We start from the raw sequence: 524805 nt of genomic DNA on the forward strand, positions 1-524805 counted from the left end.
TTTATAAGACTTTTGTGTAATATATGTCTGGGACTATTTTTTCTGGTCTACTTTTTTTTTTGATGAATCTGCTCATTCTTTCTGCTACTAGTTATTTGGACGCTGTGAACTAAAGCTGTTTTTGCACTTCTGGGCATATAAGAGATAAGGGCTGTCTAGAGTGTGACGTCAGTTGGTTTGAAAGATTAACTCCTTTGTAACTGGATAAAAAAATAAATTGCTCTTTGCTTGGGACATTGAAAATTGAAGGAGTTTTGTTCCTTTGGTTTTAAGAATGACAATTAAGAAGATCATGGATGTACAAGAAGGGACTTTATCTTTAGATATGTTTCAGAAAATAATGAATGGGATTAAGTCAATAAAACAAGAACTGAGAAATAATAGTCAAGCGTTGAGAATTGAATTTGACGAAATGAGACAGGAGCTGAAAGAAATTCAGGATTCTATGAGAAAGGAGAATAAAGATAGATCTGGAAAACCAAAAAAGGATGAAAGAAAAATTAAAGGCAAGGTTCAAACTATGGAGATTGGATTAAATATGGACCTGGAAAAAGATTTGGATTTCCTGGCTGTGATGGATCCTGGAGACAAATATTACGGTTTGGAACTCAGCGCTGTCCCTGAAGGAATTGATGAAGAGATTGGAGATAAAGATATTATCGGTTCAAAAAAATTCCTGGACTGGAAGGATTTGATGGAACTTGAAATGGAGAAAGTTAATAGAATTAATCCCTGTTTTGTGTCAATGGAAAAATCTTCAAGAGATGTGCTAGTGTATTCTGTAAAAAAGAGGAACAGAGATGCGGCTTTGCAACAATACTTCAGTGATACGTTCGGAATTGATGGCAAGGAAATATCTGTGATAAAGGAAATTCCTATCAGACTCTTATTATATGACTATGACAGCAAGATTATTGGGTGCGTAAAGATGGAAGATGGAACCAACAAGGATAATGGAAGAAGAGCGATTTGAAATTACTGGACTTAGTAGACTTGATGAGTTGGATTAATTGACATGTTTATCTAGAAAAAAAATTGATGGACATATATCTCAAGGATTGGAAACTTCTCTTTGACTTTTTGTGGAAGAATAAAATGATATGATGTTAATGAGATTTGATACCAATTAAGATAACCGCTGGAGGAAGGTGATTTTATAATCTATTAAGAGACAGGCTTGTTATATATTATAGACTTATAGCTGAACTACGACAAATCGGAAGTCAATATTTTAATATTTTTTCTTTTTTTATTGTATTAGTTATTGATTTGTGTTTTTTCTTTTTGTATTGTTTTGGTTTTGAAAATTTGAATAAAACTTAATTGAAAAAAGAAAGGAATGCACTGCATGCTGGGATGCCTGTCGCATGAGCGTCTGCAGCTAGCGAAAATCTCCTGCAATCTTCTGGGTCCCCAGCCTTGCTAACAGATTATTTCTGGTATCATTTATCATGGAAATTAGCGCTAAGCTTCCACTACATTCCACTAGAATTCTGGAGCTAGCTTGTGCGTTGTGTGAAAGATCAAATATAATGTGCAAATTTCCAGGTAAGAAATTGTCAGAATAACGCAATAAAGTGCAGTGTGAAAGCAGCCTGTGGGAGAAGGGGGATACCAATTTGATTGGATCTTTGCATTAAGAAAAGAAAGCAACACCTCCCTGTCTGCAGACTTTCAATGGAAAGTGATACTTGGAGATATAATTTTGCCACACACCATTTTTCAATTAACAGAGATGAAAATTACAATTAGCATGGGGGGGTCACAAAAATGAGCTTACAAAGGGGGTCCCATACTCTTAAAGGTTGGGAACCACTGCTCTATGGCATATCCCATGCTATTCTACAGGGTCCTTTCTCCAAGCTTTTTGGTGGGTGGCAGTGGGTCAGGGCATCAGCAAAAATCAGGTGTCCTACCTTGCATGATTGCTTTGTGGCAATGCAAAGCCTCAAGTACAACCTGTTGTGTTTTGAGACTGTTTCTAGAGGAATTCATAGCTGTAAGCAGGGATGGGCGAATATATCAGTTTCGGGTTTTCTCAATTTCTCACTGTTCCAGTCTTAAGTTTGGTTCTCCAAACTTCCACATCAGTTTGTGGTTTTCTTTGAGCTGCAAGCAGAACATGTGAGGGCTTACTGCACAGTATGTAGCAGGCTGCTACCTGCATATTTCTTAACTAAGTACAGGGGCAGGGGAGCCCAGTTCTCATTGTGACTGCAGAAAGCAGGAAGGGGAAGCTTATCTCTTCACTCCCCCTGATGAGACTGAAATGGAAATTCCCTCTCCACCCCATGAGATTAGGAGCCTTAAGTGGGGAAAGTCCTTGGTTGGTGCCAGTGGGAACTTTTTGGCACCAATGAGGACCCCCCACCAAGGCTCCTAGTTGTACGGGGTAGGGCCAATCTCCACTCTGGCCTCCCCTTCCCATGTGCTGCTTTCCCAGTAAAACCAGGCTTCCCTCGCCCCTGTAACTAAAGAAAAAAAATACATAACAGTCAGATATGCAGGTGCACATCCAGTTTGGCCCTGACAGGGCTATGAAGGGATAGACAGAATGAGCATGGTGTTTTGAGCACCACCAACAGAGAGAGCACCGCTACCTCCATTGCTAATTACAAAAATTCATGTGAGCCATAATACCACCCAAGCTGACAACTTTTTCTTCCCTAACAGAATTGGACAGATTCCTTTTCTGAACAATTGGAAGTCCTAGATCATATATTGGTCCACCTATATAGATAGATATAGATTTATCATCATCATCATTTACTAGTGCCTTTTTCCCTAGAAAGGTGAACTCAAAGTGACTTGCAAAACAATTGTCACCTGTGGGTCAATCCCTGGATCCTTTCAGCTTTGGGCCAAACTAATGGACTCCAGACCTACTGCTTAGTAAGTTTGTACTGGGTGAGGAAGGCAGGGCAGCCTCCTAATAATCTTTTCCCCATTGACCAAAAAGATGCAGCGGTTTCACTCACAATCCTTTCCCTTCTGTGTATTTCATTACCTTATGTGACAGTAATGAGAACATCCAGGAAAACTGACAGTTCATCATAGTTTACTGCTCTACCGGGGCAACCTATCCTTAGGTTTAGCAGTTAAATTAAAAGCTCAGACAGTTTCTGTGTATCTGCTAAGCAGCTGTTAGAGTAATTATACTCTTATTCAGACACCCTGTAACTATTTGGAGGGATCAGTTGTTTTATGTCAGTGATGGCATCAATGACATGTTGAACCTTTTCTTTACATTCTAGTAGGCAAACAACAGCAAGGAAACCACCACCACCACCATCTTGGGAAGTTGAACTTCAGCCATCAACTCAGTGCTTGGATAGTAAATAATTGTTCACATGTTTTTAAGATTCACACTAGATGTGTAGCTAATTTTGTCTATTCTCAAAAAGCACATCATTTTTATTACTTATCTTACAATTACTTCTTTCATTTTTAATAATAATAATAATATCCCAACCTATTGTTTGGGCTCAAGGTGGCTGACAGCCATTTCATGGTTATCTGTCACTTATCCACAAAGGGCTTACCATCAAAGTTAACAGGTAAGGGTGGTATGAGGACATAAAGAAGGGGAATCTAACAATAATAAATATTTCTACTCTACTCAGTCAAGGCATCTATTGCAGCTAGGAATAGGAGGGAAATTCAATTCAGTTCACATTTAAAGATGAAACTATCAAGCTCACACTTTCTGAAATAATATGAGAACCAAAACACAGATACCTTTCAAAATGTACACTTATGTGAATTTTGCAATGCAGTTCTCCAACCAATGTTTGCAAAAATGTATATATTAAGGGAAAGAGCACACAAAAATGAATATAATCATGAAAACAACACATATACAAAGAGAATTTGTTTGCAAAAATGGGTACATTAGTCAAAACTGCACATAAAAGTGTGTTTATCAGAAGAAATTTGCACTAGCATGCTGAAGAATTTTCATGAGGATTTTTTAAAATTGCAAATTGTTGCAAAAATGTGGAGAACTGAATTTAAGATTGGAAAAAATGAGAAACAGAGAGAACCAAACTGGCAGATCCTTCCATCCCTAACTTCAGCAGAAAACCCACTGCTGCCCCACTCATCCTCCAACCTAATCAACTGTCCCAATATGAACACAAGACTGCACAAATACAGTATTGAAGAGCAGCCACTGGAGCACTCTCTTGCTCTGGACCCATCAGGCAGCAATGGGGAGAAGGTGGAGAAGCAACAGCCACCATGAATGCTAGAACCAAAGCCTTCTCCCTTAAGAGGGCTAGTCCAAGGCAGCAAATGAGACAGAGCAGCAAATGTTCTCCCCAACCCCCACTCTAGGACAAACTACATCCTCATACCCAAGGTTGTCAAGTTATTTTGGCACCTAAGATAGAAAATCCCACAAATGCCTCCTCTCATTCCTCCCAGAAAACTACAATCATCATAAAACACTATTTGCTTGCCCCTTCATGACACCCAGATTCAGCTGCCTGAGGTGATTGCCTCACTTTGCCTAATAGATGGGCTGGTCCTGGCAGGGTGGGACTGAGGTACCCGAGGACTCTCTGATACTGTCGATCTCAAGGCTCACAAAATCAACCTCTCATTCTGGCACACACTCTCATGCCTCTGCATTCCATTCAGTAATATTTCCTTCTACCTTTCCCCTTCACCCAAAATACAATCTCACCTAACTTGCTTGCTTTTCTCTCTCACTCCTGCTTACAATATAGTTATTTTTAAATGATGAGGAGGGAGAGGGGCCTGTTCCCATCTGACAGAGAAATAGTGGTTACCACAGGTAAGACCTCAATAACATTGTCTCACCCATTATATACCCCTCTGATGACTGCGCTCTGCAAAAAAGGGCCTCCAGCAGATTTCATCGAGAGGTTCTCTCCAAATGATGTAGGAATTGGGCCTTAAGTGTAGTGGCACCTTTTCTTTGGAACCCTTTTTCACTACACATCAGAGAGGCAGCAACTCTATTATCTTTTCAGTGCCTCTTTAAGTCCCTTTCCACCAAGCCTTTTAAGTGGAGATTTTTATCCCATATTGTTGATGTTTTTCTTGTGAAATCACTTCAAAGTGTTTTATGGGAAGCAATTCATAAATGAAATGAAATGCATAAATTAAATAATACTAAATTGAATCTTAGGTCATTTTACTGGGCTGTGTATGTCTGGATTAAAAATGCAGAGACACTGGAGGTGCCTACGCCCATTCTCTCCTTTCACAGGCACATTCATTTCCCAACCTGATGTTATGTAGTTCATTATCCATAAGAGGTCAGAGATCCCAACATATTTTAAGACACTGCCTCATCATCATGAGGAGATATTAAGGGAATGTTTGTACTTCAGACCATGAGTTTAGTTGGTGAACATAAAAGAGCTCTATGCTTGCAATTTTTTGAGTACGTTGGATTCACACCTGTGGCTTTTCTGTTTCTCCCCTTCAACAGCAACCTGATACACAATTGTACATTACATTGATCTAATCCAGACCTATTTAACCTCAGAACAGTTGTTGCATTATCGACCTTCAGGCCATACCTTGGCTGGGAGTCTGTAAATGTTGCAAGTGAAGTTTTTCTTGACCTAGAACAGATGTGGGGAACCTTTAGCCCTCCAGATATTATTGTTATTATTATTACATTTATACCCCACCTTTCTTTTCATGACAGAAACCTAAGGCGGCTTACATATGGTTCCCAGGCAATCTCCCATGCAGGCACTGACGAGACATGACCCTGCTTCGCTTCAGCAGGGAGAGTGCTGGCCTCATGTGCCTTCAGACCATAGCCTGGGATGATAGGAGTTGTAGTTCAGCAACATCCTGAAGCCAAATGTTTCCCATAGCTGGCCTCGAGATAAAGCTTAGCTGCTAAATCTCTCTTTACCTGGTTGTTACGTTAAAGGACAACAGCGGAGCCCAGAAAAAAAAACTTGGCTCAGCAATATTAGGTAGTAGTCTTTGTTCTTACTTGTGATGAATAACTAAGCACCTAGGTTTTGCAGTGATGATGTCTGCCTGCACGACATGAATTGCTCGGCTTTAATTGCCATGCTGTATGAGAAATGTTAGGAGAGAGACAGATTTCTGTGAGACCCACTTTAAAGTAATGAGCTCAGTGTTGTAAGTACTTTACACCTGGTATGCATGACTGATTATCCTGAGAAGACACAGCTGGTGAAGAGCAACATTGCAGACCTGCTGGGCTAGGCCAATAGTGCCAGCACTGCTTTTTAGCATCAACTGATTTACCTTTTGCAAGCAGTCTCCTCTATGCTTGCTTAAAGCAAAAAACATTGCAGAAATATAGAACTCTGCTTCAGTTGACAGCTGACATTCTCCCCTTCTGACCTAAAAGCACTTGCAAGGGACGCTGGCTGCCTGGTGTCCCTTGCAACAGCCTAGCCGCTCACTCTCTTCCGCATGCACTACAAAGCAGAGCTGGAGTCATTCTTACTCCCAGATGGGGAGCAGGTTTGCTGCATCGCAGTACACATTTTTTGCTGGCATTTGGGGGATGTTCCTAATTACACCATTTAGTAATTTTGACATGGCCACCTTGGGATAAAGCGGTCATTTAGTTTAGTCTCACTGTGGGTGCTGCCTCCAGCTGTGGAACACGAGGGACTGTACCACTAGTGAAGGCTGTGGACATATTTGCTGTTGCCTAAATAACCTCAACAAAAAAACTCAGAAAGCAACGTGACACTAAAATAACTGCTTTGCTCATGAGAGGCCATGTCAGTGTTACTAAACTGTGTAGTTAGGGAGCATTCCCAACTACCAGCAGGCAATATATATCATGAGATAACAAGGAGGACCAACATTTCCTCTGCCAAACTATTGCATGGAGGTGTGTGTACCTGTGGAACATCCTGTTACTTCTAGACCAGGGGTGGGGAACCTGTGGTCCTTCAGATGTTGTTGGACTCCAGCTCCCATCAGCCCCAGCCAGCCTGGTCAATGGCTGGTGCTGATGGGAGTTGGAGTCCAGCAACATCTGGAGGGCCACAGGTTTCTCCACCACTGTTGTGGCCTCTTGAAGTAGTAGGAAAGATCAAGGCTGTAATCCTAATCCCATTTACCTAAATTCAATAGGATTTATTTCTGAGTGGAGGTGGCTAGAATTTCAGTCTTGGCCCTCATGGTGGGGCATTTCTTAGTTCAACAGCAGGGTGTGGGTTAAATCTCTTTCTTTCTTTAACTTCTATCCTGTCCTTCCTCCCAGAAGGAGCCCAGGGCAGTAAACAAAGGACAAAACACTAGAAACATCTTAAAACATCTCAAAAACAAAACATCTTAAAAATGTCTTTAAAATAAAATATCTTAAAAACATTTTAAAACAATATTTTAAAACATCTTAAAAAGCAATTCCAACACAGACTGTGATAAGGTCTCTACGTAAAAGGCTTATTGAAAGAGGAAGGTCTTCAGTGGGCACCGAAAAGATAACAGAGATGGCTCCTGTCTAATATTTAAGGGGAGGGATTTATTTATTTGATTTATATCCTGCCCTTTCTCCCACTAGAAGCCCAGGGTGGGGAATTCCAAAGGGTCGGTGCCACAACACTGAAGGTCCTTCCTATGCTGTGTGGAACAGACCTCCTGATAAGATGTTATCTGCAGGAGGCCCTCAGCTGCAGAGCACAGTGATTGACTAGGTATATAGTAAGATGATCTTTCAGGTATCCTGATCCCAAGCTGCGTAGGGCTTTGTACACCAAAACTACAACCTTGAACTTGGCCTGGTAGCTAATGGGCAGTGTGATGTCCCTGTATATAGATATTGCTGTAAATATGGTAAGTGCAGGTTTATTAAGGTATATATGGTAAGCGGATTGAGTTAGAGCGGGGAGTACATGGGCTAGATGATTGGCTGAGAATTTGAGTGACTGAAGGTATAAATGAGAGGTGGTCAGGTGCTTGTGGGTCAGTTGGTTGTGGAGTTTGGGTTGATTGGAGTTGGTTGTGGGCTGGATTGTATTAGGCTGGTATTGAGGCAGGTTATATTTGACTAGAAACATAAAGAGTAACCCAATATATGAAACTATACGCTTGTTAAATATCCCATAAGTAATCTTGTTATTTCCTGGTGTTTAAAAATAAATATTTTCTTGGTTTACCAAAAGCCTGATCCTTGGCTGGGGCTTGCACAGACCAGAAGGGTGTGCAGGATATTTTCCAAGGTGGAGAAACAGTATCAAATGGTGGCAGCGGTGAAGAGATAGTGTATCATCAAGTATCCAGGGTAACCCAGGGCTGTATGCTTTATAGGCACAAAGATACAGGGGGGCTGTGGCCTGCAAGTGCACCCAGACACAAAGTAACAATAAGCCAGAAGGGGACTATGGCAAAATCCTAAGGCAATATTGTGAAACGGAGTGGCTGGTGGTGCTGCCTAGTAGTGGGATCTTGCAAGATCTGTGCTAGAGCCGGTGAGAGAACAAATAAAACCCAGGATCCTGATTGGAGGGACCTGACAGGTGGTGGCCTGAGGTAGGATCCTGACAGGTAGCCAGTGCAATTCTTTTGGCAGCAGGGTAACATGTTGGCAGCACCCTGCCCCGGTAAGCATTTTGCACTAGCTGCAGCTTCCGGACCAACTTCAAGGGCAGCCTCACATAGAGTGCATTACAGTAATCCAGCCTGGAGGTTACCAGTGCATGTACAACAGTGGTCAGGTTATCCTGCTCCAGAAACGGCCGCAGCTGTCTTACCATCCGAAGCTGTTAAAAGGCCCTCCTAGCCTCTGAGGTCACCTGGGCCTCTAGCAACAAAGATGGAGCCAAGAGAACCCCTGACTATGAACCTGCCTTTTCAGAGGGAGTACAACCCCATCCAAAGCAAGCAATTGACCAATTATCCAGACTCGGGAACTACTCACCCACATCAACAAGAATAGATTAATTATATACGGTGGAGCCTGTTTCTTCTGGGTAGCATAGATATATAGAAACGAACACACATTTCTCTTCACACATCATATGAGATATCAGAAGCATTACAAAAAGTTATTTATTTCATATATCTCTATCTCTCCTTTTGGCTTAATAAGCCTCAAGAAACCACACAAAATTAGCAAAATTTAATAAAGATAAAGCCCCTACTCCCACGAGAATCTTGACATTAAGAACTTGTGTGAGAAGGATAGTTCTGGTGCCTAAAGGTATTTTCTTTTCTCAAAGATCAGATAACACAGATTGAATACTGAAAACAAATAGGTATGTGGCCTATACTAGTATTTTGCCATGGCTGTTCTTTAGAGAGCAACTGTACTCATTTTAAAGTCTTAACACCCAGGCAAGTTGACGTGGATAGAGGCATTTCTTCCAATATATGAGGCCCAAGCCATGTAGGACCTTATATGTCAGTGCAAATACCTTAAATTAGACTTAATAGGGAATTGGCAACCAGTGCAGATCTTTCAAGATCCAGCCAGAAACACCCACCAGCAGCCTCCCAATTGCATTCTGCAGTAGCTATAGCTTCTGAACCAAGGATAGCCCTACATATACTGTATTGCTGCACTAATGCAGCCTTTAAACCAGAGCAGTGAGACATCCACCCACTAGGAAACAGCAGCTGTGTGAGTCATGTTGGCGTTTGGATTTATTAAGGAGGGGACAAGTTTCTGATCCAGTAAGACTCTGGGCTGGAAGCATTTCTGAAATGGATCCTGGAAACAACTTTCCATAAAAATAGCGGGGCCCAGGGACCTACCAGACTGCACTCTGCTGGCATCATGCCTAGCAGCATTCAGCACAGCAAAAGGATGGAGGGATCATGATCTCATTGCAGCTTAGGCCTTCAGGTATGTAAGTTCAGGTCTGAGCCCTAAATATAAATGCCCACTTTTTCATAACCGTGATGGGTTTATGAAGACAGGCAGTCTCTGATTATACACTCCCCTTAGATCATTTTCAATACCATTGTAATGGTAAGCAGCATAACCAGGATAATATAGTGGTTCCTTTTTGCACTCATTTGTGAAGCACTTTTGATTTCTGTATATCTGTTTAGGGATGTGTATCATGCATAATCCTATGCAGTTAGGGACTCGGAAGAACAGTCAAATCAATGGGCTTAGGCATGACAAACTCTGCATAGGATCGAGCTGTTAATGTGACCTTTATAAAAGCAGATGCAGTTGAGAGTGCTGTGCATTAATCAGTTAGTTGAGTGCTGCTTTTGCTTCAGAAACTAATTGATCTGTCAGATGAATGCATACCAATCAGCCAGATATCTTGAATGGTTTTTCCCCCTTTGGCCTGCCCTGGAAGCATCTGCCTAAACTGTAAACACAGATAATATTCTGGGTTGTATAAGGGTGTATGTGTGTGTGTGTGTGTGTAGTGGGGGGGGAGATACATATTTTTCCCTTATCATATAATTGCTTCTAAGCTCTGCATTATCTTTTTCTAGCTTAAATTGCCCATACTGTGGATGTATTTTGCTTACTGAAAAAGTTTATTCATCACTGTATCTATAAACAAATTGTTTCTCATTGGGAAAGATACTGAGCATCAGGATGTTTCTCCTACATAAATATCCTGCTATTTCTCCTTTGGTTTACAACATCCTGCCCCATGCACATTCAGTTCTGATGGCAGAACAGTGCATGGCACTTTGCCGATGCAGGCCTCTGCCCAATGAAGAATCCTTGAGAGGTCAGTTGACATATCCAATAATCTTGCTTGCTTGGGTCACATCAGAGATATTTGCTCTACAGGTACATTTCTGTGGAAATCCTGCTCTGTCCCTGAAGTCCAGCTGGAATCTGGAGTGCACGGGATGATCTGTTGCTATATCTTGATGGGTCTACCTTGAAGCAACGTGTCAGACTAAAAGTCCTTTTGATACCTTTTTGATGATTAAAATTAACTGCAAGACTCTTCAGTCTGAATTTGGCTCAGTGCTGCTCCTTAAATGACAATAGTGATGATTACTACTTATTATAATATGTAGGACCTGTAACAAAATGTTACCATGTGAAATGCTTCTGTTCAGGATTTTAGACAGCCAGCTACATCCTTTTCCAGAATACTTCATTTCATTCCACCCTTTTCCATTTCCGTTCAAACATTCCATGGCAACTAAGTGTGCTCAGTCCTCATTGGGCTGTTGAGGGATTTTTTTGCCTCATTTTATTCCATAAAGATTTTTTACACTTCTGCAACCCTTGGGGTTTCCCCAGGAATGCTGGGGAATATCTTCCCTGCTCCCCCCCCCCTTGGGCTGTTTTTTCTACATTAGGGTTGGCACTCAGGGATTTGAGTTAACTATTATTAGTATACAGGATGTCTGTCCCTGTTATAACATTTTCAAAACAAAGCACTCTGCAATAAATAAAATTGGGGGCATAGGGTTCAGCAGGTACAGACATGCAAGATTTAACTTGTGTAAGTAGATTTTAATTGAATGTCAGTGGAACACTTTATATTGGCTTTTAAATATATTGATTGTGTAAGCACTAGACTGCAAGATGCTTTTGTATTTTCTTTTGTATGTGCCCCCCTCCCTAGTCCTTTGTGGACATACTTTATCTCATCATTTTTAGGTATGCAGATCTGGGTTTGGCAGATGACATCCTGATTTGCTCAATCTGCATTCCGTTATTTGTGTTGCTTCTGCATTAATCTACTGGCTTTGGTCCAGCACGCTGAACTTTAGTAAAATGTGTGCATGGTGTTGTTTATAGCCCGTACTTGCATGATAGATTTGTTCACCCTATTCATTTGCACATGGTTTTGCTTCAGTGCATGTTGAGCTTACTACCTAGCGGGTTTTATTTTGTTTTTCTTTTATTCTGTGGATTCTATATCTAGCGCCCTGGCTTTACCAAACCAGGCTGTGCTGTGCTCCTACAATTTGTTGGCACAGTTTCTTCTTTTATGTATGCATTTATTTTGGTTGTGGTCCTTTTATGCCAGTTTTTGTCATACATGACCATAAAACAGTGAACATAAAACAAACAATACCTTTTATAAAAATCATAAAATGCGATGAAATACAATTTAGCAGTGCCAGTCATAAAAATGCGAAGAGACTAGAGGCTGAATTCACCTAAACACAGCCTTCTAATGCTTGGGGAAACAGATGAGTCTTTAAAAAGGTAAAGGTGTCCCCGCACTTATAGTGCGAGTCGTTTCCGACTCTTAGGGTGACGTCTTGCGACGTTTACAAGGCAGACCATATATATGGGGTTGCATTGCCAATTCCATCCCCGGCCTTCTTTACCCCCCAGCATATGCCGGGTACTCATTTTACCAACCACGGATGGATGGATGGCTGAGTGGACCTCGACCCCTTTTACCAGAGATTCAACTTCCTCCTTTCGTTGGAATCGAACTCCGGCCGTGAGCAGAGCTTCGGCTGCATTACCGCCGCTTACCATTCTGCGCCATGGAGGATCTCATGCAACAGTAGCCCATTAGTATGAAGACACTTCAAAGGGAGGGAGTTTCACAACTAGGGTACCACCACAGAGAAGCCCCTACTCCAGGTCCCCACAAGATAGGCTACACCTGTCAGTGTGACCACAAAGTGCTCCCCCCTGCTAATCTCTGACCTGGGTCTGATTGATACAGGGAGATATCTGACAAATACCTAGGCTTTATACATTAGTGTTAGCATGATGACACCTGGTAACATATGAGCAGCTAGCGTAGATCGTGGAGAATAGATATGACACTGCACAGAAGTGCCAGTCAAGATTCTTATGGCTGCATTCTGCACTAGCTACAGTTTCTAGACTGTCTTCAGGGGCACTACAGTACTTAGTTTTGGAGTTTTGTTAAGGTTAAGGTCTGCTAATATCGCCAGTTTGATTAGCTTTATAGCACCATAATAATACTCTTATGTAGTGTGCTAACTCTCCCTGGCCATGAGCTGTCTTGTGAAGTCCACAGGCTATTGTTTTTTCCAGATGGCACACAGTCGGGAAATGTGAGCAAGCTATGTAAGTAAGCATAAATATATTGTATCATTTAGGCCAGCCTTCCCTGACCTGGTGCCCTCCAGACGTTGTTGAACTACAACTCCCAGTATGGCTAATAATCAGGGATTATAGGAGTTCTAACAACATCTGGAAGGCACCAGGTTGGCTTGGTGTGCTGTAAAGTGCAATTAGAACCACTGACACCTCAGCCACCCATCACACATTTACATAAATTTGTATCACGTTCCCATGTCCTATCAATGCCCCTGTTATTTGGAAATTTTGCTCTCTGTGGCTGTGAGTCAGCTGCAGAAAACATATAGTAATTTCTGAGGAAATTTGGGAGTGCTGATCTTGCCAGAGGTAGGAGAGTCCCTTTTAACTTCCAACAGTCTTTTAATCCATCCTGAATGTGTTGAGTTCAGTATAACTGACTATGTAAACTGCTGTTGTGGGGAGCACTGGGGTTTTGCCCCTTCTCTCTGATACTGAGCTGGCCCAAGGACTCAGACAGAGGTGAGGTGGTCTCTTTCAGGCAAGTATTTTAAAGCCCCTTTTTTCTCATAGGGCTGACAATTGTTTTCCTAACTTCCAGCCACCTGTTGGCCACCCTGTAGTTACTGCACTGGCCTTTGGTTCAGATCAACAGAAATTCAAGGCAGGGAGGGCAGTGCAGGACCTGCCTCTCTGTTTCTCATTCTGGCTTCCCCTTCCTTACCTTGAACTCTGCAGCTATCCTTCCTTCCTTTCTTCATGCTCCTTCAACCCCATCTCTAAGAATAAATGAATGGCTCTGCTAAACAGCCAGGAGGCTGGCCATTCTTAATACTGGGATTTTCTTCAGATAGGCCCTAAAACTCTACAAAACAGCCCTGAAGATTCAGAAGCTTGGGAAACAGGATGGTTGCAGACGCTCTACTGATGGGGAGTCAGACCTACCTGTCTCTACTAGGGCTTCTGAAAGCCACATTTCCTTCGAATGCCCAAATTGGCCCTCATAGTAGACATCCTAGGCATGTCTACTCAGAATGAACTACCAGAATGTTTGCCGCCCTGGGCTCCTGCTGGGAGGAAGGGCGGAATATAAATTAAATAATAAATAAATAAATAAATAAAAATGGTCTCACTGTTTCTAGGCTTTCTCCCTATTAAGTGTGTAACCCCCAGTAAAGAGCCCCAGATGGCTCTTTTTGTCCTTACTTTCACATTTTTTTTAAAAAAGGGAACATTGTTATGAATAGCCAAATTATTTACAGTAAGTTTGATCTCTACGAAAGCAATGATAAGATGTGACTTTGAATTTTAACTTTCCTTTTAGCTTCTATTAAAAACAAATCACAACAATAATAGTGGGGGCAACAATGGAAGAGGGCTGTTGCCCCTATGAGCTGCTTGTGGGCTTCCCAGAGACATCTGGTTGGCTACTGTGGAAAACAAGACGTTGGACTAGAAGGGCCCTTGGGCTGATCCAACAGGGCTATTCTTAAATATTGTTGCGCGCCTCCCCAATCTCTGAGCGGTGAGATTCTGGGGGGTTCCTGCGCCCATCCAGGGTTTGGTTCCCTTTGGGAAGAAGGTCAGTGGAGACTGCGGTGTGTTTGTGGAATATGGTTTATTTGTTTACACACATTGCAACCTGAGCTTAGGATGGAGGGGTTCAAGGCATCAGCAGTCTAATATCCAGCTTTTCCATCCGGGTGCAGGGGCATCCTATCGCCACAATGCAGGGAGCCAGCCTCTCATCATGCCTGCAGCCCCAGCCATCCTCTAGCCATCCCCAAAACTCCCCACCCACACCTCTGCTAGCTGCCAGGAGTGGGGGGGAAGGCTCTCCTGTAGAGTTTAAAATGACAAAAGGATCTTCCTAGCCCCTTTCACCAGTTGCCGGGGCAACTAAATAGGACCATTAACTACCTAGCCACTCTATTTGATTAACACAGGAGATTCATCTGGCTAGCAGAGCCAGCCTCCCAGGCATAGGATTCCAAATCAGAGGCTGGAAAGGTGACCCACAGAAATCATCCATTCCAGCCCCCCCTGCTCATAACACTATATAAACTCTGCATAATATCTGATTAAGTCATATTCAGAGTAGACTGATTAAAATCAAGTTGTTTAAGCCCACTAATTTCAATGGGTCTACTCCTGAGTATGACTAGCATTAGATATCACTTCATCAAAATGAAATTTAACTTTGGGGACAAAATAGCCATTACATGGAAATATTGGATCTAATTTTGTCCCTGTGACCTTTTCCTCATTATTTCAAAAATGATTTTGAAATGATCACAAAATATTTGCATATCATTGACAGTGATGTTAAACTACAGAAGTCTTTCCACGTTAAAAAAAAAAAAAGCTTTTCCAGGAGAAAAAATGCCAAATAATAAAAGAATGGGTTTGAGGTGTTGGGACTACAACCTGGGAGACCAGGGTTTGAATCCCCACACAGCCATGAAGCTCACTGGGTGACCTTGGACCACTCACTGCCTCTCAGCCTCAGAGGAAGGCAGTGGTAAACCACCTCTGAATACCACTTACCATGAAAATCCTATTCATAGGGTTGCCATAAGTCGGGATCGACTTGAAGGCAGTCCACACTTCAATTATGATCTAATCTGATATACGTAATAATTTCAGAAATTCTGAAACTGAGCAACAGATTTTGGACAATCATGAAGTACTATTATATCTTTTTAGAAAACTGAACTATAGACAGTACTATAAACTGAACTATAGACAGTAAATGGAGAAAGGATCTCTCCTCCAGGTCTTTCCCCTCAAGATCCATTCCTTTGGACTTCTCCTGTGCCCATCCTTCTTCTCACCCACATTTATTTATGTATCGCCTATTGTAAATTGTATTGTTTTTATTGATGTATTTTTATATTGATGTATTTTTATATTTGTGTTTTTTTGTAAGCCGCCTTGAGGGCCTTTTGGCCAAAAGGTGGAGTAGAAATAAACAACAACGACAATAATAACACTCAACAAGAGCATATGAACATTGTATTTTCTATTACTTATTTCTGAATAGTCCCTAAAATTATCTGCCTTTTAGACAAAATTGCACTTGCATCGATAGCCAGAGAGCTGTCAGTGATTAAATTTTCTATTTTGATTGACACCCTGGGATAGTTCAGATGTAACACAAAGTCATGGTTTATTTATTATTAAATGAATTTCTTAGTTGCCTACTACGAAAACTAGTCTTGAGGCGACTTACAATAAAATTTATAACAATATAAAATATATAAAGTTAAAACAGAAATAGCAGCAACCAATTGATCAATACAAACCTAAAAAACAGCACCACCTCCAGTCAAGACAACATGGATATCATACCTGAGTAACCTGACACAAAGGACAATCTGTAAAACACCAGCAAAGCATAAAGTATTAACAACCAAATGCTTGGGAGAAAGTCTTTACCTATCACTGAAAGGATTTTTAAATTGGTGCCAGGCAGGTCTGGCTGAGGAAAGTTGCACAAACTGGGAACTGCTACCAAAAAGGCACTCTTTTGTCACCACACTAGGGATGGAAAGTTCTGAGCATTTTGGTTCTCTCAGTTTCTCATTTTTCCAGTCTTAAATTCAGTTCTTCACAGTTCTGCAGCAATTCGATTTTTTTTTTTTAATCCTCATGAAAATTCTCCAGCATTTTAGTGTGAATTTCTTCTAATAAACACATTTTTTGTAGGCTGTTTGACTAATGCACATGCTAGCGCAAGCAATTTTTTGTCATATGATGCATTTTTGTATGTTATTTTCACTCATATATTCATTTTTATACACATTTTCCCCTAACATGCATTTTTGTACACATTGTTTGGTTGGCGAACTGCACTGCAAAATTCAGATAAGTGTGCATTTGGAAGGACGGCTGTGTTTTGGTTCTCATATTGTTTCTTTTCTTTTCTTTTTGAACAATGTGTTTATTGTATCCAATCCAATCCAATTTTATTATGGCCAAAGGCCAGTATAAAAGTAAAACAAACATCATAAAACGATTATTAAAAGAGGAACATATTCAGGTTAAGAATTAATCAGGAATTAGTTTCCAGATCTAAATAAAATATTGATTATTCATTCATTATTCATTATTATTTGTTACAGTAATAAGCTGGATATTATAGGAATACAGATCATAGTACTGATATAGAATAAAAACATGTTAGTTAAAATTTCTAATGCTCATCTCGACATATTTAAGAGTAAACAAGGAGAGCCAGAAAGAACTCAATTTCGAGAGTCATTTACCCGATTCCTCCTAAGTAGAATAGCAATTGCACAAAATTTAGCAACTTTCTCTGTGGTTAATTGTTGGTGATCTCCGAGTAGGTATTCCAAACACTTATCTTCACTTCTACCAGGTATGAGGTCTAGGATAGGTTTAATTATTTGATTTCTGAGATCATGGTAGTAAGGGCAACGTAGTAGGACATGGGCAATAGTTTCTACCTCGTCCTCACCGCAGGGACATTTCCTATCACAATATGGGATTTTATTATATCTGCCATCTAAGAGCATTGATGGTAAGATATTCATTCTTGCAAGGGAAAATGCTCTGCGGTAACTGGGAATGGTGAGATTGGACAAATATGGCATTGGGGATAAAAATCTTGGGTTATATCTATGTTTCCTGACTTGTATTAGATGGTGTTGATAATCGATATCTTTGATTCTTTGTGAAATATTGATCTTGGCTTTTAGATAACCCATTTCTTGGATTACAGGGATAGAAAAACCCAGATTCTGAATTTTATCTATTATCAACTTCTCCCATGGAGATTGAAAATTATCTTGAAGAATTTGGGGAGAAAACCCAATGGGATCAAGTTTCAATTTCAACCAAGTGGAAATTCTCAAGGTCCAAATCTTGGATTCTATAGTTGGTAAACCAGCCTGAAGTCTAAGAATAAAGCTAGGAATACACTTAGGGACCGCAAATATAGTCCTCGAAAAAGAATTTTGTAACGATTCCAAAGCAGAAAAGTTCTCATGGGTGGTAACTTGTATTCCATAAAGTAGTTGAGAAATTACTTTAGCAGTAAATACTTTAATTGCTGGAATAATAAGCTGACCCCCTTTATTGAAAAAGTATGATAACAGGGCTTTCAGCGTTTTTTTAGCATTCCAGATCATTGCCTTGATCTGCATTTGCCATGATCCGGTAGATTGAAATGTTAAGCCCAGATAGATAGCAGTATTTATTTGTTCAATTGAGTGACCCTTAATTTGCCAACGATGTTTCAGTCTTTTTTTGGTAAATATTAAAACCTTAGTTTTCTCAGAGCTTGGAAGTAACTCGTTATTTTTAATGAGTTACTTGTAATTCGTTACAATTTTAAATAACAAGTGGGTAATTCCATTACATTTGGCAAGTAATGGAACGACTAGTAATTTCCCTACTTTTCAGCTGCAACTTTAACATTTCCATGTTAGGTTGCATGTTACTTGGGGGCGGGAACAAGGGGAAGACAGCTCCTGGCTGTGATTGGTTAACACAAGACATGTGCCTCACACTGATTGGACCTCTGCGCAGACTCTCTCTTCCCTCGTGATCTGTGTTAGGATGCACGAGGAAAGAGGTGAATAGGCAGGGCCTGCTAGCGTCTGAGAGGACAAAATGGACGCCGGAGGAAAAAGCCAGGGCAAGGACAACGGAGGAGAAGGCAGCAGCAGAATGGCGAAGAGCTGTGGAGGTGAGTGACGATGATTTGTGTGTGTGTGCGTGTGTGCGTGTGCGTGGCCCCTTCTGCTCCCCCACCCCCCGTGGCACCGTTCTGCCCCCCCACTGCCTCTCCTTGCCTCTGCCGCCCCCTCCATCAATCACAAGGCACTTCCAAAACTTCAGCCTATCAGAGCTTGGAAAAGTTACTTTTTTGAACTACAACTCCCATCAGCCCTAGGCAACATGGCCACTGGATTAGGCTGATGGGAGCTGTAGTTCAAAAAAGTAACTTTTCCAAGCTCTGGCCTACTTCTCTTCCTTCCCCCCCTTTTTGAACTCTCCCCCTTGTTCCCATGCATACTTGTGTGCTGTATTTATCCAGACAGAGCACTCCTGCCTTTTAAAATGCCGGCTAGCTTTTTATTGTATATTTATTTGAACTCCATCTTTCTTTTTATTTGTATTTTTGTCCTGTTTAATCACAAGACTGAATTGTATGTGGGACAAAAACTGTCTCAGTAATAATAATAATTAAAAAAAATCATTAGGCGTATAATAAATGGCTTAAGGCTGATTTTTTTGTTCTTGGCAGAGATGAGGTGAGAAGTAGGGTCCTTGCAGCTCCTCCTCTCAGTCCCCCAGCTCTCAAACTCATGTTCTGTGAGAAAGAGAGAGATTCCCAGTCCCAGAGAGAGATAGACTGTTGACAATCTCTGCTAATATCTATACAAATGTACATAACATGCATCACCTGAACTCACATGATCTAGAGTTACCTTAGATCTTGCAACATTTGCAAATGAGAAGCAATAGGGTTTTATATTAGTTCTGATTGTCTATTGGGCTATCATAGGTTATATGCTTTTTTCATTTTCTATGGCAAAAACTCCAACTTCAGTGGAATTTATGTGATGTGTTCTAATCATTTGAATTTGGCTAATGAATGCTTTATTCTTTCATCAGAACTTTAGCAGTAGTACTAAAATATTAATAAAAAAAAGGGAAAGAAAAAATACTTTACATACATCATTCAGCTGTATTGCTAATTATAGATATAGAAATAAAAGATAAACGGCATTTTGTCAAAAGTATTTTTGTCTACATTTTATACCTCATCCTTGGTTTTCCAAGCTTGGCATGGAATGCTTCTCATACAGAATTAATTTGAAATGCTGCATATTTATTATCATAATCATCATCTTCAAAATAAAAAATATATGTACCGACTTCAAGTTGATTCCAACTTATGGTGACCCTATGAATAGGGTTTTCATGAGGCTGAGAGGCAGTGACTGGCCCAAGGTCACCCAGTGAGCTTCATGGCTATGTGGGGATTTGAACCCTAGTCTCATTTTGTTCTCACAACAACCCTGTGAGATAGTAGGTTAGACTGGCCCAGGCAGGGTTATTCAGTGAGCAAAAATGATGCAAATAGGATCTCTTTTAATTGTGCTATCGACCTGCTTACTTCCACTCTGACTGGGGGATCTTGCAGCATGGGGAAGAGATGGGGGCACATCACAGCTGAAGTTCACCCATATAGGAGCATTATCTCTTGTTTATTACAGAGACGCCTGTTGCAGGTTTTGCTGCTGAGAGCAGCAGTCAGTTAGTGCGGCCACTTGAGTCACAGCTTGTTGATCCTCAGGAGGCAAAACTAGAAAGTGAGGTTCAGAAAGGAGGCCCTGTGCATGAGGAGGAGGAGGGCATGAAGCAGTGCCAGTTGCCCACAGCCACATCTGCAGAACAGCAAGTACCATGGTTTGGCTTTGAGAAAGCTTGTACATTTGTGAGCCAGAGTGGGAAAAATGTTGTTGTACGATGCAATTACTGCCTTCGAAGGATCAAAAATCTGAGATCAGCTGTTTCCTCCTCATCCAATGTGAAGAAACATTTTGAGGTAAGCCTTTGTCGTGCTGGTCCTCAAAGAGTGTCCATTGTCTATTTATGTTTAAATTGTGAAGTTCCTCTTCCATTTTTTCTTGGATTCATGCTTTGTTCTTCTTCCTCAGAGGGCACACCCTGAGAAGCTGAGAGCAATTGAAGAAGCAATAAAGGCAAGGAGACGTGGCCTTCCTGAACCAATGCATGACACCCCTCCTCCCAAAATGCTGAAGCAGCAGCAGACAACCCTTGAGAGGTGGGGATCTGGCAGGGAGCCTGTCACCCAGAGCAATCTCGACAGGAGAATCATTGATTTCATTGTAGAGGAGACATTACCACTTCAGACTGTGGACAAACCATCATTCATTAATCTGGTTCGCATTGGACTCCCCAAAGATCTCACCATCATATGTGCCAAGACTCTGAGAGACAGAATTGAGAAGAGAGCATGCCACATGAGAGAAACTCTTGCAAACCGAATGGGTGCTGTGGCATATATAGCAACCACTGCAGATTGTTGGACCAATGGCAAGAAGAGTTACTTTGGGGTAACAGCCCACTGGATCAACCCAACTACCCTGAAACATGAGGTCGGGGCCTTGGCTTGTAAGCGTCTGAAGGGGTGCCATACATACAATGTCCTTTCAAAAGCACTGCATGATGTACATGTGCAGTACAGGATCCACAACAAAGTTATGTGCACTACTACAGACAATGGCTCCAACTTTGTGAAAGCGTTCAGAGTTTTCATGGCCAAAGAACCAGTGGAAGCTGCAGGCACCAGTGATGATGATGGTGATAACCAGGAGGAGGAGGAGGCTGAGGTGGAGTTTGTGCCTATCTGTGAGATCCTGGACACAGGACCTGAGGCAGAGGAAGAAGCTGCAGACTCAAGAGAGGATTTTGTTTTACCACCACACCAGAGATGTGCTAGCCACACCCTCAACCTTGTGGCAACACAAGACATAGAGGCCATGCTTTCTGACTCCTCCAAAAGTAGTCTTCTTGGTCCTTTCAAGAAACAGGTTCGTTCCTTGATGGGAAAGTGCAGCAAGTTGTGGTCCAAGCAGAACCAGTCAGCACAGATTGCTGAGTATATCCATGCGCAATATGGTGTGTATCTGAAGGTACCGAATAAGACCAGGTGGAATTCCACCTTTGATGCGTTGAAGCAACTACATGAGCTCCTGTCAACTGTGCCACTAAAAATGCATGCCATAATGGACCGCTGCTCCTTGTCCAGGATCACAGCTGCTGAGATTGAAGTGGTACAGGAATACACAGAGATTATGGAGCCACTAGCCCAGTCCCTAGATATCCTGCAACGGGAGAACGGCATGTTCATGGGGTATTTGCTACCAACGCTCTGCAATCTAGACCGCAAGTTAGAAGGACTGGAAAACAAACCTGAGAGGTACACATACTGTTTTCAGCTGCTGAGAGGTGTGCGCGAAGCCCTAAGAAAGCAGTTTGCAGCTATCTGGGAGGACAAGAGGCTTCTTCTGGCAGCCTGCCTACACCCTCGCTTCAAACTAGATTGGCTGGAATCGTGTCAGGCCACCACCCATACCAACAAGTAAGAACATTAGGGAAGCCCTTTGGGTGGATTACTCCAAGGGAAATGTTGTCTCAAGGGAGGCATCAGAGGGCTTAAGGTGGTAGGCAGGGGCTGGGCCTTTTCTTCCTGGGGCTCCTCATCACAACCTTGGGTTGCTGCAGGTAATCCTTAAGGGTCTGCTGTGCTGCCCCATGAGTGTGGTGACTTGGTCACCTTCCTACCTTCCATGTCATCATCCACAGGCTCAGGCTGGACCCTGAACCAGGGGACATGACAAGCATCAGGAAATGAAGAGCAGATGATGGTTTCCTAACATATATGTGTTAACATATCCTCTCTCTTTCTTAGATACACAATGGAAGCCTTGTTGAAAGCTGAAATAAAGATGGGTATACTTAATGAGGACAGTGATCAGTCTTCAGATCAAGACCAGGAAGGAGATGACTTAGAAGATGACTTCTTTAACTTTCTGCCCCAGGGCAAGAAGTCAGCAGTGGACACTGCTGAGGAGGAACTGGTGAGGTACCTGAGGTCTCCCAGCAGGGAAGTGTCATCACTCCATGGCTTTCCATGTGTGCTGTGGTGTTTTTTGCAGCACAACACAGGCATGCCTTCAAGCGCCGCAGTAGAACGCCTGTTCAGTACTGGTGGCAACATAATGACTGTAAAAAGACATTCCTTGTCTGACATGCTCTTTGAGCATCTTGTTCTTTTGAGACATAACAGAAACATATTATAAAAGCATTTCAAGTGTAAAATTTGATTTCAAGAGTTGGGGTATCTTCATTGCTTGGGGGGATGTGAGATTCTGTTATGCCATTATGTTAATCTTACAGATAATTTTTTTTATTCTACTACCCCCTGTGTGTGTGTGTTTATTTTTAATATTGTTTTAGGCTTCTTAGATGTGCAGCAACCAAGGCCAGCACCTTGTAAGAGTTTTTTTTTTAAAGTAACTGAAATGTAATTGTAGTGATTACTTTTGAGAAAAAGTAAAGTAATCAGTTACTTTCAGAGCGATTGTAATTGTAACGGTAATTACTACTTTTTTGGGCCAAGTAATTGTAACTGTAATTTATTACTTTTTAAAAGTAATCTTCCAAGCTCTGAATAGATCTTGCTCTTCCCTTCAAGTTCTAGGGGAGCCCCCAATGCCATAGTATTGGATTCATCACAGAGAACAAATTTGGCCTCCATGTGTCTTTTCCAGACTGCAGTTTCAGGACTGCCAGTCTATTGTTCTCTTTCACACATACACATACACTTTGGTGACGTCCCCTCCAGTCAGGTTCCCTCCAGAAGGATGTCCTGTTGTGTAAATTTGTATAAATGTTAGTAGATACTGTCAACGGTCTGAGATGCTGTGTGTCAGTGTGTGCCAGTGTATGTGCGTTTATCTAAGAAAACAGGCTTTTACCCTGCATTGAGATCACTGAGACTTAAGACTTAGTAAAATAAGAAAAGCTATTTTATTTATAGAAATACATAGTAGATAGGAAAGGCATACCTAGTTCTATCTAACTAAATTGGAGGCGCAACGCCCAGGTTTGGGAGTTGCCCTCATGGCTCAGGAGAGAGAGAGCAGAGGCAAAGGTGTCTCCTCTCTCTTGGACAGTCGAAGAAGAGAAAAAAGGAAAGGGCGGAAGGAGGAGGGGCAGATAAGCTCCTTAAGACATATCAGTCTGCGACAGCAGGAAGTCAGTCAGAGCATCACAGGTAAAGGTAGGCAAGCCTAGCCATCTGGAGGACCCTAACTCTATCTCGCTTCTGGAACACAAACAAAAGAACAAAACAGGAGTTGCTCTTGCCCCACTTCCAACATGTCCAACTATTTAGTTTCTGTGGCAAAATATCCCTTGTACTTTGCCATCTCTTTAGTTATGCAAAGTCTCATCCAACCAACAAAAAGGAGTCTCCCAGGCTAAGCTTGTCCACTCTGTTTGACTTCTTTAGCAGTCTCTTTTAACAGTGAGAATCAAAGGATTGGAGGAGTGATTCTGACAGTTATTGAGACCAACCCCTCCCAATATTGTTTTTCATTTAATATGTCTTTTTTTCTTTAAAAATAACAGGTGCATAAACTTGGATAAAGATTGGGACTGAGGAACTGCTGTTTGATCAGAAATTGCCATCTGAACCTGCTGTTTTTCCTGGGAGGGAAACCAACATTGGCACCAAGGATTTCAGTACTTTGTATCTAGAGTCCAGACCCCCCCAAAATGCAATACTCCACCCCATCCCTACCCCAAAACTTCAGTGCATTCACTGCTTTGTGGAATATGATTGGGTGCATGTCACTGGCATCCAGATGGATTTTTGTGTATGTGACACATTAAGTGTCCCCTAACATGCCCATGCAATTTGTGACCTGTTTTTATTTGGTTAAGGTGTTGGACTATGACCTGGGAGACCAGGATTGGAATTCCCACACAGCCATGAAGCTCAATGGGTGACCTTGGGCCAGTCACTGCCTCTCAGACTCAGAGGAAGGCAATGGTAAACCACCTCTGAATAACACTTACCATGAAAACCTTATTCATAGGGTCAGCATAAGTCGGGATCGACTTGAAGGCAGTCTATTTCCATTTTTCCATAGCTTTTCACATTCTTTGGAGGCTACCATCCTCTTTCACAGCATAACTCCAGTACAGGAACATCATCTACCTTTAAATGTTTACAAATGGTGTATGCACCATCAAGGATGCCTCCCCCCCCTTCAGTAGCCCAGTGCCCCAACACTTTGCAAGCCGCTTGTTGGGGTTTTTAAAACTCATTGGAGGCCACATCTGCCCAACTTAAACAAACCAAAAAAGAGTGAACATCAGTGCAAATATTTGAGGCAAGTCTCCCCCCCCCCCCCGTTTCTCTCTGTCCTGATCTGCTTATAGGTCAATTGTAATTGAAACAATTTAATTTGCAGGGGCATCCCACCAGGGCTGATGCACTGAGAGTACATGAAAGTCCTTCAAGTCCCTGACAGGTAAACAGTATTAAGAAAGAACGAAGACTCCAGACAATGGGATTAGGTCGGATCAGGATGGCAGGCTCCGCTAATAGGCTTCTGTTTAAAATAACTCTCTCCCTCAAAATAAAAAGGAGGCAAGCTGAATGACGGTAAAGGGCTAAGAGCAGTTTTTTTAAAAGGAGAGATCCAGTGCCGCCTTTGGGCAAGACACCCATTATGGGCCCTGCTGCCTTACTGAGTGTACCTCCTCACCACCATTGTTACCGGCTGCTCCAGAATAGCTACCACCTGTTTTGCTTGCCAGGTGGAGAGCCAAGGAGCAAGCCAGCAGTGGCATCTCCTGCTTCTCCTTCTCACCACCAGATGAACTGGTCTATGAGGAAAAGTTACATTTGGGTAGTGGAAGCTGCCCCATCAGCCTCAGTCTGCCCTCAGCCAGACCCCACCTGCCCTGCCTTCTTTCTTACAGCCAGTCAGGGGGTGGCTTCTCCTGTCATTGGCTCTGGCTCCATCTACTGCTGGCCTCCCTACCTTCCACCCCACCAGTCCCAATGCACACCAGCCTCCACTCTATTTGGAGCTGTTTAGAACACCTTTCCCACCAACCCACTCCAGCTGAGGGGAGAGGGTGGATATAAGGTCTCTGCATGTGAACTAACCAAAGAAGCAGTTTTGGGGAGACAGAGTAAGATAGAGACAGAGCAGTCAGAGAGAACTGTTTAGCTGAAGGCATTGAGTGTATGTGCAGGTATCCTGCTGTGGTGGTGGTGCAGGTATTTCTGATATATTGGATGTGGGGTGGTAGATCTGAGGTTCAGTGGGAGTATGTGAGCGGCTTGCCTCCACCCATGCTTTACTTGTCTATTTGTAAATCATCCAAATATTACAAAAACGTCATCACTCTACCGTTCTGTCCCTCAAAGGAAACCATGACCCATGTGAACCTGCCCTCAGTACTTCACACTGCTTGGAGAAATGGGAAGCACATAGCAAAAGTCAAAAAGTGAGATGAGACAGGAAGACAGGCCCCAGTGGCGTCACTATTTATTTATTTATTTATTTAGTTGCATTTCTAAACCGCCCTATAGCTAGCAGCTCCCAGGGCGGTGTACAACATGATAAAACCACAATATATAAAATACGGCAAGTGTGTATTGCGCAAACAATATAAAACATTATATAAACAAAGTAAAAGAAAACTAGAAATAAAATAAGTAAGATTAAAAGCATAAAATACATTAAAATGCCTGGGTGAAGAGGTGGGTTTTTACCTGGCGCCGGAAAGATGACAGGGAAGGCGCCAGGCGTATCTCATCTGGGAGGGCATTCCATAATTCGGGGGCCACCACTGAAAAGGCCCTAGATCTTGTTACTGTTCTCCGGGCCTCTGTATGTGTTGGGACCTGGAGAAGGGCCTTAGACGTCGAGCGGAGTGAACGGGTAGGAACTAGCGTTGGTGTCACCCAGTGCGGTAACTCATGGTGTCACCCCCATGGACCTCCTCCCGTACCAGACCATACAGAATCCTAGTAATGTGTTTTTTACTAATGTTACTCGTAAATCGTAATTCCTGTATATCACTGAATGTAATGGCAATAGTAGTGACATAAACAACTAGCAAAATTAAAATTACACCTTTAAATTACAATATCATACGCACAGCCCAAATTCTTGCTCTTATTACTAATGGAGTTAATTATCTTGCATATGCCCATAGTAAATTTTCAGATACTTTCAGACCCTCAGCAATTTTCAAGTGGTCTATGTAGAAGAAAAGTTTGGGAACCCCTGGTGTAAGACATCTGCTTATGTCCCTATGCTGCTCTCACCCCTCATTTCGGTGCCTGGGATGCATGCGTGTGGACATACCTCCTTACAATTATGGAAAGTGATTCTTAATAATAAGTCTCCAGACACAAAGTTACATAGGTATTTATCAGTTGTTTAGTAGAAAATTCAGAAGTGCAGAGTCCCTTCATGATAGTTGCAGCCACATACACCCTTTTTTACTCCTGGATTAAGAATGAGATCTTTGTTAATGCATTCTCTCAGAACAACAAACATCTCTAGGAGCCAATCAGAATGTAAGTGGAGAGCGTTAGCAACTGAGAAGAGTCTTCTCAGTGGCTGACTCACCTCCTTTCACTCTGATTGGCTCCAATCAGCAGGAAAGGCAAGGAAGCATATTAGAAGACTCTTCTCAGTGACTAACACACTCCCTTTTCACGCTGACTGTAGGATGCTTGGAGACATAGGGACCCTGCTCCCAAAAAAGTAGAGGGACTGAGATCCCCTGGGTGACTACCCTCCTGGTGCTTATGGACATGACCGTAATATATTTTGTGACGTGCAAGTTCGATATTATTTATTAAGTGTGTTTAGGATTACACTGATGACATTCCCAAATATGTACTTTCACACAGACTTTGGTTTTCCATAACACAATGTTTGTCCAAGCCTCCACACTTGGGGGGGGGCACTACTTGCACACCCCTTCCATAAGCACATCAAAGTTGGATACACACCTGAACCAAGACCCAGACAAAAGGGCACTCAAAACAAAAAGGTAATTACAGTGGCTGAGTAGATCTTGTACAGTGGTTATACTGACTGGGCAGCTACTGTCCTTCATATTTTACAAAATACTTTTTCCTATAGAAAGATTAAATGTCTGTGTATGAAAAAGTAATATATGAAGTGGCCTCAATAGTGAGAAAAGTAAGCAAGTGAATGGTGATCCAAATGTTTTTCATTCTCACGTTATGAAGCTAGCTGCTAGATGATGTATCACCTTCCCTACGCATGCAGCGTAGACTGAAAAAACAGCACCCAAGCCACCATTCAATACGTGCATGTGTTCTTTCCAACATGAATCTACAGGTCTCAAAAAGCAATGTGTGACAAAGTCCTCAAACACCTTGTAACATACCTCAAACATGGTCTTTTGTTCTACCAGCATGCCTTTACACCATCACTTTGCCAAAACATAAGGATAGGTAAATTGCTTTTAGGGAGGTTCACAATTATGATTTCCTATTTATTTAATCTAAAAATATTTAAAATACATAAAAACAGCCAGGGGAAGATATTGGAGAAATATAAAATAAATACAAATAAAAAAAGGGGGGGAGGTGAAGAGACCTTAAATGTGCTACTCACCATCTCTCAGCCTATCCTCCCCTCAGGATGAAAACAACGGAGAACAATGACCACCCTCAGGAAGAAGGGCACACTTAAAATGTAGAGGAAAAAATCATCTACAACCATACTGTGAAATCAAATATTTATTGGGACACAGTATGAAGAAATATTTATATAAGAACATAAGAACATAAGAAGAGCCTGCTGGATCAGGCCAGTGGCCCATCTAGTCCAGCATCCTGTTCTCACAGTGGCCAACCAGGTGCCTGGGGGAAGCCCGCAAGCAGGACCCGAGTGCAAGAACACTCTCCCCTCCTGAGGCTTCTGGCAACTGGTTTTCAGAAGCATGCTGCCTCTGACTAGGGTGGCAGAGCACAGCCATCACGGCTAGTAGCCATTGATAGCCCTGTCCTCCATGAATTTATCTAATCTTCTTTTAAAGCCATCCAAGCTGGTGGCCATTACTGCATCTTGTGGGAGCAAATTCCATAGTTTAACTATGTGCTGAGTAAAGAAGTACTTCCTTTTGTCTGTCCTGAATCTTCCAACATTCAGCTTCTTTGAATGTCCACAAGTTCTAGTATTATGAGAGAAGGAGAAGAACTTTTCTCTATCCACTTTCTCAATGCCATGCATAATTTTATACATTTCTATCATGTCTCCTCTGACCCGCCTTTTCTCTAAACTAAAAAGCCCCAAATGCTGCAACCTTTCCTCATAAGGGAGTCACTCCATCCCCTTGATCATTCTGGTTGCCCTCTTCTGAACCTTTTCCAACTCTATAATATCCTTTTTGAGATGAGGCAACCAGAACTGTACACAGTATTCCAAATGCGGATGCACCATAGATTTATACAATGGCATTATGATATCGGCTGTTTTATTTTCAATACCTTTCCTTTGACCTGGTGTTTAATGGGGTGAGATTGCCCCTAAAGGACCAGGTCCGCAGCCTGGGGGTCATTTTGGACTCTCAATTGTCCATGGAGCCCCAGGTATCTGCAGTAAGTCGGGCAGCCTGGTACCAACTTCATCTGGTACAGAGGTTGCGACCCTACCTTCCTATACATCTGCTTCCACGAGTGATACATGCCCTGGTCTCCTCTCGATTAGACTACTGTAATGCGCTCTACGTGGGGTTACCCTTGAAGACGGTCCGGAAATTGCAGCTGGTATAGAATGCGGCAGCACGCTTAATAAAGCAAAGCTGTCGCCGGGATCATGTCACCCCAGTGTTGATGGAGCTACACTGGTTGCCAGTTGTATACCGGGCCCAACTCAAGGTGTTGGTATTAACCTTTAAAACCCTAAATGGTTTTGGCCCAGTTTATCTGAAGGAACGCCTCCAGTATCACCAAATATGCTGCCAACAAGATCGGCCTCACAAGACCTTCTCTCGGTCCCACCGGTGAAAACAGCTAGGCTGGTGCGGACCAGAGAGAGGGCCTTCTCGGTCATGGCCCCCACCCTCTGGAACTTGCTTCCTTTTGACCTTCGACATGCGTCCCTGATGGCTTTTCGTCGAGCCTTAAAGACCTTGTTATTCAGGCAGGCCTACGGGATTTCTGGGGTGGGTTAGGCTATTATGTTGTATTACTAACGGGTGGTTTAGATGTATTGTTGTTTAATATGGTGACTGTTGTATGAATATGTTTTAAATTGTATTTTATATTGTGTAAGTCACCCAGAGTGTCTGTTAAGTCAGACAGATGGGCGACAAACAAATAAAATTTTATTATTATTATTAATTATCGCTAGCATGGAATTTGCCTTTTTCACAGCTGCCGCACACTGGGTCGACATTTTCATTGTGCTGTCCACTACAACCCCGAGGTCTCTCTCCTGGTCGGTCACCGCCAGTTCAGACCCCATGAGCGTATATGTGAAATTCAGATTTTTTGCTCCAATATGCATAATTTTACACTTGTTTATATTGAATAAATAATAATAATAAATAATAATAATAATTGCATTTGCCATTTTTCCGCCCATTCACTCAGTTTGGAGAGGTCTTTTTGGAGCTCTTCGCAATCCCTTTTTGTTTTAACAACCCTGAACAATTTAGTGTCGTCAGCAAACTTGGCCACTTCACTGCTCACTCCTAATTCTAGGTCATTAATGAACAAGTTGAAAAGTACAGGTCCCAATACCGATCCTTGAGGGACTCCACTTTCTACAGCCCTCCATTGGGAGAACTGTCCGTTTATTCCTACTCTCTGCTTTCTGCTTCTCAACCAATTCCTTATCCACAAGAGGACCTCTCCTCTTATTCCATGACTGCTAAGCTTCCTCAGAAGCCTTTGGTGAGGTACCTTGTCAAAAGCTTTTTGAAAGTCTAAGTACACTATGTCCACTGGATCACCTCTATCTATATGCTTGTTGACACTCTCAAAGAATTCTAATAGGTTACTGAGACAGGACTTTCCCTTGCAGAAGCCATGCTGGCTCTGCTTCAGCAAGGCTTGTTCTTCTGTGTGCTTAGTTAATGTAGTTTTAATAATACTTTCTACCAGTTTTCCAGGGACAGAAGTTAAGCTAACTGGCCTGTAATTTCTGGGATCCCCTCTGGATCCCTTTTTGAAGATTGGCGTTACATTTGCCACTTTCCAGTCCTCAGGCACGGAGGAGGACCCAAGGGACAAGTTACATATTTTAGTTAGCAGATCAGCAATTTCACATTTGAGTTCTTTGAGAACTCTCGGGTGGATGCCATCCGGGCCCGGTGATTTGTCAGTTTTTATATTGTCCATTAAACCTAGAACTTCCTCTCTCGTTACCACTATTTGTCTCAGTTCCTCAGAATCCCTTCCTGCAAATGTTAGTTCAGGTTCAGGGATCTGCCCTATATCTTCCACTGTGAAGACAGATGCAAAGAATTCATTTAGCTTCTCTGCAATCTCCTTATCATTCTTTAGGACACCTTTGAGTCCCTTATCATCCAAGGGTCCAATCGCCTCCCGAGATGGTCTCCTGCTTTGAATGTATTTATAGAATTTTTTGTTGTTGGTTTTTATGTTCTTAGCAATGTGCTCCTCAAATTCTTTTTTAGCATCCCTTATTGTCTTCTTGCATTTCTTTTGCCAGAGTTTGTGTTCCTTTTTATTTTCTTCATTCGGACAAGACTTCCATTTTCTGAAGAAAGACTTTTTGCCTCTAAGAGCTTCCTTGACTTTGCTCGTTAACCATGCTGGCATCTTCTTGGCCCTGGCGGTACCTTTTCTGATCTGCGGTGTGCACTCCAGTTGAGCTTCTAATATAGTGTTTTTAAACAACTTCCAAGCATTTTTGAGTGATGTGACCCTCTAGACTTTGTTTTTCAGCTTTCTTTTTACCAATCCCCTCATTTTTGTGAAGTTTCCTCTTTTGAAGTCAAATGTGACCGTGTTGGATTTTCTTGGCAATTGGCCAGTTACATGTATGTTTAATTTAATAGCACTGTGGTCACTGCTCCCAATTGGTTCAACAACACTTACATCTCGCACCAGGTCCCCACTGAGGATTAAGTCCAGGGTTGCCGTCCCTCTGGTCGGTTCCATGACCAACTGGTCTAGGGAATAGTCATTTAGAATATCTAGAAACTTTGCTTCTTTGTCATGACTGGAACACATATGCAGCCAGTCTATGTCTGGGTAGTTGAAGTCACCCATTACTACCACATTTCCTAGTTTGGATGCTTCCTCAATTTCATATCTCATCTCAAGGTCTCCCTGAGCATTTTGATCAGGGGGACGATAGATCGTTCCCAGTATTAAGTCCCTCCTGGGGCATGGTATCACCACCCACAGCGATTCTGTGGAGCAGTCTGCCTCTTTTGGGGTTCGAACTTGCTGGATTCAGTGCCGCCTTTCATGTATAGAGTGACTCCACCACCAATATGTCCTGCCCTGTCCTTCTGATATAGTTTATATCCAGGGATAACCGTATCCCACTGGTTTTTTCCATTCCACCAGGTCTCCGTTATGCTCACTATATCAATGCTCTCCTCTAAGACCAAGTGCTCCAGTTCTCCCATCTTGGTTCGGAGGCTCCTAGCATTAGCGTACAGGCACTTGTAAGCAGTCTCTCTCTTCAAGTGTCTTTGGCACTTGTGGTTTGGCCTGTGGTAATTTTGCTCTTCTGAATTTATATCCTGTGCCCCTGCTCTCACAATGCCTACTTCTAGGCCTACCCCTTTTAAAATTTCATCATTTCTTTGGTCTTTATCCCAGGGGGGAGGTTTATTCCAAACCGGACCTTCCTCAGCTCCTGTCGGGTTTCCCCCCTCAGTCAGTTTAAAAGCTGCTCTGCTACCTTTTTAATTTTAAGTGACAGCAGTCTGGTTCCATTCTGGTTCAAGTGGAGCCTGTCCCTTTTGTACAGGCCTGGCTTGTCCCAAAATGTTCCCCAGTGCCTAACAAATCCAAACCCTTCCACCCGACACCATCGTCTCATCCACACATTGAGACTGCAAAGCTGGGCCTGTCTGGCTGGTCCTGCGTGTGGAACCGGTAGCATTTCAGAGAAAGCCACTTTGGAGGTCCTGGCTTTCAGCATCCTACCTAGCAACCTAAATTTTGCTTCCAGGACCTCATGGCTGCATTTCCCCATGTCGTTGGTGCCAACGTGCACCACGACCACTGACTTCTCCCCAGCACTGTCTACCAAACTATCTAAATGACGGGCGATATCTGCAACCTTCGCACTAGGCAGGCAAAACACCTTGCGGTCTACACGCCCATCACACACCCCACTGTCTATGTTCCTAATGATCAAATCACCCACTATAAGGATCCCTCCACCCCCTGGAGATATATCCTCAGCACGACAGGATAGCTGCTCATCCCTCAAGGAATGGGTCCCTTCTAAGGGATCGTTTCCCTCTTCCTCAGCTGGATGCTCTCCTTCCCTGAGACCATCGTCTCCATGATAGCAGGAGAGCTATCATCGTTGGAGTGGGACACGGCTATAACGTCCCTGAAGGCCTCCTCCACACACCTCTCTGCCTCTCTCCGCTTTTCCAGGTCCGCTACCTTGGCCTCAAGGAAATGAAGTCGTTCCCGGAGAGCCAGGAGCTCATTGCACCGAGAGCACACCCACAACTTCTGTCCAACAGACAGATAGTCATACATGCTGCAGGTGGTGCAAAACACTGCAAAACATAAACATGACTCTCAAATATGTTTATGAATTACACAATCTGTAAATATATTTATAGTGCAATCTGATGTTTGTTTATTCAGAAGCAAGTCCCAATGTATTCAATGGGGCTTACTCAAACTGGGAAGTGTGCAGAGAACTACAGCCTCAAGTGATAAGGAACTTGTTCTTTCAACTTGTTCTTTTAAGTTGAGACCTTATCCCAGTCTGAGTCTGTGTTGGAATTGCTTTTTAATGTTTTTAAGCCTTTTCTTTTTTTAAAAAATGTTTTTTTAAAACTTTAAAAAAAAATTTTCAAAGATGTTTTCATATATTTTAATATGTTTTCATATGTGTTTATGATGTTTTAAAGTGCTTTTAGTGCTTTTGTTTGCCGCCCTGGGCTCCTGCGGGGAGGAAGGACGGGATATAAATCCAATAATAAATAAATAAACTTCATTCACCCAACCCAAAATTCAGAATCATGCCTCTTTAGGATGTTTTCCAACTGTTTATTCTTGCTTTATGGTTATTGGATTTTAAATGGCTTTATTTCTTGTTGTGAGCTGCCTTGGTTTCCAATCCTACCTCACAGGGTTGTTGGAAAGACTACACACACACACTGCAGATGTATAAATGCATACAGCCCATATAATAGTTTATTGTCAAACCAGTTGGTCATTGCAGAAAAATCAGTATTAGTTTTTAAAAAATCAGTATTAGTTTCCTACATTAGTTTCCTGCCTACTTGCTTTAAAATAGGACTGGAGGGGGGGGCGGGGGACAGAAAGAGCACACAAACACAATTTTTTCACTCCAAAGTCCCATTGATTTTCAGCACATTCATAACCATGTCTACTCAAAAGTAAATCCTATTGAATTCAATGGGATTTACTCTGGAGATATGGGATTAGCAATGCTTTTACCCCCACAAAAGCAAGTGTTGGGAAGGTTTTCAAAACACTGCCCAGGATCTGACTCCTACACACAAGAGGGGGAAAAACTGAAATGTATATACTTACCCAATTTATGAGATTTTCAGATAAACGGGGGGGGGGAACCACCATTTCCTGGCCTTGCAAAGAGGTTTACTAGACACTGCCACAGGTCAAACAAACACTTCACTGATTGGCTGCAATCCTGAACAGGCGGGGTTAAAGCTATGAAGTGCTATACAGTAGTTTAAAAAAAGATTTAACGGGTGGGCTGATGTTTTTATGTATATCTCGAGAACCGGACCACCTAGAAACTTAATTTTTTTTAAAATTAAAGCTGAGAATCACCCCCCTCTGATGGTGTCACCTGGTGTGGCCTGCACCCCCCGCACCCCTGTAGTGATGCCACTGACAGCCCCCCCTCCATCTGGCTAGGACTAAGAGCACTTCCAGGCTGTCACTATTTTGGGGTGGGATTCAGTCATGTATCAGCAAGTTCAGGTAGCACAGTTATTGTTGATTGAGAGGTCTTGTGCAAAAAATGCACTTCCCGAAAAGATTAGACTTTTTATGATAAGGAAAGAGTTGAGGAAATGAACTGGAAAGTGTGGGATAATTCTTGCTTTGATTCATCATCTAGCGTCCCCACAAACAAATCGGAATGAATGCTCATTAAGTGGCTGATGTCATCTAAGCTCCCTGCAAACAAACAGGATGAATTCTCAATCAACAGATCATTGGGAAACGTCCTAAATTGCTTGTGCTCCCTTTCCAGAAATGTCTCCATCATCAGCCATTTCATCTGGCTGACACACAAAGAGTAATGAGACAGACACCCTGCCCCACTCTGTTGGCTAGGACCAATTGCCAATTGGATTTCCCTCTCCTAAACTGCTATATGGCCAAGGAACCTGATTTGTGTTTATTTTCTTTTTTCCTTCCCATCCCCTTTCATCTTGTGTAATAAGGCCCTATTTTAAACAGTGAGTGCATTAGCAGAATAAGTGGTAATATTAAATAATAATAATAATAAAAATGTTGTAAGTCAGGAATGGGAGGCCTGTGTCCATCTAGATCAGCCTTTCCCAACCAGTGTGCCTCCAGATGTTGTTGGACCGCAATTCCCATCTTTCCTGACCATTGGTAATGCTGGTTGAGGCTGATGGGAGTTGTGGTCCAACAACATCTGGAGGCACATTGGTTGGGAAAGGCTGCTCTAGATGTTGTTGTACTGTGACTCCCATCAGTCCCAGCCAGCATGGCCAGTAGTCATGGATGATGGAAGTTGAAGTCCAACAACATCTGAACTGCCACGGGTTTCCCATCTCAATTTAAAGCGAATGCACAAGCAATTTGAGATGCTTGAGCTAAGATTTTTCCCCTGCTCAAAATTAATTCCCCTTTGACCAAACTTACCAAAGAGAATCCCATGAGACTAAAATCACAGAGAGCTTCAATTCATAGGAAATTATCTATGAGTAGGTTATGTGGATAGTGTTGTTCTTGTTTGGATGAAAGTATTTATCCTATAGGAATCACTCCAGGAGTCATCTTTTCAAACCTGATCCAAATACTTGCAGAATTCCATCTTAGCTATCTTTGCCGTTGTTATTTTGGGCCCCAGCCTGTGAAAATCCTTCCTGCTCTACATAAAAGATGGGTAATTTATCCATCTGATTAGGGGTCCTTGCAGACTGTTTTTTTCACTGATTACCAGAGCTTGGAAGTAACTCGTTAGAAATAACGAGTTACTTGTAATTTGTTACTATTTTGCATAACAAGTGGGTAACTTCGTTACATTTTGTATGTAACAGAATGAGTGGTAATTTCATTACTTTTGAGCTGCAAATGTAACTTTTTTGTGTTACATTTGGATGTTACGGGGGGAAGCAGGGGCAATCATCTGCTGCTGTGATTGGTGGAATGGTGGAGGAAAGATATGTGCCTCAAACTGGGCTTCTGCGCTGTTTAGCTCTTTCCTCGTGCTCTATGGAGGCACGAGGGAGGAAGTGGAGAGTCGGACAGCGCTGGAGGGCAAGGAGGAGTAGAAGGCAGAAGCAGCAGAATGGAAGTGAAGAGCTGTGGAGGTGAGTGTATGTGTTACCCTTTCCAGCCTACTCTCCCTGCCCCCCCCACTCGTCCTGCCTCCCTCAGCCTGCTCGCCCGCCCCCTCTGCTCTTCCTGGCACCCCCTGCTTGTCCTCGCATCTCCTCTGCTTCTCCTTGCACCCCCTCCACTTGTCCTTGCACCCTCTTTGCATCCCCTCCGCTTGTCCTTGCACCCTCTTTGCATCCCCTCTGCTTGTCCTTGCACCCTCTCTGCACCCCCTCCGCTTGTCCTTGCACCCTCTTTGCATCCCCTCCGCTTGTCCTTGCACCCTCTTTGCATCCCCTTTGCTTGTCCTTGCACCCTCTTTGCATCCCCTTCGCTTGTCCTTGCACCCTCTTTGCATCCCCTCTGCTTGTCCTTGCACCCTCTTTGCATCCCCTCCGCTTGTCCTTGCACCCTCTTTGCATCCCCTCTGCTTGTCCTTGCACCCTCTTTGCATCCCCTCCGCTTGTCCTTGCACCCTCTTTGCATCCCCTCTGCTTGTCCTTGCACCCTCTTTGCATCCCCTTTGCTTGTCCTTGCACCCTCTTTGCATCCCCTTCGCTTGTCCTTGCACTCTCTTTGCATCCCCTCTGCTTGTCCTTGCACCCTCTTTGCATCTCCTCCGCTTGTCCTTGCACCCTCTTTGCATCCCCTCCGCTTGTCCTTGCACCCCTCCAGAGAGGGTGAAAATTGGGAACTGGCAAGAGACTAGGAGGTAGGTGCAGTCTCATACTTCTGTTTGTGTGTTTTGCTTCAGTTATGTGCCTCTCATAGAGCGACTCACTAGGCAGCAAGAGATGACTACCCCAAGCAACTAATTTGGGGCACCATGCAACAAATTATTAGCTATTTTAATTTTTGGTTGTTGTATATTTACTGTCAGGAAGAGGTACTTGTGAGATTTTCTGCCTCAAATGCCAACATAACTTTTCAAGCTATGGTACTATGACCTTGACTTGGGGGCAGGGCACCATTTGCTCTTCTGCTTCAAGTAGCAAAATGTCTTGGGCTCCACCTGCTTGCAGTCATTTCACATACTGGACAACTAACATGGCTTTTTGGTGAAGGGCAAGAGAGAATAAGACTGTTATCTCAAAAACAGTTGTGCTTGAGGAAAAGATGGCAAACATGTAGAACTGAACTTTTCTGCAATAATATAGACATTTGCGTAGGGTATTTTTTTCTACTCATGGAATATTAAATCTTTAAGTCCTAAATCCTTTGTCATCCCCTCCCCCTTGTGCACACCCTTTACACTGTCTTTCTCCCTATGCATGTAGGTCAAAATGACAACTGGTGTAGTTTGGGAATTAACAGAATGAGAGCTGAATTACAACTCAAAAAAGAACTTCCCTGCTGGTGTCTGCTACTGATGTGGGGGGCATTTTGTTGGGGAGAAGTGATGAGAGGGGGTAATTTGCTGCTGAAACTTTTTATCTGCAACCCCTTCCCTGGCCACTTTCCCCTAACTGATGGAGGTCAATAAGGAAGAATATGGGGCATTGCACTGGTAAAGTGGCAGGCATGGAAAACAGCCCCTTCCATCTATCTCCTGCTTCACCTACCCAAATGCACCCCAGCAAATGCTTTGCACACTGACAGCACACATTTAGTTGGTTTTCTGGTATTTGCTGCTGAAAGTGTAGTTCCATGCTGGGTGCAGCTGGGACGTTCTGAGTTCATATCTTACCACAGCCATGAACTCGCTGGATGACCTTCTGGCCACACCCATGCCAGACATTTATGCCACTTTAAACAGTCATGACTTCCCCCAAAGAATCCTGGCAAGTGTAGTTTGTGACGGATGCTGAGTGTTATTAGGAGACTCCTATTCTCCCGACAGAGCTCCAATGTCCAGAGTGGTTTAACAGTCAGCCCCTCTTCTCAGACAATTCTGTGACTGGAGTTCTGTGGGGGGAATTGGGGTCTCCTAACAACTCTCAGGACCCTTCACAAATTACACTTCCCAGGATTCTGAGATCATGACTGTTTAAAGTGGAATAAATGTCTGGTGTGGATGTAGCCTTAGTGAGCCATTTTTCTTTCCAGCCTGCCCATCAATCATATGGACATTAAAAAAATCTGGACTATTATAAAAGTTAGAATTTTATTTGAAACACCTTTCAACACTCAAAAAAGGACTGTCAGTCATTAGAGCAGTATGACAATGGAACCAATTACCTAGGGAAGTGGTGGGCTCTCCAACATTGGAAGCATTCAAGAGGCAGCTGGACAGCCACCTGTCAGGTGTGCTTTAACTTGGATTCCTGCATTGAGCAGGGGTGTGGACTCGATGACCTTAAAAGTTCCTTCCAACTCTACTGTTCTATAATTTTCTGTTAGCTGAGACATCTCTCTCTCTCTCTCTCTCTCTCTCTCTCTCTCTCTCTCTCTCACTCACTCACTCACTCACTCACTCACTCACTCACTCACTCACTCACTCACACAGCCACTGAGCATTCCATAACAGAGCATGCTCAGTACTCATTTGGGCTGTTTTGGGAGTCATTCCCTTTCTGTTTTCTCTCTCACTTTTTTGTATTCTGCAACACTTGGGGTTCCCTCTTGCCCACTAATACTCCTTATTATGTGTGGTATGGATGGTGATACCATGGCTACATAAGCAACAACACTTCCAGCCTGAGCTTCAGAAATAGAGGGAATGACACTCTGACCAGTTTAAGTGGTTAGTATTTAAATCTGATTGGAAACTGTTCAATTTGATACAAGGTGGCTATTAAGCATGACCTAAAAGCTGCAATTCCAAGCATACTTACTTGGAAGTAATTCCCATAGCAGTAAATAGGATTTACTTCTGGGAGTATAGAATCAATCCGTAAGAGTCTCCCAGTAGACACCATACATGTAAGCACATGGCTTTTCCCCAAGAATCTTGGGGACTGTAGTTTACTCCTCACAGAGCTACAATTCCCAGCACCCGTAACAAACTACAGTTCCCAGGATTCTTTTTTGGGGTGGTGGTGGAAATGTGCTTTAAATCTGTCATGTGTATGCAACTTTGGTGAGATAATAGCTGAAGGTAATCAGCCCAAAATGATAACAAATAATCAGTAGGCATTCCCAAAAGACATTCAAACAGTGGGTAAAAAAAAGTGAGAATTACAGAGGCAAACACAGAATGCAGTTAAGCAATAAAGTAATCCAAGAGAGAGGAGACACCTTTGTCTCTGCTCTCTCCCTCCTGAGCCAGGAGGGCAACTCCCAAACCTGAGTGTTGCGCCTCCAAGTTAGTTAGAACTAGGTATGCCTTTCCTATCTACTATGTATTTCTATAAATAAAATAGCTTTTCTTATTTTACTAAGTCTTAAGTCTCAGTGATCTCAGTGCAGAGTAAAAGCCTGCCACTTAGGTAAACGCACACATTGGCGCACACACATCTCAGACTGTTGACAATCTCTGCTAATATCTATACAAATTTACATAACATGCATCACCTGAACTCACATGATCTAGAGTTACCTTAGATCTTGCAACATTTGCAAATGAGAAGCAATAGGGTTTTATATTAGTTCTGATTGTCTATTGGGCTATCATAGGGTATGTATTTTTTGCCTTTTCTATGGCAAAAACTCCAACTTCAGTGGAATTTATGTGATGTGTTCTAATCATTTGAATTTGGCTAATGAATGCTTTACTCTTTCATCAGAACTTTAGCAGTAGTACTAAAATACTAATAAAAAAGGGAAAGAGAAAAAATACTTTACATACATCATTCAGCTGTATTGTTACTTATAGATATAGATATAAAGGATAAACGGCATTTTGTCAAAAGTATTTTTGTCTACATTTTATACCTCCTCCTTGGTTTTCCAAGCTTGGCATGGAATGCTTGTCATACAGAATTAATTTGAAATGCTGCATTATCATAATCATCATCTTCAAAATAAAAAATAAATGTACTGCCTTCAAGCTGATTCCGACTTATGGTGACCCTATGAATAGGGTTTTCATGAGAGGCAGTGACTGGCCCAAGGTCACCCAATGAGCTTCATGGCTATGTGGGGATTCGAACCCTTCTACTACCCGCTGTGTGTGTGTGTTTAGTTTTAATATTGTTTTAGGCTTCTTAGATGTGAAGCAGCCAAGGCCAGCACCTTGTAGGCATTTTTTTAAAAAGTAACTGAAATGTAATTGTAGTGATTACTTTTGAGAAAAAGTGAAGTAATCAGTTACTTTCAGAGCAATTGTAATTGTTACTGTAATTACTACTTTTTGGCCAAGTAATTGTAACTGTAATTTATTACTTTTTAAAAGTAATCTTCCAAGCTCTGAGTTTTCTCATATTTAATTGACAACAATTCGTTCGAACAAAATGTAGTCAAAGCTGCTAAGAGTCTTCTAAGGCCAACCAAGGATCTTGCCAACAGAACTATATCGTCAGCATATAAAAGTATGGACCTGGGACTGCCAGCCAGTATCGGTGCATGAGCAGAGATAGTGGCCAAGGAATCTACTATACTATTGATATATAAGTTGAATAGTAACGGGGCTAAAACACATCCCTGCTTAACTCCTTTAAACGTGGGGATGGGGTTAGATAAATGGCCCTTGTTATTGCATCTAACCCATAGGGATGTGTCCAAGTACAGTCCCCGGATCAATAAAAGCAGTCTTTTATCAATGTCCAAGGCACTTAATTTCTCCCAGAGTCTTTCACGAGAGATGGAGTCAAACGCTGATCTAAGATCAATGAAAGCTGTGTACAACATGGTATTAGGCTTGGTCGAATATTTAGATATTAAATGATAAAGAATTAAGGCCTGGTCAATAGTTGAATGGCCAGGCCTAAAGCCTGCTTGTTCCTGGGCCAATAGGTTCTTTTGCTCTACCCAGGCATTCAGTTTTTCATACAATAGGGTCGCATAAAGTTTGCTAATTATGTTCAAAAGACTTATCGGTCTATAGTTGGCTGGACCAGTATGAGAACCTTTTTTATATATCGGGATAATTATTGCAAGGCCCCACTCTTTAGGGATTTTCATTGAGCGGTTAATATAGGAAAACAGAGCAGCTAATAAAGGGGCCCACCATTCTGGGTTTGATTTGAACACTTCCGCTGGGATATTATCACTACCGGGGGCTTTCCTGAGCTTAAGTTTTGCGATTAAGTAGAGGACCTCCGGTATAGTAACAGGAGCCTATTCAGGCATTTCATCTTCCGAATAGTGTATTACAGCACCAGTGTCAATATTGTTTTGGTATAATCTGGCAAAATAATTCTCCCAAACAACTGGAGGGATATGGCAATCTAAGTTAGATAAAGGTTTTGGCCAGTTATACGAGACAAGTCTCCAGAATAGGGTAGAATTTTTTGACTTGGAGGCATATAGAAGGCGTAGCCAGGATTTATTCAGTTCTGTTTTCTTTTTCTTTTTGAGCAAATTTTTATATTGTTTCCTTGCCATACAATAGGTTAATAAATGTTCAGATGATCTATTTACTTTATAGGTTTTATAAGTTAATACTAATTGTTTTTTATTGTCACGACATTCTTGGTCGAACCATGATTTTGATTTTTTTAGAACATTTTTCCTATTACAGTTAGAAGTTGTTAAAAGAGATTTTTGGAAGGAAGCTACTAGTTCTTGAAAGTAAGGTGATGGGTTGTCAGGATAGGATGTTGTAGTAATAAATTCTCTTATCATTAAAGTAGTTGAAGAATTTAACCATACATTTAATTCTTTCTCTAATTTGGGTATCCATCTCAGCCTTCCCGGCTGAATGTCTACCTCTTTTTTAGTAAATGTCCGGTGATCTAATAATAAAGATGGTGCATTACAATTGAGAACAATATTTAAGGGTCGGTGGTCGCTCTCCGGGCATTCTTCCACTTTAAAATTATCCACTAGTTGAAAAACTTCATGCGATACAAAGACTAGGTCAATCAAGGATGCTCCTCTTGGTGATAGATAAGTAAATTCCCCTTCAAGATCCCCAAAAGTACGACCATTTAGAAGAACTAAATTTAAATTAGTTAATTTTTGCATCAGATAGATGCCAGCATAGTTTATTCCACTATCTCTTGATTGTCTTACAGGTAAGTTAAAGAAGCCTTCTATTGTAGGAGGAATCATTTGGTATTTGTTGTATAAAGCAACATCAGGCACGCCTAATCTGGCATTGAAATCACCAGCAACTATCAATGAAGCTTCGGGGTATGTAGCAGTTAAATTCTCTAAATACCCTTCCAAACTTAAGACCTTGTCAATGGCAGTTTTTTTATCTTTACTTGGAGGTAAGTATACATCAACAAGCAATACAGTATAGCAGGGCAGTTTTATAATTAGAGCCAGAGCTAGGTTTGACAAGGATTCAAGCCTTAAAATTTGGGCATTAATTTTGGTTGAAACAAATAGACAGTTGCCTCCTTTTGGGCGACCACCTCTGGAACTTTGGGTAGCCTTTAAATAAAAAGGGGCATAGTTATTTAAATGAGGCTCAGCCATTATCCAGGTTTCTTGTAAAAAGATAATGTCAAATTGAGCTAGAAAATCAGTGACATAAGGGTCTAGATCTTTATTCCTCCATCCTGCTATATTCCAGGAAATGATCTTTAGTTGGTGTAAGCTTGAAGGAGGGCTTTGTCAGATTTCAGAAGGCCAAGGGGCAGAAAAATCCCCTGGTGACATTTTTTCCCCGGTCTTCAATTCCACAAGGTGCATAGCGGTAGGTTGACCCAAGGAGTTAGGCATTGCTAAAATATGCGTGTTTAGTTTTTCTTTGGGATTCCCCTCTGCTAATATCTCATAGAGATCCTCGCTCTCTTTTCCAGCATAATGTGAGAGGGGTGAATTTGATGTTTCTAAAAGTTCTGAACTTACTTGACAATTCGCCGATCTAATGTAAGTATCGTCAAGTTGCCCCTTTCTTTTCGCTTTTAAGATAGTTACTAAATTTTCAAGGTTCGTCAAAATTTCCAATTGTGCTTCTGTTGACAATGCAGAATATGATTCAAGTAAATGTTGTTGTTCCGGGATATCAAACATTCCTTCCTCAATTGAAGCAGTTGGAGGAGTAGTTCTTTCGTGGATTTCTTGAAGCTTTGCAGCATTTGTATTTGTATCTTCAGGGATCATCGGCTGGGAAAACAGATCCTTTGTCCCCGCATTCAATTCTGAAGATCGGAGTTTAAGCTCATTTAAAGTCAATGGAAGTAGACTTTGTATTGGGGCTACATTTTTGAAGACCCTGTAACACCTTAAATTTTGTGAAAGAAGTAAATTTCTATTTTCGTATAGGAAGCTGGCTATTTTATTATCATGGAATGTAAGTATGGCTCTTGCTTCTATATAGTTATAGAAAAGGTATTCTATCGAAGCAACCTCCATACACCAGTCTAGTCTTGGAATAATATGTTCCATTATAGAGTGGAAATGCTTCCTTCACTGAATCTGGGTTAAAGCTCCTTTGGGTTTAGGAAAGTTTATTATAGCTATTTTTTCCTTGCTTAGGACCAATTCCCATGATTTGGATTTATGTGTCTCAGTCGATTCAGAATTGCCCAAAATCACTTTAAGTTGTTGAGGTTGAGGTTTGGTATAATTGATTGAAGAAGAATGTGAAATTAGAGTATTGGACTCTGTTTTAAAAGGTTCTTGATCAGCAGGGTTGTTATTTTGCATCATTTGTGCCGAAATAGTTGTGTTTGTACTCTTTTCCGTCTTTGTTTTCTTAGATTTCCTTTTTCTCCTCTTTTTGCCCTTATTAGGTGCATTAGGAGTATCCATTAGCTTAAAGAGTTTATCAAATCTCATGTGAGATTTATTTCAAGTCTTACAAGATTTAATATTTTTACTCTTCTTAGATCGATTAGATGTTTGAGAGCTCGTCTTTTTGTCTACCATGGTAAGAGATGATTTCAGGCATGAGGTTTGGGTAGCCTGCGAGTTTGTGTATAAATCAGTTGCCATTCCTTTATGGTAATATTCTTTCTTGACGATTATATCGGCTAGTGTGGAAAGCAAAGCGTTCGACTCAGCCACAAAGTTGGAAATTTGTATTAGGGATTGAGTCATCACTTGGGGCCAATCTTCATTAACCACGGAGCCTTGATGGTTATTTAAATCAAGATCTTTTGTCTGTTCATGGAGATGTCTAAATTCTGAGGAACTAGACTTAAATTCTTCATAAATTGATGAGGATTCAAGAGGGGGCATTGAGCTGCAATCGCTTAAAGCTGAGGTATTATTTCCTTCCCCTGAGCTGCTACTTCAGAAAGGGAGTTTCCCTCTGCAGCTGTTGTTAATTCCTGAGCCAAATTATGCCCTAACGGCTCTTCAATGTTTAGAATCCACGACAAAGAGTTATCCAGCGACCAATCATTATTACAGTTCTTGTCAGGCATCATAGATTCGATCTCCTTCCCTAGCCCAACTTCCTTTGCTATATCCTTTGGACCATAAAAATGCGTCATCTTGGTTTGTATTCCTTTAACTTGGAGGGAGTTTATATTAGTACATAGTTCTATCCCAAGTTCTTTACATTTCTTTCTGGTTAAAACCATCCTTTTAACTTGACATTTATACTTGATATTTATACTTATATTTATACTTCAGCTACAATAGACTGACAAATCAGCGCCTCCCAAGGACGACGCAACCAAAACAGAGATTAGCTTCAAAGGGTAAGAGCCACAGTTTACTTGTCTGTATCAGCAAGGTTTAAGGGAAGGGAAGGAAGATTAAGATAACTCTCAGCACACTTTGTTAGTTGATTATCGTTTGTCTAGTCATTAGAGCCATTTGTTACTGAGCAGGGCTTTACCTCTAAGGCGTTCCGGGTCAGCAGATATATCTTCCTCAGTAAACAGAGAGCTTACTTTTAAGGTTCAGATTTCCTGGCGTTCTTTGAAATGTGAAGTTTGAAGTTTAGGGAGAATTCCCATTTATCAGTCTGAAGTTTGGTGCACAGGGAAGTTGTTATTAATAGATTTCTTCCAAACACCACTCCGACTTCAGTAAACACGTCTTTGTTAGTCAGCGGCCATTTTGTGTCCTGAATGGAAAGCATGTGTCATGTTTATTGTAAAGGTTTTCAAATACATAAAGTGACAGGACATAATGTTCAACATTGGAGGAAAACAATCCCAATACAATCAATTATGTCTAATGTATTATTCTGTTTTGTACGTCGCCCAGAGTGGCTGGGTAACCAGCCAGATGGGCGACTAATAAATCGAAGAATAAATAAATAAATAAAAGCAAACAATAAATAAATGTAATAATAATAATAAAAAGAGGGAGAGGAAAAAAGGGAGGATAGGAGAGAAGTTGGAGAGTAAAGAGATATTAGGATAAGCCACTGCTGAAAAAAGAAAAGGGTATGTGAACAACATCCATATTATAACATGTCACTATTTAAATTATACATATGCATAACATTCGAATGACAAAGAGAAGTACAAAGAATATTAGGACAAGGTATAAAAAAGAGGCGGTGAATATAATTCTGGGGTTATTCAACTGAAAATGTTCCTCCACAGAGAGTCATGGGTACAGGGAGGACTCCAATCATGTTCCTACGTTGGAACATAGCTAATAAACGTAAACCATTTTATGTGAAATGTATCTTCCTTTAAAGGATTACTTTAATTTCTTTGCTGCTCTGTGAGTTTCTCCATAAGGGCAACTGCCCAGATTTGTTGATACTATTCCTTCATTAAGTCATTGTCAACCTGTTTCCAGCGGCATGCAACAACAATGCGCGCAGCTATGAAAAGGGAGACCAAAAATTCTTTGAAGTGTAAAGCCTCACCGTCTTCCTGAAATATTGAAAGCGGATCAAGTGCTATTTGCTGCCTAGTGATGAGACCAATTTCATGAAATATTTTATTCCAGAAAGTTGGGGTGACCAGACACGTCCATCACATACGGAAGTAAGCACCTGCCCCCTCCTCCAGCTTGTCAAGCTAGCATCCTTGGTGATTCTACTGAGGGTATGGGGGGGTCAGATACCATCTATGGATCAATTTGAAAGAGTTCTCCCTCAGCCTGGCTAAGGCAGAACGGAAGGGATTCCCCCTCCCCCAGTTCCACTTGATAGGGTCCATCTCAGTGTTGGTATGCTGCTCCCATGTGTTGAGAAGGCTATCAAGGGTCCCAGTTGTCACATCTAATAATAGTTTATATAGTGCTAATAACAAGCCTTTGTCCATTAAGAAAGTTTGAGAAGATTTTCAAATGGAGTCATTTGTTGTTTAACTGAGGGGATCAATATAAAATGTTGTACTTGATGGAGTTGAAACCAGGTACAGGAAGAGGACCCCAGTTTTTCTTTTAGTCGCTGTGGAGTTAGGAGAAAAGAATTAGGGAAAAGATCTCTAAGGGTGTAAACTCCTTTGGATTCCCAATTTTGAAATTGCACCAGGTTATGTATGTAATAAAACAGCAGGTGATATAAAAAGGGCATTATCAGAGAGGGCGGGAGAGAAGTCGTTTCTTCCTGGTTTTCTATACCACTAAATCTGCAAGTAAAAAAGGATTGCCCATGAGATTGAGATCGTTATTATGAGAATAAGTGAAGGGCAGGGCTTGAATTTTGTGATCCCAACAGGAAGGATGTTCCATGGTTAACCATGAGTGTCCCATGTCCTTGTGTATCAAGAGAAGTACATTTTTAATGTGGGAAGCATCATGATATAATTTAAGATTAGAGACCCCTGCATTTTGGATAGTCTGTTCATAGGGTTTTCGTGGTAAGAGATATTCAGAGGTGGTTTACCATTGCCTTCCTCTGCACTTGTCAAGGATTATCAATACCTCGGCACAGTCATTAACCAAAATGGAGACTACAGTCAAGAAATCAGAAGAAGTCTAGGACTGGGGAGGGCAGCTGTGAGAGAACTAGAAAACGTCCTCAAATGCAAAGAAGTATCACTGAACACTAAAGTCAGGATCAATCAGTCCATGGTATTTCTGATCTCTATGTATGGATGTGAAAGTTGGACAGTGAAAAAAGCAGATAAGAGAAAAATCAACTCATTTACATTTGGTGTTGGAGGAGAGCTTTGTGCATACCATGGACTGTGAAAAAGACAAATAATTGGGTGTTAGAACAAATTAAACCAGAACTGTGACTAGAAGCTAAAATGATGAAACTGAGGTTATCATACTTTGGACACATAATGAGAAGACATAATCCATTAGAAAAGATAATAATGCTTGGAAAAACAGAAGGGAGTAGAAAAAGAGGAAGGCCAAACAAGAGATGGATTGATTCCATAAAGGAAGCCACAGACCTGAACTTACAAGATCTGAACAGGATGGTTCATGACAGATGCTCTTGGAGGTCGCTGATTCATAGGGTCGCCATAAGTCGTGGTCGAGTTGGAGGCACAGAACAACAACAACAAAGAGACCCCTGCACCTCCATGCGCTGTGTGCTTATACAAAACAGTATGACGCAATCTAGATTTTTTACCCTGGTGAATAAACTGAAGCAATAACAGTTGCCATTTCTTCAGCTTCACTCATGAAATTGCAATTGGGAGAGTTTTTTGGTGGGGAAAAATAGTTTTGGGAGAATCATCATTTTTACAGTTGCTATACCACCCAGCCATGTAAACGGTGTGTTTTTCAAGTAAGGAGTAGTTGTTTAATATGTTTAAACAGAGGCTTGTAATTAAGGGATTCTGTCCTGTGCAAATTCTTGGGAATAATAACTCCCAAATAATTAATGGCTGTAGGGCATATTATTAAATGTGTCTGTTGCTGAATGTGTTGTTGAAGACTTGGGGCTAAATTCAGACACATCATTTCTGATTTATCAAAATTTATTTGTAAGCCAGCCAAATCCCCATATTCCTTAATGATAGTAATCAATTTAGGAATTGCCTGCTCTGGACTAGATACTATGATAGCAATATCATCTGCAAAGAAATTAAATTAGATGGGTTTTGCCCCGATTTTTAATCGCTGAATGCCATCATCCCTTCTCAGAGCCTGTGCCAAGAGTTCCACTGCCAGAGCAAAAAGCAGGGGTGACAACAAGCATTCCTGCTTTGTGCCTTGGCAATGTTAAACCACTCTGAGTCTCAATCGTTCACTCTCATGCACCCTTTTGTGCCTTCACAAAGATGCTGCACTGTAGAGATGAATGTGTTACCCATATAGAGATAGGACAGCCAGTGTTTCCTTGGATTGTTTGCTTCGGTGTATGGCACTGAAGAGTTGACGAACTGGATCAATAATGCTCCTGTTCCTGATGTAACCTAATTGATCTAGATGAAGGTGGTGGGGTACCATCCCGGCCAGTGTCTCAGACAATACTGCAGTAAAAACGTTTGCATTAATAATTATCAGAGAGATCGGTCAGTACAAGTGCACCACCTCCCCATTTTTATTTACGTTTAAGTATTACTATTATGTGCATTTGTTTTCAAGTTTCCAGGATGGGGCCTCCTGATAAGATGTCATTAAAGAGCAAACACAGGAAGGGTATTAGTTCAGTGTTGAATGTTTTATAGAATAAACCAATTTAGCCATCTGTCCCCGGTGATTTTCCTGGTTTTAATTTTTTAATCACCTCTATTCTTTGGCAGAGATGAGAGCATTAAGAATCCCTGCAAGCTCCGGGGAGACCGAGTATGTCCCAACTTTGTGTGTGATATGTGCCTTCAAGTGGGTCACGATTTATGGCAACCCTATGAATCAGCAACCTCTATAGTATCCTCCAGGAAACATGAAGTAGAATGGGCAGGATTGGAGCGTGAGATTGATAGACAAACAGTCAAGGAATACCTAATCACTTTGAACAAGTTCAAATCTCCAGGGCCAGATAAACTGCATCCTAGAGTATTGAAGGAACTGGCTGAAGAACTCTCAGAACCGCTGTCTATTATATTAGCGAAATCGTGGAGGACTGGTGAAGTGCCGGATGACTGGTGGAGAGCTAATGTTGTCCCTATCTTCAAAAAGGGCAAAAAGGAGGAACTGGGAACTATAGACCAGTCAGCCTAACATCAATCCCTGGAAAAATTCTGGAGCAGATTATAAAGCAGTCAGTCTACAAGCACCCTGAAAACAATGCAGTGATTACTAGGAGCCAACACGGATTTATGAAGAACAAATCCTGCCAAACTAACCTTATCTCATTTTCTGATGGAGTAACCTCCCTTGTAGACCATGGGAATGCTGTGGATGTAATATATCTCTACTTCAGCAAAGCTTTAGACAAAGTGCCCCATAATATTCTGATTAATAATTGATTGATCTAATTTTAATAATGTTTATTGTATTGTTGATTGTATTTTAATATTATTTTGTTATTCATTGTATTTTTATACTATTTTATGTTCACCGCCCAGAGAGCTATCGCTAGTCGGGCGGTATATAAATTTAATAAATAATAAAATAATAATAATAATAATAATTAGCAAGCTAGCTAAATGTGGGCTGGATGGAACAACTATCAGGTGGATCCACAGTTGGCTCCAGAATCATACTCAAAGAGTGCTTAACAATGGTTCCTTCTCAAACTGGGTGGAAGTAATGAGTGGGGTACCACAGGGCTCGGTGCTGGGCACAGTGCTCTTCAACATTTTTATTAACGACTTGGATGAGGAGGTACGAAGCATGCTTATCAAATTTGCAGATGATACAAAATTGGGGGGCATAGCTAATACCGTGGAAGACAGAAACAACATTCAAGGGGACCTTGATAGGCTGGAGCATTGGGCTGAAAACAACAGAATGAAATTCAACAGGGATAAATGCAAAGTTCTACACTTAGGAAAAAGAAACCAAATGCACAGTTGTAAGATGGGGGATACTTGGCTCCGCAGTACAACATGTGAGAAGGATCTTGGAATTGTCGTTGATCACAAGCTGAATATGAGCCAACAGTGTGATGTGGCTGCAAAAAAAGCAAATGCTATATTAGGCTGCATTAACAGAAGTATAGTTTCCAAATCGCGTGAAGTACTAGTTCCCCTCTATTCAGCACTGGTTAGGCCTCATCTTGAATACTGCGTCCAGTTCTGGTCTCCGCACTTCAAGAAGGATGCAGACAAACTGGAACGGGTTCAGAGGAGGGCAACAAAGATGATCAGGGGACTGGAAATAAAACCCTATGAGGAGAGACTGAAAGAACTGGGCATGTTTAGCCTGGAGAAGAGAAGACTGAGGGGAGATATGATAGCACTCTACATGAAAGGTTGTCACATAGAGGAGGGCCGGGATCTCTTCTCGATCATCCCAGACTGCAGGACACGGAATAATGGACTCAAGTTGCAGGAAGCCAGATTTTGACTGGACATCAGGAAAAACTTCCTAACTGTTAGAGCCATACGACAATGGAACCAATTACTTAGAGAGGTAGTGGGCTCACTGACACTGGAGGCATTCAAGAGGCAGCTGGACAGCCATCTGTTGGGAATGCTTTGATTTGGATTCCTGCATTGAGCAGGGGGTTGGACTCGATGGCCTTGTAGGCCCCTTCCAACTCTACTATTCTATGATTCTAAGAGCTTCTTCAGTCATCCATTGAGGTCTTTCTCTCTTCTTAATGATAAGTATTGCCTTTTGGGTTCTTCCCTGATAATGTCTCTGACTTTACTCCATAGTTCTTCTGGTTCTCTGTCAACTAAGTTTAAATCCTCAAACCTGTTCCTTATTTGATCTTTATATTCTTCTGGGATGTTATTTAAATTGTATTTTGGCATTATGATTGCTTTGTTGTTCTTTAGCTTTACTCTGATTTTCGATATTACCAGTTCATGATCTGTACCGCAGTCTGCTCCTGGTCTTGGAACTTCTCCATCTTCTGCTACCAATTATATAATCTATTTGATTCCTATACAGTAGGGCCCCGCTTTTCGGTGGCTCGCTTTTTGGCGTTCTGCTAATACAGTGGCTTTCAATTAGAGTAAGGCCCCACTCATACGGCACTTGTTCTGCTTTTATGGCATTTTTCAGGCGTCGGGTGCCATTTTATTGACGGAGTTCTGCTGTGTGGCAGGTTTCACTTTTAGGCGGGTGTCTGGAACGTAACCCGCAGTATGAGTGGGGCCCTACTGTATTGACCATCTGGTGATGTCCATGTGTACAGTCATCTTTTTGGTTGCTCAAAAAGTGTGTTTGCAAGAAATAAATTATTGGCTTCACAGAATTCAATAAGTCTTTCTCTTGCTTCATTTCTGTCTCCTAACCTCCATTTCCCCACAATTCCAAGTTCTTCTCTGTTCCCTGCTTTTGCATTTCAGTCCCCCATGATTATCAGCACATCTTGTTTTGGTGTGTGATCAATTTCTTCCTGTACTTCTGCGTAAAATCTCTCCAATTCTTCTTCTTCTGCATTTGCTGTTGGAGTATAGACTTGGATGATGGTTATGTTAATAGGTTTCCCTTTAATCTCACTGATATCACTCGCTCAGACCTTGTGTTGTAGCTCCTGATTGCTTTTGCTACATCGCTTCTCACTATTAAAGCAACCCTGTTTCTTCTTAATTTCTCATTTCTTGCATAAAATATTTTATAGCTGCCTGATTGAAAACGTCCCATTCCTGTCCATTTTAATTCACTCACACTAAGTATTGTAATGTTGATACATTCCATTTCTTGCTTGACAATTTCTAACTTTCCCTGGTTCATGCTTCTCACATGCCATGTTCCTATTATGTGTGTCGTACAACTACAGACTCTCCTTTCGCATCTGTATGCATCAGCCTCTGGGCTTCCTTTCTGCTTTGACCCAGCTGCGTCATTAGTCACAGCGCTACTTGTACTTGTCCTTTGTTCTTCCCCAGTAGCTCGGTGAGTGCCTTCTGACCTGGGGGTCTCATCTTCCAGCACTATCTCGTGTTTCCTTTTGGATACTCTGTTCATAGGGTTTTCGTGGTAAGAGATATTCAGAGGTGGTTTACCGTTGCCTTCCTCTGAGTTTGGATGCGTCTTAGTCTGGTGTCTCAGCTTTGACCGTTCCACCTTGGGTGATCCTGCTAGGAGTCTAGCCTCTTGGTCTAAACTCCTGACGGCATTGCTGTCAGCTTCTTCAACACTCTCAAACCCCCTCACCACATTAAGGTGTGCATCCTAGAGGGGGAGTCATTGCTTAAGTACCAACATATTGTAATCCATCTGATTTTACATCAAAGTCCAGTTCAGATTCAGCTGTTAATGTGCCCAAAATAGAAATAGAACATAACCTCCAGTTTGAAACAAAAAAGGCTATCTTCAACAGCATGACATCGACCAATAAAAAGGCCTTGAAATTAATAAAAAATAAATTTGACACAGATTTCTATGATGAATAATGAGAGAAACATAATTTTCTAGGTTAGATTCTCTGTAGAAACATTAGTAACACAGGAAAGAAGCAAAGTAAGAAGAACACCAATAAACATACAAAAATATAATTCTCCATCTTTGGAGATGGCAAGTGTTGCCATCATTCACCGTATGCTCAGACGCACATGCAGAGCTTGGAGAAGTTACTTTTTTGAACTACAATTCCCATCAGCCCCAGCCAGCATGGTGCTGGCTGGGGCTGATGGGAGTTGTAGTTCAAAAAAGTAACTTTTCCAAGCTCTGCGCACGTGTTACCAAATTCTTCCAAGCTACACAGGAAGTGGAATGGACTGTGAAAGACCAACCCAAATTGTGTTTGCATTTTGACACATTTGTAGGGCAGTACAGTATCTCCGAGAGGAGGTCAGGTCTCCTGCTCCCCTGGTGTATTCACTATAGCCGCTCAATTTCCCTGCTTTTTAAAGTTTGATAGAAATATCTGCTGGCTTTGGGTATCTTCTTACACTGCAAGGTTTTTTGTCTATTAGTGAATTCCATTAACTCTTATCCCTTTCTATGAATAGTAACTAAGTGCTGTATGTTTTCATATGTGACTAGTAAACTAAAGGGGAAGCCTCACTTGTATTTTATGTTATGTTCATGCAATTACTCCATATAATGGTTAAATGCCTTCCACCTCTCTAGTCTGTCACTGCTGAGGTCCTGGTAAATCTGAATTTTATGACCTTCATTATAGTATCTCTAAGATCCCTCAGTTTTCTCGGAACAAGCTCTTTTGTGGTAAAATGGAGGAAGTTTGTAATAATATCTCTGGGGCAGCCTCCATTTTTGGGCTTAACACTTAGTGCTCTATGTGCCCTTTCAAAGTCCTCTGGTTTTACAGTGTGATCTGGGATTAAGGTATTTAAGAGGCTAGAAAAATCTTCAAATCAGGTTTGTGAAAATGGAGGTTGCTCCATTTGGAGCAATCCTTCAAATCAGCTAATTTTAGTTTTAATTGTAGCTGCTAATCACACAGCTTAGCAATGGTGCCCTTATTCTTGTGGCCTAGATGTAAGGCTTCCTCCGATGTAGTTACCAGGGATATGATAGTGGTTGCCATGGACTTAATTTCTCCTTTTAGGAGATTGATTACTGCCCACCATTCCCTTGCCAAATCCTGCTTAATTTCCTCTTTTAGTGAGTTAATCATTTGCCATTCCTCCATTAATTCTTTTTTGAATTGTGCAAACATAGCTTTCATTGAATCTGTGTCTTCCTTAATAGACTTTTGGTTTTTGGGCACCATTGAGCCTGTGTCCTCTTCAGTGTCAGTCACTGGGAAGGAGTGCTGAATTATGGAGATTGGGTGAGTGTATCAGTTGTGTTCCCCAGATTTCCAGGAAGACTGGCTCATATCCTCATTACATTTAAGAAGTTGAATTCAGTTCAGTAGGTTAAAGTGGCTTTTTTAATTTAATTAGCTCAGGGTTAAACAGGAGCAAAAGGCTAGAATGCCATCTTTAACCGATGATGTCACACACACACACGGTTCTTGTATTTTTCTGAAAGCACAAATCTGATACATTCAGCTTGAAATGCAAACTGAATCAAAATTCTCGCTCATCTTTACACCACATATGGAATCTTTCTTGAAGAGGGCACACAAGGGGGTCTGCCTGAGGTGACCACTTCACTCTGTCTACAATGCAGTTATACATATTTCTATGCTATATCAATAATAAATCTTTGAACTGTTTCATGTGCATAAGAGCACACACCTTTTGCATGGGACTACTCCAGTGTAACTACCATTTCACTTCATTTATTTAGTTTTTACCCACCTTTCCTCCATGGAGATCAAGTAGATCATAGGCCTTCAACTTATGGGTGCGTCGCTAGGCATGCTAGGTGGGTCTCACAAAGGTGGGTCTCACTTTTGCCTCCTCTGCAGGGGAAGGAGTTGTCCTGCAGCCTCCCCACCACCACCAGGGAAGCTTCCACAGCTCATCACAGCAGTGGAGGAGGGAGGCGGCAGGGTTGGTGCAGGCAAGCCATGGAGGCAAACTAATGACAGGCTGGGGCAGCTCCACAGCAACTGTTCTGCTCTGCTGCACCACTGCTGCCTGCCTTACTGATGCTGTTGCAAGCTCAGCAGTGGATGATGATGAGGGAAGCAGCAGGTATCAGGACAGTTGCTGAGGAGCTGCCCCGGCCTGTCCTGAGTTTTCCTTGTGATTCACCTGAATCATCCGCCTTCGTCTCCCTCCCTCACTTCCCCCCTCCTCATGGGATGGGGGGAGGCTTAGCCAGGTCTAAAGGGGGAAGTGGACAGAGCTTTGTAATGGTAATGTACTGCCTTTAAGTCGATTCCAACTTACGATGAACCTATGAATAGGGTTTTCTTGGTAAGGGGTATTCAGAGGTGGTTTACCTTTGCCTTCCTCTGAGGCTGAGAGGCAATGACTGGCCCAAGGTCACCCAGTGAGCTTCATGGTTGTGTGAAGATTTGAACCCTGGTCTCCCAGGTCATAGTCCAACACCTTAACCACTACACCACAGAGCTTTAGTCAGGTCTAAAGAGAGGGGGGAAATGGAGGAAGCCTTAGCCAGGTCTAAAGGGGGTTAGGTGAGTGGGGAAAAGGGAGAAGCTTAGTCAGATATAACGGGGTTGAGTGGGTGGGTGAGGTTTAGCCTAGTCTAAAGGGGGTTGAGTGGGGGGTTTAAAGAGAAGGTCCAGCCCACCACCACCACACGAACTCATTTTTTTGCTCCCACTCTGTGGAGCAACCTTGACAGGTAGGTGGAGCAATCCTCCTGTCAAACATGTGACATCATGTGGCATCAAAAGTTAAAATGTGAAAGTGGGTCCCATGTTGCAGGTTGGTAGTCAGAGGTGGGTCTTGGATGTGGAACAATTGAAGACCACTAAAGTAGATGATCCCCTTCCCAATTTTATTCCACTAACAACCCTGTGAGGTAGGTTAGGCTGAGAGATTGACCCATAGTCATCCAGGGAACTTCCATTCCTATGTCATTTATACATACATATATGCACATGCACCACATCCTGGTATACTATGATAAATTATTAATCCAAACTAATTATCAGATTATGAACAGTAGCATAGCGGAAAATTCAGAAGTGCAGGATCCCTTTATGATAGTCACAGATTCTTAGGCAAATCTTCTAACAGGCAAAAAAATCTTGCGGTTTAAGAATGTACCTATAGCCAACAGACATTTCTGTCTTTAAAAGCAGGGAAATTGGGGCGCTATAGTGAATGCACCAGGGGAGCAGGAGACTTAACCTCCTCTCTGAGATATTGTACTGCCCTACAAATTGGTAAAAATGCAAACACAATTTGGTAACATGTGCAGAGGGTGGAGGGAAGGGGAAGGAGAGGGAAGGGGGGATTGGAAGGGGATGGGGAGGGGAAGGGAGGGGTGAAGGAAGGGGGAGGAAGGGGCAAGAGGGAGGGGATAGGAGGGAGGATGAGGGGAGGGCAGGTTTGATCATTTGCATGCTTTTTGAGTTCAGTGGGATTTACTACTGTGCAATCATGCTTAGGATAGGTGAAACTGACCTGGAGGAGGGGCAGTAAGGGGAGGAAGGAAGGGGAGGAGATTAGATAGATGGGCACTGGGCAGAGGGAAAGTCCCTTTCCTTTCCAAAAGGAAAACACTGAACGGTATCATTCTTTTTCAGGGTTTTCCCTACCTTTTTATTCTACAGCAGGCACATCTAGCCTCCCACCCAAATTTAATATAAAGCTGTCCCTGGCCACATCCACACCAGGCCTTTATTTCACTTTAGACAGTCATGGCTTCTCCCAAAGAATCCTGGGAAGTATAATTAGTGAAGGGTGCTGAGAGTTGCTAGGAGATGCCCTGTTCCCCTCACACAGCTTCAGAGTGGCTGACTGTTAAACAACTCTGGCCACTGGAGCTCTGTCAGGAGAATAGGAGCCTCCTCTCTGCACCCTTCACAAACTACACTTCCCAGGATTCTCTGGGGAAAGCCACAACTGTCTAAAGTGAAATAAAGGTCTGGTATATGTGTGGCCCCAATTAGGCCAGCCCAGCAGCTGTGAATCTGGCAGAACACTGACAGTTGTTTCTTACTGAGCATGTCTGGCTTTATCATTGAGTTCAATGCTAAATTTCTTAAATTAATTAAAACTCAGCCAGGCATTTTTAAAAACTTTTAAACTGCAGAAGATGAAGGTCAGAGTATGGGGCACGGTCAGTATTAGGATTACAGGTACTCTGTGAACATGGCTGATTTTTAATGAATTTCAACAGATTATGAGAACTCTGACAGAAAAAAAGTCCAAAAGGGGTCTGGTTATTTTCTCTCTTTCTGCACTTTGAACTCTTGATTCTCTGTGACTGTTTTGTGTATCGCCATGAAAATTTAGAGAGTTGTTAAGCACGAGTTTCTGAGTTCAGGACTGTAAGTTTTGTAAGGTTTTGTTTTGAAGTGAGCTTATGGGAAACATCAGAATGGCATGGGGGTATTTCCAATTTAACATTGCGGCATGTCAGCCAATCTTGTGGCTGTATAATACAACCTTCTAAATAATAGAATAATCTGGCCAGGCTTGAATACTACTTTCCACTTCGCTATTACTGTCATCATTTGACTGTCTTTTCTCACTGTCAAAAAATATTGTTTGAATTACTGAATTCAGTGTCTTCGTATTTATTTCCTGCTGCTACCAAACTGCTTGATGATGTAGACGGGATGCTATAATCAGGATTCACTGTTTCTTCTTCTACAATTAATGAATTCTCACTCTCCACAACTTGTCTTGGCTTTTTGAAGCAGGACTTATTTGCCATTGACACTTATTCGGACTCTTCTGTGTCGCCAACACACTCCTGTTTCATGCTGATTGGCGCATAGGAGACTGGAGACTTAGGGACCCTACTGGGACCTGCCCCCCCAAAAGGTAAGGGGTCTAAGACCCTCCCAGAACCTTGAATGATTACACCCCAGATTATGATTTACTATCTAAAATGTTTATCAGAATCTCTAGTCCAGCTAAAAGCATGCAAATGAAGAGTAGAAAAAGGCCCAGTTTTTAATTGCTCATACCTATAATGACAGCTGGTATAGCACAGTGGGGAGGAAAGCCTGGCTGGGAGTCCAGAGTCTGTGAGTTCAAATCCCCGCTCGTGTGTACTGGGTGTAAAGGGCCAGCTAAAGATCACCCCCACAGTGAATGGCTCAGGGGTTACGTGCCCTGCCACCTGTGCAGCCGTGGACAAACTGCATAGTCCCAAGGAGCCCAGTTGCCCCTCAGCTGGCAGTTGCGGACAAGGAAGGGGCTGGCTTGTGTAGCTGTGGCAAGCCGAGCAGGCCCTAGCCAGCTGGGGAGGACTAGCCTCAGAGGGAGGCAATGGTAAACCCCCTCTGAACACCACTTACCATGAAAACCCTATTCATAGGGTAGCCATAAGTCGGGATCGACTTGAAGGCAGTCCATTTCCATTTCATTGTCATTAATATGTTAAGGTGTGTGTATGTGGGTGTGTGTGGGTTGAACCTAGGAAGCTGCCTTGTACTGAATCAGACCATTGGTCCAACTGGCTCGGTATTGTCTACACTGACTGGCAGGGGTTCTCCAGGGCTTCGGACAGAGAACTCTCCCAGCCCTACATGGAGATGCTGGATATTGAACCTGGGGCCTTCTGTATGCAGCGAGCTATGGCTCTTCCCCAAATTAATACAAGGATAATTGTGTTAAAGTGTACATAAAGCAATCTTAGTTGAAATATAAATGGATGTGGCTGTCAGAGCTTGGAAAAGTTACTTTTTTGAACTACAGCTCCCATCAGCCTAATCCAGTGGCCATGTTGCCTAGGGCTGATGGGAGTTGTAGTTCAAAAAAGTAACTTTTCCAAGCTCTGCTAGGTATATATTCAAAGAGAAATAAACCCATCTCTGCCTTTCCCTGTTCCTGCGCCAAACTGCAAGTACAAAAGAGGGAGCAGAGTGGCTTTGAGTAATTAATCCGTGTTAAGTGAACTTGAGTATGAAGCCATCAGTTTGTGAGGTGAGTGGGGACAAGGAATCATCAGCCAAACCTATTACAGGCCTTTTTAAAAAAAATCTAGTTTTGACAGAAGCCATCAATTTACGTGTTCCAACGAGACGGGAGTTATTTATGCTAGGGGACTTTGCTCTGGAAATCCTTTTTTATACCTGGCCTTAGGTCTGAAAAGAGTATAAAAATGACGGCAGCCTTTGAGCATGTGTTGTGCACTCTTCCTGCGCCACTGAGTAACCATGGTAACCGAAACACAAGGCACAGGGCGAGCGCGCCGGCCGCTGGCACGTCTCTTGAGGGAAAATTAAACCACCCCTACAAAGCCTTTCTCACCATTCCTTCCTCCATGACTGGGAGAATGGCAGGAAGAGAGGCACACCCTCGGGGAAAGACTTGGCCCCGGGCATCTCTCAACCCTTGGCGGCAGAGCGCGCATGTAGTGCCCGAGGCGGGAGAAGAACGCAGTCGGTCCCTCCTATCGTCACCTCAGGGCTCCTCCTGCGCCCGCCGCCATTTTGAGCCGTTGCGGAGCGCCAGAGGCGCCTGGCAGAGCGCAAACCACCCCACCTTCGTCGTCCTGTCTCTTCCCTCCCTTAATATCTGCTGATGCTGGTGCTAGGCCCCCTTGCGCCACTAATTCGCCTCCTCATCGGAGGAAAGCTAGCGCAGGTTCCGCAGGCATACTTGCTCTTCTTCCCTCATCTCTCAGGTAAGCGTCCCTGCGGCAACCTCACAGCCATCCAATGTAACCCGTAAACACACTTACCTGGGAACAAATTCCACTGAATTCAGTGGGGCTTATTTCCCCGTAGACATGCATAGAATGATTCTCTCTCTCTCTCTGAGAGTTTGAAGTTTGAGGGTTTGTTAGAATAAAGGAGGGGAAAATGCCACTCCTTTGGTCTTCATGAGTTGAAATTAATTTCATTTCCATATTACTTGTTTTGGCTGCACATATATTCAAAAGATCGCAGGGGCTGCCACCTGTTTCCCCTGCAGACACTCTGTGTAGGCCTTTGACAGTTGCAATTAAGCTAGAAATGAACAGTTGCAGCTCCCAGCCCACCCCTGGACATGCAGTGATGGGAGCAACTTTATTCTAGTGCTGTATTTCTGCCTGCCATGCAACAGTTTTCAACGATGGCAACTCTTAAGATTATGTAAAATGGATTCCAGTGCAATCTTACGGATGTTTGCTCATAAGCAATCCCCAGTATGTATCAGAGGGCTCATTCCCAGATAAATGTGTGTGCAAATGATTGCACTTGAACCCGATGTTACTCTTTAAGAAGGCAACAGGCAAAGCCAATAACGTGCAATAAGTAATCCCCCCTGCCCACCCATCCCTTTCAATATATGCTTGTATCGGAAATAGGGTTTTTGCCTGAGGGCATTTTACTGAATTTGTTGTTTATTTTTATGCCACTGTTTAGGGCCAGCCTTCACAAGGCAGCATACAAAAATATTGGAACAAATAACACCAAAACCAGTATCGGATAGAGCGATGTATAGGGAGCAAGCAATGCAATCAATTCAAAACAACAACGTGGAATAAAGTAGTAGTTAGCATTCACTTAAAGGCTGCAAGAGAGGGCACCAAGCATAGTCCTGGGGTGGTGGCGCTGAGAATTCCACATGTGTGGAGCCAGTGAGCCACCACTGAAAAGACTTTGTAGGATGGATGAAGGAGCTTATTTACTTTTCACTGATCGACACGGCCTACAAGAGTATGACCGTACAGATGTGGTCTAGGACATATCTAAGTTAATCTGTTGCTTTAAAAATGTGATTGTGGGCATCATTGCTAACTTTCATGTTCTTTTACTACCACATGATGTAACCTCTGTGTAGTTGCATTTTGGGGCATAAGTCACATAGAGAGGAAAAAAGCAAGAAATGCCTATGTCAACAAGACCTAAGATATTTGTGTTGTGAAACATCTTTCTTGTGTGGCAGGCACATGTAGGCTGCTCAAGATCCCATTGGGGCCTCTGTTAAATTGTAAGAACCCTAACTGTTAGAAGGATTGTAGCCTTGTTCTTGTTACAGTAGGGCCCCACTTTATGGCGCTTCGCTAATGCGGTGGTCTCAATTAGACTAAAGCCCCACTCATACGGCACTTGTTCTGCTTTTACAGAGGTTTTCGGGCGTCGCGCACCATTCTATTCAATGAGTTCCGCTTTTCAGCAGTTTTCGCTTTTCGGTGGGGGTCCAGAACGTAACCCGCTGTATCAGTGGGACCCTACTGTACAGTGCTTGTTTATTTGGAATGAAGTCTCATTGACTTCCAAGTAAGTATGTATGGGACTACAACCATGTAGCCTGATCTTATGCATGTTTATTTGGAATTGAGTCCCAGTTGCATTCAGCAGGGCTTACTCCCAAGCAGGGTTCCAAACAGGTCAGAAAGAAAACCCAAGCCCTAGTGCTACCTGCTCTTATACTTTTTAACAGCCATTGTTCTACAAAAATCAGCAGACAATATTTTCATTCCATTGAGATAAGCATCACCACTTGCTAATATCTTTTGAAGGAATAGGAGGACTAAAGGTAACTTAACCCTGTGTAAGCTTGCAGAAGATTACAGCCTTACAGCCCAATCCAATGTATGTTTCCCTGGGAGTAAGTGTACACAGAATCGTACCTGTAACCTTTTGATGACTTCCTTGGATTTAGGTGTGCTGGCATAGGATCTAGCTACTATCTAGAAGCCACAACTTTGTTGCAGTCTCAGAGTAAGTGGCTTCTGACTTGCTGGCCTCATCAAAAATTGATTTACCTGAAAGTAAATCCTACTGATTTCAGTAAATTTTCTTCCAAGTTAAGTATACTTAAGATGCCCAATTTAGTTATTGATGGGCTCCTGTTGGGAGGAAGGGAGGGATATAAATCAAATAATAAATAAATAAATAAATATTACTCGGTATGACTGCAGATATGAAGCCTCCCCCCCCTCCCATTGTGAGCTGGTGTCTTCATGCAGCTACATCACTATAAAAAGCAACAGGGCTAGAATATTAAAATGTCACTCCTGTGCACTGCATATTCTTTTGTTCTGCATTGTGGCCTGGTGACGTGCTGTAAAGTTGTCATCCTCATCTCTACTTTACTATCTCTGTGGCGTAAAAATGTCATTGCATTGTTGAATATAAACATATAGCTTGGGCAGGGTTGGTAGAGTATACAAATTAAAAATGGAATTGAAATATACAGTGTATATAGTCCAGGATCAACAAATTCTGGCTAGCCAATTCACCACCACCACCATCATTATTACTGTGAAGTCCAATCCTGCTATGATTTTGTAACAATATTATGTTATTTTATATTATGGTCTCTCTGATGTATGACCTACACCAGAAACTGGATATGTGAGTTTGGACATACCTGTTTGTTCTTCTAGACCTTTCAGCAGCTTTTGATACCACCATGGTATCCTTCTGAACTACCTTGCTGGAATTTTCCTGCTGTTGCTGGAGAACTGGTTCTAGAATATGGTACTGGGGAACTAGCCCTAACCCTGTGGGGTACCACAGAATTCCATCTTGTCACCCATGCTGTTTAGCATTTACATAAAAATTGCTGGGGTAGGTTGTCGAGGTGTTTGGACTATGGTGTCATCAAATATATGAGTAGTACCCACCTCTCCCAGATGCTAGGGAGGCAGTTGAAACTCCAAATTAGTGTTTGGAGGCTATGATGGGCCAGAAATCTGAGACTTAATCTAAAGTCAGAGGTTCTTTTGTCAGTAGGAAAGCCAACTCACAAATGAGCCTGTTCTGGATGGGGTAGCATTCCCTCTGAAATATCAGGTTGCTGAGTGCTTCTGAACTAGACCCTGTTCCTGAAGGGGCAAGCTGTGGCTAAGGCTGCATTTGCATAGCTTTTCCATGGGAGTTTTGCTGTGTGTGCCTTTATCATCAAGGGAAGGGGAATAGCTCTTCTCAGTGTTAGATCATATGCTTTGCATGGAAAATATTCCTGGTTTACTCCCTAGCATCTCAGGGTAGGGAAGACCCTTGCCTGAAATGCTAGAGAATGATTGCCAGTCAGTGTAGGCAGTCCTGAGTTAAATGGACCAATGGTCTGATTTGGGATGAGGCAACTTCTTATATTCCATTTAAGGTGTGCTTGTTGAGTACAGAGGCCAGGACCTTTTTGATGATGTACCTAAGCTCTGCAACTCCATGTCAGGAGACTTTTTCTCTTCCCACCCAGCCTTCAGAAAAATAATTGGAGCTATCTCATCCCCAAAGTTTATTTTTGATGCTGTTTTTGTTGTTTTGATTTGATTTGATTGATACTGTTTTATTTTGTTCTTTAGCCACTTAAGGGGGGCATATGATGAAAAGCGAGATATAAATATTTATATAAATAAATGCTTAGCTGCTGCCTTAGCAAGCCTTAAGGCCAATTCAGACTTTCAGATTAATGACTCCTTCTGTTGAATCATAATAAAATAACATCCACAGCATAGACACCATCTGGATTGTATCCAGTGCTGCCACTTGCACCACAGGACTTCCCCTTCCTCTTTGCAACCCCATGTGTACCTTCAACATCTGCTCCAGAGGATTGGGGACCCCCTGAGCAGATTTTGAGGGCATGTGGAGGGACTGCAGGATATAGGAATGGAAGGGGAAGTCCCATTGTGTCAATATGTCTGCTTGCACAGTGTTGGATACAACCCTCTGATTATATTGAGCTGTGTGTAATTTGTGTGCTTAATTTTGTTTAAAGCATCACAACAGCAGCAGAGTAACAGCAGATGTTGAAATGCGAGTGTGCCAGCGTGTGTGTGCGTTTACCTAAGACAGCAAGCTTTTACCATGCTTCAGCATCACTGAGACTTGAAACTTAGTAAAATAAGAAAAGCTACTTTATTTATAGAAATACATAGTAGATAGAAAAGCATACCAAGTTCTAACTAACTAACTAAGTTGGAGGCATAATGCCCAGGTGTAGGAATTAGCCCCATGCTTGGAGAGAGCAGAGACAAAGGGATGTCTCCTCTCTCCCGGATAGTCGGAGAAGGAAAGGAAGTGAAAAAGGCGGAAGGAGGAGGGGCAGGTAAGTTTCCCTAAAGATGTAACAGTCTAGTGTCAGTCAGAGCATTGCAGGTAAAGGTAAACAAGCTTATCCATCTGGAGGACCCTAGTATCTCCCTTCTGGAGCTTAAACAAAAGAACAAAACAGGAGTTGCTCTTTCCCCACTTCCAACAGATTAAACCCATTATTAGATCATAAAGTTCATTTCGGCACCATGGAGTTCATAATTGTCTGTCATCACAATCCAAAATAAGCATGATTATAGTTAATATCAACTGTGTAGGTAACATTCAATTTGGATGTTTTGTCTGTCCTCTGCACTGTGGCTTGAGGTACTTGTGCTGTGTCTTTAACCAGGCAACATATGCACACACATTTGCTGTGGTATGCAGATTAGTTTGTTAAATAATGTGCATATTATTTAAAAACATACTATATTTTATAAAACACAATGTTATGAGAGACTTAAGAAGAATTAGACATTAGAAGAGACAGGAGTCAACAATTGGGCATTGTCCATTCAGTGTTGTATGAGGCTTTGCTCAGATCATGGGACTGTAATATTACTATAAATATGTGAATAATACTTTTTCCAAAGTATAAATCACAGAGAATTCTGATTCATTTTGTCTTTTATATATAGGCTTGCTTGTAACATTTTTGAGTATTTGATGTAAGTTACTAGAGAAGACTAGAGATGATTTTATTTTCTCCATGAGGATTGGTAGCTACTGCAGAAATGCGATAATTTGTGCATTAGGATAATACTAAATGGGAATACTTACACTGTAACACCGTGGGGGCATTTATAAAGCTCTAAATGTCATTACATAGTATACATATTTCCCAATTTATTTCCATGGTGTAGGTGAAAATACTATATACTCAGAAAAATAATTCTTCTGTATTTTATTTTATTAGTGTTAAGGTTGTCATCTGATTAAAGAATTCTAGTCAGTATATCATCTGCCTTTAACTATACAATCAATCAAATTTAAGCAAATGTGCATATTACCAAAACCTTAATGTAGATTTCTTCCTTCCTTCTTTCCTTCCTTCCTTCCTTCCTTCCTTCCTTCCTTCCTTCCTTCCTTGCTAAATGAATGAATACATACATACATACAGTGCCTTGTAAAAGTAATCAGACCCCTGTCCAGTGCTCTCATATTACTGAATTACAAATGGTACATTGTAATTTCATTCTGTATGATATTTTATTTTGAAACACTGAAACTCAAAATCAATTATTGTAATGTTTGTAAGAAACATAAAAAACTGTCCCTGTAGGGACAGGAAAGTAAAAGCTGGCTTTCACAAATACCCCTACTGGGAAGTAGCCTCTTTCCATTGACTTCCATTGCAAATATTTTCTTAGACCGACCTTTTTCTTGGTGTAACTTTTGCCTGGATTGGGACTTGCAGTAGTGCTACGAACACATATGCGATGTGGCCTAAGTCTCCCCCCGCGGTCCCTCCTCGGACACCACTCCAGAACTCCCCTTTTTGAGGCCATAGGCCGGCTTCTATCAACTCCCTTTCCACTGAGCTGGGCTTCCTCAATGGACCCCTGGCTGAGCCAGGATAAGGGGCTTCTGCTGTCATATCCAACTCCTCTCAGCTTGGCGCAAATAGCAGTTAGATTGTGTCCTTACTACTTAAATAAAACTTACAATTGTTAGAAGAAAAGGCCATCTAATATTGACATGGTTTGCACATAATGGTAAGCCAAACAAACTATGGCTTATCAGGAATGAACAAATGTGAAGTTGCATGCTCAAATCATTCTAACTCCTCCTTTTTTTGCTGTGCTGGGAACAAACAAACGAGCACTGGTGTGGTGTTATGTGTGAACCAGTGCTTATGGTTTATTTCTGTATAAACAAATTACAGGAAAAAGCCAAGAACAAATTAGGGTTGTGGGCGTGGTTAACTGTGGCTCACTACTGTACAAAGCAGGCCACTGTCTTATTAATTCCCTATTACATCAGAGAACCACCATATTCTTAACACTTAAACAAATTTCTTTAATTGATCTGGCAGACCTGCAAGTCAATGTTGGTTATCAGTGCAGTACTGTGCATGTTTACATAGAAGTAAGTTCCATAGTGTCCAATAGGGCTTACTCACAAGTAACTGTTCTTAGAATATCAACCTTAATTACTTTCAGACTAATAAAATGGGTAATATTTCTTGAAAAGTATTTTTTTTTATTAAAAGGGCCTGTTATTCAGAAAGAACACAGGGATTCTCTTTGATGAAGCCTTTGCCACCTTGAATTTTAATGCCTCCATTCTTTAGCATATTTTTCAAATAAATTGGCATCTTATGACATCTTTATAGGATTCTGTAAAGTAGCCGTTCTCTCATTTTTCAGCCAAGGATCAAAATTCTTGTTATTTTACTGCGCTAAAAGCATATACTTTTAGTATAGCGCATCAGCCCAACTGGAGATACAGAACCTGCAGTGCTACAGTTAATGACAAATTAACAGAACAGAGTGTTTAAACCTATGTCCCACTGAAAGATATTTTTTTATTTTCTGAAAGTTAGACCCCCAGCAATTATTCATAGTCTAACTGATCTGTATGTTAATTTTTTGATTACCAGCTCCATAACTCAGTCATAGAATATCCCAGGGGATCTTTTAGTACTTTTATCACAGACTTTGGTTTTATCCTTTCTGCAGGTTTGGCTCCCCCCCCCACTATTTACTGTTAGTGCTTGTTTTCCCAGACTTTTATGCAGATAGGAATACAAACTGCATAACAGATAGTTCTCTATTTCTCCCTTATCTTTCTCAAATTATACAGCCACAAGAGTTGCTGTATACTATAGCCAGCATAGATTTTTCGCATTCCGCAATGTTAAATTGAAAATACCCCCCATGCAATTCCTCTGCTTCCCATAAGTTCATTTCAAAACAAAACCTCGCAAAACTTATAGCCCTGGACTCAGAAATGTGTACTTAACAACCCTCTAAGTTTTCATGGCGATACACAAAACAGTCAGAGAGAATAGAGAGTTCAAAGTGTAAAACGAGGAAAAAAATCCAGACCCCTGTTGAACTTTTTTCTGTCAGTGGTCTAATAATTTATTGAAATTAATTAAAAATCAGCCATGTTCACAGAGTACCTGTAATCTTCTGCAGTTTAAAAGTTTTAAAAATGCCTGGCTGATTTTTAATTAATTTAAGAAATTTTGGCTGGCAGCCTATGATAACGCGGGGCATGCTCAGTAAGAACCAACTGTCAGTGTTCTAAAAGCCAGACTCACAGCTGTTTGGCTTGGCTAATCAGGGGGCCACACCCAAGCAAGACATTTATTTCACTTTAGACAGTCATGGCTTTCCCAAAGAATCCTGGGAAGTGTAGTTTGTGAAGGGTGCTGAGAGGAGACTCCTATTCCCCTGACAGAGATTCAGTGGCCAGGGTGGTTTAACAATCAACCCCTCTTCTGAGGATTGTAGCTCTGTGAGGGGAATGGGACGTCTCCTAGCAACTCTTAGCACCCTTCACAAACTACATTTCCCAGGATTCTTTGGAGGAAGCCATGACTGTTTAGACATAAAGGTCTGATGTGGATGTGGCCAGTGAGAGCTTTTGTTTAAAAGGTGGTGGGAGACTACATGTGCCTGCTGTAGCATAAAAAGGTGGGGAATCCCTGAAAAAGAATGATACTGTTCACAATATTTTCCTTTTGGAAAGGAAAGGGACTTTCAATCCCAGTGCCCACCCACCCAGTCTCCCCTCTCCCTCTCCCCTACCTCTTCCTCCCTACCCCATCCTTCCTCCTTCTGTCTTCCCGTCCCTCCTCCCTGCCCCTCTCCCAGGTCAGTTTCACCTTTCCTAAGCATAATTGTACAGGAGTAAATCCCATTGAACTCAAAAAGCATGCATGTGATCAAACCTGCCCTCCTCCTCCTCCCTCCTATCCCCTCCCTTTTGCCCCTTCCCTGCCCCTCCCTTTGCCCCTCCTTCTCCCTCCAATCCCCTCCCCCTTCTTCCCTCTCCTGCCCCTCCTCCTCCCCCCCCATGGTCAGTTTCATCTATCCTAAGCATGACTGCAAGGGAGTAAATCCCACTGAACTCAATAAGTATGCAAATGATCGAACTTGCCTGCCTGCTCCCCTCCCCCTCCTCTCCCTCCCCCCCCCATACCTTGTCTTTTCTCCTCCTCCCCTCCCCACCCTCCCCATGGTCAGAGGCACATGTTACCAAATTTTTCCAAGCTACTCAGGAAATGGATTGGAATGTGAAAGACCAACGCAAATTGTGTTTGCCTTTTTACCAATTTGTAGGGCAGGCTCAGAGAGGAGGTTAGGTCTCCTGCTCCCCTGGTGCATTCACTATAGCTGCCCAATTTCCCTGCTTTTTAAAGTTTGATAGAAATACCTGTTGACTATAGGTACGTTCTTAAACAGCAAGGGTTTTTTTGCCTATCAGTGAATATATTATTTAGTTTAGACAAGTGAAAGTATTCATCTAGACAATTTAAAACATTGGGGTGAGGGGAGCTACAGATATCCATGAGGGATTGCTTAAGATGTATGTTCGAAGGCCAAGCTTTGAAACACACTCATACATCTTAATAGTATTATTGTGGCCACTAATTTCAATAGGGCATTTTTATTTGATAACAAGATCATATAGCTTTCTTATTCACTAAACGAAAATGTTGCAGCGTAGAGTGCTTTTGTTTGATGCTCCAGTCAGTCAGCCATACCTTCCTCCATGATTCTCCATTTCGTTATCCCTTCTACCTGATTTCCCATTTTCCCTCCCTGCCTTCAGCAGTCAGCATTCCATGACCACTGAGTGTGCTCAGTCGTCTTTGGGCTGTGTGTAAGTTTTTCATCCTGTTAGGATTTATTCCCCATGAATATTTTCTGTACTTCTATAAATGTTTGGGTTCTCTTAAGCCTGCTGAGACCTCCATCTTGTATGTGATTGGTGCTGTTTTGGCTATCTAGAGGATTCACACTCAACTCTGAACTTCGGAAATTGAGGGAATGGTGATTAGGAACATAGGAAACTGTCTTATGCTCAGTCAGGCTATTTGTCTACCAAACCCAGTGTTATCTTGCAAACAGTACCAAAGATGGATTAGAAAATAAGAATAAATGGCTTTTTTGTTTTTAAGCTAAGGACTATACAGTACATTTCAGGGTCACAGAAGTTCCTCCTTCATCTTGAGCCTTTGGTTTGTACAACATATGCATAATTACCAACAAATGAATTCTGCATATTGAATGTTTAAAAGTAAGTCTATCAAATGCCATACCATATATTCCTTCACAATACAAGTTAACATAATAGATAGCCTTAATAGGGTGTATTAATGTTCTTTATTGACTATCTTTGTTTCGGTATCAAACCAAAGTAGATTGGAAGTAGTAGGAAGGGATTCTGAGGAACTGAGACAAATAGCGGTAACGAGAGAGGAAGTTCTAAGCTTAATGGACAATATAAAAACTGACAAATCACCGGGCCCGGATGGCATCCACCCGAGAGTTCTCAAAGAACTCAAATGTGAAATTGCTGATCTGCTAACTAAAATATGTAACTTGTCCCTTGGGTCCTCCTCCGTGCCTGAGCACTGGAAAGTGGCAAATGTAACGCCAATCTTCAAAAAGGGATCCAGAGGGGATCCCAGAAATTACAGGCCAGTTAGCTTAACTTCTGTCCCTGGAAAACTGGTAGAAAGTATTATTAAAGTTAGATTAACTAAGCACATAGAAGAACAAGCCTTGCTGAAGCAGAGCCAGCATGGCTTCTGCATGGGAAAGTCCTGTCTCAGTAACCTATTAGAATTCTTTGAGAGTGTCAACAAGCATATAGATAGAGGTGATCCAGTGGACATAGTGTACTTAGACTTTCAAAAAGCGTTTGACAAGGTACCTCACCAAAGGCTTCTGAGGAAGCTTAGCAGTCATGGAATAAGAGGAGAGGTCCTCTTGTGGATAAGGAATTGGTTAAGAAGCAGAAAGCAGAGAGTAGGAATAAACGGACAGTTCTCCCAATGGAGGGCTGTAGAAAGTGGAGTCCCTCAAGGATCGGTATTGGGACCTGTACTTTTCAACTTGTTCATTAATGACCTAGAATTAGGAGTGAGCAGTGAAGTGGCCAAGTTTGCTGACGACACTAAATTGTTCAGGGTTGTTAAAACAAAAAGGGATTGCGAAGAGCTCCAAAAAGACCTCTCCAAACTGAGTGAATGGGCAGAAAAATGGCAAATGCAATTCAATATAAACAAGTGTAAAATTATGCATATTGGAGCAAAAAATCTGAATTTCACATATACGCTCATGGGGTCTGAACTGGCGGTGACCGACCAGGAGAGAGACCTCGGGGTTGTAGTGGACAGCACGATGAAAATGTCGACCCAGTGTGCAGCAGCTGTGAAAAAGGCAAATTCCATGCTAGCGATAATTAGGAAAGATATTGAAAATAAAACAGCCGATATCATAATGCCATTGTATAAATCTGTGGTGCGGCCGCATTTGGAATACTGTGTACAGTTCTGGTCGCCTCATCTCGAAAAGGATATTAAGAGTTGGAAAAGGTTCTGAAGAGGGCAACCAGAATGATCAAGGGGATGGAGCGACTCCCTTACGAGGAAAGGTTGCAGCCTGGGGCTGATGGGAGTTGTAGTTTAAAAAAGTAACTTTTCCAAGCTCTGGATTCACGTGGTGGTGATGAAATGCCTTGTGCTACCATTTTACTACAGTAAATTTGTTATTACTAGTTAATATACATTTGCCATTTATGAAGGAGTCGGAGTCAGACAGTAGAAAAATAGAGGAGTCAGAGTCGAAGGTCTGGCATACCAACTCCACAGCCCTGTCTGTAAGACAAGTTCAGAATGACAAAATAACACATGCCTCACTGTTAATAAATTAAAATACATGTCCTATGAGCTTTTAATACATTGCAGGTTTGTGAAGTGTGCATAATTTTGGAATGTGATCTGGCAGGTGATTCAGATGTCCAGTTTTCCCAGTTCATGGTGCGAACTTGGAAGAATATGATATTGCTTAGCTAGGTACAGTAGGCCTCTGTGAATCAGCATTTACAAATCTGAGCTGAAGAAAAGTTATCAGGGCATAAATATTTTTACTACTCTCTCTGTTAACCCATACCTATTGTAGTCATTCATGGTTGTCTTTTTTTAAATTCATTTGCAAGTATGTCAGTGGCTAGGGATCCATTCTCCTGGTTCCATTGCTGTTGCTTGAGGCACAGGTGGCCTCAGTGGCAAGGTGTGCCTTTCATCAGGTTAGGCTGATGGCCCAACTGCAACCCTACCTGTAGAGGGATAACCTGGCTACAGTAATCTGTGCTCTGGTAACCTCCAGGTTGGATTATTGCAATGCACTTCACATGGGGCTGCCTTTGAAAATGGTTTGGAAGCGTCAATTAGTGCAGAATGCAGCTGCCCAATTGTTGATGGGTTCAAGGCAAACAGATCATATAACACCAATTCTGTTCCAATTTCACTAGCTAACTGTATGCTTCTGACTCCAATTCAGAGTGCTGGTTTTGACTTATAAACTCTTTATGGCTAGGACCCCAATATCTTCTGAAATGTCTGTCTTGATAGGAACCTACCCAGAGAGATCTGAGGCCTTTCTCCAGGTACCCTCCTCTGAGGGAGGGTCGGAGGGTGGTGATAAGAAAGAGGACCTTTTTAGTCGTGGCTCCCCATCTGTGTCATGCGCTCCCTGGTGAGATCTGCCTGGCACCTTCATTGACAATTTTTCGGTGCCAGGTAAAAACATATATTTTCCCCAGGCATTTGATAGACTGAAATGATGTTTGTATTAGTGTGCTGCCAAAGGTGGGTGTTTTTGTTTTATTATTTTGTTTTTCTGGTATGGTATATTTACTTTTGTTTTTAACAGTGTTGTAATTCACTTGGAGACCTTCAGGTAACAAGTGACTAATAAATCCAATAAATGGGTTTTGTGATAATGGCAGTTACTATACTCTGTTCTAGCCATTTTATATGCCTCTGTAGCAAGCCTTATATTATTATTACAAGCGCCACATAATTGTATTTTTTTTGAAGTTCCTGTATAAAATGAATAAAAATCCACAACTAAAATACTGTTGTGTGCCTTCCCCAATCTCTGAGCGGTGAGATTTCCGGGGTCCCTGCGCTCCTCCAGGGTTTGGTTTCCTTTGGGAAGGTCAGCGGAGACTGCGGTGTCTTTATGAAATCTGGTTTATTTATTTACACACATTCCAACCTGAGTTTGAGATGGAGGGGGTTCAATGCATCAGCAGTCCAATATCCAGCTTTTCCATCTGGGTTACTGGAGGCACCCCAAATGCCATGGTGCAGAGAGCCAGTCTCTCTCTGCCTGCCTTCAGTTTCCAGCAAATCTCTAGACACAACTCAAACTACAAGCCTGGGCTTGTCTGCTGGGCTTGTCTGCTGGGCTCCAGGAGGGGGGGGAATCCTCTCCTGAAGAGTTTCAGTGACAAAAGGGTCTCACTGGCCCATTCACCATTGCTAGGCAACTGATCGGCCCATTATCTTACCTGGCCAATCTATTTGGTTAACAAAAGACTCATTTGACCAGCAGAGAGTTCCTCATTCCAAGGCACAGGATTCCAAATCAGAGGCTGGAAAGGGGACCCACAGGAATCATCCATCCCAGCCCCCATGCTGATAACAATACATACATAAAAATCTAAGAGCCCTCCTAGATCAAGCCAAAGGCCCATCTAGTCCAGCATCCTGTTCTCACTGTGGTCAACCAGACACCTATGGCAAGTCCACAAGCAGGACCTGACCTCCCCACTTGTGATTCCCAAGAAATAGTATTCAGAGGCAGGCTGCCACCAACAGTGGTGGTAGAACATAGGGCTATCACTGGCTGCTATTCATGATGGCTATTCTTTGTTATTTTGTCTAATTCTGTTATAAAGTTATCCAAGTGAGTGGCCTGTAATTTGCTGGATCCCTTTTTAAAACTTGGTGTTACATTGGTCACTGTCCAGTCCTCAGGTATGGAGGCTGATATTAGGGACAAGTTACATATTTTTGTTAGAAGATCAGCTATTGCACATGTGAGTTATTTAAAACCTCTTGGATTTGGTGATTTGTCATCTTTTGATTTGTCAATAAGGCCTAGAACTTTGTCTCTTGTCACCATTATTTGCCTTTGTTCCTCAAACTTCCTTCCTGCCCTACATCTTCTTTTGTGACAACAAATACAAGGAATTCACTCCGCTTCTCTGCAGTCTTTTTCCTCCTTTAGCACACATTTGTCTTCTTTGATGTCCAGAGATCCATCCACCTCTCTAGCCAGCCTCCTGTTGTTGATTTTTATGTTTTTAGCATCCTCAAATTCTCTTTCCCCATCTCTTATTGTCTACTTGCATTTCTTTTACCAAACTTTGTTTCTTTTGTTTTCCTCATTTAGACAAGACTTCCATTTTCTAAAGGAAGCCGCTTTGCCTGTAATAGCTTCCATTTCAGCAATATTCACAACCAGTGCATCCCAGGTTAAAGTTGTTGGCTATTGTCACATGACAAAGTATCTTTAGGGCTGGACTCTTAGGGACGTTTGTTTTCATCAAGTTTGAGAAGTGTTGCTTTAGAATACTTTATCCTTGATTAAAGGTGGTATGTGGAATGTGCTTCCATTCCTGGTCAAGCACTTTGATACTCAACACAGAATATGAGGATTATTCTGAAAAATGTAGATACCTTCCATCAAAAACATTCTTGTGCTTCTTGTAGGAAGCCAGCTATGCCTTCACTGGCCCTGTATTTGTGTATGCTGGTGGAGAATTGGGGCATGCTGAAGTGTCCCATGTGTTCATAATATGTGCGAGTCTGATCACAGAAGAAAAAAACCATGCACTTAAAAACTGCGGAGTTGACTGTGAGATAATGTTTATTTTGCTTCGCTAATGAGAACAAGAATGCCTTATTTTAAATGTAAGCAACTAACTGACTTTTATTTAAAGAACAAGGAAATTTTACAGTACTATTTAATGACATACAATGGCTAATTCATTCTGTCAATTTAGTTAAGTAATTTAAAGTAATTACTGGATAATGCATTTGCTTCTTAAATAAATGTCTTAAACTTTTAAAAAACTGATTTCTACCTTGGGTAGCAGATGGGGTGGAGTGTACTTCAAAGTCTTGGTAATAGACACTATTGAATCAGTAACATAAAATATGCATACTAGATTATGATCACAGAGTGAATTCTTTGAGATTTTTTCTTTTTGAAGCTCAGGTTTATCTCCCAAATGTAATAGTGAACATTCTTAATGCTCTAGCTAAAGACGAGGCTGTTACTGAATTCTAAGGTGCGATAGACGTTTATTTTTAAAAATTCTTATAAAATAGATAAAGAAAAAAATGGTAAAGATATTGTTATGAAAAAACATTAATGAAAGTTACTGCCAGCACAATAGAAAAGCCATGGTAAGGCCCAGTTTTCACATGCATGTTGCTTGATTTCTCTATGCTTGATGACTTGGATACTTAACAACTGATACCTAGATGTTGGAGCCAATTGAAAAGCCTTGTATTTGAAGTAATAAATGCTAGGATATCCTTCCTGCAGTGTTCAGTCTGTGTTGACTCATTAACTCATGCAGATCATCACTTCAAGTCATAGTTATCAAGTGATGGCTATGGTATTTATGAATCAGGACCAAACTGTAGCTTTTCATGTCAGCAGGCTGAATTCCAGTGCTACAAAATTCCAGTTTCTTGACTCAGGTGCAGATGATCCAGCATGTTGTTTGTAGAACACAGCAAGAGAGAAAATATTGATAAATGTGCAAGAAAAATCACCAACAGTTTCAGTTCTATTGAGCTAGAACTGCACAAACTTCCCTACTGGGCATGAAAAGGAATCTGGCCCTTTGAAAGGTTCATTTTGTTCAGAGGCTCCAATTTTCCCCCTCTGTCTATTACCCTATCCCTGAGAGAGAAACTTTCCTTGGGAGCCGTAACAGAGAGCAAGAGTTTGTAGCAGCCTCTCCACAACTGTACAGTGAAGAAGATATTGGTAGTGTCTTTTTCCACCAGTGACCATGAGAGTCGAACTATAGTCATATTCATGATCCACAGTCGAAAAAAGATGCTGGCATGTTTATGCAAAGATAATGGAGGGTGTAGTTCAACCCACTGTAATCTTCAGCAAAAAAGATGCTGCCAGTGTAATCTTCACTTTACAAGCAATTATAGTGGAATGGGAAGATACCTGGTATGCCTCCCCCACTTTGAAGGAGCTTCTGCCTGTTGTCCTGTCCTTTCCCTCAAGGTTTTATTTTTCTTGTGGACAGAGTAGCAGCAGTAGAGGCGGGTTTGTATGAACAGAATCAAGCCAGGAAGTCTATGCAAACTCCCCTGCTCAAATTCTCATGACAGACCTATATAGAACCAATTTTAAGCTGTTTTGAAAGTGATCTCAGTTTAGCACTTGTGGTAATCACATTATTTTTCTTGGTTTCTTTTGGGATTAACATTTAAGCATCTATGTATTCAGTCTTGTATAAATTGCCCTTTAATTCATTATGTTCTTGAATCACTGTCAGGATTGATTGATGTCTTATTTTGTCCTGTAAACAGACAAAGTTGAACTAGCTAGAAAGCACAGCCAGAACCAAGAAGGTGGTTATAAAATGCACTAGCTTTGCTTGAAATACTATGAATAGTACTGCTATACAACACAGCCGTGGTTGGGGTTTTTTTTGTAAAGCTTTCGTGGAATCTCATATATTTTTTTTCTTTCCAGTGACTTTTAGAAGCACCATATTGCTCACTGACATTGAAATCATTTTTCCAGCTGTGAAATATCTGCCAGGATGTTCAAAAATGAATATCAGGTAAAACAGAAACGTTTCTTAAACTTTTACACATCTTCTATAAACTAAACTAAGCTAACAAAAAATAGAGCAAAATATTGAAAAATGTTAGTTTGAGCCAGGCTTTTTTTTAAGTTGAAGAAAGAACAGTTTTCATTTCTGTTTTCTAACAGTCTAGATCTTCTTGGAAGCCTTGACCAGGAGTCCACAAGCTTTTTCTGCTTTGATAGCCAAGCATTATTTCTGGTCATCCCCAACCCTTTTTTCTTTGGAGTTCCCTGACATACGTAGAAGACTTGGGGGAGTGTAGAAAGTATTGACTTCACGGTGATATTGGGCAGACAGGTATTAGGAAGTAATTGATGACTGCTGACAGCATCTGGCAACTGCATTTGTGGAGGTCTGGACTTGGCATGACATTCCATACATGTAGTTACTATTATCTTGAATGTTACCATTTCATAACTTGTGTATTGTTGCATTTTAATTCATTGTGTATGCAAACTGTATATTATGTGCACAAGTACTTCTCCAACTGGTCTCTCTGTAGAATCAGATGTGTGGGGCAGTGTCCTCCAGAAATAACTATATTCTTTCTACTGAAAGCCCCAATGAACCCTGAGTCATGAGCCATTTTAAGATGTTTGTATGTAAAGTGTTGCCTACAAACTATATAGTCATGAGCCATTTTAAGATGTTTGTGGATAAAGTGTTGCCTACAAACTACAGTTTAAGTCTTGGTGTGCGAAGATACTGAAGTTTATGAGAGTCCAGGCCTACTGCTACACCCAAGAGGTCACAGACATGACTCTCAGATGGAAAACTGATCATTTAGGATCTTTGAACCTTTTCCATTTTGAGTTATCTATCAAAGAAAAGCTGCATATTGTGGAAAAGTCCTGAGCATATTCTAGACCACATGCTCAGTTTACATGGGTCCATGTTGCCCTGGGCTCCTACTGGGAGGAAGAGTGGGATATAAATCAAATAATAAATAATAAATAAAATGGGGTCAGGCTTATTGTACCTAAACACCATTCTATGTGAACTGAGAGTATGCTCTAAAATATACCCAAGATTGTCTTGAAGCTTTGATTGAAGGTAAGATCAGAAGTGGCAGGGTGCTTGATTGTCATTAGTGATCATCTTTGTAATTTAGATCCAGCCCAGCTCCTGGATACATCAGTGGTGGCAGCAAGTGGGACTGTTTTTATTTTGTTTTGTTTTTACTTAGCTTTGATTGGTACATGAACTGCACTCTTTTCTTGAAAGATTGTCACGTTGCCCATGTCTTGGTAATCTGCAGAATGAATTTGTGTCATATGCACTTTACATGTTGCCTTTTGAAGATTCCTCAGAAACTCGCTAGTCATGCCTCCAGCTAACATCCTGCTCCAGTTTGACTCTCTCTATGCCTGATCGCTTGGCATCTAACACCCCCCCTTGCCTTATTTTGTATTAGGATCTTCCTGTTTGTACCATTCCTTTATATTTTATTGTATTCATTATTTATTTATTACATTTATATCCCACCTTTCCTCCAAGGAGCTCAGGGTGGTGTACTTCGTTCTCTTCCTCCCTATTTCATCCTCACAACAACCTTGTGAGATAGGTTAGGCTGGGAGACTGTGACTGGCTCAAGGTCACTCAGTGAGCTTCTTTTGATTGCAAGGATGCTGGTCCAATTTGAAAACTGCCTTTATAGCCTATATTTTATTTTGTAACAACTTTCATGCCAATTGATCTTAATTTGTTTTTGTAAAAAGAAAAGGGAAATTCTAAACTTTGGTCTTCTTGTCTGGATGCTAATCCCCCAGTTTGTTTGCTTGTTTATATCCCACCCTTCCTCCCAGCAGGAGCCCAGGGCGGTTTTATAAGCAGTTTTATAAGTTTAAAGTAGTACACTGTGACTTTGAACTCAGGACTTGAAAAATACAGTTGTCTGTGGGTACCCAAATACACCCACATCTGAATACATATAGACAAAAATACCTGGTACTACTTGCCGCATCTCAGATGGAGGGGGATATGGAGCAAGACCTCTGATACTGATCTGACTATATAGGAGGTGGTTGTTGATAAGGTACCCAGGCTATTTAGAGCTTTAAAGGCAAGAACCAGCACCTTGAATTAGACCTGGAAACAAATACGAAACCAGTGAAGATTATATAATACCAGGTTAATATGATCCATCCGGCAAGCTACAATTGAAATTCTAGCAGCAGCATTTTGGACCAATTGAAATTTCTAGACATTATTCAAGATCCACCTTCAAGTGCAGTAGAACATATGAAGAGCCTGGTGGATCAGTCAAAATGCCCATTTAATCAAGCATTGGTCAACCATATGCTGATGAGAAGCCCACAAGCAGGACATGAGGGCAATAGCAGTCTCCCCACTTATTTTCCTTGGCAGTTGTGTTCAGAAGCATATCATGAATTTGGTTGACCTCTTTTAAACCATCCAAGTTGGTGGCAACTACTACATGTTATGGCAGTAATTCCACAATTTAACTAGGAAGTACTTCCTAATGTCTGTCTTGAATCTTCCAAAATTCAGCTTTCTTGGTTGACCGTGGTTTTTAGTATTACTTGTCACATTTTCCAGACTAAAAAGCTCCAAATGTTGAAGCTTTCTCCAATTACACTGCTTTTCTTGCAGGGTGGCCCATTTGTTGAAATCTTCAGTGCTCAAGGCAAGAATCCTGGAACAAAGTGGAAGATTTTTGGGAGTCCATCGGTAATTGGGAAGGTATGTTTTATGGAGGAATGATAAGTCTTTGGAATATAAACCATAGAAAATGTACATGAAGCTTAAAATTAGAAAGTAATAAGGACTTTTAACTGTCTGGAAAAGTTGTCACTTTCACTTTTTTTACCACTACAAAATAAATGACCATAGAAGTTATCACTTCATGCCTACTTGGAAATGAGATTTGTTATAGCTATGGTTTAACAGCTAAAAATTTCTAATGAGAGTAAGTTTAGAAAAACTTTTCTTTTCTGATTATTACTGGTTAAGCCTAGGACTGTTGGATCCTAAACTGCTTATACTGCTGTAAATTTTAAGAAGGCGCTGACAGCTGATGTCAGAGCCAATATCAACGTGTTTCATTTTGGAATATGGCCTGCATGATTCTTGCTATTCTCAAAACTGAAGAAAACCTTTTCTTCTTGTTAATTTCTGAACAAAGCTATAACCTTTGTTGTTTCCTTGTTCTTGTTTCCTTGATTCTGTCTCACCTGTCCCACAAACTTGGAATTATCTTTTTATGGACAAATATCCCAGACATGTAGGTCAAAGAAGTGCCTCTATTTCTAGATTATTTCCCCACCTCACTTCCAATCAGAGCTTGGAAAAGTTACTTTTTTGAACTACAACTCCCATTAGCCCCAGCCAGCATGACCATTGGATCGGGCTGATGGGACTTGCAGATCAAAAGAGTAACCTTTCCAAGCTCTGCTTCCAGTTATGTCTGCTAGATTTTCCTTACGTAGTCCGACATCACGTGAGATATAGCGCCATCTAGCGTCCGAAGGCAAGAATGGATCGAAGTCAAGACCTGGGGCATCGAGCCCCTCCCACTCCAGTTCATTCTTGCCTTCGTTCGTTCGAGGCGTTTGGATCTTCTACTGTAGCTAAGTTTGAGCGTGTGGGACTGTCAAAATTCTTCTTGTTTCTTCTCTCCCTCACCCTCTTTTTATATTGTCTGGGACCTTATTTTTTGGAGGGAATTTTTATTTTTACCTCACTTTGTTTCCCCCTTTTGGTCCTTTTGCTGAGGAATCCGGCGGCTGCTGTTTTCCCTTTTGGCTCCCGTCTCCCAGAGACGAGCCTTCCTTGAGAGCCGCGGCTGCGGCTCTCTTTTCAGCCAGTGTTTTAGTATTTTTTCCTCTTTGACGGAATCCGGCAGCTGCTGTTTTCCCTTTTGGCTCCCATCTCCCAAGAGACGAGCCTTCCCTGAGAGCCGCGGCTGCTGCTCTCTTTTTGGCCAGTGTTTTAGTATTTTTTCCTTTTCGACGTCTCCCCACCGTAGGTGACGTCTGATTTTATTGGGCTCACCTCTCTTTTGGGACGAGCTCTGAGAGCTGCGGCTGCGGCTCTCTCGTCAGCCCTTGTCCTGCCTTGCCGCTGCCTCCTCCAGGCGGCGGCCGTTTTTTCTCGCTTTTTACCTCGCTGGGAGCTGCGGCTGCGGCTCCTTTCATAACTGCTTTTTCGGCGGCGGCTGCTTGGGGCTGCGGCGAGAGGCTGCTGCCTTTTTTGCCTGATTTTTGCCTAGAGCTTTCACTCGTTTCGTCAGGAGCCGCGGGTGCGGCTCCTTTAACTTCTGCTTTTTTGGCGGGGGCTGCTATTGGGCTGAAGTGATAGGCGGCGGCCTCCCTCGGCAAGGGGCGGTTGGAGCTCGCCTTTGCGGCTCCTCTGCTAGCTTCTTTCTGCCTTGAGGCTCTTCAGGTAGCCGTGGGAGGAATCCCCCCAGCTTTTTTCACATTTAAAGAGCGTCATCGTTTATACGCTGCGCTTAGAGCTCACCCTTGCTCCTCCTCCCCTATCTGTCTGCCTGACTACTGCCGCGGCCGTTACAGGCCTTCTAAAGCACCAGGAACCCTTGCCTGCCCGCCATTGTGCCTTCTTCCCAGCCGCCATTTTGACTGAAATTCCCGTCCTTTTTTGCAGGCGCCATTTTGATCTGCCCATTTTTTCCTGCCCTTTCTGTTCTCCTTCACTTGTTTGTACAGTTATTTAGTCAGACTATCCAAGTGCCTGTAGGACTTATTTTTACAACAAGTGCCTCTGCACAGCAACTGCATATTCGGACTGCACCTTGAAATTATCTGCGCCGCAGCTGCATATTGGAACTGTACGCCACACCGCACCCCCCACCTCTGTGCGTGTGTTGGTGATAGTACTCCAATCAAGACAAGTCTAATGGAACCTTAACAAATACTTGAGGTAAAACTAAAGAATTAAGGTTGATATAGTTATGGAAATACTCAGTGTAAATTTAATAAAACACATAAAAAACACAATGAAAAAGAATATAAAAGATATAGTATACAAAAATCAAACATTGACAAACATAATACTGTAATCTTCAAAAATGTGTGACAAAGACAATATACATCATAAAGAATGTTTCTGGTATGTACAAATTTTGTTCAGATGGTCCATTTCTTTTATGAAGAAAAGAGAAATATGTTTTTTGTTAGAAAAGTCCAGCCAGACGCGTTTCGACAATGATGTCTTTTTCAATGGCTACTAATATGACTTTATGAATTTACTAATATGAAGTGAATGTCATATTTCCTTGGATATCGTATTATATTTAATTTTTGTTGAAGTCATATCAGTAATTTCCTTGGATATCGTAATACATTCAATTTTTGCTGAAAGTCATTTTTTATGTGTTTTATTAAATTTGCACTGAGTATTTCCATAACTATATCAACCTTAATTCTTTGGTGATAGTACTCCGCCACACCGCACCCACCACCTCTGTGCGTGTGTTGGTGAAAGTCCCGTGCCACACCGCACCCCCCCACCTCTGTGCGTGTGTTGGTATAGCATTGCTGGGCGCTCAGAATGGCGGATCAACACTCAGATGCACATTCAGCGGCGGCTAAGAGACCCTGCAAGTCCTCGCATCGTAAGTCTGCAAATCAAAAACTGCCCAGGCTGCACTCCAAGGCCGTGGCTAAAACTAAACACCTGTCTCACCACAGTGCCACCAAAAACACACGTTACATTTCTGTGCCACATTCTTAAGCTGCTAACCAAGAGCACTTGACAGCACTCTTTCACTCTCCAGCTGGGTCATCTGAGGATGACTTCGAGGGTTTTCCTGACCAGCCTGGGGTCTGCCACTCACAATCTAGCCTGCCGCTCCAGCCCAGTGAGCCCACTGTTGCTGTTCCTCCACAAGCACAACTGCCTGCTGGTCCGCTATCAGGGCAGCTACCTGCCTCTGTACCAGGACTGCAGTTGTCTCCTGAATTCCTGATGCAGTTGAAAGATATGCTAAGCCTCTTCTCAGATCAGTCAAGAGTCCAGACGGCTCCATTGACTCAGCACAGCGAACAGCACCCTTCCTGTGCCCCAGCCACATGTGGCTGTTCTGATGTGGTACCGCTCCCCTTGCCCAACCCATTTGACGTTGCTAGAGGCAGGATTGGAGATGACATCCCTGGGTTGGAGGACCCAGATTATTCTCTTCAAGCCGAAGGGGATGAGTGGAGTGACGAGGCATACTTTGAGGAGGACACCTCATATCGCCCATTTGATGCGGCCGACTTTCTTCTACTATCTCGCAGAGCTTTGGGCACATTGGGCCTTGAAACTACACTGCCCGAATCTACCACTCTCCCCATGAAAGGGGCTAAAGTCCTTAAGTCTCCAAAATCATTGGATCATTACCTTCCTGTGCCGGACCCCATTGGCAAACTGGCCAAGGAAGAGCTGGATCATCCTCTGCAGGCATGCCGCTTTTCCATTATGGCCAAAAGGCTCTATGCACTGGACCCGGACTTTATGAATCGCTTGCTTGTTCCAGGCATCGACGAGCCAGTCTCCAGTTTAGTTTCGCACTCGCTCCTTCCAAAGCAAGGGGAATCACAACTAAAGGACCCCTTTGAACGCCGCATGGACTACGCCTTGTGTAAAAACCACAAGGCTACTGCCTTTACTATTCAGGCGTCTGCTTCAGCTTCCATATTTTCAAGAGCGGCTATGATGTGGCTAGACGAACTCTTGGATGATCCTGAACCAGACCCTGTCAAGCTCCGCAAGGGCCTGGTAAAATTACACAAGACAGCAGCCTTCGTAGCCAACACCACACTGGATGCCACCCAGCTGGGCGCGCGAGCTCTAGCCTCACAGGTGGTAGCTCGGCGTACCCTTTGGCTCAGGCACTGGGACGCTGATTCTACGGCCAATGGCAACTTGTCTAGAGCACCCTTTTCTGGGTCTTTACTCTTCGGAGACGAAGCCCTCAAGGCGGTCTTGGTAGACCCTAAAGACAGCCGAAGGCCAGTATTGGCCACTTCTAAGAGAGAGGATTGTAGGGCTTTCAGACATTTCACCCCATATCGCTCCTTTCAGCCCTTTCGAGGAGCGCGGCCTGCAGGGTGAGGCCACGACTTTTGATCTTCTGGTTTCCGCTCCTCCAGGGGATCCTGGAACAGGCAACGTTTCCAAGCCAGAGCACAGAACAGGAGAAGTCAAGGGGCCTCAACTTCAACTTATGGCAGGGGAGTTTGTCAGCGAAGACAATACTGACGCTTTCCCTGTGGGGGGCAGATTGCTAATGTTTGCAAGTCACTGGTTATGTCTGACATGGGTTGCTTGGGTCAGAGATCTATTCCTCCATGGTTACGAACTGGAATTTTGGCTGATCCCTCCAGACAGGTTCATTCCATCCACTCTACCCAGAGTTCAAGACAGGTGCTGGATCATGCGGGAAGCCATAACCCCATCTTCTCGACATAGCTGCAATAGAACCTGTACCACCGGAGGAGAGAGCACAAGGGGTTTACTCCCTCCTATTTGCAGTTCCCAAGCGAGATCAGTCATGGAGGGCGGTACTAGATCTCAAATTTGTCAACCATTTCATGAAATACCGATGGTTCAAGATGGAGTCCCTGGCGTCAATTGTAGAGACGCTACACGAAGGGGATTTTCTGGCTTCCATAGATCTCAAAGAAGCTTACCTTCATGTGCCCATCTGTCCAACCCACAGACGTTTCCTGCGATTTGCCTTCGGCCCCCATCACTTCCAATATTGAGCAATGCCTTTCGGTCTCTCGTCGGCCCCGCGAGTATTCACCAAAGTGCTGCTAACCCTGGTGGCTTATCTCCGCCTCCAGGGAGTCCACATTTATCCTTACTTGGATGATCTGTTAATTCGAGCGAGTTCCAGAGATTTGGCCCTCTTTCATGTTCACTCTGCTCTTACGGCTCTATGCACCCATGGTTGGCTGGTCAACTATGACAAAAGTCAACTACTACCAACTCAGATTACAACATTTGGGTGCAATTCTAGACACCACGCAGGCCATTGGTCTTTTTGTCACCAGATCGAATTTCGGCCATCACAGAGATGGCTCTACACCTCGCGTGTCGTTCGAGGGTGGACTTAATGCTTCTGGCAAGGGCTCTGGGAATGTTTGTCTCGACCATTCACATCGTGCCATGGGCTCGGCACCACACTTGACCCTTACAGTGGGCCTTACTCCCTTTACAACAGGACATTGCCACGTCCAACCACCGTACGGTCCACCTGCACCCATCTCTGCGGACCTCTTTCCATTGGTGGGCTACGGCCAAAAATCTCAGACTGGGAACCCTGTTCCGAGAACCAGACAGGACCATACTCACCACAGATGCCAGTCTGTCCGGATGGGGGTGTCAGCTCTACACTGCATCAGCAGTGTCAGGGGGGGCTGGAAATTCCTGGGTCTTTGGCAGGGAAGGAAAGTCCTTAGCCAGCAGTCGGGTTGTAAATCTGCCAGGCCTATCCGAAGTGTACTTGCCGAGTCAGAAGTCCAGAAGCGAGGTCAGTGGAGGTCCGGGATCAATTGCCAAGGAGGTCAGTCAAAGAGATGCTGCAGGGAAACTAGGTCTACACAAAGCCACGCCTGACGTTGCAGTCAGCAACAAGCTGCAGCCAAGGTGTGCCTTATAAAGAGCAGGATGGACAGCAGGTGTGAGCCCTCAGCGTTTGGGCCTTAAGGAGACAGGCCTGCCTCTCTTCTGCCTGACCTTCTGCTGTCTACGTTCTGCAGGTGAGGGGGGAGTATCCTGTTCACTGTCTGTGTCTGGCTGCAGGGCCTCTGCTGTCCCTGGGGTGCTCTGCAGCTGAGGGGCAGAAGGAGCTGGATTCTCAGGAGGCTCCTCCGTGTCTCCTGCTGCTCCTGGGTCTGCTGCTGAGTCGTCCTCATCTGAGGAGTCCTCTGACGGGGCCATGACAGGGGGGCCCATTGCAATTCCTAGTATGTTCAGGGAGTGTGGTCCAACACGGAAGCAAGTCACAATATCAACTGGCTGGAACTAACAGCGGTCCATCTGGCTCTTCGGCATTTTCAACCCTGGTTACTTCTGGACCACGTATTGATTCGCACGGACAATACTTGTGTGAAATCACATCTGAACAGACAAGGGGGCACCAGGTCACGGTGCCTCCAGGCGGAAGCGTCTCAACTCTTCCAATGGGCCGAAATACATCTACTTTCACTGAGAGCAGAACATCTCCGAGGTGTTTTAAACGTTGCGGCCGACTGGCTCAGTAGACAACAAGTGATCCCGGGAGAATGGAAGCTACACCCCATGGTGTTCAGCCTTCTCCAACGACGGTTCGGCAGCCTCTCGGTAGATCTGTTTGCATCTAGTCACAATTACCAGCTACCTCGCTACTTCTCCAGGTATCTGGACAACGACGCGGAATCGACGGATGCACTGTTGACTCAGTGGCCAGCAGGCCTCCTATATGCTTTTCCCCCGATACCGCTATTGGGCAGGACCATCAGGAAGCTGCGACGTGAAAGGGCCCATCTGATCCTGATACCACCGTACTGGCCTCGTTGGCCGTGGTTCTCCGACCTGCTCTCCCTTTCAGTGACGGAGTCTTGGAGGTTGCCACTCAGACCAGATCTTCTATCTCAGGGCCCGATTTCGCATCTGGATCCCGAATGGCTCAATCTGACAGCATGGCATTTGAACGCGGACATTTGATTCATTCGGGACTGTCTAAGGAAGTTGTGGACACAATTCTTGCGTCTCGAAAGCAGTCGACCTCTTGGGTCTACCAGAGCACCTGGTCTACCTTCACTAGTTGGTGTGACTCTCAAAACGTTCTACCATCTCAGGCCAAGGTTCAACATCTACTGCAATTTTTACATAGAGGCCTGAAGATGGGACAGAAACCTAACACCTTACGCTGCCACGCCACCACCATTTCCTCTATTCTCTCCGTCACGTCTCCTACTATTCCTATGGGTTCACACCCACTGGTCAAACGTTTTTTGAAGGGGGCCGTCCTACTGTCGCCAGCAGTTTGTCATCGCTTTCCTTCGTGGAGTTTATCGAAGGTCCTGCAAGCCCTGCAGCGCCCTCCTTTTGAGCCCCTTCGATCTGTGCCTTTACGTCTTTTGGCCTTCAAAGTCCTGTTCCTCATGGTGATCACCTCGGCGAGAAGAATCTCAGAGTTGGGGGCACTGTCCTCGGCCCGCCATCTCTGTATTTTCCATAAGGACTCAGTGGTACTACGTCTAGATCCTTCCTTCCGTCCCAAGGTCATTTCGGCGTTCCACTGTAACCAAGACATTGTTTTGCCTTCGTTCTGTCCGGATCCTGTTCATCCGCTCAAGAAGGCCTGGCACTCACTAGATGTCCGGAGGGCCCTCAAGACCTACCTGTCTCGCACCCAGGATATACAGTCAATGGATTCCTTATTTGTATCCTTTCACCCGCGTACTCTGGGGCAAAAGGTGTCTAGCTCTACGTTATCTTGTTGGTTGCGTGCCTGTATTGCATTAGCCTATGAGTCCCTTCAGCTGCCAGTGCCTCGTAACATAACGGCACATTCCACTAGGTCAGCTGCCACTACGGCTGCCTTCGCAACCAATGCTCCTCTAGCAGAGATTTGCAGAGCGGCTGTATGGTATACCCCAAATTCTTTCATAAGACATTATAAGATAGACCGTTACACTTCTGCTGATGCCTCATTCGGGAGGCGTGTTTTACAACAGGTTATTTCTGCTAAGTAGCCAAGAGGCGGTCCCTCCCTATTAGGGGCTGCTTTAGTACATCCCACGTGATGTCGGACTACCTAAGGAAAATGTACCATTGGTATCACCTGAAGGGTGATTTTCTTAGGTAGTCCGACATCACGGCCCTCCCTTTTTGGAGGATTTGGGTTTTTTTGCTACCTTGCCACTTATTACTCTTCAGTGTTATAATATTTAAACTTTTTTACCAAGTCAAGACCAATTTGGACCTGTTTAATATGCTTGCGATCTTTGGGTCATGTTTTGGGACACTGTTTCCTTGCTGTTAGGCCCGTTGGCCTTTTCTGTCTTTTCAGATATGTCTCTTACTTCGGTCTCGTCACAAATGAACTGGAGTGGGAGGGGCTCGATGCCCCAGGTCTTGACTTCGATCCATTCTTGCCTTTGGACGCTAGATGGCGCTATATCCCACGTGATGTCGGACTACCTAAGAAAATCACCCTTCAGGTGATACCAATGGTACATTTTCTTCCTTTCTGTGAACCTGAAGACATCTTAGATAGATAAGCATTTATATTTCTGTTTCTCCTGAAAGGCTAAACATGAAACAGTTCCATAATTTCCCCCCTTGTTTTAAGAACAAATGCTTTTTTAAAAAAATCATCAGATTGTGGCTGGGTTTTTGTTTATTATGTATTTTTTTCAAGAATTTTAAATCCACTGTTCAGCCGAATTAAAGACTCCCAGAGTGGCTTGCAAATACCAGTAACAGGTTGCGTCTAGTGGTGACCCTCACGTGGAGGCTTCTGTCAGCAGAATGGGAAGGGGACATTTAGCCAATTTTCCCACGCCACCTTCTGCATTTTTTCAAAGGAGCTTCCAGGTCTCTGGAGCTTATTTTGCAGGCATGTGGGAGGTTACAGAGGGGGAATCAGCAAAAAAAAAAAAAGACTCCTCCATTCTGTTGAAGGAATCCTCCACTGAATGAAAGAGTCTTCAGTCAACGAGAGGTAGAGATTGGATACAACCCAATGAGACAAGCCTTAGGCTTCCAATCTACACAACACAGCATGAAACAAAAAATGGTTCAGAGACAGAAAGAATAATATAGGTGCTTGTTCTTAGTTATAGAGTTCTTGTTACGACCAGCTGGAATGTAAAGGCCCTAAGCTTCACGAGGCAGGCCCAATGGCCTACCATTTTAGTATTAAAACAGATGTTTCATTAGCAAGATCTTTCAGTCCCGTGATTGGGATTTTCCTTTTCTAAAAAAAAAACAGCAGCTGCAAAGGCCCTAATCTAGATCACAGTGTGGGGAGAGGGTTTCTTAAATACTTTTCCCTATGCAGTTTTATTGTTGAAAATTTCCTTCAGCTCCTATTTGCCTCAGGCAGTATCTTTGATAGGGGAGTTATCAAGTGCACAGGGGAAAAGGATTAAAAAATCCTAGTGCTGCTGTCCTGATCTGGATTGGGGAGGGGGGCACTGTGACTGCTCTTTGTTTACGAAAATAAGAGGAAAATCACAGCGGTGAAATTCAAAGATGTGGCTAAAGTCACAGCTAGTTGAACCCCTAAAGATTACTTTGTCCTGCCTCCTCTCTCCTACAAATACTAATATCCTTTCAGTGGGCTCATAGTTCACTCAAACATTTTGAACCATCTCTCCTTTCAGCATGATAACTGCATACTAATGGGATAGGTTATTGTGTATATGTAAGGACATAATTACAGCCTGCTGGATCAGGCCAATGGCCCATCTTGTCCAGCATCCTAGTCTTACAGTGACCAATCAAATTCCTGTAGGAAGCCCACAATCAGAACCTGAGTGCAACAGCGCTCCCCCTCCCCCACAGTTTCCAGCGACTGGTATACAGAAGCTTACTGCCTCCAACAGTGGAAGCAGAACATAGCCATCATGGTTCATAGCCATTGATCGTCTCTTCCTCCATGAATTTGTTTCCTCTTTTAAAGTCATCCAAATTGGTGGCCATCACTGCCTATTGCGGGAGCAAATTCCATAGTTTAACTATATGCTATGTGAAGAAATACTTTCTTTTGTCTGCCCTGAATCTTCCAACATTCAGTTTCTTTGGATGTCCATGAGTTCTGTTGTTACAAGAAAGGGAGAAAAGCTTTTCTGCACCCATTTTCTCCATGCCATATATAATTTTATGCACTTCTATCATGTCACCTCTTCCTGTCCTTTTCTCTATACCAATGGCTCCCAACCTTTATGAGTATGGGACCCCCTTTGTAAGCTCCAAAAATTTCATGACCCCTCCCCCATGCTAATTATAATTTTAGTCTCTGTTTATTGAAAAAAATGATGCATGGCAAAATCATATCTCCAAATATCTCTTTCTATTAAAAGCTCCCTGCAGACAGTGAGGTATTGGTTTCTTTTCTTAATGCGAAGATCCAATCAAATTGATATCCCCCTCCCCCCATACACACACAGTCTGAAGATGTACAGTCCTGTCTCCCAACACCAGTGGGTTACAGTGTTGGACTAAGAACCAGGTTCAAATCCCCATCCAGCCATGAAGCCCACTGGGTGACCTTGGACTAAACACAGTCTCTCAGCCTGACCTATCTCACAGGGTTGGTGTAAGGTTAAAATGGAAAGGGGAGGAACCATGTGCACCACCAACTTGGAGGAAAGGTGGGATATAAATGCAATAATAATTAAATAAATAAATACATTTCTGCTGCAGTACCAGGATCCCAGCCTCAGCCAGCCTGCTGAGCTCTTTTTTCTTTTTGAATAATAATCAAAGAGGCAGCAGTGTGTTAGTGATGGGGATGCTAGATTGTGCACTGCAGACAACAAGGTGCACCGATTGAGGAGGGGGGTTAGTGCTTTTAGGCCTTGGGATGTTCATCAGAACTGATGACTTGGTTAGGGTTAGCGTGCACTTAAGGAATGAGAGTGGTGCAGAACACAGATCAGCTCACACAAACACACCTGCCCCTCCTGCAAGCATCTGCAGACATCCATGCATTTGGGCATGTGGGACGGGGGAAGACCTCAAGTGCCGCAGCATCTTGGAGAGAAAGATTGGGAGAGGCGGAGTGTAGGTGGAAGAAGGGGGATGCCGGCACACACACTTAGCCTCAGAGATGGAGGACGAGCAAATCCCGAGTTTCCTCACTGCTCCTTAGCTCCACCTGGGCTGAAGGCGAGATCTGGATGGCCTCGCAAATAAGAATAATTTTTAAAAGGAGGTGGCAGCGAAGCAGGAGCCAAGAAAGGCAGACATGTCAGCTGCCAGGAATGAAAGGGGAAAGCAGTCTTTCCTTGCAGCCTTGCTTCTTTTTGCCTCACAAAAAGCCCTCTCCTCTTGTTCTGAGCAAGGGTGTCAGCAGTACAATGGAGTCCCCTCTTCTTCCTGGTAGCTCCGCCCTCAGCCTTGTTCGGCATCTGCCACATGTTTTATAGGCAGACACCTGCCTTTGGAGTACCTGAAAGACACTCTGCTGCTTCAGCAAAAGTCCTCCCCTCTTGTTGAGAGCAAGGGAGAGGTGTCGTCTGCAGTGGCAGTGGGGAGCAGACAGCATCCAGGGAGGGAAGACTTTAAATATATATATATATATTGCTGTTTACGCCTTCTGATTACTTTGCGCACGCCTCCGGAGATCACAGCCCCCAGATTGGGAGCCACTGCTCTAAACTAAAAAGCTGCAAATGCTGCAACCTTTCCTCATAGGGGAGTTGCTCCATCTTCCTGATCATTTTGGTTGCCCTTTTCTGAACCTTTTTCCAGCTCTACAATACCCTTTTTGAGGTGAAATGACCATGCATAATACTATATACCTCTATCATGTCTCCAGTTAAAAATGTAATTGTTATTATTGAGTTTATTTCTAACTCATAGCATAGACTTTTCCTGGGATAGAGAAAGTGATGAGAAAAGGCTCACCTACTTAACTTCTGCATGTTGGGTTGCTATAAAAGCCTGAGGAGCAGGAAACTTAATGGAATAAGTAACCTGAATGTTGGTGAAATTTTAGTGTAATTCCACCATACATGGATCAGTTGTACATTTTCAGAGTTTTACAGTGCTGACTGGTGGAAGCAGTGCACGTTCCCTCTTTTTTAATATAATTTTTATTGATTTTCAAATTAAACATCTTCCATTACCAATACAACCGTTGGAAATAGAGAGGCATAAATAAAATATAACAAGTAACTAACCCTTTCCCCCTCAACGTATCCCACCCCACCCTTGCCCGTCCTGGCACTTTCTAGATTCTAAATTGTACAAACATTTTGTCTCCATATCTATTATTTGTGGATGTTAAAAGTTCTCAAACAACACTTTTACAGGACATACTGAGCAAGACAACAACCAAATGTCTATGGTAAATTAATTTTTTTAAACAACTCCAAGTTATAACAACTTTTAGGCTTTCCAAATGTGAGGATAATATGAGGCTGACTTTTTCCTGTGTTCATTTTGGTTGATGTATGCTACAAATGGGTGCCATGTATCTAAAAATGTCCTGTAGTGAGAATGTGGTTGAGTGAGGCCTTTCTGGACCCGAGTCTTTGAGGAAATACAACACATCACTGCCAAGGTTCCAGAGAGGACTCCACAACTCGCAGTTCTGAATCTTTTTGTAGGAGTCAGTAAAGATCTCAAAAATAAATCAACCATAGGCTATTTACTAATGGCCGCTAGGAATACAATTGCAACTTATTGGAAGGATCTAAGTGGAGCCACCTTGGAGCATTGGTATCAAAAGGTCTGGTACAGGCATACCCCGCTTTAACATTCGCAATGGGACCGGAGAGTATACTTAAAGTGAAAATAAATGTTAAGTGAAGCAATTGTCTTCACTTGTAGTACACGCAATCACCACTAGATGGCAGCGGCGTCATGCCAAAAAAGTGTACGTTATTGCGAAGCTCGCGAACGTTAAGCGGGGTATGGAGGGTAGGGAGAATGCAGATCTTCTTTTCTCCTGCTCATCAGATTGATCTGATGAACAGGGGAAGGGGTGATGTGGGAAAAACCTGTTTGTGTGTGTCTGCTGTGTGTGTATGTGGTGAAATACAGTGAGCGTGGGGTGGGCAGAGTTTCATATTGGCCATGCCTACTGTTAGCATGTGGTCCTCAGGGGGTTGTTCAATAGCAAATGTGACCCTTGTGCCAAAAAGGTTACCCACCCCTGCTCAAGGAGTTGCCATCCAGTTCTGCTGCCTTCTACTCATGATAGCCTTGATGGTGAGGGAGAGAGACTCTGCTGCTACCGGGGGAGGCTGTTTCCACCTGCCTTGCCGCACCCTCCAGCATTCAAACGCAGCTTCTTTTGGAGGACTTTCTGGTTTGGGGTTAGGCTTGGGGGTTAGTTCTTGAATATTCTTGTTGTGATTTTAAATTAATTGTTGTTAGGGGGTGGGTCTCTGGTGTGGTTGTGGGATTTTAGGGTGTTCTGGGTGGTTTTAAGGGTGGGTTCTGGGTGGTTTTAAGGGTGGATGGCCTGCCTGAGTTGCGGACTCCAGCTTCAGGGGCATGTGTAAATCAGGGGGGAGCAGAGCTTGGAAAAGTTACTTTTTTGAACTACAACTCCCATCAGCCCCAGCCAGCATGGCCACTGGATTGGGCTGATGGGAGTTGTAGTTCAAAAAAGTAACTTTTCCAAGCTCTGGGGGGGAGTAATGGGGGGAGGGTGGGAGGCCAAGATATAACGAGGCTGGGAGGCAGATGCTGGTGGGGTGCTAGTGGCAGGCCACGTCAGGTAAGAGGAGCTAGGGAGAGATATGTAATATCTGTTCCTTGTTCCGGGCCTGCCCAAGACCAAAAGATAGCTGAGGGATGCAGGACTCCATGTTCTAACCTTCGGTTGCTGTTGTGCAATGCCAGGTCCGTTGCCCAAAAAACATCTCTAATCCATGACATGATATTGGATGAGGGCGCGAACCTGGCATGCATTACGGAAACCTGGCTGGATGAGGCCGAGGCTCCCATCCTTGAGGCCATGTGTCCAGCTGGGTTCCTATATGCGCAGCAGCCGAGGGTTGGAAGTCGGGGAGGGGGAGTGGCGGTCATCTATCGGGGGTCCCTGGTTCTCACCAGACCTCCTTTTCATGAGACCAAGGTTGCTGATTGCATGTACTGGAGGTTGGGCCCAAAGGGCAGCTTAGGGATTCTGCTCGTGTACCGCCCACCCCACTGCACAACGGACTCCCTGGCTGAGGTGCTGGAGGTGGTCTCGGGTGTGCGGGTGCAATCCCCAAAGTTGCTGGTGCTGGGGGATTTCAGCGTACATGCTGAGGCCATCCTCACAGGGGCACCTCGGGATTTCATGGAAGCCATGACTTCCTGGGAGCTGCACCTTATTCCGAAAGGGCCCACCCATGAAGCTGGTCATGCACTTGACCTTGTATTTGTCTCGGGAGAGGAGGGGAGTGATCTGAAAATGGGGGCTACATCTCTTACCCCCTTGTCATGGTCAGACCACTACTTGGTGAGAGCAGACCTTTCGATGCCACACACCCTCCGTGGGGGTAAAGGACCCATTAGGATGGTCCGCCCCAGGCGCCTGATGGATCCTGATAGATTCCTGAATGCGCTTGGGGACTTTATGGAGCCTGCAGATGGGCACTCGGTCGAGACCCTGGTGGAGGAGTGGAATAAGGCGATCACTGGGGCATTAGACCGGGTGGCTCCGAAACGCCCTCTCCCCCTGAATAGAGCTCAGACGGCACCATGGTATACTCCACGGTTGCGAACTCTGAGGCGGGAGGTGAGACGGCTAGAGCACCGGTGGCAGAAATCTTGCTCAGATGACGATCAGACACGGGTTAGAGCAGCTGCAGCAGCCTACCATGTGGCGATAAGGGCAGCAAAAAAGGATTTTTATGCTGCCTCTATTGCGTCTGCAGAGTGCTGTCCCAGGAAGCTGTTCCAAGTGGTCCGAAGCCTGGTCGGTCCAGTTGCTTCGGAACCTGTGGAGCATTCTAAGATCTCCTGTGATGAGTTTGCAAAGCACTTTGCGGATAGTCTCAAGAGTGCGATTCCGCACGCCATGAATACAGTGAGCGAGCCAGAGTCAGCCAGTGGTTCTCCAGTGGTGCGGGATCGGTTCCAGCTTCTTCCTTCTGATGAAGTGGACAAGGTGCTTTCAACCTTAAGGCCAACCACCTGCTTACTCAACCCTTGCCCGTCGTGGCTCATTATGAGCTGCAAGAACAGATTGGGCAAGGGGATCAAGGCGGTGGTAAATGCATCCTTGGAAGAGGTCATTCTTGACTCCCAGCTGTCCATGGAAGCTCAAGTTTCGGCTGTGAGCCGGGCAGCGCTGTATCAACTCCATCTGATACGGAGGCTACGCCCCTACCTTCCCAATCATCTGCTTCCATCGGTGGTACATGCCCTGGTCTCCTCTCGCCTAGACTACTGTAATGCGCTCTACGTGGGGCTACCCTTGAAAACGGTCCAGAAGCTGCAACTGGTACAGAACGCGGCGGCGCGCCTGATTAAAGGCAGCCGCCAGCGAGATCATATCACTCCAGTGCTAAAAGGGCTGCACTGGTTACCAGTTGGTTACCGGGCCCAATTCAAGATGTTGGTTTTGACCTTTAAAACCCTATACGGTTTCGGCCCAGTCTATCTAAAGGAGGGCCTCCAGCATCATCAGCTATGCCGCCCAACAAGATCAGCCTCAAAAGACCTTCTCTCCATCCCATCAGTCAAAACAGCCAAACTGGTGAGGACTAGAGAGAGGGCTTTTTCCATTGTGGCCTCCACCCTGTGGAACTTCCTCCCAAATGATCTCCGGTATGCCCCTTCTATGATGAGTTTCCGCCGGGCCTTGAAGACCTGGCTCTTCAGGCAGGCTTTTGGGGTGGGTTAGGTTTTATTATTATTGTTGAGATTTTTAATGTTTTAATGTATTTGTATATTTTTATTTTGTATGTTGCCCAGAGTGGCTGGACAGCCAGCCAGATGGGCGACTAATAAATTCTATAAATAAATAAATAATAAATAAATGGCTGATAAAAATCTTGGTGTTCGTAGTAAATTGGTAGGTTTTATCAAGGAAGCCCTGAGAATGATACGTTTTTTGTTGGTTTGCTAGGAGTTCGATAAGCAAGTGAAGGGCTTTGTCTTTGTTCTGGAAGGAAGCAGTCAAACAAACAAGATGCAGCTTCCTAAAGAAACAAGGCAAACTCGTAAGTACAAATGTATTTGTTTTATATATTAATATGTATTATGTTATAAAATATGATTAGGCTTTGATTCTTAAACAAGTACTGAGCTACAAATACAAAATTTGGCCAATTGTATCTTAACCTAGGTTTCTCCAACATTAGAGGAAAACCTGTATCTCATTTTCAGCAAGAGCCACTTAGAATTGCACTTGCTCTGATATTTGAACTCTTTCTTCCTTGGCCTCCTGCTGTTTTAAGTCAGCATGGTATGGAGACTAGAGTGTGATGTTTAGATTAGGGAGAGCTGAATTCAAATCTTCACTTGGTTATTAAGCAGGCTGGTTTACTTTCAGCATAACACAAATCACAAGGTAGTTAAAAGGATAAAATGGTAGTGGGGAGATCATGCACCCCACTCTGAACTTCTTGGAGAAAAGGCAAGATAAAATTGTAATAAATACATAGATCAGGCATATGTGTATCATGTGGCTCTGAAAATAGAAAGCCCCTTCTTAGCAAAGCCAAATGCTTTCCTTTACAAAGTGTTCCATTCAAAGGAACAAAATGTTTTCCTTCCCTATTGCCAAGTTTACCAGAGTGGCAGGCCAGATGTGACCTGGTAAATCACATAGACCCTCTAAAGATGACAAATACTTACTTATGCATTGATAAGTGTCTTTCAATTGTTTCTGTGCATCTTGTATAATTTCAATTATTATATTGTAGCTTGATTTATATTAAAGGCTTGGCATGTATCTGCCTTTACTGAGGACCTTCCCTGGCTATCAGTTTATGGCACAACAAATACACAGAAAAAAACCCACAATTGCACTAGGCCTCTTCCCTCAAGGGAAATACTTGTGTTTCTTGGATATCACCATTTCCCACTGTGAGGAAATAAACTGCTTTCTTTCCCCAGCATTTTATTTTATGCATTTATTTACTTGTATATTTTTTCTATCCTTACTCCAAGGTGCCCAGAACCAAATTTTTGGTTCTTCTGCACCATTTCATCCTCACTGCAAACCTGTGAGGTAGGTTAGGCTGAGAGATAATGAGTGTCAGGGCAATCTGAGGATTTTAACTTGGATCTCCGTTTCTCAGTGTAAGGTCACAGTAGACTGGCTTCAACAAAGTCAAGGTATAGAATTTGTTTCAGAAACTGGTGTCAAATCTTGGTTTGTCAGTCTTCTGTATATTGCAGTGGCTGGCGTTGTGTCTTTTTTTTTTTTACCAGAACATAGAATGTCTGAGTAAGAACAGACTGACTTTCCTTTGCTCTTAAATCCATCACATGTGAAGCAAGTGAATGCATCAGGCATGCACACAGCAGGGGTTTGGAAGCAAGGTGAGGGGAGTATGTCTTGCAAGTGGACTTGAGCTCTTAAAAACTATGCACGTACAACTGCTGCAAAATCATGGGCTAAGATGTGCCCGAAATAAAAGAAAGTAAATTTTGACCATTAAGAGTGTATTTGTTTGTTTAATGTAGAGTAGTAAGTATTCTGTGAATAGCAGTATACTTATTTCTGCGGGTCATATCACTGCTTATTACTGTGCTACAAAATGTTTTCTGTGATAATCACAATTACGATTGGGGCTGTAGCAATGAGTTACAGCATAACTTCAGAAGGAAATAGTCTTCAATAAACATGTCATTTTTCTGTATTTAGCATGTTCATTTTAAAAATTGTTATGCAGCATGCGTTTACAATTTCTAGTGCTCCTCTTTGCTCAGATTGTGTGTGTATATGTTTTCCAAAGATCTAGAAAATGAGCCATTAAAATATATACAATGATTTAAAAATGGCTATATTTTGGAAACAAAGGAATTATAATTTGAGGGATATATAAAATGCAGCCAAATGCTGCTGCTTTTTCCCTCAGGCAAAAAGGATTTACCCGTATTTCTTTCATAATGACATTATCAGTCAGCCTTTAGGCACTGCACAGTGTTTAGCCTATATTGACTGTTTATTTGTTTACTTTTTAGAAGTAAATTTCAGAGGTGGTTTTTATTTCTTTTGGCAACAGACTTTACAAAAGCCTTTGCATGTCAAAAATGGGTACAAAATTCTTCCCTATATATGGAAATAATAGGCAGCTTTTTAGCACTGATGAAAAGTATTCTGAACTGGCTGTGGTGAAGTTACCACATGCATATTTCATTTTTATGTAATTAAGTTGACTAGCATAAGTTTTCCATGAATCTGTTAGATACCTGACAATTGGTATCCTGAACTGGGGAGCTAACCCCTAAATTGAAGTATATGGCAAAGCCTCCTGATGCGTTATGCACACAATATGATGTGGTTAGGGTTTTGGACCAGTGAGATAACTTACTAGTTAACCAGGTTTATATACATGAGGGTAGTCTCTGTAGAGAGAACAGCAGTGAATGAGCCTTAGTAGATCATAAGTTGAACATGAGCCAGCTGTGTGATATGACTGCTGATAAAGCTGATACAATCTTAGGCTGCATTAACAGAAGCGTAGGGTTATATCCAGCTAAGTCATACTCTGAGCAGATCCATTGAAATCATTGGCCTTAAGTTAGTCGTGACTACTTCAACTATGGCTTAGACACATCCCATAGAGTCTAGATCACAGGAAGTAATAGTTCTGCAGGACTAGAACTTTTGGGTAAAAATGGCAGGGAAGCAGATTTTGGCTAAACATTCAGAGAAGCTTCTTAACAGTGAGAGCATTCAACAGTGAACAGACTGCCTCGGGAGGTAGTGGGCTGTCCTTCATTGAAGGTATTTAAGCAGAGGCTGAATGGCCATCTGTCAAGGGCTGCTGTAGTTTCATCCTGCATTGTAGATTCTCCACTGAGCAGGGAGGTGGACTAGGTGACCTCCGAGTTCACTTCCAACTGTGTAATTTTAGTGTTTGTTTTTTTGTAAAAAATGAGATGGCAGTACTCATGTCTTGATAAAAGTGTTGTGGGTGCTAGTACAAAATTGCTTCTATGGGCAGCAAAAAAAAGGTGCCGGTATGAGTACAATCACGAAAAAAGCACTGTATAATTCTATGACCATTCTATTAGTCACCAGTGTTGGAGATGTAGTCATGTTTCAACAGAAATATCTGATATCAAATACAATAGAAAAACTAAGAATTGCTTGATATTTAGTTTCTGGTTACTAAGTCTTTTAAATAAACTAACTTTTTATTTCAAATCTAAATCCAGAAATACAAGAATTAAATTCTGTGAGTTTTTCTCTCTCCAAAGCTTAACCTCGGGTTTCTGGATTTATAATTTAAGGTATAAAGAGGGGTGGACATCAACAGAAATTCTCAGGATTTTAATGAGATGTGTTTGGGAGTGTTTTAGGTGTTCTCTGCTACCTTCCTATTTTAAAATAATACACTGAGTTTAAACCCTAGCAAGACAGAGGCCCCGTGGGTGATTTTCCCCTTGTCTGGGAAATAGGTCACCAACCTCTTCTGGATAGGGATGCATTCCCTCTGAAGAGCAGGCACATAGTCTGGGGGTGTTCCTGGACCCATCTTTGTCACTTGAGGTACAGATGGTCTTAGTGGCTAGGAGTGCCTTGCTTGGTAAGTCAGCTATATGGCTGTTCCTGGAACAAGATACTTTGATCATTGTGGTCGTGGCATTGGTAATCTTAAAACTGGAATACTGCAATGCACTCTGTGTGGGGCTTCCCTTAGCCTTAATCCAGAAGCTGTGGCTGGTGACAGAAGGCAGTAGCTAGGTTGTTGACAACAGTATCCCATCAACACCATATGACACCTCTGTTGCACAGGCTGCCAGTATCCTACCAGGTAAAGTTAAAGGTTTTGTTCTAAGCATTATTATTATTATTATTTATTAAATTTATATACCGCCCGACTAGCGATAGCTCTCTGGGCGGTGAACATAAAATAGTATAAAAATACAATGAATAACAAAATAATATTAAAATACAATCAACAATACAATAAACATTATTAAAATTAGATCAATGTAACTTAAAATGCTTCAGAGAATAGGAAGGTTTTGACCTGGCGCCGGAAGGAAAGCAGAGTCGGCGCCAGGCGTACTTCCTCAGGGAGACTGTTCCATAGTTCGGGGGCCACCACTGAGAAGGCCCTAGATCTTGTCATCACCCTCCGGGCCTCCCTGTGAGTTGGAACCCGGAGGAGGGCCTTCGTAGCAGAACGTAGTGCACGGGCCGGTTCATATCGGAAGAGGCGTTCCGCAAGGTATCGTGGTCCCGCACTGTATAAGGCTTTATAGGTTAATACCAACACTTTGAATCTAGCCCGGAAACATATTGGCAACCAGTGCAAGCTGGCCAGAACAGGTGTTATATGCTCGGACCGCTTGGTCCTTGTCAGCAATCTGGCTGCTGCATTTTGCACTAGTTGTAGCTTCTGAACTGTCTTCAAAGGTAGCCCTACGTAAAGCGCATTACAGTAATCCAAACGTGAGGTTACCAGAGCATGTACCACTGATGTAAGGTCCTCTTTACTCAAATAGGGACGTAGCTGGGCTACCAACCGAAGTTGGTAAAACGCATTCCTAACCACCGAGGCTACTTGAGCCTCAAGTGAGAGGGAAGAGTCTAAAAAGACTCCCAGACTACGAACCCGGTCCTTTAGGGGGAGTGTAACCCCGTCCAGGACAGGGTATATATCCACCATCCGATCAGAGAACCCGTCCACCAACAGCATCTCAGTCTTGTCTGGATTGAGCTTCAGTTTGTTAACTCTCATCCAGTCCATTGTCGAGGCCAGGCAACGGTTCAGCAAATCGACAGCCTCACCTGAAGAAGATGAAAAGGAGAAGTAGAGCTGCGTGTCATCAGCATACTGATGACAACGCACTCCAAAACTCCTGATGACCTCTCCCAACGGCTTCATGTAGATATTAAAAAGCAGGGGGGACAAAACTGACCCCTGCGGGACCCCATATTGGAGAGCCCGCGGTGTCGAGCAATGTTCCCCAAGCACTACCTTCTGGAGACGACCCGCCAAGTAGGAGCGGAACCACTGCCAAGCAGTACCTCCAACTCCCAACTCCGCGAGCCTCTCCAGAAGGATACCATGGTCGATGGTATCAAAAGCCGCTGAGAGATCAAGGAGAATCAACAGAGTTACACTCCCTCTGTCTCTTTCCCGACATAGGTCATCGTACAGGGCGACCAAGGCTGTCTCAGTGCCAAAACCGGGCCTAAAACCAGATTGAAATGGATCTAGATAATCAGTTTCATCCAATAGCGCCTGGAGCTGGCCAGCAACCACCCGTTCCAAGACCTTGCCCAGGAATGGAACATTCGCCACTGGCCTGTAGCTGTTAAAATTGTCTGGGTCCAAGGAAGGCTTTTTCAGGAGTGGTCTCACCACTGCCTCTTTCAGACAGCCCGGGACCACTCCCTCTCGTAAAGAGGCATTTATCACTTCCTTGGCCCAGCTACCTGTTCCATTCCTGCTAGTTTTTATCAGCCAGGAGGGGCAAGGATCCAGTACCGAAGTGGTTGCACGTACCTGTCCAAGCACCTTGTCCACGTCCTCGAGTTGAACCAACTGAAGCTCATCCAACAAAACAGGACAAGACTGTGCTCCGGACACCTCACTAGGATCTACTGCTATAACTTGAGAGTCTAGGTCCCGGCGGATACATGAGATCTTATTCTGGAAGTGATCGGCAAACTGATTACAGCGGGCCTCCGATGATTCCACCCTGTCCGGAGGATTTGAATGGAGAAGCCCCCGGACAACTCGAAAGAGCTCCGCTGGGCGGCAAAGAGATGATTTAATAGTGGCAGCAAAATGATGTTTTTTAAAGCCCTAAACAACTTGGGACCACGTCACCATATATATCCCTGTCCAGCAACTTTGTCCATCAGATAGGGCACTGCCAAGAGTACTTTGTGGCCCAGAAGTGTATTTAGTTTGTGCTTAGTGTTACATCTGCAGCCTCAGTTACCAGCTGACAGGTGGATACCATCCTATCACCATGAAGTTTAGGAGCCTACTGTAAAGTTACTGCTTCAAAGTAAGTTGGATATCATTTATAATATATCTTGCATTTGGATGTATAGTTTTCAGCCATGTGATCGGTTACCATGTGATGTTTTTGGTTAAAGGGAACATTCCAATATTTCTTGGGCAGTATTTTTTAATTACAAATGAACTTTCCAAGCATTGGCAACATGAGAAATGAGGCATTTTAAAGTATGTTACTGCATTAATGCTTATAGATTCAATTAATTTTAAATTTCTGCTATAAAATTTTCAGATCTCTAAATATTTAATGCATCTTTAATGAGAAATGGAATTTTGAATTGTTTGTTGGCAGGGTTACAACAAAGTGCTTAGGCTTAATTTGAGAACTCTTAATTAATAAGACTGTTGCAATCTCTGTGTTACAAACAGCTTAAATTTGAATTGCCATTTCCCTTGATTTTCCAGTTTATTTATTTATTGAATTTATTAGTCGCCCATCTGGCTGGCTGTCCAGCCACTTTGGGCGACGTACAAAATAGGCATACAATACCTAGACATTAAAAATCTAAAAAAAATGAAGATAAAATCTAGCCCACCCCAAAAGCCTGCCTGAAGAGCCAGGTCTTCAAGGCCCGGCGGAAACTCATCATAGAAGGGGCATGGCAGAGATCATTTGGGAGGGATTTCCACAGGGTGGGGGCCACAACTGAAAAAGCCCTCTCTCTAGTCTTCACCAGTCTGGCTGTTTTGACTGGTGGGATGAAGAGAAGGTCTTTTGAGGCTGATCTTGTTGGGCGGCATAGCTGATGATGCTGGAGGTGCTCCTTTAGATAGACTGGATCCAGATAATCCGCTTCCTCCAATTGCGCTTGCAACTGCTTCGCCACCACCCGCTCAACCGCCTTGCCCAAGAATGGCTGCATAGACAAGACTCTATAACTATTTTACAAACGCTATAACATTAAGAAGTGATGCTTGGGGCTTTTTTCTTAATTCTCCCATCATTTTATCCTCATGTGTCATGTATTTTTATACTGTAAGCCTGAGGACAGGGATCATCTTTTGTATGCTCCGCTTGCAACCATTTTGGGTAAAGAGGAGGCTATAAATATTTTAAATAAAAAAAGAAATGTGCCCGCTCATCCAAAAAGGTTGGAGATCCCTGAGATAGTTCTTTTCTTGAAGCTGATTTGATGGCCATTTCTCTTTGATACCTATTCCTTTGCTTACTAATCTTGTGCTTGAATTTTAAATCATTCTCCTCAAATTCTACTGGTTGCCGGCATTTTAAAATTCTGCAGGAACAGCTACCGTTTGCTGAGTTGTGAGAAGTCAGCAAGATCAGTGCACACTAAAATGATAAGAGTCTAAGATCTTATTCCACAAAACCTTGGGGTTTATAAGTATATTTGAAGAATAGGTCTTTTGGATGGCTGCTGCTTTCTGTAGATATCTGAAGGCACATGTTATGCTCAGGATGAAATGCTTTGGTGAGGATCTTTGGGAGGTGCCTGAGACAGACACCATGTCAGTCAGGAATTATTAACCTGTTGTATTTAATGTAAATGTACTGCCTTCAAGTTGATTCCGACTTATGGCGACCCTATGAATAGGGCTTTAATGAGGCTGAGGCATTGATTGGCCCAAGGTCACCCAGTGAGCTTCATAGCTATGTGGGGATTTGAACCCTGGTCTCCCAGGTCATAGTCCAACACCTTACCCACTACACCACACTGGCTCTCAACCTGTTGTATAGTTGGGGTCCAAAGCATTGTTTATACCAAGAAAATGTGGCAGTGGGCAAGGGAGCAGGCAGAGTATGAGATCGAGGACATACACAAGTACTGGAAGACTATAATGATGGAGGCTCAAGACTGACAGGATATAGTAGGAGTAGCAATGCAACAGGAAATTTCTACTTGCTCAAAAATAGTGACCCCAAGCAGTTGTAAAAAGGTGGTGAATCAGTTACATCAAGGGTCAGCAATCAGCTGATCTTAAGACAGTTGGAAGGATAGTTTTTGAGATGGGGTGAGTTACCTGTTTTTTCAGTTGATCATACTAGGATAGTAGTGGCACATGCCCCTTCATGGTGATACAACTCCAGGAACCCCCACCAATGCCCTTTAAGAATCTTCTGTGGCCATTATTCCTCAAAAACATTTTAGCTTTTCTGGCTTGAAAATGGATTTTGAGAAATTTTGCTCTGTGCTTTGCAATTTAAGCTGCCATTTCAATTTTAGACATCCAGGTTAGAACAAACCCTCAGATCCCCAGAGCTGTCCTAATCTGAATTATGTTGCGTGATGAATTGCTTAAGTGGTTCAAATGAAGTTTAAATTTGTCATCTATGAGAGTAATTATCATGCACTTTTGCAAGAACGTGTCTGTGAATCTTTCGATTAATTTTTATGTGCCCTTGTAGAATACTGCATGTTTGTGTGCTCTGTCAACATAATGAAAAACTGTAAATAAAGTAATTAGGTTCTCTCTCTTTTTATAGGAGTTCCACCTAAGCCACCAATTGGTTGTTTAGAAAATTATCCTTTTTTATTACAGTTTGATTTGGTTTCCTTCTGTTGTTTTTCCTTCTTTTCTTATGTTACATAAACCTTGGGAAATGCTTCCAGTTCCTATTGTTCTCTGAAATGCTAAATATTTGTTTATGTACAGTGTATACTTTATGTAATTTTTTTCTCTCTTTCTAGTTGGACTGATCCAGCAATTTCTGGTACTTCAGATTTATGTACCATTGGGACAAGACTTCTCTACTGAATTGCTGTAAGATAATACTGAACTGCCTATCATGTTTCATGCACTGCAGACACTCGATCAATTGAACCAGTCAACTGCTATTAATTGCAAGTGGCAGCTTTTGCATTAAAGAACAGCGACTAATCAAGTTGACATGGAGTAATTAAGCTAATTTGATCACTACTTCTCAGACTCTTTTGTGGTTTATTTCCCTGAGCACTGGAAAACAAATTCTCTCTAATGTAATATATGTATATTTTTTAATTGTGAAAATATATGAACATGTCTAAAACTTCATTATATTGGAAGAAAGAATACCATGATCAGTTCCTGATAGTAGACACTAAATAGTTTTATCACTTTAAAAGAAAGAAAAAAATGTTTTACCTTTGGCTTGTAATTATTCTTGTGGTTTAAAAGTCCTTGGTTTTGTTCAGTTCATTTTATGTTTACAGGTATACCTGGAAATTCCAGTGCCTTAGATTAGTTGAATATGATCAGCCTAGAAACCTAGTACCCGGCATATGCTGGGGGGTAAAGAAAGGCCAGGGAAGGAACTGGCAATCCCACCCCATATATACGGTCTGCCTAGTAAACGTCGCAAGAGGTCACCCTAAGAGTCGGAAACGACTCGCGCTATAAGTGCGGGGACACCTTTACCTTTAGAAACCTAGGACAAAAATGAACTCGTTTCCCAGCTGCTATCAGATAAATTTTAAAGAGTCCATTCTGCTACAATACTTAACATACTGAATGATGGGAGTTATTCCTCTCCACCTCTCCAAATCCCAGTAAGCATTTAGAAAACATTTCAATTAACTCTCCTTATGTCTGGCATCAGACACTTGCCCATTCATAAAGGATTTTGAAAGAGTATTGTTCTCAGTGAATAGTCAAGGTCTGATTCATAGATGTTAAAATCCTCCACACATCTGTGGCCATTGTTAATCACATCATTTCTGGACCTTATATATTTACATATGGCAGTCAGGTTAGAAGTGGATGCATAGAATAGAGCCAGAGTGAGCCACAATGAGCCAAGATGACAATTTTGTGCTGTGTGTGTCATTTTTGGTTGAAGGCTACTTGTAGTTCTGTGAACATTGCACTTTCTGCTGCCAGAGAAGAGCTTCTGATAAGAAGTCAGTACAGAGCTGTCAAATAGCAGAAAAAAATGTTGAAGGGAAACAGTAATACAAATATGTTTTTGAAACTGTCAAAGGTGCCAGTGGAAAATCACTCATGCAAGGGTCTCAGGTACTCATTTTGTTCCCCTCCCAGACAGCTTATGATAATTGATGGTCTGCATATTTGAGTGCCCCACTCTCAATTATTAAAATTCATGTTATATTATTGGATAATTCCAACCCCCTGATCTAGTTTTGCTGGTTGGTATTAAAGATGTATTCAAATGTTGGTGAGTTAGCTGCTCTTGTTGCGTGGGGTAGGATTGCCTGTCTGGTGTTAAGTACTACTGATAAATTGCTTTAAAGAAGTTAAAAGATAAAGATTTTGAAATCCATGGCCTAGTTGCAGTTAGTGGCAGTTTCCCTCTGTAATCTAGTCTTGATGTTGCATATTCCTATTCTGTATTAGCAGTGTGCTTTCACCACATTATTGCTTCTTTTTTAAACTGTTAATCTGACAGATTCTAGATAATGTGCATATCTTCCTAAACATATAACACCATGCTTGGTTTTACTTCAGAAAGGTCTGCTTTCTGGGCTTCTGTTCAAACTGTTGATCTGTCTTTTATTCAAAGTGTCTGCTTAGTGTTGTGCCTACTTGGGTCTCTAGAACCAAAGTTGCTTCGATTGCTGTCTGGGAAATGAGAAGAATTTGTTCCTAGCTGGTCATTCTCTCTTGGGCTCTCGCTACTGAGGGAGGACCAGATGCTAATTCCATCTGTTGTGTCCAGTAGGAAAGGAAGTTGTTAGTGATCCCCTGGAAGACTTAAAATAAGCATTGTAGCTGTTCTTGAAAATCCCCTGTTGGTTTCTTAATTAAGTGCTTGGTTAAAATGCATATTGTGTTGTGGGGTCTAAAATGTTTTAAATATTACCATGAACAAGTGGTGCATTGTCCTTCTAGCAATAGTCTTCAGAACAAATTAGACTTTTTAAAGTTATGTAAAGATCAAGGATCTCTAGTTAAAGCTTACTTTCATGGTATATCTTCTTAATTTTTTTATTCGTGTAGTTTCAGTACATATAAGACAGGTTCCAGCCTTTCCCATATATAGGAGCAGAGAGTTTTAATGTTGAATTATTTTGTCTTTAGAAAAATATGTTAACTATAGAACTAATATTACAACTAATATTTAACATCAATTTCCCCACCCTCATCATCTTTTCAGATATTTCTGCAGTATTTTACCAGTCTTATGTTAAATACAGAGGGACTGATACTTTTTGGCTTTCTGTTGATGTGCCATCTCCATTGTAATGTTGCAATAAATGGTAGCTGGTATATTTCTGGACAGGTCTTTTATATAAATGTTGTCAATCATTCTGCCGCATTTGAGAATGTGCATTCGCTTTGACAGGAAATACTATGATTTGATTTATTTAGTTGTATTAATTTTTCCATCTCTTCCCTTTGTTTTGTTGCTTTCACCCTGTCTTCTTACCAAATTCAAAATGTGGTTTCAGCTATTTATGATATTGGAATGCCTGAGACAGCTCCTTTGAGGCTTTGTCTTTTTTGAAGAATCCTTCTACTCCACCTTGTCCTAGGCCTGTAGCTGGGGGGGGGGAGAGGGGGGCACCATCCCTCCTAGAAGTGTGCTTCGTACACCCCCCCCGGATTGTTTTGGAAATTGCCTTTTTAATTTGTCACATGACAAAGACAGCCGCCATTTAAAGAATGACAGCTTGTTTTAAGAACAGGAGCAATTTAAGAATAAGACCCTCTTAAAAATTCAGGGAATAAGGCAGGGTGAATGCACAACAGAAGCCTCACATGGAAGATCCCCCAAAAGTCTGCTCACTCAAGATGTTCCCTGACTGAGGGTGGATTTTTCATGATCACAATCACCCTATAATTACTTAAGTGATCTGGAGAAAACCAGCCTGTATAGATATGATACCTGAAGAGTTAAATATTAGAACTTTGTATTATGGACTAGAGTTGGACTCCACCTCTTGGACTTTCCTTTGCTGTGCTTTTCGTTTTCAGTTGTGTTCTCTATCCAGCCAGCAATAAAGAAGCATGTTTGTTTACCTGTGGTAAAAAGTAGGATTGGGTGGTTATTGCTAAAGGGTGAAATACATTGATAACGTAAAGTGATCTGGAAACAAATGGCTAGCCTTTTACTCTTTTTAAAGCACTCACCACACAATCATAGTGGCTATTTTTTCTTTTCTTTTTTTCTTGAGTACTTGATGGCAAAGGATGAAAACAACCTTAGTAAAATAGAAATCTTCCTGTGTACACTATGGTTAGCTGGCTGGTTGGCTGGCTGGCCACTTAGGCTGTCACTCAGGACTAATTTCTGATTTTCCCAATATGTGCAGCTCAGGGTGAAGCCTTTTCAGGTTACTGTACAGATAAAAAACCAGAAACCAGTAAAAGAAACCTCCGCTGCTTTCCACAATTAGTTTCCAATTACTTAGTTAGTCCTTTATATAATTCCACATCTAGTTTTCAGTTGCTTAGTCCTTTCTATAGCAGCCACGTAAAAAGTTTTCCCATGATTGTCCAATAGGAAGGAAAATCTAAAGGTCAGGAACAAGACTAGAAGGAGGGGCTCTCAATTAGGAGTTAATGAACACACCCTAAAGTATTTATTTTCTCTATGCCTTTCCCTAAACTTGTAGTATGGACAAGTTTGTTTTTTGGGTGGAATCTATAACTGAGATACTTAATGCAGCATCAAAGCCAACCTGAGGAGTTCACTGTGATTATCAAACCAGTTCACGAAGAATCAAAACACAGGGACAGACCACAAGTGAAAGGGGACTTAGCTATAGGCTATATAGCTGAGTCTGGTATTCCTGGGGATCTCTTTAAAAAGAGTGAGACAGTTCATCAGATTAAACTTCATTTGTGTAAGTTAACACTCTCTCTGGATGGAGGAGGTATGAGGGGGAAGGATCTTACCTTTCCTTTCCTCTGTCCTGGCCCTCACATCCTCTCCAGTAGTGAGGGGGAGAGGATTGGCTGGCACTACATGCCTCTCCACCCCAAATGTCCCACCTAGAAATGTGGCCGCCCCACCTAACAAGGAAGGCTGGTCATAAGACTGTCTTGTCCCCTTTTGTGTTAAGGGCAGTGGAGGCTGATCCACTAGGGCTACTGGGGCACAGACCTCCCAAGGAGAGAATGTCATTTTTGTAAAAACAAAACAAAACAAAAAAAACACCCAAAAGTCTTAAAGCCACACACTGTGTCCTGTCCCACTCACATTTTATACTTATATGAACTTCCAGAGGCTTCAGGAAGCATTTCTGTCAATCTGTTGTTCTCTGGCTAATCAAGTCTTTGCACCACTCAGCAATCCAAAGCCAAAAGTATAGCTATGGGAAAGAGATATTTCCCATGTGTCTCTAAGCAAAAAAGCCATGTGACATGGATGGGTCAGCATGTGTTCCAGCCTCAGTTGGGAAGGCTCCTACTTCTTCTGTTGTTACGAGAGCTATACAGCAGCCTCAGTAAAGAATTTTGTAGGGCTGCCTTGAAATCCAGTCCAAGCATGCTCAGAGCTGTTTCCCTGAAGGCCACTTCTCACGTCCTTAACTAGGCTCCAGGACTCTGTTTGTCTTCCCTGAAAATCTATTTGCTTATTTTTTATTTGTTGAATGTTATTTAACTGAACTGTTTATTTGTGTTAGTGTGCACCATTGGACACACTCGAAGTACAATAAATATACTTTGTACAACAACTGTTTTACTTATACCACTTTTGTTTATTGGATGGGAAGGGGGGCTTAACATTATTTATTTTTAAAAATGTGTTTTGTAATCCTGCATCACTTCACCCTCATTAAAAGCTGATGGAATAAACAGGGTAATTACTTACGCTGAAAAGAAGGGGGAGTGGTTTTATTCAAAGGCATGATGGGATATGTCTTTCTTTTTGCATCCTGTGAATCTGGCAACTTGATACAGTTTATGATGGAAATGGTTCTTGCAGCTTAATATCACCTGGGTTTATTTATTGTGTAAATATACTAATTGCTGAGACAGAGTGCAGAACAATAATACTGTGGTGATTGTAAGATGTACCGTTGACACAAAGGATAGTGACCAAATCATTTTAACAAACTGGAACACACATTAGGCATGAGAAAAGCCCACCAGAAATCTGTTCAACTCCCTCAAGGCCTACCTTTGAATGATCTGAGTCTGCCTTTTAACTAAGTAGAATTCTGGGAAAAGAGAAGGACTTTCAGGGCATACTGTTGAGTCCTGTTTTGAGTCTCTGTTAAATTGCAGCAATAGTTCTACAAGAAAAAAGTTTGTTTACTTCTTCCTTGCCTGGAGTGCAATATTGGCTCCTGATTTTTTTGGCCTGGAACTGCTTTAGGCTTAGACTAGATTCCCTTAGCATTACAAAGATTACTATTTGTTGGTGCTAGAGCCAGTTGCTTCTGGGTTTTTTCCATGGCATTTTGGTAAAATAATAGCCGTGGTTCCATGTATCATGTGGCTGACTGACAATAAAGGATTTATATTTCAGGTTGAAGTTGCTATCATGGAATCATCTTATTAAATACAAACAGAAATTCTGCATCGGGTATGCAGGTGCTAACTAGCTATGGGTTGCAGCAGAAACAAAACCATAGTCCAGTAGCACTTTACAGGCTAGCAAATGTATTATTGCATAAGCTTTCATGGATTATCAAGAACGGTACATCTAGTGAAGCGGACTCTAGCCGGACAGCTCATAATAATTTTGTTAGTCTTGAAGGGCCTAGTTCTGCTCTTTTTTCCTTCATGTTAGGCTAAGTTTTTTCATAATTCCAAACTGCTCCCCCTCTCCCAATTCAAATAGGGGACAGGCAGGCTAGAGAGAGACTTTTAATTTAATTATTCCTTATTTATCAATATTAAATTCATATCTATTCCAGCTTCTCCAAGGAGTTCAAGGTGGCAATCATGTGTCTCCTTTCCCCATGTTATCCTCACAACAACTCTGTGAGGTAGGTTAGGCTGAGAGACAGTGACTGGCCCAAGGTCACACAATGACTGGTTTTAACCATAGTATCCCAGGTTCTAGTCCATGTAATATCACTCCACTTTATTGCACATTTTGGAAAAAAGATATAGAAGTAAGTAAGCTGGAGAAGAGTAATAACATTTTTCCATAGGTCTGGAAATCGAAGCTGCAATCCTGTACATACTTATCAGGGAGCAATCCCTGTGGAATTTAGTGGGGCTTGCTTCTGAGTAATGTTCAGTTGTTGTGGTATGAACCCACATTAGAAATTGTGAGAGCAGCGACTCCTTCTGAACCAAGTATTTGAGTGTCCATTGTTTCTTTGCAAAGGAGGAGGACAGGGAGAACCAGAACAGGCAGGTGCCACACAACTTTTCTCCCAGGAGGGATCCCTTCTGAACCAAAGTAAGACACTTTTCAGTTTAGTTAAGAACATAAGAGCCTGCTGGATCAGGCCAGTGGCCCATCTAGTCTAGCATCCTGTTCTCACAGTGGTCAACCAGACTCCTATGGGAAACCAGCAAGCAGGACCTGAGCACAAGAGCACTGTCCCCTCCTACAGTTTCTAGCAATTGGTATTCAGAAGCATACAGCCTCCGATTGTGGAGGCGGAGCATAGCCATTATGGCTAGAACCTTTCATACCCTTATCCTCCATGAATTTGTCTAATTCTCTTTTAAACTCCAAGTTGATGACCCTTACTGCCTCTTCCTCTAGGAGCGAGTTCCATAGCTTAACTATGCGCAGTGTGAAGAAGTACTTTCTTTTATCTGTCCTGAATCTTCTAACATTCAGCTTCATTGGATAGTTACATGGTAAATGTTTGTAAAAAAAACCCTGCAGTGCTTAAGTGTCCGCAGTGTCTTTGTAAGGGAGGAAGACAGAGAGAAAACCAGAACTTGGCCACACCCTGTGACCTCCTAGCAACTAGGTCCAGTGATCAGCAGCCACCCCTGGTTGTAGGAATGCTAATTTTGGAAGGCCTCATATAGTCTGAGACATCTTATTGTACTAAAATACAATAAAAATAGCAATACATAGGAAGAAAGACAAAAATAACAGCTTGGAGGTTACATAACTGCTTTTTTTTCTTTGTTTTGTTCACCAGGAAAAGGATATTCAGATGTCTGTGCAATGCAGCTTTTCTTCCCACTCCAGGCAAGTGGGATTCTCCCTCTTATGGGGGAGGGGAGGCACCAAATATCCCCACATCCAGCCACATATAAGAAGTTTCATTCTAGGCAGCTCCAAACTATCCTTCCAGTAGATCTTATGCTTGGTCTCTATATAAGCTTTGGGATAGGGAAAGAGATCCCTAACACCCTACTGTGTTCCTTTCTTTCCCTATTGTGGGCCCTTTCTGTGCCCCCTCTGAGGAAGGTGTGGAGGGTGGCATCACGAGGGTGGACCTTCTCAGTGGGGGCCCCCTGCTTCTGGAATGTGGTCCCCAGGGAGATACACCTGGCACTATCATTGTCTCTTTTTTGGTGTTAGGCAAAAACATTTCTCCCGGGCATTTTGCTTCTAATTTTGGAGGGCTTTTGGAAGGCTCTTGATGTTGTAGCCCCTTTTTTGGGGGGGGGGGTTTCCACTGCTGTTATCTGTTTTAACTTTTTGTTTTGTTTAAATTTTTGTACTGGTTTAAACTTTTTTATTGATTGTAAGTTGCTTAGAGTTCACTTCTATGAAGAACAGTGACTAACACATTTAATTAATAAATAAAATTCCCTTCCCCTCTCACCATCTTTAGGCTGATTTCTTTGAGAAGTGCAAGATCATTATTTTTTAAAATTGGGATAGCTTTTGGTTTCTGCTTGTGTATTTGCTAGATTTTATATATTTTGTTTGGAGACAACCTAAAGCCTTATAGCACATAATTCAAATACTTCTAAATTTGGCTTGGCTGTTGGTGACTAAAGTTACAGTGTGTATGGGGGAAAAAAACCCTTACATATTTAAAGAATGGATGCAGAGTCCACATAGCTAGTCCTACTTCCTGCCTTTTAGCTGGTGTTTATGAGAAGGTGTCCTATGCACATACCAACATTGGGGCATAAGTCTTCACGTGAGAGGGAACTCTGATTGACTCAGGAACCCCTTTCATGTAGATGAGCTCAATGTGGTACATAGTATGCCTGTACTGATATGTGTGCATAAGGCCCTTTCATAAAAGCATGGATCATTGCAGCAAAGCTAACCCAGCTCCTCTCTTAATGCTTATACATATGTGTTTTACCTGCTGAACATCAGTCCAATCCTGTCTTGCCGCTTAAGCTGTTGTGAACACAAGGAGAAGTTTCCACTAAAGCAATTGGAGTAGCATTCTCTGTTCCACAATTGGGATAGCTATCCAGCTATGTCCACCTTGTCATTGAACACCTCAGAAGTGCTACTATCCCTTTTGCAAGAAATAATCAGCACTGGAGGAGCACAGTGTCCCTGGCAGCTACTTGGATCCTATGCTAAGAAGTCACCCTTCTCCATCCTTTCCCGGTCTATGAAAACCTATTGGCATTCCTTAGCTGAGATTGCTAAGGCATGTTAGGCTCAGCATTGTCACACATGGCACTTAGGTTTGTTTTCAGTGCTAGAAGAAAAGTTCATGTGATCTCCGTAGTGAATCAAGCTGTTAATCTGGTTTTAACAATAACTTTTAAACCTGTCCTGAACTTTAGCAATAGGCCAGACTACAAATTTAAATAAATAAACAAAATATGCCTGGTTCTGATTTGCCCCATGATTATTACATTACTAAGACATTAGGACAAGACATAAGGCATTTTTAATAGCTTTAAAGGTCTAATCAAAGTTTTCTGTTACTTTTAGGCATTTCTTATACTCCCAGTTTAATTTCTGATATATATATATATATATATATATATATATATATATATATAAATTCTAATTATATCATGACCTCTGTACACCAGATGGATTAGACTCCCTTTAACAATCTTATTTATTACAATATGTCATAGTAAATTAAAAAGTCAGCTCTGATTAATTGGTGTATTCTAGAACTCCTTCAGGATATCCAAAATATTACAGAACAGTTTGCCTTCTAGCCTAGGGCCCTCCTGATGTTCAGATAAGTAATGAATGTCTATCTCTCTCATGGCTCCTATTGTGTGGATGAGTTAATGTATAAGATTTCCTGTTATGACTCCTGCTACTCAAGACTCAAAATCCCATGTTGGGAGGAAAATGGCACAACCACTGAACACCCACATTCATTTTGTTGAGGTTTACTCTACAATTAGATATTTCATAGGGTTGGAAGAAAACTTGAGAGTTATTAAAATAGTAGGAGTGCTTGGAGTTAAAATGTAACTATTAGATACTCCTCTTATGCACAGTTTATACATTCAGCACAGTTGATTGGAAAAAGTCCATTTCTCAATGGTACTGTTGCAGTCTGTATATGTATGAGGAAGTGAGGAATTGCATGCTACTGTGGTCCACTGGGGGGAAAACACTCTGTACATAAAATACTAATGTGTTAGGGAGACATGTTCAGCCTAGCCTTCTACCTGGTTTGCTATATTTATTTACTTTATTTCTATCCCTCCATTCTGCCTACATACTGGACTCCCAGTGAAGCTAATTATCAGCAATATTTATTTATTTGACCATTTATGAATCTCTTCCCATAAAATATCCTGATTTCCCTATAAAAGCAAGGACAATAAAAGAACCTTGAATGGAAACATAAAGATCTAGAAAAAAAAGCAGCATAACAGGAACCTGCTGTCAGGATAGCTCCATCCCTCCCTGCAGATCACAAGGATCTTCAGAATCCCTGGGTGTTGCTGGTGAGCCCCTTACCCTTACAAGTCTGGGTGCTCTTGTCATCATCAATCTTATTTCCTCAGGCACTCCTGGGAGGAAGGGCAGGATATAAATATAATAAATAAATAAACACAGACACACAGCTTTGCTGTAACATAGGATCCCTGCCTCGCTAGAATCCCTTCTCCACTAATTTAAGCTTGCCGCTGGTTGTTTCTTAGCCCCCACACCTTCCTCATTAATTGTTCTTTATCTCTGCCTTTCTAATTCCCTTTTGTGGAGTTCCATTCCTCCATGTCTCCTCTTGCTCTCTATTTTCTTCTCCCGTGTTTACTTTCTCCTTTGGTTCTCTCTCCTCCCCACCCCCCCATTTTCTCCCTTTGCCTTTTCAGGACCTGCTGAGGACATGCAGCCAGCCACTTTTATCTCCTGGCTCTATGTGCCCATTGACTCCTGCCATGTCACTGGCTTGCCTCCCTACTTCCAGTCTATCCTGACCAGCTCTCAGCTAGGATGCAAGATTAAAGGAACAGCAGACAGGGTTCTGTGACACTGTATCTCTACACTGCCTAAAGCATAAAATGCCGCCCTGGGCTGCTTTTGAGAGGAAGGGGGAGATTAACAATGCCAAAAGGACACCAGAATATCAGTTTTTAAAGATCTGGCATCTGAATGCCATCAGGGAGGGTATTAGACAGACATGCCACTGTAGAATTCCATGTTAATAGAGTTTTTCCTCATGGGAAAGCATTCAAACATGCAAATCTTCCACCCACAGTCTGAATGGTCTTGCAATGACATGGAATATAGCCTACACCATGAGAGGGAAAGGAGGTGAGCAAACCAACTGTACCAACCCCTTCTTCTTTACCACTGCCACTAAGTGGATATCTATTTTTCTCTGACTGCCTCTACTAAGCAGCCTTTTTAATGGACTTTAACTGGCCCAGCCTGCTCCTAATACTGGGTAGGATAGTATGTCAGATATGCATGAACAACAAGACTTAAGACCAATTTTTTCCCAAAACAAAATATGCTTTAATTTAACAGTTTGAGAAAATAATTTTAGGAAAAAAAGTACTACAGCTGAATGTCAAGAAGACTAAAGTAATGACAACAGAAGATTTATGACAACAAGGACATTGAACTTGTCAAGGATTATCAATACTTTGGCACAGTAATTAACCAAAAGGGAGACAATAGTCAAGAAATCAGAAGAAGGCTAGGACTGGGGAGGGCAGCTATGAGAGAACTAGAAAAGGTCCTCAGATGCAAAGATGTGTCACTGAACACTAAAGTCAGGATCATTCAGACTATGGTATTCCCAATCTCGGTGTAGGGATGTGAAAGTTGGAGAGTGAAAAAAGCAGATAAGAGAAAAATCAACTCATTTGGAACGTGTTGGAGGAGAGCTTTGTGCATACCATGGACTGTGAAAAAGACAAATAATTGGGTGTTAGAACAAATTGAGCCAGAACTGTCACTAGAAGCTAAAATGATGAAACTGAGGTTATCATACTTTGGACACATAATGAGAAGACATGATTCACTAGACAAGACAATAATGCTTGGAAAAACAAGGGAGTAGGAAAAGAGGAAGGCCAAACAAGAGATGGATTGATTCCATAAAAGAAGCCACAGACCTGAACTTACAAGATCTGAACAGGGTGGTCCATGACAGAATCTCTTGGATGTCGCTGATTCATAGGGTCGCCATAAGTCGTGATCGACTTGAAGGCACATAACAACAGTTTAAGTCACAGAGATATCCACTTATACCTGTTCTAGACCATTTCCCTGACTAAGTCAATATTTACCAATTTGCATTAGTGAGTTCTTCTGAATTTCTTTTAGGCTTCTCTTCTTCCTCCTGCAGCTCTTAAACTCCAGCTCTTTAAACTTCTAACTACCCCTTTTTCTAGCTCAACTTATATGCAATCTTTTTAGTCCCCTCTGAACCTTGTAGCAGTTAGAAGGAAAGTAGTCTCCTGGTTAAGTTACTATTTACCTTGCCAGGTTCCTAAGCTTCCTGAACAAAAAAAGGTAAAGGTGTCCCTGCACTTATAGTGTGAGTCGTTTCCAACTCTTAGGGTGACGTCTTGCGACATTTACTAGGCAGACTGTATGTATGGGGTGGGATTGCCAGTTTCTTCCCCGGCCTTTCTTTACTCCCCAGCATATGCCGGGTACTCATTTTACTGCCCACGGATGGATGGAAGGCAGAGTGGACCCCTTTTACTGGAGATACAACTTCCTCCTTCCGTTGGAATTGAACTCCAGCCGTGAGCAGAGCTTCGGCTGCGTTACCACCGCTTACCACTCTGCGCCATGGAGGATCTTTCCTGAATGAAACATCCCCATAAACCTTTGACCTTCCTATGCAGGAGAGCTTTTAAAGCAAAAAAAAAAAACATTTTACAACGCAGGCAAAAACTAGGTACTATGTAGAAACAATGTTATCATTCAAGTCTGCTGAATTTTAAAATGGGGCAGTATCTTTGAGAAGAGATTCCACAGCATCCTGAACATCATCTATTGTCTAGGCATTGTTATAGCAGAAAGTATTATTTAATATGTGGTTCAAGGGATTGTACAGATATTCACTTTTTAGCCACTATCGACAATACAGATGGTTTTCTTTCAGGGTATTTACCCTTAAAAAATGACCTATTACTGCAATAGCATTTTGACAGTGCAGATTAAATTCACTTCTCAGCTAATACCTCCATTGAGATCAAGACAGCTGTGCATATTGTTGTACAACTGTCATTGATACTTATTGGATAATGCCTGTATTGACACACTTTGGAATACTCAAACAATGACATGGGACACAATCCAAATTTGGGGCACAGCCAGGCAGGGCTTAACAAGGTAGCATAGCCGCTGTCGCATCTGCAACCTTGCCGTGTTGCGTGTTGGTCAGGGCAGAAGGTGACAAGGGGGAACGAAAATTGCTATGTCATCCTGGAATTGATGCAGCAGTTGGGGATGGCTTGGGACTCTGCCTCTGGAGTGGTAGGCAGGGGAGCTCTGCGGTGGCGTCACTCTGAAGGTGAAGGCTGTCAGAGCCCATCAGGACTAGTTGTAGGCAGACCTCTATGCAACCTACCCCCTTCCCTGATCTGGTACACTGGGGGGTTGGACTGTGCCCTTGGTCTTCTTGTTTCATACACCTTTGTCTTTGGTCTAGGAAGGTGTTTTTTCATCTGTCATCTTAAGCTGGATATCACTCAGCTGACCTTAATTGACATGTGAACCAGCCTGGTTCCTTTGGTCTTCATCAGAGACCCTTCCCCAAGGGAGGTTTGAAGGGTGGCCACATGAGAATGGACCTTTTCACTGGTGCCCTGCCCCCATCTGTGCAATGCTCTCCCCTGGGAGATGTGCCTGACACCATCCTGGTCACCTTTTTGTTTACTCGGGCCTTTGGTAATTAAGTTGCCTCCTACAGTAATGCTCATCTTTTACTGGATTATCCTTATTAATGCATTACTGGATTAGCATTTTCTGTATTTTCTATTATTCATTATTTAATTTTTTTCCAGTATAAAATTGCTTTTAAGTGTTGTATTTTATCTTGTTGAGTGGTTTTGAAACTTTTTCTTTTGCATAAAGTGACTGATAAATGTAATAAGTAATAATAATTTCCTCAGTAACTGTTCTGCACTATCTTATGGGCCAAGGTGTGGATTTACAAGTATCCCTTCATATCTGTCCTTTCAGGGATACAGTATTCTACAGAGGCCTAATCAGTGCCAAAATGTATTGTTAGCAATTTTGTGGTACAGAGGTTTTCTATGTTACCATCTTATTTGGAAAGACTTATAATTTCTCAAGCATGTGTTTGTAATAGCTTGCAATGTGTTAAAAATCTCTGGCGATTTTTAAGTTTTGTATGGGTTTTTAAATTTGTAATGAGGTTGGTTTAGTGGTGGAAATGGCCTGCTTTCAAGTCGATTCCGACTTATGGCAACCCTATGAATAGGGTTTGCATGGTAAGTGACATCCAGAGGGGGGTTTACCACTGCCTTACTCTGAGGCTGAGAGGCAGTGATTGGCCCAAGGTCACCCAGTGAGCTTCATGGCCATGTGGGGATTTGAACTCTGGTCTCCCAGGTTGTAGTTCAACGCCTTAATCACTACACTACAGATAAAACAAATTCACGCACAGTCATCTTCCAAGCAAACCAAACCAAAAGTCCCATGGCGATTGGTGAATGGCGACGGGGGCAGGACTATGAAATCCGGAAGCCTCTAGTCATGGACCGGCACATGGGCAGTGGATACAGACTCAGTCATCCTAGCTCAAGGACCGAGGCAGTTGAGTAGTTCGGCAGCTATATCCACGACTGAGCAGTCTTATTCAGGATCCACTCTGCTCACCACGTATGGGGAGGGGGCTAGAAAAGGTGCCCTAAACATAGTCTGCCTCATCTCTCTCCCTGACTGGATTACCGCATCCAGTGGAGTCACCACTTAGCGATCGCAAAAGACAATTCAATTTTGGAACATGGAATATACGGACATTGCTGGACAATACAGATAGTGAACGTCCTGAACACAGGTCTGCCATCATTGCGAGGGAGTTGAGACATTTTAATATTGACATAACAGCACTCCAAGAAATTCGAAGAGCAGGAGAAGGACAACTGAAGGAAGAAAAAGGAGGTTACATCTTCTTCTGGAAAGGACTGCCTGAACAAGAATGACAAATACATGGAGTAGGCTTTGCTATTAAAAATAGTCTTGTGAAGCTCTTGTCAGAAGTTCCTATTGACATTAATGAACGACTCTCAACTCTTCGGTTAAAACTTGCCAAAAGCCAGCAGGCAACTATTGTAGGTGCTTATGCACCAACATTAGATGCTGATGAAGACATCAAGGAAAACTTTTATCCCCAGCTGGACACCATCTTATCAGAGATACCTAAGGAGGATAAAATTATCCTCTTGGGTGATTTCAATGCAAGAGTTGGGCGTGATTTCGATTTATGGCCAGAAACCATTGGGAAAAGAGTTGGCAATAGCAACCTGAATGACATTCTACTTCTGACTAAATGTGCAGAGCATAATCTTGTTATTACAAACACACTCTTTTGTCAGAAAAACAAATTTAAAACATCATGGAAGCACCCTCGGTCAAAGCACTGGCATCTCCTGGATTATGTAATTGTTTGTGCCAGAGATCATGAAAATGAACAGCCATGCCCTTCAAGATCCTATTAAGCGAGCTTGCTTTCAAACAACTCTCAAGAAACATCTACCGACAGAACTCCCTGAAAATGTCGAGGAACACTGGAATAAACTGAAGACATCCATTATTGCAGCATGTGAACAAACTATTGGATACCAAACTAAGAAACATCAGGACTGGTTTGATGAGAATGATAGTGAGATTGAACATATTACTGACAAGAAAAGGAAAGCCTTCCAGATATGGCAAAAAGAAATTAACTGTGCTGCTAAGAAAAAAAAATCTATGCCAGTGCAAAGGCTGAGACCCAAAGAAGAACTAGAGAACTTAAGAACACCTGGTGGATAAAGAAAGCTCAAGAAATCCAGCATTTTGCAGATGCTCATGATGCATGAGGCTTTTTAATGCCACAAAGGCCATCTATGGACCAACAGATTACGGTACAAATCCCTTATGTTCAATGGATGGTAGCAAACTTCTTAAGGATAAAGTCTATTGCACTGCGCTGGAAAGAGCATTAGCATGACCTCCTCAATCCTAACTCTATTGTGGCTCATGAGGTCTTCTTGCAAATTCCACAACAACAAACTAGAGACAAACTTGCAGTATCTCCTAATTTGGATGAAGTCAGTAAAGCCATCAATCAAATGAAGAACAACAAAGTTAGTGGACCTGATGGGATTCCTGCTGAAGTCTTTAAAGAAGGTGGGCCTGAATTTACACAACAACTTCATAAGCTCATCAAAAAAATCTGGATGAGGGAGGAGATCCCGGAAGACTTTAGGGACACCATAATTATCACCCTTTTTAAGAAGGGTGATAGAACAGATTGCGGGAACTATCGAGGTATATCTCCTCTCACTACCGCAGGTAAAATCCTTGCAAGGATTCTCGCAAATCGCCTCCTGCCAAACTCAGAGGATGTCCTCCCCGAACCTCAAAATGGTTTCCTCCCTTCCAGGCGGACAGTGGACTTGATCTTCACTGCACGACAGCTTCAAGAAAAATGCCGGGAGCAGAATCAACCTTCATATATGGTGTTTATTGATCTGACTAAGGCCTTTGACACTGTGAATCGAACCGCTCTCTGGACCATCCTTCTGAAAACTGGATGCCCTGATAAATTTGTGAATATTTTGCTACTCCTTCATGACAACATGACAGCAACAATTTTGGACAACAATGGCTTTCAGAGCGATCCATTCAGAGTCAGAACAGGCATAAAACGGGTGCGTCATTGCTCCAACCTTATTTGCTATCTTCATTGCTATGATTCTACACCTTATTGAGAGGAAACTTCCTGCTGGTGTGGAAATCATATATCAAACAGATGGAAAGCTTTTTAATCTCAGTAGGCTGAAAGCAAAAAGTAAGGCAATGTCAGCCTTTCATAGAACTTCAATATGCCAATGATAATGTAGTCTCTGCACATTCAGAGAAAGATCTTCAAAGTATACTAAATGTCTTCGCAGAAGCATATGGAAAGCTTGGACTCTCACTTAATATTAAAAAACCAAAGTGCTTCATCAACAGGTGCAAACTAGTCCCTCTGTAGCACCATCAATCCAGCTTAATGGTGTGGTGTTGGAGAACATTGATCACTTCCCCTATCTCGGCAGCCATCTCTGTAAAAGCTGACATCAATGCTGAAATTCAACATTGTCTGAGCTCTGCGAGTGCCACATTCTCCCAAATGAAGCGAGAGTGTTCGAGGATTGGGATATTCGCAGGGAGACCAAAATGCTTATTTACAAAACCATTGTACTACCGATCTTACTGTACTCCTGTGAAACATGGACCATTTATAAATGCCACTCCTAACTTCTTGAAAGATTCCACCAACGCTGCCTCTGGAAAATTCTGCAAATTACTTGGGAAGACAGACGGACTAATGTTAGAGTTTTGGAAGACGCAAAGATTACCAGTGTTGAAACAATGATCCTTCAACATCAACTTCACTGTACCGGCCATGTTGTTCGAATGCCTGATCACCGTCTTCCAAAGCAGCTACTTTACTCCCAACTTAAGGATGGAAAACGGAATATCGGTGGACAGCAAAAGAGGTTTAAAGATGTTCTTAAAGCGAATCTAAAAAAATGTAACATGAGCATTGACAACTGGGAAGTCTTGGCCCATGAACGTCCCAAATGGAGGTTGGCTATTATCAAAGGTGCTGTGGACTTTGAAGATGCACAAATACAGGGCAAACGGAACAAACGAGCTACACTGAAGGCACGTCAAGCAAATCCTCATCGTGACCGTCTTCCATCTGGAAACCTATGTCCTCACTGTGGAAGGCTGTGTGGATCCAGAATTGGCCTCCACAGTCACTGTTAAAGACCTTATCTTGGAAGACAATCTTGGCCACGAGTGATTGCCAGTGAATGAAAGTGGTGGGTGTTTTTGCACGCACAGAATAAAATACGTGAAATGACTTCTACTTATTGTGTTCTGGATTATGGATGATTTGATCAACCAAAAATGAGTTTTTAAAGGCAATCCATCATTCCTCATAGCAGCAGACATGGGCAGAGCAATCTTACATCAAGGAAGCTGGCATAATTTAAGACAGCTGAAGTTACGCTGGTTTAAAGTACACAATATCCTATCTCCATTCAGGACCTCTTGGGAGAGGAGAATACCAGCTCAAACGGCAGAGCCCAGTGGAAAGAAAATAAAAGCAGTGAAAAGCACAGCTATTGTGTGTTTTACTTAGACTGTGCTTTTCCCCAACTTAATTTTTGCTGGAACTGAAGGTCACATGACCGAGCTGAATGGATGTAAGTCTCCCTTCACTTGGTCCCTCAGCATTTTGGTCAGGGGGATGTTTTGAAGCATTTGGTATAGATATATTTATTGATATATATTGTTGTTTTCTATGCTGTATACCGCCCTGGGATCACTTGACGAAGGGTAGTATATAGATTTAATAAATAAATAAATAAATTTGGATACTAAATGAGTAACAAAAAGTCCATTGAAGATTTTAGCTGGTGAACTCAGCCTGAAATATAAAGACTAGTGGCTCAGTTAAAAACATGCTGCTTGATCTGTGTGTGTGTGTGTGTGTGAGAGAGAGAGAAATACAAAATCATAGAACTAGTTTAAAAGCTCATTTGAAAAAGAGTGAATCCTGCGATTTTCAGATACTCATAAAATACATTAATTTCCGCTTTCATTTAAGGATCAATATAGCACTGGTGACTATGAAGGGAACATTCCAAATGAACACTTGTAAGTTGTCTTGCTTGGCAAGTGTGATGTAATTTATTATAGAGTTAACATCAATAGCCCAGACCTTACTGAAAAATGAGGCTTTCTCCAGTTAGAATGCAGTTGAAAAGAAGATGAACACTTTCTTTTTTACCTGTCTCTATTACATTTATTAGCCTTCCTCTGGAAACTTTCATTTTTGCCATTTGGTTCCATTTCAGGCTTCCCTTAACTCAAATGTGTTACATTTTATGAGGTGTTGGTAAATTAAGGATAATTGCATTCTTTTAACTCTAGTAACTTGTGTGAGTGTATGGGTGCAATCCACTCTTAGTTTAGCCTGCAAACAAGCAAAGAAATATCCAAAAGACATGTGTGACATAGAGGAACTAGTGCCATCTGTATGCTTGCCAGGTATGCAGAATGTACCTCTTGCATATCTCCTCCCCTGCCAGTTGAGATCAGTAGGTAAGACCTGTTTCAGAGCATCACCATTAAAGGAGAACATCAATGGAGAACAGAAGAGCCTTTTCAGCAAAGGTCCCAAGGCTGTGGAATAAAGTACCTGTATGACTGACTTGTTGGCATGATCTTTTGATGGGTAGCTTTAAAACTTGCTGATTGATTCTTTTAATTGATCTGTTTTGCTGCTGTTAATTATTATATTATTATTGTGCAATGTGTTTGATTTTTTAAAAATATATTTAATTATCTTGTGAGATTTCTTAAGCTTATGGAGAAGTAGAATGGGCATGTTTTGATTAAATAAGGACATTTTATATTCCTACAACAGTTTCACACATCACAATGCAAGCATGATGTAAAATAATGTGAGCCAATGGTGGGTATTATGTGACATGGTAGCAGTCCCAATATAGTGGAGTGTGTAGTCTTTTCTGTGATAAATAGGCTGGTAGCTTCCCTTATTAGGTTAGAAACTGAGGGATACTCCTGGATAGATTGGTGACAGCAGCAGCCAACTATATTTGCTGTGTAATATATGTTTCTTTTTAGGAAAAAAGAAGGCTTGCCATGCTGACCCACACACTGTAACTTCTGAATTTGAGTACTGTAGTGTGTGTTACATGGGACTACCCTTATAGGTGACTCACAAGCTTTTTACTGCATATGCTTCTGCCTACCTCTCCATAGATGTTGGGAGGCAGGAAAACATTTTAACCTATTCAGCAGCAACTGCCAGTTATATTCCAGGTGCAATTGAAAGTGCTGTTACTTAGGTTGTAAATCCTTCACAATCAAAGACTCACATGCCTCAAAGATATCCTCTCCCATGTGAACCTTGGGTTTGTTTACATTCAGCAGGGCAGTTACTGTTATATGCCCTAACCCTGTGAGGTGAACACATCTGTTGCAAGGAGCACTGTTGCCACTATTGCTCCAATGAAGCTCAAATTGTTCTTGTGGCTGTTCAGAGGTGATTCATAACCTAACTCTTCAGAAAGGCCAATAACTGCCAAGTGGCTGTTTTGGCCATCTGTTGGTATGGCTGTTTGATTTCTATTACATTTATTGAGTATTATGATGATTTATTTGCTGCTACTTTATTGTTCTGTTGAAAACACCTTTGGAGAGATGAGGTGTAATATTTTGTATAAAATAAAAATTGTAAATATCAAATGGGCTGGAAAAATATCCCATATAGGTGTAATTTATTGCAATTTATTGCAGATTAATCCTATTAAAGTAACTAAAACTGCTGTGCAACAAAACTAGTTTGTATATATATTGAAATGCTGAAAAACATTTCAAAATATATTTTGAAAAGTGTTGAGCTGGATCTTAGAATCTTGTTAAATCCTGCTCATGTGGATTTCAGCTGTTTAAATCTTCTTTCCTGATTGTAAGATGCACTTGTACATGTGCGGTAAAAGGAAGGCTACTTGAGTGAATCTATAAAGAAACCCTTTAACAGCCTCTTGAAGAGAACTGTATTATTAGGCTAAAAGTAGTGGAAAAGGTAATGATTTCCTTTAGTTGCCATGGTAAACTGTTATAAGAGGTACAGATAAGTTTTTGGGAAGGTAATAGAAGGAACAAAAGCAAACCAAAGAAAAGGAGATTGAAAATGTAAAAGAAGATAGATATTAAGTGTCCCCTTTCTCCATTGTACAAAGAATATTTTTTCTTTTGAGCAGGGAAGAAAGTGAAAGAATTGTCACTACAGACCTGTACAAAGGAATCAACCTACGCACCTTGCTACATCTTCTGAACATTTTCATCCAGACTTGATCTATTCTTCTCTCCCTACTATGTATTAACTCTTCTAATCTTCCAGGTTTTTTAAAATGGCATTTTAATTGGAAAGGATGTAAAAGAAGTGCCTGTTCAGTGGTATTTTCCCACAAGAAACTCTTCATGGGTTGGGGATTAGAATGGGTTCAGTTTTTTTCATCCTGGTGTATTGGAGATAAAACCAAGGTTTATTTTTTCAGCTGGATCAAATCTGACGGATGGTAAGAAATATTTGGAGGTTGAAATGTTCATATCAGGGCAATGTTCTAGCTAGGCAGTCAGCATAAGGAGTAGATTAGGGTTTGAACAGGTGGACTGGAGCAGGAAACCTATTAGAAGCAGGGGAGGGCACAAAGCAGTTAAGGTGCTATTTGGAGTACATAAATTTGTACTAGCAGCTCAGGATCCTGGTTATACAATCAAGAGCCCTTATGACAGCCTTCTCCAACCTAGTACCCTCCAGATGTTTTGGACTACACCTCCCATCAGCCCTAGTCATCATGTTCAATGGCTAGAGTTGATGGGAGTTGTAGAAGGTTGCCTTATAAGAAGTCAGGATAGCCTGTGAATGTAATACAAATGTATTCATGCATAAAATATACAACTTAAAATGATGGCTGTGATATAGCCACACTAACCAATAAATATGTCTTTATATACAATACACATTGGCAAACTGGAGGCAAGTGAATATATTAATCTATTAGGATGTGATGACATGTACAATATGGATGAACCAGATATCTTCCATAGCCAATGGTCAGAAGTGTAAAAAGTCTTCAGTGGCAAATTGAGAATTCTGAACACCAGTTTAGGCATGACTCTGGACACACACAAGAGAGAGAGAGAGTTATTACATGATTATATCCAGATTATACTTCTGCATATCAACTGAAACTAGGGTTTACAGTATTTAAGATGTGCTGCAATAAAATATTTCCTTTCAAAATGAAAAATGCAAGCTTAATCTTCAAGCACTACTTAAAACCATACAGAAAAGTGAATTGATTAAAGAATCTAATGGAAAACTTAAAAGTGTATTTTGTTCACAGAACAAAACTCACTTATGCCTAAAAATAAGTTACTCACCTCAAAGGATTCTTTCTTCAGAGAAGAAAAGGCATCATATGAGGACAAGCAAATCCTCTTGGTCCATGCTCAAAACGTTGCGAGTTATTATACCATTAAAAAAAATTACACACCTGGCCCGATATGGTAATCAATTGATATGGTCAGAACACTAACATAATAAGTGTCTTGCTTACCTGACATAAGAACGCCATCCTTCCAACACTTAATATTCTGCATACATTATCCTCTATATTATTATTATATTATATATTATACTCTTAACATAAAACATTTATTATAAATTGTAAACCACTAAAAAAATAAAATACAGTTTACATAAAACACAACAGCAACAAATAAAGTTAAGATAGCTTCATCACAGGGATTTATTTTCTCATTGTTAAACTTGGTAGGCAATAACATTCCTAATCTGTGAGTCCAATACACCTCCCTTTTCTTTAGCTGTTTATACGGTATTTTTCCTGAAGCCTAATATGCTTTACACATCAGAATTTATTTTATTATTTATTATTTAATTTATATCCCACCCTTCCTCCCAGCAGGAGCCGAGGAGCCCGGAATAAAGATATTTCAATGTCCTTATTTACCACACTTCAGAAGTTCAGTATCACATGCATAAGTATGCCTATACCAATACTGTATAACTTATTGCGGCCTATTGCTGAAATAAAACACAAACACCATTCATTGGGTTAAATCATGGGCCACTTTATTAAACGGAATCAATTAGAATAATGAACCTGCAGAGGGGAAATCAAGTGCGGGAGTATTCTGATGATCCAGGCAAAGCCTGCTTGCAGCCATAGGGCGACTAAACCTTGCCTGAGCCCGGGGCTGCCCTGTGCCAGACCCCAGCTCAGGCCACACCCTGAAGATGTGTAGGGGGTCCAACCCACATCACCGCCCCCCGGAGCCGTGAAACTCTGAGCGGATGAGGCACGTTGGCCCCAAAGGCGGCCCGTGTTCTGCCCCCCGGGCCGTATAGCCCTGAGCTGCAGGCCCCCGGACCGCCAATCGCCCCCAAAGGTGCCTAAAGGTGTCACCTAGCTGCCCTTTCCCTTTAAACCTTCTCCTGCACTTCTTTGCCACAAAAGGGGGACAAGTTTAAAAACACTATATTAGAAGCTCAACTGGAGTGCATACCGCAGATCAGAAAAGGTACCGCCAGGGCCAAGAAGATGCCAGCATGGTTAACGAGCAAAGTCAAGGAAGCTCTTAGAGGCAAAAAGTCTTCCTTCAAAAAATGGAAGTCTTGTCCAAATGAAGAATATAAAAAAGAACACAAACTCTGGCAAAAGAAATGCAAGAAGACAATAAGGGATGCTAAAAAAGAATTTGAGGAGCACATTGCTAAGAACATAAAAACCAACAACAAAAAATTCTATAAATACATTCAAAGCAGGAGACCATCTCGGGAGGCGATTGGACCCTTGGATGATAAGGGAGTTAAAGGTGTACTAAAGAACGATAAGGAGATTGCAGAGAAGCTAAATGAATTCTTTGCATCTGTCTCCACAGTGGAAGATATAGGGCAGATCCCTGAACCTGAACTAACATTTGCAGGAAGGGATTCTGAGGAACTGAGACAAATAGTGGTAACGAGAGAGGAAGTTCTAAGCTTAATGGACAATATAAAAACTGACAAATCACCGGGCCCGGATGGCATCCACCCGAGAGTTCTCAAAGAACTCAAATGTGAAATTGCTGATCTGCTAACTAAAATATGTAACTTGTCCCTCGGGTCCTCCTCCGTGCCTGAGGACTGGAAAGTGGCAAATGTAACGCCAATCTTCAAAAAGGGATCCAGAGGGGATCCCGGAAATTACAGGCCAGTTAGCTTAACTTCTGTCCCTGGAAAACTGGTAGAAAGTATTATTAAAGCTAGATTAACTAAGCACATAGAAGAACAAGCCTTGCTGAAGCAGAGCCAGCATGGCTTCTGCAAGGGAAAGTCCTGTCTCAGTAACCTATTAGAATTCTTTGAGAGTGTCAACAAGCATATAGATAGAGGTGATCCAGTGGACATAGTGTACTTAGACTTTCAAAAAGCGTTTGACAAGGTACCTCACCAAAGGCTTCTGAGGAAGCTTAGCAGTCATGGAATAAGAGGAGAGGTCCTCTTGTGGATAAGAAATTGGTTAAGAAGCAGAAAGCAGAGAGTAGGAATAAACGGACAGTTCTCCCAATGGAGGGCTGTAGAAAGTGGAGTCCCTCAAGGATCGGTATTGGGACCTGTACTTTTCAACTTGTTCATTAATGACCTAGAATTAGGAGTGAGCAGTGAAGTGGCCAAGTTTGCTGATGACACTAAATTGTTCAGGGGTGTTAAAACAAAAAGGGATTGCGAAGAGCTCCAAAAAGACCTCTCCAAACTGAGTGAATGGGCAGAAAAATGGCAAATGCAATTCAATATAAACAAGTGTAAAATTATGCATATTGGAGCAAAAAATCTGAATTTCACATATACGCTCATGGGGTCTGAACTGGCGGTGACCGACCAGGAGAGAGACCTCGGGGTTGTAGTGGACAGCACGATGAAAATGTCGACCCAGTGTGCGGCAGCTGTGAAAAAGGCAAATTCCATGCTAGCGATAATTAGGAAAGGTATTGAAAATAAAACAGCCGATATCATAATGCCATTGTATAAATCTATGGTGTGTCCGCATTTGGAATACTGTGTACAGTTCTGGTCGCCTCATCTCAAAAAGGATATTATAGAGTTGGAAAAGGTTCAGAAGAGGGCAACCAGAATGATCAAGGGGATGGAGCGACTCCCTTACGAGGAAAATTTGCAGCATTTGGGGCTTTTTAGTTTAGAGAAAAGGCGGGTCAGAGGAGACATGATAGAAGTGTATAAAATTATGCATGGCATTGAGAAAGTGGATAGAGAAAAGTTCTTCTCCCTCTCTCATAATACTAGAACTTGTGGACATTCAAGGAAGCTGAATGTTGGAAGATTCAGGACAGACAAAAGGAAGTACTTCTTTACTCAGCGCATAGTTAAACTATGGAATTTGCTCCCACAAGATGCAGTAATGGCCACCAGCTTGGACGGCTTTAAAAGAAGATTAGACAAATTCATGGAGGACAGGGCTATCAATGGCTACTAGCCGTGATGGCTGTGCTCTGCCACCCTAGTCAGAGGCAGCATGCTTCTGAAAACCAGTTGCCGGAAGCCTCAGGAGGGGAGAGTGTTCTTGCACTCGGGTCCTGCTTGCGGGCTTCCCCCAGGCACCTGGTTGGCCACTGTGAGAACAGGATGCTGGACTAGATGGGCCACTGGCCTGATCCAGCAGGCTCTTCTTATGTTCTTATGTTCTTACGTTAAGCCTCTGCTTAGTCTCCCTTTACCCCACACCCAATAACCTCTGCAGGTTCATCAGGAAGATGCCATCGTTACCCCACAAACTGCATGTCCACGCATGCCTGCCGCTGAGGGCCTTGCCTTCCATGTCTGACCACAGCAGACGACCCAAGGCTACCGAGGCCTCAAGTGCATGTCCTCACATGTCTGCCACTGAGGGCCTTGCCCTCCATGTCTGACCACAGCAGACGACCCGAGGCTACCGAGGCCTCAACTGCATGTCCTCACATGCCTGCCACTGAGGGCCTTGCCCTTCCTGTCTGACCACAGCAGACGACCAGAGGCTATTGTGGCCTCACTGCATGTCCTCACATGTCTTGCCCTTCAGTAACCAAGGTAATTCCCACCCAGGGGAATGACCACCACCTGCAGAACCTTCCGCCCTGAACCCTGCTGGAACGACATGGGTAGGAGACCATTCCAGCGTATACTGTGTCGGCCCAGCCCCCAAACCATGGCCCACCATCAGAGGCCCAGCTGTGAACCAATGTGCGTTTGCGGCCCCAAGGCCAGCCTATGAGATCATGCCATGGCTGCAGAGTAGGCTGCGCATCTGCTCCATCCCCGTCCAGCAACCTGCCAAAACAGAAACAATCGTGAATAGTTGGGTCCCGGACCTTCAGACTCGCCCCTGGGGTGAATGTATTCCATGCGCTCCCTACTTCCACCTCCTGACGGTGTGCACCTGTATATACCAAAACCAAATAGACCGTTCCAGGTAGGCAATTCCACTGCCGGGTAGGCAACCCCCATTCCGGAGGAGCATGTACCTCAAACCCCCATGGATCTGCTCCCGGGCACTGCGACACTAGACTGAAACTTTATAAGGGAAGATCCCTCCCCCTGAATATCAGGCAACCAGGCCTGTAGCTTCAGGCCAAAAACACTATGACGCCGTCATGGGGAAGTGTCCAGTCCAGGGGGAGGGTAAAATAATGTGGACTGACTCTTGTACCCCTGGTCTGCCTGGAAGTCTGACCTGGCCCCCAAACACCCTCACCCCCCCAATCCGGAAGGCTCCAAATTAAGTGTGAGGGCCGCTACATGCAACTGCTGAGCTTTGAAGCATGATGGTCACAGGGCACCTCCCTGATCAACAATCCCTGGCGGGTCAGGTGAACATGGAGGATGAGGATAAGGGGTATGGGGGTGTGCATGGGCCAGCTGGCCAGCACATGACATATCCCAAGACGTCTGAATGGTCCTAAAGGCCCCCTGCCAGCCTACCTTGCGACACACTGACAGACAAGCTACACTCCTACCTTCTGTGATGAATTCCAGCATGTGATTCATAGGAATAGGCCACACTTTGCATAGCCCCTGCCAGCCCCTAACTCCTAGGAATCCCCTCCTGCCCTCTGATAGCTGGTGAGCATGCTGGGGCAGCAGGCATATGGCCATCTCTGACTCCCCCCATCTCCCAGTATGCGGTATGGGACTAGCTGAGTCGGTCCTTCCTGTAACTGAAACACCATTGACACGCTGCAGGAAAGGAGGGGGCCACACCACAGGTTGGCGCATAAGGCAGCCCAAAACTTTGAACTTGTGGTAAGGCTGTGAAATCCCTGTTATGGCACCATAACCCCCACCGTAGAAGGCCCCCAACACCTGAAGGGCAGGAAGCAAACACCTTCCCCAGCCCCTGAAAACTCCAGGATCTTGATCTGCAACAGTTCAAGCTTTTCCACGGCAGCCTGCAGCCCTGGGTCCAAAAGTCAGTCTTAATACCCTGGAAGGTGAACACTGGGGCAGGATCTTCCCTTTCCCCAGCTGCCAAAGGAACCCCCCCAGTTCATAGCTACGCTATAAACTGTGCCATCAGGTGCTAACATGCACCCAAAGTCTGCCCTACCCGTGAACTGTAAATCATGAAAGTAGTGCCCCACTGCTTCTGAGCCCTCTCGTCTCCTGACTGTCCCTTCCAAGAAGGGGCTGAAGTGCTCCATGCAAGAATACAGCAGCCCCTAGGTAATGCTCTGCTGCATAGTTGACTTAAAGGGCAAAACTCAGCAGCTCAAAATCCACCGTGTGTAACAGCCGGCAATGCAGGCAGATTAGCTGCCACACTTTCCCATATGGCATCACTGACTGACCCCACTTGTATGACGGATGGTGAATCAGGTAGTCTTTGCCCACTGCCACTTTGGGCACTATACGGGGGGGGCACTGAGAGAGCAGAGGTAGGGGATGATGGGAAGGGGCCAATAACCCTGCCCAACTGTATGTCTTCATCAACTGTCCCCTGGACCAGTGCGTCCATAGGATCCGGAAAACCGCATAATAAAGAAAAACCACATCATAAATGAGTCTCCCCATAACTGGGCAGTCTGCAAGCAAGGTCCATAGACATCGAGCGTAGCTGGGAAGGGACACTTTTCTCGAGCAGCCTCTGCTGGGGGCTGCTTCCCACTCCTTTGAGGAGCCCTGGCCTTTAATAGCAGGTTCGTATTCAGCAGTTATTAGATGGCATGGAGTTAAGCAGTGTCATCTTCTAATGTCTGCAGATCAAATGACTCTTAAAAGCACAGGACTAGAGGCCTGTAAAAAAAAAAAAAAAAGTGGGCACCTTATCTACAGACCAGTTTGTAAACTAGCTAAAGAGAAGATGCAAGCAAATGTGCAGCCTGCACGTGATTAATTCCATTATGTTTAAATAATTTACTCAGAGAAATATGAATTGGACCAATTCTATGCATACTTACTTATGAGAAAATCCCCGAGTGTATCGTTACTTCTTCCCCTGGAAGGGTGCACGTGATTGCACGCATACAGCAGAATCCTATGTGTGTTTACTCAGAATATCACAGATTAAATGGGTTTTAGAACAGAGGTTTATGGGACTTAACTGATGGAAAGGTTCATATATTCTTGACAGTGAAAAGGGGGGATGAGTTCCCTTTGCATGGTTGATTCATGAACTTTATGGTTAAAAAGGAAACATATCCCAAGGCCACAGAAGACCTAACGGGAAGCTTCTGATGTTCTGTACCTCTCTACACAAAAGCTTATTATGTCTTTACAATTCTGTAATACAACCCAAATACAGAATACTTTTTTATAGAACTGAATCAGTTGATACAAGCTAGATCAGATTGCAAACTTGCCAATTTAATATACCACCACTCTCCCTTGTGGTATTTATAAACCATATATGTTCACTTCTCTTGCTACCGTTTTGTGCATAAATGTCATGTTAAATAACTACATTTTATTAAAAAGCAAAACTTGTATGGCACTGTATACCCAATACTATTTGGTAATACCAGTTTCAGTAACTCCAAATTTACAAGATCCAAAATAAATCAGCTGTAGAGTGAACAAAACTTATCACTCTGTGCAAATCCCATTAAAAAGTACCAATGTGTACATATCTATAGGTACACTGTATTTTTACAGAACACCTTGCACCAATTTGTGTGTGTTCTCTAGTGGGATAACCTAAAATTTATCAAATTAGTTAATTTAAGAAAGGGGCAATCACTCTGTATAAAGAATCCTATGAATCATCCTCAACCTCAATATTTACTATTGCAATACTCAAGCTTTTAAAATAGGCACAGGCCTACCCATCTTCTATATTTATTAAAAGAACCTAGCAACTAAGAAGCGTTAGATTTATTTGTGTATTTACATTGACCTCTTTGTGTGCAGGGCAATTTTGTAAGAGAAAGCAAATACGCTTTCATTTCTGCAGTACCAAGAAACCGGCTTAACTAACCTGACGACAGTCTCTTGGCTGTTCATAGCCTCAAAAGCTACCTTGAAAAAGAACTCACAGCATTTCTGGATTTAAGGAGGTCCCTCCTTTCCTCAACCCTGACAAGCAGGTTTAAGATCTCCAAGCCTTTTAAGCAAACTGAATTTACATAGAGCCCAGAAGAACAACAGTGCTAGGCGCCCCAAGTAGGAACCACCAAGGAGCAGTCTGATGTCGCACAGGCACAGCTTGGGACCCCAAAAACTGACTCCCAGTTCTTGACTCCATCGTCATAATCACAAAGGTCGATTAGAGCCACGCACTTCAGCAGGAAGCACGGAAGGTAAAGAAGAAAGGACGGCGGGGTGGAGAAGGAAAAAAAAATCCACTTCTCCACCCAGCACGGCACGTAAGGGACTGGCTAATCCGTGTTAAGACACCCCGAGGACACACCCTGAGGGTCAAGCGCCCGTCCCTCAGCCAGCCACAGTCACCCACCACATACCACGGGGTTGAGGACGCTTCGGGGGCCCGTACCTCAAACCCAGCGCGAGGCAGAGACCTGCCGCCAACACTATCCCCCGGATAAACAGAAGCCCCAAGGCCTCCCTAAGTACTACACCATGCCGGGCTTGGCGAGCTGCAGGCCGCAAGGCCCCGGCAGCCCAACACGACGGTACCTTCGCTCTGCGGCGAGGAGACAGTTGGCCGGTAGGCAGCGGCTACCACCTCCTCTTCCTTGTCGTCGTCGTCGTGCTGCTGCGTCGGCTACCTGTCGGTCGGGTCCTCGGCTAGTGCTCCTCCCCCCAGCGTAGTTCATCTGGGCCTGAGGCTCGGTGTCGGCCTCACTGGCCTCTCCCCCGCACCGCAGACCTGTCGCCGTGGCCGGAATGCTTCCCGCGCCCCGTTGCAGCCGCCACCGCAAGGCCGGCACATCAAAGGCCTCCCGGCACATCAAAGGCTCTCGCCCCGGCTAGAAAGCCTCCCGCGGGTCGCCGGAAGGCTCCCTGCGCCTCGCCACAGCCACCGCCGCTGCAAGGCCTCACTGCTCTGCAGGCCTTGCCGCCAAAATTCAAAGGAGGGCAGGAGGCTGGTGGAGTGGCCTTAAATGGCCTTCAGCCGCCCCGCCTCCTTTCTGCGTGTCACAATGGCGCGCCGCGTGCACACACGCCCACCCGATGGCGGCCTGGCTTCGGCTGTGGCCGCAAACTCGCCCCTTTGCCCGGAATTACCGGGCACGGAACGGGAATGTATTACCTACCAGCAAGGTACAGACTTGGGAAATGACAGGTGGGTAGTATTGACATTATGGAACACATGCTACATTATATAAGGGTGAGAATCACACAGCTACCAAGAGTGGCAAGAGGAGGGATGAGACAGTAAAAATCTGAGGAAGCTTGGTTTGGTAGAGCTCATGTTGGGAATTGGCATGTAACAGAGGAAGAAACGGTATCTGTTCATTTCTCCTACATGTAATATGTTTTTTAATAATGTTTGTAACCCTTTTTTAAGGTGGTTTTTAAAAATGTTTTTAATGCTGTTTTGTTTTAATGTATTTTAAGATCTGTTTTTATGATGTTTTAAAGTGTTTTAGTGCTTTGTTTGCTGCCCTGGGCTCCTGCTGGGAGGAAGGGCGGGATACAAATTGAATGAATGAATGAATGAATGAATGAATGAATGAATGAATGAAGATGATGATGATGATGATGATATGTAGAACTCTGGAAGCCACTTGGATACTGGTGTTCCAAGTGATACATAAACTGCACCCTTCCTAGACTACCTACCAGTGGCATTTGGCTATATACAATCCTTCTTGCCTGTCATGTGACAAAAAGGGTAGATGGTGTAGGTCCTCATGTCCAGTGATGATTAGACTTTTAGGAAAAAGCAAAATATAGACAAGAAGAAATATGGAGATGCATGTATTTTAAGGTAAATGTTGGTTGTTAGGTTAATGCAAAAGAGTATTTAAAAAAACTCAACAAAACACAATTTGATAAAGTTGAACTTGAGGAGAAAATGATTCAAAATGTGCAGTTCCTGTTGACTGAACAAAGAGAAAGCTTCAGTGTGATTGGTGTGGTTCCTTAGTAGTTTTTTTAGAGATTAGTTCATTCTGTAGATTCAAATCCTGTTTGGCATGGAAGGCTAAGTTTCATGGCCAGATAAAATGGGTTGGAAAGAGGGAAATGGAGGGACCTGCCTGAAATTTGTGTATGTACACACACACACACACACGCAATCTGTGTGTGAGAGAAAGAGATGGGGGGCAGACTAGGAAGAAAATAGGTGGGGGAGGAAATAGGTGGGGGGAGGAGAATCCTAAATAGATGGTTTTAAGGAGACCAGAAGCAGATTGAGATCTGGATACATGCAGGATATAAATTTAATAAATAAAAAAAAACAGCTAATTTATTATATTATGCTAATGTATAGTTTGTCTTACAATTTTAATCCTAGGTTTGATCTTCAAAGTTCATATTAGGATTAGTAAACATAGGTTTAGGAGATTTTTTTTTAACAATTTATTTTCCTGCTTAGTTGACTTGTTACATAGTAAAGCTCTAATGCTTTATATGTTGTATCTTTTTTCTTTAAAATACTATACTGGATTTCGCTATCATTGTGATGAAAACCATGCCTGTAAATTTTCCATGATACCATGTTTAGCAGATTGAAACTCTGAGATTCCAAAGGATTCTATGACAGTTTAGTAGTTTACCCACATAAAGGGTGTAGCCGCTACATAAGAACATAAAATGGAAATGGACTGCGTTCAAGTCGATCCCGACTTATGGCGACCCTATGAATAAGGTTTTCATGGTAAGTGGTTTTCAGGGGGGGCTTACCACTGCCTCCCTCTGAGGCTAGTAGTCCTTCCCAGCTGGCTAGGGCCTGCTCAGCTTGCCACAGCTGCACAAGCCAGCCCCTTCCTTGTCCGCAACTGCCAGCTGGGGGGCAACTGGGCTCCTTGGAACTACGCAGCTTGCCCACGGCTACACAGGTGGCAGGGCACGTAACCCCTGACCCACTCAATGTGGGAGTTATTTTTAGCTGGCCCTTTACACCCAGGATTTGAGCGGGAATTTGAACTCACAGACTCTAGACTCCCAGCCAGGCTCTCCTCCCCACTGTGCTATACCAGCTGTATCATAAGAACATAGGAAGCTGCCTTATACTGAGTCAGACTGTTGGTCCATCTAGGTCAGTATTGTCTACATGGAGTAGTGGCAACTCTCCAGGGTTTCAGACAGGGGTCTCTCCCAGCCCAATCTGGAGATGCTGAGGATTAAACCTGGCACTTTCTGCATGCAAGTAACTGGTAGTTGATTACTATACTTCAAGCCAGGTCAGCATGCTGTGAGATATAGCAACTAACATCTTGGGCAAATGGCTGCCAAATCCTCCACTGAAGATGAACCACATGTTCCTACACAATCTGTGGCAAGTCTTTTATTCCTTTTAGAGAAGAAACTTTTTTATTTTTAACCATTTTAAATGTGGAGACTTCTAAAGCCTCCCTAGTGATTCATTTGATTATTTTGATGAGAAAATTCCTCATTCTTTATAATGTCATTCAATTTAAGCCTGATTTCCTCTGAAAAGTATCTACTTTTATTCTATCAAAATGTTTTACAGAATGTTAAAAGTTTTCAACAAAGCTTCTATAGCCTTTGAATCTGTGGAGTCTGCTGCAGGGAGGAAAGCACCAGCTCCACCCCGTATCAGTAAAGTCTCAGGCAAATTGTCAAGCAATTTGGAGGATCTTAAATTTTATTCTTGACAATTGTATGATCTGGCTATCAGAAATGGGCCTGAAAACAGGGATGAGTCATCTGTAGTTAAGAACTTCACAATTTCCCCAGCTTTTGGAAACATCATTCATGTAAAGATTTTTGTGTCATGTTAACCAAGCTCAAGTCTGCATCTTCTGTCATAATCTAAAAGGGGTGGGGGAATCTTAGTTAGTTGGCATATTTAGGTTAACTTACCATCATACACATGGAACCAAACATGGGTTCAGAACAAGTTAGTTTAAGCATTTCAGTTTTCTGTATTTTAAGTTGATTGAAATGGACTCAGCATTCATCTATGCCTTTCTAGTGATTTGGTTTTCATAGCTAACTCTTCATTCAAGAGAGAGATGAATCTTCTTGTTTGATTGATTGATTTAAAAGCATTTCTGAAATGCTTAATATTTTTAAAATCTCTAAGCAGTGTACAGTATTAAAAAAATTAAAAAGTCTAAAAAAGCAATATAAAAGTGTATAGAATCGATAAAACAGGAGCTAGGGGATTCAAACACATAAAATAGGATCTGATCTTATGGGTCAAGGAAAACCTTGGCAAAAAAGATAAAGAAATCTGAAGAACTGATGTTACATCAAGCTGTGCTGCCTACCTGTGCTGTATTTCCTTCTGTCTCTCTCCTTCTTTCATGACAGTCAAGCATTCTGGTCTGGTCTGGGACTTTCAGCTTCACCCACTTATGACTATCCTGGTGTAAGGAAGTTAGTAAGAGGAAGAGAATAACTGACTGTTCCTTGCCTGCACAGATATTGTCCAGAAGTTACGTTAGATTTCCGTTTGGCAGTTAGCAATATTTCCAGGCTACAGAAATTTTGAAGTTTATTTCCACCAAACATTCAGAACTTAAGGTAACATCTGGCTTTCACATGTGGAGATGGGGGAGAGCTTGTTGTGGTTTGGTGTGTGTGTGTGTGTGTGTTTTGGATTAATTATGATGATCACTATTATGAATGAAATTTGTGAACGATGAAGTCTTAATTAGCACATGGGGGACTTCTTTAGTTAATCACTCCAGTGGCTTCTGTGTGCTCTTTTACTAATAAGTAGGGCTGATTACTGGTGCTCTTTTAATATTTTATTTAGCACTGTCAGTGTGTAAGACATTTTCTTAGCACGGGAGTGACACTGTCCCTGCCAAGAAATCTTACAATCAAAATAAGGAAGAAAGGAGAAACTACCTTGATGAAGCAATAGCAAGGATAAGGGGAGGACAGGGTTAACTGGTGTTGAAATGCTTATAAAGAGAGAGGCTGGGGCAGACCACTATGGAGAGTGCATTTGCATTTTGCAGTTGGCTACCTCATTGGTGCCATTTTATTTCTGCTGTCTCCACTCTGTCATTTTAGCACCAAAGTGACGTGAATACAAAACTGCAATCAAGACCGTTTGTCAATGCTTTGGTGCATAGGGGTGGAACGTGAAGATTTGCAAAAAGAGGGCTTAGAAAAGAAATCACAGTTAATGATATTTGCAAATGTGTGAACTGAGTTTGGACATGTAATTACATAAAGCAATTGCCATTTGGAAAGGGTGAAAATTGTAATTGCATGCTTAGAACAGTAGCCTACGACCCTAAGCTTACTCGGTTTCTGGAAGTCTTTGTGTACGGAAACAAACAGTAAATGCAACTTCTGTACCCAATTAAGTGGTCGTTTGTCTTTGTGTAATGAAGAAGTTCTTGGATTTTGAAAGAGTTACAAAATGTTATCATTAGCGTTTCAGATATTCTCAACACATCTTGTAGCAGCTTTGTCTTCTGTATTCAATTTTTTTTTATCCCTGGCCAAAGAGACAATGTCATAAAACTACATGTGCTGCAAGTATATGTGTCAGGATCAGCAGGGTTACGTGATCAAAATGGGTGAAAAATCCTTACTGGCCAACAAACTGAGACTGAATGATAAGACAAAAGTGCTGTGGGTGAGTGTCCGGGCATTAGGTGCTTGAGAATTAGGTGTACGACTTGTTCTGGGAGGGGTTGTACTCCCCCTGAAGGAACATGTTCGTAGTCTGGGAGTACTCCTGGATTCCAACTTGTCACTAGAGTCCTAAATGGCTTCTATGGCTAGGAGTCCTTATGCCTAGCTGAGACTGATTCATCAGCTATGGTCATTCCTGGACCAAGATAGCCTGGCCTCAGTTTTCTTTGTTCTGGTGACTTCCCGTCTGGACTACTGCAATGTGTTGTAAATGGGGCCGCCTTGAAGATGGTCTGGAGACTGCAGTTGGTGCAGAATGCTACTGCTAGGCTGATAAGTGGGGCAGCCTGATGGGACCATGTGTCACTGGTCCTGAAAGTGCTGCACTGGCTGCCAGTGAGCTACCAGGCCCAATTCAAGGCGTTAGAACTAGCATATAAAGCCCTAAATGGCTTGGGACCTGTTGAGAAATGTGTGTTTGTGTTTAAAGAAATTATATAGCCACGAGAGTGGCTGTATACTGTAGCCAGCAGGGATTTTTCACATTCCACAATGTTAAATTAAAAATACCCCCATGCCATTCTGATGCTCCCCATAAGCTCATTTCAAAACAAAACCTTACAAAATTTATAGTCCTGAACTCAGAAACACTTGCTTAACAACACTGTCAATTTTCATGGCGATACACAAAACAGTTAGAGAGAATTGAAAGTTCAAAGTGTAAAAAGAGAGGGGAAAAACCCAGAGCCCTTCTAGACTTTTTTCTCTGAGAGTTCTCATAATCTGTTGAAATTCATTAAAAATCAGCCATGTTCACAGAGTACCTGTAATCTTCTGCAGTTTAAAAGTTTTAAAATGCCTGGCTAATTTTTAATTAAATTAAGAAAGTTTGGCTGGCATCCTATGATAACGCAGGGCATGCTCAGTAAGAACCAACTGTCAGTGTTCTAAAAGCCAGACTCACAGCTGCTTGGCTTGGCTAATCGGGGCCACACCCACACCAGACTTTGATTTCACTTGAGACAGCCATGGCTTCCCTCAGAGAATCTTGGGAAGTGTAGTTTGTGAAGGGTGCTGAGGGGAGACTCCTGTTTCAACAAGGGAGAGAGCTCCAGTGGCCAGACTGGTATAACAGTCAGCCATTCTGAATTGAAGGTCTTTGAGGGGAACAGGGAGTCTCCTAGCAACTCTCAGAACCCTTCACTAACTACACTTCCCAGGATTCTTTGAGAGAAGCCATGAGTGTCTAAAGTGAAATAAAGGCCTGGCGTGGATGTGGCCAAGGGCAGATTTGGTTTAACTTTGGGTGGGAGGCTACATGTGCCTGCTGTAGAATAAAAAGGTGGGGGAAAGGCTGAAAAACAGTGATACTGTTCACAATGTTTTCGTTTTGGAAAGGAAAGGGGCTTCCCCTCTGCCCAGTACCCACCCACCCATTCTCCTCCCCTCCCCTGCCTGCCCCTCCCCCAGGTCAGTGTTCGACTACGACCTGGAAGACCAGGATTCGAATCCCCACACAGCCATGAAGCTCCCTGGGTGACCTTGGGCCAGTCACTGCCTCTCTCAGCGTCAGAGGAAGGCAATGGTAAAACCACCTCTGAATACCGTTTACCATGAAAACCCTATTCAAAGGGTCAACATAAGTCAGGATTGACTTGAAGGCAGTCCATTTCCATTTTCAAACATGATTGCACAGAAATAAATGCCATTGAACTCAAAAAGTATACAAATGATCAACCCCCCCTCCTTTCTCCCTCCTGTCCCCTCTCTCTTGCCTCTTCCCTCCACCTTCCTTTGCCCCCCATCCCCTTCCAATCCCTCCTTCCCCTTCCCCCTCCTCCCCCTCCCCTTCCTCATCCCCATTGTCAGTTTTACCTATCTTAAGCATGAATGCACGGAAGTAAATGCCATTGAACTCTATAAGCATGCAAATGATCAAACCTGACCTCCACTCCACCTTCCTTTGTCCCCCTCCAATACGCTCCTTCCCCTTTCCCCCTCCTCCTCCTCCATGGTCAGTTTTTCCTATCCTAAGCATGATTGCATAAGAGTAAATCCCATTGAATTCAATAAGCATGCAAATGATCAGACCTGCTTTTCCCCTCTCCTCTCCCTTCCTCCTCCCCTCCCCTCTTCCTTCTTTCTCCTCCCCTGCCCACTACAGCCCTCCCTCCCTCCCCACTTGGTCACTTTTACCTATCCTAAGCATGATTGCACGGGAGTAAATCACACTGAATTCAGTAAACATGCAAATGATCAAACCTGTCCTCCCCTCCCCCTCCTGCCTGCTCCCATCCCAGTCCTCCACTCTGTGTTTCCTCCCTCCTTCTCCCCTCCCCATCCCCTGTGGTCAGTTTCACCTATCCTAAGCATGATTACAGGGGAGTAAATCCCACTGAACTCAATACGCATGCAAATGATCAATCCATTCTCAGCAAACTTGGACAGGATCCCATTTCTTACCTCCCAGATTAAAAATCAGGGAAATTCACTAATAGGCAAAAAACCTTGCGGTTTAAGAACATACCTATAGTCAAGAGATATTTTTATCAAACTTTAAAAAGCAGGGAAATTGGGTAGCTATAGTGAATGCACCAGGGGAGCAGGAGACCTGAACTCCTCTCTGAGATATTGGACTGCCCTACAAATTGGTCAAAATACAAACACAGTTTGGGTTGGTATTTCACAGTCCAATCCACTTGCTGTGTAGCTTGGAAGAATTTGGTAACATGTATCTGTTGGCTATAGGTATGTTCTTAAACCGCAATGTTTTTTGCCTATTAGTGAATAACATATTGTAATCAATCTGATTTTACATCAAAGTGCAGTTTCAGATTCATCTGTTAATGCACCCAAAATTGAAATAGAACATAACCTTCAGTTTGAAACACTAAAGGCTGTCTTCACCATCATATGACATTGGCCAGTAAAAAGGCTTTGAAATTAATAAAAATAAATTTAACAAAGATTTCTAGGATGAATAATGAGAGAAATAAAATGTTCTCGGTTATATTCTCTATAGAAACAGTAGTAAGACAGGAAAGAAGCAAAGTATGAAGAACACCAACAAACATACAAAAATGTAATTCTCCATCTTTGGAGATGGAAGTTGTTGCCACCACTCAGCATATGCTCAGAGGCACATGTTACCAAATTCTTCCAAGCTACACAGCAAGTGGATTGGACTGTGAAAGACCAACCCAAATTGTGGTTGCATTTTGACCAATTTGTAGGGCAGTTCAATATCTCAGAGAGGAGGTCAGTTCTCCTGCTCCCTAGTACATTCACTATAGCTACCCAATTTCCCTGCTTTTTAAAGATTGATAGAAATGTCTGTTGGCTATAGGTATGTTCTTAAACCACAATGCATTTTGCCTATTAGTGAATGAAACATATTTAGTTGTGGTTACAGAGCAGTACAAAGTGAGGAAGTGAATAGTTTTGCTTGGCTTTATCCTGTCTACTGATAAGGCAATCATTTCCTGGGACAGTAGGCAAATTGGAAACATACCTCCTTGTAGGTCTAGCTCTTTCCATTTGTGGACTTCTAAATAGCTGTAGTAATGCATCAAATCTATGTCTTCTGTTCCTCCTCCTAGGTTTGCAGCATTTCCCTTTACCCTCTGCATTCCTTCATCCATCCCTCTTTCTCTTTCCTACCACCTTCATCTAGATTTGTGCCACTTCCTAGCTCTATTTCTTCTTTCTATCTTTCATCACTGTCTATGAGTAATTTTTTGAACAGTAACTACTGGTATCTCTAAAAGCAATATAAAATGTGATAGACAAAATTAAAATAAGGTGTGTGCTATGTGTTAAAAACTATCCTGCTGACCTTGGGCAACATCCAGTGATATCCACTTGCTCATGCAATGGCAATCTTTCTGTGCAACGGGACTGGTGGTTTCTCTTCTCCCTGCACAAACATCCAGATCTGCTCTGGAGAATCCCCCAAGCCTTTGGAGCAGATTTTGGAGCTGCAGAGTGAAGGAGAGGGAAGAATAAGCTCCATTCCATGACTGGACAATTACTTGCACTATGTTGGATTTTACTCCTTACCTTTGCATGCAATTGAGTTTGGTAATAGGATTGTGGAAATTTTTTACTGATTTTGATGTTTGTTTCAAAGTAAGCATATTCCTTACAGCTGAACTAATTACTTGAAAAATGCTTGCCTCATGAAACCTTTTGTGTTTTTGGCTTGCATCCTTTTGCTCCCTTAGTTGTTGTTGCTGCTGCTGAGCACCATTTTCTTCCTTGCCTTTACTGTCTATTCACTGCTTCATTTGTCATCACTGTCTTTTAATATAACCAGCTGTGGTGACCAAAGAAATCTTCTTCATGGACACCCCTAACATTGTAACATGGCAGAGCAATCCTCCATCAAGGAAGCCTGCATAACTTAAGCCAGCTGAAGCTACGCTGGCTTGAGGCATACCAGATCCTAACTCCATTAAGGAGCCTTTGGGAGGGAAGAATGCCAGCTCAGCCAAAAGAGCCCAGTGGAAAGAAAAGAAAAGTAGCAAAAAACCTCAGAGCTATTGTGTGTTTTTACTTAGCCACCCTTTCCCCCATCTTAATTTATGCTTGGACTGGAGCTCACATGACCAAGCTGAATGGATGTAGGATACAGGATAAATCCATGTAATGAAATCACTTGTTGGGAACTGTTGTCAAATGTGTTACGGGTTTGAAGGAGTTAATTGAATGCCTGGGAGTATGAGTGATGTAAGACTGCCAGGTAGGTAGGGGCGTGTGAGTGAGAATTCTAAGGGAGGTTTGAATAAAAGTTTGTTTTGTCAGTTAGGATTTTTGTTGTTGGAATTTGGAGTGGAAGAAAGGAGGTTGTGTTGTGGGAATGAGCTGGGTGGAAAGGGTAGATTACATATTAGATAGAGGGGGGTAGGACAGGTAAGGAAGATAGGGACTGCTGTACATCAATATACTGTTTAACATCTTGTATTTTAATAAAGTTATTTTGTTAATTTAGATTCCTGCTTGTCTGCCTGGTCACATGTGCCTTTTAATATGTTGTTATATGCCTTCAAGTTGATTACGACTTATGGCGACCCTATGAATCAGTGACCTCCAAGAGCATCTGTCATGCACCACCCTGTTCAGATCTTGTACGTTCAGGTCTGTGGCTCCCTTTATGGAATCAATCCATCTCTTGTTTGGCCTTCCTCTTTTTCTACTCCTGTTTTCCCCAGCATTATTGTCTTTTCTAGTGAATCATATCTTCTCATTATGTGTCCAAAGTATGATAACCTCAGTTTCATCATTTTACCTTCTAGTGATAGTTCTGGTTTATTTGTCTTTTTGCGGTTCATGGCATCTGCAAGGCTCTCCTCTAACACCACATTTCAAATGAGTTGATTTTTATCTTACCTACTTTTCACTGTCCAACTTTCACATCCATACATAGAGATCTGGAATACCATGGTCTGAATGATCCTGACGTTAGTGTTCAGTGATATATCTTTGCATTTGAGGACCTTTTCTAATTCTCTCATAGTTGCCCTCCCCAGTCCTAGCCTTCAAATTTCTTGACTATTGTCTCCATGCCTTTTAATATAACCAGCTGTTATATCCCAATAAGTTGCTGTACCTACATGTATTGTGCTAACAGGGCACAGCAGCTGGTGGTGCAGAGAGCATATCTAACCCAGGCTAAGGCAAGGCTCCTGCTGGGTGGGGATTTCTTGAACCAAGCATGCAGCATCAGGAGGGATGATCTCTGGTGAAGGCCAGGTTAGCGTCAAAGTGGCGGCAGTGGCAGCGGGATCCAAAATAAAAGGCTTTTATTTCGTGGTCAGCTTGAGGCTACTGAATAAAAAGGAATCTTTTCTCACAAGGTGGTGACAGGCAAGGAGTGCACTGGTGAAACAATTTATTAAACCATAATCCAGCTCAGAGAAAGTGAAGTGGAAACATTGTGTGTGAAAGGAAAGGAGAAATGGAGATTATGTTAATGAAGAAGGAAAGCTTAATTGACAAATGTAGATAACTATATCTTCCTCATGAAGGAAAGTCAGTGGATGAATTAAAGCTGATGCTTTTAGATTACCTCAGAGGTAAAGGTGCTGGAGAGGCTGACGGAATGCCATATAGACCCACACCTACAGAAATGAATACTCACTATGTAGAGTTTCAGAGAGAGAAACTGAAGACAGAAATGCAACAGAAAGAAGCAGAAGTTAGACAAAGAGAAAAGGATAGAGAATTGGAATTTGAAAGACTCCAAGTGGAAAAGTAAAAACTGCTGAGGGAAGACAGGAGGGTTGAGGAGGAATCCAGACCTGTGAAGGTTTTTCGTAAGGATTTCAGTTCCTATGAAACTGAGGAGGATCCCCAGATATTTTTTAACACCTTTGAGAAAGCTGCTCAAATGTGGAATGTGGACCCTAGGGAATATATGAGGTATATTCCAAATTTATTAAAAGGAGAACTGGCTGAAATATATAATAGTTTCTCAGTTGACTAGGCAGTGGATTTTGACAACTTTAAGGCTGCTGTCTATCAGAGGTTTAGGTTTGGACCTGAATTCTTTAGAAAAAAAATCAGAGCTACCACAGTAACTTCATTTAAATCATATGTGGAATTTGGTTTTAAGCTCACTTTAATAAATGGATTGATTGTGCTAATGCCAAAACAAAAGATGATATTAAAGGTCTCATGATTTTGGATCAGTATATTTTCCAGTTACCGCAGGAAATTAGATTGCTTATGAAGGATAGAAATTCAAGAAATGTCAAGAAAGCTGCTAGTTTTGGTAGACAGTTTTTCTTTGAATAGCGGCCTTAACCTTGATGGTAGAACAAGCAAAGTTTACCAAAATAAAAATACTCTGAATAAAAGTGGAGGATTTAAGAGAGATATGGAAAAAGCCAAAACTCAGCAGCCAGTCCAGAGAAACAGCCGTCTGTTAAAGCATCCAGATCACGGTCTTGTCCTCATTTATTGGATGAGTTTCAGTCGGTGCAGCTCGAGGATGTTGACAAGATCCTTGGACTGGTGCGGGCGACCACGTCTGTTCTAGATCCTTGCCCCTCTTGGCTGGTGAAAGCTGGCAGGACCGGAACCGCCGGCTGGGCCAAGGAGGTAATAAATGCCTCTTTAAGAGAGGGAGTGGTCCCTGACTGCCTAAAAGAGGCGGTGGTGAGACCGCTCCTGAAGAAACCCTCCTTGGACCCAGATAACTTGAACAACTATAGACCTGTGGCGAATGTTCCGTTCCTGGGCAAGGTTCTGGAACGGGTGGTTGCCGGCCAGCTCCAGGGGCTCTTGGATGACACTGATTATCTTGATCCATTTCAATCCGGTTTTAGGCCCGGTTTTGGCACCGAAACAGCCTTGGTCGCCCTGTATGATGACCTTTGTCGGGAGAGGGACAGGGGGAGTGTGACTCTGTTGATTCTCCTTGATCTCTCAGCTGCTTTTGATACCATCGACCATGGTATCCTTCTGGGGAGACTCACGGAGTTGGGAGTCGGGGGTACTGCTTGGCAGTGTCTCCGCTCCTACTTGGTGGGTCGTCACCAGAAGGTAGTGCTTGGGGAACGCTGCTCGACACCCTGGACTCTCCATTGTGGAGTCCCGCAGGGATCGGTACTGTCCCCCATGCTTTTCAACATCTACATGCAGCCGCTGGGTGCGGTCATCAGGAGTTTTGGGGTGCGTTGTCATCAGTATGCTGATGACACGCAACTCTATTTCTCCTTTTCATCCTCTTCAGGTGAGGCTGTTAACGTGCTAAACCGTTGCCTGACCGCGATAATGGACTGGATGGGGGCTAACAAACTGAAGCTCAATCCAGACAAGACCGAGACGCTGTTGGTGAGTGCCTTCACTGCCCAGATGGAGGATGTTCATCCTGTTCTTGATGGGGTTACACTCCCCTTGAAGGAACAGGTTCGTAGCTTGGGAGTTCTTTTCGATCCTTCCTTGTCTCTCGAGGCCCAGGTGGCCTTGGTGGCACGGAACGCTTTTTACCATCTTCGATTGGTAGCCCAGCTACGTTCCTATCTGGACAGTGATGACCTCGCCTCAGTTGTTCATGCTCTGGTAACTTCTAGGTTGGACTACTGCAATGCGCTCTACGTTGGGCTGCCCTTGAAGATAGTTCGGAAACTACAGCTAGTCCAGAATGCAGCGGCCACACTACTGACGCGGACCAGAAGGTCCGCTCATATAACACCCGTTCTGGCTCGTCTGCACTGGCTTCCTATTTGTTTCTGGGCTAAATTCAAAGTGCTGGTTTTGACCTATAAAGCCCTACACAGCATGGGACCGCAATACCTGGTGGAACGCCTCTCCCAATACGAACCTACCCGTACACTGCGCTCGACATCTAAGGCCCTCCTCCGAGTGCCATCCCATCGAGAAGCTCGGAGGGTGGTGACCAGAACTAGGGCCTTCTCGGTGGTGGCCCCCAAATTGTGGAATAGTCTCCCCGATGAGGTACGCCTGGCGCTGACGCTGGTATCTTTCCGGCGCCAGGTGAAAACCTTTTTATACTCCCAGGCATTTTAAAATGTATCTTAATAATTGTTTTTATCGTGTATTTTAAACAGTATCTTATTATTGTTATATTTTGATGTTGCTTGGTTTTTGTTGTTTGTTGTTTTGATTTTTGATTCTGTTATATTTACTGTATTTATATATTTTGCTTGTTTTAACTTTTATGTACACCGCCCAGAGAGCCTTTTTGGCTTAGGGCGGTATATAAATAAAATAAAATAAATAAATAAATAAATAAATCACTGTTTGGCAATGGTAGTGCAGATTATTTGGACACCTTAAGTCTGCATGTCCCTGAATGGGAATTAATATGGGAAAAACCACCTCAGTGAGGCGGGTCTAGGTTCAGAATATTACTGTTTCGGACAAACTTGAGGATGTACAGTGCTATATGTTGAAATGGAATAGAGTGCCTGCGTTTGACAACACTCTCAGGAAAAAAGTGATTGTGAATGAATGCTTTTATTTGGCAGTTTTGGACACAAGCAGAAATATCACATGTGCAGATCTGGTTAAACCCGGAAAAAAATTACCTCAGAAAACCATTACCATCAGGTACATAAGGGGAAAGCCTATTCAAATTTTGTTGGCCAGCACTGCAGTGAACTGGAGAGGGTTTGAAGGAGAATATGAAGTAGGAGTTAACAACGAGCAGAGTGAGTCATGTATTCTGGGGAAGGATATTATGCCCCATCATATGCAAGTATATATTGTCACTATGTCCCAGAAAGGAAGAGGGAAGGAAGTTTCAGTGTGACTGAGGAAAATGATGCCTGTAAGAATATTTCAGAAGCAAATCCAATGTTGGCCCTGTTGTCTATCAACCAGAGAGAGGTCCAGAGATAGTGAGTTCTTCAATCAAGTGATACTCTTCAAGCAACACTGGACTAAGATACTGGTTTGGTTTGGGGTGGGTTTGGTTTCCAGGGAAGAAAGATCATCTTGCCCCGAGGACTTTGGCATCAAAAACCTTTTTGTGAAGACTGAGCCAATTTTTCTCCTGAAAAATTATCCTCCACATAGACCTTGGTGGGATCAAGATTCATCCTTCAGATTTATTTAATGGGGGGGAGAGGTGCAACAAAATCACTTGCTGGGAACTGTTATCAAATGTGTCACGGATTTGAAGGAATTTCTGGGAGTATAAGTGATGTAAGGCTGCCAGGTGTGAGGGTGTGTGAAAGTGAGACTTCTAAGGAACGCTGAATAAAAGACAGGTTGTTTTGTCAGTTAAGAGTTTTGTTGTTGGGATTTGGAGTGGAAGGAAGGAGGTTGTGTTGTGGGAGTGAGCTGGATAGAAAAGAGTGGATTACCTATTAGTTAGAGTGGGGTAGGACAGGTAGAACTATCGAGGCATCTCTCTTCTTGCTACCACAGGTAAAATCCTTGCAAGGATCCTTGCAAATAGCCTCCTACCGATCTCAGAAGATATCCTCCCCGAATCCCAAATGGTTTCCACCCTTCCAGGCGGACAGTGGACTTGATCTTCACTGCAACACCTTCAACAAAAATGCCGGGAGTAGAATCAACCTTCATATATGGTGTTTATTGATCTGACTAAGGCCTTTGATACTGTGAATCAAACCATTCTCTGGACCATCCTTCTAAAAACTGGATGCCCTGATAAATTTGTGAATATTTTGAGATTCCTTCATGATGACATGACAGCGACAATTTTGGATAACAATGGCTTTCAGATTGATCCATTCAGAGTTGGACCAGGCGTAAAACAGGGATATGTCATTGCTCCAACCTTATTTGCTTTCTTCATTGCTATGATTCTACACCTTATTGAGAGGAAACTTCCTGCTAGTGTGGAAATCATATATCAAACAGATGAAAAGCTTTTTAATCTCAGTAGGCTGAAAGCAAAAAGTAAGATAATTACAACCTCTGTCGTAGAACTTCAATATGCTGATGATAATGTAGTCTCCGCACATTCAGAGAACTATCTTCAAACTATCCTAAATGTCTTTGCAGAAGCATATGGAAAGTTTGGCCTCTCGCTTAATATCAAAAAAACAAAGTGCTTCATCAACAGGTGCAAACTAGTCCCTCTGTAGCACCATCAATCCAGCTTAATGGTCTGACTCTGGAAAACGTTGATCACTTTTCCTGTCTTGGCAGCCATTTCTCTGTAGAAGCTGACATCGATGCTGAAATTCAGCATCGTCTGAGCTCTGCGAGTGCCGCATTCTCCCGAATGAAGCATAGAGTGTTCGAGGATTGAGATATTCGCAGGAAGACCAAAATGCTTATTTACAAAGCCATTGTACTACTAACCTTACTGTACGCCTGTGAAACATGGACCATTTATAAACGCCACTCCCAACTTCTTGAAAGATTCCATCAATGCTGCCTCCGGAAAAATTCTGCATATTACTTGGGAAGACAGATTGACTAATGTAAGCATTTTGGAAGAAGCAAAAACTACCAGTGTTGAAACAATGATCCTTCAATATTAACTTTGCTGGACCAGCCATGTTGTTTGAATGCCTGATCACCATCTTCCAAAGCAGCTGCTTTACTCCCAACTTAAGGATGGAAAACGGAATATCGGTGGACAGCAAAAGAAGTTTAAAGATGTTCTTAAAGCTAATCTACAAATATCATAGAACAATAGAGTTAGAAGGGGCCTATAAGGCCATCAAGTCCAACCCCCTGCGCAATGCAGGAATCCAAATCAAAGTATTCCCGACAGATGGCTGTCCAGCTGCCTCTTGAATGCCTCCAGTGTCGGAGAGCCCACTAACTCTAGGTAATTGATTCAATTGTCGTATGGCTCTAACAGTTAGGAAGTTTTTCCTGATGTCCAGGCGAAATCTGGCTTCCTGCAACTTGAGCCCATTATTCCGTGGCGTACACTCTGGGACGATCAAGAAGAGATCCCGGCCCTCCTCTACGTGACAACCTTTCATGTACTTGGAGAGCACTTCATATCTCCCCTCAGTCTTCTCTTCTCCAGGCTAAACATGCCCAGTTCTTTCAGTCTCTCCTCATAGGGCTTTGTTTCCAGTCCCCTGATCATCCTTGTTGCCCTCCTCTGAACCTGTTCCAGTTTGTCTGCATCCTTCTTGAAGTGCGGAGACCAGAACTGGATGCAGTATTCAAGATGAGGCCTAACCAGTGCTGAATAGAGGGGAACTAATACTTCACGCAATATGGAAACTATACTTCTGTTAATGCAGCCTAATATAGCATTTGACTTTTTACAGCCACATCACACTGTTGACTCATATTCAGCTTGTGATCAACAAGAATTCCAAGAACCTTCTCACATGTATTGCTGAGCCAAGTATCCCCCATCTTATAACTGTGCATTTGGTTTCTTTTTCCTAAGTGTAGAACTTTGCATTTATCCCTGTTGAATTTCATTCTGTTGCTTTCAGCCCAATGCTCCAGCCTATCAAGGTCCCTTTGAATGTTGTTTCTGTCTTCCACAGTATTAGCTATGCCCCCAATTTTGTATCATCTGCAAATTTGATAAGCATACTCTGTACCTCCTCATCCAAGTCGTTAATAAAAATGTTGAAAAGCACTGGGCTGAGCCCTGTGGTACCCCACTCATTACTTCTGCCCAATTTGAGAAGGAACTATTGATAAGCACTCTTTGAGTATGATTCTGGAGCCAACTGTGGATCCACCTGATAGTTGTTCCATCCAGCCCACATTTAGCTAGCTTTCTAATCAGAATATCATCGGGCACTTTGTCAAAAGCTTTGCTGAAGTCGAGGTATATTATGTCCACAGCATTCCCACAGTCTACAAGGAAGGTTACCGGACAAAAAATGAGATAAGATTAGTTTGGCAGGATTTGTTCTTCATAAATCCATGTTGGCTCCTAGTAATCACTGCATTGTTTTCAAGGTGCTTACAGATTGACTGCTTTATAATCTGCTCCAGAGTTTTTCCAGGGATTGATGTTAGGCTGACTGGTCTGTAGTTCCCTGGTTCCTCCTTTTTGCCTTTTTTGAAGATAGGGACAGCACTAGCTCTCCTCCAGTCATCCAGCACTTCACCAGTCCTCCATGATTTCGCAAAGATAAAAGACAGTGGTTCTGAGAGTACTTCTACTCTAGGATGCAGTTTATCGGGCCCTGCCGATTTGAACTTGTTCAAAGTGATTAGGTATTCCTTGACCATTTGTCTATCAATCTCAAGCTCTAATCCTGCCCCACTACTTCATGTTTCCCAGGAGGGTCACAGATCCTTTTTTGGGAGAAGACTGAGCCAAAGTAGGAATTGAGGACTTCTGCCTTTTCTTTGTCATCTGTTATCATTTTACCATCCTCATTGAGTAGCTGTGCCACCATTTCTTTTCTCTGTCTTTTACTATGGACATACCTGAAGAAAGCTTTTTTGTTGCTTTTAGCATCCCTCGCTAACCTCAGCTCATTCTCAGCTTTAGCCTTCCTGACACCTTCCCTGCAATTCCGTGATACCTGCCTGTATTCTTCCTTTGTGGCCTGGCCTTCTTTCCACTTCCTGTATGTGTCCTTTTTTATTTTCAGGTCCTTTCTAAGCTTTTTGTGAAGCCACATTGGCTTCTTCTGTTGTTTCCCCCCTTTTTTCCTTGTTGTAATTGCTTGCCATTGCGCTTTTAGAATTTCCTTTTTTAGAAACTCCCACACATCTTGGAATCCTTTTCTCATTAGGGTGGCTTGCCATGGAATCATACTTACAATTGTTCTGAGTTTATTAAAATCAGCTTTCCTGAAGTCCAGGGTGCATGTATGGCTACTCTCAGCTTTTGCTTCTGTTAAAATCAAGTATGGTGTGGTCACTTTCCCCCAGAGTTCCCATAACTGTCACTTCATCCACCAAATCATCTCTCTTGGTTAGAATCAAGTCCAGGATAGCTGATCCTCTGGTTGCTTCCTCAACTTTCTGTAGGAGAAAGTTATCTGCAATACAAGTCAGAAATGTCTTGGAGGGGCCGTGTTTGGCAGAATTTGTGTCCCAACAGATACTGGGATAACTGAAATCCCCCATTACTACTATATCATGCCTCCTCGAAACATTGGCAATTTGCTTTTCAAAAGTTACATTCTCGTCTTCTCCTTGATTGGGTGGTCGGTAGTAGACTCCAAGCACCACATTCCTTTTATTACTTGCCCCATTAATTTTAATCCAGATACTCCCGGTGGAACTACCAAGCTCATCTTCCTGTATTTCTGTGCAGGGATATATATTTTTAACATATAGCGTGACTCCACCTCCCTTTTTATTCCTTCTGTTCTTTTTGAACAAGGTATATCCTTCAATTGCTGTATTCCAGTCATGGGAGTCATCCCACCAAGTTTCAGTTATACCTATCAAGTCGTAATTGCCCTCCTGTATTAAATATAACATGAGCATCAAGACCTGGGAAGATTTGGCCCATGAGTGTCCCAATTGGAGGTCAGCTGTTATCAAAGGTGCTATGGACTTTGAAGAAGCATGAGTACAATGTGAAAGGGACAAACGAGCTAAGCAGAAGGCACATCAAGCAAGTCCTCATCTTGACTGTCTTCCATCTGCAAACTATGTCCTCACTGTGGGAGGCTGTGTGGATCTAGAATTGGCCTCCACAGTCACTTATGGACCCACTGTTAAAGACCTTATCTTGGAAGACGATCTTACTTAGTCATGAGGGACTGCCAATGAATGAAGGACAGGTAGGGAAGATAGGGGCTATACATCAATTTACTGTTTAACATCTTGTATTTTAGTAAAGTTATTTTGTTCATTTAAATTCCTGCGTATTTGCCTGGTCACGTGCACTACCATATCAGGGTCCTATTTAGTTGCTGTACCTACATCCTATTGTGCTAACAGGGCACATCAGGGTGGGGAAAAGGTGGAAGAGCTGAAGCTTGTGGTGCATAGAGCATATCTGACCCAGGCTGAGGCAAGGCTCCTGCTGGGTGGCGATTTGCTGAACCAAGCATGGGGTGTCAGGAGGGATAATTTCTGGTGGAGGGCAGAGTCATGACATCCGCCTCCCCCTCAGTCCTGCCCCACCACACCCTTTTTGGGGACTTACTGTGGCTTAATTTATGCTAGTTTCGGCTGCGCAAGAAGGGATGGGATTTTGTCTGCTGAGCCAGAATGCAGGACTGACACTGGCATAGTCCAGCTGAGCCAGGACCCAGCCAGCTCAGCTGGAGATCCACCATATCCTAACTCCCCTCAGCCTGGCATAAATACGTATAGGATTGTGCTCTTAGTTATAATATCATGATAAATTACATGAGGGCAAATGGGACTGAGGACAGTGAGGCCACAAAGAAGAATCAACAGCAATTGGAACAAAAGGGTGCTGAACAGCACTGGAAAAAAATGAATATGTTCACAATGTACTAGAACTAGTAAAAAAAAAAGTGGGGGAGGTGCTTTTTGACAATCTCGGAGAAAAACAAAAAACCAGCTAAGTAATTTTGGCTCTGCTCAATTTTAAATGGGTTAACACAGCAATCCAACTCAAGGAAGGCTATCAGAAGTGGAGCCCGTGGAAGGGGCCGCCATATCCAAGTGCTGTGCAGGAGCTGCTGGGAGGGGAGGATGCTGGCAGGGCATGGCAGAAGGACATAAAATGCATATTTCCTTCCACCATCCTTTTCCCCAGTGTATCTGCTGCCACAGGACCAAGCTGTAGGACTGAGCTGAATGGGCTTGGGATGTGGTATAAGTCCCCCTCCCCTCAATTCTACCCCCAGAACACCCCTTTTTGGGGCCTTCTGCCGGCTCCATTTGTACTGGTCTTGGCTGAGCTGACTGCGCCCAGATGGCAGCAAACTTCCCTGGTGGCACCAGGGGGGGGGACTTCTGCCAGAGCCTCCGTCACATTCAGCTGTCCCTCAGCCCAACATAAATAGCAGTTGGATTGCACCCTAAGTGAACTTTGCAAGCCAGTCAGAGCTTGGAAGATTACTTTTAAAAAGTAATAAATTACAGTTACAATTACTTGGCAAAAAAGTAGTAATTACAGTTACAATTGCAATTGCTCTGAAAGTAACTGATCACTTTACTTTTTCTCACAAGTAATCACTACAATTACATTTCAGTTACTTTTTTAAAAAAATGCCTACAAGGTGCTGGCCTTGGCTGCTTCACATCTAAGTAGCCTAAAACAATATTAAAACTAAACACACACACACAGGGGGTAGTAGAAGGGTTCGAATCCCCACATAGCCATGAAGCTCACTGGGTGACCTTGGGCCAGTCACTGCCTCTCATGAAAACCCTATTCATAGGGTCACCATAAGTCGGAATCAACTTGAAGGCAGTACATTTATTTTTTATTTTGAAGATGATGATTAAGATAATGCAGCATTTCAAATTCTGTATGACAAGCATTCCATGCCAAGCTTGGAAAACCAAGGAGGAGGTATAAAATGTAGGCAAAAATACTTTTGACAAAATGCCATTTATCCTTTATATCTATAATTAACAATACAGCTGAATGATGTATGTAAAGTATTTTTTCTCTTTCCCTTTTTTATTAGTATTTTAGTACTACTGCTAAAGTTCTGATGAAAGAATAAAGCATTCATTAGCCAAATTCAAATGATTAGAACACATCACATAAATTCCACTGAAGTTGGAGTTTTTGCCATAGAAAAGGCAAAAAATACATACCCTATGATAGCTCAATAGACAATCAGAACTAATATAAAACCCTATTGCTTCTCATTTGCAAATGTTGCAAGATCTAAGGTAACTCTAGATCATGTGAGTTCAGGTGATGCATGTTATGTAAATTTGTATAGATATTAGCAGAGATTGTCAACAGTCTGAGATGTGTGTGTGCCAATGTGTGCGTTTACCTAAGTGGCAGGCTTTTACTCTGCACTGAGATCACTGAGACTTAAGACTTAGTAAAATAAGAAAAGCTATTTTATTTATAGAAATACATAGTAGATAGGAAAGGCATACCTAGTTCTAACTAACTTGGAGGCGCAACACTCAGGTTTGGGAGTTGCCCTCCTGGCTCAGGAGGGAGAGAGCAGAGACAAAGGTGTCTCCTCTCTCTTGGATTACTTTATTGCTTAACTGCATTCTGTGTTTGCCTCTGTAATTCTCACTTTTTTTTACCCACTGTTTGAATGTCTTTTGGGAATGCCTACTGATTATTTGTTATCATTTTGGGCTGATTACCTTCAGCTATTATCTCACCAAAGTTGCATACACATGACAGATTTAAAGCACATTTCCACCACCACCCCAAAAAAGAATCCTGGGAACTGTAGTTTGTTATGGGTGCTGGGAATTGTAGCTCTGTGAGGAGTAAACTACAGTCCCCAAGATTCTTGGGGAAAAGCCATGTGTTTACATGTATGGTGTCTACTGGGATTGATTCTATAGTCCCAGAAGTAAATCCTATTTACTGCTATGGGAATTACTTCCAAGCAAGTATGCTTGGAATTGCAGCTTTTAGGTCATGCTTAATAGCCACCTTGTATCAAACTGAACAGTTTCCAATCAGATTTAAATACTAACCACTTAAACTGGTCAGAGTGTCATTCCCTCTATTTCTGAAGCTCAGGCTGGAAGTGTTGTTGCTTATGTAGCCATGGTATCACCATCCATACCACACATAATAAGGAGTATTAGTGGGCAAGAGGGAACCCCAAGTGTTGCAGAATACAAAAAAGTGAGAGAGAAAACAGAAAGGGAATGACTCCCAAAACAGCCCAAATGAGTACTGAGCATGCTCTGTTATGAAATGCTCAGTGGCTGTGTGAGTGAGTGAGTGTGTGTGTGAGAGAGAGAGAGAGAGAGAGATGTCTCAGCTAACAGAAAATTATAGAATAGTAGAGTTGGAAGGAACCTTTAAGGTCATCGAGTCCACACCCCTGCTCAATGCAGGAATCCAAGTTAAAGCACACCTGACAGGCCAATTCCCCCCACAGAACTCCAGTCACAGAATTGTTTGAGAAGAGGGGCTGGCTGTTAAACCACTCTGGACATTGGAGCTCTGTCGGGAGAATAGGAGTCTCCTAATAACACTCAGCACCCGTCACAAACTACACTTGCCAGGATTCTTTGGGGGAAGTCATGACTGTTTAAAGTGGCATAAATGTCTGGCGTGGGTGTGGCCAGAAGGTCATCCAGCGAGTTCATGGCTGTGGTAAGATATGAACTCAGAACGTCCCAGCTGCACCCAGCATGGAACTACGCTTTCAGCAGCAAATACCAGAAAACCAACTAAATGTGTGCTGTCAATGTGCAAAGCATTTGCTGGGGTGCATTTGGGTAGGTGAAGCAGGAGATAGATGGAAGGGGCTGTTTTCCATACCTGCCACTTTACCAGTGCAATGCCCCATATTTTTCCTTATTGACCTCCATCAGCTAGGGGAAAGTGGCCAGGGAAGGGGTTGCAGATAAAAAGTTTCAGCAGCAAATTACCCCCTCTCATCACTTCTCCCTAACAAAATGCCCCCCACATCAGTAGCAGACTACCAGCAGGGAAGTTCTTTTTTGAGTTGTAATTCAGCTCTCATTCTGTTAATTCCCAAACCACACCAATTGTCATTTTGACCTACTTGCATAGGGAGAAAGACAGTGTAAAGGGTGTGCACAAGGGGGAGGGGATGACAAAGGATTTAGGACTTAAAGATTTAATATTCCATGAGTAGAAAAAAATACCCTATGCAAGTGTCTATATTATTGCAGAAAAGTTCAGTTATACATGTTTGCCATCTTTTCCTCAAGCACAACTGTTTTTGAGATAACAGTCTTATTCTCTCTTGCCCTTCACCAAAAAGCCATGTTAGTTGTCCAGTATGTGAAATGACTGCAAGCAGGTGCAGCCCAAGACATTTTGCTACTTGAAGCAGAAGAGCAAATGGTGCCCTGCCCCCAAGTCAAGGTCATAGTACCATAGCTTGAAAAGTTATGTTGGCATTTGAGGCAGAAAATCTGACAAGTACCTCTTCCTGACAGTAAATATACAACCACCAAAAATTAAAATAGCTAATAATTTGTTGCATGGTGCCCCAAATTAGTTGCTTGGGGTAGTCATCTCTTGCTGCCTAGTGAGAGTCGCTCTATGAGAGGCACATAACTGAAGCAAAACACACAAACAGAAGTGTGAGACTGCACCTCCTAGTCTCTTGCCAGTTCCCAATTTTCACCCTCTCTGGAGGGGTGCAAGGACAAGCAGAGGGGATGCAAAGAGGGTGCAAGGACAAGCGGAGGGGATGCAAAGAGGGTGCAAGGGCAAGCGGAGGAGATGCAAAGAGGGCGCAAGGACAAGTGGAGGGGATGCAAAGAGGGTGCAAGGACAAGCGGAGGGGATGCAAAGAGGGTGCAAGGACAAGCGGAGGGGATGCAAAGAGGGTGCAAGGACAAGCAGAGGGGGTGCAGAGAAGGTGCAAGGACAAGTGGAGGGGGTGCAGAGAAGGTGCAAGGACAAGCGGAGGGGGTGCAGAGAAGGTGCAAGGACAAGCGGAGGGGATGCAAAGAGGGCGCAAGGACAAGCGGAGCAGATGCAAAGAGGGCGCAAGGACAAGTGGAGGGGATGCAAAGAGGGTGCAAGGACAAGCGGAGGGAATGCAAAGAGGGTGCAAGGACAAGCGGAGGGGGTGCAGAGAAGGTGCAAGGACAAGCGGAGGGGGTGCAAAGAGGGTGCAAGGACAAGCGGAGGGGATGCAAAGGGGGTGCAAGGACAAGCAGAGGGTATGCAAGGACAAGCGGAGGGGATGTATGGACAAGCGGAGGGGATGCAAGGACAAGCAGGGGTTGCCAGGAAGAGCAGAGGGGGCGGTGTAGCAGGCTGAGGGAGGCAGGATGAGCGGGGGGGCAGGAAGAGTAGGCTGGAAAGGGTAACACATACACTCACCTCCACAGCTCTTCACTTCCATTCTGCTGCTTCTGCCTTCTACTCCTCCTTGCCCTCCAGCTCTGTCTGACTCTCCACTTCCTCCCTCGTGCCCCCATAGAGCACGAGGGAAGAGCTAAACAGCGCAGAAGCCCAGTTTGAGGCACATATCTTTCCTCCACCATTCCACCAATCACAGCAGCAGATGATTTCCCCTGCTTTCCCCCCCAGTAATGTCCAAATGTAACGCAAAAAAGTTACATTTGCAGCTCAAAAGTAATGAAATTACCACTCGTTCTGTTACATAGAAAATGTAACAAAGTTACCCACTCATTATGCAAAATAGTAACAAATTACAAGTAACTCGTTATTTCTAACGAGTTACTTCCAAGCTCTGAAGCCATTTTATAAGGTGTGCTATGCTGGCATCTTTTAATATAGGTTTTATTTTTGAATTTTTAGGGGACAGCATTTCAATACAATATTGGAAGGATCAGGGAGTACTGTGTATCATTTCTATAGTACTCCTTGTGGTGTACAGTTATTTATTTAGGCATTTCTAGCCCACTTTTCATTAAAAGTAATGCCAAACAGAATCTGAAATTCTTACTGCATGTATTCTTACCAACAGTGATGTGATTTTTTTAAAAAAGAGTTGTATTCCTCTAGGTTCTTTTCAGAGCAGACTTATTGAAATTAATGAAACTAGGTTAGTCATGTCTATTAACTTCAATGGGTTTACTCTGAGTAGGACTATCATTAAATACAACTTATTTCTAAATCAACAACTTCAAGATGGTCGTAAGAATACCTTTAATATATCTTATTGAACGCCTTTACAGAAGCAGTGGAGTAGCTTACTTTTTAAACTAGAATAGGAGAATGTGAGTACCTACTAAATTTTGTGCCAGTCTCCATCTTTACAGTCTTGTAGAGACAAATCGTCCTTCTGCAGCAGGTAACCTTATAGAAAGAAGAACAAAATGAAATGGATAGCTGCCAATAAACTAAAGAAGAGAAGCCAGCAAAATTAATTAGAAGCATAAATAGCCACATTCTTAGTTATAAATAAGCTGGTTCTGGAAGACATTCATTAGCTGAACATTGTGCACATTTATACTCATTATAGGAACTTGTCTCCACTGAACAAATTAAAAGCTATTTTGCACAATTACATGTTCCTAAATCAGCTGGCACAGATTTCCAAAGCTTGGCTAAACAAATTATCATTCCATAAAACTGAATTTGGTAAATAGTTTAAATGCAAAGAAATAGACATTGGAATGACCTACATCAAAGTTTTGAAATCAAAGTTTATAAGACTCTTATTATTTCCCCCCAAATTCCAAGTATTTATGTCTGTTGTGTCTTAAACAGCATTGATGTATTCCAAAATCCCATAATGATTCCGCTAGGCTTATGTAACCATTTGTGCAAGAGTTTGGGCATTTGTTTGTCTTTATAGTACTTTACAGATATATAAGAATTCTCTGCTTTAGTACATTAAGCATTCTCTGGTTCATGGAGTTCATGAGCATATGAACTTCTGTATGAATACCGAAGCCTCTGCTTGTGTGCCAGAACTACTGTATTGCATCCTTACCCTTCTGTAACAACACACTTAATAGCAAGTGCCAGTTGTACTCTGTGATTGAATTTGCCACATTGAGATTTCTGTGATGTAAATCAGGATTGACATGAAAGGGGTGTTATGTGTACAAACAAGGTGAATACAGTAAGCCAGTCACATATTAGCAGTGGGAAGTTTTTTAAAAGTTTGAGAATTTGGTAAGGAAAACGAATTCATGGAGAAAGGAAAATTTATTTGCAGAAGTAGATCTGTCATGACCCAGAAACCATGTACTGTGCAATGGACTCAGAAGATGATGAGGCTCCAGAGAAGTGTTGGGGAAGTACTTTTTGCAATTATGTTGTGTGATGCTACACAGCACTGTTCTATTTCCAGCACTATTTTTATATCTATATGAAGCTGTTGGGAGTGGCGAATATGGGGTTTGGGGTAAGGTGCCATCATTATGCTGATGTCACTCAGCTCTATTTCTCCATAATATCTGAATTAGGAAAGCTGCACAGGCACTGGACCAGTCCCTAGATGCAGTGGTGGGTCGGATAAGGATAACTAAATTCAGCTTGAAGACAGGCTCTGCGGGTGAGTGGGTTGTGTGTTTAAAAAATAGGCCAGTTGCCTGCCCCAGATGGACAGGCAACTGGCCAATTTTTTGAATACACAGACCACTCACCCACAGAGCCTCAGTTGTCAAGGAGCAGGTATGCAGTCTGAGGGTGCTCCGGAATCCAGCTCTGTCACTAGAGGCCCAGGTGACCCTTGTGGCCAGGAACACCTCTCACCAGCGCCAGCTAGCATGACAGTTTTACACATAGTGTGGCCGTTGCTGGATCAGGATTTTGACCACAGTAGTCCAGGCACTCATAATTGCAAGATTGTATGACTGCAATGCAGTCTATGTGGGGCTTCCCTTGCAAGTGGTCCAGAAGCGGCAGTTAATGCAGAACCGTGCAGCATGATTGCTGCCAGGGGTGAGATGCTGCCTGCATGTTACATCTCTGCACAAAGATCTGTATTGGCAGCTCATTTGCTACCAGGCCAAGCACAAGATCTTACTATTAGGATACAAAGCTGTTAACCACTTGGGACCAATTTACTTGAGGGATTATCTTGCCCCCATATGCCTCCTCAGCTGCTTTGATTTGTGGAAGTTGTACTCTTGCAAATACCATAAGATGTTCACCCCACATCTGTGAGGAGTTGAGCTTTCAACGTGGCAACCTCTGTGTTCTAAAAGTTCCTGCCTATATAGCAGGCACCCTTATTGTGCTAAAAGCTTTTGTTTTGGTAAGCTACCTGGACAGGTACAGAAGTTAAGCATACCTTTTTTACATTTTGCTAATTCTGTTTATATTTTGGTAATTATTTTTGTATTTTATTTTATGCTTAGCGATTCTTGGATTAAGTGGTTTATAAATTCTTCCAAATAAAATCATTCTTCTTTTTGCCAGAATTCAAAAAGATGCTTCAACAGTTTTAGATTGCTTCCATGAACTTTCAATCAACAACATTTGTGAAAGGTTATTGTCTTTTGCATTATGGCCAATGTATGTGCTGAATATTTTATAACAGAGGAAACAGTTTGTAGGAACCAGGAAGCCCAATAAACTAATAATCCATGCTGCTGCTTGTTTTATTCTGAGTTTAAGTTTTGAAGTGATCATTAACAAACTGCCATGAATTGTAATATATACAACAGCAAAATGAATTGGTAATCTGAGTCAATGAACATATCTGTACTCCTGGGTAGTTGCTACCATTTTAACTCTTGTTCTTGCTGCATTTGCTATCAAGAAGAAAATAGTCAATCAGAGTTGAAGCTATGAAATAGAATTGAAAATTGAATTGAAAATTGAACTGAACAGTATTTTGCTTTAAAATGTTTTGCAAATGTAGACATTAAGTGTGAAATGAATGTGGCTAATGACCATAGCTGGAAGAGTTACACACCTGCTGATCAGAGGGATATTACTATAAATGAGGTTGATTTTTCCTGTTGACTACATCATTCTTTCTCAGTGTGGACTCATTATTTTCCTATCACATGTCTGACCCCTCAGATAGGAAGACTCAAGCATAAACATCATAAAAATGCATTAACTCCTGTAGAGCTTTCCAAATGTTTCCTGATATAATGTAGTTACTTTGTATTTTCAAAAGCGTAGAGTAGAAGGTCCTGCTTTTTCATGCCAAAAGTAAAGACTGAATTTCCTGGCAAACACCATTCATAAATTTTGGGTTCTTAATCAAAGGCTTCATATATTTGCAGACAACAGTCTTAATTCAGTTTTCCAAAGGTTTTAAAATATGTAGAAAGGTGTGTTCTTTAAACCTCAATTAAATGGGCTTCCTAAACAAAATCACATTGACTAGCCTGGATTGTGGTTTCATCTCTCCAGGGCCATAATCCTATGCACATTTACTTAAGAGTATGTCTCAGTGCAGTTTATGTCCAAAGAGGCATGCATAGGATTAGGTTGCAAGTTGTTGTATAGATTTGTTTTTACATCTATTTTTTTCTCATTTATTATTTGTCTGCTGAGCATCTAAGAAGTCTCCATCCCCAAATTGATGTACAAGGGGAAAAGGAAATGATCAGTTATAGAAGGATTTGGGTATTCAAACAATGCAAAATATTAAATGTGTGTGTTGTGACTAGGTCAAAACATGGAGTGAGATCTTCACTGCTATTTGGATAACCTAATCCTAGTGGGTTGTATGATAAAGGCACATTATTAAGTTCACTAGGGAAACAAAGTCACCAGCTCCTTGGCTTGGCTGTGTTTTGTAGTCTCCTGTGCATGTTCCAAATATAGGCGTCTGGTTAAACAAGCTAGATCAGTGGTCACTCCAGCCTACAACTTTGAATTCTGGCTATGTCCAACTTGAAGCCATAAGGAAGTTGTTGTTGTGATAATACCCATCCCTTGTAGTTAATTCCTACCATTGGACAAAGATGTACTGTCTCTGAACATTGGCATAGCATTCCTGGCTTTGATCAGGCCTACTAATTCTACAAACAAGTGTGTATGTCGTTAAAAGCTTGACAACATTATGTATTCAGTTATATAACCATAGCTAAAAAGCTGGCTTGAGATCTTACTTAATTTATATCCTACCTTTCAGGTTGAAGGATCTCTCAATAGATCAAGATTAATTGATCAAGATTAATTAAAGCAATGGGCAGGTCTAATTCTGAAAGTTTATTAGAAAGCTCAGATACCATTACATTAATATACCACTTGGACGGTTACTTCCATACCTCTATCAAAACTAGAAACTTGTTTTCTGCATTGTGCAGTTATTCTCCCCAGGTTTTTTTATATGTCCACATATGGGTGGTTCTAGTGTCAGTACAAAGTTCCATTTGTGATGTCTTCCCATTCATATCACTGGAGAGAGCTGATTCATTCATGTGTTCATTTGCTTATAGGGTCAAGTCTCCTGTTAGATCTGTAGATATACATTTATGTTGCTTTTAATAAAAATGGAAGAAAACAACATTGTTTGAGCATGAAATTCTTGGTAAAAATATTTTCACATTCTCTCCTTAAGTAGAAGAAAGCAGGCAGTAGGAATTACCAGTCTGATGGGAAAAGGTCAATAAAATATTAACTGAATCGATTTCTAGGTTTAAAAATACAGCTTCTGATGGTAGTGAGCCATTTTCTATTGGGAGAAATCTAGAGTGAAATTTAGTCAGTTTGAACATTCTTGGAAACCACAAAGAAGCAGGACATACAAAGTAGCCTCTTTATCAATCTGAACCAAAGCTGATCATGGCTGTAGTCTAAATCTATTAGTGATGTTCATATCCAGCGTCCTGGGTGTCACTGGAGGAACATCCTGAATAGTTAGCAATAAACTTGTGTGTTATTAATTCAGGTTTGGAGATATGTGCTTGGGAAGTGAAACTGGCATACAATGTTTTGTGTCTATCTTTGAGCAGACAAAAAGCCCATATGAAATGGCAGTTGCATTTTAGAAAAAGAAAGCCTATAATGATTTCCTATTTAGTGGGGTGACAGCATGTCCCAAGATAACACAAGCTTAAGGGGCTGAAAAAGCATGATTATTAAAGCCTAGTGGCTTCTCAGTTCATACAAATTGAATTCTTTCATAGGCTGAAGTGCTATGGAAATCTAGTGAAGAGTGCAAAGCGTTGAAATAAAATTAGCATGTAAAGTGATTTTATATATTCAGGCTTGTAACCACTAACTTTGAATTTGAGAGATAAATCTCATTACTTACCTTGTAAAAGGGGTAATACTTAAATTCTCCATTTGCTGTCCTTGATATAAAGGTTCTGCATATGAATTACAGCTTTCTGTGGTTGCCCAGAGATAGATCTCCATGAATTCAATAACTACTATCTCTATTTCTCCCCCCTCACCTTTTCTCTTTTACAGGATAACTGATTTAGGAAACATTAAAAGAAGATTGTATTTATCAACAATCCACAAGGAATTATCTGTAACTCCTCTACATGCAAAAATTCCTCTCTTTATGATCAAGCGCAAAATTGTAGGTATCCTTCCTTCCAGTTTTATAGTTCCCTTTTCTTTTGCGTTGCAACACTTTTAAATATCTGTAAGAACCTGTTAAAGTTGATAATCCTCTTTCGGGATATCAGTATTTATGCCCTCTGAATACAAGAAATTGACTTTATGGTAAATTCTGAAGTGGTGATTTGGAATTAATTGTATAAGTGTCTGTTTAAATTGTTAATTGTATAAGTGTCTGTGTACACATGGAAAGAACTTCAAATGGGAATATAAATAGGAGTTTCTGTAGCGTGAAGGTTAAGCAGATGTGTTGGTGAACTCTACCATGGATCCCACCTACCATATTCAGGCTATTATTTCCAAACCCAATCTAAACATAGGCCGAACTTGGAGTGAGTGAGTAGATGAGAGGCAGAGCAGAAATTCTTGCCAGGGACTCTTAATACCATTTTCTGTCACCTCTGCCCTTCGTGTGCCAGCAGTGGTCATGAAAAGTAGAAGAGGTGATTCCATTACAAGGAAGCTAGTCACCACGTGATCTAGGATATTGCATCACTGGTGTTTGATGCAGGCTGGTGCTAAGAATAAGTCTCAGACAGGAGCTTTTTGTTTTTGTTCTGTTTTGATGTGTGGAAAGGAATGGATGCAATTCGCAGGATTGTATGCATAGAGGGACATGTTTAGGATTTTCATTAATGGAATTAATATATCCTGGAGAATATTCCTTCCATCTGTAGGTAGGTCACCACCTTGTTCACACAAGTTGTTTACAGAATATGTAAACTTTAAAAAGTAAACACGCCCTCACAATTTGTAAGACGTTTCAGTTGTGGTCATAGATTGTTTCCTAAATTGCCGTATCTGTTATGAAGAGACCTGTGGCACTGTCCAGCAAGAGACATCTGTGTACATACTGGGTTTTCCTTAACACGTATATCAGATACAGATATATGTCTGATATATGTTGCTATCTAAATTGGATATTTCTGGTGGGGATATGGGTTCCCATCTTTGCTGCAAAATAATACACATCTTCCACCCTTCAGACTTCTAGTCATGTTCAGTATCTTCTTGCAGAATTACTACAGCTAATTTGAGAGCATTGATTTTCATATTAAAGCAAAATGCTTCCAAGGATGAAAATAGTCTTAAATTTCTATTTAAATAGGTATCTCTATACATGCATACCTTTTACAAGTGAATACCTAATACATTAATCAGAGAGAGAGAGAGACGAGTTGAAAGATTCCTATACACTTCATTAGGACTTTTCTATAAGTTCTTGTAGTTATATTGATAACTTCATTTTAGCTTCCTGCATTTTGGCTAGTGTGGCTCTAAAAAATTAATATGCATCAGACAGTCATACTACTGATGCAGTGGCTAATTCAAGATTGTTGCAATGAATTATTTCCCCTCAACTTGAGTTAGTTGGTCACAGTGTCAGATCAACACCAGTATTTCAAGATTTAAGTATTCCTTAATCTGTAGTAAAATTCAGTCAAAATGTGAACTTCAGTTATAAGGTTCCACTCAACGAAGAGATTATTTGATAGGGATCCAATGATGGGAGTTTTATATGGTTGAATATTTTTGTTTGTTTAAAAGGTTGATATAATCTTCCTTGTGGTCCTCAAATCAAACTTGAATAGAGCACCCAACTCCAGATTTTGAAACTGAGCAGCACTGTAGCCATATGAATATATCAAACTGCCTGATACTAAGGCCATACTAGACAGTCATTAGATATTCATTAGAGTTAACCATGCCTGCAGTTATGTAATAAAACCTAGATATTTCACTGCATGCTATTTATTACTTAACTGCAGGCAGGGTTGAGTCTTGCTGGGAACGCAGTGTGTGGGGAGAGAAAGCCTACCTCTTCAGCTCATCAGTCCCTTGCTGAAATCAGAACTGAGATCATCCCTCAGCCCTGCATGGCTACGGGCGTGGCAATGGAGACTTTTCCCTAAGGCTCCAGGCTGTGTGCGTGCGCGTGTCCTGATCATACTGGAGAGGAAAGAGATAAACCTCCCTGTGCTCTGCCTTCCTAAAAAGGATCTTCCCTTGGAATTATAGAGTTGGAAGGGGCCTATAAGGCCATTGAGTCCAACTACCCCCTGCTCAATGCAGGAATCCAAATTAAAGCATACTCCACAGGTGCCTGTCTAGCTGCCTCTTGGATGCCTCCAGTGTTGGAGAGCCCACCATCTCCCTAGGTCATTGGTTCCATTGTACCCCTCTAACAGTTAGGAAGTTTTTCCTGATGTTCAGTCGAAATCTGGCTACCTGCAACTTGAGCCCATTATTCCATGTCCTGCACTCTGGGACAATCAAGAAGAGATCCTGGCCCTCCTCTGTGTGACAACCTTTCAAGTACTTGAAGAGTGCTATCATATCTCCCCTCAGCCTTCTCTTCTCAAGGCTAAACATACCTAGTTCTTTCAATCTCTCCTCATAGAGCATTGTTTCTAGTCCCTTGATCATCCTTGTTGCCCTCCTCTGAATCTGTTCCAGTTTGTCTGCATCCTTCTTAAAGTGTGGTGTCCAGAACTAGACACATTACTCAAGATTAGGCCTACCAGTGCCAAATAGACAGGAGCCAATACTTCACACAATTTGGAAACTATACTTCTGTTAATGCAGCCTAAAATAGCATTTGTCTTTTTTTGCAGCCACATCAACTATTTGCTCATATTCAGCTTGTGATCAACAATCCCAAAATCCTTCTTGCATGTAGCATTGCTGTATCCCCCATCTTATCACTGTGCATTTGGTTTCTTTTTCCTAGATGTGGAACTTTGCACTTATCCCTGTTAAATCTTGTTCTGTTGCTTTCAGCCCAATGTTCCAGCCTATCAAGATCCCTTTGAGTTTTGTTTCTGTCTTCCAAGGTATTAGCTATCCCTCCCAATTTTGTATCATCTACACATTTGATAAGCATACCCTACACCTCCTCATCGAAGTTGTTAATAAAAACGTTGAAGAGCATTAGGCTCAGGACGGAGCCCTGCAGTACCCCGCTCATTATCTCCCCCCAGTTTGAGAAGGAACCATTGATAAGCACTCTTTAAGTATGATTCTGTAGTCAACTGTGGATCCACCTGATAGTTGTTCCATCCAGGCCACATTTAGCTAGCTTGCTAATCAGAATATCATGGGGCACTTTGTCAAAGGCTTTGCTGAAGCTGAGATATATTATGTCCACAGCATTCCCAGTCTACAAGGGAGGTTACCTGATCAAAAAATGAGGAAAGATTAGTCTGGCAGGATTTGTTCTTCATAAATTTATGTTGGCTTCTAGTAATCACTGCATTGTTTTCAAGGTGCTTACAGATTGACTGCTCCAGAATTTTCCCAGGGATCGATGTCAGGCTGACTGGTCTGTAGTCCTTTTTGCCCTTTTTGAAGATGGGGACAACATTAGCCCTCCTCCAGTCATCCGGGACTTCACCCATCCTCCACGATTTCGCAAAGATAATAGACAGTGGTTCTGAGAGTTCTTCGGCCAGTTCCTTCAATACTCTAGAATGCAGTTTGTCAGGCCCTGCAGATTTGAACTTATTCAAAATGATTAGGTATTCCTTGGCCATTTGTCTATCAGTTTCAAGCTGCAATACTGCCTCTTCAACTTCACGTTTGCCAGGAGGGTCATAGATCCCGACCCATAGGGAGGCCCGGAGGGTAGTAACAAGATCTAGGGCCTTCTCAGTGGTGGCCCCCGAATTGTGGAATAGTCTCCCCGAGGAGGTACGCCTGGCGCCGACACTATTATCTTTTCGGCGCCAGGTTAAAACCTTTCTCTTCTCTGAGGCATTTTAATCTAAGTTATTTATGTAAATGTTGTAATTGGTATTTTAGATGATGTACTTTTATATTTGTTATATTGATCTTGTAATTTTATTATTGTATATGTTTCTATGTTTGCCGCCCAGAGAGCTGTTTGCTAGTCGGGCGGGATATAAGCTGAATAAAATAAAATAAAAATAAATTTTGGGAGAAGACTGAGCCAAAGTAGGAATTGAGCATTTCTGCCTTTTCTTTGTCATCTGTTATCATTTTGCCTTCCTCATTGAGTAGCTGTGCCACCATTTCTTTTCTCTGTCTTTTACTATGGATGTACCTGAAGAAAGCTTTTTTGTTGCTTTTGGCATCTATCGCTAACCTCAGCTCATTCTCAGTTTTAGCCTTCCTGATGCCATCCTTGCAATTCTATGCTTCCTGTATGTATTCTGCCTTTGTGGCCTGACCTTCCTTCCACTTCCTGTATGTGTCCTTTTTTTTGTTTTCAGGTCATCTCTAAGCTTTCTGTGAAGCCACATTGGCTTCTTCTGCTGTCTTGCCCCGTTTTGCCATGATGGAATTGTTTGCCAATGTGTTGTTAGTATTTTCTTTTTTAGAAACTCTCACCCATCGTGGACTCCTTTTCTCATTAGGGTTGCTTGCAACAGAACCTTACTTATCATTGTTTTTGTTAAATTTTTACTAAAATCTCACATGGCTACTCTCAGCTTTTGCTTCCTTTACAATCAAAATCTCAAGTATAGCATGATCATTTCCCCCCTGAATTCCCATAACTGCCACTTCACCAAGTTATCTATATTGGTTAGAATCAAGTCAAGGATAGCTGATCCTCTAGTTGCTTCCTCCACTTTCTATATCTCCAACACAAGTCAGGAATTTCTTAGAGGGGTTGTGTTTGGCGGAATTTGTTTCCAAACAGTTGTTGGGGTAATTGAAACCCTCCATTACTACTACATCATGCCTCCTCAAATCATTGGCAAGTTGCTTTACAAAAGTTTCATACTTATCTTCTCCTTGATTGGGTGGTTGGTAGTAGACTCCAACCTCCATGTTCCTTTTATTCCTTGCCCCATTTATTTTAATCCAGATGCTCTTGGTGGAGCTACCAAGCTTATCCTCCTGTATTTCTGTGCAGGGATATATATTTTTAACATATAGTGCGACTTTCCTTCCCTTTCTATTCCTTCTGATCTTTTTGAACAAGTTACATCCTTCAATTGCTGTATTCTAGTCATGGGAGTCATCCCACCAAGTTTCAGTTATACCTATCAAGTCGTATTTACTCTCTTGTATTAAGAATTCAAGTTCATCCTGTTTGTTTCCCATCTTCTGAGCATTAGTATACAGACATCAAAGACCACATGATTTATGGCCTGGCTTCCTTCCTGTATTTTTATGGAGACCATTACAGGGCCCCATTAAAGCCATTCCTTCAGTTCCTCTTACTATGCACAAGCCTTTGTTAGTTGTTACCACCAAGTTTATGTCTTCCTCCCTCTTAGGATTCAGTTTAAAGCTCTCTTGATAGTTCTCCAAGCTCTGGCCAAACACATGCTTCCCAGTCCTTGTGAGGTGCAGCCCATCATTTGCCAGGAGTCCATCTTCCAGGAAGCATAGCCCGTGGTGCCAGAATCCAAATCTCTTGCGTCGGCACCACTTTCATAGCCAGTCATTCACTCTGACTATTTTTCTTTCCCTTTCTACTTGTCTTTTAAGTACCGGAAGGATGGATGAGAAAATTATCTGGGCCCCAAAGTCCTTGAGTTTCCTTCCTAGAGCTTCAAAGTCTGACATGATTTCTTCGTAGCTCCACTTGGCAGTATCATTAATTCCCACATGGATGAGATGAAAGGGATACCTGTTGGTGGGCTTGATGAGTGATGGCAACCCTTCCATCACATCTTTAATCTGACCTCCAAGGAGACAGCAAACTTGGCAAGTCCATGGATCTTCTTGGCATACTTGGGTTTCAATCCCACACAGTAGGGAGTCTCCCACCACTACTACTCCTCTTCTTGTCATGGGCGTGGTTTCATTGCCTCTGCTTGACTGAGCTTCAGCCTCTTGCTTGCTGTCACGTGCGATCTCCTGTAATTCTTCCCCTGCAGACTATCCTAGTCTCATCATCAAGTGCCTGGAAGCGGTTTCATAGTTGCACTGGTGAAGGGTGTCTTCCAGCTCTTCCAGTCCTGTCACCCTTTTCCACAGAGTTTCCTTCATTTCATTGTTGCTCTCCACAGCGGTCTCCTCTTCTGCTTCAACTTGCTGTTTTTCTTCCACTTCCTGTCCTTCTCTTTGCTGCTGCTGTTCCAGTATTCTAAGACTCTTTGCCTTCAGTGGGACCACCTGCTGTTCCAGGCCCCTTATTTTTTCTTCCAGTAGCGCCACCAGCTTGCACTTTTTGCATGTGTATGCCATGTTCTCAGGCAAGAAAACAAACACTGCATACACCTTTCAGGTCACCACCACTGAAGTGTCCTTCCAGTCCATAGTCTCTACTGCTTGTTTCTTTCTTTCTACTTGTATTGGAACGACCTGTGCTTTGTCCTGTCCTCCTTCAGGGTAAATAGGAGAGTCCCACTGGTATGTGGTATGGCATACAAGAGAATTTTTTTTTTAGGGACCTCCCCTTTGAACTTCCCTGTTGAACTTCTCTGCCAAACTCTTGTTAGCTCTCCCTGTTAGCTCACTCTGTTTGCTCATTCTGTGAGAGCTGGCTCGCTTGTATATCCTCTTCATCAGCTGACACAGCTCCCTCTGCTCTGTTCAGTTCAGAGTCAGGAAACAGAATGAAAATCCCAGCACACACAGGTGCTCCTATTTGCCTTGTCTGTGATTAAGTAAGAAGAAATTACAAATGTAGTGAATGTCTTGTTTGGCTCATTTGTCAGACCACTGGTCCATCCAGCCCATCTAGTCTTATCTGGTGGGCAGCTCTTGGGTATCAAGCAAAGATGCTGAGGTTGAACTTGGTACCTTCTGTATGAAATGCACATGCACTTCCAGAGAGCTATGCCTCCTCATATTCACAGTTAACTGTGTCTGTCCCAGATCTGGCCTGTTACCTGTTCTCCCTTCCGTGACTTTTTACCTCTCCAACCCATGTTTCTGGATAAGTTATTTTAGTAGGGTAGTTAACCACTTAGAATTGTATATAACATAAATGTTGGGTTAAAATACATCAGTTTCTCAGTACAGATGATATTTTGAAGAAATTTTAAGAAAGATAAGCAAAACAAATAATTTATTTATTTATAATAATTGTATAAGTCAAATAACGCAGATTAGAACAATGCCAGCAATCCTGGATAACTCTTCAAAGCACATACTAACAATGACTATTGACATTTCTTATTTCATCATATGCCATTTGTTTAGTGTGTTTGTACCTTGGGTGTGACAATGTGATTTCCATATATAGTTTGATGCCATTCAGTAGGACTCTTTTGTTGAAGTCAGATGGAACATGGCTAATATTGTCAGATCTTCCTGTACATATTTCTCTGTACAGTTATTGATGAAATGATGTGTGTTCCTCATACATCAAATGACTGTTATATTGGTGAGCATAGTAATGTTGAAGCACATATTTCCTTCCATTTCCAGGTTTATCGATCAAATCATAGATCATTCCCACACTTATAATTCCAGTAACATCCAAGGTGCTAATCCTGCTCTTAACAAACAGAAAGCAAGCTTAAATCTTTTTCTCTTTGGGAAAGCAAACCAACATCAATTGGTTATTTCTGACCTAAAGTAAAAGACTGAAAAAGAAATAATCTTCTAAAATTTTACTACGTGCTAATGAGTTGCCTTTATTTGGGGGTTGTCCATAGTTCCACTAAGATTGTCTCAGCATTCACTGCTCTAGCCCTGATTAGGTGCTTTTGGGACTCTCTTGATTGCACTTCAGAGACATCATCATCATCCCTGAAGATTGAACTGTGTGGGAAACCTTGCTGGTTTTTTCTATACCTGGGCTTGCATTCTGAAACTATCCCTAGGGCTGTGTACACTAAAGCAAAAGTGAGTGAGAGAGAGGAAAATCTTGATTTTGTTCCTGGAAAAGACTAATTGTGCATCCTGTATAAATTAGGTACATTTAAGCCAATTTATACACATATGTGATTATGGAGAATTTCTTCTGCTAGTCATGGAATGGGACAAGGAGTTATGAAAGGCTCTGAAGCCCTAACAACTGAAAATCCTGTGGTTCATGAGATTTCACCAGGCATTGCCCTTTTACTTTGAATCAAATGTTTGTTGTCAGAAGGGTTAGACGTGTTTTTTTAGATATATATATAGCTGAGATTCTTGAGAGTGCTGACATCCCAAACCAAATTCTGTGCTTTTCTGTTGCTTGTTTGTGGAATTGCAAAATGCACAGTCCTAATCATCATACCTAAGGCTTCAAACCTGTTTGCAATAGAAGTAGACAAACATACACAAATATAACATAAATATTGCTCAGACAATAGAACCATCCTTTATAAGAAGCAATTGCTGGCTTGTCTCTATCCTGATACAACTGAAAGATACACTCTCAGAAGATTGTTGTGTTTCATGTCACAAAGGATGCTCATTGTTCATAGAATCCAAGTTCTAATGTTTAAAATGATGCCCTGAGTGTTCATCTGCCTTGGCAAAGGCTGGCCAGCTGCTGTGACTTACGAAAACCTAACCAATGGCAGCCACAGCTGATATTTCCCTTGCTTACATGGGCCCATTGTGACACCAGAGAGGATCAGCCAATGGTATCAAGGGGGTTGGGTTAAGCAGATGAGAAAAATACAGAGAATGAGAAAGCTAGCAGGAAAAGGGGATGGCAATTTGACAGGAATCTTTGACGCTCATAACCATTTGAAGCAATTAACCATCATGCCCACAAGCAGCTCAGGCCTGAACACACTTAATTTGAAAGCAAATATCGTTGATTTAAAGTATAAAATACATGTTAAAAATTCAGACTGGAGGCAGTTATAGACCACTTGCATGGCTGCAAAATTTCTTAATGTGGAAGAAACGTATATTCCTAGGGGCAGCTATGTTAAGAGTATTATGTTAAGTGGTAAATTTCTGTATTGATCTCTTTTCCAAAATTTGCAGCTTAAGAAAAGATGTCACTAAATCTGTTTTGCTCTTTTCCTAGTGGTGCAACCTGTGCATTGACTTGGTAGCATTCACCAGTGAGATATTCAAAGGAGCCGTTTTCCAGTCCTTGGATGGCATTATTGTTTCAGCTAACTGTAAACTACGAAAGATCTTCACACTGAAGTCAGAGCCCCTGGATACAGATGATGAAGATGGTGTGTTAATTTCAACCTCATGGAACTCAGTTGGATTACTTTTGTATCATACAATTCCAAGGTTGTCTGTCAGGCTTCTGATTAATCATTTGAGAGTTCAGATGATTTCGCTGTGATTAATGCAAGTACAAGTTGTGCATATCTCTAGCTCAGGGGCTGCCAGTGACATTATCTAAGTGTGGTGACAATATGGGTAGGTACTTAGTTTTTTTTATAAAGCACTACCTTCTCCTGGGTGTAAAGGGTCAACTAAAGATCACCCTCACAGTGAGCGGCTCAGGGGTTACGTGCCCTGCCACCTGTGCAGCCATGGGCAAGCTGCATAGTCCCAAGGAGCCCATAGAATCATAGAATAGTAGAGTTGGAAGGGGCCTATAAAGCCATTAAGTCCTGCTCAATGCAGGAATCCAAATCAAAGCATTCATGACAGATGGCTGTCCTTCTGCCTCTTGAATGCCTCCAGTTGCCCCCAAGCTGGCAGTTGCAGACAAAGAAGGGGCTGGCTTGTGCAGCTGTGGCAAGCTGAGCAAGCCCTAGCCAGCTGGGGAGGACTAGCCTCAGAGGGAGACAATGGTAAACCCCTCTGAGTACTGCTTACCATGAAAACCCTATTCACAGGGTAGCCATAAGTTGGGATCAACTTGAAGGCAGTCCATTCCCATTAAAACTGCATTGTGGAAAAGGTTCCATCTTTAAATTAGCATACAAAACTGCTAATAATCTTCTGGCAAGCTACCTTCAGGTAAGTATTTCATTAAGCAATGTGAAAGAGAGCTTGTTATTTAATTATCAGTGGGCTCTTCTGCTGCAAGATCTCATTTTCTCAAGGTGGCTTCTAAAGAGTCAATTGCCAACACTATCCACATAAAATGCAGCTTTCCCCCCCTTCATTTTGGAAACTGGACATCTGAAGAAGGAAAAAGATGGTGTTGATGATGGACTGGACAGTATGTGAGAACTCCTATAGTTAATCAACCACATATTAGTATTTGAATGCTACACCATCACTATGTCTAAATAATAGGAAGGGTTTTTCCCCATTCAGCTCTGCTCTATAGCACTATTCTTCAATCTTGGGTCCTCAGATGTTGTTGGACTCCATTCCACATAACTCTTGGCCGTTGGCTAAGGTGGCTGGAGTTGATGGGAGTTGTAGTCTATCAACATCTCAGGACCCAAGGTTGAAGAACACTGCTGTACAGAATGTGGACTGTGTTTACTCCAGTCAAATGACATGCACACACATATTTTAGATTCACCAGTCTCCCAGCATCCTCTACAAAAGGAAGCATTAAGAGACTTTAGGCAATTAATAATTATGAGGCTTCTACTTTTGCTTTCTGGTTGAGCTTTTTTTTCAGCCTGCTTGTTCAAACGTTAAATCTTCTTACTTTGCTTTTTGAATACTTTTTATCCTTGCTTCCATTTCAATATCTGGAACTATTTGCAATTGCTTTCTGCTTGTGGCACTCTGTATTCTGGATTGTATAGGTTCATCTGTGAGGGATAATCATGTGGATGTCTCATAATTTTTAGTCAGGTATTTAGAGTAGATGACCTTTCTTTCTAACTCTCTGAGCCTGTAATAACCTTTCTTGCTTGAAAACCTACCCCCTTAACTTCCCCACCTCGGTGTCAAACTCATTCTTCAAAAACTTTATGTGGTCTTTTTCTTGAAATCTATTTCACTATAGACATACTGGTCCTATTTGTGATAATGGAATATAATAGAGCTTTGCTATAGTCTTAGTAAACTAAGCTTTTCTTTCTTTTTCTTTTTTAAAGGTCAGAAAACTAGCTCAGTTTTCCAAGCCCAGATGTACTTTGGAAGCTACATTATGCTTCTGCTTATGTGGGCAACAGGGTTTCCAAATCTCTCCAAAACCACAAGCACTACCTCTGCTGTCCCCCCACTTTTATAAATTGATCTGATGGCAGCTAGTGTTACTAACAACAGACAGGGAAATCCGGAGAGCAAATGGGTCTGCCTCTGTCATGCTTGGAATGTTAGTATCCCAGGCAGCAGGAATCCGAGAAGATACATATATATATATTAAAGACTGTATTTATATGCTGTCCTTCAGAGTTGCCCCTCCCACAATCTGTAAGATTACAAATAATAAATACTAGCAGAAACCAGTAATGATTTGAAACGAATGCTGATGAAAGTTAAAGAGGAAAGCACAAAAGCAGGACTATAGCTGAACATCAAGAAGACTAAAGTAATGTCGAAGATTATCAATACCTTGTCACAGTCATTAACCAAAATGGAGACAATAGTCAAGAAATTAGAAGAAGGCTAGGACTAGGGAGGGCAGGTATGAGAGAACTAGAAAAAGTCCTCAAATGCAAAGATGCATCACAGAACACCAAACTCAGGATCATTCAGACCATGGTATTCCCGATCTCTATGTATGGATGAGAAAGTTGGACAGTGAAAAAAGCAGATAAGAGAAAAATCAGCTTATTTGAAATGTGGTGTTGGAGGAGAGCTTTGCGCATACCATGGACCGTGAAAAAGACAAATGATTGGGTATTAGAACAAATTAAACCAGAACTATCACTAGAAGCTAAAATGATGAAACTGAGGTTATCATACTTTGGACACATCATGAGAAGACAGGATTCATTAGAAAAGACAATATTACTGGGGGGGAAAGGAAGGCCAAACGAGATGGATTGATTCCATAAAGGAAGCCACAGACCTGAACTTACAAGATCTGAACAGGGTGGTTTATAACAGAAGCTACTGGAGATCGCTGATTCATAGGGTCACCATAAGTTGGAATTGACTTGAAGGCACATAACAACAACAAAACAAATAATAAAACATCTAAATAAGAACATTGATGTTCCAGCTACCAGAGAGGAAGAGAATCTCTTCAGGTCTTCAAATCTTCCTTTCTGTTGCTGCAGTTACTTCCAGGCGAGTTAAATGGTAAGGAGTTGGTGGAAGCAGGAAGTTCAGTTCAGAGTATGGTTTGAGCTTCAGAAGACAGTGCGAAAGTAAAGGAGCGGCAGGGAGAGGAGATGATGGCACATTGTTGTGAAATTGTGAAGTGTTGTAAGCTGGACAAGTTTGTCTCCCAAATTGCCCCTTCCCCCAAATTATGGTGACATCACTAGTTCAAATACGTGATCCCATCTAAGATGGATAATTGTACTTTGAAGACAGCAATGGATGGCCTCTAGGAGGAGGCAACAGCCAGTGAGCTCCTGCAGATTGTTTTTTTTAATTGGCTTTGCTTCTCAGATGTGTGATGGAATGGAGACCTGCTTGCCCACAGAGAGGACCTGTCACTGGCTGTAGGCATTCTTGTGGGAAGAAGAGAAGACTGTTTTAGATTATTGTTTGCAATTGCATTTTCTGTGGAACCAGGTGGTCAAATTTGGATGCTCCTACTAGGGAGCAAATGTGTCTTGATTTAAACAGACTGTGTTTTCTCAGCCTGGACTGTGCTCTCACAACTCTGATCCAAGTATATTGTTGCAGTTGGTTTTTTTCAGAGAGAGAGAGAAAAATGACACCATGGAGATGGCATTTTAATTTTGTGTTTATTCTCTCCAGGTGATTTGAATTTGTAAGGCTTTGGTTTTTAAGGACCAGCATTTTGTTTTGCAGAGCTATGCCATCTGTGCAGGCAGCCTTTCGCCATCCATTAGCTAGTTGATAAGTTATGTGTCAGTCTGGGAGGAAATCTGTCATATTAAAATGTTTATTGAATGGTATTCATGAGGGTGACAGCTGAACAGGGGGTTCTACCAGCTGACGGGGGGAAAAAATGGCATTGCTTTCCAGCTAGACTGAAATGAAGGTGAATTCTTCCTGTATGTGCTATACTGTGCAGGGCGTAAGATGAATTGCACTAACTGCTTCTTAGGTTAGACATGGAATGCTTAGAAGATTGCTAACAGACCATTCACAATTGTGACTGGGAGGAGGAGAGTTTTCGTTTTGAATGAATAATGTTTTATTTTAATATCCTGATACCTATATGTTTGTTTATTTATTTATTTGTTTATTTGATTTATATCCCATCCTTCTAGCAGGAGCCCAGGGCGGCAAACAAAAGCACTATAAACACTTTAAAACATAATGAAAGCAGACTTTAAAATACATTAAAACAAAACATCTCTAAAAACATTTTTTTTAAAGTTTTCAAGACATCTTTAAAAAAGTTTAAAAACATACTTTTTTTAAAAAAGGTTTAAAAACATATTAAAAAGCAGTTCCAACACAAACGCAGACTGGGATAAGGTCTCAACTTAAAAGGCTTGTTGAAAGAGGAAGATCTTCAATAGGCACCTAAAAGATAACAGAAATGGCCTCTCTAATATTTAAGGGGGAATTCCACAGAGTAGGTGAAGCCACACTAAAGGTCCGTTTCCTATGTTGTGCAGAACAGACCTCCTGATAAGGTATCTGCAGGAGGCCCTCACCTGCAGAGTGCAGTGTTCGATATATTTGCATTGCATTTTAAGGCAGTCAGCATTTAATTTATTTAAAAAAAATTTTACCCTGCCTCTTCACAGTTCAGTATGCTTGAATACATTTAAAAACAAACATTTTAATATAATAGCATAAAAAACACTAATAATCCAAAATGCAGACGTGTAAAATAACCAGTCTCAATAATAATAATAATAATAATAATAATAATAATTATTATTATTATTATTATTATTATTATTATTATTATTATTATTATTATTATTATTATTATTATTATTATTATTTGATTTATATCCCACCCTTCCTCCCAGCAGGAGACCAGAGTGGCAAACAGAAACGCTAAAAACACTTTAAAACATCATAAAAAGACCTTAAAATACATTAAAACAAAACAACGTTAAAAACATTTTAAAAAAAGCTTTAAAAACATCTTTTTTTTAAAAAAAGTTAAAAACATTATTAAAGAAAACATATTCAAAGCAATTCTAACACAGATGCAGACTGGAATAAGTCTCAACTTAAAAGACTTGTTGAAAGAGGAAAATCTTCAAAAGGCGCCGAATTGATAGCAGAGACGGATCCTGACTAATATTTAAGGGGAGGGAATTCCACAGGGTAGCTGCCGCCACACTAAAGGTCCATTTCCTATATTGTGCAGAATGAACCTCCTGATAAGATGGTATTTACAGGAGGTCCTCACCTGCAGAGCGCAGTGATCGACTGGGTATATAAGGGGTAAGACAGTCTTTCAGGTATCCTGGTCCCAAGCTGTATAGGGCTTTGTCTGTGGCGCAGAGTGGTAAGCGGCGGTAATGCAGCCGAAAGCTCTGCTCACGGCCAGAGTTCGATTCCAACAGAAGGAGGAAGTTGAATCTCCGGTAAAAGGGGTCGAGGTCCACTCAGCCTTCCATTCATCCGTGGTTGGTAAAATGAGTACCCGGCATATGCTGGGGGGTAAAGAAAGACCGGGGAAGGAACTGGCAATCCCACCCCATATATACGGTCTGCCTAGTAAACATTGCAAGACGTCACCCTAAGAGTCGGAAACGACTCGCACTACAAGTGCGGGGACACCTTTACCTTTTTACACCAAAACTAGAACCTTGAACTTGGCCCAGTAGCAAATGGGCAGCCAGTGCAATTCTTTCAGCAACGGGGTGACATGTTGGCGATACCCTGCCCCAGAGAGCAGTCTCGCCGCTGCATTTTGCATCAGCTGCAGCTTCCAGACCAACCTCAAGGGCAGCCCCACATAGAGCACATTACAGTAATCTAGCCTAGAGGTTACCAGTGCATGGATAACAGTGGTCAGGCTATCCCAGTCCAGAAACGGCCGCAGCTGTCTTACCAGCAAAAGCTGGTAAAAGGCACTCCTAGCTATGGAGGTCACCTGGGCCTCTAGCATCAAAGATGGATCCAGGAGCACCCCCAGACTACAGACCTGCTCTTTCAGAGGGAGTACGACCCCATCCAAAGCAGGCAACTGACCAATTATCCGAACTCAGGAACCACCAACCCACAGTGCCTCCATCTTGCTAGGATTCAGACTCAGTTTATTGGCCTTCATCCAGCCCACCACCGAGTTCAGGCACCGGGCTAGGGCTTGCACGGCCTCTCCCGATTCAGATGTTATGGAGAAATAGAGCTGGGTATCATCAGCATTCTGTTCACACCTCGCCCCAAATCTCCTGATGACTGCTCCCAAGGGCTTCCTATAGATGTTAAACAGCAAGGGGGAAAAGATGCAGCACCCCACAGCACAACTGCCAAGAAAGACAGTCACCCAATGCTATTCTCTGAGAGCGACCTTGGAGATAGGATCGGAATCACTGTAAAACAGTTCCTCCAATACCAATGTCACCAAGTCGGCCCAGAAGGATACCATGGCCAATGGTATCAAAAGCCACTGAGAGATCAAGTAAAAATAACAGGGTTGCACTCCCCCTGTCCTTCTCCCAATAAAGGTCATCCATCAGGGCAACCAGGGCCGATTCAATCCCATAACCAGGCCTGAACTCAGACTGGGATGTGTCAAGATAATCTGTTTCATCCAAGAGTACTTGCAATTGCTGCGCCACAACCCTCTCAATCACCTTCCCTAAAAAGGGGGTATTTGCAACTGGTCGGTAGTTGTCACAAACCAGTAGGTCCAGGGTGGGCTTTTTCAAGAGTGGTCAGATCACTGCCTCTTTCAAGGCGCCTGGAACCACTTCCTCCTGCAATGATGCATTGACCACACCCTGGATCCACTCGGTCAAACCCCCTCGGCAAGCTTTAATAAGCCAAGAAGGGCAAGTGTCAAGAGGACACATTGCTGGCCGCATCATCGCAAGCACCTTGTCTACGTCATCAGGCCATATCAACTGAAACCGTTCCCAAGAAGTTGCAGCAGACATTGCACTAGACACCTCATTGGGGACTACATTATTATTATTATTATTATCATCATCTTTATTTATACCCCGCCCTTTTTCCAAACTGGAACTCAAGGCGGCTTCCAGATAAAAACAAGTACACATCATTAAGAACCTATAAAATATAAAACATATAAACATATAAAATCAGCATTAAAACAGGATTAAACTATTAAGATGTTAAAACCAATTACCCTTAAAATATTGCAACCCAGTTTAGGAGCATATAAGTAAAACAATAACATACAGCATCCCCTTCAGTCACTGCCCTTAAAACCTTCAGTTCCAAAGGCCTGCCAGAAAAAAAAAGTCTTTAGCTGTCGGTGGAAAGACTGCGCAGAGGAGGCCATTCTTGCCTCCCTAGGGAGGGAGTTCCAGAGCCTAGGGGCAGCCACCGAAAAGGCCCTATCTCGTCTCCCCACCAGTCGCACTTGTGAAGGTGTTGGGATCATGAGATGGGTCTCTCCTGAAGATCTCAGGGCCCGGGCAGGTTCATATAGGGAGATACGGCCAGGGATGCTTTTGCACAGTTAAGATTAGTGCGCCAACTGCGCCCGTTCCTGGAGTCGTCTGATCTGGCTATGGTGACACATGCCTTAGTTACATCCCGCTTAGACTACTGTAACGCGCTCTGTGTGGGGCTGCCTTTGAAGACTGTTCGGAAACTTCAGTTGGTGCAACGAGCTGCAGCCAGAATGTTAACTGGGGCTGGTTACAGGGACCATACAACTCCCCTGCTGCAACAGCTCCACTGGCTGCCAGTCTGTTTCTGTCGTGCCTGGGTTGGGACTCAAGAACAGAATCACTTGATGAAAGCAAATCAGTTTTTATTAGAGTAATTTCCAGACATAGGCTTCTTCGCCTCATGAACTCTTAACATGAACCAAAACCCGCGGCATGGAAGAGAGTTTGAAGCCCTCCCCGTCCCTTATCAAGGGGGCTTTCGGGCCCGGATCCTCTCACTCTGCCTCAAACTGCCCACATCTACGCCCCTTCCCTCCTCTTTTCTTTGGCGCCGTTTTAGCTGTCTTCGGGTGCGGGGCAATGGGGGGGCGGTTGCCTCCTCCCCTTCTGATTCGGAAAGGATGGTAGGAAGTGTGGGGGGTTGGCCCAACACGTCAGGCGATTTCTCTCTACACTTCTCTGCAGCCGAACGACCTTGGTCCTCCCCCTCCCCCTCTGTCTGTAACGGCAGCACATTCCTAGGGGGGGGAGTGCGTGAGAAACGAGTCTGTTGTCTGTTCAAGATTTTCCCCCTCTATCTGAGAAGCTTCCCCCTCCTCTTCAGACACCTCAGTCCAGCCGCCCCCCTCTCCTAGCTCACTCTCAGAAACATCAGAACCATACATCCTGACAGTTTCCGGACACAGTTCAAAGTGCTGGTTATGACTTATAAAGCCCTATACGGCTTAGGTCCAGGCTATTTGTCATGTTGTGGAACAGTGAGGCGCGTTGGGCTCTTGACACGGTTGCCCCCGAGTGCCCTCTCCAGTATTGTGGAACCTGGTCTGCACCTTGGTACACCAGTCAGCTAAGGGCAATGAAACAGCTAGACGACAGCTAGAGCGCAAGTGGTGAAAGACGTGCTGTGAGGCTGATCAGGCATGAGTAAAACATCATAACCATGCATACTGTGTGGCAGTGAGAGCAGCAAAGGGGGCCCACTTCTCTGCCTCCATCGCATCCTGAAGTAGCTGTCCGGTGGAGCTTTTCCATATTGTCAGGAGTCTGTTGACATCAACTCCAGGCAATGGAGTTTTAGACCCTTCGGAGGCCCACTGTGAATTGTTTGGAAGGCACTTTGAGGGTAAAGTTGCTCGCCTCCATAGCAGTCTTGATTCCCCGTCTACATCTACTAGGCAAGCTTGCACTGGCTGCCCGTATGTGTGGTGTAGTGGTTAAGGTGCTGGACTATGACCTGGGAGACCAGGGTTCAAATCCCCACACGGCCATGAAGCTCACTGGGTGACCTTGGGCCAGTCACTGCCTCTCAGCCTCATGGAAACCATATCCACAGGGTCATCATGTTTGGTTAATCACAATTACGTTTATATATATATATTAGGTGATTAACGGAATCCTTATAGGGATCCAGAGCAAGCTTGAGTGAAGTTCTGTTTGTTGCTTTCAAAACTGTCTTATCTGTATGTATATATATGTATATGTATATATATGTATATGTGTATATCCATGCAAGTTGGTGGTCATCATTGCCTCTTGTGGGAGCCAATTCCATAGTTTGACTATGTGCTGCATGAAGAAGTACATTCTTTTGTCTGTCCTGAATCCTCCAATGTTCAGCTTCATTGCGTGTCCCAAGGTTCTGAACTGAGACTGGTGCTGTCATTCATTCATTGGCGATCACTCGTGGCCGAGTACGATTGTCTTCCAGGGTAAGGTATTTAACAGTGGGTCCGTAAGTGACTGTGGAGGCCAATTCTGGATCCACACAGCCTCCCACAGTGAGGACATAGGTTTCCAGATGGGAGATGGTCACGATGAAGATTTGCTTGACGTGCCTTCTGCTTAGCTCGTTTGTCCCTTTCGCCCTGTACTCGTGCTTCTTCAGAGTCCATAGCACCTTTGATAATGGCCAAACTCCAATTGGGACGCTCATGGGCCAAAGCATCGGTTCTTGATGCTCATGTTACATTTTTTTTAGATTAGCTTTAAGAACATCTTTAAACCTCTTTTGCTGTCCACCGATATTCCGTTTTCCATCCTTAAGTTGGGAGTAAAGTAGCTGCTTTGGAAGACGGTGATCAGACATTCAAACAACATGGCTGGTCCAGCAAAGTTGATGTTGGAGTATCATTGTTTCAACACTGGTGGTCTTTGCTTCTTCCAGTATGCTAACATTAGTCCGTCTATCTTCCCAAGTAATTTGCAGAATTTTCCGGAGGCAGCGTTGGTGGAATCTTTCAAGAAGTTGGAAGTGGCGTTTATAGATGGTCCATGTTTTACAGGCGTACAGTAAGGTCGGCAGTACAATGGCTTTGTAAATAAGCATTCTGGTCTTCCTGCGAATATCCCGATCCTCAAACACTCTACACTTCATTCGGGAGAATGCGGCACTCGCAGAGCTCAGACGATGCTGAATTTCAGCGTCAATGTCAGCTTTTACAGAGAGATGGCTGCCAAGATAAGAAAAGTGATTGACATTCTCTAGCGTTGTACCATTAAGCTGGATTGATGGTGTTACAGAGGGATTGGTTCGCACTTGCTGATGAAGCACTTTGGGTTTTTTGATGTTAAGCGACAGGCCAAGCTTTTCATATGCTTCTGTAAAGACATTTAGGATAGTTTGAAGATCTTCCTCTGAATGTGCGGAGACTACATTGTCATCAGCATATTGAAGTTCTACAACAGAGGTTGTAATTACCTTACTGTTTGCTTTCAGCCTACTGAGATTAAAAAGCTTTCCATCTGTTCGATATGTGATTTCCACACCAGTGGGAAGTTTCCCCTCAACAAGGTGTAGAATCATGGCAATGAAAATAGCAAATCAGGTTGGAGCAATGACACATCCCCGTTTGATGGATCACTTTGAGAGCCATTGTTGTCCAAAATTGTCACCGTCATGTTGTCATGAAGGAGTCGCAAAATATTCACAAATTTATCGGGGCATCCAGTTTTCAGAAGGATGGTCCAGAGAGCGGTTCAATTCACAGTGTCAAAAGCCTTAGTCAGATCAATAAACACCATATACAGAGGTAGGTTTTGCTCCCTGCATTTTTCTTGAAGTTGTTGTGTTGTGAAGATCATGTCCACTGCCCCCCTGGAAGGGTGGAAACCATTTTGGGATTCAGGGAGGATGTCTTCTGAGATAGGTAGGAGGTGATTTGCAAGGATCCTTGCAAGGATTTTACCTGCGATAGCTAGAAGACATATGCCTCGATAGTTCCCACAATCTGTTCTATCACCCTTCTTAAAAAGAGTGATAATTATGGCACCCCTAAAGTCTTCCGGGATCTCCTTCCTCATCCAGATTTTTTCGGTGAGCTTATGAAGTTGTTGTGTAAGTTCAGGCCCACCTTCTTTAAAGACCAGCAGGAATCCCATCAGGTCCAATAGTTTTCTTATTCTTCATTTGATTGGTGGCTTTACTGACTTCATCCAAATTAGGGGATACTGCAAGCTCATCTCTAATTTGTTGTTGTGGGATTTGTGAGAAGATCTCTCCAGCCACATAGGAGTTACGATTAAGGAGGTCATGGTAGTGCTCTTTACAACGCAGTGCAATAGATTCTTTATCCTTTAGAAGTTTGGTACCATCTATTGAACGTAACGTACAATCTATTGTACCATAATTTGTTGGCCCGTAGATGGCCTTTGTCTCATGAGCATCTGCAAAAAGCTGGATTTCTTGAGCTTTCTTTATCCACCAGGCATTCTTAAGTTCTCTAGTTCTTCTTTGGACCTCAGCCTTTGCACTGGCATAGATTTTTTTCTTAGCAGCACAGTTAATGTCTTTTTGCCATATCTGGAAGGCTTTCCTTTTCTTGTCAATGATATGTTCAATCTCACTATCATTCTCATCAAACCAGTCCTGATGTTTCTTAGTTTGGTATCCAATAGTTTGTTCACATGCTGCAGTAATGGATGTCTTCAGTTTAATCCAGTGTTCCTTGACGTTTTCAGGGAGTTCCATTGGTAGATGTTTCTTGAGAGTTGTTTGAAAGCAAGCTCACTTAATAGGATCTTGAAGGGCATGGATGTTCATTTTACGCCTTGGTTTTCTTCCTGGGAGCCTACGTTGAGGAACAATATTAATGGCCATAGTGGATTGAATTAATCGGTGATCTGTCCAGTCATTGGTACTTGTCATGGCCCTAGTGAGGTGTACATCATGACGATCTCTGGCATGGACAATTACATAATCCAGGAGATGCCAGTGCTTCGACCAAGGTTGCTTCCATGATGTTTTAAATTTATCTTTCTGGCAAAAGAGTCCTTGTAATAACAGGATTATGCTCTGCACATTTAGTCAGAAGTAGAATGCCATTCAGGTTGCTATTGCCAATTCCTTCTTTCCCAATGGTTTCTGGCCATAAATCAAAATCACGCCCAACTCTTGCATTGTAATAGCCCAGGAGGATAATTTTATCTTCCTTAGGTATCTTTGATAAGATGGTGTCCAGCTGGGTATAAAAGTTTTCCTTGATGTCTTCATCAGCATCTAATGTTGGTGCATAAGCACCTACAATAGTTGCCTGCTGGCTTTTGGCAAGTTTTAACCGAAGAGTTGAGAGTCGTTCATTAATGCCAATAGGAACTTCTGACAAGAGCTTCACAAGATCACTTTTAATAGCAAAGCCTACTCCATGTAGTTGTCGTTCTTGTTCAGGCAGTCCTTTCCAGAAGAAGGTGTAACCTCCTTTTTCTTCCTTCACTTGTCCCTCTCCTTCTCTTCTAGTTTCTTGGAGTGCTGCTGTGTCAATATTAAAATGTCTCAACTCCCTCGCAATGATGGCAGTCCTGTGTTCAGGACATTCACTATCTGTATTGTCCAGCAATGTCTGTATATTCCATGTTCCAAAATTAAATTGTCTTTTGCAACCACTAAGTGGTGACCCCACTGGACGCGGTGATCCAGTCAGGGAGAGAGATGATGCAGACTATGTATAGGGCACCTTTTCTAGCCCCCTCCCCATACGGGGTGAGCAGAGTGGATCCTGAATAGGACTGCTCAGTTGTGGATATAGCTGCCAAACTACTTAACTGCCTCAGTCCTTGAGTCAGGACGACTGAGTCTGTATCCACTGCCCATGTGCCGGTCCATGACTAGGGGCTTCTGGATTTCACAGCCCTGCCCCCGTTGCCATTCGCCAATCGCCATGGGACTTTTGTTTTGTTTTGTTTGGAAGACGATCAACACACAATCTTGATAGAAAAAGGCTTTGATCCGATGGCATGGATACCACAACAATTGGAAGTATTTTATCTGCTACAGCCTTCATCCGCCTTCACAGCCGTTGTAACATATACATTGTTATCCTCTACCTGTTCTGCCGTTGAGGACATTCTTGGATCATTGTTTGTCTGGTTCCTGTCCTTTGACCTTACCGCCATGGGTGACCCTGCTGGGAGTACATGACTCCTGATGGCATCTCTCATAGGGTTCATTGGAACACACAAGCCCACTCACCACTATAAGGTGACGATCCAGCGAGGGGACTGGTGCTGTATAACTTGTTCATAAATGTTCTGGAGATCTGGAGTTGTGGGTAAACAAGGAGGTGGTCAGGTTTGTGAATGACACCAAATCAGGGTGGTTAAAAACAAAGCAGAGTGTGAAGAGCTCCAAAAGTATGTCTCCAAACTGGGCGAATAGCAACAAAATGGCAAATTAGATTTGATGTCAATCAGCATAAATAATGCACATTGGGTCAAAAATCCTAACTTCACATATACACTGATATATATGTGATGGAGTCTGAAACGGCAGTGACTAATGAGAAAGAAATTTGGGTAGTGCAGAACAATGAAGACATCAACTCAATGTGTGGCAGCTGTGAAGAAGGCAAATGCTATGGCAGGGATTATTAGGAGCAGAATTGAAATTAAAACAGACAATATTGTAAAAAATGGGCACATTTGGAATGCTGGGTATAGTTTTGGTTGTCCCACCTCAATAAATGTGATAGAGCTAGAAGGGTGCAAAAAAGGGCCACCAAAATGATTGGGTATGATTTATTTACTTGAAATATTTATACCCCACCTTTCTACTCTAGAGTAGGGCACTCAGGATGGCTCACAATGAAATCATACACAGTAAAAAAACACAAATATTTAAAAAAATGAAATACAGTTAAGAAAAATGGAGTGATATTAAAAGGGACTAAAGAGGAAAATCTAAAAAGAGGAGGGATAAAATCAGTTTCAAGTTCTACATTCAGTCCCTCCCAAAGGATCTTCAGAAAAAGATAGTTTTCAAAAGTCTCCAAAACATCAGGGAGGGAGCAGAACTGGCTTCTTGGGGTGGGGTATTTCAAAGCTTTGGGGCCATGGCTGAATAGTCTGTCTCCCATGTACCTGCCAATCTAACATCTTTCATTCCAGGCACACAGAGGAGATCCAGGCTAGCTTTTCTTAAATCACGGACAGGTACATTGGTCCAAGACTGTTTAGGGCTTTGACAGTCAAAACCAGCATTTTAAATTGGGCACAGAAACAAATTGGGAGCCAGTGGAGTTGATAAAGAACAGAGGTGATATAACCCCACACCACAGACAAGTTAATATTCTTGCTCCTGCATTTTGAAGCAACTGCAATTTCCTATTAGTTTTCAAAGGCATAGAGCATGTTACAGTAATCAAGCCTCAATGTCACCAATGCATGTTTCACTGCCAATGTTAACTGCTTCGAGGAATGGGTGCAGTTGGTAGACCAGTTTGAGTTGGCCAGAAGCACTCCTATCTACCACAGCGACCTGATATTCAAGCAGCAGGGCAGGAGCCAGGAGTACTCCCAAACTGCGGACCTGGTCCTTCAAGGGAAGTATGACACCATCCAGAACAGGTTGTAGCCCTATCCCTGATGCAGATTTCTCCTTGACCAGCAACACCTCCATCTTGTCTGGATTAAGTTTCAGTTTGTTAGCCCACATCCAGCTCTTCACAGCCTCTAGTCACCAGTTTAGGATGAGCACTCCATCCCTACAATCAGATGGTAGGGAGAGATAAGAGTTGTATGTCATCAGCATATTTATAATATTGTACTCCGAATCTCCAGATCTCTCACTCCAGATGACCTCTCCTAGCTGTTTCATATAGACGTCGAAGAGCATGGGAGACAGAATGGAATCCTGTGGGACCCCATAAGCCAGCAGCCAAGGGGTCAAGCAGTAGTCTCCCAGCACTACTTTCTGGGACCCATCTCCCAGGTAGGACTGGAGCCACCATAAATTATGCCTTCCAGTCTCGGCCCAGGAGGATGGTTGATGGAATGCGGCACCAACAGGAAGGGAGGAAGTCCTTAAGATATTGAGGTGCTGACCATACGGCTTTATAGGTCAAAACCAGCTCTTTGAATGGAGGCTGGAAATTAATTAGTAGCCAATGCAGCCTTGCCAGAATTGGTGTTATATGTGTGGACTGATCTACCCAGGTCAGCATTCTGACCACTGAGTTCTGCTCTAGGGAGTTTCTGAATTGTCTGTGAAAGCAACCCCACATTTAAAACATTGCAGTAGTCTAACCGACTAGGATTACAGCACCTTTCCTATAAGAAAAGGCTAAAACATTAGGGCTACTCAGTTTAGAATGAAGATGGCTAAGGGGGATACGGTAGGAGTTTATAAAATTATGCATAGTGTGGATAAAGTAGATAGAGGCTTTTCTCCCTCATAATACTAGAACATGGGGTCAGCTAATAAAGCAGTCTACTTCTGAACAGGGAGCAACAGTGAGGGAGGACTGTTGCCTTCATCCCCTGGTTGTGGGCTTCCCAGAAGCATCTGGTTGATACATGATGCTTGACTAGACAAACCTTTAGTCTGATCAAGAAGGCTTCACTTAGATTTATATCACATTACAAGTTACATATTTTTAGTTCCAAAATTTACATTCCATGCCGACTTAGATGTTGTATACCTATTGAACATGATATGCTTGTTTTTCTTTTCACATCTGGTGTCAATTAAAATAGCCCTACTAGGAGCTGTGGAGTTATTCTGGCTTAATCTAATCAAAAACACAACTGGGAACGTTTCCTGCTCTTTGAGTCCCATGTTTCAGTGGGATTTATGTAAGAATATATTCCATTGGACTCTGCCAATATTACTTGGATAGTGACATGGTTTCCCAGCAGCCAGTGCAGGGTCCCCAATCCCACCGCAGAGCTTGGCCTCAGATCTCTCTCCCCCCTTCCCCCCTTCCAGTCCTAAGCACTAAAAAGGAGGGAGAGTTGGTCACCCTGATCCTCCTCTTCCTTATGTCTCCGTAAAGGGGAGGTACAGGATCTGTGGGGGAGTTCTCATTAGCCCTTGTAGCCATTGTCTTTAATTACAGCTTTCATCCCTTTCTCCCAAATCTCATGAGACATGCAGATTCTGACAGCCTGAGCGTTGCCGCTGCCCTGTTTCCCAGTACCCCTAGCCCCAGCCACTCCTCTTGTGGCACCTCCTCTCTGAGGCATTCTCTCAGGCCTCTTTTGGTGGGGCTTTGTCCCTGCAGGCAAGATCAGATAGAAACTTTTGCCAGGAAATTGAGAAGCTATCTCACATACTTTTGTGTGCAAAAGTTCTTGACAGAAATAAATTCATATACATGTGATCTTTACATCAGAGAGGTATATCTCAGTTTACTCAGAGGGCCTGATCCTGACACTTCCTCAAGCATTCATACAGAAGGGAAGGTGTGGGGAAAAACTGGGCCTTTTTACAAAAGGAGTGAACAGAAAATGATTGTGAAACAATGCAAAAATTACCTTGCACCGAAGTTGGAAACTTTCTATTCATTTTAATCAGGATTAGAGCAGTGAGTCTTTGGGGTGATCCATGGAATTGGGAATCAGGTGGATAAGTAGATTTCTTTCTGCAAAGCTCTTTGGATATTTCTCCGGAGGTTGAACTGCATCCTCACATTTCTTTTTTGTTTCAACTGTTTGTTTCTAATTAAAATGGAAAGTTGATATGCCTTGTGATACAAAGATGATTGGCATATTCAGCCAGTGCTCCCCCTAGTCTTGCTTGCTTTCTTCATTTGGGAGCTTGTGGTGTTGTTTTCTAGTGCTGTGGCTGATTATGTAGAACACTGGGTTCCAAATGACTTTTGTTCTCTCTCATAGTTTTGAGTCTCTGCTACTGATATCAACACACTGCTGTGGGAACTGGGCTTGTCAAATAATGTGTATGTCTGGAAGGCTAGCTTTGCAGTATCAGGACAAAAACCCCAATATAAGCATTATAAATGATACAGTTTGCAGAGCAAGTAAATTGTTTAATTGTTTAGATTGCCTTTTGTTCATTTCATTCAAAATCCTAGTACTTGCAATAACTCTGGAGGCCATGGCTGTTGGGTTAATGTTGGCATTGGAAGGAGCTGCAGTGGGAACTGCTCACACTATTGAGTGAAATTGCAGCAGCTCAGGGTGATGCAAGAACTGGGCCAATGTCTCCAATTCTGCCCACTTGTTTGATGTGTTACGGAGCTTTCTCAAATGTAATAATCACATGAGGTTAGATAGAAACTGAATATTGAGCACAGCATGGCTGTATTAGATTCTTCAGAGAAATCTCCAAGATGTAAATTGTGAGACCAGCTAATTGCTGGGTGTATTTTAATTGCAAAACGGCTTCAGCAAGAAATCTATTTAATTCTTATCCTCACACATAAATTAATAGTAAGTTAACCGCAATCATGCATCTGCAATTATGCTTCACAGAAAGGATGTAATAGCTCATGATTGCAGTTGTAGTTTTATGGGACTAGAAGGGCTGAGATCATCATCATCCCAACCCCTCCTGAAAAGAGACATTATATATACCTATGAAAACTTAATCCATATTGGGGGCATCTGAACCACAGCTCTTTGGGAGTCCAGGTTTAGCACATATCCATTTTGCTGCCTTGCATAGGAATACTTCATCTTTAGCCTGGAGTCCCCCTCCCCCTCAGACCCTCAGGCTCTTCATGCATACTTTTTAGTGCATGACTGAATGTAAAACGTGTTTGCCTGAAGGAGCATCAGGTATTTGCAATGGTTCTCATTGTTTTAAAAGGTATTTATGGTTAAAAGTTTTCTCCTGTTGGCAGTAAAGTGTTAAGTTTAGGATATAGTACAGGATATTGTAGCATTATTAAATTTCTTTGTGGAATACTGGGGGAGCTTTGGTACATCACTTATTGATTAAATCCCCCTATCCAAATGAGGCAATGAAGATCTTTAATATGGCTAACTCCTAATTTAGAAATAATAAGTCTTACCTGGAAAAATTCATGGCATTGAATTAAGAATCAGAAGATTTGGAAATCAAACTGATGTGTGAGCTTCTTTTTATTTGCTTTCTTGTTCTAAACCTTGAGGCTGCCAAGTGCTGCAAGGTTTTTCATTTTCTAAAATATGGAATACACACACACCTTATCGGTGATTGGATCTTGGCAATTACTTATGGGCTATATGTGTGCCCTTGTTGGGTTTTGGCTGTTTTGTGTTGTTTGTTTGAGCTACTTGGTGTGCAAAAAAGTGAAGCTTTTGCTGTACTTTACTCAAACTTGTATTGATCTTCCATTCACAGTTGATGGACCAACTGATACGATTCCTCGAGCCTGTCAGTTAAATTCAGATGTGCCACAAGTCACACAGCTGCTGAATATGAACAAGCTGCGCCCAGCAGAACAAAAATGTGGAGGTCGGCTTTTAGCCTCACCAGAATTAGGTAGGCCGTAAGATTAATTTGTGCTTATTTGATGCAGTGGTCACCTGATAAGAACACCAAAACTGCTTTCAGGTGCATGTCCCTTGCTCAGAACCATTATGTTATATATAGTCCTGTTGTTAGAATCTGATGTTAGCAATCTAAAGGACTTTACATGAGGGCCAGTTCACATGTTCCCCTCTCAATGAGGCAGTGCATGGAACCCAATAGCTTCCACTAGACTTATGACGTCTCCATGTGCCATGTTTTCCACTTCTCATTGGAAGTAAATGGCAGACATTCACCTATATATGAGAAAGGGAAGGGGTGTTCTTGTGGACTCTATCTGTGTGCATGCGTGCAAACATATGTGCATGCATGCACTAAACCTGTTCTCCACCTTGGCATCTTCAGTGTCTGTGGGTTTGTCCCTCTCCCCTAAGCTTTATCTCAAATCACATACAATTATTTTGAACAACAGAATTCACTCAGCCCCACCCCATGATCTGCATAGATTGACCTTAGATTCCATTTCTTGATTATGCTAGGGTGTGATAAGATGTTGTGAACTGGGTTTTATAGATAGATTGATACCAAGGCTAAGCAGCTGCTGATACCTGGCCAGTAAAATAATACCTTTTTACTGGGCTTTGGCTAGTCTCTAATAAAGGGCATTGCATAGCTCTGCCTGTCTATTAGCCCTTCTAATATGGATTTGCTTAGAGATGGTAATGTGGGATGCTGCTGGGATGCATCCATACAGTAGTGTTATTATCTGTGGTTCCTATACTTTGAAAAAGTAAGCAACTCTTGGTGGGAGAAGAGGGGCATACATAGCACATTTCTGTTGGACTGGTTTGGAAAAGTAGGGAACAAGCACAGGATGAAGTCACTTGTTCTTCAAAATTGCCCTTACGTGTCCTTTGTGAGGACAAATCACTTATGCTATCTCTAATCCACATACCAAATTTTGCTCACAGCCTCCTTTTAAAAAAAGAAATACTTGTAAAGCTGTTGTCTCTTTTCAGCAAGACCAGATATGTTAATACCTTGCTTCAAAATAAGAAACTGTGCTATTAAATTTCATAATGAGAAAAGATCTTTATTAATATGAACTGCAACAAAATAAGAAAGGTGAATAATTTAATTTACAATACTGTGGCACTACTCCTGTGCCTAATATAATGAAAACTTAATTTTGGATAACCACTTAAGGGTATAATTTTTTTTTATTTCATTCTCTGTATGAGAGCCTGTTCTACTTTAATTTTACAAGACATTTAATTATATGTTTGAATAAAAATTCAAGACTACACCCAAGAATTTCAATGTATTTTAAAGTTCAAGGACACTATGATGCATAACATAAAATGTAAGGGGGCAAGGATGGGCTTGAGTTCACTGGAGTAGATTCAGTGAGAACGTTTAATGACTCTATTAATTTTTTATGCATGAGATAAAAACTACCTTGCTGATTGTTCAGCTTAAACACATCTTTTATTAAGAGAATATGCATTACTATGAACCTATGCAACAGGATGATTTCCATTTCCTAAACTTGCATACAATAAATGTTGTCAACAGTGACCTATGACAGGGTTGCCAACCCAGCCCCCACAAAACTCTTCATTGGAACCCCTGGACCCTAGTTTCTGAGCTTTCATTTTTAAAAAAAGAAACGTGCATCTTTAGCCCTCTGAAAATTATGTAGTTAAATCTGCAGGGACCCTTCTAAATGATTTTTGTGAAATGAGCCATCCTGACTGCTCTTGCCTGTCAGTGAGCAATTCAGAGCTGTGATTGATAAATGAGTTGTTTGGGCACAGGGCAATCAGAATCCCTGGGTTCCTAAAGAGCTGCTGTTTTCCCTTCCCCTTTAGTGCGCTTTTCCTACTTCTGTCTTGTTTTCTTGTAGTCCATGGGATCTCCATCATTTGATCTTCCTTTTTCCCTAGTAACTAGGATGCATCTTTCCTGTGGTGGGTTCATTTGAGAGCAGGTAGTCCCTAGAAGTTATTTTCTGCAAATATTACTACATGATAAGTGTGGGTGTATGTTAAAGAACCCCCCCAACCCCAAAAGGCAAATATGAAAAGTTTGCAAAGAGACTTAGGCAAGTATATATACAGTACAATGGTATACATGTGTATTCAGGAGTAAGTCTTTCTTTTTCATGGGGCTTACTCCCAGATAAAGGATGGGAGCCTAGGCTTTGGTTTAGGGTTGGCATTGCGGAAAAACAGTATTTGTGCCTTTAACAGCTATGTGGCAGGCAAAACTTTTACAGGTTGTTTTTTCTAGTATGGAAATGAAATTATTGGAAAAGCTTCACCATGGCAGTATTCCCTCTACTTTTGTGTAATATAACAGAGTCTTAGAGGTAGTGGTGATATGCCACACTTGCCTTGGGACAGAGTACCAGAGCTAGATTCAAGGTTTTCTTCACTGACACTGAGGATCTCCTCAGTGTGCAAATGGGCTTGAAGACAGTGGACAGGGAGTTTGGATGCTGCTTCACACATACATTGGTATCTGAAGAGGATTACATTTTAGGTGGAATGAAAGTTCTGTGTGTAGTGGTAGGTTTCTTAAGGTCTGTTCATATCTGTACATCACCACATAATTCTACATTAATTAAGTAGTTGACATGAATGTATGAGGCAGTGATGGTCTGGGTATGGTCCAGTAAATTGAAGATGAATCCCAAAATACAGGTTGCCATTTCATTTCTGGGCTCATAAGTGTTTTAAACTGTAAATGACTTAGGCCCCAAATATCTGAAAGACTTCCTACAGACCTTTTGGGTGTCAAGAACAGCAGAGGGACCCCTCTCAGTTCCATCGCACTTAGATGCTCTGGGGGTGGCAGCACAGAAGAGGGCATTCATAGAACCATAGAATAGTAGAGTTGGAAGGGGCCTAGAAGGTAACGAGTCGAACCCCCTGCTCAATGCCATTCTCTTGTAGAACTCCCTCCTCATAGAAGTGCATCTGGCACCTTCACTATACAATTTTTATTTATTTATTTATTTATTTATTTAGTTATTATTTGATTTCTATCCCGCCCTTCCTCCCAGCAGGAGCCCAATTCACCATACAATTTTTGTTGTATGGTGAAAATGCCCCTTTTTACCCTTTTAAATTGTTGTGACCTGCCCTGGGACCTTAGGGTGAAGAGCAGATAATAAATTAAATTAATAATAATAACAGCAGCAACAATAACATTAAAAGAACAACAGAATAATAAACTACTTTATTTATTCTTAAATATAACCTTTCCTTTCAAATTAGATAGCTGTTACTGTGAAATAATTTATATAAATTTAAACATGTAATAAACTGTTTATTTTTATTCCACTTTTTTGCCAAGCAGCTCAAGGTAGCATATGTAGATAGCTTCACCCTCCCCTGTCCAATTTTTTCCTCATTCCATCATGTGAGAGGTAGGTTAGGTTGAGAGTGTGGCCCAACCTCACCCAGTGAGCTTCATAGATTAGTAAAAATCTCTGTTTCCCTTTTCCTGGTCTAAAACTCTTACCCATGTGGAAGTGACCTTTATCACTGCTTGTGTTCTTTTACTGAGATGCCTGCTATTACAGCATATAGCCAGTGGAAGAAGTTTTACTATTATGCTAAATTTGTCCCTGATTGCTTCAGGGGTAGGGGACAAGTTGCCTTCACTGTTGCCCTTGCTAACGGATGACACCATAATGAAATATGCTTGGGACTAGGATACCTGAAAGATCATCTTTATTTTATTTTATTTATTTATTTTATTTAATTTATATACCGCCCTAAGCCAAAAAGGCTCTCTGGGCGGTGTACATAGAGGATAAACAAGAAAATATATGAATAGAACAAATATAAGAAAATCAAAAAGCAAAACAAACAAAGAACAAAAACCAAACAACATCAGAATATACCAGTAATGAAATACTGTTTTAAAATACACTATAAAACAATTTTTTAAAATAGAATATTTTAAATTTTTAAAATGCCTGGGAGTATAAAAAGGTTTTCACCTGGCGCCGAAAAGATAGCAGCATCAGCGCCAGGCGTACCTCATCGGGGAGACTATTCCACAATTCGGGGGCCACCACCGAAAAGGCCCTGGATCTAGTCACCGCCCTCCGAGCTTCTCGATGGGATGGCACTCGGAGGAGGGCCTTAGATGTCGAGCGCAGTGTACGGGTAGTTTCATATTGGGAGAGGCGTTCCACCAGGTATTGCGGTCCCATGCCGTGTAAGGCTTTATAGGTCAAAACCAGCACTTTGAATTTAGCCCGGAAACAAATAGGAAGCCAGTGCAGACGGGCCAGAACAGGTGTTATATGAGCGGACCGTGTGGTCCGCATCAATAGTCTGGCCGCTGCATTCTGGACTAACTGTAGTTTCCGAACTATCTTCAAGGGCAGCCCAACGTAGAACGCATTGCAGTAGTCCAACCTAGAAGTTACCAGAGCGTGAACAACTGAGGCGAGGTCATCACTGTCCAGATAGGGACGTAGCTGGGCTACCAATCGAAGATGGTAAAAAGCGTTCCGTGCCACCGAGGCCACCTGGGCCTCGAGAGACAAGGAAGGATCAAAAAGAACTCCCAAGCTACGAACCTGTTCCTTCAAGGGGAGTGTAACCCCATCAAGAACAGGATGTCCATCTGGGCAGTGAAGGCACTCACCAGCAGCGTCTCGGTCTTCTCTGGATTGAGCTTCAGTTTATTAGCCCCCATCCAGTCCATTATCACGGTCAGGCAACGGTTTAGTACGTTAACAGCCTCACCTGAAGAGGATGAAAAGGAGAAATAGAGCTGCGTGTCATCAGCATACTGATGACAACGCACCCCAAAACTCCTGATGACCGTACCCAGCGGCTGCATGTAGATGTTGAAAAGCATGGGGGACAGTACCGATCCCTGCGGGACTCCACAACGGAGAGTCCAGGGTGTCGAGCAGTGTTCCCCAAGCACTACCTTCTGGTGACGACCCATCAGGTAGGAGCGGAGCCACTGCCAAGCAGTACCCCCGACTCCCAACTCCGTGAGTCTCCCCAGAAGGATACCATGGTCGATGGTATCAAAAGCAGCTGAGAGATCAAGGAGAATCAACAGAGTCACACTCCCCCTGTCCCTCTCCCCACAGAGGTCATCATACAGGGCGACCAAGGCTGTTTCAGTGCCAAAACCGGGCCTAAAACCAGATTGAAATGGATCAAGATAATCAGTGTCATCCAAGAGCCCCTGGAGCTGGCTGGCAACCACCCGTTCCAGGACCTTGCCCAAGAACGGAACATTCGCCACAGGTCTATAGTTGTTTAGGTTATCTGGGTCCAAAGAGGGTTTCTTCAGGAGTGGTCTCACCACCACCTCTTTTAGGCAGTCACGGACCACTCCCTCTCTTAAAGAGGCATTTATTACCTCCTTGGCCCAGCCAGCGGTTCCGGACCTGCTAGCTTTCACCAGCCAAGAGGGGCAAGGATCCAGCACAGATGTGGTCGCCCGCACCAGTCCAAGGATCTTGTCAACATCCTCGAGCTGCACCGACTGGAACTCATCCAATAAATGGGGACAAGACCGTGCTCTGGATGCTTCATTAGGACCAACTGCTATAATATTGGAGTCTAAGTCCCGACGAATGCAAGCGATCTTATCTTGAAAATGCCTGGCAAATTCATCACAGCGGGCTACAGATGACTCTATAATGTCCCGAGGGCCAGAATGTAAAAGCCCTCGTACAATTTTAAAAAGCTCCGCTGGGCGGGAGAGTGATGACTTAATAATATCAGCAAAATATCTCTTTTTTGCTACCCTCACCGCTACTATATACTGTTTTGAACAGGCACTTACCAAGGCATAATTACATTCATTGGGAGTCCGCCTCCATCTGCACTCAAGCCTTCTCCGCTCTTGCTTCATCGCTCTCAGCTCCAAGGTATGAGCTCTGCAAGGGAGAGGGCACATGGGAGCGATCGTGTCAACCGCCCGGGTCATTTCCATATTCCACAAATCAACCAGGGCTTCAACAGGAGCGCCAGTCTTCTCAGTCGGAAAAAACCCCAGAGCCCTTTGGAAACCCTCGGGATCCATTAGTCTCCGGGGGCGGACCATTTTAACAGGTCCCCCGCCTTTGCGGAGGGAAAGGATCGCTGTGAGCCTAAACCTCAGCAAGCGGTGATCTGTCCATGACAATGGTATAGATGATAAGTCCCCAACCTCCAGATCACCATCTCCATGTCCAGTGGCGAAGATCAAATCAAGGGTATGTCCCGACACATGTGTTGGGCCAGTAACAAATTGAGACAGCCCCATGGTCGTCATGGAAACCATGAAGTCCTGAGCCGCCCCAGATAAAGCAGTCTCGGCATGGATGTTGAAGTCCCCCAGTACCAATAGTCTAGGGGACCGCAACAGTACCTCTGAGACTACCTCTGTCAGCTCAGTTAGGGAATTTGTTGAGCAGCAAGGCGGGCGGTACACCAACAAAATTCCCAGTCTGTCTCTCTGGCCCAACACAAGGTGGAGACATTCCAAGCCAGTCGTCACTTGGACAGGGTGCTTGGTGAGTGAGCAAGAACTCCTATAGACCACAGCAACCCCGCCTCCCCGACCTTCGGTTCTACCACAATACTGAACCATATACCCAGGTGGGCAAATCTTGCCTGTTATATACCCAGTCGATCACTGCACTCTGCAGGTGGGGGCCTCCTGCAGATACCATCTTATCAGGATGTCCTTCCACACAACATAGGAAGCAGACCTTTGGTGTTGTGGCACCTACCCTTTGGAATACCCTCCCCTTAAATATTAGACAGGAGCCATCTGTGTTGTCTTTTCGGCACCTACTGAAGATTTTATCTTTCAAGGAGCCTTTTAAGTAGAGACCTAATCCCAGTCTGAATGTGTTGGAATTGTTTTAAGGTGTTGTTAAAGGTTTTATAAAAATGTTTTAACATGTTTTGTTTTTAAGGTTTTTTTTAAAAAGATTTTTGTTATTCATATGTTTTATGGATGTGCTCCTGGGAGGAAGGGCAGGAAATAACAATAATAACAACAATAATAATAATAGATGGTAAGCTGCTTGGAATCTTTGATTGTGGTCAAATAATAGATGGTGACGTGACAATATCTAAATGGCAGTTGACTAGCTTGCCAGTTCCTTTTGGAGAGGAGCATTCTGGGCATCTGATTTGGGTTTCATTAATTTATTTATTTATTTATTCAATTTCTTAGTCGCTCATCTGGCTGGCTACCCAGCCACTCTGAGCGACGTACAAAGCAAAAAACATATAAAACATCAAAAACACCAAACACTAAGCAAGAAAGCTAAACAATAACATAAAAACTAATTCAGTTACAATAAGGCTTCTCATCTGTATAGTCCAAAATGTGCGCCCTCAGATGGAAACTCGTGACGTGAGTCTTCCCACCCTTGCACAAAGACCGGTGTGGGTGATAGTCCATATGCAAGACCGAAAAACAACACCCCCTCTTGATCTCAGCATCCAACATCCAGTACATTCAGCGGGGGGTGGGGCGCAGCAAACAAACCCCTTAAAGTCGCGACTAACAGGGAAGTTCTCTTCAGAAGCCAAAAACAAAGGCATTAAGATGTAAACACTGCCGATATTAAGGGCAAGCAGACAGAGGTCAGATGGTAAGATAGTAGCGGCTGCAGGGGCGCTTCCCCGCCCTCAGCATTCACCGAAAGATCATCGCAACAGCATGGTGCTCCCAGGGACAGGCCGCAGCATCAGACCCGCCGAAAGGCCCCAGCCCCAGCCCAGCTCTAGCCCGGCTCGGTGCGACGGCGGTGGCGGCAGTAGCCCGGCGCAGACGAAAGCACCAAGCTGCATCCTGGTAAGGTACGAGGGAGACGGCATAAAGAGGGGGGATGCTGCCCTGTATTTCCAATATGTTGTAGCCTCCGGCAAGGGGAATTTATATAGAAAATTACCCCATAAAAGCCGTCAGTGGTGGAGCTCCCTCGTCCGTAGCTGTTGCGCCTCCACCATTTTCAGTTCCTTTGCAGAGGTTACAGGATGGTCCAATATTGGCTGGCTATGCATATCTTGTAAGATTGTAAGATGCTGCAAGGGGGTGAAAATCTGTTTTAAGGAATGGGAACCTTTTTATGCCTGCCTCCTGGTAAGGTTTCTAGCCAATCTCTCAAATGATGGACTACAAAATCACCCAAATGTGACTTGTAAATATTGTTCTTCAAGTATCCATGCATAGTCACATATGTTGCATACTTTCACTGTTTAAGAAACTAATAATAGAGGCAAACCACAAAGCTTCTTTCTGTCCTTTATATATTCACAAAGAATAAGGGAAAATGTCAGACAAATTGCATTGCTCTTACACACATGCACATACACACAAACACACACACTGGCCTTCCTTAGAAAGAGGTTTTCTATTCTCTTCCTCCCCTCTAATGTTTGCTAGACTGAAGTTCCTAATTCATCATGTACAACTAATTTCCCTGAATTACAAATATAATGATATGCTGTTGAAGAGCAATTCTGTGTTTTGAATGCTTTCGACAAAATTAATAAAACCAGCATGTATCCAGTTAATCATTACGTGTGTAATTTGACTAAAATTTTACACTGTTAATTCCTCCAATTCCCAGCCCAGATTAAGTACTGACTGTTAGTCAATGTAGGACTGTAGGAAGTAATTTTTTTTTCCATTAATGGGACCATGGTTTAATTGAACACAAAATCAAGTCTGGTTGCTTAAATTGAGCAGTTCAACTTGCTAATGACAAGATGTATTGGTCCACTAAGCACAAATCAAAACCGGTAATTTACTTAAAAATTAGCAGTCTCTTTGTCTGAGTGTTTTGTTTCCACAGCAGAAATACTCAGAGGCATTTCCTCCCCCCCCCCTTGCTTTTAGATATAGACAGGTGCACAATATAGTTCACTTCTTTCTAAATATGAATCATTCTTTGATAGCATACCTTTTGGCCATCCTGCCAATCCTCATGGTGCAAATTATATCCCTGATAGCACAATTCACACATTATGTAAAACCTGGGATTGCAGTTTCTACTCATATGTACAAATTTATACACAGGAGTCAGTCTAGAATTAACATGGCACACTTACATGAAAAGTAGTTTTATAATAGTTGAAGGTTCTTTATACAATAAAGCCCAGTAATACTAATAATGGCACTCTGCCTACTGTTAGCCCTAGAAAGGAATGGGGGATGTGTGACCATTCAGATGTTGTTGGAGTTCAGTTCCTATCGGCGTTGGCCGTGCTGGCTGGGGTCAATGGGAGTTGGAGTACAGCAACATCTGGAAGGTCACGGCTTCTCCATCCCTATCCTAGACAGAGCCTTGTGCTGTTACGATATCTCCTTAAGTGACACCTGGTATTTCCAGATCACATTGTAATTTGAACTATATCTCTAAAATTAAGGAAGGTGTTTAAGTTGCTCAAAAGTCACAAGTGAGAGTCTGCTGGCACAGAATGGGGCCCTCTTTGTGTGAAAGATGGGGGAGTGAGTGGGCTGTCATAGGTGAAAATGGGATGGGAGTTGTTGCTAAGTCCACTGGGTGTTTAATCTATTTGAATGTCCTATGTGTGTGTTCTTGCCTAGGTATATAGTTAAATTGGAAGCTACTTTTTGTCCTCTTAAATAATAAAATACTCAGCAGCATGTGTAAAAGCATGTCCAAAATGTATCCATGTGCACCCAGTAATATGCTACTGAAAAAGGATCAAATTTTTGTGTCCTTTGTACTTACTATTTAATCAAACAAAAGGAATCCATTTCAGCATTGTCACTGCATCCTTTTTGACAAACAGCAAAAACTGAAATGGAAAACCTACTTAAGTCAGTTTATAATATGGCTAGTAGTAGCTATGGTTCAGTTTTGTGCTTCCTTCCAGGTGGGGATTTCTCCTTTGCACTAACATAGATAAGCAGCAAGGATCTGAAAATTCTCCCTTTCTTAATAGCGTAACTGGCAAGTCTTCAAAATGTTATATAGTAATAATAATAATAATTTAATATTAATCAAAGTGCCTATAGTTTGATAATTATACTATAGTTCCATTACTGAGTTTTAATTTTGTTAACATTTACAGTTGATTTACAGTTTTGGCAAATGGAGCAGTAATTGTTTTCTAAGCTCTGAGTCCTGAGTTTTGTTTTAATTCCCCTACATTTACTACTTTAAGTTTTTAATATTTTAATTAGTTGAAATTTCAGCTACAAGTTTGTGGAGATTTCCCCCTGCTTTTCTTCAAGGCTGCTTGCTTTTTATTGGAATAAATATCTGCTGTTTGTTGTCTGGGGGATGACTACAGACATTTGGAACAATTATGGTGCTCCCAGAATGAATGCTGCTGACGGAGCTGTTTAAACTTTCAGAACCCAGCAGACTTTGGAAAAACTTCCTGCAGGTCTTGTATAATCTTGTATGAACTTTTATGAACTTCTATAAAGACCTTGTTATCCTCTGTATGTAATTAGTCATGGGGTGCTGAGCTTGTTAAGTTTGTTACAATGGTTTTGATTAGTTTGAGGAGAAAGGAAACACTAGTCTCTTAAATATTCGAATATAGTATATATCTGTTCACAACTTAGCTTGCCTGGGTTCTTTGTGGATCTTTCCTGAGGGCTTGTGATATCCCTGTTGTTGTTATTATGTGCCTTCAAGTCGATTATGATGGCGAACCTATGAATCAGTGACCTCCATGAGAATCTGTCATGAACCAACCTGTTTAGATCTTGTAAGTTCAGGTCTGTGGCTTCCTTTACGGAATCAATCCATCTCTTGTTTGGCCTTCCTCATTTTCTACTCCCTTCTGTTTTTCCCAGCATTATTGTCTTTTCTAGTGAATCATGTCTTCTCATTATGTGTCCATAGTATGATAACCTCAGTTTCATCATTTTAGCTTCTAGTGATAGTTCTGGTTTAATCTGTTCTAACACCCAATTATTTGTCTTTTTCGCAGTCCATGATATGCACAAAGCTCTCCTCCAACACCACATTTCAAATGAGTTTATTTTTCTCTTACCTGCTTTTTTCACTGTCCAACTTTCACATCCATACATAGAGATGGGGAATACCATGGTCTGAATGATCCTGAGTTTGGTGTTCCATGATACATCTTTGCATTTGAGGACCTTTTCTAGTTCTCTCATAGCTGCCCTCCCCAGTCCTAGCCGCCTTCTGATTTCTTGACTATTGCCTCTATTTTGGTTCATGACTGTGCCAAGGTATTGATAATCCTTGACAAATTTAATGTCCTCGTTGTCAACTGTAAAGTTACATAAATCTTCTGTTGTCATTACTTTAGTCTTCTTGACGTTCAACTGTAATCCTGCTTTTGTGCTTTCCTCTTTAACTTTCATCAGCATTCGTTTCAAATCATTACTGACTTCTGCTAGTAGTATGGTATCATCTGCATATCTTAAATTATTGATATTTCTCCCTCCAATTTTCACACCTCCTTCATCTTTGTCCAATCCCGCTTTCCATATGATATGTTCTGTTTACAGATTAAACAGATAGGGTGATAAAATACACCCCTGTCTCACACCCTTTCCAATTGGGAACCAATCAGTTTCTCCATATTCTGTCCTTACAGTAGCCTCTTGTCCAGAGTATAGGTTGTGCATCAGGACTATCAGATGCTGTGGCACCCCCATTTCTTTAAAGCATTCCATAGTTTTTCATGATCTACACAGTCAAAAGGCTTTGCTGTAATCTATAAAGCACAGGGTGATTTTCTTCTGAAATTCCTTGGTTCATTCAATTATCCAACGTATGTTTGCAATATGATCTCTGGTGATATGATCTCTGGTGCCTCTTCCCTTTCTAAATCCAGCTTGGACGTCTGGCATTTCTCGCTCCGTATATGGTAAGAGCCTTTGTTGTAGAATCTTAAGCATTACTTACTTGCATGGGATATTAAGGCAATAGGTGATATCCCTTGAAGGAGTAAAGTTTATATTTTCTTGCTGCATGCCTGCTAAGTCCTTTTCCAGAAAATCTGGAAAATCAGTGACCAGATCTCCTGTGGATCCTCCTCAGAATCCCAAGACACGTTGTTCAATAAAATCCTTTCACTAGCTTCACCCGGGTTAACAGGATTATTGGGATAGCCCAAGACTCATTGTTTAGAGAGATCCTTTCACTGCCTTCACCCATGATGGTTCGTGTTCATGCACAAAAAGGTCAGGCTTATGCTAATTCAGCATTAAAGGGACAGGCACAGAAATCAATTGTGGATTACTGTGTCCCAAATGGAGATCTTCAGCAGTTAAGCCCCAACTGCTCCACACAATGGCAGACCGGCAGACCGGTGATTGGGCTTTGGGTTTTCCCAGTAACCCTGTTATCATGGGTTTTAACACTGCCAATCTCTATCAACTGAGGGGTAAAACAAGGCTGTATCTTGGCCCCCTTTCTGTTCATCCTGTATACTAATAATTTAATTCCTGGTATGGCCTCTCTGTCCTTTTTTCGTCCTTGAATTGATAATCAGAAAGTATCAATATTGCTTTATGCTGATGATTTGGTCTTGGTTTCCTAACAAAATAGGACTCCAAATAGTGTTTGGTAAATTTGGTCAGCTTTATAAAGAGGAACACTTGAAGGTCAACTATTCCAAATCTAAAATTATGGTTTTGGGGAAAAGGGCTCCAGTGCATAAATGGTCTCTTGACGGGCATAACATTAAACAGGTTCAATCATTTAAATATTTAGGGCTTCATTTTAATAAGTTTTTACCAGGGAAGCACCATTTAGCTGCAGTTAAATTAGCAAGTTCTAGGTCTATTGGACAGCTTAGGAAGTTTTTCTTTCCTAGGGCAGGTCAGTTGGTGAATCCTGCCCTGAAGATCTTTACAGCTAAAATTATTGCCCAAATGTTATATGGGGCTGAAATCTGGGGGGGGGGGGATACCTCAAATCCATGTTGGAGTTTCTCCAAAATAAATGTATGTCTCACACCCTTTCCAATGGGAAGCCAATCGATTTCTCCATAATCTGTCCTTACAGTAGCCTCTTGTCCAGAGTATAGGTTGCGCATCAGGACAATCAGATGCTGTAGCACCTCTATTTCTTTTAAAGTATTCCATAGTTTTTCATGATCTACACAATCAAAGGCTTTGCTGTAATCTATAAAGCACTGAGTGATTTCCTTCTGAAATTCCTTGGTCTATTCCATTATCCAAAGTATGCTTGTGATATGATCTCTAGTACCTCTTCCCTTTCTAAATCCAGCTTGGACGTCTGGCATTTTTCGCTCCATATATGGTAAGAACCTTTGTTGTAAAATCTTGAGCATTACTTTACTTGCATGGGATATTAAGGCAATAGTTCGATAATTACTGCATTCCCTGGGATCCCCTTTCTTTGGTTTTGTGATATATATTGAATGCTTCCAGTTTGTGGGCCATTGTTTAGTTTTCCTTATTTGTTCACAACTTTTTGTCAAAATCTGGACAGATTCAGTCTCAGTAGCTTGTAGCAACCCTATTGGTATGCCATCTGTTCCTGGTGATTTCTTTCTTGCAAGTATTTTAAGAGCAGCTTCCACCTCACATTCTAAAATTTCTGGTTCTTCATCATACGCTTCCTCCATGAATGAATCCGTCATCCTTGCATCTCTTTTAAAGAATTCTAGAGGAGAAAAATGTGTATATCACATATAAAGTGGCTCAGTTCGCTCTGGCGATGAAGAGGTTGTGTTCTTGTTACTTGAAAAATTTAGAACTTTTAATATGATTGTTTCAACAGTTATAATGATATTATCAAGTGATATTCAATGCAGATTTCGTGACCTATTTTAAATGTTATATTTCTTTTAGTATTTTAGTATTTTAAATGAGTTTAATAATATTGTAAAGGTCTGTGCCCAATGTACAATAAAGGATTGATTTACAATTTTAATCAGTCACAGCCATTTTTGCCAACTTGTCTGCCCACATTGAACTCTATTAGCAGTGAAAGGTGCTCACCTGCATGAAATTCCATCAGTCACCTGCATGCAGTTCCTTCTCACCTGTGGCAATGTTGCATTAATGTTCACTTTTCAGGTATGGAACCTCCCAAAAGACATGTATTTGACACATAGTATAAGGAAGCTAGGAGTGCAACCATAGCTCAGAAAAATTGCAGTTTGAGGAAAGAAATATAAAAAAGTATTTGTCTAATGTTATTGTTATTCAGCTTTTCCTCAAATTCAGATTATAAGAATCTATAAATATAGTAACAGTGTAATTGCTAAACCAAAAATCTCTGTACTAATTACCTAAAATATTACAGTAAAAGAAGAAACGATAATTAAATAGCTAAACTAATGAGAATGGTGAATCAAAAGAGAAATATGGCTTTTTTTAAAGGCAATTAGATAGTGCACCCCCAGGTGTTACCATCCAAACTGTAAAGGTGTATAGCCCTAGGTAAAGTAGGAAAGTAATGAGTGGGTGTATCCCTGACCTATGCCAAGTTTTTCTTTTCTTTTTGTGTTAACTACAGAAAATGGAATGCCTTAAGCTCCAGAGTTTAATCTGATCTTTTTTTTTAACCTTGCGCTATGAATGGGAGATAAGTTCTACTACTGCTATTCCTTCTCTTTCAAAAAACCCAAATCAAGCCTTTCTGGAAGTGAGCACTTTGATAAGTTTAATCTTCTGTTTAATTTAAAAAATCATATTTTATCTTTTAAACTTTATTTTTATGTTATTGCAGTCTTAATCAAAAGCTAAATTACTTTTTAGTCTGCTTTTAACTATACCTAGTTGTTCAGTATAACAAATGACGTGTACGAGTTGATGTAGCCAGTTAATTGCAGTCAATTAATGTGATCCTGAATCGAAACTATTCATCTTAATCTCTTTTTATAATTGTGATGTTCACTGCCCTCTTATCAAAGCACTCAGAAAATTAAAGAAACTGATGCTAAACTGAAACAGGTCATCTCTCCTGAGGGAGCTCTTTCATCACTCCTTAGAATTATAGAATTTCCACCCCTTTTTTTGTATGGGCAAGAGACATCAAACAGTGGAAGATTATTCACTTTCACTAGCTGCAGAAAAGTTGTGAAGCAACTTTGGTGGGTAATTGAAGCCTTCCCATTCTACCTCCATCCCCAGAAAACAAACTGAAAGCTCAGGAGGAAAACCTGATGGCTCACCAGTATCACTTGGGCCTAGCAACATACATCTTGTTGTCTGTCTGTCTTTCAGTATGGCACCTTCCTCACTGCTTGGGCATGGGAGGGAGGTGATGAGGGCAAATATAGCTTGATTCCTCTGTTAATATGTGGGAAAACACAATGGCTAGCTTGGCTTTCATGTGAAAAAACTGGGAGAAGAAGAAAAGAAGCTTTTGGTATGTTTTGTATACTTTTTGAAGACTGTCGGGAGCTAGAATCATTTAGGTATCATCACTGGACTGAAAAGGTGAAATATATCTTTGCTATTGTTTAAAAATGCAAGAGAACATTTTTTCATTCATTGCTAAGCCTGTGTATTTGCAGGTTTTCTTTGTGGGTTGTTTCCATTTGGTATCCGCTGACAGAAGACATCCATTGACAGAATGGGAAAGGAAGCAACTTTTGGCAATTCCCTCTCTCCTCTTCAGTCCCCTCCCATTCTCCACCTGAAATTTGAGAGACCTTATGGAACAGACTGGGGTGGATGGGGATCTGCAGGAAGGGAGGAACTGTCAAAAAGTGCCTCCCTCCATTCCACTGACAGATTCCTTCTGTCAGTGGAGGAATCCCAATTGGATATCATCCTCTGTCTCATACATACATAATACAGTAGGGCCCTGCTTCTCGGTGTTCTGTTAATATGGAGCCAGCGGGGCAATCAGCTGGAGGGGGGGCTGGAGCTCCCTGCTCTCCAGCTGATCTCGCCGGAGGAGAGGAAGATCAGCTGTAGAGCGCTACTCTCCTCCTCCTCTTCTGGCGGGATCTCCTCTTCGCGATCTCCTCCTCTTCTGGCGGGATCAGACTCCTGTGCTCGAACGTGCCTGAGGAGGGGAAGATCAGCTGTAGAGTGCTACAGCCGATCTCCTCCTCTTCTGGGGCGATCAGACTCCCGCCTCGAGCTGATTGTGCTGGAGGAAGGGAAGATTAGCTGTAGCACACTACAGCTGATCTTCTCCTCCTCTTGCGCAATCAGTGGGTTAGGTTACAGACCCCTGTGCTACAGCTGATCCGCTTTTCGGCGGTTTTTGCTTTTCGGCAGGGGTCTGGAACCTAACCTGCCCTATGAGTGGGGCCCTACTGTAAACATCTTTTACAAAAAAAATGACTATTCAAGATCCAAAGTTTAGTATCTATTGCTACTTCTATTAATGCAACAGGGAGGAGGTGGGGGAACCCCAAGATGCCGAAAAAAGGAATTCTTGAGTAGGAAATCCAAATAGATTTATTAAAAAGGAAGAAGCCCAACGCGTTTCGGCCATATATCCAATGTCGTCGATATCATCCAGTGTAGCTGTCCTAAAATCTATGTAGGTCTAACAACAAGAGTCCTCAAAAAGCATATAGGGGAACACATAAGCAACATCAGAAACAACAGATCAGGAGCTCCCCTGGTTGATCATTTTGCTAGATGTGGACATTATTTATTTTATTTATTTATTTATTTTATTTAATTTATATACCGCCCTAAGCCCGAAGGCTCTCTGGGCGGTGTACATAAAAGATAAAACAAGCACAGTGTATAAGTACAATAAATACAATAAATCAAGAACCAAAAACAAACAAACAATAAAAGAACCAAACAACGTCCAAAATACAAGATAATAGTGAGATACTGTTAAAATACACTTTAAAATGCCTGGGAGTATAAAAAGGGTTTCACCTGGCACCGAAAAGATAGTAGCGTCGGCGCCAGGCGCACCTCATCGAGAACACTGCTCCACAGTTCGGGGGCCACCACTGAAAAGGCCCTAGTTCTAGTCACCACCCTCCGAGCTTCTCGATGGGATGGCACTCGGAGGAGGGCCTTAGATGTTGAGCGCAGTGTACGGGTAGGTTCATATTGGGAGAGGCGTTCCACCAGGTATTGCGGTCCCATGCCGTGTAGGGCTTTATAGGTCAAAACCAGCACTTTGAATCTAGCCCAGAAACAAATAGGAAGCCAGTGCAGACGGGCCAGAACAGGTGTTATATGAGCGGACCTTCTGGTCCGCGTCAACAATCTGGCTGCTGCATTCTGGACTAGCTGTAGTTTCCGAACAGTCTTCAAGGGCAGCCCAACGTAGAGCGCATTGCAGTAGTCCAATCTAGAAGTTACCAGAGCATGAACAACTGAGGCGAGGTCATCACTGTCCAGATAGGGACGTAGCTGGGCTACCAATCGAAGATGGTAAAAAGCATTCCGTGCCACCGAGGCCACCTGGGCCTCAAGAGACAAGGAAGGATCGAAAAGAACTCCCAAGCTACGAACCTGTTCCTTCAAGGGGAGTGTAACCCCATCAAGAACAGGATGAACATCCACCATCTGGGCAGAGAAGGCACTCACCAACAGCGTCTCAGTCTTGTCTGGATTGAGCTTCAGTCTGTTAGCTCCCATCCAGTCCATTATCGCGGCCAGGCAACAGTTTAGCGCGTTAACAGCCTCACCTGAAGAAGATGAAAAGGAGAAATAGAGCTGCGTGTCATCAGCGTACTAATGACAACGCACTCCAAAACTCCTGATGACTGCACCCAGCAGCTTCATGTAGATGTTAAAAAGCATGTGGGACAATACCGATCCCTGCGGGACTCCACAATGGAGGGTCCAGGGTATCGAGCAATGTTCCCCAAGCACTACCTTCTGGTGATGACCCACCAAATAGGAGCGGAGCCACTGCCAAGCAGTACCCCCAACTCCCAACTCCGTGAGTCTTCCCAGAAGGATACCATGGTCGATGGTATCAAAAGCAGCTGAGAGATCAAGGAGAATCAACAGAGTCACACTCCCCCTGTCCCTCTCCCGACAAAGGTCATCATACAGGGCGACCAAGGCTGTTTCAGTGCCAAAACCGGGCCTAAAACCGGATTGAAATGGATCAAGATAATCAGTGTCATCCAAGAGCCCCTGGAGCTGGCCGGCAACCACCCGTTACAGCACCTTGCCCAAGAACGGAACATTCGCCACAGGTCTATAGTTGTTCAAGTTATCTGGGTCCAAGGAGGGTTTCTTCAGGAGCAGTCTCACTACTGCCTCTTTTAGGCAGTCAGGGACCACTCCCTCTCTCAAAGAGGCGTTTATTATCTCCTTGGCCCAGCCAGCGGTTCCGGTCCTGCCAGCTTTCACCAGCCAAGAGGGGCAAGGGTCCAGCACAGATGTGGTCGCCCGCACCAGTCCAAGGATCTTGTCAACATCCTCAAGCTGCACAGACTGAAACTCATCCAATAAATAAGGACATTCCTTAACAGATTTAAACTTTTGGGCGTTACAAAAAGTAAATGTGCACGACACTCAGATTCTACTTAGGAGAGAATTAGCGTGGATTTTAGAACTAAAAGCTCTTGTTCCTAGTGGACTAAATGAGGAGTTGGAGTTACCTCCCCTTTTATGAATCTCACACTACAGAGATGATCCCTTGGACATAGCTGTGGCAAATTCCTCTGTCTCACAGCTAACAGGCATCCAAGTGAGTGTATAAAATCCCACACTCTCAGCTTTTGCTGCTACACGGTTAATTTCCTATTGCACAGAATCGGTGTAGAGATTACATGCACATTCTGCATATAAAGCAGTTCAAGATAGACATTTTAGATTCATTATGTAAGTATTTATCTATTTTTCCCAATACATTATATGATCATATGCTGTATGATATGATTATGCCACTAAATGGATTATTGTATGATTTTATCTATAGCCCCTGACGAAGGCCAAGTCTCGAGTGGCCAAAACACGTTGGGCTTCTTCCTTTTTAATAAATCTATTTGGATTTCCTACTCAAGAATTCCTTTTTTTGGCACCTTGGGGTTCCCCCCTCCTCCCCCCTCTTACTGCTTTTGGATGCCATCCACCCCTGTTGTTTGCTTACTTCTATTAATGGGCAGTATTTGACAATATACTCAGCCAATAATGCATTTAATATATCTTCAGCAAGATATCAGATAGTTTATGAATTTCTCTTTTTTAAAAAATTTAAATATACAGTAAGGATTGATTGTCTACTAACAACATAGAAATTGTTAAGAGCCAAGCATGTTCAGGTTCAAAACACAAACAACACGTTGGGTTCTAAATTATTCGGTGCCATGTTTTCAAAGGATGGCTTAAGAAGCTCCTTTTGTTCTTTCATATTTTGTGGAATAAGCATGCTTCAAATCTCAGTGCATTTTATATAATTTGAATATATTCCTGTTTATGCCAGGATTACCCTAGTGTGGACTTGAAAAACTTCCCTCCTCCTGCCCCATCTGAAAATATAATATTCTGCAGTTAATCTAACCTATTCAGAGATAAATAGCACAATCCTAAGTGCCCTGCCCTAGGTTAAGGAAACCAGGCCCAGACTCAGCTGTGGCTTTTTCTGTTTTTATTAAAGTAATAGATACATCCAAAGCAGTTCGCCTCAGTAACCTAACTACTCTTTCTAGGAACTTTGCACTGCTCTCACTCTGAGCATGACCACGTGACTCTAAGATGTTGACTCAGCAACTGGGTTCCCCCCTTGAGTCCCCTTAAGTAGGCTTGGATCTCACACACAAACAAAGACTCCACCTCAGCTCAGTCTGTTGAACTTCCTGCCACAAGCGCCTCCAAGTGTGGGGCAAAGGTGGTTTGATCTCAGCTTCCCCCCCCCCAACAGATGGGGGCTGCTAGCTGTCAGTTCAGGCAGGGGAACCTGGGCAGCACTCAGCTGGGAAACGTCTGACATGCAAGGTTGAATCTCTGGCAATGGCAGCATGTCCAGTTGGAGATTGTCAGACGCGCCAGGTGGCATTTCCACAGGGGAGTCAGGAGCTGAGGGAGCTGAGCTGTCCAAAACGGGGGCTGGGGAACCCTGTGAGTCTATCCCACTGTCTGCCCCCTCCCCAGGTTTCCCGACCAAGTCCTCATCCTCTGTTTCGCCCTAGTCTATCCGCTCCCTCCCTGCATGGCTCACAACACTAACCATGTATACAAAGAAGTAAGTCCCATTGAGTTCAATGAGATGGGCAGCACACTCCCAACTCATCAGAGGCCAGCAGAGGCTGCCACATCCAGCTGCTGCTCGGAGGCCTTGTGGAGGGGAGGATGCTGGCTGTGACAGGAGGGTATGGTGGAAGGAAAGAAAATATATATTTTCTTCCACCACCCCTTTCCTTGGTGTACCTGCTACCACGATGGAGGGACCGCGGGAGGGAGACAAACAGGACCTGGATATTGTGTAAGTCCCCTCCCTCAGCCCCTCCTCCGACACACCCCTGGAGTGTCCCTTTTGGAGGGCTTCTGCTGGCTTCCACTGGTTCCCCTTATGCCAGGCTGGGCTAGCAGTGGGCTCCGTTTCTACAATAATCGGATTTGCCATCGGATTAATTATTATTTCTGGTATTCTCTGTCTTTGCGGAGAGAATTTTGAAGTTGCAGCACTCTGTGCCTGGTTTCAGATTCATTCTTTTTTTCCTATTCTTTTTTTAAACTTTGTTTTGAAATCATCAGTGTGAATGATACTTCTGTCAATCTATTTTCTATGTGAGCTCTTCAAATGTGTATTCCCTTTCACTGATATCAATGAAGTGTAACTGACAGACAGAAAGCAGCAGGAGGGAATGAGGTGTCGATTGTAAGCAGCCGCGGGAGGGGGAAGACACTTGATTATCTGCCTTAATCTGCTCTGCAGTGCACTTCAAAAGGAATGTAAGCAGGCAATATTTACAGAGTTCAGAATAAAGATTGATACCAGTGTTGTGAATAAATAGTGATTATAATATTGATAATTCTCTGCAAAGCAAAAAAAAAATATCGGGAGAGATAGGAGGAAAAAGGAATCAGGTTGTTAACAACCACTAGGGAGCCACATTTAAAAATGAAACGTAAAAAAGTAGAAGATTCCATTCCTAGGCTGGGCTTCCATGGCGGACCCCTGGCAGAGCCAGCTGGGTCCCAGCTCCACCATGGCTGAGCCAGGATGAGGTGCTTCTGCCGGCATAGCCCAGCTGAGCCTGCAGGGGGTCTGCCATGTTGAACTCCCCTCAGCCCTGCTTAAATGGCAGTTGAATTGCACCCTTCCTCCCTAGTGAGTGTATTTTCAGCCATAGAATCAGTGAAAATCAACTGTATCATCTTGCACAGCTTAAGCACTTTTTGCTAAGGCAAAGTCAACCCACTGTGGTGATGCAAAATCTGTGGTTTTAGCTCTTTTCCCCCCCTTTTTTTTACATTTATTTGTATAAAGTTCTCTGGAACTATCATTGGAAGGTGGTTATGAAAATACTCATAATAAATAAAATACAAACACAAGGCAAAAATTACTAAAACACACAGGAAGCAATGTTTGTAGTTACAATATTACAGGAAAAGCCAAAACAATGTGTTTCTAAAACCTTATTTTGCTGAGATTAACCAAAATGGAAAAATAAGGAATATTTGGACTCTAATGTAATCATGCCACAACTTTAATAGCTAAAGAAATAGAGGGATATGCGTTCAGCTGTGAAGTCAAGACAGTGCTAGTCCATTGTCAATACATGAGCAGTTGCAGAGTCCAGTGTCTCTGTTCCAGCATCATAGAAATAACATATTTGTTACCAATTGGAACCCAAAACAGTGAATTAAAAAAGTTCATTTTTAATAAGTAATGATGAAAATCCGGCCAATATGTACTGCGGTATACAGAATAATAGCAGCTGATTTCTGAGCTTTTCTATATCTATATATCTATATCTATCTATCTATCTATCTATATATCTATATCTATCGATCGATCGATCGATCGATAGATAGATAGATATAGTTTTTGTTTAAACATTTTTTGTACTTTCCATTATCCTTAATGTATGACGACTCACAGAGTTTACATTTAGAATAGATTTCAGAGTCTGTGTCATCTGGTTGGGCAACAATGAGACATATCAATGGAGAAATATTTTCTGACTTAAATAAAAGTTGCTTGATAAGACTAGGCTGTGATTTTGGGAACATAAGAAGAACCTGCTGGATCAGGCCAATGGCTCATCTAGTCCAACATCCTGTTCTCACAGTGGCCAACCAGTTGCCCATGGGAAACCCGCAAGCAGGACGTGAGTGCAAAGTCTCTTTTTAACTTGAAATGCACAGTATTTTATGAGGTAGCTAACCAGCAAAAGAAAAGGTAGCAAGAAAAGCATTGATTCAGCTACCATGATCTAGGTGGCTGGTGCTGGCAACATGTTCCTCAGTGCATTTGAACCCACTACAGCAGATTTTACCACAACTCATTTCATAGGTCAGGCCACTTTTCCATTTACTCCACAAACACTTAGCTGACTGACATGCCTATTGCCAGTTTCTGTGCCCAGTCCTTGCTCACAACACATTGATGTCACCTCACCTGGATTGTATTGGGATGTTTATGTCCAAAAACCTATGGAACTGAGGGTGATTGGTGGCAGCATATCAGTAAGAGCACACTAAATTCCACATAAATGATTTTGCCATTATATCAATCATATCTAGGCAAGATTTCTCATTTGATATTTACTTTTGCCTGGTTTAGCCAGTGGTTGCTTATGACAGTTCCTATGATTTCTCCTGTTAAATTCTATGTCCCACATTAGCATGTGCACAATACTAATATTAATAGCATTATCTTATTTTTTTAGTAGACCATCTATTGAACCGGGGATCAGCCACTACACGAAACAGTAAAAATCAAGATGTATCCCATATTGCATTTGGATCAAAGGTTCTTGGGCCACCACCGCCTTCAGGACGAAGGTTCAGCACAAGGGCATCTGGAGAGGTAGGAATAAGAATGTAAGATGGCCCATCTAGCCCAGTATCCTGTTTTCACAGTGGCCAACCAGATGCCTATAGGAAGCCTAAATGCAGCACCTGAGCACAACGGTGCTCTCCCCACCTGCAGTTCTTAGCAACTGGTATTCAGAGACATAATGCCTCCGACAATGGATGTAAACCATTGTGAACCGCCCAGGGAGCTTCGGCTATGGGCGGTATATAAATTTAATAAAATGAAATGAAATGAAATGAAATGGAGACAATAGACAAGAAATCAGAAGGCGGCTAGGACTGGGGAGGGCAGCTATGAGAGAACTAGAAAAGGTCCTCAAATGCAAAGATATATCACAGAACACCGAAGTCAGGATCATTCATACCATGGTATACCCGATCTCTATGTATGGATGTGAAAGTTGGACAGTGAGAAAAGTTGATAAAAGAAAAATAAACTCATTTGAAATGTGGTGTTGGAGGAGAGTTTTGCGGATACCATGGGCTGCAAAAAAGACAAATAACTGGGTGTTAGAACAAATTAAACCAGAACTATCAGTAGAAGCTAAGGTGATGAAATTGAGGTTATCATACTTTGGACACATCATGAGAAGACATGATTCACTAGAAAAGACAATAATGCTGGGAAAAACAGAAGGGAGTAGAAAAAGAGGAAGCTCAAACAAGATGGATTGATTCCATAAAGGAAGCCACAAACCTGAACTTACAAGATCTGCACAGGGTGGTTTACAACAAATGCTCTTGGAGGTCGCTGATTCATAGAGTCACCATAAGTCTCAATTTGAAGCCACATAACACACACAAAATATCAACATTGCTTTGTTTGAAGTTCTCTCAACACAAATGATGGTATTGCTGAGATTTTGACGGTGTTGCATACTTGGCCAAAGTGTGCATGTGTGAGCACAGACATAACCCAACTTTGGTATCTTTTACTATTTTAAAACATTTTCTGGTGCTTTTAATTTTAAACTGGTTTAGTTGTCAGTATTTTTCCTTCTGTTGAGAACTTTGTTTTCTCTTAAAGGTAGCAAAATCTGGGAGCGTCAGAATTAGCAGATCATGCCAAATGCCAGCTTTGGAAAAGGGAAAGGAACCAGTTCAAGACACTGCCAAGTCTGAATGCTCTCCCTCACCATTTGAAATTGCTTTAGATCAAGGGAACAAAGACAGTGTTCACCACACGAGTCAGACATCACTGGACAAGGGTAAGATGCTAACATGATAACTATAAAGGCTAACATCACAGCAGTTACTGAACTGTCCATTTATAATATCCTTTTGTGGCTACAAGAAGTTTTTGTGTATATTGGTTGTTTAATATGTCTGTTGCTTTATAATGATGGCCCTGTCAGTATCATAGTTAATGAAGATAATGGTTGTAAACAATGGTGATTTCTTCCTAGTTTATCATGCTTCTTGACCTGTGCACCTAGGATAATTATGTTATCCTAATTCCATAACCATTTTCTAATAGCACTTTACCAAAAATTACCGTATAAGGTTCTTACCATATATGGAGCAAGAAATGCCAGACGTCCAAGCTGGATTTAGAAAGGAAAGAGGCAATAGAGATCATATTGCACGCATACATTGGATAATGGAATGGACCAAGGAAATTCAGAAGGAAATCACCCTGTGCTTTATAGATTACAGCAAAGCTTTTGACTGTGTACATCACGAAAAACTATGGAATGCGTTAAAAGAAATGAGGGTGCCATAGCATCTGATTTTCCTGATGCGCAACCTATTCTCTGGACAAGAGGCTACTGTAAGGACAGAATATGTAGAAATTGTTTGGTTCCCAATCGGAAAGGGTGTGAGACAGGGGTGTATTTTATCACCCTCTTTGTTTAATCAATATGCAGAACATATACAGAAAGCGGAATCGGACCAAGATGAAGGAGGTGTGAAGATTGGAGTGAGAAATATCAATAATTTAAGATATGCAGATGATACCATACTACTAGCAGAAGCCAGTAATGATTTGAAACAAATGCTGATGAAAGTTAAAGAGGAAAGCGCAAAAGCAGGACTACAGCTCAATGTCAAAAAAGATTAAAATAATGACAACAGAAGATTTATGTAATTTTAAAGTTGACAATGAGGACATTGAACTTGTCAAGGATTATCAATACCTCGGCACAGAATGGAGACAATAGTCAAGAAATCAGAAGGTGGCTAGGACTGAGGAGGGCTCCTATGAGAGAACTAGAAAAGGTCCTCAAATGCAAATGAACACTAAAGTCAGGATCATTCAGAACATGGTATTCCCAATCTCTATGTATGGATGTGAAAGTTGGACAGTGAAAAAAGTGGGTAAGAAAAAAATCAACTCATTTGAAATGTGGTGTTGGAGAGCTTTGTGCATACCATGGACTGCGAAAAAGACAAATAATTGGGTGTTAGAACAAATTACCTCCTCTTCGGATGCACACCTTAACGTGGTGAGAGGGGTTGAGAGTGTTGAAGAAGCTAAGAGCAATTCCGTCAGGAGTCTAGACCAAGAGGCTAGACTCCTAGCAGGGGCACCCAAGAAGCTGACACACCAGACTAAGATGCATCCAAACTCAGAGGAAGGCAGTGGTAAACCACCTCTGAATATCTCTTACCACGAAAACCCTATGAACAGAGTATCCAAACTTGGAGGTCACTGATTCATAGGGTCGCCATAAGTCGTAGTCGACTTGGAGGCACATAACAACAACAAAGAACAAATTAAACCAGAACTGTCACTAGAAGCTAAGATGATGAAACTGAGGTTGTCGTACTTTGGACACATAATGAGGAGACATGATTCACTAGAAAAGACAATAATGCTGGGAAAGACAGAAGGGAGTAGAAAAAGAGGAAGGCCAAACAAGAGATGGATTGATTCCATAAAGGAAGCCACAGACCTATACTTACAAGATCTGAACAGAGTAGTTTACGACAGATGCTCTTGGAGGTCACTGATTCGCCATAAGTCGTAATCAACTTGAAGGCACATAACAACAACAATAGCACTTTTATCTGCTTTGCTCATGGTGAGTTATTTTAGCTACCTGAGAAAAAGAAGCATACTAGTATGAACATATTTTGACGAATATAAGATGTAAACATTATGAATTGTGCATTCCCATCTATAGTCAAACTGAGTCACACACACCCCTCCATGGTAACCTTATAATGCATTCAGCTCTGCAAACTATCATACTGCTACTACATAGCTACAACTTGTAATTTGCAAAGCTCAACTAAGATAAATTTCAACACATTTTCTTTTTTAAAAAGTTTCACTGTGAACCAGTCCTTAGAATTCTGCATTTAGGTTAAATCAAGAAAGTGGAAGTGCTGTAATATTATTGTTATTACTATGCTATCACTGTACACCACACCTTACAGAATTACATAGCCAAGATAGAGAGGTCCTTGCTCCCAATGAACTTAGAGCTTAAAATAAACTGTTTAAAATAGATGGAGGAAGAGACATGCATACTGGGAGAAGAATGCCATGGGAAATGCTGTTATACATCCTTAAACTTGATTACAGCTGGGAATAAGAGAAAGGCCACACAGAAAAGGTAATAACTTGAATTTGGGTGAAGTTGTTTAAGGAAGCAGGAAACCTTTGTTGGTGAAGGATGAGAAGAGTATGGCAAATAAAACAAGAAACAAAAATGAATAAATAAAACAAGAAACAAAGATGTATAAAGGCTGCAGTTAGCTTTAAAAGTTAAGACTTGATATGGAAGGGGATGGGAAGCCAGTGAAGGGATCTGAAGAGGGGCATCACGTGGTCTGGGTGAAGGAGCAGATGGATTGTTTTGGCAGCTGAGTTTTGGACAGAGATGAGAGTACTGAGGTATGAGACAGGAAGACCAAAATAGAGGAGGTTGCAGTAGTCCAGGAACCACCAGTAACAGATGGCATACCAATAGAGTTGCTACAAGCTACTGAGACTGAATCTGTCCAAATTTTGACAAAAAATTGTCAGCAAATATGGAAAAGAAAACAATGGCCCACAGACTGGAAACGTTCAATATACATCCCAATTCCAAAGAAAGGGGATCCCATGGAATGCAGTAATTATGAAACTGGTGCCTTAATATCCCATTCAAGTAAAGTAATGCTCAAGATTTTACAGCAAAGGCTCTTACCATATATGGAGTGAGAAATGCCAGATCTCCAAGCTGGATTTAGAAAGGGAAGAGGCACCAGAGATCATATCAAAAGCATATGTTGGATAATGGAACAGACCAAGGAATTTCAGAAGGAAATCACCCTGTGCTTTATAGATTACAGCAAAGCCTTTGACTGTGTAGATCATGAAAAACTATGGAATGCTTTAAAAGCCACAGGGGGTGCCACAGCATCTGATTGTCCTGATGCGCAACCTATACTGTGGACAAGAGGCTACTATAAGGACAGAATATGGAGAAACCTATTGGTTCTCCATCAGAAAGGGTGTCAGACGGGTGTATTTTATCACCCTCTTTGTTTAATCTATGTGCGGAACATATACGGAAAGCGGGATTGGACCAAGATGAAGGAGGTGTGAAAATTGGAGGGAGAAATATCAATAATTTAAGATATGCAGACGATACCATACTCTTAGCAGAAACCAGTAATGATTTGAAACGAATGCTGATAAAAGTTAAAGAGGAAAGCACAAAAGCAGGACTAGAGCTGAACGTCAAAAAGACTAAAGCAATGACAGCAGAAGATTTATGCAACTTTAAAGTTGACAACGAGAACATTGAACTTGTCAAGGATTATCAATACCTTGGCACAGTCATTAACCAAAGTGGAGATAATAGTCAAGAAATCAGAAGGCAGCTAGGACTGGTGAGGGAGCGATGGGAGAACTAGAAAAGGTCCTCAAATGCAAAGATGTATCACTGAACACTAAAGTCAGGATCGTTCAGACCATGTTATTCCCAATCTCTATGTATGGATGTGAAAGTTGGACAGTGAAAAAAGTGGATAAGAGAAAAATCAACTCCTTTGAAATGTGGTGTTGGAGGAGAGCTTTGTGCATACTATGGACTGCGAAAAAGACAAATAATTGTGTGTTAGAACAAATTAAACCAGAACTGTCACTAGAAGCTAAAATGATGAAACTGAGGTTATCATACGTTGGACACATCGTGAGAAGACACGATTCACTAGAAAAGACAATAATGCTGGGAAAAACAGGAGTAGAAAAAGGAAGCTCAGACAAGAGATGGATTAATTCCATAAAGGAAGCCGCAGACCTGAACTTACAAGATCTGAACAGAGTAGTTCATGACAGATGCTCTTGGAGGTCATTGATTCATAGGTTCGCCATAAGTCGTAATCGACTTGAAGGCACACAACAACAACAAACAGTAGTCCCAACTGAAGCAGACTTTTAATTGAGGGACAGAGAGGAACAAACATAGGTTTGCAATGTTGTATAGGGAGAGGCAGCAAAACTTGGCAACTGAATGAACGAGGGAAGGAAAGCGAAAATAGAATCAAAGCTGAAAGGCAGGCTGTGTGCCCAATCAGAAGAGTAAATTGTGATGTTCTCAATAGATAAGGGATTGAGAAAAGTAAAACTTGGGAGGAAAGGTCATTTTTTAGCATGTTGAGTTTGAGATAGCATTGAGTAGAAATATTAGGCACGCAGACTAAATACTGGAGGAGAGGTACAGTTGAGAGATCTTTTCTTGTGTCCAGAGAAGGGAACAAAGAAAGTGAGGGGCCTGGAGGCAAAGTCCAATTAGAAAAGGGTGAAGGAGTTGGATATGTTTAGCTGGAGAAGAGCTGATTAAGAGGTGATATGATAGCCTTTCAAATATTTGAAGATGGCTATCTCATAGTGATGGGGCAAATTTGTTTTCTGTTGCTCCAGACAGTAGGATCTGAACCAATGGGTTCAAATTACCCCCAAAAAGGGATTTAGACAAAACATTAGGAAGAACTCCCTGATGGTACAAGCAAGCTGTTCAAAAATTGAACAGATTGCCTTAGAAGGTGGTAGACTCTCCTTCATTAGAGGTTTTCAAACAAAGGCTTATATAGTCCCCTGTCAAACATGCTATAGTAGTAGATTTCCTGTAGTGGCAGGGGTTTGGACTTCCGACTCTAATGATTCTATTATTCTGTTCTTTTTTAACTGTGTGAGGGTAGTTTAGGCTGAGAGATGGTGACTGACCCAAAGTAACCAGTGAGTTTCAAGGCTTGAGCACAGATGTCACAGCACTCTTATTCATTATACCACATTATCTGTTAAAGGAGAAACTATATATTGCTACTCTGGATAGGCATCTAAGGTGTTCTTCATACACGTATATGCATCACATTATCTTAGTTGGCAAATGCATATACATGGATACACATCTCTCAGTTTATGAATAGACAGTAAACAGTATAGATAATATGCAGCTGATTGTGTGAACTGACCCCTCTGAAAAAACATTGTATTGGAGGTGAATGAAGTCAATAAATGAATGGTATGTCTGGAATGACATAATTACAAATACAAATCACCAACGGATGAACATGCATTTATGAACCAGCTTTATTCATTTAAAACTATTTTGCAAACTCAAAAGTTCCACTGAATTCTATGTGTATTTTATTCAAGTTTGCACAAGGTTGCAACATGAAACTTACTTTTACTTATCTCTACATATTATGCAGCCACACCCTCCTGCCCTAGTAAATGAGAGTGGCTGAAGAAGAATATGTTCAAAAAGTGATGGCCAAAAAGGCCGTGAGATAGTCAGCAGTATGGCACAAATTTTATGTTCTTTAACATCTCTGCTGTCCCAAAGTAAGGGAATAAATCTCTGTGTTTCAAAGGATTGTACAGCAATTCACATAAATGTCTGCACTGCAGGGATTATGGAAATCAAACACCCTGCAACAGAATTTGCTTCAGAACATTGATAAAGATTTGTAGGATTAAACAAAGACTACCAGAGCAGTGCATATAAATAAAGAATTCCCATGCTTTCATGATTAAAGAGAAAGAACTAAAAATAAATTATTCTTGTAAGCCCTTATTAAATTTAAACACCAAAAGAACCCAATCATCAAGAATGGTAAAACTTTTTACTTGTCCTACTTAGTTACTAATGTCTGCCTTTCATATTATTACATTCAATATCTCTGTGGAGCAGGTTTCATTTTAAAAAATAAAAAGGCAAAGTGGTTAGCTTGCTATGCAGTTTGTCTTCTGGGCAGTGAGACAGGTGCTTAATGAACAATTGGTCTCCTGTACATACCTATCAAAGCTATGCTGTTGCATTGTTAGCTCCTAGGCAATCTGACCAGCCTTATAATGACCTAAATCAACAAAGGTGCTCAAAGGTGTACAGTAGGAAGCTGTCCATATTCATCACATGCTAGATGGGAATGGACAAAATGGGGGCACCAAAAAATTAGGGCATTGCTGGCAACCAGGGATTTTCTCCTCATCTTATTTTGCCCCATTTTACCTCTGCCCTGAACAAAACGGGATTTTTTATTATTCATTTTAACTTATAACCTGACTCTTGTCAAAGCCTCAGGGCAGTTTACAGAAATGTTTGAGAATTCCAGTAAAAGTCTATTAAAATTAAAATTCCTAAAATCCTAATGTTAACATTTCCAACCCTCTGCCAGGTTAACTTTTGCCATGCCTCTGAAATTTGCTGAAGTTCATGATAGTTCACAAGAGCCAGGGTTTATAGAACTCATCACAGTAGAATGGCCTCTAGATTATGTTAAGCATAAATAGTGGGGACTAGTTCCAGTCTGATTAAAGGGTTTACAGCTTCTGGTCATCAGTACCACCAGAGTCAAAATTCAGAAAATTATCAAACACCACACTACCAAGAACTCTGTGATCAGGAGAAGCTGAAGGTATCAGTGACCCATCCCATCCTTGCCACAAAGCTTTCCTAATGTGATTCCTTCCATTCCAACACCTCCTTGCCCTCCCAACGTGGAAAGACAAGACATGCACATGCTCCAGGTTTCCAAACCACATCCTAAAGATTAAACTCATATAGTTGCAGGACTTTTAGAGACCTGGAAGAATCCTGACTTATCTAATACCTTGTTGCTTCTTCCATTTACCACTCTTGGTATTGTATTTTGGTTTGAAAACAAAAGCACATTGTGAGTGCTACTTTGTATTGCCTAGAACAACACAAAGGTTACTTGTGTAAAGTGTGTATTCAAGTTCCATGACTTTAGAAGCATGACTCAAGCCAGAAGTAAAGCCTACAAGGGACTAGCTTTTTCTCCTTGAGATTCTTCTCTTGATACTTCAGTCAGGATGCCCCTGGTGGATAATATATGGACAATATGAATTAATTATCTGCAACCTCGTGTTAGAATCCTGAGAATCCTTGTTTCAGGGATAAATAACAGGACAATGTAATAGCAATAAACGTTGAAGCCACATTTGCGGGGGGGGGCGGAATAAGAACTGCAACTCCACTAAGGTTAGAGAAATCAGGGGGATGCAAATCATTCAAGAATATTGAAGAATATATATATTTGTCTCAATCATTATTTTCATCTTAAATTGACCCATAATTCAGAGATTATCTGTATTGCTTTGTGTTAGGTCCTTTCCAATTTAGAACTGAAATTCTTTTGATTGGTGGCAGAGAATACATAAACATATCTTCACATAGCAGGTGTGCAATACCATTACAAAAAGGAAATTGTTTTGGGGCAAAGGAAGAAATGAAATGAATGAATATTGTTTATCATTTGTCAGTCTTATTTATGCCATGTTGAAACCTTCATTAAAACGTTCGGCTGCAATTAGAAGCTCCAGCATAAATCTGACTCTGCAGAGAAACTAATTAGACATTTAGGTGATCATTCTTGTATTTATCTTGTTTGCTGCAATACTGTGATTACACAATAATTTACATATTTTTCCCGAGAAGATACATGAAATTATTCATTACAATTGATATGGAAACATTTTTTTTCCAGTGGAAGAATTCCAGTATAATTTGTAGCTGAGAGATAATAGGATTTAGTTTGGACTAGAACACTCTTCTTGTTCACTTGTAAACAAGTATTGATGCTGTGCTGACTACAGTTCATATCAGCTGTTGAACTATATAATAATTGTGAAGTATCATTCCACAGTCCTATATGCCACCTTCTTTTCCACTTCATAATACAGTTGAATTAAATATATATCCCTACCCCCAAAGTATTTGCCTAGAGGGGATAGAGAAGACACCCCCTCCCTCATTCCCAGCCATTTGCTTCTCTAGCTGTTGAATGGAAGAGGCTGTACGTTGCCAAGTGTACACAGGGTATGGTGCAAAACCACTGCTCTATCTCAGTAATGCAAAGGGTGTGAATATAATTGTTAAAAATCAGGTGCGTTTCTCAGTACTCTGCCTGACATTCCTATCCTGCCATTGAAATGATGATAGTCAATTGACTATAAATTTTTCTAAAACTAAGATTTTAGCCTTTGCCAAGCATTCTCCTGTTTATGAATGGACAATCAACGCCCAAAAAATTGCCCAAGTTACCCAATTTAAATACCTTGGCATATTGTTCCATTCATCATTGTCCTGGATTCCTCATATACGTGCGGCCATTTCCACTGCACGGAACTCAGCCAAGGATATCTTAAGGTTTTTCTTTACTAAAGGAGGACAATATATACCGGCAGCCTTAAAGGTCTTCAGGTCCAAAGTAATCCCCCAACTTCTTTACGGAGCACCTTTATGGATTGGTGCCTATAACCCTTCCGTAGAGGCAGTACTTTCACTTTTTCTTAGACAAATCTTTGGTGTCCCGAGGTGTGCCCCGTCGGCGGCCCTCAGATTAGAATCTGGCCTAGCTTCACTTGAAACTCAAGCGTGAACTATAGCCTTAAACTACGGGCTTAAACTGTCATTCGAGTATTCTTCTGGCTATCTACCACTTCTGTGGGAAGATCCCTTTATCTCGAAATGGGCCAAAACTTTTACTACTTACCTTGCGAGCATAGGTCTTTCACTTGAACACCTAATGTCTCAAGACCCCGAGTCAGTCAAAATCTCCATCCGGACCCAACTCAGGGATATAGACTTCCAACGTACCTTTTCCGCAGCTACCTCGACATGCTCCCCCATTCACTTTGGCCTGAGTTATATGCCGTTGATTTGCTCCTCCTACTTGGAACTCCTCACAGTCCCTAAATATCATCTAGCCTATACCAAGGCTAGGTTTAACTGCTTAACCTCTGCTTTACTAGAAGGAAGATTTCAGGGCATACCGTATGCAAACCGTATATGCCCCTGTAGTACGGGCGCCATTGAAACTCTCTCTCATGTCATTTTTGAGTGTCCATTATATTTTAATGGACACCTCAAATTTATAACCCCTATTATAAAAAAATTCCCACATAAGCCGTCTGATCGCCTACTTTTTTACCTTTTGTCAGCTTCCAGTAGAGATATTATTTTATCTGTTGCTAAATATATTTTCGCCGCCCAAGTAATACGTGGGGGATTTTTCCCTTCAGATGGACCTGATATTTTACTGTAATATGTTTTTATTGTTTTTATTAAGATAGTTGTTTGCAATTATTTTGTTCACTTACGAATGTATCCTGTCTCTTCTATGAATGTACTGGTCTATGACTGTAATAAACAAATTGATTGATTGATGACAGTCATGGCTTGTTCCCAAGTGGTCTCCCATTCAGTCACTGATCAGACCCAGACCTCCTTATCTTCTGTGGAGTTGCTGTATCATGTTCCTTGGGATTATGCCTTTGTTAGATTTATATGTTACAATAAGATTGAGGTGCACATTATAGAACATGTGGGATTGTTGCTGAATGCAGACATACCATGTCAAGCTACTCTCTTCTTCCTCAGTAATGTGTAGTAATGATTTACCCCATGTCATGACATTATGCCTTTCTTCAATTCCTGCTCCCAGTCCTCACCACTGGCTGCAACTGGTCAGTGATGAGTTGGGGCAGTGCAGAACAGAATGTTGCAAATACTCTGCATTACCGAGGGAGCATTGGGACTCAGCATTGGGGTGCAATTTTCAGTGGGAATCTCTGTGCTACCTGTGCTAGCCATACCTGTGCTATGCATAACCATACCATACACACATACCATACATAGCCATACCATACCATACAAAGCCTACCTGTGCTAGCCATTTAATAATTGTTAGCTCGCTTCCCCTCCCTCCTTCAATTAGTGGTAGATCATATTGCTGTTATGATGCAACTTTCATGTTAGTGTATTATAGGGGGGAAATGTTGCTGGTGGGATAATATTGGTTGGTGGAACTAGGGAATTCCAAGCTCTAGTGACCAAGCCACACAGTGCTAAATCTAATGAAGATAAGGGAGTAATGCATACTTGAGCAGTTCTCCTTTTCCCTAGATGTTGTTTGAGATCCCCCTTAATCAATCACATTGACATTTTTCTCTAACGTAATTTCAAACAGTGAAGTATAATTCAACAACGAGAAAGTAAAGAAACTCCTTCCTGTGTTTATCTGGCACAATCAATCTTTAAATCCATTTCATTGGCTTTATGTTTGTTTTAAAACAAGATTAGCCCTGCCTGCTTACAGGGGAATCTGGTGAAATTGATATATTCATACCTTTTTTTTACATGTCACACTTTCTCCAGCACAAAGCTATAGTCTAGAGATTCAAATATAAATCAGACAAGGGAGTTGGGGGGTGAAAGTAGAGGTTGGAACATGTGCTTACTCTTGAAAGGGGAGTCAAATCATTTGATTTTTAAGAAATCAGGCTCTAATTATATAGATAAGCCAGTATCCAAGTTTCCATCTCATTCCAGCATGACAAAGAAACAGAATACAAAATGGGGGTGTGGAGAGAAAGAGGTTTGTTTATGGAAATCAGAGCAGGTTTGATTCTCAGTGGGCAGGGCCACTGGTGCAACTAGAAACAGAAAGCAGTGCTAATCTGGTAAACATACAACCACTGAAACGGACTTAGAGATGATTGCACCAGATAAACATAGAAGGACCTCTTTTATTCTCTATATAAATTAAGTTTTATTGTTTGAAACACAGCTGAGTGATGTGTCCCAAGTACTCCTTTGTGTTTTCTCCAATATGTGAATTGCTGCCATTCATTCCTTGCTTAAAAGTAAAGATCCCTATTTCAGCACAGTATTGCATTAAAAGCAAAATTCTACCACCATCCCCAACACTCAGTGGCCTGTCTGGGGTGCAAGGCATCTCTATGCCCATTGCACAGAAAGACTCACTGCACAACCTCCCCCTGGTCTTTGCAATACATATGTAGTCATATCATTCATACCTCACCTGTCACAATAATGAGCATTCTGCTAGCATAAAAATACAATACCATGCTAGTTTTGGGTCCCAAACCCTACGTTACAGCACTGTGTACCAAACTAAGCACTTTGTTGTTATGTGCCTTCAAGTTGATTACGACTTATGGCGATCCTATGAATCAGCAACCTCCAATAGCATCTGTCACGAACCACCCTGTTCAGATCTTGTAAATTCAGGTCTGTGACTTCCTTTATGGAATCAATCCATCTCTTGTTTGGCCTTCCTCTTTTTCTACTCCCTTCTGTTTTTCCCAGCATTATTGTCTTTTCTAGTGAATCATGTCTTCTCATTATGTGTCCAAAGTACAACAACCTCAGTTTCATCATTTTAGCTTCTAGTGATAGTTCTGGTTTAATTTGTTCTAACACCCAATTATTTGTCTTTTTCTCAGTCCATGGTATGTGCAAAGCTCTCCTCCAGCACCACATTTCAAATGAGTTGATTTTTCTCTTGCCTGCTTTTTTCACTGCACAACTTTTACATCCATACATAGAGATCGGGAATACCATGGTCTGAATGATCCTGACTTTGGTGTTCAGTGATACATCTTTGCATTTGAAAACTAAGCACTAAATTAACACATTATGAGAGAGACCTTCCTTAAAATTACTTCAGAATGTCAACTGTACTACAGATAAGGTGACATATTAATTGATCAATTAGTTAATTAGACAAAAATCTAAGTGGCTAACTAAAATAATGTATCCAGAAAAGAGGGAGAGGTGAAAAATTAACAACCCTCAAGACAAGGTGAGTATGGGAACAGGAGGTACCAAGCCAAACCTGGGAAAAGTGCCAGCAATTGTAACATTGGAGGCAGAGGCTTAGCACACAGAAGGGTTTTTTTTAATTCATTTACTGGATGTCTAGACCTAGAATACATCTCACACAGTAACCTCATTGTGGTTTCTAACTTAATACAGCAAGATATGGCATAAAACAGCCAATAATATGCTGTACTTAGAGCATTTTTAATGAAACACAGAGTAAAGCTGAAGAATAAGAATAAATATGGAACATTAGGCAGCATCAACTAATTTCCTCCAAAGGCCCAGGAGAACAAATGTGTTTTAACTTGGTGATGGAAGTCAACACAATTGTCACCATGTGTGCCTCCAGGGGGAAGGGATTTCCATAGTCAAGGCATCACAACAGAGAAGGCCTCATCATGTGTCACCATACAGCAGACTTTGCCCACCGGCAGGATGACAAGAACTTCCCCTGCTGACTGCAGGGTCCAAGTTGGTTGTTTGGAGAGGAAGTGCTTCAGCAAATAACTGAGTCCTATGTTATGCAGAACTTCATAAGTCAACACTAACACCACATTCATTATAGCTGGCTAGGGATGATGGGAATTAAGAGTTCAACAATACCAGGACAGCCATAAATTCCTCATCCCTGGTGTAAGGCATTTAATTATATTCTATAATAATGTCATGCCTTCTTTTTATGACTTTTGACAACCTCCATAATATTTCCTGCAACACTTGTTATTTGCTTATTGAATTTATTTAAAGAGACATTTTTATATGGAAGCAGTTACCATTCTGACTGTTGATTTTTTCTTATTCGCAGATGAATGGATATTCCCTGATAAAGAAAGTTCTCAACTGGATTCCAGCAATCCATCACTAATGGATTGTGAAACATCTTATGTTTTAAACTCTGCATTGAGTGATGGCCAAGCCTGTGAAAACAGGCAAGCAGCCAAAGACCAACATGAGGATATTTTTACCTATTCCTCAAAACCTAGATCAGCACCTCATGGGAAGCCCTTGAACCTGTCATCTGAAAGCTGCAGCTTTTCTGTGGATTTAAAAGAAGAGATCAGTGGGGTTTGGCGAGGAGCTCAAATGGAAGATGACTTTTATGGAAACAAGAGCAATGAAGAAGTGAGTTACTTTGGTTGTTGTTGGCTTGTCATAATTGTACTCATCTGCAGTTGGCAATGTCATCTGACATTCTTCCTCATGAATGAATAGGATCTGTGCGTGTGAAGCTCCTTTCAGCTTAAAAAGTGATTTTGTATGTGAGAGAGAGACAGAGAGAGAAGCATGCAATCTGCTGCTGTAGATAGTTGGACTGGCATTTAAGTGACATCAGCAAAAACAGATTTCTGCCTTGAGGAACTTAAAATCTAAATGACATCAATGGGGAAGATGATGGGGTCAGGGGATGGAAGAGAAAAAGTTAGCAAGTAATCAAGTTTAGTCACATGTATTTTATTTGTGAGTGAGAAGTTACTGACCTGAGGTGCAGGATTTTCTTTCCCAGATTGGTGCCCCTCAGAATCTGCCACAGTGGGGCTTTGCTGATGTGTGAGATCCAGGGTATCATAGAATAGTAGAGTTGGAAGGGGCCTATGAGGCCATTGAGTCCAACCCCCTGTTCAATGCAGGAATCCAAATCAAAGCATTCCCGACAGATGGCTGTCCAGCTTCCTCTTGAATGCCTCCAGTGTTGGAGAGCCCACTACTTCTCTAGGTAATTGATTCTATTGTTGTATGGCTCTTAACAGTTAGGAAATTTTTCCTGATGTCCAGTCGAAATCTGGCTTCCTGCAACTTGAGCCCATTATTCCGTGTCCTGCACTCTGGGACAATCGGGAAGAGATCCTGGCCCTCCTCTATGTGACAACCTTTCATGTACTTGAAGAGTGCTATCATATCTCCCCTCAGTCTTCTCCAGGCTAAACATGCCCAGTTCTTTCAGTCTCTCCTCATAGGGTTTTGTTTCCAGTCCCCTGATCATCCTTGTTGCCCTCCTCTGAACCTGTTCCAGTTTGTCTGCATCCTTCTTGAAGTGCGGAGACCAGAACTGGACGCAGTATTCAAGATGAGGCCTAACCAGTGCTGAATAGAGGGGAATTAATACTTCATGCGTTTTGAAACTATACTTCTATAAATGCAGCCTAATATAGGTAGGATCCTGCCATTCCTGTTCTATAGAGGGACTCTACACAAGGAAGTAATTAGGCAAGACCTGGATCAAGACACTCTATAAAAATGTATAAATAACAATAGACCTATGTTTAGTTAAACACATTTAATGAAATTTATATATTTTCAATATATGGGAATCATCTCAAGACAGAAAAACCATTTCAAAGGCAAATTCAGCTACTCCTGTGCTAAACTGTGTACCTGTGTCCAACATTGTTGTTTTGGCCTTTCCAACCAGTATATTCTGTCTAATATGATCTGCTCTGTGGCATACATAATACAACTACCAAACTGTCTCAGTACTGATGCTGTGAGCGAATGCATACTGAAAATGTATTTTAGACTATCAAGGCCTATCACCTCTGATGAACACCTTTCATGAATGGCCAATCCATTTCATATTTTCAGATGTTGTACAACCCTTATGCGGTACTAGTGATTAACTGATTAACAGTGCTGACTTTTCTGCTTTTGCCTCTTACTTGTTTCCTTGTCAGTTGGTGCAGTCTCCTTTCTAAACCTTTAAAGACAAGTATAATTTCACCTACTTCATGTCCTCTATTTTAGATTTGCATTATACATTACAGATGAAAGTGAACAGTGCAATCACGTGTGAAGAATGTGATTTCCCCACCACACTCCTCCCAAAAAATATTAATGTGGTGTGTTTTTTTAAAAATGCCAGTAGCCTAGACTTTCACCTCTTTAAAAAAAATGGGTGGCACCTACATGAATGTGATTAAGGGTTTTGCAGCTTTGGCATTATGAGAAATATTGAGCTCTGACTGAAAAACAACCAATAACTGAACTGGAAACATCAGCTGCCGCTATAATTACAAAAATTCAGCAGATTGTCATGTCAGTCAGTCTTTGCATCACGTTGTTATGACAACCACTGTCTCTGCCTTTATTAACATTCCAGACTCTTCCTTTTTTAATTATGGAAATCATTTTTTATCATTTAAATCTCTTTCCACTATAGAAGTAGAAGAAAGTTATTGCTGCTAGAAAGATGAAAATTTTGCAAAAATATGGCTCCATTCCCCTCAGAAAATTGCATTTTGCTTCCTAAACATAACCAGACTGAATTCCTATCTTCCAGTATCTCTTGGATATTTTTTTACCTTATACCTGTCAGGTTTCATTATTTTCATTATGATTTTAGGATTTCAGGGTTAAGCCAATTAAAGTTGGTGTAATGAATCCTGTACAATCATGGTCATTTGTACCATATGGTCTCTGTTTTTGGAACTCTTCTCTAGTGTGGAGATTTTCTTTCTGTGTCTATTATCTGGAAAGATAAGACCAGTTACTAATTAGGAAAACAGCATTAAGGACTGCATTATGATGATGTTTCTTCTTATAGATATTTGACACTTTTTGTTCTTTCCCATTTGACATTTACCTTGGTTTACTTTATTTCCTACATAAAAGTAAAACCTGAATGGATATGCATTGTGGATACCCCCTTAGACATGAGAAATCTTTTTGCAACACTTTAAATCAGTTGCAAAATTCACATTCTTGTATACACTAACAGGAACTCAAAGAAAGATGAAGAGAGTGATAGCAGATCTTTGTTTAGGGGCCAGTCCAGGAGGCATCTGAATTCTGCCTTGAAGTTCAACTTCGTTATTGGCTTCTCTTTTCTTTTTTAAAGTAAGCAGTTGGACCTCTAGACTTTTGAGTTTGAAAATGTGCCCACATGCTTATCTTGATATTTTCCTTCGATTAAAATGAATGGGGCAGTCCAACTGAACAGATGTGTCCACTGTATTGACATGGACAAAAGACTTTACATCAGGGGAAGTGTCCTCTGAAAGTGCAGGCTCCACTTTGGACATTATGCCAATGCAAAGGAAACAGAAAGTGGAAGCACAGCCCTAGGCCCTTGCACAGCTCTGCAATGAGCTTGGACCTTGCCCTTCTTGGCTTATTAAAGTTTGCTTAGGGGGTTTGACCGAATTGATCCAGGATGTGGTCAATGCATCAATGCAGGAGGGAGTGGTTCCAGCCACCCTGAAAGAGGCAGTGATTTGACCACTCCTGAAAAAGCTCCCCCTGGACCATTGGTTTGTGACAACTACCGTCTGGTCACAAATACCACCTTCTTAGGGAAGGTAATTGAGAGGGTTGTGGCACAGCAATTGCAACTACTCTTGGATGAAACAGATTATCTTGACCTATTCCATTCTGGGTTCAGGCCTGGTTATGGGACTGAATCTGCCTTGGTCGCCCTGATGGATGATCTTTATCAGGAGAAGGACAGGGGGAGTCTGGGGTGCTCCTGGATCCATCTTTGTTGCTGGACGCCCAGGTGACCTCAGTGGCTAGGAGTGCCTTTTACCAGCTTTGGATGGTAAGACAGCTGTGGCCGTTTCTGGACAGGGATAGCCTGACCACTGTTGTCCATGCAGTGGTAACCTCCAGGTTGGATTACTATAATGTGCTCTATGTGGGGCTACCCTTGAAGTTGGTCCAGAAGCTGCAGTTGGTGCAAAATACAGCAGCAAGAATGCTTACTGGAGCAAGTTATTGCCAACATGTCACTCCACTACTGAAAGAATTGCAGTGGCTACCTATCAGCTATCAGGCTAAATTCAAGGCACTAGTCCCTATATAGCTTGGGACCAGGATACTTGAAAGACCATCTTACCCTTATATATCCAGTAGATCACTGAGCTCTGCAGGTGAGGGCCTCCTCCAGATACCATCTTATCAGGAGGTCCATTCTGCACAACATAGGAAACAGACCTTTAGTGTAGTGGCACCAACCCTTTGGAATTCCCTCCCCTTAAATGTTAGACAGACACCATCTCTGTTATCTTTCTGGTGCCTACTAAGACCTTCCTCTTTCAACAAGCCTTTTAAGTAGAGACCTTATCCAGGTCTACATCTGTGTTGGAATTGCTTTTTAATATATTTTTAAAGCTTTTTAAAAATATTTTAAAGCTTTTTAAAAAATGTTTTTAAAGATGTTTTGTTTTAGAATGTTTTAATGGTTGTTGTGTTTTAATATATTTTAAAGTCTGTTTTTATGATTTTTTTTAAAGTGTTTTTAGTGCTTTTTTTTAAGTGCCCTGGGCTCCTGCTAGGAGAAACGGCAGGAAATAAATAAATAAATAAAATGAGAGAGATGTGAAAGACATTAAGACCATGGTGGAAAACTTTCTGGTCCTTTTACGTATGCATAAAGTCCATGTCCACTCGGACAAAGACCTTAGATATCCCACTTTTCATGGAATTGTGTTTCTGTGTTCTGCTGGTTTCTGGGTTCTTCCTTACCTTTTACAAACGCATCCTCACCAGAATAAACCCCCACAGTGTTGCAATTAAAATGATCCCCATTAAGTTATGTTTTGCAAATCTACAGTAAACCTGTTAGTTAAATATCAGCTGTTAAAGTTTCTTCTTCTTACCTTCAGTTTTTCACAGACACGGTTGTTATATGTTCGGATTCTATTTACAGACTGAAAGGGTTTTCTCTATTTATGTTTCTCAACAGATTGTTTTGCCTGTATTCTGACTTTCCCCAGGTTCTCAGGGTGAGAGGCTGCTGCACTGCCTTGACATTTATTTATTATGTATTATTTTATTTATTATTTGTTGTGCTTTAGCTTTCTGTGCTAACAAACCTAAGTTCCACAGGGCTAACTCTCTTGTTGTAGCCTACGGGGGCTAGACTAAAGATGATCCTGCCTCTTTTGATGAATAGCTAAGACTATTTTGTATTGTTAAGATGTTCAGAACAAGCTATACCATGGATCCCTCTTTATTTGTCCTGCATACTACCATCCACCTTTGGCAAAGGAGAGAACTACAGGGGAACATGCAACATCTATTCAGCTCTTCATATCTGTAGGCCAGAGCAGTTCAGATGGTACTCCTTGATTTCTATAAAAGCTTCTGTGTGAGGCTTGCTCACTGGCATGAGCAACTAGGAAATCTTGCTAGCTACAGAATGCCTTTGCCTTTCTTCTCCCCAACTCCACCTCATACTGTCTTATACTTCATTTGAGCCAGATCTGATCATTTTGCTTTGCTGGTGGGGTCAGTCGTATAATTTGGCCTGCATTTTTATTGGAGTTATTGCTAAATAAATCACATAAAAATGTACATTCTCATGATTGTGCAGTACTGTAGTCCTCATCTTATGAAGCTCTTCCTGCTCCTCTTCTCATTCACGTTTAAATTAATAAGATGGTTCTCTCTACAAAGCATGTTAACTCTGGCTTCTCACCATTTAAAATCTGAATACAAAAGGACTAGGTTCCATCTGCTCCAAAGTGGGCTCTCAAGAATGATCTTTTTAAAAATTACAACTCAACAAGAGCAATCGGTTTTCTGTATCCAGAAATTATTGTCCAAATACCCATCTGCATCTCCTTTCAAGGAATGTGGTACTGCAATAGAAAAGCTATCTCCTTAGGGAAATCAGTCTCTTCAGTGTGCATATGCCATGCTACAGTTAATCAGACATACTTTATTGAAGTTCTTGGCACTATTGCATGATTGAATTTTTTAAAAAAAATATACGAGGGAGAGATGTAGAAATTGAAATGTGCATTGGTGGGTAGTGTGGGGTAAAGGTCAGCTAAAATGTGATATTACAAAATACAGTATGCTATTGATATATATAAAATCTGCCAAATTATATGTGCATATGTTAAAGTATTTACTTGTATGGTAAATGAAAGTGTGTGTAGGTATAAAAATAGAGGTCCTAATGAAATCTCTGCTTATGGAAATGATGCTACTCTCCATGAGGAATGTATCTCATGTATAAGGATATGAAGTTAGGGAGGGGAAGATGCAGTTCGGGGGGGAGGAAGCAAAGGTTTATGAGGCCTGATGTACAAAAAATGGGGATTTTTTAAAATAGTTTTTTAAAAAGTAGGCAGAAATCAGGGTGAGGGGGAAAATCTTATTTATTTGTTCAATTTTTTTTATCCTACTGTTCCTTGAAGGATGAGGCAGTGTGTAACGTACCACCCCCCCAATTTTAACCTCACAGTAACCACAAGAGACAGTGATTGTACCATGTATTTGAATTCTTATCTCTCTGGTGCTAGTCTGACACACTAACCAATATATCACTTGACTTTTATGATTTTTTTATTAGTGAAATTATATTAATAGAAAATGAGAACCAAACTAAATGTGGATCATCATTCATATGTCCACCCCATTCACTTTTAAATTGGGGGTACTCCTGTGCCTTACCTCTCCACAGTGAGTTGCTTCATCCACCTTTTATTATAGAAAAAGGTTGCTTGAGCAGGAGAGTAATAGATGAGACAGAGGCATGAGCAGGGTTGAGCTGTTATTATTAAAATAGCTTTCTGGCCTTCCCTGCATCTCAACACAATATTTGGAAGTAACTGAGGCCACATCCAGACCAGACATTTATTCCACTGTAAACAGTCATGGTTTCCCCCAAAGAATCCTGGGAAGTGTAGTTTGTGAAAAGTGCTGGGTGTTATTAGGAGACTCCTAGTCCCCTGACAGCTCCAGTGGCCAGAGTGGTTTAACAGTCAGCCCCTCTTCCCAGAGAATTCTGGGAACTAGAGCTTTGTGCTTATGAAGAGGACCGATACAACTCCCAAAACCCCAATTTACCACCTGACTTCTCTGACCACCCTCAATGGCCTCCAGTCACTCAAGGGGAGATAATGGAGTTGATAGTGGGGTTAAAACCCTCCAAAGCCCCCAGCCCAGATAACATTCCACCGGAACTCTTGATCAATTTTCCGGATTGGTGGGCCCCATTATTAGCCAGTATCTTCACAAAAATCAATAACACAGGCCATTTTACAAAGGTTTGGTGGAATGCAATAGTTGTGCCAATCCATAAAAAAGGTGACAGAGAAGATCCATCAAATTACCGTCCAATTAGTTTACTTTCTGTTATCGGCAAACTTTATGCTTCCCACCTAAAATCAAAACTATACATCTGGATGGAAGAAAACAACGTATTAGGAGGTGAACAGGCAGGATTTAGAAAAGGAAGCTCTGTCCTTGACCATTGCCTATTGCTAAATTTCCTCGCTGAAAAATACATGAAACACAGAGGAAATGGGCTTTACGTAGCATTTGTGGACTTAAAATCTCCATTTGACTCCATTTCAAGAGATCACCTTTGGAAAAAATTGGCTCAATTACGAATTGATAAAAGGCTTCTCTTTTTAATATATAATTTACACCAACATACCTCACTGCAGGTTCGCTGCGGACATGAGGGGGCTCTATCAAATCCAATCCCCACCACCAAAGGAGTAAGACAGGGATGTACTTTGGCTCCCTATCTGTTCAATTTATATCTGAACGATTTAAACACACACTGTGTGTCTAATGACTATCATTCCCCAAAAGTCGGGGTACATTCCTGCCCTCTTCTTCTTCATGCCGATGCTACTGCTGCTGCTCTCCTTTCCCTCTCTAAGGTGGGACTTAAACGCTTGTTACGAGCCTTTATGACCTACTGTTCCCAGAATCATTTAACAATAAACTATTCAAAAACAAAAATATTAGTGTTTGCGAGGCGTAAAATGTCAGGTACTTGGATAGTAAACGGCCAACAAATTGCCCTCATCTCGCAGTATAAATATCTTGGTATTACCTTTCCCTCAACCCTGAACTGGGCAACACATATAAGGGCTGCCGTTGCTAAAGCCCGAAACTCAGTTAAAAACCTTCTCCGTTACTTCTTTTATAAAGGGGGAAGGTATGTGCCCGCAGCCATTAAGGTTTTTCAAATAAAAATTATTCCTCAGTTGTTATATGGTATACCAATTTGGATTCATGCATTTAATTCCTCAATAGAAGCAGTTCTTTCCACCTTCTTATGTCATCTAATGGGTGTACCCAGATGCGGCCCGGCAGCTGTCCTTAGACTAGAAGGTGGCATTTCCTCTATCGAATGCCAAGCGTGGATGTTAGCCTCCAATTATTGGGCCAGAGTATCTTACGAACCACCTTTGGGTTATTTAACTTACCTCTGGAGTGATTTGTTTATATCAAGTTGGAACAACAACTTTGGGAGTAAATTCTCCTCCTTAGGCCTATCATTTGAATACCTATCGTCACAATCCCTAAATTCGGCTAAACTTGCAATTCAAACTCGTCTTAAGGACATAGATTTCCAAATTAACACCACAATGGCCACAAAAAGATGTTCTCCCATCCACTTTCAATTAATCTTTGACCCCACCATTATGCTCCGTATTTGGATTTTCTCATACTTCCTAAATTGCGCCTGGCCTTCACAAGAGCCAGATTTAACTCCCTTCATTCATCACTTCTTTTAGGGAGATACCAAGGAATCCCATATGAGCAACGTTTGTGCCCTTGTGAGAAGGGTAATATTGAAACGCTTTTTCATATCATGTTTGACTGCCCTGTTTATGATTTTATACGATTTAAATTTTTATTTAAGATAATGGAAAGTATCACTCAGATGGCTCCTGGAAATAAGTTGCGCTATCTAATATCAGGATCTAATAAACAAATTACTATGAATGTTGCTAAATTTATATACGCTGCGCAATTGAAACGTTCTGAACTTCTGTCGACTTAACCTGTTTTATAATAGAAGGACAAAATGTACCGTTTTTAGCTCTGTTTTAAATTATATTGTGCTGTACCTTACGCCTTCAATAGGACAGGTCTATGACCGCAAATAAAGATGACTTTGACTTTGACTTAGAGCTTTGTGAGGGGAATAACAGTCTCCTACCAATTCTCAGCACCCTTTGCAAACTACACTTCCCAGAATTCTTTAAACCATGACTGTTTAAAGCAGAATAAATATCTGTGTGGGTGTGGACTTTAAAAAAAAGTGTACCCAATCTTAATTGGAAATACTTTTAAAAGAAATATTAATAGAACAATCTATATTTTTATTTTGTTAAAAGGTACTGTTTCATTTGGTTCACTGAACTGTAAGCCTCACATCGCTTCAAAAGATAAACAGTAAAAAGTTAGGTTATAACTGAGACTGCCGTCCTAAACACTATGGAATAAGCCCCATTAGAGACAATGGACTTAATTCTTTTTTTTTTTTTCAATAATTTTTATTCAGATTTTCATAAAACATACAAGACAAAATCATAAAACATTCAAAGACAAAAAACAAAATCAAAAATAGTTAAACAAAAAGAAAAAAAGAAAAAAAAAAACAAAAATAAAAAATAAAGAGTAAAATATTGACTTCCCATTTGTCAAAGATCAAATCAGTTATAAGTCTATAATATATAACAATCCTGTCTCTTAAGTCATATTATAAAATCACTTTCCTCCAGTAGTTATCTTACTTAATCATCAAATCTCATAAACATTACTTTATTCTTTCCACAAAAAGTCAAAGAGAGGTTTCAATTCTTTAAGAAATATATCTATCAATTTTTTTTTCCAGATAAGCATATCGATTAATCCATCTCATTACTAATTATGATAATCTTATTGTCATAACCATAGTCAAAATAAACATTTCAATTAATCCATCACATCAGAATCTGTTAGGTTCAATAATTTCAGTAGCCATTGTTCTATTATCTCTATTAGTTCCATTTTCCATCTTCCATCTTCAGTAGTCTTGTTAAGTCCAGTAATTTCAATATCCAATCTTCCATTATCAGTATTCCATAATAATCTTGCTGTCAAAGCCATAGTCATATAGTAAGAGTCTGATGGGGATTACCTCTATCCCAAATATTTTCTTGCCATCCATTCTGAATAAGTTGCTGAAATACTGCTGTAAAATCATATCTCTGTTCTTTTTTTCAAAATACACTGGGTCATCTCTTAAAGGTTTTTCCATTGTCACATGGCTGCAGTTAATTCCATAGATTTTCTCTATATTGGGCTCCATCACATCATTCCAGTCCAGAAGATTATCCATGCCATTGATAACTTTATCTCTAGAATCTTCATTCATTTCTTCAGAGATAACATTGAGTTCCAAACAATAGATTTTATTTCTAAAGTCCATAGACTCCAAATCTTGTTCCTGTTCCACGTTGGTTCCAATCTCCGGGATCTCCTCTCTCACAGGGACCCCTATTCCAGTCTCCAGGGTCACCTCTCTCACAGGGACCCCTGTTCCAATCTCCGGGGTCTCCTCTCTCACAGGGACCCCTTCCAGGGTCACCTCTCTCACAGGGACCCTTATATCTTTAATCTCCTGCTTCATTTTACTCAATTCAATTTTCATTATCTCAATCTCATCCATTATTTTCTGAAACATAGTTATTTCCAGATTTTCAGCCACTTTCTTAATTGCCATTTTAAAAGAAAAATATAGGAAAACCACTTCTTATTTCAGCAACAATTGGGTTAATACTCCAAACTTGGTGACATCACAGTATAAACAGAGCAGACAGCCTTATCTCTCCAATAGTTAAGTAAACAAAATGCAGTTCCCAGGATCGAAACAATTAATGGCAATCGTCAAGAAACAGATTCGTCAAAATAAAATAGACCAAAAAGAGAGTAGTCTCAAAACAGTATAATATTTTTCAAAATAAAAATCTGGAATAGAAATCCCTCTTCTGTGTATATCTTTAGAATGCAAATCCAGGACAGCTTTTTGCAACAAAAACAGAGATAAGCTATTAATTAGTGCGTAGCAGAGAGAAGTTATGGCTCCCCAGTGAGATGTCAAAAACTGATCAATCTGGCAAATCTCTTTTAAACAGCAACAATTTAAGTCAAGTAAAAGAAAAATATAGAAAGAAGGGTGCTTGCCTGTTAGTGCGTTCTCTCTTAGAAGATAAGATGAACGTTCGCTTTAACAGATAGAGCTTGCTGTTGAAAATCCGTCCCACCTTCGTCGGCTGGACCTCGTCCCATAAATTAATGAGATCTGGTCGTCCCAACAAAAATAGGCTTTGAGGTTAATCTCTTCGTTTCTCCCTACCCGGGAGAAGTTTAATCAGTCAAAAAAAAAAAGAAAAAACTGACTGATATATCTGAATAAGCTTCTTTTGAGGCAGGAGCCCGTCTCAAAAGCAGGCACAGGCTAAGTCACCCTTCCCGGAAGTGTCCGAGACAATGGACTTAATTCTGAGTTAACATGCATAGTGAGGAAGCACAGCCTTCTGTTAAGAACATGCTGCAAGTGATCGCCTTCAAGTTGCACCTTTTACAGTCCAAGGTAACTCATTATTTTGTCTAGATAGTGCCATGTAAATGTACAGCAATTAAGGGCTTTTGCTGAACACAGCTGCTGCTTCCTTATTTGGTTCACAGATGTTTACCCTTCAGATTTGTGTAAAGTGAAAACTTCCTTATTAGAATGTGTCAAATACTACATGTCCTATGAAATAGAAAACACTTCTTGCAGTGGTATTTCAGTAGCTGAAGGCTTTACTCTTGTTATACCTTAGTAACCCCCAAACTGGCCCTTTTTCTCACTTTCAGGGTGTTTTACCATTAGAGGAAATCTTTAATCATGAGAACAATTCTGAGATTGAAATAGGTTCTTCTAAGACAGCTGATCTATTCAAATAAGAATATACCAATTTAACAGAATAAAATAGCATCTGCCACCCAAAACTGCCAAAGAACAATTCCAACAGCAATTTCTATTAAAATATTCTAGAGATGTTTTTAAATATTTGTTAAAAGGTTTTAAAAATGTTCTGTTTTTAAGATATTTGGAAGATATTTTGCTTTTAATATGTTTTTAATATGTTTTTAGTGTTCCGTTTGTTTGCCACCCTGGGCAATTTCCTGGGAGGAAATTTAATTAATATCTGGATGTCAACAAGTAATAGGTAAGAAGTTCCAAAAGCAAGGAGTTCCTCACAGGAAAAAACCCTGCATGCCAATATAAATTAACTCTGCATCTATGTTTATGCTGTAAACCACCCAGAGAGCTTCGGCTATTGGGCGGTATAGAAATATAATAAATAAATAAATAATGAGAAATGGGGATAATCTATGGTTTCATGTTTGGCATTCAGATGTCAGTTTTGCATATCTCTGTTTTTCCTGAGGTACATTTTTTCCCTTCGTAAAAAATTAGTTTTGAAGTTCCCCACTATCATACAAACAGGCAGGATTTGGATGCCATTCCAAAGAGGCTGAAGAACGTTCAGAGATGATGGGTGTACTTTAAATTAGTACTTAAAATAACATTTTATTTTGTTATGTTTCTCTACTCTAGGATGATAGTGATAGTGAATTTATGCAAGAGGCTCCGCATCGTCAGACCAGCCACTTAATACTGGAGTCATCTGAACTTGCAGTTTCTAAAGATATCCCACTCAAAATGACATCCAGAAGTCCTGAGAACTGGGAAAGCAAAGGATATGCAAAACACGCCAGTGATGAAGCACTACCACTAACTACAGAAGATTCACTTGTGATGACCAGAAAAGCAGATAAAGGTCAAAGAAATCTGTTGCCAACTTCCTGCTTGTCCCCAACAGGAAACATACCTGAATCCGTCAAGGAAACATCTGTTATATCAAAGGGTACATCAACCAGTCCATTAAGAACTTCCATAAGTAGAAAATCCCTCAAAGAAATCCCACAGGAGAATTCAAATCTAATAGTCCAAATTCCTGTAAGTGTTTTGGAGGATACCTTAAAATATTAAGGTTTTCTATATATCTTGTTTAAGTAAGGGGACATTGCAGGTTCTGTATCCTTGTATAACCACTTTCACCTGTTGATAGGTACTTGGAGCAACTTATTTGAACTCATTGGCACAATGTGGGGCAGAGCAAGAAAAATCCATAAAGCAAAGATAAAGAATAAATAAACCAATAATAAATCAAGGTCACAAAAGAGCAAGATAAATCTAAAGCAAATGGAGCAATCAGTAGCTACTGACTAACAGTGCAGTCCTACCATGTCTAATCAGAAATAAGGCTTACTGAATTCAGTGGCACTTACTCCTAGGTAAATGAGGTTAGGATTGCATGCTAAGATCAAGAATTGGCAGCATTATAAACCATAGACTGCATGTGGCCTGTGAAGCATTATAAGTCTAGGTAGGGGTTAAATGTAAGTTGCTTGCCAAGTCAAATTCAAACAAAATTCTAGCAAAGATATTGAGGATAGAAAATATAGAGACAAGGCTTCTCTAAACTATCTTTTTTTATCTATCATGGTTTGTCAATCCACATGTCAAGATTTGTCAAGGACTGACATACATTTAGAACATTTGGGGTAATCGTATAAAAAAATCTTTGTAATAAGTGCAATCTGTCCAATTGTAGTTTGACATTTGTTACAAAGATGACAGTGAAAGAAGAATGTGGGTAGAAGGACTAATGAATACCAATTGGCCAATAATAAATATAGCTTGTAAATCAAGACTGGGGTGGAAATGTCTGGGGAAAGCTCCCTGAAACAGTTGCAGAAACAAATGATGTTTAGCTTCAAGATAAAAGTTATGAAAATTATCTCAGATTTTTGCTTTACCTCTGTTGAAGTCTTCTGGGGTCAGATCTTGGAGACTTTTCTGTACCATTGGGGCTTTTGGAACAGTGATGACTGAAAATGGGATGCCAAGTGGGTAGATATATGCCCTGCTCTCTTTATGAGCGACTTTGTGAGCATGAAGGAAAAGCTATTCGCCATCTGACTGAATACCATATTCTTGGCTGGGAAGGAACTTTTCTCTAGCTTGTTGATTAGTGGAAAGCCCAAACAGGATTTTATTTTATTTTATTTGGCCATTTCTGTGGCACGTGACATGACTTGACTTGTTTGAGCCACTTGGGGCCATCTGCTCTGCAAGTACTATCATGTAATACATCTTGTGGTTGTGAATTAATCTGAGGAGAGTGTATTTGTGGGAAGCCTGCTGGGGTTGGACCAGATGGACTATCTGGTCCATTGCACTTAAGATTTCACATGCAGTGAAAATATGCAAATTTACTCAGCTGCTCACTCCTGTAGGATTTTTTCCCCATGTGGTCTTCATTAATTAAAACCATGACTGTTCATCCTTTTATGGTTTAAGAGATGAGCAATACCATCAGCAGGATGAGTCTTTTTTTCCTTTATGTGAACTGTGAACAGTTTCAATCTTTATCAGTTCTAAATGCTTTCTTAATCACACTATGAAAAGGGAAGAAAGAAGAGGGATGAATATACCCAACCCCCTCCTCTTCCATGAAATTCCACAGAACTCTCCCTAGTTTAGGGATAGCAACATGGAGGCTTCCAGATGTTCTTATACTACAACTGCCATCATCCCTGACTATTGGCCATGCTAGCTGATGCTGGTGGAAGCTGTAGTCCTACAATATCTAGAAGAGCACCACATTGGCTACCTCTGACCTGGTTATTTTGTCTTGGATAGCTGCTCATACTGCGCATGTACAGAGGGCACTGGCATGGATAGTCTGATGGTCTGATTCAGTACCAGCTCTTTTGTTCTTGTTTTTCAGTTAGTTGTACTCTTCTGTTTAATTAGTCTTCCAGTTGCTATCATACTGGGGTTCCTTGGGGGGAAATATGAATTGATAGTTTCATTACAGATGGTGATAGCTCAAACAGCCAAGCAGAAAGAGGGCGCGTTTATTGTAATCACAGGGAAACTTTTGAAAACTGAATTACCAATACAGGTTCAGTTTAAAGGGCTGAAATCCCGGAGAGGAAAATAGACAGATTTTCAATAGCAATCTGCAGGCGAACTCGTGAGACCATTCGTCTCTACACTTCATAGTGTTGCTGCAGCCATCCAGAAAAATAATAAGTGACATGATTGAAGGCTAACAGTAAGGTAGTGTCATATACCAAACCCCCAGGCTATTTTAGGGACTATATTTATGTCCATCAAATTGATTCTTCACCCTCATGTGGTTTTACTCCCTTCCCCACTGTTTACTCTCGTTACAGCTACAGTTAGTTATGGAACAACAAATTAGCTGATTGCAAATAAGATGACAATACTTTGTACCTTTCTTAACAGTTAAGATCCCCACACACTCAATTTATGTGCTAAATAGTCTGTTATAAATTGAGAGCTTTAAAATGGTGTGTATGTTGTTTTAGAGGAAGCCACTCTAAGCTATCAAATTCTTATGACACTTTTTGGTCAGTTAAATGTCTTGCTGTGCAGAATATACAATTTATATTGTACAGGCATCCCAGATACAGATCCTATTATGTTACTTATGCCCCTTCTTCCTTCTAGCTCAGGGATATGTCCCTGCAGATGTGATTCCAACTCCCATCCATCCCATTCGGCATGGCCAATTGTAAGGGATGATGAGACTTGACCAACAGTATCTGGAGGGCCACAGGCTCCACATCCCTGTTCTAGATCCATATATTCCCAGTACCGTGCCCATATCAAGCATTCAACACAGTTGAAGTCCATAGACAAGGTGGTCATATAGCTTGTAAAAAGCAGGGGGTGGCTAGCATCCAAAAGAGAAACCAAAAAAGGGGTCAAAGACCAAGATGCTGGAAAATAGGAACTTTTATTATAGATAAAACCCAACGCGTTTCAGCCTATTATCTGCAGGCTTTCATCAGGGGATAATGGCTTATAAGATTATAAGACCAGCAAATCGCTTTCTGTACTGTGTCAAAGTCAGATGAATGAGACATTTGACTTTGACACAGTACAGAAAGCGATTTGCTGGTCTTATAATCTTGTAAGCCATTATCCCCTGATGAAAGCCTGCAGATAATAGGCTGAAACGCGTCGGGTTTTATCTATAATAAAAGTTCCTATTTTCCACAGGAGGACTGCCATCAAGCGGGTAACATAGCTCCACCTATTGTCCAAAGGCAAGAATGTTTTGAAGTCAAGACTAGGGGCATCAGGCCCCTCCCAATCTCCAGTTCATTCTTGCCTTTCGTCCGTGCAAGTTGGAGTATAAGATAGCGTAGATAAGTTTTGTGTATCTCTGTTATTTAATTTAGTGTGTATGGGACTGATTGTTCTTTTTCTGTCTTTGTTTTTTATTGTCCTGGGGAATTTCTTTGGGGGGTTGCTCTTCGCCCTTGTTTCCTCAGTCCCTGCCTGAACGGCGACTTACTGGGAGACCGCGGCTGCGGCTCTCCCTTCCTCAGGCGGCGGACGCAGCCTTAATCCAGGAGCTTGCGGCTGAAGCTTCCTGCTCTGCGCCTCTGCTGTCTCGTGTATTTTATAGATTGCCGCCTACTTTTGCGGCGGCTCCCTTGGTCTTTCCTCCCCAGGAGCCTGCAGCTGCGGCTCTTTTTGCCTTTCCAGTGGCCCTTTATTTAGTTGTGCTGCTCCGTCTCCCTCCCTCCCCGGCTCGTTCTGCGGCATTTTAAATCTCGCCGCGACTGACCTCAGGAGCCTGTGGCTGCGGCTCCTTCCCGTTTTGCAGCTTTCTTTGCCGATTGCCCCCCCCCTTGCTAGCTGCAACTGTCTCAACAACTGTAGGGATTTCGCAGGCCATTCTGCCTCCTCGGCAGTGATTTTCACTGCTGGCCCTTAAAGCTGCGATTGTGTCCTTCAGCCCTACGGCTGTAGAGCTTATTTTGCCGCCGCTCTGCTGCAGCAGTGTTTTCGGTCGGCCCTGTTTCAGCTCACTGGTGTTCTTCAGTGACCGCCATTGCTTCTTCCTCGTCCCTACACTTTTCTGATTGGCTTATTTTCCCGCTCTTTTAGCGGGTGCCATTTTATTTGTTCCCCCTTTTCCCGCCCTTTCTGTTTAACCCTTACAACAGTAAAGGATTCTTTTCAAGGCCTTTTTTGTCAGTTTCTGTGTGTGTGCTGCAGAGTACAATAATAGAGGATTCTTTTCAAGGCCTTTTTGTCAGTTTCTGTGTGTGTGCTGCAGAGTAGAACACAGGTCTCTCAACTCAAACTGCTGACTGAGGCTGACTACTGAAGCTGTTAGGAACTGTACATTCTGCCCCATCTGTGGCCATGTACCAAGCCTGTTAGGAACTGTACATTCTGCCCCATCCATGGCCGTGTACCAAGGCTGTTTGAAATTGTACATTCTGCCGCATCCGTGGCAACGTACCAAGCCTGTTTGGAACTGTACATTCTGCCCCATCCGTGGCCGTGTACCAAGGCTGTTCGAAATTATACATTCTGCCCCATCTGTGGCCGTGTACTAAGGCTGTTTGGAACTGTATATTCTCCCCCATCCGCGGGCGTATACTTAGCCATCTGAGCCGGTGCATTCTGCGCCATCTGTGGCCGTGTACTGAGCCTGTTGGGTCTGTACATTCTGCCCCATCCGTGGTCGTGTACTGAACCCCCTCGAAAATATATGATGGCGGAACAGCCAGTGACAGCTCAGGCAACCAAGCCTAAACAATCTAAGGCAACCAAGCACAAGCACACCAAAGTGGTTGCCAAAACCAAGCATATAGCACAACCAAGCGGGCACGCTACGTCTCTGTCCCGGTTTCTGAGGAGGCGGGCCAAGAACCATTAACAAATCTCTAATTCTCCAGCCGCATCCTCCGAGGAGGACTTTGCAGGGTTTCCTGACCAGCCAGCAGCCAGCTATCCTCCTCCCATATTACCACCTAGGGCTCATTCATCTTCTCAGCCTGCTGAACCGCCCATATCTTTGCCTCTACAAGTGCAGCCATCTCCCACACCGGGGCTGCAGCTGTCTCAGGAGTTCATATCGCAACTGCAAGACATGCTGTCGTTCTTCTCTCAAACGCAGTCACAGTCACAGGTCACTGCCATGCCTCAGTGGAGTGTTTGCAGACAACCTGATTATATGAGCCACTATGCACGCAATGAGGCAGATCCATCATGCTCTCCAAACCCTTTTGACATTGCCAGGGGCAGGTTTGTTGATGACATTTCTTGTGGGGAGGATCCATCATTTGCTACGCAAGCTGAAGGAGACGAGTGGAGTGATCAGTCAGAACAAGAGGAGGATAGATCTTATCGCCTGTTTGATGCCTCTGATTATCAGCCCCTTGCTCGCAGAGTATTGAACATCCTTGGTCTCCAATCTACACAACCTGCAGCTACCACTCCCGCTATTAAAGGGGCCAGGGTCCTGAAATCCCCCACACCAGCAGAGCACTGCCTTCCTGTGCCAGATCCTATTGCCAAACTGGCCAAGGACGAATGGTCTCACCCATTACAAACACGCCGTTTTAACGCCCTTGCGGACAAGCTTTACTCTTTGGCTCCGGATTTTACAAGTAGACTAGCCGTCCCCGGCATAGACGAGCCGATTTCCAGTCTAGTCTCTAGATCCCTTTTGCCTTATGCAAAAACCATGAGGCCGCCGCTTTCTCCATGCGAGCCTCGGCATCAGCCTCCATCTTTTCCAGGGCAGCGATGATGTGTTTGGATGACCTCTTAGATGATCCTAATCCCGATCCTGTCTCTCTGAGGAGGTCACTGGTGAAATTATGCAAGATGGCGGCGTTTGTGGCTGATGCCACCTTGGACGCAAATCAGCTGGGAGCAAGAACTATGCCAGCTCAGGTAGTCGCTCGGCGGACCCTCTGGCTTCGTCACTGTCAAATGGACTCTACAGCCAGGGTTAACTTATCAAGGGCACCTTATTCGGGCTCATTACTCTTTGGCGAGGAAGCCCTAAAGGCAGTACTTGTTGACCCCAAGGATGCTCGGAAGCCTTTCTTGGCCACTGTCAGGAACGTTGATCGCAGGCCCTTCAGACGTTTCACCTCATACCGCACGACCCAGCCCTTTCGAGGAGCACGGCCTGGGGGATGAGGCCGCAATTTCCGAACCAATGATTTCCGTTCCTCCAGGGGAGCCTGGAACAGACATTTCCCAGGCAGAGGTCAGTACCAGGGACGCAGAGGTACCGCAACGTCCTCATATCGGGGAGGGTCTCGCCAGCACAGACAGTACTGATGCAATACCGGTCGGAAACAGACTGCTTCTGTTTGGAGACCATTGGCTGCGTCTGACTCAGGTCACCTGGATCAGAGATCTTTTTTGTTATGGCTATACACTAGAGTTTTGGGCAACCCCTCCAGACAGATTTCATCCCTCTCCTTGTCCCAAGGCACCATCCAGGCACTGCATCATGCAGACAGCCATACATCACCTCTTGGACACAGTGGCAATAGAGCCAGTCCCTACAACAGAGAGGTCGGAAGGGGTGTACTCCCTCCTATTTACTGTGCCCAGACAAGATCTGTCATGGAGGGCGGTGTTGAACTTCAAGTTCATCAACCGTTTCGTAAAGTATCACAGATTCAAAATGGAATCCCTCCACTCCATTACAGAAAGCCTTCACGAAGGAGACTTCCTGGCTTCTATTGACCTAAAGGAAGCATATCTCCATGTGCCTATTTGCATAGCCCACAGAAAATTCCTTCGGTTTGCCTTCGGCCCCCAGCATTTTCAATATCGAGCGATGCCGTTCGGTCTCTCGTCTGCCCCGAGAGTATTTACGAAGGTGCTGCTCATCCTAGTGGCTTACCTCTGGCTTCAAGGGGTGCGTATCTACCCCTACTTGGATGATCTTTTAATACGGGCAAGTTCCAGGGAGCTGGCTCATCGCCGTCTAAAGCTCACGCTCCATGTCTTGCAGACCTATGGCTGGCTAGTCAATTTCGACAAAAGCCATCTCCAACCAACCCAACGCCTGCAACATCTAGGGGCGATGTTAGACACCCTGCAGGCGGCGGTGTTCCTGTCTCCAGACCGCATAACCACTATCATAGACATCACACGGTCTCTGATGCACCACGCAACCACAGACGTCATGCTTCTAGCAAGGGCTCTCGGAACGTTGGTGTCCACCATCCATATTGTGCCATGGGCTCGAGCTCATACTCGCCAACTTCAGTGGGCTTTGTTACCGTTTCAGCAGGACATTGCCAGGTCCAATCATCGAACAATCCCCTTGAACCCCGCACTGCGTCTTTCATTCTGCTGGTGGACGAGGGTCCAACATCTCACCCAGGTCACTTCGTTCAGAGAACCCCGCAGGACTGTTAACACCACAGATGCCAGTCTCCTCTGCTGGGGAGCCCACTGCAACTCCCAGTTCGTTCAGGGGGGTTGGACCGAAGCAGAGCAGACTCAGAGCATCAATTGGCTGGAACTAAAGGCTGTCCACTTAGCTCTGCTCCATTTTCAATCTCTGTTCCCCTTGGACCATGTTCTCATTCGAATGGACAACACGTGTGCGAAATCTCATTTAAACAGACAAGGGGGAACCAGGTCCCGTTCTCTGCAGAACCTAGCTTACCTCATATTCGACTGGGCAGAACAACATCTACAATCCTTGAAAGCAGAACATCTCAGAGGAATTTGGAATGTGACAGCAGACTGGCTCAGCAGACAACAGGTTTTTCCGGGAGAATGGAAACTTCATCCGACCATTTTCCATCTTCTCCAGCATCGGTTCGGCGTCTTCTCAGTCGATCTCTTTGCCTCCAGTCGCAATTGCCAGCTACCCAGGTACTTCGCACGATACCTGGACACGACAGCAGAAGCGGTGGATGCTCTGTCACTACCATGGCCGGATGGCCTATTGTACGCCTTCCCTCCAATACCACTGTTAGCCAGAACCTTGAGGAAGGCACGACGCGAGAGGGCCAAGCTGGTTCTGATAGCACCATTTTGGCCCCGTCGACCGTGGTTCTCGGATCTCCTTGCCATGTCAGTGACGGACCCTTGGACACTCCCAGTCAGGCCAGACCTCTTATCCCAGGGCCCAATATGGCATCAGGACCCCAATTGGCTCAACCTAACAGCGTGGCTTTTGAACGGGGACATTTGAGGTCTGCTGGCCTGTCTGACGCTGTTATTGACATTATATTGGCCTCGAGACGACCATCTACCACTCATATATATCAACATACTTGGGTGGCATTCTCCAGGTGGTGTCAGTCCCAGAACCTCAATCCTTCCCAGGCCACAATACAACAGGTGCTGCAATTCCTTCATAGGGGCCTCATGATGGGGCTTAGACCCAACACCTTACGTCGACATGCGTCCACTCTGTCATCCATTCTCTCAGTGTCCTCCACTGGTGCTACTATTGCCTTGCATCCGTTCATCAAACATTTTCTGAGGGGAACCGCTCTACGCTCACCGGCTGTATTCCACCGCTTTCCCTCATGGAGTTTGTCGAAGGTTCTGCAGGCTTTACAACACCCTCTGTTCGAACCCCTTAGGACTGTGCCTTTACGTCTGTTGTCATTCAAGGTCCTGTTCCTGATCACGATCACCTCTGCGAGATGAGTTTTGGAACTGGGCGCATTGTCTTCTGCCCGCCATCTCTGTGTTTTTCACAAGGACTCTGTTGTGCTGAAGACTGATCTTTCCTTCCGTCCCAAGGTCAATTCAGTTTTCCATTGCAACCAGGACATTGTTCTTCCTTCCTTTTGTCCGAATCCTACCCATCCTCTAGAGAAGGCTTGGCATTCGTTGGATGTTCGGAGGGCTCTCAAGACCTACCTGTCTCGGACCCAGGATATACGACGAACTGAGTCTTTGTTTGTATCCTTTCATCCACGTTCTATGGGGCATAAAGTAGCTAATTCCACTTTATCCCGCTGGTTGCGTGCATGTATTACCTTAGCTTATGAGTCCCTTAAGCTTCCTGTTCCATCTAAAATAATGGCTCATTCCACTAGATCAGCGGCCACTACGGCTGCTTTTGCTACTAACGTTCCTGTTGCTGATATTTGCAGAGCTGCTGTTTGGTCTACCCCACATTCGTTTATAAGGCATTACAAAATAGATCGTCATGCCTCTGCCAATGCCTCTTTTGGCAGGCGACTTTTGCAACAGGTTCTTAATGATGATTAGGATGTGGGTGGTCCCTCCCTGTTATGGGCTGCTTTGGTACATCCCGCTTGATGGGAGTCCTCCTGTGGAAAATGAACCATTGGTCTCACCTGAAGGGTGATTTTCATAGGAGGACTGCCATCACGACCCTCCCAGTTGGAGGATACCTAGATATTTTTCTGGGGTTTTTATAGATTCCTGTTACGCTATTATATTTAGATTTACAAGTGAAGTCAAGACTGCTATTACTGTTATATCGCTATGTTAGAGTCATATTATTATGAATATTGGTATTGTGTTATGTTCTTGCTGGTAGGCCCGTTGGCCTTTTTTCCTGCATTTTTAGATATCTCTCTTTTGACTCACTGCGAATGAACTGGAGAGTGGGAGGGGCCTGATGCCCCTAGTCTTGACTTCAAAACATTCTTGCCTTTGGACGATAGGTGGAGCTATGTTACCCGCTTGATGGCAGTCCTCCTATGAAAATCACCCTTCAGGTGAGACCAATGGTCCATTTTCCAGCATCTTGGTCTTTGACCCCTTTTTTGGTTTCTCATATAGCTTGTAAACCTTTCATAGAGGTTTCTTACACTCAAGCAGTATATAAATTTTGGGACGCTGTCGAGACTCTGTCCACACACATTGAATATGGCCAAGGAGTCAAACAAATTTTGTCAGAGACAAAAACTGAGTTGACTGCTGGGGAGCTGAAAGAACGTTAGATACATGGAATATGACTGAGAAGATGAAAGGACAGGGAGTGGAAACAGGGAGGTAACCTGGGAATGAATATATCCTGCTCTTCTTCTCAAAAGGGAGCACAGGGCAGCTAACAGCATAAAACAACACATTAATCATCAAAACATTTAAAACATCAAACAGATCCCCATCAATAAAACTAGTAGCACATGGTATCTCCCTAACACCAATCATACCCCAAAGGCCTAGACAAATAGGTGAGTTTTCAAATTGCACCTAGATATACATAGATTGGGGGTCAGCCTGTTTTAACAGAGGGGGGAGTCCCATAGGCAGGGTGCCACTACCAAGAATATCCTGTCTCATGTAAATACACAATACAAGACTAATTTGGTTAACCTTGGGTAAATCATTCAGTCTCAGACTTTGTTTCCCATCTCTAAAATAAGAACATAAAACAATCTACCTCTGAAGCTAATACAAATGAGAAATTACTTTATTATTTGTTTGTCTAAATTATTTTTATCCTGCTCTCTACAAAAGAAAAGGTTCCTAGAGAAGCTTACAGATCACTATAACAACTGCCCTTAGACAAAAACATAAGAAGAGCCTCCTGGATCAGATCAGCCAATGGCCCATCTAGTACACCATCTTGTTCTCACAGTGGCCAACCAGATGCCTATGGGAAGCTTGTAAGCAGGACCTGAGTGTGAAACCTCCCCCCCCCACCCCGGTGCGGTTTCTAGCAACTGGTATTCAGGTAGGCTTACAAGGCTTACAATCTGAAAATACAGAACTCAAAAGGAAAACATGTTAAACTTCCTGGCACACTAAACAGTTTTATTGAACTTAGTGACTTTTTTTTCCTGAAGTGGTTGTGTTGTCTAATTATGGCTCCAGACCAGAGTTAACGCAGACGAACTAAATGGCAGAGAGACATGAGCAATATTGCTCTCATGGTCTTGATGTCTGTATACCTGCAATAGTGGGCTTGGTGCTGAGATGGTTCATATCCCACCATTCCTGCTCAACAAGGTATTTCATAATTTGTGTGTCAGGCCACACTAGCAAGGGCTCCACAGTTTGACCGGCTCAACTGGAAGAGGAAAGGAGTGGGCTGAAAGTGTCACCAGTGTGAGACAGCAATGGACCTATGTACATCTCGCCCAAATATAAACTCTGGCAGCCCAGAGCAAATGGAATAGTGAGGAAAAAGTAGAGCACGACTGAACACAAAAGAGCAGATAGCAGAGGCAAGTTCCATACCTCCCCAAGAGGATACAGGAAACAGAATCCAAAGCATGCTTAGCCCAGTGGATCAGTTTTCTGGTGTTCAGCTAATAATCTTGGGGAAGAGAGAGAGACCTTACATAAAATCATACTCATTTTGAGTATGATTTGAAACAGTTCCAGCAGATGACAAAGCAGACAGGAAACAGAAATTGTAAAGGCACAGCAACTCCTTTTGACAGGGTTGGAGCGTAGGAGACTTCAGGAGCAAATGATGAGGCATGTTCTTAATTTATGAAAGTTTCTCTCCTTGCTCACTTGGAGAAGATTCTTACACAGGTGACTAGTCAAACTGCAGTTTACAAGCTGATCATGCCTCCTCTTCCCATTCCCTCCTTTGCCAGAGCAAGAGAAAAGGATGGCACAGATACAGCCTGTCACACAAGGTTTCATGTCAAAGGATTTTTGCAGCAGAAACTTGGTGTGAAGAAGTCTGTTAATGTCCTCATGTACATGACTAGCAAAAACTGCTCAAACAATATTAATGAAATTGATTTGTTAACTATTTAGTAAACTTTAAGGGCTTGCATGCTTGCAATGTTTTATTCATGTTTTAATAGATTCTCTATTATTAAGTTCAAATATTTTTTAATTAAGAAAGAAGTGCATCCCTCTGGGTAATATTGCAACCAAGTAGATAGCTGGTAATTAAAGTTTTCCGCATGTATAACCAAATTTAAAGAATTCTGAATAAATCATTTGAACCTAAGCGAATACAAATGTCATTATGTGCATCTCTAAACTAGGGAAAAAATATAACAGGTTTTGTCAATCCGTCAAATGTTTTAAGAGCTTAATAAAAATGCTTCTTATCACAAGGAGAGGATATATAGAAAGACAAGACAAGCTTTTAGTTGCCAGCTGAAGTGTTGCATTTAGAAGAATCTTGGAGCCATGTGAAATTACTATTTGCATGAAAAATCTCTTTGAAAATAAAAATGAACTTTAGTTTGAATTCCATTTTTGGAAATCCCTATTTGAATATCACCAAATGTGCAAGGGCTGTAAAGCATGATTGAGGACTATTTCAGAGTTTAAAAAAAATCATGGATCAGGTAGGTAGGTTAATTCTCAGGATTGTGCCCTGCTGAGGTATTTCTAGGAGCCAGCCCTTAAGAACTTGTAAAAAGGTCAACATTACTCACCTTCCTCCTGTGTATTATCAATGCTGTAGCTGGTATTTTGATTACAGCCTGTATGCTAGCTGTCCCTTTCACTGTTGCCTACAGTGCTATACATATAATTGCATTTTATCGAGATTATTTTTTTTTATTGCCAGGGATGATAATGTTCACAGCAGAAATTTTGACAAAATGTATGGCAAGCTCTTGCCCAATACAAAAAGACTTTTCAGAATCTCAACATTTCTCCCTTTCCAGTGGCTTTTATTGTGTAAAGAAAGCATCTCTGGAACACATGCAGGTGAAAACAGACATAATTTTTTTAAAATTTGTCATAATAGCACAGTTGCTGCCCTCCATACAAACATATACCTTCTGTCTTGGGATGAGTCTGAAAAAAGATCTGGTTCTGCAGGTTTTCAGTGTGATTCAATTTCATTAAGTAAACTGTGATGGGTATCTGTTAGCCAGAACCAGTGACCTCAGTAATGCACACAAAAATCCTCAGAACAGATTGTATTGCTTTTACAACGATTAAGAAATGCACAGTGCAAAAGAAAAGAGAGAAAGAAAGAAAAGACAGCCCTCCTAGTGCAGAAGAAGTAGGACAAGGCTATGGCATAGGAAACAAGTAACTGATCCTGCTAGTATCAATGACTATAACATAAGTTAAACCCTCTAAACACTCCCCTTAGAATTCTGTGTCTGCCTTCATGTTTAATTCCATTAATTTATGCTCCACAATAAATGGGTTGAGGAATGTGGTCTATTGTCTTAAAAGCAAAGAGAGAGGAGACCTTAAAGGTGTACAAAAAATGATTTGTTAAGCCAGTGTGTTTCAAGTCTTACGACTCTTCCTTAGGGACAGCTATAAGAGCAGAACGTATGTGCAAATAATGAAACAGAAATAAAAACTTTATCATAAAATGGAACATTAGTTTTAAATATAAAAAGGCACTGCCTGCATAATTGAATAAACTATGAAACTTAAAAATTATAACATAAAACACATTAATTTAATCCCTTTTTTCTTAAACAACCACAATAACATAAACACCAGATTTAGAATGAAATACAACTTCTGTCAAATAAGCAACACAAATGTGTATGTATTATGGAGGTGAAGAGCTTTTGAAGCAGAGGGGCTCAGCATCTCCCACCTGCTCCCATGTGGAAATGAGTCTGATGATGACTCTTTATTTGTTAATTGTTGTTTGCTGTGATTTTTTAAAACATATTTTGATGTTACTTTACAATGCTTTGGGAGGATTGTTATTTTATTTATTTATTTATTTACATGACTTATATCCCACCCTTCCTCCCAGCAGGAGCCCAGGGTGGCAAACAAAAGCACTAAAAACATTTTTAAACATCATAAAAACAGACTTTAAAATATATTAAAGCAAAACATCTTAAACATTTTAAACATTTTTTAAAGGGTTTAAAAAGAGGTTTAAAAATATATTAAAAAGCACTTCCAACACAGACGCAGACTGGGATAAGGTCTTTACTTAAAAGGCTTGTTGAAAGAGGAAGGTCTTCTGTAGGCGCTGAAAAGATAACAGAGATGGCACCTGTCTGATAAATATTAAATAATAAGGGGAGGAAATTCCAAGGGTAGGTGCCACTACACTAAAGGTCTGTTTCCTATATTGTGCAGAACAGACCTCCTGATAAGATGGTGTCTGTAGGAGGCCTTCACTTGCAGGGTGCAATGATTAATTGGGTATATAAGGGATAAGATGGTCTTTCAGATATCCTGGTCCCAAGCTGTATAGGGCTTTGTACACCAAAACCTGAACCTGGAACTTAGCCCAGTAGCTAATAGGTAGCCAGTGCAATTCTTTCAGCAGCAGGGTGACATGTTGCCAATACCCTGCCCTAGTGAGCAGTCTCACCACCACATTTTGCAGCAGCTACAGCTTCCAGACCAACCTCAAGGGTAGCCCCACATAGAGTGCATTATAGTAATCCAACCTGAAGGTTACCAGTGCATGGACAACAGTGGTCAGGCTATCCCTGTCCAGAAACGGCCGCAGCTGTCTTACCAGCTGAAGCTGGTAAAAGACCCTCCTAGCCACTGAGGTCACCTGGGCATCCAGCAACAAAGATGGATCCAGGAGCACCCCCAGATTACAGACCTGCTCTTTCAGAGTATGACCCCATCCAAAGCAGGCAACTGACCAATTATCCGAACTTGGGAACCACCAACCCACAGCATCTCCATCTTGCTAGGATTCAGACTTAGTTTATTGGCCTTCATCGAGCCCATCTACCAGTCCAGGCACTGGTCCAGGGCCTGCATGGTCTCTCCTGATTCAGATGTTACAGAGAAATAGACCTGGGTATCTTCAGCGTATTGCTGACACCTCTCCCCAGATCTCCTGATGACTATTCCCAAGGGCTTCATATAGATATTAAACAGCATGGAGGACAACATAGTACCCTGCGGCACCCCACGGCACAACTGCCAGGGGGCTGAAAGATAATCACCCAATGCTATTCTCTGAAAATGACCCTGAAAATAGGATTGGAACCACTGTAAAACAGTACCTTCAATGCTTGTCTCACCAAATCAGCCCAGAAAGATACCATGGTCAATGGTATCAAAAGCCACCAAGAGATCAAGTAAGAATAAAGGGTCGCATTCCCCCTGTCCTTCCTCCAATAAAGGGCATCCATCAGGGCGACCAAGGCTGATTCAGTCCCATAACCAGGCCTGAACCTAGACTGGAATGGGTCAAGATAATCTGTTTCATCCAAGAATACTTGCAGTTGCTACACCACAACTCTCTCAGTCACCTTTCCTAAGAAGGGGGTATTTGCGACCGGGTGGTAGTTGTCACAAACCAATGGGTCCAGGGTTGGCTTTTTCAGGAGCAGTCAGATCACTGCCTTCTATCAGGGCGGCTGGAACCACTCCTTCCTGCAACAATGCATTGGCCACACCCTGAATTCACCTGGTCGAACCCCCTCAGCAAGCTTTAATAAGCCAAGAATGGCAAGGGTGAAGAGGACACATTGCTGGCTGCATCGTCGCAAGCACCTTGTCCACGTCATCAGGCCTGAAACCATTCCCAAGAAGTTGCAGCAGACTTTGTGCTGGACATCTCACTGGGGTGAGGATTTTTATCCGGAAAGGCGGGGTATAATAATGAAGACTCCTGCTGAAATTAATGACATTATCCTAACTTGATGTGGGAGCAGCTCTTCAAGCTTGCCTCTCCTCAGACTGGGCTTTGCACAGCTGCCATCATTTGCAGCTGGAGATTGTGCAGCTTCCACTACCACCACTCCTGTGGTCTCTGGCTGAAGATGACAGCCAGACAATGTCCTGCTGGATCCAGTTACCCACCCCTCATCTAAAATTACCTAGCTGCACCACTGACAGTCAACTGGAACTATTGCTCTGAGGGAAGCACAGTCTGAGTGCACCTGGTCTTTGTAGCATATTGAGCTCAGGATTGCATACATTGTTTTTTATTTATTCATTTTGTGATGGTGGCTAAACAGGCAGGTTGTCTGTTTCGTTTTGAAGCACAGTGCCTTTCCAACTCTAAGATGCTATTGAACTATTAAAAGGTTAAAGATGGCAGCATGAGCAGCGGCGTGAATGCGTTCCTGCGAGGTTGCAAGAAGACAGCGGGTAAGCTGCTGGTGGTTTATTTTGACCACCCTCACCACTCGGGACCTGTGCAGACCAGAGTAACCGGCAGGGGTGCAGTTGTGCCACCTTTATTTTTGAAAAGCTCCAGAGCTATCAAATGCCGCCCACTCGTCTCTGCCGCTGCGTCTTCCTTGCCAACACACTCCCTGCTGGGCTTTTTGTTGTCTAGTTTGATGGAGGGGCAGCTGTACCATCTTCACCTTTGAAAGCCCCAGATCCACCAAGCACCTCCTGCCCGCTTCACCACCGCATCATTTTTTGCCGCCGCCCTCCCCACTGGGCCTCTTGTCATCCAGCCCGGCCGTGATGGTGGACCCGTACCAACTGTCCGATGATACAAGCTCCGGCGCTGGGGCCTCCCCTGCGGGCAGATCCATCTATGCTGAGCAGGCCTCCACCCCCTTTCCTCTCCTCTTAGAGCCTGTTGTTTCCATCTCTCCCATGGGCAGACCCACCCACACCAAGCAGGCTTCTACTTCTTTCCTTTCTTTCCAAGCTCGTCATTTCCACCTTTCAGCAACCTACCAGAGCCGGAACGTCAACTGTTTCATCCCTGTGATCAAGTTGAAGTACTGCTTACCATGGACATCGTCTATGTTGGCAAAAAGCTGGATTGCTCCTGCTCCTTTTCCTGTGTTAGGACCGACAGATGCAGTACCAGCAGGACACCTATGTTTTGATGTCAACATATTGATGTAAGAACTAGTAGACATTGTCTAATTGTTAGGAATTTGTTAGGAAAGTGTGATTTGTTGTATTTTCATTGAAAGTTATTGTTGCTTTTTAATAATGTTATTACCTTGTTATTTAATTTTTGTAAATTGTACTGTTTCTATTGATACGTATTTCTATATTTGTGTTTATTTTTTGTAAGCCGCCTTGAGGGCCTTTTGGCCAAGAGGCGGGATAGAAATAAACAACAACAACAATAATGGATCTCTACTCCTCTCTGTGCAGGGTTGGTTTGTCTCAGAAGTTTTTCTTATGGTGAAGAGGCTGCTGGAGTAATCTCCCACTCCCAATGGGAGGGGACCTTGTACACTTTTTCAGCCTAGCTAGCATCACTTCCCTAACACATTTGTTCAGTAAGCAGCGCTGAGCCCATGAAAAGAGCCAAGACTCCTCTGCTGCATTCAGCTGCCAGGCACGTCTCTCCCCAACAAAATCTGAGAGGCCCTTGGCAGGGGAAGATGATGCAACAATTGGTGGAGCTCCAGCCCTGTATCAACACAGCTAGCGTGAGTCTGGCTTCATGTGTGGAAGCAGTATCTCTCTAGATCAGCCTTTCCCAACCAGTGTGCCTCCAGATGTTGTTGGACCACAATTCCCATCTTTCCTGACCATTGGCAATGCTGGCTGAGGCTGAAAAAGTTGGCTATCACAAGATTTTCAAAAGCAACTGTCCAGATATTTTGGAGAATGGAAAGATGCAGGGCGACTTGGTTGCTACGTTTCAGTATCTCTAGTTCATTCCCAAATGTCAAGGGCAGAGTAACAGCTTGCTTCATTAAAGTGTAGACCTTCCAGAACAGAAATATTCCAATGGGGGAAACTGCTTATCAAACAGTGGCTCCTTGTGCAAAATACAGCATGGGCCTTGAGATCTACAATTAATACAATTAACCAAAAAGCAAAAGGACCTCCAAAATAATATGCCACTGCCTTCGCTTTTTTCTTTACAAATCAATGTTGCAATCATTTCTTGGCCACTTCAAATAACACAAGAATGAACCTTGGCCACCGTACAACAGGCATATATTTCCCCCTCTTTCAAAGTATTATATTCAGACCATTGTTTAAATTTCAATATTGTGATTAAAAGTCTTGAGTGCACATTGCTATTTATGATCAAATAGGCTCACAGTATGAGCTAACATTTGGACTGTTGAAGAATGAGAACAACATGAGGAATTTCTAAGCTCCTCCCTGTCCCCCAGTTCTTTCAAACCTACTCTTTTTTAGAGTATAATGGAACACTAATTATTGGCTCTAGATGTATATACATCAAGGAGCATTGCAGTACATGTTGGGGGTTCTTATTGAAAGAATGTTCGTAATGACTCTCAGGTTGGGTAAATGGACCGGGCTTATTTCAATTGTCAAAGGCATGTCGGTAAAAATTGAGATGGGCTTAAGTACACGCCCACTAAAAAGAAAAGGGATAGCCAAATGTTTCAAAATGAAATGTGTGGTCTTTCAAGTGTACCCAAGGGAACCTTGGAAACTATCTTTCTGAAAATGTAGAAGGTACCTAGAACGCTACAGGTGTTCCTGAAATCCAAGTAATATAGTAACGTTACGAAACAACTGGCACATGTTGGAGACTGTTGATTGAGTAGTTGTTGTTCAAGCAGCTGAGGGGGGCAGCACTTTTATTTTAAAAGCCTTTTTCAAGATTGAGCTGCCAAGGAATAACTGGTTATCAACATTAATAAGCCATGATGTTCAGGGGCAGGATGGGGGATGTAATTTGGCCTTGAGGAGTTCAACACATTGGCATGATTATTTGTATGCCCTGATGGGGGCTGGAGCTGCTGGAAGGGGAATGGAATTCTGATGCCATTATGAGATGTAAGTGTAGTCTAGGATATTAAAGCCAAATTGCTAACTGTACAATGCACTTCTATTGGGCTTTATTTGAGGGAATGTTTATACCAGCTTAAAAGCCCTGTTCCAGATGTTCTTGTGATTATAAGGTGGGGGGGCATTCAGATGTTCAATGAAACTCATGAGCCATCCATTTCTATATAAAAATACATGTAGAAAGTTTCTCATTGAAGCAAACAGGGTGGCTCCTACTTGCAAAAGTTCTCAAAGGTTTTGTGTGCACATCAGACCCCTATTGAACTCTGGAATAGGGTGAAATGGATCTGTATGTAACTGTAGTTTCCAGAGATTGTGATCCTATATACTGCGGTTACATATATACAGTATTGGACCCATATTGCAGCATTTAGGAATGGGAAACAGTGTTTCTACCCAACACAAAAAATGGAGACTCTAATTTGAGTAGAAGTATTCTTGTGAATTTATCAGACCAAATTCTGTTTTGTTTTGGGAATTCCTTGCTTTTTCATTTGTTCTCGGGGGGGAGGTGCTAAACAATGTGTCTGTGAGGGCATTGGCTAATAAAGAAAGGGGTATTGTGAAAGCTAGCAGCTGTTTTTATCTGGGTGACTAGACAACACTGGAGAAGGTTGCAGGCATGTACCCAGTCTAAAATGTCTAGGAGGGTACCCAAAAAAGTAAGAGGGGCCAGAAATAAAATCTGTAATAAATTTAATTCTTTGCTCTTTGTAAAAAAATTTAGGAGTAGAAAAATTGTAGCAGGGCTGACAAATGCAAGTGACTTTACTGATTCTGAACCTTTTGCTTGGGTATAAGTCCCGTTGGGTTCAATGGGATTTATTTCTGACTAGTAAACAGGGTTCTTGTTGCAGATCTTAGCCATCAGCACAATCTTGATTTTTTTAAAAAAATTAAAGAACTGTTCAAACCCTTGGATGATCGCACATGGGACATGTGCTATCTTGCACATTGCTGCAAGGGGACATTTTAATAAATATATTTAAATATATAAAACATTTACACTTTCACTGAGTGTGTGCAAAGTGCTTTCCATTTCTTCAACTTGGAATTTAGTTCTAAATAAACATACCTAGGGAAGCAGGCCATGACTGGTCTCTCTAGAATCTTAGTCATGCAGTAAGCACTCCACCCACTACTGCCTTGCATTTGTGACAATCTTTGCCTTGCACGTAAATGATTAAAGTCCTGTTCTCTGTACTTACAGTCCCTCCTGGTAAGCCATTTTTATTTTCCCAAAATACACTTCCAGAAAAAAAGGTAGCTGTTTATACTGTCAAAGCTGTGAATCTGCACTCTACCAAAATTATTTTCCTCTCATAAAAGAAAAAAAAGAGAGAATTCAAACTGCAAATGTTGAGGTGGGTGAAAGGTTTATGAATTCCTCTTAGCTCCAGTAGCTATTTAAAAAAGAAAATAATAGTAAACAACAAGATTTTATTTTATTTTTTAGTATTTTTATTTGTTTATTTTTATTTGCTTTGATTTATATACTGCCTTTTTGCCAAGGCACCCATGGCAGTTTACCATTTTAAAATACTAAAACAATAAATTTTATAAAAAGTAGAGTGACAAAGTCCACTCAAGCCAGCTGGGAGCTGATGGCCTGGGCTTCCTCTCTTCTCTCTTCCCGTAGGTCACACAGAGTTCCAGGGAAGGTAGGGAAGAGGTTGCCCCAATAGGTCTTTCAGGCCATTGATGGTTCTGCCAGGAGCCTATGGTATGCGTGCTCCCTAGCAAATGGCAACCTGCAGGCGGTGCTTTGGGTTTTGTTCTTGCAGGGGGAAGAGGGTCTCTGTTTAGCGAAGGAGGGTGTCAAGAATTAGGAGGAACCTCATATGAGATTATAGGGAAACAGTGATGAGCTGAGGAGAAAGGAGAAAGCAGCTCTGTCGTGCAGAAAGTTGAACTCCTATTAGCTTTATGGCAGGGACAGTTCAGATCCTTCCCATGCAAACGCTGGAGTAGCGGGAGAAAATTTGCTGTGTGGAATTGATTGCTTGAGACTGCAAAGTTAGTGTTTGCTTGGGAGTGAAGCTTAGTGGCCTCAATAGAGCTAGTACAGGATGGTGCTAAGGTGTTCCCCCAGCTCCAGGCTGTCTCATTTTATCTTCTCAAAGCGGTGGCATTCCAAGCGTTTGGAGCAGATGCTTAATGACAGAACTAAGCAAATGCAATTTTATCACAATTCTTCCACAAAGAAAAATGAAAAAAGGTGGAAGGTATACTGATGCAGAAAAATGTGCATAGCCATTGTCTGATTCCATACAATCATCTCTGCTGATTTGTCAACAAGGAATCTTAAGCCAACATGGAAGGGGCAGCAGACATCATCTGTCCTTTTGGAGGGAGAGAGTGGAGGAGACTGGCAGTGAAAAAATCAGGGCTTTCTTCAATTGGACTGCTCCTCACAAGAGGGACAACTTTACATTTTATATCATTTCTTTCTTGTAGTATTTTAAAATTGTAAACCGCCTTGAGTGTCTTGGCGGAAAGGCAGTATATAAATTCAATAAATAAATAAATAAATGAAATAACCTTGGCTCACTTATTTATTTATTTATTATTTGATTAATATCCCACCCTTCCTCCCAGCAGGAGCCCAGGGCAGCAAACAAAAGCACTAAAAACACTTTAAAACATCATAAAAACAGACTTTAAATTACATTAAAGCAAAACATCTTTAAAAGCATTTTTTAAAGCTTTGAAGACATCTTTTATAAACATTTAAAACATTTTTTAAGCTTTAAAAACATACTAAAAAGCAATTCCAGCACAGTTGCAGACTGGGATAAGGTCCCAACTTAAAAAGGCTTGTTGAAACAGGAAAGTCTTCAATAGGTGCCAAAAAGATAACAGAGGTTTTTGTAGTTATGTGCCTTCAAGTCGATTACAACTTGTGGCGACCCTATGAATCAACGACCTCCAACAGCATCTGTCATGAACCACCCTGTTCAGATCTTGTAAGTTCAGGTCTGTGGCTTCCTTTATGGAATCAATCCATCTCTTGTTTGGTCTTCCTTTTTTCCCAGCATTACTGACTTTTCTAGCGAATCCTGTCTTTTCATTATGTGTCCAAAGTATGATAACCTCAGTTTCATCATTTTAGCTTCTAGTGATAGTTCTGGTTTAATTTGTTCTAACACCCAATTATTTGTCTTTTTTGCAGTCCATGGTATGCACAAAGCTCTCCTCCAACACCACATTTCAAATGAGTTTATTTTTTCACTGTCCAACTTTCACAGCCATACATAGAGATCGGGAACACTATGGTCTGAATGATCCTGACTTTAGTGTTCAATGACAAATCTTTGCATTTGAGGACCTTTTCTAGTTCTCTCATAGCTGCCCTCCCCAGTCCTAGCCTTCTTCTGATTTGTTGACTATGGTCTCCATTTTGGTTAGGGACTGTGCCAAGGTATTGATAATCCTTGGCAAGTTCAATTCCCTCGTTGTCAACTTTAAAATTACATAAATCTTCTGTTGTCATTACTTTAGTTTTCTTGACTTTCAGCTGTAGTCTTCCTTTTGTGCTTTCCTCTTCAACTTTCATCAGCATTCGTTTCAAATCATTACTGGTTTCTGCTAGTAGTATGGTATCATCTGTATATCTTAAATTATTGATATTTCTCCCTCCAATTTTCACACCTCCATCTTCATCCAGTCCTGCTTTCCATATGATATGTTCTGCATATAGATTAAACAAATAGGGTGATAAAATACACCCCTGTCTCACACCCTTTCTGATTGGGAACCAAACAATTTCTACATATTCTGTCCTTACAGTAGTCTCTTGTCCAGAGTATAGGTTGCACATCAGGACAATCAGATGCTGTGACACCCCCATTTCTTTTAATGCATTCCATAGTTTTTCATGATCTACACAAAGGCTTTGCTGTAATCTATAAAGCACAGGGTGATTTCCTTCTGAAATTCCTTGGTCCGTTCCATTATCCATCATATGTTTGCAACATGATCTCTGATGCCTCTTCCCTTTCTAAATCCAGCTTGGACATCTGGCATTTCTCGCTCCATATATGGTAACAGCCTTTGTTGTAGAATCTTGAGCATTACTTTACTTGCATGGGATATTAAGGCAATAGTTCGATAATTACTGCATTCCCTGGGATCCCCTTTCTTTGGAATTGGGATGTATATTGAACGCTTCCAGACTGTGGGCCATTGTTTAGTTTTCCATATTTCTTGACAGATTTTTGTCAAAATTTGGACAGATTCAGTCTCAGTAGCTTGTAGCAATTCTATTGGTATTCCATCAGCTCCTGGTGATTTGTTTTTTCCAAGTATTTTAAGAGCAGCTTTCACCTCACATTCTAAAATTTCCAGTTCTCCATCATACGGTTCCTCCGTGAATGAATCTGTCATCCTGGCATCTCTTTTATAGAGTTCTTCAGTGTTTTGCTTCCATCTTCCTTTTATTTCATCTCGGTCAGTCAGTGTGTCCCCCTGTTGATTATTCAACATCCCTACTCTTGGTTTGAATTTCCCTTTCATTTTTCTAATCTTTTGGAATAGGGCTCTTGTTCTTCCCTTTTTGTTGTCCTCTTCTATCTCTATACAATAACAACTCTAATAGTTCTCTTTGTCCCTATGTACTAATTGCTGTATTGTTATATGTAGGGTTCTGTGTTTTTGCTTTTGCTTTTCTTCTCTCTTTAACCATTTTAAGTTTATTCAGTCTTCCATTGAGGTCTTTCTCTCTTTTTAACTAAAGGTATTGTCATTTTGCATTCTTCCCTGATAATGTCTCTGACTTCACTCCATAGTTCTTCTGGTTTTCTCTCAGCTAAGTTTAAAGCCTCAAATCTGTTCCTTATTTGATCTTTATATTCTTCTGGGATGTTATTTAAATTGTATTTTGGCATTATGATTGCTTTGTTGTTCTTTAGCTTTACTCTGATTTTTTATATGACCAGTTCATGATCTGTAGTGCAGTCTGCTCCTGGTCTTGTTTTCACTGAAAAGTATGGTGCTTCTCCATCTTCTGCTACCAATTATATAATCAATTTGATTCCTATATTGACCATTTGGTGATGTCCACATGTACAATAATCTTTTTGGTTACTCAAAAAATGTGTTTGCAAGAAACAAATTATTGGCTTCACAGAAGTCAATTAATCTTTCTCCTGCATCATTTCTATCTCCTAAGCCCCTATCTCCTAAGCCCCAACAATCTCAAGGGCAGCCCCACATAGAGCGCATTACAGTAATCCAGCCTGGAGGTTACCAGTGCATGGACAACAATGGTCAGGCTATCCCATTCCAGAAATGGCCACAGCTGTCTTACCAGCCAAAGCTGGTAAAAGGCAGTCCTAGCCATTGAGGTCACATGGGCCTCTAGCAACAAAGATGGATCCAGGAGCACCCCCAGACTACGGAGCTGCTCTTTCAGTACTTCTGCCTTCTCTCAGTACACAGGTCTTTCTCATTCTAAGAAAATATCCTTCATTTCATCAATATTCATGGATAACTGCTTTCTTCTCGGCATGGGAGGAACCTCAGTTCTTTTGTTCTCACTCAAGTGGCAGTGTGAGCCGTACCAAAGTGAAGCATTTGATTGGTAATGTCAGTGTGGTTACAAACTACTAATGCTGAGATAGGTGTGATGATACCCATTGTTAAAGTTGGAGACTATTATGTCCTTTCAGCTGCACTTGTCTGGTAACACCTGGCTTTGAAATAGTCACTGTGGTGCATTAGTGATGGATTTATGACCCAAAAAGGAAAGGTTGTAATGCAAAGGTACCAGCAAGGCATTTGTATTAAAGAGGAGGAGTTGTTGGTGGTGGTAGTAGCAGTTTATTTCTATACTGCCCTCCATCCAAAGATTGCAGAGCAATACACCGCAAAATTTAAGAGCCAGTGTGGCCAATGTCAGACGAGAACCTGGTAGACCAGAGTTCAGATCCCCACTCAGCCATGAAGCCGACTGGATGAGAGCCATTACCTCTCAGCCTAACCGATCTCACAGGATTGTTGTGAGGGTGAAATGGGCAAGGGGGACAATCATGGATGCCACTTTGAGCTCCATGGAGGAAAGGTGGGATAAAAATGTAATAATAAATAAATATAAAACCATATAATAAAGGTACAAAAATATTTAAAACATAATAAAAAATTAAGATTAAGTACAGGAAGCTTGAGGACAGTCTCAAAAGGCTCATAACACATACAGCAGTAGTGCCTGAACTTTCTCCAGAGCCCTCAATAAATAAATGTGACTTTAAAAGATGCCTTGAAGGCAATACATCATAGGGTGGAGACAAACTCACTGTTCTGCTGGTTCCAATGCATCTCCACCTTTCTCTTCTGAAAACGGGCACATGACACTAGTCAAACCCCTCCCCTTTTTACTATATAACCTGGTGGGAGCAGCTTTACATTTTTTTTTTATTTGCTTCAAAGAGATTTCTCAACTGATCAGGAGATCAACCTGTTTCCCCTCCAGGTGTGGCCAATGGACACGCCTTGCTGTTGGTAACTAGTGTGCTCACAGCCTTTTTGTGTCTTTTGCTGCCTTTTTGAAAGAGCAGAACAAGAGTAACTGCTAGATGAGACCCAAGGTCTATCTAATCCAGCATCATGTTTCCCACTGTGTCCCACTAAGTGCCCACAAGCGTGAATACAAAATAACCCTCACTGTTATTGCTTCCACAGCTCAATGGCATACCAGTTCTGAACCTTGGACTATGCACAATAAAGCATTAAATTGCTACTAGTACAAATCTGATTATAACTGGGATCCAGCTTTTGTAATTTGTCCACTATACTTAATGAGATGAAAAGCTATGAGCCCACTTCTTTTTTTCAAATTATCTAACTAACAGGGCATATAAACATGCATAAAATAACACTTCTTGTTTTTTTGAGAAAAGTCACATGGGAAGGAAGGAATTTGGAATGGAGAGGCTGCTAGAGTTTCTCTGCTCCTAAGTGTGCTGCACCCAGCTGATTTTTCTTCCTGGAGTTCAGGCATGTTTTAAACCCCACAGAGGGAAAAGTAGATTTAAGGGTATGATTTGGAATGGTAAAAGTTCCTGGGAGGGAAAGGTTAAGCACACATGTTGATACCATATGCAACTAGGAATCTAGTATCTTTGCATTGTACAAAGTAAGAAGTCCACTTTTAGACTTCAGGTCTCTCATATCTAAGTCTCACCACAATGTTGTGTTGCTCTAATTTGTGTTTGGTTTGTGGCTTTCTTAATAGATGTTTTTTTCTCTTTAAAAATTTTGAGGTTTAAATAGATTTGGGAATAACTGTCAGAGAAGAAATATGAAAGGAACTGAGCAAGGAATCATGGATTCTCCTTGCATAAACTTGAAAGAAGGTTATTTTGAGTTTATGTTTCAATGGCAGCAGACACTATTGAAAATGTTGGAGAAGCTGCAGCAATGCCTGGTTTTCATATGTGTTGAGCTTAATCATGTTATGTTTTTAAACTTGGACTGGAAGTAAGCTTGAATAAGTAACAAATTTTGTCAATTAATTATCTGGAAAACCTTTGGTTTTCATTATCATTTTAAGCCACCAGGTATTTTTGAATAATTGGTCACAAGTTCCAAGCAAGTTGGTTATCCTATATCATTTGAATAGTGTTGGTACTCCTTCCTTTCCTGAACATAAAGATATGGACTATCGTCAAAAGTGAATCAGCTATGTAACCTAGATGGAACATATGAACATAAGAAGCTGCCTAATACTGTGTCAGACCATTGTTCCATCTAGCTCAGTATTGTCTACTCTGATTGGCAGCATCTCTTCAGGATTTCAAGCAGGAGTCTCTTGCAGCCCTACCTGGCGATGCCAGGACTGGACTTGGGCCTTTCTGCATGCAAGCCAGATGCTCTAACACTGAGCTATTGCCCTTCCCCTTCCACCTACCAACTATTGTTCTGGTTTTCTTTAATTTGTTGGATTATAGTATTGAACCTTGCAGAGTTTGTAATCTAACCTAGTTCAATGAATTTCCTCATCTTTTAGACCCATTTATACAGTACTAATCAAAACTTGGAGGTTTCATACAGCATGCAAGGAAGCTAAGCTGCTGGAACACAAGCTGCCCTACATAGCTATATTTTTGTTCAACTTCATTTCTCTTAGAACGATGAAGCAATTATTATCCATAGCTGAAGCAGACGTGTGTATCCCTGAACCCTTTTCCTTGGTATATCACATGACCTCTTTCCCTTGCAAGAAATATCAGATCCTTTTCAGCTACTGTAGAAACATATGCATGTGTTCTCCTAGTTCCTTCCAGTACCACTCTCATGTTTCATTTCAATATAATTCATAGGAATATGACTGGAGAAACTACCAAGCAGGCAACATGAGTGCTTCCGAACTGCAAATGTTAGCAAGTATGAAAAAGCAACAAAACGAAGAGCTGGAAGATAATGGACTTTCACATGGGTTGAGTGCATCTCAGTTAGACAACTGTAATATCAGCATCAGCACAAGCAGTGATGACACAACAACCTGGAACTCATGTCTCCCAGCGGTAAGCATGTATAGTGTAAATGGTTTCTTAGTGGAACCCCAACTATTCTCAGCTCATTCAAATGTTTGTGTTGGCTTAAGTATCAACATCAGGTTGGCCAGTTTGTAGGTTCCAAGATCTATCTCCCCTCCTTTTTTTAAAGACAGCTACAACATTTGACCATCTCCAGTTTTCCGGTGCCTCACCTTTTTTCAACAATTCTCAAGTTTGTGTTCTACCACTAAGCTTGATAAATTAATGCTGCCTCTTAATAATTAATGTATTTTTTGTAGATACATCAGGCCAATCAGTTCGTAGTTCCCAGATTTATCCCCCCCCTTTTAAGACATGTACAGCATTTGACCATCTCCAGTCTTCTAGCACCTCCGATTTTTTCCAACAATTCTCAAAGATTGCAGACTGTGTAATCCTAAATAACTTCTGCAAGGTTCTTCAATACCCTGGATTCTAATTCACCTGGCCCTGGAAACCTGAACTCATTTAAAGCACCTATGTGCTCCCTAACCATCTCCTTGCCTATCTTGAACTGCAAGTAAACTTAAGTAATTGTACTCCTATTCCCAGATTGAACGCTATTTCCCTTGCAGGAGAAGACAGAGGCAAAATTGGAGCTGAGTAGTTCCACCTTCTCTCTGTCACGTGCTAATGCTTCTCCATGTTTCCCCTAGGTTTATTTTCATCTCCATTCGTTTCTAACTGCTGAAAGTGTTTCCTGGTAGATCTTTGCTACATTACAACAAATGTGGAAATTCTGTGTGTGATTTCTGTTCAAATTCACTAGGTTGTAGTACAATTATTTTTCTCTATAAAACAAGAAAATTGAATCCCAAAGTTATTGTGCTGCATAAAACAACAAAACTGAATCATGTTGGATGACACAGTTCCACCCTTTCTCAATTTCATGCTGAACCCTGGTGTCTAGTCCAAAGGAGTAGATCTTATTATTCTTCCAAAAGCTCATGCTTGGATTTTTGCAGCTCAGCAGAGGGTCACACAGGAAGTGAAACTGGAATTCATACTTAACTCTGGAATGGTGTCCCCGCATGTATGCAGACTTCCATTTCTGTGTCCCAACATTCAGAGAAGATATCACATTGCACTGTGGTTCACATCTTTGTTGGAGTCTGTGAAAACAGGTCAGGGGGTTGTACTTTGAATGTAGAATTATGTTCTGAATGTGTGTACCATATTTCCTTCCAATATGTCAATGTTCAGTGGAGTGATTGTGTTAAACAACAACATGGAATGCTGAATGGGTTTGTTAAATCTAAGGTCATTTTGCTTACTAGCAATTCAAGCTGGAAGTTCCAAAGATAGCAAAGCAGCACAGGGACAGGTGGAAGGTACACATATAGCAGGACACACTCTAGATTTAATCTTTGCCACTGGACTGGGAGATGGTGATCTGAATGTAGGGGATTTTACATCAGTCCCTTTGTCATGGACAGATCACCGCTTGTTGAGGTTTAGACTTACAGCGACCTCTTCCCTCTGCAAGGGTGGGGGACCCATTAAGATGGTCTGCCCCCAGAGACTAATGATTCCTGAGGATTTTCAAAAGGCTCTGGGGAGTTTTTCGGCTGATAAGGCTGGTGCTCCTGTCGAAGCCCTGGTGGAACTGTGGAATGCAGAAATGACCCGGGCAGTTGACACGATCACTCCTGTGCGCCCTCTTCGGTGTAGAGCTCATGCACCTCCATGGTATACTTTGGAGCTGAGAGCGATGAAACAGCATAGAAGACGGCTTGAGTGCAGATGGAGACGTACTCCTGATGGATGCAATTATGCACTGGTAAGTGCCTATACTAAGTTGTACTTAGGGGCAGTGAGGGCAGCAAAGAAGCAATATTTTGCTGCTACCATTAAATCATCGATCTGCCGTCCAGCGGAGCTTTTTAAAATAGTCCAAGGGCTATTACATTCTGGCCCTACGGACATGGTGGAGTCATCGCAGGCGCGCTGTAATGAATTTGCTAGGCACTCCCAGAATAAAATCTCTTGCATCCGCCAGGACTTGGACTTCAATGTTGTAGCAGTTGAATCGAATGAGGTGTCCAGCACACAGTCTTGTCCTAATTTTTTGGATGAGTTTCAGTTGGTATAGCTTGAGGACATTGACAAGGTGCTTGGACTGGTGCATGTGACTACTTCTAAGTTGGATCCTTGCCCTTCTTGGCTAATAAAAGCTAGCAGGAATGGAACAGCCGACTGGGCCAGGGCAGTGATTAATGCTTCATTGTGGGAGGGAGTGGTCCCTGGCCTCCTGAAAGAGGCGATAGTAAGACCACTTCTGAAGAAATCGTCCCTGGACCTGGAAAATCTTAACAACTATAGGCCGGTAGCTAACGTGCCATTCCTGGGCAAGGTCCTGGAACGAGTGGTTGCCAACCAGCTCCAGACGCTCTTGGATGACACCGATTATCTGGATCCATTTCAGTCGGGTTTTAGACCCGGTTTTGGCACGGAGACAGCCTTGGTCGCCCTGTATGATGACCTCTGTCGGGAGACGGACAGGGGGAGTGTGACCCTGCTGATTCTCCTTGATCTCTCAGCGGCTTTTGATACCATCGACCATGGTATCCTTCTGGGATGACTCACTGATTTGGGAGTGGGTGGTACTGTGTGGCAATGGTTCCGCTTGTACCTGGCGGGTCATCTCCAGAGGGTAGTGCTTGGGGCGGCAGGAGTAACAGCGGCAGGAGTAACAGCTACGGGTGAGGGAGCTCCGCAACAAACAGCTTTTATGTGGTAATTTCTCCCTTGTTGGAGGTTACAATGCATTGGGAAATACGGGGTAGCCTCCCCCCTTCTTATGTCACCACCCTCGGACCCGACTTGGATGCCAGCTATCAGAAATACGATGTAAGACTTTGACCTACACTGGACGCCGCCGTTTCCTGGTTGCTGGATCGGAGCTGGGGATGAGCTGCGGCCCTTCGGCGAGCCTGGAGCTGCGGCCTCTATTCGGGAGACAGCGATGTTTGGCCGCGGCAGTTTTCTGCTGGCTGCTGGGGTTGGGGCGCGCCCCTGCGGCCTCCGTTGTCCTGCCGTGCTGGCCTTGCTCGTTTCGCCTTGTGTCGGCCGCGTTTTGCCTCTCATCGCCTTTGCTTTTGGCTTCTCGGGGAGAACTTTCCTGTTGGTCGCGTCTTCGTGGGGCCTGTTTGTGCCGCCTCTTGCTGTTTGCTACGCTGGATGCTGGATGCTGAGAGTGAGAGGAGATGTCGCTTTTGGTTTCGCAAATGACGCACCTTGTGGACTATACAGGCCAGAAGCTTTGTTGAACTTTGTTGTGGTGACCTTTACCTGTTGTTTTAGTTTTATTGCTGTTTTGATGTTGTGATACTTATATATTATGACTTTGTACATCGCTCAGAGTGGCTCAGTTTCCAGCCAGATGGGCGATAAATAAATCACAGAAATAAATAAATAAAATAAATAAATAAGCATTGCTCGGCACCCTGGGATCTCCAGTTTGGAGTCCCGCAGGGGTCAGTTCTGTCCCCCATGCTTTTTAATATCTATATGAAGCCACTGGGTGTGGTCATCAGGAGATTTGGAGTGCGTTGCCATCAGTACGCTGATGACACGCAGCTCTATTTCTCCTTTTCATCTTCTTCAGGTGAGGCTGGCGACGTGCTGAACCGATGTCTAGCTGCGACAATGGACTGGATGAGAGCTAACAAACTGAGGCTTAATCCAGACAAGACTGAGATGCTGCTGGTGGGTGGCTCTCCTGACAGGATGGGGGATGTTCGACCTGTTCTGGATGGGGTTGCACTCCCCCTGAAGGAACAGGTTCGTAGCTTGGGAGTTCTTTTAGATCCATCCCTGTCACTCGAGGCTCAGATAGCCTCGGTGGCACAGGGTGCTTTTTACCAACTTCGGCTGGTGGCCCAGCTACGCCCCTATCTAGACAGAGAGAGCCTCACTTCAGTAGTTCATGCGCTGGTAACCTCGAAATTAGATTACTGCAATGCGCTCTACATGGTGCTGCCTATGAAGACGGTTCGGAAATTGCAACTTGTGCAGAATGCAGCGGCCAGACTGCTAACGGGGACCAGACGGTTCGATCATATAACACCGATTCTGGCCCGCCTGCACTGGCTGCCTATTTGTTTCCGGGCCCGGTTCAAAGTGCTGGTTTTGACCTACAAAGCCCTATACGGCACAGGACCACAATACCTGTTGGAACGCCTCCCCCGCTACGAACCTGCCCGTACACTACGCTCATCATCAAAGACCCTCCTCCGAGTTCCTACTCATAGGGAAGCTCGGAGGGTGGCAACGCGGAAAAGGGCTTTTTCTGTGGTGGCCCCCGAACTGTGGAACGATCTCCCAGAGGAGATACGCCTGGCGCCAACGTTGCTATCTTTTCGGCGCCAGGTTAAAACTTTTCTCTTCACCCAGGCTTTTTAATATGTTTAGTATGCGCTGACATTGTTTAATTTTTAACATTTTAAACTTTTAATGTGTTTTATATTGTCACATGTTATTGTATTTTTGATGTTTCTTGTCTTGTGAACTGCCCAGGGAGCTTCGGCTATGGGGCGGTCTATAAGTTTAATGAAATAAATAAATAAATGTGTGAGTGAGCATCAGTTAGGCTGCCTTAGAACCTAGGACTCCTTCTCAACCTTGGGTCCCCACATGTTGTTGGACATCAATGCCCATCATCCCCAGTCAGCATGGCCAGTGATAAAGGACAGTGGGAGATGGAGTGCAATATTGGGGAAGGCTGCTCTAGGGCTTATTCTGAGATGGAAAGCACCAACGAATGACCCCATCTGTAAAAAGCGGACATTGATAGACAAGATATAATGCCCAGTGTACAGAGGCTGCAAAAAACTTTGAGGAGTCAATATGGCAAACATGCTATTTTTATCTAGCAGCATTAGAATGGCTATGGATGCCCTCAGCAATATCTTCTGTGTGTTTTCAACAAGCATTGTTTGACATTGTAAAGGAAATGAGTTTTGTTTAGGTGAACAGTTTGTATTGACTCTTTTATTGTATTGACACAGCTTTTATTGTCTCTTTATTTATTTCATTTATATGCCACCCTTCCTTGCAGAAGGAGCCCAGGGTGGCAAACAAAAAACATTAAAAGCACTGTAATACATCTTAAAAACAAAAGACTTCAAAACATATTAAAACAAAACATCTTTAAAAACATATTAAAAAACAATTCCAGCACAGATGCAGACTGGGATAAGGTCTCTAAAGGCTTCTTGAAAGAGGAAGATTTTCAGTCGGTGCTAAAAGGATAACAGAGGTGGCACCTGTCTATTGCTTAAGGGGAGAGAATTCCAAAGGGTTGGTGCCACAACACTAAAGGTCCACTCCCTATGCTGCGGAGTGGACCTCCTGATAAGATGGTATCTGCAGGTAGTCCTCACCTGCAGAGTGCAGTGACCAACTGGGTATATAAGGGGTATGACGATCTTTCAGGTATTCTGGTTCCAAGCTGTGTAGGCTTTGTACACCAAAACGAAAACTATGAACCTGGCCCAGTAGCTAATGGGCAGCCAGTGCAATTCTTTTAGCAGGGGAGTAATGTTGGTGGTACCCTGCCCCAGTGAGCAGTCGCACCACCACATATTGCACCAGCTGCAGCTTCCGGACCAACTTGAAGGGCAGCCCCACATAGAGCGCATTGCGGTAATCCAGCCTGGAGGTTACCAATGCATGGACAACAGTGGTCAGGCTATCCTGGTCCAGAAACAGCCACATCTTGGCTTGCCAGCCAAAGCTGATAAAAGGCACTCTTAGCCACTAAAGTCCCCTGGGCCTCTAGTGACAAAAGATGGATCCAGGAACACCCCCCAGACTATGAACCTACTCTTTCAGAGGGAGTGCAACTCCATCCAAAGCAGGCAACTGACCGATTATCTGAACACGGGAACCGCCAACCCACAGCGTCTCCATCTTGCTAGAATTCAGACTCAGTTTATTGGCCCTCATCCAGCCCACCACCAAGTCCAGGCACTAGTCCAGGGCTTGCATGGCCTCTCCTGATTCAGATGTTACAGAGAAATAGAGCTGGGCATTATCAGCCAACTGCTGATGCCTCGCCCCAAACTCCTGATGACAGCATTGGGGACAAGATGGTACCCTGCAGCACACCACAGCATAACTGTCTTGGCCCCCTGGCAATCACCCAATGCTATTCTCTAAAAATGACCCTGGAGATAGAATCGGAGCTACCATAAAACAATGTCAATGTCATCAAGGCTCAGAAGGATACCATGGTCAATGGTATCAAAAGCCGCTGAGAGATCAAGTAAGAATATTAGGGTCACACCCCATAACCAGTCCTGAACCCATATTGGAATGGGACATAATATTCTCCTGTGCATGGAAAGATGATATCAGGTGGGTAATTAGCTCCACCTAGTGGTTGAAGGCAAAAGAGTACTGCTGACGTTTTATTGTAGATCCCTTCCTGGTCTGCGCCTGCTCCATGCTCAGTTTTCTGTTTTGCTTTCACACGAAAGTGGTTGGATCCTCTCTGTCTCCGTTGGTTCAGGCTTGTATTGTTTGTTTGTTTAGGTTTCATGTGTCATTTTACTGTTGTTCTTTTCTTCCATGTGTTTTTATTCCTCTCCCTTCTAAAAAAAGTAAAACAAAAAACAAAAAAAACAGTTCCTTGTGTCTTTCCCTCGAAGCCTTTCTCCGTGGCGAGGAGCGACTAGCCCCTCCCCACGGCTCCTGGGGCCGTCGGCCTCTTCAGGCTCCCTCTCCAGCCGAGTTTGCTGCCGTTTCTCCTTGGAGAGCTAGCAACAGCGTCGGCAGCTTTAGTTTGGAGACGGCTTCCCTGGGGCTCAGCGTCCAAGCCGGCACCTAGTTTTTTCGCGCTCCTTTTGTGAGCAGCTTTCGTTTTCCCCGCTCTATAGCAGTGGGGGGGGGCAGACGCACAATTGCAGTAGGGAGGACGACTACAGCCGCTGCTGGTTTTTTCTGCTTGCCCAGCCCTTTACCAAGACAGCATGGTTACTCACCGCCAGCAAGAGTCTTTCCTTTATTAACCCTATAAGTCCCGCAGTGTGTGCCCGTGATGGGGAAAGCCACACACAAGACGAAACACCTCTCGAAGGGGTTGAAACCGCTTCCCCGCATGCCTGCAATAGGTGCAGCATCAGAGCCCCTTCCCACCCTTGGTTCAGGGCAGTCACAGTCTTCGGGGGATCATGCAGATATGGCAGTGGCCCGCCCCTCTACCGTCAGGCACGAGGTGGCTGAGGCTCAGGTTCTGGCGGGCAGGGTGGCTATGGAAGGCAGGTTGCCTATCCCGTATAAGGGAACCTGTAGAGACAATCAGGGTCCTGTCCACCATACAAGGGATCAGAGGGACCTGGAACCCTTGTCTGATGAGGAAGGCAGCCAGTCTCACCCTTCCTTGGGCGCTATTTTTTCTACCACCTCCTCTCCTGAGGCCTTTACAGGGTTTTTGGAGGAGCCAATCCCTGTCCAACAGATCCAAGATGCTGAAGGGCACAGGCTCCACTCATCCCACACTCAGGCTCGCCCTTTACAGTTACACCTATCAGCACATTCAATTCAACAACTGAAGGAGCAGCTTAGGGATGCCCTCTTAATGGATCTGGCTAGAGATTTGTCTTCTCAAGCTACATCGGGCCCACAGCCCTCACGGAACCCACCTGCAGATCACTTGAGGGCAAATCCACGCCCTGCCCCCTGCCGCACATCTCCAGATCCCTATGCGGCATCTCAAGGCAGGCACCTTCAGCCCCCAGACCAGGAGCTTATAGACACAGAACACGACTTGATTGTCTTGGATGAAGAGGAATGGAGTGGGGAGTCAGAATCTGAGGAGATTTTATCTACTAGGATATTTCAAGAGCCTCATTTCCTTCCTCTGCTATGCAAGGCGATGGAAGCCCTTACCCTCACCTCTGCAGAGGATTCTCCTACTCCATCCTCCTCGAGAGACTCAGCGGTATGTCCAGATCCAAAACCTAGGTCTAGAGTGTTGAAGCTTCCTTCTCTTCTCCCGAAGGTGCTCAAATCAGAATTCGACATTCCTTTGCAATTCAAAAAATCGGTTTCCTTAGCCAATAAATATTATACACTGGAACAACCGATCATGGATCAGCTGAAGGTCCCACTCATAGACGCGCCTATAGTCAATCTGCTAAACCCATCATTGAATCTGAAAGACTCAGATGTGCACCTTAAGGATACCACTGAGCGCAAGATGGACCAGGGGCTTAGAAGGGTGCACGAGGCTAGTGCACTATCAATCAGGGCAGCAGCAGCCTCCTCGGTGTTTGCTTGAGCCTCCCTTCTTTGGTTGGAAGATCTGCTGGATGGCCCACAGCAAGATGCAGCCCGGGTGCGCAAATCTCTGCTGAAGGTCTCTCGAGCGGTTACCTTCATGGCAGATGTATCTATGGATGCCATGCAGTTTGCAGCAAGGTCACTGACGGCAGGGATCTTCACACGAAGAACCCTTTGGCTTCGACATTGGGAGGCAGACCCGGCAGCTCGTTCGAATCTTGCCTCAGAACCCTACGTAGGAGGCAAATTATTTGGGGACACTGCCCTCGCTAATGTCTTGGAAACTAAGGAAAAGAAAAAGTCCATGCCATCCACCAGAAAAAGGGATGACGGAAGCACCTGTCGTCGCTCATTCCATCCTTATCATTTGGCGCAGTCCTTTCGGGGCTCACGTCCCTTTGGAAGACAGAAGGACACCCGCTCCAGCCGTCCCTTCTGGAACAGGCAGCGCAGCCAGCTTAAGTCCCAGCAGCACCTTCCGGGTCGATCGGGCTTTGCATCCCAGTCACATGGAAACAGGGGTCAGTTCTGACGCCTCCGCCTCGCCGGTGGGAGGCCGTCTCCAACATTTTGCTCACCGATAGAAGGACTTATCCTCCGATCAGTGGGTCCTACGCACTCTTCGATACGGCCTTTGCCTGGAATTTTCTTCCACCCCCCCGGCGAGATTCATTCCATCCCCTCTGTCAGCAAATCCACACAAGAGGGGCAAAGTTTTACAGTCAGTTTCCCATCTCCTACGCATGGCAGCCATCGAGAAGGTCCCACCAGGAGAGAGATTCCTGGGAAATTACTCTCTGTTCTTCACCGTAGAGAAAAAAGACAGTTCGTCCAGGCCGGTGCTAGACCTCAAGGGTCTAAATTCCTTCATAAAATACCGCAAATTTCGTATGGACACCTTACTTTCGATCAAAGAAATGCTGAGGCTAGGAGACTTCCTCTCTTCTATCGACCTGAAGGAGGCCTACCTTCACATACCAATCTTTCCTCCTCACAGAAGGTACCTTCGCTTCACGGTGGGACAAGACCATTATCAATTCAGGGCTATGCCCTTTGGCCTGTCGCCTGCTCCCAGGGCATTCACGAAGATCGTGGTTGCCCTGGTGGCACACCTCAGGACTCTGGGGATTCATATCTTTCCTTATCTGGATGATTTTCTGATCCGCTCACCATCATTGCACAAGGCATGGGAGGACCTCCATTTCACCCTGACCTGTCTAAAAGACCATGGCTTCCTGATCAACGAGGCCAAGAGCCATCTGTTTCCGTCCAGACGCATTACACATTTGGGAGTGACTATAGACTCACAACACGGCCTCATCACGTTGTCCCAAGAAAGGATCAGCAAGATTCGCAAAGTAGCGTTGGATGTCCTATCTTCCCCCTCAATGGACCTGATGGACTTGGCAGCACTTCTGGGTTTGATGGTATCCACGTTCCAAACGACGCCATGGGCACGTCATCATTCCCGCACACTTCAGTGGGCGCTCCTACCCTTCCAAAACAACATAGCGTCCAGACACCACCTCAGGGTAACTCTGTCGCCAGAGGTTCGACAGTCGCTGTTTTGGTGAACCCTCGAGCCCAACCTGGAGCGAGGAGTTCCTTTCCAGGATCCACTGCACACCCTGATAACATCGGATGCCAGCCTATCAGGATGGGGAGCCATATGCAATGGGCAGATGATTCAAGGCACGTGGTCGTCTCAGGAATCCACACTGCCGATCAACCTGCTCGAACTACGTGCAGTTCGTCTGGCCCTCAGACACTTCGCGAGCACCAGACAGTTAGGGGCGGTGCTTATCAGAACAGACAACGTGTTGGCCAAATCTTATTTAAACCGTCAGGGAGGCACACGCTCCCTCCTTCTTCAGAAGGAAGCTTTTCTCCTCTTCCAGTGGGCGGAGAACGATGTCGACTCAATAGCGGCAGAGTATCTCAAGGGGGAGGACAACAGCCAAGCCGACTGGCTCAGTCGGGAGAAGCTGATTCAAGGAGAATGGAGACTTCACCCAGAGGCCTTTCGTCAGATAGTGGAACGTTTTGGCCACATTCAGGTAGACCTGTTTGCCACCAGTCACAATCGGCAGGTGAAGAGGTTCTTCTCCCGGTATGCGACACCAGGCGTGGAGGGGATAGATGCGTTAACTTCCCGGTGGCCTCCGGGCAGGCTATATGCCTTTCCTCCAATTCCAGTTATCCCCAGGGTGATCAAAAAACGTTGTGCCGAGAGGTCAGCGGTTCTGTTGGTGGCTCCATGGAGGCCAAGGAGACCTTGGTTTCCAGACCTCCTTGACCTGTCGGTGGAACCACCATGGAAAATTCCAGCGAGAAGGGACCTGCTATCTCAGGGACAGCTTCGCCACCCGGACCCAGAGTGGTTGGTGCTTCATGTATGGAACTTGAACGGAAGAGACTCTTGAAAAAAGGCATCTCTCCCCAAGTATTGGAAACCATGATGGCTTCTAGACGCCCATCCACACTCAGAATTTATGAAAGCACATGGAAGACCTTCTCATCCTGGTCACAGAAGAAAGGAATTCTTCCTCGGAAAGCGGGGGTCAACGAGATCCTGTCTTTTCTGCAAGACGGCTTATCTTTAGGTCTCAGAGCTAGCACCCTGAGGCGCCAAGTTTCAGCCTTATTGGCAATTCTCTCCAGATCCCCGGATAATCCAATCGGGTCTCACCCTTTCGTCAAATGTTTCCTCAGGGGAGCAACAATAACAGCACCACCTACGGTGCATCGCTACCCAACTTGGGACCTACATAAAGTTTTGACAGCCCTTCAAAGACCTCCGTTTGAACCTCTGAGTCAAGTTTCCCTCCGTCTTTAGTCCTTTAAGGTCTTGTTTCTGGTGGCCATTACTTCGGCCCGTAGAGTGTCTGAATTGAATGCCCTGTCTGTCCATAAGAATTTTTGTGTATTTCATAAGGATAGAGTAGTCCTACGTACTGTCCCTTCCTTTCGTCCCAAAGTGTTGTCTACCTTCCATTGCCAGCAAGAGCTGGTGTTGCCATCCTTCTGTCCGAATCCTGCACCCTTTAGAGAAAGCCTGGCACTCTCTTGATGTGAGATGAGCCCTTAAAGTTTATATTTCCAAGACAAAGCCAATTCGGAAAACAGAGAATTTGTTTGTCTCCTTTCACCCAACATCCCTGGGGAATAAGGTGACCATGTCTACGCTAGCCAGGTGGATCAAGGCGTGCATATCATTGGCATATGCCTCTCTAAGATTAGCCCGTCCTACCGGAATAGTAGCTCACTTGACCAGGGCAGCTGCCACATCAGCAGCCTTTTCCCATAATGCCCCTCTAGTGGAGATTTGTAGGGCAGCCACTTGGTCCACTCCCAATACTTTCATTAAAATTATAAAATAGATTCCTATGCTTCAGCTGAGGCAGCCTTCAGGAGGAGGGTGCTACAGCACGTCCTCACAGATCAATAGTAGCCACAGCCCAGCAGTATTCCCACACTACATGGGTCAGCTTTGGTATGTCCCACCTGATATCATCTTTCCATGCACAGGAGAAGAGACATTTGGTCTTACCGTGAAATCGGTCTTCTCTGTGCATATCAAAGATGATATCAGGGCCACTCCCTATGAGGGCTGGGCTGCCTTTACAAGCACTATTAGACCTTGAGCAGAGAGTGTATGAGTACTGTTGTCTTCTTTGTGGTGTTTATTGGTCTTGTTCGTATGGGCTTGTCATTGAAAACTGAGCACGGAGCAGGCGCGGACCAGGAAGGGATCTACAATAAAACGTCAGCAGTACTCTTTTGCCTTCAACCACTAGGTGGAGCTAATTACCCACCTGATATCATCTTTGACATGCACAGAGAAGACTGATTTCACGGTAAGACCAAATGTCTCATCTGTTTCATCCAAGAGTACTTTCAATTGCTGTTCCACAACTTTTTCAGTCATCTTCCCTAAAGAGGGAGTATTTGCAACTGAGCGATAGTTGTTAAAACCAATGGGTCCAGGGTGGGCTTTTTTAAGAGCAGTCAGATCGCTGCCTCTTTCAAGGTGGCTAGGATCACAACCTCTCACAAAGGCACATTGACTGCAACCTGGATCCACTCGGTCATACCTCCTCTGCAAGCTTTCATAAGCCAAAAAGGGAAAGGGTCAAGAGGACACATTGCTGGCCGCATCGTCTCAAGCACCTTGTCCATGTCATCAGGCTGCATCAACTGAAATTGATCCGAAGAAGTTGTGGCAGACATTGCACTGGACATCTCACTGGGGACTAACAGATGGGGCATCAAAATTGCTATGGAGGTGATCAACTTTACCCTCAAAGCGCCTTGCAAACAATTGCCTTACAAACACAGTGGGCTTCCAAAGGTTCTAAAACTCCATTTCATGGAGTTGATGTTAACAGATCCCTGACAATATGAAAAAGTTCCACTGGACGGCTACTTGAGGATGTGATGGAGGCAGAGAAGTGGGCCTTCTTCATTGCCCTCACCCCCACACTGTAGGCAGGGTTAGGAAGTTTTACTTGTGCCCAATCAGCCTCAAAGCATGTCTTTTGCCACTTGCTCTCTAGCCATCATCCAGCTTGTTTTATATGGATAGCTGGATACTATATGGGAATGCATATCTTTCCTGTCTGTTCATTTGGGGATTATAGGATTAATTTGCTATATCTGGCCTGGCAGCTCAAATGGGAAGGCTGTCAAATTTCATTGTGGATGGAGAATTTGACAAGTCCCTGGTGTGAGTGGCTCCATGACTTCCTATAGCCAGCTGGGGGGTACTTTTGATTGGTAGGGGGCAGGTAAAGAGAGATTATATCAGCAGGTAGCCAGCCTGGAGGCATTAGTTCAAGGAAGAACTCTTGAGATATCAAAAGGCTTCTGTATGCAGGGGGAAAAGTCAGGGAGGAGAATTTACCAGAGGAGAAGAATCAGAATCTTGTAGGGAGGAAAAACAAAGGAGCATAAGATCCTATCTTTAGGGAGTGTACTTAGAGATAGGGGGAGAGGATTGCACTTAACCCTTTGTTTGTTCTTTTACTTCATTGGGGAATTTACTATAACTTTTGCATATAAAATCTTTTTTCTCAAAACTCCATATTCCTTTCTTAGTAAACTTAGATCTTATTTCATATACCTGTTGTGGTCTCTTCTTATTTTGACACCCCTATGCCTAGAAGCCATATAACTTATGCTACCTTGAGGGGCATCAGGAAATCCAAAGGAAGTTATTTAGGCTGATTGATAAAGGGCAGCCTTGTAAAATTCCTCTTTATCTGGTGGCAGCAAGCTCTTAAGCAGGGAAAGGATAGACAGATGGAGAGATACACTCTGTTGTGGCCGGATCTCCCTTCCCCAGCAGCACAGGACCCAAGGTGGCTGGGAGGTGACTGCCACAGGCATTATCTAAATGTGAAAGGCACTCGATCACAACATTGCTAATGTAAAGCCTAATGTTGCCAGATGTGGTTCCCCCTCCCTGTTCATACATTCAAAGACAGGCACGTGCCAGACATATAAATTGAGTCAATTCAAGTCCTGTTTGTTTACTTTGCAAAGAAACCTCCTCCAGCTTCTTTGGCATGACAAGGAGGACAGGTTCTCATCTTTGTGAGATTTGCCCCAAAATCAGTACATGAGAATTAAACAGAAGAACAGTTTTGGCTAGTGTGAAGGAAAATGACCTGAAGGTAAGACTGGCCTTCCAAATGTTGCATCAGAACACACTCAGCAGTCATGCCTATAAGTAACAGATCTCATGTTGCTGTGTGTCATCCTGTTAAATGACTCTGTTTTTAAAAAAGAATTCCTGAGTTCTGGGATGCTGATATTTGAAAGATGCAGAGGGGATATGGGTTCTGAAGTTGCTGTTATGTTAATGTAGTTAATGTTATTGTAGTTAAAGTTCAGGAGTTGTATTGTGTAAACAGTTTCATTTTGTTTTCATTGCCTGCTGTCAGAGAAGATGGATACTTCTGAATAACAGCTCAAACTTAATGTTAGAATGAATTGGGCCAAGTCTTTCCGATTATTAATGTATATTAAGATATGTGCTGTGCATTCTTGAACATGTTTACTCAGCATCCCTCTGTGTTCAATGGGCTTTACTCCCAGGCGTATCTATTGGACAGGTTAGACTATTAGTACATCAAGGCCAATATTGTCTACTGTGACTGGCAGTGGCTCTCCAGAGTCTCAAGCAGAAGGTCGTTTCCCATCACCTGCAAGCTGATTTAATACCTGCAGGTATTGAACCTGGGCTCTTCTGCATACAAAGTATGTGCTCTGTCACAGAGCGTTGGCTTTTTCCTCCAAAAGGATTGCATGTATACAGTTCTTCAAAAGCAAGCATTCTGGGCAAAAAGCCCTTATTTTTGAACCGTCTTTGCAAGGTTGTCAAAGAACCATAAAATGCCTTTTAAGCTGAAATTATTCAGGCTAGAAAGATGAGCTTTAAATATTCATATTTTCCTTTGGTAGGGTATGCTTACCACATTTATGTTGACTTAAAATGTTTTCACATTCATTATGATACATATTTTAAAAATCCTATGTACAGAGGGAAGAAAAACATTCGTTTTTGACAGCCAGCAGAAATAGATCCTGTCCTTTTTTTAGGCATACTCAGATATATTTCAAGAATGCTCTGTTCTGCATTGTAGTTACTATGCTTTCCTTTATGGAGCTTATAACCAGAATACAGAATTTGTTAGACTCTTTAGAGGCAATTAAAGGTGTGTCCACTCCAACATCTTGGCACATTTTTGTATTAGTTGCTGTTCTGCATGTAATAATAGTGCTCTACTTCCTTTTTTAAAAAAATAAAAATCAGAAAATGTGTTTGTTACAAAATAGATATTTACTATGATGTCCTTAGGCACTACCCATGGCCACTCAGAGAAAAGTTTTACCAGATCTGCCATTATGAATAATGTCCAAAAACTGCCGTCCTTCTCCACTAACTTCATGATGTGATCCAAAGTGTGCTGCATAGAAGTTTAGTTCCACTGTACTTCTGTGTTAAACGATAACACTGTCAGGTCTTTCGTATAGGGCATATTTGGCAATCTTCAGTAACGAGACATTCTTCATCTCCCCCCCCTTTAGTGTATGTCTGGCTGTTTTGTAAGCTTTTGAAATATGTATTTTCAATTCCCCCCTTTTTTCCAATTCTCTACCCCTCCCTCTTTCTCTCAGAGAGAGACAGAGAAATTTAGCAGTCTGTAAAATGGATGCATGTCTCTGTCTCTGTGTAAATGTGATCTATTAAAAAAAAAACACTTCCTCCAAGGGAACCCATCTCAGAAAGAATATACTTAGCTTCCATATCTCAATTATCCCTGTTGCATGATACATGTCAAATTTTGTTTTACAAGATTTTAGAACAAAAACACTCAAAAATAAAATGTGTTCTGGTATTGGTATTAAGCAAATTCAGGTTTGAGTAGTGAGCACTTTGATCCCATGACTTTGATCAGTACCGTTTGGACGAATGTGTCTTTCTTTCTGTTTTTTAAGTGTTAAGATATAATGAATTAGTCATTTAAAGGTATAATTACATGTAGCTGCAGCTAGTGATGAATGATTTGTGGCTGCCTCTCTTTACAGAAATCTGGACCTGTAAAGATTTTTCTCTCTCCTAGAGTTTAACTTCTGACCACAATTCTTTTAAGATAGTTTCAAACAAATGAACCATTCAGAATCCAAATAATCATTCAGTGGTTTTTGGCTTTGGCTGTCTTTATGCCCTGCAGTATAAACTTGACTTTGCTTGTTCACAAAGCCACTGGAGAAAGCACAGCTGAAAGGCAAGTTTCCAAGATGTTTCAGCTTTTTGTCTAGTAAAAACGTTTTCCTTAAGAAGCCTGTTTGACTCCATTATTCTTTTACCAAAGTAGCCAAATATAAATGATCATTGCTGCGAATTTTTGCAATGCTGTAGAGCTGCTGATTCAGAACTCCCCCAGCCATATGTCTTGTGATGACTTCCATAACTATGTAAGGCAGAAAGTAAAACTGCATCCACAGTCGGTTGAGAATCCAGTTTGCACCTACAGTTGCTGATCCAACAAGTAAAACATTGACAGAAGCCTGCTTCTGTATACAGATCTCCTTAGCTGGATTGGGGCAGATGTCTGGCAAAGCCTAAAACCAAAAATGACAACTCTATGCCTTGGTGAAAGGATGCCTGTCCTCCTCCCACCCCCAATTAATTGGCCAGCCATGAGAGATGTCAGAGAGCCTAGTACTGTTAATTCTTGATGTTCAAAAATATTGTGTTGTTATAAGACTAGAAATTGTAGGAGGATTTCACAATGCTGATTTTATTGTTTTAGATGGATCCAGAGGGGGTACCCTAAACACACCCAAATCCCTAGCGTTTTCCCCCTTCAAGATATGTAGGTGTAAGATTGACAGTTGCGTGTACTAGGTGCCTTTCACTCAACCTCTGCAACGGTAGTTAAAAGTAGTTATCTCATGTCTTGGACCTTTCAACAAGAAGAGCTCACTTGCAGCCTAGAGACCAGGAAACATCAGGCTTGCTCTGACAGTCAATACCCCCTTCCCTTCAAGTCCCCTAGTTTGCCTTGGTTAGTGCCAGTAATGCTAAAACAACATAAGATATTAATATTTTCTTTAAGGAAGAAAAGAGAAAAATATAAGCATACACACTCACTTTCAGATCAGCGAAGATCCTCAGTACTCTGCCAGCCGAGGAACCCAATAGAGGGACACACCAATGTTCCTAAAACATTACCCAGGCTCCTCAGTCGGATCCTCAGGTCATTGACCCTCACCCTGGCCAAGTAACATCGGTCTTACTTCTGGAAGTCTGGAGAGCGACTCAATTTCCTGGTGTGCACAATGTTTATATCCTCACAGATGTTCTTCCCTCCTACTTAATAGTATATTAATTAATGCCAAACCTCAACGCTAATTGGTCATTGTCCATCCATGGTCCCTCCTTGCTGATGTGACTTGTTTATGTCAAAATGTCCACTTGGTTCCTCTTTTTGTGGTAAACCTTGTGGTTTTCTGTCTTGAGTTCTCCTTTTCATGAGCTTTGGGACTTTTCCTGTGACCTATTCTACTTAAGCTTTCTTTTAATGTATATCTATGCCATACTGTATTATGATTAATTGAAACTTACATCTATATAAACCCTAAAGCTATAATTTCTATTTAAGCAGCACCTCTGTATTAGCATTATTCTAGCACTCAAAGTATCTCCCCTTTTCACACATTTCAGACTAGCGTCCTCGTTTCAGCCTGCTCAGAGCAAAATAGGGTATACGAGGTGTCTGCCTCCCTTTTACAATCTACAGCTGAGTACATCTCCATAACAACGGTGGTTTCCACACATCTTATAAATTTCTCTATGAGAGAACATTGTCTGTTCATGTTAAACTCATATCAGACCAGGCCTCTCAAAACTCCTTTAGACCCCTTATACTTTGGAGCCCTAACCAATAAAATTTCCAGTTTTCAAACTCCTATAAAATGAAATCATTTTAGTCATTTCTGATTATTGTCACACTTTCCAAATGTCTCCTGCAACTATGAAGGCTAGAGATTCTGAGGGTTGTAATATGTGGCCTGTCAGAGTGCCTCATTTGGAATAAATTAAGAGTCCTCTTCTGCACTCACCCCATGTTAAGGTATAAGATACATATACACTTTTGATGAAAACACCACTGAACTATTCACCCATTACTTATGTGAGGGCAATGGCTTTTAGCCTAATCATCAACTTTTCCATCTGCTTCTTGGAGCAACCACACATTGTACGCGATTGTCTGTAGGGAAAACTCAGCACATGATCTCCTAGTCATGAGTAGGGGCTCTGTGTGATTGAGACACCTGCACAGCTACAATGTGCACAAAGCACAGCTGTTTGAGAAGGCAGATGTGACGTTGGGGTTGGGGCTAAAAGTCAACAGCCATTGTTCTACATTCAAGCAGGGCATGAAAAGGGCTTACAAGTTCCTCCACTCTGTTCTGAGATTTTGATTTTTTGCCATTCGGCAAGGCAACTCTTCACTCGTTTTGTCACTGTTTTGACACTCACAACTCTAGGGCTGATGAAAATTAAACCCTTCATAAGAATTTCATTTTTATAAAAGTGAAGCAAAACTGCTGTGCCCTAACATCATTTAGTATCCTGCAATGAGGGACTGTTCTAATGTTTGTGTTTAACAATGAAGGGAACTTATTTTTAAAGTTTTCTTTGCATTGATGATCTTGGAGAAAATTGTATTTTTGTGCATTCTTTTCTTGTGTGAAACAATAAAATCTTGCCTCTTTCCAATTAATCATGTTTTCCCCCAGTCTTACTGGCTCATCAAATGTTTTCTAAAAATTTTTCCGTATAGATTATAGGCAGCTCCTCATCAGAAAACAAGGCCTTTTGTTCTAAATATCGGCTAATTTTTCATAACCTCTTTGTCCCTTGGTCTAATCTATGGCAACAGCACCACCAGAAGGCTGTTTCTTGTCTCTCATTTACCTTTGCAGCAAGTTTCAGTTTGTATGCATTGTACATTCTTGAGTAATAAATACTCTGCTTTATGTTTCCAGTTACTTCAGGGGGTTCCTTGTACTTTGACCTTAGTCCTATACTAGGTTTAGCATCTTCAATCTGTTATGCAACTTGATTCTCAACTGCCCTTCTGTTTGTACATTTAATCACATTAGTGGTTTGGTGGGGGATGGAATTGCCTTTGACCTATAAAGCTACAGAATTCCTATAGCCAAGATGCGAAGCAAATGCATGAAAATTTGTCCTCATGCAACTACAAAGGTGATGTACTAAAATATACTTTCTAGCCAGTGATAGTTTACCAAGAAATGGAATGTAATCACTAGGCTGTCAGGAAAAAAATGTTGAAGTATAAATTGTTTAGCAGCTGCTCCAAACTGTCAGTCCAAAATGACTATAATAGCTTTGAGAACTGCATATTTCTCTGCTTAGTTGTCAGGTGTAATAATTTCTTTAAAGTGACTTTTAAATCTTCTTAAAATATAAAAATTGCCTAGTTTCTAAATCAGGCACAGAGCATTTTCCTGAAATTATGAATATTTAAAGTAATAATTTAAATATTAAAATTGAAATCAGTTATACCTAGCATTTTTGTACATATAGCCCAGTGCTGAAAATACTAGAATTTGTTAAAGTGTGTGTGTGCGTGCACACACACACACACACACACACATATGTAAACAAGGAAGAAAATGCAAATCATTGCTACTGTTGATTCTTACCAAACATGAATACTTGGACTTTTGACCCCATCCATCTGAACAGCATGACATTATTTTCCTGTCATGCATATAAAATGTTACATTCACTTTCCTGACTTAGAAAGATAAGCTGTGTGAAGTTATAGTCACGGTACATAGATTCTTCCCTTGTTGCCCTTGCCTCTTCATTCCTCCCCTCCCTTTTTGACCCCCCATTAGGAAGTAAAGATTTATTTTTATAACTCTCTAGGTATCACATATATATTGATTATGTGAAATAGTTAATAATAGTTTAGATTTTGACACATTAAAAGAACTTTGGCAAAATAATTTTCTCACTCCTTCTTGTCTTCCACAGCCTGTCAATCAAGGGTGTCACTATCAGAAAGAAATGAATCCTCTTTCCCATTCCAACCCACGGTAAGCCATTGTTTACAGCCTAGGCAAGGGAATGCATTTGGAATGTTCTAAAGATCTGATTAATGTGACTTTTCTTTGGTAGACTCTTGAAACTTATTTTCTGCTGTTCTGTCTTAGAAAGAAATGTCCACCCCCTGCCCTCACCATGCACACTCAAAATTTTGTTGCTGCTAATATGCATATCTGAATGTGAGAGGAAAATGAGGGGAATGCTCCAGATGTGTAGTTCAACAGGGTTTGCAGCTTAGGTAGTTTACTCATTGCTAGGATCCACAATGGAAGAACAATGTTGGCATAGAAAAATAATCATTTTGGAAAGGACTATGAGACTTTAGACTGTGATGAAAAGCTGGAAGGACCTGGCTATATTTATCCTAGCACAGTTATTTTCAAACTTTCCACCTTCAGGTAATCCTTTCCTAGATAACTTCACTGGGCTCAGGCCAAAAACAACCTTGAGACGTTCAGTAATGCTTGGAGTGGCAATCATTAGAAGCCCCAAAATTCCTATCCAGCATACCTGAACTGGAGGTGACTTCACAGCTAAAGAGTTGTCCCTAGGAAAATACACTAGGAGAAAAAGCCCACCCCCACAGGGAATCTTTGTAGGTCAGGTGTCCCTCACAGGAGGGGTATTGCCCCCATCTCTAGCTTTTCTGGGGTCAGCTCCAAGTCCCCTAGCAAAGCCATGTAGAAATGTATCCATGGCTTTGCCAGAGGACTCTTTGATGAGCTGCCCCTGGGAAACCTGAGATGAGAGCCAAAAGCAAACCTCCCAGAGAGCAACCTTTGAGGTAAGATGGGGCCTGTGGAGGGTTGAGATTTTGTCTCCCACTTTGTTTAGGGGCAGCTCTTTGAAACAGCCCTCTAATAAAGAGAAATGTCTCCATTGCTTTGCTGGGTTCTATTCTGAAGAGCTGCCTGGATTAGTTCAGGAAGGAACTAAGCGATATACCAGTTTTGAGCAACGTAGTATATAGCTCAATCTAACCCAATCTAATGGGAGCCAAGGGAATCTCACCTCTCTCTGTTCTTTCCACGTCAATGTCTGCCACAGCACCCTCTCTCCACTGCAGAAGATAACGCAGAAATATTCAAGGGGCACATTTGTTCATGTGGCCTCAAGCCAGGCTTATTAGGTTTCTATATAAACTGAGAGTGTACCCAAGAGCACATCTAAGCCTCTTCTGTAGCCACACATTGCAAGAGAAAATCAATAATGGAGAACAAGATAGCTTTTAGGGGAGCTTGTCATCAATTACTGATCTTCTCATTAAGGAAGCCTAATAAGCTTCCAACAAACTCCAGGGTTCCTTCGAACACAGTTTGAAAATCACTGGCCTAAAGAAAAAGGCAATTGATCAGCCATGTTGACAATTTCCAAACGTGTCGGATGGGAAAGGAAGATCAATATATCTGCTCAAATCAGAACAAAATGCATTGGGCTTAATTTTGAGGAATAATTTTGAGGTAATTCTGTTAGGGATGCTTGAGGAATTGTATCTTGCAAAATTGTATATGAAATGTCCTGATCAACACCTCTCAGACTAAGATCAGAACTATCCAATAGATCTTGTGCTTGTTATAACCATGCAAGCAGCTCTTGATAGTTTAAACCTATCCAAATATGTATTTAAAATATATATTGAGAGAAATAGGCATTTAAACATATATTTTTGACTTTTAAAAAAAAATACAGTTTCATGCAGAAATGGAATGGAACAGAATTATAGTATAAATATGCAAAGCTGTCATGGATTAGAAATAGGCAGATTTATGCACCCCTAGTTTTTGCATTGAGGTTAAGCTTCCTATCTCTAAAGGCATATCTGTGTAGCTCCAGCTGAGGAGAAGGATGTGCAAGTTTCAGACCATCCAATATAAAGCAAGACACACAGGAACGGGTACCTCAGCCCATATTGGTCTCCTGCCAATCGACGGAACTGACTGAAACCATATGGCCACCTTTCCACAGTAAGCACAGGAATGCCCAGAGGGACAAAGTAACAAATTGCCATGCAAACTGCCTGCAACAGCAGAATACACTGTAGAGAGTAAAACAGACCTGACTAAGACAGGTGAAGGTTTAGCTTGAGAGCTGTAGAACACATGAGCAATAGCAAGGCTCCCAGATGTCGGCATTTTTGTCCAACACAAAAATGTTTTCACAGATGACACTCAATGTATCTTGACATCTCTCTCGTGCTGTTTGTGTGCACACGTGAATGTTGTTAATGTGGAACACAATGTGTAAGAGATTTTTTTAAAAACAAATACAAACAGCTTTGAGGTTCTATTTACAGTCAAGTGGTATATAAATTCTGTTCAATAAATACAGAATTTTCATTCTTGACAATGTCGATATTAGATTTCAGATGTGAGAAGTTCAGTCAATTTAAGGGCTATTTGTGAAAATGCCACTAGAGTTGTAGATGGTTATATTCAGTCATTATATAATATTTTTGCTGATTTTTTTGTTTGTATGTAAATATTGTTACAGGCTTTGTGAGGCAGGGTGTACAATATTAGGCTGCGATTGAGAATATCTGTTCCTATTGATCGTTTGTGGTATAGTTTATTTATTTATTTATTCAATTTATATCCTTCCTCCTCAAGGAGTCCAGTCTAGTACTGAATGGAAGTGGTTGGTATTGGCCCCAATCTAGCTTTGAATGGAAGTGGTTTTCTACGACTCAATTTCTTTTCCCAGTGTGTTAATCATATTTTCAAATAAGTTTACTTGGCTTCTGATGGCTTTCCAATATACATTACATCACTTTTATCTTTTGGCAAGATTCATTCATTCCCCAACATTTGCTTACAAGATATCATCTAAAACTAAAGTTTATCTCACTGATGAGGGCTAAAATTGATTCCACCCCTATCCATCCCTGTCCAAGTCAGCCTATTGCAAATGTGTTTCTCCAAGACATAAGACCTTTTTGAGCATGAATTCCACTTGATTAAAAATGGCATGGAAGGGGAGTAGGGCTACACCCACTAGGGCCACCCTCACAGTTCTCTCACTCCTCAGCCCCCATCATCCATGTGTCCCCTCATTTATCATCAGCCCTGTTTGAATGCAAGCCCATAGAGACAAAACTATCAATATTTAGCAAAATTGTTGCATGCCACTCCGAGCCATGGGATACAGCGGGGCATAAATCACATACATCAGATGTTTCCTCTCTGCAATTTGGCTGAAATTTGGTTCAAGTTTTCCGGCAAACAGGTTGACAGTGGAAAACAAGCTCCATCCTTTCCCACAAGCAGCTCTGATGGAATTCTCATTCTGAGAAAAAGAAAGGGAGTTCTCAGCATTTGTTCTTCCTTGGGTCAGTAAGTGTGTACTCCTTCCACTGTTACCCTCTTGTGGACTTCCCACAAGCATCTGTTGGAAACGAGATGTTGGACTACAGAGCATTTTGGTTGCCATGTTTCCTCCCTCCAGTTTTCATTGGAGCAGGCAGCAGTTATTTTCCATTTTGTGGATGAAAAACTGAGACTTGGACAATGAATTTCTCAAAGCTACCAGCAGGGGTATACTTGGCTGGGGCCGGGGGGAGGAGGGAGAGGTCTCAGACCCCTAACATTTTTGGGAACCAGGTCCCAGCAGGGTCCCTTTGTCTCCAGCATTGTACAAGCCAATCAGCATGAAAGGGGAATGTGTTCACCACCTAGAAGAGTCCCAGTAAGTGTCAATGGCAAGCAAGCCTTTATTAGTTCATACTTCAAATAGCCAAGACAAGTTGTAGAGAGTGAGAATTCTGTAATTGCAGAAGAAGTGACAGTGAATCATCATGATAGCATCCCATCTACATCATCAAGCAGTTTGGTAGCAGCAGGAGATAAATGTCTAAACACTGAATTCAGTAATTCTAGCCATACCTCTGACAGTGAGAAAGGACAATCACATTGTGACAATAACAGAGCAGCTGAAAGAAGTATTCAAGCTTGGCCAGATTATTCTATAATTTTAGAAGGTTGTATAATCTTAAAAGGGGGTGTGGTGTGAGGGGGTGTGGCTGTGGCTATCATGAAGAGATCTTGCACTTGAGAATTTGCTACTACGCTACTGGCTATCAATGAGGGTTTTATTTGCTTGTTTTAAAAGGGGAGGGGGTCTAAACCTCTATCTGCCAGTCCTTGTATCCACTGTGTCCTAGTGGTTCACATGATATTTATTACAACGCTTAAGAGCACAGTCTGCAACCCATTTAAATCTGGAGTACTTGGATTTATTCCCACTCTAGCCAATTTAATAAATCTCATACATTCCAAAATACTTCATTGTGTCTCCAGTCCTCAGCAGATTTATTTAGGGAATAAACTCAATTGACTTACTTCCTAATAAGTTTATAATGCATTCACGCATTGCATTTATATCCCACTTTTTCTCAAAGGAGCTCAAGGTGGCTAACATGGTTCTCCCCCTCCTCATTTAATCCCCACAAGAACCCAATGAGGTAGGTTAGGCTTAGAGGCAGTGACCGGCCGAAGGTCACTCAATGAGATGCATGGCTGAGTGGGGATTTGAACCCTGGTCTCCCAGGTCCTAGTCCAACACTCTAACCACTATGCCACACTGGCTTTCTTATGCTTACTCATGATTGCACAGCGTAAGGGCATTGGAGATTTATTTTTTATAATTATCTCCGAAAACTACAAAAATACAAACATTGTGTTCTACCACCTCACTTTATAGTCCTGCTTTTTTTTTCTGAGACGCACAGGCAATCTGTTAAATACCTGACTTGCCATTGCCTCCATAAATTCAGTGGCCCTTGTGAACTGCCAGGACAGTGTTACTGGGCTGTAAATACAGAGGATGACACAATTATGAGGTCAGCTTACATCATGATATAAAAACTGGAGGAGTTGAATATAGTAAAGTGATAATATATAGCTAGAAAAGGCATGGTCCTCATTGTTCGCCTCTTTAAAATGGAAAAACAGCTGTTCTTGAAAAGGAGTGATAGTGTGCAGAAAAGTAGGGGGGAAAATACTGATTCTTCAACTCTATGATCTAGAAATATTCTTTATATAATCTATTCACAAAACTTCTTCCTGTAAGGGAGAATTCAAAATGTATCTTTGGAACTAAGTCTTGCAAGCAAAAAAGGTCTGCAGAAAACCAGGTTAGACAGTGTTTGGAAAATGAATATAATTTGTATGGATTAACCGGAGATGTTAAGACATCTCAGTCACAGTGAAACCTTCAAAGAGGCTTACTGAGAAAGGGTTATATAGGGTGTTAGGAAAGGGCTCAGACTGAGGGATGGGGCAGAAAGGCTTTGAGATATATTATTTCAGCAAGACTCAAGAAGAAATCACATTTAAAAGCAGTGCATTTTAAGAACGTTCATTGTTACTTTTTATTTCTAATTGTAACCATAGCAATTTAAATCAGTGGGGGTTGTATTCAGTTAAGTCCTGCTCAAGAGTAGACCCATTGAAACAAATTATGTTAACCATATATAGCAACTTCTATGAAGAAATTTGCTGGCTGGTCAACTCCCAAACCCAGAGCATTTGATCCCAGCCAGGCACAACCCGTGCCTCCCTTACCAGGGCTGAATTAAGCCAATACCAACCTTGTGAGGTAGGTAGGTTGCCTCCGTCCCTTAAGCCTGGTGACCCACTCTAGGCCAAGGGGAAACCCAAAGTGCCAGAAATAGACCTTCCAAGGATTCCAAAAGACAAGTGCCAAAAATACACTCCTTGTCTTGGAGCATAAAGGCAAATTACCCAGTTATACAGTAGTCTGTGGCTAAATGCCCAAGGTACTGGATTCAAAGCCAAAATTACCCTGCAACAAACACACACTGGTAAATAAGAGGTAGTCTTTATTAAAATAAAATTATAAGTGCAAAAAAATAGAGCAAAATAGTTCCTTAAACCAAACACTCAGAAGATTAGGTAAAATACAAAAATACAGAGTTCAATCACAGGACAAAAAATAACAACTGTCTAGCCCAGCCTTTCCCAACCGGTGTGCCTCCAGGTGTTGTTGGACCACAACTCCCATCAGCATCAGCCATTGGCAATGCTGGCTGAGGCTGATGGGAATTGTGGTCCAACAACATCTGGAGGCACACTGGTTGGGAAAGGCTGGTCTAGCCTATTCTGTACTCACACATTATACGAAGATAGGCAGAGTAACTTCATGGTTCCACACCTCCCCTAGAGATGTATGGCCTGGATAACAATAGGAAGATGGAAGCCCAACATCAGGTAACACCAAAGAACATTGGGGAACAAAGACCAAAAATCATAGCTCTAGTTTTATTAGAAAAAGCCTGGCAACAGCCAGAAATTAATTAGCCAATCAGAGGGCTCCCTGATGATGAAATCTTCCAGAGCTTTCACACCTAACAGTTGCGCAGTTTCTCCAACCTTCCCAAGTTTGTGTTCGGCTGATAAGCAGGTATTCTCACTAACTGCCTAATTAATTGGATTCAGCTGTGGGAACTGGCAGTGTCATGGCCTTCTAGAGGCTCTAATTCAGGCAAGATGTTCCCCCACACCAAATCCCTGCCACAGAACCATCTTTATTAGCAAATCTTAGCAAATCAGGCGTTCTTGACAACTTCAGTGGGTCTACTCTGAGTAGGAATAGCACCGAATACCACCCAATGTCTTTTTATATAAGCAAAAGGATTTATTTTCACACATGTGTCTAATAGATGGCCCATATAAGTGTTTCTGTCTATCAATGTTCAGTCATTGTATAGAACTTATGTACTAGGTTACAATCCAGTTTCTGACTCTTCATTAACTTTGGAAGATAATGAAAATGGGGGGAAGTAAGCTCACCATTGCTCCAAAGTTATAGTGAAGTTCTCTCTTGCAAAGTTGGTAACTGGCATGAACACCTTATTATGAACGACTGATCCAGCCTTCCTCAACCTAGTGCCCGCCACATGTTTTGGACTAGAACTCCCATCAGCTTACATAGCCAATGGTGAGGGATGAAACACCTGGAGAGCACCTGGTTGAGAAAGGATACTGTAATCCCTCTCTACTGTGGTACTTGTCAGTGTAATGTCCCAGAGCCAGGGGATGTTATGTTCTGTCAGGTCTTCCATGTAGTGAACCTTTATCGTTCATCATCCTCTTTCCAGAACGGTAGCCATGTTAATCTGTTGTCATAAAAAACCACCAAGAGCCCTGTGGAACCTTGAAGAATGACAAATTTATTTATGGCATAAACTTTCATGATCACAGTCCACTTCATCAGATGAATCAAGTGTAATTGTTCATATGTTTGCCAGGGTAGGATTACACTTCATGCATCTGATGAAGTGGACTTTGGTCCACGAAAGCTTATGCCATAATCAATTTGTTAGTCTTTAAGGTTCCACAAGTCACTCTGTTGTTTATTTCCCTCTCTGATCTCTTCCATTTCACATCTCCCACCATTTTTGCCACCCAGTTCACAGGCAGTGAAAATTGGAGGGAGAGATTTCGGCAATTTTCGGAGGAAAGGTGAAATAGAAATGAAGGTTTGGAGAAAGGAATTATGTTGGTGTTGGTGGCAGCATTCCTCTTGGTAGCCAGAAGCTCCCTCTGCATGACTAAGTCAAGACATGGTGTCATTCAGAGGAGGCTGTGGGAAGGAAATGTGACCACCAACCATTGGTGATCAAGAGGAGAGCTGCTGCTACCTGGTGTGAAAGGGAGGTGCCATGAAAAGAGATGGTCGCAGTGAAAAATACAAAAGGGGTGAGTTTTCCAAAGCAATTTCTCATCAGTAGCTACTAATGCACAAAAACTGGGAATGGCTGCTAGCACCTTTATTTCTGCAGATGTTCTCTTATCTGATTCCTGTGAAATCTAGTACTCCTGCCCTTTACACTCCTCCACTATTGATCAGCATTCTTTAATTTGTTGCATGTCCTTTTGCTAGGGTTGAGCTATGCCCTGAGAAAGGAGTGTTGGGTTAGCCCAGGTCACTCAGGTTGATTCACAAATACACCAATAACAACACATACCTAACATTTGGGGTTAATGCTTAAAAAAAGCTGAGATAAAGTTTAACGTCTTCAGAAGATGTGTCCAAAACCAAAGTAATGTTCTATCACTTTCTATTTAGGAAACCATTTTTATAAACCTTGGCTCTCTCTGTATCTCACCAGATGTCCTAGAATTGAATCAGTGTCATTCAAGCACTTCCCAAATCTCCAGCTGAAATTCTTGCATCCAAAGATCAAACAACTATTTTGTGTGTGTTTGTTTTAAGTAGCTATGTAAACAAGCTAAGATGGGACATCAATATTTTTCAGGGCACTTTGGTCTCTGTGTCAAAAGAAACTCATCTTACCTCACTAACCTCCAATGTAAGGCAAATTTCTGCAAGTTTGAGTCTGGCCTAAAGTGGGCCTATTGAATTAGTTAGAGTTAGAGTAGGTACTGTAAACCACCCAGAGAGCTTCGGCTATGGGGCGGTATATAAATACAATAAATAAATAATAAATAAATAGATGGGACCCTAGAGAGCATCCACTTCACCCCCTTACATAATGAAGGATCTTCTGTATAGATGCAATTACAGCATCCCTGACAAATGGTGGTTCAACCTGTGCTTAAATACCTGCAACAAAGGGGAGTCCATCATCTCCCAGTCTGACCCATTGTCACACAGCTCTTGTTATTACGTTTCTCAGAATGTTTAGCCATCATCTGCTTCCATGCAGTTTTCCCCATTGTCTGGAGCAACAGACAATAAGATTGCTCCGTCTTCTGCATGACAGCCCTTCAGATGTTTGACGGCCACTGTCATGCCCTCCCTGAATTGTCTCTTCTCCAGGCTCAATATCCCAGCTCCTTCAATTATTCCTCATAGGACTTGGTTTCCAGACTACTCCCCATCATGGTCTCCCTAATCTGGACATGCTCCCATTGGTCTATGTCCTATAAATCTGTACACAAAAGAAAATTACACCCTTAATTGTCTGTGGTCCATAAATACTAATAGTTAAATGACGACTTTAATTTTATTTGTAATAAGACTGAAAGGATATATTTTCAGAAAGGAGTCTGACCCACTCTAACAGATTAAGAGTATGACAGCCTCCTCTGACCTGATACCCTCCAGATGTTCCGGACTATAGTTCATATCAGCCCCAGCCAGCATGGCCCAGTGATCAGTGTTCTGGTTCAACCTCTCAGAATCGGGATCACTGACGTGCTTTTCTCCATTATTTATAATGTGAAATTTAACTCTACAACGGTATATAAATCAGGTTACTCTTCATCACAGGGTGCACTCCTGCTTCAGAGTTACTGCCAGCTCATATGGTTAGAGGCAGTAGTTAATTCAGGTTTGGCAATTAAGAACACCAGATATAAGCGTCTAATGGCATTTATTGAGTATATACATAAGCAAAGCACAAATATCTCACTTTCCTTGTCAGCAGTATTTGGGAGATCCTTTGGGTGGCAACTTGTTGACAATCTATCATTCACAGCCTGGATAGATCTTTAGCTAGGAGGAGTGATGCCTCCTCCTCCCTCTAGCTTCTACCACTATGTTTGTCTCCCTCTGTCTGTGTCTTTCTGTTCCTGCCTGGTCTCTGTAACAGGCTGCTAAATATGCCCTCATGGCGAACATGACCTGTCCTTTATAGTAGAGTGAGTCATGCATCATGAGTTTAGAGATGTCTCCCTCCTGGCCAGTCTTGTACCTCTCATGATCTAATAGAAAAGGAATGTGACCTCCTGTTAAAGAGTTTACAGCTCCTACTGCGCTTATGATTAATTTCATCCACTACACAGAGTGTAGACCATGGTATTCCCGATCTCTATGTATGGATGTGAAAGTTGGACAGTGAAAAAGGCGGATAAGAGAAAAATCAACTCATTTGAAATGTGGTCCTGGAGGAGAGCTTTGTGCATACCATGGACTGCGAAAAAGACAAATAATTGGGTGTTAGAACAAATTAAACCACAACTGTCACTAGAAGCCAAAATGATGAAACTGAGGTTATCATACTTTGGACACATCATGAGAAGACGAGTCACTAGAAAAGACAATAATGCTGGGAAAAACAGCAGGAAGTAGAAAAAGAGGAAGGCCAAACAAGAGATGGATTGATTCCATAAAGGAAGCCACAGACCTGAACTTACAAGATCTGAGAAGGGTGGTTCATGACAGATGCTCTTGGAGGTCGCTGATTCATAGGGTTACCATAAGTCGTAATCAACTTGAAGGCACATAACAACAACAAACACAGAGTGGACTTCAATATTAGCCCTATACAAGATCTCCCATAGACCCTAAATACAGTATTTAAAAGATAATTTGTGAATATCGCCTACACCTCCTCGTCTGCATAACAATCTTCCATATATCTTCTAATACATTTACACGTTGCTCAGGTCTCTAGGCCTCTACATGGTATTGCTAGGCATGGCTACTCAAGCTAAGACATTGCCACAACAATTGGACACACCCCATGAGACCACTTAAGTAGACTCAGGGCTGGCTCACTACTTGCACAGGAACTGTCTCCCAGATCAGGACTGGGCCAACAAACAGGCACTCCTACGGATAGGCTGGTGAGCTGGCTCAGTCTGTTTGCAGCTGGCAGTGCATCCTTGGCGACTAGGGAAGACACACCTCAACCAGTTCTTCTCCATTCTCTTTGTCTAGCCACAACTCAGACTCCTCCTGCCCCAAGGGCAGAGCGGGAGGTGGTTCTGGAAGCGGAACATGGAGATGGGAGGTTCACTGTCAGTTGCCATCTCAGCTCTTGCAGGCAGCACCTCAAGGGCAGAGTTGTCACTGGCCAGGCTACTGAAGTCTTCGGTTTCAACCCCCTCCCATTGCAGACCACTGGGTCCTTCCCCTGGATCCCAGTCTTCCTCCTCCTGCTGCCTACTTTGCCAGGAGTTCTTCACAGGGCTCGTGAGATCAGGGATGGGTTAATTTTTACTGTATTATCTTTATTAAAAAGTCTGGTAAATGCCTGCCCTAAATCTTAGAAAATAGTGAGTAACTGTTTTAAATAAATAACACTGATACAGATACACAAAACCCAGCTGAATGCAACAGACAAAAATAGGAGAATACATCTGAGAAAGTACTGAAATAGAACATCTCTGTTATTTTTATTAATAATTGACTAGTGTCAATCTTGTACTGCAGCTGATATCCTTTGTATTGGAATGATCTGCTATCTCTATATCATAACATGAGATAAAGTTTATCTGTTGTGTTTCTAATAGTTCTGCTATATTCATTTGCCTATCGTGGTCAAAAGGACTCCTTGAGTTCAAAACATAAATAATTGATGATGATGACAACCATAAGAACATAAGAAGAGCCTGCTGGATCAGGCCAGTGGCCCATCTAATCCAGCATCCTGTTCTCACAGTGGCCAACCAGGTGCCTGGGGGAAGCCCGCAAGCAGGACCCGAGTGCAAGAACACTCTCCCTTCCTGAGGCTTCCGGCAACTGGTTTTCAGAAGCATGCTGCCTCTGACTAGGGTGGCACAGCACAGCCATCATGGCTAGTAGCCATTGATAGCCCTGTCCTCCATGAATTTGTCTAATCTTTTAAAGCCATCCAAGCTGGTGGCCATTACTGCATCTTGTGGGAGCAAATTCCATAGTTTAACTATGCGCTGAGTAAAGAAGTACTTCCTTTTGTCTCTCCTGAATCTTCCAACATTCAGCTTCTTTGAATGTCCACGAGTTCTAGTATTATGAGAGAGGGAGAAGAACTTTTCTCTATCCACTTTCTCAATGCCATGCATAATTTTATACACTTCTATCATGTCTCCTCTGACCCGCCTTTTCTCTAAACTAAAAAGCCCCAAATGCTGCAACTTTTCCTCGTAAGGGAGTCGCTCCATCCCCTTGATCATTCTGGTTGCCCTCTTCTGAACCTTTTCCAACTCTATAATATCCTTTTTGAGATGAGATGACCAGAACTGTACACAGTATTCCAAATGCGGCCGCACCATAGATTTATACAACGGCATTATGATATCGGCTGTTTTATTTTCAATACCTTTCCTAATTATCCCTAGCATGGAATTTGCCTTTTTCACAGCTGCCGCACACTGGGTCGACATTTTCATCATCCTATCCACTACAACCCCGAGGTCTCTCTCCTGGTCGGTCACCGCCAGTTCAGACCCCATGAGCGTATATGTGAAATTCAGATTTTTTGCTCCAATATGCATAATTTTACACTTGTTTATATTGAATTGCATTTGCCATTTTTCCGCCCATTCACTCAGTTTGGAGAGGTCTTTTTGGAGCTCTTCGCAATCCCTTTTTGTTTTAACAACCCTAAACAATTTAGTGTCGTCAGCAAACTTGGCCACTACACTGCTCACTCCTAATTCTAGGTCATTAATGAACAAGTTGAAAAGTACAGGTCCCAAGACTGATCCTTGAGGGACTCCACTTTCTACAGCCCTCCATTGGGAGAACTGTCCATTTATTCCTACTCTCTGCTTTCTGCTTCTTAACCAATTCCTTATCCACAAGAGGACCTCTCCTCTTATTCCATGACTGCTAAGCTTCCTCAGAAGCCTTTGGTGAGGTACCTTGTCAAACGCTTTTTGAAAGTCTAAGTACACTATGTCCACTGGATCACCTCTATCTATATGCTTGTTGACACTCTCAAAGAATTCTAATAGGTTACTGAGACAGGACTTTCCCTTGCAGAAGCCATGTTGGCTCTGCTTCAGCAAGGCTTGTTCTTCTATGTGCTTAGTTAATCTAGCTTTAATAATACTTTCTACCAGTTTTCCAGTTTTACCACCACGATGAATACCTTGGCAAAGGATCTGTTTAACCTTTGTCTAGCTTGCTCCAGCTTTTTTTTCTGAGCTCCCCGAAAACTGTTAAATCTCTAATCGGTACATGTCACTATATACTAGGGATGGAAGAATCTGTCAGTTTCATTTTCTCTCTGTTTCTCATTTTTTCCAGTCTGAAGTTCAATTCTCCATATTTCCACATCAGTTTGCATTTTTTCTCATGAAAGTTCATCAGCATTTTTGTGTGAATTTTCTCTAATATACAAATTTTTGCAAAGCTGTTTTCCTTAATATAATGCATTTTTGATGTCATTTTTACTAATATGTGCATTTTAATGCACATTTTATTCCAGTTATACATTTGTCCCAGGCTGAAGAACTGCGTTACAAAATTCAGAGAAATCCGAATTTTGAAGGATGGTTGTGTTTAGATTCACATATTATTTTGGAAAGTACAAATAAGATGCAAACTGAATCAAATTTTTCCACATCTGTATTATACACATGCTTCCACAGAGTGATCCAACTGCATCTTGTGTCATCTTATATACATTTGCTATCTGTGCAGATGAGAAATAACAAGCATTATCTTATTAACATGTCATAATCTCAAGGAATAGCATCTTTGCCCACACTACAGCTGTTCTTCATTCTGACTCTATATCTATTGTCTTGTACTGCTTTCATATAGCTTTCCTGCTGCCTGTTACAAATAAGTTAATGGCAAGATAACACAACAACCCAGCTAGGTCTAGGATCAGATTCATTAGAGAACTTGTAATTGGGAAGCAGAGGTAAACAGTCCGGATAAACAATCACACCATTCTTTTGCTTTGAAGGGAAATTTGCTACTGAATCTGAGTGGATGTTTATAACAGGCAGAATCAATAATCATTACACAAACGAGTATTTTAATGGTTCCTCTTGTACCTGAATTTATTGCTTACATGCCAACTGGGCAAAATCATCTGGTTGGAGACAAACAAACCTACTCTTGGCTGGTTGACCTTGTTACAGTTAATGGGGATACACAGTTGTTCTTAGAGCTTGTTAGGGCAAGAATGTCTGCAGCTGCTTTCTTTTCTGACTGCAATTAACAGTAGCACATGAGAACCTAGATTTGACATGTCTGGCTATCATTCCAGTATGTCCTTGTATTAACTGAGCCATGGGGAACACAGTGTCAGATCTTCACTGTTTATGGTGTTATATTGAGAAGGCACCAGTTTGGTACCTAAATTATTTAACGTATTCTTGAACACCTGGCTCTGAATTAACTTTGGTTTTTTCCCAGGAACCAGTGATGCCTCAATTGAAAGCATTGCCACTTGGACTGCTGTCTTGGATAGTAGTGCACATTATTTATTTATTTATTTGATTTATATCCCAGTAGGAGCCCAGGGTGGCAAACAAAAGCACTAAAAACACTCTAAAACATCATAAAAACAGACTTTAAAATATATTACAACAAAACATCCTTAAAAACATACTAAAAACAAAACATCTTTAAAAACATCTTTTTTTAAGAAAGCGTTAAAAACATCTTAAAAAGCAGTTCCAGCACAGATGCAGACTGGAATAAGGTCTCTACTTAAAAGGCTTGTTGAAAGAGTAGGCACCAAAAAGATAACATAGATGGCGCCTGTCTAATACTTAAGGGGAGAGAATTCCAAAGGGTAGGTGCCACTACACAAAAGGTCCACTTCCTATGTTCTGCAGAATGGACCTCCTGATAAGATGGTATCTGCAGGAGGCCCTCACCTGCAGAGTGCAGTGATCGACTGGGTATATAAGGGATAAGCCGGTCTTTCTGGTATTCTGGTCTCAAGCTGTATAGGGCTTTGTACACCAAAACCCGAACCTTGAACTTAGCCCGGTAGCTAATAGGTAGCCAGTGCAATTCTTTTAGCACTGGGGTGACATGTTGGTGATATTCTGCCCCAGTGAGCAGTCTCGCCGCCGCATTTTGCACCAGCTGCAATTTCCAGACCAACCTTAAGGATAGCCCCACATAGTAATCCAATCTGGAGGTTACCAGTGCATGCACAACAGTGGTCAGGCCATCCCAGTCCAGCCAAAGCTGGTAAAAGGCACTCCTAACCACTGAGGTCACCTGGGCCTCTAGCGACAAAGATGGATCCAGGAGCACCCCCACTACAGACTTGCTCTTTCAGAGGGAGTACAACCCCATCCAAAGCAGGCAATTTGACCATTTATCTGAACACTGGAACCACCAACCCACAGCACCTCCATCTTGCTAGGATTCAGACTCAGTTTATTGGCCCTCATCCAGCCCACCACCGAGTCCAGGCAGCAGTCCAGGGTGTGCACGGCCTCTCCCGATTCAGATGTTACAGAGAAATAGAGCTGGGTATTGTCAGCATACTGCTGACACCTCACTCGAAATCTCATGATGACCACTCCCAAGGGCTTCATATAGATGTTAAACAGCAACATATCCAGAAAGCAAACATAAGACACCCTAGATGTTAGTACAGATGTTGATGAATCTCATTCTTAGACTGAGGATTGTGTGGAATCTTTTGGTTCTATGAGTGCACCATGTTAGTTTGGAAAAAACTTTACCCCACCTTTCCTTTGCAGTCACAGCTTTCAGGGTGACTTACAATCTACTACGAGCATATTAACAGTTTGAAAACAGGTACAGCAGATAACATTTTCAAAAAGGATCAGCCTGTTAGAGCTACTTGACCTGACTGACCAGATGATGGAAAGTCAAGAGAAGAGGGAGCAAACTGGAAAGGAGTTGCATAATGTAGGTGTAACCAGAGAGAAGGCCCTCTTCAATGTCCCAACCAGCTATGCCTCCACCACTGTTGAAATGCAGAGAGAAGCTTCCTCTGAAGATCTTAAGGAGCAGGCATCCTCGCATGGGAGGAGACCTTTAGGTATCCTGGACCCAAACCACTTAGGTTTTAAAGGTAATAAGCAGCACTTTGTATTTGTAATATACATATGCATACATACTACATAACAGATGTACTCTAAGATGCAATCTAAGATTGTGGATCCAGAGTGCTGGCTCTGTTGATGAACCAATGGTAATTGAGAGAGTGCAGGAAATCAGTAATTTCAGCTGTTCAAGGTAGGGTAGGGCGGGAGGATTGGAAGTCCATATACAGTTACATATAAATTCAGTATTTGCACTAATCAGGCTGTTTCAAATATGTAGCAGCTGTCTGAAACTGCAACATCATCATACACAACCCTCTCTGTTTTTTCTTAAAAATTACACCTGGTGTCTCTCTGTTTAGATCACTTTTTTCTATTATATACAAAAGACCAAATAAAACGTTCCTAATGTTTACTATCTTATTAAGAGATCTCCCCAAACCTAAGTCTATTAAAACATTGTATAGCAAATATAGATATGTAAGTATTTATTTATATTTCATCAGAGCATCACCTGCACATTGAACTTAGAAGCCAACAAAGCAGGAGGGGGAAAGTGGTGAAGATTTAATAGCGGAGTAGCTCAAGGTTGAATGTGTACATTTAAACAATGAATTCAGCTATAGCAAAAAAGCATATTTATTTTTATGATTCATTGTTAGATGAGTGAGGTCATATAACTTCATTAATCATACACAACAGCCTGCATGCTGTTATGAAGTATCAGAGAACTATCTTGCAAATGCCAAAATAAGTGAGCAGCAATAATATATCACAAAATGTACTTTGCTTTTATATTGGGCTTATTCACTAATTCACAAAATTCAATAATTTACAATGGGTCTGTGCAGCCATTAATCTGAATTAGTACTGTTTCACCATATTCATCAGCCCAGCTGAGGCATCAAAAGAAATAGGAGGAAAAAGGGAGATAGTGGGTCCAAATTGTCTCTGAAAGTTTGGGGACTTTGTCATCTCAGCAGAGCTTGGAAAAGTTACTTTTTAAAACTACAACTCCCATCAGCCCCAGCCAGCATGGCCACTGGATTGGACTGATGGGAGTTGTAGTTCAAAAAAGTAACTTTTCCAAGCTCTGCATCTCAGAAACTTGTATACCAAAGGGGAAGATTCCACACCCTCTGGGCATATCCACTCCAAAGTCTTCTACTAGTTAATTCTACTGAAAATTATAGGGGATCGCTAATCCCCTTTTCTACCATAGAATTGTTGAAATTAAGTTAGCACTGTACTATTATTTCCATGATAATTTGATGGACACCATGATAACTAACATAGTATGTGATTTATTCATGCCAGTCTTTATTTAAATAAGCCCACAAAAATTACTAGACTGACATTGTTTTTACTAGCCTGTTAATAGGCTAGTGTAGTTTGTCATGCTGGTCAAGGAAGAAGGGAAAGGCCCTCATCAGTGGCCAGCACTGAAACACAAGCTGCTATATACTTTTTCAGCCTATATACCACTCAAAGCAGTTTCAAAACAGAGAATATATATCAAAAAGAAAAAATACACATTAAAATACTAATGTAAAGAAACTAAAAAGCAATAATCTAAAAATTCATATAAAAACTGGCAGCAGTAAAACTTTGAATGTATAAAAGCCTGTCAAAAGAGAAATGTTCCATTTAGAGGAAAAAATGGGGGTGGGAGCAGAAAGGGAGTCTAACAGATCTCCATAGTTTTGTAAGGAAATATTCTGTCTCAGGCTCTTGAGAGAGTAAGTCCGATTAAACTCTGTGGACTGAGGCTTTCTTCTAAGCAGACATACCTAGCATCCAGCATCTCTCAGCATCCAGTGGTTGATGTGACTTTTGCCAACTGGGAGCATTCAGCTCTACTTCACCTCCAGCTCTTTTGACAAGGGGCACTCCAATAGACTTTATTTTCCTCTCATCTCCACAGTGAGTTAACAACACCCTCCTACATTGATATATTTTCGAACATTAACTTTTTCCATTTTTTGTAGTGTGGGAGAGGTCATGTCTCCAGGAAGCTATGTAGATTATCTCTTTTTCTGTAGCAAAAAATACAATAAAATAAATGTCAGTCAACAGCTGATAACTGTGCATTTTCCCTATTCACAGATATCATTTGAGTTGTAAAGCCACACTTTAAAAAATGTCTGTTTCCTGTGTTGCATACCACATTAACTTTACTCACAAATTTGTGAGGGATAGGAAGATAGGTGTACTGTTTGACAAAAAATTCTTAGCACCATTCACGAAAGGAGCTTTGAGTTTCTGCTTTGTATGAATTCATATGCAACATAGACTGATGTAAAAAAAGTGGGGGTCTGCACAGGCTTCATGTTTAAAAATCCATTTTGAGTGGAACGCTTGGCAGCATCATGGCTACATTGTGAAGTTATCTGACATTGGACACAGTGTGAGCAGCAGCTAGTTTGTGTTGCTTCCTGTCTAGCCTGCTATAAGAAGCTACACTCTGATGTGATGCAAGCAAAACAAGTATCCCTATTTTTGTTTGGCAAATATTGGAGAAGGTCATAACTCCATTTATTTAGCAACCTGGTCAGTTGTTGCATAGGACATGTTATGAAACACAAAATATAATTAAAAGCCATTTAAACTGATTTTTAGTATACCATTCTTCTCTTTTCCCCAGTTCTCTTTTTCTGTACTAAAAACAGTGATCCCTTAAGTACACTTGAATCTTTTATAAGTTTTCAAATTAGTTTTGTATGTGGCATGTACAAAAGCAGATTTCCCAAGAAAACAGATTTCCCAAGTAAGCAGAACCTACAATGATTGGACTCCCTACCCCAAAGTTGCTCAGAAGTTTATAAAGAATCCCGAGGAACTCTAACTTTCTCCTTCTGGGCTCCTTCTGGGAGGAAAGGTGGGATAATTAATTAATCAATCAGTCAGTCAGTCAATCAATCAATCAATTACAGTTGTTAAACTTGCCTGAAACGGAGTCAGGCTACTGCTATCAACCTTCCCTAGCCGATTACAGCCGCAGGGAAAGTCTTGTGTTACAGGTGTCATAGAGCTCACGTCCAGTGCCCAGCTAAACTGAGCATGTTCTTTAGAACTCTTCCCAGAGTCTCTGCAATGCACACAGGTTCACTAGCAGATATGTTTATGTAAAAAAGGTTGCCTAAACATTTGAAACCCACTGATTTCCCAACAGTTTGGGCTGTCTGTCAGTGTTTCCAGATAGGGACTTTATTTATTTATTATTAAAAATACTTGTATACTCTATTCATTAAAAATATGAAATGGTTTACAACAATACATACACACACAATATATATATAACTATTAGACAGAAATCTTACCAATTGCCTGCCTAATCCTGCCAGTGTGGAAGAGTTTTCAGCAGATGTTTAAAAGTCAAAACAGAAGGTCCCTTCTCTATTGGCAGAGTGTTCCACAATTTACAAGTGAGTCACTGGCAACAGGGCTTCTAATTTATCAGATTTTCCCCAGAAAATGTAGATCCAGATTAAATACACTGAGGGGGAAAACTTGCATGCCTGAGGCACATTGATCCCACAATAAAGACCCTTCTGGAAGCACCCTGTTATCTAATGCATTAAACTGGTGCTGGCTATATCAGGAACTGATCCTAAAACTTCCCCCTGTTACTTCTCTAGGTCAAGAGGGTCATCATGCTTTAAGACAGTGGGAAATTAGGTTTACACTGTGGGACAGTAGTTCTTAAACTTTTAACTTCGTAGATTAGCCTGCCATCAACTCACTGTATCTTTGCCATGGAATGTCCTATACATTTGCTTCACCTCCAGCTCCTGTCACAACCCATCTGCACAATGAGTTTTATGCACACTTACATTTATATATTTTCAAAAATTAACTATTTTTACCAGATTCTGGAGGATTTCTCATCAAGCATATGACTGGTTTGTTGGGTCTCACTCCTGCCCTGAATGACCTGAGAGTACAGTTTCAATCACATTCTGCTTCATGTTATGAAAGTAGAATTGGCACTGACAAATAAATTAAAGCAATAAATGTGTGAATTAAAATGACCATTACTCTACAGAACGCAGAACTTCTCCAGGCTCTGTATAGGCTTCCACTGATCTGATTGTGCTAACATAAGATATTGTTCTATTGACTCTGTTGTCCATTGATTTTTTTGTTTTTTTAAGCCTCTCGTTCGTTAGTAATCTATTAAGAATAAATGGGTAGCAATCTATAGTACAAGACAGCAGAAGGCTTTCAGGCGCAGGCTGTAAAAGAAAAAGCAAGCATTATTAAACATGAGGTGGCTAGTTATTAGAAGTCCGCTTCAGGTGTTTTATGAATTGCTGAAGCATTCAAACATAATTCCTAAAATGAATGGTTTGCTTGTGCTTAGCTTTTCACTTCTAAAAAAGAAAAGAAAGAAACAACTAATTGACACTTTGTTAAATGTGTGGGCATATGAAGCAGCAGACAAGCGAATCCAGGCACAGACAGCTCATAACTGATATGCTTCATTATCACCTGTTTGACTAAGATGAAATGCGAATACACAGGGATCTTGCCGAGTATCTCCTTTCCCCTGTGCAAGTTCCTTAATGCAATTTTTATATAGCTAATAGGCTGATAAACACATGAATCAAAGTTAGCAAAAAGAACGGGATAGTTGTTTTTGTTAAATTAGGTAATAAAACATTGGGTTGCTTTTTCCTCATTGGCACCATTTATATTGTCACAAAGCAAATGCTGCAATATAGTTACTATTTAAAAAATGGGAGTATGTGTAAAATTGCACTTAAAGGCCACAATCCAAAGCCTCTACAATGAATATGGGATGGGTATCCCAGTGACAGACATTAACAAGAGAATTCCACATGAGTCTGCAGGGTATCTTCACCTTCCATCATTGTCAGTGGAGAAGATGTAGTTGTGCATATAAGTCTTACTGAACTTGCAGCTACAGAGCAGTTCTATGCTGCAAACCTCTGTTAGTTTAGTCCAGTTTAGGCCTAGATCCAGACTGATTTGCCACTCTAGGCTCCTTAAATAAACAAGTTAGCTGCAGTTAATTCGCATTGATTTCAGGGGGATCTAAATCATGACTAGCTTGTACTATACATTTTACTTGGACCTAAGTTTAAGTAACTTTGCCTAGAACCAATGGACTCTGGAAATTGTGTTACAATGAGGATGCAGAGAAATCTCTGATAGAAATCCCTGGCCTCGTCTCAGAAATCCTTTAAATCACTGTTAAGTCTGTAGCATAACAAATGAACACATGATACAATGAGAATTGTATAGTCATGTCTGATGAAGAATATGCATAGACAGATAGCAATATGCAATTATACAGTCACGAGAATGGCTGTATACTATAGTCAGCATGGATTTTTCGCATTTCGCAATGTTAAATTGAAAATACCCCCATGCCATTCTGATGCTTCCCATAAGCTCATTTCAAAACAAAACCTTACAAAACCTATAGTCCTGAACTCAGAAACACTTGCTTTAACAACCCTCTAAATTTTCATGGCGATGCACAAAATAGTCAGAGAGAATCAAGAGTTTAAAGTGTAAAAAGAGAGAGAGAAAACAGACCCCTTTTGGACTTTTTTCTGTCACATAATCTGTTGAAATTCATTAAAAATTAGCCATGTTCACCTATAATCCTATTGCTGACCTTGCCTCATACACTGACCTTCATCTTCTGCAGTTTAAAAGTTTTTTTAAAAAGGCCTGACTGATTTTTAGTTAATTTAAGAAATTTTGGCTTGAACTTAATGATAATGTTGGGAATGCTCAGTAAGAACCAACTGTCAGTGTTCCAAAAGCCAGACTCACAGCTGGTGGACTTTCCTAATCGGGACCACACCCACACCACACTTTGATTTCACTTGAGTCAGTCATGGCTTCCCCCAGAGAATCCTGGGAAGTGTAGTTTGTGAAGGGTGCTAAGAAGAGACTCCTATTCCCTTGACAGAGCTCCAGTGGCCAGAGTGGTTTAACAGTCAGCCACTCTGATTGAAGCTCTGTGAGGGGAACAGGGCATCTCCTAGCAACTCTCAGCACCCTTCACTAACTACACTTCCCAGGATTCTTTGGAAGAAGCCATGACTGCCTAAAGTGAAATAACAGTCTGGTGTGAATGTGGCCAGGGTCAGCTTTGGTTTAAATTTCGGGGGAAGGCTCCATGTGCCTGCTATAGAATAAAAAGATGGGGGAAACTCTAAAAAGAATGATACTGTTCACAATGTTTTCCTTTTGGGAAGGAAAGGGGCTTCCTCTCTACCCAGTGCCCACCCACCCAATCTCATCCCCACCCTCTCCCCTTCCTGCCCTTCTCCTCCCCCCACCCCTCCCCAGGTCAGTTTCACCTATCCTAAGCATGATTGCACAGGAGTAAATCCCACTGAACTCAAAAAGCATGCAAATGATCAAACCTGCCCTTCCCCTCCTATCCACTCCCTCTTCCCTCTTCCCTCTCCCTTCTTTCACCCCTCCCTTCCCCCTCCCCTTCCAATCCCCTCCTTCCTCCCCCTCCCCTTCCAATCCCCTCTCCCCTCCGTCTCCTCCCCCATTGTCAGTTTTACCTGTCCTAGGACTACAACCTGGGAGACCAGGGTTCAAATCCCCACACAGCCATGAAGCTCACTGTGTGACCTTGGGCCAGTCACTGCCTCTCAGCCTCAGAGGAAGGCAATGGCAAACCCCCTCTGAATAACTCAGAGCTTGGAAGATTACTTTTAAAAAGTAATAAATTACCATTACAGTTACAATTGCTCTGAAAGTAACTGATTACTTTTTCTCAAAAGTAATCACTACAATTACATTTCAGGTGCTTTTTTAAAAAAACATGTACTACAGAGGTAGTAGAATAATTCTTTTTATCCATAAGATAGCAATGGTGGTCTCTCTGCTGGTAAGGGAGGGAGGGAAGGAGGGAGGCAGAGGCCACTACCCAGTTCTTTGCACATCAAACCAAGTGCAAGCCCCCCACTCAGCCAGCAAGCATAATCTCCCTCACTTAACCACCTCCCAGACCCTGCCCTGCCACCAACTAAGGGAGACTCACCCAAGCAAACATTTTCCCCTGAGCTGCAAAAAAGGTAAAATACTGCAAATGCAGCACAGTAACCAGAGAGGGTGGTGGAGGCCACTTGTGTGCCAAGTGCAAACACAGTATTCACACACACACACGTTGTCATCTTTCACCTCCACAGTTCTTATCTCCATTCTGCTGCTGCCTCCTTCTCCTTTATCCATGTTCTTGACCTCGGGATCCTTTTTCCCTCCACTCCGTTCTTCACCACCACCATCCATTTTTTAAATAATTGTTTTCTTCACTGCACCCCATCTCACTCTCCACCTCATTCCTTGTCACCTCCTACCCACCCACAGAGCATGAGGGAAGAGCGACGCTGCACAGAAGCCCAGTTTGAGGCACATGATTTTCATCCACAAATCAGAGGAGCAGAAGACTTCCCCAGCTTCCCCCCCCAAGTAATGCCCAAAAGTAGTGCTGGAAACATTACAATTACTCCGCAAAATTAATAAAATTACTCCTAGTTCTATTACAATCAACATATAAAGGAATTGCCCACTCTTTCCTCAAAAAAAGTAATGACTCACAAGTAACGAATTACTTCCAAGCGCTGATACCACTTACCATGAAACCCTATTCATAGGGTCTCCATAAGTCGGAATCGACTTGAAGGCAGTCCATTTCCATTTTCAATGCATTTTGTATGTTATTTTCACCAATACCTGATGTCTCTATGCCCACTTTCTCATAATATATGCTTTTCAAACACTTCTTTGTTGGATAGAAAACTGTTACCAAATTCTTCCAAGCTACACAGGAAGTGGATTGGACTGTGAAAGACCAACCCAAATTGTGTTTGCATTTTGACAAATTTGTAGGGCAGTTCAATATCTCAGAGAGGAGGTCAGGTCTCCTGCTCCCCGGGTGCATTCACTATAGCTGCCCAATTTCCCTGCTTTTTAAAGTTTGATAGAAATATCTGTTGGCTATAGGTACATTCTTAAACCGCAAGGTTTTTTGCATATTAGTGAATTTCTCTCTCTATCTCTAAAGTAACATTCACCTACAAATTCTGCCTTACCATGCTAAAAAGGGTGAAAAAAACTATGTAAGCAGATATACACATCTGTTTTTAATAAGTTTGTAAAAGAGCATATAGAGTTTGCAAAATATTCTACCCTTCCTCCCTTGCCAGAAAGAGGAAACCTGCTTACAGATTGCAATCTAATAAAGTGATGCAGGCTCCTCCACCCCACACTGGCAACCCTGAATAGTTGTGAGCAAGGCTTCTCGTAAGAAGACTAGTGTCTCATGAGGTGGCCCATCCATTTGGCATACAAATTGTGCACTCCTACTGCATGATGCAGTGGCATCCAAGTATCCTATGGGCAGGGCTTCAGTTAAGCCACTGCTCTGCAGACTTGATAATCTAGGTTCAGGGATATATCCTTAGGAGACATGATGCAGAAGTCTTGCTGAACCTAAGCAAGTCTGGTGTGGCCAGTGCTTGGATGGGAGATTACCTGGAAACCCGATGTATGCCACCTTGAGTTCCATGATGGGGGGAAAGGCAGTTTATACGTTTATTAAACAGATGTAAGAAGTCCACAGCCCTCATTTCACCTTGCTATTTGCAAGCAGCAATGTATATTTAGAGGGCTGATGATCCTCTTTCAACAAGCCTTTTAAGTTGAGACCTATCCCAGTCTGCATCTGTGTCAGAATTCATATGTTTTTAATAATGTTTTTAACCCTTTTAAAGGTTGTTTTTTTAATTGTTTTTAATGCTGTTTTGTATTAATGTATTTTAAGATCTGTTTTTATGAAGTTTTAAAGTTTTTTGGTGCTTTGTTTGCTGCCCTGGGCTCCTGCTGGGAGGAAGGGCGGGATACAAATTAAATAAATAAATAAATAAATAAATAAATAAAAATGCATAAGGACCAGCTCTCACATTATGAAGTCCCATTGAACAGTACTGAAAATATTTCCAGAAGATTGTGGTGAACCAAATGGTGAGTGTCTCTAACACACTGAATGTTTTCTTTTTGTTCGCTAACACCACCAGCCACAAAAAAGAAAAGTGTTCCCTTAACTTGCAGCCATAACCAACTAAAAAAATTTCCCCTACTGGTTAATCAGCTAAAGCTTTAGTTGATGAATCTACCAATTACATTGATGAACATTGTTGTGCCCCTAATTGTGTTGGAACTGATGTCGAGTAGTGTGGAAGTTCTCTGTGTGAGGCTTAATCTATGATGGTTGTTTCATACATGCAAATGATCATTCAGTGTTTTGATCATCAGATTAGATGTCCCCACAAAATATTGTTATGTGTCCTCCTCAGTTATTCAGGCTGCACACGTCAACAGCCTTCAAAGTACAAAGCAGCCTCTCCTGAATTCAAAAGGATTTTGCACCTAAATAGTTTGAGGATTGTGGTTTCAAGCTATTAAAAATGCTTCTTGTTAGGAAATCTTTGTTTGGATTAAGAGCACTTGAAATTTAATTGGCTGGACTTTCTGAAGTAGTGTGGAAAGAGGCAAGGGCAAGGATTGTGACACTGTGTATTTGCTTGTGATTTTCTAAATCTCAGTGCTAGCAAAAAAAAGAGTTTCCTGTAAGGCACATACAGTAAATGAAGATATTATGTATTAGGGATGGAATGAATCTGTCACTTTGACGGATTGTGAGGCAAAGAACAGATTAACAGATTACTCATAGTCAGAATGCAGTTTACTGTGAAAAATGTGCAGGAAATGATAAGTGTTGGTTTGTGCTGATTTAATGATATTTTAACACTACAATAACACTCTAGAAGAGTAATACAATGTCATTCTTGTCTCACATTTTGAAATCATCAGCACATTGCCAGTTTTGACCTTAAAATAATTTTAAACAACATATGTCGGCCCACCCGCCCGAAAAGTGCAAACTTTTACTGCATTTTAAAGCCCTGGAAAATGTGTTTATTTATTACAGTTGTGTAGTGCCACTGCCCCCCCCCCTGCACTTGCTTGTGTGAATTTACTGTTCTCCATGCAGGTAGATAAATGCATTTTTAATATCATTTTGAATTTTCCAACTGTGTTTGTCATTTGTTATAGAATTCTGTTTGTTTTGATTTGGGCCTTGGTGCAATTAAGCAGTAAGCTCTCAAACTTATTGTGAATAAGTTTTACGCCATCATTTGCTGTAAGAGTTTATAACACTATTTTATTTTTAACTGCTTTCCATACTAGATGTTTTTGGGCAAAGAGCACGTGCAATCCCAGAGACTTGCTGACAGTTCACATTCTAAGTCAAATTCTCATAATCTCTGCTTTCATTATTATTTATAAAAGATAAGTTTCTATCTCTCATGACTATGGAAACAAGCTTTAAATGATTACTGCGATATTATTATTATTTGTTTGTTTATTAAATTTATATCTCGCCCTTCCTCCCAATAAGAGCCCAGGGCGGCAAACAAAAACACTAAAAACACTCTAAAACATTATAAAAACAGACTAAAACAAAACAACCTTAAAAACAACTTTTAAAAAAAATATTTTAAAAAATTTTGAAAAGCAATTCCAACACAGACGCAGTCTGGAATAAGGTCTGTTCTTAAAGGGCTTGTTGAAAGAGAAAGATCTTCAGTTGGTGCCAATAATAGAGAAGGTGCCTGTCTAATATTTAAGAGGAGGACATTCCAAAAGGGAGGTGCCACTACACAATGTGTCCACTTCCTATGTTGTGCAGAACGGGCCTCTTGATAAGATGGTATCTGCAGGAGGCCCTCACCTGCAGAGCATAGTGATCGACTGAGTATATACGGGGCAAGACGATCTTTCAAGTACCCTTGTTCCAGGCTGTATGAGGCTTTGTACACCAAAACCAGAACCTTGAAATTAGCTCAGTAACTAATGAGTGGCTAGTACAGTTCTTTCAGCAGCGGGATGACATGTTGGCTGTACCTTGCCCCAGTGAGCAGTCTTGCTTCCGCATTTTGCACCAGCTGTAGCTTCCAGATCAACCTTAAGGGCAGCCCCACATAGAGCACATTACAGTAATCTGTATTGTAAAACAAGAGTGCAATATAAAAGAAACTCAGTTCCATCCTTTTCTTCAGCTAGTAGGCTAGTCATCTAAGATGACTCTATTTTTCAAAAGGTTGCATCAAATTGGCGATAGCAATGTTTTCATCATGGAGACTGGCTTTCACTTGACATGCTAATGGTTTGTAAGTTTATTGATTGCATTTATGTAAGGCAAATGTCACTAAAGTTGATAAGCTACCCATACTTCCTATAAGCTGTAAGTACTATTGGCTGATAGTAGCAGCATTGAATGAAATTCCAACTTTCTTTATCCAGATGCATTTTATGAAATTGGCTCTAGCCAATGAAAGCTTATGCCACATTAATTTTAAGAACATCACAAGAGCCCTGCTGGATCAGATCAAAAGCCCACCTTGCCCAGCATTCTGTTCCCACAGTGGCCAACCAGATGCCTGTGGAAAGGCCACAAGCAGGGTGTATGCACAGCAGCACTCTCTCAGCAACTTTTGTTCAGAAGCATACATTTGTGAGTCCTTAAGGTGACATAAGACTCTTTGTTGCTTTTACGGAGGTACAGCAAGTCATTCTGAAGCTATGTACTCTAATAAAGCATTCCTGGGAGCCAAAGGGGACTGTTCCAGAATACACAGGTTTGATCAAGACAAAAGAGCTAGCTAGAAGTTGTCTAGAATCTCTCTTTGTCATTCCTTCCTGTCAATAGATTTTAGGCATACAGGCTACCACTTTATGCCTAGTTTTAAACATTGATACCCTACTCTAGAGCCCTGGGTGTGCTCCAATGCTCATAAAGATTTTCTGAACAATCTGATTTCTCCATTCACTTCAAATGAGAGGGCAGATCTTCACACATAAAGGAATGTGTATGTGCATGTGAAACTGCACCCTCTCTTGAAGTGATCTGTGTGCATGTTAGGAATACCATATCTGCAACAGTGTGATGGGTCAGGATATAACATTGCAAGTGAGCTCTGTTATCAGTAGCATTTCTGTTGATTTCAATGGGAAATGGGTTTCTTCCTTAATACTTGTATGTGCAGAAAAGAAAATGATAGGCACAGTTCTATAAACATATTGCAAATTATGAAGACTTTTAGCAAGACAGAGAAGGATTTTTTTTAAAAAACGAGGAAATTTTAAATGTTCATTTATCATAAGTTCCAAACCTCCCTTAAAACAACATGTTTTAATAACTAGGTCACCTTGTATTGATTTATATATGCTACCTAGTTGATCAATGTTAATATACCTTAATTAGAATATACAAACAGATGTGCAGCTTTATCATGTCGGAACAGCTGCATATAAATGTTGACACTACAGATTCTATTAACCTCATATGATGGGTTGCTCCAGAATCAATTAATGTTCTAGTGAATTAAAGCTGCTATCACTGCCTAATTTCCCACACTCGTAACTCTGTTTGTGAGTCCACCACCTCCTGAGTAGCTTTTCCAGCAGCAGAAGTGCAGTTTCAAAAGCTGGGAGGAAAGAGAGTGTAATAAGCAGTTGGGAGATGTTCTGCCCTATCACCTGGGTAAAGCACCCAAAATGTTCCTTGAAGGGCCTGATGTTGGAGGAGATTGCGTCAAGGTTCTTTATGCAGACATGAGCATCTCTCTGACAACAGTAACCACAAATCCAAGCCTTTCTCTCCGTCTACACTAATTTGCATAAATTAAAATAAAATAAAAGAGAGTTAAAAATCTCTTAAAGATGGCCTATAGCAAAGATGGTGAACCTGTGGCCCTCCAGATGTTGTTGGATTCCATCTGCCATCAGCCCCAGTCCATGTGACCTATGGTGAGGGATGACAGGAGTTGTAGTCCTTCCACATTTGGAGGTCCACAAGTTCCCTGTTCCTGGCACATACCTTAATAAGGGAATAGGGACCAGAGCCAATAGATGTAATAGGCAGAAGTAAGGAGCAGGAGGAAAGCAGTGATGTTGGAGCAGCTGTAAATAGATCCAAAGCGAAAGGTAGCTGAGCCAGGATAGCCTGGAACCTAGGAAATGCAGAACCAAGAGAAAGCAGGCAGAAGCAACAAGTGCCTGAGGTCATATGAGCCAGTTGACACTGGACAGAGGGAAGAGATCTAATGGAAGTCAGGCTGGAAGTAGCAAGAAGCTTAAGAGAGCAGAACGGGAGGAAAACAGACTAAGGGAATAGAAAGCTGAGCGAAGCCAGTTAAGAATAAAAAGGGATGTGCACTTGTCAATCCACATTAACTATAGATCCTCTTTGTGATCATGTTTCCATTAGGTATGCCTCTGTCCAGCAAAAATCTGGTTTCAACTGCTTTTGATGATAGCCCCAAGTGAACTGGCATCTGTTGATTTCATTAATGAGGTCACCAGTTTCTGGAATGTCTCAGCACCATACTGGGACTCTGTTCATGCACAGGGGGGCCTGACATCAACTCATATCATAACATATGGTCTGGTCTATACGATGTATCAGTGGCCACTGTTCTTTAAGCAATGTCAATCTCAATGTCACATAGACTCCTGCATTTAACTTTTGTTATCAGGAAACCCACAGATAGCTCCTTTTGCATGTTGATTATATTGATTTGGCTTGAGGCTCTGATAACATAATGAGAGTATGTCTCTAATTAAGCAAAATCCTTGATTAGGTTTTTTGTTGTTTGAGGAGATAAAACTGGCTCCCTTTTTAAAAGATACAAGCAAAGCATTTTTTTTTGTCACCGTTGGAAACCCATATATTGTCAGATGTTGATTGTCACGGGTTGCTACTAGACACACAGGCAGTATGCTGTTTGTCATGTGGATGTTCTTTCCATGTAGGAGTTTGGTCATGTTTGAAACAGGCCCAGGAATAAAATAGAGACTGGCAGACATCCCCACTGGACAGCAAGTCTGATATCTGAGATTCCTGCATGATGTGCTACTTATTTTTCAGCAGGAATCAGGTTGGAGCAAGTGGGGGGGAGGGAGTTAGCTCAGTGGTAGAACACATGGTCTACTTGGCATCTCCAGGTACTGCTGGCAAAGCCCATGCCCTGTCTGAAACTGCAGAGCCACTCCCGTTTGGTATACACAATGCTGAGATAGACTCATGATCTGACTTGATATAAGGCAGCTCCTTATGTTCCTCTTCTGGCAAAGAATTGTATATTTTTAAAGTTGTCTGCCATGCCCCCACCTTTCACTATCTCCCCTGTATGCATACACTTTCTGAAGCACTTGTTAGAAAGCTGTTGCAACTTAAGAGGCAGTGTGCCTAATGCTTGTCTTAGCTGCCAGAACAGAGCATCTGTCAGTGTTTCTATTATAAACCGGCTTTTTAAAAGGTTTATCCATCAACTGCATATCTTTGCTGAAACTCGACAGATAGATTCTCAGCACAATGTGTGTGTGTGGTTAATATGAAGAGAGGCTGGTTTTGCCATTTCTTAAATATGCACTGGGGGGGGAGATGAATGTCTGTGTCATTGGTTTACACAGCCTATCCCAACCTTTTGGTCCCCAGATGTTGCTGGACTACAGTTTCCATCATTCCTGACCATTGGCCATGCTGGCTGGGGCTGATGAGAATTGTAGTCCAACATCTGGGGACCCAAAGGTTTACAGCACCATTATCCTGTGCAAACCCTGCTGAAAGACATATACTTTACACAGCATCACTACATGTGTCCTTGCATACATCCTGCACATTCTAATGGGATTTGTACAAAGAGAGGATCCTGGTGGATTCTGCCCTTGAACTTTACAGCAAGATGAGCAGCATGTATGCCACTAAGGACTGTATCAGAAATCTATCGCAAGCTAGATGGCCTTATCTTTAAAGCTTTTATGTGCTTGTAATTGACATAATTAGCATTTCCTTTCCATGAATGTCGTTCATGCCAAACTATGTTTGATATCACATTACCATGCTCTTATTTAGAATTGTAACTCTGAGATATGAAGCATGTGACCCAGCCCTTTGAAATGTTGATATAATTTCAAATCATAAGAGCTGAAATTTATAATGCAGTTGAGTTTCGTATGACTTTTCCAATCTGCTATGATTCCATAGCTGACATAATGTCAAATCTGTCTCTAAAGTCATGAGGTCTGGCAGATTTTTTACAAAATGAAAGCTATGGTTTTCAAAGTTCTAATAAAGGCTCTGGGCTATTTTGAGAGCTGTGTGTGGCTAGCACATTGTATCTTGGAAGGCAGCTTTTGGTTAACATAATGTCCTTTTGTCTCCAAAGGTAAATCTGTTGTTCTTTACTTTTTAAAAAAAAGAAGTTGACAGTGACTCACAGTTATGTTAAGGGTTCGGTAGAACTTGCAGTGCTATTGGAGGTAACTGATTCATAAGGTCACCATAAGTTGAAATCGACTTGAAGGCACATAACAACAGAAGTTGCAAGCACAGAGTGAATGGCTACAAAAGAACACTTACTATTTTGTGACCACGTGGGCTTACATAGAGGAAGCTCCATATTATTTCCCTATTGTAGGTTTTCAAGAATGTGATTCAGTAGATGAGGAAAAATTATTTTTGTTTCCCCAAGCTTTTGTTCTGTATTGGTGCATCTAGGCAAACAATGGCCTGAGTGAAAGACTGGGAGGAAACCAGTTTAGGATCTTTAAAAAAGAAAAAGCTTGGCAGTGGGTTTGTTGTATGAACCGAGGGGAAATGGTTGTGGAATGGAGATAGGGGAGGCATCTCATTGGGGTTGTGGACAAGGTTTGAGGTGGGTGGATAACAACATTCATTTACCTAGGTGTAATTAGAATCATCTTAAAACTTTCTAAGCATCCTCTTCACCTGCACACTATTTCATATTGTGAAACCTTCTAATCCTTCCAGGATCCACCTGTCTTTCCTAAGAATCTCCTGCATGTACCTGCGGTGGGCTATGCTGATTCCCACTGACTGGGAAGAAATTATTTTATTGTCCATGTTAAAAGAAGAATTAATTGCTGGAATTCACTGCCACAAGTTATAGTGATGACTACTAGTTTAGGTCCCTTTAAAAAGCCAAATGGGGAAATCCATGGAGAAGGTATCTTTTAATTGTTATTCATCATGAGGATGATGCAGAATCACCAGATTCCTAAGGAGCAAGAGCAGAGAAGGTCTTTTCCCTTCATGTCCTCTTGTGGGCTTCCCTGAGACATCTGATTGGCATTTGTGGTTACTAGGATGCTTGATTAGATGAACCATTGGTCTGATCTGGCAGGGCTTCTCTTATGCTACTATGCTATGTGCGTGCAGAGTCTGCAGACCCACAATTAAAGGATAAGTGGATTAAGCATGTTAAGCTTAAAGATTGCATGGCCGCAGTAGACCCATGAAGTGTGAAATCTAGCTGCTCTCTGCAGGCTCCAGTAAAAGTTTGCAGAAAATCATGTTTACTTTCTTATATTGGTATAGCCACTAATTGTACACCACTTAATCACCCTCAAGTACCTTTTTCAGGTGTTAGTCGTTTAGAAATACCTACATATTAAAACCCATAACTGCAGTGGACACTGTGGGGAAGTTTTTGTATGTGTGCATGCATGGTTAGTTTGCATTCTCACAGCTGACTGATAATTTTGCTGTATGATCTGAGTACAATAATATAGTGGGGGGGAGCATGTTCACATTTATTGCTGCTCATATTGAAATCATGAAAAATTCAATAAACATCTTTCCCAAAATCCACAATGGAACTTTGTAGAATTTCCACATCAGCAGTTCTGTTTGCTGATGCAGAAAATTGGAGAGGTTTTCCCCCCCTCTGTTCTGGCTGAGAAAGGAGCAGGTGCTTGTCCCAAGATTCACCCCAGATTGTGTGTACACACCAGCAGCAGATGATGAGGAAGCAACATCATGTGCACCAGCAATAGAAGAGCCGACACAGAGGCAGCAAGCCAAAGGTTTTATCTGTCACAACATTCTTCAACGCCTGCCAAGATTTTATGTGGAGAATAAATCTTATCTGGAATCAGCATAGCTTGCCAGAAAGTAGAACAGGCATCTTATCTTTCAAAAGAACCGATATAGGATACCATGATGAAAATACGGAATGCCTTTATATTGAATCAAACCATGGGGAAGGGCCATAGCAAAGTGGTAGAGCACATGTTTTGTATCCAAAAGGTCCCAAGTTTAAAAATCCCTGCTTCGTCAGATGGGCCTGGGAAAGGCTCTTGCCTGAAATCCTAGAGAGCCACTGCCAGTCCATATCAACAGTACTGAGTTAGATGGACCAATGACAGTCTCTAAGGTCACATTGTCAATAAGCATCAGACGTAGCTTTGCATGATCATGTAGCCGCTCTAAGAGGTGCAAACAGCTATGCATCTCCTCTTGGCATTTGTGTAGGGAGATCCCAAAGAGTAGCAAGTCCTTGGGGCTTGCTACTTAGCGGGCAGGGAGTCACAACCTCTATGAGTCTAATTCTTTCCTGTTAAAAAAAATGATAGTATTGGGGCAAGGGATTGCCACCTTTTAACTCTGCAAATTACAGACAGCCCCATTAGCAGGGCAAAGGATATTAAGGACCTTATTGCACTTGCCTTCTTTCGTTAAGCTGCTGCAGTATACAAGAGCTGCTAATATAAAGACTGGTTTACAGTTCTCTGCAGTCCCTGTCCCAGGATTGTGACAGAATGTTTCTGCAGCAAGAGCAATTGCCCTATTTGACACTGAAGTGTGGTTATGTAAATTTTATCACATCGTTTGTTGGCAGGCTGGCTACTAGCTTATGAGAGGCACTCCACTTCAATATTGCCTATATGGTTTTTAAAATGACTTCAGTTTGGTTCACTTTCCATGGAGGCTGCTTGAGACCTGATGGAAAAAGTAGCTCAAGGAATTAGTAGTCTCAATTGAGATGATGTTGCAAGCCAGTATACATAAAACATGACCTTTTGCAATGCAGATCCCAACAGCCATCAATACAGTATGCTGCTCCTCTGGACCCATTTTTCAAGTCTGAAATCTAATCATGCTAGCCAAGGATTGACTATGCCAACCAACCAAAGAAATAAAAAGAAAATCCTATCAGAGTGGGGACTTGCTTCACCCTGTGTGCAGCTGTCCCATTCTGCCAGGAAATGTACAGCTATAGGAGGAATGACACCTCCCTGATCCTATCAATATTGGATTTTGCGTTGGAGCTTTTGTCCACAATTGTATAAAAATTGGGGTTCTGAGTGCACTTTTCGTTCTGGTTGCCCAGATCCTCTCTGAAATCACTTAATCACTCTTGCTGTCCACCAAAACCCAGAGGTCTGACTCCCCTCCTTTTCCTTCACTACCTCTGACTCCCACTTCTCTGGACCCCTGCCTGTTGAATTAGAAATCCCTGTTTGCTGCAGCTGCTTTAAAAGCCATTTTAAAGGCTCAAGCACAGTTCCTGCTAGCTGAAGCAGAGACTCAAGAAGTCATTGTAAGGGCTTTCCCTTGCTTGCTGTTGTTGCCTCCCCTAAATTGTGCTGAATTCATCCTTGCCCCATCACCTCTTATGACTTGTGTGCTTGCTTCTTCATGTGTGTGTATGTTGTGTGTTTTGGTTTAGCCATGGATAGAATTAATTAGCCAATTCTCCCAAATGAAGGAAATGCATATTGTTACTGAGCTATACCTACTGCTGTTAATAGATATGTATTGTTCCTGAGCTATTCTCCATTGAAGTGCTAACTGTGTGTGTTTTGATTCTGTGTGTGCTCAATAAATATCTCCATTTCTGTGTAAGTTACTGGGTAAATCTGCCAAGATGCACTATTGCCAGTGTCTAAAGATCCTAATCCACAAGACTCTTAGAACAAGTGTATGTGAAACATGGGTCTACTGAAAAGGTTTACTAACATATTAGAAAATGTAACTTTTAATTCATTCTATTAACATAACAACATACAAACTGCAAAGCTGCCTTAAATTGAGTCGGGTGGTTTTTCCAGTGTTGTCTGCTCTGACAGGCTCTTCAGGGCCTCAGGAAACAGGTATTTTCTCATTCCGATTGCTTAAGACCTTTTTAACTGGACTAGGGATTGCTCCAGGGACCCTCTGTGTACAAGGCATGATATCTGCCACTGAGCTATAGCCTCTCCACAAATCTGTCAGACTTGTGATTTACTTGCATCGAGAGATTTTGCTTCTTATGAGAACTAATGGACAAACTTCACCTATAATGTTAAGAACATAAAAACATAAGAAGAGCCAGCTGTATCAGACCAGTGGCGCATCTAGTCCCGCATCCTGTTCTCACAGTGACCAATCAGATGCAAGTGGGAAACCCACAAGCAGAACCTGAGCAAAAGAGCACTCGCCCCTCCTGCGGCTTCCAGCAACTGGTATTTGGAAGCATATTGCCTCCGACTTTGGGGGCAGAGCATAGCCATCATGGCTAGCAGTCATTGATAGCCTTATTCACCATGAATTTGTCTAATCGTCTTTTAAAGCCATACAAGTTGGTGGCCATGACTGCCTCTTGTGGGAGTGAACTCCATTGTTTAACTATGTGCTGTGTGAAGAAGTACTTTTTTTTGTCTGTCTTGAATCCGGATCAGGAAGCAGGATGGGGCGCGGCAGCGGGTCCAAGGCAGGCTGTAGGGCCCAGCGGCTAGCTCGCAGCCACATCTCGCTGGTGGTCCTGGGCCACTTGACCTTCGTGCTGGGGGCCATTGTCCATGGCTCCCTCCTGTGCCACGTGGCCCAGCCCGCGCACACCATCACCTTAGAGTACGCCGTAGCTAATGTCGTTGCGGTGGCTTCTGGGCTCTTGAGCGTTGCTGCTGGCCTCCTGGTGATCCTGGTGTCCTGGAGCTTCTCCTGCCGTTGCCTGCCTTGGATCCTGGTTGTTATCGCCCTAGCAAATGTCCTGATCTCAGGAGCCTGCTGCGTGGGGCTGGCACTTGCCATCTTCCTCACTGTTGTCAACGGTGGCCGTCATCTCTTTACCAGTTGCAACAGTTCTGCCCTTCCAGCTGATGCCCGCACTGTGATAACAAACGAGTGCCCTTTTGACACTACCCGCATCTATGACACAGCCCTGGTCCTCTGGCTTCCTTCCTTGTTGATGGCAACAGTGGAAGCCGGTTTGTCTGCATGGTGTTGCACAGCCTCCCTCTCTCTCTGTGGAATTGGCCCCTCTTCAGCCTCCTACAAAGTGGCCCTGCTTCAGGCAGCTGCCCCACAGGAGGTGGCTACAGAGGAAGGCTCTGAAGGGGAGCCTCACCACCAGCCTCTGGTTGAAATGGACAAGGAAGAGTGCTGCCTTTGAGGGTGGAGGGAAGAGAGCGACCCACTTTTGCTGCTAGACTGTCCTTCATGTTCTTGAATGGACAGATGGGCTTGTGTTCAAGGTGCAGAGCTGGCCAGGCAGGAATCTCCCCCAAATTGTTTTTTTTTAAGTGTTTTTAAATTTGCATATTTGATTTTAAAGTTTTTAATTGTTGTAAACCGCCCAGAGATCTTCAGCTATGGGGCGGTATACAAATGTAATAAATAATAAATAATAATAAATATTACTTATAGACAATGCATTAAAAGTGAATGAGTGACAAGCCTATATATAGGTTTGGAGGAGGGGTGGGATGAGGGAAGTGCAGCAAAAGTTATAGCATGTAGGTAAGTGTACTCAATGAGCTTTTAGGGCAAGGGAAGCAAGGAAAATATATAGGGCCACATCTACCATTAGACAGAGTGGACCAGGCAGCAAATGCTGGAGGGGAGGTAAACAGCGTTGAGATGGTGGGCGATGTGCCGGATAGCCTTCTCTGCACTTCCGAAGCTAGCCTGCTGTTCTCCAATGCAGTGGACAAGTAGAGGAGTATATATCATTCCCAGTGTTCAAGATGTATTCAACTTCCTGTCTAGTTTTTCTGAATGTGGAATGGGAAACATATCACCCTTCACCTCAAGCAGTAAAATATCTTGGTCTGACCCTAAATCTATTAACTTTTATAAGGGGTGTCATAGTTGCTAAAAGTCGGACTGAACATGGAACTTGTCTTCAAACCATTCTGCAGAACAAGTTCCACAAAGTAGATCAGGTTTAATAAAGTAGTAAGTAAACAGTATGTGGAACTGTGGATTAACCAACCCAAACTCCCTTCTTAATTATAGGACTCCCCAACAAATCTTGTGATTTACTGGAGCAAAACGCTTCCTCCGCAGCCATTTCCTAGAGGAGCCATTATCCATGGTGTTCTGTGATTCTCTCTATGCAGCCAGGAAAATGATAGTGGATTACTTAACTGTAGTGGTGATTACAAAAAGTTTGAATTAAACTCCCCTGGTATTTTTTTTTCTTTTCACTTGTGAGGCCAAAACAGCTTGAAGGCTCAGGAAACCAGCTCAGTGAAAGAATAAAATGACCCATGTTGTTCTCCCATCAAAGTCCTGCAGCCTGTATGGCTGCTTTAGTGTTTTGTTTTTTAAGGAGAGAAAATAGTGTGGTTGATGTAAGTACATTTGATTAACCTTGTGTGTAGTTTGACCCTTGCATTAGACTTTACTATATGAAATGTGTTTTGGTTTCTTGCAACTCAGCCCCAGTTCCTGTTTCTAGAAGAGTTTGCATCCCTGCCATATTTGCAGATGCCACATCAGCCACGGAATGGAAGATGCGGGGAAAGGAAAGCACACACAATTCATTGTGTAGTTCAACAAGATGGTTCCAACTCACACACACACCCCAAAAAACTCTCTCTTGCTAATGAAGTTATGGTTGCTGCCAAATTATTACACGGGTTGTTACCATAAGGAGAGGGATCCAAAACCATTATTCAAGGGTTCCCTTCTCTTTTTCTGGCAAGTAGGATCACCATCCCTGGACCCCAGAATGTGTATGCAACTTGAAGCCCAGACTCATCCCTGGACTATGTAAGTGCTGAGTGCTTTTTCCCTCACTGCTGTTAGGCAACCACATCCAGGACCCACAGTCTGTCAGTATGAGGCAAGATGTCCAGGTTGCAGGATGCAGCTTCCCAGCTCTTTCTTCCTCCATTTGGGGTGGGAGGTGGGGTTAATGCTGTAAGTCACTTTGGATGGGGTTGCCTGGAAAGTGGATTTAAATGCCATTAAATAAGTAAATTATATATATACCTGCCTGATTCCTACCTGCCACTTCACCTTTTAAGAAATGACATGCTTGCAAGAGCCCCTTCCCATTGCGAGGGATGGGTGAATCGGTCAATTTCGGTTTCTCTCTGTTTTTAATGTTTTTGCTCTTAAGCTCAGGTTTCCACATGGCCACATCAGTTTGCATTTAAAAAAAAAAAAGTTCCTCATGAAAATTCACCATTTTACTGAGGATTTCTCCTGATATACACATTTTTGTATACAGTTTTGCCCAAAGTATGCATTTTTATGCAAACTATGCCCCAGTATGTGCATTTTTTGTACTTGAAGGCTTTGGGAATGTTGGTGTCCGCCATCAACATTGTGCCATGGGCTGGAGAACTGCATTGTAAAATTCAGAGAAATGCAACGTTAAGAGGATTGCTGCATTTAGGCTCTCATATAGTTTCATAAAGTGTGATTTAGGTAGGTTTGCCTTGAGCTGCAAACTGAACCAAAATTATTCCCCATCCCTAACCGCTTCATCATCAAGTTATGGAAGGATGTCTGGAATACTGAAGTTCTTAGTCTGGTAACTGGGTGGGCCATGAGGTGCTGAGCTAGGAAAACAGAATAACCAAGGTGAGGAGGTGGGAGAAGGCTGACTTCAGTGTGCTGATCTGAAATTGGGTAGGCAGTTTAAGGCGGCCTGGGGGGATGAAATGAATGTATATGCCAGCCTCATATTCTTTTTGAATGGTTCAGGCTTAATAAATCAGTACAGTTTGGTGCCATTTGTCCAGATGCTTTGTCAGATAGAAAATAATCCATAGTTAGCATATGCCCAAAATACTGTTCGTAATGGGAGGAAGAGACATAACTGTATAGTTGTCGCCTGAAGTGATTCATGAGGTATTGCAGGTACAGATAAAGAAATGTTGCATTGCCATGTAGCATTAGTTTGCGACTGCTTGATTTTCATAGATATTTATATCTTGATGGGGTGTCTATAGCTGTAAGTCCTGGGCATCTCTGAAAATCATGCTAAAACATGCCTGTCTGCCTGTTCATCTCTGTTCAGCTTCTCCTCTAAAAATGTTCCCACTGCCATGAAAATGTCATGAGAAAATTTGCTGAGTCCTAATAACTGGTTCAGTAACTCATCTTATTATTATCATCACTTTTCATTGTCTACAATTGGAGCTTTTAGGATTGCTGAAGAAGTCTGTGTATACACAAAATTGTTAAGGGGATATATTTTGTTTGACAAATGTCTGTTACATAGGAGCAGAGGAAGATGCTTTAAACTGAGTCAGACCATTGGTCCATCTACACTGACTCACAACGGATCTCCAGGGTTTTAGACAGTGAACTTATCACAACCCTATCTGGAGATGCCTGAGATTTTCTGCATGCAAAGCAGATGCTCTGCCGCTGATCTAGGGCCCTTCCCCACTAACTGTTGTTAAATGTATAGCAAGCATTTAAGCTCCAGGCCAATATATCTTCATTTAATGCAGAGGTGAGGACACATTTTTGATCTGGGGACCATATTACCAGTTTAAATTGCCCATTGGGAATGCAGTAGACCATGCAAGCTCATGTTTTTCACATTCCAGATGGTTTGGTGTACATCTCTCATCATTCTTGACCATTGGCCATGGACTGATGGAAAGTGTCATTCAAAACATCTGGAGGGCATCAGATTGAGGAAGGCTAGTATATAGGATTGCAGTCCTGGTCACACTCTCAAGCTGGAGACAGATACTTAAAAGAACAGATGTTTGAATGACAGAAACATTCTTCTCTGTGGTGTACAAACCTTTATTTTAGTCCACTATTACTTTTAGTCAAATAAATTTTTCAAGTTTTTTTGAAGCACCACAAAAACCCAGAAAGGTGTTCAACCAGAGACAGTAGTACCTTTTTCATACCATATAGTCAACTCTTTGAAATCACTTCTGTGGATCTCCAGTCTTTCTTATACCCCCTCCTCGCAAAAAATATACAGGAGTGGAAGGGGCCCAAGGTACCTCATAAATGGCAGCTGTGCTGTGGGGTGCCTCAGGGTACCATCTTGTCCCCCATGCTGTTTAACATCTATATGAAGCCCTTGGGAGCAGTCATCAGGAGATTTGGGGCGAGGTGTCAGCAGTATGCTGACGACACCCAGCTCTTGTTTCTCCATAACATCTGAATCGGGAGAGGCCGTGCAAGCCCTGGACTGGTGCTTGGACTCGGTGGTGGGCTGGATGAGGGCCAGTAAACTGAGTCTGAATCCTAGCAAGACGGAGGCACTGTGGGTTGGTGGTTCCCAAGTTCGGATAATTGGTCAGTTGCCTGCTTTGGATGGGGTTGTACTCCCTCTGAAAGAGCAGGTCCATAGTCTGGGGGTGCTCCTGGATCCATCTTTGTCGCTAGAGGCCCAGGTGACCTCTGTGGCTAGGAGTGCCTTTTACCAGCTTCGGCTGATAAGACAGCTGCAGCCATTTCTGGACCGAGATAGCCTGACCACTGTTGTCCATGCACTGGTAACCTCTAGGCTGGATTACTGTAATGCTCTCTGTGTGGGGCTGCCTTTGAGGTTGGTCCGGAAGCTGCAGCTAGTGCAAAATGCAGCGGCAAGACTGCTTACTGGAGCAGGGTATTGCCAACATGTCACCCTGCTGCTGAAAGAGCTGCACTGGCTGCCCATTTGCTACTGGACCAAGTTCAAGGTTCTAGTTTTGGTGTACAAAGCCCTATACAGCTCGGGACCAGGATACCTGAAAGACCATCTTACCCCTTATATACCCAGCCGATCACTGCGCTCTGCAGGTGAGGGCCTCTGCAGATACCATCTTATCAGGAGGTTCATTCTGTACAATATAGGAAACTGACCTTTAGTATGGTGGCACCTACCCTGTGGAATTCCCTCCCCTTAAATATTAGGCAGGCGCCATCTCTGCTATCTTTTTGGTGCCTTTTGAAGACTTTCTTCTTCCAACAAGCCTTTTAAGTTGAGACCTATCCCAGTCTGCATCTGTGTTAGAATTGCTTTTAATATGTCTTTTAATATCTTTAAACCTTTTTTTACAGGTGTTTTTAAAGATTTTTTAATGTTTTTGTTTTGTTTTAATGTATTTTAAGGTCTTTTTATGATGTTTTAAAGTGTTTTTAGTGTTTCTGTTTGCCACCCTGGGCTCCTGCTGGAAGGAAAGGCGGGGTATAAATAAAATAAAAATAAATAAATAAATAAATTGAAAACAGTACAGTTCTAGAGCTTGGGTGGCATTGTCCCTGCTCTCTACCTTTTCCTAGTGCTAACAAAAGGGAATCAGTGTATGCTTTTATTATGGTTCTGGTTCTTAACTAATGTTTCAAGATCAATTCTGGAAGTTCCTGGCTCCTATATTTGCTGGATCAGCTCTAAATAGTGCTGCACACTATATTGAAACCATGTCAGTATTAAATTATTTTCCCAAGAGAGCACTTTGTCAAAGAGGCATTTTCTTCAAGTTGCATTTCTATGTGGACAGGGTCAGACACTCCTTAAAGTAGAATGTTGAGGGGGGGGGTCTGTAATCCTATTTTATTGAAAGATTGGTCTATAGACAGGGACACTATTCTTTGCATTTCAGCTTTCATTTAAAAAATAGTTTCTGGCCTTCATGATTGCCTAGTAAATCTTTTAAAGAGTTAAGGTAATATCTGCAAAAATCTCCAGTCTAAGCCATCTCTATTGAACTTCAGCAGCAAAATAGAAGAGCTTATTTCATACTAAATGAAATGCCTCATTTTACACTGTTAGAACTTACTAATCACACCAAATACAGAGCAGTGGTTACAGCAGATTATCCCTGCTCACCCATGAACAGCAGTATACAAAAAGTGAAATGTAATGTACATAAGAAGAGCCTGCTGGATCAGTCCAATAAGCCCATCTAGTCCAGCATCCTAACAGTGGCCAACCAGATGTCTATGGGAAGGCCACAAGCAGGACATGAGCGCAAGAGCACTCTCTTCTCCTGCGGATTCCAGCAGTTGGTATTCAGAAATATTGCCTCCAAATATATGTAGCCATTGAAAGCCTTATCTTCCATGAATTGATCTCATACTTTGTTGAAACCATCCAAGATGGTGGCCATCAGTGCCTCCTATGGGAGCAAATTCCATAGTTTAACTACGCACTGTGCAAAGAAGAATGCACTGTGTGAAAAAGTGTTTTCTTTAGTATGTCCTGAACCTTCCAGCATTCAGCTTCATTGGATGTCCACGAGTTCCAGTGTCGTGAGGGAGGAGGAAAAACTTTTCACTTTCTTCATGCCATGCATAATTTTATACACCTCTCTCATGTCACCTCTTACTCGTCTTTCTATTAAATAACGTAGCTCATTACTTCCTTAAAAAGTCCTAGTATGTCTTTCTTTTTTCTCTCCTTTTTTTTTGTTTGCATAGAGATTTTTCCCCCAGCCAAATTGGAACCAGTGGGGTGATGGCCTCAGATTACACAAAGCTGTATCAGCTGTAATGTAAGTTACACTTTTTTCTCTTTAGAACTTTGATGGTTTAATTTGTCTTTTTCAGGGATTGGTTAAATGTGTTCAGCCCTCCTATAATTCCTCCAAGCCAACAGCTGGCAGAACATGCTTACACGACAAAACACCTGAGCACTCAAGGTAAGAACAGTGTGCCTAGAAAATATGTTCCCCACTCACTTGCAATTGGAACTAGTGTGGGAGCAGAAGGACATAGGCATTCAAGAAAGAAGCTGGAGCAAGAGAGCATATCTCTTCCCACAGCCAGAGACCATAGCTAATATAAATTAGTTCTATAAAAGGATCACATCAAATGTGGGGCAAGTAAAGACACAGCTCCCTGCCGAAAGCAGCATTTCAGTCACTGCTGTTCAGCTGGTCACCAGTGCCTTTGCCGCTACCTCTCCAAAGGAAGCAGGGATTGCAAGCACCGCCAGTCAGCTGGTCATTGTAGCCTGCAGCCCCCTGAGCCTTTGCCTGCCCACCTGTCAAAATGGCTGGATGTAGCCAGATGCAGTTCCCCACCCTTCATATATATTTTTTTTACCAGTGTAATGTTGCATACACAAAAACTGAATATTAAGTAAGTGAGTACCTCAGCCTGTAGCCCAGAGAACATAGGCCAGCTTGCACTAGTGCCACTGCTATTGTAGCGGTACAGAAACCTGCAAGATTGGACTATCCGTTTTGTGAGGAATATTCAGTAGGTTAAGTAAGCAATTCTGGCATGAATGTAGTGAGGAGCCATCAATATTTAAACAAAAGTTTCTCTTTCTCTCCCCACTTTCATTAGGGCACACTGCTCTCATGATTACTATGGGTTCACTTCATTTTCCTCCATGTGCAGAAAATTTAGTGTGAGATCTTGGTATATCTCAGCTATGTATTTTGGCTGTCCTCAGGAATGAAGCTATCAGAGTGATTTATTCTTTGATATAGATGATGCTCCTCAGATTGGGAATCTTTTCATGGGCATGTAAAATTGTAAATTGCTTTTGACGGCAGAATAGCTGTCAAGACAGGACCTTGCTTTGAGGGATCTGACAATACATTACGTTAAGGGCCCTAAACATGCCAAAGGCAATGGGATGGTAATCCTTGAGTTAAAGACACATTAGATATATATTTCTGATAGGGCACTGAGAACATTTTTAATATAATAAAATTCAGTTCCTGCAGCCATGCTTCACTGCCTACAACGTTGATAGCTGAGGAACTGGACCTTAGAAATCACACTATATATTGCCTGCAAAATTCTGTTCATCTGACCTGCCTTCAGAACAGCAATACATTTGACACTGAATTTGACACTGGAAAGTTTGAATATTAACATTATGCTTTCTCTTTTACAGAATTTCATTTTTGTATGTATGCCAAGAATCTGCTTTTAAACAAAAAGGGAGCATGCTTTGTTAAGCATTGGGTTCAAATGGGGCTAGAAATATTCATGCAGGATACATGCACCAGTGAATGTTTCCCTAAGAAGATGAGATCATGCAGCTTCATATTAAGCTTTTCTGTGTTTATTTTATCAGTTTATTTATTTGTCACATCCATATCTGGCCTTTTTTAGTAGATCAGGGTGGCATATATCTTGGGTTGCCATATGTAGGAATCAGTCACTCCAAAATTGCTTTGTTGCAGTTCATGGATAACATCTGATACAGGTTAAAATATTGAACTAGACTCAACAACCTGTGAGCTATGCGTATCCTATAAGAAATCTCACTTTGACCTGGTGCAGCATTGCCTTAATAAGAGTGGATTTGTAGCTCATGTTCTTTGAATAGTCCCACATGAGGAGCACATCTTATATCTCCTTGCCTCATGTGTCCATATATCTGGTTAGCTAGGGCAACTGGAATGTATCGAAAGGTGCTATGGTTTGATCAGCTTCCTCTTTCTCAATAGTTCCTTTTTTTTAAGTTGATAGGGGCTTATCCCCAAGTACAGCCAAACTTTGCTCAGGTTCTGAGATCAGACTAGATTGGCCACTTTCAGAGTGGTGTGGTTTATAGCCTATTCGGGTTAATCTAATGCAGTAGGCCCTGCATCCACATTTAACCCCAATCTGGATTCCAGGTGTGTGTGTATGTTTCCGTTTTGTCCTTCATTCTCCATCTCCTTCTGTATTTGTCAGGGTGTAATATACTGGTTTACTAGTATTTTCCCCCCTTAGGGAATTCTAATTTGAGAGGAAGTTAGAGATCTCTAACAAAACAATTATTGGCACCTGCACCAAACTACAATTCCCAGGATTCTTGCTAGTAAGCCAAAATTACATATAGTGTGGAGAAATCAGATCATCCATCTGAAATTGGAGCTTAGTGCCAGTACTGATGTTTATTTTTTTAGCTGGCTGGTTGTAATATATGTGCCCAGTCCTTTGGGTAATTGTATTATGTAACTAGATTTGTTTTACTTGTAGTCTGCCCTGGAATTGCATTTGCAATGAGACTGAGTAGGCAATATTAGGCAGGTACCATCTCTTAAATATTAAGACAGGCACCTTTTCTGTTATCTTTCTGGCACCTACTGAAGGCCTTCTTCTTTCAACAACTCTTTTAAGTAGAGACCTTATCACAGTCTGCATCTGTGTTGGAATTGCTTTTTAAGATTTTTTAAAGATGTTTTGTTTTACTATGTTTTAAAGTCTTTTGTTTTGAAGATGTTTAGAGTGTTTTTAGCATTTTTGTTTGCTGCCCTGGGCTCCTTCAGGGAGGAAGGGCAGAATATAAATTTAATAAATGATTACATAAATAAATAATAAGCTACCAGACTAAGTTCAAGGTGCTCGCACTCATGTACGAAACTCCATACAATAATTAATAACAATAATAAAACAAAGCAAAAAGTAAAATTAATTGGTGGTGGATTCAGGGTAGACAAAACAAAATATTTCACATAATGTGTAATTATGGAGTTTTCTGCTACAAGACATAGTGCTGGCCACTGGCTTTCAAAGCAGAGCAGACAAATTCATGGAGAAAGGGGTCTGTCTGTGGCTGTTAGTCATGACAACTGTGTGGAACCTCCATGTTCAGTGGTAGTATGCCACTGAATGCTAGGTTTTGGGAAGCAAGAGGTAGGGCGGGCTATTTCCATTTATGCTCTGCTTATGGACTTCCTGGAGGTATCTGACTGGCCATTCTGGCATACAGGATGCTGGACTTACGTGGACCTTTGGTCTGATCTAACAGGGCTCTTCTGATGTTCTTTTGACAATTGGACTGGTATACAAGTAGTACAAATTTGAAATATAAAATTGTGCTTTCTTTCTCCTTCTTCCCACCTTTCTCCCCCCCCCACACACACACACCTTTTTATTGTTATGGTACCACTAGTTTGGCCCACTTTAGGCGAGGCCACAGTGCATTTGTGGGTTCTGATTCCCTTAACTGAAGACCAATGAGGTAATGGATTGGCAAGGGTTGTACAAGTATATATATATATACATATACAAGCCTTAACCTTCTTAACTAAGGAGGCAGGAATGGTAATCAGGACGTTTACTCCCAATCCTGTGAGTGGTGCCACAGTTGCATTTTCCCATGCAGGGGGGTAACTGTTCACATGAGTTTTGAAGTGTCTTTTGTTTCACTATGTTTATATACCCACAGAGGTGTTTACAATAAAAAAAACTAATTGTTGCTTTATATCCAGCTTGTCCATAAGCCAAGGTAGAATACCTGGGCCAAGAGAGAAAGCTTCTTTGGACATACCCAATGAGATTGTTGACCTTTTCCTTAGAACAGAAGACACATACACACACACACCCCAAACTTTTTTCATAAGTCTCCTCACTTTCTAAAGCGTTTTGACTTGGGGGCTGCTGTTCAAGACATACACATACACAGCCCTCTTGGATATATGGAACTAGCTGTGCAGTTCTTTAGATCCCAACCCTGAACCTTCCACCATATTAAGGCCACATTATAAACTCCCTCTAACACAAAAAAGCATCGCAACTGGCATTATCTCACTATTAAATGTAGCTGATGGCATCCCCTGTGAAAATTGAGGTCAGGGTCACATCCCAGGACAAGCTGTCCCCTTGTTTTGTATGAGTATATCTCCTCTTAGTTGTTTCGACTATTTCTTCAGTGCAATCGCCCATTGGATCAAGCTGTATATCACCTTAAATCCAAGAACTCTCACATCGTTGTTGGGTGAATTACAGACATAGTGGAAACTGCAATACAAAAAGCAGGTGCCATCCGAGGGAGGTTGATGCCTCCTAAATCACAGACACACAAAGGCTTGAAGATAGCAAAATCCACATTATCACACAAGAAAACCTGTGGTTATTTACTGCTTTCTTTTTTCCTTGCCAACTTTTATATGCATCTCTAATGAGATCCTAAAACAAAAACAAAAACTCAATTTTGTTCTTCATGCTAATAAAAGATCTCTATGATATCCTTTATTTGGGGGCATAACTCATGGTTAATACATGAAAGGCCCTTTTTTCCATTTTATAGATCCCTGTTTAGTGAGTGTTTGCTTCTTTAGAAATATGTCTTTACTTAACTGAGCAATGTATAGGTTTGAAGGGATGACATGGACAGAAAAAAATGGGAGTAACACTTCCTTTTGTAAAATCCCCCTTCTGTAATGATTGCCACATTAATTCAATTTTCTTTCTGGCCTGAGAATTGCCTGGCCAGATCATACCCTAGTAGGGTCCAGCATTCTGGTTCCAAGAGTGGGCAGTCAAACACCTCTGAGTGCTCCCAAGCAGAGTATGAGGATGTCAGCCTTCCCCTTTTCCTTGTCCCTAGCACATAGTGTCCAGGTGCATACTGCCTCCTCTGTATACAATGGTTGTCTTTAGTTACTTAGAAAATCTGCACTGTTTCCTGGTTCACCACAACTTTGCAGAGCTGTCCAGCACCCCTGGTGTACTGGGCTGTACACCAATAAAATATAGGGCCCCTCCAGACAACCAGTTTATTATCCTGATTTGCTGGCACAAAACCTGCATAGAGGATAGACTATACCCAGTCTTTATTGAGCATTTGTTCTGATTTGTTTAGAGAATGGTTAGATGACAGTGAGCATTCATCCTGCTTTGCTCACAGGACGGTCACATGCCTTTCGGTTAATCTTTCATTCATCCCATACATTTCTGTGTATTTCCCCATCACTTTCCAAACTGCAAAAAGTCTTGTTTATTTTTAAGTGGATTTGTTGCATTTGAGCAACAGAGTACTTTAATCCACTTTAACTGTGCAAACATAAAGTTCTGATATACACTTGAATCCCTCCTGCAAAATACTGACAATCGGGAGGCCTCCATACTGTGATGAGCTGTGAATGAGGGCAGTGCAGATACCAGTCACCTGCAATTCATAAATCTTCTGTGGTGCCATCATACAGAAGTCAGTTTAGCTTCCATGCTTTTAAAATAAAGAGCATCATTCAGCAATCCATCCACTACCACTTTGAAATTGTTTAATCTACCTCCCATGCTCCCGGGAGAGGGTGTGTATTCTTTAGGACATAAAAAAACGAGTTGAGTAACAAAGCATAAAGGAGAAAACATACTGGAACTGGAGTAGGGGTATCAATGCACAATCTAGACCCTCTAGAACTAAATGGTCTCAGCTGTAAATACATTCTAAACATTGTGGAGCCGCTGAGGCTGGCATACCAGGCCATTACTCTGAGCCAGCAGAGCATAACAGTGCAGTTACTTTGTACTGTCGTTCCGAGAAAGAGGTAAACACTTAAGATGAAATGTGGAATACTGCCTGTATTCAGCTGTGAATTATTATTTGCCATCAGATTATTATCCATCATCTGCCTTTTTAGCTTTTATAAAAAGACTTCTTTGTGAAATGGGCTCATATGTCTCTGCCTGCATTTTTAACATATGTGATGGAATAATGAAATACTGGGAGTTGGTAGCCACAGTTGAGTTTCTCTGTAACTTCTCAGTGGTGTCTCTGCGTGCCTGAATTAAGAACATAAGAGCAGCCCTGTGGTTCAGACTAAAATTCTATCTAGTCCAGCATACTGTTTCTAACAGTGGCCAACCAGATGCCTTTGGGAAGCCCATAAACAGGGCATGAGCATAATAGTCCTGTCCTACTGTTCTTTCCCTGATTGAATTTCAGAGGCATGTCTTCTCTGATACTGATATAGTTGTCATGACTAGTAGCCATTAAAAGGCTTATCCTCCATGACTTTGTCTAATCCCCTTTTAAGTTGGTGGCAATCACCACACCATGTGTTAGCAAGTTCCATAGCTTAACTATGTGATGGGTGGAGAAGAACTTCCTTTTGTCTGTCAATATCCTAGCATAAAGCTTCATTGGATAACTGAGTTCCAGTATTATGAGAGAGGGGGGAAACTCGCTGTCCACTTTCTCCATTGCACAGATAATGTTATTCATCTCTAGCCTGTCCTCCTTTGCTCACCTTTTTACTATACTAAAAAGCCCCAAATGCTCTAACCTTTCCTCGTATGGGAGTTGCTCCAACCATCTGGACAATTGGGTTGCCCTTTCCAGTATGACAATATCCTTTTTGAGATGCAGTGGTCAGAATTACACGCAGTATTCCAAGTGTGGTCATACCATAGATTTGTATAAAGGCATTACAATATTGGCCATTTAATTTGTGGTCCCTTTCCCAATGATCTCATACATTGAATTCACCTTTTTCACAGTTGTTGGGAGGATCCAGGGGCAGCCCCACAGCTTAATATTCAAGTTTAGCCATAGTAGCTAAGAGCGGTACCTCCATTTACCAAGGCTGTATTCATCTCTTAACAGGAGAAGGGCTGTCACCTTCTGCCCTGCTTGTCAGCTTCCCAAAGGGATCTGCTTGGCCATTATTGGAGCATAATATTGTACTTCCTTACCTGTTGTTTTTTTACTAGACAAACCAAAATTAATGGACTCTTCATTTTGTTTTAGGTGAAGGTGATGACTTCAGGGCTGAAGAAGATGAAGTTCTCACTCTCTTGTATGACCCATGCCTAAATTGTTATTTTGATCCTGAGACTGGGAAATACTATGAGTTGGCATAGCCATTTGCAAGGACAAGGAGTGTGGTTCTTGTCTGGCACTGTTCCAGCACTTGAGTCTTTTGCAAAATACTGTTTTAAAACTAACATTTTTCTACTCTGTGGTCCAAAACTTTACATCAGCCTGTAGCATGTGTAGACAACCCAAAACACTTGCAAATACTATGCAATCTTATTTTTGTAGATTTGAGCTATATTTTAATAGAATGCTTAGCAAGTTTTTCAAGTTTTCACATATTTGTTCAGTCAGCTGATGTTATGTAAAATATGAAAAGATTTGTGTGTATGAGCAAATGAATCAAAGATGTTTCCCAGGTTAATCTGTAAAGGATGGTGAGATGAAAAAAATTGTTTACTTGTTCTTTCATCTCTGATAATTTAAGTAGATGTATTGCATCTTTGTACTTGAAACAATACAGTGTGGTGCTCAAAGGGAAGTGTACCATAAACTGCCTTTTCACTTTTTAATTGTTGGATAAAACAATTTTTATTTTTTGAATTCTCAAGGGCATTTTGGGGTTTCTGGAACTATCCAATAGTTATACAGGGGTGGGGTTTTTTTGACAAATTTCATAAACCTTGGAAGGATGCATAGGTAATCCTTTTAGTCCAGTTTAATTATCTACCCACTGCTAATATATATTAGTATCACACCACATATAAAGCAGAAAAATAATGGGTGCAGAGAGTTCATGCTCTTGCTATACTTAAATCAGTGCATGCAGAGACAGGCTTCCATTGTCAAGAGGTCAGACATGCATACAGGTGTCTTACATCACAGCACACTGACAGAGATGTGGCATTACACACTCAAATCTGTTGCTTATCCATCAGTGTTTAAGGAAAGCAGGATTTTGGAGATACTGACAAGGAAGGATCTGGCAAATACTTGGGTGCTGGGGAAGGACAAAGCAAGAGTGCCTCTGAGACATGGGAGATGAAAGGCATCTCAAACAGTGACAGAAAAGTGAAGGAAGTCCATTGAGGCTTGAGCTTGTTCATTGCCAAGGTCTGAGGACCTGTAGTTAGTTCAACTGTTCCCAGTGTTAGGATTGCCTTATTTTCACAAATTGTGTCTTCCTGTGCTAACTAAGCTCCTTTCGGCTATAGGATTTGAACAAGCTGGGCCTGTTACAATGCACACACAGCCTTACATGCTGCCAGTTTTCAAAACAACACAAGCACAGATGCTGCTGCACAGGAGATCTCATTTGACAAAGCATCAAACTTTGTGACAGTGTCACTTACAGGATGTCACACCAGCTGTGTGTCTGGTTACTGTGCTCCATGGCTCACTTGGCATGCGGCATATGAAAAATGACAAGGGAGATTCTGATGTGGCCTTTGTGTGCACGAACATTCTGGAACTGCTAGTTTGTGACAATATACTTGAGACTTTACACTGCCTGCTTCCTCCGCTTTGAGGCGGCTTCTTGAAAGGAGAAATGCAAATCTGTCACCTGACAGATTTTTCCAGAGAAATAATAAGGTCACAAACAACAGAAAGTGGAGAAGAGGAACAGGGATTAAGAAAAGTATGCAGAAATTCTTGGAGGGGTGAATTACGTGTTTTGGAGATGGGGAACTGGAAGGGGAGGAAGGGCAAACAAGATTAATAAAATCCCTGTGCATTGATACCTTGAAGAAGTGGGACTATATTGAAGGATTTCCCCACACACACACATCAATTCTTGTTGGAGGTTTTAACAAATGGATACCAACATGATGTCTCCAGATCTTGCTGTTCATAATATGTGATGATTTGTTGTCTTTGTTGTCAACATGAAGTTGAATTTTCGTGAAAATATTTTCCCTACCCAGCTACCCCTCAAAGAAGCACCATAGGTGTGGGTTGGCTGGCAAATAAAAGAAAACTGTTGAGACAAGTGAAAAGTCAGAATGGGTCATTTAAGAGGTACACTTTACTAGATCTGTCCATTTTTGTTGCTGCTGTTATTGTTACTGTCACTGTTTTGTTTGGAAACAAGCTAATCAGGTTAAAATATGCACCATCTCCCTCAAGGTGATATTTTGAGGCTTTTGAATGAAAATCCTGGTTTCACAAATACAACAGATATTATGCATTTAGAATCAGTTTCATACACGTAACCTGGAACAAGAGATGAACATTTATTCACCCTGAATGTGAAAACAATAGGTGTGTACCTCAGCATTAAGTAACCCTAATTGTATACTCTGCATAAGGGTAGTCTGCATAAGGATATGTACGTCGCCTAGAGTGGCCGTTAACCCGGCCAGATAGGCGACTCAGAAATAAAATTTTATTATTATTATTGTTATTATTATAGTCACATGTAGCCCACCCCCAATCAAAATAGCTTGGCCATTTTAGGGTCCTGTTAAGCACTGTGGGCATCTTGAACCAGGACTCACAACAGTCAAGTTCTACCACCTTGTTTCTTGTACCACAGTTAGGGATATAGTTCGCAGTTTAGTGCTGGTTCGATTGCCATTTCGATGTACTGGTAGCTGGTTACAATCCACTGTAATTAGCACTTTGTTCTTTTCTGATTCCAACCTTTTCCATTGCCAAAAAATAACGTTATTGTTTTCGGGGTTTTTTCTAAAAATGATCTGTGATTTTTTTTAATGCAAAAGTAATTGAGCCAGCTAATTGCCCATCAGGTAGTCATCTTGCTTCAGGGTTATTGTCTGTCAGAGGAAAGATTAGAGTTTCCCCCCAGCACCACCACACAATTAAATGAAGCTTATGCAGTTGATTTTTTTTTCCAGCTCAACTATGTGATGTAATTTTGAACATTGAAAACAGAACCCAATTTATCTTCCAGCCTCAAGTGCTGCTTTGTGCTAAGTTCTTGAACTCTGCCCCCCATACCTTGGTCAGTTTTTCAGTGTACTGCTGGTGAGATACTCTTTGCCTGTTTGACTAGCCAAACTCAGTTCTTTACTAAAGTCAAAGAGATTTTAAAAAAAGATATAGAGAAGAAAGGTTGAGAAACAAATAATGAATATTAATGGCTACCATCATCACCTCAGTGACACCGAAGTTAAGGGGAACACACATTTCAGCAGTTTGTTTATTTATTTTTGCATTTATTATCCTGCCTTTCCTCCAAGGAACTCAAGGTGGCCTACATGGTGCTCCCCCTGCTCATTTAATCCCCACAACAACCCAGGGAAGTAGGTTGGGCTGAGAGACAGTGACTGGCCCAAAGTCACCCAGTGAGCTTCATGGCCGAGTGGGGATTTGAACTCTAGTCTCCCAGGTCACAGTCCAACAATTTAACCACTTTGCCTCACTGACTCTCTTTGATCACAATGTCATTATATTCACTGCTGTTTTTCCTTTTAAAAACGTGGTATCAGGAAAAGTTGCAGAAGCTTGTCGCAAACAAGTTTGGTTCGCAAAGATAGCAAACTTGCAAACTGCTGAGTTTTCTGCATAACACTTCCACACAGAGCTTTAGGAATATGAAATAGGCCCTGCCACAAGACAGGGCACTGTCAATTGACTCCCAAGGACCAGCTGGTCTTCCCATGACCCTATGAAGCCCCAACCTCAGAGTTTGCCCTTCAGAATGAGCAACTTTCTCACAGTGTTACCCTTCACCAATTGGGCTATTAATTTACTCAGTGGGACCTTTGTCAGTTGCCTTCTCCAATGAACACTATATTGATGCACCCCATAGACAGCAAGATACAAAAATATGGTTTTAAAGGCTTTATTTACACTTTATAATGAATATAATTCTTAATATGCAATATTCCACACTCTCACAGCCAGGTTCAAGGTTTTAGTTTGGTATATAAAGTCCTACACAGCTTGGAACCAAGATACCTGTGAAAGATCATCTTATCCCTTATATACCCAGTCAATCACTGTGCTCTGCAGATGAGGGCATCCTCCAGATACCATCTTATCAGGAGGTCCACTCCAGACAACAGACCTTTAGTGCTGTGGCACCTATCCTTTGGAATTCCCTCCCATTCACTATTAGGCACCATCTCTGTTGTCTTTTCAGCACCTACTGAAGACCTTCTTTCAACAAGCCTTTTAAGTGAAGGCCTTATCTCAGTCTGCATCTGTGCAGGAACTGCTTTTTAAGATGTTTTTAAAGGTTTTTTTAAGAAATTTTAAAGTTTTTAAATATGTTCTGTTTTGATATGTTTTAAAGTCTTTTATTTTTAAGATGTTTTAAAGTGCTTTTAGTGTTTTTGTTTGCCGTCCTACTGGGAGGAAGGGTGGGATATAAATTTGATAATAAAATAAAAAAATGCAAACACTATTAACCTGATACTTAGACAAAACAGTTGGTTTACCATTTCCACACAGACAGGATTAACCTATTGTCCAGGTGAGCAGTCTGGATAACAGGGAAAGAATATTCCCAAGCCAGAGGCATGTTGTAGTCATGATGTAGCCCGTCTTTCTTAGGTGTGATATGATTTTGATGTGATGTTATGTGCCTCCATTACTACTACTGGTCACTTATATAGGCCTTGTTACACCTACTCCATCCCAGACATTCCCTTTGGGTGTTTCTACCTTATTCTGGCCACCTTGTCTGTAAAGTCTCATGATCACCCTATCCATGTCCCCAGACTAATGACTTCACTTGTTTTTCATTTACTGCATGTTTTCCAAAACATACACTTTTCATAACATGTTTACCCCTTAACATCTATTCCTATTAAACATTCTATTCTACCTTTAGCTGGCAACTCTTCCCAGTTGTCTCCAACTGTCTCTTCTCCTGCTTTCCGGGTTCTTGACTATTTCATCATCCTAATTCAATCCCTTTCTACGACCTTTCCCCAAGCTGGTATTTCATAAAGTATATTTAGAGGTTTCATCACAGAGCATTCTGTGGGGTTCCAAGCTCTCCCCAATTCCATACATATGAAATATCTAAAGGTAACAACAGTGAGAGTACCCTGCCAGACAGTCTTGCTTCCTTCCACCATACTGCAGTTTATGGAAGTGTCTTGCCCATCTTGGTTTAAGCTTCCTGCTTTTGGCACTTCTAATCTCCAGTATCTTACCCTAGACTATGCCATTAACATCAGTCTTGCAGTACTGCAGGCTTAGGGGAACAACTGAATAACCAGCCATGCCAAGTTTGAAATAAGAATGCTCAGGCTCAAGTCAAAAGCAGTAATTTTCAGATTTGCTCTTGCACCAATGGAAAGTTAGTCCAATTATTGCCTTACTGTCTTGTATCTCTAGATCTCACAACAGCAAGGAACCAAACCTTCTAAGAATGTCAAGATGAAATTTTGAGGAAAAGAACTGAAATCTGAATTCGCATGTAGTGCCTTTGGAAGTTGCAAGTTCTGAATCAACGCTTGCAAAACTTTGCAGCCCCCCTCACGTTTATTGCTGCTCTGCCACAACACAAATGGGATGTTTGAAAAGCTGTAGCCAGCCTTCTGCTGTCAGCATTCTTCATCATCATCATCGTGCAGTGAGCCTAGAAGTGTAAAGTATTACCAAGGTGAAGTGGGATATTGATTCTTTGCTTCAGCCAATGTATCAACATCAGAACTTTAAAACTGAAAAGGGCAAGTCCTCTGGAAATGTGCAGGTCTGAACCTGGCCAGTGGGTCACAATGTTTTGGCTAGCAATTCAGTAAGAAATGTCTTACTTGTACTATTTGATGCTTCCAAATATGGAAGAAAAATTATAATTTTCACAACAATTTCAGGATTATTCTTATTACATTTATATCCCACCTTCCTCCAAGGTGACATACAAACCATGTGACATATGTAGGCTGAGAGACAGTGACCAGCCCGAGGTCACCCAGCAAGCTTCATGGCTGAGTGGGGATATGAACCCTGGTTTTCCAGGTCTCAGTCCGACACTCTAACCACTACACCATAGCTGCTGTCTCTAATCCTCCCTCTAATGGAGATCCATGATAGTTTAAAACATGTAGGCTGTCTTTCAGGGTACTACTCTTTCAAGGTGGCTTACAAAAAATGTTATTGCAGTATCAATAATGCAAAAGTTAAAAACAAATATGGAACTACTACACTTCCTTCCCCCATCTGATGATTTTAAAGACATAAAGGCCTGGAGAAGGAGGAGTTTGATCAGGACCATACTACTACAGGAAGGGGGAGTTCGGCCTCATCCCGTGCTGTTTTCCTGCTCAAAATCTCCCAAGCTGCTATTAACTGCATGGTGTGTCAAGGCAGTGAGAATACAGGGTTCTGACTCTTTTTCACATTCGGACCAATATTAGCTGCTTCTGGGGAACGATTTTGAGCAGGGAAATGGCTCCCCCAGCATTATGACCCTCATCCAAACCAAGCCTTCTCCCAGCAGTTGCTTTGAAGCCTTAAAAGTTGGGTGATCTTTCATGTAACACAGTTCAGCCCTCAGGAACCAAGACATCATTAAAGGTTAAGGACGCGAGCTCCATAGTTCAAATATCAGCCACAAATTCACCTAGTGGGCTTAAGCAGCAATAATAATAGTAATCTTTACTGCCCTACAATAGTGTAGTAAAGATTCGGTTAAGGTAAGGATTAGCAACAGGAGCCCTCTGGGTCAAATATATCCTCCTCAGGGATAAGTTCTGCCCCATAATTGTAAACCCAGCAACAACACAGGAATGTATAGAGTCTAAGGTCTCCATTCCTGACTGCACTCTTAAAAGTGGTCCTCCAAGAGTCTAGTTGTTAACCAGGGATTCAAGGAATAGTGCTATATAAATATTAAGTGCTATTAGTATCCTGCTCAGTCTAATGAAACTATCAAAACGAGCTGGCTAGGTTTTCAGGAAGCGAGCCCATAATCACACTGGAGTTTTGAAATGCAATCCATTTTCATAAGGCCTCATTAATGTGCCGTGGATGTGCTCTGGAGCAGCAGAAATTAGAACAAGCTTGGGAGAGTACTGCCTGGAGTCAGCATATCTTGACAGAAGGTCATCAATCACAGCCTTTAGTTCCTTTCTGCATATTCCTTGTATATTTCAGGAGCAGATAGACTCCTCTGCACATTTCAATCTGCACAAGCTGGCAAATCTCCCGTAAACCAAGAGGCTTCCAGACAGCTTCATTCCCTTCCACCACCCACACCTTTTGTAAGAAGGATCTTGATTCTGGCAAACTATAGAGTGGTGCCTTTGCCTTTTTCCCCCTCTGATGCTTTATATTTACCCAACTGAAATGATTTCTGAAATCAACCAGAATGGCTGCTTCTACTCCTCCTGGTGCAACACCTACCAGCAATTTCTCTGTGGTTCAGCCATTTTGCTAAAAGGCCATCTATTCCAGAGGGTCTTAAATTTTGCCATTTGTCAGACTCCTTGGGCATTGCATTTCCTGATCCAGAGCTAGGGGTGGTATCATATGACTGTAAGGTGGGACACCAATTTTCCTCCCATGAAGGGTTGTCTAGCTGGGTGAATGATGACCATATTATTTATGTCGCACTGGGTGTTACAGGGCAGTCTGTATCATGGGCAACGGACTGTTCTAAAAGTGGCCCCATGTATATGCATGCCGTTCCTAGAACTATTCTGGGGTTCCATTGTAGCATACATTAGTAAAAATAGATTTCATTCTGAGGCCCAACTGCAATAGCTACAAATGCCCAAATTACCAGGTGGGCAGCTCTTTGTCATTCATTCATTCATTCATTATGTCATCCATAAACAAGTGTCTTTTCTCCCTACAGAACCAATTGTCATCATTCTTGAACATACACTGCACTAAAGTACTGGCCACATCTATTGTAGCATCACAGCCCAGGTCCATACTGGCTGTGATAAACCTGTTCTCCACACAAACTTCTACACAAACTAGACTGTGGTACATCAGTCTAATATGTTCTCAGTTCTTGTATCTCTTTGCTTAGCAATATCATGTGGAGTTAAGAAAATTCTGTGACACGCTGTTATAACACATTAAAATGTCTCAGCACCTCATGCTGGAGTGGCATGTAAGCACTTCTGATACTGGGGTTTTCATCCATGGTGGAAATTTGCAAACTATACAGAGAAAATCGTAGCATATTTTATTTCTCAATAACTAGTGGGAATCCTCAAATGCATTTTTTTCTGTGTTTAAAAGCTAATGTTTCTTCAAGTGAAGTGTCTAGCCAAGAACATTTGGTGGTTTGTTTGATTTTCTTATCCAAAGGACACTGAACCATTTCCAAAGTCTGTTACAAATGGGAAATAGCCAGTTCCCAATAATCTCCTCCCTGAGTTTGAACAATGTGATTTATCCCTGTGTTTGTACTTCACTTACCAAAGTGTTCAAACTCAATAAGAGCTGGAACTAGAGACAAAGACTTGATTACTATAACACACAATGGAAGCCACCTCCAATGCAATGTCTTGGAGTGATAACAACAGGAGATATAGCACAAATTTGCTACTATTCAAAAATCTAGAACAAAAAGTGAATATTTCAACAATTATGTCACTAATGATGAAACCAGACAAGTATAGGTATATAGGAAGCTGCCTTATACTGAATCAGACCATTGGTCCTTTTAGCTCAGTATAGTCCACACTGACTGGCGGTGGCACTCCAGGCTTTCCAGCAGGAGTTTCTCTCAGGCCTTTCCAGGGCTGCCACGGATTGAACGTGGGACCTTTAGCATACAAAGCAGATGCTCTACCACTGAGCTATAGCCCTTCCCCACAATAATATGTACAATTGTTGTTGCTGTTATGTGCCTTCAAGTCGAATGTGACTTATGGCGACCCTATGAATCAGTGACCTCCAAGAGCACCCTGTTTAGATCTTGTAAGTTCAGGTCTGTGGCTTCCTTTATGGAATCCATCTCTCTCTTGTCTGGCCTTCCTCTTTTTCTACTCCTGTTTTTCCCAGCATTATTGTCTGTTCTAGTGAATCGTGTCTTCTCATGATGTGTCCAAAGTATGATAACCTCAGTTTCATCATTTTAGCTTCTAGTGACAGTTCTGGTTTAATTTGTTCTAACACCCAATTATTTGTCTTTTTTGCAGTCCATGGTATGTGCAAAGCTCTCCTCCAACACCACATTTCAAATGAGTTTGCTTTTTTCACTGTCCAACTTTCACATCCATACACAGAGATTGGAAATACCATGGTCTGAATTATCCTGACTTTAGTGTTCAGTAATATATCTTTGCATTTTTATTTATTTTATTTATTTGTTAAACTTATATACCACCCGACTAGCAATAGCTCTCTGGGCGGTGAACATAGAAAATTTTGAGGATCTTTTCTAGTTCTGTCACAGCTGCCCTCCCCTAGCCGCCTTCTTATTTCTTGACTATTGTCTCCATTTTGGTTAATGACTGTGCTGAGATATTGGTAATCCTTGAGAAGTTCAATGTCCTCATTGTCAACTTTAAAGTTACATAAATCTTCTGTTGTCATTACTTTAGTCTTTTTGACGTTCAGCTGTAATACTGCTTTTGTGCTTTCCTCTTTAACTTTCATCAGCATTTGTTTCAAATCATTACTGGTTTCTGCTAATAGTATGGTGTTGTCTGCATATCTTAAATAATTGATATTTCTCCCTCCAGTTTTCACACCTCCTTTCTCTTGGTCCAATCCGACTTTCCATATGATATGTTGTGCGTACAGACTAAACAAATAGGGTGATAAAATGCATCCCTGTCTCACACCCTTTTCTATTGGGAACCAATCGGTTCTCCATATTCTGTCCTCACAGTAGCTTCTTGTCCAGAGTATAGGTTGTGCATCAGGACAATCAGATGCTGTGGCACCCCATTTCTTTTAAAGCATTCCATAGTTTTTCACGATCTACAGGCTTTGCTGTAATCTATAAAGCACAGGGTGATTTTCTTCTGAAATTCCTTTCTCCGTTCCATTATCTAACGTATGTTTGCGATATGATCTCTGGTGCCTCTTCCCTTTCTAAATCCAGCTTGGACGTCTGGCATTTCTCTCTCCATATATGGTAAGAGCCTTTGTTGTAGAATCTTGAGCATTACTTTACTTGCATGGGATATTAAGGCAATAGTTTGATAATTACTGCATTCCTTGGGATCCCCTTTCTTTGGAATTGGGATATATATTGAATGCTTCCAGTCTGTGAGCCATTGTTTAGTTTTCCATATTTCTTGACAAATGTTTGTCAAACTTTGCACAGATTCAGTCTCAGTAGCTTGTAGCAACTCTATTGATATGCCATCTGTGATTTGTTTCTTCCAAGTATTTTAAGAGCAGCTTTTACCTCACATTCTAAAATTTCTGGTTCTTCATCGTATGGTTCCTCCATGAATGAATCTGTCATCCTTGCATCTCTTTTATAGAGTTCTTCAGTGTATTGCTTCCATCTTCCTTTTATTTCATCTTGGTCAGTCAGTGTGTTCCCCTGTTGATTATTCAACATCCCTAGTCGTGGTTTAAATTTCCCTTTCATTTCTCTAATCTTTTGGAACAGGGCTCTTGTTCTTCCCTTTTCATTGTCCTCTTCTATTTCTATACAGTAACTATTGTAATAGTTCTCTTTGTCCCTACATACCAGTCACTGTATTGCTGCATTTAGGGTTCTGATTATGTTTCTATCTCCTTTTGCTTTTGCTTTCCTTCTCTCTTTAACCATTTTAAGAGTTTCTTCAGTCATCCATTGAGGTCTTTCTTTTTAACAAGAGGTATTGTCTTTTTGCATTCTTCCCTGATATTGTCTCTGACTTCACTCCATAGTTCTTCTGGTTCTCTGTCAACTAAGTTTAAAGCCTCAAATCTGTTCCTTATTTAATCTTTATGTTCTTCTGGGATGTTATTTAAACTGCATTTTGGCATTATGATTGCTTTGTTGTTCTTCTTTAGCTTTTCTCTGATTTTCAATACGACCAGTTCATGATCTGTACCGCAGTCTGCTCCTGGTCTTGTTTTTATATAATCAATTGGATTCCTATATTGACCATCTGGTGATGTCCACGTGTACAGTCATCTTTTTGGTTGCTCAAAAAATGTGTTTGCAAGAAACAAATTATTGCCTTCACCAAATTCAATAAGCCTTTCTCCTGCTTCATTTCTGTCTCCTAAGCCCTATTTCCCCACAATTCCTAGTTCTTCTCTGTTGCCTACTTTTGCATTCCAGTCTCCCATGATTATCAACATATCTTGTTTTGGTGTGTGATCAATTTCTTCCTGTACTTCTGCATAAAATCTCTCCAATTCTTCCTCTGCATTTGCTGTTGGAGTGTAGACTTGGAAGATGGTTATGTTAATAGGTTTCCCGTTTAATCTCATTGATATCACTCGCTCAGACCTTGTGTTGTAGCTCCTAATTGCTTTTGCTACATCACTTCTCACTATTAAAGCAACCCCGTTTCTTCTAGATTTCTCATTTCCTGCATAAGATATTTTGTAGTTGCCTGATTGAAAATGTCCCATTCCTGTCCATTTTAATTCACTCTCGCCAAGAGCCAGTGTGGTGTAGTGGTTAAGGTGTTGGACTATGACCTGGGACACCAGGGTTTGAATCCCCACATAGCCATGAAGCTCACTGGGTGACCTTGGGCCAGTCACTGCCTCTCAGCCTCAGGAAAACCCTAATCATAGGGTTGCCATAAGTCAGAATCGACTTGAAGGCAGTACTACACACAAGTATTGTAATGTTGATACGTTCCATTTCTTGCTTGACAATTTCTAACTTTCCCTGGTTCATGTTTCTCACATTCCATGTTCCTATTATGTGCGTCATACAACTCCGGACTCTCCTTTCGCATCTGTGTGCATCAGCCTCAGGGCTTCCTTTAGTAGCATTAGTCACAGTACTACTTATACTTGTCCTTTGTTCTTCCCCAGTAGCTCGGTGAGTGCCTTCTGACCTGGGGGTCTCATCTTCCAGCACTATCTCGTGTTGCATTTTGGATACTCTGTTCATAGGGTTTTCGTGGTAAGAGGTATACAGAGGTAGTTTACCATTGCCTTCCTCTGAGTCTGGATGCATCTTAGTCTGGTGTTTCAGCTTTGACCATTCCGCCTTGGGTGCCCCTGCTAGGAGTCTAGCCTCGTGGTCTAGACTCCTGACAGCATTGCTCTCCACTTCTTCAACACTCTCAAACCCCCTCACCACATTAAAGTGTGCATCCTAAAGGGGGTAAATTAGTAATATCATTTTAATCTTTCCTGGATGGATAGAAATGCTGTAATTAAAATAAACAAAGCAAATTCATAGATTGGTGAATTCTACAAAGTTAACTGAAGGAAATTTGTGGAATGAAAGTTGTTATCATCCCTTTGTGTGCCCCCTCCCAGCCATCTGTGATCTCCTAGAAGCCTTTCCAGAGGGTTGAAAAGTTTTTACCATCCCACCCCCACCACCATCAGCAGCCCCTGAATAGCCTCTCTGGAGGGTCAGAGAAGCCAGTGTGAATGTTGTCCAAGGAGCTGTTGGGAAAGGAGGAAATTATTGCAGAGTAAGTTTTATCTTGCCAGGAGGACAGACATTGCTATAAGGTTTAAACAGGTTCTTTACTTAATAACATCAGCCATTACTGGTTATGGCAGAGGAGAAAGGGGACAGAGAAACTAAACTCACAACTCAGGAAGGCCACCCAGGTTCCTGTAATGGCTTTCTCTCTCTACACAGTAAGTAGTAATTAAAGACTCTTGCTTATTCCAACAGGAATCACTGAACTTGGATGAAGGATCAGAGTCATGGTTTTTAAAACTTGACAAATATTCCTGGTGGAAAATCTAATAATACATATGTGCTACTACTCAAAGAAGGATGGCAGAGGATGGCATGGCATTGCCACTTCTAATGTCATACTCACAATTGCTTACTGTCATGCCAGCTTGCCAGCCTTGCCCTGGCCTGCATTTAAAATGGCTAAACCCCAAAGCCTTGTGGGGAATTTTTCCCCTTGACATCTTTTTTGTTAACTTGCTAGCAAGCAGTTAAACATTTGATTTTCTTTCATCACTGTGACTTGGTGATTTTACAACACAGCTGTATCAGCTTACAGTTAGCTTCGCACCTTCTTATCAGCAGAAGGGGCCTGGTTCCATCAAGGCCGTAAAACTCCTTGCTTTGTTATGGGAAACCAAGAGGAGGCGCCAGGTGCTGTGGGAACATCGTTTTTTCATCCCTTTGATGAAAATGTTAATTGGTTAATTGTCTCCGGCTGGGAGGGAGATTTCATCCATAAGAAGAGGCGCAGAATTCTGGGTTAGTAGTCCCACCTTGTCTCTTGGTGATGTTCTGTTGTGGCTCCATTTGCCATCCTGACTTGCAACTCCCTGAGGGGAAGAAGGCTATCCAGCTAGAGATCTTATGCTCTGCAAGTATAGCTTAGGCCAGACAGCTTTGTTATTTTTGATTTGTGCCAAGAAATTTACTTACTGTTTTTCTTACCAAACCTTACCCATTTGGGCGTATGGTAACAGGATTCAATTTGCTGCTAAAACTTACTTTTGTGCACCTTTTTGTTTTTGTAAACTTTTTATGCTTTTCTTATTTTCTTTTTTAATAAACTTTAATTACTTTAACCAACGTGTGTTCATTCCAGAGAGAGGGGTCAGTTCCTAAATTCAGTCCTTGCCATTCGTCCACAACTACCGTGTAACAGAGAAACGTTTTTACCTGAGACTCCAGAAGGGGCAAGGAGTAAAGCTAGACTCTTGTCCTGAGAGACTCTGGTGTTTAATTGGGCTCGGGTTTCCTTCGCCCCAGAGTAGCTAACCAGTTGAAGGGTGGTGGCAGTTACTACCTTGAAGGGTTGGTGTTAGCGTGCACAACCTTGGCAAACCAGGATTTGCTGGGATCAATTGCCCAAGGCTGGGGATTGACTCCTGTTACAGTGAGAGCAGATGGGGAAGGGTTCCCCGCCTTCACTACACTTACAATATCTTATTGGCATGAACTAGGGCAGTGGTGAGGAACCTGTTGTCCTCTAGATATTGTTGTTGTTATGTGCCTCCAAGTCGACTACGACTTATGGTGACCCTATGAATCAGTGACCTCCAAGAGCATCTGTCATGAACCACCCTGTTCAGATCTTGTAAGTTCAGATCTGTGGCTTCCTTTATGGAATCAATCCATCTCTTGTTTCGCCTTCCTCTTTTTCTACTTCCTTCTGTTTTTCCAAGCATTATTATCTTTTCTAATGAATCATGTCTTCTCATTATGTGTCCAAAGTATGATAACCTCAGTTTCATCATTTTAGCTTCTAGTGATAGTTCTGGTTTAATTTGTTCTAACACCCAATTATTTGTCTTTTTTGCAGTCCATGGCATGCGCAAAGCTCTCCTCCAACACCACATTTCAAATGAATTGATTTTTCTCTTATCTGCTTCTTTCACTGTCCAACTTTCACATCCATACATAGAGATCGGAAATACCATGGTCTGAATGATCCTGACTTTAGTGTTCAGTGATATGTCTTTACATTTGAGGACCTTTTCTAGTTCTCTCACAGCTGCCCTCCAGCTTGGATGTCTGGCATTTCTCGCTCCATATATGGCAAGAGGCTTTGTTGTAGAATCTTGAGCATTCCTTTACTTGCAGTGTTGTTTGATACGAACTCACAATTCCAGTTTTATTGATATTACTGTACTCTGCCTCTGGGCTTCCTGGAGACAGTTGGCTGGCCTCTGTGGGAAACAAGATGTTGGACTGGATGGGCATGAAGAACATTAGAAGAGCTCTGGTAGATCAGACCAAAGGTCCATCTAGTCCAGCATCCTCTTCTTGCCATGGCCAACCAGATGCAATATGGGAAGCCCACAAGCATGACATGAGCACTCTCCCAGTTAATGTTCCCAAGTAGCTCATTTTCAGAGGCATATTGTCTCTGATACTGGTAATCCTATTATTATACTATTATTGATTAGTAGTCATAGATAGCTTTATCCACCCTTTCACTAGTCTCATTTTAAAGTTATCTAAGGGAAAAATCCAAGCCCAAGATCTGCTAGGATGAGTGAGTTAGTATCTAGTGGATCTCCCGCTCAGCCCACTGAACCCTGGCTCAGCAGGAGATACACTGGTGCAAGTCCCTCATCCCGGCTCAGGCAAGATCGGTAAAAGTCCCAAAAAAGGGGGCAGGGCAAGACTTACACTGGGTCCTAACTCAGTTCACCTCAGTCATGTGACCTGGCAACCCAATGGAACCTACACCAGCAAAAAGGTGGTGAAAGTCAAATTCTGTTTTAAAGGCTTGTTTCTCCCCTTCCAGGCTTGGGCCAGCTCAGCCAACATTTTGGAGAGGGCTTGGAGGCGAACTCTATAGTTTAACTAGACACTGTGTGAAGAAGTTGTGGGGGGTTTGGGTCTGGCCTGAGTCTTCCAGAATTCAGCTTAATTAGATGGCCCTGGATTTCTACTATTATTGGAACCAGGGGGCACATTTCAAAATCGGAGAGTGTGAAGAGTGCCAGTTACAAAATCGCTGCCATAGAGGGCATGGCATAACGCGAAATTGGAGTGCAAGCATTGCTGCTTCGGGCCATATTCCCACCATATGTTTATTCCACTATTATTCCATTTTAAACAGTCATGGCTTTCCCCAAAGAATCCTGGGAAGTGTAGTTGGTGAAGGGTGCTGAGAGTTCTTAGGACACCCCTATTCCTTTCATAGTGCTGCAATTCCCAGACAGACTGACTGTTAAACCACTCTGCAAATATAGCTCTGTGAGAACAACTTCATGTTCACCATGGGAAGTCAGCTATGTCCTTCTGGTCCTGATTTATTATTATTATTATTTATTTATTATTATTATTTATTTTCAGACGGACCTCACAAAGTGGTTTACATAAGATTATTACAATAAGTAATTTTTTAAAAAGTAACAATAAAATAGAAAAGCTTGTTTAAAAACAATCTGTTACTGCTTCTTCTCTCCCCTCATGTCAAGGTGGTTCTGCTGCAGATGCCCCTGTGGTGACAGTTGGGGGAAGGAGAGAGAGGGTGTTGCGGAATTCTTTTGGTTCAGGTTTGCGTGAGCTCTCCAAAGCGGCTAGGCCCAAAATGTATTAGTAAAATGTATTAGCGGAACTGCTGAAATTGCACTTATAAAGCTAGGAGAAGAAGTAGAGTAAAGGTTATAAATATATGCTTGCTTTAGAGGTCAAATACTTATCAAAGGAGATATGAAGAAAATGTAGGGAAGGGGTTGGAGTAGTTTCACAGAAAAGGAAGGGAAAAGTTATCTTAACCTGCATATTTTAGAAGATATAATAATGCTTATGCTTATGCCAAATAAAGTATATTGATGTAGGTTATTGTATTGATTGACATATGCTTATGTATAATCATGTGACAACTGTGTAATCAATGTTACCTTGAAAAGAGTATATAAGAAAGATGTGTGGATCATGTAAGGGGGGCTTGCACAGAGACTTGTTCTCTGTGTAACTCCTCCAAGCAGTTGCTTGTTTTTAATAAAGGCCTACCTTTTTTCTTTAAGCCTGTCTCAGGATTATTATTTAAGGGACCCCAAGCAAAGAACCCACAGGAGAAGTACAAAATTCTCCAACATTGGCACTATGGCAACTGGATTGTGACAGTTCCTCAACTTCTTCTCCTCTCCCCTTGGGTCAAGATGATTTTTGGAGATATAACCGTTAAAGGCACAATAACCCTGTTTTCCCTATCGTCACTCCTAAACCAATGCCTAGACTGCCATCCTGTACCCACTTATCTGGAAGTAAATCCCATTAAACACAGACTTCTGAAGTAGACATGTATACCATTGTACTGTAAGTTAACTGTACAGTGAATTCTTAGAATCATAGAGTTGGAAGGGGCCTTGTAGGCCATCGAGTCCAACCCCCTGCTCACAGCAGGAAATCCACAGCTAGAGCATCTCCCGCAGATAGCTGTCCAGCCTCTGCTTGAAGACATCCAGTGAAGGGGATCCCACCACCTCCCTAGGCAGTCGGTTCCATCGCCGAACTGCCCTTACTGTCAAGAAGTTCCTTCTAATGTCCAAACTGAATCTACGCTCCTGCAACTTAAAACCATTAGACCTAGTCCTACCCTCTGGGGCAGCAGTGAACAAATCTGTACCCTCCTCTATGTGACAGCCCTTCAGGTACTTAAAGAGTGTAATCACGTCATCCCTCAGCCTTCTCTTCACCAGACTGAACATGCCAAGTTCCTTCAACCTTTCCTCATAAGACTTGTTCTCCATACCGGCTATCATCCTCGTCGCCCTCTTCTGAACCCGCTCTAACTTGTCTATATCTTTCTTAAAATGAGGTGCCCAGAACTGAATGCAGTATTCCAGATGAGGCCTGACTAATGCAGAATATAGTGGGACTATTACTTCCCTCGACCTGGAAACTATAGCTCTGTTTATGCAGCCCAAAACCGCGTTTGTCTTTTTTGCCGCAGCATCACACTGCTGGGTCATGTTCAACTTGCGATCCACTACAATTCCAAGGTCCTTCTCACACGCACTACTGCTAAGCCAGGTATTTCCCATCCTGTACCCGTGCATTTTGTTTTTGTGGCCTAAATGCAGAATCTTGCATTTGTCTTTATTGAATGTCATTTTATTAATTTCAGCCCAATTTTCTAGTCTATCCAGGTCCCTTTGGATTTTATTCCTGTCTTCCATTGTGTTAGCTATCCCTCCCAGTTTCGTATCATCCGCAAACTTCATAAGGCTTCCCTCCACCCCATCATCTAAGTCATTGATAAAAATGTTGAAGAGTATCGGCCCCAGGACAGAACCCTGTGGCACTCCACTCGAAACCTCCTTCCAGTCCGAAGCAGAGCCACCGACGACCACTCTTTGAGTACGGTTTTCCAACCAGTTGTGAATCCACCTGACAGTATTTCTATGTAGTCCGCATTTGACCAGTTTGCTAATCAAAAGGTCGTGGGGGACTTTGTCAAATGCTTTGCTGAAATCTAGATAGATGACATCTACAGCATTTCCACCATCTACTAGGCTAGTGTCCCGATCAAAAAAAGAGATGAGATTAGTTTGACAGGATTTTTTCTTGACAAACCCATGCTGGCCAATGGACTCTTTTATTATCCATTCTAATATCTTTCCCGGTATTGAAGTCAGACTGACCGGCCTGTAATTCCCCGGATCTTCTTTTTTACCCTTTTTAAAGAGCGGGACGACGTTTGCCCGTCACCAATCCTCCGGCACCTCTCCCGTTCTCCAGGATTTCTCAAAGATGATGGCAAGAGGTTCTGAGAGTACATCCGCAAGTTCCTTCAATACTCTGGGATGCAGTTCATCAGGCCCTGGAGATTTGAACTCATTTGAACTCATTATCAATCTCGAACTGCAATCCTGACCCCTTACTGAGATTGCTACCGATGCAAGGTTGCACACTTCCCTTTTTGGGAGAAAACGGAGGCAAAATAGGTGTTGAGCAGTTCTGCCTTTTCCTTGTTATCTGTCAACATTTTACCATCCTCATTGAGCAGCAGTCCCACCGTTTCCTTGGTCTTTCTCTTGCTTCGAACATATCTGAAAAACCCCTTTTTGTTGTTCCTCGCTTCCCTCGCCAGCCTCAGCTCATTCGGGGTTTTAGCTTTCCTTACGCTATTCCTGCAAGCCCGAGCCGCTCGTCGGTACTCTTCCTTGGTGATGCGTCCTTCCTTCCATTCTTTATACATGCTCTTTTTTACTTTTACCTCCTCCACCAGTCTTCCGTGTAGCCACATTGGCTTTTTCCGATGTCTTCCGTTTTTCTTTCTCTTTGGAATTGTTTGCGATTGCGCTTTTTGTAATACGTTCTTCATGAACTCCCACGCTTCTTGGGCTCCTTTTTTCTTTAGTCTATCTAGCCACGGGATCCTACCCATCATTTCCCTGAGCTTGCTAAAATCGGCTTTCCTGAAATCCAAGGTCCATGTTGGATGCCTTGACATCAGCTCCTGCACAATAGGAGACATGCCTACACCTTCATAACGTCCCCACCTTTTTTTTTCTAAACTAAAACTCCCCAAATGTTGTAACCTTTCCTCATAAGGGATTTGGTCAAAACCCCTTGATCATCTGGGTTGCCCTTTGCAATTTCCAGCTCTACAACAGCCTTTTTGAGGATGTGCAGCAACCAGAGCTGTACTTAGTATTCAAAGTCTGGTCACACCATGGATTTGTATAGTGGCATTATGATATTGGCAATTTTATTTTCAGTCCCTTTCATAACAATTCCTAGCATGGATTTCACCTTTTTCCCAGCTGTTGTGCTCACTGGGTTGACAGTCTCACCCAGAGACCTTCCTTTGCAGCCAACAGGGCTCTTATGGGCTTCCCATATTCTAAGATATGTGATATGCTCTGTCTTTCTGTTCATATTAGATAGTGCCTACCCCCCAGTATTAAAATAGCAGAATCCGACTGCCAACTCATTATATTGATTCAAGGTGGCAAGATTTTAAGACTTAACATGCTGACTTCTTTACCATTCCCTATTGTTTCCTGATCCTTTATACATATACTGCTGCCACAATGTTTACAAGCTTTTCTTGACCTAAGATTTTCACCTGGGTGAACTAAAAGAAACATCTTTTCTCTTGCTGATTTATTGCACAACACGATTTAAAACAAAACAAAAGACCCAAACAGGAGATTGTGTGTTAAGACAAGAAAGGTCTCTCTTTCTTTTCTTTTTTTCCAACATGGCAGCATTGCTAATTTCCACTTTTTCCTGGTATTTCACAGAAACAGCATTTGCAACAGCCACCTTTTCGTTAGTGCTAAAAAAAAGCTATTTCAACTTGGTACCCCCCACAAAGTGGGAGCTTTTGCATCTTAGACTCCCCAGCTGGTGAAAGTGCTAAAATTCCTGTGGTTTCTCGTTGCCAGTTTGACCTGCTTGTTAGCTGTGTGAATCACAGGAAGCTGAGATGTCTTTGGCTCCCTCCTCTTGACTTTCTAACAGGTCTAAACATACCAAACTTAGCAAAGACACAAAAAAGTGGCATGAACCCCTTGGAGCACCACCCAGTGTTTGCAGGCCTGTGGTTCTGAAGAACAGAGCAGGATTTAAGACAGCCAAAGGTTTGATGATCATCACATTGCAGCTTTTTTGTTTTAGTAATCCTCTTTGGAGTGTTTTAGTCTATTATATTGATATTATACAGCCACAAAAGTGGCTATATACTATAGGCAGCATGGATTTTTCACATTTTGCCATGTTAAATTTAAAATATCCCCATGCCATTCTGCTGCTTCCCATAAGCTCATTTCAAAACAAAATCTTACAAATTTATAGTCCTGAACTCAGAAACACTTGCTTAACAATCCTCTTAAGTTTTCATGGCAGTACACAAAACACTCAGAATCCAGACTATAAAATCTGAAACACGAGTAAAAAGAATCCAGACTCCTGTTGGCCTTTTTTCTGTCAGTGGTCCCATAATTTGTTGAAATTAATTACAAATCATCTATGTTCACAGAATACCTATAATCCTATTACTCACCTTGCCCCATACTCTGACCTTCATCTTCTGCAATTTAAAAGTTTTAAAAATGCATGATTGATTTTTAATTAATTTAAGAAAATTAACATTGGAGTCTATGATAGCGCAGGCATGCTCAGCAAGAACCAGCTGTTAGTGTTCGAGAAGCCAGACTACCAGCTGTTTGGCTTAGCTAATCAGGGCCACACCTACGCCAGGCATTTATTCCATTAGTCATGGCTTTCCGCAAAGAATCCTGAGAAGTGTAGTTTGTGAAGGGTGCTGAGAGTTGTTAGGAGACTCCTATTCCCCTGACAGAACTCCAGTGGCCAGAGTAGTTTAACAGTCAGTCCCATTTCCCAGATAATTCTGATGATTTAGCTCTGTGAGGGGAGTCCTGAGGGCCAAATGGAGAGGATTGGAGGGCCACATTTGGTCCCTGGGCCTAAACATCCAAAACTCTGTTATACTCAAAGACCATTGGACACATTTCTGCCTTTGTGTTGGCTATTTTGGTTGCACAACTGATTTGGGGAAAGGAAAAAGGAGGTGTAGAAGCCTTTTATCTGAAAGTTTGAAATGAACAGCTGGGTCAACATTCATTCATTCATTCATTCATTCGAACTATTTTTCAGCCACCTTTTATCCAATGGTTACCGGGGGGGGATGTATGATAAATATTACCAAATATATATATATAAAGTGGAAACATAATAAAATAGTATCAAGATAGTCTGGAGAAGGTTAATGGAGTCAGAATGACTGAAGTTCTCCTTAACTGCTCGTGGCAAGTAGGTGGCACGGTAAATAGAAAGGCTGGGCTATAGTTGGAGATAACTTCTCACCTTCCTCTAGCAGGAGTGAGCAAGCTAGGTGTTAGTGGGAAACAACAGAAGCATTTTGGGAGACAGACTAATTAGAATTAGAGAAAAGAACACAGAAAGCTGAGTGGAGTATATAAGGCTCTGAAATCTAACAGCATCTAGGGATGCACATAAGCCTCTCTCAGGGGATCTGATATGTAGGGCACAGCTTTGCTGTTGAAGTGTTTGAGCTATCTGCTTTCACCTATGTGCAACTAATATATTTGTAAACAAACAAATTTATTTATTTATTTATTGCCTTCCACACATATCTCAAGGTAATGTACAAAATGCAATAAAAACAGCTAATTTTTTTTAAAAAAACAGTAACAAAAACAGCAGCAGATAAAAAATGACACAAAGTAGGCACACTCAGGGCGGAGACCCATTCATCCAACAGGGAAAGTTGGCACAAAAATGGCTTCAACTCTTTCTGGACAGTATGGACAGTGGGCGCCTGTCGTATCTGGACAGGAATGCTATTCCACAGAACATGGGCAGCTACACTAAAAGTCCTCCTCTGAGTGACTGTGGAGTAGGCTTTTGAGATCTTTGGAACTTGAAGGATCTCTTCCACAGACCACAGTGACCTACTGTAGTGGGACTTGCTCAGAAGAGCCATTGTTATTTCAAAGAGATAATGTGATGTGTTCTTATTCCCTTATGTGCCTATCTTTCCCTTGAGCTTCCTATGTGCCTGAACTTTCCCAAGTTTAGAGAGCACAGGACAAGCCAGGTGCTTTGAACGAGATGATCAAGGATGGTCAGTCACATGCAGCCAGGTCCATAATGCTGATTGAGCCCTACTGAGTGAGTGGGTGTGTGTGGAGATGGAACCACATTAACAGGAATGTGTTTGGAGCTCTGCAACTTCTTGAATTTTTGGCTTTTATTACTTTCTTCATTATTTATCACCCTGCATCGGATGGAAGATTAAACAGAACTTATTAAAAGACAGGAGGAGTGAAGGAGTCTTTGAAAACAGGAAGGACAGTTGGAGTACTGATAAGAAGAGATAAGTGGCCCTGACACAAGAGGCAATTCAAGCAGTAAAGACAAACACAGACTGCTGTGTTGTGCTACTTTATATTATGCCCTGGGATTTAAACACAAGTATACAAACACTGGGAGTATCTGTTTAATTTGTGCCTAGAACAGGAAATCCACTCTCCCAAGTGTTTAACCTGGTCCATCAAGTATTTAGTTATGTAAAGAAATGATAAGAACATAAGAACATAAGAAGAGCCTGCTGGATCAGGCCAGTGGCCCATCTAGTCCAGCATCCTGTTCTCACAGTGCCCAACCAGGTGCCTGGGGGAAGCCCGCAAGCAGGATCCGAGTGCAAGAACACTCTCCCCTCCTGAGGCTTCCGGCAACTGGTTTTCAGAAGCATGCTGCCTCTGACTAGGGTGGCACAGCACAGCCATCACGGCTAGTAGCCATTGATAGCTCTGTCCTCCATGAATTTGTCTAATCTTCTTTTAAAGCCGTCCAAGCTGGTGGCCATTACTGCATCTTGTGGGAGCAAATTCCATAGTTTAACTATGCGCTGAGTACAGAAGTACTTCCTTTTGTCTGTCCTGAATTTTCCAACATTCAGCTTCTTTGAATGTCCACGAGTTCTAGTATTATGAGAGAGGGAGAAGAACTTTTCTCTATCCACTTTCTCAACGCCATGCATAATTTTATACACTTCTATCATGTCTCCTCTGACCCGCCTTTTCTCTAACTAAAAAGCCCCAAATGCTGCAACCTTTCCTCGTAAGGGAGTCGCTCCATCCCCTTGATCATTCTGGTTGCCCTCTTCTGAACCTTTTCCAACTCTAGAATATCCTTTTTGAGATGAGGCGACCAGAACTGTACACAGTATTCCAAATGCGGCCGCACCATAGATTTATACAACGGCATTATGATATTGGCTGTTTTATTTTCAATACCTTTCCTAATTATTGCTAGCATGGAATTTGCCTTTTCACAGCTGCCGCACACTGGGTCGACATTTTCATCGTGCTGTCCACTACAACCCCGAGGTCTCTCTCCTGGTCGGTCACTGCCAGTTCAGACCCCATGAGCGTATATGTGAAATTAAGATTTTTTGCTCCAATATGCATAATTTTACACTTGTTTATATTGAATTGCATTTGCCATTTTTCTGCCCATTCACTCAGTTTGGAGAGGTGTTTTTGGAGCTCTTCGCAATCCCTTTTTGTTTTAACAACCCTGAACAATTTAGTGTCGTCAGCAAACTTGGCCACTTCACTGCTCACTCCTAATTCTAGGTCATTAATGAACAAGTTGAAAAGTACAGGTCCCAATACCGATCCTTGAGGGACTCCACTTTCTACTGCCCTCCATTGGGAGAACTGTCCATTTATTCCTACTCTCTGCTTTCTGCTTCTTAACCAATTCCTTATCCACAAGAGGACCTCTCCTCTTATTCCATGACTGCTAAGCTTCCTCAGAAGCCTTTGGTGAGGTACCTTGTCAAACGCTTTTTGAAAGTCTAAGTACACTATGCTCACAAGAAATGCAGAATGAAAAGAAAGAGGGGGAAGAGGAGCACCTCCATGCACCGAATTTAATCTTAGGTGGGTCTGTGGATTTTAAAAGCAAAACACAAGAAAGAGGATTTACCCACTGTAAATTTGGCACTAGAGCTGGCCGATGCCAAAACCATGGCGACCCAGGAGAAGATTACAGTCACCTGAAAAGGATAAGGATAAACAGCTGAATGAATTTATGCTAAGACAAGTCACTGAGTTGACTTACAGTGTGGGGAAAATAAATAAGGAGCAGCCCCCGCAGTCAGAAGAAGATAACTAAGGAGTTCAATCTGCCAATCGAATGATGGCTTTCCTGTTAGTGAAGGACATGGAACACATTAAATCCTTCTTATCTGAGTGCAATGAACTTCTAACCACACTCATGAAAGAATTTAAAAAGAACAGTTCGAGGTTTGAAGGTGGTGGTGCAGAGAAGGAGCCAGAGGATCATAAGTTACAAGCAAATGAACCAAATAAGTCAATTGTAAAGAACAACAAGGTTCCTAAGAGGGTGGTAAGGAAGAAAAGTACGAATGGTTTAAAGAAGAGCAAGAATGTGAAAAACGCAAAATACTTACCATATAAGAAAATGGAATTTAAGAAACTTTTTGAACTACTAGATGAAGATCCTAAACAGAAATCTGAGCAGAAATCTGAGCAGAAGTTTTAAAAGACACTTAACAACCAAAGAAATGAAATGCACAGATAATGAGTTTGAAAGCATAGATGGCTCTGTATCTCTCCCATTACCACACCTCACAGTCAGGTTCAGGATCCAGATAATCAGGACTCGCAGACTATGATAATATCTAGATTAAAAGCTTGTCAGAAGAAGCCCATAAATGGTAATAGCTGGAACCTTGTTTTGATTTGTCACAAGTTGGTCTTCCCTAATTATCCAAAACCTAAGGGGTTCTTAACTCAAAATGAATGCAAGATGCACCTTTTGCAAATATTATACAAGGTCTTCCCATGCTCTTTCTTTTCTATAATAATAGACATAATCCATGTGGGATATTTGTATTACAATTACATCTATGCTTGTGCAGTGGTTACTTTTTTAAAGAGTGGAGCTTAGCCAAAACTGTATTTGACAACAAGGGAGACCTTATTCAAAATAACACAACAGTCTCAAGGTTTTGAGAATCAAGTACCCCTATCGGATTTAAGGGGACACACTATAAACCTGTAAAAGGCTGTTTAAGAGAGAAGGCAGATAGCTCGATTTATTTTATTGAGCTAAAGGAGCCAGATATGATTCACGAAAGTATTTCCATATATAAAATCCAACTTACTCCAGAACATAAATGGAAAGAGCCGACTTGAGCCAAAGGCGAATACAGTATAAGACAGAGGTGTCACACAACGAGGAGAAAGCCCTTTTGAATTCTTTTTGTGCTCTGACTCTAGACCAGCCTTTCCCAACCAATGTGTCGATGTTGTTGGACCACAACTCCCATCAGCCTCAGCCAGCACTGCCAATGGTCAGGAAGATGGGAGTTGTGGTCCAACAACATCTGGAGGCACACTGGTTGGGATAATAAAGGTGGTAGGCCCTGTGATATCAGACATTAGTAGGATGAGTCCACAATTAGAAGTGGTTGAATCTGATGGGAAAGGAACAACATTCACTGCAAGTGGGAATGACTCCAACTATTTCCTCCAGAATAAACGTAAGAGCCCAGAGCACACATCAAGGGGGGACTTTGAGTTCCCAGGATTGACAAAATACAAAAATCACAGCTAACCCTTCTCTCCTGGAATATTGCAAGATGGCTAAGCAAAACTGCAGATTCCCTCTTTGTAGATTTTATTCATAATTATGATATTATTACAAGAGACATGGGCCAATGAGGAATTGTTTATAAATGATTTTGCTTCATACTTGCTTGCTGCATCTCTCACTACAAGGGGAGGTTGCTGTAGAGGAGGTATGGGCATTTTAGTATCCACCAACATCCAGGCTTCCATTTTTAAACCAGAGCCCCTGACTCACTTGGCTACCTCTGTAGTCATTACATTTAGAGCATGTTACTTATTGCTGCTGGGAGGAAGGGCAGGAGATAAATCAAATAAATAAATAATGTTGATCTGTCTCCTTTGAGGCAAAAATGCCTGGTTAAAGATAACTGGTTGAAATTGGAAAAGTATATTAACAAATTGACAGTTTCGCACCCAGGCACTTTGGTGATTGTGGCAGGTGATGTTAATGCTCGAATTGGTCAGAGTAACGAAGTCTTGTATTCCCATTTCCGTGAGGGGTCACCTGAAATAAAGGAAGCTCATTCACTGCCTGAAAAGGACAAGGGATGCAATTATGCTGGCCTGTGCCTTATGAAAATGATAAATAGCCTTAACCTAGTAATTCTGAATGGGGGAATAGAGGGAGATAAGAACAGAGAATTCCCCTTTCTGTCCAGTATGAGTGTATCAGCAATTGATTGCATTTCTTATAATCTGCTGAATACTGTGAATAGTTGCAAAGTGGGTAACCACACAGAGAGTGACCATCTTCCCCTGATTTTATCTTTAAATCTTGGAAACCAGATTATGTATGCTGACCATAAACCTCTGGTAAACTCAGAGGTTGAAGTCAGAGCCTCATGTATCAGGTGGTCTGGACAATGCCTTAGCTGAGATGTTACACACAGAAAGAAGCATTTGTCTCCATGATATGCTAGCTGTGGATTCCCCTGAAATAGCTGTAGCTCTATTCCAAGAACTGTTTCTCTCTCTTCAAAATTGTCTGAAACATAAACAGTCATTAAGACAGTGTCCCTCTTTAAATAAGTCAAAAAAACTGGTTTGACCAAAAATGCATTACATTGAAATATTTTCTAGCTGAAAAATAGAGGCTTTACAAGAAAATGAATCTGACAGCACTCCCCACGGAATGGTTTGTGCAAAAAAACGAAAGTATAAAGCCCTGATTAAGGAAGAAAAGAAACAAGCACGAAGAGAATCATGGCTATGCTTAATAGAGGCATCAAGGACAAATGATTCAGCTACCTTCTGGAGAGTGATTTAGGGGCCTGGCAAAATACAACAGCTGGTTTGGAGTACCATATCCCTGCTAATTCTTGGAAGTCACACTTCCATGCTATGCATGCAAAGGGACAGGCCTCCCAACAAACATCGCTTACTACTTTTAACAGCTTGCTTGAGTGGCCCCCTGTTTCTATATCTGAAAACACTAACCTTATTGCTAACCTTAAATCCGGCAAAGCTCCTGGAGGGGATAATATCCTGAACTGCTTAAAGCCAATATAGACTGGTGGGCTCCAGTTCTAGCAGCCCTGCTCATTTGCACTGATTGCTTCACATGCATCCCTGGGGATTAGGGGCTTGCTATTATCATCCCAATATACAAAAAAGGGAGAAGATCGATCCTGCAAATTATAGATCCATCAGACTATTAAGTATTATTTATTTATTTATTTATTTCCATTTCTATACCGCCCTTAGCCTATGGCTCTCTGGGCGGTTCACAGCAAGGAATACAATACAATACAATACAATACAATACAATACAATACAATAAAAATCAAATAAAATCACTAAAAAACATACAGCTTGAGCATTTAACCACTTGGTATAAAATTAACTTAACAATAAACATTAAACATTAAGCATTAAAATGCCTGGGAGAATAAAAAGGTTTTAACCTGGCGCCGAAAAGATAGAAGAGTAGGCGCCAGGCGCACCTCATTGGGAAGACTGTTCCATAATTCGGGGGCCACCACTGAAAAGGCCCTGGATCTAGTAACAACCCTCCGAGCTTCCCTATGGGACGGGACTCGGAGGAGGGCCTTAGATCTTGAACGTAGTGAGCGGGTAGGTTCATAGCGGGAGAGGCGTTCCGCAAGGTATTGTGGTCCCGCACCATGTAAGGCTTTATAAGTCAAAACTAGCACTTATTATTAGTAATTTGCAGGATATGCTAGCCATTTACATGAGGAGCTGTTAAACTGGCTAGAACAAGAAAATATTCTAGAAGACGAACAGGCTGGTGTTAGGTCAGGGTGATCTACTATGGATCAGAGCCTTGTCCTGCAGCATCTTATTGGAAAATATGCATTACCAAAGGTGGGAGCTCTCTATGCAGCTTTCATTGATTTCAAATCAGCTTTCGATTTAATTCAGAGGGATAGACTATGGGAAGGATACCTACATTGATTGATGCTTGTTAACACTTACTCTCAAACTATATGAAAATACTCGCAGATTAGTTGCAATCATGGAGTTAAATAGGGTCGTATACTTGCCCCTACTTTATTTAATTTTTCATCAACTCCTTAGTTAAAAACTTAGAGGAAGTTTACTGCCATCTACTGTGATTGGCAAATAGATCCTTGTCAATTCTCCATGTATGCTGATGATGCAGTGCTTCTCTCTCTGACAAGTATAGGTTTAAGACACCTTCCAAAGGCTTTGGACTCTTACTGCAATAAGGAATGTCTGGTGATTAATTATGTCAAATCCAAGATATTCGTTTTCAGGAAGAGAATAAAGCATAAATGGCAGGTTAACAACCATCATATTGGGCAGGTTACATCTTACACTTATCTGGGTGTAACCTTCCATGCATCGGGTTCCTGCAAACCACAATTAGCAAACGCTACTGAGAATGCTCAGAGGAGTGTAAAGGCTCTGCATCACTTTCTACACAAAAGGGACCAAATATGCTCCTTCAGCCTTTCAGGTATTCATAGTGAAGGCTATATTAAAGATGTTATATGGTGCTCAGTTAGGTGCATATGAGAGTTTTGCCCCTTTTGAAGTCACACAGTCAAGGTGGAAATGTATATATACTCCCAGTACTCTTCTTGCTCTTGGATATATAAAAGCAAAAACTGTTGCAGCGGCGTATTGACATCGTGTGCCAGCCCTGTGCCCAGTAGGAATAGAACCAGCCGAAAGATATCCACACACAGACAGTTACTTGTTAAGAGTCTTTACTGACAGGATTTCTCTCACAGATACAGACACGAATACTTTCCTAGCTCTTCTAACACCTCACACCCCCACACCTTGTAGTTTTTCTTTCAAGGCTTTATAGATGTTCTGTTTCATGCCAGCTGCAGTCTCTGACCTTGAGCTGCTGCACAGTGTTTAACTCATTACACGTCTTCTCATTTCTGTCTTTCTGGAAAACCAGACACATAGACTCCTCAGCAGCCTACAGTTTCCACCTTTTCCATAAAGACATGAGTACATACATTTCATAGCTTTTCCACAATTACAGTTATCTTCTACAGTTATGGCAATCTTTATTTAACACATTCGAGGTACAGTGTTTCACCATCATCCATTACTTTGCACCTGTTTGTTTCTTGGCTTGTTACTGTGCCAATCTGAAAGCTTTCAGGTGGTTTACCCAGATTTGCTCTTTCAGAGCGTCTTAATGTTACCTGAGGCTCTGTTTCCTCTTTGCCTCTCTCATCCTCACTAGCAAGAGGTCGTTCCTCTTCCTCTTGTTTTATCCCTTGTTCTGGTTCATGTTCTGTGGTTGCATCATGCTCATGTGAATTGCCTAGTTCCACATACTCAATGTTTTCCCAATCCTGTTCCTGGACTTTAATGCTCCTGCTTAGTACCACCCTTCTCTGATTTGGTATCCAGACACGATAGTAAGCATTTTGAAATCCCAGTACATTCCCTTTCTGTGCTCTGGGAGCTAACTTCCCATGTCGTTTTCCTTTGGGAACGTGTACCCAGCACTTTGCTCCAAATCTAACAATATGTTGCAGTCTTGGTTTCTTCCCATTGAGTTTCTCATATGGTGTCATTTGAATTGCTCTATGATACAGCCTATTTTGAATGTAATTTGCATATAATATACACTCTCCCCAAAACGCATTTGGTAACTCAGAGTCCCTTAACATGGCTCTAATTGCATCCTGAAGGGTTCTATTTTTTCTCTCCGCTAATCCATACTGGAACGGAGAAAATGGGGCAGTGAAATTCTGTTCTATCCCTTTCTTTGACAAATACTGCTCTAACGATTTACCAGTGAACTCTCCCCCTTGGTCAGAGCATATCCTTTGGATTGTTACACCGTGTTGTACCTCAATCTTTTTCACAAACTGTTTCAGCTTCCCCTCTGCTTCGTCTTTTGCATGTAACGAATACACGGTACAAAACCTGGTATAGTCGTCTACAATCACCAGAAAATACTTGGCACCACCTTGTGAACCTTGAAACGGTCCTGCTAAATCAATATGAATCATTTGATATGGTGCATTTGTGCTACTCTCTGCCTCTTTACATACAGGAGCAACAGTGGCTTTGGTTTGATTACATACATCACATTCCACATACTGATTACACTCTTTTAGTGTCACATCCACACTATTACCGGGTGTTTTCATGATCGTTCCAAAACTAGCGTGACCTAGTTTCCTATGCCAGAGATGAATACATCGGTCATGAGGCTTCTTGTTTGCACACATAGTAGCACATCCTGTGGGTTTGAATTGTATGTAAAACAGTGAATTCCGAAGATATCCCTTCATACAGAGTTTGTCCCCTTTCATTATCTCACATGTCCCTTGTCTAAACGTGACAACATATCCCATTGCATTCAGTTTCTGAACAGATATGATATTACATTCTAAGCTTGGTACAAACAATACATCAGTCATTATGGTGTTCAATTCACATAACTTTACAGTTCCCCTCCCCAATACCTGTCTGTGCATGCCATCCGCAAGCACAACATCCTCTTTCGTGGGAAGTGTAGTTTTGAACAAAGTTATGTCCTTCACCATACTGTGGGTAGTGCCTGAGTCTACAACTCATACAGTACTGTCTCTGTCTTTGCTGCTTTTAGTTTTGCAGTTGTCAGCACTCACCAGCTGCACACACGACGGCTTCCTGCCTCGTCCTTTACGCTTCGCTTCACAGTCTCTTTGTAGATGAATAGTAGCACCACAGAAGTAACAGGCTTTTAGTCCAAACGATCTTGCTTCTGTGTCTTTGTAGTTTGGCTTTCTGCATTCTCTTTTCTCAGTTCTCTCTCTTCCATCGGCTTCCTTGCGTCTGTCCCACTCCTGGAGCAGTTTGCCCGAGACGTACTCAACTGTCAGACCCTCATCTGGCATAGCTTCCAGCGAGCTCACGATCGGATCCCAAGACGAATTCAGTGAAGAGAGAATTATGTACACTTGCTGCAACTGTGTGTGCTCCACAGTCCTTTCTTGCAGCTCTGCAAACAGCTTCTTTATTTCCAACAAATGAGCAGACATAGTCCCGTCCTCAGCCAGCTTCATCTGATAGAGTCTTCGTGCTAAGTGAATTTTGCTGCTGGCCGTCTTTTGCACATGCACTTCATTCAATGCAGTCCATATAAGTCTCGCCGTCAGCTTATCTTGTATAAACAGCAACTGAGAATCATCAACCGCCAAGATGATTAACGCCTTCGCTTTCTCGTCCATTCAAATCCACGGAGCCGGTTGCAGATCCACCGGTGGGTCGGTCACAATTACCTGCCATAAATCTTCCTTGGTAAGGAACGCTTGCATCCTTAATCGCCAACTGGAATAGTTTTGTTCAGTGAGCCTTTCCAAAGGCATCCCGGCTGAAAGTGAAACTGCCATGCCTGCAGCTACTTCTTCTGCACATGGCTAAACACTATTCCTTCACCCGACTGGCTTCCATGATTAAGCACTCTTCCTCAGCACTCTGGCAGACGTACTGAGTAGACAGGTCACTAGGCTGGGCAGGATGGGCCTCTAGGATGGGCCCATAACCCCTGTTGCAGCGGCGTATTGACATCGTGTGCCAGCCCTGTGCCCAGTAGGAATAGAACCAGCCGAAAGATATCTACACACAGACCGTTACTTGTTAAGAGTCTTTACTGACAGGATTTCTCTCACAGATACAGACACGAATACTTTCCTAGCTCTTCTAACACCTCACACCCCCACACCTTGTAGTTTCTCTTTCAAGGCTTTATAGATGTTCTGTTTCATGCCAGCTGCAGTCTCTGACCTTGAGCTGCTGCACAGTGTTTAACTCATTACATGTCTTCTCATTTCTGTCTTTCTGGAAAACCAGACACATAGACTCCTCAGCAGCCTACAAAAACTACTATCCAACAGCAAATCTGCGATACAGAATTACAAAATCATTTGAATCTTGCTGTTATGCATCCCGTGTTCAGAGACAATGGGAGAACACTAGTGCCCATGCGCTACCTGACAACTCTGAATATCCCTAAATACAGAAGAGCTTTCACTGCAACTAGGTTTAACGTTCTGCCATCTGCCCACCTGGATGGAAAGTACAGAAGGGTACCCCACCATGAATGAGTCTGCCCATGTGAAATGGAAAAAGTGGAAACTGTGGATCATGTTTTATTGTCCAGTTCTTTTTATAGGGAAATCAGTCATTTGAACTTCTCTGTGGGCAAGGATTGCGATATGTCTGTTATTGCAATGGGGTTTCCAGTAACTGTAAAGAGATGTAAGTTGTACTGTACTTTCCTTTCCCTTTCTGTTTTGTCTATACTGTTAACATCTTGCCTCTCCCCCTAAATAAAATAAATGGTTAGTTTGTATGCCTTTGTGGTAGGGATGTGTTTTTATTCATTTCTTTGTTCTGTACAATGCCATGTGCATTGATGGTGCTGTATAAATAAACAACAACAATAATAATCTGGTAAAGAAATCAACCTGGTGTGCCTCATTACAGTATCTAATTCGTATCCTAAAGAACCTCTGCACCCCTCCACACACACACACATACAGAGAACACCCACTGGGTATATAAAAGATAAGGCAGTCTCCCAAGTAACCATGTCCTGTGATCTCAATTCAAAGAAAGCCAAACCTGGGTAAGCACCACACTTTGGGAACTTCTCCTTACTCAGAGATGTGGGGCACATGTAACCGTATTCAAGACAAATCCAACTCATAGCTTCTGCAGAGACAGCTAGGTGCTAGAGGAAACTAGTGAGAACATGGGATTTCAGATAACCTTACTGCTGGGGCACTCTAAACCTCTCCGCCAGAAGACAGATGTGTAAATTGCACTGGCTCCATTGCTGTCCTCTCCTCTCCCTGTGGTTTGTTGGGGTTGAAGGATCCACATCTGGACTCCAAGGATCAGAAGACCACACCCAGTCCTTGCCGTTTGATGCGTCTGGACTTACACACAGACTGGTGAAAGATGCTGCAATACTGTGATAGTTCTACTTATTTCTCATGTGAGGCCTCATTCAAATGAAACATGTCCCCTGCACGGCGGTCATGGCTGAATCGCCTCATGGTGACCTTACCACTTTGAAAGTATCTTGGAAATTAAGCTTTGGTTGCATCTACAGTTTTTACTTTCTCACAAACACAAGGATTTCCACATTTTGCTTGAATAACAGAGAGGGAAGAGAGGGAAGAATGGGCCTCCTTCTGATGTCGCATATGCAGTTTGTGTTTAATAATCCTGCATGTTTACTAGGTCATCTGTTTCCATGGCATTAGAAGTAAAAACCTTACTACAGGCAGCTTATTCATGGGTACCGTTTTACCACTTGATCTTCAAAATAAAAACAAAATATGAACCCAACAACCTTTGTGCATTTATTCTGGCACTGAGTAATCAATGTTACACTATTATAAGAATCTTTTTCAGGGAGTTGAAGGTGATCTAATAGAGCTGCTGAGGCCCGTTGCGCTATTTTGGGGAGAGATGAACTGCATTTTCCTGGCAGCAACAAATTATCTTTGGCTGTAGCTCAGTGGGAGAGCATCAGCTTTGTATATAGAAGATCCAAGGTTCAGTCCCTAGCATCTCCAGTTTGGACTGAGAGTGTCCCCTTTCTCAAACCCCAGAGACCTGCTGTCAGTCAGTGTAGACAATACTGAGCTGGATGGACCAATGATCTGACGTGGTATAAAGCTGCTCCTTATGTTCCTTTTATGGCAGGTACAGGAAACCTTTGGCTGTCTAGAGGTTGCTAAACTACAACTCCCATCAGCCCCAGCAAGTATGGCCAGTGGGATGATGGGACATAGTTCAGCAACATCTGGAGGGCCAAAGGTTCCCTACTCCTGGGGTATAGTTTAACAACATAGGAAGCTAACATATGCCGCCCTGGGCTCCTGCTGAGAGGAAGGGAGGGATATAAATCAAATAATAAATTAACAAATAAAAATAAAAACATATACCAAGTCAGACCATTTCTCAGTTACACCAACTAGCAGTGGCTCTTTGGGGTTTGAGACAGGGCAAGGGTCTGTCTCATCCCTACCTGGAGATGCTGGGCATTGAAGCTGGGACCTTTTGTATGTAAAGCAGGCACTCTGCCACTGAGCCATGGGACTGCTGAGTGAGGGGGGGAGGAGTCATATGCCATATGACAAGCAATTAGCAGCTGTCAAAAGTAGCTTTTAGAGGGTGGGTGAGATCTGGATCCAGACTGCTTTCCAGATCCAGTTTCCCACCCCTGCCCTAGGTCATGGTCTGTGGGAACATCATAATGAAGCTAAGCAGGTCTGAGTCATGTCAGGGCCTGAATGAGACACCATCTGAGAAACCCAGGTACACTTTCTTGATTTCTATGATTCAAGAAAAGTGGGATTTAATGCAACTAAATAAGTCAACATGATAGAAGGTTTGAAAGCCTCTATTTTTAATACAAGCTAGCAGAATAGCACAGCTGTGAAAAGTGCCTTGGTTGGACTTTTTTCCCCTCCCACCCATAATCCAGAAATAACAGACGTATGAAATGTTTATTAGAAAGAGTTTGTAGCAGATGGCTCAGTGCCCACACAAGATGCAGCGGGACAAAATATTTATATAGAACCATTATGGTCAATAAAGCGTGAATTAAGAAGGATTTATATGATAGCCTGTGAAAGTGTTTTAAAGAGCTGCTCCCATCCAGGAGAGTTACCGATACAGGCCCTTGAATGAAGCTCTTAAAAAGCCGTTATGGATCGTGGCATGAAAGAGATGAAGCACCTGAAATATTCAGAGCTACTCAAGGCAGTTAGCCTTTCCCACACATTTACTTTGGTTTACATAGTGCATTAAAAAATGTTAGAATATCTGGAGAAAACACAAATCAGGATGAGCAAAGGTTTGCCAGCATCGGTGTCTGAGTATGCGAGTTTAATGGTTTGGAATGTTAACGTTAGTCACTCGATGAGGCAAGAGAGTGGGGCCACTCAAGAAGGAGAGAGTGCTCACAAAAGAGCAGTGCCTTGGGGAATAAGCATCCTGTTGGTTTTGGAATATTAAGAATAGGGGTGAAATTTGATTCAGCTCACATTTAAAGGTAAGCCTTCTAAGTCGCACATTCCAAAACAATACACAAAGCAAAACAGCCATCCTTTGGAGTTTGCACTTCTCTGAATTTTGCAATGCGGTTCTCCAGCCAAGAAATGTGTACAAAAATGCATCGACTAGAGTGACACATGCATTGAAGTATATATATTAGGGGAAATAACATACAAAATGCATTATGTTTGGGGGAAATGCTTTGCAAAGATGCGTGTGTTAGGCAAAACTGCATACAAAAAGATATTAGGAGAAATTCACATGAAATGCTGTTGAATTTTAATGAGGAGTTTTCTTTAAAAAAATCACAAATTGATGTGGAACTGAACTGAAGATTGAAAAAATGAAAAAGAAACTGAAATGGACAAATTTGTCTATCCTAATTAAGAATAATCAGGCGTGCAATCAACAAAACAAAAATCATTCTTTATAATAATAAGAGGTCTGCCAAGTAAAGAAGGCTTTTCACAGTTATCAAAAAGGAAATGCGTACAAAAAGCTTTTTCATTGAGTTCAACTCCCATAGATCTAGTTACATAGAAATACTAGCCTGCATCAACATCACATACTTTGCATGACGAAGGCCCAAGGTCCAATCCGTGACATTTCCACTGAAAACAATCACAGGGAACAGGTGATAGGAAAGGCTCTTCTCTGCCTGAGGCCTGGAGAGCTGCTGCCAATCCGAGTAGACAGCACTAGGCTAGATGGACAAAAAGACTGACTTTTGCAGGTTCCCATGTTCCAGTCCATGTCAGATATGGTGCATGCTCCCCATGAGTTTGCTAAGATTACTGCCAAAGCTCCAAAAGAGCAGTCCAGACATATCCATGCTGCTTCCATGCACGTGCAGTTGGTGCCCTTCTCTGTGCAATGGGACAACATGGCCCAGAGGCTTCCAGGTTTGCTTTTAGTTTGCCTGCGTGCCTCTGGGTGCCACCATTACCTTATGAACAACATCTGGAGGGCCACAAATTCCCCACTCCTGCCTGGGATTGGCAGAAAGATTGCTCGGTCCTGGGTTGGCATATTTCCCATCAGCCAGGCCGTAAGTCCCTCCCCAGCTCACTTTGCCCTCTTTTTCTGGAAGGAAGCATCCAGAATCTAGACTGTAGCACGGGGTTACCAAACCTTTTTTTGAGACAGTGAGAACATTTGGAATTTTGAGTGAGTGCCATGGGCACCAGTCACAAAATGGCAGGCATGGGAAGGCATGAGATAATATGAAATGGCTGCTATGGGGACATGGCATAACATAAAATGACTGCAACATCCAAAAGAGCAGTAAAAGAAAGGACAGAATGGTGTGGGCATTTCCCCAACCCATCATCAATGGGGTAAAGCACCTATATCACCCACCACTGCAGTTGTGCTTTGCCTCTGTTCAGAATGGAAAGGTGGGTGGGCATCCAATCCTGGCATCCAATGAATGTGGGCATGTTTAAAGAGGGATGTTCATTGCAAAGAGGCTCAACCAGTAAGAAAACAGGAACTGAGCAGGAAGAGCAAACTGTATCTTGGGTATTGTGGATTTTTGAGGGGATGTTTACTGAGACTTTCCAGAAACATCATAGGAGGTACTGGTGGGACCACTGGCACCCTCAGGTGCAGTGATGACCCCTGCCCTACTCAGTGTTTACTTATAGCGCCTAGAAAAATTGTTCCACACATTATTGTAGAGTGGATTCTTGAGGTGATATTTACTGAGACCTTTTGCAGGTGTCATGGGAGGTCTTGGCGCCCACCAGGAGCCAGAAGAAACTACCACCACTACACACACACTTATCCCCAATCATATTGTACCTTTGTGTGGATTTTAACTGTAAGCTGCTTTCGTAGACGGTAACGGCTGAAAAGCTGGATGTGAATATGAATGACAAAATAATGAACTGGCAAAGCTGCAGAGGAGGTACAAAAGGCTTTGTATTCTCTGGCGAGTGCTTGAGCATCCTCTGTGGAGTGTGCCACAGGCATGGTTCCCCCTCTCTCCATGAGCTGCTATAGACTTTGCTTTTTCCAAAGAGAGTACTTTGAGGCCCGGAGGTTTTGAGGCCAGTTACTGGAGCACTGGAATGGAAATCAAATGACAAAAGCAACTAGAAGCGTGCCTTTAGCAATGGACCATTAACTCTAACAGGGTGACAATGTTTCTTCTCTTACATTCAGCTTAATTAGGACACAGTGTAGTATTACAGCAGAACACTACAGACATCAGGAAAGCTGAGGAACACAAAATCAACTCGAGAGAGAGGGGCTTCCCCTCCACACAGAGGGTATCTTGCAACTGGGGCTATGCCAAACATTTCTCCTGTGGTTCCCTCCCACCTAGCCACAACCCGACGGTTCTTGGTCATTGGGAATAGCAGCCCGGGAGAGGGCTTCTCTCTGGCAGCCCCTAAATCGTGGAATTCACTCTTCACAGAAATGCATCTAGCATCTTCATTGTACAACTTCCGTCATATGCTGAAAATGCAGCTCTTTGCCCTTGCCATTGACGGTTAAGATATTTTGTTTTGTGGGACCAACCTCTTCTGTTGAATTTCTGCTGTTCTGTTCCATTTGGAATGATCTCACTTGTGTTTTTTTTATCATGCTAATGGTTTTATCTGTTTTTATGTTTTAAGGTACCGCCAGGGCCAAGAAGATGCCAGCATGGTTAACGAGCAAAGTCAAGGAAGCTCTTAGAGGCAAAAAGTCTTCCTTCAGAAAATGGAAGTCTTGTCCAAATGAAGAAAATAAAAAAGAACACAAACTCTGGCAAAAGAAATGCAAGAAGACAATAAGGGATGCTAAAAAAGAATTTGAGGAGCACATTGCTAAGACCATAAAAACCAACAACAAAAAATTCTATAAATACATTCAAAGCAGGAGACCATCTAGGGAGACAATTGGACCCTTGGATGATAAGGGAGTCAAAGGTGTACTAAAGAACGATAAGGAGATTGCAGAGAAGCTAAATGAATTCTTTGCATCTGTCTTCACAGTGGAAGATATAGGGCAGATCCCTGAACCTGAACTAACATTTGCAGGAAGGGATTCTGAGGAACTAAGACAAATAGTGGTAACGAAAGAGGAAGTTCTAAGCTTAATGGACAATATAAAAACTGACAAATCACCAGGCCCGGATGGCATCCACCCGAGAGTTCTCAAAGAACTCAAAGGTGAAATTGCTGATCTGCTAACTAAAATATGTAACTTGTCCCTCGGGTCCTCCTCCGTGCCTGAGGACTGGAAAGTGGCAAATGTAACGCCAATCTTCAAAAAGGGATCCAGAGGGGATCCCGGAAATTACAGGCCAGTTAGCTTAACTTCTGTCCCTGGAAAACTGGTAGAAAGTATTATTAAAGCTAGATTAACTAAGCACATAGAAGAACAAGCCTTGCTGAAGCAGAGCCAGCATGGCTTCTGCAAGGGAAAGTCCTGTCTCAGTAACCTATTAGAATTCTTTGAGAGTGTCAACAAGCATATAGATAGAGGTGATCCAGTGGACATAGTGTACTTAGACTTTCAAAAAGCGTTTGACAAGGTACCTCACCAAAGGCTTCTGAGGAAGCTTAGCAGTCATGGAATAAGAGGAGAGGTCCTCTTGTGGATAAGGAATTGGTTAAGAAGCAGAAAGCAGAGAGTAGGAATAAACTGACAGTTCTCCCAATGGAGGACTGTAGAAAGTGGAGTCCCTCAAGGATCGGTATTGGGACCTGTACTTTTCAACTTGTTCATTAATGACCTAGAATTAGGAGTGAGCAGTGAAGTGGCCAAGTTTGCTGACGACACTAAATTGTTCAGGGTTGTTAAAACAAAAAGGGATTGCGAAGAGCTCCAAAAAGATCTCTCCAAACTGAGTGAATGGGCGGAAAAATGGCAAATGCAATTCAATATAAACAAGTGTAAAATTATGCATATTGGAGCAAAAAATCTAAATTTCACATATACGCTCATGGGGTCTGAACTGGCGGTGACCGACCAGGAGAGAGACCTCGGGGTTGTGGTGGACAGTACGATGAAAATGTCGACCCAGTGTGCGGCAGCTGTGAAAAAGGCAAATTCCATGCTAGCAATAATTAGGAAAGGTATTGAAAATAAAACAGCCGATATCATAATGCCGTTGTATAAATCTATGGTGCGGCCGCATTTGGAATACTGTGTACAGTTCTGGTCGCCTCATCTCAGAAAGGATATTCTAGAGTTGGAAAAGGTTCAGAAGAGGGCAACCAGAATAATCAAGGGGATGGAGCGACTCCCTTACGAGGAAAGGTTGCAGCATTTGGGGCTTTTTAGTTTAGAGAAAAGGTGAGTCAGAGGAGACATGATAGAAGTGTATAAAATTATGCATGGCATTGAGAAAGTGGATAGAGAAAAGTTCTTCTCCCTCTCTCATAATACTAGAACTCGTGGACATTCAAAGAAGCTGAATGTTGGAAGATTCAGGACAGACAAAAGGAAGTACTTCTGTACTCAGCGCATAGTTAAACTATGGAATTTGCTCCCACAAGATGCAGTAATGGCCACCAGCTTGGATGGCTTTAAAAGAAGATTAGACAAATTCATGGAGGACAGGGCTATCAATGGCTACTAGCCATGATGGCTGTGCTCTGCCACCCTAGTCAGAGGCAGCATGCTTCTGAAAACCAGTTGCCGGAAGCCTCAGGAGGGGAGAGTGTTCTTGCACTCGGGTCCTGCTTGCGGGCTTCCCCCAGGCACCTGGTTGGCCACTGTGAGAACAGGATGCTGGACTAGATGGGCCACTGGCCTGATCCAGCAGGCTCTTCTTATGTTCTTATGTTCTTATGACTGTATGGTTTGTTGTTGGAACCCGCCCTGGGACCTTAATGGTGAAGGGCAGGTAAGAACTTGCATAAATAGATAAATAATATTAACCAGAAATGAAATTGCTTTCAGAAATTATCAAAGGGGAAAGGAAAAAATGGTGAAATTCTTGCAGGGTTTCAGGGGGGAGGGTTGTGTTTACCTTACTTTGGAGATAGCCAAGGGATGTTTTAGAGAGTCTCCTTTCTTTCAGTCTACTGATCATCTCACTAGTGGTCTGCTTTCTGCATCCTTCACAGATGCTAAACATCAGTCAAAGCCCACATCAATCATATCTCCAGTGGAGGATTTAAAAAAATGGAAAGTCAGTTATTTTCTGATAACCAACAAAAAGCTTCTATATCTGATGCCAAGCCAAAGTGTCTAAGCAGGTTTCAGGGCCTAATTACATGTGATGCTAAATGTGTCATTGACAATCACATCGGTGTTTTTTATTTGTTCAATAGTAAGAGTGAGGGTAATTTTCATCAGGAACGCTGCATGTAGGAGGAAAAGTGTTACCCTTCCCTCCTCAGCCACAATCCCAATAAAAGTGCCCACACAAGCTCCAATTACCAATAGGATTGGTACCAATGGAGGCTTTTCCCCCATCATGAGTTGCAGTACAGGGAGGCAATTTTTGCTGTGATTACGGCTGGATTAAACCTCCCCTCTCCATGCACCGTGGTCCTGATGAAAATTGGGAAGGGGGCACACTTACTCTTAAATAGACAAAAACTTCTAGAGTGATTGTCAATTATCCATTTAGCATCGCATGTAGTTAGATCCTTAGTATCTATAAATATTTGTTTGTTTATTTATAATAAATAAATAATAATTTTATTTATTGGTCGCCTATCTGTCCAGGTTAATGGACACTCTAGGCGACTTACAATAAAAAACAATACATCATATACAATATACAAAATAAAACACAGTCATAGTCAATTTAAAATCAGTTTCCAATTAAAACATCATAAAACTAACCCTCCCCAATCCCATAGGCCTGCCTGAATAGCCAGGTTTTTAAGGCTCGGCGAAAACCTGTCAGGGAGGGAGTATGTCGAAGATCAAGAGGAAGGGAGTTCCAGAGGGTGGGGGCCACAATCGAGAAAGCCCTCAATCGAGAAAGTTAAATTTGTTCATTTAACTCCAGCAAAATGAAGGGGGGTGGAGTCTTAATGATTCTCTCATAAAAATCGTAAGAGAAAGGGCCAGCCCAGCCCTCTAGGGAGGAAGTTCCACAACCTGAGTGCTGCAACTGAGAAGGCCCTGTTGAGTAAGAACAGTTATTGTTGAAGCTCAGAAGCTTTTACTGATTTATAAGGGACATCTTACTGAAATGAATAATAATATCCTTACATTACCCCCTGTAAGCACAGCCATGCTGTCATTCTCTCAGTCATAGACCTGCAAACCTTTTGCTGGAAGGGAAAGTTTAAAAAGCCAATAACAACTCGGGATGGAATTCAATTCAATCATTTTATTCGACCAACTGGTCAGCATAACTCGGGATGGAAGGATCTGTCAATTCTGGGTCTCTCAGTTTCTCATTTTTCTACTCTTGATTTCAGTTCTCCACATTCTGCAGCAATTTGTGTGTGTGTGTTTATAAAAAATCCTCATGAAAATTCTTCAGCATTATAGTGTGGGTTTCTCCTAGTAAATAGATTTTTGTATGCAGTTTTAACTAATGAACATATTTTGCAAGCGATTTATTCTAATATAATGCATATTTGTATGTTATTTTCACCAATATATTCATTTTGTGCACACTTTCCTGTCATACATGCATTTTTGTAAACATTCCTTGGTTGGAGAACAACGTCGCAATATTCAGAGAAGTGAACATTTCAAAGGATGGCTGCATTTCAGTTCTCATATTGTTTTAGAAAGTGCAAATTTGATAAATTCAGCTTGAAATGTGAACTGAATCAAATTTATTCCCCATTCCCAATAACAACTACTAGAACAATCCCCCACCTCTCTGGATCACTAATAACAGTGATTACCAACCGTTAAGAGTACATGGCCCCCTTTGTAAGCTCAAAAAAAATTGTGACACCCCCCTCACACACACCTCACACACACATACTACTTGTAATGTTAATCTCTGTTAACTGAAAACATGCATGGCAAAATCATATCTCCAAATATCCCTTTCCATAAAAAGCTCCCTGCAGGCAGGGGGGTGTTGCTTTCTTTTCTTAATGCAAAGATCCAATCAAATTGGTATCCCCCTCCCCCCCGACACTCTGAAGATGTACAGTCCTGTCCCAACAGTGGGTTACAGTGTTGGACTAAGAACCAGGTTCAAATCCCCATCCAGCCATGAAACCCACTGGGTTACCTTGGGCCAGACACAGTCTCTCCGCCTGACCTATCTCACAGGGTTGGTGTAAGGTTAAAATGGAAAAGGGGGAGGGACCATGTGCACCACCTTGAGCAACTTGGAGGAAAGGTGGGATATAGATGCAATAATTAATTAAATAAATAAATGTGTTTCAGCTGCAGTATGTGGACCCCAGCCTCAGCCAAGCTATAATAATAATAATAATAATAATAATAATAATAATAATAATAATAAAGCAGCAATGTGGAGTGGTGGGGATGCTAGACTGTGAAGACAAAAGGGTGGATAGATTGAGGAGGAGGGTTAGTGCTTTCATCGCTGTACTTTACTATCTTCCCTCTTTATGACTTCCAAGCACTTTTGATTTTCAGTCTTGCCTTTTCCTAAAGTCATCCTACATTCGCTGAACCTTCTTCTTTAGTCCTTCTTATGTTTTCTGCTATGATTTTGTTTTTATGTCCAGTTCTGAAGTAGTAGAAATGGAGTGAACTCCTTCAGATGGTGTGTGGCAAAATCATATATCCAAATGTCCCTCTCCATTAAAAGTTCCCTGCAGACAGAAACCCAGAATCATGAGCTGCATTAGAAACTTCCTGATGTGCTAATCTTCTATTTACAGGGAGATGTTGCTTTCTTTTTTTAATGCAAGGGTCCAATCAAATTGATATGCCCTCCCCCCCCCCCACACACACAGTCAGAAGATGTACAGTCCTGTCTCCCAACACCAGTGAGTTATAGTGTTGGATTAAGACCCAGATTCAATTCCTCACTCAGCCATGAAACCCATTGGGTGACCTTGGACCTGTCACAATCTCTCAGCCTGACCTGCCTCACAGGGTTGATGTAAGGATAAAATGGAAAAGGAGGGAACCATGTGTACCACCATGTGTACCACCTTGAGCTCCTTGGAGGAAAGGTGGGATATAACTGCAATAATAATTAAATGAATGCATACATTTCTGCTGCAGTGCCAGGTACCCAGCCTCAGCCAACCTGCTGAGCATTTTTAAATAATAATAATCAAGAAGCAGCAATGTGGTGGTGGTGAGGATGTTAAATTGTGCACTGCAGATAACAGGGTGGATAGACTGAGGAGGGGGGTTAGCGGTTTTAGGCCTGTGGGGATGATCATCAGAACTGATGACTTGGTTAGCATGCACTTGGGGAATGAGAGTGGAGCAGAAGACAGATCAGCGCATACACACACACAAACACACCTGCCCCTCCTGCAAGCATCTGCAGGCACACATGCATTCAGGCACATGGGAGAAGGGAAGCCATCAACTACCACAGCTTCCTGGAGAGAGAGATTGGGGGAGCAGAGTGTAGGTAAAGAAAGGGGGCACTGTCATGCACACCCTCAGAGATGGGGGGCAAGCAAGTCCTGAGCTTTCTCACTGCTCCTTGGCTCCATCTGGGCAGCCTCGCAAATAAGAATAATTTTTTTAAGGAAGTGGCAGCAAAGCAGGACTCAAGAAGGGGAGGCAAGCTGGCTGTCAGGAAGGAAGGGGGAAAGCAGCCTTGCCTTGCAGCCTTGCTTCTTTTTGCTTCACAAAAAGCCCTCTCCCCTCATTCTAAGGGTGTCGTCAGTGGCAGTGTGAGAAGATGGGAGTTGGTGATAGTAATCCACTCTTCTTCCTGGTAGCTCCACCCTCAGTCTCCTTCAGCATCTGCCACGTGTTTTATAGACAAATGCCTGCCCTCGGCATGCCTGAAAGAAGCTCTGTCGCTTCAACAAAAGTCCTCCCCTCTCATTTGGACCAAGGCGGAGGTGTCATCTGCAGCTGCAGTAGGGAGCAGATAGTGTCCAGGGAGGGAAGACATGTTTGAGAAAAAAGTGGATAAGAGAAAAATCAACTCATTTGAAATGTGGTGTTGGAGGAGAGCTTTGCGGATACCATGGACCCCGAAAAAGACAAATAATTGGGTGTTTGAACAAATTGAAACAGAAGTATCATTAGAAGCTAAAATGGTGAAACTGAGGTTATCATACTTTGGACACATCATGAGGAGACATGATTCACTAGAAAAGACAATAATGCTGGGGGAAAACAGAAGGGAGTAGAAAAAGAGGAAGACCAAACAAGAGATGGATTGATTCTATCAAGGAAGCCACAGACCTGAACTTACAAGATCTGAACAGGGTGGTTCATGACAGATGCTCTTTGAGGTCACTGATTCATAGGGTCGCCATAAGTCATAGTTGACTTGAAGGCACATAACAACAACAAAAATCATTTATTTATTGTCATCATCCCCAATTACTTCACAGCCCCCAGGGGTCACGACTCCCAGGTTGGGAACCACTGACTTATGACAAGGATGGTCGTCTTGAAATCCCCACCCTGAGCCAAGGGGAGTCTTGGGTAGACACAGCCAAGTAAATCATATAATTGGACTTTCAAGCATTAACCCTTTGAGGGATCACTACCTGCCAGTGGCTGTGTGTGTGTATTTTTTTTTAAGTTGCTATTCTAAAAACAAGATCTTATTTTTTAAATGAAAGCTGCTATGTTATAAATCAGGGGTGGGGAACCTGGTACCCTCCAGATGTTGCTGAACTACAACTCCCATCATCCCTAGCCAGCATGGCCAATGGTCAGGGATGATGAGAGTTATAGTCCAACAACATCTGCAGGGCACCAGGTTCTCCATCCCTGTCATAAATACATGAAAAGGGTTTTAAAAAAAGATAAGCCCTTAGGTGTGGCAAATCTATGTTAAAGGTTGAGTGGGGCATCCACTGGCCTCACCATTGCCTATGGCAACCCTGAAAGAAACCTAGCCAAGGTGCTTAGTGAGGAACATGATGGGGGGAAAGTAGACTGAGGTTAGTTCCAGGAAAGCTGGAGGAGAGGAGTAGGCAGCAGGCCTGACGTGGCAAAGGATCAAAGAGAGATGTAGCACAGCCATGATGAAAAGTACTACTAAGTCTGTGAGCATCACACAGAAGGTGCTTCACTGCACAGCCAAAGTATGGTTGGGGAAAAAAGAGGAAGCTTATATAGAAGCCAAGGATAAGAGCCTCCAATCCTCCAGAGGGGGTTTGGGTGTCCTATCTCACAAAGGATAGTCCTCTTTTTGAATGGTGGTCAGAGTACAGTCACAGCCCTCTGTTAAAAGAGCTGTCCAGTCCAAGTCCAGTTTAAAGACCAAGAAGGGAGATCTTAAAGTTGCTCATCAATAGTGAGAACCTAGACAGCAGACTGAGCAAAAGGCCACGTGGATTGTATTTAACACTAGTCCTACTCACAGTAGACCCACTGAAATCAGCAAACCTCATTGAGCCATGCCCATTAACTTCAGTGGGTCTACTCTGAGCAGGACTAGCATTGAATCTTACCCAGGCTTCCAACTATGCGGAGATGTTTTGTATTTTTAATTTAAATTACAAAAACTATTTCTAAATCTACATCCATACATACAAATTGGTGTCCTCTTTCATCCACATTTTTTTTTTTTGCAATGCATAAGTGCCGCCCTAAGGACAGGTGGAGCAAGGCAGAAAACTACTGAAGCTGCTTGGGGCCATAGTGATGTTATGTGATTGACAGGTGTATTGTCCTGCCCACCTGTCAAAGTTGGCCCACAGTTGGTCCAGCTAAAGATCTGGCTGCCAGAACCAAAAAGGTCCCCTCCCCCTATAGCTTCCAAGAGGGGAGGTCCATCATTTGAGACTGCCAGCAATCATGGCTGATAGCAATAAATGACAAGCAATGAAGACCTCTTTTTTCCCTTCTTTTTCTTCTTTTTTTGCTAGGGACCAGTTCTCAGAACTGAGATATTTAAGCAGCTGTTTGCCCAAGGACCTGTGCCGAGCTCTGTACTATTCTCAGAACCATTTTAGAAATTGGAAAGGGAGCTGCATAGCAAAGTGGAATTTGCAGACGGCCCGAGATTATATACAAAGTCGACGGAGTGGAGAGCAGAAGGCCAAGGGAACGAGCAGCAGAAAAACAACTGAAATTTAGTGTGAATAAGTGAAAAGTACATCAGAAACAAATGATGCTAATTAGCAATACAGAATGTTGGGCTCTAAGTTAGCTGGAGGCTATTGTGAGCATTTTGCTGCAAACATCCATTCAGAGCAATGCACTTGTCAAGTGAGGGGGGGGGGAAGAGAAATGCCAGGAGCTACCAGGAAAGGAAAAGAGAGTAATTTGGAGAAAACTGACTACATAAATCTATGGTGCATCATTTTCTACAGCATTGTGTAAAGCTGGGACAGGTGCAAAGAAGAGGAGCAAAAATCTTACCAAACCTGGACTAAAACTCCATAGGGTTAAATTAACTTGCTTTGAGGGCTGGATTTCTCTGAAGTCACAGCTAGCTTTTTCTGGGCTATTTAATATTAATGGCTCCTTTCGATTCTATGATTTTGTAGTCTTTCTTATGTATAAGATTTGTTTGTCATTATAATTTTTATTCATCACTGCTTCTATTCCAGCTTTGATCAAAATCATCCCCATTATGGGTGAACATGGTCAGTCCTTTGTACCACAGATGGGGAATCACTGTTTGCCAGATATTGTGGAACTCCCATCAACCTCAGCCAGCACGGCCAATAGTCAGGGATGATGGAAATTGTACTCCAGCAAAATCTGGAGGGCCACAGTTTCCACACACTTGCTTTAAAAGAACAGACAGCTTCTCAGAGAAGGTGAGGCTAACAGGAGGCTCATGCCAGATAGCTTTCATAAGGCCTCAGTAGGTTTCAGACAGCTGCTGAGGCAACAGCTGTCCCTAAGTGAGTCCTAGCACACATTGGCCACTATGAGCTCTCCAGGTACTGAAACCCTGCTAGATACAGAATCACTCACCCATTAGCTATACAGTCTGGACCATAAGTGTGATAGGGTTGCCAGGTCAGAAGCATTCCAAACCCTGAGATTTCAGGGGTGGGCCCTAGTGATGTCACGGGGCAGGCCATAGTCATGTCATGGGTCAGGCTGTAGTGATGTCATAGGAACAGGCCCAAGTGATGTCATGGGAGCAGGCCTGAGTGATGTCATTAAGCATAATGCATTAAGCATCAACCACAGTTGCTTGGTGCATACAATTCAAACAAAAACATTTCTCTGATTGGAAATTAAGATAGAAATCTTAGCTGAAAGATAGAGCCTTGGTAGGGAACATTTAATCAAGCCTACTTGCTTTTGGCAAGAAGGGTTTAAGTGCCCTCAGGTCAGCCCAGTCACCAGAAGGCCGTAGAAAGGAGCCTAGTGTTGTGGAGTTGTTAGATAGGAGCACTCAGAAGTACAGATGGGTGCCCCTGAAGGCTGCAATTCTAAACACACTTACTAAGCCTCATAGAACTCAATAGGACTTACGTTTGAGTAGATATGGTTTGGATTGTGCTGTTGGTAAAGCTTTACTAGGGATCCTCTGCAAAGATATCCATAGCCAAGTAGGGTTGGCAACCCCCTGCCTGGAATGCGTACCTTTTAACATGGCTGCTCCAAACTTCTTTGACCCTTCACTTCAGAAAGAGGTTTGAGAAATAAGTAAGAAGATTCTCTACCTTTTCCTGCCTACTCTGTGGGCTGCTATAAACTCGCTTTGACAGCCAACCCAATTCCAATCAATAATAATTGACAGAGAGAAAACACACATGGTTTGATCTACCTTCACAGACAGCAGCTTGGGAACAACAGCAATTGCAGCCACACTTCCCAGTATGTGAATTCTCTTTTACCACTATTGGGCAAGAAACAAACCATCATGCAACCAACAAGGTGCTTCATCAGTGTGTTTAAGGGGGTTGAGCTGAGCACATGGAACCACTGTTGTTGCTTCTAAGAATGTAAGGGAGTGAGGTTAAAGGTAAATGAAATGCAAACAGAAAAAGAAAATACAGTGATGATTTCCTAAATGCAATACCATACCAACCACAACAAAATTCCTATGAGTAAGGCAGAAAACTCAGCATCCCACTACCAGTTAGGATTCCCAACCAAAAACTAAAACTAAAAAAATCCTGGCACCCAGTCAGCCAGGGTCACAGAAATTCCCATGCAGCACAACCTGACTTGGGGGCTGCAATTAGTGCAGAATGCTATGGCACAATTACTGACAAGAGTGAGACCCTATCAGCACATAATACCTCTGCACTGGTTGCCAATTTGCTACCAGGCCAAGTTCAAGGTGTGCTTTCCATGCTATGGGTGCCACATAGTACTTGTTCTGCTCCTGTAAGAAATCAGTCCTTTAGTGTGGCAGCCCCTACGCTTTGGAACTCCTTGCCTATTGACATTAGGCAGACACCTTCATTGTACTCTTTTCAGCACCTGCTAAAAACATTTTTGTTTAGGCAAGCCTACCCATGCAGGTAGAAACTATTGTGTTTTTTATCTGTTTTTAACTCATTGTTAGTTTTATTATTTTGAATGTTTTTAAATACCTGTCTTTAACTGTTTTTGCCAATAATTGTATTGTTTTAATTCCTTCTGTAAACTGCTTGAGATTTTTTACAATAAAATGGTATATAAATGTTGTAAATAAAATACATAAATACATTTTTGAGTCACTGTGGCCCTTAGGTCTCTTTCCACTTTTAGGAACAAAGGAATCTACCTTACTTATACCGACTCAGGCCATTTGATACCATCTAGCTCAGTATTGATGACATGGACTATAATTGGCTCTCCAGAATTCCAGGCAACGGTCTTTTCCAGAAATTGAATTTTGGACCTTTGCATGCAAAGCATATGCCCTACCACTGAGCTACAGCCCTTCCCGTTTAAAAAAGTATCTTTTAAAATTGTTCTTTTCAATTCATTAATGAATGCACAGCATACCTAGGGCAGATCCACATCATTCATTTAAAGCACATTAAACACACATTTGAAGCACACGAATCCCACCACAGAATCATGGGAACTGCAGTTTGTTAAGGGTAGTGGGAACAATAACAGTGAGGGGGAAACTATACTTCCCAGGATTCTTTGGGAAAAGTCATGAGCTTTAAATGCAAGTTGGATGTGCTTTAAATGTATTGTGTGGATCTACTTAATAAGCTTTGCCTCATGTAAATCATTTTAATTATTTTTTTAAAATGGAAATGAGCTATAATGTTTACTGGGTGACCATGGGCTACTCACCATCTGTCCCTCAGGATGAAAACAACAGAGGGGAACCATGACCACCAAAGGAAGAAGGGCACACTTAAAATGGAGGAAAAGTAATAATGTACAACCATAGTGTAAAATCAAATACTTATCGGGACATTGCATGAAGAAATATTTATATAAGCATGACTGTCAAAGATGTTTATTATTTACACATCCTGTAAAGATTTTTGTAGTGCAATCCTATGATTGTTTACTCAAAAGCAAATCCCAATGTATTCAATGGGGCTTACTCAAACAGGGAAGCGTGCACAGAACTGCAGCCTCAAGTGATAAGGAACACTCAACCAACCCAAAATTCAAAATCATGCCACTTTAAGCTGTTTTGCAACTGTTTATAATTTTTATGGTTATTGGATTTTAAAGGGATTTATTTTTGTTGAGAGCTGCCTTGGTTCCAGTCACCAACTCCAGTCAAGACTCCATACACACACACTGGAGATGTAAAAATACATAGACCCCATATAATAGTTTATTGTCAAAACCAGTTGGTCATTGCAGAACACTTAAAAAAATAGTATTAGTTTCCTACATGATAAAAACAGTGATACCTATGTAAGCCCTGCCTAATTGCTTTAAAAAAATTGGTTTGGAGGGGGAGAGAAAGATTTCCAACACAAACATAATCTTTTGCTATGTTCACTCAAACGTCCCATTAATTTACAGCACAATCCTAATCACGTCTACTCAAAAGTAAGTTCTATTGAATTCAACAGGGTTTACTCCAGGTATGTCAGATTAGCATTGCAGCTTTACTCCCAGAAAAGCAAGTATTGGATTAAAGCTTCATATTGGGAAGGTTTTCAAAACATTGCCCTCTTCAACAGCCCTGGAAAATTTAAATTTAAACTTGTTTGAGTCCTGCAGACAGGAGAAAAAAAGACTTTTGGTACTGCTGAAAGCTATATACTTACTCAATTTATGAGATTTTCAGATAAACAGGAAAAAACAACAGTTTTCTACCTTTGCAATGGGGTCTAGGTGCTGCCTGGAGGCCCAGAAATCCTTTGTCAATCATAACCCTAATTTCACTTATTGGCTACAAAACTGAAAGGGCAGGGTTAGAGCAGCCAGCTAAGAGATCATTTCACAGAAGTTGGGGGGGGGGGGCTGATGCCATTCCCCTCAGTTGGAGAGCAGAGTTGTGTGTGCCCTCTGAGCTAGCCTACTGTCCTCAAAAGCACAGTAGGATGCTGGCCTACTGCCAGTTTAGAAGTAAAATTCAACTGCTTCTGTACATGGAAGGGAGGGAGGCACCATCCGGTACTTTACCTCAGACACCAAAATGCCTTTGGCTGACCCTGATCAGCAGTGGCTCTCCAAAGTCTCTCTGAGGCAGGGTGGAGACTCTTTGTCACTCTCTGAGGAGCATATTCCTTTCTGGGCAAACTTCAGGGGGTAACATGCCAGTGATGTGCGGGGCCAGAGGCAAAGGTGGGTAGAGCAACTAATGTAAATGTTGCCTTTGTACAGTAGGCCAGTTTGTACACATACCCTGCCCTATCCTCTATCTAGGCAAGCAAGAATAATTGTTAGAGTTCAAAGACACATTCCAGCCTGGCAGAAAAACTGGGAGTGCAAAGCAGGGCCAGCGAGGGGTGTAGCCTTGAGTGGGAGGGTTAGTCTAAGGAGAGTTCTGAGGACCAAGTAGAGAGGCCTGGAGGGATACATCCAGCCCCTGGGTCTGAAGATCCCACCCCTCAGATAATCATCTACCGATCTAGGCTTGGAGTTGGTGGCCTTCTGTTCACTTCCACACTTAAAATTTCAAGTACAAAGCTATAATGCCATAGCAAAGTTTGCTGGAATTATTAATAGGAAAATAATAAAACATTTACAGGCTTCCATACAACGCACATATGACTTTTGTAGTCAAAGCTATAAAATGTGTGATTCACAGAGGTGAGAGTGGTCACCAAAAGGCCATCTTCTACACTCACCTTCTGGCCTCGTAATGGGGGTACCAGTGACCTCTGATCGGAGCCATCTACAAACTGTAAAAAGTTGCAGTTAATTGACTCATTTCTTCCCTGGAGTTGAGTAACGGGATGCTGACCTTCCACGCCGAATGATTTGGTTGTTCATTTGTGGTTCTGACAAAATTACTGGTATCAATAACTGTCTTGCGGCATTAATAATGAAGCATGTGAAACTGCATGAATGATAGGGATTAATCAAAGGGGAGATAACAAAAGCCTTAAAAGGTGAGGAAAAATCAGAGATGAGGGGATCCAAGTAAGAGAGAAGATTGGGGCGGGGGAGAATGAATGAACATCATTTTCCTGGGGTCAATCAAGAATGTTTTTAATTTGGTGTGTGAAATTGCCTGTGCAAAATATTTTGTACTCTTTTAAACAGTGGTAGGTGGTGCCCATTGGGACTGGCAGGGTGGGATGCAGGGAGACCAACGGTAGATGGAGCCAGAGCCAATGGCAGGTGGAGCCACCTTCTTCTAGATTTGTCCCAATCCTCCTCCCTGCTGAGTTCTGCAAGGGGCATTATTGAGACTGGAAAAATTCTGGAGCAGGTGATAAAGCAGTCAATCTGTAAGCACCTTGAAAGCAATGCAGTGATTACTAGGAGCCAACATGGATTTATGAAGGACAAACCGTGCCAAACTAATCTCATCTCATTTTTTGATCGGGTAACCTCCCTTGTAGACTGTGGGAATGCTGTAGACATAATATAACAGCCATCACTGTTATCTTTTCAGCACCAGGTCAAGACTTTCCTTTTCTCCCAGGCATTTTAGCATGTGTTTTTAAATTGTTTTAAATGTTTAAATTGTGTTTTAAATTGTTTTTTAAAGATGTGTTTTAAATTTGTATATGTGTTTTTAGGTACTGTAAACTGCCCAGAGAGCTTCGGCTATGGGGCAGTATATAAATACAATAAATAAATAAATAAATAAATAAATATCGACTTCAGCAAAGCTTTTGACAAAGTGCCCCATGATATTCTGATTAGCAAGCTAGCTAAATGTGGGCTTGATGGAACAACTATTAGATGGATCCACAGTTGGCTCCAGGATTGTACTCAAAGAGTGCTTATCAATGGTTCCTTCTCAAACTAGGCGGAAGTAACGAGTGGGGTACCACAGGGCTCGGTGCTGGGCCCAGTACTCTTTAACATTTTTATTAACAACTTGGATGAGGAGGTACAAAGCATGCTTATCAAATTTGCAGATGATACAAAGTTGGGGGGCATAGCTAACACCGTGGAAGACAGAACCAAAATTCAAAGGGACCTTGATGGGCTGGAGCATTGGGCTGAAAACAACAGAATGAAATTCAACAGGGATAAATGCAAAGTTCTACACTTAGGAAAAAGAAACCAAATGCACGGTTATAAGATGGGGGATACTTGGCTCAGCAGTACAACATGTGAGAAGGATCTTGGAATTGTCATTGATCACAAGCTGAATATGAGCCAACAGTGTGATGTGGCTGCAAAAAAGGCAAACAATGCATTAACAGAAGTATAGTTTCCAAATTGCGTGAAGTACTAGTTCCCCTCTATTCAGCACTGGTTAGGCCTCATCTTGAATACTGCATCCAGTTCTAGTCTCTGTACTTCAAGAAGGATGCAGACAAACTGGAACGGGTTCAGAGGAGGGCAACAAAGATGATCAGGAGACTGGAAACAAAACCCTATGAGGAGAGACTGAAAGAACTGGGCATGTTTAGCCTGGAGAAGAGAAGACTAAGGGGAGATATGATAGCACTCTTCAAGTACATGAAAGGTTGTCACATAGAGGAGGGCCGTGATCTCTTCTCGATTGTCCCAGAGTGCAGGACATGAAATAATGGGCTCAAGTTGCAGGAAGCCAGATTTCGACTGGACATCAGGAAAAACTTCCTGTTAGAGCCATACAGCAATGGAACCAATTACTTAGAGAGGTTGTGGGCTCTCCAGCACTGGAGGCATTCAAGAGGCAGCTGGCCAGCCATCTGTCAGGAATGCTTTGATTTGGATTCCTGCATTGAGCAGGGGGTTGGACTCGATGGCCTTATAGGCCCCTTCCAACTCTACTATTCTATGATTCTATGATTCTATGAGACTAAGGAGGAGGCAGTGCCCCCAACACCACCTCCAGACTGGTTGCAAGGAGGAAGGCAGGCAGGTGGGGACTGGTGAAAGCAGATTTTCATGAGTGGGGCAGTGTCCCATTTGCCCTAGAGGACCAGCCTCCACAGCTTTTAACATGTGAAGAGAGAGGGACACAGTGCAGTTTATGAGAAGAGCAGAAATCATGGGAGAGACTTCTACTGTTTCACCAAGAAAGATTGGTTACTAATTGCTGGGAACATTGAGGGGGAAAACTTAAAACTGAGGCAATATGAAACAAAAAGCTGGTCTCAGCTAATCTAGCTCACTCCTGAGTAGGGATGGACTGAGCAGCCTAATTTCACCCCATGTAAGTTTCACTGCCCCACTCATGAAAAGATCCTCTGTGGCGGAGTGGTAAGCAGCGGTAATGCAGCCGAAAACTCTGCTCACGGCTGGGGTTCGATTCCAACAGAAGGAGGAAGTCGAATCTCTGGTAAAAGGGGTTGAGATCCACTCACCCTTCCATCCATCCGTGGTTGGTAAAATGAGTACCCGGCATATGCTGGGGGGTAAAGAAAGGCCGGGGAAGGAACTGGCAAATCCACCCCATATATATGGTCTGCCTAGTAAACGTCACAAGATGTCACCCTAAGAGTTGGAAACGACTCGCACTACAAGTGCGGGGACACCTTTACCTTTACCTTTTAAGTTTCACTGGGCTCCCCATCCTATTTTGTGCAGCTGTTTTGTGTTTTAAGAAATGGACAAAAAGTCCACGTTTACATCGTACTCATTTTGAATGTAAAATACCCACTTTTTACATAAAGTATGCATTTTACATAAAATATGTGGGTTTTGTGCACCAGAAATACACCGCAAAATCCATTTGCATGCATAATCCGACAGGGAGTTGCACTTTGATCTGCTAGAAGGTTCAGGAGCATTAGATGAGCCTGCATATTTAAAGCACATTTAAAGCCCACTCCCTCTAGTTTGTTAAGGGTGGTGGGAATTGTAGCTCCTTGAGGAGTAAACTACAGATCCCAGGATTCTTGGGGCAGGATGTTTTAAATGTATGGTGTGGATGCAGCCTGAGTCAGTCCACTGCGAAAAGCTGACCAGATGAATTCCTCCTCCACCCCCACTCTGGAGTCTCTGATTGATGATATAGCAACGAACTACTGCTGGAAAGCCGTGTGCATATTACCATTGCTGCACAACTGAAGTAAAGCCATCTGAACTCATCAGTGCTGCCCTGAAGCATTCTACCATAAAGCTCTGCTGCTGCTGCTGCTGCTGCTGCTGCTGCTGCTGAAAGATGCAGTTAAGGCTAACAGACCAAACATTGAAACCTAGAAGACAATGCTGCATTGAGGGTCCTTCCTAGGCAAATGCACAGTTACTTACCAAGTTACTTACTCCCTCTAGGTCAGGCATGGCCAACATCTCACGGATGTTGTTGAATGCCAATGAAGCAGCTCCAGCCAAGATGGACAGTGGTCAGGGATGATGGGAGCTGTAGTCCAGCAACATCTGAAAGGCCACTCATTCTCTACCCAAACATTTATTTCCCCATGGACCACTTAAAAATCGCTGATGGCCTTGGCGGACCACTTAATGATTTTTCTACTTGTTGAAGCAATTCTTAGGTGCTGTGCCAGATGCTGTATAAATTTTAATTGTATTTTATATATTTCATTATTGTATTTTATTCTTATATATTGCATTTTATTATATAGGACTGGGGAGGGCAGCTATGAGAGAACTAGAAAAGATCCTCAAATGCAAAGATGTATCACTGAACACTGAAGTCAAGATCATTCAGACCATAGTATTCCCGATCTCTATGTATGGATGTGAAAGTTGGACAGTGAAAAAAGTGGATAACAGAAAAATCAACTCCTTTGAAATGTGATGTTGGAGGAGAGCTTTGCCCATACCATGGACTGTGAAACAGACAAATAATTGGGTGTCAGAACAAATTAAACCAGAACTGTCACTAGAAGCTAAAATGATGAAACTGAGATTATCATACTTTGGACACCTAATGAGAAGACAGGATTCACTAGAAAGACAATAATGCTGGGGGCGAAAGGAAGACCAAACAAGAGATGGATTGATTCCATAAAGGAAGCCACAGACCTGAACCTATAAGATCTGAACAGCGTGGTTCATGACAGATGCTCTTGGAGGTCACTAATTCATAGGGTCACCATAAATTGTAATCAACTTGACAGCACATAACAACAAGAAACAAAAGATGAAATAAAATACAATTAAAAACCAATATGAATATTTAATGTGGACATGCCAGGGACCACCTGAATGAAGTTTGTGGACTGGTGGTCCATGGACCACAGTGTGAGAAGCCTTGCTCTACTGTTGCTCTAGGTATTCAGCTTTACCCCCTTTCATATACATATACACAAACACATCTTTATGCTGCAGTCCAGAGGGACGGGAACGGAAGGTGGATGGACCATCTACTCCAATACCCTGTCAGGCTCACTTTGGCAGGGCAGGAGTGAGGGTGGAGCAGTGTTCTTGTGCTCCTTCTCCAGGTTTCCCACCCCTTTCTTGCACAATCTCCCTCCCATTGGAAACAACAGAAGGGGATATTGCCATTTCAGGGGTGGCATACTTTATCCCCCTTTCTAGGAGCATGTTAGGGAAACAGAGGGGGCTGAGGATCAGACCAAGGACCTATCTAGCTCAGTGTCCTTTGCAATGTTGGAGAGGAACTAGCTGCAGACCTTTCCACAGGCTCACAGAAGAGGACTGAGATGTTGGATCTCTCTGTTGATCAGTGGCTAGTAGGCTACTAGCCATGGTGGCTATGTTCTCTCTCCAATGTTGGGGTCAATATCCTCTGTATATCAATTGCTGGGAATCAGGAGTGGAGAGAGTGGCTGTTGCAGTCAGTTCCTGTTTGTGGGCTTCCCATGGGCATCCAGTTGGCCACTGTAAGAACAGGATGCTAGACTAGATAAGCTTTCAGCCCAGGGCTCTTCTTATGTTCTTGTGTCATCCAACACATTCAGTAGCCCCTGGGATGCCTCCCTCCCCAGCCAGGGACTGTAGGGTTGTGGGATAACACACTTAAAAATGTTGTGTACAATGGCAGCATCCTCAGCCATGGGTGATGCCTGAGCATGGATTAAGTGGGACTTTTCTTCTTAAAAAAAAAAATCACTGGACACATTTTCAAATGCCTGGAAGAATCTGCTCCTCGATGAACACAGAGTGACTACTTGGCTTGCTCTGGGTGGGCAGTTCACTGGTGTTTTATCTCTCACACATACCACACTAAATGGAGAAGTAAAAGGATTCAAGCAGATGGTCTAGAGACTGATCAAAAAGATGAAGCTAATATTCATAAATCAACTGAAATAATAGAGTGGGAGATGTTCTATAGCCCAAAGATGCTGACAAGCTGGGTGACATATTGGAGGAAACTGAACAAGAAAATTATATTACTAATGATTTTCATTACCCATATTATTATCGACAGTAAGCCACCAAAGATCCTAAGCATCAAGTTAATAATCCACAGTGTTCATTAATTCATATCAAGGATGCAGCTATGGTGTCTGTTTTGGAGAACTGCTCTCTCATTACATGAGGGCAACTTGGCTCAACTTTATAAAATAGAGCAGGTTGGGTGCAGAAGATCAGCATCAAGTGGCATCACTCATCTGCAGTAGCTCACTCAATGAATATTGTCAGGATACATATAGTGATATATGGGCAGGGAATCAGCGTGGCCACTATCTTCCTGTCCTTGGGCACAATGATGGCTGTATTTATTATTCCTCATAGTTTTAAGCTTCTTAAGTTATAGCTGCATGTTTGCAAATGTTGCTCTTATCAAAATAGGCAATGTGAGGCAGATGCTTTGCTTAAGTCAAGGATGGGGCAGTTGTGGCCCTCCAGATGTTGGACTACGATTCTCACCAGCCCTCATCAGCAACGCCAGGGATCAGGGATGATAAGAGTTGTAGTTCAGCATATGGAAAGCTACACAAACTCCCATCCCTGGCTTAAGTATTAATAAAAGGTACCTAAAAGACTATTCAGAGCCAGTGTGGTGTAGTGGTTAAGGTGCTGGACTATGACCTGGGAGACCAGGGTTTGAATCCCCACACAGCCATGAAGCTCACTGGGTGACCTTGGGCCAGTCACTGCCTCTCAGCCTCAGAGGGTGGCAATGGTAAAACCACCTCTGAATACTGTTTACCATGAAAACCCTATACACAGGGTCACCATAAGTCAGGATCGACTTGAAGGCAGTCCATTTCCATTTTAAAACATGATTACACAGACATAAATCCCATTGAACTCAAAAAGTATGCAAATGATCAAACCCACCCTCCTCCTTCCTCCTATCCCCTCCCTCTTGCCCCTTCCTTCACCTCTCCCTTCCCCTCCCCCATCCCCTTCCCCTCCGCCCTCCGCCCTGGTCAGTTTTACCTATCCTAGGACTACTACCTGGGAGACCAGGGTTCGAATCCCCACATAGCCATGAAGCTCACTGGGTGACCTTGGGCCAGTCACTGCCTCTCAGCCTCAGAAGAAGGCAACAGTAAAACCACCTCTGAATACCGTTTACCATGAAAACCCTATTCATAGGGTCACCATAAGTCGGGATCAACTTGAAGGCAGTCCATTTCCATTTTCAATAGACTATTAGTAAGAGACTTGTGCATTCATAGCAGCTGGTATAGCACAATGGGAAGGAGAGCCTGGCTGGGAGTCCAGAGTCTGAGTTCAAATCCCCGCTCGTGTCTCCTGGGTGTAAAGGGCCAGCTAAAGATCACTCCACAGTGAGTGGCTCAGGGGTTACGTGCCCTGCCACCTGTGCAGCTGTGGGCAAGCTGCATAGTCCCAAGGAGCCCAGTTGCCCCCCAGCTGGCAGTTGCAGACAAGGAAGGGGCTGGCTTGTACAGCTGTGGCAAGCTGAGCAGGCCTTCGCCAGCTGGGGAGGACTAGCCTCAGAGGGAGGCGATGGTAAACCCCCTCTGAACACCACTTACCATGAAAACCCTATTCATAGCGTCGCCATAAGTCGGGATCGACTTGAAGGCAGTCCATTTCCATTTTGTGCATTCATACACCAGGATAGAAATGCAAGTCTCTGCTACAGAAATGGAGAGCCATTTTCAGCCCGTGAGGCACATTCCCTTCTGGACAACCTTCCAGGCACCACAGCAGTAGGCAGGGCCAGAGGCAAAAGAAGGCAGAGCAACGAATGTGAATTTTATTTTTGTACAGTGGGCTGGTTTCTACGCACTTACTGTTGCACCTGTTCCAGTGTGTCTTCACCTCTCTTTTTTGAAAACATGGCACACAATGCTAGTCAAACTCTGTCCCTTTTTACTCTGAAACCCTGGTCAGATCAGCTCCAGTGCGTTTTTTTTAAATTCAGCTTCAGGGAGGTTTTGCAGCTGATTGGTAGAGTAACTCATTTGTCTTCCAGGTGTGGCCAATATAAATGTTTTGCTGCAGGCTCAGGCAGAGACAGTGATTGGCCCAACACTTTGCTGTGGGTGGTCCTTAAAGGTCTGAAGTCAACAGTAGGGAAGGGAGGTGTGGCCAGCAGAGGGCAGAGTCATTTCAAAATGCAGTAGGAAAAACCATTCTGGCTGCTTTTCAAGTGACTAGTGTGCCTACAGTCGCAGCCACCCCTCTCTATTCTCCATCCAGGCAAGCAAGAGACACTATCAGCACCACCTTCTGGAGGCGACCTGCCAAGTAGGAGTGGAACCACCGCAATGCAGTACTTCCCACTCCCAACTCAGCTAGTCTCCCCAGAAGGATACCATGGTCGATGGTATCGAAAGCCGCTGAGAGATCAAGGATAATCAACAGTCACACTCCCCCTGTCTCTCTCCTGACAGAGGTCATCATACACGGCGACCAAGGCTGTTTCCGTGCCAAAACCAGGCCTGAAACCCGACTGAAATGGATCCAGATAATCGGTCTCATCCAAGAGTGTCTGGAGCTGGCCTGCCACCACTCGTTCAAGGACCTTGCCCAGGAATGGAACATTTGCTACTGGCCTATAGTTATTAAGATTTTCTGGGTCCAGGGAGGGCCTCTTCAGGAGTGGTCTCACTACTGCCTCTTTCAGGCAGCCAGGGACCACCCTCTCTCGCAGAGAGGCATTAATCACTTCCCTGGCCCAGCCGGCTGTTCCATCCCTGCTAGCTTTTATTAGCCAAGAAGGGCAAGGATCCAGCACAGATCCACATATTGTTTTTTTGCTGCCCTCACTGCCCTAAATACAGCTTACCATAGGCACTTACCAGTGTATAATTGCATCCACTAGGAGTTTGCCTCCATCTGCACTCAAGTCGTCTCCTATATTGTTTCATCGCTCTCAGCTCTGGGGTATACCATGGAGCCGTACGAGCTCTACACAGGAGAGGGCGCTCAGGAGCAATCATGTCAACTGCCCGGGTCATTTCTGTATTCCACAGTTCAACCAGGGTTTCGACAGGAGCACCAGCCCTATCAGCCGGAAAACTCCCCAGAGCCCTTTGGAAACCATCTGGATCCATTCGTCTCTGGGGGCGGACCAACTTAATAGGTCCCCCACCCTTGCAGAGGGGGAAAAGCCGCTGTAAGTCTAAACTTCAGCAAGCAGTGATCTGTCCATGACAGAGGGACTGATGTAAGGCCCCCCACATTCAGATCACCAACTCCATGTCCAGATGCAAAAACCAAATCTAGAGTATGCCCTGCTACATGTGTTGGGCCAATGGCATATTGGGACAGTCCCATGGTTGTCATGGAGACCATGAAATCCTGAGCCGCCCCGGATAAGGTGGCCTCAGCATGGATGTTGACATCCCCCAGAACCAACAGTCTGGGGGATCTCAACAGTACACCCAAGACCACCTCCATCAGCTCAGCTAGGAAGTCTGTTGGGCAGCAGGGTGGGCGGTACACCAACAGAATCCCCAGTCTGTCCCGCTGACTCAACATAAGGTGCAAACACTCCAGACCAGTAGTCACCTGGACAGGGTGCTTGCAGGGGGAGATGGAACTCCTATAGACCACAGCAACCCCCCCTCCCCGACCCTCAGGTCTACCCTGATGCTGGACCAGGTACCCTGGTGGACATAGCTGGGAGAGACTGACTCCTCCCTGCTCACCCACCCGGGTCTCGGTTATACATGCCAGATCGGCTGCCTCATCCACAATTAAATCATGAATGAGGGAGATCTTATTATGCACCGATCTGGCATTTAGCAGCAGCATCCGGAGGCCTGAGAGTTGGCTGATAGGGCAACCAACAAACCTGCGGGTGTGGGGAGGACTGGAACAAGGTACAGCCATTAACTGCCTGGGCTGCATTCCCCTTACCTGGCAAGTCCTCCTCACAACGCCATATCTCCCTCGACCCATCACTACACTAATTGGGGGGCCCTTAAATCTCCCCACTTGGCTCTGAGTCCTCTCTCCCAGGCACATAACTGAAGACCCAGAAAAAGGCAGACAAAGCAGGAGCCACCTCAGCCAGCCGGCTTATGTACCCCCTCCAGAGAAGGGACAGGTAGAAGAAATCAGCCACAGCTGGCTATGTGGGGCCTGGTCCTGCAAGGTGTGGCCCCTGCAGAGCAGAAGTCCAACCGGGAAAGGGTGGTGGTGGTGGCAGCCAAGCAGCACCAGCAAGCAGGCAGGTAGACAGCAGCAGCAAACAGCTCTCTTTCCCTGGAAGGGATGGTGGTGTTCCCCTTCCTCCTGCAGGCACTGGAAAAGATGAAAGAATGAATTGCCATCTCTATAAACAGTTGGGGAATACCACTGCAAGGACATTAGAGATTGTGCATGCTAAGGAGATTTCAGATAATACAGAGGGCAATGTTACATTGCCATATTTCTAGCGGTTGTGTGTGTTTCTGAACACACTGCATGTTTTCCTAATGGAATACTGAGAATTCATAATAATCATCCCTGACCATTGGCCATGCTGGCTGAAGCTGATGAGAGCTGGAGTCAGGTATCTTTAGGGCCACCTTTTCCTCACTGCTGCTTTACAGAGGAGGGCCATAGCCATAGGGCAATTACATCGGGGTAGCCAATGTTGTGCCCTCCAGATGTTGCTGGGCTACAACTATCATCCTTGATCATTGGCCATACTGGATTGGGCTGATAAGAGTCAAACAACATTACAATAACAACTGGAAGGCACCACATTGGCTACCTTTGGCTTATGCCATCATTAATCGGTTCATCTTTAAGGTGCCACAAGAGTTCTGCTGCTACAAACTGACACTGACACCCTTCTGGAAATGTCCTGCTTATGTACATTGATATATGCATCCTTTTTTTCCCCAGATAGCCAGTTGTTAAACATTTACCAGCACACCGCTGATGACATCTATGTATTTATGATCAAGCAGACTAAAAACCTGTTTTATTTATTTATTTATTTATTGGATTTATTAGTCACCCATCTGGGAGGATATCCAACCACTGTGGGCGACGTACCATCAGAAGTATAAAATTACAATGAATAATAGACATAAAGACATTGATACATTAAAATCACCACCAATAACTGCAGAGCCCACAGAACCTAATGTATCACATTTTCTCAGAAGCAATTTGCATAGAGTTGGAAGGGGCGAGGAGGAGGAGTTGGAATGTTCTTACCAGTTCAACCAAGGTCTCTGGCTGTGCCTAACACCACTCGTGGGAGAGAACCATGTCCCTAGACACAATTTATTTATTTATTTATTTATTATTTCAATTATTTCAATGAATGGCATAGTCGCTGAGTTAAGCACCCCCTTACTGCAGCCACTTACGTGCACCCCACACTTTTTAAGCAGTGCAAGATGTCTTCAAAAGCAACAACCATATCGGCCCAATTTTTTTCCCCTCCATGCTACACCACGGGAGAAATTATGTTGCATGGCTTGCAATGTTGCAACATGTCAATAGTTGCATATAAACCAAATGCATGGCAAGAAGGGATACCTGCATGTGCTGACAAACTGTTGTTATGTTGTTTGCAGGTATTTTAATTTGGAACTGAACCGTGTTTAAACTATAAATGTTGCATTCCTTTTCAAAATGATTATTGGATGCATTGTCTACCGTCACTTTATAGTAGGATAATAGTTTCATGTTTGTTACTGAAGTTAAAAAAAATTGTTTTTTCCAAGTATTACTTTATTAGTATTACTCCTAGCCATCCAGCCACCTTCTCCGTAGGGGAGGAAGAACACATCTACCAGGAAAGGCTCTCCTGCCCAAGGTGAACTGCAGACAAGAGGAGTAAAGAGACAGGAAAGGAGGGGACAGAGAGACAGGGAAAGCCAATTCAAGAAATAGAGGATGGAACACCAAGGGCTTGTGTCTCCTGATGTTGGAGGGCAGGAACGTTGCAGTGGAGCCCGAGGTCCCAGGTGGCATTCCTGCGAGGTATTAGATTTGTTTGAACATTTGGGGGGAATCCAAAGTACAAGGACAATTGAGAAGTAGCCACCATAATATTGATACCTTTGAAAATATCGCAAAGCACATGGCGAGCAGAGGACACTTCCGGACAGCTCAGGAATAAGGGGGTGCTCCAGACCATTGTCCCCCGGGCCCTCTTCATCACGCATTTCAGGAGGTTTTCTGCCGCTCTACTCGACGCAAAGCACTGCGACTTCAGACCTGGAAGAGATCTTGGGGGGGGGGAGAAGTGTGTAGCAAACCATTCTTGGATTTGCTCCTGCAGAAAAGGCTAGGAAGGTGGCTTATGTGATTCGGGGTACCAATTTTTAAATTTATGTATTCATTTCCTTTATTTCTATACCGCCACATGGCCGAAGCTCTCTGTGCTGTTTACAGTAACTGCAAAACACAGCAGCGCAGAAACATGTGGATTTGGCCTTACAAAGGGAAAACAAGTCCACCAATTCCAGCATTCTCTTGGCTTGGGCTGCCGCTTGCAGCTTCTTTATGACTTTGTCTGAAGCCTGTCTCTCCACATTATTTCTCCTTGGTGTTGTGGCACTGAATTTCCCCATTCAACACAGGACATTAGTTAAACAGTGACATAGTACTGCCTCAGGTATTTAAAACAATGTGGTAGCCTAACTACTTTATTTGGAATACACCAACCTATATTAGTTTGAATTTTTTTTTAAATAACATGCATGGGTATAGAACTTGATATTACTTTTGTCTTGCAGGGACAGAAAGCGTTTGCAATGAAGAGGCTGGAGATGTGCATAGAGATGAAGGTATCTGCGCAGAGCAAGCAGGTAGGCTTTCTTTTATTCCATTTAGGAAAATAGCAGTGGTTTCCCATTGAGTTCCTCTGAGGATGAGTGGCATTGAGTAGCCAAAGGCGAACCAGTGACCTTCATGGCTAGGTGCTTATGGATCCCTGGTCCTACACCTTTACCACTATACTAAAATGGCTCTCATTATTCAAATTAATGGCAAGAAATAAGGAAATGCCATTTCTTCCATGTATCTCCACTTTGTTTTGGTTTCTAAACTGGTTTGCATTGTAATTAACATGGAGGTGCTTGGAATACAAATATGCTGTCTTCTCTCCTGCGCCTGTTACAGAAACGCCATTCTGTTCCCAGAGCTTTGAAAAGTGAGTTTTGGTACTACAACTCCAAAGAGCCCAATCCAGTGCCCGTGCCGGCTGTGGCTGATGGGACTTGTAGTTCACTAACTGAAATTCTCCAAGCTCTGTCTCTTCCGAACAACGCTTACAAGAACTGGTGTTCCCGAATAATTTTTCATTGCACACTTTTCTTGACTTCGGGTTTTTAATGTACAAGTGCTACTGCTGCCAAGAGTAGTTAAAAATTCTTTAACAAAGAGTCCAGACATTGGGATCATTGATTGGCAAAGCAATGTGTAGTGGACACCACCCTGACCCCATCCCACTGTGGCTATTTTCGCGCTGTTTCACCAACACTGGTCTGCTAACAACAGTCATTACTGTGTGCCAAGGTGCTCCAAGTTGTTAGTATACCCACTATTCCGATCACCAAACTACAACTGCCAGAGCTGGCCGCAAAGAGGGACTGATTGTTAAACCACACAGACCACTGTTGCTGGATGTTCTCATTCTGAAATCATTGCAAAGACTGTATGTTAGGTTTCCCTGTATTTTCATTCTTGTCTCTCCATGTCTCTAGAAGGTTTGGAACTGGAAATCCCAGAACTTGAACATGAGGACGCAGAAGATGCACATGGAAATGTTGGTACATTGTCTAAGGGGGGTTATTTGAACTGTGTGTGAGAGTTGTTCCTGCAATGTAGGACAAATTACGGACCCTGCTAGTTTTGGTGTGGAAGAATGCTTCCCATCTTTTCACAGAACACCACTAACATGTGACGTTGTACAATTCACAGACCCAGCAGTGCACAACCCGACAGCGACCCTGTCACCAGCAGTTCATCTTGCAGCACTGAGATGAAAAAAGCCCAAAGGAACACGTATGGAGACACTGCTCATGTCAATACTGGAAGCGGCAAAAGAGGACGCTTGTAGGAGAGAGAGAGCAGCAGCAACTGAACATGAGCAGTTAATGTTGCTAATGAGAGAAAATAACGACCTTTTCCATCAGAGTCTTGCCGCTATGGACGAGCGTGTTGCACAGAACATGCGGGACAGAAACAAATACTTGGACACAATGAATGAAATAGTCTCGGCTGTTACTGCAATTGTGTCTAATCTTGAAACATTGACCCGCACTTTCCAGCAACAAACCAATGCTGCTGCCACCGGTGGCAATGTAAGTGGGACTGGTAGGGGGAGCAGAACACAAACCATCAGTGTGCCACTGAGGCAGCTTCCAACAACATCCTCTACGTGTAACAGTAATTTAAGTAGGAATATAAGAACAGCACCTTTGGCCACAGGAAAGGAAAACAAGGGACACAACGCAAAGCAAAAAAGATATGATGTTTCCCCTTCTTTGCAGGCAAACACCGCAAAACCACCAAGTTTCCAGTTGTCCCCTTCTTCTCATGACCTCATATCTTCCAGTGGTGAGTCAGATGATGAGACAGTAATTGATGCAGAGAGTTCATCATCAGTTCCGCAGATTAGGCCACCACCAACTCCCATTGCTGGAATGGTTAACCCACAGAGCTTGGAAGTGTGTCCATCCCAGTTCGGTGCCCCCTCAATCCAGCCACTTACGTCCACCCTGCAATTTTCTCGCCATGCAGGACGTGTCAGAAAGCCACAACCCTATAGCCCCTAGGTGTACATGCTTAACCCAAGGATAAATAATGTTTCATGGCTTTCACGGTTGCAAAATGACTATAGTGGCATACAACAATTTATAGAAAGAAGGGGTGCATGCATGTGCTTATAATTGGAGTTGGGTTGTTAATGCAGTGTACAATGTGGCCTCCATTACTTTCATCCTCTTGTCGATTGCTATAATGCAAATGTTCTCTGTTTCGTTCATGACGTCCTCGAGCAAGTTGAGACATATCTCCAAATGCAGAGCTGTGAAAGCAATGGAAAAATTAGGTGCACATGGCATACTCAGGTGCAATGCTTAACGTTTCCCTTTATAGGCACATCGTGTGGTTTGAGTTTTTCTGCACTGTGTGAAGGTCAGGAAAAATTTGTGGAATATTAATTCAGCTCGCCTTGACTGAAACATTTGCTTTCCATCACTTGGATTCTGCAGAGGAGATTCTTCATAACTGTGGTGTGCGTGGACTCTGACACCTTCTCAGTTTGTGTTACGGTTGCAAGGTCCATGGCCTGATACTGACCCTGTATCTTCAGGAGAAGAGAAAGTCAGCCAAGCTGTGCAGGGGTTAGGGAGAATTCAACGTTGCGGTTTCTCTCAGTGCAATGCTGCAAGAAGACATGCACTTGGTTGACTTTCTCTTCTCCTAAAGATACAGTATCACTGTCAGGCCAGGGTCCTGGCAACCCTAGCTTGTGTCCACCCATTGATATAACATGTTCTATGCTTCTGTGAATGTGTTGCTGTCGCTTGTGGGCATTCTACCGCTATGTAAGCAATACCCAAGGTTGCATTTCATGTGACACCAAACAAGAAGACATAAAATACTATACCTTGCATTTTCTATGGTTGGTGTGATATATTCTGAAAGATGATTGCTACCTATGGCCAACCTTGCTTTTTTGTGTGTGCATGTATTCAAAAGGTTTTTGCAGTGGAGCTCGGTGTTGTTAATGAAGGGTTCTTGTACTGTTTCACTGTGTTTAAAGTTTACATGTTGAATTATTTAGCAAAACAATGACTTCTGGTTATGACTATGGGCACAAGTCACTTTCAGGAATAATGTTTTTGAATTGCATACCTTTGTAATAGGTGCAGCAAAACATGGGATTGCTTTCTGCACATAAGTTTATTGGTTGTTTGAAGACAATGTCTTAATCTGTACATAAGAAATAAAGCAGGCATTCTTTCCAAAATGTTTTTATTCTTAATGCTTAACAAAAATGTGCTCCAGTAATTATTGCATTAAAGAAACAAGTATAAACACTGAAAAAATGGGTGCAGCACTTTGGAATGCTCAAGAAAATGCCCACCTGAATGATCTGCTGTGGTGGGGACAAATTTCTGGGTTTGGGTAATGCATGAGTGCATTAGCACAGCCATGAACTACTATGGCATTAAAGACTGACTATAATTACAACTGTTGTTGAGCCTTTGGTCAGGTCCAGCTGCAGGGCTCTTCATGACAGCAAAATAGGCAAACCTTCCCTCCTCTCCCAAAGGTACGCCGGTGTGTCACACAAGGGAGCCACACCAGCCTTCTATTAAAGGGTGTGTTGGTGTGTTCTTCCCAAGGTGAGCTGGGGTGGGCCCTTCAACATTCTGTTCATGAGAAGGGGCTGTTTACCCAATCATCTCATCAGCAGCCACGAGTTGGACTACGGGACCTAACTTTACTGCTGGGCTTGACTTGGGGAGGGGGGCCCCTTGCAGTTGTCCTCCCCATCAGAAACCCAAGAGATATAAAGGAACATTGCCCAAGGAGAGTGTAAGTTAAGAGTTTTTATTTAATTACACTCTGTCTTGGATGAGATTATAAAACGCCACTGAGCGGCCTTGAAGATAAGATTGCAGCCAGGGAGTGGCGTACTATCTGTTGGTCGTCTACAGCAGCTTAGAGCCGCTCAGAGCTGGGGTTGCTATTGAGAGCAACCGAAAACAACTCAGAAAGGAACATCATAGGAGTTAACCCACACTATAACTAAATCACTGTGGAACTAAGAAGAAAAAGACAAAAAGATATTTTAAGTTTATCATCTACTTTGACTGTTAAGCTGGTTCCACCCTGTTGGGTGAATACTGCTGATGAATGTTTGTGAGAGGCCTCTGTAGGCCATGCTTTGTCATCTATGATTCAGCAGTCTTGAGTGGAGGAGGACGCTGTTTGAATATAGCCCAACAGGAGAGCTGATAGGCTGGTTAGGCTCTGGGCGCGGCTCGGGGCGGCTGGTGTGGAGTGGCGGCGGCGAGAGAGCGCCGCACGGAGCTGCTGAGTGTGGGGTCCTGCCGGAGACATCCTGGCCTGGCGGTGGTGAGAGCACCACTGGAGGAGGCATCCTGGCCTGGCGGTGGTGAGAGCATCGCTGGAGGAAACATCCTGGCCTGGCGGTGGTGAGAGCACCACTGGAGGAGGCATCCTGGCCTGGCGGTGGTGAGAGCACCACTGGAGGAGGCATCCTGGCCTGGCGGTGGTGAGAGCATCGCTGGAGGAAACATCCTGGCCTGGCGGTGGTGAGAGCATCACTGGAGGAGGCATCCTGGCCTGGCGGTGGTGAGAGCACCGCTGGAGGAGGCATCCTGGCCTGGCAGTGGTGAGAGCACCACTGGAGGAGGCATCCTGGCCTGGCGGTGGTGAGAGCATCGCTGGAGGAGGCATCCTGGCCTGGCGGTGGTGAGAGCACCGCTGGAGGAGGCATCCTGGCCTGGCGGTGGTGAGAGCACCGCTGGAGGAGGCATCCTGGCCTGGCGGTGGTGAGAGCACCGCTGGAGGAGGCATCCTGGCCTGGCGGTGGTGAGAGCATCGCTGGAGGAAACATCCTGGCCTGGCGGTGGTGAGAGCATCGCTGGAGGAAACATCCTGGCCTGGCGGTGGTGAGAGCATCGCTGGAGGAAACATCCTGGCCTGGCGGTGGTGAGAGCATCGCTGGAGGAAACATCCTGGCCTGGCGGTGGTGAGAGCACCGCTGGAGGAGGCATCCTGGCCTGGCGGTGGTGAGAGCACCACTGGAGGAGGCATCCTGGCCTGGCGGTGTTGAGAGCATCGCTGGAGGAAACATCCTGGCCTGGCGGTGGTGAGAGCACCACTGGAGGAGACATCCTGGCCTGGCGGTGGTGAGAGCATCGCTGGAGGAAACATCCTGGCCTGGCGGTGGTGAGAGCATCACTGGAGGAGGCATCCTGGCCTGGCGGTGGTGAGAGCATCGCTGGAGGAAACATCCTGGCCTGGCGGTGGTGAGAGCACCACTGGAGGAGGCATCCTGGCCTGGCGGTGGTGAGAGCATCGCTGGAGGAGGCATCCTGGCCTGGCGGTGGTGAGAGCATCGCTGGAGGAAACATCCTGGCCTGGCGGTGGTGAGAGCATCACTGGAGGAGGCATCCTGGCCTGGCGGTGGTGAGAGCACCGCTGGAGGAGGCATCCTGGCCTGGCGGTGGTGAGAGCACCACTGGAGGAGGCATCCTGGCCTGGCGGTGTTGAGAGCATCGCTGGAGGAAACATCCTGGCCTGGCGGTGGTGAGAGCACCACTGGAGGAGACATCCTGGCCTGGCGGTGGTGAGAGCACCACTGGAGGAGACATCCTGGCCTGGCGGTGGTGAGAGCATCGCTGGAGGAAACATCCTGGCCTGGCGGTGGTGAGAGCATCACTGGAGGAGGCATCCTGGCCTGGCGGTGGTGAGAGCACCACTGGAGGAGGCATCCTGGCCTGGCGGTGTTGAGAGCATCGCTGGAGGAAACATCCTGGCCTGGCGGTGGTGAGAGCACCACTGGAGGAGACATCCTGGCCTGGCGGTGGTGAGAGCACCACTGGAGGAGACATCCTGGCCTGGCGGTGGTGAGAGCATCGCTGGAGGAAACATCCTGGCCTGGCGGTGGTGAGAGCACCACTGGAGGAGGCATCCTGGCCTGGCGGTGGTGAGAGCATCGCTGGAGGAGGCATCCTGGCCTGGCGGTGGTGAGAGCACCACTGGAGGAGGCATCCTGGCCTGGCGGTGTTGAGAGCATCGCTGGAGGAAACATCCTGGCCTGGCGGTGGTGAGAGCACCACTGGAGGAGACATCCTGGCCTGGCGGTGGTGAGAGCACCACTGGAGGAGACATCCTGGCCTGGCGGTGGTGAGAGCATCGCTGGAGGAAACATCCTGGCCTGGCGGTGGTGAGAGCACCGCTGGAGGAGGCATCCTGGCCTGGCGGTGGTGAGAGCACCGCTGGAGGAGGCATCCTGGCCTGGCGGTGGTGAGAGCATCGCTGGAGGAAACATCCTGGCCTGGCGGTGGTGAGAGCACCACTGGAGGAGACATCCTGGCCTGGCGGTGGTGAGAGCACCACTGGAGGAGACATCCTGGCCTGGCGGTGGTGAGAGCATCGCTGGAGGAAACATCCTGGCCTGGCGGTGGTGAGAGCATCACTGGAGGAGGCATCCTGGCCTGGCGGTGGTGAGAGCATCGCTGGAGGAAACATCCTGGCCTGGCGGTGGTGAGAGCACCACTGGAGGAGGCATCCTGGCCTGGCGGTGGTGAGAGCATCGCTGGAGGAGGCATCCTGGCCTGGCGGTGGTGAGAGCATCGCTGGAGGAGGCATCCTGGCCTGGCGGTGGTGAGAGCACCGCTGGAGGAGGCATCCTGGCCTGGCGGTGGTGAGAGCACCGCTGGAGGTGGCATCCTGGCCTGGCGGTGGTGAGAGCACCGCTGGAGGAGGCATCCTGGCCTGGCGGTGGTGAGAGCATCGCTGGAGGAAACATCCTGGCCTGGCGGTGGTGAGAGCATCACTGGAGGAAACATCCTGGCCTGGCGGTGGTGAGAGCATCGCTGGAGGAAACATCCTGGCCTGGCGGTGGTGAGAGCATCGCTGGAGGAGGCATCCTGGCCTGGCGGTGGTGAGAGCACCGCTGGAGGAGGCATCCTGGCCTGGCGGTGGTGAGAGCACCACTGGAGGAGGCATCCTGGCCTGGCGGTGTTGAGAGCATCGCTGGAGGAAATATCCTGGCCTGGTGGTGGTGAGAGCACCACTGGAGGAGACATCCTGGCCTGGCGGTGGTGAGAGCACCACTGGAGGAGACATCCTGGCCTGGCGGTGGTGAGAGCATCGCTGGAGGAAACATCCTGGCCTGGCGGTGGTGAGAGCATCACTGGAGGAGGCATCCTGGCCTGGCGGTGGTGAGAGCATCGCTGGAGGAAACATCCTGGCCTGGCGGTGGTGAGAGCACCACTGGAGGAGGCATCCTGGCCTGGCGGTGGTGAGAGCATCGCTGGAGGAGGCATCCTGGCCTGGCGGTGGTGAGAGCACCACTGGAGGAGGCATCCTGGCCTGGCGGTGTTGAGAGCATCGCTGGAGGAAACATCCTGGCCTGGCGGTGGTGAGAGCACCACTGGAGGAGACATCCTGGCCTGGCGGTGGTGAGAGCACCACTGGAGGAGACATCCTGGCCTGGCGGTGGTGAGAGCATCGCTGGAGGAAACATCCTGGCCTGGCGGTGGTGAGAGCATCGCTGGAGGAGGCATCCTGGCCTGGCGGTGGTGAGAGCATCGCTGGAGGAGACATCCTGGCCTGGCGGTGGTGAGAGCATCGCTGGAGGAGACCAGGCTGTCATTACGGCCCGGCTTGCGGCGACGGCGGCGGCAGGAGAACGTTGTGAAGGACAGCACCTCCTGCAGATGAGGCTTGCTATGGAGGAGGGTTTTTAATCCCTATTGAAAAGACTTATACTTTTCTGTTATCACCGCCATCTGGATCCTTCGGAGGAAGCGTTTTTCGTGAGAAGGAGAGAGATCCAGAGTTGGCGCCTACGCGCACAGAGTGCGGGACTATGTTTGTTATGTTGGTTTGATTTGGATGAGTGGGTATGTGTATATTGCGTATATCAGTTTTTTGTATTTATATTTTTATTATTCTTATTTTATTTATTTTTATTTATTTATTATTTATGTATTTATTTTTATTTATTTATTTATTTTTATTTACGTGCACAGAGTCTCGGACTGTGGTTGTTGTGTTGATTTAATTTGGATGAGTGGGTGTGTGTATGGTGTGTGTAAGGTGTGGAATGTGAGATGTCTGTGACAAGAATTGTATGTGGGAATGTATGAAGGTGTAGTGGTTATAACTCTTATATTTTAGTAGTGTTGTTGCAGTTGGATGTACCCTCCCATTAATTGAGGGATTAGCTGATTGTTGTCAGCGTGTATTACGGAGGTGGGCCTCCGTTTTGTATATTGTTTAGGGTGGGTGGCCTGTCCATTAAGCGGACAGGGTTAGGGGCATGTGTAGATCCAGGGGGGTTATGACAGAGAGGGAGGGGGGGCAAGCTATATCAAGATTGGGCGGCAGACGCTGGGTTGATGCTGGGGGCAGACCATGTCAGTCTAGAGGAACAAGAGATAGATGTATAATATCCATCCCTTGTTCCGGGTCTGCCCAAATCCAGAAGACAACTGGGAGACGCAGGATTCCTACCGACCTTCGACTGTTGTTGTGTAATGCCAGGTCTGTGTCACAAAAAACATCTATCATCCATGATATGATTTTGGATGAATGCGCAGACCTGGTGTGCGTTACGGAAACTTGGCTGGACGAGGCCTCAGCCCCCATTCTTGAGGCCATGTGTCCGCCGGGTTTCCGCTACGCCCAGCAGCCGAGGGTGGGAAGGCGGGGAGTGGGAGTGGCAGTCATCTATCGGGAATCTTTGGTTTTTACCAGACCTCCCCTCCCGAGGACCAAGTTTGTTGATTGCATGTATTGGAGGTTGGGCCCGAAAGGCAGTTTAGGGATTCTGCTTGTGTACCGCCCACCCCGCAACACAGCAGACTCCCTGGCCGAGGTGCTCAAGGTGATCTCGAATGTACGAGTGTTGTCCCCAGAGCTATTAATTCTCGGGGACTTCAACGTGCATGCTGAGACCACTCTCATTGGAGCCCCTCGGGATTTCCTGGAAACCATGGCTTCCTAGGAACTGCACCTTAATAATACTGAGCCCACCCACGTAGCCGGTCATGCTCTCGACCTTGTATTTGTCCTGGGAGAGGAGGGAAGTGTTCTGAAAGTGGGGGCTATTTCTTATACCCCTGTGTCATGGTAAGATCACTATCTGGTGAATATAGATTTCTCGTTGCCACACGCCCTCCGCAGGGGCAAAGGACCTATTAGAATGGTCTGCCCCAGGCGCTTGATGGATCCTGATGGATTCCTGACTGCGCTTGGGGAATTGGAACCTGCTGAAGGTCGCTCGGTCAAAACCCTGGTGATGGAGTGGAATGAGGGGATCACCAGGGCATTGGACCGAGTTGCCCCGAAATGTCTTCTCCCCCTGAACAGAACTCAGATAGCGCCATGGTATACACCACAGTTGCGCAATCTGAGGCGGGAGGTGAGACGACTAGAACGCCGGTGGCGGAAATCTCGCTCCGAAGGTGCTCGGACACAGGTCAGAGCAGCAGTAGCTGCCTACCAGGTGGCAGTGAAGGCGGCAAAGAAGGATTTCTTTGCTGCCTCTATTGCATCCGCAGAGTGTTGTCCCAGGAGGTTGTTCCAGGTGGTCCGAAGCCTGGTCGGTCCAGTTGCTCAGGTACCCCTGGAACATTCTAAGACCTCCTGTGACAAATTGGCAAAACACTTTGCTGATAAAATCGAACACCTAAGGAGCTCGATTCCGTACGCCGTGGATGCAGTGAATGAACCAGAGTTGACCATTTGCAATCCGGTCCAGTGGGATCGGTTTCGGCCTCTCCCTTCTGAGGAAGTGGACAAGGTGCTTTCATCTGTGAAGCCTACCACTTGTCTGATTGATCCATGCCCATCATGGCTCCTTGTGAATTGCAAGGAGAAACTGGGTGAAGGGATTAGGGCGGTGGTAAACGCATCCTTAGTGAAGGGTGTGATGCCACTGGCCCTCAAGGAGGCAATTATAAAACTTATCTTAAAGAAGTCCTCCTTGGATCCCCAAGTTCTGAACAACTTCCGCCCTGTTTCGAATTTACCATTTTTGGGCAAGATCATTGAGCGAGTGGTGGCTAACCAATTGTCAGCACACTTGGATGAAACGGATTATCTGGATCCATACCAATCGGGTTTCAGGACTGGACATGGAACTGAAACAGCCTTGGTCGCTCTGGTGGATGATATGAGGAGGGCATTAGATAGGGGAGAATTCACCTTTCTTGTCCTCCTAGATCTTTCAGCGGCTTTTGATACCGTTGACCACGGTATCCTGATGGATCGCCTGGAAGGACTGGGAATTGGAGGCACTGTTTTACAGTGGTTCCGTTCCTTTCTCTCTGACAGGCACCAACAGGTAGCATTGGGAGATGAGGTTTCAGACCCTTGGCCCCTCACTTGTGGAGTGCCACAGGGTTCTATCCTCTCTCCCATGCTATTTAACATCTACATGAAGCCGCTGGGATCTATCATCAGGAGATTTGGGCTGCGGTGTCACCAATATGCGGATGACACACAGCTCTATCTCTCGTTTAAGTCTTCACCAGAGTTGGCTTTGGAGACCATGTCCAAGTGCCTGGAATCCGTGAGTGGATGGATGGGAAGGAACAGGCTGAAGCTAAATCCTGACAAGACCGAGGTACTGCTTGTGGGAGACAAGGGTAGGCTGGGTTCTGTTGACCTGAGGTTTAATGGGGTACAATTGCCCCTGAAGGACCAGGTCCGCAGCCTGGGGGTTGTTCTTGATTCCAGGCTGTCCATGGAGGCTCAGATTTTGGCAGTGAGCCGGGCAGCCTGGTACCAACTACACCTCATACTCAGGCTGCAACCCTACCTCCCTGTTCATCAGCTCCCACTGGTAGTACATGCCCTGGTCACCTCTCGATTAGACTATTGCAATGCGCTCTACGTGGGGTTACCCTTGAAAACGGTCCGGAGACTTCAACTGGTACAGAATGCGGCGGCTCGTTTACTTACAAACAGCCGTCGCCGTGATCATATTACACCAGTATTATTTAATCTACACTGGCTTCCAGTAGTTTTCCGGGCCCAATTCAAGGTGTTGGTGTTAACCTTTAAATCCCTATATGGTTTCAGCCTGGTTTATCTGAAGGAGCACCTCCAGCGTCACCAACTATGCCGCCCGACAAGATCCGCCACGCAGGGCCTTCTCTCAATCCCACCAACAAAAGTAGTTAGGTTGGTGGGGACTAGAGAGAGGGCTTTTTCGGTGGCGGCCCCCACTCTCTGGAATTCCCTCCCGTTCGATCTTCGACATGCCCCTTCCCTGGATACCTTCCGCCGAGCATTAAAAACTTGGCTGTTTGGTCAGGCCTTTGAGACTATCGGGATGGGCTAATTATATACTCAATCCCCGCTGCTATGTATTACAATTGCTGCTATTCTGTCACTGATGATTATTTGTATTTTATTGTATTTATTGTATTTACTGTATTTTGTATTTTATTGAATTTAATATGTACGCCGCCTAGAGTGGCTTCGGCCAGGTAGGCGGCCTAAAAATTAAATTATTATTATTATTATTATTATTATTATTATTATTATTAAATTATTATTATTAGATACATGATGTCACCAATTCTTTAATAGGGCTACTTTAGCTGGAAAATCATCCCAGTGGTGTTTTTAAGGGGGCTGCTGAAGGCATTAACAAGCTTTAGACATGTGATTTACTGTCTCTAAATGACACCATATATCACGGGAAAAAACCACCTTAAAAGACAAATATGGTGCCTCCTGGCCAGTCAATGATGTTCGTTTCTTGCAGCCAGGAGGCTGCCAGATCCTAGAAGCTCCTGAATCCTGGTCCACCAGTTCTGGCAGGGCCCATGCTCAGCTCCATATGACCCAGAGAGAGAGAGACTCTTCCCAGACCTTCCACTTGGGACACTTTCACTTGAAGTGGCCGGAGAGGCGAGGCAGGTCCCTTATGCCTGCAGAGCATCTGCTCAGCCCTGGAAGCTACCAGGGAGCTCTCCTCCTGCGCAAGCCTCACTGAAAAGCATGGGAGCTGTGCACTGCATGGATTGGGCCCAACCACAGGCCGTCTGCCTTTCTTCCACATCGCCACCCTTTTTGTCTCCTCAGATCTGCCAGCAGCTGAAGGGGGGGGGAATTGCAACAGCATGCGCAGCTGTGACCCCAAGTCTGTGCTGGGCGATTCAGGCGTGCACTTCGTGGTGAACAACATGCATGCAAAGCGTCAGCGAGGCAGAACAGTCAGGGCCTCCCACAGTCACCTTCCCTCTGCGCTTTGCCTGCCCCACCAGCATGGCCAGGCCCGCTTACAGTTCCGCGCAGGCCCACCTGCCTTGCAGGAATCCTTCTGAGGATCACAGGATTATCTAATTGTCTTTTTGTAAATTGCACTCATTGATGCACTCACAGGCCCTGCCGAAAAGCCAATGCCTCCCCCCAAGTTTCCCCCTCAGTGCAGGGCACTGCCTCTGGCAAGCCCCCCTCCCCAACTAATATTTCAATACTAAAATTTCTCATTGCACTCAAAATAAAAGATGCCCTTCTTAAGGATGAAAGAAGGAATGAAAGGGGAGTGGGTTTACTACTGAGAAGAGTCTTCTCAGTGGCTGAATGACCTCATTTCACTATAATGAGATCCAATCAGCAAGAACGGGCAAGGAAGCATGCTAGAAGACTCTTCCCAGTGGCTAAGGCATTTTCCTATAATTCTCCCATCCTTTATTTGACTATAGCCTCTTCACACAGACTCTTGGGCCAGAGACAATCACATTCCAGGAGCATCCTCACCAATGACTGAAAATGGACTGAGACTACAGACTATTTTCTATCTAAGCTAGAGCCTATGTTGTCTTAAATATACGAAGGACGTGAGTAAATACTCTTTATTCTTTTTACTTAAGAAGATTGTCTCTGTGACTTATTTGATTAACTAGTGTGCATTGGAGGAAAGTGTGGGACTGGTTTATTCTCATTCCACTGTTGCATACATACTTTGCTAAGAAATAGGACTACATATTGTTCCTATTTCATTTAAACCAAACAGGTTCTGTGGCCCAGAGTAAACTGAGAATTAAACCTTTCCTCTTCTCCCAGTCATTTTAGCATGTGTTTTTTAAATTGTTTTTAACAATGTGTTTTTAAATTTGTATATTTGTTTTTAATGTTTTTAATTGTTGTAAACCGCCCAGAGAGCTTCAGCTGTGGGGCGGTATACAAATGTAACAAATAAATAAATAAATAAATCACATGTCCATCCAGCTGCCTTCCACCTTTCTTGTCACCTACCACTAACAGGAGACCATTGCCATCTGCAATGACAACATGTAAACATCAATGCAACAACACATTCTTTTGTGTCAAAAACCATCGAGGAAGCTTTCTTGGTTGGAAAGGATGTTTATGAAATGTTGGGAAACAACAATAAAGGTGGGACAGTAAACTGGAAAACACAATGTCTTTATATGTTAAATATTACCCAGACATTCATTGGAAAGCTGTCCTCTAGTTAAAAATTGTTGTCCATTAGAAACTGGGCTATAGCAGCTCTAACCTCATTCCCCCTGCATGCATTCATGTCATTTCTGCAGAACTGCTCCTCGTATGCTGGCAGTTCCAACTCATCAGATACGTCAAAATGTTCGTGGAGAATATGTCCTCTGCTCTCGCAAAGGTTGTGTAGTACCACACAGGAAGTCACCACACTAACAAAATTTTCCTCAGCAACAGGAAGGCGAGCAGTTAGATGTCTCCACCTTGATTTTAAGCACCCAAAACTTCTTTCCACCACATTTCTGCAGTGGTTAAACACTCGATTAAAAGCCATCTTGCAGTTGTCCAGCTGTCCGCCATAGGGCTTCATCAGCCAACGGTGCATTGGGTAGGCAGCATCAGCAAGGATGAGTGGTGGCACCTGAACCCCTCTGATTGTTATTGTGGGGTTTCTGGGAACAAATACCCCAGCATCCATTGCTTGAAAGATTGCTGAATTCCGGAAAACGAAGGAGTCATGGTTTCGCCCACTCCAACCAACCTCAATGTTTATGAAACGTCCGTTATGGTCACAAGTGCATTGCAATAAAATTGAATAAAAACCCTTGTGGTTTATATATTCTTCACCCTGTCCTGTGGGAGCCATTATCGGAATGTGACATCCGTCAACAACCCCCACTACCTGAGGGAATCCCATTCTCATGAAGCTGTCCATTATCTGAAACATAAACAAATCAAGTTTATTGCAGTGATGTTTCATCGGTTTTGCGCTAATAAGACATATAAATAGATTTTTAAAAGTTACCTCCTGAGACTTTCCAAGAGTAACAGTTCTTGAGAGAAGAACATGTTCTATTGCCAGGCAGACCTCCATGACAATGTCTCCCACGGTTGACTTTCCAAGTCTGAAGTTCACTGCTACCTCCCGATAACACTCCAGTGTTGCCAGCCACCAAACAGTTACAGCAACCCTCTTCTGTACTGGAATTGCAGCTCTCATATTGGTTCCCTGCCGCTCCAGATGAGTCTAAGAAGATCTGCTATTTCGTATAACGTTGCCCTCATCATACGAAAGTTGGCAAGCCATAGATCATCATCCCAGCATTGCAGAACTTCTGTCTCCCACCAGGATCTTGCACGATCTCTAACCCAAACACTGCGAGGGATATTGCATTTAAAGGTGCAATGAGCCATGACAGCCAACTTCCTCCACGGTGTACACTTTTTTTGCGGTTCTGCAGTTGCTTTCCTCTCAAAAACACCAATCGGTTTCGGGATTTCTTCAATATCGTATGCACCTGATTCGCCTCCCTTTCTTGTGCTGCCAACATGAACCGCTAGCTCCCTCGCTCGTCCTCCATTACAGGAACTTAAACTTCAACCAAATTCAAATTCCCCGCTCTTGTGTCCAAGCGCCTGCGTTAGTGTGCTTCCATGCAGGGGGGAAAGCACACATCATATTCTGTGGACCAATTGGCTCATAGGGGCGGAGTTAGAGGTTGGACTTTGTGAGAAACCGGGAAGAATGTGTTTGAAGTGTGGGCGCAAAAACAGCAGTTTTCTTAACATTAAAAACAGGGAACAAACAGCGAAGTGGGGACTACGCAATCACATAGCGAATGGGGAAAATGAGGATTATCCAGGTGAGTTTGGATGAGCCCACACACTACACGTGGGGAACAGGCAACTTTACATGCCACCACTAGGGGGCAGGGTTATACATGCTTTAGTAAAGTTAAAAGGAGAAGTGCCTCTGAGGGCTCATTCACACTGGAGTTAAACTCTGTTTTAAACACAAAGCTTTTCCCATCGCGATGGGAGTTTAAAGATCACACTTCCTACCTTCCCATCACTGTTTGCTGTTCATACTGAAGGGAAAGAGTCAATCACGCAGCTTCCTAATGACCACGGCCTCTTAAAGTCAAACTATCACTTCCTCTGGTTACCTTGGCAACCGAGCATGCTCAGTTTGTTCCAGAGTAAGTTTCATAAAAAAAGAAAAAATCCTCAAGTTTGATTATTTGTATTTTCAGAATCCAGCAGAAATACAAATATTTGTTTGAACAATGTTATGCTTTTTTGTACAAGTTAGGGGGAAAGAAAAAAAAAAGCACCATTTGCAGCAGGCTTGCAGAACAGGAGCCAGCAAGAAATGACATATCAAAGGGAGGAGGAGGGAGTGGGCATGGACTCACAAAAGCATTGGAGCTAAGCATCTACAAGCCCCTAGAGATACGAAGGACAGACGGCTTTTTCCTTCCCTTTTTGGATTGAACTTGGATTTATTTGCTGCAGATTAAAAACTGAAAGCACTGGGACGCCTTCCCTTTGCCTCGTACATAATGTGATCACTGTGAATTAAATGGGCATGCAAGTAGAACGCATCTCATGTTAAATCACCATGTGAACTGGCCCTGAGTCTCTGGCCAGACTCAGGAAAACACTATCGTTTGTTGTGATGCAGTTTTCCTGTTTGATTGTTGTTTTTCCCCTCCCCTTCTTCCTCCTTCGTGATGTGCTGCCTTTTGAATTCTCCACTGTCACTTGGAGCAACCATGTCTGGTGATGTTTGCCAGAAGTTGAAAACTGTGGACTGATAGTAGCTTCCATTTGTTCCTTCTGATTTCCTAAGCTGTGTCTGTATCACTGTCTACATGAAGTGTTTGTCAGTAAATTATTTTTATATTTATATTTTTATACACTTCACTGGAGAAAGCATGATTGCTTTATTCTGCTAGACTGTGTCAGGCCTGGTTATTGCTCATTCTGTACTCTGCTAGAGATACAACCACAAAATTGTTTTATCCCATAAATTCCAACAGTTTAGACAGTAACACATTGCATGTGCTAAACCATCCCAAGTGGTACTTGGATATAAAATGCAAGTCACCCATTGAAAGACTATAACCAGTTGATAATAGTTCATTGGGGATAATCAGCCTGCACAATATTTTTGCATTGTTCACCTATAGCACCTGTGTGGAGGACAGGGAACCTGTGAGATGTTGTTGGACTCCAACTCCCATAAACCCCAGCCAGCATGGCATATAGTCTGGGAAGATGCAAATTAGAGTCCAGCAATATCTGGAGGACCAAAGGTTAGCCACCCCATCATATGCCAGTTTTAATATTCTGTTGGCCTACATATTCATTTGGCTATCTCATTGGCACTATAGTCTTACCACTGGCTTACTCTGAAAGTCCCAGTCTTAAGTTTGCATTTCCCCACTTACACCTGGTTGTGCTATTGTACCACTTTCTTGGGTCCTATGGGGCTCTTTGAAATGAATACTGCAAACACAATTACAAAATTGTTTTCTTTTATATTAAGTAATAATTGAAAAGAACATAACACAATATATGCCAACAGAATATATCATATGTCTTCATAACATAATAATCCCCAAAGTCCTATGCATCCAGCAAGGTATCAATGAAGAAGTTGCTTGTAGAAGGTCCAGGAGAGAAATTTCAGAAGTTTCCCAAACACAATCTTAAAGCCCTAAATAAAATATAAATGAATTCAAATACATAAAGCCACAAAAAAAAGAAAAGAATTTACTCTTCCATTCCCTTTTACACACATAATTTAAAACCCCATTACCTAATTCAAGGTGACAAGGGCCTAATCCTTACTCCCTGGCAATAACAGCTCATTTTCTCTTCAGCCCTCACGTTTGCTAGTCTCAAACTCCCAAGTACGATCCTTCCTTAAGGTTTCTCCACCCACTGGACCAAACCAATAACCCATAGGGTTACACTATCACTGGAAAATCACCAGTTCTTCCAAGGATCCCAAGTCAATCAGTGCCAGAGAAGGAAATATAGATGGCTCTGGGATGCAGAATAACTATTTCTAACTTCTCAAATGGAAATTGTAGGCTAGCATAAGGGCAGAAAGTAAGCCATTGGTCCACTGATAAACCACTGGCCAATTTCTGGTGGACCACCATGTGTCTGCTGGTCACTAGGGTTATGGCAAAGAATGCTGGAATAGGTGGGCCTTAATCTGTTCTAACAAGGTCTTTCTTACATTGTTTTGCAAAAGTGCATATGCAAGATCACTGTGCACATATTAGCTATGCCTTCGTTGTTAAGACATTCTGAGTATGCACTCTTGCTTTGTAATTTTAAAACACATCCATGAGCCATGACGATTCTAATAATAAAAAGTAGATCTCACAGGACTGCAGTCAGCCCACCACTTTGGTTAGACTCAGTGTCCTTATCAAATGTAGAGTCCTCCATATTTCATTACTCAGTGCAAAGAATGAAGACAGCCGCTGCTGGAAGAGAAAAACCAATACACTTGTTGTTGTTATTATGTGCCTTCAAGTTGATGATTTATGGTGACCCTATGAATCAATTACCTCCAATAGCATCTGTCATGAATCACCCTGTTCAGATCTTGTAAGTTCCAGTCTGTGGCTTCCTTTATGGAATCAATCCATCTCTTGTTTGGCCTTCCTCTTTTTCTACTCCCTTCTGTTTTTCCCAGCATTATTGTCTTTTCTAGTGAATCATGTTTTCTCATGATGTGTCCAAAGTATGATAACCTCAGTTTCATCATTTTAGCTTCTAGTGATAGTTCTAGTTTAATTTGTTCTAACACCCAATTATTTGTCTTTTTCACGGTCCATGGTATGCGCAAAGCTCTCCTCCACATTTCAAATGAGTTGATTTTTCTCTTATCTGCTTTTTTCCCTGTCCAAACTTTCACATCTATACATAGAGATCGGGAATACCATGGTCTGAACGATCCTGACTTTAATGTTCAGTGATACATCCTTGCATTTGAGGACCTTTTCTGGTTCTCTCACAGCTGCCCTCCCCAGTCCTAGCCTTCATCTGTTTTCTTGACTATTGTCTCCATTTCGGTTAATGACTGTGCCGAGGTATTGATAATTCTTGACAAGTTTAATGTCCTCGTTGTTAACTGTAAAGTTACATAAATCTTCTATTGTCATTACCCCAAGATGAAATCACAGCTTCCCATTAAGGCAGGGTTGGGGAACCTATAGCCCTCCAGATGTTGCTGGCCTCCAACTTCCATAAGCCCCAGAGAACAAGATCACTGGAGAACAGTGGCAACTGATGACCATTGGAAGTGGTGGGGCAAAAGCCAGGGAGACCAATCAAAGGTGGAACCAGAGCGAATGACAGGAAGAGCCAACTAATTCTAGTTTTGTCCTTCCTGAGTTCTACAAGGGGCAACATGGAGACTAAGAAGAAGGAAACTGATAGCCAGGACTGCACCCTGGACTGGATGTACATAAGAACTTGAAGGCAGACAGTTGGGGGCTGGCTGAGAGCAGACTGAAGTTGATGGGGCACTGCTCCATGTGCCTAAATGGACCAGCCTCCATTGCTGGTGAGGACTGATGGTAACTGTAGCCCAACAACATCTGGAAGGCCACAGGTTCCCCAGCCCTGCATTAGGAGGACACATTTCTTTCTACCTTTCACTATCCATAAGCTGAAGTCTGAGAATCGAGAATAGTGCAGCTTCAGTATATGGAGTTATTGCTGCAGTTATTTGTAGAATGGAAGATTTTAGCATTGATTTTAGGGGAGGCAAGGAACAGAAAGACGTGTGACAAGTGTCCTCACAGTTTTTTTCTAATGGAATATTGTGTTGGTTGAATATAGGATATAGGAAATGAAAAATATCTTAAAAGCAGCACACACACAAAAGGAGCACATTTGCTCAGCTTAGAGAAACATGCAAGAAATCCCCGAGAACACAGCAAAATGCGTGCAAAGAGGCTGTGGCGGCATCATTGCTTTGGGTCCCTTAGGAGGGAGCTGAACTAACTTCCCCCTAGCAAATTACCTAGCCTGTTTCTTCCCTGGATCTTGGCTATAAATCTGTGGGTTGATTCAGCTAAGGCAAGGTAGCATGCTATATTTAGACACAAATGAGGAAGAAGAGAAGAGTGAGTGGGGAAGTGGAGGAAATTTCATTTTCTTGACATGATTGTCAAAGGACTGTAAGGCAGGGGGTTCAATTAAGTCCTGGCAGCAACTCATGGGTGGTCTGCATTGGGCAAAGCAACCCATGGTTGTAATAAGGCCCCATGGTGCTTAGCACAAATAACTCAGAGCTCATCTGAATATCTTTTAATAGCTTAAAAGGAGCTGATCTGGGTGGGGATGTTTTTTGTATTTTTAGCTATTCAGAAATTCTTTCATATCCATGATAATTGTGGTTGTTGTTTTAAAAAAATATTTTTTTAAAAGTTCCAAAAAATTACTTAAACTTGTGATGCTGTATTTCACTTATATGGCATTTAAAAAAAATCATAGTAGAGGGTGGGCTTATCTACACAGGAGCATTACTTCACAGTAAAGACGCTGTTTTTACTCCACTTTCTGTCTGCGCAGTCTGCGGTGAGTGCTCAATGCTAACTGCAAACACAGTCTTTTCCATTTACACCAGCTGTCCTCCCTCTATGAAAAATCAATCACACAGTTTCCTAATGACCATGCCCTCTAATTTTATATTTCCACTCCCTCTGGTTGCTAGGGAACCAGTGCACACAGTTTATTTTACCAGCTGTGGTAGATTCCTTTAAAAAAAACACCAGAAAAAATGGTGCGCAAAAGCGGGGTGGAAAAAGAACACACCTCCCTCCATTTATACCCCATGGGCAGAGGACCCAAAATTAGTATAAACATTCTAGATCAGGAGTTCTGAAACTTTGTCCCCTGCTGTACCTCATCCAAATTGTCAGTGGTCTTTGTGGGCAGATGAATTGATTTTATTCCTGTTTTAGCAATTGTAATATGCTGTGCTAGACTTTTAAATTTATTTGTATTGCTGCTATTATTTCTACTTTGAGTTCTTATATATTGATGCTTTTTCAACTTTCATCTATACAACAAAAGCTACTTAAGAACCCCAGCAAGCCGAGACTGAAGGGCTAGTCTCCTAATGCATCACCAGATAATAACCTGCATTTAGATATGTTAAATCAGGTACCCAGCAGGGCAATTACAAAGAAACTAGCTGGACAGTTTATTTTGAGTTGACACAGCTGAAAGTACAAACCTTTGTTTGAGAAGTATTACACATTTATGCACAAGTGATAGGGAAAAGAAAAAAAGGGACTGTTCATATGTCAAGAAGCGGGGCTGCTTGTTGCAGTAAATAGCTGTAGAACACTGTCAGTAGTCTGCCCCTGTGGCTGTTTGCAGCAACATAAAAAAGGCCAGCAGAACTAAGAAGAGCAGCCAGAAGTTGCTAGTCAACAAAATGAAAGAAGAGAGGATATAGTGGGCATGGCAAGGGGTGTATGAAAAAGTAACAGTTGACACACCCACCTAAAAACATAGAAGCAAAGTGTCTGCAACCACTAGTGGAGGGACGTGGAGATGTATTTTTCTCCACTTTTTGTATTAGTGGATTGGATTAGTACGTATTTACAGGGGGGGAAACTGTGTGATAACTTCTGTTTGCTGGTAATGTCATGCAAACAATGTAAAAAGAGGAGTTGTGAGTAGCAGCAAACACACAGTAAACCACCGTGTAGAAAAGCCCAGTAAGACAGGGATCAGCATGAGGGTGGGGGTTGTAATGGCTTGTTGGCAATGCTTTATTGCTGGGGCAGCCAACATGGTACCCTCTGGATGCTGTTAGCTTACAACTCCCATTGTCCCTGACCATTGGCCATGCTGTCTGGGGGCTGATTAGCACTGTAGTCCAACAATATGTGGAGGACGCCATATCTGAAGGGGACCACATTAGGTTAAACATTCATCAGAACAGGCCTTTGTTTGCTGTCAGTCCTTCCATAAATTAATCTTAGCTGAGGTAAATAGTAGCAGTGAGAGAACAGTTCCATTTCCCCCTCCAAAAGTAACATCTAGGAAATTGTGGAAGGTGTTCTGATTGGCCTAGGTTTCTGATTCACTGGCCCCAAAGTGACTTGCCTGAGGAAAAAAAATCTGTTTGAGTTTGCAGTAAATATAGGTTCTGCATTGTGGGAGTGCTCTACTTGTTGATAGGTTAAGCCAGGAGTTGGGAAACTTTGCCCCTTCAGATGCTGCTGAACTACAATTCCCATCAGCCCTAGTAATGGGAGGGATGGTGAGAGTTGTAGTTCAACAACATTTGGAGGGCCAAAGTTTCCCCATATCTGGGTTAAGGGTTTATAGTATCCAATATCCAAGGTGTAAAAAGTGTCACCAGTGAGGTAAGATTATGTTCACTGATTCCAGAATGTATACCAGCCTTCACCAACCTGGTGCCCTCCAGATGTTTTGGACTACAACTCACATTAGCCCAGCCAGCATAGCACAGGTTGGTGAAGACTGATGTATGTATATAAAGGCGTAGAATATTTCTCACAAAGGTACATAAGCAGGCATATTAAACATAGCCAATTTAAGCAACAGTCCAAATTCCCTTCTTTCCACATAAGTGTCTGAAAATGTCCTTCCTTAATTTGGCTATGTCTTCCAGTTAGCAGGATGCAAATAAAGAGCTACCTACCCCAATGACTCAGATCCAAGTATCATGAAATCAAAATCTACAACCCATTTTTTTAAAAGTCTCTCTTAAAAAAAAAGCTAGATGATTTCTAGATCTGGGGTAGCCAAGATCGTGCTGTACAGATGTTGTGGACTACATCACCCCGTATCCCTGACCATTGCCCATGGTGGTTGTATTCCAAAATACCTGGCGAGCACTACATCGGTTACCCCTGGTCTAGATGCAGGTAGCCCAACTGAGATCTTTATCTGCTACTAGCACTGAATTCACTGTCTGCTACTAGCAATGTGCTTTTTTTGAGCTCTAGCAGTATAGGTGTGGTAGCTTACACTTCAACTTGAACAATCATCTTTCAGGGCTGGTTGGCTGCATGAGCAATGAGCTTTCCATTCATAGTCTCCACACCATTCATCCCATTGCCTTTACTTGTTCTAACCTGCCTTGTGCTGATTCTTATTTTGCCCTTGGATTCCTGCTTTCAATCAAGCTCTCCATTTCTTCAGCCTTGAAAAAAGCAATAGAAAAGGCCTGGGCTTCTGCCTAATTGCACCAAATAGCATGCAATTTCCTCACATTCAAATTATGCTTCCCCCATAGCCTTCTCCTATCTTCAATGATAAAGAAAACCAATACACAGAACAATGGGCAGGATTATGGCAGGCTCATTTAAATCTCTCCCCCCCCCCTTGCCTCTGTATAATAACAACTAAAACGCATATCCTACTAAATGTCAAAATGGGGGATTTCCCCAGAATCCAAGCACAGGCTTCAGAAGAGGATTTTCCCCTCCCCTAGGAAAGCAGCAGGGGAGAAAAGGGTTAAATCAAACCCATCCACGCCTGCTCTGATCCCAATAATTGTCAGCCAAATCCCCACCCAGCTCATGAAATTTGCATTTTTAAAAACATGCATGTTAAAACATGTTAAAACATTTAAAAACATTGCAGTCTCAATGCGTGGATGAGACGATGGTGTCGGGTGGAAGGGTTTGGATTTGTTAGGCACTGGGGAACATTTTGGGACAAGCCGGGCCTGTACAAAAGGGACGGGCTCCACTTGAACCAGAATGGAACCAGACTGCTTTCACTTAAAATTAAAAAGGTGGCAGAGCAGCTTTTAAACTGACTGAGGGGGGAAACCCGACAGGAGCTGAGGAAGGTCCAGTTCGGAATAAACCTCCCCCCTGGGATAAAAACCAAAGAAATGATGAAATTTTAAAAGGGGTAGGCCTAGAAGTAGGCATTGTGAGAGCAGGGGCACAGGATATAAATTCAGAAGAGCAAAATTACCACAGGCCAAACCACAAGTGCCAAAGACACTTGAAGAGAGACACTGCTTACAAGTGCCTGTACGCTAATGCTAGGAGCCTCTGAACCAAGATGGGAGAACTGGAGTGCTTGGTCTTAGAGGAGAGCATTGATATAGTGAGCATAACGGAGACCTGGTGGAATGGAGAAAACCAGTGGGATACGGTTATCCCTGGATATAAACTATATCGGAAGGTCAGGGAAGGACGTATTGGTGGCAGAGTTGCTCTATACGTGAAAGAAGGCATTGAATCCAGCAAGCTCGAAACCCCAAAAGAGGCGGACTCCTCCACAGAATCGTTGTGGGTGGTGATACCATGCCCCAGGAGGGACTTAATACTGGGAACGATCTATCGTCCCCCTGATCAAAATGCTCAGGGAGACCTTGAGATGAGATATGAAATTGAGGAAGCATCCAAACTAGGAAATGTGGTAGTAATGGGTGACTTCAACTACCCAGACATAGACTGGCCGCATATGTGTTCCAGTCATGACAAAGAAGCAAATTTTCTAGATATTCTCAATGACTATTCCCTAGACCAGTTGGTCATGGAACCGACCAGAGGGACAGCAACCCTGGACTTAATCCTCAGTGGGGACCGGGACCTGGTGCGAGATGTAAGTGTTGTTGAACCGATTGGGAGCAGTGACCACAGTGCTATTAAATTAAACATACATGTACATGGCCAATTGCCAAGAAAATCTAACACGGTCACATTTGACTTCAAAAGAGGAAACTTCACAAAAATGAGGGGATTGGTGAAAAGAAAGCTGAAAAACAAAGTCCAGAGGGTCACATCACTTGAAAATGCTTGGAAGTTGTTTAAAAACACTATATTAGAAGCTCAACTGGAGTGCATACCGCAGATCAGAAAAGGTACCGCCAGGGCCAAGAAGATGCCAGCATGGTTAACGAGCAAAGTCAAGGAAGCTCTTAGAGGCAAAAAGTCTTCCTTCAGAAAATGGAAGTCTTGTCCGAATGAAGAAAATAAAAAGGAACACAAACTCTGGCAAAAGAAATGCAAGAAGACAATAAGGGATGCTAAAAAAGAATTTGAGGAGCACATTGCTAAGAACAGAAAAACCAACAACAACAAAATCTATAAATACATTCAAAGCAGGAGACCATCTTGGGAGGCGATTGGACCCTTGGATGATAAGGGAGTCAAAGGTGTACTAAAGAACGATAAGGAGATTGCAGAGAAGCTAAATGAATTCTTTGCATCTGTCTTCACAGTGGAAGATATAGGGCAGATCCCTGAACCTGAACTAACATTTGCAGGAAGGGATTCTGAGGAACTGAGACAAATAGTGGTAACGAGAGAGGAAGTTCTAGGCTTAATGGACAATATAAAAACTGACAAATCACCGGGCCCGGATGGCATCCACCCGAGAGTTCTCAAAGAACTCAAAGGTGAAATTGCTGATCTGCTAACTAAAATATGTAACTTGTCCCTTGGGTCCTCCTCCGTGCCTGAGGACTGGAAAGTGGCAAATGTAACACCAATCTTCAAAAAGGGATCCAGAGGGGATCCCGGAAATTACAGGCCAGTTAGCTTAACTTCTGTCCCTGGAAAACTGGTAGAAAGTATTATTAAAGCTAGATTAACTAAGCACATAGAAGAACAAGCCTTGCTGAAGCAGAGCCAGCATGGCTTCTGTAAGGGAAAGTCCTGTCTCAGTAACCTATTAGAATTCTTTGAGAGCGTCAACATGCATATAGATAGAGGTGATCCAGTGGACATAGTGTACTTAGACTTTCAAAAAGCGTTTGACAAGGTACCTCACCAAAGGCTTCTGAGGAAGCTTAGCAGTCATGGAATAAGAGGAGAGGTCCTCTTGTGGATAAGGAATTGGTTAAGAAGCAGAAAGCAGAGAGTAGGAACCAACGGACAGTTCTCCCAATGGAGGGCTGTAGAAAGTGGAGTCCCTCAAGGATCGGTATTGGGACCTGTACTTTTCAACTTGTTCATTAATGACCTAGAATTAGGAGTGAGCAGTGAAGTGGCCAAGTTTGCTGACGACACTAAATTGTTCAGGGTTGTTAAAACAAAAAGGGATTGCGAAGAGCTCCAAAAAGACCTCTCCAAACTGAGTGAATGGGCGGAAAAATGGCAAATGCAATTCAATATAAACAAGTGTAAAATTATGCATATTGGAGCAAAAAATCTTAATTTCACATATACGCTCATGGGGTCTGAACTGGCAGTGACCGACCAGGAGAGAGACCTCGGGGTTGTAGTGGACAGCACGATGAAAATGTTGACCCAGTGTGCGGCAGCTGTGAAAAAGGCAAATTCCATGCTAGCGATAATTAGGAAAGGTATTGAAAATAAAACAGCCGATATCATAATGCCATTGTATAAATCTATGGTGCGGCTGCATTTGGAATACTGTGTACAGTTCTGGTTGCCTCATCTCAAAAAGGATATTATAGAGTTGGAAAAGGTTCAGAAGAGGGCAACCAGAATGATCAAGGGGATGGAGCGACTCCCTTATGAGGAAAGGTTGCAGCATTTGGGGCTTTTTAGTTTAGAGAAAAGGTGGGTCAGAGGAGACATGATAGAAGTGTATAAAATTATGCATGGCATTGAGAAAGTGGATAGAGAAAAGTTCTTCTCCCTCTCTCATAATACTAGAACTCATGGACATTCAAAGAAGCTGAATGTTGGAAGATTCAGGAGAGACAAAAGGAAGTACTTCTTTACTCAGCGCATAGTTAAACTATGGAATTTGCTCCCACAAGATGCAGTAATGGCCACCAGCTTGGATGGCTTTAAAAGAAGATTAGACAAATTCATGGAGGACAGGGCTATCAATGGCTACTAGCTGTGATGGCTGTGCTCTGCCACCCTAGTCAGAGGCAGCATGCTTCTGAAAACCAGTTGCCGGAAGCCTCAGGAGGGGAGAGTGTTCTTGCACTCGGATCCTGCTTGCGGGCTTCCCCCAGGCACCTGGTTGGCCACTGTGAGAACAGGATGCTGGACTAGATGGGCCACTGGCCTGATCCAGCAGGCTCTTCTTATGTTCTTAGATAGAAAGGCTGCATGCACAGGATACATTTAAGTAACATTTAATGTACATGGCTTCCACCAAAGAATCCTGGCAACTGTAGTTTACCCCTCACAGAACTACAACTCCCAGCCCCCCTAACAAACTACCATTCCCAGAATTCTTTGGGAGAAGTCATGTGCTTTGAATATGCTTTGAATGCTTGGTCCTTAGAAGAAGCATTCTTCCTATGGGCAACAGAAGGAAGATGGTGGTTGCCCTTTATATGCCCATGTCTTTAAAATGGCATAGAAAATCTGCCTTACATCAAGTCAGACCATTGGACCATCTGGTTCAGTAGCCAGTGCAACCATGTGGTCCTGATATCGCTGCCCCCTGCCCCATCCGCATCCAGGTAAGCAGCAGAAATGCTGGTGTTGAGAGGGTGGCTCTGCCTTACCGCGTGTGCCACTTTGTAGGGTTTTCCCCTGCTCTTTGATGAAAACAAACCTACTTCCATTAAATAGTTTCAAAATATAGCCGGCTGCTGCTAATTCATGTGGATTTTGATGGCACCAATAGACATGAGGTGTGTCAGACCTGCGTCACATGACTCACCATGCCACTGGTCCATCTTGCTCAGTGTTGTCTACACTGACTGGTGGCAGCTCTCCAGGATTTCAGGCAAGGCGTCTCTCCCAGCCCTACATGAGGATCTTGGGGATTGAATGTGAGATCTTCTGCATGTAAAGCATGTGCTCTGCCACTAAACTGTGGCCCTTTTGCTCCAAATTAGATGTGCCAGCGGTGGGACTGGAACACACACCTCCATTCAGAGACCAGAGAACACCCAGGGCCGGAAAGCAAAAGCCTTGCGTGTGGCTCCTTCAGTCACTCGACCATCCTGACACAGCCAGAATATAAAGCAAAGAAAGAAAGTGAACCTGGCTTTTAACTACAGAAAATAGCTCCAAAATTTGTTAGGTAAATTAAAAACTATTTCCGACAGTACCATGCAATGTTTTTCTTTGTTCTTTCCCACGGATTGGTGCCGTTTCCATGCTTCTGGACCATCTTGGCGAGTCAAAGGACGTCGTAGCTCAGTGGCAGAGCATCTGCTTTGCATGCAGAAAGCCCCAGGTTCAACCTCCAGCTTCTCCTGGTATTTCCTGGAATGTCTCCTGCCTGAAATTCTGGCAAGCTACTGCCAACCAGTGCAAACAGTGCTGAGCTACATGGATGACTGGTCTGACTGGGTATAAGGCAGCTTCCCGTGTCACTGCTGCAGTCACTACGCAGCTTCAAATTAACCTGACAGAACTGCTATCATCACAGAAAGTCTGTACCGGCGCATTCATGAGTGTGGTGCCCATGGGCACAATTATTGCCCTTGAGGCCTTCCCTAACGCCCACAACACCTCTGAGCCCCACTACTCAGTGTCTCCTTGGTCATGAGGTAACAAGATTGGTTTTCTTTTTCCGCCTTGATATGCAAGGATCTTTCCCACTTCCTATTTCAGCTCTACATGCTTTTCAAGGATCTGACTTTTACCTGGATCCTCTTTCTGTCTTGTAGGAAAGGTCTGATCCAAGAAGGGAGGAAGAGAAATGACCAGACGGGGTAGCCATATGAAACTCTGGAGAGCCACTGCCAGTCAGTGCAGATAACACTGAGCTAGATGGGCCAAAGGTCTGATGCAGCACAAGGCAGCTTCCGATGTGGCGCCCACAGCACTCCAAATGTGCCCAGGGGCCTACAGAGATGGGTGGCTTCTCTTCAGTGCTAACACCAACACTCCCTGCATCTCATGGACTTGCACCCCAATTTGGACTTTAAGAGAGGAAGAGGAGTTAGCTGGGTCTCAGTGCAATAGTCAGTGGCCTTAAAACACACACACGCTGAGTGACAGACAGCGGGAAGTGGAACTGAAACACCAAGTGTGCGTATCACACAAGTTCTTGCCTTCAGGCTGCAGGTTAAGGCCCCCAACACTATAAGTAATGCTGCTCTGCGTATTAATTCCTTTGCATGCATCCCCTTCATGACACAAGGAAACCAACTCTTCCTTTGCAATGCTATCAGACATGGCACAAAGCGAAGGGCTGGGGGCCTGCAGTAGCGTCATTCAAAATGTAGTCCTCAGAAACTTTCTCCCATCTTTTCCCCCCACCCCTGGCTATTAATTAGACCAAGCTGGTGCTGCCCTGTTCTCGTCTGCACCTTGTAATACAATCACGGCCAGTGCTCAAAGAAACAAATTGACTAATGTGATGCTAATTGGCTTAGCAATGTCCTAGGTGAGCATTAATAACAACATACATCAGCCTTCATTTCGCAACATGGTCACAACCTCTCCACCAAGAAGAAAGCACTTGAGCACTGGCTTCTTTGCGTCCTCTCATGGATGTACTCCTTGTCCAACGGAGAAGAGTGGTGGAGAATGTTTTGGAATGTTAGTTATCATGTTGACCCCATCTTCAGCACAAATTTGCTACTGGGAAATGTTGAGAAAGGGCCCCGCTTGGCTGTGGCAAAGCTTGGGGAGATGGCTTTGCATGCAGATAATCCCAGGGTCAATCTTTTGGCATCTCTGTGAAGGTCTGGGAGAGACCCCTGTCTGACATCCTGGAGAGCTGATGCCAGTCAGTGTAGGCAATGCTGAGCTGGATGGACTAGCGGCCTGACTCAGTATAAAGCAGCTTCCTATGTTCCTGTTGTAGGGGGCAGAGAAGAGGCAGCACATTCTGCCTTGCAACCAGCAAGATATGGGGCTGCCTTGGCCCAGCAACCTGTGTGGCTGCAAGTGAGAGGAGGGAAAAATGTAAATGTACCGCCTTCAAGTCGATTCCAACTTATGGCGACCCTATGAATAGAGTTTTCATGAGGCTGAGAGGCAGTGACTGGCCCAAGGTCACCCAGTGGGCTTCATGGCTGTGTGGGGATTCAAACCCTGGTCTCCCAGGTCGTAGTCCAACACCTTAACCACTACACCACACTGGCTCTCAGAGACGAGGGGATGAGGGTGATAAAAGCTCTGTACACACTGTGTGTTGATGTGCCCTCATTGCAGGATGCAGGCACATTTTGGGGGGATGTACATTTCCTTTTCTCCCAGGCATTCTAACAGCATGTGCTGAGCTCTGACCCCAGGTCTTTTAACTTGTTTATCTGTGATTCACGGTTTTAAACTTTGTATGCTTTTTAAAATTGTATATTTGTTTTAATGTTCAGTGTTTTTAATTTTTGTAAACCGCCCAGAGAGCTTTGGTTGTGGGGTGGTATATAAATGTAATACATAAATAAATAAATTTACGCCCTTCTCATCCCTGTCCCACGCTATTCATTAATCTATAGCGCTTTATTTATTTATTAGATTTACATCCCACCCTTCCTCCCGCTAGGAGCCTAGGGTGGCAAACAAAAGCACTAAAAACACTCTAAAACATCATAAAAACAAACTTTAAATTACAACAAAACATCCTTCAAAACATATTAAAACAAAACATCTTTTTTAAAAAAGCTTTTTAAAAAAGCTTTAACAATTTTTTTTCCCTGGAATGGTTATAATCCATTTTGTCCCAAGAATGCACTTCTCAAGCACTTGCTGCCTGGATATGTATACAGAGAGCACTTCCTCAGGTGACCTCCTATTGGGCCGGACCTTCTGCCAACACAGAGCTGTGCCCCTCCCCCTCATGTCTGTGGCCATTCGCTTGGGAGTTACCTTTTCACTTCTGTTTCTGGTACAGCTGAGGGTTGCTGCTTTTGCAATGGAGGGCAATAATGGAAAAGGAAGAGGCATTTCATGGACAACACAAGACATTCTTGACGTTGATATGTGTGGGAAGAAAAAGATTCTAGAACAGCTTAGAAGCAATCAACCCAATGATGGGACGTTAAAGCTTTTTCAGCTTTAGGGCTGCTTTCAGCAACCTTCTAAGGGCCACCTCGTGGTTGGTGGGTCCAGAGGCAAAAGTGGGTGGAGCAAAGAATATATACTTTACTGTTGTACAGTAAGCTAGTTTCTACACATATTCACACACCCCTCTCTATTCTCTATCCAAGCAAGCAAGAGTAATTATTAGAATTCAGAGACATACCAGCCAGGCAAAAATACTTGGGGCGCAAGCAGGGCCAGTGAGGGGTGTAGCCTAGAGAGAGTGGATTTGGTCTAGGGAACATAAGAAGAGACTGCTGGATGAGGCCAGTGGCCCATCCTGTTCATACAGTGGCCAACCAGATGCCTATGGGAAGCCGACAAGAACATGAGTGCAAGACCACTCTTCTCTCCTGCGGTTTCCAGCAATTAGTATTCAGAAGCATATACCTTTTGGCTATGGAGGCAGAGCATAGCCAGCATGGTTAGTAGCAACTGATAGCCTCATCCTCCATGAATTTGTCTAATTCTCTTCTAAAGCCATCCAATTTGGTGGCCATCCCTGCCTCTTGTGAGAGCAAATTCCATAGTTTAACTATACTTTCTTTTGTCTGCCCTGAATCTTCCAACATTCTGCTTCATTGGATGTCCACAAGTTCTAGTGTTACGAAAGAGGGAGAAAAGATTTGTTCATTCTATACATCATTTTATACACCTCTATAATGTCAACTCTATTCACCTTTTCTCCAAACTAAAAATCCCCAACTGCTGCAACCTTTCTTCATAGGGGAGTTACTCCATTCCCCTAGTCATTTTGGTTGCCCTTTTCTGAACCTTTTCCAGCCTTACAATATCGTTTTTGAGGTGAGGCGACCAGAACTGTATTCCAAATGCCCCCCCACATAGATTTATATAACAGCATTATGATATCAGCAGTTTTATTTTCAGTACCTTTCCTAATGATCCCTAGCATGCACTTTGCCTTTTTCACAGCTGCTGCACACTGGGTCGACATCTTCATCGAGCAATCTACTACAAGGTTTCATTTCTAGTCAGTTACCGCCAATTTAGACCCCATGAGCATATATGTGAAATTAATATTTTTTGCTCCAATATGCAAAACTTTACACTTGCATACATTGAATTGCAGATCCAGCCCATTCACTGAGTTTGGAGAGGTTCTTTTGGAGCTCTTTGCAGTCCTTTTTGTTTTGACAACCTTGAACAATTTAGTATCCTCAGCAAACCTGGCCACCTTACTGCTCATCCCTCTCTAGATCATTTATGAACAAGTTAAAAAGCACAGGTCCCTATACTGATCCTTTAGGGACTCCACTTTCTATATCCCTCTATCGGGAGAACTGTTCATTTATTCCTAGCCAGTTCCTGATCCACAAGAGGACCTCTCCTCTTATTCCATGACTGCTAAGCTTACTGAGCTTGTCTAAAGCTTCTTGAAAGTCCAAGTACACTATGTCCATTGGATCACCTCTACCTATATGCTTGTTGCCACTCTCAAAGAACTCTTAATAGGTTAGTGAGAGAGGATTTACCCTTGCAGAAGCCATGCTTGGTTATTTTATCTTTAACAATACTTTCTACCACTTTTTCTGGGACAGACATTAAACTAACTGCCCCGTAATTTCTGGGATCCTCCTTGGATCCCTTTTTCAAAGATTAGTGTTACATTGGTTACTTTCCAGTCCTCAGGTATGGAGGCAGATCTGAGGGACCAAGTTATGTATTCTTGTTAGGAGATCAGCAATCTCACATTTGAGTTCTTTGAGAACTCTCGGGTGGTTACCGTCCAGACGCGGCAGTTTGTCAGCTTTTATTTTGTCTGTTAAGCCTAGAACCTCATATCTCGTCACCACTATTTGCCTCAGTTCCTCAGACTCCCTTCCTGCACAAGTTAGTTCAGGGACAGGGATCTGCGCTGTATCCTCCGCTGCGAAGACAGATGCAAAGAATTCATTTAGCTTCTCTGCAATCTCCTTATCCTTCCTTAGCACCATATAGAGAGGTCACAGTCTCGTCCTGAGTCTGAGATTTCCCCCCTTCTCTAGGTCTAGGGTAGTGTGGGTGTTATCCTACTTTACAGAGGACATTCCTCTATTTGAAGGGCTCTGTCAGGTCTGATTCCACTTTCAAGATAAAGAACTGTAAAAAGGAAGTGCAGAGGCCTTGAAGCTGCCTGTTCACAGTTAGCACCTAAGCAGGTGCACACATCACCTGGTCCCCATCTTTCCTACTATGACAAGATGTTCTGTATTTCTATTAAAATTATAGTAATTGTTTCTAAATTAACATCTGTACATATGAATTAAAATATGCATATTTGATGCTAATCTGTGTCCTATTTTGTCCTCGTTTTCGGTGATACAGGACTAGCCACCTTAGTGTGGCTCTCAGCAATATCCCTTTGAGGGTGATTACTTTAAACTCAGCAGGAACTGTGACCAAGTGTGGGGGTAGAAATCACCCTACTTGTCTTACACCTGTTCAAGAGAGTGTAGAGTTTGGTCTCAGGATATTCCTCAGAGGTTTTCTTGCCAATAAGACCCTTGTGTGAGGCTGTTCTTCCTCAGAGCCTATGCTCTATTTTTAGGTCTTATGTAACACTTCTAAAATATGAACAGTGTCTTACAATATTTATCCTGCCTGTACACAGAATAATCCTCTGAGGAACGTCACTACAACTCCCATGAGGTGAAGGACAAAGAAAGAGGCGCACACACAGAACCTTCATGTGTGGTTGAGACACAGCTGGTCATCGGTAAGATGCCACTCCCTCCGCTAGTACTTTCCTCTGTGGTTTTGGAAGCACAGTTAACACTTGACAGCAAAGAGTTACCCATTTCTTGTGTACCCTAAGAAATAATGGTTTTATTGAGGCTACACAGCAGTGCTGCTAATCAGCGAGAAGGGTCGAGTCACATGTTTCGGTATACGCATGAACCATCTTAAGTATACAGCTAAAACCAAGAGAGCATCTTAGCCAACTGTCAGGTCTGGCTCAGAAAATTTTGCTGCCTGAGGGAAAGAGCAGGATGCCATTCCACATACAGAAGCTGACTGGACTGACAATTGAATCTTACATCAACATCCTTCACTAACGTTAAGGCTGTCATCAGAAGCAAGAGGAGCCTGCTGGATCAGGCCGAAGGCCTTTCTGGTCCAGCGTCCTGTCCTCACAGCTGCCAGCCAGATGCCCATGGGAAGGCCATAGGCAGGACCTGAGTGCAGCATCATTCTCTCCACCTGTGATTCCCAGCAACTGGCATTTAGACAGAGGCCTGCTGCCTGCCAGTGGAGGTAGAACATAGCCATCATGGCTAATCGCCTTGGATAGGGTTATCCTACATGAATTTGTCAAATTTTGAAGCCATCCAAACTGGCGGCCATCCTTGCCTCTTGTGGGAGGGAATCCCATCCTTTAACTATGTGCTGTGTGAAGAAGTACTTTCTTTTGTCAGTGGCTACTAGCCACGAGGGCTCTGTTCTACCTCCACTGTTGTAGTCAGTATGCCTAAGTGTACCAGTTGCTGGGAATCACAAGTAGGGAATGGGGTTGTTGCGCTCAAGTTCTGCTTGTGGGCTTCCCACGGGCATCTGGTTAGCCACTGTGAGAACAGGATGCTGGACTAGATGGGCCACTGGCCTGATCCAGCAGGCTCTTCTTGTGTTCTCTTGAGAGCAACCGGCTAGCTTAGGGGGACAAGCAGGAGTAAAAAGCATGGGGTAGGAAAAAGAGAATGATTTATTGTCTAAAGCTTCAGGGGCACATGACAGATTGCAGAGCAGTGCGCACACCATCCTGTCCTTCAAGACCTGCCCCCTGCCCTCCACTGCCTGCTGACTCACTTTGCCTAACAGTAGGGCCAGCCCTGTTTAGTACATCATTCTGTTTTCCCGCCTCATTTTCATAGGAACATAGGAAACTGCCTTATACTGGATCAGACCATTGGTCCATCTAGTTTAGTATTGTCCACAATGACTGGTAGCTACTCTCCAGGGATTCAGGCAAGGCCCTAACTGGAGATGCCAGAGGCTGAACCTGGGACCTTCTGCATGCAATGCAGATATTCCACCACTGAGCTACAGCCCTTCCTCAGACACAGCAGGGGCTATACAAGCCTGCCCGGGCCCTGAGGTCTTCAGGAGAGGCCCTTCTCTCAGTCCCAACATCCTCGCAAGTGCAATTGGTCGGGACGCGAGATAGGGCCTTCTCGGTGGCTGCTCCTAGGTTCTGGAACTCCCTTCCTAGGGAAGCACGAATGGCCCCCTCCTTGCCATCCTTCCGTCGGCAAGTAAAGACTTTTTTATTCCGACAGGCTTTTGGGATAGAAGGTGTTTAGGATTGGGCTTTACAAGGCTTGTTTTATTGTTTTATATTATTATCTGTATTATTTTTAATTGTTTTTAGATTTTTAAGTGCCTTTTACGGTTTTAAGGTTGTGCATAGTTTAATTGTATTTTAATTGTATGTTTTTCTATGTTTTTAACTACATGTAGTTTTATTTGTAAGCCGCCCTGAGTTCCAGTTTGGAAAAAGGGCGGGGTAAAAATGAAGTTTCAATTCAATTCAATTCAAGAAAGCTGCAAGAAAGAGCACTATTTTTAATTTGCTCTTTTTCTTTTGCATTTGCAGCAATACTGTGGGGCAGTCCTTTTGTATGTGGGTCCTATTGCACGTGACTCCACCTCCCCTAGCCAAAGCTGCTTCTGTGAATACCCACTAAGGGTTTGGGGATATTTGGGTGCAGATTGTCACTTCAGGCCATTTTGCCATCAATAGTCCAGGACTGGGGATGATAGCTGACAATGGAATTAGATAGCAAGCGTTACAGCTGTCAAAAGAGCAAATGGAAATTAAGTTGCTGTGGGCCATGGGCCATACACAGCGATGCCGAGCTGCATCACTGCTAGTTTGCCTCAGATTCTGCTTCCTTCACACAGCAAAAAAAAAACTTTGACAAATGGCTGTGGTCTCAGGCTGTGTCCCTTGTTTGTTTCTTGATTTGCATCCTTAAGGAGTTATGTTGGGAAATGGCATGTAGGTAATATATCCCGTTGTAATTTGCAAGTGACCACACATATGTCTATTTAATTCCCAAGCATGTGTTCAGAAAACATTCCAAAGCTGGTGGACCGTCTTGCATGCATGCCTGAGGAGTTCAACAAATGTGCTTATGAGTGCAGTCTTAAAAAAACACATGAGCATGTGTTGGAAGTGCAGAAGAATCATGGAAATGCAGAGTTGCAAAGTAACTACAGAGGCATCTATCTAGCCTAACCCCCAGCCTGTACAAAAGGGTCCTTGTCAAGCACTTCTCAAAATGTTTCTTGAAAATACTGCATTTGGGGGAAACAGAGACAATGTCGTTGGTCAGACTGTATGCCAATTTTGACCAATTCATACAATCAGAAAGTACTTCAGAGTAACCTAACAATGAGCAACCAGAGGCCCTTGTGGGTCGTCACCTCCACCATACACGCTTTATAGCTTGGCCTCAGTTATTCATAGCCTGGTAAACTCCAGGTTAGACTACAGAAATGATGGGGCTCCCTTTGAATATTGTTCAGAAACTGCAGTTAAAGCAAAATGTGGCTTCTAGATTACTCACTGGGACTGGATGTTATGATCATATTCAGAGCTTGGAAAAGTTACTTTTTTAAAACTACAACTCCCATCAGCCCCAGCCAGCATGGCCACTGGATTGGGCTGATGGGAGACGTAGTTCAAAAAAGTAACTTTTCCAAGCTTTGAATATTACACCTGTGATATACCAACTGCACTGGCTCCCAATCCATTTCCAGGCTCAATTCAATGAGCTGCCTTTGACCGTCAAAGCCCTTGATGGTTTAGGACAAGAGACCATAGGAAGCTGCCTTATACTTAGAAGTTTATCTAGCTCAGTACTGTCCACACTAACTGGCAGTGGCTGTTCAAGGTTTCAGACAGTGGTCATTCCCAGCCCTATCTGGAGATGCTGGGGACTGAACCTGGGACCCCCTGCATGACCTTCAAATGCTCTAGCACGGAGCTATGACCCGGTTCCTTTATACAGAGACTGCCTGTCTCCATATGTACCTACACATTCATTTAGATCTTCAGTAGAGGGACTCCTGTGAGTGTCTCCACAATCTGAGCTAAGGCAGGTGTCTAGCTGCTGTCTCAGGTGGCAAGAAGAGAGTGGGGCCTTCTCAGGGGTAGAGTCCTCCTCCCAGATTAGAAAAAGTAATAGGTAATGCGCTGCTCTCTGCCTGCCCACCCCTGCATCACAGTGCTCAAGCGGTCCTCAGAATGTTCATGCACCAAAACATTACAAGTCAACTCAGACCTCTCTCTCAAAAAAGAAAGAGCTGTACTTTTTTCAATTGTTCATTGAGGAAGCTCAGAGTTAATGGAATAGTATGGCGGGGGAAGAGGTGTTTCATGTGTACCACCAAGTATGATTATCAGACCTTATGTACATAGCTACAATGGCTATGTTCTACCTCCACTGTCAGAGGCAGCATGCTTCTGAATCAGAGCTTGGAAAAGTTACTTTTTAAACTACAACTCCCATCAGCCCCAGCCAGCATGGTCACTGGATTGGGCTGACGGGAGTTGTAGTTCAAAAAAGTAACTTTTCCAAGCTTTGTTCTGAATACCAGTTGCAGGGAATCACAAATGAGGAGAGTGGCTGTTGTGCTCAGGTCCTGCTTGCAGGCTTCCCAGAGGCATCGAGCTGGCCATGGTGAGAACAGGATGCTGGAATGGGCCTTTCACCTGAAGGGGCCTTTTGCCTGATCCATCAGGGCTCATCTTATGTTCTGATGTAAAAGCAAAAGTTACACCGAGCTTTTCCAAGGGACCTTACATTTTGCAGCAAAAAATATATATATGCCTTATACTGAGTCAGACCATTGGGATCCATCTAGCTCAATACCGTCTACACTGACCAGCAGCAGTTCTCCAGGATTTCAGACAGGAATTTATTTATTTATTGCATTTGTATACTGCCCCATAGCCGAAGCTCTCTGGGCAGTTTACAACAATTAAAAACATTAAAAACAAATATACAAATTTAAAAACACATTTTTAAAAAAGCAATCTCTCTGAGCCCTACCTGGAGATGCCGGGGATTGAACCAGGGACCTTTTACATGCAAAGCAAATGCTCTACCGCTGAGCTACGACCCTTCCCAAGTTTTATTTATTTATTTATTTATTTATTATTTGATTTATATCCTGCCCTTCCTCCCAGCAGGAGCCCATGGCGGCAAACAAAAGTGCTAAAAAACATCAAAACATCATAAGAACAGACCTTAACATACATTTAAAAAACAGCTTTAAAAACATTTTTTTTAAAAAGCTTTAAAAACAACTTTAAAAAAGGATTAAAAACATAACACTTCTATACCACACAACAACATAGTGTCTCTGCAGCCCTCTAAGACCCAAATATTCAGTATGCATATTGTAAACATACACTCTATAGCACAGAATAGAACTTTCAGGCAATAATGTGGTAAGCAGCGGATGATGAATGAGGCTTTGACAAAGTGCAACCAAATCTAATTTTCTAGAATAGGTCTAATCACTGCATTTGAAAAATGTTACAAATGCCACATTCAGGATAATCAGTGGATGCTTATTTTCGTGTCTCTACTCTTTGAATCTGGGTAATGTGAAATAATTACCCTCCTCTTAAACACTTAGTGTGTGCATCATCCTTTGGTTCCAGAGACCTGTGAGGAATAATAAAATGAAGTTGCTAGTGAGTTTGATTAGGACTATGTATTGTACGCTTTAAAAATGTGTATGGAATGAGGTCTCTCTCTGTCTCTCTTTTTGATGGAAAAATAACCTGCACCTTTACCTCTCATAGCAACATTATGGCGCACTGGTGCTAGCCAGAAGAAAAGCAAGAAAGGTCATGTGCTGCACAACAGCACCACCTGCAGGCAGTGTTCTAGTACTGTTCTCAAGATGTCAAATGTTATCTTGACTGTAGGAACACAAATGTTCACAGAGGCTCATATTCCCCTTTATTCTTCCTTGTCGGCATCATCATTTGCAACCCTTGCTTGTCTCCTGTGATCTAAATTTACAGAGAGTTTGCATCCCCTTCCTCACCTCCTCCCCATCTCTTCCCCCCACCCATTTTGCCCACAAGGCAGACGCAGGAAATATTTCCACCCTCATCGTCCCCCTGAAACGCTTTTTGGCGATAAACCTTAATGCGAAAAGCCATTTGTGCTGCACTGTGGTGGAGCCTGTTGAATGTGTAATCAGCTAGCTAATGTGCCTCATCCTTTAGTTCAATTAATGCTTCTGTTTTGCCAATTACATAAGTGTGCATTAAAGAAGCAGATGAGAGAGCTGAATGGCTGGGCAGACGGAGCGGCGGAGGGAGGGCGCTTTGCTTTTCATAATGGAACATCCTTATGCTCAGTCCAGGAAGTGGCAATCAGAAACATTAATTATCACAGTTCTGAGGACAACAAGGGGACCTTGGGTGAACTGTCTGTCAATGAATATCCCTGCGTAGGCAGGCAAGTAGCATGAGTTAGTGTTTTTTCTTATAGATCTGTCGCTAAAGTCCCTGCAGAACTGTAAATCTTCATTCAAATTGTCTGTAAGATGGCTATTGTATTTATTTATTTATTTTAAACATTTGTACTTTTAAATATTTGTACTCTAAATTATCAAGAGAGAGAAGTATTTAATATTGTTCATGCACATCGTTATTATTTTCCAAACAGCATTGTCACCTAGTTTAAGAAAATCTTATCAGATTAATCATATTGAATCCATTAATTGATTAAAATTTGCATAAGAACAAAGCAATCATTCTGAAGGGGAAAAATGTCTGCATTTAGATGATGTGTGTTTGTGTCATTGCAGGCACTTTCTTAAACAAGGCTCTCATTTCTGTACGAGATGAAAAGACAGCATCTTCCATATGCTGTTTTTAGAAGTACTTAATTATCTGCTATATATTTTGGAAAGTTGTTTGTTCGGCATGCATTTCAACACCTCTTCAGATCTCATGACCAAATTTTGCATGAACTTTCCTGAGATTAAGGAGCAGGTTTTCATCTATGTTTGAATACAATTGGGTGCCATTTTGAATCAAGATGGCGGACTGTCCCTCTCAAAACTGCACTGATTTTTGGTTTTTTTTGTTTGTTTCTTAGAATTCCTGAGCAATGTTGGGTACAAGGCTGCTAGTTAAAAAATATTTTTTTAGAAAAATGTTGCCTGCTTAATTTCTCTCTCTCCCCTTACCTCCAATTCCTTCCTGGCACAGCAGTTGTTCCTTTAACAATGTAAATTGGGGGGAAATCAGCAGGTGAAAAACCCTGGTGTGGAGATTAAATGCTGAGGAAAACCTCCACTGCATACTTTTGCCAATTACGCTATGCCTGAAGAGAGAATGGCAACAGGAGTGGGGGTTATGGTGCCATGCGCATCAGCCCAGCCATGTTCCTTCTCTACCCACTCCACTCCACCTCTTCCCATGTTAAGCGAGAAGGTCTGAAGGGGTCCTCTAAGTTGGCTTGGCTGAACATGCCTAGAAACGGCCTTGTGGCTGGAAATTCTGTCAGGGAGGGCTCCTGATACCAAGGAAGTTCCTAAGCATGTTCAGCCAACCCCACTTGGAAGCCACCTTCAGATCATCCGGCTCAATGTGAGAAGGTTGGGGGTGGAATGGACAAGGATACTGGGGATAGGACTGGCGTGTACAGTTCTGCAACCCCTACTTGAGTTGCCATTCTCTGTTCAGCCCCAATGCTTGAACAGGGACACTGTCAACAGTGGAAACAGGATGGGATCTTTAATGAGAATGCATGCAGAGTTGCTTTGAGCTCCTTAATTGCATATTAATCATCCTTCTGCCTTGGGCCTTTTTAATATTAGAGTTAATTTTCAGAGTGGGGGGGTATGGTGGGGGTAGCTTTTCCTTGCTCCCAGTGAAGCTCATGAATATTACACCCAGCAACTGGAGAGATGACAAGTTGTGATAGATGTGATATTATTGCACCACCGATAGTTTATCGCTTACTCCATTGGGATCAACTTAATTATCTGTTCCAGAGTTTTGATGCATTAATGTATCGCTGAGTAAAATCCTATGTCATTTTAATTGCAACCTGCACTACAGGTTGCTGTTGTGACTGGGAACGGGGCTTCAGTGACAGAAACCAGATCCAAGGAAATGCAAGACTGTACACTCCAAAGTGTCTGGCAGGTGGCAGCACAGGCTCAAGAACCGGGTAGAACAGTAGACCTTCTAAAATATAGCAGCTGTCTGACATTTATTGGACAGAAGAGTTCACTAGTGTTATATGTCATTTAATTTATATGGACTGATTGATTTCCTATACATGTGACTAAATGCTATATGAGAAGATATAATAAAAAAGTTTCATTAAAAAAATTGAAAATAGATGCAGATGACCTTCTTTACACACAACCTCACACACAGACAAACCAGATTTATTTGTTCTGTTTAGGAGAAAGTCAGAAAGTGAAAACCGACCACAATTGATCTGCTCGTCATGGCACCCACTTTCAGTCTTCTGCGCAGGTCAGCTTCCTTCTTGTGGCACAAAAAAGTCACCTGACTTGATTGTCATGAACAGAATCTGTGGGTTTATTCATTTATTTATTGAATTTCTTAGTCGCCCATCTGGCTGGCTATCCAGCCACTCTGGGCGATGTACAAAATAGGCATACAAATATAATAGACATTAAAAATCTGAAAACAATGACGATAAAATCTAGCCCAATAATCCAACATTACTCCTGCTCAGAGCAGACCCACTAAAATGAATGGACGTAAGTTAGTCACTCACATGGGATGCAACCTTGTAATTTTGCAAGCTGTCCCATAAGCTACATTGAGAAGGAAGCTGCTATTCCCACTTGTTATCAAGCAGCTCAGAGAAGGAGGTCATCCAATTAGGGACACTTCGTAGTCTCCCCACTCCCACCCAGGTTGTCCCACAACCTTGCTAACTTGCCATCATTTATCAAAATAAGAAGTGGCATGCTATATCCGTAACAATTAAAATAACATATAACACTGCTCCCTACTCCCTGAGCGGTGATAAGCCCAGGGGCAGAGGTATAGAATTCAGTGTCCTTTGGGTAACAGGGCATCTGAGATTTATGTGCTCTGCTGTGTTTTGTAATAACAGAGGCTCTGCTCGCCAGCCCATTGTTAGCAAAGAACTAACTGGAGGGGTACCAGTGATGGGGCCTTCTCAGTGGTGGCTCCACTTTTGTGGAATTCTTTCCCCAGGGGAATCCATCTGGCCCTCACTGAAATATTGTCTATTCCAGAAGGCTTGTTATAACTGATATGTGCTGTTTTTCCATTGTTTCTTCTGTTTTAATGCCACTGTGTTTTTATATTTTGTTCTAATTGATTTAAACCCCCCTATGTTTTATTGTTTTTAAATTTTGCTTTGCTTTGCAAGCCACTTCGGGATTTCTTTTTAAAAAGGATATAAACAATACAAATTCAAATAAAGTAAAGAAATATTTGCCTTCTGTACAAATATAAATACAGAGCCTAGTGAGGGCAAAATTATTCCTGTGGTTGGTAACCCCTACAACACATCCCTAAAACAATAGTGTGGATCTTCACAGCTCCCTACACTGCTTCCAGTCCAGCTAAACTCTCAGGTCACTCAATTCACCTTCCTCTTCTTCTGTCTCAGTTCAAACCGCAGCTATTTCTAGCTGTCTTCCCGTGACCCTCGTCCAAACTTTGATAGGTATTACATTCCAACGGAAGGAAAGAGAGAGTTCCAGCCATCAAGTTCTACCATTCTTTTGTTGATATCCATCAGGGGATATATTAGGAAAACCATAGTGCTATGGTAATTTATGCTAATCAAGACAGCCAGACTCATAACAATACCACCATAAAAAGATGCTGGAATGGTCAGGCTAAATATGCCAGTTCTTTAAATATTTTAAGGCACTATGAAGTTATTAAACAGTTACTAGAATTTGTACTAAAGTCATTTGGGAAATAACAGAGAATAACCTTGTGCATGTGCAGCGGGTCATCTTGTTAAATAATAAAAGAAAAGGTGTAAAAAGAAACCTAGAAGCTTCTTGAAAATCTGTCACTGTGTGCTAAAATGATCACAACAAATAAATTAGAAAAAGGGTAGGAAGCCATTCCTCCGGGAGGTGTGTAGGAAAGTTTGGCACATAACAAACTGCAGAAAAAGAAAAAGAAAAAGGATATGATTGCAAATATTGCCCATTCTGAAATGTACCCTAATGATCAATATATATTCTTGTATGCTATTATAGACTGTAATATTTGTAATGAACAAATGACATTTCAAAGTAAGAAAAGGCCCTGATCCTCGCCTTCCCTCCCTGCATGTGACATTTAGGGCAGGTTGCCCTCCTGTGTGGGGGAAGGCTATTACCTGGGGAATGGAAGCGGGCTCAAAGGTAAACTCATATACGTGCAGCTGTTGGAATAAGCATCAGCCTTTAAATAATACCCACTGCACTGAGAGAAAAAGACATTAAAGGGTTAATGTATCAAGGCTCAAGAAGTTAAGTGGCCTTCCTGAGCTGTGAGTTTAGTTTCTTTTTCCCCTTTCTTCCTTGCTTCCTGCTGTAACCAGTAATGGCTGCTGATTGCAAGTAAAAGACCCAGTTTAATCTTCACAGATGTGTCTGTCTTCCTTGCAGTGAGACAAAAACCTGCTCTGCAACAGGAGTAACATGGAGGATGCAGAGGAGGCCAGATTGTTCTTACCAAACTCTCTAGACCTCTTCTTGATGGAAAAAATAAGAGGAAATGTACAGGCAGATTGTTTAATTAAGAAGTAAGCCTTCCCCCATCTTTGTTCTGTTTTGCCCAGTGAATATAAACTGGTACGGATGTGCCTGACAACTTATACTATAAACAGTTGTTAAAAGTTAAACTTTAAACACATAATTTGTATCCTGAAAGCATAACAGCAACCATAAATTTTCTGGCTATGAGCTTGGGTCTTTGCCCCTGAGTATCCAGCAAAGCAATTCTTGTTCATTCTCATCTTTGCTGCTTCTCTACCAGCACCAATATTTTAATTAATTACTTAGGGTGCAGTATTAACCTGCTGCCCGGAAGGAGAAGCAGGGCCACTGTCACCTCTGCAGCTCTGCCAAGCACGCCGGATGGGGTAGAACATAGGAAAGTAGGAAGCAACATTACACTGAATCAGACCATTGGGGTCCATCTAGCTCAATATTGTCTACACTGACTGGCAGTGGCTCTCTGGGATTTCAGGCAGGGGACTTTCGCAGACCTACCTGGAGTTGCCAGGGATTGAACCTGGAACCTTCTGCGTGCAAAGCAGATGCTCTTTCACCGAGCTACAGCCCAGGAAGGTAGGAAGCAATTAGATCACTATGGCAGCTTGGAGCTGGCACAGTACTGGGCCCAGATTAGGCCTGATGCTGTCCCATGATGGCAGTGAGGCTGGCTTGGGATGCAATGGATCCGAGGCCAGCTCAGCCCCTTCCCTTTCCTGCTCTTGGAATGCCCCATTTTGGGGCATTCCACTGGCTACTGCATGTCCATCTCCCTACATGTTTGGTTGGTGGAAGCAGAAGCTCCACACTGGCAGAGGGATGCTGGCATCATTCCCCAAGTAGAGACTCCGCTGCTAATCCCACCTCCTGCCGAGCCTGGTGCAAAAGGGGATTTGTCTTGCTCTGCCAGTGAACTGTATTTACTTAAGTGATATCCGTGCCGCACTTCAGGATCATGGATCCAGCCCAGATCACGTACAATAAAAAGTCAAAGCAATACAATAAAATAATATTAATATAACAATGCAATTTTTTAAAAATAGATACAATATTAAACTCATTAAATGCAAAATGCAGGTAGTAAAATCACATAAAAGCAGCCCCCTCATTCCCAGAAGAAGATCCCAGCCACTCTCAACTTATTTAATCAAAAGCAGCTTTGAAAAGAAAAGTGTTTAGGGATTAAAAGAAACGTATATGAACGACAGCAGACTTCACCAACTGGTGCCCTCCAGATGTTTCGGACTGCAACTCCCATTAGCCTGGCCCCCACCTGTGTTGTAGTCCAAACATCTGAAGGGCACCAGGCTGGTGAAAGCTAAGCGACAGTGAGTCATGGGTCCTCCAGTTTAGAACCCATCGTCATTTTCCCCTGCATTTTGTCTTCTTTTTTTGCTACTTCCCCATTTTCAGACATAAAGGAAACTGCCATTCAAAGATGCTTGCTGTTGTCTCTTTGAGTCACAAGAGAGAGCAGGCATGCGGTTCTATGTTTGAAGAAAGCTCCAGTGAAATCAATGAGGCTTATCGCCGAGTCATGTAATATGTTATTGCTGAGACAGGGAAGAGCTCCGGCTCAAGTACAGGAAAACTAGGCTGAGCGGAGGTAGGAAGTGGTGTAATTACTGCTCCCCAAACCAACAAGTATCTCTGCCTCTGTGGACAGACAATGCAGCCCTGTAGCACTGAGGCTATTTGTAATTGAGCTGAGCCAGTTATTTCCAGCAGCTAAGCAAACTTAACAGCAAGGATATTTCCCCAGAGGCACACAAACCTCCTGTGTTTATTTAAACCCAGGTCTTCTTTTTCACAGTTCCTCAATGTTCTACCTTGGATACCAAAAAAACCATCAAAATTCAAAGTTCTCTTCCCTAGTTGCATATTGTTTTTGGAATTACCAATGAGGAAACAGAAGCAGTCAGGAAGGTACTTCCAGATGATCCTCAGTTCGAGAGCAGTAACTGTACAGTTACCGTAAACCACCCAGAGAGCTTTGGCTATGGGGAGGTATATAAATACAATAAATAAATAAATAAATAAATAACATGAAAGAGGTATTGCCCATTTCAAGGGCTTAGTGGCCCTGTCATTGGTTTTGTCATGGTATCCTGTGTTGCATACGCTGATCTTCCTAGTCCCAGTGGTCAGCATGGAATCAGCCCTATGAATGTATGGATAGTGGCCAAGAGCCCCAACCCCCAAAATCATCACATCTGAAAGGGCCCTAATGAGACTCAAGGCACAATCCAGTCCAATCCCCTGCTGAGGCAGCCAGCAAGAGGCTGGCAGAACAGAGCAGAGAGACACTTCCACTCAGCCCAACACACACACCCAACAGCTTGGCGGAAGTGAGGTTCAGACTGCACTGCTGCTTCCATTAGGGGTGGGGGAGAATTTTGGCTCTTTTTAGCATATTAATATGAAATAATCTAATGCAATTTGCTGAAACCGTGCTTGCACCACAATGCAGCTGTCCTTCAAAATTCATATTTCTTTGAAATTCTGCAACCAGATACTGTGTGCAAAAATGGGTTCGTAGGGGGAACACGTGCATAAAAATACATATACTGGTGAAAGTAACATATAAAGATCCATTGTATTAGGGGAAATTGCTTGTGTTTATTAGGATAAATGGGCACTAAAATGATGGATTCTGACAAACATACAAAGTTGCCTTATGAGTAACGCCACTGGTCCATCTAGCTCAGTATTGTTGACACTGACTGGCAGCAGCTCTGCAGGGTTTCAGACAGCAGTCTTCCCTAGCACTTCATGGAAATGCTAGGAAGTGAACCAGAGGTCTTTTGCATGCAATGTAGATGCTCTTAACACTAAGCTGTGGCTCTTCCCACAGTTTTTTTTGCATAAAGTCCCATAACTGATGCCCACAGGGAATCAGCTTCACAGTGATTGCTGGCTCCTATGCAGACCAGCAGCAGTGACAGGGATAGCACTGTAGAGAGCTCTCAGAACCAGGCCAGCAGCATGTAGTTCAGCAGCATACATACCAGACCTTCAAAGCACATCTTACCCCATCCCCAAGAATTCTGGGAACTGTAGTTTACGTATGCTGGGAATTGTAGGACTGTGAGGAGTAAACTACAGTTCCCAGAATTCTTGAGGAAATGCTTTAAAGGTCTGGTGGTTACACAGACTTAGAGCTCATCTACATGGGAGCATTTATTCATAGGAAATACACTTCTTCTACCGTCGCTTTTCATTTGCATTGTCCGCAGTTCCTGCTCAGTGTCACCTGCCAATCGCTTTTTCCCATTCACACAAGCACGCATTCCTCTGGGGAGGATTAATTTGGTTTTTCCTTGTGGCCTCACCCTCTAATTATACATTTCCACTCCCTCTGGTTGCTAAGGTGACTGAGCATGCTCAGTCTGTTCTACCAACTGCAGAAGGTTCCTTTAAAAAAAATCTAGAAGTGCGGATATCTGTGTTTTCCTTGGTAGGATACAGCTGAAACAAATCTTTGTTTGAGCAGTGTTATGTTTTTGGGAACAAGTTAAGGGGGAAAGAAAATAAAGACACCATTTGCAGCAACATAAAAAAGGCCAGTGGAATGGAAGAGAGCAACTGGAAGGTGCTTCAGCCTACAGGAAATAAAATGAACAAAGGGAGGAGGAGGGAGTGGACATGGAGAGGGGAATGACTGACACACCCACCTAAAAGCCGTGGAACAAAGCATCTGCAAGCACTAGAGATACAGAGTGAAGGTGTTTTTATCTTCCCTTTTTATATTATCAGTGGCTTGGGTTAGTATGAATTTACAGGGGGGAAACTGAGTGATAGCTCCTGTTTCCCGGTAAACTCATATGAACCATGCAAATTTAAAGGAGATGTGAGTAGCACCAAACACACAGTAAACCACTGTGTAGATGAGCCCTTAGTTTCAGCCTCTTCCCCCTGTGCTTCTTATACAAGCAAAATGCTTTGGCAGCAAGTAGGGAGGTTTTTGTTTCTTTACATGCCCTGAAACTGTGTTTGCAAATTCTTGTTTGTTTGACTGGCTTGTACACTCTGTCTCAAGTTCACTGATCTGTGTCCCACAGGTTTTCAAGCCTTGAAGTGGGCTTTTTGCAACTGATCTGTGGCTGTTTGGAAATTTAGCAAATGGTCATTCGGGAGCCTGCTCAAGCCATCAACAGTTTGTCAATCCTCCATTCTTGTGAAAGCTATGCCTGTTGAATATTTGCTGCCCCTGAAGCTGTTTAAGGCACAGGAGTCCTGACCTGAGGAATCTTTCTAGACTGCACAGGAGGCAGCGAGGTGTCACAGAGTACAGCCCTCTGTTTGAAGGAGTCCTCTCTTTGAAAGGTTGTCCAGTCCAAGTCCAGTTTAAAGATAAAGAAACATCTGAAGAGAGAGCAGGGAGGGCCTTGAAGTTGCCCATCAAAAATTAGCACACCTCTGAGCAACAACACAGGTCACTTTGCACAGTCTTCCACTCTATTGTGAAATGTATTGCACTTCTATTTAAAATACAGTAATTATTTCTAAATCTGCATCTACACACATAGCTTAGCATGTGCCAATTTCTACAAATCTGTGTTCTTTTTTTGTCCTCTGTTTCGGTGATGCTCACCTTAGCGGCATCAGGATTGCCAGCTACCTTTCCATCTTTCTTTTCCTTTTTGCTGGCTCTGCTCCTATGAGATGATATGCAAAAAGAACCATTGAAGGCTGCACTCCTACGAGCTTAGGAGGAAGACCACTTCTAAGAATACAAACTCAGGTTGGAAGCTGATTCCGTCGCCACAGATATAGCCATGCTATGAAGAACCACCTATATGATTTCTCCATCTCATGCTGCTACTAACGGTGGAGGAGCAGTAGAAAAAGGAGGGGATCCTAAGACTGCAGTCTTCTGTACCCTTTCTTGGGAGCAAAGCAATGGTGGTGTTGGGAAGACAGCTCCACGGCTCTGCCCTGCTATGCCAGCAAGTACTGTTGCTACCCCGGGCTCTGGTAGCCAAACTGTCCCACTGGACCCAATGGACACCAGCTGCTACTGATTACCATCTGTGAAAGAACTGGCCTGTATGTAGTTGGGTTGGGCTTTAAGGGGTTAATTTGTTTCCTCCTGTCAGCCTTGGATGCCTAGCAAAAAGGTGTTATAACTTCAGTAAGCAAAATGTGAATGGCCAGGTAGACCAGCCTACAGATGGGATTAAGATAACAGTGATCTTCTTTAATATCTTGAATATTTGTGTATAAGGCCCCATGATACCCCATGAAAGCCGTATCATACCACTTTAAACAGCCATGGCTTCCCCCAAAGAATCCTGGGAACTGTAGTTTGTTAAGGGTGCTGAAAGTTGTTACGAGACCACAGAGGTCCAATTCCTATGTGGTTTAACTGTCAATCCTTCTTCTCAGGGAAACTCTGGGAATTGGAGCTCTATGCGAGTCACAGGGGTCTCTTAACAGTTCTCAGAGCCCTTAACATACTACAGTTCCCAGGATGCTTTGGGGGAAGACATGACTGTTTAAAGTGGTGTGATACTATTTTGATTGTATAGTGCAGATAGGGCCTTAGACTAGGAGAAATGAGGTAGCTAAAGGTTACAATTACAGGGCTTCTTTCAGATCAAGAGGGTCTCTAAACAGAGGACATGCCATGATGAACAGTCAGAGCTTCAAATGGAGGTAAGATCTGATACTAGACGTTAAATGTTAATTAGGGTTAAACTGAACATGTTTAGCCTGCATTAATGTCTGTACTCTTTTGCTTCTTTTGGGGTTTGCTTTGTGTGCATGTAACCATTCATATGGAAAAAGCTTTTTCCTAAGAATAACTTTAAAAATCTGTTTTGCAAACTTTTAAACTGGGTTCATAAAACCTTGTGGTTTCTAGGTATATCCCCACCCCACGCCTAAGGGCCAAACCCCATGCTACAAAGTATTCTTGGGTGTTTGGGGCTGCTTGCTGGAGGCAGCCTGGGGGGAAAAATTAAGACATTCACCTGGTGTCAGCGAAAGGTTAACGGGAACAGAGGAGGGCACTTTGGTTGGCCTGTTCTCTCTTCCCCACAAGGCCCAGGGTGCAGCTAGGGAGCCCTGTCACCATCTAAAGAGCACCCCTCCTCTGTAAGACTGCTAAGTTCAGCGTCTAAAATTACCCAACTGGACCACTGCCTCTATACAGTCATTGTCATATATAGACTGTCTCTGTCAATATGATTAGAAACTTATATCAGAATCCATGATGTTTTGTTTGATGTTTTGTAAATGGATGGTGGAGGAGGAATTTTTCCACTGCGCCAGGTAAACGAGGCTTTAAATATATATTTATCTGGTACGGAAAATCGCAGCTGAAGAAGCCATAGCCCTCTTAAGACCCACTCGTGTAAAAAAACAACTTCATAATGATGAGTAATGCTTTAAAAAGCTAAGCTAAATACATACTGTTACCCTTGGAACCTATGGGATTAATACATTCTCACTTAGGAAGATGTTTTGGTCTCTGGTGAAGAAGCTTGAATCTCATCTTGCCCGCATTGGCGTATAAACCAAGAACAGCCCCTTCTGGGGGAGGGTGGGACACCAATCCTGGGAAATGTAGTTTACCTCTCACAGAGCTACAGTTCCCAGCACCCTTAACAAACTACAGCTCCCAGAATTTTATTTATTTATTTATTATTTGATTTATATCCTGCCCTTCCTCTCAGCAGGAGCCCAGGGCAGCAAACAAAAGCACTAAAAACACCTTAAAACATCATAAAAACAGACTTTAAAATACATTAAAACAAAACAACTTTGAAAACATTTTTTTAAAAAGCTTTGAAGACATCTTTTAAAAAAAGGTTAAAAAACATTTTAAAAAATTTTTAAAAAGACTTCTTAAAAAGCAATTCCAACAGAAGCAGACTGGGATAAGGTCTCAACTTAAAAGGCTTGTTGAAAGAGGTGTTGGAATGTATGAGGTTCAACAACTTGGTGGGTTGAGGCTGCATGGGGTTAATAAGGGTAGCTGGAGAGCTAGACCTCTTGCTGGCTGAAGCTATACCTATCCCTTTGATCCTGCCGTCTCTTCCCTTCCTGCTAGACTGATAAGCAACAGGATGTTTGATCCCAGTTCCTTCCCACCTCTCTCTGTGTTCTTTTTTTCTCTCGAGAGGGGAGCAGACATCTTCTCTTTGTCTCTCCTCTCAACCAGGATGAGGGGGAGTACTGGGACCAGAGCTCGTTGCTCCAGCATAGCTAGTTAGCTAGATATAGAACTCTTTCCTATCAAGCATGTACTTCCAGAATAAAGTAGTTGTTTTTTATTTTAAAGCTTAAAGTCTCTGACTAATTTGCAGGGAAGGTAGAATCTTAGCAAAGATTCAAACACACACACACTAAGCTCACTCAATACTCTCCGTTCTGCAGCGCTACGCAACTCTGCTACGCATCTCAATAGAGAAATTCCAACAAGAGGAAGGTCTTCAATAGGCGCCAACAAGATAACAGAGATGGCGCCTGTCTAATATTTAAAGGGAGGGAATTCCAAAGGGTAGGTGCTGCCACACTAAAGGTCCATTTTTTATGTTGTGCAGAACGGACCTCCTGATAAGATGGTATCTGCAGGAGGCCCTCACCTGCAGAGTGCAGCGATCGACTGGGTATATAAGGGGTAAGACGGTCTTTCAGGTATCCTGGTCCCAAGCTGTATAGCTGAATTCTTGGGGGAAAGTCATGTGCTTTAAATGCATGGCATATATGCTGCGACAGACATCTAGGGAATAACAGCGTTGCACAGGAAAGTATATACTAGTAACTAACAGGAACAAAGGAAGCAGCCTTCTACCGAGTCAGAACGCCTGGTCCATCTAGCTCAGCATTGCCTACACTGACTGGCAGTTGCTCTCCAGGGTTTCAGGCAGAGGGATCTCTCCCAGACCTACCTGGAGATGCTGGGGGTTGAACCTGGGACCTTCTGCATGCCCAGAGGATGTGCTACAGCTGAGCGATGTCCTTTCCCTGACTGAGCTACAGCCCCTCTTCAACATGCGGTGAAGGTCAAGGGGCAGCAGGGCTGCACTGCTGGCCTCACCCTTGACGTCACGCATCTTCCCCACCTTTGCCCAGACGTGAGTGTCAGGGCCAGCTTTACCGTTCGGCAGAGTCAAGGGACCCCCTTAAGCGGCAGATGGTCTAGGGCAGGAAGCAGCGGCAAGGGGCTGAGGAAGACAGGGCCTCGAGTCCCAAATGGCCTGCCCTGCATCTCCTAAGAGATCCTGCTGCCCTCAGGCACAGTGGCGGATGCTATCCTGTCACCATTGTTGAAGCTTGATTCAGTTGCCAGTCTGGCCAGCTGTTGAGTGGAATCGGAGGGGGTGCCATTGTGCCCCTTCTCCTCAGGCAGCAGAATGTCTTGAGTGGGGACGCAGAGCCAGTCCTGTGGAAACCTACGTGTGTAGAGCTCTACATGGGTAGCTTTTCCTTCTGCAGACATAGAGAGAGGTTTTAAGCCCATAAATCACAATCGAGATCCCTTTGGAGTCCATTTCCAGCCCTCGCTCTGAATTGTCCCAATGGAGCTTAGGCATATATATCTTCCACTGGACTGATGGCAGTTTTGTATAATTCTGAAGTTAATTTGAACACTCTGCATTTGTTACTCATCCAAATGTCTTCAAACAGTGCTGAGGTGGGCTTCCTTGTGAGCAACTGCAAGTACTTCCTCATTCTTCATGGTTTGTTTAACATTTACTAAGGACAGCCGCACAACACACGGTGCGGGGAGGTGTTTGTTTGGCCAGTGATTCAGAGAGAGGCTGGGTCTGGCAACGGATTTAACCTTCTAGTTTGTTAGATTTATGGCTTAGTCATAATTGTCCTGTCCATTCTCTCTTTCTTTTCTCATTCTCTGACAAGTATGCTCCGTTCGGCAATAACTGCCAGGAAAAGACATCTGTAGGACGTTTGCCCTGATAGGAGACTCTGAACTGAGGCTACGGAACAGCAAGCATACAGAAGAACAGGTAGAATTCTGGATGGTTGCACAGAGCAATGTTTGATATGTGGCTATATGCGGGTTTAAACTTACTGGTTTCCTTGGGGGTGCTCCCTAAGGGCACTGATTTGCATGTGTGCACACATACACCACTTGACATTTGGCTGCTGAACATGTGGATTGCCGTCAATGAAAAGTATTTTGTTTGAGGCAATGTCAGTTCTCCATCTTGATGTCTGATGTGTGATTACCTGTTTCTCACGTGCAAGGTATCATTTGAGGGTGTGGCCGTTGAGAGATGCATAGAGTTGCCAATCTTTCAACCAGCCTGTGTTGCTTTAACAGCACCATGATCTGCAGCAGGTACATGCAGTAAAGAAGTTCACCTGCTAACTCCTGCCTGTCAAGCTGCTATTAACAGCACATCTGCACAGAAAAATGGGCCACTCAGTCTAAACACACAACTGATTCTGAGCTGCAGTGCTGAACAGGGTTGCCGCCTGCGTCAGAAAGAGAACCTTGTCTGCTTCTATGCCTCTAATAGCAACTTGACTAACATTATCAATGGCTAACATCTACAGATCAAGCTAACAACACAGAAGCCTTTAGAGTGTACTTTCATATGTCCCTTTCACACAGGCAACAATGAGGGGCAGACAGTTAAGATCATCTCCAACTCTCTCTCTCAGTTCATGAGAGAGAAAAGAGTTAGAAAAACAGTGAAGAGTTATGATTATCTTAAGAGAGATACAGAGAGAATGTGTGGGGTGGCTTTTAGCCTGTCACCAACACCAGCATATGTCCCCCAAGAGAGTGCCTGCAAGGGAATGCAACCCTTGATGGAAAAAAAGGTTGCCCACTCCTATATTTTGTCCTGACCCAGCCTCTGTTTATTTATTTATTTATTTAATTAATTACATTTATATACAGCCCCATAGCCGAAGCTCTCTGGGCATTTTACAGCAATTATCTTTCATGTTGATGAGAGTAACTGAGAATCAGAACATTTTGTCTGAACTGGAGCCCTGTAAAAGTAAAAAATAGACAACACTCCCCTCAGAAACAGAAGAGCTAGTCTAACTTTTAACAAAAACCAAAACTTTATTTAAAACAATGTAACTTTATGTCCCTTGCTCCTGTTCCCCACTGAACTGCCGTGAATAATTTTAATGTTTTGAGGCTAGCTTAGTGTCTCTGATGTAAAGATTGCGCTGAGCAGCTGATGAACATTGTTCATGGTTTTTCTTTCCCAAAGACTTTTGATATACCTGAGGCCTCTGCTTAATTTCTTAGCCACAGAGCAACCTTAATGGCAGGGGTGGGGAACCTCTGGCCTTCCTGCCAGTGGTGGCCAATGGCTCCATGTCAGTGGGGCAGTGGAATCCACTCCAGTGTTAGTATAAACTTTCAAGGAGCTGTCCAAGGTGCTGAAGCCACCAGCCACTACTGCTTTCTGGTGTTGTTGGACTACAACTCCCTGACCATTGACTATACTGGCTGGGGCTGGAGTTGCTCTCTGCAGAAGCAGAGATGACAATAAACCAATTATTAGAAGGATACCTATAATCCATCTGTTAACACAGAAACTTTTTCATGCAAAATTAGCTTCTGGTAGAGACGGGGGAGAAATCTGGTTCAGTTGGCATTTTGATGTATACCTCTCTAATTTGCACTTCCTGCAACAACCTTAGCTATCCTTCACAATTCATGTTTTTCCTAATTGTGTGATGCATTTCTCCAAACAAAAATGTGTACAAATATGAATATATTAGGGGAAGATCTGCATAAAAATAGATTAATGAAAAAAGGGAAGCTGCATACAAAATATGCCTTTTAGGAGAAATGCACGTGGAAGGGCTAGTGCATTATGATGATGGTCTTTTTCTTTTTTTAATAAAACAGCAAACTGATGCAGAAATGTTAGCTGAACTTAAAATGAGAAATTAAGAGAAATCAGAATTTACAGATTTGTCCATCCTAGGCACCTACAGGAGAATTGAAATTTAGGGGACTTGGGTTTGATGTTTCAGCACTTCAGATCTGACTGCATCCCAGGCATGGCATGGAAGTCACTTCAGCCTGTGCTAGGGTAGCCAGGTGAAAACGAGGGCAGGGTTCCGGTAGCTTTAATTGCTGTATAGGACTGCGCAACTACTAGAAGTGCAGGAACCCTGACCTCTTTTGCATCTGTCCAAACAAGCCTGCACTGCTGTCCCCAGGTCTGAACGGATGAGAGGGCACAGGGCAAAAAGACTAGCACTGGGGGTGCACTTTCTACCGCTGGCTGTCCTCTGATGAGACCAGGGATATCCTGTAGGAAAGCCTCCTTCTGGACACTTCCTACATTCCTTCCCTGAAGCACCTTAAATAATGGGCACGGGTTGGGTTGCCGTTATGGCCAGAAGCTCTCTGCCTTGAATAGTGGTATCATAGGGCCAAACTAGCCATGATGTTAAATGTGCATTTACATTTTGGCATGCAGGTTGTGTTGCTGTTGTTTTTAAGAAAAATGCAGATATCATCAGCTAATTATCAGACTGCTACAGAGGCGGAATATAACACGTTGCTCCGCTGCTGCAGTCCTGAGGTAAATTCTTTCTCTGAAGCTGATATTTGCTCTTTGGGGAAATCTCTCCCTTCCCCCACTGGTGCCAATGGAATAAGACCCTCAGAGGAGGGATTTTCCTTAAGATTCCCCCTCCACAGCTGCTGTGATCTTGATAATCATCACTCCCTTTTCCGTGCTAATGACAACTGCCTTCCCCCCCCCCAAAAAAAGCAAACACCTGCAGACTAAATGCAAAGACACATTTATCATCATGTCTAGTTTGGCCTGCAGAATGAAGTCATCAGGGGAAGCGTTCCCCATCGCTCTGTCTTCACAGCAGGAAAAAATACCTGCCTGTAATGCAGCTCTTTACAGCATAGTGACTCTGTCTGTTACAGAAAATAGGACAATTGTATATAGAGCAAAGATCTGCCTGAATGTGACTTAAGTCTTTGTTACAACATCCTCTCCATTCTGTCTGTCGTCCTTGTAAGGAAGGACAAGGCATGTAAGATGGAGGTGAGAGAGAGATGCCTCTCCGAGAGCATGCGCCTATTGGTTATTTCCTTCTTAAGGACTTCAAGGATCAGTGGACGGTATTCAGCAAAATCCTTGCACTCACGGAATGACTCCAACTAGAGCAAGGGGATTTCCACCCCCCTCTCCAACCACCTGCCCCCTATTTTTAAGACCTATTCTAGTTCTGAATGAATTGTATTTTATATGGTTTTGAATAGGGATGGAGGAGAATTTCTCTAAATTTCAATCTGGCACCGGACTTCCTTATAGTCCACATGTTCACCATCTTCACGGACTGATCTTGTGTACTGTGAGCTTCTGAGGCTTTTCATAACACCTGATTTTTTTTACAAAAAAACAAGCTGAATGTAACAATATTGACAATGATATTGTTATTGATGTCAACTCTCTCCTTCTGCTTGTTCCATTCCCTGCCATGCCACACCCTAGTTTCTCTCTCTCTCTCTCTCTCTCTCTCTCTCTCTGCCACCCTCCCTTGAGTAAAGCAGGATCCAAGGGGGGAGGAAGTGAAGGAGTAAGCAGGTGAGTGAGAGGCAGCCACAGAGTCCAGTGCAGTGCAGGTGGGGCAAACTTGGAAAAAAACATGACCAAAACATACATACATACATACATACATCTTATCAGAAACATATGAAAGCTTGGCCTCTCCCTTAACATCAAAAAAACCAAAGTGCTTCATCAGCAAGTGTGAACCAATCCCTCTGTAGCACCATCAATCCAGCTTAATGGTGCGCGCTGGAGAATGTCGATCGCTTGTCTTATCTTGGCAGCCATCTCTCTGTAAAAGCTGACATCGATGCTGAAATTCAGCATTGTCTGAGCTCTGCGAGTGCTGAATTCTCCCGAATGAATCGTAGAGTGTTCAAGGATCGGGATATTTGCAGGGAGACCAAAATGCTTATTTACAAAGCCATTGTACTACCGACCTTACTGTACGCCTGTGAAACATGGACCATCTATAAACGCCACTCCCAACTTCTTGAAAGATTCCACCAACGCTGCCTCTGGAAAATTCTGCAAATTACTTGGGAAGATAGACGGACTAATGTTAGCGTATTGGAAGAAGCAAAGACCACCAGTGTTAAAACAATGATCCTCCAACATCAACTCCACTGGACCGGCCATGTTGTTCGAATGCCTGATCACCGTCTTCCAAAGCAGCTACTTTACTCCCAACTTAAGAATGGAAAATGGAATATCGGTGGACAGCAAAAGAGTTTAAAGATGTTCTCAAAGCTAATCTAAAAAAATGTAACATGAGCATCGAGAACTGGGAAGCCTTGGCCCATGAGCGTCCCAATTGGAGGTCGGCCATTATCAAAGGTGCTATGGACTTTGAAGAAGCACAAGTACAGGGTGAAAGGGACAAACGAGCTAAGCGAAAGGCACATCAAGCAAATCCTCATCATGACCATCTTCCATCTGGAAACCTGTGTCCTAACTGTGGGAGGCTGTGTGGATCCAGAATTGGCCTCCACAGTCACTTACGGACCCCTGTTAAAGACCTTACCCTGGAAGACAATCTTACTCAGCCACGAGTGATCGCCAATGAATGATTATATATATATATTTATAAATAAATAAATATCTCACCCTTCCTCCCAGCAGAGAAAATGGTCAATTCTGTTTCCCTCCTATCTCTCTTGCTCCTGTTTTCAGCCCCATAACATTCCCTATATCAGGCACTGACATTCTTTTTACCAATGTTTCCCGTTTCTCTATACGTCATATATAGAAACAAAGAAAATGTCGGTAGAAAGAACATGAACAATAACATTAACAATAAGCTTATTTTTTTGTAAGGAAAAAAACAAATGATCAGAGAACGGAACTGCCTGCCAGTTCAGTGGAATGAAATTGAACCGGCACCAACAACTGAACTCCATCCGTAGTTGTGACCTGTCCTAGGACCTTCTGGCGAAGGGCGGGTAATAATAATAATCCCCTTTAAAGCCATTTAAATTGGTGGCCATCGCCACATATTGTAGTTCAATTTCCATGGTTTATGTGCTGTGTGACAAAATTTTGTCTTGTGTGTTCTGAATCTTCCCACATTCCACTTCATTGGGCATCTGGCAGAGGTCTTTCCCATCACCTTAGCTGGAGATGAACATGGATGCAAATCATGGGACCTGGATATCTCTCTGTCCCTTGTGACTCATTTGAGGTTTGTCTTGGCTCAGTAAGAATAGTTGCTTTGGCTCTAAGATCCGCAGGCACTTTCTTAATTAATGGCTGCACGACCTGCTTCAAAGAGATTCCATGATAGCTGCACCTAGCTGGAAGTGCACTGGTAGCTTAATTAACTGTCCTCAGGCTTGGGGTGATTACAGGGGGGGGAGGGGAGCACAACTGATGTGAAAGCAAAAGGCATTCTGTTAAAATCCCGATGGATGTGAGACGGATGGGAAATTAGCTTACATCTTACACCCTAAAAATTTAAATCTCTACTTTAAACTGGACACTTCAAATGAATTGCTGTGATTAGATGAAACTTGCACCATCCAATCCCTCATACTAGAGTGTGTGTGTTTAAGTCTTTAAAATGGTGGAAACAATTTTGAATTGCTTCTGTCTAGGTGATTATTGACATGCTCAAATAACTCTAAAAGTTTAATGAGACAGGACTTATCCTTGCAGAACCCAGGCTGGCTCGGGCTTATCCACACGGCGATTTACTGTGTGTCTGGTGCTACTTGCATCCCCTTTTAATTTGCATGGTTCACATGATGTTACTGGTAAACAGAAGCTATCACACAGTTGCCCCTCTGTAAATCCATACCAGCCCAATCCTCTGATAAAAAAAGTCTTCACTCCGTATCTCTAGGGCTTGCAGGTGCTGTGCTCCGATACTTTTAGGTGGGTGTGTCAGTCATTCTTTTCTCCACACCCACTCCCTCCTCCTCCCTTCATTTTATTTCCTGCAACTTACAGCTGCTCTCCGCTGCTCTGCAATGCTTTTTTATGTTGCTGCAAACTATGCCTTTATTTTCTTTCCCCCCTAATTTGTGCACAAAAGCATAACACTGCTCAAACAAAGATTTGTATTTCAGCTGTATTGTACCAGTGAAAATACAAATAACCCCACTTCTAGGTTGTTGTTAAATGAAACTTATTGGTAGAACAAACTGAAACAAATTCCTGTGGCCTCCCATTCCAACAATCATGGAAAAGCAGCTCTGTATCAAGTGCCATTAATAATAATAATAATAATAATAATAATAATAATAATAATAATAATAATAAATTTAATTTCTGTGTCGCCTATCTGGCCAATGGCCACTCTAGGCGACGTACAGCAGTTAAAACACAATAAGATAAAATACAATAGTACAATATAAAAACAATAGAAAAACAGTACAGCAGCAGACAATGATATTAAAACAGGGTATTAAAACAGGATAGGAGGCAATTCGATCCAGTAATTAACCCTCCCCGGAAATCCCAAAGGCCTGTTGAAGGAGCCAGGTCTTTAAGGCTTTACGAAATGTATTTAGGGAAGAGGCATGCCGGAGATCTTGTGGGAGGGAGTTCCAGAGGGTGGGGGCCGCCACTGAGAATGCCCTCTCTCTAGTACCCGCCAACCTGGCTGTTTTTGTCGGCGGGTTTGAGAGAAGGCCCTGTGTGGCTGATCTTGTCGGGCGGCATAATTGGTGGCGTTGAAGGCGCTCCGTAAGATAAACTGGGCCGAGACCGTATAGGGATTTAAAGGTTAATACCAACAACTTGAATTGGGCCCGGAAAACAACTGGAAGCCAGTGCAGATCGAACAACACTGGTGTGATGTGATCCCGGCGGCGACTATTCGTAAGTAGTCGAGCCGCCGCATTTTGTATAAGTTGTAGTTTCCGGACCGTTTTCAAGGGTAACCCCACATAGAGCGCATTACAGTAATCCAAACGAGAGGTGACCAGGGCGTGTACTACTAGTGGGAGCTGATGAACAGGAAGGTAGGGTTGCAGCCTTCGTATGAGGTGTAGTTGATACCAGGCTGCCCGGCTCACTGCTGAAATCTGAGCCTCCATGGACAGCCTGGAATCAAGTACAACCCCAAGGCTGTGGACCTGGTCCTTCAGGGGTAAACTCACCCCATTGAACTTCAAGTCAACTTCTCCCAACCTTCTTTTGTCCCCCACAAGCAGCACCTCGGTCTTATCAGGGTTCAGCTTCAGCTTGTTCCTTCCCATCCATCCACTCACGGATTCCAGGCACTTGGACAAGGTCTCCACAGCCGACTCTGGTGAAGATTTAAACGAGAGGTAGAGCTGAGTGTCATCTGCATATTGGTGACACTGCAGCCCAAACCTCCTAATGATTGTCCCCAGTGGATTCATATAAATGTTAAATAGCATGGGAGAGAGGATAGAACCCTGTGGCACACCACAATTGAGAGGCCAAGGGTCTGAAACCTCCTCCCCCAATGCTACCTGTTGAAACCTGTCGGAGAGGAAGGAATGGAACCACTGCAATACAGTACCTCCAATTCCCAATCCCTCCAGGCGATGTAGAAGGATACTGTGGTCGACAGTATCAAAAGCCGCTGAGAGATCGAGGAGGACAAGAAAGGAGAATTCTCCCCTATCTAGTGCCCTCCTCAAATCATCTACCAGAGCGACCAAGGCTGTTTCAGTTCCGTGACCAGTCCTGAAACCTGATTGGTATGGATCCAAGTAATCCATTTCATCCAAGTGTGCTGACAACTGGTTGGCCACCACTCGCTCAATGACCTTGCCTAGAAATGGTAGATTCGAAATTGGGCGGAAGTTATTAAAAACTTGGGGATCCAAGGAGGGCTTCTTTAAGATGGGCTTTACAATTGCCTCCTTGAAGGCTGATGGCATCACACCCTCTTTCAAGGATGCGTTTACCACCGCTTTGATCCCCTCGCCCAATTTCTCTCTGCAGCTCATAAGGAGCCATGATGGGCAAGGATCAGTTAGACAAGTGGTAGGCTTCACAGTTGTAAGCACCTTGTCCACATCCTCAGAAGGGAGAAGCTGAAACCGATCCCAACCTACCGGCATGCAACTGGCCAACTCTGGTTCATCCACTGTATCTACGGCGCACGGAATCGAGCTCCGTAAGTGTTCGATTTTATCAGCGAAGTGCTTTGCTAATATGTCACAGGAGGCCTTTGACTGTTCCAAGGGTTCCAGAGCAACTGGACCGACCAGGCTTCGGACCACCTGGAACAGCCTCCTGGGACAGCACTCCGCGGATGCAATAGAGGCAGTAAAGAAAGCCTTCTTTCCTGCCTTTATTGCCACCTGGTAGGCAGCTACTGCTGCTCTAACCTGTGTCCGGACATCTTCGGAACGGGATTTCCGCCACCGGCGTTCTAGTCGTCTCACCTCCTGTCTCAGACTACGCAACCGCGGTGTATACCATGGTGCCAGCTGAGTTCTATTCAGGGGGAGAGGACGTTTCGGAGCCACTCGGTCTAATGCCCTGGTGATACCATCATTCCATTCCTTCACCAGGGTTTCGACCAGGCGACCTTCAGCAGGTTCCAATTCCCCAAGCGCAGTCAGGAATCCATCTGGATCCATCAGGCGCCTGGGGCGGACCATTCTAATAGGTCCTTTACCCCTGCGGAGGGGGCATGGTATCGAGAAGTTCATGTTTACCAGGTAGTGATCTGACCATGACACAGGGGTGGAATAAACCACTCCCAACTTCAGACCACTTCTCTCCTCTCCCAGGACAAACACAAGGTCAAGAGTATGACCGGCTACATGGGTGGGCCCAATATTACTAAGGTGCAGTTCCCAGGAAGCCATGGTTTCCAGGAAATCCCGAGGGGCTCCAGTGAGAGCGGTCTCGGCATGCACTTTAAAGTCACCCAGCACTAACAATTCTGGGGACAATGCCCGTACAGCCGAGACCACCTCCAGCACCTTGGCCAGGGAGTCTGCTGTGCAGCGGGGTGGGCGGTACACCAGCAGGATCCCTAAACTGCCCTTCGGGCCCAACCTCCAGTACATACAATCAACGAATTGAGTCCTATGAAGAGGAGGTCTGGCAAAAACTAAGGACTCTCGATAGATGACTGCCACGCCCCCTCCCCGCCTTCCCACCCTCGGTTGCTGTGCATAACAGAAACCTGGTGGACACATGGCCTCAAGAATGGGAGCAGAGGCTTTGTCCAACCAAGTCTCTGTAATGCATGCCAGGTCTGCCCGCCCATCCAAGATCATGTCATGGATGAGTGAGGTCTTCTGTGTTACAGACCTGGCATTACATAACAGCAGTCGAAGGTCGGTAGGAACCTTGCGTCCCCCAGTTACCGTCTGGTTCTGAGCAGACCTGGAACATGGGATGGATATAATGCATCTATCCCGTGTTCCCCTATTCCGGCATGGTCTGCCAGCAGCACACTTCCAGCGCCTGCCACCCAAACTTTCTATAACTTGGCCCCCCACCTCCCTCCCCGGCTTGCACATGCCTCTATCCCTATCCTAGTCAACAGGCCACCCACCCTAGTAAAATTAGTCCGGAGACCCGCCTCTGTATCCTATGCAGCTGTAATAATTAAAATAAATCAAATTAACTTAAACTAAATCAATATAAATTGCAGCCCAATTTCACATTTACATTCATACGTTCATACACACTCCACAAGCCATCCAACTGTGACCAGCCATAATAATAGATCACCCAACAAACAGTGGCAGTAAAGCTGCGATGACGAGTCCGCATCAGCAAGTGCTTGCTCCAGGTCGTAGCAACGGTATTCCAGACGACACGAGTCGTAACGGTGGTATCCCAGGCGGCATGGGTGGGCATCGGCAATGATGATAACGCAGTGACGGCGGCGACAGCGCAAGCCACACAGACAATGTCCAAGCAGCAGCGCAACCCGCAACGGCGGGACAGCAGCAACGATGCCCACCCTCCAGAGGGCAAGGGCGACAGCGACAAACAGACAGGTCGGCAACGGTGGCCCTCAAGGAACAACCCGTCCGCAACAGCAACGACGGCGCCGGGCCACAGACGACGATGACGCAGGGCCGCTGCGCCCCGGCAACGGCACACCCGGCAGCGACACAAGGCCCAAGCAGGCAGGGAGCAGCAGCGGCAGCAGAGAAACGAGCCCCGGAAACGACATGACCCCCAACGGCAGCAAGCAAGCAGGCAGCGACCGCAGCAACCCCCAACCACAGCAGCATAGATTCTGTATGACACAGTTATAGATGCCCAGCCCCTCTTTCTGCCTTTTCTCTCTATCTACATTTTTGGAATAACTATGTACCTCCAATATGAAAGTGATTTGTAAACTAGGAAGTCCCCACTTTGAATCTTTTCTCAGCCATTAAATTATCTAGATGGCTTTAGGCAAGGGGAAGATCCATAGCTCCCAGGATATGGTCCAAGGCAGGGATAGGGAACCTGTGGCCTTCCAGATCTTGCTGGACCACAGCTCTCATCAGCCTCAATCTACAAGGATAACAGCAGTTGTAGTCTAGCAGTGTCTGGAGAACCATAGATTCTCCACCCCTGGTCTAGGAGTACATGATGTAGCTACTTTGCTGAAGCGAAGCAGGTATGGGTCTGGTCAGTGCCTGCATGTGAGACCATCAAGATATCTTGTGTAAGATACCTTGAGTTCCATGATGAAAGAAAGGTGGAATATAAATGTACTTAATAAATAAATAAATAGCTAACACAGTGGTAGAAGATGTCCTTTGCATGCAAAAGGTCCCAGGTTTGGCCCTTGGTATTTCCAATTGGAAGGATCAAGTAGCAGGGGTATCTGAAGGGTATCTTCTCTATCTGAGACCTGCGGACAAGAAGAGTAGGTATATTGTACTAGATGAACAAGTAGCCTGACCTGACACAGCAAATCTCCTATGTGCTACTTTTTCCAGCCTTATTCCCCACCAGTGGCATGAGAATAAACTGACCTATTTTAAAAAGCTGTTCTAAGGATGATTTAGTTACTACTGGTGTGGGGAACCTTTGGCCCTTCAGCTGTTGCTGAGCTACAACTCTCATCAGCCCTAGCAAGCATGGCCAATGGCCAGGGATGATGAGCGTTGTAGTTCAGCAACATCTGGAGGCCAGCCATTTCCACTACCTAGCTTAATGGCATGGATCCAGAAATGTCTTGCTCAAGCAGAAAGGCACATCTGTTTGCCCAAGGCCACCCCCACCCCTCCTGCTTCATCCCAGGAGTTATTTGGGGGAGGGGTCTATAGCAGGTTGAAGAACCAGGAAAGCCCCACTGGGTGAGCACAGATCTGTTCTCCAGTCTGGCTTTAACCCCATGTAACTATATACAAAGTTCTTTGGTTGAACACTCTTAAAGCTGAACAGTAGTATTAATTATTTCCCAACATTCCAGCATTCTTGTTTGGTCAAGGCGAGGAGCCCTGATCTGGGGACAGCAAGCCTGCATTTAACTTTGTCCCCCACTTCCTTGACTACCTGTTTACCCAAAGAAACCATGACTTCGTCATAATGCAGCCAGACATCCTGTGGAGCAACGCACTGCACTGTACTGTTAAGATATTGTTATCACCTCCTGGAGGGGCAGGAGCACTGGGAGAGACAAAAGGGCGGCAGGGTGTGGGAGACGTGCCATACAGGGCATGCAACAGAGTGAAGAGTTTCTCAGGGTAGGAGAGTCCATCTGCCTTCCGGAGGCATAATGGAACAAAGAAACTCTGTGTTGTGCTGAGAGGCCTGAGACTCTTAGAAGGAAGAACCTATACAAAGACTCTGCTTATTAGATTAACAGGTTTATTTCAGTTCCTTGCTTGCTTGCTTACAGCTACATTGCAGATCGGTGGTCTTCCTTCTGGAATCCCCCTTTCCCCTTCCTGCTTCCTGTAAGTAGGGATATAAAAAGGCACCATTTTCAGTTCTGCCCTGTATTATTTGCCACGTTACGTGGGAGGGGCTGAGGATGGATTATGATTTCCCACAGTCTGACAGGACCTGAATTGCACAGAATAGATCTGACAGGAGAAGCGACAACAACAGTCAAGTGACAAGAGAACTGGCTCTGAGCATGGAGTCAGGAGGAAGTCATTGCTCCAGACTGATTAACCCAGAGTAAAAAGGTGTATGTATGTATCAGGGATCAGTGGCCCTCCAGAGAAATATCTGAAGCTGTGTAGTTATGGGTTTGGGGTTCTGCATTCCTCAGTAACAAAGCCGGGATTTCAGAAGAATGCCATGAGCCAACAACCCTATTCTGCCCATTGGCTTCCGAGCCAAGTTCAAGGTTCTAGTCTTGGTGTACAAAGCCCTATACAGCTTGGGACCAGGATACCATCTTATCCCTTATATACCCAGTCGATCACTGCGCTCTGCAGGTGAAGACCTCCTGCAGATACCATTTTATCAGGAGGGCTGCTCCGCACAACATAGGAAGCAGACCTTTAGTGCTGTGGCACCAACACTTTGTAACTTCTTCTCCTTCCATCTCTGTCATTTTTTCAGTGCCTATTGAAGACCTTCCCCTTTCAACGTGCCTTTCAAGTAGAGGCCTTATCCCAGTCTCCATCTATGCTGAAATTGCTTTTTAAGATGTTTTTTAAGTTGTTTTGTTTTAATGTTTTAATGATGTTTTGTTTCAATATGTTTTAAAGCCTTTTGTTTTAAAGATGTTTTAAGTGCTTTTAGTGTTCTTGTTTGTTGCCCTGGGCTCCTTCTGGGAGGAAGGGCGGGATATAAATTTAATTAATTAATTAATTAATATTCAGGCGTTTCACATGAAGTACATGAGGGCTCAAACTGGGGGGCAGAGGGAGCAAGGGTGTGCATGCGTGCGCTAACCCCAACATCCCACATGTGTTGGCTCTGCTTCTGAACCTCTGTATGCTGAGCATGAAGGTCTGAAGTGGGGTTCTTAGAATCTTTCCTGCAATCCAGAGCTTGGATAAGCCAGGGTTCCATATAGCATGGAGAGTTCCTAGCACACTTGGCTGAATGCGCATAGACTCTCCTTTCCAACCTTTGCACTCAATGTGCAAAGATCTGAAGCGTCCTCCCGTGGTGATATTGGGGGCAGAGCTAATGTAGAAGCCCTCTTCTCCCCGACATGGGTTCATTTTGCATGGCTGAAGGGGGCTAAGATGAGAGCTTTAAGAACACCCAGGATGTAATAATTCTGTGTGTTGGCATGTGCAAGACAGAAGTTTTTTTAAAAAATTATTTCTGTTTTTAAGAAAAAGAAAAGGTGCTTAAAATTAAGAGTTGTCATCTAGATTAAGTCCATGGGATGTTAGGGTCATTTATCTATAGATCTGGAAATTCTCACTTTCTTTTAATAGAGCAGGAGTGGGGAACTTTTTTCAGGCTGAGGGCCATATCTCTATTGGGACAACCTTCCAGGGGCCACAAGCCAGTGGTTGGTGAGGCCAGAGGCAAAAGTGGGCAGAGCAATATTTTACTTTTCTACAGTAGGCTAGTTTCTACACACAAACACTCGCCTAGCTGTCTCTATCCTCCATCCAGTGAAGCCAGAGGCATTCTGAGTTCAATGACACATTGCAAACATAGCCAGGAGTGGCATGAAGTAGAGTTGGTGAGGGGTGGGCCTGAGAAGGAGGTGTGGCATGGGGAGAGCTTGGAAAAGTTACTTTTTTGAACTACAACTCCCATCAGCCCCAGCCAGCATGGCCACTGGATTGGGCTGATGAGAGTTGTAGTTCAAAAAAGTAACTTTTCCAAGCAAGTACCAGCTACAGAAGACTGAGAGCCGCATGCTGCCTCTGGGCCTAAGGTTCCCAGCTCTGTACTAGAAAATCAGTTAAAAAAAAGACAACAAAGAAGAAGCAAAACCTGTTTGTTCAGAAGGCGATGGTAGAACAAATGAAAGGGTGGATATTTCAAGAAATGATGCCTCTGTCGAATCACCTTCATCAAGCCCTTTTTTTAAAAAAAAGGTTGGCTCCAGCCCACCTTTATGCAGTGTTCCTTCTGCTTAATGGAAAGTGGCTAGGAGATAATCCATTGTTGCAGCCAGTGATCCCAACAATGGGGGGAGCCTGAAGTTCTGAAGCACAAGAGAATTGTCCCATTCATTTCTATTAATAGGCAGCTATTTTTGAAGTCAGAAACAGACCTTGCATTTTTAATCTCCATTCTGAGCACAACAGCTAAAATGGTTTTCAAGCAAACGTATGTTTTCCTTTTCAGCAAAAAAGCACCCAGCCAGATGACGTACATTATGTGGCACTTGTAAAAGTGCAAGTTTCTCAGACTGAAGCAGTCAAACAGGCATTTATGGGGCCAGGCAGTCCCCTGAAGTAAACTGGTCCCGAGTAAACTGGTCCCAAGCCATTAAGGGCATTATATACCAAGAGCAAAACCTTCAACTTGGCCCAATAGCAAACTGGCAGCCAGCGCAGATCTTTGAGCACAAGTGCATTATGCTGAACAGAATCTCACTCCTGTTGGCAATCATGCTGCAGCATTCTGCCCTAACTGCAATTTCCAAACCAACTGCAAGGGAAATCCAGTCTTGAAGTTATGAATGCCTAAACTACTGTGGTCGGGCTATTTTGGTCCAGGAATGGTCACAGCTGTCACAAATCAGCTGAAGCTGGTAAAAGGAAGCTGCCTTACACCAGGTCAGACTGTCTCCCTAGTCAGGTATTAGACAAACAGTAGGAAGGGCCCCACTTGTGGGATTCCTAGAAGCGTCTGGCTTTCTAAACGCATATACTGCCCTGGATGAACCCTGACCCAGCAGGCCTGCTATTATGTAGACACAGGGAGCCATTTAGCTTGTCTGTCTTCTGCCATTCATTACTGCCAAATTTTGTAGCAATTCTGACTGCTGGTTCCCTGTTAAAAAGAGGCCATTCCTACAAAGGTGAGAATGAGATATTCTTAAACACAGTACCACCATCTGTCACCAACAAGGCTGGGAGTGCTGCTTTCTGGGAGTTAGAGTAAGACTAAGGATGGATGCATCTTTCAGTTTCTGGTACGATGGCCTGGCTTTGTATAAAGCAGCTTCCTGTGGTATTTTAAGCTCAGCACAAACCAGAACAGGGGGCTTGTCTTGCATGGCTACCTGCCTAGTATTCACTGAAGTAGAAACCTACAGAGTAGCAGCACAAAAATTGTTGTTGTTTTTACAAATTTACAAACTGCTTTACAGCCTGAGGTCATCACAGCGGTGTACAAGGTAAAAAATGAGATCAAATTTTAAAAAAAAAAAATCTAAAAACAGTTAAAAACATTTCTACAGACTCTAAAAAACAATAAAGCCATTCCTACAGATGTACAGTCAAAATGACAGGGACACACCTCTGGGAAAGCCTTCTCAAACAAAACCATCTTCAATAGAAATCATGCTGATGAATGCCTGTCTAATTTTGTCTGGTAAACGATTCCAGAGGGCTGGTGCCGCAACCCTAAAAGCCTGATTTCTAGTACAAACTAAGTGCACCTCTGGGGCATGTGGTGCCCTCAGGTGCCCCACCTGAGGAACACAGTTGTCAGGTAGGGATATATGGGGCAAGGCAGTTCCTTCTGTAAACTTATGGAATTCTTTCCCTCAGGAAGCTTGGTTGACTCCCTCTGTTTCGCCTTCAGGTGAGCAGTGAAGACATTCCCACATCATCAGGCATTTGATTTGTTTTAATTACTTTTTTTCACCACTGTTGTGGATTGTGTGATTTTAGCCTTCTTCTATTAATTGCATACTGTTTATTGTCATGTCTTCTTGCACAGTGTCTTCAACTCTTGTGAGCTGCCTTGGAGCCATTATCAAAAGGCAGGATGGACATTTTAAAAATAAACAAATAAATAATAAACCAATAAAATGTGTCTCGGCTGCACTACTTCAAACTGCAGATTCCCATGACTGAATGTTTCATACTCTTTCCACACACTGCAAAATCCTCCTCACAGAAAATTAACACTTTAGGTAAAAAGTTGTGCTTTTCTCCCTGACCCACTCGTTTTCTACATGCAGATATTTGTATAAATATAAAATGGAGGAGCATTCAGTCCTGCCTAATTACATTCATTCCTGCTAAAAAAAGAAAGTGCAAGTTTGCATACAATTTACAGATGCTCATTTTAGTTTACAGATGCAAATTAAGAAATAATTATAACAGGTTGTATCTAGTGCTGCTGTTATGCTTGCACAGTAGAATTCCACGTGTGCACAGAGGTTCCCCTCCTGCCCTCTCTCCTGCACCCCCCCACTTGCAAAATCTAACCCAGAGTGTTGGGAGACCCTCCAGAGCAGTTTTGGAGGTGCATGGGGAGAGGAGAGGAAGGTAACGTCCCATTTATATGAGCAAAACTCCGCTCATGCAGCATTAGATACAACCCAAAGACTTAAATAAAAGTACAATACATCTCACCATATTTGGGAAGTCTGACCAGGAGCCTTGTGTACCTCCTCTGTCTGCTCTACAGGTGCTACCTGTTGAACGGCAACTTCAAGGCCCAGCTGGTCTCCCTTCTTAAGGTCCTTTAACTCTTGAAACTGAACTTGGGGCAGGGCAGCTGTTCAAACAGAGGACTCCTTCAAATAGAGGACTGTCCTCTGTGAAGTAGGCCAGACAGCCATTCTAAATTGCATGAACGATGCATGTTCAGTCTCCCAATTTTTAATATATATATATATATTATTACTGGGAAATAAGTAAAGGCGGCCCTGCAGATTTGACTGGAGCTGTGGGAGTGCTTAACCTTTTCTCTGTGTCCTGATTCTCTGACCCAAATCTCTCCTGCACGCCTTCACCCCTGCAGCTGCTTCTCATCCATAGGGAAAGAGATACTAAATGTAAAGTAGGTGGAGAGGGGATTGTGATCAGCAGAAATGTGTGAGGATGATGATTTGCACCCCTCCCTGCTCCCTGCTGTTCTAATCAGCAACTGGGGATTAAGGAGGGGAAGGGCCATCGCTCATCTCTAGGAAGGGCTGGGAGAGAACCCTGCCTGAAACTCGGGAGAGCCGCTGCCAGTCAGTGTAAACAATACTGAGCTAGATAGACCAATGGTCTGAGTCAGTATATGGCAGCTTCCTGTGTTCAAATGTGCAGTCCCTTGAAGCTACCTTTTCATTTTTGCAGTTGTGGGGAGACCAATCGCAGGTCTTCAGGGACATTGTGTTGAGTCTGGCCCTAAACCCTTGCAAGTTACTAAGCAGCCACCCAAGAGTGAAGAGAGGCTTCCACCCATGGTGTGAATGCCAAACCCAAGAGTGGCATGACGACAAGGCAGCTCACAAAGGAGTAACTTGACGTCACCCTTTCAGTGTTCTGTTTATTCAAGGATTTTGCCAGAGCGGGAGGCAGAAGCTAATTGACAGGGGATAAGGAAGAGGAAAATGCCAGTGGCAGAGCACATAATTCAACTCCTGGTATCTCTAGTCAAAAGGATTGTGTAACAGGGACCGTGAAAGCACCTTTGCCTGAGATCCCGGAGGCTTCCATGCACCATAGGAGACAGGGCTGGGCTCAACGGACACATCACTTCTGACCTGTTGTCTTATGATCTGGAGAGTGAACAGAGCGCCTGCATAAGTGAGCCTCCCCATCTTGTTCAACTGATAAGGAAGATCCATGTTTGCACTGAAAGTATTCTTCATCAAATAGAAAAGGTTTTGTGGGGCAGTGAAACATCACTTTCCACACCTGCTCTCCATTCATACCACCCAAAATTGTCTGCCTGAGGCAGTCTCCTCTACCTAATAGTAGAGATGGCCCTTGTTGGATCTGACCAAAGATCTTCCTTGCCCAGCATCCTATTTGCCAATAGTGACTACCATGATGCTTCCGGGAAGCCCACATGCATGGCATCAAAGAAAACAAAGGACCAACATGGTGTACTGGTTACTATGTCAGGCTAGGACTTGGAAAAGCCAGATCAAATCTCTGCTCATCTGTGACGCTCACTGGGTAACCTTGGTCTAGTCACATGTTCTCAGCTTAATCTAGCATACAGGATTATTAGGAAGAAGAAATGGGATGGAGAATCATATCTGAGCTCCTAAAAGAAAGGGTGGGATAGCAATTTAATACAGAAAAAAAACACTTCTCCATTTTTGGCTACCCAGAAGTAAGTACCAGTGCCATTCATAGAGGAAAATAAGTCCCTCCCTCCCTCCCTCCCTCGATAAAAAAGCCTCTAGCTTTATAGTAGGGATAGACCATTTTGATTTCTGCCAGTTTTCCAACTTTAAGTGCAGTTTAATTCATCCCATTTGTGCATCAGTTTATTCATTTTTATTTTTATTTTGAAAGTCTGCATGAAAATCCATATGCATTTCTGTGCTCATTTCTCATAATATATGTATTGTTATATGTAATCTTTGCCTAATATTTGCATTTTTGCAAGCAATTTTCTGTACTATAATGTCATTTTTATACATTATTTTCCTTCATATATGCATTTTTCTGCACCCCTTTTGGCTGGAGAACTGCATCACAAAATTTGGAGGTGTGAGTTTAAAAGGATAGCTGTGTTTTGGTTCATGTAAATTTGCATTCAAATTTGCATTCAAATGTGAGCTGAATTAATCTCTACCTACTCTATAGCTGCTGTTTTTATCAGTTAAGACAGTCTTTTTTCCCCCTTTCAGCAGGTTGGCTTGCAGCATTTGACAAACTTCCATAGATATTTCGCAACATTGGAACAAAAGAATGAGAGTGACAGGTAAGAAAAAACACCACTTTTCCTGAGGCAAAGAAACCTCAGAACTTGTCTTTGTATCCTCACACAGCTCACCTTGGCATCAGTCTCTCACCTTTCCAGATTGGGTGTTGTCAGACACAACATAACAGAAAGTGCAACAGGTAACCTGAGGGAAAGTAGGTCTCGCTGTCCCCAGGACAACCCTACAAATGTTGGAAGATTCAAGACAAACAAAAGCACTTCTTTTTACAACACATACAGTAGTTAAATATGCTCCCACAAGAGGCAGTGACGGCCACCAACTTGGATGGCTTTAAAAGAGGAGTAGACAAACTGATGGAAGACAAAGCTGTCAGTGGCTACTAACCACAACGGTTAGGTTCTCCTTCCACTGTTGGAGGCAATATGCCTCTCAATAGCAGTTGCTGGGAATCACAAGTGGAGAGAGTGCTGCTACCCTCAGGTCCTGGTTACAGGTTTCCTACGGGCATCTGACTGGTCACTGTGAGAACAGGATGCTGGACTAGATGGGCCTTTAAGATCCTGTAAGGCTCTTCATATGTTCAAAGCTCACTAAAGCTAGCTGTGGGGGCTGTGTAAATGACCAAGAAAAACTGGAATACACCTGTACAGAAAATAGCTTCTGCCTTTATTTCCAGTGCACCTTTTCTATACTCCCATGAAATCAATGCTCCATCCATTACTGCAACGTTCCCCTCTCCTGCAAACCATTCTTTTGATGCTGGGGTGGATGTAAATGTCCATTGTCTCCAAGTCCCATCTTGACTGCCACTGATTATGCAAGACTCATGGCCTTGTGGGCAAGGTATCACTTCTTGCCTAGATAGGGAGAGGTCCCTTTATGTTTCCACAATAGGCAGATATAAATCCTTCCTTAAATCAAGCCTCCCCTGTGACAGGAAAGGAACAATATGCCCCAACAAGCCCTGTTTCTATTTTTTAACCGGCTTGCTCATTTATTTGGTCCACTGACTACACATGACTTTTGAGACCTACCCAGAGTGTGGGAACTAACTGGACCAACAGCTGATGACTTTTGCACGGCTATTATCTTATAAAGACCTCTAATGTGTTGTTCAGCTTTTAAACTGCTACGACAAACTCTCTCTGCATGAGCCAAGCGAAAGAACTGATTCAGGAAGAGACAGGGAGTAGATTTAGGCTGGAGAGAAGAGTCCCCCTTACTGTCTTCAGCCTGATCAGGACACAAGGCAGCCATGGCTTCTCCCTCCCAATAGTTCTTTCTCTGTCTGCACATTCCTTCCCAGATCTGCTTGTAACCCGCTTTGCTTGCTATAGCTGGTGGAGAAGGGTTGTCCCTTCAGCCAATAGGACAAAAGGGGGAAATAGGAGAAGCCACAGGTGCCTCATGTCCCAGTGAGATGTGTTTTTTCAATTTATTTTTTAAATTGGATATTAATACATAAAAATGCTGATAGTTATAAGAGAAGGGGGGAGAAAGATGGAGAAGAAAGATGTAAGTATCAAGTACAAGTGCAGGGCTATGGCCTTATGAGTCAATGATTAAATAAGGTTTTGCCATAATTATAACAAAACAACCCATCCACCATAAGGTTGAATAATATCCTGGAACTTCTCATTCCAAAAACAGATACACAAGAACAATTTTTCTACACATTTATCATATTGTGATCATACTGACCTCTAGAGTAATAGATCAGTTTTGTTAGCAACGCTCTGTTGCAAGTTTTCCCAACCCTTTCTACAACATGGAATCTAGTGATTTCCAGTATTGAGCTGATGCGTATCCTTTCGGCATACTGAGTTGCAGTTGGAAGATTTGAGATATGCTGAAGAACCCCCGCTTGAATGTCTTCTTTTACATAAACAGAGTAAAGCTGATTTGAGGTTTGCTGACAGTTGATGTTCTGTGATCTGCTGATTTTTGCCAAGATCTCCTTCCAGAAATTTTTAATTGGGGGGCCAGGACCAGAAAACATGGAGTAGATGCAGAGGAGATGCAGAGGAAACAGGAAGGGTGATGGTGGTGGTGGAAATCTTCAGGTTGCAATCTCACATGGTAGTCCAGGCTGGGGTCAGAGGTTGTCATCATTGGGCACCTGCCAGTGCTTACTATCTATTTCCAGGGCTCTGTGACCCTGCTTTCCCCTCCCCTTGCTATCTCTGCCTGTGTGCACCTACCTCCTCTGAGCATGTGAGCAACTGATAAGTCAAAGGAGAAGGAACAGCAGCCTCCACTCACCTCTCCTTCTGGGCAGTGGTGCAGATTGGCCCAAAAGTGGCGGGAAGAGAGCAATTGAAAGGGTAGTGGCTACAGTGGCAAGGCGGTAGGGCAACTTTTCCTAACCTGATGTTATTGGAACCCAGCTCCCATCAACCTCAGCCAGCATGGCTAATGGTTACAGGGATGGAGGGGGAATTCAGTTCAGTTCATATTTTGTGAATCTGTCAGATTCACACTTTTTGAAAAAATATGAGAACTGAAATCCTTTGAAATTCACACTTAATGTGTAATGCAGTTATCCAACCAATGTTCACAAAAATACATATATTTGGGGAAAGTGCGCATAAAAATGAATACATTAGTGAAAATAACATACAAAATGCATGTTTAAAAAGTTTCAAATTGCTGCAGAACTGAATTTAAGACTGGAAAAATGTGAAACAGAGAGAATTAAAACTGACAGATGTTTCATCCTAGTCTGGGATGATGGGAGTTTTAGTCCATCAACATCTGAAGAGCATCAGGTTGCAGATGCTGCAGCAGGATATCTTGCCCAAAGAACCCCCCCCCACCTGAAAAAAAATCTGGATCTAGCACTGATAGTTGTGTTTGGATCCTCAGTGTCTGGCTCAACATGATCTCAGTGAGCAACATATAGGAATGGGGTTTTTTAAGTGTTTTTTTGCTGGTTCCTTGTATTTTATACTTTGAATTTTGAACTTACTGTCACATGATGTTTTGTTGGTTTTATCTCATAAACCCATTCCACATTCATTCTTGATAAAAAAAATGCTACTTATAAATCATTAAAATAACCACAGTCGGTTTGTTTATATACCACGTTTCCCACAAATATGTGTTGTGCTCACAGCAGCACTCAGAAAATAAAGCGACAGCAATCTAAATACAACAGTTCCCAGCACTAACCACAAAGAGCCTTACATACATAATATAAAAACTGATAACACGTGAAGGGAGTCTCCTAGAAAAGGTCATGGCTGGCCGGCTAGCTGGGACCTTGAACAGGAACACTACACACTGCAGCATATTGTTGCAGATTCCACTTGTAATGCATAATTTAAAAATGAAAGTACATTATGATATAACATTGACACATCAGCAATTCACTGAGTTCAGTAAAAGCACAACACATCAAAAAATTTAAATAAGCGTAAAACATGCCAATAGGGCAATCGATAACCAATTCTAATAGCATCAGCATTATATCCAGTTCATTTAAATGGTTCATATTAAGATATCTAACATATCTAGATAGCCATGGAGTCCACCTTCTTCATGCCCCCCAAGTACTTTTGCCTTTGGGGAGGAGAAGATTCGATTAGGGGGTCTGAACTGTTTGCCTTTACATTTCATTGTTGAATACTGGGAGCAGGTTTCCTTCCGTTCTCTAATTTTGGCATTCCGGGGATCAGGTCTGTCCAGGGTAGGGTTTGCTTTAAACCAGGCCTATGTTCCTTTATACCTTATACCAAGTCAAAGCACTGGCCCGTCTAGCTCTGCTGTCTCTTCTGTGCTGACTTGCAGTGCTTCTTCAAGGTTTCAGAAAGGGAATCTCCCCTAGTCCTACCTGGGGATTGCACCTGGGACCTTCTACATCAGGGAGCAGGGGGGACAACTAGCCTTGGGGCCAAAGAGTCTCTTGGGACTCTTTCCCCGACCACACCCCTCAATAGGCTTACTCCTGTTCGAATGCTTTTGCCTGGCTGCAATGTCTTGAACAGTGAGAAGGCCTCTCTCATGCCTGGATGGAAAAGTGTGTATATGTAGAAACCTGGTTTTTGCATGGCTGGAATGCACCCTATAGCACAAAGGTTTGAGGCAAGTCCCTTGCTCCACCCACCCTCTTGCCGCCCAGCGTTGCTCAGGAATGCAGCCCTCAGGCTGGAAAAGGTTCCCCACCACTACCCTTGTTTAACATGTGAAGGCATGTGCTCCTCCACTGAACCAAAGCCTTGTTCTGAAGGCCAGCACTCCATACCTGGGACACACAAAGCAAAGCAAAAGAAGCCAGTGCTTCTCTGTGTGTGCTCAGCTCCTTTCTCTCACATTTGAGTAGCCACAGCAAACAGTCAGACAAAGTTTCAAGCAATAGCAGTGGGTCGGGCAGGACAGTGGCACCTACCTGACCTCCTGTCACCAGCATCACAGCAGCTTACTGGGAGGGGCAAGGTGACAGAGAGTGCAGTGCAGTGCAGACACACTGGTAGAGCCAGCCTAGTGCTTCCACTGATGCGTATACCCTGTGCCAATGTCACCACCACCTTGCCCCTTTTTCTCCCGACACGCCACAGCACTGCTGATGATAGAAGGTCAGGAAAGTGCTGCCATCTTGCCCACTGTTACTGGATTCAAGAGTGCCGGGGAGGGGGGACTGAATCATCTCACCAGAATAATACAATGGCAGAAGAACTACTGTGTTAAGTTGTTTATTGTTTAATGTCAAATTGTGATTTTTATATGAGCCTGGATTCAGGAGGTTGTTATGGGCATATAGTAAAGGTATGGAATGTTGTGTGTGTTATGTGCCTTCAAGTCAAATACAACTTATGGCGACCCTATGAATCAGCGACCTCCTGCATCTGTTGTAAACTACCCTGTTCAGATCATGTAAGTTCAGGTCTGTGGCTTCCTTTATAGAATCAATCCATCTCTTGTTCTGTTTTTCTATTCCCTTCTGTTTTTCCCAGCATGATTGTCTTTTCTAGTGAATCATGTCTTCTCATTATGTGTCCAAAGTATGATGAAACTGAGGTTATCATTTTATTTTCTAGTGATAGTTCTGGTTTAATTTATTTATTCACTAATAGGCAAAAAATCCCTTGCAGTTTAAGAGCATACCTATAGCCAACAGATATTTCTATCAAACTTTAAAAAGCAGGGAAATTGGGCAGCTATAGTGAATGCACCAAGGGAGCAAAAGACCTGACCTACTCTCTGAGATATTGTACTGCCCTACAAATTTGTAAAAATGCAAACACAATTTGGGTTGGTCTTTCACAGTCCAAACTACGTCCTGTGTAGCTCGGAATAATTTGGTGACATGTGCCTCTGAGCATATAGTGAGTGGTGGCAACACCTGCCATCTCCAAAAATGGAGAATTACATTTTTGTATATTTGATGGGGTTCTTTGCTTCTTTTCTGTGTTACTACTGTTTCTACAGAGAATCTAACCTAGAAAAGCAATGAATCTAGCTGTTGGAAAAAACAAACTTGGCCTGCCCAAGATGCATGTGTTCAGCCTGCTATGTTACATCACTTCACTTAAGGAAAGGTGGGCATGGTCAGTTAAAAACATAGAGAACACCTAGAAATTTGCTAGAATATATTTCACCTGCTACTGTTTTATCTTGTGCAAACTGAGACACTCCTCATGTCCACTGGAGACTATTCTGCAGAATAGTCAGTGTCATTGTTCCACAATTGTTTTTGGAGTTTGTAAATTTTGCAAAGTGTTGCTGTACGTCACATATTCACAGAAACAGAAGCAAAAGAAAATGATTTACTATAGGAAACTTCACTAAAATTACAAAGTATATCAAACATATTAAAGTGACTATCTGAACTGTATCTACTGTCTTCATAATGTTGCTTCCTCCCTGCTAAAACAAGATCAGCACAGCACATGTCTTGTTTCTGTTATTTGGGCTGATTGCAGGTGTTGCCACCACTCACTGTATGTTCATTACCAAATTCTTCCAAGCTACACAGGAAGTGGATTGGACTGTGAAAGACCAACCCAAATTGTGTTTGCATTTTGACAAATTTGTAGGGCAGTACAATAACTCAGAGAGGAGGTCAGGTCTCCTGCTCCCCTGGTGCATTCACTATAGCTGCCCAATTTCATTCCTTTTTAAAGTTTGATAGAAATAGCTGTGGGCTATAGGTACGTTCTTAAACCACAAGGTGTTTTTTGTTTTTTTTGCCTGTTAGTGAATTCTCTGCTTTTTAATCCAGGAGGTAAGAAATGGAATCCTGTGCAATTTTGCTGAGAATGGATCAATCATTTGCATGTTTATTGAGTTCAGTGGGATTTACTCTTCTGAAGTCATGCTTAGGGTAGGTGAAACTGACTACAGGGGAATGGGGAGAGGAGAAGGGGGAAGGCAGGAGGACAAAGGACAGAGGGGAGGAGGGGAATGGGATCAGGTGGGGGGAGGGGGGAGGGCAGGTTTGATCATTTGCATGCTTATTGAGTTCAGTGGGATTTTCTCCCGTGCAATCATGCTTAGGATAGGTGAAACTGATTGTGGGGGAGGAGGAAGAGGAGGAGAGAGGTCTGGAGTAGGCAGGGGCAGAGGAAGAAGGGAGGAGGAAGGGAGAAGAGAGGGGAAGGAGGGAGGGGAAGGAGAAAGGCAGTTCTGATTATTTGTATGCTTATTGAGTTCAATGGGATCTACTTCTGTGCAATCATGCTTAGAATAGGTATAACTGACCATGGAGGAGAAGGGGGAGAGGGGCGAAGGAAGGGAGAGGAAAGGGGCAAAAGGGAGGGGATAGGAGGGAGAAGGTGGGCAGTGGCATCACTAGGTGGGTGCGGGGGGTGCGGACCACACCAGGCGACACCATCAGAGGGGGGTTACTCTCAGCTTTAATTTTTTTAAAAATTAAGTTTCTAGGTGGTCCGGTTCTCGAGATATACATAAAAACATCAGCCGCCCCCCAGTGGCGTCACTAGGGGGTGCGGACCACACCAGGTGACACCATCAGAGGGGGGTGATTCTCAGCTTTAATTTTTAAAAATTTAAGTTTCTAGGTGGTCCGGTTCTCGAGATATACATAAAAACTTCAGCCGCCCGCGTTAAATCTTTTTTTAAATTACTGTATAGCACTTCATAGCTTTAACCCCGCCCATTCAGGATTGCAGCCAATCAGTGAAGTGTTTGTTTGACCTGTGGCAGTGTCTAGTAAACCTCATTGCAAGGCCAGAAAATGGTGGTTTCCCCACCCCACCGTTTATCTGAAAATCTCATAAATTGGGTAAGTATATATATTTCAGTTTTTTCCCCTCTTGTGTGTAGGAGTCAGATCCTGGGCAGTGTTTTCAAAACCTTCCCAATACTTGCTTTTGTGGGGGTAAAAGCATTGCTAATCCCATATCTCCAGAGTAAATCCCATTGAATTCAATAGGATTTACTTTTGAGTAGACATGGTTATGAATGTGCTGAAAATCAATGGGACTTTGGAGTGAATGTAAAAAAGAATTGTGTTTGTGTTCTCTTTCTGTCCTCCCCTCCTCCAGTCCTATTTTAAAGCAAGTAGGCAGGGCTTACTTAGGTATTACAGTTTTTATTCTGTAGGAAACGAATACTGATTTTTTAAAACGAATACTGATTTTTCTGCAATGACCAACTGGTTTGACAATAAACTATTATATGGGCTGTATGTATTTATACATCTGCTGTGTGTGTGTGTAGTCTTTCCAACAACCCTGTGAGGTAGGGTTGGAAGCCAAGGCAGCTCACAACAAGAAATAAAGCCATTTAAAATCAATAACCATAAAGCAAGAATAAACAGTTGGAAAACAGCCTAAAGAGGCATGATTCTGAATTTTGGGTTGGGTGAATGAAGTTTATTTATTTATTATTTGATTTATATCCTGCCCTTCCTCCCAGTAGGAGCCCTGGGCGGCAAACAAAAGCACTAAAAGCACTTTAAAACATCATAAAAACAAACTTTAAAATATATGAAAACATCTTTGAAAATATTTTTTAAAAGCTTTAAAAAAACATTTTTTTAAAAAAAAAAGAAAAGGCTTAAAAACATATTAAAAAGCAATTCCAACACAGACTCAGACTTGGATAAGGTCTCAACTTAAAAGAACAAGTTGAAAGAACAAGTTCCTTATCACTTGAGGCTGTAGTTCTCTGCACACTTCCCAGTTTGAGTAAGCCCCATTGAATACATTGGGACTTGCTTCTGAGTAAACAAACATCAGATTGCACTATAAATATATTTACAGATTGTGTAATTCATAAACATATTCGAGAGTCATGTTTATATAAACATTTCTTCATACTGTGTCCCAATAAGTATCTGATTTCACATTATGGTTGTAGATGATTTTTTCCTCTACATTTTAAGTGTGCCCTTCTTCCTGAGGGTGGTCATTGTTCTCCGTTGTTTTCATCCTGAGGGGAGGATAGGCTGAGAGACGGTGAGTAGCACAGTTAAGGTCTCTTCACCTCCCCCCCTTTTTTATTTGTATTTATTTTATATTTCTCCAATATCTTCCCCTGGCTGTTTTTATGTATTTTAAATATTTTTAGATTAAATAAATAGGAAATCATAATTGTGAACCTCCCTAAAAGCAATTTACCTATCTTTATGTTTTGGCAAAGTGATGGTGTGAAGGCATGCTGGTAGAACAAGAGACCATGCTTGAGGCATGTTACAAGGTGTTTGAGGACTTTGTGACACATTACTTTTTGAGACCTGTAGATTCATGTTGGAAAGAACACGTGCACATATTGAATGGTGGCTTGGGTGCTGTTTTTTCTGTCTACGCTGCATGCGTAGGGAAGGTGATACATCATCTGGCAGCTAGCTTCATAACGTGAGAATGAAAAACATTTGGATCACCATTCACTTGTTTACTTTTCTCACTATTAAGGCCACTTCATATATTACTTTTTCATACACAGAAATTTAATCTTTCTATAGGAAAAAGTATTTTGTAAAATGTGAAGGACAGTGGCTGTCTAGTCAGTATAACCACTGTACAAGATCTACTCAGCCACTGTAATTACCTTTTTGTTTTGAGTGCCCTTTTGTCTGGGTCTTGGTTCAGGTGTGTATCCAACTTTGATGTGCTTATGAAAGGGGTGTGCAAGTAGTGCCCCCCCAAGTGTGGAGGCTTGGACAAACATTGTGTTATGGAAAACCAAAGTCTGTGTGAAAGTACATATTTGGGAATGCCATCAGTGTAATCCTAAACACACTTAATAAATAATGTCGAACTTCCACGTCACAAAATATATTACGGTCATGTCCATAAGCACCAGGAGGGTAGTCACCCAGGGGATCTTAGTCCCTCTGCTTTTTTGGGAGCAGGGTCCCTATGTCTCCAAGCATCCTACAGTCAGCATGGAAAGGGAGTGTGTTAGTCACTGAGAAGAGTCTTCTAATATGCTTCCTTGCCTTTTCTGCAGATTGGAGCCAATCAGAGTGAAAGGAGGTGAGTCAGCCACTGAGAAGACTCTCCTCAGTTGCTAACGCTCTCCACTTTAATGCTGATTGGCTCCTAGAGATGTTTGTTGTTGTGAGAGAATGCATTAACAAAGATCCCATTCTTAATCCTGGAGCAAAAAAGGGTGTATGTGGCTGTAACTATCATGAAGGGACCCTGCAGCTCTGAATTTTCTACTAAACAACTGATAAATACCTATGTAACTTTGTGTCTGGAGACTTATTATTAAGAATCACTTTCCATAATTGTAAGGAGGTGTGTCCACACACATGCATCCCAGGCACCGAAATGAGGGGAAAGAGCAGCATAGGGACATAAGCAGGTGTCTTATTCCAGGGGTTCCCAAACCTTTCTTCTACATAGACCATTTGAAAATTGCTGAGGGTCTGAAAATATCTGAAAATTTACTATGGGCATATGCAAGATAATTAACTCCCATTAGTAATAAGAGCAAGAATTTGGGTGTGCGTATGATATTGTAATTTAAAGGTGATATACGGGAATTACGATTTACGAGTAACATTAGTACAAAAAACATTACTAAGGATTCTGTATGGTCTGATACGGGAGGAGGTCCATGGGGGTGACACCATGAGTTACCGCACTGGGTGACACCAACCCTAGTGACGCCACTGAAGGCGGGGATAGGAGGGAGGAGGAGGAGGAGGAGGAGGAGGAGGAGGGGAGGGCAGGTTTGATTATTTGCTTGCTTTTTGAGTTCAGTGGGATTTACTCCTTTACAATCATGCTTAGGATAGGTGAAACTGACTTGGAGGAAGGGGGAGGAGAGGAAGGGGGATGGGAGGAAATTGGGTGGACAGGCATTGGGCAGAGGGAAAACCCCTATTCTTTCCAAAAGGAAAACATTGTGAACAGTATCATTGTTTTTCCCACCTTTTTATTCTACAGTAGGCACATGTATTCCACCCAGTTTTAAACCAAAGCTGTCCCTGGCCACATCCACACCTGACCTTTATTTCACTTTAGACAGTCATGGCGTCCCACAAAGAATCCTGGGAAGTGTAGTTTGTGGAGGGTACTGAGAGTTGCTAGGAGAGGCCCTATTCCCCTTGCAGAGAGGCTGACTGTTAAACAACTCTGGCCACTGGAACTCTGTCAGGGGAATAGGAGGCACCTAACAACTCTCAGCCCCCTTCACAAACTACACTTCCCAGGATTCTTTGGGAAGCTATGACTGTCTCAAGTGAAATAAAGGTCTGGTGTGGATGTGGCCCCCTGATTAGCCAAGCCCAGCAGCTGTGAGTCTGTCTTTTAGAACACTGACAGTTGGTTCTTACTGAGCATGCCTGATGTTATAATAGACTTCAGTGTTAAATTTCTTTAATTAAAAATCAGCTAGGCATTTTTTAAATTTTTAAACTGTAGAAGATGAAGGTCAACGTATGGGGTAAGGTCTGTAATAAGATTACAGGTACTCTGCGAACATGGCTGATTTTTAATTAATTTCAACAAATTATGAGACCACTGACAGAAAAAAGTCCAACAGGGGTCTGGTTTTCCCCCCTCTTGTTTTACACTTTGAACTCTTGGTTCTCTCTGACTGTTTTGTGTCTTGCCATGAAAACTTAGAGGGTTGTTAAGCAAGTGTTTCTGAGTTCAGGACTATAAGTTTTATAAGATTTTGTTTTGAAATATACTTATGGGAAGCATCCAAATGGCATGGGGGGTATTTTCAATTTAACATTGCAAAATGCAAAAAATCCATGCGGTCTATAGCAAACAGCCACTCTTGTGGCTGTATAATTCAGCAATTGTGCAGATGGCATTTCTGCAGGCACCACTTGTCATGTAGAGGAAGTAAGAGAACTGCAACTCCTGGGATTTCATCTTTTACTCAATCCTTAAAGCAGGTGTGGGGAACCTTTGGCCCTCCAGATGTTGCTGTACTACAACTCCCATCAGCCCCAGAAAGCATGGCCAAGGATGATGGGAGTTGTACTTCAGCAAAATCTGGAGAGCCAAAAGTTCCCCACACCTGCCTTAAAGGTACATTGTCCTCTTTCCCAGTGATCTACCCTATCCATGACTCTCCAGTGTAGAATTTTGAGATGGCTGAACACATTTCAGCTCCTCCTTTCCCAAGCTCTCTGTCATGGAGATACCTTAAAGAGGGCCCATAGCTTAATAATGGAACACAGACATTTGCATGTGGAAGGTCCCAGGTTTAACCCCTGGCACCACCAGTTTAAAGGTGCCGTACACACCATACATTTAAAGCACATCCTTCCCTGAAAGAATCCTGGGAACTATAGTTTATCTCTCACAGAGCTATAATTCCCAGCACCCTTCACAAACTACAGTTCCTGTGCTTTAAATGTATGGTGTGTATGCAGCCCAGGTAGCAGGTGATGGGAAAGACTCCTTTCTGCCAAAGTCTCTGAAGAACTGCTGTCAGTCAGAGTAGGTGGACAAACATTCTCACCTTGTAGAAAGCATAGGAACATAGGAAGCTGCCCTATACTGCCTCAGACCATTGGTTCATCGAGCTCAGTATTGTCTACACTGACAGGCAGTGGCTGTCCAGAATTTCAGACAGGAGTCTCTGCCAGCCCTACCTGGAGATGCTGGGGATTCAACCCGGGACTTTCTGTATGCAAAGCAGATGCTCTACCACTGAACGATGGCCCTTCCCCAAAGGCAGCTTCCTGTGTTTCTTAGCTGATAGTTCTAATCTAACCGCCCATCAGTTAAACTGCAAAGTTGGGGTTGGGCTCAAGCAAGTTGTATTCAGCAACACACCCAGCTTTGTCCTGCTGGCTTGCAATCTTCAGTATTTCCACCTGCTCTGCTCTTGCCTTTTGTCTGACCCCCCCCCCCATCTCCCTTCTGGCTCAGGTGTGCTGCGCCTCATGGCTGTGCTGTTCACCTTAGTCACAACTTGGCTTTTTGCCAACGCCTATTTCAACCACAGCGGCATGAAATCCATCAGCCTGAGGAGCTGGCTGGGTAAGTTGTGAGCATCATTAGAATATTTTTTGTCTTCTTCCTTTTCATTTGCCCACTAAGCTTCCCCACCTTTCAACATGTGAAAGGGCAGCCAGAGGGAAAGGATCTCTCTTGCCGCTTCTCACACTCCCAAAATTGAAAACAGGCCAAGGACTCTCACCGGGTAGCTCTGCAGGTGTGTCAGGTCACAGTCTGGTTCTCTGTAATGGCCATGAAGTGGAATTCAGATGGAACGTCGCCCATGGCACACCGTGCTCGTATTCCTGCCGGCAACTTGCTATGGCGCAGAATGAGGAGTTTGCTTGCAGTCCGGCTGGGGAAAATGCTTCCTCCTACAGAATGTGGGGTCCCCCAGCACATAAGCCAAATTAGATCCACCATGGGTCCCAGTTTGGCCCATGTGGTTATTTTCCCCAAGCCAAACACATCTGCTCCACACCTGATGCCATATTTGATGTCACATCTGGGGCAGGCAGAGACACGACTACGGGTCCTTAAAGTGCTCCCGATTGTTCCTTGGCAAGGGAAGTTAGCTGTCAGTGCCAATCAGCTGTTTGGCAGGGACAGCAAGCCTGCAGCAATCAACTGTCCTATGGAGTTCCCCATTAAGAGCTCCACAGCACAGCAAATCCCAGCAGGCTTCCTTAAGACCTGGGTAGCTAAGGGATGCTTACAGCAAGCTTGCTTGAATCAGCTGTGGAACTCCCTGGTGCAGCTGATGCCTACCCAAAAGGCTGAAGGGTTGTTAAAGAGACATAAGGGTCCTTTGAGTTATGGTCAGGCAACTTCACCCCATCCCTAATCATGGAATCCAACCTGTGGACAAAAAGATAAATATCAACCTGCCAGGAGCACCCAGCATCATTGATCAACAATATAACTAAAGGGGTACAGAGACTATGACCCTATTGAGACACTATGGCCACTATGACCTTGGTTTAGCTGTCAGGGCCGTGCCTTGGGCTTGTATGCTCCCCCTTCCCCTTACAGATTCCTTTGCCCCATTTTCTGGCTTGTGATTATAGTTTGCTGTTACATCCAAACTGTGTGAACTATAGCTATTACGAAACGTTATTTGCTTCCAAATCAGAACTAGAAACCCAGCTCAAGCTATTGTATCCAATTGTGGCTTGGAGGCAAACCATGGCTTGCCGTAACCATAATTTGCCTGATTCAGATGCCCGTGTAGCTTCCTTCATACATTCACTGAATGAATGGGGTTCCTTGCATTGAAGAGATAGTGGGGCTGCACTGCTGGCTCCATCCCCAGTGTTACATGGCTTTCCTGGCCCTACCCCCTACATCAACACATTCATTGTGAACATCTGAGCAGGAGATGCCTACATGGCTTCCACATGGCTTTGAACTCTGGACAATTAGGTTCAAGCTTGTGTGGAAGTCTACACATGTGGACTTTCTCTGTTCAGACATCCACTCACAACACAGATGTCAGGGGTGGAATCAACAGCACATTCCTACTGCCCTTTCAATGCACAAGGCTCTTCATTCAATTGATGTGTGAAAGGAGCGTATTGGTTTTGAGAGGGAAAGATTCAGAGCACACCAGTCTAGGGAATGGCCCCATTGGCCAAAGCATGGCTTGACCATGACATCTGAATCATGCCAATGTCTCATCATTCAAGGCCCAAATAAGAGACCTATCAAAACGTCTCTTGCTGGCTGGGGCTGATGGGAGATGTAGTCCAAAACATCTGAGGGCACCAGGTTGCTGAAGGCTGCTCTACAGGATTTCAGCTGAAACGAATGGGACCAGTTGAAGCTCTTCAGTGAGTATTCTACTCATAGAGCATTGAGTATTCTACTCATAGAGCATTGTACGCAAGGGTCTAGAAACCACCAAAAACTATGAATGGCATTGTATCAAACTAATGAGTTCCCTTGACTGGTCAGGGAAACTGCTTGGGAACACTGAGGGACTTTTCTTTTCTTGTCACAGACTTGTTGATACCCTTTATAAATAAATTCATGAAACAATCAAAACTTGACGTTTTCATTCTGCTTTTGTTTTCTTGTCATCTGCACAGATACTGGAGTGAAGCCAACTAGTGAGTACCTCACTTTTGTGCCCAATTCTATTGTGTAACATGATTATTATTAACAGTTCTCTGAAGCTCAGTATGAAGGATGAATATACTTCAACAGGCCTAGGGCTACCCAGAAGAAATGCTGGGCCCTGGAGGCTTCAAGCAGAGCTGGGTGTCTAACCACTAGGACATTTGATCGGGAGACTTGTGGGATATCAAAAGGATGGCTGCTCAGAGTACTGGGCCAGAAAAAAAAGTATACAGGGGCCAAGTGTAGGTATCAGTAGTGGGCCCTTGAAGCTGCCCAGGGATGCCAGGTGCTATCAGCCCTATCTGCTGGTAATCCTAGTGGGATGGTACAAGCTATAGCCTACACTGTGAACAGAGAGTGAAGATCAGCAAACCAGCTAACTAGTTCCTCCTTCTTTGGGCCTCATCACTGCCAGGAAGTGGGTATCTTTATCCCATGGGAGGGATGGAATCCTCTCCTTTATTACGTTTTGTTTTTAAGTGTGGCCCCCTAGTGGACATTAGCGATCCGATTCCTTTTTCCTCCAATATCTTTTCATTTTTCCGATCTCCTCTGATTTTTTTTCTGATTTGCAGAGAATTATCAATATTATCATCACTATTTATTCACAAGTCTCCACTGGTATTGCTCTTTATTCTGAACTCTGTAATTATTGCCTGATTACATTCCTTTTCAAGTGTACTACAAAGCAGATTAAGGCAGATAATTAGTCAGTGTCTTCCCCCCTGCTGCTTACAATCAACACTTCATTCCCTCCTGCTGCTTTCTGTCTGTCAGTTACAATTAACACTTCATTGACATCAGTGAAAGGGCACATTTGAAGAGCTCACAGTGAAAGTAGATCGATAAAAGTATCACTCATACTATCAATGATTTCATAGTGATTTTTTAAAAAAAATGAATTGGAAAAAAGAAGAATGAATTGGAAACCAGGCATGGAGAGTTGCTACTTCAAAATTCTCTCCACAAAGAATATAAAAAATAATAATCACTCTGATAGCAAATCCAATTACTGCAGAAATGGAGCCCATCGCTATTCCATGGCTGCCTCCACTGAAAAGCTCTTTAAACTCTGGAACTTATTTATTGGCCTAGCCAACTCTCTCGAATGAATACTACAGTAAGAAAATTAGGTGTGGGGTGAATAACAAGGTCTCAAACCAAATTAGACCAAAATAAATGTAGCTTTTACTAAGGGTTTGTGTAAGGCAGCAATTTAAACAGTTCATGTGTAAATGTTTTTAGGGGGAGGAAACTAATTTTAAAAGTTGGAAATAGTTGCCTCTTCTCCCAGGGATTTTAGCATGTGTTTTAAATTGTTTTAAATTGTTTTTAAAAGATGTGTTTTTAAATTTGTATATTTGTTTTAATGTTTTTAGTTACTGTAAACCGCCCAGAGAGCTTCGACTATGGGGCGGTATATAAGTACAATAAATAAATAAATAAGTGTTAATAAAAATAACATGGGGGGAAAATCCAGCTAAATTTAAGGCTCTGCGCACACTAGTTGCCTACAACACAGTATTTCCATTGGCCATACCTAGAGGGGGTACAGGTTGATCTCCCAATCAGTTGCGAAATCTCTTTGAAACGAATTTTTAAAAACACACTTGAACTACCAGGTTTTACAGTAAAAAGGGGCAGGGTTTGACTTGCATTTTGTGCCCCCGTTTTCAGAGAAGAGAGGTGGAGATGCACTGGAACTGGCAGAACAGGGTGTCTCTACCCTTGGTCTAGAATGTTTCCTTACTCGTCAATACTGAGCAATAAAGCTGTTTCTACACCTTTATCTTCCGATTCGGGGATCTGGATCCATTGCAGCTCTCTCTGTCCTGTCTTTTTTCTTCAGCAGTGCTCTTATTATAATTATTTGCTAGTTTATATACATCGTTTCCTCTCTCCCTCACAACCTTCTGGCCTATCTGAAGGTCAATTGGGTTCTGTTTAAGCTTCTGTTTCCAATCATTTGTAAGGTTTCTTCCCACACACACACACAAACTTCAGTTTTCTGCACAGAACCTTTAGGCCTTCTGCAATCTTTCAAACCTCCTGGTTAGAACAACCTCTAAAACAGGACACAGCCATGACACAACCCAGAAAATGGCTGAAACAGTTGCATTCCTTCACACCTGCGCATGACTATTGTTGCCAATTTCCACCTAGCAGGAAGTTAGCTGGCGAGCTTTAGCCCAGAAATAGATAATTGAGGAAGATGAAGACAAAGCACTTTACAGATTAAACAGTCTTCTCTTTCCCTCTCTGGAATCCTTCTAGCTGAGAGATGTCTACTTAAAAGAAAGAAAGCAAATGAAAGCACAAGAAGGGCCACAGTCAGTCTTTTGCTCAGAGGTCCACAAAATCTGGGAAGCAGCCCTGAAAAGTACAAATCTGTGCCTTTGACATGGCATATGTGGGGCATATTTACAATACAAATTGATAACAGTGCTGTGATACAGTCAGCAGGTTGATTTTCTTTCTTTGTCAGAAGCGCAACTGCTCCAAAATAAGTGCGGCAACACAAGATCCTGTCCGAGCCATACTTTTGCCTTCAAAGTAATCAGTGGTGCAGCCAATGTCGTTGGACCTTCCATGTGCTTTGAGAATGTTATGTGAGTTCCATGCAAATGAGTGGCATGTTGCATATTGTGTGTGTGTTCATGTGGTGGTATTCCATGAAGTGGCCTGTGCCAGCCACCAATGTAAATGGCTTTCAAAGAGGATTAGACAAATTCATGGAAGATCAGGCTGTCAATGGCTGCTAGCCACCACAGCTATGTTCTGTGTCCACTATCAGAGGTGGTATGCCTCTGAATACCAGTTACTGGGAATCACAGTTGGGGAGTGTGCTGCTGCTTGTGGGCTGCTCATGGGCATCTGGTTGGCCACTGTGAGAACAGGATTCTAGACTAAATGGGCCTTTGGATTGATCCAGCAGGCTGTTCTTATGCTGTTATGACAAATTCCCCTCCACCCTTTTTCATATTTTTTTTCAGGTTGTTAAGCAGTGTGAAAAATAATGTTGGTCGGGGTTTAAACATTGTACTTGTCAATGGTGAGTTTTTCAATGGATCAACAGTTTTCTTTCATACAGTGCTACCTATGACTGTTAAAGTGGTGTAAGAATGCTTTAAATATGGTGTGGATGTGATTCTAAGACAGCCTGTTTAGGAAGGCCATAGGGCACTGTCCTTGTCGGACTACATCACCTCAAAAAGCACAGAAGAAATTCTGTGTCTGAATGTGCCTCCACATCAGAACCATCAATCAGGTGGAAATGATTTCTTGGCAATGGCTTCCTAAGAGCATCAAAAGAGGAATGAACCAGTTTCCCTCCTGCTAAAAGCAGCATGTTCTAACCCCTTAAAGCAATGGGGAGGGGGAAGTTGCCCTCCAATTCCCATCAGCCCTAGCCAGCATAGCCAATGATCAGGAACAATGGGAGCTGTAGTCCAATGTCATCTTGAAGGGCCACCGGTTTCTCATTCCTGCTTTAAAGCAAGGATGTTTGCTATAGATGTGTGCTGGGTTGTGGGGTTAGTAGCCAGACGGTAAAAATGTCTTGGGGTGGGTAGCTGAGTTTAAAATCAGTTTTTGAGAAACAACACTGTAGCCACTTCTTTTGTTTGCAGTTCTCAGTTCTTGGAGCAACAATTCAGACTTATTTCCTTGTTCCTTGCACTCTGGAACTGATGGTTTGCTTTCCATCGAGCGGTCCATACTGAGGTTTCACTCAGCACACACTTTCTAATCTAGACTGATGTAGAAGTTGAGTATTGAAACACTAATGCGCATGCCCTCTCCTTGCTAATGCAATAAAACGAAGCCAATCCCCTGTTTTCATAAAACTTTTAAGATAAGGAATGTTGACCTCGAGAAAATGGTGTGGCATCTGGCAGGCACAGTGGAAACTATTCCATAAAAATGCATTCAACATATTTGACGTGACAACCCCTCTGGAAATTGTTTAACATTGTCGTATGCTCTGCACAAAGGCAATAGCAGGCGCGTCAGGAGATACAATTGTTAATGCAGATAATGAAAGGGGAGGACTTTAGACCACCATTCATGCATTGACACACATCTGCACCATACATTCAAAGCACAATTATGGCATATAACAGAGATGTCATATAACAGTTATGGCTCCCCCCCAAAATCATGGGAAATGTTGTTTGTAAAAGGGTGCTGAGAGTTACTAGGAGCCTATTCCCCTCACAGAGCTTCAGTTCCCAGAGTTCCCTGGGAAAAGGCCACTGGTTGGCCATTATGAGAATAGGATGCTGGACTAGATGGGCCACTGGCCTGATCCGGCAGGCTGTCCTTATGCTTGTATAAGGGATTGACTGATAAACCGCTCTGGAAATTGTGAAAGGAACAGGGGTCTCCTGACAACTCTCAGTATCCTTAACAAACTACACTTCCCAGGATTCTTTTGGGGGAACCAAAGTGCTTTAAATGTGGTGCACATGTGGCCTGAGTCTCAGTAGGCAACTCCCCTTAAACTTGGCTAGCAATGGTTGTTTGTGGGGGGGGAGTAACATCCCGCCCCCTCCTGCTGAGAGGATAGTGCTAAAGGGAGAGTCGTAATTCTTATTTATTTATGTGCAGCATTTATATACCACCTATTCAACAAGCCCTTTTGATAGTTTACAAAACTCTACAGAAAATGCGGTCAAGTCATACTGCATCAAACATACATAAACGTCATGCTAATATGACCCCCCAAAAATCAGCATTAAAGCAGGTCAATAGCCTGCAAGAAACCAGCCTTTTAAGTTTCAAAAACTACTTGCTGTAAAAGATTGGAATGGAGAGACAGAGGGCCCTTTGTTCAGGGCTTTGAGGTTACAAAACAGTCCCTATCACAGGGAACAGGGCAGGAAGGGAGCACAGTAAAGCAGTGTCTAGGATGGGTAGATGCACCCTAGGAAGCTGCCTTATACTGAGACCATTCATCCATCAAGGTCAGTGTCATCTACACTGACTGGCAGCAGCTCTCTGGGATTTCAGACAGGGATTATTTCCCAGTCCTACCTGGAGATGCTGGGGATCGAACCTGGCACCTTCTGCATGCAAGGCAGATGCTCTACCACTGAGCTTCTGAAGAATAACACACTGACATCAGCTGCATACACCATACATTTAAATCATATCGCTTTCCTCAAAGAATCCTGGGAACTGTAGTTACTCCTTACAGAGCTATAGTTCCCAGCACGCTGAACAAACTACAGTTCCCAGGATTTTTTGAGGAAAGTCATGTGTTTTAAATGTGTGGTGGGTACACAGCCTTAATTAGTTGCTGAGATAGTACTAGTGAAGAATTACACTAGTCTCTAAAAGTGTCTGAACAAACACAATTTGAGTGATGAGTGAGCCTACTGACAAAATGGAAATGGAGTGCCTTCAAGTCGATCCCGATTTATGGCGACTCTATGAAGAGGGTTTTCATGGTAAACGGTATTCAGAGGTGGTTTACCATTGCCTACCTCTGAGGCTGAGAGGCAGTGACTGGCCCAAGGTCACCCAGTGAGCGTCATGGCTGTGTAGGGATTCCAACCCTGGTCTACCAGATCGTAGTCCAACACTCTAACCAGTACGCCACACTGGATCTCACTGACAGTATAATTACAGGTATATTTCCGGGGGGGGTCTATACATCTGCTTGCATCCTTAGCAAAAAGAATTTGGCTGGAAGAGAGGAGATGGAGACCTTTAATGGTGGATTCTCACCTCCGCACACCCCAAACTACAACTCCCAGACATCTGAGGGAATCAATGAGTGTTAGAACTGTATTAAGCAGATATAAATGTGCAGAATATTAGTGAACCTAAGAGCAGGACTAGATCTAATGGTCTGAAGCTACAGGAGAATAAATTTCATTTGAACATCAGGAGAAAAGGCTAATGGTAAGAGCAGTTCAACAATGGAACTAGTTACCTTGAGCAGGATAGGCCCTGACCCATTAAGGTCAGAAGCAGCTCACCTGGTGGCACAGAACCCCAGTGCTAGCATCCTGGAAGGTGCATTGCTACCACTTACTGGGAGGGACGGGTGAAGCAGTGAGATCAGCGCAGTGTGGGTGCACCAAGGAGAGCGCTGGGTTGGCTCAGCTGGTCCACCTGCACCATGCAGACTTCTCTGCCTCCTCACCCCTTCCCCTGTTCTGGTAAGCAGCAGCAACACACCTGCCAAGAAGGTTGCAATGTGTCACTGCCCCACTGGATGAGCTGTGACCATAGCTCTTTGGTAGAGCATTTGCTTTGCATGCAGAAGGTCCCAGGATCAATCCCCAATGGCATATTCAAGTAGGGCTGGGAGAGACTCCATGTCTGAAGCTCTGGAGAGCTACTGCCTGTCAGTGTCAACAATGCTGAGCTAGATGGACCAGTGGTATGACACAGTATAAGGCAGCTTCCTGTGTTCCTGTGAGAGGAGGGTGGGCTCTCTCTCACTGGAAGTCTTCAAGCAGAGGCTGGACAGTCATCGGTTGGAGTTGCCGTAGCATCCCTGCATCAAGAAGAAGGTTGAACTATATGACCTTCAAGGTCCCCTCAAACTCCCACATTTTCTGTCTTCTGCCAATGATCACTAGATTAATCCCGTTAAAACTTCTGTGGTTCAGAAATTTCTTTTAGAAACAATTGTTAATGGAAACTGCTGAACTTTTTATGATTTTTCCACTGCTCAAAATACCTGAAGAACAATGGGTATATATACATGTATTCCTTTCAAAGCTGTGTTTCCATTCCAATATCTAGGAACCACCGGACAGCTTCTCAAAACAGCTGCTTTTGACATGTATTCTGGAGGTAGGTCTATTTTATATTACTGATTGACTGTAGCTTATGGAGTGTCACAAGTCTAGGTCAGTCCCCACAACAGAGGAGACAACTTGTCAAGAATTGGACTTTGGTTTTGTTCTTATTTAGGACTTGTTTTGGTTTTCATCATTATTATGACTGCCTCCTCTGAAGCTCACACTCATGTTTGCGGCTGGATGACCTGGCTCCGAACCAGAGAAGCAGACTCAGGATTCAGAGACTGGGTTCTTCTGCATAAAGCTTTATTCCAGAAATCAGAACAGGGATCTATCATCTCATGCTAGATCTAAACCGGGATTCAAACAGAAATAGGCATGGTAGACTTTGGAAGCAACAGCAGATGAGTTGTCACAACAGTAAATTCAAGTGGTGCTACTTCTTATGTACAGAAATAGGGAGGACACTTAACACTATTAATTCAGGCTCTTTTTAGCATGAGCTGCAAGGTGAGGGCTACGATGGGGGTGGATGAAATTGGGCTACTTGTAACCGTGTCTTCTTTATCCTCTGTGAGTTTGGAGACATACCAGTCTCTGACTCTGCGGAGTCGCTTTCATTTTCCTCTGCTGGAGAAGTCCCAATGTTTTTATTAGCACGTATCTCTTTCGCTGTTATGCTTGGCCTTGGTGCCAGCAGAGAGTCCTCACAGGCTGGCTGAGACAAGACAAGACAGCTGTCTGAGCCTTTCTCAGTACCTCCAGCAGTCGGCTTTGAGGCTTCTGGACACTCATTCTCTGTAATCCCCTCATTTCCTTCATCAGTGCTGGTAATGTCCTTCCCAATGTTGGTAACCCTTTTTCCGTCTCCCAACCTTGCCAGAGATTCTCCTTGAGGCCCATGACACTAGGGGTGGTTCCCCTGCAAACTGTTACACTATCTCTCTCTCTCTCTCCCCCTTCCAGACTACTTCATACCCCATCCCCAATCCAGGTTCTGTCTGTTCTCAGAGCGCAGGAAAGAGAGGCTGTTAGGAGGAAGCAGTGAATGGGAAAGGGTTGGCACCCCACCCCCATCACTCTTCCCCAACAAATGCGTTTTCCCTTTTGCGCCCCGCCCCCCAGTGGTGGTTAGTGCCCTTTTGGAATGGTAAGGCAGAAGACAGGGAAGCCAATAGGAAGTGGAGCTGGAGCCTAGGGTTGGGGGACAAATTCCATTCTGTTCACATTTAAAGGAGAATTTATCAAATTTACATTTTCTGAAACAATATGAGAACTTAGCCATCCTTCAAAATTTGCATTTATTCAAATTTTGCAGTGCAGTTCTCCAACCAAGCATCTTAAAAACCAATTCCAGCACAGACGCAGACTGGGATAAGGTCTCAACTTAAAAGGCTTGTTGAAAGAGGAAGGTCTTCAACAGGCACTGGAAAGATAACAGAGATGGTGCCTGTCTACTATTTAAGGGGAGGGAATTCCAAAGGGTAGGTGCCACTACACTAAAGGTCTGCTTTCTGTTGGGAAAATGAGAAAGTGAGAAAAATCAAAATTGAAAGATTTGCGCATTCCTAATATGCAGCCTGTTCCTACTGTCTCAATGGTGCAGTAAGACTTCTTAAAGTGGAGGGGTGGCTTTGGGGCGGTGTGTCATGCAGCAGAATATCTTGGGCCAGCACTGGTGCCTGCTCTCTTTCACTTATTTTATGCCATATCCAAGAGTCACATCTTGTAATACATTGAGGGGGGAGACACACTGACTCATGAATCCATGGAAGCAAAACCTAACCCTAGTCCTACCTGCACTGAAACTACAGAAGTAATAGAAATCCAGGGCCAGTTGGGACGTGGCATTCCTAGCCAACTCAGTGCCTTTATATCAGTTGCCATGAGACAGGGAGGCTTCTTTAAGATGGAGATACTATTTTTCTTTTATTATTTATTTTATTTATTTATTAGATTTATATCCCGCCCTTTCTCCTAGTAGTAGCCCAGGGCGGCATTTTCCTTTCAGGCTCTTGGTGTGCCCCAAAGGACTAGCACAGCACAAGGACTAGCTTATAAAACTTGCAGTGTGATATATAGTGTACGCATATATTATATACACACAATTTTATATCATAAGTGTATGGGAAGCAGCATGGTGTAGTGGTTAGAGGATTGGACTAGTACTGAGACTCAAGTTCAAATCTCCACTCAGCCATAAAGCTCACTGGATAATCTTGGGCCAGTTCTTTCTCTGTCAGCCTAACCTACCTCACAGGGCTGTTGGGAGGATAAAATGAGATAGGGAGAGAACCAGGTTCACCACCTGGAGCTGTTTGGAGGAAAGGTGGAATATTAATGTAGTAATAATTATTATTTCATATGAGGTTTCGCCTCTCTTTTTTAAAGTATTCCTGAAAAACAGTGATCTCTCTTTCTTAAAGTTTTTATACTTTGGCAGTCCTTGTTGGTATAATAAGGTATATCTGTTACGATTCAGTGTTCTCTCCTTGTTGGTTATTCTGAGAGACCACTAGATGGCAGGATACGAAAAGAGCACGTTTCAACGCTTTCTGTTTGGTATTCATTAGATATTAAAGAACTCTTGGATTTTCTGAAACCAATTAACAGAGGTACCCTTGTGCTCGTAGCCTCCTACGATGACCCAGCAACAAAGTAAGTAAACTACTAAAGTGTGTGGCTTGGCTTTCGAGGACCTGTGGTGTGACTGCTGAACATGCGAGCTCTGCATTGGGAGGTCTCCCGATTCAAATCTCCCCACCTCGGCCCACCAGACAGTAATTCAGTAGGGGGGCTCAGCAAGGCACTGTTCTGTTTCCCTCCGTCTCAAGGTCAAACTAGACGAGACACTACAATCAATCTACAATTACGTAAACGGCTTTCTAAAAGAGCAGGTGGGGGGTAGATCTGGATTGGGACTTTGGTGTGGGGGATAGAGAGGCTTGAATACTTTGCCCGTGCTGTGGACCCAGTCTGGATGGGAGGGGGTGGCTCTACTATTTGCCTTACTGGGGAAAACTTGTCACATATGGGAGGGGTTTTTCCCAATGCAAATAGGCACAGGGGTCCCAATCTGAATGAGGATCACAGCAGGGAAACAAAGGGATAAGGCCTCTCTATCCATACCCCTCATGCCATTATTCCAATCCAGATTGGTGGTCCACATCAATTTACTTTTAAAGAGCCATTCACACAGCTGATGATTCCTCAAATGGTATTTTGTCTAGTTTGGTTAGGAATCCCTGGTCTGCAATAAGAAGACAACAGCCGTTTACTTTCTATGGTTGTTGTAAAGATTACTAAGTCTGCCTACACAACATACATTTAAAGCATATTTAAAGCCCATAGCTTCCCCCAAAGAATTCTGGGAATTGTAGTTTGTTAAGGGTATTGGGAATTATAGCTCTGTGAGGGGTAAACTACAGTTCCCAAGAATCTTAGATGGGGGAACCGTGTGTTTTAAATGTCCTTTAAATGTCCTTAGTTCAGAGATTAAGATACTGTATATGGAGTGCTTTTAGAACGTAGGGAAATCACCAAATAAAAGTTAAACGTTCTTATGAGACAGAGATATGGTAAGTAGCAATGTTAGACTTTAATGGATTAGCTGGGCAATCAGCAGGTAGGTTGTTGCCTGCAGATTTGGGAGCTTAGACTGGCTCTGTAGTTTTAATGCTTTACATGTTTTATTGGATGTCAAGTCAGCCGACAGGCCTATGCAGCCATTTCATTTTTTTCTTGAGTAGCCAGTCATTTTAACGATTGCTCTGCACTGCTTTTACAGGTCTTTATTTTGCTCTGTTGTTTTGCGAGAGAGCAGTATATAAATACTTTTATAAATAAATAATATAAATAAATTCTGGCTGAATTGAGTGATGAATGCTGTCAAGGCAAGTTTAGATAGGACTCACTCTTAATGGGTGATGATAATGAAATGAAACAAAAAAATAATAGTGGCTTTTCCATGTCAATTGAACTGAAGCAACTGAGGACAAGGAGGTTTCTATTTCCAGGGGTCCCAATCCTGAGTTAAGCTGCTATATTCCTCTGTGCTATATTTTCAAAAGCTGGTCAAATCCTTTCTTCCCTAAGGAGCCCAAATTGCCTGGATCAGTAATTTTCCTGCAGCTATTTTTTCTGATGATTTTTATTTGTTTAAAATTGGCTTGGTGCGCAATTGTTTGCTGCCCTGGACTCCTGCTGGAAGGACAGGATAGAAATTTAACAAATACATAAATAATCAATCCAACTCTCATTTATGTCAGGTTGAGGGGAGTTGGATGTGGCGGACCTCTGGCTCAGCTGGCTGGGTCCCAGCTCTGCTGGCAGAAGCCCCTCACCCCAGCTCACCCGCCACAGAGCTGGGACCCTGCTGGCTCAGCCAGGGGTCTGCTGGGGAAGCCCAGCCCAGCGGAAGGGGTGCCAGTAGAAGCCAGTGGGAAAGGGGCATTCTGGGGGTATGTTGGAGGAGAGGCTAAGGGGGAACTTATGCAACATTGAACTCCCATTTGGAGCACTCCTGTAGGTCCCGATCTGGGCCAAAGTTACACTGAGAAAAAAGGTGGTTTAAGAAAATAACGATAATGGAAGTCAACGGGGAGCGCTTACTCACTGGTACGGGTATTTGTGAGACCCAGCTTTTTCTTTTCCATTCAGCTCCCGGCTGAGCTGACGTTCTTCCGGCCCGGCTGCTCCCAAACGGCAAATGGATGCTGCGGAGCTTCCTGCTAGCACCTCCTGTGCTGGCACCTCTTCTGCTGGCTTCCCCTGAATTGAATTGCTCTACCTAGCATTTGAAACTTTGTACATCTCTTTTAGTGAAAAAGTAGAATGTAATAAAAGTTAATAAAATAATAAATATTGTCTCTCTCTCAGGCTGAATAACGAAGCACGGACGTTATTTACTGAATTAGGAAGCAGCTATGCTACCAAGCTGGGTTTTCGAGACAACTGGATATTTGTCGGTGGGAAGGGGCTGAAAAACAAAACCCCATTTGAACAGGTACCTTCTCATTAACAGTAGCTGCAGTCTAAATAGACAGATGTGATTGTGTTGTTTATATATTTATTTTAGGGATTTATTTATTATATAGACATTTTTGAACCATCCTTCTCTCAATATTCTCAGAGGTTTCAAAATCACTCCCAGCTTAGCACATGTAACACTAAACTGTAGTTAGCACTACATGCATGAGAAAAAAAGAGTACAAATGAAGCCTTGTTACCTCCCCTCTCATCCTCCTGGGGAGAAGGACTTTGCTAGCATTTACTTTTGAGTTTTGTAGACACCCAGTTTAGGGTTATGTATGAACCAGAGATTGTGGTGTTATCACAGTTCTAGTTAGTTTCTGACCAAATCAGTTTCAGCCATGAGTTATGGAGCTGGCTTGTTTAAGTAACCAGAGTTTGGATGGAACTACAGTCTCAGATTTATTCATAAGTCTAAAATGGGATTCTGTGCAACTGAAAGTAAGTGCTAGTGAAGTCCTCCCTAATGAAACTAATGAGGTTTTGCTTGGTATCCCGCCTGATCATGCGCTTGATGCAAAACCAGGGACAGGGACCTGTGGCCCTCCAGATGTTGCTGTACTCCAACTCCCATCAGCCCTAGCCAGCATGGTCAATGGTTAGGGATGCTGAGCGTCAGAGTCCAACATCTGAAAAGCTACCCTTCTGATGTTAAACTACTTTTGCGTTCTCAAAAGATTTTGTGCAGTTTCCTACTTATCAGTGCACTCATTGTCCATGAACAATAGATGCATGAATAAGGGGTGTGCTTATAGTCATAATAATCTTCTGCACATCAGTTGTAATTATGTGAAATGGATACACGCTGATCTTAACATCAGTTCTTTGATGAACAGATTAGCTGCTGGAGAGGCAGCTTAGTGAGAGAGATGTTGCCAGTTGGCACATTCTCACTGCCGTTTCCCTGGTGCAATCCATTTTGGACAGGTAGCAAGCGAACCATTTATTCCAAACCGGAGGGTGTTCTTCACAATCCACCTTCATATTCCACTGCATCTGTATTGTGCGTGTACACACTCAAATGGGCAAGTCATGCACGTACACACTCAGATAATGCTGGCATTCAGTCTTCATCACTGTTATGTCTAAAGTCATCCTCGCTCTGTTCAATCCAGGCACTGTTAAACTCTTCTATGTTTTGCATAGTGATATGAATTTGATTTTCTTTGCATTTTGATGGAAAGCTACCTAATGTACACTTTACAAACCAATAGGTAAACTGAAACAGAGCTAATTCACAATTCACCAAATGTTGGGATGCGGTTCTTCAACTGCAAAATATGTACAAAAATGCATATATTAAGGAAACATGTGATAAAACATGTATATATTTTTGAAAATGCACTATACTATGGAAAACCGCTTGCAAAAATTGGATATGTGGTCAAAACTGCATACAAAAATAGGCTTATTAGGAGAAAAATTGCACTAAAATGCTGATGAATGTTCATGGAAACATTATTATTATTATTAACAACAACAATAATAATAATTTTTTTTTAAATCACAAATTGCTGCAGAAATGTGGACTACTGAATTTAAGACTGGAAAAAAATGTGATTAACTGAGAGAAACCCAAACTGACAGATTCACTATTGCTAATGGTGAACTGCTGAGTGGATGCATGCAAAGCCTTCAAAAGACTGGTTGGCCATGCCACAAGTCAACCTGTGATGAGCTCAACATTATTTTAGTTATTTATTTAATTTAATTTATATACTGCCCTAAGCCCAGGGGCTCTCTGGGCGGTGTACATACAATAAAGCAATCAAAATATATAAATACAATAATACAATAAAATCAAACCAACAAAGGTAAACAAAATAATCAAACAGTAGCAAAATACATCAAATACATATATTAATACGCATTAAAATGCCTGGGAATATAAAAAGGTTTTCACCTGGCACCGAAAAGATAGCAGCGTCGGCGCCAGGCACACCTCATCGGGGAGACCGTTCCACAGTTCGGGAGCCACCACTGAGAAGGCCCTAGTTCTGGTCACCACCCTCCGAGCTTCTCGATGGGATGGCACTCGGAGGAGGGCCTTAGATGTTGAGCGCAGTGTACGGGTAGGTTCGTATTGGGAGAGGCGTTCCACCAGGTATTGCGGTCCCATGCTGTGTAGGGCTTTATAGGTCAAAACCAGCACTTTGAATTTAGCCCGGAAACAAATAGGAAGCCAGTGCAGACGAGCCAGAACAGGTGTGATATGAGCGGACCTTCTTGTCCGCGTCAACAATCTGGCCGCTGCATTCTGGACTAACTGTAGTTTCCGAACTGTCTTCAAGGGCAGCCCAACGTAGAGCGCATTGCAGTAGTCCAATCTAGAAGTTACCAGAGCATGAACGAAGAAAAGAAGTTGTCCACAAACTTAAGTGAAGGACAGGGAGCCTACAGGGTGAATGGTAGCCAAAAGCTACAGCTCTTTTGAGCTGGGGTGAAAATTGCAGGGGAGTAGACTTTGGCAGTACTGTAGAAGAAATTTCCTAATGGTCTACACTGGTGACAGAACAGGCTGTCAATGTTTTTTTTTCTGGAGGTATTTAAGAAGAAGTTAGCTAGCCAACATAAGGGATGCTGTAGTTGCATCCTGCAATGTAGATCCTGCCTTAAGCAGGGGGTTGGACTAGATGACCTCCAAGACACCTTCCTGTTGTATGATTCTAAGGCTGGTGTTGCCTAAGTGGACATGCCACTTGGCCCCCAGTATGAATTAGGCTACACTGAAGATCTTGGCAGACTAAAGATGTCCCAACTATCAGTTGCCCCTGATTTGGCACACCTAAAATTGCCATGGGGTGGTGCACTTCACCTCTGATGATGCCTACTACCCAGACAATAGGGAGGGGGGTTGGCAGGGTCCCTGCAAGTGACACAATCCAAAATAAAAGTATGTAAGTCTACACCTCTCTTCTGAAGGTTCTGTTTCTCATATTCCAGGTTAGTGCTCAATTGAACAAACAGGAATGTGGTGAGCTGCTTGGAAGCACCCTGAAAGAGTCAGGGGAATGCTAGCTTAGTGATACTGCATGTTCTTTGTATGCAGAAAGTCCGAGGTACAATCGTAACATCTCCAGTTAAAGGATCTTTAGGAAGGGTGGACTGGGGAAGACCTGTTCTGCCAGTCAGAGCAGAAGAAAAACTAAGGTTGATGGACCAATAGCTAGATTCAGTATAAGGCACATCCATACGTTCGGATGTCCAGTGGTTGACAGTTATATGCGAAAAGCATAAAGACACAAAGAGAATCCTTGTGCACACGATTCATCACACAGTTGACTTTCTCTTTACTTTCCACAGTACTTGAGAAATGATAAGGAGACAAACAAATATGACGGCTGGCCTGAGGTTCTGGAAATGGAAGGCTGCATACCTAAGAAGCTGGAATAGCAATGAGCTAAATTCAGAGCAACAGCCACCAGTGGCCTTCACTAATGGACTTTTCACTTTGCCTGGGTGTGGCCGGGGACAAGGGGGAGTCAATTCCAACAGATTCAACCCTCTACCCTATAAAGTTTTGAAAATGGAGTGCAAGCTACCATACTACTTTTAAATGAGATTACCAATAATAATAATAATAGTTGTCTGGTTGCAGCATGTGGCCAGTAGGATTTTAGTGCACTGTTCTATTATTTGAATAATTGGTTCTGCAGAGACGAAGAAGAGGATCTATAAAAGTCTTTCTGCTTTTGGAAGCCTTGCAATCAGGTGGAAAGCCAGGAGGACGCACAAGCAGGCACGAGTAAATGGCTTGAGAAGAGCTATTTGGACTGAAGACACACCTAATATATGTACATATACAGAGAGAAAGAGCAAGAACTGTTTTTATATTAACATCTGTGTCTAGCATACCAGCAACTCAAAAGTTTGATGATAGGTCTGTCATTCCCCTCCTTGCTCGCTTGCCTGGTCACCAGACTGGGCATCAGCAAATTGCATCCATGGGCAGCCGTCAGGGTCCCAGCTCACTGGCAGAATCTGATGTTGGCCTCTGGGCCTGCTTTAAAACTGGTCCTCCACTCAGTGCTGGTCATCTGCCATTTTCCCATAATTCCCCCAAGCAACCTCACATCAGGGGCATTGTGAAATATGAAAATGGCAGCTGCCCACCACGGATCTGAGTGCTGCTGCTTGCTTGCTGCTGCAACCGCCCACTGCCAGGTGAGCCCACCCGGGGCCCACTAGAGGGAGCTTTGCTGAAGGCTGCCTCAAACATGTAACTATTGCTTTCACTGCTGCCGCCACCTCTTTTGACTCGGAAACAAAGCACTCCCCAGCTGACTGGTTGCACAACTTCCAACTGGTTGCTATGGGGTGCTTTGTTTCAAAGCCAGAGGAGGAGGAGGAGAAATGGATAGGGGCAGCCATGCCCGAGTACATGAGTGAGCAGGGAGGATGGGCTGGCATGTCAGCATTTTGTTCCCTGCTGTGCTATATGGTTATAAACATATTTATATATTAAAAAAATGGAGCTCAGAGAACATTCATAGCACGGTGATCTCTATCTAGAATGTGTGTCTCCAGCCTTCATGCAGTTCTTTAATGGTACAGTTAAATCACTCTGATGGTTGCGTTGTTGCTTTTTTAACATCCTTTTTGTTATTTTACTTTTATTTGTGTTTAAATTTCCTTCAGATTCTGGTTCTGTTATACCTTCCTCTACTAAAACCCTTTATTTATTCATCTTGCTTTACTACTAGTGGCTCTACTGGTATTTCTGCTTCTATCGAGCATTCGTTTCCATTTGCACAGGAGTGGGAGGATGAGTGACTCTCTAGCTTTTATTGGACTCCAGTCCCCATCAGTCCCAGGCAGTGTGGTCAGTGGCCAATGGATGATGGGAGTTGTAGTCCGGCACTGTTGCATTAGAATAAGCCTGCAGAAGCCAAGAAGAGTCTGTGGTGATTCAGCAAAGGGGTTGATAAACCTTTTTGTGTTACCAGCCTAGATAACTAGACAATGATGTTTCAGGTCATCAGCCAAACGGAGGTGCTTTCAGACAAACATTTTTTGAATAGTCAAATGGTTTCATATTTTTCACAATGTCCATATAATGTTAACGGCATCAAAATGCCACCCCATACTTTTCCCATTGGTCCAAATTTCCCCTTTTCAGGAAAAAACCCAATAACTTGAAAAATACATGCACATACAAGTTGTCAATAAAGGCCACACTGACAGGTGGTCAGGACCACCCCTCAGTCATATGACATTAGCAGGGTTGTAGTTGTCCAGGGTCTTGGGGGGCCTTAGACCCCTTACATTTTTGGGAGCAGGGTCCCTATGTCTCCAACACCCTACAAGCAAATCAGCATGAAAGAGGAGTGTGTTAGCCACTGAGAAGAGTCTTCTAACATGCTTCCTTGTCTTTTCCTGCTGATTGAAGCCAATCGGAGTGAAAGATGAGTCAGCCACTGAGAAAACTCTTTTCAATAGCTAACACTTGCCTCTTTCATGCTCACCAGCTCTTAGGAATGTCTGTCGTTCTGGGAGAAGACATTAACAAAATGGAAAATGAAATGGACTGCCTTCAAGTTGACTGCAACTTATGGCAACCCTATGAATAGGGTTTTCATGGTTAGCAGTATTCAGAGGTGGTTTACCATTGCCTTCCTTTGAGGCTGAGAGGCAGTGACTGGCCCATGGTCACCCAGTGAGCTTCATGGCTGTGGGGATTCAAACTCTGGTCTCCCAGGTTGTAGTCCAACACTCTAACCACTACAAGAATCTCTAAAAAAAAAGGGATGTGTGTAGCTGTGACTATCATGAAGAGACCTGCACTTCTGAATTTGCCACTACACTGCTGGACATTAGGCACAGATCTGATCTCTGTTGAAAGCAGCAGGGCTTGCATTTGATACCAGACTTGAACAATGGCTGAAAAGAAACAATTTGGAGTGTGCTCTCAAGCTCCCAATTGTTCCTTTGCAGCTGTGGTTTTATTTCTCTGCCACCTGATGTCACATGAGTGACAGATGGCTGTGGCCTGGCCAAAGCATCCATGTGGACCAAATTGTGAGGCCTACCAGCCTTTCCCAACTAGTGGGCCGCCAGATGTTGTTGGACCACAACTCCCATCAGCCTCAGCCAGCATTGCCAATGGTCAGGAAAGATGGGAATTGTGGTCCAACAACATCTGGTGGCCCACTAGCTGGGAAAGGCTGAATTAGACCCTCAGGCTGAAGGATCCTCACAACTACTCTAGCCCGCAAGCCAATGGGAGAAAGAGGGTGTGGTATGGTGGGCAGGCCCAGTGTTGGGGCCTGGCATTGTGAGGTAGGGTTGCCAGGTGTCTGGTTTTCACCTAGAGACTCCGGTTTTGGGGGGTCCTCTCTGGGCCTCCGGATGACTCGCCTTAATCTCCGAACTCTTCGCTTTCATTTTTAACAAATTAAGTTTCTAGGTGGTCTGGTTCAAAAGATAAAAACCAAAATGTTAGCCACCCCCCACCCGCAACTTCTGTTAGTACCAGCTGCTCTAATCCTTGCCCTTTCAGGTTTTTAGCCAATAAGCAAAGTCAGGGTTGTGATTGACAATAGCAATAGGTAAACCTCATTTCAGGTTTTGAGAACAGTTTCCTTTTCCTGCTTGTCTCACATCAGCAATTCAGTAAATATATAGTTTTCAGCAGCATAAAGAATACTTTCTTGTAAAGGATTGGGTCTTGCGTCTGAGTAAGCATGGATAGGATTGCACTACAGCAGAAGATCACAGCAGGATCTTGGTAGGCATAAAAGTATACATGTAGGGTTTTTTAATTACTTGCAAAAATGGTATATTATACTTTTTATCCTTCAAATAATTTTTGAACAGAAGTTTTTAAAAGTGTACAAGCTGCAGTGTTAGAAAAGTGTCTTTTCTAATTAAGAAGTCAAACAAGTTTAAATTTTACTGGACTGTTGAAGAGGGCAGTTCATTTGTCTTATTCATAACCTGTTTTGAAAACCTCCCAATATGAAATTTTTCTGGGACTAAAGCTGCAAAGCTAATTCCACATACCTGGGAGTTAACCCCATTGAGGCACCAGAGATCATATTGCAAACATACATTGGATAATGGAACGGAGCAAGGAATTTCAGAAGAAAATCACCCTGTGCTTTATAGATTACAGCAAAGCCTTTGACTGTGTAGATCACGAAAGACTACAGAATGCTTTAAAAGAAATGTGGGTGCCACAACATCTGATTGTCCTGATGCACAACCTATACTCTGCACAAGAGGCTACTGTAAGGACAGAATATAGAGAAACCGATTGGTTCCCCATCGGAAAGGGTGTGAGACAGGGGTGTATTTTATCACCCTATTTGTTTAATCTGCATGCAGAACATATCATACAGAAAGCGGGATTGGACCAAGATGAAGGAGGTGTGAAAATTGGAGGGAGAAACATCAATAATTTAAGATATGCAGACGATACCATACTCTTAGCAGAAACCGGTAATGATTTGAAACGAATGCTGGTGAAAGTTAGAGAGGAAAGCACAAAGCACAAAAGCAGGACTACAGCTGAACATCAAGCAGACTATCAGTTTATTAATAAATTGTTTGTAGCCATAGGCTGTTACAACAAGAATACTATATACATTCATACAATATAAAATAATCCTAAATTGAATTTAAATTAAAATTTCAAATAAATTGATTTTAACAACTATTCCCAGAATAAGAAGCTCTCAGTTTCTTTGCCGCTAGAGCAAAGTTAGCAATAGAAATTATCATATGTGGCTGAATAGCAGATAATAAAAAAATCAAAATCTGGGACTTATTGTCGTTATTATTCATTGGAATCAGCGGTGCTAAAAATTTTGTTCGTGGGGAAGAATATAGAGGACAATCGAGCATGTAATGGATTAGATCTTCTGGCACTCTGCATCCTGCTATGCATAACCTTTCAGCATGTGGGATACCTAAGTATCGGCCATACAAATAATTTGAGGGCATCACCTGGAAACGTAATTCAGTATAGGCTCTTCTGAGGGGCGCGCATGTTAGGACATCTAAATAGGGCGGCCATGTATGATTTGGTTTGATGTAGATAAACCATTTGGAAAAATGGGAAGTGGCGATCCTTGTGATGTCATGTTGTGCGTCACTATCGTAAATTTGGTTAGACAGAGCCTTTGGATTGAGACTGGCGAGCAGAGGAGGGGTCAAAAGATACTGGATACCCAGATCATAGAAATTTTTAGCCCAACCCCCTTTTTCTAGTTGTACCTCCCAGCAAAGTTTGGCCAGTGAGGGTGAGTTGGCCTCCGAGAATTTTTTCCATAAGCGTAAAAATGCTAGGTCAACTCTGGCCATTAGGGAGGGGGAATTAAGTTCTATTCTCATAAAAGCCGCCGGGGTGCCTTTGGGTAAGCCTAAGATTTGTTTAAAGAAGGTGTTTTGAATTGGTTCTAGGGCTGTCCGGAGGGAAGGGCCCCAGATCTCTCACCCATACAAGATTTTTGGAATAATTTTTGATATGTAAAGTTTAGACATGGGTCTCAGCAGTTGGCCACCCTTGGAATAAAAAAATTTCTTCAAAAGACCAAGGGCCTTGAGAGCTAAAAGTTTGATGTGTGCCAACTGTTGAGCCCATGACAATTTGTTGTTAATGTAGATTCCCAAATACTTAAAAGTTTGGACCTGTTCTATTATATGTCCATTTAAGCACCAGATGGATTTGACTTTGTTATACTTTCCGCATATCATTATTTTAGTTTTTGTATAATTAACTTGAAGACATTGAGCGGCACAGTATGTCTGGAAATGTGAGAGCATTCGTTTAAAGCCTATCCTATTTTGGGAGAGTAGGAGTAAGTCATCCACATATAGAAGGACCGGAATTTTTCTATCTTTGATTGAGGGTGGAAAAAAAGTCGGGGAGGACATTGCCGGGACAATATCATTAATAAAGAAGTTGAACAAGAAAGGGGCCAATATGCAGCCCTGCTTTACTCCTCTCTTCATTGGAATTTTTTGGGATAGGCGACCGGTATGACCTAAGCGAATTCTTAAGACCGTGTCTTGATGTAAGGATTGGAGAAGCCAAAGCAATCTTTTATTAATGCCAGCCTTTTCAAGTTTACTCCAGAGTATACGACGGTTAACAGAATCAAAGGCGGCCGAGAAATCAATAAACGCTAGATATAAAGAGTGTTGTGAGTTCATCTTTACATGCTTAATAAGGTGCTGTAGAATAAGCAGTTGGTGTATTGTTGAAGCCCCTTCCCTGAACCCTGCTTGGACGTCTGATATAATAGCTTGCTCCTTGTCCCAATCAAGGAGTTTATTTAGAAGAAAACGCCCGTACAGTTTTGCCGCAACGTCCAAAAGGCTTATGGGTCTAAAGTTTGATGGTTTAGTGGGATCACCTTTTTTAAATATTGGCACTACAATGCTCGTTTTCCAACTATGGGGGATATGGCCCGTTTCATTGATTTTAGTAAATAAGGTGGCAAGAATAGGGCGCCACCATATAGGGAAAGATTGATACAGTTCAGCTGGTAAGAAGTCTTGACCTGGGGCTTTCCCGGAGCGCAACTGCGTGATCAAGTTGTCTATTTCAGTTCCAGTTACTGGGGGCCATTGTGGACAGTCTATGGGGATGGCAAAGGTGGGAGGGTCCAAGGGGAATGGGTTGTCGAAAATTGCCTGAAAATGGGTAATCCAAGACTTGGGGAGGATTGGAGGAATTGAGATGTGGGAGTTATCAGACTGAGAATTACGAACCAATCTCCAGAAGATCTCCTGATTGGAATTGAGAGCCGCAGCCCCAAGTCTTTGCCAGAATGAGGTAACATAAGATGATCTTTTATATTTTAATAAGTTATTCTATTCTTTTTTGAGAGTATAAAGTTTGACTATGGCAGATTCCGAATAATGTAATCTAGTAAAACGGGTTTGATAACAGACCTGCTTCTTTTTAGCCAAACAGGCTTTATCAAACCACGGTTTATTCCCATGCTGAATTATATCTGGGATAGCCTTAGATGTGCTGACAGCTGGAAGAAGATGGAATACAATCTGTTCAAAGATCACATTTATGTCATTAGATGGCAAGGTAGCCTTATGCCTTAACTCCATCAATGGAGAAGACATTAGAATTGATTTTACTTCCTCAAGAACCAAGGGAGACCATCTTCTGCGTTTTGGGCCCTGAAACGTCTCTTTGACTAAAGGTATTTTTGATTTACTAACAAAAAGGGACAAGGACAGTGACAGTGGAAGATGGTCGCTGTCAGATCTATAGGCAATATCAAAATTCTTTACAAGATCTAGAATTTGTGGAGAGATCAACACATAATCTACCACGCTGGCACCTCTTTTGGTTATAAAAGTGAAAAACCCTTCAGATGAATCATATTCAGTGCCATTGAGGCACAACAAGCCTATAGCTATCAGCATCTTATATAGAGCATGTCCATTTAGATGTATTACTTTATCATATGAAGTACGAGGAAGGAAGGAATAGTCTCCTTGACATAGGTCTGGAAGTACTAATGAGCTTGGAATATTGGGTCCCGTCCTGGCATTGAAGTCTCCACCCATAACTAAATTATATCTGGGATATTTTTCTTGGATTTGCTCAGTAAATTCTAGGAGATCTTGCCACTTTTGAGAGTTTAAGCTTGGGCCACTGGGGGGAATATATACATTTATACAAATGAGAGGTGGAAAAGATGGAGACGTTTGTAAAGAAAGTGATTTAAAAGATATAATTAGGGCTAGGCAATGTTCCGGAGATGAGAATGGTATCTCTGTTACTGTAGCATTTAGCTCTGTGGAAATTAAAAACGCTAGGCCTCCACTGGCTTGGCCTTTCTGCGCAAAGCGCTTAGCTGGTTTAGTCCAACATTTAAATCCATTAACAAAAAAAGGTTGATCTTCTGGGAGAGGAAAGATGGCGGCCGCGTTACAAGCAGTGTCAAGAGCCCTTCTAAATCAACTTCAGTAAGAAAGTATTTTATTGCTCTTTTATTGCCTTTTATTGCTTTTTTCGCTTTTTAAATTGCTCCCCCCTCGAAAGGGCCGGATAGCCAGTTAAGCTCCATTTATTTTTAGCCCTTTTCAAAGTTACTCGAAGGGTTTTCCTGTGCCTCTAATTTACTACCTTTTCCTCTCGCAAGTCCGGCATTTAAGATAACAACTCTGCGGCACTTCATTGTGTATAAATCTGTCAAAAAGACTAATTTACTGCTCATAAACTTTAAACCTCAGGATTGACTTGAAAGTGGGACTTAACAAATATTTTAATCACGATTGAGACAATTCAGTATAATGGTTTTAACAAGGCAAAGATGCAGGCAACTGGCAGATGGCCAGCAACTCCAGCAGCAACTTACAACGCATCAAGCTCACCAGGCAAAAATTACTTCTTTCTTTTTGCACGATCTTTCTCCAGAAATACAAGTTAACCAAGACCCTGGTAGCCCAGTAATTGATACTGCTCCAGAAATAACACTTTTAATTATGGGCTGGTCATTAGACTACATCGGTGAAATTACCCCCTGGAACCGTGACTCCCAGTCCATCCCTCTTAGTGAGGAGATGGCAGAAGCTGATACATTAATTGAAAAGACCTCGTTAAGCGGCTCACAATTACGTCTTCGAGCCGCCTCTTCTCCTCCAGCCACCCCTTCGAAGCAGTCCACCTTAAACAAAAGCACGATGACAGAGGACTACTTATCAGCCTTGCAACCGGGCAATATTATGGGTCTTCTATTACTGATTCTTGACGAACTTAATTTAATGAAGCCTTTTTTTGACGAATGCAATGCACTCCTAAAGTCCTTGACAACAATAGCCAAAAAACTTATACCAGCTAACTCACTGCCTCTGCCGCCCGATACAACTAATATAAAACAAGTGGATCGACTAAAGCCAGATGACGCAACTAAATCAACCAAGGAGGATGGGCTAAAGACTGCTGATGCAATCAGACAACCTATCCACCTTAAGAAACGCAATAAGCCTAAGGAAAAAACGATGAAATCCAAGAAATCTAAGAACGTGAAGAATTATAAGCACCCTACTGGGAAGAAGCTAAACTTCAAGCCTCTGTTTGAAATTCTGAAATTATTAGATTCCACCACCCCGTCGCCTATCAGTAAATCAGCTCACAAAGACCATGGACTAGCTAAAGACGGCACTCGACCAATTACTCTGGGAGAAAACATCTCTCATCCTTTAGACTTAAACCAACATATACATTCTTCATCTGAAAATACAATTTTAGCTGACGTAATTGCTGAACCCAAATTGCATGGGAAAAACAAATTCTCAGCAGTGCCAACAACGAAAGCCCTCTCTAAAAAGTTAATAGAAGCGGACTTATCAAAGACCCGCATGAAGCTAGTCATGGAAAAAAATTAAGCAGTTTTGCTTAACTTCCCTAACTTCCCAAGAAAGCATGGCTATTACCCTGATAAATACAGATTTTGTGAGTTTATAACCACTACTGCACCAATATGTCTTACTTCTTCGGATATTATCAATCTTTTCTTTCTATATAGCAACAGCCATACGACTAGAGTGATAATAACCTTTGCAAACAATGAGAGGGCAAAGAAGTTTCATGCTTCAAAAGCACTTTTGGCAGATCATGGATTATTCATTATTCACTGCTTTAAGAATGCAGTCCCTCCTTTTCCGTTGATAACTGAAGCCTTTAGATCAAATAATTCTGTAAATGAACATACCAGTCCTCCTGTTACTCCAGTTACTTACTTACAACAACCTGTTTTGGAGCATCAATCCTTCTCTAAAGATGACTTTAACGAAACACGTGAGTCAGAAGACCTCCAACTCATCGAAGTCTTCCCTGAATTACCACTGGATGAACAAACCAAAATAATTAATAGGCTAGATCGACTGAAGATGGATTTGTACCAATTACAACATCAGTCTCCATCTCTACCTAGTAAACCTAACGTAAAATCCACTAAGACTCCTCCTCGTCTCCAGCCAGATGCTCCCGTTTCACCTTCTATTTCCCGGACAGAAAGACGGCACTTGGATCCAAATGAGACTGGAATATGTTCTCAGCCCTCACAAACTTTTGGTCATGTTAATAGGGGGGGTAAATTGATAATTTCAAATGTAAGTGTAATAAGACCGGAATTAGACCAAATTTCCCCACTAGCTGAACTTAATCCTTGAAACTTACAGGCATGTGATGACAATAATTCGTTTCAGCCAGTCCCGGTCGTTTCCCTTACCTCCGGGCTTAGTGATGCCTTTAACTTATTATTCTGGAACATAGCTGGATGGAATAATAAAGCAAATGATCTGGAGCTTTTAACATTCCTCCGTTAATTTGATCTCATATGTCTCCAAGAAACATGGTTAACAGAAGGTCAAGCAGACTAAAGTAATGACAACAGAAGATTTATGTAACTTTAAAGTTAACAATGAGGACATTGAACTTGTCAAGCATTATCAATACCTCGGCACAGTCATTAACCAAAATGGAGACAATAGTCAAGAAATCAGGAAGGCTAGAACTGGAGAGGGCAGCTGTGAGAGAACTAGAAAAGATCCTCAAATGCAATGATGTATCACTGAACACCAAAGTCAGGATCATTCAGACCATGGTATTCCCAATCTCTATGTATGGATGTGAAAGTTGGACAGTGAAAAAGGCGGATAAGAGAAAAATCAACTCATTTGAAATGTGGTGCTGGAGGAGAGCTTTGCGCATGCCATGGACTGCGAAAAAGACAAATAATTGGATGTTAGAACAAATTAAACCAGAACTGTCACTAGAAGCCAAAATGATGAAACTGAGGTTATCATACTTTGGACACATAATGAGAAGACATGATTCACTGGAAAAGACAATAATGCTGGGAAAAACAAGGGAGTAGAAAAAGAGGAAGGCCAAACAAAAGATGGATTGATTCCATAAAGGAAGCCAGAGACCTGAACTTACAAGATCTGAACAGGGTGGTTTATGACAGATGCTATTGGAGGTCACTGATTCATAGGGTCGCCATAAGTTGTAATCGACTTGAAGGCACATAACAACAACAACAACAACAATACTTTTGAGTAGGCATGGTTAGGATTGTGCTGAAGATCAGTGGGACTTTTGAGTGAACACAGAAAGGATTGTGTTGTAAATCTTTCTCTCCCACTCCAATCCTTTAAAAAAAAAGCAGGCAGGGTTTACTTAGGCATCACTGCTTTTATTTGGCAGGAAACTAATACTTATTTTTTGGAAAAAATGTTCCGCAATGGCCAACTGGTTTTGACAATAAACTATTATATGGGGTGTATGTATTCTTACATCTCCAGTGTGTGTGTCTATGGAATATTTCCAACAATCCTGTGAGGTAGGGTTGGAAAGCAAGGCAGCTCACAGCAAGAAATAAAATCCAATAAACATAAAACAAATATAAAACAGTTGCAAAACAGTTTAAAGTGGCATGATTCTGAATTTTGGATTGGGTGAGTGAAGTTCCTTATCATTGCAGTCCTATGCATGCTTCCCTGTCTGAGTAAGCCCCATTGAATAAATTGGGACTTGCTTCAGAGTAAACATGCATAGAATTGCTCTATAAATATATTTACAGCTTGTGTAAATAATAAACATCCTTGACATTCATGCTTAGATAAATCTTTCTTCATACTATGTCTTGATATGCATTCAGAGCTTGGAAAAGTTACTTTTTTGAACTACAACTCCCATCAGCCCAATCCAGTGGCCATGCTGGCTGGGGCTGATGGGAGTTGTAGTTCAAAAAAGTAACTTTTCCAAGCTCTGCATATGATGCCATGCTATGTTTGTAAATTATTATTTACAAATGATTATTCCCACTACATTTTAAGTATGCTGTTCTTCCTTGGCGTCCCCCTCTGTTGTTTTCACCCTGAAGGGCAGATTAGGCTGAGAGATGGTGTGTAGCCCATGCTCACCCAGTACACTTTGTAGTTTATTTCCATTTTAAAATTTAATTAAAATGATTTATACATAGTTAAAGTTTATGAAGTAATGCAGATCCACATAATACATTTAAAGCACATCCAACTCGCATTTAAAGCACATGACTTCCCCTAAAGAATCCTAGGAAGTGTAGTTGCCCCCTCACAAGTTATAGTTTCCTCCACCCTTAAACAAACTACAGTTCCAAGGATTGTGTAGTAGAATTCATGTGCTTCAATTGTATGTTGAATGTGATTTAAATGCATGGTGTGGATCTGCCCTAGTATGGTGTGCATTCATTAGTGAATTGAAGAGAACAATTTAAAAAAAAATGAAATGGACTGCCTCCAAGTTGATTCCAACTTATGGTGACCGTATGAAAAGGGTTTTCATGGTAAACGGTATTCAGAGGTGGTTTTACCATTGCCTTCCTCTGAGGCTGAGAGGCAATGATTAGCCCAAGGTCACCCAGTGAGCTTCATTGCTGTGAGGGGATTCGAACCCTAGTCTCCCAGGTCGTAGTTCAACACCTTAACTGTTTGGTATTTAAAAATATAAAATGAAATAGGAACTAAGTTTTGTGGTCCTATTTCTTAGCAGAGATATAAAATTGCAAGCAGCAGAGTGAGATAAAACCAGTCCACACCTTCACTAGGCACAAATAACAGCAGATACAATCTTCTTAGGTAAAAGATAAAGAATATTTACTCACGACCTTTCAGAAGCATAGGCTCTAGCTTAGATGAAAGAAAAAGTAGAAGTCTTAGTCCATCTTAGTCTTTGGTAGTGATGCTCTCAGAGGAGAGCATCTGCCATGCAGCCTCTCCCAGAGGTAAAAAGATCAGCAATGGAGATTATTCAGAAATCTCCAGGACAAAGGAGGAGGAAGCCAGGTAACTAATCCCACCCATTAGGAAGTTACATCATGGTAAACAGGTACATGGGATATTTCCCCAAATATCCCTTAAAGTGAACATGCAAGTAAATTGCCTATTCCAACATTAACCACTACACCACACTGGCTACGTTTTAAAGAAGGGCTGTAGCTCAGTGGTGGGGCACATACTTTGCATGCAAAGGTCCAAAATTCAATCTCAGAAGAGACTATTGCCTGGAATCCTGGAGAACCAATGCTAGTCTATGTCATCAGTACTGAGCTTGTTATGTACCTGCAAGTCGACTACAACCTATGGCGACCCTATGAATCAGCGACCTCCAGTAGCATCTGTTGTGAGCCACCCTGTTCAGATCTTGTAAGTTCAGGTCTGTGGCTTCCTTTATGGAATCAATCCATCTCTTGTCTGGCCTTCCTCTTTTTCTACTCCCTTCTGTTTTTCCCAGCATTATTGTCTTTTCTGGACTGAGCTAGAAGGTACCAATGGCCTGACTCGGTACAAAAGAAGAAAGAGACCCAAGGGCCACAGTGACTCTGAAATTTATTTATTTTATTTACAACATTTATATACCACTTTATTGTAAAAACCTCAAAATGGTTTATAGAAGGAATTAAAACAATAACATTATTGGCAAAAACAGTTAAAAACAGGTATTTAAAAACAAAATGAATTCACAACTGCCTCTGATTAGGATGTGGATGCTTTATAAAAAAAATTCAAAATTAAAAACACACACAACTATCATAGCTGATTGAGCAAGAATAAATATACCCAACATAAAATACAATATCAAAACATATAACCAAATATGTTTCAACAATTCCTTGTTCTTCTAAATTTGTTTGTTGGGACATATTTTCTGGTTTGTTTCGGTATTTAAATACTTTCAAAATAATCATAGAATCATAGAGTTGGAAGGGGCCTTGTAGGCCATCAAGTCCAACCCCCTGCTCACAGCAGGAAATCCACAGCTAGAGCATCCCCCGCAGATAGCTGTCCAACCTCTACTTGAAGACATCCAGCGAAGGGGATCCAGAGCTTGGAAGTAACTCGTTAAAAATAACGAGTTACTTGTAATTCGATCCTTTTTTAAGTAACGAGGGAGTAACGTCACTACATTTTGCTAGTAATAGAACGACTAGCAATTTCCTTACTTTTTAGCAGTAACTGTAACGTTTCTGACGTTATATTTGGACGTTACTGGGGCGAGAGGAAGAGGAAGTCTTCTGCTCATGTGATTGGTGGACAGAAGACATGTGCCTCACACGGGAGGTCTCTGCAGCGTCACTCTTCCCTCATGCTCTGTGTTAGGAGGCACGAGGGAGGAGGTCGTGGAGTGCCGGAGAGAAAGAAAATGGACCGAGAAGGCAGCAGCAGAATGGAGGCGAAGAGAGCTGTGGAGGTGAGTGAGGATGGTGTGTGTGTGTGTGCGCGCATGCCCCGTGCATCCTGCCGCCCCCCCACTGCTCATTCCCCACCCCCGCAGCTCCTGCCGTCCCCACCGCGTGTCCTGCTCCCGCCCTTGCCACCACGTGCCCCTCAGCCACCGTCGCACCGCACTTCCTCTTGGAGCCGCCGCCACCTTTTCCCTTCTTTCTCAGGAAGGCTGAGGAGGGCACCCTGGGGCAGTGGCGTACCAAAGGGAGGACAGGGGGAGGTGGCCCACCCCAGGTGCACTCAGTAAGGGGGTGCATTGTCTGTTCTGCAACAGACCGTTGTCCCCTTGCCCCCTTGCAGAGCTTGGACAAGTTACTTTTTAAACTACAACTCCCATTAGCCCCAGCCAGCATGACCACTGGATTGGGCTGATGGGAGATGTAGTTCAAAAAAAAGTAACTTGTCCAAGCTCTGCCCGTTCGTCATCGCGCAGGGCACCACCCTGCTCTGCTGCCCCTCACCTGGGTTTGTATCCTGGCCTGAGGCACCACGTAGTAGCCCTGCCCGGACTTGCCACGCAAGTTGTCCAGCATACCTGCGAAGGCGCTGCCTTCGCCGCAGCCAGGCTCGTCTTGCTCCTTGGCCGAGCGCTGCGCTCGCGGCTCCAGTGACCTCAGCGGCCCACTCCGTAAAGGCAGCCAGAGCCCGACAGGTGCCTGGAGAGGGCTGCGTGCAACCCCGGAGCCCCGGCACAGCAGGAGCCCTGGCATAGCAGGAGCCCCGGCAGCGCCCGAGCCATGCCGAGCTTCCTTGGCTCCTGCGGTGGGGGAAGGAGGAAAAGGCCTTCGCGAAGCCTCCCTCCCGGCTGTTGAAGGGTATGCAGTGGTGGGCCTCGAAGGAAGCAGCCGGCCCTGGGTGGACAAGGCTGCGTGACTCCCCACGGAGCATATTACGGGTGAGGCAAAGTGGATTGGGCCGCTAATGGTGAGAAGGGCTCAGTTTTCTGCAACGCTACTCTATGCCAAGCACTGTGACTTCAGACCTGGAAGAGATCTGGGGGTGGGGGAGAAGTGTATAGCAAGCCCTTCTTGGATTTCCCCCTGCGAAAAACTCCAGGAAGGTGGCATATGTATTGCAGGGGGGCAAAGGCCTTCTTTGCTTTATTGCAAAGCAGAACAGGGCATAAAAATGTGGATTTGGGACTAAAAAGGGCAAAAGCAGTTCACCACTTCCAGTGTTCTCTAGGATTGGGCTGCCGCTTGCAGCTTTGCCTCAAGCTTGTCTGTCACAGACTGGAGCAGGTCAGGGCAATCCTCTTGCCCCTGCCCTAGCCTACACTCTCTTCTCTGCTGCAGGAGTTGTGCTTGCCTTGTATATGACAGGCATAAGCTGTAGGTCCAAGTAGTGTTGCTTTAAATTGGAAAATGGCAACCTTACCCAGCCCATTCCTTTGAGGTCTGTGTGCTAGAACCAGGAGCTTCCTGGCAGCACCTTTCAAAGTGAATATGTTTTGTCTAGTAACTCCACAAAATAACATAGCTGAAGCTGCACTAAAGTATCATTCCAGTGTAGCTGCATCAGACTGGCAAGTACTCTGTGTAATTTGGGGGTGGGGCTTTGTGGGTAGGAAATTCTGACCAAAAGCAAAATCTTGCAGAGGAGAGGAGAGGAGGGGGTCGTTTTAGTGCAAATAGGGTTACCAACCGTACTCTTTTAAGAGTACATGTACTCTTTTTGAGATGGTGCAACAGCATACTCATGCTTTTCACTTATAGAAGCCAAATGTACTCTTTTTGAAATGACAAAATGATGGTAACCCTAAGTGCAAAGGCAACAAGTGTGCATGAATCTAGAATCTTTGAGAGAGCATGCACATCTGACATGGTGCCATGAGTTGAAGTGGCCACTATGCCCTGTGCCATGCTCATCTGGTCACTCGTGAAGCACGACATTTTTAAATGGAAAGCATTACTTCAAATGGGGCCTCTTAGCAGAGGAGCAGCATTTACCTAGATTCTTAAGCGCCATGCTTGGGTGGCTTTTGTTGGGTCAGGGAGCCACCTGGTGCTGGTTAGTAGCCCTCTCTCTCCAGGGCATATTAGAGGGCCATGTAAATGGAAAGATGCTCCAAACACTGTCTAGGTGGGTCCTGGTCTTTTTTCTCTCCCTGTTCCTCCCTCGTTTGGAAACAAACCAAGATTGGAGGTTCTTGTTCCTTAAAACTAAATTGCCAACATATCTGCATTTATTGCTGTAGCCTAGAGCAGTCTTTTCTGTTGCTCTGGGGGTCCAAAGAGAATAAAACACTGAGGGTACTTGTGGCTGGCTTAGCCCCTGATGTGTGTGTCAATTTTAGCCAGTCTCTCAGAGCCAGGGGCAAAGCCAGATGTGAGATGCCTTTAGTGTGCTCTTCCCAGAATGTGCTGCACTTGCCAGAAATTGCCAGCGGGGGTGGGTGGGGGGTGGGTAGGTCTTATTCGGCTTAAAAAAAAAAAATCTCCAGAATGAGATGGGAGCATCTTTCCTTCACCCTCTTGCTTTTGTGTCTGTTGTGGAGCTGGACAAGATCATGGACACAGGATACAAAAGCAGAAGTGCTAACAGCAGGCATCTCATTCTGATTTATTTTATTATTTTGACAAAGTCATTGACAGATTTGCAGAAGTTAAGGCTCGAAAACAGAAACTGTAATGTTATTATTCATTACTACGACAGACCAATATGTAGGTCTCTCTCTTCTCAGGCGGGGGAACACACGCTCCGCCGCAAGGCAGGTGGTCGGTCTGTGGGTGTGCCAAGGAGTCCGCTTCATCCTTGTTCTCGTACACCCCTGTTCACAGATGGAGGATTTTTTTTTTGATGTGGGTGGGTGGCTCTGTGTGTGTGGAAGCGGAGTCATATTCTTTTAGACACACAACTTGACCCAAGTTGACCTTTGTTGATGAGGAAGGCAGACTTTTAATCAGGGTATGTGTGTTTGTATGTTGGATGTTACATACACGTGTGTGTCTGTGTGTGTCAGAGGAGTTAAAATGAATAGATGTAAGTTCCTTAAGTCCACTGATTTCAATAGGTCTACCTGGGTGTCATCAGCATTGGGTATCATCCATACACACACCCATGAACTGGGCAAATACCTTCTAAAGACACTCAGGTGGCTTCCATTCTTGTTGGCAAATTCCATGACTTGACAAATTGGGGAACATATAATATGAGGATTTTCTGCATTTACCACATCCTTTTCATGCATCTGCTTTGAAAGCTAAGATCAAGAGCATTCCCCCACATTTTCTGGTTCCAACACAACACCCACTTTCATCAGTAAGATCAGCTTGATGATGTTGCGAAGAATTTTGTGCACTTGGCCAGTTAGCTGTTTGAATAATTACGCTCAGGCTGCAATCCTAAACACACTTACGAGGAAGTAAGACCCACTGGAGAAAACAAGACTGATTTCCAAGGTTTGTGTAGTTAGGCTGAATCTTTTATACAGGATTGGACTCAGTGGAACTTATATCTGAGTAGCATGCACAGGATTGTGCTGTCAAAACTCTTGTCACTCCCAAAAGCTAAAAAGACTTTTGTAATGCATGACAAAGCAAGTCTGTGTATGAAGCCAGAATCTCTGTCTGAAGACTCAAGCTATCAACAAACTCCCACCCACTCAACAAAGTCATCTTCAATATGCCCAATAGGTTGTTTCAGTCCCAAACTAGAATTTTGTTCATGGGCATAGCTCCTGGCTCCATCTCCAGAGAGTTTTGGCTGGACCAAAATGGGAAAAGCAAGGGTGCCACTTTAGATAACAGTTCCAGAGGTCTTTAAAATATACAGCAAGCTTATCCTGCAATAGCTTTAAAAATATTTTCAATGATCTCACAAACAATTCCCATTCAGGCAGTGATCAGACCCCAGACTTACTTTCAGTTCAGGTTGTTGCATCATGTGATCTCAGACCATGCCCTGAGACTGGTCAGAAATACATTTTTAAAGATGTAAGTCATAAGGAAAGAATATAGGGAAAGATCAGTGTGTACATGATGTGTCAATGTTTCCAAAGCAAGTTGTAACTGTATTTCAAACCTCCCTGAGTTTCTAGTGATTGTCTGTTTTCCCTCTATAAGCTAATGATTAGGTTTCTTAAAACAGTTTTTCAAACTACTTTCCAAATGAGTTATATGCATTGATTTGTAAATCACCAAATCTTGTTCTTGAAAAAATATATTGTTCATTCTTTCACAGTCATCGGAGATTTATACTGTCTTCCACAGATGTTCAAATATAGTTGCTAACAGTTTAGATATTTCCACTGCTGGTGCCTTCAGCACCCTGAGGTGTAAGTCATTAGCACCTGCTGTCTTAAAATCATTAAGATTAGTTCTGCTTTGTTTCTACCCTTACCTGCACCTTTTCCCCTCCAACTACCATGACTAGCATTTTTGCAAAGCTAGAGACAAACCCCCTCTCTGCTGCCTGGATCTAAGATGCTATTCAGCAAGAGAACTTTGAGCTTAAGTCTATTCTCTGCTAAATAAAATTAGTATTTCATAGGAGAAACTAACACATTCCACACCCTCCTCATATGGAGGTTTTATTACAGGAAACTGCAGCTGAAGACCTTGTGACAAGGTTAATTTGACAATAAGATGTATTAATTTCTCACTTCTGTTCAGACTTGTAGGAATCTATTGACTAAAAAAATTCACTTCAAGTGAATGAGCATCTGTCAAAAGAAAGCAAGCAAGCTTCAGAAAATTCTTTGTTGAACTGTTACTGAAAGATTGGTACAACACACACATTGTGCATACCATGGACTGCAAAAAAGACCAAAAATTGGGTGTTTGAACAAATTAAACCGGAACTGTCACTAGAAGCTAAAATGGTGAAACTGAGGTTATCATAATTTGGATACATAATGAGAAGACATGTTTCACTAAAAAAGACAATAATGCTGGGGAAAACAGAAGGGAGTAGAAAAAGAGGAAGGCCAAACAAGAGATGGATTGATTCCATAAAGCAAGCCACAGACCTGAACTTACAAGATCTGAACATGGTGGTTCACAAAAGATGCTATTGGAGGTCGCTGATTCATAGGGTCGCCATAAGTCGTAATCGACTTGAAGGCACATAATAACAACAACAAAGCTTGCTTCCAAGAGATAACTTCTTGCTCTCCCAACAACCAGCTCTTAGAAGCCATAATTCTTAGATAAAACTCCTGGGTAGGCTTGCCTGCCTTTACCTGTGCTGCTCTGACTGACTTCCTTCCCTCGCAGACTGATATGCTTAGGGAAGCTTATCTGCCGTTCCTCCTTCCACCCTTTCCCCCTCTTCTCTTCTTCAACTGAAGAAACACCTTTGTCTCTGCTCTCTCCCTCTTTGGGGTAACAGCCCACTGGATCAACCCAACTACCCTGAAATGTGAGGTCGGGGTGGGGGGATGTAAGATTCTGTTATACCATTCTGTTAATCTTATGGACAAAAATTTTTATTCTACTATTCCCTCTGTGTGTGTGTGTGTGTGTGTTTATTTTTAATATTGTTTTAGGCTTCTTAGATGTGCAGCAGCCAAGGCCAGCACTTTGTAGGTGTTTTTTTTAAAAAAAGTAACTGAAATGTAACTGTAGTGATTACTTTTGAGAAAAAGTAAAGTAATCAGTTACTTTCACAGCAATTGTAATTGTAGCGGTAGTTACTACTTTTTTGGGCCAAGTAATTGTAACTGTAATTTATTACTTTTTAAAAGTAATCTTCCAAGCTCTGAGGGGATCCCACCACCTTCCTAGGCAGTCGGTTCCATTGCCGAACTGCCCTTACTGTCAAGAAGTTCCTTCTAATTTCCAATCTGAATCTACGCTCCTGCAACTTAAAACCATTAGACCTAGTCAACCAGCAATGAATTAAACACAGATATAAAAAACGTAATAGCTTCTACATGCCTGGGTAGGCTTGTCTAAACAAAAATGTTTTTAGCAGGTGCCAAAATGAGTACAATGAAGTGCCTGCCTAATGTAAATAGGCAGGGAGTTCCAAAGTGTAGGTACTGCCACACTAAAGGATCAATTTCTTACAAGAGCAGAACAAGTACTATGTGGCACCTGTAACATGGAAAGCACACCTTGAACTTGGCCTGGTAGCAAATTGGCAACCAGTGCAGATTTCAGAGCAGAGGTGGTAGGTGTCGATAGGGTCTCACTCATGTCAGAAATCATGCCACTGCATTTATTTATTTATTTATTTATTAAATTTATATACCGCCCGACTAGCGATAGCTCTCTGGGCGGTGAACATAAAATAGTATAAAAATACAATGAATAACAAAATAATATTAAAATACAATCAACAATACAATAAACATTTTTAAAATTAGATCAATGTAACTTAAAAAGCTTCAGAGAATAGGAAGGTTTTGACCTGGCGCCGGAAGGAAAGCAGAGTCGGCGCCAGGCGTACTTCCTCAGGGAGACTGTTCCATAGTTCGGGGGCCACCACTGAGAAGGCCCTAGATCTTGTCATCACCCTCCGGGCCTCCCTGTGAGTTGGAACCCGGAGGAGGGCCTTCGTAGCAGAACGTAGTGCACGGGCCGGTTCATATCGGAAGAGGCGTTCCGCAAGGTATCGTGGTCCCGCACCGTATAAGGCTTTATAGGTTAACACCAACACTTTGAATCTAGCCCGGAAACATATTGGCAACCAGTGCAAGCTGGCCAGAACAGGTGTTATATGCTCGGACCGCTTGGTCCTTGTCAGCAATCTGGCCGCCGCATTTTGCACTAGTTGTAGCTTCCGAACTGTCTTCAAAGGTAGCCCTACGTAAAGCGCATTACAGTAATCCAAACGTGAGGTTACCAGAGCATGTACCACTGATGTAAAGTCCTCTTTACTCAAATAGGGACGTAGCTGGGCTACCAACCGACGTTGGTAAAACGCATTCCTAACCACCGAGCCTACTTGAGCCTCAAGTGAGAGGGAAGAGTCTAAAAAGACTCCCAGACTACAAACCTGGTCCTTTAGGGGGAGTGTAACCCCGTCCAGGACAGGGTATATATCCACCATCCGATCAGAGAACCCGTCCACCAACAGCATCTCAGTCTTGTCTGGATTGAGCTTCAGTTTGTTAACTCTCATCCAGTCCATTGTCGAGGCCAGGCAACGGTTCAGCAAATCGACAGCCTCACCTGAAGAAGATGAAAAGGAGAAGTAGAGCTGCGTGTCATCAGCATACTGATGACAACGCACTCCAAAACTCCTGATGACCTCTCCCAACGGCTTCATGTAGATATTAAAAAGCAGGGGGGACAAAACTGACCCCTGCGGGACCCCATATTGGAGAGCCCGCGGTGTCGAGCAATGTTCCCCAAGCACTACCTTCTGGAGACGACCCGCCAAGTAGGAGCGGAACCACTGCCAAGCAGTACCTCCAACTCCCAACTCCGCGAGCCTCTCCAGAAGGATACCATGGTCAATGGTATCAAAAGCCGCTGAGAGATCAAGGAGAATCAACAGAGTTACACTCCCTCTGTCTCTTTCCCGACATAGGTCATCGTACAGGGCGACCAAGGCTGTCTCAGTGCCAAAACCGGGCCTAAAACCCGATTGAAATGGATCTAGATAATCAGTTTCATCCAATAGCGCCTGGAGCTGGCCAGCAACCACCCGTTCCAAGACCTTGCCCAGGAATGGAACATTCGCCACTGGCCTGTAGCTGTTAAAATTGTCTGGGTCCAAGGAAGGCTTTTTCAGGAGTGGTCTCACCACTGCCTCTTTCAGACAGCCCGGGACCACTCCCTCTCGTAAAGAGGCATTTATCACTTCCTTGGCCCAGCTACCTGTTCCATTCCTGCTAGTTTTTATCAGCCAGGAGGGGCAAGGATCCAGTACCGAAGTGGTTGCACGTACCTGTCCAAGCACCTTGTCCACGTCCTCGAGTTGAACCAACTGAAGCTCATCCAACAAAACAGGACAAGACTGTTCTGCACTAACTGCAGCCTCCGGCTCAGGTTTCTGTCACCTTGGCTAACTGGCTGCCAGGATTTTTTGGTTTTGGTTAGGAACCCTGACTGGCTGTGGGATGCTAAGTTTTCTGTCTTACTCATAGGAATCTTGTTGTGGTTGGTATGGTATTGCATTTAGGAAATCATCACTTTTTTCTTTTTCCATTTGCATTTCAGTTGCCTCTGACCTTACTCCCTTACATCCATAGAAGCAACAACAGTAGTTCCATGTGGTCAGCTCAACTCCCTTAAACCCACTGATGATGCATCTTGTTATTTGCATGATGGTTTATTTCTTGCCCAATAGTGGTAAAAGAGAATTCACATACTGGGCAGTGTGACTTCAATTGCTGTTGTTCCCAATCTACTGGCTGTGAAGGTAGACCAAACCATGTGTGTTTTCTCTCTGTCAGTTATTACTCACTGGAATTGGGTTGGCTGTCAAAGTGAGTTTATAGCAGTCCACAGAGTAGGCAGGAAAGAGCAGAGAATCTTCTCAACTCTTATTCATTTCTCAAACATTTCTCTGCAGTGAAGGGTCAAATCTCTACAGAAGTTTGGAGCAGCCATGTTAAAAGGTAGGGCGTTCCAGACAGGGAGTTGCCAACCCTGCTTTGATATGGATATTGTTGCAGAGGATGCCTAGTGAAGCCTTACCGACAGCGCAATCTTAACAATATCTACTGAGAAGTAAGTCATGTTGAGTTCTGTGGGGCTTAGTCCCTTAGTAAGTGTTTAAAATTGCAGCCTTCAGGGGCATCCATCTTTACTCCTGAGTGCTCCCATCTAACATCTCCACAATATTAGGCTCCCTTCTTCCTACAGTGCCTTTCTGGTGACTGGCCTTGCCTGAGGGCACTTAAACCCTTCTTGCCAGAAGTGAGTAGGCTAGATTAAATATTCCTTACCCAAGCTCTCTAAGCATCTGAGAAGGAATTATCCTGTCACTTCAGCTGGACCCTCATTTAGCTAAGATTTCTATCTTAATTTCCAATCAGAGAATTTTTTTTGTTTGAGTGGTATGCTTCAAGCAACTGTGGTTGATGCTTAATGTATCATGTTTAATGACATCACTAGGGCTGCCCACTATGACATCACTAGGGGCCACCCCCATGACTAGGGCCTGCCCCTGAAATCTCAGGGTTTGGGGTGCTTCTGACCTGGCAACCCTATTCTGATCCCTGGAGCCTTCTGGTCCTACTGCTCCTCCTTCTTCCTGTTGTTTTCTGTTCACCTGCCCTGTCTCTGTGAGTGAGCAGAGAGAGGAGCAAGGAGAGGGAGCAGTAACCTCTACACACCTTGTCCTCACTTCTGGAAGGTGGTGCAGATTTGGCCAGAGGGAAAGACAAGCTAATGGGTAGTGGCAATAAAGGCAAGGACAAAGAAGAGATGGTTGCACTCCAGGAAGTGGAGGGGGGTTGCAATGCAGCATCGCCCAAGGTCCCCTTGAAATCTTGAGCCAGCATTGTGGGATACACTTGAAAACAGCTCCATCTGAGTCTCTCACTGAGAATGGAGGACTGCTAGTGTTAGCTAATGTGGGTGTATCTGGAACATCAAAAGAAGGGCACCAATTGAATTGATAAATTGAACAGGAGCCCTGATGCTGGGCAGAATGCATCTGGGGAACCACAGAGTTGGAAGTGGTCCCAGGCTATGGTCTGAAGGCACATGAGGCCAGCTCCCTGCTGAAGCTAAGCAGCGTCAGGTCTGGTCAGTGCCTGGATGGGAGACTGCTTGGGAACCATATGTAGCCGCCTTGGGTTTCTATGATGAAAAGAAAGGTGGGGTATAAGTGTAATAAATACTAAGTGGCCTCAAAGGTCATTGAGTCCAATCCCCTGCCAATGCAGGAAATCCCTGATAGAGGGCACCCATCCTCAGCTTAAACGTCTCTAATGAAGGAGAGTCCACCACCTCCAAGGCAGTCTATTCCACCGTCAAACAGCTTGTACCATTAGGAAACCTCTCCCAGAGGGCAAGTGAGATGGTCAAAATTCCCTTTCTTGTCATTTGAACCTGTTAGTTCAGGTCCTACCCTGAGAATCAATCCAGGGGAGGGAAATGGACCAACACCACCCCAGTTTCCCCCGCAACAGAGCTAAAGCAAAGCTAGTCAAGAGAATGATTGAGATGCCAGGGAGGACTAGCTCCAGTGCTGCTCCCTTACCAAAAAGCCTGGGTGTGTCATCAGGGGCTGGAGTTCCTGGTGCTTGCAGCCAGCTGTAGCCACCAAGGCACTGGCTAGGGAGGATGAGCTCCAGAGCTCTAGGAACCCAGACAGAAAAGTAATGAGAGTCTTGGGAAAGAGGAGGTCATCTTGGATGATGTAATCTCCTCCCATGACTGAGCCTGGAGGGCGAGTGAGCTATTGGGCAAGTCAGACTAGCTACTCACCAATCACTGCATTATTTCTCAGAAGCAGATATGCTTCTGTCCAGTGTGCTGGTTCTACAGAATGACTATTGCGACTATCAGTTAAATGGGCCTATGTAATAGCCAGTGGAGGTTGGTGGCTCCAATGTCAGTGGGGTAATGAATACACACTGAGGTTTAGTCTGAATTTTCAAGGAGCTGTCCAAGAGGTCTTGGACAGTCCTTGAAAATTTGGACTAAAACCCAGAGCAGATTCACTGCCCACTGCCATCAGAGCCACCAGCCTCCACTGGTAGCAGTTAACCGTATCAAAATCACAAATCACTTTGGTTTAAAAGAGGGGGCAGCTGGGTGTGCCTGCCTCAGCAGGTTTGCTTTCATTCTCAAGAGATAAGAAGAGAGAACCACAACAGAAGCACTTTAAAATTCACAC

The 524805-nt window shown here is 42.8% G+C and overlaps 3 protein-coding genes across 4 annotated transcripts; all 3 read left to right on the top strand.

Moving 5' to 3' along the window:
* The first annotated feature begins 58971 nt into the window (after window positions 1–58971).
* Window positions 58972–336825, top strand: CFAP20DC (CFAP20 domain containing). Its single transcript, XM_061622079.1, has 16 exons — window positions 58972–59324; window positions 75435–75525; window positions 78166–78255; window positions 94310–94403; window positions 103049–103121; window positions 162915–163029; window positions 171964–172120; window positions 190227–190367; window positions 213119–213258; window positions 214294–214474; window positions 227163–227479; window positions 239697–240098; window positions 266909–267112; window positions 286995–287056; window positions 329394–329485; window positions 336268–336825. Exons 2-16 carry the CDS (start codon window positions 75505–75507, stop codon window positions 336378–336380), a joined length of 2202 nt encoding a protein of 733 aa, XP_061478063.1. The 5' UTR covers window positions 58972–59324; window positions 75435–75504; the 3' UTR covers window positions 336381–336825.
* Window positions 322342–322908, top strand: LOC133381985 (keratinocyte-associated protein 3-like; the record flags this gene model as incomplete). Its single annotated transcript, XM_061621630.1, has 1 exon — window positions 322342–322908. A coding segment is annotated over exon 1 (567 nt), but the record flags the coding sequence as incomplete, so codon positions are not given.
* Window positions 336826–448446: 111621 nt separating the features above from the next.
* On the top strand, window positions 448447–503045 carry FAM3D (FAM3 metabolism regulating signaling molecule D). Of its 2 annotated transcripts, none has more exons than XM_061622080.1 (11): window positions 448447–448559; window positions 451773–451879; window positions 470499–470572; window positions 482843–482953; window positions 484999–485019; window positions 487515–487638; window positions 488023–488081; window positions 491789–491839; window positions 494361–494445; window positions 496666–496792; window positions 500122–503045. In XM_061622080.1, exons 3-11 carry the CDS (start codon window positions 470560–470562, stop codon window positions 500209–500211), a joined length of 681 nt encoding a protein of 226 aa, XP_061478064.1. In that variant the 5' UTR covers window positions 448447–448559; window positions 451773–451879; window positions 470499–470559; the 3' UTR covers window positions 500212–503045. The 2 variants fall into 2 exon arrangements, with proteins under 2 accessions (XP_061478064.1, XP_061478065.1); XM_061622081.1 differs by having other exon boundaries at window positions 470502–470572.
* Window positions 503046–524805: the final 21760 nt, after the last annotated feature.

The sequence above is a fragment of the Rhineura floridana genome, chromosome 3 (assembly GCF_030035675.1).
Source record: "Rhineura floridana isolate rRhiFlo1 chromosome 3, rRhiFlo1.hap2, whole genome shotgun sequence".
NCBI classification, from domain to species: domain Eukaryota; kingdom Metazoa; phylum Chordata; class Lepidosauria; order Squamata; family Rhineuridae; genus Rhineura; species Rhineura floridana.

What these genes read in the sequence shown, in the direction of transcription:
- CFAP20DC (XM_061622079.1), top strand. Translation starts at nt 75,505, where the DNA reads ATGTTCAAAAATGAATATCAG. An exon ending in TGTTCAAAAATGAATATCAG is followed by an intron (nt 75,526 to 78,165) that starts GTAAAACAGAAA and finishes CTTTTCTTGCAG; the next exon opens with GGTGGCCCATTTGTTGAAAT. An exon ending in TCAGACATCACTGGACAAGG is followed by an intron (nt 214,475 to 227,162) that starts GTAAGATGCTAA and finishes TCTTATTCGCAG; the next exon opens with ATGAATGGATATTCCCTGAT.
- FAM3D (XM_061622080.1), top strand. An exon ending in TACTGGAGTGAAGCCAACTA is followed by an intron (nt 485,020 to 487,514) that starts GTGAGTACCTCA and finishes TTTCTTTGTCAG; the next exon opens with AAGCGCAACTGCTCCAAAAT. An exon ending in ACAAAACCCCATTTGAACAG is followed by an intron (nt 496,793 to 500,121) that starts GTACCTTCTCAT and finishes TACTTTCCACAG; the next exon opens with TACTTGAGAAATGATAAGGA.